The 576,716-nt window shown below is 43.8% G+C and overlaps 1 protein-coding gene across 4 annotated transcripts; it reads right to left on the bottom strand.

Moving 5' to 3' along the window:
• Nucleotides 1-97,644: 97,644 nt before the first annotated feature.
• SORCS1 (sortilin related VPS10 domain containing receptor 1) lies at nucleotides 97,645-531,637 on the bottom strand. 4 transcript variants are annotated; one of them, XM_072130629.1, is made up of 27 exons: nucleotides 530,598-531,637; nucleotides 383,128-383,195; nucleotides 317,718-317,817; nucleotides 250,896-251,054; nucleotides 249,853-249,926; nucleotides 231,833-231,897; nucleotides 224,540-224,658; nucleotides 212,910-212,999; nucleotides 190,440-190,619; nucleotides 189,155-189,301; nucleotides 183,837-183,939; nucleotides 180,405-180,481; nucleotides 178,972-179,063; nucleotides 175,754-175,861; nucleotides 173,885-174,002; nucleotides 163,784-163,914; nucleotides 150,396-150,509; nucleotides 149,758-149,929; nucleotides 144,310-144,496; nucleotides 132,784-132,917; nucleotides 131,032-131,155; nucleotides 122,934-123,046; nucleotides 120,295-120,426; nucleotides 111,874-111,973; nucleotides 105,625-105,730; nucleotides 105,381-105,544; nucleotides 97,645-98,136 (listed from the first exon to the last, which is right to left on the bottom strand). In XM_072130629.1, the coding sequence occupies exons 1-27, from the start codon at nucleotides 531,408-531,410 to the stop codon at nucleotides 98,072-98,074; spliced, it is 3,855 nt and encodes a 1,284-aa protein (XP_071986730.1). In that variant the 5' UTR covers nucleotides 531,411-531,637; the 3' UTR covers nucleotides 97,645-98,071. The 4 variants fall into 4 exon arrangements, with proteins under 4 accessions (XP_071986730.1, XP_071986731.1, XP_071986733.1 ...); XM_072130630.1 differs by having other exon boundaries at nucleotides 97,645-98,132; XM_072130632.1 differs by lacking the exon at nucleotides 105,381-105,544 and having other exon boundaries at nucleotides 530,598-531,636.
• Nucleotides 531,638-576,716: the final 45,079 nt, after the last annotated feature.

The following is a 576,716-nucleotide window of genomic DNA, read 5'->3' as shown; positions in this document are numbered from 1 at the left end:
AGGCAGCAGCAGGAAAACTTCCGCTCCTAAGCAGTAGTCGGGGGGACTGCTTAGGAGCTCAGGTACTCCCAATTGTGTCTAGAATGTATTTACCTTGTACGGTTAAGTTTCAATCGGTTTCCTGTACTGGTCGCGCCTTCTTGGATTCAGGTGCTGCATCTAATTTTATTGATTATAATTTTGTCTCTCAGTTTTGCATGTCATTGATTCCATTGTCCACTCCTATCCAGATGTCGGGTGCGGATTTGACCCCTCTACAGGCAGGGTTGATTAAATTCCGAACCCCGCAGATAAAACTTATGGTAGGAGCTATGGTGTTCTTTCCTAGTTATGGAAAATTTGTCTGAAAAATGTCATTCTTGGTCTACCCTGGCTCCGGATCCATAATCCGGTAATTAATTGGGAAACTCTGGAGCTGGTTCATTGGGGTCCTCACTGTAAGGATCACCTGACCAGAGTTTCATTATGTACAGTAGTGGCGGAAGATCAGAGTCTTCCAGGTTTTCTCTCTGACTACTCAGATGTGTTTTCAAAACCCTTGTCCCAAGTCCTTCCTCCTCACAGGGAGTTTGTTTGTAAAATTGACCTTCTTCCTGATGCTAAATTACCAAAGGGTCGTATATATAACCTGTCAGTACCAGAACGGGAGTCACTGAAGAGTTATATTGATGAGAGTTTGACAATCGGACATATCCGTCCTTCTGAGTCGCCCACTGGGGCCGGGTTCTTTTTTGTTGAGAAAAAAGATGGTGGTTTACGGCCGTGTATTGATTATCGAGAATTAAACAAGATAACGGTAAAAAACTCAGGTCCTCTCCCCTTGATCCCGGATCTCTTAAATCAGGTTTCTGGGGCCCAAGTTTTCTCTAAATTAGATCTCAGAGGGGCTTATAACCTGATTCGGATCCGGGAAGGGGATGAGTGCAAAAACTGCATTTAATACACCTTTGGGACACTTTGAATACCTGGTTATGCCCTTTGGTTTGAGTAATGCCCCAGCGGTTTTTCAAGGGTTTATGAACTCCATCTTTCATGATTACATCGGTGTGTTTATGGTGGTATATCTAGACGATATCTTGATTTTCTCTCCTGATATGGTTTCTCACCAGCAACATTTCCGCCAAGTACTTACCAGGTTGCGCAAAAACCACCTCTTCGCTAAGCTGGAAAAGTGTGTTTTATGCATCCAGAAGGTTTCCTTCTTAGGTTATGTTGTGACTCCCTCTGATGTACAGATGGATCCGAGTAAGGTTCACGGACTGGGTTCGGCCTACCAATCTTAAGGCCCTACAACGTTTTTTAGGTTTTGCTAACTATTATCAGAACTTTATAAAGAACTTTTCCGTGATCGCCAAACCCCTCACGGATCTAACCCGTAAGGGTGCTGATCCAAACAATTGGTCCCCTGCCGCTTGCTCTGCGTTTGAAACTTTTAAAGCGGCATTCTCGTCGGCCCCAGTTTTGGTTCAACCTGACCTCTCTCTACCGTTTGTTGTGGAGGTTGATGCCTCCGAGGTTGGAGTAGGTGCAGTGTTGTCTCAGGGGTCCTCCACTCTCACCATATTTCTCTAGAAAGTTTTCTTCTTGTGAGAGGAATTATGATATTGGTAATCGAGAGCTCCTTGCCTTTAAGTGGGCATTTGAAGTCTGGCGACACTTTTTGGAGGGAGCTCTTCATCCGATAACTGTGCTCACGGATCATAAGAACTTAGTATATTTGGATACTGCTAAGCGCTTGAACTCACGTCAGGCTAGGTGGGCCTTGTTTTTCTCTCGCTTTAATTTTGTGGTCACCTACCGACCTGGGTCAAAAAATGTGAAGGCTGATGCCTTGTCCCTTAGCTTCGGGACTCCTGAGCTTCCAGAGGCTACTGACAGAAATATTTTGTCCCCAGGGGTTGTGTTGGCAGCTGTCTCCTCCCACCTCTCCTCTCAAATTTTAGCAGGACAAAGATCTGCACCTAAAGACCTTCCGAAAGGCAAATCATTTGTTCCTCTTTCTTGTCGTTTGAGAGTGTTGGAGGAGACGCATTGCTCGGTATTGGCAGGTCATCCGGGAATGCGGAGTACCTTGGATCTCTTAAAGAGAAGTTACTGGTGGCCTTACATGACTAATGATGTGCACGCATTTGTCCAAGCCTGTCAGGTCTGTGCACGAGGAAAGACTCCCAGGAGACGTCCTGAGGGGCCTCTTCTTCCACTTCCAGTTCCCACCAGGCCGTGGTCTAAAGTATCTATGGACTTCGTCACTGATCTGCCAGCATCTCAAGGCTGTTCAGTGGTTTGGGTGGTAGTGGACCGTTTCTCTAAAATGGGACATTTTGTTCCATTAAAAAACTTGCCTTCAGCTGAAGAATTGGCTGAATTGTTTATACAGAATATTGTACGCCTCCATGGTATGCCAGATGATATTGTGTCAGATAGGGGCGTACAAATTTTGGCGAGCATTTTGTTCTAGACTGGAAGTTAATTTGTCGTACTCGTCGGCGTTTCACCCTGAGTCTAATGGTCAGTCCGAGAGAATGAATCAGGAGATGATTCAATATCTGCGACCCTTTGTCTCGGACAGTCAGGACCAGTGGGTGAAATTCCGTTGGCAGAATTTGCTATTAATAATCACTGTAATTCTTCCACTCAGGTTTCTCCGTTTTTCTGCAATTATGGTTTTCATCCTCGTTTCTCCTTTTCATCTGTGCCTGTCTCTAATATTCCTCGAGCGGAAGCTATTACATCCAAGTTGCGCTCGCTCTGGTCACAAGTTCGGGAGAATATTCAGAGGGCACAAAATTCTATGGTCCAAAAGACTGAAAGAAGGCGCACTAACTCCTATACGTTTGTGGTGGGGGATAAAGTGTGGTTATCCACGAAAAACCTTAAAATTGAAGGTCCCCTCTTTGAAGTTTGCGCCCAGGTTTGTAGGTCCGTTTGTTGTTACTCAAATTGTTAACCCGGTTTCCTTCAAGATTACACTTCCAGCAGTGTGTCGGGTTCTAACACCTTCCATAAGAGTCTTCTGAAGCGCTATGTTGAGCCTGTTTTGCCTCTTCCTGACCCTCCTTCTCCATCTATTGTGGAGGGGAATCTGGAATTTGAGGTGGAAAAAGTTTTGAATTGCAGATGGGTAGGTAACTCCCTGCAGTACCTGGTCCATTGGAAAGGTTTTGGTCCTGAGGATAGGTCTTGGGTTCTGGCTAGAGATGTTCATGCTCCGCGGTTACTCAGGTTATTCCATCAGGCCTACCCTCAGAAGCCATCTTTAAGATCTAGGGGTCCGAAGGCCCCCCGTCAGGGGGGGTGGGGTTACTGGCAGGTTTGCTAGGGAAAATGCTGGGACTTCTGGTTCTTCTGGTGGTGCCAGCGGCGTTCTCCGAACCCCGGCATGTATCCGCGCAAACTCCACCTCTCGTCCCGGGCAGCGGCTGCTAAGATCTCGCGCTGTCTAGGAGTTGTGTTCGGAACTGCTGGGACTTGTGCTACCTCTGCTTGGTGCCTGGTTGTTCTGCACCATGAGGGGTTAATTCCCAGAAGCTGTCCAGCTCCTATCAGGTTCTGGAGGTGGAGTTCTGGCTGCATAAATTGCAGCTTCACTAGTCACCTGTGCCAGTGTTTGAAATCCCTTCTCCACTCGCTCTCAGCATTAGGTTTGACTTGCTCTGTATCTGTATCGTGGTGACCTCGGCTCGTTTTTTGACATTGACTCTTTGCCTACTGATTTTGCTATTGACGTACCCTCTCGTTGTGACTCCGGCTAGTTTACTATTCTTTTGTGTTTTATGTTTGTCAGTCTGTTTGTGTTTCCATTCCCACACTTATCAGTGTATTTCGAGTCTTCCAGTAGTCGCCCCACGGGTTAGCGTGGGGGGGCTATAGGAAGGGAAAGAGGTTGGGGCAAGCTCAGGGCACACTATCCCCTGTCTTTTGTGTTACCCAATCTTAACAGTAATAATATCACATGTTATGGATGACACATGGTACAGGGTCAGGAGGGGCCGGGATGTCTGCAGTGTAATATTATCACATGTTATGGATGATACATGGTACAGGGTCAGGAGGGCCCGGGATGTCTGCAGTGTAATAATATCACATGTAACGGATGATACATGGTACAGGGTCAGGAGGGGCTGGGATGTCTGCAGTGTAATAATATTACATGTTATGGATGATACATGGTACAGGGTCAGGAGGGACGGGATGTCTGCAGTGTAATAATATCACATGTTATGGATGATACATGGTACAGGGTCAGGAGGGCCCGGAATGTCTGCAGTGTAATAATATCACATGTTATGGATGATACATGGTACAGGGTCAGGAGGGTCCGGGATGTCTGCAGTGTAATAATATCACATGTTATGGATGATACATGGTACAGGGTCAGGAGGGACGGGATGTCTGCAGTGTAATAATATCACATGTTATGGATGATACATGGTACAGGGTCAGGAGGGCCCGGAATGTCTGCAGTGTAATAATATCACATGTTATGGATGATACATGGTACAGGGTCAGGAGGGTCCGGGATGTCTGCAGTGTAATAATATCACATGTTATGGATGGTACATGGTACAGGGTCAGGAGGGACGGGATGTGTGCAGTGTAATAATATCACATGTTATGGATGATACATGGTACAGGGTCAGGAGGGGTTGGGATGTCTGCAGTGTAATTATATTTCATGTTATGGATGATACATGGTATAGGGTCAGGAGGGACGGGATGTCAGCAGTGTAATAATATCACATGTTATGGATGATACATGGTATAGGGTCAGGAGGGACGGGATGTCTGCAGTGTAATAATACACGGTACAGACCAGTAGAGGATTGGATGTCTCTTCCATGGTGATACATCTGTTGAACCTTCTTTCAATATGTATTAGAAATATTTACATTTAAAAAAAACCAAACAAAAGTACAAAGGAAAAAATGGTAATAAACAAAAAAAAACAAACAAAGAAATAATTATGAATGTGACATAAGAAGATTGACCTTCTCTGTTCTGTATTATTGATGGAGGACACACCAGACGCCTGGATCCTCCTGGTTACATCCCTTGGATATCGGAGATTACGTCACCGCGTTGGTCCATTCACCAGAACGTTTCTCAATGAGGTTCCATTGACCGATTTTTAAAGATTTCCACTTATTTCGGCAATTACTTCCTTACTTCATTTTAATCTTCTAAATCCACTTCCAATTAACAGTCCATATAATGAGTTTTCATGGAACATAAACCCGAAATCTATGTCACTCATCCTGAGACTTCACTGATCATGAGGTGAGAATATGGTGGGATTGTGCAAAGCTCAGCACCTACGCTCCCATGTCCTACATAAAATCCTATATGAGGTACTACACCCTGCCCTACATAACATACTACACCCTGCCCTACATGAGATACTACACCCTGCCCTACATGAGATACTACACCCTGCCCTACATGAGATACTACACCCTGCCCTACATGAGATACTACACCCTGCCCTACATAACATACTACACCCTGCCCTACATGAGATACTACACCCTGCCCTACATGAGATACTACACCCTGCCCTACATGAGATACTACACCCTGCCCTACATGAGATACTACACCCTGCCCTACATGAGATACGACACCCTGCCCTACATGAGATACTACACCCTGCCCTACATGAGATACTACACCCTGCCCTACATGAGATACTACATCCTGCCCTACAGGAGATACTACACCCTGCCCTACATGAGATACTACACCCTGCCCTACATGAGATACTACACCCTGCCCTACATGAGATACGACACCCTGCCCTACATGAGGTACTACACCCTGCCCTACATGAGATACTACACCCTGCCCTACATGAGATGCTACATCCTGCCCTACATGAGATACTACATCCTGCCCTACATGTTATACTACACCCTGCCCTACATGAGATACTACACCCTGCCCTACATGAGATGCTACATCCTGCCCTACATGAGATACTACATCCTGCCCTACATGTTATACTACACCCTGCCCTACATGAGATACTACACCCTGCCCTACATGAGATACTACATCCTGCCTACATGAGATACTACACCCTGCCCTACAGGAGATACTACACCCTGCCCTACATGAGATACTACATCCTGCCCTACATGAGATACTACATCCTGCCCTACATGAGATACTACACCCTGCCCTACATGAGATACTACACCCTGCCCTAGATGAGATACTACACCCTGCCCTACATGAGATACTACACCCTGCCCTACATGAGATACTACATCCTGCCTACATGAGATACTACATCCTGCCTACATGAGATACTACACCCTGCCCTACAGGAGATACTACACCCTGCCCTACATGAGATACTACACCCTGCCCTACATGAGATACTACATCCTGCCCTACATGAGATACTACACCCTGCCCTACATGAGATACTACACCCTGCCCTACATGAGATACTACACCCTGCCCTACATGAGATACTACACCCTGCCCTAGATGAGATACTACACCCTGCCCTACATGAGATACTACATCCTGCCCTACATGAGATACCACACCCTGCCCTACATGAGATACTACACCCTGCCCTACATGAGATACTACACCCTGCACTACATGAGATACTACATCCTGCCCTACATGAGATACTACACCCTGCCCTACATGAGATACTACACCCTGCACTACATGAGATACTACATCCTGCCCTACAGGAGATACTACATCCTGCCCTACATGAGATACTACATCCTGCCCTACATGAGATACTACACCCTGCCCTACATGAGATACTACACCCTGCCCTACATGAGATACTACACCCTGCCCTAGATGAGATACTACACCCTGCCCTACATGAGATACTACATCCTGCCCTACATGAGATACCACACCCTGCCCTACATGAGATACTACACCCTGCACTACATGAGATACTACATCCTGCCCTACATGAGATACTACACCCTGCACTACATGAGATACTACATCCTGCCCTACATGAGATACTACACCCTGCCCTACATGTTATACTACACCCTGCCCTACATGAGATACTACACCCTGCCCTACATGAGATACTACACCCTGCCCTACATGAGATACTACACCCTGCCCTACATGACATACTACACCCTGCCCTACATGACATACTACACCCTGCCCTACAGGAGATACTACACCCTGCCCTACAGGAGATACTACACCCTGCCCTACAGGAGATACTACACCCTGCCCTACAGGAGATACTACATCCTGCCCTACATGAGATACTACATCCTGCCCTACATGAGATACTACACCCTGCCCTACATGAGATACTACATCCTGCCCTACATGAGATACTACACCCTGCCCTACATGAGATACTACATCCTGCCCTACATGAGATACCACACCCTGCCCTACATGAGATACTACATCCTGCCCTACATGAGATACTACACCCTGCCCTACAGGAGATACTACACCCTGCCCTACATGAGATACTACACCCTGCCCTACATGTTATACTACACCCTGCCCTACATGAGATACCACACCCTGCCCTACATGAGATACTACACCCTGCACTACATGAGATACTACACCCTGCACTACATGAGATACTACATCCTGCCCTACATGAGATACCACACCCTGCCCTACATGAGATACCACACCCTGCACTACATGAGATACTACATCCTGCCCTACATGAGATACTACACCCTGCACTACATGAGATACTACATCCTGCCCTACATGTTATACTACACCCTGCCCTACATGAGATACTACACCCTGCCCTACATGAGATACTACACCCTGCCCTACATGAGATACTACACCCTGCCCTACATGAGATACTACACCCTGCCCTACATGAGATACTACACCCTGCCCTACATGACATACTACACCCTGCCCTACAGGAGATACTACACCCTGCCCTACAGGAGATACTACACCCTGCCCTACAGGAGATACTACACCCTGCCCTACATGACATACTACACCCTGCCCTACATGACATACTACATCCTGCCCTACATGAGATACTACACCCTGCCCTACATGAGATACTACATCCTGCCCTACATGAGATACTACACCCTGCCCTAGATGAGATACTACACCCTGCCCTACATGAGATACTACATCCTGCCCTACATGAGATACCACACCCTGCCCTACATGAGATACTACACCCTGCACTACATGAGATACTACATCCTGCCCTACATGAGATACTACACCCTGCCCTACAGGAGATACTACACCCTGCACTACATGAGATACTACATCCTGCCCTACATGAGATACTACACCCTGCCCTACATGAGATACTACACCCTGCCCTACATGAGATACTACACCCTGCCCTACATGAGATACTACACCCTGCCCTACATGACATACTACACCCTGCCCTACAGGAGATACTACACCCTGCCCTACATGAGATACTACACCCTGCCCTACATGAGATACTACACCCTGCCCTACATGAGATACTACACCCTGCCCTACATGAGATACTACACCCTGCCCTACATGAGATACTACACCCTGCCCAACATGACATACTACACCCTGCCCTACATGACATACTACACCCTGCCCTACATGACATACTACACCCTGCCCTACATGACATACTACACCCTGCCCTACAGGAGATACTACACCCTGCCCTACATGACATACTACACCCTGCCCTACATGAGATACTACACCCTGCCCTACATGAGATACTACACCCTGCCCTACAGGAGATACTACACCCTGCCCTACATGAGATACTACACCCTGCCCTACATGTTATACTACACCCTGCACTACATGAGATACTACACCCTGCCCTACATGAGATACTACACCCTGCCCTACATGAGATACTACACCCTGTCCTACATGTTATACTACACCCTGCCCTACAGGAGATTCTACACCCTGCACTACATGAGATACTACATCCTGCCCTACATGAGATACTACACCCTGCCCTACAGGAGATACTACACCCTGCCCTACATGAGATACTACACCCTGCCCTACATGTTATACTACACCCTGCCTACATGAGATACTACACCCTGCCCTACAGGAGATACTACACCCTGCCCTACATGAGATACTACATCCTGCCCTACATGAGATACTACACCCTGCCCTACATGACATACTACACCCTGCCCTACATGACATACTACACCCTGCCCTACATGACATACTACACCCTGCCCTACAGGAGATACTACACCCTGCCCTACATGAGATACTACACCCTGCCCTACATGTTATACTACACCCTGCCCTACAGGAGATTCTACACCCTGCACTACATGAGATACTACACCCTGCCCTACATGAGATACTACACCCTGCACTACATGAGATACTACACCCTGCCCTACATGAGATACTACACCCTGCCCTACATGTTATACTACACCCTGCCCTACAGGAGATTCTACACCCTGCACTACATGAGATACTACACCCTGCCCTACATGAGATACTACACCCTGCACTACATGAGATACTACACCCTGCCCTACATGAGATACTACATCCTGCCCTACAGGAGATACTACACCCTGCCCTACATGAGATACTACACCCTGCCCTACATGTTATACTACACCCTGCCCTACATGAGATACTACACCCTGCCCTACATGAGATACTACACCCTGCCCTACATGACATACTACACCCTGCCCTACATGTTATACTACACCCTGCCCTACATGAGATACTACACCCTGCCCTACATGACATACTACACCCTGCCCTACATGTTATACTACACCCTGCCCTACATGAGCTACTACACCCTGCCCTACATGAGATACTACACCCTGTCCTACATGAGATACTACACCCTGCCCTACAGGAGATACTACACCCTGCCTACATGAGATACTACACCCTGCACTACATGAGATACTACATCCTGCCCTACATGAGATACCACACCCTGCACTACATGAGATACTACATCCTGCCCTACATGAGATACTACACCCTGTCCTACATGAGATACTACATCCTGCCCTACATGAGATACTACACCCTGCACTACATGAGATACTACATCCTGCCCTACATGAGATACCACACCCTGCCCTACATGAGATACTACATCCTGCCCTACATGAGATACTACACCCTGCCCTACATGAGATACTACACCCTGTCCTACATGAGATACTACACCCTGTCCTACATGAGATACTACACCCTGTCCTACATGAGATACTACACCCTGCCCTACATGAGATACTACACCCTGCCCTACATGAGATACTACATCCTGCCCTACATGAGATACTACACCCTGCACTACATGAGATACTACATCCTGCCCTACATGAGATACCACACCCTGCCCTACATGAGATACTACACCCTGCCCTACATGAGATACTACACCCTGCCCTACATGAGATACTACACCCTGTCCTACATGAGATACTACACCCTGTCCTACATGAGATACTACACCCTGCCCTACATGAGATACTACACCCTGCCCTACATGAGATACTACATCCTGCCCTACATGAGATACTACACCCTGCCCTACAGGAGATACTACACCCTGCACTACATGAGATACTACACCCTGCCCTACAGGAGATACTACACCCTGCCCTACAGGAGATACTACACCCTGCCCTACATGAGATACTACACCCTGCCCTACATGAGATACTACACCCTGTCCTACATGAGATACTACACCCTGCCCTACATGAGATACTACACCCTGCCCTACATGAGATACTACATCCTGCCCTACATGAGATACTACACCCTGCCCTACAGGAGATACTACACCCTGCACTACATGAGATACTACACCCTGCCCTACAGGTGATACTACACCCTGCCCTACATGAGATACTACACCCTGCCCTACAGGAGATACTACACCCTGCCCTACATGAGATACTACACCCTGCCCTACATGACATACTACACCCTGCCCTACATGAGATACTACACCCTGCCCTACATGAGATACTACACCCTGCCCTACATGAAATACTACAACCTTCACTGCCTGAGATACTAGACTTTGCATATGTGTGGACTACCTATCTTCTGGGGGTATTGTACTGCAACTACCTATCTACTGGGGAGCATTTATGGGGGCTACATTTTACTGGGGGAAATGTGCGTGGGCTAATTATTTATAGGGGGTCATATGCAGGGACTACCTATCTATTGGAAGGATTCTACCTATTTACCAAGGGGGACAGTGATTTTTTTTTTTTCAAAAAGTCCCAAAAAAGTCTCAAAATGCAAAAAAGTCCCAGCATATGGACCATCAGGGACTGGAGTAACTATGAGACTTTTTATGAGACTTTTTGCAAATGTCCCAAGTCATAAATCTGCCTTTAGTAGACCATCAGTAGTTTTATGTTTACTCCATATTAATGAAGAGGTGGAAATAGTCCTGTGAGACTTTTTAGCAGTGAAAAGTCTCAAAAAACCTCAATGCGACTACTTTAAGACTTTTTTTACACCAAAAAAACCCAGGAAAACCAATGATAAATAACCCCCATGGTGCAATTTGCGCTGTTTTTGATGCTGTGTACATAAACTCTGAGCCAATCTCCAGCGTCAGGAGTCACATGACATCTGCGGCCAGTGATTGGCTCCGTGGTTATGTGCACATTTCAGCTTTGCTACATCTGCCTAGATATATTCAGTACTTTGACCCCTCCATAGCTTTAGTGCCTGCTTTCCAGACATCTCACCATCTCAGCTCTGCTACATCTGTGTAGATGTACATGGCGCCATTATCCATCCATAGCTATAGTGATTATGTGCCAGGTCGGCTCTGCTACATCCACATAAATATATTTGTCTCTTCACCGGGGAGCTTATCCGATGTCACATGTGGCTTCACCAGGGGAACAACTTTCTATGAACTATTTTAACTACATTTTGTAAATGAGGAGGAAATAGGTCGTGTGTGTCGTCTCCTGCCTCCTGCAGCGAGGGATCATTTGCCTTGTGAGGATAAACTTCATGTCGGAGATTTAGTGCAATCACCTGGGAGGACATTAAGGCATCACATGTATCTAGATATTACATCTCCTCCTCCGTAGAGATTGTGGCAGGATGAAACCTCCGGCACGTCGGGAGCTTCTGCTTTGCAGGGTAAAAAAAGACATTTACCAGGAACAGCGCAGTGTTTAATGAGGCCGAGGGGAAGACTTGACTATCAGAGGAGAATGAGACGTACAGGCAGAGCGGGTGAGGATGAGACATACAGGCAGAGCGGGTGAGGATGAGACGTACAAGCAGAGCAAGCGAGGATGAGACGTATAGACAGAGCGGGCAAGGATGAGACGTACAGGCAGAGCAAGCGAGGATGAGAGGTACAGGCAGAGCGGGTAAGGATGAGAGGTACAGGCAGAGCGGGCGAGGATGACATGTATAGACAAAGCGGGCAAGGATGAGACGTACGGACAGAGCAGGCGAAGATGAGACGTACAGATGGAGCAGGTGAGGATGAGACGTACAGACAGAGCAGGCGAGGATGAGACTTACAGACAGAACGGGCGAGGATGAGACGCACAGGCAGAGCGATTGAGGATGAGAGGTACAGGCAGAGCGGTTGAGGATGAGAGGTACAGGCAGAGCGGGCGAGGTTGAGACATACAAGCAGAGCATGTGAGGATGACACGTACAGGCAGAGCGGGCGAGGATGAGACGTACAGGCAGAGCGGGCGAGGATGAGACGTACAGGCAGAGCAGGCGAGGATGAGACGTACAGGCAGAGCATGCGAGGATGAGACGTACAAGCAGAGCGGGCGAGGGTGAGAAGTACTGGCAGAGCGGGCGAGGATGAGACGTACAGACAGAGCGGGCGAGGGTGAGACGTACAGACAGAGCAGGTGAGAATGAGACGTACTGGCAGAGCGGGCGAGGATGACACGTACAGGCAGAGCGGGCGAGGATGACACGTACAGGCAGAGCGGGCGAGGATGAGATGTACAGGCAGAGCGGGCGAGGATGAATCGTACAGGCAGAGCGGCAGAGGATGAGACGTACAGCAGAGCAGGTGAGGAGACATACAGGCAGAGCGGGCGAGGATGAATCGTACAGGCAGAGCGGCAGAGGATGAGACGTACAGCAGAGCAGGTGAGGAGACATACAGGCAGAGCGGGCGAGGATGAATCGTTCAGGCAGAGCGGCAGAGGATGAGACGTACAGCAGAGCAGGTGAGGAGACATACAGATGGAGCGGGCGAGTATGAGAAGTACAGGCAGAGCGGGCGAGGATGAGAGCTACAGAAAGAGCAGATGTGAGAAATACAGATGGAGCGGGCGAGGATGAGACATACAGATGGAGCTGGTGTGGGTGAGACCTGCAGGCAGAGCGGGTGAGGGTGAGAGATACAGATGGAGCGGGTGAGGAGGAGACATGCGGATGGAACGGGTGAAGGTGAGACATACAAACGCAGCGGGTGAGGATGAGACATACAGACGGAGTGGAGATTTCCTGGAGATGAGTTTTATCCTTTTAAATATGGATCATTTCTGGAGTCCTGTAATGTGCAGCTTCTGTCTGAATACGACATCAGTCTCCCAGAGCAGAGAGTAGAGACACTATGGAAAATTTCAATGCAGAGAGTTCCGAGCAACCAAACTAAGCTGCAATACTACCGGAAAACAGATGGGGCGCTGTTTTAGGAGTAGAGACTTTTTCTATAGCCTCCACCATTCCTGACCTATCAGAATTGTCATTTTCAGCACCTGATCAGATAATTGGTTTCTGTACTGTCAACTGAGCGGAGCTTATAGTCTAGAACCACCCACCTGACAAAAAATGGTGCCCATTCTTCAGGAGTGGTGGTGGGGGGTAGCCAAAAATTCCCATTGCATTGAAATGAGCAGAGAGGCACTTATAGAGAGAGTTGTGCCGGTGGAGGTCCCTTTAATAGACTTTATACATTGGCCTCCTCTTCTCTTTCGTGCAATGGTGACGGAATCGGCTGAAACTTTTTTTTTTAAATTTCTTTCATTAAAAAAAAAAATCCCCAACATTTAGCAGAAAATGGATCTGATCCAGTGATGAAAGATGGTCTAATTATGTTTGTAAACACCGCGGGATGGAGTTAATTGGTAAAGGGAGGGGAAGGAAGAGCGCGGAAGGCAACGCGGACAATCTGTTCTTCAAGAATTTCCTCTCCACAACACTCGGAGCGAGCGGCTGGGCAAACAGGGGCGAGAGGCATCAAAACACGGGGATTTTTTTTTTCTTTTTGGCTCAGGTCCACTCGGTGTCTCCAGGTGCTATCACTTCATGCCACCCTCTAGTAAATGAGCTCTCGAATCCGGGAAATGAAGAGACGGAATTACACAAATACATAGAGATGGAAAAACTTGTGTAAAAAAAAAGTGCCCCCTCCTGTCCCCCAAGAACCGGAGGGTTTAATTAGATTTCCATTAACCACCTTCATTAAATACCACGAAATGTCAGGATGAGGCTCCTGTTTTGATAAGAGGGAATAGAAGCTCCATTAGTGTTACCGTCATCTGTTCTCATTCCGAGATTAACCCGTTCCCCACTGAGCTTCCAAATGAAAAATAAAAATTGAATATCAGAAATGTTTCTTTTTTTAAGCTATAATTTCCTTAATTTTAGAACATGATTCACCTGCTCTCACGCTCTTTAGACGTGTAAGTGACTCACTTAGTGATGATGTTTTAATTGCCGCTTGTAATTGAGCGCTTTTTTGGCAATTATACTGTCAGATTACCGTCTCTTGAAAAGTGATCAGTAGTGATGTCATGGTGGGTGAGTGGGGGATTCGGGGAGTGTTGGGGGAAAGTTTAGAGAAAGAAAAGTTTGTTCTTGATTTTGGTGAGATTTGGAGGGTTCCATGTGTTGTATATCCTGTACGATGAAGATGTGGCTTTGGGTTTCATTGTAGCGTTTGCAGTTGTAGGGATTGAGTAGCTGACGCAAGTCGATATTCAAAGTGACATATCCACTCATTAAGGTATCGGCCTAGTTGCAGGGAAGGCCATCAATATCTAATTGTTGGCAGGGTGACTTCATCGGCATTGGTGGCCAACATCACTGGTATTAGCAGGCCAGCTTCATTGCCATTGGTTGGCCCTCCAGCATTGGCCTGGGAGGAATAATCGGCAATGGTGGGCCAGAATCATTGGTATTGGTGACCAATATCATTGGTATCAGTAGGCCAACTTCATTGTCGGGCCCTCCAGCATTGGCCTGGGAGGAATCATTGTCATTAGTGTGTCAAAATTATTGCCATTGGTGGCCAACATCATTGGTATCAGTAGGCAAACTTCATTGTCGGGCCCTCCAGCATTGGCCGGAAAGAATCATCGGCAATGGTGGGACAACTTCATTGGCATTGGTGGGTCCTCCAGCATTGGCCAGGAGGAATCATCGGCAATGGTGGGCTAGAATCATTTGCATCGGTGACCGACATCACTGGTATCAGTAGGCCAATTTTATTGACCGGTCCACCAGCATTGGCAGGGAGGGATCATCAGCAATGGTGGGCCAGCATCATTGGCAGTGATGGGTTGCCAGCTTTGGCATTGATGGCTCAACATCACTAGCAGTGGATGGCCAACGTCATTGGCATATGAAGGGTGCATCATTGGCAGGGCGGCATCATTAGCATTGGCGAGCTGATATCAATGGCGGGCCCACAGTATTGAAATTGGCAGCTTAGCGTCATTAGCATTGGTGAACTGTCATCACTTCCCCATTGAAGTCTCTAGGTGATGATGTCATAGCTAACCTCTAACCCCCTTCCTGAAGAATGACCTTGTTACAGGTTAAAGAGCATGTCCACAACTCTCTCCCGTAGAAGTCTATAGGTGATGATGTAATACCTCACATCCTCCTCTTCCGTGTACAGTGATCTCTCAACAGGTCACAGAGCATGCCCACAACACTCTCCCATTAATGCTAGTGGAATACATTTTTAACAAGTTAAAAAAATGAGATGGTGGATTGGGGTGCAGATTGCTTCACTATTGTGCAAGGTGCACCCGATTTGTGAAGAGCAGAGTGCGGTGCACCCAAAGTGCATGAACTCAGTGCACCATTTTTTTCTGGTGCACTCACTTTAACTGGGGTGCGCAATAATAATATCGGTCTTCCAAAAAAAAAATGTGGTGCAAGGTACGAATGTCCACGGGAACGCCCCTTTATGTGCACAGTATTGGGGGACATGTATTATCGTATCTGCGCCTAAAAAATACCGGGATCTTTGGTTTTTTTGGGCGCAGAATTGTTGCAGATCATTTATAATGAGTTTGCACCAGAAAGAACAGATGTTTCCGACTATTCCGACTCCTCCGTCTATTTTTGGCACAAGTGGGCGTGCCCTAACTTTTCCACATTATCCTTCACATTTATGTGTATTTTGTCGGCATTTTTAGGCACAATTTTTGGCGCACAATAAACCAGGAAAAAAATGGTCAGAGAGCAATATTACGGCGCAGTTCATGTAAGATTTTGGCTCACATCTCATTGATGGCGGCATTTTTTGGGCGCACGATTATTACCGTCTACCCATTAATTACTTACAGCCGTGCGCCACTTTAAAACATCGACTGTGCTTTCCGGAGACTGATGTCCGATGCCGACAGTCGTGCTTGCGCCAGAATGAGTAAATCCCCCCCCATTGTGTCATGGATAGTGACGCCGCGACACAACACTTCCGTGGCACGGACCATGTAGTAAATGTGTTTCTTAGACTCTTCATCCTCGGTGCCCTCCTCCTCTCCTCCGATCTGATGCCAGCGCTGGTGGCGAGATGATTTATGTGATATATTCTTGTTCTTTATCAGTTTGCTGAAATGTTTAATAAGGCGGCGACTTTCACGCAGTTACGTAGAAAGTTCCTGCAACATTAACCGTGTTAAATGAAATCGCTACTGACACAAAGTAAACCGCGGCGCGCTCCGTCTGACTCCATCCAATATGTTAAGTTAAAAGGCTGGAAAGAAGGGAAAATCCAAAACATACACAAGCCGATGAGGTACGCAGCTCCGGCGCAGATTTATGTACCAAGGACTGTACTAAGAATCACTCACCAGATGTTAACTACAAATACACAAAATCCTTCAAAAACCAAAGGAAATTTTTTAAAGGGCCAAACATCCAAGGGTAAGCTCAGCCTCTTAAACCAATCCCCTATCATTGTGAGCAAGCCCACATTTCTACTAGACCACACCCATATGACTAAGGTCCAATGTCACAGTCTAATGATTCACAAATAACATTACATGCGATACAATGTAACTAAACTCATTCAGTAGGAAATTGATTTTTTACATTACATCCCCGAAGTTCAGTGGTGTAACTAGGAATGAGTGGGCCACATAGCTAAGTTTTGTCCGGGGCCCCCTCCAACCTCAGTGTTACATAGGGGCTTCCATTATCTTCTTCTATTATGGAGAAGAATAACATAGAGCAGCAGTAGATGAAGCAGAAGGTTTTCTTACCTCCCGTCTCCTGTATTAATATCTGTAATAATAATGCCGGTTGGTGCACAGGTTTCTCTGTTATTAGTAACGGTAGAAGTTCTGGCGCTGGGGGAGGGGCTTCTATTTCCTGCCGCTCTCTGTTATTCTCCATAATGGAAGAAGATAATGGAAACCCTTGATGTTGGTGAGAAACATAGTTATGGCCGCTCCTGCTCAGTACCAGTGTATGGGCCGTGTCTCCTCAACACCGACTAGTCAGGAGGTTTAACCCTTACACTGCTTGTCTGAAGAGACATTAGATGCAAGAAAGCAGGGTAAGGGTTAAATCCCTGGACTTCTTGCTTCAATTTACTAAAGTCACTGATAAGCAGGAACAGGAGCAGCAGAACCTCCCAATACACAAGCCAGCTGTTGCAGAACCCCCTAAAACATGCGCCACCCACAAAACCCCCGAATGCATGCACCAGCTACTGCAGAACCTCCCAATACACGCGCCAGCTGCTGCATAACCTCCCAATACACGCACCAGCTGCTGCAGAATCCCCCCAATACACGCGCCAGCTGCTGCAGAACCTCCCAATACACGTGCCAGCTGCTGGAGAACCCCCCCAATACATGCACCCGCTGATGCAAAACCTCTTTTTAGCTGTTGCAGAACATTATAATTAGAGATGAGCATGCAATAAAATGCTCGGGTGCTCGTTATTCAAGATGAACTTTTCCCGATGCTCGAGTGCTCGTCTCGAATAACGAGCCCCATTGAAGTCAATGGGAGACTCGAGCATTTTTCAAGGTGACCAAGGCTCTGCACAGGGAAGCTTGGCCAAACACCTGGGAACCTCAGAAAAGGATGGAAACACCACGAAAATGGACAGGAAACAGCAGGGGCAGCATGCATGGATGCCTCTGAGGCTGCTTAATCGCACCATTATGCCAAAATTATGGGCAACAGCATGGCCATGACAGAGCGACCGAATGAGGCTAGATAGCATCTAAAACATCCAATAATTGACCCTGACACTATAGGGGACGGCATGCAGAGGCAGCGGCAGCAGCGGCAGGCTAGAGAGTGTCATGGCGACATACCCTAAATGGACTCAGGCTTCACCAAAGGAGGTGAGCAAGAAGCGCTGAAATGATTTCCTATGTGAACAAAAGGTTGACGGTATATTTAGTCGATAACACAGCATGGTGGCGACATAGTGACCAAGTTCCATAACGTATCTGGTGAAACACCCGAAAAATGAGCCTGACACAGCTCTTTTGATAAGGGGACGACATGTGGAGGCAGCCATGGAGATGACTTCCATGATTAAGAGCGACAGTATGGGGCATCCATATTGCGCTGCTATGATTGCAGCTTCAGGTCTCCAGCATGGCGGCGACAGATGGGCCGAGTTCCACTATGTATCTGGTGAAACACCTGAAAATTCTGCCTGACACAGCTCGTTTGATAAGGGGACCATGTATGGAGGCAGTGAACTAGTAGTAGATTAAAGGTGCTGCAGTTAAAACTATGTTAGTTGGATTTTGGGATGGAGCTGGCGCTCCGCTGCCAGGCGAGCTTTCGCCTATCCAAGCCCCTGTCTCTCGGCTACTCCCCAAACAGCACTTCTAAGAACCTTTTGTATAAGATCAAGTGTAGTAGCGTTCTTATAAGTTTGGGTTCTGGCGGGTGAGGGGAATGTAAACAGATGCGCAAGAAGCGCTGAAATAATATCGGTAAATGATAAAAGTTTGCCAGTATATTTTGTGGATTACACAGCAGGGTGGCGACAAAGTTAACAAGTTTGATGTGGAAGCCATGAAAACAACCCAAAATTCTGCCTGACACAGCTCGTTTGATAAGGGGACCATGTATGGAGGCAGCTATATGGGCGACTTTTGGAGGCAGCTATGGCGATGACGTGTGGAGGTAGCAATGGAGACAACGTGTGGAGCCAGCTAAAAAGACGACGTGTGGAGGCTGCTATGGAGACAATTAAATTTGGATAGTGCCTGTATGTGGCAGTCCAAAAAAGTTTTCAAACCAGAGGAGCAGGTAGGTGGTCCTCCAGAAAAATTAAATAGATTGGGTGCCTGTATGTGGCAGTCCAAAAAAGTTTTCAAACCAGAGGAGCAGGTAGGTGGTCCTCCAGAAAAATTAAATAGATTGGGTGCCTGTATGTGGCAGTCCAAAAAAGTTTTCAAACCAGAGGAGCAGGTAGGTGGTCCTCCAGAAAAATTAAATAGATTGGGTGCCTGTATGTTGCACTCCCAAAAATTGTTTAAAACAGAGGACCGGGTAGGTGGCCCTCCAGAAAAATTAAATACATAGAGTACTATAGCTAGAGCCAGTTGGCCATGGCAAAAAATAGCCAGTTTCCTCTGCTTTAGTGTACAAAGAGGAGGAGAAGGAGGAAAATGAGGAGGAGGAGTGCATAAATTATTCAGGTTGATCTTCTTTTACCTGGTGGAGAATGGAAATCCTGAGATAATCCAGGCTTTATTCATCTTGATAAGCGTCAGCCTGTCAGCGCTGTCAGTTGACAGGCGTGTACGCTTTTCGGTGATGATGCCACCAGCTGCACTGAAAACCCGCTCAGACAACACGCTAGCGTCAGGGCAGGCAAGAACCTCCAAGGCATACAGCGCCAGTTCGTGCCACATGTCCAGCTTTGAATCCCAGTAGTTGTAGGGAGCTGTGTGATCATTTAGTACGATGGTATGGTCAGCTACGTACTCCCTCACCATCTTTCTGTAAAGATCAGCCCTACTCTGCCGAGACTGGGGACAGGTGACAGTGTCTTGCTGGGGTGACATAAAATTGGCAAAGGCCTTGTAAAGAGTACCCTTGCCAGTGCTGGACAAGCTGCCTGCTCGCCTACTCTTCCTCGCTACTTGTCCCGCAGAACTACGCACTCTGCCGCTAGCGCTGTCAGAAGGGAAATACTGTTTCAGCTTGAGCACCAGGGCCTGCTGGTATTCATGCATTCTCACACTCCTTTCCTCTCCAGGGATGAGAGTGGAAAGATTTTGCTTGTACCGTGGGTCCAGGAGAGTGAATACCCAGTAATCGGTGCTGTAATAAATTCTTTGAACGCGAGGGTCACGGTATAGGCAGCCTAGCATGAAATCTGCCATATGCGCCAGAGTACCAACGCGCAAGAATTCACTCCCCTCACTGGCCTGACTGCCCATTTCCTCCTCCTCCAACTCCTCTTCTTCTGCCCATACACGCTGAACAGTGAAGGACTGAACAATGCTCCCCTCTTCTGTCTCGCAACATTCTCCTCCTTTTCCTCCTCATCCTCCTCCACCTCCTCCGATATGCGCTGAGAAACAGACCTAAGGGTGCTTTGGCTATCAACTAGGGAATCTTCTTCCCCCGTCTCTTGTGACGAGCGCAAAGCTTCCGACTTCATGCTGACCAGAGAGTTTTTCAACAGGTCAAGCAGCGGGATGGTGAGGCAGATGATGGCGGCATCACCACTGACCATCTGTGTTGACTCCTCAAAGTTACTCAGCACCTGACAGATATCAGACATCCACGTCCACTCCTCATTGTAGACTTGAGGAAGCTGACTGACCTGACTACCAGTTCTGGTGGAAGTTGACATCTGGCAGTCTACAATCGCTCTGCGCTGCTGGTAAACTCTGGATAACATGGTTAATGTTGAATTCCACCTCGTGGGCACGTCGCACAACAGTCGGTGAGCGGGCAGTTGGAGGCGGCGCTACCCTGAGAGTGGCAGCATCTGTGCTGGACTTCCTGAAATGCGCACAGATGCGGCGCACCTTCGTGAGCAAATCAGACAGATTGGGGTATGTCTTGAGGAACCGCTGAACTATGAGATTTAACACATGGGCCAGGCATGGCACATGTGTCAGTCTGCCGAGTTGCAGAGCCACCACCAGGTTACGGTCATTGTCACACACAACCATGCCTGGCTTCAGGCTCAGCGGTGCCAGCCACGGATCAGTCTGCGCCGTGATGCCCTGTAATAGCTCTTGGGCGGTGTGCCTTTTATCACCTAGGCTCAGCAGTCTGCTGTGCCTAGAGCTACCGACTGATGGCGCCATGCCCACGGATGGTAATTCGGAGGAGGAGGTGGAGGAGGGGTGGGAGGAGGAGGAGGCATAGTAGGCCTGAGAGACCTGGACCGAGGTAGGCCCCGCAATCCTCGGCGTCGGCAATATATGACCAGCCCCAGGGTCAGACTCGGTCCCAGCCTCCACCAAGTTAACCCAATGTGCCGTCAGCGATATATAGTGACCCTGCCCGGCAGCACTCGTTCACGTGTCCGTGGTCAGGGGGACCTTGTCAGAAACGGCGTTGGTCAGGGCACGGATGATGTTGTCTGACACGTGCTTGTGCAGGGCTGGGACGGCACATCGGGAAAAGTAGTGGCGGCTGGTGACCGAATACCGAGGGGCGGCTGCCGCCATGAGGTTTCGAAAGGCCTCGGTCTCTACCAGCCTATAGGGCAGGTGTTTGGGCCGGGGTCCTGGGCAGGGGGCTGACTAGCAGATGACACAGGGGAAGGAGCAGTGGTGTGCCCGGCCGGAGGTGAACAGGCTTGGTGCCATTGAGTGGGGTGTTTAGCATTCATATGCCTGCGCATACTGGTGGTAGTTAAGCTAGTAGTGGTGGAACCCCTGCTGATCCTGGTTTGGCACAGGTTGCACACCACAGTCCGTCGGTCATCCGGTGTTTCTTTAAAGAACTTCCAGACTTCTGAAAATCTAGCCCTCGCCACGGGAGCTTGACTACGTGAAACATTTTGCGCTGATGCACCAGCTCTAGCCCTGCCTCTCCGTCTGGCCCCACCACTGCCTCTTCTGGTATAGGACTCACCTCCGTCTCAGAAGCACTGTGTTCAACCAGCCTATCAACCCAGCTTGGGTCTGTCACCTCATCATCCTCCGATCCCTCAGTCTGCTCCCCCCTCGGACTTCCTGCCCTGACAACAACTTCACCACTGTCTGACAACCGTGTCTCCTCATCGTCAGACACCTCTTTACACACTTCTTCCACTACGTCAATAATGTCATCATCACCCACAGACTGCGACTGGTGGAAAACCTGGGCATCGGAAAATTGCTCAGCAGCAACCGGACCAGTGGTTTGTGACTCTGGGAAGGGTCCAGAAAACAGTTCCTCAGAGTATGCCGGTTCAAATGCCAAATTTTCTTGGGAGGGGGCAGACTGGGGGGAAGGAGGCTGAGGTGGAGGAGCTGGAGGAGTGCTGATTTCGGTGACATGGGTGGACTGCGTGGAAGACTGACTGGTGGACAAATGGCTAGAAGCATTGTCGGCAATCCACGATATCACCTCTTCGCACTGTTCTGGCCTCAACAGTGCTCTACCACGAGTCCCAGTAACTTGAGACATGATGAACCTAGGGAGTGTAGCTCTGCGGCGTTCCCCTGCTCCCTCAGCAGCAGGTGGTGTCTCACCCCGCCCAGAACCACGGCCTCTGACCCCTGCAGTAGTTGGACGCCCACGTCCACGCCCTCGTCCTCTACCTCTAGCCCTCGGGTTAAACATTTTCAAAATTAAAGTGTAAACTGTAAATTTTTTTTGTTTTTTGTTTTTTTGTGTTTTTTTTTTGTTTTGTTTTTTTTTTTAAACAAAACGATGCTATCCTATTGCTATGGCTAGTTTCTAACCCACACAAATTCCTCACAATATGGTACTAGCTGCACTACTAGTGGCAGCAAGCCCAGCCACAAGCAAACCAAAAAAAAAAAAAAAACCTTATTATTATAGCCCTAAGAAGGGCTGTTGGGTTCTTGTAGAATCACTCCTGCCTAACACTATTCTAATAGAACACCCTAACGCTTTCCCTGACCAGCAGCAGCTCTCTCCCTAGCGGCATCCAGACACAGAATGATCCGAGCAGCGCGGGCAGCGGCTAGTCTATCCCAGGGTCACCTGATCTGGCCAGCCAACCACTGCTATCGACGTGTAAGGGTACCACGTCATGCTGGGTGGAGTGCAGAGTCTCCTGGCTTGTGATTGGCTCTGTTTCTGGCCGCCAAAAATCACAACGGCGGGAGATGCCATTTTCTCGAGCTGGCGAAATACTCGTCCGAGCAACGAGCAGTTTCGAGTACGCTAATGCTCGAACGAGTGTGTTCGCTCATCTCTAATTATAATACACAACTCAGACACCACATTTATTAAAGTTTCTGCACGGCTGCTCTGTGTCCGACAAGACAGAAAAATCTGCACCAAAAGCGTCTGTAACTGCTTAGTCGGACCGTGCGCCCGATTTATTACTGACTGCTCCCCATTACTTCACCTCCCAGGGCTTCCCCAGACACAAGGCTCTATTTAATTCAATTAAATAAATATTTGCCCAGGTTGGGATCTGAACCTGGAATCTCCACACTTCACCTGCCCAGGGAAACAGACAATCTATTCTCTAGGCCAGTAGTGGCGAACCTATGGCACGGGTGACAGAGGCGGCACTCAGAGCCATTTCTGTGGGCACCCGGGCCATCGCCCCAGCACACCAGACAGGACTCTAAGAATCTTCCTGCAGTTCCAAGCAACTTAAAAGATTCTGCTTTCAGAAAGAAGCTAACATTTTCCACCTTTCTATTGTGTTGCTGTCCTCAGGAGGGCAATATGTTTGAAAGTTGTTGAAGAACAGGGAGCAATAAGTTACTGCTTTAATTTTTGGTTGGTACCTTGCAATAATTAAGGGGGTTTTTGGGTTGCTTTTTGGGCACTCGGCTGCTAAAAGGTTTGCCATCACTGCTCTAGGCTATGGGATTAGAGTTTTTCTATAAGAGGATTTTAATAGTGGTACATAGAGAGGGATCTTCTCAGAGATTATTATTGTAATTATTGAGACAATTATTTTTATTATTATAATGGAGACTATTATTAGTATTATTATTAATAATAATTATCGTCTTAATAATTACAATAACCATCTCTGAGAAGATGTATCTCGATATACCAGTGCATGAAGCCTGTTACTGTGTAACAGTAAAGCTCTTAGGTGCATAAAACCCACTGCAAACAGCTAGTAAGCCTATAGCCTAGTGCAGTGATGGCGAACCTTTTGGAGACAGAGTGCCCAAACTACAACCAATATCCATTTACATATCACAAAGTTCCAGCATGACGATAGAGTAATTTGGATTGTAGCTTCCCTCCAGGGTCCCCTGGAAAAAAAGATTCAGGGGAACCAAAGCAGAAGCTCCAATGATAACCCATATGTATCCACACCTTCTGGCTCCTCCTGTAGTTATGGCAGCCAAGGATATTGTTTTAAAATGCCACTGAGCATGGCACATCCTGGGCTGTCTTGGACTACAGGAGGAAGCTTTGAGTCTTGTCTGGCAAACTCTGTGTTGGCATGAAGGCCTGGGTGCCACCTCTGGCACCCGTGCCATAGGTTCGCCACCACTGGCCTAGTGTATAGAGGCTCTATCTCCAAAGTAGGAGGAGTGTGGACGGTTTTGGTTCAAATCCTGTGATGGGCCAAAAGTTATTTAATATTATTATTATTGAGACAATTACTAATAGTATGATATTATGGTAAAAATGTAAGGCGTGGTTGGGGGTGTGGCTTAGGGGGATCGCCACATTTATTACTGACTCCATCACATTTATTACTGACTCCATCACATTTATTACCGACTGTATCACATTTATTGCGGACTGCTCCACATTTATTACTGACTGTATCACATTTATCACTGACCACATTTATTACTGACTGCACCACATTTATTACTGACTGCGCCACATTTATTACTGACTGCGCCACATTTATTACTGACTGCGCCACATTTATTACTGACTGCACCACATTTATTACTGACTGCATCACATTTATTACTGACTGCATCACATTTATTACTGACTCCATCACATTTATTACTGACTGCATCACATTTATTACTGACTGCTCCACATTTATTACTGACTGCAACACATTTATTACTGACTCCATCACATTTATTACTGACTGCTCCACATTTATTACTGACTCCATCACATTTATTACTGACTGCTCCACATTTATTACTGACTCCATCACATTTATTACTGACTGCTCCACATTTATTACTGACTGCATCACATTTATTACTGACTGCACCACATTTATTACTGACTGCGCCACATTTATTACTGACTGCACCACATTTATTACTGACTGCGCCACATTTATTACTAACTGCATCACATTTATCACTGACTGCTCCACATCTATCATACCTCCCAACTTTTGGGCGAGAGGAAGAGGGACAAAAAGCCCCTCCCCTTTTTCTAAACCATGCCCATTGCCACACCCACACACATGGTATAATATTGACCTTGATGGTCCCCACATAGAACAATGCCCCTTACTTTGCCTCCACCCCCCGTGGACCCGTATAATTACACTTAATGCAACTCTGCAACATATAAAACACCTCTTTAATTTTATCCTCCCTTTATATTTGGTTTTCCACTTTTATTTAATCTCACAAATGTATACAAAATCCTATCTGTACCCCTACCCCCACCCCTCCTCACATGGTGTGGTTCCAGTTCTCTATCCTCCTCATTCTGTGGCCTCCTGTTATCCATCCTCCTCCTGTGGCCTCCTGTCCTCCATCCTTCTCCAGTATCCTCCTCCTGTCCTCCATCCTCCTCCATCCTCCTCCTGTATCCTCCTGTCCTCCATCCTTCTCCAGTATCCTCCATCCTCCTCCTGTATCCTCCTGTCCTCCATCCTTCTCCAGTATCCTCCTCCTGTGGCCTCCTGTCCTCCATCCTTCTCCAGTATCCTCCATCCTCCTCCTGTCCTCCATCCTCCTCCTGTATCCTCCTGTCCTCCATCCTTCTCCAGTATTCTCCATCCTCCTCCTGTCCTCCATCCTCCTCCTGTCCTCCATCCTTCTCCAGTATCCTCCATCCTCCTCCTGTATGCTCCTGTCCTCCATCCTTCTCCAGTATCCTCCATCCTCCTCCTGTCCTCCATCCTTCTCCAGTATCCTCCATCCTCCTCCTGTATCCTCCTGTCCTCCATCCTTCTCCAGTATCCTCCTCCTGTGGCCTCCTGTCCTCCATCCTTCTCCAGTATCCTCCATCCTCCTCCTGTCCTCCATCCTTCTCCAGTATCCTCCATCCTCCTCCTGTCCTCCATCCTTCTCCAGTATCCTCCATCCTCCTCCCGTATCCTCCTGTCCTCCATCCTTCTCCAGTATCCTCCATCCTCCTCCCATATCCTCCTGTCCTCCATCCTTCTCCAGTATCCTCCATCCTCCTCCTGTCCTCCATCCTTCTCCAGTATCCTCCATCCTCCTCCCGTATCCTCCTGTCCTCCATCCTTCTCCAGTATCCTCCATCCTCCTCCTGTATCCTCCTGTCCTCCATCCTTCTCCAGTATCCTCCATCCTCCTCCTGTCCTCCATCCTCCTCTTGTATCCTCCTCCTGTATCCTCCTGTCCTCCATCCTCCTCCTGTCCTCCATCCTCCTCCTGTTCTCCATCCTCCTCCTGTCCTCTATCCTCCTCCTGTCTTCTATCCTCCTCCTGTATCCTCCTGTTCTCTATCCTCCTCCTGTCCTCCATCCTCCTCCTCCTCCTCCTGTAGCCCACTGTTCTTTAGCCTCCTCCCGCCCTCCATCCTCCTCCTGTAGTGTCCTTTCCTCCCTCCTGCTCCTGTAGCCTCCTCCTGTAGCCTACTGTCCTCCATCCTCCTCCTGTGGCCTCTTGTCCTCCAGACTCCTCCTGTCCTCCATCCTCCTTCTGTAGCTCCTGTCCTCCATCCTCCTCCTGTGGCCTCCAGCTTCCTCTTGTAGCTCCTGCACCTCCTGTATCTCCCTGTTCTCCATCCTCCTTCTGTAGCTCATGTCCTCCATCCTCCTTCTGTAGCTCATGTCCACCATCCTCCTTCTGTAGCTCATGTCCACCATCCTCCTCCTGTGACCTCCATCCTCCTCCTGTGACCTCCATCCTCCTCCTGTGACCTCCATCCTCCTCCTGTGGCCTTCATCCTCCTCCTGTGGCCTCCTTCCTCCTCCTGCAGCTCCTGTCCTCCAGCCTCTTCCGGTGTCCTCCAGCAGCCTCCTCCGGTGTCCCCCAGCAGCCTTCACCTGTCCCCCCATTAGCCTCCTCCTGTCCCCCAGTAGCCTCCTCCTGTCCCCCAGCAGCCTCCTCCTGTCCCCAGCAGCCTTCACTGTCCCCCAGTAGCCTCCTCCTGTCCCCCAGCAGCCTTCACTGTCCCCCAGTAGCCTCCTCCTGTCCCCCAGCAGTCTCCTCCTGTCCCCCAGTAGCCTTCACTCTCCCCCAGTAGCCTCCTCCTGTCCCCCAGTAGCCTTCACTGTCCCCCAGTAGCCTCCTCCTGTCCCCCAGTAGCCTCCTCCTGTCCCCCTGTAGCCTCCTCCTGTCCCCCAGCAGCCTTCACTGCCCCCAGTAGCCTCCTCCTGTCCCCCAGCGGCCTTCACTGCCCCCCAGTAGCCTCCTCCTGTCCCCCAGTAGCCTCCTCCTGTCCCCCAGCAGCCTTCACTGCCCCCCAGTAGCCTCCTCCTGTCCCCCAGTAGCCTCCTCCTGTCCCCCAGCAGCCTTCAACAGTGCCCTGCAGCCTTCACCTGTGTCCTCCAGCTCTCCCTGTCCTGTATCCTCCTCCTGGCCCCCTCTTCCTGTGGCTCCCTGTCCCCTCAGGTTCTTACCTCTCCTGGTTCCAGTCATTAAGTCTTCTCCCGGCCTCCGACTTGACTCGCGGAGGGGGCGGGGCCAGCCGGGGGCGAAGCTACCGTCTCACATGACTTCATCATGTGAGGAGGTAGCAGGGGCTGGTCCTGCCTCCTCCTGGCTCCAATGCTTCCGCTGCTCTGCAGCTCTTATCTACGGGGCCAGGAGGAGGCGGGACAAAGCGGGGGAGAGGGGGGGGGGGCGTGACATTCTCCCAACCGCCCGTGACGCGTGCACAGAGCCCAAAAAACGGGACTGTCACGTCAAAAACGGGACGATTGGGAGGTATGCATCTATTACTGACTACTTCACATTTATTACTGACTGCTCCACATTTATCACTGACTGCACCACATTTATTACTGACTGCACCATATTTATTACTGACTGCTCCACATTTATTACTGACTGCGTCACATTTATTACTGACTACATCACATTTATTACTGACTGCTCCACATTTATTACTGACTGCATCACATTTATTACTGACTGCTCCACATTTATTACTGACTGCGTCACATTTATTACTGACTACATCACATTTATTACTGACTGCTCCACATTTATTACTGACTGCATCACATTTATTACTGACTGCTCCACATTTATTACTGACTGTATCACATTTATTACTGACTGCATCACATTTATTACTGACTGCGCCACATTTATTACTGACTGCTCCACATTTATTACTGACTGCTCCACATTTATTACTGACTGCACCACATTTATTACTGACTGCTCCACATTTATTACTGACTGCTCCACATTTATTACTGACTGCATCACATTTATTACTGACTGCTCCACATTTATTACTGACTGCTCCACATTTATTACTGACTACTCCACATTTATTACTGACTGCACCACATTTATTACTGACTGCTCCACATTTATTACTGACTACATCACATTTATTACTGACTGCTCCATATGTATTACTGCCTGCACCACATTTATCACTGACTGCACCACATTTATCACTGACTGCATCACATTTATTACTGACTGCTCCACATTTATTACTGACTGTATCACATTTATTACTGACTGCACCACATTTATTACTGACTGCGCCACATTTATTACTGACTGCTCCACTTTTATTACTGACTGCTCCACATTTACATAGCTCCCAACTGTCCCAGATTTGGCAGGACAGTTCCGGTTTTCCACCTCTGTCATGGGCAGCTGGGAGATTGTCCTGGATATTCCCTCCAGGTCCTGCACTGGCTGGGGTTTCCCCGCTCTGTGCCCCGCCTAGTATATACTTTCAAAGGCAGAACTTGCAGTACTGAATGATTTCTACAGACATTGGGCAGGGAATCCTTTTGAGAGAAGTGTCCGGTTAGCGCAGAGCAAGGACCACGTCATCAGGGTGGCATCACCATTTGTCCATATATGCTTTCTACACCTCCCAGGGCTTCCCCAGACACAAGGCTCTATTTAATTCAGTTAAATAAACATTTGCCCAGGGAGGGATTTGAACCTGGAATCTCCACACTTCACCTGCCCAGAGACACAGAGCCTACATCCTCTAGGACAGTGATGGCTAACCTATGGCACTGGTGCCAGAGGTGGCACTCAGAGCCCTTTCTGTGGGCACTCAGGCCATCACCTGAGATGACTCCAGGTATCTTCCTACAGCCCCAGACAGCCCAGGACTTGCTGTGCACAGAGCTATATTAAAGTGACAGCTCAACCTGGGACTATTTTCTGCCTTATTGGTGTACTCAGGGTGCTGGTATCAATGAAAACTGTGACAGAGAAGGGAGTATAAATCACAAATTAAATTTCTGTGTTGGCACTTTGCGATAAATAAGTGGGTCTTTGTTGTAGTTTGGGCACTCGGCCTCTAAAAGGTTCACCATCACTGCTCTAGGATATATGCTTAGAGCTAGTCTTTAAGGGGATTTTTTGTAACTAAGAACTTTATTGTTACACTGTGACACAGACTTAATGCACTGGTATATAGCGAGGGATCTTCTCAGAGATTATTATTGTACTTATTGAGATAATAATAATTATTATTATTCATGTAGACTATATGGCAGATATATGGGGATGATGCAGATGGGGGTCTGCATGTGTTCCAGCCTTGCATCTCAGCGGTACTGCTGCGCACCCCATTACATAGAGTCGCGTAACTACATCCGGGGAGAAAGAGAGCCCCGGCGAGTACGGGCCCCTGACCCTGGCAAGCCCAATAGCAGTGGCTATGGCTGCTATGGCTGTAGTTACGCCCCTGCTGGAGTTGACAGACAATGACGCAAGGAGGCGAGGGATTCCTTTTATCTAATCCCTTCCTTGGTTGAACTTGATGGACATGCGTCTTTTTTCAACCATTTAAACAATGTAACAATGTAATATCACGTGCAAGGGGCAGCTTCTTGTTATACTGTTCAATTGTTTTTGGAAGGAAGAACTTTTTGTAACATACAGCCCGGCTCCGGACCTGTTGGTTCCGATGACTTCTGCTACTGTTGTGATCATGGATGAGCAGTGTTCAATCTACAATAGTTTTTGCATTTTGTGACCTTCCCCTTAATCTATGAGAAGCAGCGATTGGAAGATTCTCTATTATCCACGGAACCTTCTCCGCTGCTTTTCCGGATAATCCACCTGTCTGTGTCTCGGGATTATTTATGCAGGATTAATTAGCGCGGCTTCCTATAACCGCGGCTCGGTGTTAATGAAGGGGATTAGGACAGAGTTATGATGTCGGATAAGTATGAGCGAATTTCAAGGGATCTATTATCCTCTATAAATTAAAAGTAGCTGCGCTTGTTTGTGCAGCGAACGCAGGGAAGAAGCCACTGTTACTCGGTGACGTTCTGCTCCGGGATTTATCCAAGGACAGAACCCGGAGAGTAGAGGATAATCAATTCTGAGGGATAAAGATATGAGATTAGCTGGAGCGGCGGTGATGTGCCACAGGTAGACTACGTGTCATATTAATGCATTGTACTGATTGGGGTGGGGGCTGCTATACATTGTGATGGTGGGGGCAACAGAGGTAGTCCCAAAATGTAACCATGACAATCTATTAGCTGGAGTGAATCTAAACTCTCTGCTGCATGAGGTCAGCTATAGCATGGCCCCGCCTCTGCCCCATACAGCAGAGACATAGGGAAGCACAGTGGCTCAGTGGTTAGCATTACAGCCTTGCAGCTTGGGGATCTGGATTCAAGTCCCCGGTCAACATCCGCAAAGAGTTTGTATGTTCTCTCTCTGTGTTTGCATGGGTTTGCTCCGGGTCCTCCGGTTTCCTCCTACACTCCAAAACATACTGGTAGGTTGATTAGACTGTGACAGGGGACAGGGACTGATTTGGCAAGTTCTGTGCAGCGCTGCGTAATCTGTGTGCGCTATATAAATAAAGGAATTATTATAGATATATTAGGTAAGTAGGTTCTCCATGCTGACATTGGATGTGAAGAGACGGGTGTAAAATTCTGTTTTGTAGCAGGTGACTGCCTCCCCATCTTGCTGTAGGTGATGCTGCCTGAGGCCAGAGACTCACCTCGCCTCATGCCTGGTGCTCTTCTGACGGGAGATTCTGTAAAGTTATTGTAAGTAAATTCAGTATAATACAAAATAAAATGACTTTAAAGCTGTTCTTTGTTTTCATATAAAATTATCTCAATTGATGTACAGTATATTGACCGGGCTGCAAAGTTCTAATACACAAAAAGGAATCACTTCTGAAATCAGTTCTACAATATCTTAAAGACTTGATCCACAGAGAGGTCTAACAACAACCAGTGATGTCCCCTGTGATGTACAGCTATGTGGTGCAGAACAAAGAAAGCGCTGGATCCAATCATTATGAACCTTCGGAGAATCTCTGGGGGGAATTTATTAACGAACTTGTGCCACAATTCTGGCAGTTCTGCGGCAAAAAAACACTGTGAAAAGCCTTACACCACGTTTATCAAGGCTTTTTAGACCTGTTTTTAGCCATTTTCCGACTTGTCTGGCTGAGGGGGCGTGGCCCGCTGTTCTTAAAGGGGGCGTGGCCTATTTTACTGTTCCGTGCGCCAAAATTTGTGACCACTTTAAAGAAGGTCTAAACTGGAAACCGACAGTCTTATCCTGCACCAGATTCATGAACACAGTGATAAATCTGGCACAGAAAATGTTTTTCCTTCACTAAACTGACGGATCCTGGGACACATTGATAAATCCCCCCCCCCCCTTCATTGTGTTCATAACTTTTGAAGCAGATATTATAGATTTCATATGTGGATGGAAACTAGACTGCAATGTTATGTTTTGTCCCTGGAGAGATGTGTAATAATAGCGTTGGGTATTTTAGTAGCAGCAGGACTGTGGATTTATATTCCAGGATTGTAGTTTTTTCATGTAGGGTGTCACCCCACACTGCTAAGCTCTGTGCAGCCAGTGATTGGTGTTCTCACTGGAGAAATGTGTAATCATACCTTTGTGTTTGTTGTTAGTAGCAGCAGAACTGTAAAAATGAATATGTATTTTAGGATTGTAAATTCTCCAGTGCCATGGGAGTGAGTCCTCACACTGCTATGCTTTGAACTCCCTGCAGTCAATGTGAGGTGATGTCCATGGAGAGATGTGTAATCATACCTTTGTGTATGTTAGTAGCAGCAGGATTGTGCTCACAGTCCCGCTGCTACTAGCAATATTTATTGCATATCTCTCCAGAGACACTACCTAACACAGGCTACAGCGAGTACAGATCACATCTTTGTGAGGACATAACCCAGTGCACAAGAGAATCTACAATCCTACAATGTAAATTGATTTTTCACAGTCCAGCTGCTGCTAACATACACAAAGGCGTGATTACAGATCTCATCAGGGACAATACCTAACGCTAACTGCAGCGAGCACAGAGCTCAGCAGTGTAAGGAAAGTTGTGACCCTTAGATGAAGAGAGCACAGCAGTGTGAGGACACACCCTCAGTGCACTTAGAGAAGCCGCAATCCTGGAATATAAATCCATATATCAGAGTCCTGCTGCTACTAACAACCGATTCATTGGTCTGACTACAAATCTCTCCAGGGACAATACCCAACGCTGACTGCAGAGAGCAGAGAGCACAGCAGTGTGAGGACATACCTCCAATTCACTTGGAGAAGCTGCAATCCTGGAATATAAATCCATGTATCACAGTCCTGCTGCTACTAACAACATACACAAAGGTCTGATTAAACATCTCTCCAGGGCAACACCTAACACTGGCTCCAGTCTGTATAGCCGCACCTGCTGACAGGTTCCCCTTAAAGGGGCACAGTCTCCTGCACTATTACAGCTTATTCATCTTCCTGATGGTGATCCTGATCCACTTAGCCCAGAATTAGGGATAAAACCTATTCCGAATCCTGTGAGTGCCCAGAGGTAAGTTTGTCTCCCATCACATCGGTGCAGTCTGGCTCACTCCTCGGTCTGCAGCGTTCCTGTGGTGATATACGGCGTAGACGCGGGGAGATGGAGCTGCCGGCGGCTGAGTGCAGCATTGTCTAATGATACATTTGTGTGACATTAAAAGCGAGTTGTGTAACCGATGGCGACGGCTAATGAAGTTTACTATGACATTATTAATCCAATATGTTATTAATGGCTTTACTCCGCGTGAGGATTTTAATTGCAGTCGTATTATGATGTGTCCCCGGCGAATGAAATTTAAATTGAGAGTCAAAGAGGCAATGAATTAACCGCTTCATTGTTATTGAGGGAACGGATGAAGGACTGCGAGGAGAACGGCGTCTAGCGCCGACTATATGATAGTTGTATCTAGAAAAGTCTAAACGAGAAAGAGATCCTACCGTGGAGCTAATATTAATGTAAACTGGTGATTATAGCAAATCTTCAAGTCCCAAACACAGATGTATATATATAGTGCATCTACATCTATAGATAAGTGCAGTGTAAATCACAGTCTTTATGTGCATAGGAAAAGTACAGTACTACTACCCCTATCCTGTATATATGGTCACAGCACAGTACTACTACTCCTATCCTGTATATATGGGTACAGCACAGTACTACTACTCCTATCCTGTATATATGGGTACAGCACTGTACTACTACTCCTATCCTGTATATATGGGCACAGCACAGTACTACTACTCCTATCCTGTATATATGTATACAGCACAGTACTACTACTCCTATCCTGTATATATGGGCATAGTGCAGTACTACTACTCCTATCCTGTATATATGGGCATAGTGCAGTACTACTACTCCTATCCTGTATATATGGGCACAGTACAGTACTACTACTCCTATCCTGTATATATGGGTACAGCACTGTACTACTACTCCTATCCTGTATATATGGGCATAGTGCAGTACTACTACTCCTATCCTGTATATATGGGCATAGTGCAGTACTACTACTCCTATCCTGTATATATGGGCACAGTACAGTACTACTACTCCTATCCTGTATATATGAGCACAGCACAGTACTACTACTCCTATCCTGTATATATGGGAATAGTACAGTACTTCTACTCCTATCCTGTATATATGGGCACAGCACAGTACTACTACTCTTATCCTGTATATATGGGCACTGCACAGTACTACTACTCTTATCCTGTATATATGAGCACAGCACAGTACTACTACTCCTATCCTGTATATATGGGAAGAGCACAGTACTTCTACTCCTATCCTGTATATATGGGCACAGCACAGTACTACTACTCCTATCCTGTATATATGGGCACAGTACACTACTACTATTCCTATCCTGTATATATGGGTCCGACACAGTACTACTACTCCTATCCTGTATATATGGGAACAGCACAATACTACTACTACTATTCTGTATATATGGGCACAGTTCAGTACTACTACTCCTATCCTGTATATATGGGCACATCACAGTACTACTACTCCTATAGTGTATATATGGGCACAGCACAGTACTACTACTCCTATCCTGTATATATGAGCACATCACAGTACTTCTACTCCTATCCTGTATATATGGGCACAGCACAGTACTACTACTCCTATCCTGTATATATGGGTACAGCACAGTACTACTACTTCTATCCTGTATATATGGGTACAGCACTGTACTACTACTCCTATCCTGTATATATGGGCATAGTGCAGTACTACTACTCCTATCCTGTATATATGGGCATAGTGCAGTACTACTACTCCTATCCTGTATATATGGGCACAGTACAGTACTACTACTCCTATCCTGTATATATGAGCACAGCACAGTACTACGCCTCCTATCCTGTATATATGGGAATAGTACAGTACTTCTACTCCTATCCTGTATATATGGGCACAGCACAGTACTACTACTCTTATCCTGTATATATGAGCACAGCACAGTACTACTACTCCTATCCTGTATATATGAGCACATCACAGTACTTCTACTCCTATCCTGTATATATGGGCACAGCACAGTACTACTACTCCTATCCTGTATATATGGGCACAGCACAATACTACTACTCCTATTCTGTATATATGGGCACAGTTCAGTACTACTACTCCTATCCTGTATCTATGGGAACAGTACTACTACTCCTATCCTGTATATATGGGCACAGTACTACTACTCCTATCCTGTATAAATGGGCACAGTACTACTACTCCTATCCTGTATATATGGGCACAGTACTACTACTCCTATCCTGTATATATGGGCACAGTACTACTACTCTTATGTATATGTGGGGCAGGAAAACCATGTTCAGTGCACTGGGGGAGTGGTCTCACACTGCTGTGCTCTGAGCTCTCTGCATTGAACTGCCCAACTGTCCCTCTACTTTGCTCTTAGTTACTTCTGTAGCATCCCAGCAAAAGACGACTACAGATTTTACTTACAGCAAAGTAAAGGCACTTTGTATCAATAGAAGGCACGAAGCTAAGAGCACAGCAGTGTGAGGACATGTACACAGTGCTACAATCCATGCAAATAATTCTCTCTTTCAGCGTCCTCCTGCTACTAACAACATAATCAAATGTATGACCAAACAGGAGGACTATGCAACAGTTCAATACACAGAGCACAGCAGTGTAAGGACAGGACTCCAGTGAACTTTGAGAAGCTACAATCTTGGAATATAAATTTGTTTTTCCATTTTGCTGTGAGATAATCTCCCTGGTAGGGGACTTGTTTTCACATTTCTTCAATTACAATATTTAATGTTGGTTGCAGATAGCACAGAGCACAGCAGTGTGAGGGTACACCCCTAGTGCACTCGGAGAAGCTACAATCCTGGAATATACCATAAAACCATATTTTACAGTCCTGCTGCTACTTACATAATACACAAATTTCTGACTACACCTCTCTCCAGGGACAATACCTAACACTGCAGGCTGCAGGCTGCAGGGAGCACAGATCACAGCAGTGTGAGGATAAATCACTGATGCACTTAGAGGCTACAATCTTGGAATATAAATCCATATATCACAGTCCTGCTGCTACTAACAACATACACAGAGGTCTGACTACTCATCTCTCCAGGGACCATACATGACACTGGCTGCAGTCTGTATGGTCACACCTGCTGACGGGTTCCCTCTGCATGGTTTGCGCCTGTTTTATGACTGCATTACTTTTTCAGCAGCAGCTGTGGAGTATTTTGTGCTTCCAGACATGAAGCCACTGTGTCGCCTGCGCTCTGTGATCTCTGTGTAACGCTTATCCCATGCAGGCGGCTGCTCGTCCTTACTATGTTCTTGTCATATGTGTGGGAGTAGTTATTAGAGACACATGAAGTGTAAGCTGTGACCACAGCGGTGACATCCGGTGCTGCTCCAGTCACTGACTGTAAATCCTAGAGATGGAGCCCAAATCACCCACTACCAGCCAAATCTCCTCACTACAGCGACACCTGCTGGGGGTGTATAGGAACTGCATGAACCTTCTTTGCAATTTATAACTTTTTTGTTAAATTGATACAATTTATTTATTTATTTTAAAGTTTTGAATTTCATTTTTTTACTATTTATTTTTTCTTATATTCAGGAAAAAAAATAATGGGGCTCATTTACTTACCCGGTCCAGTCGCAATCCAGTAATGCGCTTTCCGCCGAGGATTCGGGTTCTGCCGGGATTCACTAAGGTCCGTGTGCCCGATGTCCACCAGGTGTCACTGCTGCGCTGAGGTCCGCCGGAGTTCACCTTCTTCTCTTCAGTGCATGTAAGTGCGGATTTTTCGGAATCCGTCCGGTTTTCCGATGGCCACGCACCCCGATTTCCTTCGCATGCAAGTCGCCGCAGATGTGACACAATCAGATCTCGTGTGCCAAAAACCCGGGGCAATTCAGGGAAAAACAACACAAATCGATAATATTCGGGAAACCCGGCGATTCGGCCCCTTAGTAATTGAGCCCCAATGTGTACTTTATTCTATATACACATATGTTTAATCATTTTTTTTACAATTAAGGTAATACTCAACATGGACTGCATAGAATTTTGTGCTGAACAATCATATCCAAGAGTTAAAATACTCAAGGGCGGTACTGCAAATATGCAAATATATTATAGTTTAATATAGTATATTAAAAAAAGAAAATAAATCAACCCCTTTCCCTGAAACTTGTATAAAAATAAAGAAATTAAAACACTTTGGGGGTCATTTACTAAGGGCCCGATTCGCGTTTTCCCGACGTGTTACCCGAATATTTCCGTTTTGCGCCGATTGTACCTGAATTGCCCCGGGTTTTTGGCGCACGCGATCGGAATTTGGCGCATCGGCGCCGGCATGCGCGCGACGGAAATCGGGGGGCGTGGCCGAACGAAAACCCGACGTATTCGGAAAAACCGCCGCATTTAAAAAAAAAATTGTGTCGCGAAAATTTCACTCACCTTCATCCTGGGTAGGCCGGTGTATTTCGAGGCATTCCAGCGGACTTCAGCGCAGCAGCGCCACCTGGTGGACGGCGGAGGAACTGCATTGATGAATCCCGGCCGGACCCGAATCCAGCGCAGAGAACGCGCCGCTGGATCGCGAACGGACCAGGTAAGTAAATGTGCCCCTTTGTGTATTGCCGCTTCTCAAAAGTTCCAATCTATGAGAAAAATAGCCCAACATTCTGAGTGAGACAAAATTATGGAGAACCCAACATCCCATGAGAGTCAAAATGATGGAGAACCCAACATTCTGTGAGAGACAAAATGATGGAGAACCAAACACATCCCATGAGAGTCAAAATGATGGAGAACCCAAAACATCCCATGAGAGTCAAAATCATGGAGAATCCAACACATCCCATGAGAGTCACAATCATGGAGAATCCAACACATCCCATGAGAGTCAAAATCATGGAGAATCCAACACATCCCATGAGAGTCAAAATCATGGAGAACCCAACATTCTGTGAGAGACAAAATGATGGAGAACCAAACACATCCGATGACAGTCAAAATCATGGAGAATCCAACACATCCCATGAGAGTCAAAATCATGGAGAATCCAACACATCCCATGAGAGTCACAATCATGGAGAATCCAACACATCCCATGAGAGTCACAATCATGGAGAATCCAACACATCCCATGAGAGTCAAAATCATGGAGAATCCAACACCTCCCATGAGAGTCAAAATCATGGAGAATCCAACACATCCCATGAGAGTCAAAATCATGGAGAACCCAACACATCCCATGAGAGTCAAAATCATGGAGAACCTAACCCTTCCCGTGAGAGTCAAAATCATGGAGAATCCAACACATCCCATGAGAGTCAAAATCATGGAGAATCCAACACATCTCATGAGAGCCAAAATCATGGAGAACCCAACACATCCCATGAGAGTCAAAATCATGGAGAACCCAACACATCCCGTGAGAGTCAAAATCATGGAGAATCCAACACATCTCATGAGAGTCAAAATCGTGGAGAATCCAAAACATCCCATGAGAGTCAAAATCATGGAGAACCCAACCCATCCCGTGAGAGTCAAAATCATGGAGAACCCAACACATCCCATGAGAGTCAAAATCATGGAGAACCCAACACATCCCATGAGAGTCAAAATCATGGAGAACCCAACACCTCCCATGAGAGTCAAAATCATGGAGAACCTAACCCTTCCCGTGAGAGTCAAAATCATGGAGAACCCAACACATCCCATGAGAGTCAAAATCATGGAGAACCCAACACATCCCATGAGAGTCAAAATCATGGAGAATCCAACACATCTCATGAGAGTCAAAATCATGGAGAATCCAACACATCCCATGAGAGTCAAAATCATGGAGAACCCAACACATCCCATGAGAGTCAAAATCATGGAGAACCTAACCCTTCCCGTGAGAGTCAAAATCATGGAGAATCCAACACATCCCATGAGAGTCAAAATCATGGAGAATCCAACACATCTCATGAGAGCCAAAATCATGGAGAACCCAACACATCCCATGAGAGTCAAAATCATGGAGAACCCAACACATCCCGTGAGAGTCAAAATCATGGAGAATCCAACACATCTCATGAGAGTCAAAATCGTGGAGAATCCAAAACATCCCATGAGAGTCAAAATCATGGAGAACCCAACCCATCCCGTGAGAGTCAAAATCATGGAGAACCCAACACATCCCATGAGAGTCAAAATCATGGAGAACCCAACACATCCCATGAGAGTCAAAATCATGGAGAACCCAACACATCCCGTGAGAGTCAAAATCATGGAGAACCCAACACATTCAATGAGAGTCAAAATCATGGAGAACCCAACACATCCCGTGAGAGTCAAAATCATGGTAAACCCAACACATCCCATGAGGGTCAGCACCTAGACATGCTGAGGTTTTGGCTGCTATGTACACGAGGTGTAGCTTTCCCGAGCAGGTGACGTTTGGTTCGGTGTTGTCCAGGAGCCGTCACTTCTGCTTAAAGTCCTCTTTTATCTGAAAGTCCTTGAAGATTCTACAGAATTGATATGTTTTACAATCAGGAATATAAAAGATTTGGAGGGAGATTAGTTAAGTGGCCATTTGGCTGAAAGGGATTTGACGAATCAAAATCTATTTGTGAGACCGATCTTCATGCGAGGGGAATATTCAGTAAAATTTAATTACTGCCTGTATTCTCTCTGGCCGGGATCCAGCATTAACCTGCAGACGTTTCCAATGTTAATTAAAATACCTGCAGGTTAATAAAGATAAAGGTTGGCGCACACTCAAGTTTGCAGAGAAGGCTTTTTTTCAGTCGTTCGGGAGGTTCAGAAATGCAGAATTTATCACATTTCATATCTTATATTTCAGCTGAACGCTCGGCTTCAGACCCAGATCGAGGAGAACCTACCAGGGTCAGAACCTACCAGGGTCAGTAAATCATTGGCTGAACCTCTGTATATGGGGCTTCCAATCTAATGGTGGGAAAGGGGGAAGCTACACAGTCATACACATGGGGGAACAGAGCTCGAAGGAGTTGGCGGGAGCTGTAAGTACTTCAAGAGTAGCCGTGGCTATAGTTACAGCTTCGAGCCACTAGGAAGCACAAAGCCAAACTGCCCTGTGTTAACACCAGTGTGAACCGCTGCAGGGATCAAGTGTTGGATATAGTAAGTTTCTATCTAACCCCAAGTGCTTTACTCATATCAGTAAAGGTAATTTCTCCTGTAATAATCTCCTATATGAACCTGCTGATGCTCCATATTAATAGAGGAGAAACACGGGCACAGACAGAAGCTGCAGCAGCTTATAATAAGTTTCTATTTCACCCCAACTGCTTTGTTTCCATCAGTGCAGGTAGGTACTTCCCTTTAATGTCCTTTATCATACCGAGAGTGATAGAGGAGAGACACAGACATATACAAATGCAGCTGTAGATAATAGTAACTTTCACTCTCACCCCGAGTACTTTATTCCCATCAGTACAGGTAAGTACTCTATAATATGCTGTATGATCCTGCTGATGCTTCTGACTGATAAACGAAAGACACAGGCACTGACAGTAAGTAAGTAAGTTTCTATTACACCCCAAGTGCTTTATTCACATCAGTATGGTATCTGAATATCATGTCCCATACGATCCTGCTGATGATTCATAGTGATAGAGAGGAGAGACAGAGGCCGCTGGAGATAATATTTAGTTTCTATCTCACCCCAAGTGCTTTATTCCCCTCAGTGTGGGTCAGGAATGCTCGGTTTTGGCCTTGTTGATTCTGTAGAATCTGCTGAGTGACAAAGTTATGGAGCGTATTCCTTTCTGTCTATTCTCCAGCTACCAGGTCTGAGACAATTAAGAGATAGATCCTGAATCAGGGAAAACTGCAGAATACAAAAATGCGGAATATAAGACAAATAATGGCCGGATAAAATGCTACTCCGCATGGATTCGTGACTGACAGTGTCAATATAAGAGTTTGGTATTCTTCCAAAGAGAAGCTACCTTTAATAAAAGACTTAGATATGTTAAGATGTTCTGAGATGGCTGCTACAAGATATTTGAAAAAAAAATTCTCTGGACATCTTCAATTATAAGGAAACATAGTGTGAGTAGAGATAAGCGAGCATACTCGTCCGAGCTTAATGCTCGTTCGAGTATTAGCATACTTGGAACGGCTTGTTGCTTGGACGAGTATTTCGCCTGCACGGGAACGAGCTTTCACTTAAGGATCATTTAAGTGAAGAACACAGTGAAGAACACATTGCAGAAGTTTCCGTACATCTGCTAACTTATCAGAAGACACAAGTGCAGAAAGGTGTTCTTCACAATAGTATGTGAAGAACAATATGTGTGAAGAATAGAGATGAGCGAACATGCTCGTCCGAGCTTGATGCTCGGTCGAGCATTAGGGTACTCGAAACTGCTCGTTACTCGGACGAATACTTCGCCCGCTCGAGAAAATGGCAGCTCCCGCCGTTTTGCTTTTTGGCGGCCAGAAACAGAGCCAATCACAAGCCAGGAGACTCTGCACTCCACCCAGCATGACGTGGTACCCTTACACGTCGATAGCAGTGGTTGGCTGGCCAGATCAGGTGACCCTGGGATAGACTAGCCGCTGGCCGCGCTGCTCGGATCATTCTGTCTCTGGATGCCGCTAGGGAGAGAGCTGCTGCTGGTCAGGGAAAGCGTTAGGGTGTTCTATTAGCTTACTGTTAGGCAGGAGTGATTCTCAAAGAACCCAACAGCCCTTCTTAGGGCTACAATAACGTTCTACTTTTTTTATTTTAATTTGCATCTTTTACCATTTTGTGAGGAATTAGCAGGGGGACTTGCTACCGTTGTGTTTAGCTCTTAGTGGCACACATATCCATAGCAAAGACCGAAGTGGGAAAATTCAGTAGGGGTTGGATTTCTATTAGGCAATAACTCAGTGTCATCTCATCTGGCATAGTAGTGTGCTTCCTTTGATACTTGGCTAGAAAATAGCCATAGGAGAATACAAACAGCTTCTTGAAGCCTACAGTAGCGTTCTATATATTTGATTTCTGGTTGATCTGCTGGTGGCTTTAGTTTCTGCAGTGCATGTACTTGCCAATTCTGAGCAATTTGTAGTGAGACTTGCGACCGCTGTGTTCTGCGCTTAGTGGCGCACATATCCATAGCAAAGGCTGAAGTGGGAAAATTCAGTAGGGGTTGGATTTCTATTAGGCACTAACTCAGTGTCATCTCATCTGGCATAGTAGTGTGCTTCCTTTGATACTTGGCTAGAAAATAGCCATAGGAGAATACAAACAGCTTCTTGAAGCCTACAGTAGCGTTCTATATATTTGATTTCTGGTTGATCTGCTGGTGGCTTTAGTTTCTGCAGTGCATGTACTTGCCAATTCTGAGCAATTTGTAGTGAGACTTGCGACCGCTGTGTTCTGCGCTTAGTGGCGCACATATCCATAGCAAAGGCTGAAGTGGGAAAATTCAGTAGGGGTTGGATTTCTATTAGGCACTAACTCAGTGTCATCTCATCTGGCATAGTAGTGTGCTTCCTTTGATACTTGGCTAGAAAATAGCCATAGGAGAATACAAACAGCTTCTTGAAGCCTACAGTAGCGTTCTATATATTTGATTTCTGGTTGATCTGCTGGTGGCTTTAGTTTCTGCAGTGCATGTACTTGCCAATTCTGAGCAATTTGTAGTGAGACTTGCGACCGCTGTGTTCTGCGCTTAGTGGCGCACATATCCATAGCAAAGGCTGAAGTGGGAAAATTCAGTAGGGGTTGGATTTCTATTAGGCACTAACTCAGTGTCATCTCATCTGGCATAGTAGTGTGCTTCCTTTGATACTTGGCTAGAAAATAGCCATAGGAGAATACAAACAGCTTCTTGAAGCCTACAGTAGCGTTCTATATATTTGATTTCTGGTTGATCTGCTGGTGGCTTTAGTTTCTGCAGTGCATGTACTTGCCAATTCTGAGCAATTTGTAGTGAGACTTGCGACCGCTGTGTTCTGCGCTTAGTGGCGCACATATCCATAGCAAAGGCTGAAGTGGGAAAATTCAGTAGGGGTTGGATTTCTATTAGGCACTAACTCAGTGTCATCTCATCTGGCATAGTAGTGTGCTTCCTTTGATACTTGGCTAGAAAATAGCCATAGGAGAATACAAACAGCTTCTTGAAGCCTACAGTAGCGTTCTATATATTTGATTTCTGGTTGATCTGCTGGTGGCTTTAGTTTCTGCAGTGCATGTACTTGCCAATTCTGAGCAATTTGTAGTGAGACTTGCGACCGCTGTGTTCTGCGCTTAGTGGCGCACATATCCATAGCAAAGGCTGAAGTGGCAAAATTCAGTAGGGGTTGGATTTCTATTAGGCAATAACTCAGTGTCATCTCATCTGGCATAGTAGTGTGCTTCCTTTGATACTTGGCTAGAAAATAGCCATAGCAATAGGATAGGATTGTTTGGTTCTAAAAACTCAAAAAAAAACAAAAAACACAAAAAAAAAAAAAAACACAAAAAAACACAAAAAAAAACAAAAAGAAGTAAAAAAAAAAAAAAAGTTATAACTCTCATTTTAAAAATGTTTAACCCGAGGGCTAGGGGTAGAGGACGAGGGCGGGGACGTGGGCGTCCAACTACTGCAGGGGTCAGAGGCCGTGGTCCTGGGCGGGGTGAGACACCACCTGCTGATGAGGGAGCAGGGGAACGCCGCAGAGCTACACTCCCTAGGTTCATGTCTGAAGTTACTGGGACTCGTGGTAGAGCACTGTTGAGGCCAGAACAGTGCGAACAGGTGATGTCGTGGATTGCTGACAATGCTTCGAGCAATTTGTCCACCACCAGTCAGTCTTCCACGCAGTCCACCCATGTCACCGAAATCCCCACTCCTCCAGCTCCTGCACCTCAGCCTCCTCCCCCCCAGTCTGCCCCCTCCCAGGAAAATTTGCCATTTGAACCGGCATACTCTGAGGAACTGTTTTCTGGACCCTTCCCACAGTCACAAACCACTTGTCCGGTTGCTGCTGAGCAATTTTCCGATGCCCAGGTTTTCCACCAGTCACAGTCTGTGGGTGATGATGACCTTCTTGACGTAGTGGAAGTGTGTAAAGAGGTGTCCGACGATGAGGAGACACGGTTGTCAGACAGTGGGGAAGTTGTTGTCAGGGCAGGAAGTCCGAGGGGGGAGCAGACTGAGGGATCGGAGGATGATGAGGTGACAGACCCAAGCTGGGTTGAGAGGCCGGGTGAACACAGTGCTTCTGAGACGGAGGAGAGTCCTCGACCTGAACAGGTTGGAAGAGGCAGTGGTGGGGCCAGACGGAGAGGCAGGGCCAGAGCTGGTGCATCAGCGCCACTGTCAACTAGTGAAGCTCCCGTGGTGAGGGCTCTTGCGGCGAGGGCTAGATCTTCAGAAGTGTGGAGGTTCTTTAAGGAAACACCGGATGACCGACGGACTGTGGTGTGCAACATTTGCCAAACCAGGCTCAGCAGGGGTTCCACCACTACTAGCTTAACTACCACCAGTATGCGCAGGCATATGAATGCTAAGCACCCCACTCAGTGGCAACAAGCCCGTTCACCTCCGGCCGTGCACACCACTGCTCCTTCCCCTGTGTCAGCTGCTAGTCAGCCCCCTGCCCAGGACCCTGGCCCAAAAACCCCATCGTCGCCTCCACGATCCTCCACAGCATCCACCAGCGTTCAGCTCTCCATACCCCAGACGCTGGAGCGGAAACGCAAATATAGTGCAACCCACCCGCACGCCCAAGCCCTTAATGTGCACATCTCCAGATTGCTTAGCCTGGAGATGCTGCCCTATAGGCTAGTAGAGACCGAGGCCTTTCGCAACCTCATGGCGGCGGCCGCCCCTCGGTATTCGGTCCCCAGCCGCCACTACTTTTCCCGATGTGCCGTCCCAGCCCTGCACCAGCACGTGTCAGACAACATCATCCGTGCCCTGACCAACGCCGTTTCTGACAAGGTCCACCTGACCACGGACACGTGGACGAGTGCTGCCGGGCAGGGCCACTATATATCGCTGACGGCACATTGGGTTAACTTGGTGGAGGCTGGGACCGAGACTGACCCTGGGGCTGCTCATATACTGCCGACGCCGAGGATTGCGGGGCCTACCTCGGTCCAGGTGTTTCAGGCCTACTATGCCTCCTCCTCCTCCCACCCCTCCTCCACCTCCTCCTCCGAACTACCATCCGTGGGCACGGCGCCATCAGTCGGTAGCTCTAGGCACAGCAGCAGTGCCGTCGCTAAGCGACAGCAGGCGGTGCTCAAACTGCTGAGCCTAGGCGACAAAAGGCACACCGCCCAAGAGCTATTACAGGGCATCACGGCGCAGACTGATCTGTGGCTGGCACCGCTGAACCTCAAGCCGGGAATGGTTGTGTGTGACAACGGCCGTAACCTGGTGGCGGCTCTGCAACTCGGCAGACTGACACATGTGCCATGCCTGGCCCATGTGTTAAATCTGATAGTGCAGCGTTTCCTCAAGACATACCCCAATCTGTCTGATTTGCTCACGAAGGTGCGCCGCATCTGTGCGCATTTCAGGAAGTCCAGCCCAGATGCTGCCACTCTCAGGGCAGCGCAGCGCCGCCTCCAACTGCCCGCTCACCGACTGTTGTGCGACGTGCCCACGAGGTGGAATTCAACACTGACCATGTTATCCAGAGTTTACCAGCAGCGCAGAGCGATTGTAGACTGCCAGATGTCAACTTCCACCAGAACTGGTAGTCAGGTCAGTCAGCTTCCTCAAGTCTACAATGAGGAGTGGACGTGGATGTCTGATATCTGTCAGGTGCTGAGTAACTTTGAGGAGTCAACACAGATGGTCAGTGGCGATGCCGCCATCATCAGCCTCACCATCCCGCTGCTTGGCCTGTTGAAAAACTCTCTGGTCAGCATGAAGTCGGAAGCTTTGCGCTCGTCACAAGAGACGGGGGAAGAATATTCCCTTGTTGATAGCCAAAGCACCCTGAGGTCTGTTTCTCAGCGCATATCGGAGGAGGTGGAGGTGGAGGAGGATGAGGAGGAAGAGGAGGAGAATGTTGGCGAGACACAAGAGGGGACCATTGTTGAGTCCTTCACTGTTCAGCGTGTATGGGCAGAAGAAGAGGAGTTGGAGGAGTTGGAGGAGGAGGAAATGGACAGTCAGGCCAGTGAGGGGAGTGAATTCTTACGCGTTGGTACTCTGGCGCATATGGCAGATTTCATGCTAGGCTGCCTATCCCGTGACCCTCGCGTTCAAAGAATTTATTCCAGCACCGATTACTGGGTGTTCACTCTCCTGGACCCACGGTACAAGCAAAATCTTGCCACTCTCATCCCTGCAGAGGAAAGGAGTGTGAGAATGCATGAATACCAGCAGGCCCTGGTGCACAAGCTGAAACAGTATTTCCCTTCTGACAGCGCTAGCGGCAGAGTGCGTAGTTCTGCGGGACAAGTAGCGAGGGAGAGTAGGCGAGCAGGCAGCTTGTCCAGCACTGGCAAGGGTACGCTTTACAAGGCTTTTGCCAGCTTTATGTCACCCCAGCAAGACACTGTCACCTGTCCCCAGTCTCGGCAGAGTAGGGCTGATCTTTACAGAAAGATGGTGAGGGAGTACGTAGCTGACCATACCATCGTCCTAAATGATCACACAGCTCCCTACAACTACTGGGTTTCAAAGCTGGACATGTGGCACGAACTGGCGCTGTACGCCTTGGAGGTTCTTGCCTGCCCTGCCGCTAGCGTCTTGTCCGAGCGGGTTTTCAGTGCAGCTGGTGGCATCATCACCGATAAGCGTACACGCCTGTCGACTGACAGCGCTGACAGGCTGACGCTTATTAAAATGAATAAAGGCTGGATTTCTCAGAATTTCCAATCTCCACCAGGTGAAGGAAGCTCAACCTGAATAATTGATCCACTCCTCCTCCTCCTCCTCATTTTCCTCCTTCTCCTCCTCTTTGTACAGTAAAGCAGAGGAAAATGGCTATTTTTTGACAGGGCCCACTGGCTCTTGCTATACTTCATGCATTTAATTTTTCTGGAGGGCCACCTACCCGGTCCTCTGTTTGAAACAATTTTTGTGAGTGCCACATACAGGCACTCAATCTATTCCATTTTTCTGGAGGGCCACCTACCCGGTCCTCTGGTTTGAACAATTTTTGGGACTGCCACATACAGGCACTCAATCTATTCCATTTTACTGGAGGGCCACCTACCTGCTCCTCTGGTTTGAAGAATTTTTGGGACTGCCACATACAGGCACTCAATCTATTCCATTTTACTGCAGGGCCACCTACCTGCTCCTCTGGTTTGAAACATTTTTGGGACTGCCACATACAGGCACTCAATCTATTCCATTTTACTGGAGGGCCACCTACCTGCTCCTCTGGTTTGAAAAATTTTTGGGACTGCCACATACAGGCACTCAATCTATTCCATTTTACTGGAGGGCCACCTACCTGCTCCTCTGGTTTGAAGAATTTTTGGGACTGCCACATACAGGCACTCAATCTATTCCATTTTACTGGAGGGCCACCTACCTGCTCCTCTGGTTTGAAGAATTTTTGGGACTGCCACATACAGGCACTCAATCTATTCCATTTTACTGGAGGGCCACCTACCTGCTCCTCTGGTTTGAACAATTTTTGGGACTGCCACATACAGGCACTCAATCTATTCCATTTTACTGGAGGGCCACCTACCTGCTCCTCTGGTTTGAAGAATTTTTGGGACTGCCACATACAGGCACTCAATCTATTCCATTTTACTGGAGGGCCACCTACCTGCTCCTCTGGTTTGAAAAATGTTTGGGACTGCCACATACAGGCACTATCCAAATTAAATTGTCTCCATAGCAGCCTCCACACGTTGTCTCCATTGCTACCTCCAAAAGTCGTCCATATAGCTGCCTCCATACATCGTCCCTTTATCAAACGAGGTGTGTCAGGCAGAAATTTGGGTTGTTTTCATGGATTCCACATCAAAGTTGTTAACTTTGTCGCCACCCTGCTGTGTTATCCACAAAATATACTGGCAAACTTTTACCATTTAGGGATATTATTTCAGCGCTTCTTGCGCATCTGTTTACATTCCCCTCACCCGGCATATCCTAAACTTATAAGAACGCTACTACACTTGATCTTATACAAAAGGTTCTTAGAAGTGCTGTTTGGGGAGTAGCCTAGAGACAGGGGCTTGGATTGGCGAAAGCTCGCCTGGCAGCGGAACGCCAGCTCCATGCGCATCATGCGCTTCTTGCGCATCTGTTTACATTCCCCTAACCCGCCATATCCCAAACTTATAAGAACGCTACTACACTTAACTTGGTGCAGGCTGGGACCGAGTCTGACCCTGGGGCTGGTCATATACTGCCGACGCAGAGAATTGCGGGGCCTACCTCGGTCCAGGTCTCAAAGGCCTACTATACCTCCTCCCACCCCTCCTCCACCTCCTCCTCCTCCGAATTACCATCCGTGGGCATGGCGCCATCAGTCGGTAGCTCTAGGCACAGCAGCAGTGCCGTCGCTAAGCGACAGCAGGCGGTGCTGAAACTGCTGAGCCTAGGCGATAAAAGGCACACCGCCCAAGAGCTATTACAGGGCATTCCACATCAAAGTTGTTAACTTTGTCGCCACCCTGCTGTGTAAGCCACAAAATATACTGGAAAACTTTTACCATTTAGGGATATTATTTCAGCGCTTCTTGCGCATCTGTTTACATTCCCCTCACCCGCCATATCCTAAACTTATAAGAACGCTACTACACTTGATCTTATACAAAAGTGCTGTTTGGGGAGTAGCCTAGAGACAGGGGCTTGGATTTGCGAAAGCTCGCCTGGCAGCGGAGCGCCAGCTCCATGCGCATCATGCGCTTCTTGCGCATCTGTTTACATTCCCCTCACCCGGCATATCCTAAACTTATAAGAACGCTACTACACTTGATCTTATACAAAAGTGCTGTTTGGGGAGTAGCCTAGAGACAGGGGCTTGGATTGGCGAAAGCTCGTCTGGCAGCGGAGCGCCAGCTCCATGCCAAGATCCAACTAACATAGTTTTAACTGCAGCACCTTTAATCTACTACTAGTTCACTGCCTCCATACATGGTCCCCTTATCAAACGAGCTGTGTCAGGCAGAATTTTGGGTTGTTTTCATGGCTTCCATGTTAACTTTGTCGCCACCCTGCTGTGTAATCCACAAAATATACTGGCAAACTTTTATCATGTACCGATATTATTTGAGCACTTCTTGCTCACCTCCTTTGGTTCCTCTCTGCCACCCATTGGTTTGAAGCCTGAGTCCATTTAGGGTATGTCGCCATGACACTCTCTAGCCTGCTGCCGCTGCCTCTGCATGCCGTCCCCTATAGTGTCAGGGTCAATTATTGCATGTTTTAGATACTATCTAGCTTCATTCTGTCACTCTGTCATGGCCATGCTGTTGCCCATAATTTTGGCATAATGGTGCGTTTAAGCAGCCTCAGAGGCATCCATGCATGCTGCCCCTGCTGTTTCCTGTCCATTTCCGTGGTGTTTCCATCCTTTTCTGAGGTTCCCAGGTGTTTGGCCAAGCTTCCCTGTGCAGAGCCTTGGTCCCCTTGAAAAATGCTCGAGTCTCCCATTGACTTCAATGGGGTTCGTTATTCGAGACGAGCACTCGAGCATCGGGAAAAGTTCGTCTCGAATAACGAGTACCCGAGCATTTTAGTGTTCGCTCATCTCTAGTGAAGAACACATTGCAGATGTTTAACACGGGTCATTCTCCTTTTTGAAGTTCCACGAATATTCCATTGAATAAAAAAAAAAAACTAAGAAACAGGACTGACTTCCTTATTTCTCAATAAAATAACACATTTTATTGCAGAGCCTTGGTCCCCTTGAAAAATGCTCGAGTCTCCCATTGACTTCAATGGGGTTCGTTAATCGAGACGAGCACTCGAGCATCGAGAAAAGTTCGACTTGAGTAACGAGCACCCGAGCATTTTAGTGCTCACTCATCTCTAGTTGTGAGGATTTAGCAATAAAACATCATAGACAAGACCCACATAGTAGATAGGCTGTATGAATATTATAGTCCGACAAGTCTGGAATCACTTCCTACATCTGGTACTAGAATCAGCTTCTTGGGGAACGGAGGATGTGTCTCTTCTGCTGATTTCAATCTGAGGTTTCAGATCCTTTGGAGGACCTTCAAAGGTCCGGAAATGGCTCTGGTGCACATGTGTATTAAGAGCAGGAACAGGTTTATGAGGATTTCATGGGTAAAGGTCCTTTTCAGTATACAATTTGTTGGGTGGTTTGGGTGGCCATGGGCCCCCTAGAAAGCTTCAGCTATCATAATCCACTACTGTCAGTGGTATAGAGACTATAGGGAACAAGATGGATCTTATAGTTAAAATACATATAAACATAACATTTTTTGTCCAACTTCTTTTCATAACTTTTGGCAGATATAGCTATTTTAAGCTATTTGCTAAAAAATTTATTGCTAAACAATATAAAAGTAAAACCTTCTATTGACCCTTGTTCACTGTTCACTCTAAAAAGGTTTTATATTTTTCCTGTTATCCGTGCATTCACATGACCCATTGAAACGAAAGTGTGACAGTCGGCCGGACAGTCGTGTGACGCGGAGATCAGGATTAAAGATGTCACCTGCAGACTGGCCGTCATGTGAATTATAGACTGGTGACATTGACGGTGACATCTAATAATTATCCCATGGAAGTATCCAGAGGGGTGACCGACTGTGGGACATTTACTCCATTTATCTTTATGTAAGACTCACTTTTAGCGGAGGGCAGTGGATCATGTCCCAAACATCCCAAATTTAAAGGGAACCCGTCATCATTAGCCCTTTTTTGAATTCCCCTTGTCCCCACAGACACTAAAAATCATATCCCCAAACAGTTTAAATAAAATTTATGCCATTTTTTGTTAAAAAGATAAATTAGTTCACCTGGCTCCCTGTCAGTTTGTTGAGTCCCTGGGGTGTCTGCAAGATGTAGAGTTCCCACCCTCCAAGCCAGCCCATCTTCCTGGGTATCTGCACATGGGCTGAATTGCACGCCTGGTTGCTACAGGAACTAAGTACTGCGCATGCGGAGATAGCACTAAAGACGGCCCGGCTGTCTCCATTGTATCTGTGTATGTCCAGAAGAAGGAGCGATTCGCATGTTGTGGTAAGCGAGAACAGGAAGAAGAGGATGGAGGGGGCAAGGAGTGAAAGTTTTGTTTTAAACTGCAGGATGAGGAGCGTTTTCCAGAGGGGGTGGGGACTCCAATTCCTTCTCCACACACCCCAGGGACACATGAAACAAGCTGGCAGGGAGTTAGGTAAATTTCAATTTATTTTTTTAATAAAAAATGGCAGAATTAAAAAAAAAAAAAAACTCTTTGGGGATGTTTAGTTTCTGTGGGGATATGGCTAATACAAAAAAGGGCCTCTAGTGACAGGGGTTGGCCACTTTACACATGTGTGCATAAGTGTGGGGGCTAGGATATTAGGTAATAGTTCTGTCCACTTTATTGATATGTAAAGTGAAAACTCCTGTGTTTTACCTCATCAGCCAAACATTCCTGACCATAAAATGTCCACAGGTGGCGGGTCATGTGATTACTATCTGTCAATGAGCAATCGCCCTGCCAGGACCTTAATCTTATGTTCATGAATACTATCATAAAGTCCTCAAGAAAGCGGATCAGAACTTTTAAAGGGATATTAAACCTAATATCCTATCCTACACACGTTACAAAAATGGTAAAGGTAATGTGTCCAACCCCTTTAATTCTACAAATATTGTGCAATTTTACACCACTTGCTCCATTTTCCAAAAGTGCGTTGAACACCGTGAGATCTGTAGTCTAGGGACCGTACCCCTAAAATGAAGGAAGTTGCCTAAGAATTAAGGACCCTAGATTACCAATGTGTGTTTCTGCTGTAGTTCTGACTTTGGACTCTGTCTGACCATTCCCTGCCTTGACCCTGGACTGCCTTTGAATATTCTTTGCCCATTCTCTTTGACTATCCTCTTATATATTTCTAATGCATTCAGTCAGCTTTAGTTTTATTGGATTCACCTAAACTTTTTATCAATGGCTGAGTATCTTCCAAACATCTTATTCCCTTATGAGTCTTATAGTCCAGAAACTACGACCCTCCTCTTTTTCTCTAACTAATATTCTTTTTTAAATAATTAACCAAAGCCATTAACTTTTAACAGCCCAGAATTTAGTATCCTTGACTTCGGCAGAGGAGCCCCATCTGTCCGCCCATAGAACATTCCGCACATGCAGCCGCTCGCTTCATAGAGATTACACTTTAGGACCTCGTATTTTATGAGAACAACCTACCTTCCTTCCTGTGATAACCCAAGACATGATGAATTAACTTTTACTTCTTGTTTTAATGGCAGAACTTACCATATGGTCACGAAATAGCAGTGATTGTACATGTCACGGCATCAGAAAGAATTGAAATATAAACTCTCCCAAAACAAGAAAAAATTGATAAAACAATATGGAGAGGCAAAAAGTTTTGTATTTTATGTCAACTTTATATAAGATTAATTATTTTTTTTAATTCGGATGGACCTGACTTTGATTTGTAGCTGCCTTTCTCTGACATTGTTTCCTGCCCTGACCTCTGCCTATCCCTTACCACTCCCTGCATGACCCCCCTAGTGCTTCATAACCTCCAAGCTGCATCTATTTTTTATTTTCTGTTTTTAAAGGGAACCTGTCACCAGGGATCTCATTTTCATTAAAGACATGTTACAGAAGCCCATTACACCTGTATTGCAAATATGTCTTTCTGTTTTCTCTAAGCATTTGCATTACAGTATACTTGTGTGTTATAACTTACCTTGCATCCTGACTCATCCTGAATCATCTGTATAGTCCTAGGGGTTGGGTTTTGGATGTGACATGTCTGCGTTGCAGACTCTTCAGCTCCCAGCCCCCACCTTTGTGCTCCTGTACAGCTCCTCCCACTCCCACTGATGTCAGCTCACCAGGCTGTGATCTCTGCGAAGGAGCAGGAGGGAGGAGCTGTACAGGAGCACAAAGGTGGGGGCTGAGAGCTGAGGAGTCAGGCCTTCTTTTTTTTAAATGCATCCAAACCAAAGCCCAACACCTGGGACTAAACAGATGATTCTGTCAGGGTGCAAGGTAAGTTCTAACATATAATTATGCTGTAATACAAATGTTCATAGAAAGCAGAAAGGCAAGATTTGTAAAACGCTAGGGAATTTGAATTAGATTATTATTATTATTATTATTATTATTATTATATATGCAGTGCAGCTGTAATGGGCTTTTGCAACCTGTCTTTGGTGAAAAATGAGGTCCCTGGTGACAGGTTCCCTTTAAGAGTAAGGGAGGAAAAGAGTTATCCAAAAGGTTGACATAAGATTTTCATTTGTTCGCTAATTCAGAGATGCAGTAATAGATTAATTCTTCTTTTAATTCTGTACCTTGGTTTTGATTTTATTTCAAAATCAATTACATCTCCATTCCAGCCGTTTTGGCTGATGCTGATGGATGGAATCGTGTTCTCATTCGTTACAGTCAAGATGAAAAAAAAGAGTACAGAAAACTTTTTCCGGTAAAATAATTGTGACCTCCGAGCGGGGATTTTCATTATAGAAAATATTCTTTCCTTAAAATAAATTCATTATTTGATTTTGATCCAGTCTCCATCTTTTTGATTGGAAGAACATTTGAAATAAAAAAAAATAACATTTTTCTCATAGTTTTAGGGTAAAAACACCATTCAACTCGAAGCTCTGAATTTTCCAGCTATAACAGATATTGAAAAACAGACTTGTATAGCAGACAGCCTGACTATTAGAATGACAGGTCCTGTCTGGAAAATTGTTTACACTTTAGAGCTCTGATGACTCATGTAAGTCTATGGGGAAATGCTTTGTCATTGTGTTTGTGCAAAATGTAACAACTCCTTCCCTGGTAGAAAGTATAGAATGAGAATAGTCCCAGTCATTAGTGTCTTGCAGTTAGGTGACAGAGCTTTAAGGTGAAGACTGCCGGTTCTGAGCAACCAGAAGAAGCTGAGACTGGGATACTCTGCCATAGACCCTGGACTCCTAGTCTGTGACCAGGGTCCCAGCCTTCTGAGAAAGAGAGGAACCGGTAGCCCAGGCCTTTCCTCCGCAAAGAACCCTTCTTCTTCCATGGTGGAGATTGGAGAGGTCAGCCCTTTGATTTGCTTGTATTGTTTCGCACCTGAATTTTGACATTAAAGAAGGAAACTGTTCACTGCAGACCCTGACTCCCCGGAATTATTTCGCATTGGGGTGCACCACACCTTCCCTTCCCTTCCAGTAGAACACCAACACAAGGTGACAACTCAACGGTGCCTGGCAGACCCAGCATAACTTTGGGGCCACTCATAACCCACCACTGTACATGTGCCAGTTGGAGTTCTGCATGTTTAGCATTGTATACATGCAAAACACATTGGGGCTCATTTACTAAGGGCCCCGCGGACCGCACTTTCGTCGGACATCCCGACGATTTCCATTTTGCTCCACTGGGGCAGGGATTTAAAAGGGGTTTTTGGTGCAGACTATCGGATTTTGGCGCAACCGCGTCAACTTTCATGCTACAGAAATCGGGGCGGGCCGTCAGACGATCCGACGGATTCAGACAAACCGCGGAATTTAACTTCAAAATTGTGTCGCAAGCCAAGTACTTACATGTACTGGGAGGAAGATGGTGCACTCTGGCGGACCTGAGCAGGGCAGCGACAGATGCAGGAAATTGGGCACACGATCTAAGTGAATCGCGGCACAGTGCATTACAGTGCATTCCGGACAGACAATGAACTTTAGGGAACTCTGAGGGGCCGGGTAAGTAAATGTGCCCCATTGTGCTTCTTAAGAATAGAAGTTGAAACACTTATACATATGCCATCGGTTTGCGTTTCGGTTGTATTCTGTTTCTAAATGCAATCAAACTGGAACGTGTGATCACAACCTGAATTGCATTGTGTTAACAAATATTTTAGGCCAGCATCCTGCCAGAGGTTCAGGGACATCATGGGTCCTGCTCTGGCAAATAAGTGGCCTCAATGTGCCATGTCGGAACACACTTCCGTTGTGACTTCCCTTTTTGGCCTCTGGTTGAAAGAAGCCATTTACTGGCTGAAGCGGTTCCCCATCCCCAATCCTACAGACCCCTTCAATATTTTTGTACTAGAACCACCACATTGCTGAGGTAATCACCCGCCTGTAGAGATTGATTTTGGGTTGACCATGGACAACATTTTTGGAGGTTGATGGCTTTTTCCTTACCAACTTTTTACCAGGTCAAAGGTTCTAATTTGCAGCTTCTCTTAAAACAATTTTGGTAAATTGTGCTTTCCCAAAGTAATAATGACATAGAGACAATCACAAGATATTGATTACGGTTTCTTTTACCATTGTTGGAGGAGATTCGCTTTGCTCCTGTTTTTGACTGTTCTCCGTTATTTTATCTAAACACTTCACTCCAGGTTGAAGGATCTTCAGTCGGCTGATGAAAAGGATTAAGGCTTCTCCACCCCCGGAGTTTGTAACCAGGTCAGTGGGTATGGTATAGGTTGAGAACATTAAGGTTTACTGTTTATGATCCAATGAAAGACGTCTCCTGCATCCTGATCATTAGCGAGGCTCGCGGTGAACGGGGAATCTGCCATTACTGATAGACTGAGTGGTTCTCCTGGGTACAGTATGAATTGTTTATGGCTGACTTGGCCTCCCTAGGGGAGTGCTCTTCTCAGTTCAGCTTACAAAGTGCCGAGAGGAGGCTCTGTTACATTTTTAATAGAATTCTCAGGAAACGCGACTTTCATTGTTCCACAAGATGCCGCCAATACGATAGTGAGATTCAAATTATACTGTCACAACACGTAGGGAGAATGACAGGTCTCCTTCCAAGTCTTCTGCGGCAGTGCAAACAGCTTGGTGGGTAATGGATTTTCATGATGGAAATAGATCTGTGTATTTCCAAACAGTAAAACAAATTGCTCCATCTTTCTTTTTTACAGATGGGTGTTGAAAGATTGGACAGCGGTGTCAGTCCTCAGCCATATCATTAGAGAGCGCAAGACAACATGGAAAGGCTGTAGGCGAATCTGCTGTGCAGGTGGTTTCTATGCCTGTCACCACAGACACCAAGAATGACTAATATAATATTGCCCCCAATAAGAGAAATATTACATCGGAAACAGTACTTATAATAATATGTGCCAGACTATAACTGCTATAATATTGCAGCGGGTGTACAAGAATATAACTACTATAATACTGCCCCTATGTACAAGAATATAACTACTATAATACTGCCCCCTATGTACAAGAATATAACTACTATAATACTGCCCCCTATGTACAAGAATATAACTACTATAATACTGCCCCCTATGTACAAGAATATAACTACTATAATACTGCCCCCTATGTACAAAAATATAACTACTATAATACTCCCCCCTATGTACAAGAATATAACTACTATAATACTGCCCCTATGTACAAGAATATAACTACTATAATACTGCCCCCAATGTACAGGAATATAACTACTATAATACTGCCCCCTATGTACAAGAATATAACTACTATAATACTGCCCCCAATGTACAGGAATATAACTACTATTATACTGCCCCCTATGTACAGGGAGATAACTACTATAATACTGCCCCCTATGTACAAGAATATAACTACTATAATACTGCCCCCTATGTACAAGAATATAACTACTATAGTACTGCCCCCTATGTACAAGAATATAACTACTATAATACTGCCCCCCGTGTACAGGAATATAACTATGACTATAATACTGCCCCCTATGTACAAGAATATAACTACTATAATACTGCTCCCTATGTACAAGAATATATCTACTATAATACTGCCCCCAATGTACAAGAATATAACTACTATAATACTGCCCCTATGTACAAGAATATAACTACTATAATACTGCCTCCTATGTACAAAAATATAACTACTATATTACTGCCCCCTATGTACAAGAATATAATTACTATAATATTGCTCCCTATGTACAGGAATATAACTATGACTATAATACTGCCCCCTATGTACAAGAATATAACTACTATAATACTGCTCCTTATGTACAAGAATATAACTACTATAATACAGCCCCCTATGTACAAGAATATAACTACTATAATACTGCTCCCTATGTACAAGAATATAACTACTATAATACCGCCCCCTATGTACAAGAATATAACTACTATAATACTGCCCCCTATGTAAAAGAATTTAACTACTATAATACTGCCCCCTATGTACAAGAATATAACTACTATAATACTGCCCCCTATGTACAGGAATATAACTACTATAATACTGCCCCCTATGTACAGGAATATAACTACTATAATACTGCCCCCTATGTACAATAATATAACTACTATAATACTGCCCCCTATGTACAGGAATATAACTACTATAATACTGCCCCCTATGTACAAGACTATAACTACTATAATAATGCCCCCTATGTACAAGAATATAACTACTATAATACTGCCCCCTATGTCCAAGAATATAACTACTATAATACTGCCCCCTATGTACAAGAATATAACTACTATAATACTGCCCCCATGTACAGGAATATAACTACTATAATACTGCCCCCTATGTACAAGAATATAACTACTATAATACTGCCCCCGATGTACAAGAATATAACTACTACAATACTGCCCCCTATGTACAAGAATATAACTACTACAATACTGCCCCCTATGTACAAGAATATAACTACTATAATACTGCCCCCATGTACAGGAATATAACTACCATAATACTGCCCCCTATGTACAAGAATATAACTACTATAATACTGCCCCCTATGTACAAGAATATAACTACTATAATACTGCCCCCTATGTACAAGAATATAACTACTATAATACTGCCCCCGATGTACAAGAATATAACTACTACAATACTGCCCCCTATGTACAAGAATATAACTACTACAATACTGCCCCCTATGTACAAGAATATAACTACTATAATACTGCCCCCATGTACAGGAATATAACTACTACTATACTTCTTCTAAGTAAAAGAGTATAACTACTGTACTGTATCCTACTTTGTGGAATAGTAATGTAGCAAATGACCTATTTGAGCTTCAGTTTGCTGCTTCCATCATCAAATCCTGGCACAGATCTACAGCCGCTCACATCAGGCCTAAGGACAGCCAAATTTTGGAGAGTTATTAATATGCATCTTTTAATAAATTTGACAAAATTTATTCACAGTCATTTTGGTCTAAAAGGCTGGCATCAGGTTATTTGAATTATCATCCTATAATTTGGTATTTTCTTCTACACTCTGCTGGTGATAAGAGGGCAGGGGAGGGAGGTCTGACTACACAGGTCTGACTACACAGGGTCTAACTACTGAATACACAGGGTCTGACTATGCATGGTCTGACTACACAGGGTCTGACTACACAAAGTCTAACTACTGACCACACAGGTCTGACTACACAGGGTCTAACTATTCAGGGTCTAACTACTGACTACACAGGTCTGACTACACAGGGTCTGATTACACAGGGTCTGACTATTCAGGGTCTAACTACTGACTACACAGGGTCTAACTACACAGGGTCTGACTACACAGGGTCTAACTACTGACTACACAGGTCTGACTACACAGGGTCTAACTACTGACTACACTGGGTCTGACTACACAGGGTCTAACTACTGACTACACAGGGTCTGACTACACAGGGTCTAACTACTGACTACACAGGTCTGACTACACAGGGTCTGACTACACAGGATCTGACTACACAGGGACTAAGTACTTACTTCACAGGGTCTGACTACACAGGGTCTGACTACACAGGATCTAACTATTGACTACACAGGGTCTAACTACTGACTACGCAGGGTCTAACTACTGACTACACAGGGTCTGACTACACAGGGTCTAACTACTGACTACACAGGGTCTGACTACACAGGGTCTAACTACACAGGGTCTAACTACACAGGGTCTAACTACTGACTACACAGGTCTGACTACACAGGGTCTGACTACACAGGATTTGACTACACAGGGACTAAGTACTGACTTCACAGGGTCTGACTACACAGGGTCTGACTACACAGGGTCTAACTACTGACTACACAGGGTCTGACTACACAGGGTCTAACTACTGACTACACAGGGTCTGACTATACAGGGACTAACTACTGACTACACAGGGTCTGACTACACAGGGTCTAACTACTGACTACACAGGGTCTGACTACACAGGGTCTGACTACTGACTACACAGGGTCTGACTACACAGGGTCTAACTACTGACTACACAGGGTCTAACTACTGACTACACAGAGTCTAACTACTGACTACACAGGGTCTGACTACACAGGGTCTAACTACTGACTACACAGGGTCTGACTACACAGGGTCTAACTACTGACTACACAGGGTCTGACTACACAGGGACTAACTACTGACTACACAGGGTCTGACTACACAGGGTCTAACTACTGACTACACAGGGTCTGACTACACAGGGTCTAACTACTGACTACACAGGGTCTGACTACACAGGGTCTAACTACTGACTACACAGGGTCTAACTACTGACTACACAGGGTCTAACTACTGACTACACAGGTCTGACTACACAGGGTCTAACTACTGACTACACAGGGTCTAACTACTGACTACACAGGGTCTAACTACTGACTACACAGGTCTGACTACACAGGATCTAACTACTGACTACACAGGGACTTACTACTGACTACACAGGTCTGACTATACAGGGCCTGATTACACAGGTCTGACTACACAGGATCTAACTACTGACTACACTGAGAATCCAGGGGTCACCCCTTTTTGCCTCCAAGCTCTGTGTCCAGAGGATGGATTTATATTGATTCATAATCCTCCACGCAAGATTATGCCTAAATCTGAGCTCAGTGATCATGTGGCCTCTGTAAACTGCAGGTATTTAGGGGATTGGGGATGTCCAAGTAGTGACACCTAGATGTCGTTTGCTAGGGTAAGACCGAAGGAAGGCGCATAAACTGGGTATTGTATTTCATATGTGTATATTATAGTCACCTTGGTGAAGAGCCTATGGATAGATTTTCGGGCCTTGGTGCTAGGAGTGGATTACAGGACAAGAAACCTTACTTAAAAAACAATTAGCTACTAACTGTACTGGTACTATATGTAATGTATTTCAGTCCAACACCAACCCCAGTTCCAGTAAAGAGAGCCGTGGGTGGCTTGTCTCCCACACCAGGTGTGTTAATACTGTCTGCTGCCTTTTCATTTGCTACTAGTGCACTTTATTTTATATGCCTTATTATTTTCCACCTACCAGGTTGGGCAGCATACTCGGACCTCCAGGAGGCTGTGCCAGTCACAGCCTTATCATTCCCTAAAAAGTTCATAGCAGAGCCGTTGGCAGCTCATTTAATTATTAAGTTGATATGTAATGGCCCGCTGGACGGGTCCCTTACTAACATTTCACACTGCTAATGTCCCAAAGATGTAGGGACCTAAGCCTGCATTCTAAGTGAGTACTTGATGAAGTTTATCAACAAACATAATTAAAAAAGAAAAGTAACTTGATGAAGTTGCCTTTAATAACTTATCCATTGCCTTTAAGGATGTGTGTTTAAACCCCTAGTATGTATGCCACCTACTGCCTATAGTGGGTTATGCCTTTGCACATATGTGCCTATGAAGGGAATTTTTTTATTGACCAATGATGTGCCATGTTTGATGATTGTCAATCCAATTTTGTCACAAGGTCTTTGGTTGAATCTCTGGAAGCTCCACCCCCCCAAGTGAAGTTTATATTTAAATCCCTGTGGCTGAAAGAATCAAGATGGGAGATGACGGAGCAGATCATTGTAAGATTGAACAGAGAGAGACTGTCTTTGAATGCGGTCCAGACACATGGCCTGCAGCTGTGCCTAAGATCACTCCTAAAGCTGCCCCTAACGTCTCCAGCCCAAAACTTCTGAAACTGGGCTGTGAGCATTCTTTGCCAAATGTTATCCAACCAGCTACCTTGGACCTGGACAGATTGGACTTCTACCTCCGCCTGTTGCCATTGCTGTGTTCAAGTTCCGTAATAGAAACTGTGAATTGATGTTCTACATCTCTTGTATACATGAAATCCCTGCCTGTCACTAACATCAAGGGCTTCACCTCCAACATTCACCTGGGGATCCCTTCCACAAGCAGTGCCACTAGGGAAACTACTTCCACCTTACTGCGGCTTCCCCCTATTCCTGCAATCCACCTGCCAGAACTGCCCAGCGTGGACGAGCCATATGTCACCTGGACCAAGCGACTGTGACTGAGCACTAGGCCGCGATAAAGCCAGTCACTTAGATACCAGGGTGCCCAAGCTGCCTCCAAGCCATTAGGTCAGGCCCTGGTGGAGGATGTTGCAATTGAAGCCACTTATTGAACCTGACTACAAATATGGCTTGTTTGTTGTCTGTTACCGTGGAGATAAAAAAAAAGTCTGCCTATGAGCTGGAGATACAAAATTGCAGGAAGTTTAAAAGGGTTATTTTCAGGCAATCGAGGGGAATTCTAAAAAATAATATGTAGTGGTCCTGGGCGCTTGGCCGCTTCCATTGGATTGTAAAGGAGCAGAAACATGGAGTCATGTGAAACTAAAGCACTAAAGGGTGCTGGAGGTAGGAGATTAGTCCTCTGATTCTACTATTAACTCCTTTAAGTAAAACACATTAACAATTTAAATAAACAGTTTGACCCAAAGCAGAGCCCCCACCTCCTCAGAATAACCTAAGCAGTTACTTACCTTATACTACCGCTAACCCAGACCACCCCTTTAAGAACAGACCCACATTATAGAAAGCACTAAAACTAAACAAAATCCTAAACTATCTCCATAGAATCAATGTTTGCCAACTTTCTCCAGTTACGGGCCGATCGGCTCCTCAATGTAATTAACTTGAGCGTAATGAAATAATTGATTTCAGAAGAATTTCTAGCATCAATTATGTGATTAAAACCTGGTTAATTCTCTACAATAGTTGGGTGATAAAACACAAAGTCAAATCAATAGCATCTACACAATACAATGAGAAAAGATAGGAGCTGAATTCTTCACAGCATGAGAAAATAATGCAGTGTCAGGGAGGAGGAGCTTCATATGACCATCCACACAATGGTGATATATGAGTCTTAAGGATGGTACATAGGGAGCAGTATTATAGTAGTTATATACCTGTACATAGGGGGCAGTATTATAGTAGTTATATTCTTGTACATAGGGGCAGTATTATAGAAGTTATATTCCTGTACATAGGGGGCAGTATTATAGTAGTTATATTCTTGTACATAGGGGGCAGGATTATAGTAGTTATATTCTTGTACATAGGGGGCAGTATTATAGTAGTTATATTCTTGTACATAGGGGACGGTATTATAGTAGTTATATTCCTGTACATAGGGGGCAGTATTATAGTAGTTATATTCCTGTACATAGGGGGCAGTATTATAGTAGTTATATTCCTGTACATAGGGGGCAGTATTATAGTAGTTATATTCTTGTACATAGGGGGCAGTATTATAGTAGTTATATTCTTGTACATAGGGGGCAGTATTATAGTAGTTATATTCCTCTACATAGGGGGCAGTATTATAGTAGTTATATTCCTGTACATAGGGGGCAGTATTATAGTAGTTATATTCTTGTACATAGGGGCAGTATTATAGTAGTTATATTCCTGTACATAGGGGGCAGTATTATAGTAGTTATATTCTTGTACATAGGGGGCAGTATTATAGTAGTTATATTCTTGTACATAGGGGACGGTATTATAGTAGTTATATTCCTGTACATAGGGGGCAGTATTATAGTAGTTATATTCCTGTACATAGGGGGCAGTATTATAGTAGTTATATTCCTGTACATAGGGGGCAGTATTATAGTAGTTATATTCTTGTACATAGGGGGCAGTATTATAGTAGTTATATTCTTGTACATAGGGGGCAGTATTATAATAGTTATATTCCTGTACATAGGGGGCAGTATTATAGTAGTTATATTCCTGTACATAGGGGGCAGTATTATAGTAGTTATATTCTTGTACATAGGGGGCAGTATTATAGTAGTTATATTCTTGTACATAGGGGGCAGTATTATAGTAGTTATATTCCTGTACATAGGGGGCAGTATTATAGTAGTTATATTCTTGTACATAGGGGGCAGTATTATAGTAGTTATATTCCTGTACATAGGAGGCAGTATTATAGTAGTTATATTCTTGTACATAGGGGGCAGTATTATAGTAGTTATACTCTTGTACATAGGGAGCAGTATTATAGTAGTTATATTCTTGTACATAGGGGACAGTATTATAGTAGTTATATTCTTGTACATAGGGGGCAGTATTATAGTAGTTATATTCCTGCACATAGGGGGCAGTATTATAGTAGTTATATTCTTGTACATAGGGGGCAGTATTATAGTAGTTATATTCCTGTACATAGGGGCAGTATTATAATAGTTATATTCTTGTACATAGGGGGCAGTATTATAATAGTTATATTCTTGTACATAGGGGGCAGTATTATAGTAGTTATATTCCTGTACATAGGGGGCAGTATTAAAGTAGTTATATTCTTGTACATAGGGGGCAGAATTATAGTAGTTATATTCTTGTACATATGGGGCAGTATTAATAGTAGTTATATTCCTGTACATATGGGGCAGTATTATAGTAGTTATATTCCTGTACATAGGGGGCAGTATTAATAGTAGTTATATTCTTGTACATAGGGGGCAGTATTATAGTAGTTATATTCCTGTACATAGGGGGCAGTATTATAGTAGTTATATTCTTGTACATAGGGGGCAGTATTATAGTAGTTATATTCCTGTACATAGGGGGCAGTATTAATAGTAGTTATATTCCTGTACATAGGGGGCAGTATTATAGTAGTTATATTCCTGTACATAGGGGGCAGTATTATAGTAGTTATATTCCTGTACATAGGGGGCAGTATTATAGTAGTTATATTCCTGTACATAGGGGGCAGTATTATAGTAGTTATATTCCTGTACATAGAGGGCAGTATTATAGTAGTTATATTCTTGTACATAGGGGGCAGTATTATAGTAGTTATATTCCTGTACATAGGGGGCAGTATTATAGTAGTTATATTCCTGTACATAGGGGGTAGTATTATAATAGTTATATTCTTGTAAATAGGGGGCAGTATTATGGTAGTTATATTCCTGTACATAGGGGGCAGTATTATAGTAGTTATATTCCTGTACATAGGGGGCAGTATTATAGTAGTTATATTCTTGTACATAGGGGGCAGTATTATAGTAGTTATATTCCTGTACATAGGGCACAGTATTATAGTAGTTATATTCCTGTACATAGGGGGCAGTATTATAGTAGTTATATTCTTATACATAGGGAGCAGTATTATAGTAGTTATATTCTTGTACATAGGAGGCAGTATTATAGTAGTTATATTCTTGTACATAGGGGCAGTATTATAGTAGTTATATTCCTGTACATAGGGGACAGTATTATAGTAGTTATATTCTTGTACATAGGGGGCAGTATTATAGTAGTTATATTCTTGTACATAGGGGGCAGTATTATAGTAGTTCTATTCTTGTACATAGGGGGCAGTATTATAGTAGTTCTATTCTTGTACATAGGGGGCAGTATTATAGTAGTTCTATTCTTGTACATAGGGGGCAGTATTATAGTAGTTCTATTCTTGTACATAGGGGGCAGTTTTATAGTAGTTCTATTCTTGTACATAGGGGGCAGTATTATAGTAGTTCTATTCTTGTACATAGGGGGCAGTATTATAGTAGTTATATTCCTGTACATAGGGGGCAGATTATAGTAGTTATATTCTTGTACATAGGGGGCAGTAATATAGTAGTTATATTCTTGTACATAGGGGGCAGTATTATAGTAGTTATATTCTTGAACATGGGGGCAGTATTATAGTAGTTATATTCTTGTACATAGGGGGCAGTATTAAAGTAGTATTCTTATACACAGGGAGCAGTATTATAGTAGTTATATTCTTGTACATAGAGGGCAGTATTACAGTAGTTATATTCTTGTACATAGGGGGCATTATTACAGTAGTTATATTCTTGTACATAGGGGGGCAGTATTATAGTAGTTATATTCCTGTACATAGGGGGCAGTATTATAGTAGTTATATTCTTGTACATAGAGGGCAGTATTATAGTAGTTATATTCCTGTACATAGGGGGCAGTATTATAGTAGTTATATTCTTGTACATAGGGGGCAGTATTATAGTAGTTATATTCCTGTACATAGGGGGCAGTATTAATAGTAGTTATATTCCTGTACATAGGGGGCAGTATTATAGTAGTTATATTCCTGTACATAGGGGGCAGTATTATAGTAGTTATATTCCTGTACATAGGGGGCAGTATTATAGTAGTTATATTCCTGTACATAGGGGGCAGTATTATAGTAGTTATATTCCTGTACATAGAGGGCAGTATTATAGTAGTTATATTCTTGTACATAGGGGGCAGTATTATAGTAGTTATATTCCTGTACATAGGGGGCAGTATTATAGTAGTTATATTCCTGTACATAGGGGATAGTATTATAATAGTTATATTCTTGTAAATAGGGGGCAGTATTATGGTAGTTATATTCCTGTACATAGGGGGCAGTATTATAGTAGTTATATTCATGTACTTAGGGGACAGTATTATAGTAGTTATATTCTTGTACATAGGGGGCAGTATTATAGTAGTTATATTCTTGTACATAGGGGGCAGTATTTTAGTAGTTATATTCTTGTACATAGGGGGCAGTATTACAGTAGTTATATTCTTGTACATAGGGGGCAGTATTACAGTAGTTATATTCTTGTACATAGGGGGCAGTATTATAGTAGTTATATTCTTGTACATAGAGGGCAGTATTACAGTAGTTATATTCTTGTACATAGGGGGCATTATTACAGTAGTTATATTCTTGTACATAGGGGGGCAGTATTATAGTAGTTATATTCCTGTACATAGGGGGCAGTATTATAGTAGTTATATTCTTGTACATAGAGGGCAGTATTATAGTAGTTATATTCCTGTACATAGGGGGCAGTATTATAGTAGTTATATTCTTGTACATAGGGGGCAGTATTATAGTAGTTATATTCTTGTACATAGGGGGCATTATTATAGTAGTTATATTCTTGTACATAGGGGGCAGTATTATAGTAGTTATATTCTTGTACATAGGGGGCAGTATTACAGTAGTTATAATCTTGTACATAGGGGGCAGTATTACAGTAGTTATTTTCTTGTACATAGGGGGCAGTATTATAGTAGTTATATTTTTGTACATAGGGGGCAGTATTACAGTAGTTATATTCTTGTACATAGGGGGCAGTATTACAGTAGTTATATTCTTGTACATAGGGGGCAGTATTACAGTAGTTATATTCCTGTACATAGGGGGGCAGTATTATAGTAGTTATATTCTTGTACATAGGGGCAGTATTATAATAGTTATATTCTTGTACATAGGGGCAGTATTATAATAGTTATATTCTTGTACATAGGGGGGCAGTATTATAGTAGTTATATTCCTGTACATAGGGGGCAGTATTATAGTAGTTATATTCTTGTACATAGAGGGCAGTATTATAGTAGTTATATTCCTGTACATAGGGGGCAGTATTATAGTAGTTATATTCTTGTACATAGGGGGCAGTATTATAGTAGTTATATTCTTGTACATAGGGGGCAGTATTATAGTAGTTATATTCTTGTACATAGGGGGCAGTATTATAGTAGTTATATTCTTGTACATAGGGGGCAGTATTACAGTAGTTATATTCTTGTACATAGGGGGCAGTATTACAGTAGTTATTTTCTTGTACATAGGGGGCAGTATTATAGTAGTTATATTTTTGTACATAGGGGGCAGTATTACAGTAGTTATATTCTTGTACATAGGGGGCAGTATTACAGTAGTTATATTCTTGTACATAGGGGGCAGTATTACAGTAGTTATATTCCTGTACATAGGGGGGCAGTATTATAGTAGTTATATTCTTGTACATAGGGGCAGTATTATAATAGTTATATTCTTGTACATAGGGGCAGTATTATAATAGTTATATTCTTGTACATAGGAGGCAGTATTATAGTAGTTATATTCCTGTACATAGGGGGCAGTATTATAGTAGTTATATTCTTGTACATAGGGGGCAGTATTATAGTAGTTATATTCTTGTACATAGGGGCAGTATTATAGTAGTTATATTCTTGTACATAGTAGGCAGTATTATAGTAGTTATATTCTTGTACATAGGGGGCAGTATTATAGTAGTTATATTCTTGTATATAGGGGGCAGTATTATAGTAGTTATATTCTTGTACATAGTGGGCAGCATTATAGTAGTTATATTCTTGTACATAGGGGTCAGTATTATAGTAGTTATATTCTTGTATATAGGGGGCAGTATTATAGTAGTTATATTCTTGTACATAGGGGGCAGTATTATAGTAATTATATTCTTGTACATAGGGGGCAGTATTATAGTAGTTATATTCTTGTACATAGGGGGCAGTATTATAGTAGTTATATTCTTGTACATAGGAAGCAGTATTATAGTAGTTATATTCTTGTACATAGGGGGCAGTATAATAGTAAATATATTCTTGTACATAGGAGCAGTAGTATAGTAGTTATATTCTTGTACATAGGGGGCAGTATTATAGTAGTTATATTCTTGTACATAGGGGGCAGTATTATAGTAGTTATATTCCTGTACATAGGGGGCAGTATTATAGTAGTTATATTCTTGTACATAGGGGGCAGTATTATAGTAGTTATATTCTTGTACATAGGGGGCAGTATTATAGTAGTTATATTCTTGTACATAGGGGGCAGTATTATAGTAGTTATATTCTTGTACATAGAGGGCAGTATTATAGTAGCTATATTCTTGTACATAGGGGGCAGTATTATAGTAGTTATGTCCTTGTACATAGGGGGCAGTATTATAGTAGTTATATTCTTGTACATAGGGGCAGTATTATAGTAGTTAGATTCTTGTACATAGGGGGCAGTATTATAGTAGTTAGATTCTTGTACATAGGTGACAGTATTATAATAGTTATATTCTTGTACATAGGGGCAGTAATATAGTAGTTACATTCTTGTACATAGGGGGCAGTATTATAGTAGTTATATTCTTGTACATAGGGGCAGTATTATAGTAGTTATATTCTTGTACATAGGGGGCAGTATTATAGTAGTTATATTCTTGTACATAGGGGGCAGTGTTATAGAAGTTATATTTTTGTACATAGGGGGCAGTATTATAGTAGTTATATTCTTGTACATAGGGGGCAGAATTATAGTAGTTATATTCTTGTACATAGGGGCAGTATTATAGTAGTTAGATTCTTGTACATAGGGGGCAGTATTATAGTAGTTAGATTCTTGTACATAGGTGACAGTATTATAATAGTTATATTCTTGTACATAGGGGCAGTAATATAGTAGTTACATTCTTGTACATAGGGGGCAGTATTATAGTAGTTATATTCTTGTACATAGGGGCAGTATTATAGTAGTTATATTCTTGTACATAAGGGGCAGTATTATAGTAGTTATATTCTTGTACATAGGGGGCAGTGTTATAGAAGTTATATTTTTGTACATAGGGGGCAGTATTATAGTAGTTCTATTCTTGTACATAGAGGGCAGTATTATAGTAGTTATATTCCTGTACATAGGGGGCAGTATTATAGTAGTTATATCCTTGTACATAGGGGGCAGTATTATAGTAGTTATATTCTTGTACATAGAGGGCAGTATTATAGTAGTTATATTCCTGTACATAGGGGGCAGTATTATAGTAGTTATGTCCTTGTACATAGGGGGCAGTATTATAGTAGTTATATTCTTGTACATAGGGGCAGTATTATAGTAGTTAGATTCTTGTACATAGGGGGCAGTATTATAGTAGTTAGATTCTTGTACATAGGTGACAGTATTATAATAGTTATATTCTTGTACATAGGGGCAGTAATATAGTAGTTACATTCTTGTACATAGGGGGCAGTATTATAGTAGTTATATTCTTGTACATAGGGGCAGTATTATAGTAGTTATATTCTTGTACATAAGGGGCAGTATTATAGTAGTTATATTCTTGTACATAGGGGGCAGTGTTATAGAAGTTATATTTTTGTACATAGGGGGCAGTATTATAGTGGTTCTATTCTTGTACATAGAGGGCAGTATTATAGTAGCTATATTCCTGTACATAGGGGGCAGTATTATAGTAGTTATATCCTTGTACATAGGGGGCAGTATTATAGTAGTTATATTCTTGTACATAGAGGGCAGTATTATAGTAGTTATATTCCTGTACATAGGGGGCAGTATTATAGTAGTTATGTCCTTGTACATAGGGGGCAGTATTATAGTAGTTATATTCTTGTACATAGGGGCAGTATTATAGTAGTTAGATTCTTGTACATAGGGGGCAGTATTATAATAGTTATATTCTTGTACATAGGGGCAGTAATATAGTAGTTACATTCTTGTACATAGGGGGCAGTATTATAGTAGTTATATTCTTGTACATAGAGGGCAGTATTATAGTAGTTATATTCCTGTACATAGGGGGCAGTATTATAGTAGTTATGTCCTTGTACATAGGGGGCAGTATTATAGTAGTTATATTCTTGTACATAGAGGGCAGTATTATAGTAGTTATATTCCTGTACATAGGGGGCAGTATTATAGTAGTTATGTCCTTGTACATAGGGGGCAGTATTATAGTAGTTATATTCTTGTACATAGGGGCAGTATTATAGTAGTTAGATTCTTGTACATAGGGGGCAGTATTATAATAGTTATATTCTTGTACATAGGGGCAGTAATATAGTAGTTACATTCTTGTACATAGGGGGCAGTATTATAGTAGTTATATTCTTGTACATAGAGGGCAGTATTATAGTAGTTATATTCCTGTACATAGGGGGCAGTATTATAGTAGTTATGTCCTTGTACATAGGGGGCAGTATTATAGTAGTTATATTCTTGTACATAGGGGCAGTATTATAGTAGTTAGATTCTTGTACATAGGGGGCAGTATTATAATAGTTATATTCTTGTACATAGGGGCAGTAATATAGTAGTTACATTCTTGTACATAGGGGGCAGTATTATAGTAGTTATATTCTTGTACATAGGGGCAGTATTATAGTAGTTATATTCTTGTACATAGGGGGCAGTATTATAGTAGTTATATTCTTGTACATAGGGGGCAGTATTATAGTAGTTATATTCTTGTACATAGGGGCAGTATTATAGTAGTTATATTCTTGTACATAGTAGGCAGTATTATAGTAGTTATATTCTTGTACATAGGGGGCAGTATTATAGTAGTTATATTCTTGTATATAGGGGGCAGTATTATAGTAGTTATATTCTTGTACATAGTGGGCAGCATTATAGTAGTTATATTCTTGTACATAGGGGTCAGTATTATAGTAGTTATATTCTTGTATATAGGGGGCAGTATTATAGTAGTTATATTCTTGTACATAGGGGGCAGTATTATAGTAATTATATTCTTGTACATAGGGGGCAGTATTATAGTAGTTATATTCTTGTACATAGGGGGCAGTATTATAGTAGTTATATTCTTGTACATAGGGGCAGTATTATAGTAGTTATATTCTTGTACATAGGAGGCAGTATTATAGTAGTTATATTCTTGTACATAGGGGGCAGTATTATAGTAGTTATATTCTTGTATATAGGGGGCAGTATTATAGTAGTTATATTCTTGTACATAGTGGGCAGCATTATAGTAGTTATATTCTTGTACATAGGGGTCAGTATTATAGTAGTTATATTCTTGTATATAGGGGGCAGTATTATAGTAGTTATATTCTTGTACATAGGGGGCAGTATTATAGTAATTATATTCTTGTACATAGGGGGCAGTATTATAGTAGTTATATTCTTGTACATAGGGGGCAGTATTATAGTAGTTATATTCTTGTACATAGGAAGCAGTATTATAGTAGTTATATTCTTGTACATAGGGGGCAGTATAATAGTAAATATATTCTTGTACATAGGAGCAGTAGTATAGTAGTTATATTCTTGTACATAGGGGGCAGTATTATAGTAGTTATATTCTTGTACATAGGGGGCAGTATTATAGTAGTTATATTCCTGTACATAGGGGGCAGTATTATAGTAGTTATATTCTTGTACATAGGGGGCAGTATTATAGTAGTTATATTCTTGTACATAGGGGGCAGTATTATAGTAGTTATATTCTTGTACATAGGGGGCAGTATTATAGTAGTTATATTCTTGTACATAGAGGGCAGTATTATAGTAGCTATATTCTTGTACATAGGGGGCAGTATTATAGTAGTTATATTCCTGTACATAGGGGGCAGTATTATGGTAGTTATGTCCTTGTACATAGGGGGCAGTATTATAGTAGTTATATTCTTGTACATAGGGGCAGTATTATAGTAGTTAGATTCTTGTACATAGGGGGCAGTATTATAGTAGTTAGATTCTTGTACATAGGTGACAGTATTATAATAGTTATATTCTTGTACATAGGGGCAGTAATATAGTAGTTACATTCTTGTACATAGGGGGCAGTATTATAGTAGTTATATTCTTGTACATAGGGGCAGTATTATAGTAGTTATATTCTTGTACATAGGGGGCAGTATTATAGTAGTTATATTCTTGTACATAGGGGGCAGTGTTATAGAAGTTATATTTTTGTACATAGGGGGCAGTATTATAGTAGTTATATTCTTGTACATAGGGGGCAGTATTATAGTAGTTATATTCTTGTACATAGGGGCAGTATTATAGTAGTTAGATTCTTGTACATAGGGGGCAGTATTATAGTAGTTAGATTCTTGTACATAGGTGACAGTATTATAATAGTTATATTCTTGTACATAGGGGCAGTAATATAGTAGTTACATTCTTGTACATAGGGGGCAGTATTATAGTAGTTATATTCTTGTACATAGGGGCAGTATTATAGTAGTTATATTCTTGTACATAAGGGGCAGTATTATAGTAGTTATATTCTTGTACATAGGGGGCAGTGTTATAGAAGTTATATTTTTGTACATAGGGGGCAGTATTATAGTAGTTCTATTCTTGTACATAGAGGGCAGTATTATAGTAGTTATATTCCTGTACATAGGGGGCAGTATTATAGTAGTTATATCCTTGTACATAGGGGGCAGTATTATAGTAGTTATATTCTTGTACATAGAGGGCAGTATTATAGTAGTTATATTCCTGTACATAGGGGGCAGTATTATAGTAGTTATGTCCTTGTACATAGGGGGCAGTATTATAGTAGTTATATTCTTGTACATAGGGGCAGTATTATAGTAGTTAGATTCTTGTACATAGGGGGCAGTATTATAGTAGTTAGATTCTTGTACATAGGTGACAGTATTATAATAGTTATATTCTTGTACATAGGGGCAGTAATATAGTAGTTACATTCTTGTACATAGGGGGCAGTATTATAGTAGTTATATTCTTGTACATAGGGGCAGTATTATAGTAGTTATATTCTTGTACATAAGGGGCAGTATTATAGTAGTTATATTCTTGTACATAGGGGGCAGTGTTATAGAAGTTATATTTTTGTACATAGGGGGCAGTATTATAGTAGTTCTATTCTTGTACATAGAGGGCAGTATTATAGTAGCTATATTCCTGTACATAGGGGGCAGTATTATAGTAGTTATATCCTTGTACATAGGGGGCAGTATTATAGTAGTTATATTCTTGTACATAGAGGGCAGTATTATAGTAGTTATATTCCTGTACATAGGGGGCAGTATTATAGTAGTTATGTCCTTGTACATAGGGGGCAGTATTATAGTAGTTATATTCTTGTACATAGGGGCAGTATTATAGTAGTTAGATTCTTGTACATAGGGGGCAGTATTATAATAGTTATATTCTTGTACATAGGGGCAGTAATATAGTAGTTACATTCTTGTACATAGGGGGCAGTATTATAGTAGTTATATTCTTGTACATAGAGGGCAGTATTATAGTAGTTATATTCCTGTACATAGGGGGCAGTATTATAGTAGTTATGTCCTTGTACATAGGGGGCAGTATTATAGTAGTTATATTCTTGTACATAGAGGGCAGTATTATAGTAGTTATATTCCTGTACATAGGGGGCAGTATTATAGTAGTTATGTCCTTGTACATAGGGGGCAGTATTATAGTAGTTATATTCTTGTACATAGGGGCAGTATTATAGTAGTTAGATTCTTGTACATAGGGGGCAGTATTATAATAGTTATATTCTTGTACATAGGGGCAGTAATATAGTAGTTACATTCTTGTACATAGGGGGCAGTATTATAGTAGTTATATTCTTGTACATAGAGGGCAGTATTATAGTAGTTATATTCCTGTACATAGGGGGCAGTATTATAGTAGTTATGTCCTTGTACATAGGGGGCAGTATTATAGTAGTTATATTCTTGTACATAGGGGCAGTATTATAGTAGTTAGATTCTTGTACATAGGGGGCAGTATTATAATAGTTATATTCTTGTACATAGGGGCAGTAATATAGTAGTTACATTCTTGTACATAGGGGGCAGTATTATAGTAGTTATATTCTTGTACATAGGGGCAGTATTATAGTAGTTATATTCTTGTACATAGGGGGCAGTATTATAGTAGTTATATTCTTGTACATAGGGGGCAGTGTTATAGAAGTTATATTTTTGTACATAGGGGGCAGTATTATAGTAGTTCTATTCTTGTACATAGGGGGCAGTATTATAGTAGTTATATTCTTGTACATAGGGGGCAACATTAGAGTATTTATATTGTTGTTCATAGAGGGGGGAGTATTTTTGTAGTAATATTTTCTACCTTAAGGGGAAGACTCATATTAGTTCCTCTGCCACGTATGGAGAGCACTTGCTACATTTATGGGGGAATGAGGATGCTATTAGTAGCATAAGTGAGAAAATAAAGAAGGTTCACTGAAAAGTGACCCAAAATAGCACTTGATCTGCTACATCAGATTATGTGGGTTCAATGTTCAGGTGAGATCCTCTCAATTATAGTCTGTGAAGGTCTTATATTCGGTCACCATCTCATCACAGATGAACCATCCTTGAGGTGGTGATGTTCTTCTCTGACAGATATAACTAGGTTCCTCCACGTAGGCTTCTCCATTTTGGTAATAAGGAGCGAGATGATAGTGCTGGGCTCTGTCATGTATCTGGATGCTAATGAGCCCCTCTACCCGCTCCTGTTCTGTTACTGTGAGATGATTTGCTGCAAATAAAATGGCAGATGTTTGTTTTTTAACGAGGAAATCGCAAAATTTGTGTAAATTGCTTAATCATCCTCTTACTCTGATAGCAGGTTGTATCTGTAGGGTAATAAATAAGAATGTGGCATTTTATGTAAAACTTTACGTCTCATTGATCGCGCTCATAATGAATGTCGCAGACATTTTATCATCTTAAAACTTAAATATAGGGTGGGATGTATCTCACAGTGTGGCTCCTCCTTATGACCAAAACTCATTACATCTATCTATCTATCTATCTCATATCTATCTATCTATCTCATATCTATCTATCTATCTTCTATCATCTATCTCATATCTATCTATCTATCTATCTCCTATCTATCTATCTATCTATCTCATATCTATCTATCTATCTATCTATCTATCTATCTATCTCATATCTATCTATCTTCTATCATCTATCTCATATCTATCTATCTATGTCATATCTATCTATCTTGTATCTATCATGTGTCTATCTCATATCTATCTATCTATCTATCTATCTATCTATCTATCTATCTATCTATCTATCTCATATCTATCTATCTATCTATCTCATATCTATCTATCTATCTCATATCTATCTATCTTGTATCTATCATGTATCTATCCCATATCTATCTATCTATCTCATATCTATCTATCTATCTATCTCATATCTATCTATCTATCTATCTATCTATCACATATCTATCTATCTATCTATCTATCTATCTATCTATCTATCTATCTATCTATCACATATCTATCTATCTATCTATCTATCTCATATCTATCTATCCCATATCTATCTATCTATCTATCCCATATCTATCTATCTATCTATCTATCTATCTATCTCATATCTATCTATCCCATATCTATCTATCTATCTATCCCATATCTATCTATCTATCTATCTATCTATCTATCTATCTATCTATCTCATATCTATCTATCTATCTATCCCATATCTATCTATCTATCTATCTATCTATCCCATATCTATCTATCTATCTATCTATCTATCTATCTATTTATCTATCTATATCATATCTATCTACCGGTATCTATCTTCTATCATATATCTCACTATCTATATATAATCTACTTTATATTTCTGCATCTATAAATCTCTATCATCTTTCCTATGTATCTTCTATCATCCATCTCTCTATCTTCTGTCTCTCCTATATAATTCTCCTACATTCCCATATGACAGATACTTACCTACTACCGTGTGTAACTACAAAGTGTTATTATAGTGCAGGGATAAAGGAGCCTCTTAAAGACTGTGACTGTTCATAAAATAGTTTGCCCTAATTTCGCGCCCCAATTTGTCAAAAACGGCCCTGCCTGTGCCTGATAGGAGTAAAGCTCTGGGGGTGAGATAGGAACTTCCTATTGTCTCCTGAAGCCTCTGTCTCTGCTAGTATCTCTCCTCTTCTACTGAGTGATGCTCTTACCTGTACTGATGGATATAAAGCTCTTGGGGTAAGATAATACCTTTCTCTTTTCCCAAGCATTGTCTGTACCCTCCTGTGCCACACATCTATCACACCAAAACATCGGGATCATAAAAACACTAAAAAATAACTAGTGATCTGCACTGATGGGAATTAAGCATCTGGGGTAATATAGAATCTTCTTTTATCTCCAGCAGCCTATGGCTATATCTCTTCTATCATATAGAAGCATCAGCAGGATCTTATAGGACAGTGGTGGCGAACCTATGGCACTGGCGCCAGAGATGGCACACGAAGGCATCTCTGTGGGCACACGGCTGTCTCCCAGGCATGGAGTTTGCCAGACATGGCATCTTCCTGCAGTCTCAGGCAGTCCAAGTAGTGCCCTGCTATTTTAAAGTGACCCATCTTGTGCTGCTTGGTCCTATCCAAAGAGTGAAAAGGTGTCGGATTGGAGCTCAAAGATTCTGATGGCAATAAGTTTGTTACTGCCTAAATTACCATGTTGGCACTTTGGGAAAAGCTAATGGTTTTTGGGTCTCATTTTGGGCACTCGATCTCTAAAAGGTTTGCCATCACTGTTATAGGACATTATAGTGAAGTATTGACCTGCACTGATTTACTTCAAACACTTGGTGTTAGATAGAAACTTTCTATTATCTCCAGCAGCCTCTGCCATACCGGGCCAACTTCTTTCATGCACTGCAGAACATTGAATTGGTTTCCTCGCCAACCCCATTTTTGCAATAATTTCTTTATAAAATATAGAAAAAATACATCTAGCAGCAGACACTTCATGATTCCTCTGTGCTGTTAGATGCTGTGTGCTGACAATGTGCTTGGATTATGAGGGTCCAGGGTTTATCTATACTTTCATTTAGCTTCTGAACATTCACTAGTATCTGACACATAGAAAAAGAGATGAGACAGATCAGAGATAATGGGGGTCATTTACTAAGGGCCCGATTCGCGTTTTCCCGACGTGTTACCCGAATATTTCCGATTTGCGGCGATTGTACCTGAATTGCCCCGGGATTGTGGCGCACGCGATCGGATTGTGGCGCATCGGCGCCGGCATGCGCGCAACAGAAATCGGGGGCCGTGGCCGAACGAAAACCCGACGGATTCGGAAAAACCGCCGCATTTAAAAACCGAAAAAGTGTCGCTTGGGGAGCGCTTACCTTCACCTGGTCCGAGGTGGTGCATTCCGGCGCGATGAGATGACTTTCAGCGCAGCAGCGCCACCTGGTGGACGGCGGAGGAACTACCTTCTTAAATCCCGGCCGGACCCGAATCCAGAGCAGAGAACGCGCCGCTGGATCGCGAATGGGCCGGGTAAGTAAATTTGCCCCAATGAGATCCATGAGATGCATATAAAACACAATGGGGCAGATTTACTTACCCGGCCCATTCGCGATCCAGCGGCGCGTTCTCTGCGCTGGATTCGTGTCCGGCCGGGATTTATTAAGGTAGTTCCTTCGACGTCCACCAGGTGGTGCTGCTGCGCTGAAGAGCATCGGAACGCACTGGAATACACCGAGCCGGGCTGAGTGAAGGTAAGTGCAAGCTCCGCGACACATTTTTTTTTTTTTAAATGCGGCGGTTTCTCCGAATCCGTCGGGTTTTCGTTCGGCCACGCCCCCCAATTTCCGTCGCATGCATGTCGGTGACGATGCGCCACAATCCGATCGCGTGCGCCAAAATCCCGGGGCAATTCAGGGGAAATCGGCGCATATCGGAAATATTCGGGTAACACGTCGGGAAAACGCAAATCGGGCCCTTAGTAAATGACCTCCAATGACACAGCCTTGCTAACTCACCTAATTAATAAAATACACAGTCAGCTCTGCTTATCTGTCTTCAGCTTTTAGAGTAAGTATCTGCTTGCTGCAGATTGCTGGCAGGAAGTACCTGTGTCTGAGCTGGTCTTGCAATGCAGGGGGGAGGGACAGGAGGCAGAGAGCACTGCAGTGTGCAGACAAGAGAAGCTATTCATGAGAAGAATCCGACCATAGTCGGAAGATTTATGGTTGTATCTAGGGGCAACTAAAATTCTATACACCAGGACTGATAGAGAAAGGTCAGAATTATATCTGTGAAATGCTGTATTTTTTTTAAAATAACAGTGAATTAGAGAATATGTTATTTTGTTACCCTAACTATACTTAAGAATCTTGGGCCACATGTATCACTCGTTTTTTCTGTTGTTTTTGCGATTAAACACCAAACTAGCCGCGCAGCAAAAATAAGCAGCTTTCCCTCATCTATCTTACCAATCCAGATGTTTTGCTGCGCCTAATGATATTCATCACTTGCAACGTTTTCATTTAGGCGCAAAAACGGGCGCAAAAACACTCCAGCCCGAAGGTGGCGTTATCTGAGAAGAAAGCACTGAGCCCCTTTGCAGAAGAGCTCATTTCTAGCAGCAGAGCTCAGCCAGACACTGGAACATATAATAGATACATTAGATACATTGCAGACAGGAGCTGCAGACTCTATTTAAAGTTCATCACCTTCTATCTACAAAACATTCTGCAAAACGCTGAGCTCACAGCAAGAGAGAAGAGAACTTTGCACAAGTTTGCAGAAGCTACATACAAGTGTCCCCCATGTCATTCTGCACAGTATCACCAGTGTGTCTGAGGGGGATATTGTGCAGAATTAAAGGGGTGCAGCAGGAGACCAGCACTGGGGGATCCCCTCCAGGAGAAGCCACTGCTGAGGAGGTCACTGGGTGCAGGGTGTCACACACCTGGGTGCTGCTGTGAGTGTTATCTTCATGCTGGGATGTGGGAGAAGCAGAGAGGAGCTTATAGCAGGATGACATGTAAGTACCTGAATCTAACATTGCGCCTAAACTGTTTTAAAGTAAAGTGATTAATAAGAGGCAGAAAATATACTTATCACAGATGGTTGTAGCTTGTGATAATTCTGGCAAAACAGTGCGCCTGAATTTAGGCGCAACTACTACACTTAGGCGCACAGAAGTGATAAATGTGGCCCCTTGTCTTTGTGGGAGGAATACCCCTTTAATTCTGTAGATTGTTGCCGCTTTCTTACATCATTTATAGCTTCAGAATTACACAAGTCTCCACACATCTCACATCTTGTCTCTACTATTACAATGTGATAATTAACGTCTCATCAAACGGTTTTAATGGATTTCAATGTAATTAATTCAAGGATCTCATCTTCCAAATTCACTAAAAATGAATAAATTATACCACACTGTGAAAAACAACATAGAGGGGAAGCTAAAGAGCCAAGCAATATGTGAGGCTAAATAGCTCCGATATGAGGTTTTTGTAGAATGTCAACATTACATTATATTTTGTAAAAGTAATAAGTAGGAACTAATTATACCAGCAGAATAGTGAGTACAGCTCTGGAGTGTAATTTAGGATGTTACTCAGGGTAAGTACTTACTCAGAATGTTATGTATGTACACAGTGACTGCACCAGCAGCAGAATAGTAAGTGCAATCTCATTCTGCTGTGTGTTACTGAAGGGTGTGGTTGTGTGCTGCTGAGCTCCTGCACCACCTGGTGGAAGATCAATCCACCCAGGCCTGCTCTCTCCTCCCCAGGGAGGGAGTGGGTTTTCTGGGATGAGTGAACCAGGCAAATCCCGGGCTTCTGCCTCTCGGACTAGGCCGGCGGGGGGCAGGAAAAGCCAGATACCGGCCAACATGGAGGGGGTGAGAAGATCTGCCCGAACCCAAGGACGCAGCGATGTGACCTCGGCTGCCACCCCCAAGACCCAGGGAAGCCGCAAGGTCTCCGGTTCACAGAAGATCAAGGCAAGTAACATCAGCCTGAGTGCTCCTCCTGGAAAGCTGAGTGACTGTGCGGGAAAGTTGGGTGGTTCAGCTGGAAAGCTGGGTGCTCACGGAGGTGTGCAAAAAGCATGGGGACATCTAAAGGCCCGGGAGTCTGCTACCATCTATGGCTCCCGGATTGCTGAGCACCTCCGTGAGTACGAGGAAGCTGGCAAGGCGATGAATAGGCTCCAGGAGGAGATACGCGAGACCTTGGCCCTAGCGGGGGTGGCTACACAGAAGAAAAAGTCTGATCTTCTTAACACCATTGACAGACTTAAAGCCGAGGTCACCGCTCTGCAGGAAAAACGACGGTTGATCCGGGAGCACAGCGGTCCTTTCAGGGAAAAGTTGGAGAACGACGCAAGATTTGATGACATGCGCCAGGAGCAGCTGAGAAAGCTGAAGGGGCTTCAGATCCAGGCGGATGAAGGCGATGGCGATGATGAGGAGGATGAGGAAGACCTGCCGTGTCCGTCTGGTGGCCTGCACCAACACCAGCAGGCCTCGCACGACAGGCTGCCTGCGGAGCAAGCGCCATTACCATCAGGCTGCGGCTCTGCCAACCTGGAGGAGGAAAGTGATGACAGCGGCCAGGGAGGGGCGCTAATGGCTCAGATCCGTCAGCTAGAGTCTCCAGTTCACCTCCAGAACTTCTCCTTCGGCGATGATATGCCAGATGACGACCTAAAGAGAAAGAAGAGAGCCAGGAAGACCAAGGCGTCTCAGGAGGTGAATCTGGTGTTTCGTCCCCTCCCTGTTCCCTCCGGGCGGGCAGCAGTGCCAGCCTGTCGTGTAGGCCCCGTTACCCAGCCCAGCACGAATCCTGCAGTGGACTCGGTGCAAGGGTGCGGGGAGATTGCAAAGCCACGTTCCATCATGGCGCAGAGCACCAGCCTTGTTTGTAGTAGCAAGGATGGTGCAGGGAAGGCATCGGCCGAAAGGCCGGACAGTGAGGGCGATCCAGCAGGTCCTGGTACTGTGCGCTGCCCCCCAGTGGGAGGGGGGGGTGGCCCGGTGCCAGGGGCAGTGGCGGTGGCTCCTGTGGCCCCTAGCGCTGTGGCTGCATCTAGCTCCGGTGGGCAGCGGCAGTGTGATGGGGCTGCTGGGGCTTGTGGTGCGGCGCCTCCCAAGCGTCCTGTGCAGCCTGTGGGAAAGGGCGCAGGAAAAGTTTTATTTTGTATCGGTGCATCTGACCCTGGAGATGACCATAAGAGACTGTCCGGAGTCAATAAGGACAAGCGGCCTCTTTCATCCAGCGAGCAGCGATGCTCAAACCTTAGAAAAACTGTGGGACAACAAGGGGTTAATGCCAATGAGGCAGAGGGCACAAGTAAGATCGGGGTTGGAGCTGCCTCTTCTCAGGCTGTATCAGCTATGGAGGTGGCTCTACCCCCAGTGCCCAGTGACGCCGAGGCAACCCCAGGTCCTCCTGGCCCAGCTGGTGTGAGTGATGCAAGGAAGCGAGGCAGTGATGCAAGGAAGCGAGGCAGTAATGTACATAGTGTGGTGAATGTGGGGGTGGTGAATGGTGCTGAGGGGGGTGATCCTGTTGTGCGTGCTGGACCTTCTGCACCCCCAGTGGTGGCCGCTCCTATAAGGAGCTATGCGAGTGTCACCGCTGGGGCAAGTGGGGTTAACTCCTTGTCTCCTGACTCTGGGAATAGCGTTTTGCAAAGGCGTCTTCTGGAGGCTCTCAGGAGAGGGGAAAAGTCAATCACTGTAGAGGGGAGAGAGGTTGATCTGTCCTTCTGGACAGACAGGCATGGCCTGGCATCCTTCCAAGAGCAAAGGGGGGGAGAGACTGTATGGTCTTTACCCACAACCGGGCCCGGAGCTGCCCGTAGGAATGTGGTTCGTCTTCGCTGGAGGGGCAGTGACGCATGCCCACCCAGGTCAAGGGTGGTGGAGCTCCTCCTGAAGATGAACTTCAGGGCTAGTGACATCTTTGCCCTGATACATCCTTATGGCACTCCGGAGTTCGATGTCAGCTTTGTCCGGCCGGAGGGCTTAGAGCTCTTCTGGTCGAATTATGAGCTGGCAAAGAACGAGCCCACATGGCGAGACTTTGCTGTGCAAGCAGTGTCTCGCCAAAACACAGTCAAGAAGGTGACCGTTTTGACCCGTAACGAGTCACTTTCTTGCATGGACATCATGACTTGGCTCAGTCGTTATGGTGAGGTTGTACAGGTACCTCAGAAAAACCGCGATGAATTTGGCATTTGGTCTGGAGCCTGGACCTTCATGATGAAGTTGAAGTGTTCAGGCGGCACAGTCGCCCACATTCCTTCTTCAGCCTTTCTTGGGCGGGACAGAATCCTGATTTTCTACCAGGGGCAGCCGAAGGTCTGTCACAGGTGCGGTGACCCCACACACTTTAGCGCCAGCTGCCAAGTGCAGAAGTGCGCTTTGTGTGGTGGGCTAGGTCATCTCGCTGCATCCTGTAAGGACATTAGGTGTAACCTGTGTGATGAGCTCGGTCACCCTTTCAGCCGTTGTCCTCGCTCCTTTGCCAATGCGGTTGTGACCCCAGTGGAGGAGAGCCATGAGGTTGCTTCTGCTGGGGAAGGTACCAGCAGAGGTGGAGGAGCTGAGGGGCCTGTGAAGAAAAGTAAGAATAAGTCACCTTCTCAGTTGAGGCGGCTTGAAGCCAGACAAAAAGGGAGAGAACTGGGGAAGCCTCAGGTTCCTGGGGTGACCCTTGGTCCTTCCTCAGAGGCTGGTCATGCTACTGAGGCCCTGAGGGATGATGAGTTGGATGAGGAGGTCAGGAGGATGGAGCGCGAGAAAGGTGCCATGTCCTCCACGTCCTCCCATTATGAGAGTATGGATGAGGATAACAGGATTTGGCTAGAAAATAAGCGCAAGCAGAAAAAGAAAAAGCGCGGCGTATCTAAGGTACCTAAGGAAGGGAAAACTTCCTGCCCTCTGGTTGAGCTTTCCAACCAGTTCCTCACCCTCGATGAGATCGCCTCCTCGGAAGGAGAGGCTGAGGGTGGGGTTCTGGAGGTGGCGGCGGAGCAGCCTGCAGGGGGCGCCGAGTCTCTATCCTCTGGGGAAGCCGGGTCCTCAGAGTGGGAGACTCACTCAGAGTCAGGAGACAAGGACGAAGGAGAGGGTGGTCCGGGTGGGTCCTTGGGGGCCAGTAATAACATGGACACCTCGATTTCGTTAAAAAGAAGTTGCCCCAATTCTGAAGGGAAAAGGGAAAAGGGATCATCCTCAGAGGACAGTAGAGGGAAGGGAGGTAGTAAGAAAAAAGCCGTCTAACTCAATCACTCATGATGGCGGCACCCACTCCGTTGACGCTGGCGTCCATTAATGTCGCCAGCATTAAGTCTGATGCGGCTAGATTTGCGGCCTTTGATTTTCTCGGCCGTGTTGAAGCCGACATTTTATTTTTGCAGGAGACCAGGCTGCCAGATTTGGCGGCCGTGTTTAAAGCTAAGAGGGAATGGAGACACGGGCCTTCCTATTGGTCTCTTGCGGCCGAGCCGTATAGCAGAGTGGCGGTCCATTTTACCGCACCGGTAGAATGCCGACGAGTTATTGAGTTAGAAATGGGGAGGTGCCTGATCCTGGATGTCCTCATGAAGGGACAAGAACTTCGTCTTATTAACATCTATGGTCCCCAGTCCAAGTGGGACAGGAAGTGTCTCTTTATGAGGATCAAGCCCTACCTTTTTACAAGTCGGCAGGTGGTCTTTGGAGGGGACTTCAATGCTGTCACGAGGTCCCAAGATAGGGGAGGTTCCAGAGACAAGCTGACTTATGATAGCGTCGCTCTTAATAGCATAGCCAGTGAAGCTCGCCTGGTGGATGTCCACATCCGGCACACCCCAGGCCACGCGGGGTTCACCTATTATAGGGGTAGCTGCAGGTCTAGAATAGACAGGTTTTATTTAAAGGAGGAAGCCATTTCTTCAGCAGTGTCCGTTGTTGAGGTGGAGTTCTCCGACCACTGTCTAATTTTGTTTTCTCTGAATGTTACAGAGACCCCCCGGATGGGAAGAGGCTACTGGAAGCTCAATTCGTCTCTCCTGGAAGAAGCGGAGATCAGACAATCCTTTGAGGACTTTCTTCAGAGCCAGGTACCATTGCTGGGCCTTTGTAGCAGTAAGTCAGAGTGGTGGGAGATGCTCAAGAAAAGGGTGGCGAGATTCTTCCGCCAGCTCTCGAGCCTCAGGAGCCTGGACAGGTACCGCCTGTATCAGGGCCTGAGGAGGAAACTCGAGCATCTCGTCTCGACTGGAGGTAGTCGTGAGGACATCTCCAGAGTGAAATCCTTGCTGAAGAGGTGTCAGTACGATAGACACGCATCTTTGGTTTTTGAGAGAGATTACGGGAAATACCGCTCGCCCGACCCTTACAGAAACTGCAAGATGTCAGTGAATGGTAAAGTTGTCACGGGACTGGTTGACAGTACGGGATCCCTGAAAAGGTCCAGATCAGGGATCCTGGAGGTCGTCAGATCCTTCTACTCGCACCTCTTGGGCAGGAAGGATCTAGATCGGGATGTGATGTCGGCTTTCCTGGCTGAAACTGTCCCTGAGCCAGGAGTAGACCCCTCTCTTGATGTTTTGACAGAGATGATCAGGGAAGAGGAAGTCAGCCGGGCGATTGAAGGGCTCGCCCTCAAGAAATCGCCGGGTCCGGATGGCTTAACATCCGAGTTTTATAAGACCTTTAAGGACGCCTTGGTTCCCCTCTTGACTGAGGTATTCAATGAGTGTCTTTCCTCGGGCGCTCTGCCGAAGTCAATGAGGAGGTCTGCCCTGATCATCCTGTCAAAGGGTAAGGACCGATCTCGTATTGAGAACTGGCGTCCCATAGCGCTTCTCAATACGGACAGAAAGGTTTTGGCAAAGGTGCTGTTTAATCGGCTGGTGCAGTTTGCACCCCGGCTCCTTTCGGGGACCCAGCACTGCTCTGTTCCAGGCCGCAGTACATTTAGTGCTGTGCTTTGTGTCCGGGAGGCAGTGGAACAGGGCAGGGCTGGTAACTGGAAGGGGTACTTGCTGTCCTTGGATCAGGCAAAAGCGTTTGATCGGGTTAACCACGAGTACCTCTGGTCTGTCCTTCTGAGGTATGGCCTGCCGGGTGGGTTTGTCAATTGGCTGAAAGTTTTGTACGCAGGGGCAGAGAGTTTCCCGCTTGTGAACGGTTGGATTGGCCGCTCTTTTGAGGTTGGGTCTGGTGTTCGCCAGGGTTGTCCTCTGAGCCCACTACTGTACGTGTTCGCGATTGACCCATTCCTTAGGAGGGTTGATCGTGGGCCGTTGGTGGGAGTCGGGATGGACCGGGCAGCACCGGAAGCCACTCTAAGGGTGGTAGCGTATGCCGATGACGTCACTGTTTTTGTGTCCTCGAGAGGGGAGGCGCAATGGGTGATGTCAGAAGTTGACCGCTACTCAGAGGCTTCTGGGTCCAAGATTAACCGGGATAAGTGTGAGAGTCTCTGGCTGGGAGAGGGAGGTCCAGGCTTTGATCTCCCGGACACTCTTCCAGGGCCCCAAGACTCTGCCAATGTTCTCGGCATCGAATTTGGCCAGGGGGATTACCCCATGCAAAACTGGGACGGCAGGCTTAAGATCGCCGCTCAGAGGGTGGACCAGTGGAAGGGTTGGTCTTTGACCCTCAGAGAAAGGGTTAATCTGATCAAAACTTACCTGCTCCCATTGCTGATATATCTGGGCAGTGTGTGCATGTTGCCAGAACCCCTCTGGACTCGGGTCTACAGTCTGTTCTTCCAGCTGTTATGGGGGAATAGGCTGAACCTTATCAAGAGGGAGGTTACTTACCGCACGAGGAGACAAGGAGGGTTGTGTATGGTCAACCCTGTGGTGTTCCTAGTGAATACCTTTCTTAAGATCAATGTTGCAAACCTCTGGAAAGAGAGGGCTCCTCCGTGGGTATACTCCTGCAGGGGATGGTTTCGGCCTTTCTTCCAGGAATGGGAGACAGGAGGACAAGTAAAGGATCTCCCTACACCGCATGGGCATCTTCCGGCTTACGCTACCCCGGTTCTGAAGGTGATTCGCCGGTGGGGTCTGGGAATGTGGGAGATCAGGACCATGTCGAGGAAACTCCTTGACAAGAGGGTTCTGTTGACCCATTTCCAGAAGCCTCTGGCCCTCAGGGATTGCCCAAGTCGGGATCTGGGGGTGGGTTTGAGTTTATTGAATTCTATCCGGATCCCCTTGAAGTTTTGGGACTTGACTTGGCTCTGCTTCCATGGAAAGCTGTGTGTGAGGGACAATCTGAAGTGTAGGAGCTCTGAGGAAAGGGGTTGTCCCCGGGAGGAGTGCGGTGGCCTGCTGGAGAGCATGGACCACTTCCTGCTTCAGTGCCCCTTTAACACAGAGGTGTACAACCGGGTGGGCGCTTCCATCCATTGGCCCGGGTTGGCCGGTCTCTCCTATGCGGAGTGGGCCTATGGAGCATTCAGAGGCCTGGGTGGCCGGGACCGCTGCACGTTATTCCTAGTTAGTCTAGTGGTCAGGTACCACACGTGGAACGCACGGTGTTTAGTGTCGACGCAGCGTAAAATCCTCCCGGTGGATGAGGTGGTTAGGAACATTCTGGGTGACCTGGTGAAGGTGCGCTCTCTGGAGTATGAGAGGCTGGGCACGGGGAGGGCCTCTCTCCTTTGGAGGGGGTTCTCCTTTAGTGTCCCTTAGTCTGTCATCTCCGCTCCTGGTGTTGGGCTGAAGCTGACACTGTAGATTTTTGTTTTGTGTTCTGAGGTTATAGTGATGTTGGGCTTGCAGGCGCCGAACCTGGGCTTTATGTGGTTTTGATGTATGTTGGTATGTTTAATGTGTTTGTATCTTGTGTTATATGTAGTTATAGTTCTTGTGTGTATATAGGTTGGTTGGTTTTGGGGTGTTGGTGTTAGGGTGTTAGGTTGGGAGGGGGGTGGACGGGACTTGGACTATACGATCCTGGGCACTGGTCTGGACTATATAGCGTGAACTTTGGACGTTAGACCAGTGTCTGGGGGGGGGGGGGGAGGGTGATGGGCGTGGGATTTAGTTAGTTATATTTATTGTTATTTAATGTTAATGTTATTTCCGTTATATTCATTGTTATTTCTGTGTTTATTTATTGTTTATTTATGTGTATTTTGCTGTGTACTGTATTTCGATATAAAAAAAAAAATAAAAAAAAAAAAAATTAGGTGGTGGGACTGGGTGAAGGTTTTGTTTGTTTTCATGCTGAGTGTGTGGTGTGTGTGTGGCTGGGCCAGGAGGTTTTGTAAGTTTATTTTCGTTTATATTTGTTCTTTTGTAATTCTTTTGCCAGAAGTTATGGCTTTATTTATGTTTATTATTGTTATGTTTTTCACTTTTATATAAAATAAAAGATTTACAGGATGTAACTCAGGATCAGTACAGGATAAGTAATGTCATGTATGTACACAGTGACTGCACCAGCAGCAGAATCGTGAGTGTAGCTCTGGGGTATAATACAGGATGTAACTCAGGATCAATACAGGATAAGTAATGTCATGTATGTACACAGTGACTGCACCAGCAGCAGAATAGTGCGTGCATTCTCATTCTGCTGTGAGCTACTGAAGGGTGTGGTTGTTGCTGCTGAGCTCCTGCACCACCTGGAGCAATCTCTATCCACCCAGGACTGCTCTCTCCTCCCCAGGGAGGGAGTGGGTTGTCTGGGATGAATCAAGCAGGAAAGTCCCAGGCTCCTGTCTCCCGGACCAGGCCGGCGGGGGGCAGGAGAAGCCAGTTACCGGCCAAAACTGATGGCGTGAGAAGATCTGCCCGGAGCCAAGGACGCAGCGATGTGACCTCGGCTGCCACCCCCAAGACCCAGGGAAGCCGCAAGGTCTCCGGAACACAGAAGATCAAGGCAAGTGACATCAGCCTAAGTGCTCCTCCTGGAAAGCTGGGTGTCTGTGCGGGAAAGCTGGGTGGTTCAGCTGAAAAGCTGGGTGCTCACGGGGGTGTGCAAAAAGCATGGGGTGATCTTAAGGCCCGGGAGTCTGCTACCATCTATGGCTCCCGGATTGCTGAGCACCTCCGTGAGTACGAGGAAGCTGGCAAGGCGCTGTGGAGGCTCCAGGAGGAGATAAGGGAGACCTTGGCCCTAGCGGGGGTGGCTACTAAGAAGAAAAAGTCTGATCTTCTTAACACCATAGACAGACTAAAAGCCGAGGTCACCGCTCTGCAGGAGAAGCGACATCTAATCCGCGAGCACAGCGGTCCGTTTCGTGAAAAATTGGAGAATGACGCCCGGTTTGAGGAGATGCGCCTGGAGCAGTTGAGAAAGCTGAAGGGGCTTCAGGTCCAGGCGGATGATGGCGATGATGAGGAGGATGAGGAAGACCTGCCGTGTCCGTCTGGTGGCCTGCACCAACACCAGCAGGCCTCGCACGACAGGCTGCCTGCGGAGCAAGCGCCATTACCATCAGGCTGCGGCTCTGCCAACCTGGAGGAGGAAAGTGATGACAGCGGCCAGGGGGGGGCGCTAATGGCTCAGATCCGTCAGCTTGAGTCCCCAGTTCACCTCCAGAACTTTTCTTTCGGCGATGATATGCCAGATGACGACCTAAAGAGAAAGAAGAGAGCCAAGAAGATCAAGGCGTCTCAGGAGGTGAATCTGGTGTTTCGTCCCCTCCCTGTTCCCTCCGGGCGGGCAGCAGTGCCAGCCTGTCGTGTAGGCCCCGTTGCCCAGCCCAGCACGAATCCTGCAGTGGACTCGGTGCCAGGGTGCGGGGAGAGTGCAAAGCCACGTTCCATCATGGCGCAGAGCACCAGCCTTGTTTGTAGTAGCAAGGATGGTGCAGGGAAGGCATCGGCCGAAAGGCCGGACAGTGAGGGCGATCCAGCAGGTCCTGGTACTGTGCGCTGCCCCCTAGTGGGAGGGGGGGGTGGCCCAGTGCCAGGGGCAGTGGCGGTGGCTCCTGTGGCCCTTAGCGCTGTTGCTTGCTCTGGTGAGCAGCGGCAGCGTGATGGGGCTGCTGGGGCTTGTAGTGCGGCGCCTCCCAAACATCCCGTGCAGCCTGCAGAGAAAAGCGCAGGAAAAGTATTATTCTGTATTGGTGCATCAAACTCTGAAGACATAAAAGGGGCAAAAAAACTGTCTGCAGTCTGTAAGGACAAGAGGCCTCTACCACCAATCGAGCAGCGATGCTCAAACATCATAAAAACTGCTGGACAACAAGGGGTTAATGCCAATGAGGCAGAGGGCACAAATAAGATCGGGGTTGGAGCTGCCTCTTCTCAGGCTGTATCAACTATGGAGGTGGCTCTACCCCCAGTGCCCAGTGACGCCGAGGCAACCCCAGGTCCTCCTGGCCCAGCTGGTGTGAGTGATGCAAGGAAGCGAGGCAGTATTGTACATAGTGTGGTGAATGTTGGGGTGGTGAATGGCGCTGAGGGGGGTGATCCTGTTGTGCGTGCTGGACCTTCTGCACCCCCAGTGGTGGCCGCTCCTATAAGGAGCTATGCGAGTGTCACCGCTGGGGCAAGTGGGGTTAACTCCTTGTCTCCTGGCTCTGGGAACAGCGTTTTGCAAAGGCGTCTTCTGGAGGCTCTCAGGAGAGGGGAAAAGTCAATCGCTGTAGAGGGGAGAGAGGTTGATCTGTCCTTCTGGACAGACAGGCATGGCCTGGCAGCCTTCCAAGAGAAAAGGGGGGGAGAGACTGTATGGTCTTTACCCACAACTGGGCCCGGAGCTGCCCGTAGGAATGTGGTTCGTCTTCGCTGGAGGGGCAGTGACGCATGCCCACCCAGGTCAAGGGTGGTGGAGCTCCTCCTGAAGATGAACTTCAGGGCTAGTGACATCTTTGCCCTGATACATCCTTATGGTACTCCGGAGTTCGATGTCAGCTTTGTTCGGCCGGAGGGCTTAGAGCTCTTCTGGTCGAATTATGAGCTGGCAAAGAACGAGCCCGCATGGCGAGACTTTGCTGTGCAAGCAGTGTCTCGCCAAAACACAGTCAAGAAAGTGACCGTTTTGACCCGTAACGAGTCACTTTCTTGCATGGACATCATGACTTGGCTAAGTCGTTATGGTGAGGTTGTACAGGTACCTCAGAAAAACCGCGATGAATTTGGCATTTGGTCTGGAGCCTGGACCTTCATGATGAAGTTGAAGTGTTCAGGCGGCACAGTCGCCCACATTCCCTCTTCAGCCTTTCTTGGGCGAGACAGAATCCTGATTTTCTACCAGGGGCAGCCGAAGGTCTGTCACAGGTGCGGTGACCCCACACACTTTAGCGCCAGCTGCCAAGTGCAGAAGTGCGCTTTGTGTGGTGGGCTAGGTCATCTCGCTGCATCCTGTAAGGACATTAGGTGTAACCTGTGTGGTGAGCTCGGTCACCCTTTCAGCCGTTGTCCTCGCTCCTTTGCCAATGCGGTTGTGACCCCAGTGGAGGAGAGCCATGAGGTTGCTTCTGCTGGGGAAGGTACCAGCAGAGGTGGAGGAGCTAAGGGGCCTGTGAAGAAAAGCAAGAATAAGTCACCTTCTCAGTTGAGGCGGCTTGAGGCCAGACAAAAAGGGAGAGACCTGGGGAAGCCTCAGGTTGCTGGGGTGACCCTTGGTCCTTCCGCAGAGGCTGGTCATGCTACTGAGGCCCTGAGGGATGATGAGTTGGATGAGGAGGTCAGGAGGATGGAGCGCGAGAAAGGTGCCATGTCCTCCACGTCCTCCCATTATGAGAGTATGGATGAGGATAACAGGATTTGGCTAGAAAATAAGCGCAAGCAGAAAAAGAAAAAACGCGGCCTATCTAAGGTACCTAAGGAAGGGAAAACTTCCTCCCCTCTGATTGAGCTTTCCAACCAGTTCCTCACCCTCGATGAGATCGCCTCCTCGGGAAGAGAGGCTGAGGGTGGGGTTCTGGAGGTGGCGGCGGAGCAGGCGGCGGAGCAGCCTGCAGTCTCTATCCTCTGGGGATGCTGGGTCCTCAGAGTGGGAGACTCACTCAGAGTCAGGAGACAAGGACGAAGGAGAGGGTGGTCCGGGTGGGTCCTTGGGGGCCAATAACAATATGGACACCACAATTTCATTAAAGAGAAGTTGCCCCAATTCTGATGGTAAAAAAGAAAGGGGATCATCTTCAGAGGACAGTAGAGGGAAGGGGAATAGTAAGAAAAAAAGCCATTTAATTCAATCACTCATGATGGCGGCACCCACTCCGTTGACGCTGGCGTCCATTAATGTCGCCAGCATTAAGTCTGATGCGGCCAGATTTGCGGCCTTTGATTTTCTTGGCCGCGTTGAAGCCGACATTTTATTTTTGCAGGAGACCAGGCTGCCAGATTTGGCGGCCGTGTTTAAAGCTAAGAGGGAATGGAGACACGGGCCTTCCTATTGGTCTCTTGCGGCCGAGCCGTATAGCGGAGTGGCGGTCCTTTTTACCGCACCGGTAGAATGCCGACGAGTTATTGAGTTAGAAATGGGGAGGTGCCTGATCCTGGATGTCCTCATGAAGGGACAAGAACTTCGCCTAATTAACATCTATGGTCCCCAGTCCAAGTGGGACAGGAAGTGTCTCTTTATGAGGATCAAGCCCTACCTTTTTACAAGTCGGCAGGTGGTCTTTGGAGGGGACTTCAATGCTGTCACGAGGTCCCAGGATAGGGGAGGTTCCAGAGACAAGCTGACTTATGATAGCGTCGCTCTTAATAGCATAGCCAGTGAGGCTCGCCTGGTGGATGTCCACATCCGGCACACCCCAGGCCACGCAGGGTTCACCTATTATAGGGGTAGCTGCAGGTCTAGAATAGACAGGTTTTATTTAAAGGAGGAAGCCATTTCTTCAGCAGTGTCCGTTGTTGAGGTGGAGTTCTCCGACCACTGTTTAATTTTGTTTTCTCTGAATGTTACAGAGACCCCCCAGATGGGAAGAGGCTACTGGAAGCTCAATTCGTCTCTCCTGGAGGAAGCGGAGCTCAGACAATCCTTTGAGGACTTTCTTCAGAGCCAGGTACCATTGCTGGGCCTTTGTAGCAGTAAGTCAGAGTGGTGGGAGATGCTCAAGAAAAGGGTGGCGAGATTCTTCCGCCAGCTCTCGAGCCTCAGGAGCCTGGACAGGTACCGCCTGTATCAGGGCCTGAGGAGGAAACTCGAGCATCTCGTCTCGACTGGAGGTAGTCGTGAGGACATCTCCAGAGTGAAATCCTTGCTGAAGAGGTGTCAGTACGATAGACACGCATCTTTGGTTTTTGAGAGGGATTACGGGAAATACCGCTCGCCCGACCCTTACAGAAACTGCAAGATGTCAGTGAATGGTAAAGTTGTCACAGGACTGGTTGACAGTACGGGATCCCTGAAAAGGTCCAGATCAGGGATTCTGGAGGTCGTCAGATCCTTCTACTCGCACCTCTTGGGCAGGAAGGATCTAGATCGGGATGTGATGTCGGCTTTCCTGGCTGAAACTGTCCCTGAGCCAGGAGTAGACCCCTTTCTTGATGTTTTGACAGAGATGATCAGGGAAGAGGAAGTCCGCCTGGCGATTGAAGGGCTCGCCCTCAAGAAATCGCCAGGTCCGGATGGCTTAACATCTGAGTTCTATAAGACCTTTAAGGACGCCTTGGTTCCCCTCTTGACTGAGGTATTCAATGAGTGTCTTTCCTCGGGCGCTCTGCCGAAGTCAATGAGGAGGTCTGCCCTGATCATTCTGTCAAAGGGTAAGGACCGATCTCGTATTGAGAACTGGCGTCCCATAGCGCTTCTCAATACGGACAGAAAGGTTTTGGCAAAGGTGCTGTTTAATCGGCTGGTGCAGTTTGCGCCCCGGCTCCTTTCGGGGACCCAGCACTGCACTGTTCCAGGCCGCAGTACATTTAGTGCTGTGCTCTGTGTTCGGGAGGCAGTGGAGCAGGGCAGGGCTGGTAACTGGAAGGGGTACTTGCTTTCCTTGGATCAGGCAAAAGCGTTTGATCGGGTTGACCACGAGTACCTCTGGTCTGTCCTTCTGAGGTATGGCCTGCCGGGGGAGTTTGTCAATTGGCTAAAAGTTTTGTACACAGGGGCAGAGAGTTTCCCGCTTGTGAACGGTTGGATTGGCCGCTCTTTTGAGGTTGGGTCTGGTGTTCGCCAGGGTTGTCCTCTGAGCCCACTTTTATACGTGTTCGCGATTGACCCATTCCTTAGGAGGGTTGATCGTGGGCCGTTGGTGGGAGTCGGGATGGACCAGGCGGCACCAGAAGCCACTCTAAGGGTGGTAGCGTATGCCGATGATGTCACCGTTTTTGTGTCCTCGAGAGGGAAGGCGCAATGGGTGATGTCAGAGGTTGACCGCTACTCAGAGGCTTCTGGGTCCAAGATCAACCGGGAAGTGTGAGAGTCTCTGGCTGGGAGAGGGGGATCCAGGGTTTGATCTCCCGGACACTCTTCCAGGGCCCCAAGGCTCTGCCAAAGTTCTCGGCATCGAATTTGGCCAGGGGGATTACCCCATGCAAAACTGGGATGGCAGGCTTAAGATCGCCGCCCAGAAGGTGGACCAGTGGAAGGGTTGGTCTTTGACCCTCAGGGAAAGGGTGAACTTGATTAAAACTTACCTGCTCCCATTGCTGATATATCTGGGCAGTGTGTGCATGTTGCCAGAACCCCTCTGGACTCGGGTCTACAGTCTGTTCTTCCAGCTGTTATGGGGGAATAGGCTGAACCTTATCAAGAGGGAGGTTACTTACCGCACGAGGAGACAAGGAGGGTTGTGTATGGTCAACCCTGTGGTGTTCCTGGTGAATACCTTTCTTAAGATCAATGTAGCAAACCTCTGGGCTCCTCCGTGGGTATACTCCTGCAGGGGATGGTTTCGGCCTTTCTTCCAGGAATGGGAGACAGGAGGACAAGTGAAGGATCTCCGTACACCGCATGGGCATCTTCCGGCTTACGCTACCCCGGTTCTGAAGGTGATTCGCCGGTGGGGTCTGGGAATGTGGGAGATCAGGACCATGTCGAGGAAACTCCTTGACAAAAGGGTTCTGTTGACCCACTTCCAGAAGCCTCTGGCCCTCAGGGATTGCCCAAGTCGGGATCTGGGGGTGGGTTTAGGTCTTTTGAATTCCATCAGGATCCCCTTGAAGTTTTGCGACGTGACTTGGCGCTGCTTCCATGGAAAGCTGTGTGTGAGGGACAATCTGAAGTGTAGGAGCTCTGAGGAAAGGGGTTGTCCCCGGGAGGAGTGCGGTGGTCTGCTGGAGAGCATGGACCACTTCCTGCTTCAGTGCCCCTTTAACACAGAGGTGTACAACCGGGTGGGCGCTTCCATCCATTGGCCCGGGTTGGCCGGTCTCTCCTATGCGGAGTGGGCCTATGGAGCATTCAGAGGCCTGGGTGCCCGGGACCGCTGCACGTTATTCCTAGTTAGTGTAGTGGTCAGGTACCACACGTGGAACGCACGGTGCGTAAAATCCTCCCGGTGGATGAGGTGGTTAGGAACATTCTGGGTGACCTGGTGAAGGTGCGCTCTCTGGAGTATGAGAGGCGGGGCACGGGGAGGGCCTCTGTCCTTTGGAGGGGGTTCTCCTTTAGTGTCCCTTAGTCTGTCATCTCCGCTCCTGGTGTTGGGCTGAAGCTGACACTGTAGATTTTTGTTTTGTATCTGAGGTTATAGAGATGTAGCGGCTTGCAGGCGCCGAACTTGGGCTTTATGTGGTTGGTTTGTTATATGTTGATATGTTTATGTGTTTGTATTTTGTGTACAGTGTGTATTTATGTAGTTATAGTTAATGTGTATATAGCTTGGTTGGTTTTGGGGTGTTGGTGTTAGGGTGTTAGGTTGGGAGGGGGGTGGACGGGATTTGGACAATATGATCCTGGGCACTGGTCTGGACTATATAGCGCGAACTTTGAACTTTGGTGTCTGGGTGGGAGGGTGATGGGCATGGGATTTAGTTAATTATATTTAATGTTTTTATTTCCTGTTTGTCTTTTTTTTGCTGTGTATTCTTTAGTTATTTATGGGAAAAAAAAAAATTATTATTATTATAAAAAATTATATTAAAAAAAAAAAAAATAAAAATTAGGTGGTGGGATTGGGTGAAGGTTTTGTTTTATAATGCTGATTGTGTGGTGTGTGTGTGGCTGGGCCAGGAGATTTTCGTAAGTCTCTTTTAGTTTGTATTATTGTTTTGTTATTATTATTATTGTTTTGTTTTGCCAGAAGTTATGGCTTGATTTATGTTTATTGTTGTAATGTTTTTCATTTTTTTTATATAAAATAAAAGATTTACAGGATGTACCGTATATACTCGAGTATAAGCCGACCCGAGTATAAGCCGAGGCCCCTAATTTTACCACAAAAAAACGGGGAAAACCTATTGACTCGAGTATAAGCCGAGGGTGGGAAATGCATTGGTCACAATGTATGTATGTAGCCAGCCAGCCAGACCCTGCCCCAGTGTATATAGCCAGCCAGCCCCTGTGTATATAGCTTGCCAGCCCCTGCCCCAGTGTATATAGCTTGCCAGCCCCTGCCCCAGTGTATATAGCCTGCCAGCACCTGCCCCAGTGTATATAGCCTGCCAGCCCCTGCCCTAGTGTATATAGGCCCCCCCTTCCCCGTCGTTCAGCACAACAATACCGGATGGATCGCACAGAAGATCTACGGATGCCGCCAGAAAGGCGAGTTTTGATTTATTTATTTTTCTGACTCGAGTATAAGCCGAGTTTGGGTTTTTTCAGCACATTTTTTGTGCTGAAAAAGTAGGCTTATACTCGAGTATATAAGGTAACTCAGGATCAGTACAGGATAAGTAATGTCATGTATGTACACAGTGACTGCACCAGCAGCAGAATAGTGAGTGCAGCTCTGGAGTATAATACAGGATGTAACTCAGGATCAGTACAGGATAAGTAATGTCATGTATGTACACAGTGACTGCACCAGCAGCAGAATAGTGAGTGCAGCTCTGGAGTATAATACAGGATGTAACTCAGGATCAGTACAGGATAAGTAATGTCATGTATGTACACAGTGACTGCACCAGCAGCAGAATAGTGAGTGCAGCTCTGGAGTATAATACAGGATGTAACTCAGGATCAGTACAGGATAATTAATGTCATGTATGTACACAGTGACTGCACCAGCAGAATAGTGAGTGCAGCTCTGGAGTATAATACTGCATGTTACCCCTCTGACATTATTATATCACAGGAGAGCAATAAATGAATGGAATCTTGTGAAAGATTTATATACTTTATTTATAAAGGATTATATACAAGTTTCATCCGTCCTCTCCCCCAGGTGGTGAGTATAGAAAGATCACCGGATAAATTGGACATTATATATAGCGATTCCTCCCGTTGCCGGGATCAGAGCGCCTCCACAAGTGATGGGTCAAAGGTGAACTATCATTTAATAAAAAAAAGGCCAAGGATCTGGCAATATAATTTATACAGGATACAATGAGGATTAGAATGTCACATGACCTGAGAGGATGGGGGGGTCCGATGTCTTGTTGACATCACAACAGACTCGAGGGCTCCCGCCACCAAAAATAAGAAATGACTGGAGGTTTGTGCATAACTTCTGACTGACACATGGAGTCGGAGCGTCGCCGCCGTCCCGTATTCCGAGACGGAAGTAAAGTACAACACCGGCATAAGAAAAGGATGATAGTTCCCCTTTAAACCCCTTATTTACATAATCGCCTCGTTAGACGACGGCAGAGGGTGTGGTCAATTTAAAAAATATTCAAAAGAGCATTTAACCCAAAAATCAAACAAAAAAAGAAAAGTCATTAACTTCATTGAAATCCTTCACGTCAAGGTTAGGATGTTTCCTTCATGTCTCCTCCTTCAGCTCTTGTTGATGATGTCACTCATCATCATATTTTTAATATAATACGGTTTTACAACAGGGCCATAAAGCGATATGTGCGATATCACTTGTGTTTCTATGTGTGGCCACCCAGTGGTTGTAAGGTGAACTGCAACCAGATTTTTTAATACAATTTTGCAATATTGTTGCACATTTGTAATTGGATAATTACATAATCCAAACTGGATGGGTCACAATAGAACTGGCAGTAGAACAGCTCCAGTCTCAGCCTAGTGGCCAAGCTTGGTAATTGCAGTGAATGGGAATTGAGCTGTAGTAGAGCACAGTTTATCCTCTGCACAGAGAATGGATCTGTGCTTAACTAAGGAGATAACTGTGACTGTAATCAGCTGCTTGATGGGGGTCACAGATGTTAAAACCCATTTGATATGAAAGTGGCAGTAATATAAACATTGCAGAACTCCCCTTTAAGGAAATGAAAAGCGTAATAAAAAAATCCCTGCTAGAGCTGTGAAGGTGGCAACAACCCTCCCCCCAACTTTTCCAGAATTACTTTCAAAATAGGACAACTTAAAGGGATTGTTCTGGATTAAAAAAAACAAAACAGCGCCACTCTTGGTTGTGAATGGTATTGCAACTCATTCCAATTCAAAATTACAGAGAACAGTAACAATACCAACAATCTTGGAAAACCACTTAAAGGACTTAAATTTAAATTTTAGTTATTTTAGGGGAAAAACGCTCTTTTTAACCCATTCCCTGCTAAAAGACAGGTGACATTTTGGCAAGTCCTCTCGATCAGCGAAAGGGTTAAAGCATGCAAATTTCTGGCGTACGTCAATTCATCGATCATGTACAAACACAAGTGAGTTTAAAAGAGGGTCGGAGCGCCCCCACGGAATGATGTCACATCCTCTGCAACGGGTTTAAAGCTAAAAAACCTCAGATTTCTTCAGAATTTTTTTTGGGGGGGGGGGGGAATCAGTCCGCTTCCAGGTGGGCTTCCTCCATCCTCCCTGCCCTCCTCACTTCCTGCCTCTTCACACATTTACGTAGGTCGGGTTTTCGTTTGTGCTTGGATTTTCAGCAACCGTTGAAATACTTCCTGGGAAAAATGGAAAGAAAATGGTTAGAAACGAAAATTATTTTCAAAAAGTTGCAAAAAGTTTCATCGATTTCCATTCAGAACCATCAACAGACAAAAAGGATCACAAGGAGGTGACACCAAAGACCACACAGAGAGAGGAGAGGCGCCGAGGACAGGGGAGGCTTCCACCCAACTCTGCAATACTCAAGTTCCTGCAACTTTTTGGTACAGATAGAAACTTTGTTAGTGATTGGAGAGATCTTCAGGTGGAGGGACGTCCTCATGTTCTGATATTGTCCTACTAGTGGGTGGAGGAGAAGGAGGAACTCCAGCAGAAGACCACAAGTTCCCTCCACCATTAAATTCAGGAACATGAATACTTACCCAAAGCTCCAGCAGATGTCACCCCCAAGTATTTCAATCATAAATATTGATCAAAGATCTAATGGGACCCCAAAATCACTGAAAAATTATGTCAGGTTCTCTGAAGATGTTCTTCACTCCTCACTACACCAATGATTTCAGCTTTTATCAAATAATGGAAAGTCTATTAAGGCTGAGATTGCGTTACTGAGATTATGTTACAATGTTTCAAATCAGACAATACTCAGCAGGTGTGACCATACAGACAGCAGCCAGTGTTATTTACTGTCCCTGGAGACATGGGTAATCAGACCTCACACTGCTGTGCTCTGTGCTCCCTACAGACAATGCTCTGTATTGTCCCTGGAGAGATGGGTAATCAGACCTCACACTGCTGTGCTCTGTGCTCCCTACAGACAGTGTTATGTATTGTCCCAGGAGAGATGGGTAATCAGACCTCACACTGCTGTGCTCTGTGCTCCCTACAGACAGTGTTATGTATTGTCCCTGGAGAGATGTGTAACCAGATCTATGTATGTTCCGTGTAGCAGCAGGACTTTGATACATTGATTTATATTTCAGGATTGTAGCTTCTCCTAGTGCACTGGGGATATCTCCTCACACCGCTGCGCTCTTTGCAGCCAGTGTTATGTATTGCCCCTGGAGCGATGTGTAATCAGACCACTGTGTATGTTGTTAGTAGCAGCAGAACTGTAAAATATGGATTTATATTATAAGCTCGTAGCTTCTCCACGTGCACTGTGAACATGTGCTCACACTGCTGTGCTCTGTACTCTCTGCAGCCAGTGTTATGTATGGTCCCTGGAGAGATGTGTATTGTTAGCTGCAATATAGGATCTACAGGACTGTAGCTTCTCCACTGGGGGTGTGTTCTCACACTGCTGTGCTCTGTGCAATGAACTAAGCCTTATTTTCCAGATTTTCAGATCTGAATAAAAGCTCTAGCAGAGATCAGGTTGAGTAAAACACAGTTGTCAATGTGATCCGTCCAATGATTTGCTCACAAGTGGAAAGAAGTATGCTATAAGACCCAAAATAGAAATGCAAACAAATTTTATTTGTACCATAGTACACCACAACACAGAAAAAATCTAAAAACATTTAAAAGTGTGAACAACACACAAATACAATCCAGCAGGAAGACCTAGCATGTGATAGTGCTGGTCAACCCGACAGCCTGCAGCTCCCCCTACTGGATAACACCTCTCCTAACTGCTCCCCCTACTGGATAACACCTCTCCTAACTGCTCCCCCTACTGGATAACACCTCTCCTAACTGCTCCCCCTACTGGATAACACCTCTCCTAACTGCTCCCCCTACTGGATAACACCTCTCCTAACTGCTCCCCTACTGGATAACACCTCTCCTAACTGCTCCCCCTACTGGATAACACCTCTCCTAACTGCTCCCCCTACTGGATAACACCTCTCCTAACTGCTCCCCCTACTGGATAACACCTCTCCTAACTGCTCCCCCTACTGGATAACACCTCTCCTAACTGCTCCCCCTACTGGATAACACCTCTCCTAACTGCTCCCCCTACTGGATAACACCTCTCCTAACTGCTCCCCCTACTGGATAACACCTCTCCTAACTGCTCCCCCTACTGGATAACACCTCTCCTAACTGCTCCCCCTACTGGATAACACCTCTCCTAACTGCTCCCCCTACTGGATAACACCTCTCCTAACTGCTCCCCCTACTGGATAACACCTCTCCTAACTGCTCCCCCTACTGGATAACACCTCTCCTAACTGCTCCCCCTACTGGATAACACCTCTCCTAACTGCTCCCCCTACTGGATAACACCTCTCCTAACTGCTCCCCCTACTGGATAACACCTCTCCTAACTGCTCCCCCTACTGGATAACACCTCTCCTAACTGCTCCCCCTACTGGATAACACCTCTCCTAACTGCCCATATGTCAAAGACGCAGGAACCCAGACAAAGACCCACGTGAGATCTTCAAGTACGACAACCATGCCACATCGCTGTCTGCAAGCAAATGCAATTGAAAACGTGCTATGAGGTCAATGGGGTATCTACCTGCGGCAGCCAAGATCCAAACGAAGGAGAGGTGAGGGGAGGCTGGGGCACTAATCCCCATGCGTATCGCCACCCAACTGGCTTCCTCAGGGCATATGTGCAGTTAGGAGAGGTGGAGGCTGTCGGGTTGACCAGCACTATCACATGCTAGGTCTTCCTGCTGAATTGTATTTGTGTGTTGTTCACACTTTTCTGTGTTGTGGTGTACTATGGTACAAATAAAATTTGTTTGCATTTCTATTTTGGGTCTTATAGCATACTTCTTTCCTCTTGTGAGCAAATCATTGGTCTTTTTGTATGACCCTTACCTCATTTACTCAAGGAGTGCTAGTCCCGCCCTTTTTGTTTTTGAATGTGATCCGTCCAACTTCCCAGCGTGTGCTCCCTGCGTGTGCTGACTGGAATATCCGGCCCTGACTGTGACAACTGGAACGGAACTGATACACTGGGGGTCATTTACTAAGGGCCCGATTCGCGGTTTCCCGACGTGTTATCCTAATATTTCCGATTTGCGCCAATTTTCCCTGAATTGCCCCAGGTTTTTGGCGCATGCGATCGGATTGTGGCGGAAATCGGGGGCATGGCCGAACAAAAACCCGACGGATTCGGTGAAACCGCCGCATTAAAAAAAAAGTGTCGCTGGATACACGCTTACCTTCACCAAGAATAGGGTCGTGAACTCCAGCGGGCCTCGGCGGACTTCAGTGCAGCAGCAACACCTGGTGGACGTCGGAGGAACTGCCTTAGTGAATCACCGGAAGACCCGAATCCACCGCAGAGAACGCGCCGCTGGATCGCGAATGGACCGGGTAAGTAAATCTGCCCCAATGAGTTCCATTCCAGTTGCTCATTGTTTGGGTCAGACATTTCAGCCAGCACATCGTAGATAGATAGATAGATATGAGATAGATAGATATGAGATTGATAGATATGAGATTGATAGATAGATAGATAGATAGATAGATATGAGATAGATAGATATGAGATAGATATGAGATAGATAGATAGATATGAGATTGATAGATATGAGATAGATAGATAGATAGATAGATAGATATGAGATAGATAGATAGATAGATAGATATGAGATAGATAGATAGATATGAGATTGATAGATAGATAGATATGAGATAGATAGATATGAGATAGATAGATAGATAGATAGATATGGGATAGATATGAGATAGATATGAGATAGAGAGATAGATAGATAGATAGATATGAGATAGATAGATAGATAGATAGATATTAGATAGATAGATAGATATTAGATAGATAGATAGATAGATAGATAGATAGATATGAGATAGAGAGATAGATAGATAGATATGAGATAGATAGATATGAGATAGATAGATAGGTAGATAGATATGAGATATGAAGAAAACGTGCAGCACTCCGTTTGTGGTCAAAAAAGTTTAAAGTGGTCCTTTTATTCCATCACATATAACAATAGCGACGTTTCGGCTCAAGAGAAAGGCTCTCTTGAGCCGAAACGTCGCTATTGTTATATGTGATGGAATAAAAGGACCACTTTAAACTTTTTTGACCACAAACGGAGTGCTGCACGTTTTCTTCATATCTCTATTTGGGGGACTTAAGGCCCAGTCCTGTGTTGCCTGCACCCACCTGCTTAAGACGTGTTGTGTGCTGCTTGTATTTTCCTATCGTAGATATGAGATAGATAGATAGATAGATAGATAGATAGATAGATAGATAGATAGATATGAGATAGATAGATAGATAGATAGATATGAGATAGATAGATATGAGATAGATAGATATGAGATAGATAGATAGATATGAGATAGATAGATAGATAGATATGAGATAGATAGATAGATAGATAGATAGATAGGAGATAGATAGATAGATAGGAGATAGATAGATAGATAGATAGATATGAGATAGATAGATAGATAGATAGATATGAGATAGATAGATATGGGATAGATAGATAGATAGATAGATAGATAGATAGATAGATATGGGATAGATAGATAGATAGATATGGGATAGATGGATAGATAGATATGAGATGAAGAGACATGAAGTTCTCTCCAGGCATCTAATGGTGACAGTCTCTGAATTCCCGCTCCTCCATCACAGTTACCTGGATTCTGGAGATCTCGGGGGTGTAATGAGCGCAGGGCGGCCCCTTTAATTCTCCCTTTTGTAGTCTTTTTTACTTGTCGCCCTGTTGAGACGTCCTTTAATCTCAGCCTCATAAAATGCAGCGGGGATGCGTCTCCCACATTTGCATTTGGCTGCTTCAGCTTCTGTTCTCTGGGCTGATGCTTTAATTTCTTGCTGAAAAGGCTTAAAAGGGTTTAAACGTGCGAGGACACGGGAACTGTGAGCCCCGAATATGGAATATATAATCAATGCTCAGAGTCATCATTGTCACATATGGAGATGTCTTAAAGGGGAACCTCCAGCAGCCCCTCTACATCTAGACTGATATTCAGCAAAACATTATGTAAGGAAGAACCAATCATGGCTTATAGCAAGTGCACAGAACTAAGTGGGTTTAAAGGGAACCTGTCAGCAGGTGTGACCCTACAGACTGCAGCCTGTGCTATGTACTGTCCCCGGAGAGATGTTTCCTCACACTGCTGTAAAATGGATTTATATTCTAGAATTCAAGTTTCTCCAAGTGCAACAAGGGTGTGTCCTCACACTGCTGTGTTCTGTGCTCTCTGCAGCCAATGTTACTGTGCCTGAAGAGAGGTGTAATCAGACCTTTGTGTATGTTGTATGTAGCAGCAGGACTGTGATATATGGATTTATATTTCAGGATCGTGACTTCTTCGAGTGAACTGGAATCATGTCCTTACACTGCTGAGCTCTGTGCTCTCTTCAGAGAAGTGTCACAAATTTTCAAGCCACTACAATTTAACATCTAACTGTTGTTGGAAACCACATTGACTGAAGTATCTTATAGTCGAAACTTTCACTGCAGATTTAACCTCAAGGAGAGACCAAGTGCTGAGAAGCAATTCAATCCAAAGAGCAAAGAGCACAGCAGTGTGAGGACACACACCCCAATACACTCGGGGAAGCTACAAAACTGTGATATAAATCCATATTTCACAGTCCTGCTGTTGCTAACTACATACACAAAGGTCTGATTACACATCACTCTGGGGACAATACATAACACTGGCTGCAGAGAACACAGAGCACAGCAGTGTGAGTACAATACCTAACACTGACTGCAGTGGTCTACATGGTCACACCTTATGACAGGATCCCTGGAAAGATTTTGATGATTTATCTTGAGAATGGTCCAATCCTCCGCTGTTCAAATGTCATTGTCCACAGGATAAGTCATCAATGTCAGATGGGTGTAGGGGGTTCAGCGTTACGACATCTCCTGGAGCCTCCGGACACCAGGATAATAACAGATCATGGCCAGAAGTCCAGCTACATTCCCAGGAGCTTGCTGATATCAACTGATCATGGGGTCTGCAAGTGTTGGACTGTAATGTGACATCTATCCTGTGCAACACTGTAACCAAACCATTGAGAGACTGCAACACACGTCACAACCACCGGGTGGCAGCACTAATAACATAGACAACTTGTGACAATGTATCACAAAATCCTGTTGTTTCGAAAATCTGCTCATCCTAAGGCACATTTATTTGGAGTCCAGCCAAGAGGAAAGCGAAGTGGGAGGAATCTCTGTACTGGAGGGGACACATTCATTATTTTTTTCAGTTCCGAATTCATCTATTCAAGTGATCTGCTCTAACAGAAATGTGATGTCTGGGATCTATGGATGTGGAAGAGAGGCAGGGCATGACACAACCCCAGTACTGACCTCTGTTACTCTCACTCATAATTAATATTATTTTATATATTAATTTATGATATTTACATCTAATTTATTGAATTTAATTCATTTTCTATAAATTCATTAATAGCATTTTCTATATTTATTTACAATATTTAAATCTAATTAATTGAATTTCACTCATTTTATGTGATATGTTTATTTAATTATAATATAAACAATAAACAATCAATATATATAATTGATATCATTTCATTAATAACATTTACAATAATCACATCTAGTTTATATCATTTAGTTACTAACATTTTATTTATCTATTTAGAGTATTTACAGCTAATTTATTGAATTTAATTCATTTTACGCGACATATTTATTTAGAATATTTACAAATAATTGAGATTATTAAATTAATAGCATTTTATTTATCTATTTAGAACATTTACATCTAATTTATTGAATTTAATTAATTTTACGTGATATATTTATTTAGAATATTTACAACTAATTGATATAATTTTATTAATAGAATTTTATATATTTATTTAGAATATTTACATCTAATTCATTTTATATCTATATAAAACGTTATCATTTCTCTTTTGCAGCCGATTGTTGTATTCCTGGAAGATTTCCAGCTCGGAGTCTATTTCTGCAAGTACGACAGGTAGCCCAGACATTAAAGGGAATGTTTCATGAGTCTTTATTAAGCCCCTTTCATGGCTCGGGCAGCGGCGCCTCCTGATTCTGTTTTATGTGATTCCTTCATTAATGCAGGATCAGTTCTGACTGTGTGAGTTATGACAATCAGCCCTGGTTAGGAGTTCATTTCCTTGTTCGGATGCGCCCAGCGGTGGAGGAGTCGGGGAAGATCAATTACCTGACGTTTCGGGGTTAGTTAAGGAAGACAGGGATACGACAGAAGGAATAAGTAATCAAGATGACACAATGTCTAGGGTTATACAGAGTGTTCGCTCATTCAAGACAGGAAAGACTGGTCACTTGGGTTCCCGGACTAGCTACTTATTTACCTATGGGCTGTGTCTCCAACTTGCCCTCTCTGAGCTGCTCAGGGCCCATCGGCTGAGTGTGAGGGACATTGGGTGACAAGCTCTCATTTTGACTGCCTGGACTGACCATCTCTCGCTCTTTCTCATTCTGCATCTGTGCATATACATTAATTCCAGGAATTTTCCTAAAAACATCAACAGAGACGTCATTGCTTCGAGCAGTCATCACTGGAACGCGGCTGACGAGGAACAGGACTTTCATTACCTCTTGAATTTATAGATGACGAAGATGGCCAGTCCTACGAAGACCACCGATAAGAGCATCAGCATGGCGGAGCCGCTGTGACTCGGAGTCAGGTCCACCAAAGGGGCTGGAAAGATCAAAGGTGGGAAAGTTATCATTGCAAAGAGTCAAAGTCATCATCTTCCAGGACCTCAAAGTGACCACACGCTGCTCATCTTCACTTCCCATCTACCATCAAGAGGTCATGATCTAAGGATATCAAATAAATCTTTCTAGACAATCAAAGTCATTATATTTCAGGACCTCAATGTGACAGCAGGATCCTCATATTAGGTTCTTATCTACCTCCAACAGGTCATGAGTCCACAAATCATTCTAGGCAATCAAAGTCATCGTGCTCCAGGATCTAAATGTGAGATTATGATCTAGAACAGTGCTCAATAGCTTTTGTTTTCATCTATCCCCAACAGGTCATGAACAGAAGAGGCCACCAGTCATCATACTCCAGGACCTACATGTCATCTCATGATCTAGAACATTGCAACTGATGATAAATTCTCAAATACCCCTCAAAAATGGTCATCATCTGAGGATAATGCAAAAGTGTCCACAAGTCATTCTAGAAAATCCTCATGCTCTAGGTCCTCTATGTGACACCATGAACTAGAATGTATTACGTTATAATAAGTTCTTATCTCATCACAACAGGTCCTGTTCTGAAGATATCCACAAGTCATCATATTCTGGGACCTCAATGTGAAGTCATGTTCTGTGGATATTGCATAAAATTTCTCAATTCTTATTAGACAATCAAAGTCAGAATATCTAGGACCTAAATGTGACATACTTCTCTAGAGCAAAGTTCCTGTATTTTTTCTGTAGTTTTGGACCCCAAATGTAACTTAGTTATCAGGAACAGAATGTTACACAAGTTCTCATCTACAACTCATCATCTAAGGGTGTCCCATAACACTCTATAATATATTCTTCATAGTCATCATCTTCTAAGACATCTATTTGACACAATGCTCTAGATCAACTGTTAAGAGTCCGCAAGTTATTCTTGACAATCAGACTCATCATTCTTAAAGTGAACCTGTTAGTTCCTGTAACCCACACAAAGTAAACATATATTTGAAAACTGTACAACTATCCCTATATTGTTACTCCCCATACCTGAGAAGTTCCACAGTCCATTTGTAAAGTTTATTCAGCATCTATGCATATTCACATTGTTCTAGCTCATATGCACCTCCAACTTGACAAGGGGCCTGCTTTCTCTTTGGCCAAGTGAACCAGGTAATGCAGGCTATGTTACTGGCTGAAGAGAATTCCTGAGAGAGGTATGAATGAGGGGGTTGAGAGAGATACTAGATTTATGTGACTGGCTGAAAAAAAATAAGCTCACCACCTTCACAAATTCTCTTCAGTGATGGGAACTAGAGGCACGTTTAGGAGGTAGGACATGAATATGCCACACGGTTCAGAGAAAAGATGATGATGGGCTTCACATGGGGTCATTTGCGTAGATTGTGAGTCAACTTTAAAAATAAACAGTGGAACTTTTCAGTCATGAAGAATAACAATATAGGGATAGTTGTACTGCTGTATAATAACAGATTTCAAAGATATGTTTAGTTACTATGGGTAAGTTTAATTGACAGGTTCCCTTTAATTCTCTTAATATTAAATCAGACAGAGTGTCCAAACTACAACCAAAACCCAATTATATGTCGCAAAGTACCAACATGACAATTTAAGCAGTATTTTATACATCCCTGCTGTATCACAGGTTTCAATCGTATTGGCCTCCTGAGTTCTCCAATATAGTACAACAGAAATATGAAGGAGAAATTTGAATTGTAGCTTCCCTCCAGGGTCCCCTGAAGAGGAAGAATAAGGAGACCCAGAGCAGGAGCTCCAACGATAATCCATCTCTATCCACAACTTCTCTATCCTCGGGCCTGGGTGCCCACAGAAAGGGCTCTGAGTGCCACCTCTGGCATCCGTGCCATAGGTTTCCCATTACTGATCTAGAACCTCAATGTGACATCAGTATCTAGGACAATGCTAACTATCTTATTTTCTCATCTAACCCTACCAGGTCATGTTCCGTGGATAATCCATAAGAGTCCAAGTGTCATTAGAGACATCCAAAGTCTTCATGTTCTGGAATCTCTAACTGCCACCATGATCTAGAACGTGTTTTCTCTACATAGGGAATAACATTACCTTATAATACACTTGCTTTAAATAAATTTATTTATAGAGTTTGCTTCCCTTTAACTATTGTTTGAAGTGAACGCGGGGAAGAGATGTTCATTAATCAGACTTGTGAGGCATTAACCTGTGGACTAATAGATCCCGCAGAAGCCGGGGAATAACTTGATTGGAATGTACGGCACATGCACAAACAGGGCGAGCGGAACATCTGCTCCGGAGCTAATGGGATGCAGAAACATGGAGCGATATTCCCCAGGATCTTATTAAGAAGCAGCTACACACTGCGGACCTTCTTATCAGCATCCGTCCTCCTTCAGAGAAGGCGTCCCTGGATAATGGCCTCTTACTCGTCGGCTCGCCCACATGTGTTGTACCACGGGGGGTGCAGGGGCCTCGTCTGATCAGAGACTCCACAATATTAGTAAATAACGTCAAGGATTTGACATGTCTGACAAGTGGATGGATCACATCCTCCTGCTGGAAGATTCTAGCTCACACTGGTGCTGACGGGGCCAATGCTACTTATAGATTTCTTTTCCAAGATCTCCGGCCAAAGCTGCTCACATCAAGAAGGAATTATTGTATTTTTCAATAAAGAACAACCAGTTTCATTAAGCCAAAAAGTTGTCAAAACTTAAAGATAATTCATTCTGGGCTTGAGAGTCTAGTGAGCCATCCTACTATCTGATTGAGAAGATGGCTGCTCAGCTCCTCCTGCTCTATAACCTTCTGGCTGCAGATAGGACACTATTTACTATCTGCTCTACAATATGTTGCCTGCAGATAGGACACTTCACAATCTGCCCCTCCTGCTCTATGACATACTACCTGCAGATAGGACACTATGCACAAACTGGACAGTTCCTCCTGCTCTATAACATACTACCTGCAGATTGGACACTATGTACAATCTGTTCATCTCCTTCTGCTCTGTAACATGCTTCCTGCAGATAGGACATTATGCAGATTTTGCCCAGCTCCTCCTGCTCAATCATATGCTTCCTGCAGATAGGACACCAGTACAATCTGCTCAGCTCCTCCTGCTCTATAACATGCTGCCTGCAGATAGGACCCTATGTACAATCTGTTCTGCTACTCCTGCTCTATAACATGCTGCCTGCAGATAGGACACTATGTACAATCTGCTCAGCTCCTCCTGCTCTATAACCTGCTACCTGCATATAGGACACTATGTACAATCTGCTCAGCTCCTCCTGCTCTATAACATGCTGCCTGCAGATAGGACACTATGTACAATCTGCTCAGCTCCTCCTGCTCTATAACATGCTGCCTGCAGATAGGACACTATGTACAATCTGTTCTGCTACTCCTGCTCTATAACATGCTGCCTGCAGATAGGACACTATGTACAATCTGCTCAGCTCCTCCTGCTCTATAACCTGCTACCTGCATATAGGACACTATGTACAATCTGCTCAGCTCCTCCTGCTCTATAACATGCTGCCTGCAGATAGGACACTATGTACAATCTGCTCAGCTCCTCCTGCTCTATAACATGCTGCCTGCAGATAGGACACTATGTACAATCTGTTCTGCTACTCCTGCTCTATAACATGCTGCCTGCATATAGGACACTATGTACAATCTGCTCAGCTCCTCCTGCTCTATAACATGCTGCCTGCAGATAGGACACTATGTACAATCTGCTCAGCTCCTTCTGCTCCATAACATACTGCCTGCAGATAGGACACTAGCTCAATTAGTTCAATATTACATACTACCTGCATATAGGACAGACGCTATGGGCCCCTACATTCTGACCTATCTCCTTTACACTATAAGTCACGATGCCATCTGCCCTTGGTCATGATGTGTCCTTGTGGACGCGTGATTCTCATATTTCATAAAGCTTCAGATAAAAATGTTTACATCTGGAATCTTAGGAATTCAAAAATGATAATAAATTTTATCAGCAGAGTCTATGAATAGTGAAGTATTGCAGCGGCGCTGGTTGTGGTGGATTGTAGTGTCACATACAATGGCTGCTGCTTCCATTCAGCACATGAAAACACAAGACTAAGCGGCAAGTATTTCCAAGGTGAGGAATGAGAGGCTTCATTGTCAGGGAGCGTTTGTCGTGATCCCGTCTTATCCTCAGCAGAAGGCAGACTTCACTTTGCCTTGGTGAGAGCGGCCATACTGCACATCACCAGTATTCTGTCTGACTTTTCACGCTCCTCGAAGTGCAAACTGCTTGTAAAGGTATTTAAAAAGTGTCTGCGCCACATATGTGTCGCACGTGACCCTTATGTGGCTGCATTATATTTCATGTGACACAAATTTCTGCACTGAAGGGCGGACCGTGCCACACATTTATCATGCAAAGTCCGACAGAATTGTGTTGCACACCCCATTCTAAAGGTGCTCCAAAAAAAACTTGGTGCAGTCTGTCAGTGCATCGCAGGGGGCACCAGATTCATGTGGGGGGGGGACACCACAAATCCTGAATCTGGCGCCCCCTGCACACTACACAGGTAACTGCACATTGTGCAGTGTGTACTATGGGCAGTTACCTGTGTAGTGTGCAGGGTGCGCCAGATTCAGGCACACACTGCACATGGTGCACACTGCACATGGTACACACTGCACATGGTACACACTGCACATGGTACACACTGCACATGGTACACACTGTACTGTTCTTGGTAAATGTGCCCTTTATCTTCCTCTGTATATGATAAAGGGCTGGCTCATTGCCTTTCCCTTTAAAGAACAGCTGTAAAGTTGTTGTTTTTTCCCCAATAGCTCTTGGGATGTAGAACTACTTTGCCTATTATCTTTGTTACCTACATCCAGCAGTTTCTTTGCTATGGCCCTCAGATTATCTCAGTGATGAAGTAGCTCCTTCGCCTTCCTGTGCTGACAAGAAGGGGAGGGTCTTCTGCTCTCTGCTCACAGAGGAGGAGGTCTCTGTGTATGTAGCAGAGCTGGATGTGTTCAGGACTGTGCATACAGATGTCTCCTGCACAGAATACTGAGGTACAAGATCTCCCCTGTTCCCTATCAGTCCATCATCCCAGTCTGTAATTTTACAGTACATTCTAGGTCTCTCTTATCACCTCATGTGGCTCCAACCCCCGCCTTGTTATCAGCATTTTGTGCACAGAGCAGAGAAGCTATTAACCCTTAGTGCTCACACAGCACAGGCATAGACTTCATGTAACTTATGATTTCTTCCACTTACATTACATGTTCCCTGCTCCTCCATGTGATGGAAGCTGCCAGGCTGTCACCGTATACATCCTGTATGTACTGTACATGTTTCCTGCTCCTCCATGTGATGGAAGCTGCCAGGCTGACACCATATACATCCTGCATGTGCACTGTACATGTTCCCTCAATTTACTTGTGGGAAACTAAATGGATTTCATGCTACATTACTTTGAGAGAGAACACAAGCCATCATGGGATCTGTGGACTGGGCGAATTGGACTCTGTTTCAGGACAGGTACAGGAAGATGTTAGTCTCCAGCCACTTCATTTCTGATGATATGGGTACAGATAGTACTGTCTCTTTATAACTCTACGTAAATGACGTTGGCACAGATAGTACCGTATCTTGGTAACTCCATGTTTATGATGTGGGTACATATAGTACTGTGTCATTCCCTCTCCCTGTAAATGTTATACACACAGATATTTCTAGTCTCCATGTCTCTCCCTGCAAGTGAATTGTCCACTGATAGTAATCTTACCCCCCTGTAAATTATATTGCCACTATTTATGTTACAACAGATCTATCTCTCTCCCTCAAATCTATCTATCTATCTATCTATCTATCTATCTATCTCATATCTATCTATCTATCTATCTATTTATGTATACCATATCTATCTCATATCTATCTATCTATTTCATAAGTTTTGCTCATTGGGGGCCATATGTATAGGTCGCCTGAATAATAATAATAATAATATTTAAGTGTGTAACACAAAGATAATTAAAAATGACACTTATAATTATCTTTGTAATAATAATGCTTATTATAATAAAAAGGTGAGAAATTTGTAGAAATATTCCTGTTACCTGCTGTTAGATGGGCGGCATGCACCATAATGCGGACCCCCGGCTTCAGCTCGAAGTGAACCATCTCTTGATTGAGTTTGTTGATGAAAACATCACAGATCTGAGAAAATATCATAATGAGATCCAATGAGACCAGAGAGTAAAATATTGAAATGTATAATTAAAGCAAATGGTAACTACTACAACTTTCTGGGATAAGCTGCCACGTGAGTGTATGAGGAATAACACTATAAGAGACACTTGTATGACTTGTATTCTACTGTTATTCACAGATTTCCTCTGCAGCCTCTGTCTATCATTCGCAACATTAAAGGGAACCTGTCACCAGGAGAGCCATTTTTAGCACTCCCCCAGCCCCACAGAGCAAAGTACATACACTGCCAAAGTGTTTTGTATAAAAAATTGGTTTTACAGAAAAAAAGATATGTTATATTGTACCTTTCATTAGCATCTGCTGTGTGACTAGACAGTTGCCCACTGGAAGGGGCTAGAAAGGAGCAGTCCCCCCCACCCTTGGGAAACAGCTACTCCATGTGACCTTTTCAAATATATGAAAACACCCATCACTGGGCTTAGCGACGCCCCCTGCTCCTCTATAGCTAATCCTGAGTGTGGGGAGTTATTAACTCCTTCATCTCCTTACTATAATGAAATGACCCTGTTCCAATCTACACGATAAAGCTGATAAGTTAATGACAGGTCTGTGTGGAACACAATTAATCGAATTTTACTCCAGGAAAAGAATAAACCCAGTGGAGATGTTGACCTTGATCAAACCCTTCAGTATAAGGAAAACATGAGTACGGATTTCGACCTGTGAGTATGTGCAGGTTGAGAGGGGTTGGAGCACATCTGCTGCCATAAAGCTGAGCTGTTGTTGTATGACATCTGTGGATTATGATGTTCAGCAAATGGCATAAAATGTTAAATGTGATTATGCAAACTCACAGGCATGATTTTATTTGTCTTGTGTGAGACAAATCCATCCATCTGCTGGAACACATCCACAGGGAATAGCAGGAAGAGCGACAGCGGCTGCAGCTTTTTGTTTTGCTTATTAAAGTATTTCTTTCATTTTTATGCAGAATTCAGGCAAATAAATTAGGGAGAAGGGAAAAAAAATCCAAGCAATAAAAAAAAGTAAGAAAAACAAACTTAACTCTTGCATCGTGATCGGAAATGTTCCGGTAGTACAAGGCTCTGTCCCTCCTGTATCATAGTATAGGTTACTCATTGTAGCAACTGACAGAGACTCAAGACGGATCAATAGATCGATGGGTTTAACCCAAAAGCTCTCCTGCCTAAACCCTAAGTGGAAATTAAAATTTTTTAGTACTAGACCGGAAAGTAACAGCCACATAGAAACCAGGAGATGGTGGGGACTAGACAGAAAATTAAATCAGTGGAGTGGCACCTATTAAAGGAAACAAAGAGGTGGAGTTTATATGGACACCAAAATGTCCTCTTAAAGGGATGGTGAGTGGGGGTCCTAATCATCCAGTCAGTCTTGGAGAAATGGTAAGATAATAATTCCTTTATTTATATAGTGCACACAGATTACACAGCGCTGCACAGAGCCTGTCACATCAGTCCCTGTCCCCATGGGGCTCACAATCTAATCAACCTAACATTATGTTTTTGGAGTGTGGGAGGAAATAGGAGGACCCGGAGGAAACCCACGCAAACACGGAGAGAACATACAAACTCTTTGCAGATGCTCATTTAGGGTAAGGACAGCAGATATTCCAAACTTCAACCTAAAGATACAAAATTTTCGGTTTCCAAAAATTCTTAACGACCCGTGATAAAATCTTTTCTCTTAAAAGTCAAACATTTGCAAAGTTTGGGAACAATTAAGCCGAGAGAAGAAAACTAAAACTGAAACGCTCTGCACGCTCGGCGCCTGAACTTTTGATCTCCTCTAACGGTTGAAGTCCGCTGGAAATAATTAGCGCTCGGGACTATTTTTGGTTCCACCGCTGACTCCTCTTCATCTCCAGAATGAAATGTGTTGTCAGGAGAAGGAATAATCCTGTAATAGCGCTCATTTTTCATGAGTCATTTTTCACCAAGGACAAGAAATGAATAGTAACATCTAATTAGCGGGAAAGATTAATATTCCCGTGATTAGTGATAGACACTTAAGTTTGATTTAGGTCAGCGGTTACGGCAGAGTCAACGTTCTCGAGCCAACTCAGCATTTAGAGCTGCGGTGATTTCTGCAGAACGGGCCCGGAGAGACCCTAATCCATGGTCCCGCACCTGATTCACTAGTGCATTTGGATTTTCTTATTAAGCAGGATCTAGGTCGAAGATATTAAAAGCAGCATAACAAATTAGATAATGTTTTATTGCAGACGGGGAACGGCTCCAATTTCAGGAGTAATTATTCCAGAGCTCGGAGAATCATTCCAAGACTTGTCCTTCATCACCAGCACCTATGTAGAGGAGGGGGGGGGGGAGAGATTCTCAAGCTTATTCTTCCGTCTTTCTTTCATGTTGATGTTGCCAGACTGAATTGTGAAGATGTAGCAGGGCTGAGTTGACCATTTCCTTATGGTCAAGAATAATTGTGGTAAGTGTGAGGCAGAAAACTTCAAGAACTTCAAGAGATCCAAGGATTTCTAAGGTCTCTCTGCCACATAGTTGGTGCAGTTAGTGTTCTATTGCTTTAATTTGGGGTTGGGACTATGAATCTTTAGCAATAGCTTCAAAGTATCATATAAGGTCTGCAACCTCTGTGTCCATGAAGCTCCAAAAACAGGACAATCCTGGAAGAGTAGCCTAATTTCCATTGTTTGGAGGAGTGTTCCAGAATACACTAGGCTTTAGGTCATATTGAATGTGGTTTGGGCAATATGGGGCAGATTTACTTACCCGGTCTAGTCACGATCCAGCGGCGCGTTCTCTGACGAGGGTTCGGGTCTGCCGGGATTCACTAAGGTCCGTGAGCCCGCTATCCACCAGGTGTCGCTGCTGCACTGAGGTCCGGCGGAGTTCACCTTCTTCGTCCTGGTGCATGTAAGTGCTGATCTTTTGCGACACAAATTCTTTTTTAAATTCCATGTTTTTTCTGAATCCGTCGGTTGTCAAGACAACAAGAGCAAAAAGGGGATTAGTTTGATAGAGGGGGCAATAACATCCCAAGAATTCTTCAGAGCAACTGATAGGATCCAGGAAGAGAGTTCCTGAAAGTTAGAAGTAATGTCCAGAGCATAGCCACCAGCTGAAATACATGGACCCTGGCTGAAAAATAGTTACAACCCCTTGTTATCTACAACAATCTCCAATCCTTTATCCAGTAACCAAATATGTATATTTAATGGGCAACTGAGGAAAACTTACTATAATGTATTGAGGATTAAGATGTTGAGATCCTGGAAGATAAAACCATGAATGTTTTCGAAATGTGTAGAACCGGCATCCCTTTTGCGGTTTAACTGGAGACTGTGAATTTTATGGGTGAATTGGTCCATATATTTAGTATACTGTATGTGTGTCCTACTGCTTATCTGGAATATAAGGATCTATGGCACAAATCTGAGGCTGACAATGTGTTCTGCTGAAGATGTGCAACCATGCAAGGATAAGCCCCCATCAATGCAGTGGAAGCGGGAAACTGACAAGACACGGACTAGTCCTTGATCTCCTTATACAAAGATAGTTACATTGTCTCCATAACATGAGGGTAACTACATAAGAAGCCGATCGTAATCGGCTCCTCGAATCATCCAAAAAGATGTGGAGACCCTGAGATGGATTTAAGTCATGAAATTGCTGGGGGCTGCAGAAATAAAGGGGGCGCAATCAGTGCCCGGATGTAACCCAGTCTCCAAAACTGGTTATTCAAAACCAGATATTGGTATACAGACCTGCATCCTCCTACTTGTATTGGCATCCACAAGATGCTAATACAGTTTAAAGCTCTTGGTGTAATGTAAGGTGTAATGGACTCCCTCCTCTGCCATTCAGATCAGAGCTGTGCACTAGGGTTTCCCTAGCGAATAATTTTATGCCAAATCTACCCCCGGGCGATATACAGAATTCCTGTTACCGCCATACGGCCTCCATGATGCGGCCACGCGAGAGACATCTGAATGGAGCTGCGGATGGACTGCAGATTTCTCCCACCTCTCGTGAGGGAGCGCTCGCTGTCTGTTCTCTCTTTATGACTGCTGAGACTTTGGGATTATATTAGGAGAAGATTTTTCAGGAATATAATATTCGGCGTGAGCCGGGAGGGATCTGCCTCCTCCTGATTGTCTGCAGCACCTCACCAGACTGATAAGGAAGAGACAGGAGCGGCCGTGGCGGAGTCTGAGACAACCGTCTGGAGGATTCCGCCATTTATCGAGACGGCGCTGATGTACGGATGTAACGTCACCTTATACGATGCCAACACTCAGAGTGCAACAGCCAAAACGATGCCACCTGCTGCATCGCTACTAATTTCTGAATTATACCGAGGCTGCTCTAGTATCCAATCATAAGCCTGTCTGCTACAAAGTTCACTCATATTCAACGGGAGGGGCTGCTGAGCAGCTCAATACACAGAGTTAATAGCAGAGCAGTGTGAGGACACAGCCCCTGGGCACGGGGAGAAGCTACAATTACTACAATATAAATCCATATATCAAGTCCTGCAGCTACTAACAACTTACACATTGGTCTAATTATACATCTCTCCAGGGACAATACATAACACTGGCAGCTGCGAGCACAGAGCACAGCAGTGTGAGTATACACCCCCAGTGCACTTGGAAAGCCACAAACCTGAAATTCATGTGTCACAGTCCTGCTGCTACTAACAACATACACAAAGCTATGATGACACATTTCTCAAGGAAGAATACCTAACACTGGTTGCAGAGACCACAGCAGTGTGAGGACACTTGGAGTAGCTACATATATCACAGTCCTGTTGCAACTAACAACAAACACAAGGGTCTGATTACATATCTCTCCAGGGACATTTCCTACACTGGCTGCAGAGAGCACAGAGCACAGCAGTGTGAATATAACCCCCCCCCCCCAGTCCACTTGGTGAAACTCCAATCCTTTAATATAAATTAGATTTTCACATAAGACGTCCATGATCCCTCAGAAGAGGCCACCAGAGATGTTCGTCTGACTTCCAGGAACCCTCAGCGCTCCCCTCCATTGTGCCCCTCGGGCGGCATTCCCCAGACACATGTATCACAGGACACGTCAACCCAAGCCCCGGCCAACACCAACATCCAAGCCCAGGTTTTGATCATGGCTGCCGTCCCCAGGAAGGTCTTATCAATTATTTCTCAGGACCTCATTTATTATACAGCGGAGGCCAAGACGTCAGGGGGAAGATGACAGCGGAGACTCAGCAACTTCACCATCACAAGGATCAGAGCCACCGGGAAGGGATCTGATCCCAGTCACTACATCTCCATGTAAAACCTGATCCCTCATGAAGATTTAACGGCAAAGCCTTCAGTAATGGAGATATGGCAGAGTAGCAGAGCTGAGATTGTCAAACACCTCAATTTTGTCATGTGTTTCTGTTCACCCTTAAGACTGTATATAAAACTACTATTGAAGGCTGCAACTATTTCACTCCCGATAGTACAACTGCAAGCCGACCCATCTCATGGTCAACCACAGGGGAGACACAGGTGACTGATGACTCTAAGCCTGGGTAGTCCACAAACCCCTGTTCAAAATATTAATTTGATTTGACTACTTGCAAATTTAAGCATCATAAATCCTTTAACCTTGCCCTTTGCACTGAGATTTATGACACACGCTGCCCCCAACCTCCTCCTTAAGGGAATCATTAACCTTTTCATATCAGAAGTAGCAGTAGTTCATTCTAAAGTCAAGTAAGGAATATGCAAATACGTTTATCCAGGGAGGAAAAGGAAAACTATGACTCGGCACTACCTTAGCTCCCAATACATCAATATCTGACTTTCGAGAAGCCAAGACATCAAGGATATGAGGCTAAAGTATAATCACTGTGTACAGCTGGTATACATACAATATTATACAGGCAGGTTCCATTATATAGCCATTATATAGGCATCCACCTTACATAGAGCTGAGCTGCTGTATCTAAGCCTCCATTATATAGATATCCACCTTACATAGAGCTGAGCTGCTGTATCTAAGCTGCCATTATATAGTCATTCATCTTACATAAAGCTGAGCTACTGTATCTAAGCCGCCATTATATAGACATTCACCTTACATAGAGCTGAGCTGCTGTATCTAAGCCGCCATTATATAGACATCCACCTTACATAGAGCTGAGCTACTGTATCTAAGCTGCCATTATATAGACATCCACCTTACATGCAGCTGAGCTGCTGTATCTAAGCTGCCAGTATATAGGCATCCACCTTACATAGAGATGAGCCGCTGTATCTAAGCTGCCATTATATAGTCATCCACCTTACATAGAGCTGAGCTGCTGTATCTAAGCCGCCATTATATAGACATCCACCTTACATGGAGCTGAGCTGCTGTATCTAAGCTGCCATTATATAGACATCCACCTTACATGGAGCTGAGCTGCTGTATCTAAGCTGCCAGTATATAGGCATCCACCTTACATAGAGATGAGCCGCTGTATCTAAGCTGCCAGTATATAGGCATCCACCTTACATAGAGCTGAACTGCTGTATCTAAGCTGCCATTATATAGACACCCACTTTACATAGAGCTGTGCCGCTCTATCTAAGCTGCTACTATACAGGTACAGGCGGTCCCCTACTTAAGAACACTCGACTTACATACGACCCATAGTTACAAACGGACCTCTGAATATTGGTAATTTATTGTACTTTACTCCTAGGCTACATTAAAGAGCTGAAACAGTTATCAAATGTGTCTGTAATGAAGCTTTAGTGTTAATATTGATTCTTATGACAACCCAACATTTTTAAAATCCAATTGTCACAGAGACCAAAAAAGTTCTGGCTGGGATTACAGTGATAAAATATACAGTTCTGACTTACATACAAACTCAATTTAAGAACAAACCTACAGACCCTATCTTGTATGTAACCCGGGGGCTTCCTGTATTTACTTTACACATTAGAGCTGATATAACTGCCCTAGACTGTCAGGAATCCCCACCAAAGTATTGAGGACTGTAACCAAGAAGGGGCCCCAAAAATATGCCAAAAGATCAAACCAAACTAACAGATTGCTGGGGTCTATTTACAAGAAGCTAAAGGAGGATTGGTCAATCACATGGCAATGACAATTGTAATGGCCTGCTGGACGGGGCATTACGGACTAAGCCAACTAGCTTTTGTCAAAGGATCTATTCTTTAGCCAATACCACCATCTAGTTGTTGTTTCTGGTATTTTAGCTGAATTGCCATCTGTCTGTGAAAATAGGGTTAATAAGGTAAATGGGGAACCTGTCACCAGGAGACACATTTTAGCACTCCCCCAGTCTCCACAGAGCAAAGTACATACATTGCCAAACAATTTTATATAAAAAAATAGGTTTTTCAGAAAAAAGATATGTTATGTATTACCTTTCAATGCCATGTGCTCTGTGACTAGGCACTTGTCCTCTGGGAGTGGCTATAGAGGAGCAGGGGGCGTTGCTAAGCCGGGAGATGGGTGTTTTCACATATTTGAAAAGGACACACAGAGGTGCAACAATTCTTTGGCAGTGTATGTACTGTGCTGTGTGGGGACTGGGGAAGTGCTAAATGGGTCTCCTGGTGACAGGTTCCCGTTAACGTTTGCACTGTATCCTTCTCTGCGGTGAGGTGAGCTATTGGTTGAACACCTGGAAGTAGAGGTTTATAAGTTCTGCCTCCGGCTGATTTCCAGAGTCTTGCAGTCTGTTGATGAATCTGCATCTGAAGGACCACAGAGACAATCAGCCTGCAGCCGCTGTCTCCCCGCAGAGCGCTTCCCTCTACCAGACCAGCGGCTCTGTGTGCTCCCCACCAGAGACCCTGCACTAAATTTCTGCCCAAGTAGCCTTAGCTATTCTTCAGCCCATGAAACTAAAGGACCAGGGCTGTGAGCTACACCCACACTGCAAACCAACCATCAGCTGCCTTGTGGACCTGGCAGAAAGGACCTACTGCCTCAGCCTGTTACCCGTTGCTGTGTTGGAATCTGTGGAATAAAGTGACTTATATGTTCATCAACGCTGTTTCCACGTGTGATTCTTTGCTGCCACTAACATCACAGGCCTCCCATTCACCATCGGCCTGGTGCTCCCTTTACCACACATGAAGGCCACGCTCTAAGCAAGTCACCCAGGTCAGGCCCCGGTGGGAGGACGTTGCACAATTACATGATGTGGTCAGTCACACGGTTCGGTCAATCGTGGTGTGATCAGTTACATGGTGAGGTCGATTATATAGTTTGGTTAATCTCATGATGCTGCTTTATCCTATAGAACATGGTAATTACCTGGGAAAGATCCTCAGTTTTCTTCCGATTCTCATCCGGAGCATCCTGATAGGGGAGGATGAAGAGCTCGGCGGATGTGGGGAGACCTGGGAGGACCGCAACTAAAATCTGCTTACTGCTCACACCTGTGGCCTGTGCGAAGACAGAAAAAATGTGTCATAATCCAGCGAAATATCTATATCTGATGGGAAAACTGTAAACAGATATAGGCGGCACAGTGAGATCAATGGGATTGTAATCGAATGTGGGTGCAGGCTCCAGGGGTTCGACTCAAAACCCCAAAGGATATCCAAAAATTGCAGGCAGAAGAGCAGCACTCCGTGGTATTCAGTGTTTATTCACAAGTTGGAAATACAGTCTAACGTTTCACCTAGCTCAATGCAGCCATCTTCAAGCAATGTGAACAGGGTTACATGGCGGGTTTAAATAATGGGGCTATTTAAACCCGCCATGTAACCCTGTTCACATTGCTTGAAGATGGCTGCATTGAGCTAGCCGAAACGTTAGACTGTATTTCCAACTTGTGAATAAACACTGAATACCACGGAGTGCTGCTCTTCTGCCTGCAATTTTTTGATGGGAAAACTGTGATGTAAAACATTAAATTTGCACCAATTTTATGGGAATAACCACCTGCTCATCCTGACAATCTGATTTTTTTTTACTATCTATCTGGTGTATATCTATCTATCTATCTATCTATCTATCTCATATCTATCTATCTATCTCCTATCTATCTATCTATCTATCTATCTCATATCTATCTATCTATCTATCTATCTCATATCTATCTCATATCTATCTATCTATCTCATATCTATCTATCTATCTATCTATCTATCTATCTCATATCTATCTATCTATCTATCTCATATCTATCTCTCTATCTATCTATCTCATATCTATCTATCTATCTCATATCTATCTATTATCTATCTGTCTCTTATTTATCTTTAGTATCACTTATTTCTATCATAATGTCTGGTCTTCCAGAATCAATCTCATTGCTGCCGGACAATAAGGGTATTATTTCCTATGCTATGCCATGACTATAAGGGATGGGGGTGCACTTCTAATGTTTCCGTGCACACGTGTTCCCATGCTGCATGTACAGTGTATTGCTGCATTTCATGGAAATTTACACACGTTACTTTCTTTTCGTGACCAATTTGCTCTTCCAAAGTGAAAACAAATCACTCAGAATCGGGGGATTCTTCCTATTTTCGGAGTCTTGTCCTTCCAGATGAGAGATTAAGGAACATGTTCCGCTAACACCGCTGCGCCCTCTCCTGCCACTGTCCATCTGTCGCCCCCTGATCTGCAGTTTACACTGTTTATCCATTATTGAAGACTTATGGGAATCCATAGCAAAAAGAAATGTCGCTTTTCCTTTTATAAAAGAACTTATTTCAATTACAAAACAGCCAGAGGCATCTATCTATCTCATATCTATCTATCTCATATCTATCTATCTCATATCTAATCTATCTATCTCATATCTATGTATCTATCTATCTCATATCTATCTATCTATCTATCTATCTATCTATCTATCTCATATCTATCTATCTCATATCTATCTATCTATCTATCTATCTATCTCCTATCTATCTATCTCCTATCTATCTATCTCATATCTATCTATCTATATATCTATCTATTTCATATCTATCTCATATCTATCTATCTATCTATCTTCTATCATCTATCTATCTCCTATCTATCTCTCATATCTATCTCATATCTATCTATCTATCTCATATCTATCTATCTATCTATCTTCTATCATCTATCTCATATCTATCTATCTCATATCTATCTCATATCTATCTATCTATCTATCTATCTATCTATCTATCTATCTTCTATCATCTATCTATCTCCTATCTATCTCTCATATCTATCTGTCTATCTGTCTATGTATCTCAGTACAGTATGGTGTAGGGCAATGCGGTGTGGTGCGGTATTATTTGAGGCAATGCAGTATGGTATGTAACGGCACAGGGTAATGAAGTGTCCATAGCGGTATGGTGTGGGGTAATGTAGTGTGGTATGGTAAGGTCTATGTAGTGTGCTGTGGTATGATGAGGGGCATTGCAATGTGGTGTGGTGAAGCATGATGCAGGGCAATGCGGTGTTGTGCAGAACAGCATTAGGCAATGTAGTGCGGTACTGTGCGGTGCTGTACGGTGCGGGACAATGCGGTGTGGTACGGGGTATTTTGGTGTGGTGCAGTACGGTGCAGGACAATGCGCCGTGGTGCGGGGTATTGTGGTGTGGTGCAGTACAGTGCGGGACAATGCGGTGAGGTGTGGGGTATTGTGGTGTGGTGCAGTACGGTGAAGGACAATGCGGTGTGGTGCGGGGTATTATGGTGTGGTGCAGGACAATGTGCTGTGGTGCGGGGTATTGTGGTGTGGTGCAGGACAATGCGGTGTGGTGCGGGGTATTGTGGTGTGGTGCAGTACGGTGCAGGACAATGCGGTGTGGTGCGGGGTATTATGGTGTGGTGCAGTATGGTGCTGGGCAGTGCAGTGTGTGGCCACAGACCCTCAATGCCAGGTATGAGACACTGGGTTTGGGTTCCATCATGTCCGTGTATGAGCCCCATACAAGTAGTAACACGACCCGTCACTTACATACATGAGCGCTCTCTTAATCACTCGGCTAATGTCTCTCCTCCACTCCGGGATGTCTGGGTTATAATCATCCAGGTTCGGCGAAAATGACAAACGCAGAGACTGAAACTGCTCTGTGGACGGTGAATAGAAAGGGTTAACAGCAAAAATAATGAAATGGAATAATCCCAGAATCTCCTCCTCCCTGCAGTCACTTTCTGCCATGTAACAGTTTTACAGCGTTTTAGGTTTCATAATTTATGTAACAATTTCATGGCACTCAACCTCCTTTCTTCTGTCTGCCAACTGAGTGATGCAGAACCCTTCTCCATTGTTCTATAGGTGGCCCCACCCCTGCCAGTCATGTTATAGGCAAGATGCATAGATAAATAATGATAGGTAATAAGAAGATAGAACATATGGAGCCAGATGTATCACTTGATTTTGTTGTTGTTCTAGCAATACCAAATTAAAGTCACATCAAAAATAACCATGTTTTCCATATTTTTCCTATTATTGACATGTTTTGCTGCAACTACTAATGATTCATCATTAGTGACTTTAGATTCAGGCACAATTTGGCAGAGCTCAGCCAGGGTTCACACTTCATAAAGCCACTGTTTACTGTTTATGAACTTCCTTTTACAAATATTCTGCAAAAGCTAAATAAAAAAGCAGGGGAGGGGGAGAGAAAGCACAGAGAAGTGTCCCTATGTTGCAGGATAGAAAAGCAGGAAAAGGGGGAGAGACAGTACAACGAGGTGTCCCCATTTAGCAGAATAGAGAAACAGGGAAAGACAGTACAGAGAAGTGTCCTCAAGTAGCAGGGAAGAAAAGCAGGGAGAGGGGAAGAGACAGTACAGAGAAGTGTCCCCATGTAGCAGGACAGAAAAGCAGGGACAGGGGGAGAGACAGTACCGAGGTGTGACCATGTGTAGAAGAATAGAAAAGCAGAAATAGGGGAGATACAGTACCTAGAAGTGTCCCTTGTAGTAAGATAGAGAAATAGGGACAGGAGGAGAGGCAGTACAGAGAAGTGTCTCAGGATAGAAGGATAGCAGGATAGAAAAGAAGGGAGAGGACAAGAGACAATACAGAGAAGTGTTCCCATATAGCAGGATAGAAAAGAAGGGAGAAGGGGAGGGACAGTACAGAGAAGTCTTCCCATGTTGCAGGATAAAAAACAGGGAGAGGGAAGAAACAGTACTGTCCCCATTTAGAAGGGTAGAGAAATGGGGAGATACAGTACAGAGAAGTGTCCCCATGTAGCAGGATAGAAAAACAAGGGGAGGGAAGAAACAGTAGAGAGAAGTGTTGCCATGTAAGAGGATACAAGAGCAGGGCGGAGGGGATATACAGTACAGAGAAGTTCCACTGTATAGCAAGATAGAAGAGCAGGAAAAGGGGGAGAGACAGTACAGAGAAGTGTCCTCGTTTAAAAAAAAAAAAGAAAGAGGAGGAGAGAAAGTACAGAGAAGTGTCCCATATAGTAGAATATAAAAACTGGGAGAGGAGGAGATACATTACAAAGAAGTGTCCCATGTAGCAGGATAGAAGAGCCCGGAGAGGGGGAGAGAGAGTACAAAGAAGTGTCCCATGTAGCAGGATAGAAGAGCAGGGAGAGGGGGAGAGACATTACAGAAAGGTATCCCCATGTAGCAGGATAGAAGAGCAGGGAGAGGGGGAGAGACAGTACAGAGAGGTGTCCCCATGTAGCAGGATGACCACACTAGTGTGTGAGGAGGAATACTCCAAAGAATTACAGGAGATCATCACCGGAGGATCTCTTCCAGGAGAAGATAGAAGCCACTGCTGAGGAGATCATTGGGTGCAGCTTATCAGACACCAGGGCTCTGCTTTGAGGGTAATTTTCATGTTGTGGTGGGTGATAAACAGCTAGTAGGAGGCTTACATGTAAGTGCAAGAACCAGGAATTGCCTATTTTATGCCTAAAGAGAGCAGAATCATATTTTATGCCTAAATTGCAGACACAATCATGCAGGGGCTTCCAAGTGATTAATAAGACAAATTAACTCAACTTGTGGTAAAACCAAAACTACTGCTCCACAACTGTGATATATCTGGCCCATAAAATAACTAGTTATTAGGATATGTTCAATAATCAATATTAAAATCAACATAGAAATCTAAAAGTCATCAAATTCAATGAAAATAAAAACAAGTAACAACAAAAGCAAAATAAAATTAATTCTTAAAAAAAAATCGACATAAAAATTGAAAACAACAAAAAACGCTGCAACATAATTTAAAATAAAAGCAAATACTTAAAAGTAATGAAATGAATGTAAAATAAATAAATGGATCGAAAAAAAAGAAATAAATTGAGGGTATTAGAATAACGTAACGAGGAGCCATTACTGAATCCGTGATCATTAGATAAATCGCGGCTCTTCACGATAATAAGATAATGAGGCTCATTATTTCTCTGCTTTTTCGTGTTTTATAATTATGTTTCTTTTTTAAGTTAAAAAAAATACACAACTGGCTAATACTGGCTGTGAGTAGCTGCAAGTGGTAGGTCTGCGGGTGTACGGCGCACACGATATCTACTCTAAGTCATGATTAAAAGGGATATTTTGAAGGAGCAAACCTTAAAGGGGAAGAGAGCCTTCATAGAGGCAATACATAGAAAAACAAAGAAAAAAATAGAAGAAAACAATTGCTCTTGGCTCCAGTGTAGACCACCGGTCCCCTGGTGATTCTGCTCTCTTCAGGACATCACCGATGACATCATAGTACAGGAGACATCTGGGCTGATCCCTGTTGGGTCAGGACTTTGCCTATAAAGGCGTCTTGAAGGTGTGTGGAGACTTATAGCCATTGATGCTCCACTAGTGGATTCTGGGGAATATGCAAATAAGTTTTCCAGGATAGGTCAATGAAAAACACATCTCTTGTGCTACTTTTGCTACCTTGGATGATAACCCCCCCCACCCCTTTACTAACAAGCAATATTTGGCTTAAATCGCAATGTTTTGCTTGATGCTAAGGGGCTGCCCTACAAGATAGCAAAAGTGGTTTGCTTTTCCTTATCCCATCTAGGAAAATGTGATTGCATATTTCCCCGAAACATACACATGTCACATACACAATGGGGCTCCTTTACTAAGGGTCCGTCGTTGGGTTCCCCGACGATTTCTGTTTTGCGCCGAATAGCCCACGGGATTTTGGCGCATGCGATCAGATTTTGGTGTATCGGGCCGGCTTGCACGCAACAGAAATCGGGGGGCGTGGCCATCAGAAGACTCGACTGATTCGGACAACGCACAGGATTTAACATTTAGAATTGTGTCACAAGACACGCACTTACAAGAACTGGGAAGAAGAAGGTGAACTCCAGCAGAAATCGGCAGGGAAGCGACGGATGCAGGAACTCAGGCGCACGAGCTTAGTGAATCGCGCCGGACCCGAATCCTCGTCGGACAACGCACCGCAGGATCGCGACAGGACCGGGTAAGTAAATCTGCCCCAATGAATGTAATGTTGAGAACAGAAGTGCTGGGTTTTCTTCCACTTCCCCCAAATTGAACACCCCTTTAAATTGACACTTAAAGTATTTTTGGTTTTATAGAGACCCCATATCTACAAAATCCTGATGGACACATTTAGGAAGGTTTTTTGACAATGGGGCATGGCCATCGGAAAAGGGACATTGCAGCCGGGAAAAGGAGGTGTGGCTGGGCAGAAAATAGTCAGTGCTCCCAAAAATTATGAGGGTGCGCAAAATTGTGTCAAGCAGTTAAGACAAGCTAAACAAGCAGGTCTAAAAGTAGAAAAGTAGAAGTTGACAGTCCTATACTGCGACAGATTCATCATCGCAGTGTCGGAGCCGTACCCCACTCTGTGATAAATCTGCTGCAGTGTTCCCCTTCTAAATTTTTATTGAATTGACTGCATTTTTGTTTCTTTTTTTGTAAAAGAAAAATTTTCCCCAACATAATATTTACCTAAAATGCCAGAAATATTTACTGATAACAAATAAATAAAATACCAACTTCTTTTTAAAGTAGACGTTTGGCACAAAGCAAAATACATCCTCCTCGCCTCTGCGGTTCTGTAATATTATTCACGGCAGGTAGATAATTATCCAATTAGTCTGACAAACAAGCTAAATTGTAGGTGTGGCGGCGTTTTATAGAAAGTTTTATCGTATAAATTAGAGTTTTCGGATAAACACTGATTTGATTATAGTTATTATTGTTATTGTACGGCACAGGCAAAACGGGAACCACCGGGAGCAGTCGAGCTCTGTTGTTGTTATACAGGTAGATGGTGGATATTTTAATGGGTTAATATAAGGTTGTGGTTTTCAAAAATTTACAAAATTTTGTGAATTTTAATATCACTTGAGGAAAAGAGAAAATAAACACATTTAATAAAGAATATACATATTTATATGTAGTAAATTTAGTGGCATCTGATCTAGAGGTCCCAAGGCAGAGAGATAGATAGATAGATAGATAGATAGATAGATAGATAGATAGATAGATAGATAGATAGATAGATAGATAGGAGATAGATAGATAGATATGAGATAGATAGATAGATAGATAGATAGATAGATAGATAGATAGGAGATAGATAGATAGATAGATAGATAGATAGATATGAGATAGATAGATATGAGATAGATAGATATGAGATAGATAGATAGATAGATAGATAGATATGAGATAGATAGATAGATAGATATGAGAGAGATAGATAGATAGATAGATAGATAGATAGATAGATAGATAGATGGATAGATAGATAGATGGATAGATAGATATGAGATAGATAGATAGATAGATAGATATGAGATAGATAGATAGATAGATATGAGATAGATAGATAGATATGAGATAGATAGATAGATAGATAGATAGATAGATAGATAGATAGATATGAGATAGATAGATAGATAGATAGATAGATAGATAGATAGATAGATATGAGATAGATATGAGATAGATAGATAGATAGATAGATAGATAGATAGATAGATGGATAGATAGATATGAGATAGATAGATAGATAGATAGATATGAGATAGATAGATAGATAGATAGATATGAGATAGATATGTGAGAGATAGATAGGAGATAGATAGATAGATAGATAGATATGAGATAGATAGATAGATAGATAGATAATCGATGATAGATGATAGATAGATAGATATGAGATAGATAGACATATAGACATATAGATAGACAGACAGACAGATATATAGATAGGTAGATAGATATGAAATAGATAGATATGAGATCGATAGATAGAAAATCTAATAGAATATCTAATATATTGGGAGGAAAAGAGAAAATAAACACATTTAATAAAGAATATACATATTTATATGTAGTAAATTTAGTGGCATCTGATCTAGAGGTCCCAAGGCAGAGAGATAGATAGATAGATAGATAGATAGATAGATAGATAGATAGATAGGAGATAGATAGATAGATAGATAGATAGATAGATAGATAGATAGGAGATAGATAGATAGATAGATAGATAGATAGATAGATAGATAGGAGATAGATAGATAGATTTGAGATAGATAGATAGATAGATAGGAGATAGATAGATAGATATGAGATAGATAGATAGATATGAGATAGATAGATAGATAGATAGATAGATAGATAGATAGATAGATAGATAGATAGATATGGGATAGATAGATAGATATGAGATAGATAGATAGATAGATAGATAGATAGATAGATAGATATGAGATAGATAGATAGATAGATAGATATGAGATAGATATGAGAGAGATAGATAGATGATAGATAGATAGATGGATAGATAGATATGAGATAGATATGAGAGAGATAGATAGGAGATAGATAGATAGATAGATAGATAGATAGATAGATAGATAGATAGATAGATAGATAGATAGATAGAAGATAGATAGATAGATAGAAGATAGATAGATATGAGATAGATAGATAAATAGATAGATAGATAATCGATGATAGATAGATAGATATGAGATAGATAGACATATAGACATATAGATAGACAGACAGACAGATATATAGATAGGTAGATAGATATGAAATAGATAGATATGAGATCGATAGATAGAAAATCTAATAGAATATCTAATATATTGGGAGGAAAAGAGAAAATAAACACATTTTTGAAAAATAAATGTAAAAAATATTGTGAAGTTAGTGGCAGCTTATCTAGAAGTGCTTTGGCATTGGGATAGTTTAGGTCAGCACAGGCAGAGTTCTTAGAAAGTCTTATTTATTTACAGTGAAAAAGTCCGAATTCCAAAATAGACACGATAAGAAGACGACTAATCTACATCCATACAGGAACTGCAGAGGAGGCTCAATGCTGGGAACCTTTGTGCTCAAGCACCTTCCCATGGGGGATGGTGCCTCAAATAACTCTATGTTCCTTCTGATACATTGCTCCAAATCCCCTGCATAGACAAGGATTTATATAATGAAACATTGTCTGCCTGCAGCAACCACTAGGGAGCTTAGGAGCGTAGTGTGGAATAGGATATGCCAATATGCCAACACAACATGTGCCCCTGCAACGACTTGTCCGATAAGTCGGTGCCAATTTTGCTGACATTTTCATCCCATTGAAAATGGAGGAGGGGCAGCAATCAACGGCTTCACAGCTGATCTCTCAGGCCCTGGGGTCTTAATAAATTTGGCATATTTTAAATTACGTGGCAAAATTTATTGTTTGGTCTGGATTGTTTTACACTATACAGTATAGATATTTCACCTTACATTTCAATGTGTGCGGCCAAAACATTAACTATTAGTTACCTCTGAAGATAATAAGGCTCAAACTACTTTCAAAAACCCCATTTAAGTACAGAAAAAGAACAGAAGGAAAAAAGGAGAAAAATGAGAGAAGAAGTAGAAGAAGAGGAAAGGAGGAAAAGGAAGGAAATGAAATAAGACAGAAGAAGGGTAGAGAGAAAAAGAAGCAGAAGTAGAAGAGGAGAAAAAGGAAGATAATATAAAAGAAGATGAGCAAGAAGAAGAAATGAAGAAGAAATAAGAAAATAAAGAAAGAGATAAACAGGAGAAAAAAGAAGTAGAAGTGCTAGTTGATAAAGAAGTGGAATAATATGTATATTTAAATTTTTTAATATTTAAACTTTCTATTATCAGAGTCCACGGGAAGGCTGGTAAGTGGGCAGGATATAGACAGGCTGGTAGGTGAGCGGGATGATAGATGGAAAGCACGTAGGCAGGCTGGTAGATGGGCAGGACATGGGCAGGCTGGTAGATAGACAGGACATTGACAGCTGGTAGATGTCCAGGACATGGGCACTTGATAGATGGGCAGGATATGGGCAGCTGGTAGATGGACAAGACATGGGCAGTTGGTAGATGGGCAGTACATGGGCAGGCTCGTAGATAGGCAGGACATGGGCAGGCTGGTAGATGTCCAGGACATGGGTAGTTCGTAGATGGGCAGGACATGGGCAGGCTGGAAGATGGGCAGTACATGGGCAGCTGGTAGATGGAAAAGACATGGGAAGCTGCTATATGGGCAGGACATGGGCAGGCTGGCAGATGGGCAGAACATGGGAAGGCTGGTAGATGGGCAGGACATGGGCAGCTGGTAGATAGACAGGACATGGGCAGCTCGTAGGTAGACAGGACATGGGCAGCTGGTAGATGGGCAGGACATGGGCAGCTGGTAGATAGACAGGACATGAGCAGCTAGTTGGTAGACAGGACATGAGCAGCAAGAAGATAGACAGGACATGGGCATCTAGTTGGTAGACAGGACATGAGCAGCTAGTAGATAGACAGGACATGGGCAGCTGGTAGATGGGCAGGACATGGGCAGGCTGGTAGATGGGCAGGAAATGGGCAGGCTGGTTGATGGGCAGGACATGGGCAGGCTGGTAGATGGGCAGGACATGGGCAGGCTGGTAGATGGGCAGGACATGGGCAGGCTGGTAGATGGGCAGGACATAGGCAGGCTGGAAGATAGACAGGACATGGGCAGGCTGGAAGATAGACAGGACATGGGCAGGCTGGAAGAAGGGCAGGAAAAGGTCAGGCTGGTAGATAGACAGGACATTGACAGCTGGTAGATGGGAAGGACGAGGATGTCTTACCATACACTGCAATGGTCTTAGTGTCCTGTAGGATGGAGCTCCCTGCAGACACCTGTACTGTGATGCTGTTCATCCCTTCCACAGCGAAGGTAAATGAGATGCTCCTGTCCAGAGTGATGAGGGGCTGCGGGGGGAGGAGACAGGAATTAGGCTGTTACCTGCTTTTCCCTCATCCAGACATTCACAAGATTAGAGCCGGTCTATTCTATCGGCCTCCCAGTCATCTTCAGGCAGTGGCTCGGAGCCGCGCCCGGGGACTTGTGCTCTTATCTTGTATGAAAACATTGTACTGAGGAAAATAATTGATGTTCCAGACAGAATTTAAAATTTTTTTTTTTTTTTGGCAGCATCCAGCGTGGGCCTGTTTGTTGGAGGGAGAATGTGCCACTCATTATGACATAGAGATAACAAACAGCCGCAGAGAGCTCCAAGCTGCCTCCAGAAAATAAAATACTGCAACTATGGGACCTTCCAAATTGAAATATGTGGAAACATGGGGGTTTTTTATTTCATTTTTTATGAATCTTAATCAATCTTAGTAGAAAGCATCGGCTTCCCCTGGGCTATGGCCGGAGCAACCGGGACAAGCAGAAAAATTAAAAAGTCAAATTTATCCAATAAACGGTGAAAAATTGATTATAAAAGAATTAATTTCACATAATGATTTTTTTTATTTAACCTGTTTAACCCTTTTACCTTGGGAGTTAAGAGAAATATACCCATAAGGAACAAGGGGGGAGAAGCTGCACCAGATACAGCACAGAGGTGCACTGGTAACATGTCCTGACACGGCAGATCCTTACTATGTAGCTGTAAGAGAGGAAGGCAACCAAAACCTTTCCTATTTCTTTCTTAGGGGATTAGCTCCGTCATTGCTCTAGACCACCAGGGAACCTTTAATTAAACCACCAGATATTCTGTCATCACCTCCTTTCTGTTCTAAACCACCAGGTGTACAGTCATGACCAGAAGTTTTGAGAATGATACAAATGTTAATTTTTACAAAGTCTCCTGCATCAGGTTTTATAATGGCAATTTGCATATACTCCAGAATGTTATAAAGAGTCATCAGCTTATCAGCAATTCATTGCAAAGTCAATATTTGCCTAGAAAATGAACTTTTTTCTCCCAAAACACATTTCATCATCATTGCAAGCCTGCCTTAAAAGGAGCAGCTAACATGGTGTCAGTGATGTCTCCAGTAACACAGGTGCGGGCGCTGATGAGGACAGGGCTGGAGATCAATCTGTCAGGATTAAGGAAGAATCACACCACTGGACACTTTACAAGGAGGCTGGTGCTTGGCATCATTGTTTCTCCTCTGTTAACCATGGTTATCTCTAGTCATCATTGCACTGCACAAAACTGGAGGTCTAAGAAGTGAGGAGGTAATTGACCCCTTTACTGCCCTGGACTACTAGAGATTCTAACATTTACCCATCTACTAACCTTTACCCCGAGAATATGTCTATGAACCATTTCCCTGCCCTAGATCCCCTGACACTTACACTTTTCCTGCCATAGAGCATCAATCATAGATATTACGTCCTTTACTACCCAAGATCACCAGGGCTCATTCCTATCCTTTTATGGGGGGTCCTGTCTATTCAGATGAGCTGAACATGTCCTGTATGTGATTGGAGTCTTGGTAGGTTCGTGGTAATATCTGTGTACACCTTTAAGTTGTTGGGTCAGGTAGGTGGGGGGGGGGGGGGCAATGATTTGTTCTTATATGACAAATTCTGCAGGCACCTCACTGTTATTCCCGAGCCACCAGACATAGGTGAGGGTCCCCACGTTACTGGGCCACAGAATCACCGAAGCGTTGACCTCCTTGTTCTTGGTGGTGACAAAAGGCAAAACCAAGTGAATGTGTTCCAGGGGAGCTGTGGATAAAAAAGAGGAGAGCATCCGTCAAACTGATCCGTACATGATTAAACCGACAAAGACATCTGAGATGGGAAGCAGGAAAGCAAAAATGCATCTGCAGAAGTGTGAGCGAAATGTCCAACACCACAAAAACCCAGCAGCCGGGGAGTCGCTAAGGTGAAGCAATGCTGCCCCCTACTGCAGAGCTGAGAGATTGCAGGCCCTCCAAATAACCTCTGTGTAATGACTGCGCTGGGGTGTATACAGATGTAGCAGGGCTGATGTAGTGTCATCCACAATCATGTAGAGGAATGAGTATCATGGTCTCTGCTCCATCCCTTGTGCCACATGAATATTCCCATACAGAGCCCATAAGAACCATGCAGCACAATGGCCATATTACTTGTCACCTAAGTGATGATATGGATTGTACCAAATAGATGTTCCAATACAAGCCCTACACTACCTGCGCTACAGGACTTGGGGGCCGCTCACTAGGAAAGATGTAGTAACATCAACAGCCAAGTTGCACCCCTATATATTTCCAATAGGAACAAAACAAAACTGTGCCCATAAAATGTGTGCTATACAGTGCCCACAGTTACAGCCAATGCACATAGCGCCTCTGTATGTCATGTCCATATGAATAGGACTGTACTGTGCCCAGATAATGTATGCAAGTGAGTGCCCATATGGATGTGGCATAAAGTGCCCATATAAAGAGCACCACATAGTGGCCGGGTACAGGATTGCAAAAGGACACAATATACAATGTCCTCTCCCTCTTCTAGATTCAGAATTGTTATCTGGGCATTGTACTGCACTTATCACCTTGGCAAGGGGCACTGTACTACACTTGTTATCTGGGCATTGTAATGTTTGTTATGTGGCACTGTATTGCACTAGTCATCTGGGCACTGTATTGCACTAGTCATCTGGGCACTGTATTGCACTAGTCATCTGGGCAATGTATTGCACTAGTTATCTGGGCACTGCATTGCATTAGTTATCTGGGCACTGTACTGCACTAGTCATCTGGGCACCACTGTATTGCACTAGTAATCTGGGCACTGTATTGCACTAGTCATCTGGGCACTGTATTGCACTAGTCATCTGGGCACTGTATTGCACTAGTTATCTGGGCACTGTATTGCACTAGTTATCTGGGCACTGTATTGCACTAGTTATCTGGGCACTGTATTGCACTAGTCATCTGGGCACTGTATTGCACTAGTTATCTGGGCACTGTATTGCACTAGTTATCTGTGCACTGTATTGCACTAGTCATCTGGGCACTGTACTGCACTAGTCATCTGGGCACTGTACTGCATTAGTTATCTGGGCACTGTACGGCACTAGTCATCTGGGCACTGTACGGCACTAGTCATCTGGGCACTGTACTGCACTAGTCATCTGGGCACTGTACTGCACTAGTCATTTGGGCACTGTACTGCACTAGTCATCTGGGCACTGTACTGCACTAGTCATCTGGGCACTGTATTGCACTAGTCATCTGGGAACTGTACTGCACTAGTCATCTGGGCACTGTACTGCACTAGTTATCTGGGCACTGTACTGCACTAGTCATCTGGGCACTGTACTGCACTAGTCATCTGGGCACTGTACTGCACTAGTCATCTGGGCACTGTATTGCACTAGTCATCTGGGCACTGTATTGCACTAGTCATCTGGGCACTGTATTGCACTAGTCATCTGGGCACTGTATTGCACTAGTCATCTGGGAACTGTATTGCACTAGTCATCTGGGCACTGTACTGCACTAGTCATCTGGGCACTGTACTGCACTAGTCATCTGGGCACTGTATTGCACTAGTCATCTGTGCACTGTACTGCATTAGTTATCTGGGCACTGTACGGCACTAGTCATCTGGGCACTGTATTGCACTAGTTATCTGGGCACTGTACTGCACTAGTCATCTGGGCACTGTATTGCACTAGTAATCTGGGAACTGTATTGCACTAGTCATCTGGGCACTGTACTGCACTAGTCATCTGGGCACTGTACTGCATTAGTTATCTGGGCACTGTACGGCACTAGTCATCTGGGCACTGTACGGCACTAGTCATCTGGGCACTGTACTGCACTAGTCATCTGGGCACTGTACTGCACTAGTCATTTGGGCACTGTACTGCACTAGTCATCTGGGCACTGTACTGCACTAGTCATCTGGGCACTGTATTGCACTAGTCATCTGGGAACTGTACTGCACTAGTCATCTGGGCACTGTACTGCACTAGTTATCTGGGCACTGTACTGCACTAGTCATCTGGGCACTGTACTGCACTAGTCATCTGGGCACTGTATTGCACTAGTCATCTGGGCACTGTATTGCACTAGTCATCTGGGCACTGTATTGCACTAGTCATCTGGGCACTGTATTGCACTAGTCATCTGGGCACTGTATTGCACTAGTAATCTGGGAACTGTATTGCACTAGTCATCTGGGCACTGTACTGCACTAGTCATCTGGGCACTGTACTGCACTAGTCATCTGGGCACTGTATTGCACTAGTCATCTGTGCACTGTACTGCACTAGTTATCTGGGCACTGTACTGCACTAGTTATCTGTGCACTGTACTGCATTAGTTATCTGGGCACTGTACGGCACTAGTCATCTGGGCACTGTATTGCACTAGTTATCTGGGCACTGTACTGCACTAGTCATCTGGGCACTGTATTGCACTAGTAATCTGGGAACTGTATTGCACTAGTCATCTGGGCACTGTACTGCACTAGTTATCTGGGCACTGTACTGCACTAGTTATCTGTGCACTGTATTGCACTAGTTATCTGGGCACTGTACTGCACTAGTTATCTGGGCACTGTACTGCACTAGTCATCTGGGCACTGTACGGCACTAGTCATCTGGGCACTGTACTGCACTAGTCATCTGGGCACTGTATTGCACTAGTCATCTGGGCACTGTACGGCACTAGTCATCTGGGCACTGTACGGCACTAGTCATCTGGGCACTGTATTGCACTAGTCATCTGGGCACTGTACTGCACTAGTTATCTGGGCACTGTATTAAACTAGTCATCTGGGCACTGTATTGCACTAGTTATCTGGGCACTGTATTAAACTAGTCATCTGGGCACTGTATTAAACTAGTCATCTGGGCACTGTATTGCACTAGTTATCTGGGCACTGTATTGCACTAGTTATCTGGGCACTGTATTGCACTAGTTATCTGGGCACTGTATTAAACTAGTTATCTGGGCACTGTATTAAACTAGATATCTGGGCACTGTATTGCACTAGTCATCTGGGCACTGTATTGCACTAGTTATCTGGGCACTGCATTGCACTAGTTATCTGGGCACTGTATTGCACTAGTTATCTGGGCACTGTATTGCACTAGTTATCTGGGCACTGTATTAAACTAGTTATCTGGGCACTGTATTAAACGAGTCATCTGGGCACTGTATTGCACTAGTTATCTGGGCACTGTATTAAACTAGTTATCTGGGCACTGTATTGCACTAGTCATCTGGGCACTGTATTGCACTAGTCATCTGGGAACTGTACTGCACTAGTCATCTGGGCACTGTACTGCACTAGTTATCTGGGCACTGTACTGCACTAGTCATCTGGGCACTGTACTGCACTAGTCATCTGGGCACTGTACTGCACTAGTCATCTTGGCACTGTATTGCACTAGTCATCTGGGCACTGTATTGCACTAGTCATCTGGGCACTGTATTGCACTAGTCATCTGGGCACTGTATTGCACTAGTCATCTGGGCACTGTATTGCACTAGTCATCTGGGCACTGTATTGCACTAGTAATCTGGGAACTGTATTGCACTAGTCATCTGGGCACTGTACTGCACTAGTCATCTGGGCACTGTACTGCACTAGTCATCTGGGCACTGTACTGCACTAGTCATCTGGGCACTGTATTGCACTAGTCATCTGGGCACTGTACTGCACTAGTCATCTGGGCACTGTACTGCACTAGTCATCTGGGCACTGTACTGCACTAGTCATCTGGGCACTGTATTGCACTAGTCATCTGTGCACTGTACTGCATTAGTTATCTGGGCACTGTACGGCACTAGTCATCTGGGCACTGTATTGCACTAGTTATCTGGGCACTGTACTGCACTAGTCATCTGGGCACTGTATTGCACTAGTAATCTGGGAACTGTATTGCACTAGTCATCTGGGCACTGTACTGCACTAGTTATCTGGGCACTGTACTGCACTAGTTATCTGTGCACTGTATTGCACTAGTTATCTGGGCACTGTACTGCACTAGTTATCTGGGCACTGTACTGCACTAGTCATCTGGGCACTGTACGGCACTAGTCATCTGGGCACTGTACTGCACTAGTCATCTGGGCACTGTATTGCACTAGTCATCTGGGCACTGTACGGCACTAGTCATCTGGGCACTGTATTGCACTAGTCATCTGGGCACTGTACTGCACTAGTTATCTGGGCACTGTATTAAACTAGTCATCTGGGCACTGTATTGCACTAGTTATCTGGGCACTGTATTAAACTAGTTATCTGGGCACTGTATTGCACTAGTTATCTGGGCACTATATTGCACTAGTTATCTGGGCACTGTATTAAACTAGTTATCTGGGCACTGTATTGCACTAGTTATCTGGGCACTGTATTGCACTAGTTATCTGGTCACTGTATTAAACTAGTCATCTGGGCACTGTATTGCACTAGTCATCTGGGCACTGTATTAAACTAGTCATCTGGGCACTGTATTGCACTAGTTATCTGGGCACTGTATTAAACTAGTTATCTGGGCACTGTATTGCACTAGTTATCTGGGCACTGTATTAAACTAGTTATCTGGGCACTGTATTGCACTAGTTATCTGGGCACTGTATTAAACTAGTTATCTGGGCACTGTATTGCACTAGTTGGCTGGGAAATTTGTTGCCCTAGTTATCTTGGCACTGTATTGCACGGTTTATCTGGGAACTTTGTTTTTGGGGGTTTTTGGCGCATGCAATCTGATTGTGCCGCATCAGCGCTGGCATTCATGCGACACAAATCGGGGGGGGCGTGGGCGTCGGACAACTCAACTGATTCGGAATTTTACTTACAAAATTGTGTCACAGGATAAGCACTTACATGCACCAGGAAGAAGAAGGTGAACTCCGGCGGACCTCAGCGGGGGAAGCGACACATGCAGGAAATTGGACGCACAACCTTAGTGAATCGAGGCAGCTCCGAATCCTTGTCGGACATTCCGAATCGGCGGCGTCAACGGGACGGGTAAGTAAATGTGCCCCATTATCTGTGCCCCATTATCTGGGCACGGTAATGCACTTATTATCTGGGCACTGTAATGCACTTATTATCTGGGCACGGTAATGCACTTATTATCTGGGCACTGTAATGCACTTATTATCTGGGCACGGTAATGCACTTATTATCTGGGCACTGTAATGCACTTATTATCTGGGCAATGTAATGCACTTATTATCTGGGCACGGTAATGCACTTATTATCTGGGCACGGTAATGCACTTATTATCTGGGCACTGTAATGCACTTATTATCTGGGCACTGTAATGCACTTATTATCTGGGCACGGTAATGCACTTATTATCTGGGCACTGTAATGCACTTATTATCTGGGCACGGTAATGCACTTATTATCTGGGCACGGTAATGCACTTATTATCTGGGCACTGTAATGCACTTATTATCTGGGCAATGTAATGAACTTATTATCTGGGCACGGTAATGCACTTATTATCTGGGCACGGTAATGCACTTATTATCTGGGCACTGTAATGCACTTATTATCTGGGCACGGTAATGCACTTATTATCTGGGCACTGTAATGCACTTATTATCTGGGCACGGTAATGCACTAGTCATCTGGGCACTGTAATGCACTAGTCATCTGGGCACTGTACGGCACTAGTCATCTGGGCACTGTATTGCACTAGTCATCTGGGCACTGTACTGCACTAGTTATCTGGGCACTGTATTAAACTAGTCATCTGGGCACTGTATTGCACTAGTTATCTGGGCACTGTATTAAACTAGTTATCTGGGCACTGTATTGCACTAGTTATCTGGGCACTGTATTAAACTAGTCATCTGGGCACTGTATTAAACTAGTCATCTGGGCACTGTATTGCACTAGTTATCTGGGCACTGTATTGCACTAGTTATCTGGGCACTGTATTGCACTAGTTATCTGGGCACTGTATTGCACTAGTTATCTGGGCACTGTATTAAACTAGTTATCTGGGCACTGTATTAAACTAGATATCTGGGCACTGTATTGCACTAGTCATCTGGGCACTGTATTGCACTAGTTATCTGGGCACTGCATTGCACTAGTTATCTGGGCACTGTATTGCACTAGTTATCTGGGCACTGTATTGCACTAGTTATCTGGGCACTGTATTAAACTAGTTATCTGGGCACTGTATTAAACGAGTCATCTGGGCACTGTATTGCACTAGTTATCTGGGCACTGTATTAAACTAGTTATCTGGGCACTGTATTGCACTAGTTATCTGGGCACTGTATTAAACTAGTTATCTGGGCACTGTATTGCACTAGTTATCTGGGCACTGTATTGCACTAGTTATCTGGGCACTGTATTGCACTAGTTATCTGGGCACTGTATTAAACTAGTTATCTGGGCACTGTATTGCACTAGTTGGCTGGGAAATTTGTTGCCCTAGTTATCTTGGCACTGTATTGCACGGTTTATCTGGGAACTTTGTTTTTGGGGGTTTTTGGCGCACGCAATCTGATTGTGCCGCATCAGCGCTGGCATTCATGCGACACAAATCGGGGGGGCGTGGGCGTCGGACAACTCAACTGATTCGGAATTTTACTTACAAAATTGTGTCACAGGATCAGCACTTACATGCACCAGGAAGAAGAAGGTGAACTCCGGCGGACCTCAGCGGGGAAGCGACACATGGAGGAAATTGGACGCACAACCTTAGTGAATCGAGGCAGCTCCGAATCCTTGTCGGACATTCCGGATCGGCGGCGTCAACGGGACGGGTAAGTAAATGTGCCCCATTATCTGTGCCCCATTATCTGGGCACGGTAATGCACTTATTATCTGGGCACTGTAATGCACTTATTATCTGGGCACGGTAATGCACTTATTATCTGGGCACTGTAATGCACTTATTATCTGGGCCCGGTAATGCACTTATTATCTGGGCACTGTAATGCACTTATTATCTGGGCACGGTAATGCACTTATTATCTGGGCACTGTAATGCACTTATTATCTGGGCACTGTAATGCACTTATTATCTGGGCATGGTAATGCACTTATTATCTGGGCACTGTAATGCACTTATTATTTGGGCACTGTAATGCACTTATTATCTGGGCACTGTAATGCACTTATTATTTGGGCACTGTAATGCACTTATTATCTGGGCACTGTAATGCACTTATTATCTGGGCACTGTAATGCACTTATTATTTGGGCACTGTAATGCACTTATTATCTGGGCACGGTAATGCACTTATTATCTGGGCACGGTAATGCACTTATTATCTGGGCACGGTAATGCACTTATTATCTGGGCACGGTAATGCACTTATTATCTGGGCACGGTAATGCACTTATTATCTGGGCATTGTGATGCACTTATTATCTGGGCACTATAATGCACTTATCTGGGCACTGTGATGCACTTATTATCTGGGCATGGCAATGCAGTTGCTATCTGGACAGTGAATGGCATTTGTTACATGGACACGGTTTGGCACTATTCATACGGGTACAGCTATGCAAAGACATGCTTTCCACTGAGGCTGCAGGAGATAGGTAGCTCCAGGATCTTGTGTGAAAAGTAAGCGCCACCATCAGTGGGTTAAACTAAGCCACCATGAAAAAGAGTGACACTGCGGCTCCCCGTCCTTATGCCCGAAGGCTTATGTAATTGTACTGGCTGCATTATGGACATTACAAAGAGGGGTCTGCGACTTAAATCTCCCCTTTAAAACCCCAAGTGCTTGTCCTTTGTGTAGGGGAGGATCTTACTATCGTGCAACCAATGCAATCACTTAGGAACTCAGAGATCAAAGAAGACCCCACACAGTGATAAGATGCAGTCAACACACACAGACAATTTATTGAAAGAGAAGGATACTGACCGGGATCCCCCTGCATCCTTCACGGGAACCCTAAAAAGTTCTGCCATTCGGAGCAGAATTATGTGTTGGGCCCCCATCCCCAGATAATGCATGGGGCCCCAGAAATAGCAGATTTACTTCTCTAGCAGATCCTATCCATCTATGAATCATTGGCATCACTAAGGAGTCATGTCATTTCCTAACTCTCCTTCTCAGGTTGTCAGTAAATTTACTTAATGCACCCATCACCCTGCAACTGTAAATCACGACCTGAAGAAGCTAAAAATAATTACTTCACTGAAGTCAACTTTTAGCCGCTCTCAGCATTTATAAAACTCATGAAAGCCGTGTCAGGGTAATCCACGCCGAACCGAGGAGACCCCCGCAGTGCACCGATTAGCGCAGACATGCACACAAAGCAACATGTCACAGGCATGTGATGAATTATTCATACAGAACAGTAGGTGGCACTGCCGCGCTCCACACATCCAAGGCTGAGGGTATACTGTACTACAGTACACTGCGAGGTACAACTATACAGAAATATATACAGGGCATGCCCAGGTTATACCAGCTGTACATATATCACTATATACAGGACATCCCCAGGTTATAGCAGCTGTACATATATCATTATATACAGGAGATCCCCAGGTTATACCGGCTGTACATATATCACTATATACAGGACATCCCCAGGTTATACCAGCTGTACATATATCATTATATACAGGAGATCCCCAGGTTATACCAGCTGTACATGTATCATTATATACAGGAGATCCCCAGGTTATACCAGCTGTACATATATCATTATATATAGGAGATCCCCAGGTTATACCAGCTGTACATATATCATTATATACAGGAGATCCCCGGGTTATACCAGCTGTACATATATCATTATATACAGGAGATCACCAGGTTATACCGGCTGTACATATATCATTATATACAGGAGATCCCCAGGTTATACCGGCTGTACATATATCATTATATACAGGAGATCCCCAGGTTATACCAGCTGTATATATATTATTATATACAGGAGATCCCCAGGTTATACCAGCTGTACATATATCATTATATACAGGAGATCCCCATGTTATACCAGCTGTACATATATCATTATATACAGGAGATCCCCAGGTTATATCAGCTGTACATATATCATTATATACAGGAGATCTCCAGGTTATACCAGCTGTACATATATCATTATATACAGGAGATCCCCCGGTTATACCAGCTGTACATATATCATTATATACAGGAGATCCCCAGGTTATACCAGCTGTACATATATCATTATATACAGGAGATCCCCATGTTATACCAGCTGTACATATATCATTATATACAGGAGATCCCCAGGTTATATCAGCTGTACATATATCATTATATACAGGAGACCCCCAGGTTATACCAGCTGTACATATATCATTATATACAGGAGATCCCCCGGTTATACCAGCTGTACATATATCATTATATACAGGAGATCCCCAGGTTATACCAGCTGTACATATATCATTATATACAGGAGATCCCCAGGTTATACCGGCTGTACATATATCATTATATACAGGAGATCCCCAGGTTATACCGGCTGTATATATATCATTATATACAGGAGATCCCCAGGTTATACCGGCTGTACATATATCATTATATACAGGAGATCCCCAGGTTATACCAGCTGTACATATATCATTATATACAGGAGATCCCCAGGTTATACCAGCTGTACATATATCATTATATACAGGAGACCCCAGGTTATACCAGCTGTACATATATCATTATATACAGGAGATCCCCAGGTTATACCGGCTGTACATATATCATTATATACAGGAGATCCCCAGGTTACACCAGCTGTAAATATATCATTATATACAGGAGATCCCCAGGTTATACCAGCTGTACATATATCATTATATACAGGAGATGCCCAGGTTATACCAGCTGTACATATATCATTATATACAGGAGATCCCCAGGTTATACCAGCTGTACATATATCATTATATACAGGAGATCCCCAGTATATACCGGCTGTACATATATCATTATATACAGGAGATCCCCAGGTTATACCAGCTGTACATATATCATTATATACAGGAGATCCCCAGGTTATACCAGCTGTACACATATTATTATATACAGGAGATCCCCAGGTTATACCAGCTGTACATATATCATTATATACAGGAGATCCCCAGGTTATACCGGCTGTACATATATCATTATATACAGGAGATCTCCAGGTTATACCGGCTGTACATATATCATTATATACAGGAGATCCCCAGGTTATACCAGCTGTACATATATCATTATATACAGGAGATCCCCAGGTTATACCAGCTGTACATATATCATTATATACAGGAGATCCCCAGGTTATACCAGCTGTACATATATCATTATATACAGGAGATCCCCAGGTTATACCAGCTGTACATATATCATTATATACAGGAGATCCCCAGGTTATACCAGCTGTACATATATCATTATATACAGGAGATCCCCAGGTTATACCAGCTGTACATATATCATTATATACAGGAGATCTCCAGGTTATACCAGCTGTACATATATTATTATATACAGGAGACCCCCAGGTTATACCGGCTGTACATATATCATTATATACAGGAGATCCCCAGGTTATACCAGCTGTACATATATCATTATATACAGGAGATCCCCAGGTTATAATGGCTGTACATATATCATTATATACAGGAGATCCCCAGGTTATATCAGCTGTACATATATCATTATATACAGGAGATCCCCAGGTTATACCAGCTGTACATATATCATTATATACAGGAGATCCCCAGGTTATACCGGCTGTACATATATCATTATATACAGGATATCCCCAGGTTATACCAACTGTACATATATCATTATAGACAGGAGATCCCCAGGTTATACCGGCTGTACATATATCATTATATACAGGAGATCCCCAGGTTATACCAGCTGTACATATATCATTATATACAGAAGATCCCCAGGTTATACCAGCTGTACATATATCATTATATACAGGAGATCCCCAGGTTATACCGGCTGTACATATATCATTATATACAGGAGATCCGCAGGTTATACTGGCTGTACATATATCATTATATACAGGAGATCCCCAGGTTATACCAGCTGTACATATATCATTATATACAGGAGATCCCCAGGTTATACCAGCTGTACATATATAATGTATATATCCTGGTATATGAACACATTACATTCTCCACTCCTACCTGTTATATGTAGATACAGCACAGCACTGTCAGAGCCAAGGTTGTTGTCTACTTGCACTAGGACCCGGAAGATGCCCACGTTCTGGTAGACATGCTTGATGCCATCTTCTGTCGCACTGATATTAGCGTAAGAAGCTGCTATTCCGTCACCAAAGTCAACCTGAATGTTCGTTCTCTGAATATCTCCCTGGAAACAGAAGAATAATCGAGCTAAAATAAAAAAAATTGGCAAGAAATAATCACTTAGAAGTCACAATAGACAATGGAGATGACATTTATCATGGAAAGCCGGTACTGGTCAATGTTTGGAGGAGGATAATGGAGGTGGAAAGAAAAGCGTTAGTGAGATATGAGGAATGATATGTAAGAAAAGTGGTCAAGTGGTGAAGAGGAATTGGTGGTGGGTGTTAGGGCTTAATCCCAAGTCCTAGCTATTATCCAGGGTTCCAGCTTTGCATCCAAAAAACATGTGTAACCCATCCTGTGGGATAATGGAAACCATTCGACATGAAGGAACACAAGTGACCGAAGAGGAAGAGAGGAACATGAAAGCACAAGATAGAAGATGAATAATGAATGAGGTGGACGCACGGATGAAGAAGACAGGAAAGATGGACCCAAGTAACGGTGGTGCCCACACATCTATATCTGCCATCTTCATGAACACAGAAGAGATGACAGAAGAGGTTAGCTCCTGGACTACGTGGTGAAGATGACAGGATAGTTATTCTCACTGAGTGGTGGAGATGGAGAGGTGGATTCATTGACTTAGAAGCTGAGAAGAAAGGAGAGGTGACGTCATGGAGGAGGTGGACTCAGGTTCAGTGGTGGAGATGACAGGTGCAGTGGATTTATGGACTTAGAAGTGGAGATGATGGGAGAGATGGCCTCAGGACTCATTGATGGACATGTCCGGAGAGATGGACTCAAATAAAGATGGTGCATGCATAGATTTTTCTGTCTTCATGAACACAGGAGAGATGACAAGAGAGGTAGGTTTATGGACTTATAAATGACAGCAGAAGTGGACTCATGGACTCTCTGATGGAAATGAGAGGAAAGATGGACCCATGGCTTCAGCAATGGAGATGACTGGAGAGGTGGACTCAAGAACCCATTGGAGAAGAAAGGAGACATGGACCTAACTACTGGAAAAGCAACTGATCACGAGACACCTAGGTCATAGCTCCATGTTAGGACTGGAACTTCCCCATCCGCTATAACACCACTGCTGGGTCCATGAGGTCAATGGTTGGAAATACACTGATAAAAGACTTATCCATGGCGGTTAACTTATAATTTTGGGCAAACCCCTTGAAGGCATCCTGGTCTGATCTTGTATTATAACCCATGGGAATTGAGTTGATGAGAGGTGGAAAGAAGAACCTACCGGACAATATACGAAGGAGCGAACAATAATCAGGAGACCGGACAATACAAGATAAAGATGGGAATATGTGATAGAAATGCAAAAATGCTAAAAGTTGGTCTTGTTAGGCAAATTGATTCCCAAAGACCCCTGTAAAATGGGGGTCACCCCTCACCTATTCATTATGGGGGCGTTTTTGAAGTGCCCGGGATATGGTCCCGCCCCGTCCCATTCTCTCTTTAATGCTGCGGCACTGCAGGGAGAGGTTTTATATGTTTGCAGCAGAAATAATAAAGGATTCCTGTGCTTGAATGTCAATATGAAATAATAAGTTCCCGCTTTATTATTGGTTATGCGCATCGGCTGCCAAAAATGAACCTAACAACCCCCCCCCCCCCCTCTGCCGCTCCCCACCCCCCTGCCTATAGTCTCCCTCCCGGAGCGGCAGTTGTTAATTGGAGCGCAGATATGGGAAAAAAGAAATCTTTATTGATCATAAAAGTTATAGATTTCTTCTCCTAGAACATCATTGATTATCGCAGCACCTGAAATATCCCTGAAAAAGGCCAAGTCGTAATTCTGGAACAAAACGTTATGTTTTCTTTAGTCTTAAAAGAGCCGAATCCTTGAAATCTGAGCAGCCAAAAGAGTATGGAAAACTGGAAGGAAAATCATGGAATATTCAGAAAAAAGGGTTAAATACCACAATGGATACCCCAAAATAAGCAATGCCCATATTTGGAAGAAGATATTTGAGTGTCAGTGAGTCCCCCTATTCCCCAAGTGTCAGAGTGTCTTGTTCCCAAGTGTCAGCATGTCCCTGTCCTATCCCCCCCAAGTGTCAGTGTGTACATGTTCTGTCCCCCAAATGTCAGCGTGTCATTGTCCGTCCCCCCCAAGTGTCAGCCTGTCCCCCTATTCCCCAAGTCTCAGCGAGTCCCTGTCCTGTCCTCCCAAGTGTCAGAGTATCCCTGTTCTGACCCCAAATTGTCAGCATGTCACTGTCCTGTCCCACAAGTGTCAGCAAGCCCATTTTCTTGACCCCAAATGTCAGCGTGTCCTCATCCGTTTCCCAAGGTGTCAACATGTCTCTGTTCTGTTCCCTAAGTGTCAGCGTATCCTTGTCCTGTACCCTAGGTGTCAGCGTGTCCCAGTCTTGTACCCCATGTATCAGCGGGTCCCTGCCCAAGTGTCAGTGTGTCCTGTTCCCAAGTGTCAGCGTGTCCCTGTCCCCCCAAGTGTCAGTGAGTCCATGTCCTGCCCCCCCAGTGTCAGTGTGTCACTGTTCTGTCCCCTGAGTGTCAGCATCTCCATATTTTCACCCCCCAAGTGTCAGCGTGTCCCTGTCCTCTCCCTTAGGTGTCACCACGTCCCAGTCTTGTACCCCAAGTGTCAGCGTGTCACTGTCCTGTACCCCAAGTGTCAGCGTGTCACTGTCCTGTACCCCAAGTGTCAGCGTGTCCCCGTCCGGCACCCCAATTGTTAGCGTTTCCCAGTCTTGTACCCCATGTGTCAGCGTGTCCTGGTCCTGTCCCCCAGTGTCAGCGTGTCCCTGTCCTGTCCCCCTCTTGTGTCAGCGTGCCCCTGTCCGGTCCCCCCCCCCCCCCCCCAAGTGTCAGCATGTCCTTGTCCTGTCCACCTCTAGTGTCAGCGTGTCCCTGTCCTGTCCCCTAGGTGTCACCGTGTCCCAGTCTTGTACCCCATGTGTCAGCGGGTCCCCGTCCTGTACCCCCTAGTGTCAGTGTGTCCCTGTCCTGTCCCCCCTAGTGTCAGCGTGTCCCTGTCCTGTCCCCCCTAGTGTCAGTGTGCCCCTGTCCTGTCCCCCCTAGTGTCAGCGTGTCAGGATTAGAAAAACAGGTCTTCCTCTGCAATACCAGTTACAGACAGATGTGGTGCTGTTTTAGAGAATAGTAATCGGACCATTTTTCCTTACATCCCTTTTCCTGCTCCTCCATATTTGCGCCTCCGGTCCCCTGTTCCCCATGATTCCTTGCGTCCTGTCTCCCGTCTCCGGCACCTGTAGACTCAGCTCCTTACACAAACATTAATCTCTTTCTGTATTCACAGTAACTATAATTCCCGGGCTCGGTAATTGTTATCCCAGGCCTCTATTTCTCACTGCAGTAATTGGTCATTGATTAGAGAGTCTGGTTGTATAAATAACAGCTGTGCGGACACTCCTCCCCTCCCCCGCACATCGCGGGCGCCGCTTCTCTCTGCCATATTTCATTTGTCATGTGCAATTCTAGATCCATCCATTCTTATATTCCCCATGACCAGGGTGATGACCTCATGTAAATGAACTACCTGGAGCCCGGCGGTAATGGTTAATAATTGGCGTAACATGTGGATTCGTAATCATAGTGGCGCAATTACAGAGAAATCGGATGGAAAATTAAATCCCCTACAATGACTACAATTTATCAGATCACTGCTTCTTACACCTCGTATTCAGATGAATGCTAATAAGCTGCAATACCAGGACTGGCCACATGGAAAGAGAGGCGCTGCGAATAAGTAGCAAGTGACTATTCTTATCTGAAATTAGTAAATATGGCGAATGTCTTTCATGAAATATTGAAATTCGCCATTGGTGAGTTGCAGTACCAGAGGCTGCCACATAGAGAGGAGGGGGCGCTAATTTGTCTCGTATCAGGCAAAACTTCATATAACTTTACAGGAATACAGTAAAGATGGTTGTTTGGACATAAATTTTTGGACATTTTCCCAAAGTACTCAATAAGCTGTGGCTGGTACACAGAGGAATCCTGGTGACTCACAAGACTGGAGGTCTCCACAGGATGAGGAACGGCAATGCTTTTGCCAAAATTCTTTAAAAAAACAGTTATATGGCAAATTTTAGAATTTGGAAAAGGCCATAAAAACTATTTTTTTAACCACCTTTTACAAAATCTCTGCACTATTCCTAAAAGTTCTATGTATAACATGACCACGGTAGCTATTTTTTAGCAATTCTACTTGTTACAGTGCGGTCTACTACATAATATTACAGTATTCTGGGGTCCCAACCTCTACCAACCCCCAGGAAGTACAGTCATGGCCGTAAGTTTTGAGAATGACACAAATATTATATTGTCACATGATCTGTTGCCCTCTGGTTTGTCAGATGTTTTTATCACATACAGAAATACAAGTGCAATCATATTATGAGTAACAAAAGCTTTTACTGACACTTAGAAGGAGTTACTGCAGCAAGTCAGTATTTGCAGTGTTGTCCCTTCTTCTTCAGGACCTCTGCAATTCTCCCTGGCAGCTCTCAATCACCTTCTGGACCAAATCCTGACTGATAGCCGTCCATTCCTGTACAATCACTGCTTGCATATTGTCACAATTTGTTGGTTTTGTTTGTCCTCCCGTCTCTTGATGATTGACCACAAGTTCTCAATGGGATTAAGATCTGGGGAGTTTCCAGGCCATGGACCCAAAATGGCACTCACACCTGCCTGCTGCCATTCCTAAACAAGCTCTGCACTGCTGGCAGCCCCATCCCCAAGCTGAAACACTTTTAAGAGATGGTCCTGGTGCTTGCTGGTCCTTCTTGGGCGCCCTGGAGCCTTTTTGGCAACATTGGAACCTCTCTCCTTGAATTCCTTGATGATGCGATAGATTGGTGACTGAGGTGCAATCTTGGTAGCTGCAATACTCTTCCCTGTTAGGCCAGTTTTGTGCAGTGCAATGATGACTGCACGAGTTTCTTTAGAGATAACCATGGTAACCAGAAGAGAAACAATGATGCCAAGCACCAGCCTCCTTGTAAAGTGTCCAGTGGTGTGATTCTGATCATGACAGATTGATCTCCAGCCCTGAAAACCTGATGCAGGAGACTTTGTAAAAATTAACATTTTATCATTCTCAAAACTTATGGCCATGACTGTAGATCTAGTAACCTCCATATTGACATGTTTTCTCCTGGAAAAAGGGGGGGTATGGTTAGAGACTGTGCCCACCCCATTGGGACAGTCTAGTGGGGGAGTCCAACAATGACTGGAATGGAAAAGTTGTATGTAATTTGGGGTGTATGTAAGTTAATGTAAGACACCTACTTACAAGATACTTACCTCCTCTAACTGAAGCAGAAATGTCACATTGTGACCTTGTTCTGCAGTCAACTTCCCATCCAACGTCGTGACCCTGAGACCATGCGGAGCCTTCCCCGGGCACTGCTGCGGCTTGGCTGTGTACTGCTCCCGCACACCGTCCGTGCAGTTGTTGGATACAACCTTCCTATAACTGAAACAAAATCAACAACACCTTTAGATGTGGACAACACAAGCCGAGAAGAAGAAGCCCTCAAAACATTATCTCTAGAGAAGAGTTTTCTTTGGGAAACTCGGACTTAATAAAAGGAATTTGACTTTAGAAATCTGACTACAGGGGGTTAGTTTGTAGTCTGTTACCATGGAGACCAACTATTGAAAATTTGATACATTTACTCTATGGGACAATAGATGAATGTAGCATTTAACAAACTGAACGTTAGGATGATACTTTATGCCCCAAATATCTGCATGAAGTGTCAAATAACATTAATTTTAGGTGCAGTGTAGACACCTAGTTTCATATCCTGGGTTTCCAAATAGAAGAAAAAGAAGACCTCCGCCCATATTTCTTATATATAGAGTCAATGAGAGTCAAATATCCCCTTCCCCTTTTCATAGTGGGCAAGTAGTATAGTCCAGTGGTAAGTGGCACCTACCCGGTGCTGTTTAGGTAACTCTGCCCCAGGCTGCAGTCTTTGGAGAGGGATGATGGGTTGTACCAGAAGGCAGGCAGGCACTGACCATTGCTGTGCCGCTCATAGCCGTAGTCACTGGGGGCAGAAGATCGTCATGGTTAGGATTGTTAAATATTCAACAAACTTCATATAAATGAAATGTACAATTAACTATAAGAAACTGTATAATATATCTTATACCCCCTTCCTCTAGCTCTTATTCTCCTTCCTTCCATTCAAATCTGATTTTCATTCTGAAATCTCTGCTGAATCCCATCTTGCTAGCAGCAAGACAGAAGCTCACTGATCAAATTACAGAGGAGTCTATGAAGAGGGAAGGGGGAGCTGTGTGTCACAGCAGCTACATCTCTACCCATCAGTACAGGCTGCAAATTACAGCAGGAGACTGGGCTCCTTCCTAATACACCTCCTTACTGATCAGCTCATTTTAACCCCTGGTGCACCCTGCTTTTAAAGGGCATGTCACCCTAAGGGGAGGTGCCTGACTGTTAAAGGGAACCTGTCACCAGGAGACCCATTTTTAGTATCCCCCCCAGTCCCCCTAGACTAGAGCATAGTTTGTACACTGCCAAAAAGTTTTTGTATAAAAAAAACAGGTTTTGCATGAAAAAAGATATGTCATATAGGACCTCCAATGCCATGTGCTCGGTGACCAGGCCATTCGTCCCCTGGCAATGGCTATAGAGGAGCGGTTCCCCCCCTACCCCCCTCGTAAAACCCCTCCTCCATGTGTCTTTTCAAATATATAAAGTGCCCATCAGCCGGCTAAGTGACACCCCCTGCAGTATCCAAACGGACCGTATCAAGCGATTTCGCCTGCTGTCATCAACAGCTGACAGCGTCAGGCAACTGCAACCGGCGGCTTAGAGTAGCGCATGCGCAGATGAATGTGGAAACCAATGCCTGAGGCATGGAGAAGCACTTTACCCAGACCTTTGGCTTTGTCTTGACTGAAGACAACCCTGTACCTGCCCTGACCTTGGCTCACTCCAGACCCCTCTCTGGAATTTCGCGCTGGTGTCTATCGAACCACCTACTTAAGTCTGCAGCCACCTACACTAGTGCTACACTTTATAACACTGTGGTTATGCGGTTCACTTCCCTGTATACTGAACTCTTAAAAATCTCCAGATTGAGGCTTGGATTGATCCGTTTAGGAGTATTGGAGTCCCTCTTTAAGTCAGGCTCCTACATGGACATATAGGGGGATATTTTTTGGACTAGAAACCCAGAAATAATTGCAATTGCACTTGCGTTTATTTTCCCTTTTCGCCATACTAGGGGTGTGTGGAGGGGAGTGGAGGGGCGTGACCAGCAGGGATGTGGGTGGGACCTTTGGGGGGGAGGGCTGGTGCGAGGCGTTCGTGTACCCCCACCAAAACAGGCGCTGCAGCCAGTGACATCTCAAATGCCAGGTAAGAAAAATACCCCCTATAGTCACTCCTCCGTTATTCTGTTCATAACCTTTAATTGTACGGCCCCTTTAAGGGAAGTAAGAAATTAGAAATTCCAGCAAAACTTGCAGGAAAGTTATACAGTGTGATTCAGAGCGGCGCAGTGCATAATAGCATTTATCGACAAATTACTAAAGCAAAACACTCTCTCCCCGTAACGCGGCGCCCGGGGGACCTAATAATATCATTGTAAGAGCGCGTTTTAGCGTTAAGTGTCTGCAGACGGCTGGAGGGACCAGAACATAATATTTTAGATCTCAAATTACATTCAGCAGCAGAAAACCGAGTGCGGAGGACGCCTTAAATTCACTGCTGATTGGATGGAGCTCATCCGATACGGAGAAACAATGGGATTATCGTAAAACGCTTCTATGTCTCAAACTTCTTCTTCTGCTCCATGTTTAATACTCGATTTTACAGGATTTATCTTTACAGTCCCTATGGGAAGGTTCTCTATAAAGTGATGATAATGGGGATGGGACAGGGGGTGCCAAGAATCCAGGACCCTCTATCCTCTCTAAGCCTTGCTGTACCCTACTGACCCCCCCAGTACAACCAAAATAAGAGGGTCATCTATAGGAAAGGGTTAAGCTTCAGACCACCACATGTCAAGCAGTTTAAAGGATGATAGAAGAGTCAAAGAGTCCTTATATCTGACCCCCCCCAGTACACCCCTTATATCTGACCCCCCCCCAGTACACTCCTTATATGTGACCCCCCCCAGTACACCCCTTATATCTGACCCCCCAGTACACTCCTTATATCTGACCCCCCAGTACACTACTTATATCTGACCCCCCCAGTACACTCCTTATATCTGATCCCCCAGTACACTCCTTATATCTGACCCCCCCAGTACACTCCTTATATCTGACCCCCCCCCAGTACACCCCTTATATCTGACCCCCCCCCCAGTACACCCCTTATATCTGACCCCCCCCCCCAGTACACCCCTTATATCTGACCCTCCAGTACACTCCTTATATCTGACCCCCCCAGTACACCCCTTATATCTGACCCCCCCAGTACACCCCTTATATCTGCCCCCCCCCCCAGTACACTCCTTATATCTGACCCCCCAGTACACCCCTTATATCTGATCCCCCAGTACACTCCTTATATCTGACCCCCAGTACACTCCTTATATCTGACCCCCCAGTACACTCCTTATATCTGACCCCCCTGTACACCACTTATATCTGACCCCCCAGTACACCCCTTATATCTGACCCCCCCAGTACACCCCTTATATCTGACCCCCCAGTACACCCCTTATATCTGACCCCCCCCCAGTACACCCCTTATATCTGACCCCCCAGTACACCCCTTATATCTGCCCCCCCAGTACACCCCTTATATCTGACCCCCCAGTACACCCCTTATATCTGACCCCCCAGTACACTCCTTACATCTGGCCCCCCAGTACACCCCTTATATCTGACCCCCCAGTACACCCCTTATATCTGATCCCCCAGTACACCCCTTATATCTGACCCCCCAGTACACTCCTTATATCTGACCCCCCAGTACACCCCTTATATCTGACCCCCCCCCAGTACACCCCTTATATCTGACCCCCCTGTACACCCCTTATATCTGACCCCCCAGTACACCCCTTATATCTGACCCCCCAGTACACCCCTTATATCTGACCCCCCAGTACACCCCTTATATCTGACCCCCCAGTACACTCCTTACATCTGGCCCCCCAGTACACCCCTTACATCTGACCCCCCAGTACACCCCTTATATCTGATCCCCCAGTACACCCCTTATATCTGACCCCCCAGTACACCCCTTATATCTGACCCCCCAGTACACCCCTTATATCTGACCCCCCAGTACACCCCTTATATCTGACCCCCAGTACACCCCTTATATCTGATCCCCCAGTACACTCCTTATATCTGACCCCCCAGTACACTCCTTATATCTGACCCCCCCAGTACACTCCTTATATCTGACCCCCCAGTACACTCCTTATATCTGACCCCCCAGTACACTCCTTACATCTGGCCCCCCAGTACACCCCTTATATCTGACCCCCCAGTACACCCCTTATATCTGATCCCCCAGTACACCCCTTATATCTGACCCCCCAGTACACTCCTTATATCTGACCCCCCTGTACACCACTTATATCTGACCCCCCAGTACACCCCTTATATCTGACCCCCCAGTACACCCCTTATATCTGACCCCCCAGTACACTCCTTATATCTGACCCCCCAGTACACTCCTTATATCTGGCCCCCCAGTACACTCCTTATATCTGACCCCCCAGTACACTCCTTATATCTGACCCCCCCAGTACACTCCTTATATCTGACCCCCCAGTACACCCCTTATATCTGGCCCCCCAGTACACTCCTTATATCTGACCCCCCAGTACACCCCTTATATCTGACCCCCCAGTACACTCCTTATATCTGACCCCCCAGTACACTCCTTATATCTGACCCCCCCCAGTACACTCCTTATATCTGACCCCCCAGTACACCCCTTATATCTGACCCCCCAGTACACTCCTTATATCTGACCCCCCAGTACACTCCTTATATCTGATCCCCCCAGTACACCCCTTATATCTGACCCCCCAGTACACTCCTTATATCTGACCCCCCAGTACACTCCTTATATCTGACCCCCCAGTACACCCCTTATATCTGACCCCCCAGTACACTCCTTATATCTGGCCCCCCAGTACACTCCTTATATCTGACCCCCCTGTACACTCCTTATATCTGACCCCCCCCCCCAGTACACTCCTTATATCTGACCCCCCAGTACACCCCTTATATCTGACCCCCCAGTACACTCCTTATATCTGACCCCCCAGTACACTCCTTATATCTGACCCCCCAGTACACTCCTTATATCTGACCCCCCCCAGTACACTCCTTATATCTGATCCCCCCCAGTACACCCCTTATATCTGACCCCCCTGTACACTCCTTATATCTGACCCCCCAGTACACCCCTTATATCTGACCCCCCAGTACACTCCTTATATCTGATCCCCCTGTACACTCCTTATATCTGACCCCCCAGTACACCCCTTATATCTGACCCCCCAATACACCCCTTATATCTGACCCCCCCAGTACACCCCTTATATCTGACCCCCCAGTACACCCCTTATATCTGACCCCCCAGTACACTCCTTATATCTGACCACCCCAGTACACCCCTTATATCTGACCCCCCAGTACACTCCTTATATCTGACCCCCCCAGTACACCCCTTATATCTGACCCCCCCAGTACACTCCTTATATCTGATCCCCCAGTACACTCCTTATATCTGACCCCCCCAGTACACCCCTTATATCTGACCCCCCCAGTACACCCCTTATATCTGACCCCCCAGTACACTCCTTATATCTGACCCCCCCAGTACACCCCTTATATCTGACCCCCCAGTACACTCCTTATATCTGACCCCCCAGTACACCCCTTATATCTGACCCCCCAGTACACCCCTTATATCTGACCCCCCCAGTACACCCCTTATATCTGACCCCCCAGTACACCCCTTATATCTGACCCCCCAGTACACTCCTTATATCTGACCACCCCAGTACACTCCTTATATCTGACCCCCCAGTACACCCCTTATATCTGATCCCCCAGTACACTCCTTATATCTGACCCCCCAGTACACCCCTTATATCTGACCCCCCAGTACACTCCTTATATCTGATCCCCCCAGTACACCCCTTATATCTGACCCCCCCCAGTACACTCCTTATATCTGACCCCCCAGTACACTCCTTATATCTGACCCCCCAGTACACCCCTTATATCTGACCCCCCAGTACACCCCTTATATCTGACCCCCCCAGTACACCCCTTATATCTGACCCCCCAGTACACCCCTTATATCTGACCCCCCAGTACACTCCTTATATCTGACCACCCCAGTACACTCCTTATATCTGACCCCCCAGTACACCCCTTATATCTGATCCCCCAGTACACTCCTTATATCTGACCCCCCAGTACACCCCTTATATCTGACCCCCCAGTACACTCCTTATATCTGATCCCCCCAGTACACCCCTTATATCTGACCCCCAGTACACTCCTTATATCTGATCCCCCAGTACACTCCTTATATCTGACCCCCCCAGTACACTCCTTATATCTGATCCCCCAGTACACTCCTTATATCTGACCCCCCAGTACACTCCTTATATCTGACCCCCCAGTACACTCCTTATATCTGACCCCCCAGTACACTCCTTATATCTGACCCCCCAGTACACTCCTTATATCTGACCCCCCAGTACACCCCTTATATCTGATCCCCCCGTTCCTCCCCCCCCCCATTTCTTACTTCTTCCCGGTGCTGAGGATGACGCCTCCTGAGTCTCTGCTCCGAGTCCTTTCCTTACTGTAATTAATGCCAGGGACGTCCGTCACTGTAATGTTACATCTGCTGTTCTGTCGCTCTGTGATCCCTGCGCTATAACGGATTTAAAGGGGATTTATGGGAGCAGATAGGTATCGGATATTAGCAGACATGGCGTCACTGCAGGATTTATTGACACTCCTAGAAGTGATGTTCTTGGTCTTTACTTCCTGCTGAATCTCGTGGAGATTTATACCGCGGCGCAGTGTAGTCAGTGACTTGTCCGGGGACTAAGGATCTGGGACAATTCATCTCCAGAACCTGAAGTCTGCGGCTGGGAGATCCATCATACATAAAGCCCAGGGATACTATAATGCCACTTCTTCAGATATTTGTTACCTCTCCACTTGGCTAATTGCTACTTTGTCATCATTTAGGTTCCATGGTTCTTTAGCGCCCCCAGCGGGTGACTCAATGTAGAGTCGTAAAGTTCACCTTAGGGCTCATCTATATAAGACACATGTGACAGCTTTGAGCTTAGGCCTTTAAGATATAGGACATTGGGGCTCATTTACTAATGGCCCGAATCGCTCATTTTCGTCGGGTTTCCCGAAAATTACCAGTTTGCACCGAATTTCCGAGTTTTTGGCGCACGCAATCGGATTGTGTCACATCGGCGCCAGCATGCATGCGACGGAAATCAGGGGGGGGGGTGGCCTTCGGAAAACCCGACAGTTTCAGAAAAATCGCACTATTTTTTTTAAAAAATGTGTCGCTTGACACGCACTTACATGCACCAGGAATAGGATGGTGAACTCCGGCGAACCTCGACGCAGCAGCGACACCTGGTGGACATCTGGCGCACGACCTTAGTGAATCGCCGGAAGACCCGAATCCTCACCTGAGAACGCGCCACTGGATCACGACAGGACCGGGTAAGTAAATGTGCCCCTGTGTGTGCTGCAAGTGGTTCCAATGGGTAGTTGGGTTTTGGAGCAACTCAGGGGGCAGCTACTAAAGTATCAACAGAAAACCTTCATTTTGCAAAAAATGTGATGATGATAATTAGAGAACAGCAATGACTGGAGCACAGAGAAGGATTATAATGACATTTTCTGCAGGTCCCAGCAGTCACCAGTCAGTAGGGAGCAAAGGACCTCAGCCCCGGCCACAGGACATCACTAGCCCTCACACGGCTCTGCTGGGATCTGCTCCGCTCTTCTTCCAGTCTCTTCCACAGGTCTGTGACTGTTGTGGGTTTTTTGGTCATAACCTTGTCACCAGGAAAAAGTCCAGAGGTTTTCTATTAGGTGTGGCCATTTAATTGTTTTAATGGATTTTGTTTTTTGGAACTGCTTTACCTGTTTAGCTGTGTGATAGGGGGCATTGTCCTGCTTAAAAGTTGCTGCTGAGTGATGAAGGCAAGAAGAGAACCACGTGTTGTTCAAGATTCTGATACTTACATTCACTCTGCCATGTAACTGTATTAGAGGTCCAACTCCTGCCGCAGAAAACATTCCCCAAACCATGGCACTTCCTCCACCACTTTTCACTGACTTCTTTACATACTTTGGGCTCTATATTTGCCCAGTATGTCGACGAACATAATAATAATAAATAGTAATAATAATAATAATAATAATAATTATAGTAATAATAATCTTTACTTATATAGCAACATCATATTCAGTAGCGTTAACAGATCATAGGGGACATATACAAATATAATTCTACATTACAGAGTACAAACAGTGATATGGAACAACAGGAGCAAGGGCCCTACTCACAAGAGCTTACAGTCTATGAGGATGAGGGGGAGACACAAGAGCTTACAGTCTATGAGGATGAGGGGGAGACACAAGAGCTTACAATCTATGAGGATGAGGGGGTGACACAAGAGCTTCCAGTCTATGAGGATGAGGGGGTGACACAAGAGCTTACAGTCTATGAGGATGAGGGGGTGACACAAGAGCTTCCAGTCTATGAGGATGAGGGGGAGACACAAAAGCTTACAATCTATGAGGATGAGGGGGTGACACAAGAGCTTACAGTCTATGAGGATGAGGGGGTGACACAAGAGCTTCCAGTCTATGAGGATGAGGGGGTGACACAAGAGCTTCCAGTCTATGAGGATGAGGGGGTGACACAAGAGCTTCCAGTCTATGAGGATGAGGGGGAGACACAAGAGCTTACAGTCTATGAGGATGAGGGGGTGACACAAGAGCTTACAGTCTATGAGGATGAGAGGGTGACACAAGAGCTTACAGTCTATGAGGATGAGGGAGGGACACAAGAGCTTACAGTCTATGAGGATGAGGGGGTGACACAAGAGCTTCCAGTCTATGAGGATGAGGGGGAGACACAAGAGCTTACAATCTATGAGGATGAGGGGGTGACACAAGAGCTTACAGTCTATGAGGATGAGGGGGTGACACAAGAGCTTCCAGTCTATGAGGATGAGGGGGTGACACAAGAGCTTACAGTCTATGAGGATGAGGGGGTGACACAAGAGCTTACAGTCTATAAGGATGAGGGCCTGACACAAGAGCTTACAGTCTATGAGGATGAGGGGTGACACAAGAGCTTACAGTCTATGAGGATGAGGGGTGACACAAGAGCTTACAGTCTATGAGGAGGAGGGGGTGACACAAGAGCTTACAGTCTATGAGGATGAGGGGTGACACAAGAGCTTACAGTCTATGAGGATGAGGGGGTGACACAAAAGCTTACAGTCTATGAGGATGAGGGGTGATACAAGAGCTTACAGCCTATGAGGATGAGGGGGTGACACAAGAGCTTACAGTCTATAAGGATGAGGGGGTGACACAAGAGCTTACAGTCTATGAGGATGAGGGGGTGACACAAGAGCTTACAGTCTATGAGGATGAGGGGGTGACACAAGAGCTTACAGTCTATGAGGATGAGGGGTGACACAAGAGCTTACAGTCTATGAGAATGAGGAGGGACATAAGAGCTTACAGTCTATGAGGATGAGGGGGTGACGCAAGAGCTTACAGTCTATGAGGATGAGGAGGGACATAAGAGCTTACAGTCTATGAGGATGAGGGGGTGACACAAGAGCTTACAGTCTATGAGAATGAGGGGTGAAACAAGAGCTTACAGTCTATGAGGATGAGGAGGGACATAATAGCTTACAGTCTATAAGGAGGAGGGGGTGAACCAAGAGCTTACAGTCTATAAGGATGAGGGGGTGAACCAAGAGCTTACAGTCTATGAGGATGAGGGGGTGACACAAGAGCTTACAGTCTATGAGGATGAGGGGGTGACACAAGAGCTTACAGTCTATGAGGATGAGGGGGTGACACAAGAGCTTACAGTCTATAAGGATGAGGGGGTGACACAGGAGCTTACAGTCTAAGAGGATGAGGGGGTGACACAAGAGCTTACAGTCTATGAGGATGAGGGGGTGACACAAGAGCTTACAGTCTATGAGGATGAGGGGGTGACACAAGAGCTTACAGTCTATGAGGATGAGGGGGTGACACAAGAGCTTACAGTCTATGAGGATGAGGGGTGACACACGAGCTTACAGCCTATGAGGATGAGGGGGTGACATAAGAGTTTACAGTCTATGAGGATGAGGGCCTGACACAAGAGCTTACAGTCTATGAGGATGAGGGGGTGACACAAGACCTTACAGTCTATGAGGATGAGGGCCTGACACAAGAGCTTACAGTCTATGAGGATGAGGGGGTGACACAAGAGCTTACAGTCTATGAGGATGAGGGGGTGACACAAGAGCTTACAGTCTATAAGGATGAGGGGGTGACACAGGAGCTTACAGTCTAAGAGGATGAGGGGGTGACACAAGAGCTTACAGTCTATGAGGATGAGGGGGTGACACAAGAGCTTACAGTCTATGAGGATGAGGGGGTGACACAAGAGCTTACAGTCTATGAGGATGAGGGGGTGACACAAGAGCTTACAGTCTATGAGGATGAGGGGTGACACACGAGCTTACAGCCTATGAGGATGAGGGGGTGACATAAGAGTTTACAGTCTATGAGGATGAGGGCCTGACACAAGAGCTTACAGTCTATGAGGATGAGGGGGTGACACAAGACCTTACAGTCTATGAGGATGAGGGCCTGACACAAGAGCTTACAGTCTATGAGGATGAGGGGGTGACACAAGAGCTTACAGTCTATGAGGATGAGGGGGTGATACAAGAGCTTACAGCCTATGAGGATGAGGGGGTGACACAAGAGCTTACAGTCTATGAGGATGAGGGCCTGACACAAGAGCTTACAGTATATGAGGATGAGGGGGTGACACAAGAGCTTACAGTCTATGAGGATGAGGGGGTGACACAAGAGCTTACAGTCTATAAGGATGAGGGGGTGACACAGGAGCTTACAGTCTATGAGGATGAGGGGGTGACACAAGAGCTTACAGTCTATGAGGATGAGGGGGTGACACAAGAGCTTACAGTCTATGAGGATGAGGGGGTGACACAAGAGCTTACAGTCTATGAGGATGAGGGGTGAACACGAGCTTACAGCCTATGAGGATGAGGGGTGACACAAGAGCTTACAGTCTATGAGGATGAGGGGGTAACACAAGCTTACAGTCTATGAGGATGAGGGGGTGACACAAGAGCTTACAGTCTATGAGGATGAGGGGGTGACACAAGAGCTTACAGTCTATGAGGATGAGGGGGTGACACAAGAGCTTACAGTCTATGAGGATGAGGGGGTGACACAAGAGCTTACAGTCTATGAGGATGAGGGGGTGACACAAGAGCTTACAGTCTATGAGGATGAGGAGGTGACACAAGAGCTTACAGTCTATGAGGATGAGGGGGTGACACAAGAGCTTACAGTCTATGAGGATGAGGGGTGACACAAGAGCTTACAGTCTATGAGGATGAGGGGGTGACACAAGAGCTTACAGTCTATGAGGATGAGGGGTGACACACGAGCTTACAGTCTATGAGGATGAGGGGGTGACACAAGAGCTTACAGTCTATGAGGATGAGGGGTGACACACGAGCTTACAGTCTATGAGGATGAGGGGGTGACACAAGAGCTTACAGTCTATGAGGATGAGGGGTGACACACGAGCTTACAGTCTATGAGGATGAGGGGGTGACACACGAGCTTACAGTCTATGAGGATTTCCCATCAGATCCAAGTAAATTAAACTTGCTAAAATGAACTAATGCTCCTCAGTAAAGGTGTGTTTAGCCTTTTGATTCTTTCTGCTTATGAGAGGTTTGGTCACTGCAGCGTTGGCTTTCAGTCCAAATGCAAATTTATATGAATTCAATAAAAACTGGAAAGTTTGGTGCCAGTTATATTGGGTATGAAAGAAGCTTAAATCCTGTTCTGTTACTTAGGATATAATTACATGACGCAATGACCTGGACATTTAGGAAATTGTGTGTTGTTCTCTAATTTTCATGTTGAGTGTAAATAAAACTAAAGAGAAAGTTGTGAATTGTTTTAGACTAGTTTTCATAAATGAAATCCTGAAAAGTTATACAAAAAGGATTTGTCTCTATTATTCTTTTTTCACAAATTACGGTTGTTTGATATTTGCAAAATGCTACTGCGGATGTTTCATGATACAGCGCTGGCAGGATCTATATGTTATTATGTGATGACATCACCGGGGGAGGGATTTACAGGAGCGCAAAGGTGGGGGCTGAGAGCTGAGGAGTCTGCAGCACAGACAAGTCACATGTTGTTTTTTTCAAATGAATCCACACCAAAGCCCAACCCCTGGGACTACACAGAGGATTCTGTCAGGGTGCAAGGTAAGTTATGACACACAATTATATTGTAATGTAAATGCTTAGAGAGAGAAAAAAGGCATATCTGCAATGCAGGTGTAATGGGCTTCTGTAACCTGTCGTTGAGGTCCCTGGAGACAGGTTCCCTTTAAGGACAAACCTAAAGAACCAATCCTGTATGTAACCCTGCCTGTACTACATTCTATAGGAAGTGTATGATGGTTCAGAGTAGGCAATAGTTTATAATGTAATGTATGACGGTATTACAAAATACTATCCTATAGGCACATTATGGTGGTACTATGTAGTCGTTATTCTATAGGCACTGTATGGCAGTATTATGATATGTAGGCAATATTCTATAGGCACTGTATGGCAGTATTATGATATGTAGGCACTATTCTATAGGCACTGTATGGCAGTATTATGACATGTAGGCACTATTCTATAGACACTGTATGGCAGTATTATATGTAGGCGCTATTCTATAGGCACTGTATGGCAGTATTATATGTAGGCACTATTCTATAGGCACTGTATGGCAGTATTATGGTATGTAGGCACTATTCTATAGACACTGTATGGCAGTATTATATGTAGGCACTATTCTATAGGCACTGTATGGCAGTATTATATGTAGGCACTATTCTATAGGCACTGTATAGCAGTATTATGATATGTAGGCACTATTCTATAGGCACTGTATGGCAGTATTATGATATGAAGTCACTCGTCTATAGACACTGTATAGCAGTATTGTGATATGTAGGCACTATTCTATAGGCACTGTAAGGCAGTATAATGATATTTAGTCACTATTCTATAGGCACTGTATGGCAGTATTATGGTATGTAGGCACTATTCTATAGGCACTGTATGGCAGTATTATATGTAGGCACTATTCTATAGGCACTGTATGGCAGTATTATATGTAGGCACTATTCTATAGGCACTGTATAGCAGTATTATGATATGTAGGCACTATTCTATAGGCACTGTATGGCAGTATTATGATATGAAGTCACTCGTCTATAGACACTGTATAGCAGTATTGTGATATGTAGGCACTATTCTATAGGCACTGTATAACAGTATTATGATATGTAGGCACTATTCTGTAGGCACTGTAAGGCAGTATAATGATATTTAGTCACTATTCTATAGGGCCTAGGCACTGTGTGGCAGTATTATGATATGTAGGCACTATTCTATAGGCACTGTATGGCAGTATTATGATATGTAGGCACTATTCTATAGGCACTGTAAGGCAGTATTATGATATTTAGTCACTATTCTATAGGCACTTTATGACAGTATTATGGTATGTAGGCACTATTCTATAGTCACGGCTTGGTGGTAATGTGTAGGCACTATTCTATAGGCACTGTATGGCAGTATTATGATATTAGGCACTATTCTATAAGCACTGTATGGCAGTATAATGGTATGCAATATGGCAGATAAGGTATTATCATATAGCCACCATGAAGAATTATTATATATGCACATTATGGTTTTCAGTATCAAGGCAAGTTTCATCATGCGGTAGTATTATTTAGACACAGCATGGCACTAGTCTGTAGGCATTTGCCATAGTGCGGTAGTATTATTTAGACACAGCATGGCACCAGTCTGTAGGCATTCGCCATCGTGCGGTAGTATTATTTAGACACAGCATGGCACTAGTCTGTAGGCATTTGCCATAGTGCGGTAGTATTATTTGGACACTGTATGACACTACTATGTGATATCTGAGCAATTGTTGCTGGTATAATATGACTACTCACCACTCAAAATCTGCCTCGGTGCAGACACAGGGCTCGGATGACATGGCCCCCGCGTATCTCCCCTGCATGCATTTCCTTTCAGATCTTCTCTTCATGTAAGTTCTCTTGGCTCCCATAATACAAGCCTCTCCCTGGAGGAGGAGAAAGAAAGTCACTTATAGGAAAAGCCACGCAATATCATTCACAATATAGCATCATTCTGTAACTAACAGTGCCACACCTGTCTACAGGTTGCATGTGGTATTGCAGTTGAGTCCCATTTACTTCAGTAGAGCCAGGACTGCAGTACCTGACACAACCAGTGGGCAGGCATGGCGCGGTTTCTGTTTTTTGAATTTTTTTATACAAATCCCTGATATTGGTCATAAGAAAACCTTCAGCTCGCAGGTCATGTAAATATCCTGAAAATGCCCAAAAATATCAACATCACATAGCTCTATATATGGAAAAATAAACTTATGGCATTTGGAAGTCTAAGAGTAAAAAGTGGAAACATAAAAATGGAAAGGGAACCTGTCACCAGCCTCCTCAAGCAGGGGATGGAATGTCCTTCCTAGATTCCACTATGTTATGCGGAATCACAACCATTAACCCAAAATCTCCTCCAAAGTCATGTGACAGAGAAGAGTCATGTATACCTGAGATGAGTCAAGTTTAGAGGCTGCAGGGACAATCACTCTGTACTCACCTATCTTCGCTTCTGTAGCACCTAGAAAGATTCCATTTATATCATATGAAAGATAACAATTTCAGTTTTAAGATAATATCAGGTTTGTTGTTCTGTGATTTACAGAATAGGAGATGCAGGCAGTTATAGAAAATCTACCATCAAAATCCATACTGATAAACCAGGGACCCTTGCTCATAGCTCCAGACACAATGGGGGTCATTTACTAAGGGTCCGAACGCCGCAGTTTCGTTGGGTTTCCTGAATATTTCCATTTTGCGCCGAATTGCCCCGGGTTTTTGGCGTTCACGCGACAGAAATCGGGGGGCATGGCCGTCGGACAACCCGATGGATTCGGAAAAACCGTGGAATTTAAAAAACAATTTGTGTTGCAAGATCAAGCACTCACATGCACCAGGAAGAAGAAGGTGAACTCTAGCGGACCTCGGCGCAGCAGCGACACCTGCTGGATATCGGGCGCACGCCCTTAGTGAATCCCAGGAGACCCAAATCCTCGTAGGACCATGCGCCACGGGATCGCGACTGGACCCGGTAAGTAAATGTGCCCCATTGACTGTGGTTACCTTCCTTAATTTGTTATCCATGGCCTCCTTCCTTCTAAAGTCAACTTTTACAATTATGCTAATGAGCCAGAAAGGCTATGGGAGTGTCATCAGAGCCCATGCGGCTGTTAAACTGTGCAGGAGCATTTCCCCCACCCACTGTGTGCTCGCTACTCCTGGGATTATAGAAAGTGTGTGTGTGTGGGGGGGGGGGGGGGGCTGTGATGTGCTGCAGCAGTATAACAACAGCCTCTGAAGCCAGAGCACAGAGGGCTTCTGTAACATGCCCTCAAAGCCCTTCAGGCTCATAAGCAAAATTTTGAAAGTTGATTTTAGTAAGAAGGAGGCTGTGGATAACAAATATAATATAATGGCGTCTGGATCTATGAGTAAATGTCCCTGATTTATCACGCTTGACTTTGATGGATGAAAAAAGGCAGAAATTCCATTATTATCTGTGGCTCGCATTTCCAACTTTGACTTATGCCTGTATCCCTGGTTCTATGAATCATAAAAATCATACAACCTGGTTATGAACATCTGAAAGATGAGATTCTTATCTTGTATATGACACCAGTAGCATGATTCTAGGTGCTTTAGCACAGAAGATAGCAGCGTCTGAAGTGACCTTACCCCTTCAGCCTCTTAATTTGATTCATCTCAAAGAAAAGACTCTATTCTGTTTATTGTCACATTACTTTGGAGGAGATGTTTTATAGGTAAACGGATGAAATTTCACATAGAAGAGAGAACTGTAGAGCGGACATTTCAGTAATGGGGTAAAATCTGGTGACAAGTTCTCTACAAATGGTTACAATAGATGAGGCGAGTTGAGCCTCTTGCCTCAGGCAGCATCACCTGCAGCAAGATGGGGGCGGCAGTTATCTGCTACAATGCAGGACCTGACACTTTTCTTCTCTTCATGTCAGCATTGATGTGAGGCGCTGCATGGAGAACCCACTTAGTAAAATAGTACCCTGATACATTACTACTGGATGGGGCATAGGGGGCGCTATTCTTTAGCTCAGCTCGGGGAGTTTAGGTTCACCCCTGCATGTAATTTCCTCAATTTTAAGCCGGGCCATTCCTTTGACTGGTTAATCAGATGGAAGTTGAGTTATGGCTGCGCTGGAAGCCGCGTTGTGTATATATTTACAGTAAATCACGTGGGGGCGGCCATTGCGCGGGAGGGGGGCTCCATACTTCACCATTTACCAGCCGCGTGATGACGGCCTCCAGTTTGCTGCCATTAGTCTTACAGGATCTAAATTGCCGCCTTGGTCATAATTCTGCACCCCTGTCCTTTTTCCGGCAGGAATTTGTCTTTGGAATCTCCGTGATCTTTGATTTACGCGCCGCGATGTCCTCCGGACTATGTATGGGATATCCGCAGACCCATCTCACTTACATCTGGAAATTACTTTTAAGTTTTTAAAATATATTTTTATTAAATTCTCTCTTCTGAATCGTTGCGGATAACTAGCCAGACGAGGCGAGCGCTGAACCCCCTCTCCCGGGGAGATAGATACAATTTTCCAGGTAAAAGTTCCTATTAAAAAATCTTCAGATTGTGACATGAATCCACTTTGTTATGTATAACTGGCGGCCCGGGATCCATCACTGGCAGCCGCTCCGATATCCGGTCTGACGCCAGCCTCTGGCAGCTGACAACTTGCCATCAAACGCTGACAAGTCCTGCTCCTCTTCAGCATGTTCATGTCAGCCACTGCCAGGGCGAACACAAGGCAAAAATAGGACATGGAAGGGGGGGGGGGGGGCGCGGGGCCTTCCGTGAAGAGATACAAAATATAATAATCAGCCGGAATGTCGGGAACAATGTCAAGATGTTACAATGCAAAGTAGAAAGAACAAGTGCTATCAGGGCCAATAATGGGGGGAGGTGCAAAACTTTTGGGATTTTCAATTTCAGATGAAGCAAAGTTTTTTTTTGTTCGCTTTTTGTTTCGTTAGATGTTAATTTAAGGTTTGCTGCAACAATGGGGGTCATTTACTAAGGGCCCGATTCGCGCTTTCCCGACGTGTTACCCGAATATTTATGCCGATTTCCCCTGAATTGCCCGAGATTTTGGTGCACGCGATCGGATTGTGACGTATCGGCGCTGGCATGCACGCAACGGAAATCGGGGGGCGTGGCCAAACGATAACCCGGTGGATTCGGAAAAACCACCGCATTTAAAAAAAAAAAAAAAAGTGCCGCGGGACTTGCGCTTACCTTCACTCAGTCCGGCTTGGTGAAGATCAGTGCATTTCTGCATTTCGGGGAACTTCAGCGCAGCAGCGCCACCAGGTGGACGTCTGAGGAACTGCCTTAGTGAATCCCGGCCGGACCCGAATCCACCGCAGAGAATGCCCCGCTGGATCGCGAATGGACCGGGTAAGTAAATCTGCCCCAATGTATTTTATCAGTTACGTGTCAAGTTAAACTTTGCTACATTCGTACAAGAAGCTGAAGATATTGCGAAAGCAGCCGGGCAGATCTACATGGACAGGATACGGTATGATTTATTAGAAAATTGTCAGTATGTGTGACCATGCAGACTGCTGGGGGGTACACTGCTGTGCTCTGTTTTCTCTGCATTCAGTGTTAGGTGTTGACCCTGGAGAGATGTAGCAGATTTTAACTGGTTTGGATCAAATAATACACCAAAGGAAGCAAGTTGTAGAAGAGTTCAATAGCTAAAAACACAGTGTGAGGAAGTGCCCCCAGTGCACCTGGAGAAGCTACTTGCCTGGAATATAAATCCATATATCACAGTCCTGCTGCTACTAACAACATACACAAAGGTCTGATGACACATCTCTACAGGGACAATACATAACACTAACTGAGGAGAACACAGAGCACAGCAGTGTGAGGACACACCTCTACTGCACTTGGAGAAGCTACAATCCTGGAAAATAAATCTATACTTCACAATCCTGCTGCTACTAACAAAATACACAATGTATGATTACACATCTCTCCAGGAAAAATACCGAAGACCCAAGCTGCAGAGAGCACAGAGAACAGCAGTTTGAGGATACACCCTTAAGATTCTTGGAGAAGTTACAATCCTGGAATATAAATCCATGTATCACCGTCCTGCTGCTACTACACATACACAAAGGTCTGATTGCACATCTCTACAGGGACAATAACTAACACCAACTAAGGAGAACACAGAGCACAGCAGTGTGAGGATACACTCTTAGGAGTGTTACGATCCTGGAATATAATTCCATATATTACAGTCCTGCTGCTATTACACATACACAAAGGTCTGATTACATATCTCTACAGTGACAATAAGTAACACTAACTGAGGAAAACACAGAGCACAGCAGTGTGAGGACATGCCCCCAGTGCACTTGGAGAAGCTACAATCCAGGAATATAAATCCATATATCACAGTCCTGCTGCTACTAACACCATACACAAAAGTAAAATTCCGGAGGGACAATACCTTACACTGTCTGCTGACACATCCCCTTTAATTATTCATGCAGTAAGGTTGTGTTTGTGTTTTTTACGTGTTCTCGCCTTTTATAGGGTCATATACTGCAGAACGTTGAGTTGGTGCTTACATCTCAGTAACAATTCGGGGACATAAAATGATATGAGATGGAAGGTGCGGAGCCGTGTGCGCTTTATAGTCTGCAGGAAGATGAGCACCACTGCAGGGCAATAATAGTTATGGGCTGTACGTTCCGAAAGATAAAGATACGGAAGATTGTCCCAAGAATGCTGGTCCCTGTGTGGACCCTCTCAGTCCCATAAGATTAATTTGGACTAGCACTAATCCTAAGGGCATTGGGGCTCATTTACTAAGGGCCCGAATTGCTCACTTTGTCGGGTTTCCCGACGATTTCTGATTTGCGCAGAATTGCCCCGGGTTTTTGGCGCACACAATCAAATTGTGTCGCATCGGCGCCGGGTTTCATGCAACAGAAATCGGGGGGCGCGGCCATCGGAAAACCCGACGGATTCGGAAAAACTGCGGTATTTTAAAAAAAAAAGTGTCGCTTGACACGCACTTACATGCACCAGGAAGAAGATGGTGAACTCCGGCGGACCTCGGCGCAGCAGCGACACCTGCTGGATATCGGCCGCATGATCTTCAAGACTTGAGAAATCAATGGGGGTCATTTATCTTATCTCTGTTTTGGGTCATTTTTCCCTCTGCCTCTTTGGTAATTTATCAATCTCACCTTTTCCTTGTGTTAAATGTTTTTTTTTTTTTTTTGCAGATGTCTTTTTGAGACATTTGTTACAAATGCCGCAAAAATGTCGCACAAATGTGGTAAGTCACTTTTTGCCATTTCCTTTAAGTTTTCCTGGTTTTGTCTGGAGTTTTTTGCGCCAAAAAATATCGAAAATATAAGACAATTTGATATGATAAAGGTCATTTGCGACATTTAGCTCATCTAGAATAGAAGATAAATGAGTCTTACTGACGAAAAACACATTTCCAAATGCCCCTAAACAGGTGCAAAAATTGCAATGCGCCAAAACATGTCTCAAAAGAGAAAGAAAAAACAGGAAGAAAAATAATGCTAAATGACCCCTAATTTGTAGCATGAAAGGGACGGGTCAGAACATAATCTAGAGACAAGTCCACTTCAGGGCAGGTGGAGTGCTACCACAAACAGTAGTTTAGGGAACATAGGAACATATTGGGGGTCATTTACTAAGGGCCCGAATCCCTATTTTTTTCGTCGGGTTTCCTGAATATTACCGATTTTTCCCTGAGTTGCCCCAGGTTTTTGGCGCACGCGATCGGATTGTGGAGTATCGGCGCCGGCATGCATGCAACTGAAATTTGGGGGCGTGGCCATCGGAAAACCCAATGGATTCGGGAAAACGCGGTATTTTTAAAAAAACAAGTGTCGCTTACCTGCACCCACGATAGGAAGGTGAACTCCGGCGGACTTCAGCGCAGCAGCGACACCTGGTGGACATCGGGTGCACTACCTTAGTAAATCGCCGGAAGACCCGAATCCTCGACGGAGAACGCACTGCTGGATCGCGTCAGGACCGGGTAAGTAAATGTGCTCCATAGGGTTAAACACACAGATCTGCCCAGAAAAAGGCAGATAATCAGGAGACACCATTGCTGGCGTATGTGTAGAAGGAACCTATTGCTCAGGCAACTTCCCAGATGAAAAGCCACTTAAAATAACTCTGTATTGGATTGTAAGATTGGATTGGTTTGGGTTTCAGTACCAAAAAAAGTGCTAGGATAAGAAATTGCTGTCGGTAATTGCTGTAAGTGTCAGTAGAACCAGCATTGCAACAATAACTCACTTGCTATAGGACCAATGTAAAGAGACTTAGGTATTAGACAGTCCCCCAAAACAATTGACATCAATCTATTGTGCACAGCCTTAGTCATCCTTGGGGTAATCTATGTCATTTAGCCCCATAATTATTTACTTCCTTAGTGGTTTGGTGGCTAAGTTCAGCTAGTGTATTAGGAAACAAGAAACTATTTCTAAAGCACCTACCCCTGTGGAAATATGCTTTAAATTAAAAGGGCCACTCTTGGAATGGATTGCTTGGCATATGTGCCCAATGGAAACTCCACAAGCGGTAGGACAGGAGAGAGCAAAGGAAGCAAGTGCCAGAACAGCACTACAGCATTTTATCTACCATAGGGACAAGAAGGAAAGAGGCTACCGTATTAGACAGTTGGACAAAACCCCTAAAATCAAGAGTATCCGTTGACATCCATCTGTGTAAAGCCTTAGTCAGGCTTTGAGGAATCTATATGGGGTATTTCCAGAATAACATCTTGCATTAGTGGTTTGGTGGCTGAGATCCGTATTAGTGAAACAAGAACCTATTGCTAAGGCATCTCCCTATGTGGAAAGGTGCTTTGAATAACCCAAGACATTGTTGAATTGTAGGGTTGTGCCCCATGAAAACACTACAAGTCCTCAAATATAAGAGAGTCGATGGAAGCAGGTAGCATCATAACAATTTCTTGCAGGATCAAGGTGTGGTCTTCTCCTGGATATTATAGTCCATGGTAATCACACCAGGTGTTTGATAACATATTATTTGAAGACCACCACAGAAACCCTAGGACCCCATCTTGACCTCATTTCATCGCCTCATCTGTCTCCTCTATGGTTGGTTTACGTTCTATAGCAAGAATCCCTCAAGATCCCTATAACCACAGTGGAAGACTCCCGCTAGATGTTCCTCTAATTGTGTGTTACCCCGGAGACTTCTCCTGGGGGCCGTTTTTTTTCCTAATGATACATTTACTATATTCTCTTTATTCCTCCTTCTTCCCGGGAGGATTCCTACAGACTGCGGCACTACTGATGCTTGTGGTTACATGGAAGATAAGCGGGAATAGATGACACTCTGGAAGGTATCGCCACGGGCTCGGGTTCAGCTGATTATTATCTACTAATTCTAGGTCACGAAAATCTGAGTTACACTTTTCTGCAGATGTTAGGCCTGGGGGTATGAGACCCCCAATGAATTCACTATGGGTTATCCTGTTAGTATCTATGGGAACATCGAGAATAGTCAAGTAGAGCCTTCTGCCAGTTCTATAGCTGATAATGAAGTCTATGGGAGTCCTCAAAGGGAACAAGTCTATTACTGTGCAGGGAGTGGGTATACTGGGCAGAGGGTGGGTGTGTATATATGGCATTGGGTGTGTTTATATATATGCATTACTGTGGGGGGAGTGACTGTATAAAGATGAATAACTGGGGGGGGGGTGGCTACTGTATATAGATGTATTACTGGAGGGGTTGGCACCTATATATTGTTGTATTACTGGGGGGTTGGCGGCTGTATATAGATACATCAAATGGAAGGGGAGCCAAGGATGAGGGCACTTTAGTAAAAGTGCAACTGTATAATCCTATGATCCAATAGCATCAAATCCAAAAACTTTGACCATGGTATGGCTACCTTTTTACGAATTTGTAAAAAGCATTCATAACTTCATAACATGCATATAGTTTTTATTTGGGTCAAACTTTTTGGATTTGTGGCTGTATATAGATGTATTACTGGGGGGATTGGCGGCTGTATATAGATTTATTACTGGGAAATTGGCGGCTGTATATTGATGTATTACTGGGGGGGGGGTTGGCGGCTGTTTATAGATCTATTACTGTGGAGGGGGGTCTGTACATAAATGTCTTACTGGGGGTTGGCGGCTGTATAAAGATGTACATCGGGGGGTGGCGGCTGTATATAGATGTATTACTGGAGGAGCTGGCGTCTATATATTCTTATATTACTCGGGGGGTTGGCGGCTGTATATAGATGTATTACTGTGGGGGGGTGACTGTAAACAGATGTATTACTGGGGGGCTATAAAGATGTATTACTGTGGGGGGGGTGACTGTAAACAGATGTATTACTGGGGGGTATAAAGATGTATTACTTGGGGGAGGGGGCTTGGTGGCTGTTTATAGATGTATTATTGTGGAGGGGGGTGTCTGTATATAAATGTCTTACTGTGGGGGTTGATGGCTGTATGTAGATATATTACTGGGGGATTGGCGGCTGTATGTAGATGTATTAGATGTATATAGATGTATAACTGTGGTGGGGTGACTGTAAACAGATGTATTACTCGAGGGTTAGCGGCTGTATATAGATTTATTACTGGGGGGGGTTGCGGCTGTATATAGATGTATTTCTGGGGGGTTTGGCGGCTGTATATAGATGTATTACTGGGGGATTAGCGGCTCTATATAGATGGATTACTGGGGGGGTTTGCGGCTGTATATAGATGGATTACTGGGGGATTGGTGGCTGTATATAGATGTATTACTGGGGGAGTAGCGGCTGTATATAGATGTATTACTTGAGGGGGGGCTTGGTGGCTGTTTATAAATGTATTACTGTGGAGGGTGTGTCTGTATATAAATGTCTCACTGGGGGGGGGGGGGGGGAGTTGGCAGCTATATATAGATGTATTGTTGAGTAGCTGGCGGCTGTATATAGATATATTACTAGGGGCTGGCGGCTGTATATAAATGTATTACTAGGGGCTGGCGGCTGTATATAGATGTATTACTGGGGGGGTTTGCGGCTGTATATAGATGTATTACTGGGGGGGTTTGCGGCTGTATATAGATGTATTACTGTGGGGAAAGGCGGCCGTATATAAATGTATTACTGTGGGGATAGGCGGCTGTATATAAATGTATTACTGTGGGGATAGGCGAGTGTGTATAGATGTATAACTGGGGGGTTGGCGGCTGTATATAAATGTATTACTGGGGGTGAGGCGGCTGTATATAGATGTATTACTGGGGGTGAGGCGGCTGTATATAGATGTATTACTGTGGGGATAGGCGGCCGTATATAAATGTATTACTGTGGGGATAGGCGGCTGTATATAAATGTATTACTGTGGGGATAGGCGAGTGTATATAGATGTATAACTGGGGGGTTGGCGGCTGTATATAGATGTATTACTGGGGGATTGGCAACTGTATATAGATGTATTACTGGGGGATTGGCAGCTGTATACAGATGTATTACTGGGGAAGGTGACTGTATAAAGATGTATTACTGGGGGGGGGGATTAACTCCTTGAAACCACACATATAACCCACCCTCCCCCAAATATATACTAGGTTATATTAGATCACTAATATACCTTATACCCCATGTGTAACCCCTATATGCACTGTGTTACCAGGGAACATATATTCACTTCCCAATATACCATAAACCCCCTAAAATTACTCTCATATTAACAAGACCACCAGGGAGTATAAACCCCTTGAACTTTGGATACAACGTTAACCCTTCTTCCCCCCTGTACCAGTGAAATGCCATCAATAATACTGCCCCCCCCCCCATATGCCATGTCCGTGCACACTTACCTGGCTATGAAGCTGCCATGGCAGATAATCTTCGGGATTGCAGCGTCTGTCAAATATTGACTTGTAGTCGACTTTTACAAGCTGCCACTCAGAGCGGTGGCCAAAATGCCCAAAGACCCTGCATGGGATAAAATGTACAGGAAATATATAAAATACAGTCTAAATATAGAGCAGAAACAGGAACTATATGTTCCCTCAGTATATAACACCTTATGGTTGTATGAAGATAGAGCAGAGGATGATGGGTGATGTGAGCATAGAAACTCTGTATAAAGCTGAAACATTGGCATAAATTTTATCGCACCTTAAAAGGAAAAAATAAACATATTCTTTAGGTCATCAGTTTCAGATTAAGGGGGTCTGAACTCTAGCTCCCTGTGCAGCTCAACACCGTTCAAATCAAAATGATTAAGTTGCAATACCAAACACAACCACTGCACAATGTGTGGCACTGTGCTTGGTAGACAGGTTGTTTTATTCTTATTTCTGAATATTGATATTTACATGAACATTTTTCAAACCATTGTAATATTCACACTGATCAGTGGAGAACATCTAGGAGTTGGACATTTCCTGATTTCTGCAGCTTACTTGTCAGCTTTGCTGTATAGATTGGGATGCAGTGTGTAAAGTCATCTCATTATAATTACAAAACATACAGGGAAGCTGTAACTTCACAATCCTTAATAACACTATACACCAAGGCAGCCCACGCATCCATCCCTGTTCTCCGAGGTAGGGGCTGTATTCCATCTCAGTCGTCAGCTTTACTGTATACATCAGGATGCAATGTGCAGAGTCATATTTTTATTATTTTGAATCGGGTGCGATAATGGCAGGACAGATGTATCATCATAGACCTTTAAAAGGTACAATATCAATCCACACTATACACACGGACAGCTCAGCCATCTCTTCTTGCTATCTGGAGGAGGGGGCTATACTCCATATCACTTTTTGCAGTATAGATCAGGACAGGGTCTGTAGAGTCATCTCATTTTTATTAAGAAGGTCCGAGATAATGGCAGGACTCTTTTGTACCTATACAGACCTTAATAGTGTATCACTCTACACTATACACATATGCAGACCAGCCAGCACTTCCTGCTCCTGTCAGCTGCGCTGTATAGGTCAGGACAGACTTAAAAGAGTCATGTCAATATAATAGAAGTTGGTTGAGATATAGTTACTCCATGCTTTCTGGAGGAAGGGGTTGCTCTTTATCTCACAAGTCGGCTTTGCTTTATAGATTAGGAGAATCTGCAGAGTCATCACATTATTATTAAACAGGGGTGGATGAAGCCTGCCATAATCCTCAGGCTGTATGAATATTAAAACCCCTATTAGTCTGGGACTCACTTCCTACATATGGAACTAGAACCGGCTTCTTTGGAATTGGAGGATGCTTCCCTTCTGCCGGCAAATCAGTGGTTTCAGGACCTTTGGAGAACCTTCAAAGGTCCGGAAATGGCTCTTGTACATGTGTATTGAGAGCAGGAACAGACAAACAAAGATTTCATGGGTGAAGGTCCTTCTGAGTATAAAATTTGGTGGGTGGTTTGTGTGGCCATGGGCTTCGGTCTACTGCCCAAACCACCTATATTATAATCCACTCCTGTTATTAAGAGTAGGCAGATATAATGGCAGGACCCGGCTGTATAGTCACAGACCTTTATAAGGTACAATATATACACATTGGCACTGGGCTCTTATTCATTTCTAAGTGACTTTATTACCCACAAGCCCCTATTTTTCAGTTGCCAAGCACAAATCCTGCTGAACTCCCCATACAATAATACAGGGACAAAAAATTAATAAAAATTTAAAAAAAAACAAATAAACAAAATCACAGAATTTCTCTAAACTTACGTCATGATCAGAGTCTCCTCCCCCGGCTCCCCCAGCACGCCGTCCACAAAGAGAGGGTTGGAGGTGAAGGTGTATTTGCTCCAGGATCTCCCTTCATCAAAACTCAGCCTGAAGAAGAATCCAGAAGTAAAACAATGTATCTGAGCAACATGTGACTTCCAGAAACAATTCCTAAGTATCTGGCCAGAAGATGCAGAGTGTAATGTATGACAGAAGATTATCCTATAAGACTAGGGTAATGCAGGTCCATCCTACAGTGTAGAACACGACTAAGACCAAAAAAAACCCATAGGACTAATGACAACAACCTCCTGACCCTGTACCATGTATCATCTATAACATGTGATATTATTACACTGCAGACATCCCGGCCCCTCCTGACCCTGTACCATGTATCATCTATAACATGTGATATTATTACACTGCAGACATCCCAGCTCCTCCTGACCCTGTACCATGTGTCCTCCATAACATGTGATATTATTACACTGCAGACATCCCGGCCCCTCCTGACCCTGTACCATGTATCATCCATAACATGTGATATTATTACACTGCAGAGATCCCAGCCACTCCTGACCCTGTACTATGTATCATCCATAACATGTGATATTATTACACTGCAGACATCCCAGTCCTCCTCACCCTGTACCATGTATCATCCATAAGATGTGATATTATTACACTGCAGACATCCCGGCCCCTCCTGACCCTCTACCATGTATCATCCATAACATGTGATATTATTACACTGCAGACATCCCGGCCCCTCCTGACCCTGTACCATGTAACATCCATAACATGTGATATTATTACACTGCAGACATCCCTCTCCCTCCTGACCCTGGACCATGTATCATCCATAACATGTAATAATATTACACTGCAGATATCTCAATCCCTCCTGACCCTGTAGCATGTATCATCCATAACATGTGATATTATTACACTGCAGACATCTCGGCCCCTCCTGACCCTGTACCATGTATCATCCATAACATGTGATATTATTACACTGCAGACATCCTGCCCCTCCTGACCCTGTACCATGTATTATCCATAACATGTGATATTATTACACTGCAGACATCCCAGCCCCTCCTGACCCTGTACCATGTATCATCCATAACATGTGATATTATTACACTGCATACATCCTGCTCCTCCTGACCCTGTACCATGTATCATCTATAACATGTGATATTATTACACTGTAGACATCCCGGCCCTCATGACCCTGTACCATGTATCATCCATAACATGTGATATTATTACACTGCAGACATCCCAGCCCCTCCTGACCCTGTACCATGTATCATCCATAACATGTGATATTATTACACTCCTGACATACCAGCCCCTCCTGACCCTGTACCATGTATCATCCATAACATGTGATATTATTACACTGCAGACATCCTGCCCCTCCTGACCCTGTACCATGTATCATCCATAACATGTGATATTATTACACTGCAGACATCCCGGCCGCTTTAGTCCCCCCCCCCCCATATTATTTTACAAAGCCTCCTTTTCCTTTTTTTAAATTACTATACAAAGAGGATTTTTCCATACAAAAACTTGGGAGACTCCGTGTGGCATGATGGATGGAATGTTCCAAAGGTTTTTATTGGAAAAAGTTGACTGTTGACCTATTGCAAAAGTTACACCTTCCTACAGGCCCAGGTGTCGGGTATTAGAAGCTCTGTGTCTTAGTGTCTGGATATAATGGATGGGGGATGCGCTTGGATTATAAACTGCGTACAAGGACCCCGGGGGCTCCACTGCGCTCCCTACAAAATCTCAATTGCTTTTCTTTTATACCAGGAAGAAAAAAAACCTAATACAACGACTTCTTCCTTTCAGGAACTGGAGGAACTCAGCACAAAGCCGAGCATCGCTTCAGCGGTTGACAGCTCCGAACAAAATTCTCTGTGTGGATTGATTGACACCTTTGTGTTGACTACTAAAGGCAGAGAAGGCGGCTGCGAGTTTCCATGTAACTAATTAAAAGTTTAAGTTGCACCCGCAGACAATGGAGGGGGGGGGGGGTGCTGCAGCTCTGCACTTACCTGTTCTTCTAATTATTTCTATACAGAACCTACATTGTTCACATCTAGGATTGTGCCAGAGGGGGGCGCCAGCGAGCTTCATTCAGAATACTGACATACAGTTGTACATTTAATTACCCGGTCCAGTCACGATTCCGCGGCGCGTTGTCCAACGAGGATTCGGGTCTGCCGGGATACACTAAGGTCCCTGCGCCCGATATCCACCAGGTGTCACTGCTGCGCCGATGTCCGGCGGAGTTCACCTTCTTCGTCCAGGTGCATGTAAGTGCTGATCTTGCGACACAAATTCTTTTTCAAATTCCGCCTTTTTTCCGAATATGTCGGGTTGTCCGACGGCCAAGCCCCCCCCCCCCGTTTCCTGTCACGTGAAAGCCGGCGCCAATGCGCCAAAATCCGATCGAGTGCACCCGAATCCCCGGGCAATTCGGCGCAAATCAGAAATCGTCGGGAAACCCGACAAAAGTGCGCGATTCGGACCCTTACTTGATGTGTCAGGGACACTTTACATTATGCTGGTCCCGCTGCCTTCTCCTACAGCTTTCATCTCCTGCTCTAGCAGCAGCGAAGAGGCAAATATCCAGATGTACGGACTAGCATAATGGCCTGGATGGATTCCTTGCCTGCTGACTGACGCTCATATCCAGGCCTGGCTCTTGTTCTTTTTAGTGTTGATCTTGATTCCTGTCACGTGCAGCAGGACTGTGATATATGGATTTATAATCCAGGAGTGTAGCTCTTGCATTAGCACTCTGGGTGTGTCCTCACACTGCTGTTCTCTCTGCTCTCTGCAGGCAGTGTTATGTATTGTGCCTGCAGAGATGTGTATTTAGATTTCGCTGTATAATGTTAGTAGCAGCAGAACTGTGATTTATGGGATTGTAGCTTCTCCCAGTGCACTGGGGGGGGTCTTCACACTGCTATGGTGTCTAAATTGCGCTTCTGGTTAAATACTACAGTACATGCAGTACAAAACACTGAGCAGAGATCAAGACTTCTTAGATCTGAGCTTAAGTCTTTCTCCCTTACGGTTTATATAACATTATGAGAATCAGCAGAATCTTAAGACAGATGCTATGAACAGAAATTTCAGCAGTATTTTGGATGCAGCTTTGGATGTGAATGGAGATATCCTTCTCCTTTCCTTACCACAGGTGACGGATGGGCAGGGAGGTGTGCTTCATGGCCACCAGCACTCCGCCTTGATCCAGGTATAAGACGCTGTGCTCCTCTTCAAAGATCTGAGAGATACAAGTAAAACATTGTAACAGGAGAACTGTATAATACACCTTATATACAAAGTCATGCAGCGGAGGAGTCTGGGAAGAGCTGGAGGCAAAAACTATGGAACAAAAAGAAAAATATTGGAATTTAGAGACCCCCAACCCTGCACATTGATACTCGGGGGAGGAGTATGGCCTAGAACATGAAAAACTCTCTAGTCTTTAGACATGTGAAATATCAATCTTCTCTCTCATGTCTATCTATGTATCAAAAAGGAAAGCCCAGAACTGCTCAGTGAGGCCCAATTAAGTGAGTGCTACTATTTATCTAAATATTTCTTCCACCAGGCGGGGCAGGCGATGACCCCAGGCTCCAACTGGTGGAGGAAATGGGTGGTTTGGGGGTCAGCAGGCGCACACAGCCCCCATAAAAATAAATAAACCCAGTACTCGCCTTCCAGCACTCCCCACAGCTCCTCTTCTCCCCTCTTCTATCTTCAGCAGTAGTGTGGGCAAACCCAGGTCTCAGACTCACTATGACATGATGCTACCTATATACTAGGGGGATAGTGTGCTGGATACCTATATACTGGGGGCAGTGTGCAAGGTACCTATATACTAGGGGTAGTGTGCTGGATACCTATATACTAGGGGAAGTGTGCTGGATACCTATATACTAGGGGCAGTGTGCTGGATACCTATATACTAGGGGAAGTGTGCTGGATACCTATATACTAGGGGCAGTGTGCTGGATACCTATATACTAGGGGCAGTGTGCTGGATACCTATATACTAGGGGCAGTGTGCTGGATACCTATATACTAGGGGCAGCATGCTGGATACCTATATACTAGGGGCAGCATGCTGGATACCTATATACTAGGGGCAGTATTGTGTAGTTACACTGTAGCATCATATTGTGTAATTAAAATGTATTATAGTATTGTGTAGTTATTTTGTTGAATAGTTTTGTGTGGTTACATCATTGTATCTGGATATTTTCTCTCCTTGCTGTTTGTGATCTCGTATTTTGGGCACAGTGAGTAATTACACTGTAGTATAGTATTGTTTGGTTACATTATTTTAGTTATATTATTATATCTGGATATTTTCTCTCCTTCTGTCTGTGATGTTGTATTTTGGGTACAGTGCTGCCCCTGTTCCCCTGCAGCGCCCCCCCTGGTGTCTCCAGACCCCGGCTGCACATCATCTATGTCTTCATTACTAGTAGTTGTGGTGGTGCGCTGCTCCTCTGCAGCTGGTGACAGCCATCCCCTGCCCTGCGGAGTTCCTGTCATTCACAGGGTCAGCACCGCAGAGCGGTTTGTTACAGACAACATATGTCACAATTATATTTACCTGTCGCCACGTATTCCCGGCATCCGAGGAAATAAACATGCTGACATCAGTCTCCATCAGCTCCGAGCCGATGTTACCTGCAGCGACAAGACGTGAAGATTGTAGAGATGGCACACAGCAATATGACAACTGCAACATATGGCGGAACTACACAGAGGAGCAGACAAGTGGTGGCCATAGAACCTGTGTGTAGTGAGCTCCCCCTGTTGGTGGTGTATAATCTGTATGTAGTGAGCTCCCCCTAGTGGTGGCTGTATAATCTGTATATAGTGAGCTCCACCTAGTGGTGTCTGTATAACATGTATGTAGTGAGCTCCCCCTAGTGGTGGCTGTATAATCTGTATGTAGTGAGCTCCTCCTAGTGGTGGTGTATAATCTGTATGTAGTGAGCTCCTCCTAGTGGTGGTGTATAACATGTATGTAGTGAGCTCCCCCTAGTGGTGGTGTATAATCTGTATGCAGTGAGCTCCCCCTAGTGGTGGCTGTATAATCTGTGTGTAGTGAGCTCCCCCTAGTGGTGACTGTAAAATCTGTATATAGTGAGCTCCACCTAGTGGTGTCTGTATAACATGTATGTAGTGAGCTCCCCCTAGTGGTGGCTGTATAATCTGTATGTAGTGAGCTCCTCCTAGTGGTGGTTGCATAATCTGTATGTAGTGAGCTCCTCCAAGTGGTGGTGTATAATCTGTATGTAGTGATCTCCCCCTAGTGGTGGTGTATAATCTGTATGTAGCGAGCTCCCCCTAGTGGTGGTGTATAATCTGTATGTAGTGAGCTCCTCCTAGTGGTGATGTATAATATGTATGTAGTGAGCTCCCCATAGGGGTGGTGTATAATCTGTATGTAGAGAGCTCCCCCTAGTGGTGGTGTATAATCTGTATGTAGTGAGCTCCTCCTAGTGGTGATGTATAATATGTATGTAGTGAGCTCCCCATAGGGGTGGTGTATAATCTGTATGTAGTGAGCTCCTCCTAGTGGTGATGTATAATATGTATGTAGTGAGCTCCCCATAGGGGTGGTGTATAATCTGTATGTAGTGAGCTCCTCCTAGTGGTGTCTGTATAATCTGTATGTAGTTAGCTCCCCATAGGGGTGGTGTATAATCTGTATGTAGAGAGCTCCTCCTAGTGGTGGTGTATAATCTGCATGTAGTGAGCTCCTCCTAGTGGTGGTGTATAATCTGCATGTAGTGAGCTCCCTCTAGTAGTGGCTGTATAATCTGTATGTAGTGATCTCCCCCTAGTGGTGGTGTATAATCTGTATGTAGTGAGCTCCCCATAGGGGTGGTGTATAATCTGTATGCAGAGAGCTCCTCCTAGTGGTGGTGTATAATCTTTATGTAGTGAGCTCCCCATAGGGGTGGTGTATAATCTGTATGTAGAGAGCTCCTCCTAGTGGTGGCTGTATAATCTGTATGTAGTGAGGAGCTCCCCCTAGTGGTGGTGTATAATCTGTATGTAGTGAGGAGCTCCCCCTAGAGGTGGTGTATAATCTGTATGTAGTGAGGAGCTCCCCCTAGTGGTGGTGTATAATCTGTATGTAGTGAGGAGCTCCCCCTAGTGGTGACTGTATAATCTGTATGTAGTTAGCTCCCCCTAGTGGTGACTGTATAATCTGTATGTAGTTAGCTCCCCCTAGTGGTGACTGTATAATCTGTATGTAGTTAGCTCCCCCTAGCGGTGGCTGTATAATCTGTATGTAGAGAGCTCCTCTTAGTGGTGGCTGTATAATCTGTATGTAGTGAGCTGCCCCTAATGGTGGTGTATAATCTGTATGTAGTGAGGAGCTCCCCCTAGTGGTTTTGTATAATCTGTATATAGTGAGCACCCCCTAGTGGTGACTGTATAATCTGTATGTAGTTAGCTCCCCCTAGTGGTGACTGTATAATCTGTATGTAGTGAGCTCCTCCTAGTGGTGGCTGTATAATCTGTATGTAGTGAGCTCCCCCTAGTGGTGGCTGCATAATCTGTATGTATTGAGTTCCCCCTAGTGGTGATGTATAATCTGTATGTGAGGAGCTCCCCCTAGTGATGGCTGTATAATCTGTATGTAGTGCGCCCCCCCCCTAGTGGTGGCTGTATAATCTGTATGTAGTGAGCTCCCCCTAGTGGTGGCTGTATAAACTGTATGTATTGAGCTCCCACTAGTGGTGGTGTATAATCTGTATGTAGTGAGCTCCCCCCCAGTGGTGGTGTATAATCTGTATGTAGTGAGGAGCTCCCCCTAGAGGTGGTGTATAATCTGTATGTAGTGAGGAGCTCCCCCTAGTGGTGGTGTATAATCTGTATGTAGTGAGGAGCTCCCCCTAGTGGTGACTGTATAATCTGTATGTAGTTAGCTCCCCCTAGTGGTGACTGTATAATCTGTATGTAGTTAGCTCCCCCTAGTGGTGACTGTATAATCTGTATGTAGTTAGCTCCCCCTAGGGGTGGCTGTATAATCTGTATGTAGAGAGCTCCTCTTAGTGGTGGCTGTATAATCTGTATGTAGTGAGCTGCCCCTAATGGTGGTGTATAATCTGTATGTAGTGAGGAGCTCCCCCTAGTGGTTTTGTATAATCTGTATATAGTGAGCACCCCCTAGTGGTGACTGTATAATCTGTATGTAGTTAGCTCCCCCTAGTGGTGACTGTATAATCTGTATGTAGTGAGCTCCTCCTAGTGGTGGCTGTATAATCTGTATGTAGTGAGCTCCCCCTAGTGGTGGCTGTATAATCTGTATGTATTGAGTTCCCCCTAGTGGTGATGTATAATCTGTATGTGAGGAGCTCCCCCTAGTGATGGCTGTATAATCTGTATGTAGTGCGCCCCCCCCCCCTAGTGGTGACTGTATAATCTGTATGTAGTGAGCTCCCCCTAGTGGTGGCTGTATAAACTGTATGTATTGAGCTCCCACTAGTGGTGGTGTATAATCTGTATGTAGTGAGCCCCCCCCCAGTGGTGGCTGTATAATCTGTATGTAGTGATCTCCCCCTAGTGGTGGTGTATAATCAGTATGTAGTGAGCTCCTCCTAGTGGTGGCTGTATAATCTGTATGTAGTGAGCTCCTCCTAGTGGTGGCTGTATAATCTGTATGTAGTGAGCTCCCCCTAGTGGTGACTGTATAATCTGTATGTAGTGAGCTCCTTCTAGTGGTGGCTGTATAATCAGTATGTAGTGAGCTCCTCCTAGTGGCGGCTGTATAATCTGTCTGTATTGAGCTCCCCCTAGTGGTGGCTGTATAATCTGTCTGTATTGAGCTCCCCCTAGTGGTGGCTGTATAATCTGTATGTAGTGAGCTCCCCCTAGTGGTGGCTGTATCACACGTAGGTTCCCCTGTTCTTGTGATCAATGGGGGTTGCAGTGATCATGTCATCACCATGAAGTGTGACAGTTTACAACCTCAGCTCTGCTACATTGGTATATACAGAACATGGTGCACAGTGATAAGTACCTGATGCCACGATGATGCCCGGTGCTGTATCCCGGCTGGCGATGTTCCCGGTCGTATACGGATTCTCAGACACCTTTAAATGGAGATGTAAGGAACAGTACGGCTGGAAAGGAAACAATGTACAGGATATTATATAGGGGCGGTTCTGATCCGGGTGCAGCTGCTGGGAGCGGTGACTGGGGATCCAGGGACCCCCAATAGGAGATGATTGTGGGGTCATCATATGAATATAGTTCCATCCTTCTTTTCATATGATTAAAGCAGCCCCCACTATATACATTCTGTACTACATACATCTACTGCATGAGCCACAGCAGTTCTATCTGTTTACCACCAGGTGGCAGTCTAGTGACTTAAAGGGATTGGCTTATGAAATAAAATATTGGCCAATTAGTTTGTCATATCATGTTCTGCTCCGATAGCGCCTATAGGAAATACGGCCCGGGGAGGTTCTGGTAAGACAGCAACTGGAAATGCAAGGAACAGGCAGTAAATTGCCGCAAGCTTTATACAATATGTAATAGGAAAGTTTTCCCAGTGCGAAAAAATGAAAATTCAAAAAAGTTATATTCTTGCATGAAAGTTTTTAAAGTGTACTCGGGCGTGTGTCATCACCCTGACGTGCAGCCACTTAGATCAAGAAAAAAGTTACTGTTCAGCAATTCAATGCAGAAAGCGCAGAGCACAGCAGTGTGAGGACACACCCTCAGTGGACTTGGAGAAGCTACAGTTTTGGAATTTAAAGCCATTTTTCACAGTCCTGCTGCTACTAACAACACACACAGCGGTCTGATTACACATCTCTCCATGGATAATAGATAACACTGTCTGCAGAGAGCTCAGAGCACAGCAGTGTGAGGACACACCCTCAGTGCACTTGGAGAAGCTACAATTATAGAATATAAATCCATATGTCACAGTCCTGCTGCTACTAACAACAGACAAAAAGGTCTGATAATACATCTCTCCATGGACAACACACAACGCTGTCTGCAGAGAGCTCAGAGCACAGCAGTGTGAGGACACACTCCCAGTGGACCTGGAGAAGCTACAATCCTGGAATATAAATCCATATATCACAGTCCTGCTGCTGCTAACAACACACAGAAAGGTCTGATTACACATCTACCCAGGGACAATACATAACACTGGCTGCAGAGAGCACAGAGCACAGCAGTGTGATGTCTTATTACACATCTCTCCAAGGAAGGACAATACATAACACTGGCAGCAGACTGTTTGGTCTCTCCTGCTGATACCTCCCCTTTAATAAAACCACCCATTTGATCATTGTACGTAATAAAAACAGTTTTAAAAACAAAGAAACAACCCCCCCCCCCCCTTTTTCGGCCTCTTTCACTCTCTAAACTTTATAAAGTTCTGCTGTTATAATATAGTCCACTAGGTGGCGCTCTGATTACTCACATTCACCGCCATCTAGTAACACTGATCCAGGGATCTTTAATAAATTAAAACATAATTGTGGGTTATACCAGGGATTAGGGAGAGAAAATATTTTTTTTGAATCCTATAGTGACTCTTCATTTTCACAAGCTGCCCTGCAGAGCACGGTGTTGCGGTATTAACTTTGACATTAAAGGGACAAGATTCAAGACATGGAGACACACAGCATACCGCCATATGGTTCTATCAGATGTCTGCACTGTATTTGGGCAGTAAAATGTAATAACAAAAGAATTATTCTCTAGCTGTGCACTATGTTGCGGTATTATGTTTGCTATGTAGTACTAAGAAAGGAAGACTATGACAGTAAAGGGGGCATGGGTACCGCCATAAGGTGCTTCTATGAGAATTGCTAATGAAAGCACTCAATTCTCTTACAGATTAATTAAAATACTTTACCAGTGCCCTATGTTTCGGTATTATGGTTGCAATCTGATCTTAATGAGGGAAGACTTTGACAGTCAAGGGGCGAGATTCAAGATATCTAGACACACAGCATACCGCCATATGGTTCTATGAGATGTATGTACTGTATATAGGCGGTGAATAGTAATTACAGAAGCAGCTTATGGCGGTATCTCATATATCTATATATAAGATGCCGCCATAAGGTGCTTCCAAGAGAATTGCTCATGAAGGCACTTCATTCTATTACTTAGCTAGACATAAAGCATACCGCCATATGGTTCTATGAGATGTATGTACTGTATGTAGGCAGTGAATAGTAATTACAGAAGAATTGCTGTGCACCATGTTGCAGTATTATGATTGCAATGTAATACTATCAAGAAAAAACTGCAACAATGAAGAGGGTACAATTTCTGACTTATAGATATGGGAAATACCGCCATAAGGTGCTTCTATGAAAATTGCTTTGGAAGGCATTGAATTCTATTACAGATTCATTGCATTCCTTTTGTAGTGCACCATGTTGCGGTGTCATGTTTGCAATGTAATACTATCAAGAAAAGACTGCAACAATAAAGGGGCTTCCATTTCTGATTTATAGACATATGAGATACCGCCACAAGGTGCTTCTATGAGAATTGCTTAGGAAGGCTTTGAATTCCATTACCGATTCATTGCATTCTTTTTGCAGTGCACTATGTGGCGGTATTATGATTGCAATGTGATACTAATGAGAGAGGATTTCATCACCTATACCGTCATATGGTGCATCTTCTATTATAGGATAAGAAGATGAAGGGACTGATAAGAACCTTATCTATGATGTCACGTTTTTTTATTCCGCCCTATAGTACGGTTTTTCTGCGCTCAGAGCTCGGCCGCCGCAGCGAGACGATTTCTGTATAATCTGCGGAGTTCTTTTTCTCCATCTCCTTTGTATATATTTACTATTATGGAGAAGGTTGTTGTGGAGCCGCCGCCGCCGCTTTGCGCTATTACTTTCTCGGCAGGACGTTACCGCCGTGCCCTGGATCTCGTCTTCCGAGGAACGAACCATTAGACTAAAAATAGGATTAAAGATGTGGAGGCTTCTTACATCTGCAGCTCCTGCCCCCCATCTAGTGGTCAGATGTGGAACTACACCGCAATGTAGCAGCTGATCCCCCTCCCTGACACCCGGCTGTGATATATTTTTGGGCAAGATTAAAGTATTTTCCAAAAATGACTCGTACTTGACATGAAGTTGACCCTCACCCACAAAGATTTTTTTTTATCTGCAGCAAATCTCATGGTGATATTTAATTGAATTAAGTTGTTTTCAGTCCAATGCAATAAAATCCGGTCATAAAAGTCATAAAAACACATCAGCGTTTACGGTAAAACCGCCCTGCGGGGCTAATGTGGAGAGTAAGAGAAATGTTACTGAAATTCATCAGAGGCTCTTTACTATATGGCGGTAGTTTTTGCCCCCCAGCATGTGCCGGGCTCCAGCATCTAAACCCCATGTGGAACATCTGATTAACTGGGCCAAACAAGATGGTTCTGTAATGTGGTTGGGTCAGATTAGGCATCTTATGGCACTTTTATTTGGACACTATATGGCGGCATTCTGTAAGGACTGTGTTTTACAATTTGTATGTACCTTATAGCAGATTTATGTAGATGCTGCTGTATGTGGCGGTATTACCTGTGTAATTAGACATATCATGAGGATGCCCCTGTATAGCGGTATTATATGAGCACTGTGTTATTAGACGTATTATGTGGTTGCCCCTGTATAGCGGTATTATATGAGCACGGTGTTATTAGACGTATTATGTGGATGCCCCTGTATAGCGGTATTATATGAGCACTGTGTTATTAGACGTATTATGTGGTTGCCCCCGTATAGCGGTATTATATGAGCACTGTGTTATTAGACGTATTATGTGGTTGCCCCTGTATAGCGGTATTATATGAGCACTGAGTTATTAGAGCACTGTCTTATAGACAAATTATGTGGAGGTGGTAGAAAGGAGAAAATAATCACAAGTTTTAACAATAAGCTGGCATTTGCGATTATTTCAGTGCCTGATAAATACCCACCGTTGATAATATTACGTGGACACTGTATGGTGGTATTATGTGGGCAATATAAGGTGGTAATACATGAGCAATGTATGGTGGGATTATGTGGGCACTGTGTGTTGGTATTACCTGGACACTGTATGGTGGTATTGCATGGAAACTGTAGGGTAATATTATGTGGGTACAGTATGGTGATATTACATGGACACTGTATGCTGGTATTACGTGAGCACTGTATGGTGGTATTATGTATGGTGGTATGTGGGCAAAGTACGGTGATTTTACATGGACAGTGTAAGGTGATATGACGTGGGCACTGTATGGTGGTATTATGTAGCCACTGTATGATGGTATTACGTGGGCACTGTATGGTGGTATTATGTAGGCACTGTATGGTGGTATTATGTAGGCACTGTATGGTGGTATTATGTAGGCACTGTATGGTGGTATTATGTAGGCACTGTATGGGGGTATTATGTAGGCACTGTATGGGGGTATTATGTAGGCACTGTATGGGGGTATTATGTAGGCACTGTATGGTGGTATTATGTAGGCACTGTATGGTGGTATGTGGGCACTGTATGGTGGTATTATGTAGCCACTGTATGATGGTATTACGTGGGCACTGTATGGTGGTATTATGTAGGCACTGTATGGGGGTATTATGTAGGCACTGTATGGTGGTATTATGTAGGCACTGTATGGTGGTATGTGGGCACTGTATGGTGTTATTACATAGGCACTGTATGGTGGTATTATGTAGGCACTGTATGGTGGTATTATGTAGGCACTGTATGGTGGTATTATGTAGGCACTGTATGGTGGTATTATGTGGGCACTGTATGGTGGTATGTGGGCACTGTATGGTGGTATTATGTAGGCACTGTATGGTGGTATCATGTAGGCACTGTATGGTGGTATTATGTAGGCACTGTATGGGGGTATTATGTAGGCACTGTATGGTGGTATTATGTAGGCACTGTATGGGGGTATTATGTAGGCACTGTATGGGGGTATTATGTAGGCACTGTATGGTGGTATTATGTAGGCACTGTATGGGGGTATTATGTAGGCACTGTATGGTGGTATTATGTAGGCACTGTATGGTGGTATGTGGGCACTGTATGGTGGTATTATGTAGGCACTGTATGGTGGTATCATGTAGGCACTGTATGGTGGAATGTTGGAGCTCAGTTAAACAATTGTATGGCAGTTGAATGTGGGCACTATAGGGGGATATTATGTAGATGCCATATTCTATAATAACGCATGCATATTATAGCGGTCATACCTGAGCACTACATGGAAGTATTATTTGTGCACCACTCCCCATTACAATGCCCCGGGTCCCCTCAGGTCAGTGTGTGGGTGACACTTACCAGCAGACAGTGGACGGGGTTTCCTCGGAGGTCGGTGTCCGGTGCCTGCAGCAGGTGCCAGTCTCTTCCCTTATTGTAGGTGATGAAGGTCTTCACCTGGCTGTCAGTCTTTTTGTTTGCCAGGAACATCCCCTTTATCCCTGCTACCTAGGAAAAAGGGATGCAGCTGAAAAACAGATCATGTGCGCCGCAGCGCCCGACATATCAGCTTAAAGGGCCAGCTGAAAGATGAGGCGATGAAAAAAAATGCTCTATGACATCCTGCCAGCACATAGAAAACCATTTACTGTACAATCTGCTCAGCGCCTCCTGCTCTATAACATGCTGCCTGCAGATAGGACATAATGTACAATCTGCTCCTCCAGCTCTATAACATGCTGCCTGCAGATAGGACATAATGTACAATCTGCTCCTCCTGCTCTAAAACATGCTGCCTGCAGATAGGACATAATGTACGACCTGCTCCTCCTGCTCTATAACATGCTGCCTGCAGATAGGACATAATGTACATTCTGCTCAGCTCATTTTTCTCTATAACATGCTGCCTGCAGATAGGACATAATGTACGACCTGCTCCTCCTGCTCTATAACATGCTGCCTGCAGATAGGACATAATGTACATTCTGCTCAGCTCATTTTTCTCTATAACATGCTGCCTGCAGATAGGATATTATGTACAATTTACTCAGCTCCTCCTGCTGTATAACATGCTGCCTGCAGATAGGACACTATGTACAATCTGCTCAGCTCCTCCTGCTGTATAACATGCTGCCTGCAGATAGGACACTATGTACAATCTGTTCAGCTCCTCCTGCTCTATAACATTCTGCCTGCAGATAGGACACTATGTACAATCTGCTCAGCTCCTCCTGCTCTATAACATTCTGGTCGCAGAAAGGACACTATGTACAATCCGCTCAGCTCCTCCTGCTCTATAGCATGCAGCCTGCAGATAGGACACTATGTACAATCTGTTCAGCTACTCCTGCTCTATAGCATGCAGCCTGCAGATAGGACACTATGCACAATCTGTTCAGCTACTCCTGCTCTATAGCATGCAGCCTGCAGATAGGACACTATGTACAATCTGTTCAGCTACTCCTGCTCTATAGCATGCAGCCTGCAGATTGTACATAGTATCCTATCTGTTCCTCCTGCTCTATAACATGCTACCTGCATATAGAATATTATGTACAATCTGCTCAGCTTCCCTTGCTCTACAATATGCTGCCTGCAGATAGGACGCTATATCTCAGCCGGAGATGTATGAGCCCCCGTCACTTACCTCATAGAGGTCAATCATTACGTTCCCCTCTGGACTCTTGATGCTCTTCACGTTCTCCAGAGCCAGTGTAAAGAATATCCCCCGCGTGTCGGAGATGTAAAGGTTGTACGTCTCATTCTGGTTCCACTCTTGAATCGCAACAAATACTTGGTTTTCATCAGTGCTGATGACATGCATGTCCTGCAGGGAAACCATCAGCAGCAACATCACCCCAACTGTGTAACATCACTGCCAACACAAGTGATAGAAGAAACTTTCTGACACATCTCATCATAGCAAATCAAATGCTTCCTTCCCTACATTACCAGCTCCACTGACTCTGGAAACTCTGCTGAATCCATCTTTCTAGAACAAGACAGACTGCAGCTCAAAGCCGTGTCATCTGGGATAGAAGTCTATGGAGGGGGTGGAGTCAGCAGAGTAACACAAGAGAAAGATACTGCTGGAGGTGATGGTGAGTTTTCTATGTCACTTCTGAGTGAGAGAGGAAGAAGACAGACAGAGGCTGCTGGAGATAATAGGAAGTTTCTATCTCACCCCAAGTGCTTTATTGCCATCAGTGCAGGTCAGTATAATGTCCTATATAATCCTGAGTGATAGAGAAGAGAACACAGGCAGAGACGGAGGATGCTGGAGAGAACTGGAAGCTGTTGTCTCACCCCAATTGCTTTATTCCCACCACTACAGGTCATGGGCTTTTCTGTAATGTCCTCTAGGATCCTGAGTGATAGATGAGAGTACAGGCAGAGACAGAGGCTGCTGGAGAAAACTGGAAGCTGTTGTCCCACCCCAAGTGCTTTATTCCTTTATTCTCACCACTACAGGTCATGGGCTTCTCTATAATGTCCTCTAGGATCCTGAGTGATAGAGGAGAATACAGGCAGAGACAGAGGATGCTGGAGAGAATAGGAAGCTGTTGTCAGACCCCAAGTGCTTTATTCCCACCACTACAGGTCATGGGCTTTTCTGTAATGTCCTCTAGGATCCTGAGTGATAGATGAGAGTACAGGCAGAGACAGAGGCTGCTGGAGAAAACTGGAAGCTGTTGTCCCACCCCAAGTGCTTTATTCCTTTATTCTCACCACTACAGGTCATGGGCTTCTCTATAATGTCCTCTAGGATCCTGAGTGATAGAGGAGAATACAGGCAGAGACAGAGGATGCTGGAGAGAATAGGAAGCTGTTGTCAGACCCCAAGTGCTTTATTCCCACCACTACAGGTCATGGGCTTCTCTAAAATGTCCTCTAGGATCCGGAGTGATAGAGGAGAATATAGGCAGAGACATAGGCAGCTGGAGAGAATAGGAAGCTTCTATCTCACCCCAAGTGCTTTATTCCCATCAGTACAGGTCAGTGCTTCTCTATAATGGTCTAAATGATCCCGAGTGAGACAGGAGAGCAAAACCAGAGACAGAGCACCCCAAGTGCTTTATTCCCATCAGTGCAGGTCACTACTTCTCTATAATGTCCTATATGAACCTTCTAATTCTTCTGAGTGATAGAGAAAGACACAGGCACAGACCAAGGCTGCTGGGGATAATAGAAAGTTTCTATCTCACCCCAAGTGCTTTATTCCTCTCAGTACAGGTCAGTACCGCTTTTTAATGTCCTATATGATTCTACCGATGCTGAGTGCGAATGATAATTATAGAACAGCTCCTGTTATTTTTCTGTGTGCAGTGTATGTGAGACATGGTAGTATCTAGTATCCCACCACCAGCTCCTAGAAAACGGAGGATATGTCATAGAGCCTGCACCGGGGAAAACTGCTGCAAACTACAGAATACAGTCATATAATGTTCAGATATTGGGCCATATTTATTACAGCATTTGCACCAGTTTGCGCTGGAAAGAACGTGCGACCTGGTTGTACATGTATTTATAAAGTGTCTGCACCAGTTTTGTGTCGCGGCTGCGCTGTGCCCCGACAAGACAGAACACTGTGCACCTAAAGGGGTAAGTTAGGGATTAGTCGGACCGTGTGCTAAAATCCTGCAGCATGTACAAAGTGCACCAAAAAAATACTGGTACAGACTTCCCGGGCAGTGCAAGAGGTACCAGATTCATGAAGAATATGCAGCAGTTTTGATTAATCAGGCGCCCCCTGCACACTCCAGAGGGAACTGCACATAGTACACACTGCACTAGTTCTGATAAATATGAGTAGTAATGTTACTCATATACTCATATTGGCCTGCTAATCTACAGTCTTTATTAAGGGTAACTACTGTTGTATCAGGCCAGATATCAACTACACATTTTACCAGAGGGAGGGAGCAGAGAACACAGCAGTGTGAGGACACCCCCACCGTGCACTTGGAGAAGTTCCAATCCAGGAATATAAATCCATATATCACAGTCCTGCTGCTACTAACACTAATACATAACACTGGCTGCAGTCTACATGGCCACACCTGCTGACAGGTTCCCTGTAAGTAATATAGACTGGAATAATGTCTGCTGAACTATTAAATATTGTCTGCTAAATATTAAATATTAAACATATCAAAGTTGCAAAATCTCCTACCTCAAAAACACCAGGTTTTAAGGGGGAGGTGCATAGAAAAAAGGTCACATAAGATTTTTCACCAAATTAAAAATTCAAAAAAATTTAGTAAATATTTTTTTCTATAAATATTCTTATTGTTTCTTCCTTTGTTGTAGCGTGGGGGTAACATAAAACTGCATTTTGTGAATTGGAAAAAGGTAAATTCCATCTTAAAAGCAACAAGACAGAGGAAATAACGGGTGGAACCAGAAGAAAAGACGTTGATGAATATACATCTATAGACCTGATACATGATGTCTGATCTGCCGCAGATATTTACACACTGTCACGACTTCTCCAGCTCAATAACTTCTCACTATGTCAATGGTGACAGAACTTATTAGAACATAATTCAACACATCGGACCACAACAATAACAAAGTGCAGATTCGGCAAAATACTAACCTTTACATCAGGAGGCTGATACAGCGCCGCAGATCCATCAATTTCTCCCCCTATGGAGGGTGTTACATCCCCACATCAATAACAGATTGTAGTGATAAGAAGTGAACATTACTATCCGCACTCCTACACACTCTACACACTCCGCACATCATGTGTTCTCCGGCAGAAAATAGAAAATAACTACTATAATACTGACCCCTATGTACAAGAATATAACTACTATAATACTGCCCCCTATGTACAAGAATGTAACTACTATAATACTGCCCCCTATGTACAAGAATGTAACTACTATAATACTGCCCCCTATGTACAGGAATATAACTACTATAATACTGCCCCCTATGTACAAGAATATAACTACTATAATACTGCCCCCTATGTACAAGAATATAACTACTATAATACTGCCCCCTATGTACAAGAATATAACTACTATAATACCATTACCTATGTACAAGAATATAACTACTATAATACTGCCCCCTATGTACAAGAATATAACTACTATAATACTGCCCCCTATGTACAAGAATATAACTACTATAATACTGCCCCCTATGTATAAGAATATAACTACTATAATACTGCCCCTATGTACAAGACTATAACTACTATAATACTGCCCCTATGTACAAGAATATAACTTCTATAATACTGCCCCCTATGTAGAAGAATATAACTACTATAATACTGCCCCCTATGTACAAGAATATAACTACTATAATACTGCCCCCTATGTACAGGAACATAACTATGACTATAATACTGCCCCCATATGTACAGGAATATAACTACTATAATACTGCCCCCTATGTACAAGAATATAACTACTATAATACTGCCCCCTATGTACAAGAATATAACTGCTATAATACTGCCCCCTATGTACAAGACTATAACTACTATAATACTGACCCTATGTACAAGAATATAACTTCTATAATACTGCCCCCTATGTACAATAATATAACTACTATAATACTGCCCCCTATGTACAAGAATATAACTACTATAATACTGCCCTCTATGTACAAGAATATAACTACTATAATACTGCCCCCTATGTACAAGAATATAACTACTATAATACTGCTCCCTATGTACAGGAATATAACTACTATAATACTGCCCCCTATGTACAAGAATATAACTACTATAATACTGCCCCCTATGTACAAGAATATAACTACTATAATACTGCCCCCTATGTACAAGACTATAACTACTATAATACTGTCTCTTATATTTAAGAATCTATCCCCCCTCCCATCAGAATTGAGTGTCTTTTCTCTAATGATCACACTTATTATTAATTCTTTTTCCTCACACCCAGTGATCAGAGCGTATAACGTGGCGGTATTTAATGGGCCGGGGATGTGTGAAGCCTCAGTGAGCTGCCAGTCATTATAATAGGATGGGAAATGTTCTGGTAACGAGCCGGCGGTGATACCTAAACTTCCCCTGTGATGACATGTTTACAATGATGGTGATGCAGTATTAGGATTGCTGCTCTGAGGTCCCCATGATCAGAGATGGGGTCAGAGGACAATGAAGAGAAGCTTTTTATTTCTCTCGTGGAGCAGTAATTTGCACGCTATGTCATGTTCATATAGATCCATGGGATGGGTCTCACATCGATCAAAGACTCAACTTCAAAAACAAAAAAAAACGCTTTGGTCCCCATCTGTGTGATGATGATGACGAGGACTTGAAAGTCAACACAGAAGAGAAGCGACACCCAGGATGCTTTTGGAATTCGTTTTTGCTGTTAAATTATGAAATTACTCATTTATGAAAATAATTGCAGACATTGAATGTTTAGAGGGGACTTGATGAAGTGGAGATGATGGGGAAGGGTCCCATGTTGGTGTTGGTCCATAATCGAAAGTTATCCCCAAGGAGGAGACCATGCTGTAGACTCCACTACATCTTGAGAGTAAAAAGACCAACTTTAAAGGGGACCTACCACCACGAATCTACCTATAAAGGTAGATCGGGTGGTAGGTGGATCAATGGGACATGAGGATAGACCTTTTAAGGGCTAATTCTCATGTCCCCGCACTTTTTTATTAACTTTTATCAAACTTTTATGCTAATTTTATTATGCGGCTACTGGGGCGTGGAGTAGCCGCATCTGAGGATACATGGCGCAGCTACTCCACGCCCCGGTAGCCTCTTTTCTCCTCCTACTCACCATCTTCGGCGCGCAGCTGCTCGTAGCTGCGCGCCCTCGTCCGACGATCCTGCAGTCTGCGCATGTGCAGAACAGCAGGCCCGCGCCTGTTTCCGGCCCGGCTTCGGAGCAGTGACCGCGCAGGTAGATTTGTGGTGGTAGGTTCCCTTTAAATAGAAGATCCCAAAATTTTGGAAGCAGATTGTAAGGTCTATAGATCATTCGCCCCTTAGATTTTTCATAATTGAAAAAAAGGTTAGTTGGGCGGTGGAGACGAATTCCCTCTGACTTTGAAACCATGTTTCAGTTGGCCTGGATGAGGTCAAAGAAGGATGGCAGAGGACTCTGAGGGAGGGCAGATGAGTCTGGAGGAGGGCAGAGGATTCTGGGGGAGGGCAGAGGACTCTGGAGGAGGGCAGATGATTCTGGAGGAGGGCAGAGGATTCTGGGGGAGGGCAGAGGATTCTGGGGGAGGGCAGAGGATTCTGGAGGAGGGCAGATAAGTCTGGAGGAGGGCAGAGGAGTCTGGAGGAGGGCAGCAGAGGATTTAGGAGTCTGGAGGAGGGCAGAGGAGGATTTAGGAGTCTGGAGGAGGACAGCAGAGGATTTAGGAGTCTGGAGGAGGGCAGAGGAGGATTTAGGAGTCTGGAGGAGGACAGAGGAGGATTTTGGAGTCTGGAGGAGGACAGCAGAGGATTTAGGAGTCTGGAGGAGGGCAGAGGAGGATTTAGGAGTCTGGAGGAGGGCAGAGGAGGATTTAGGAGTCTGGAGGAGGACAGCAGAGGATTTAGGAGTTTGGAGGAGGGAAGCTGGAGGTTAGCAGAGGAGAACAGAAGTGTCTAGAGAAGGACAGGGAGTTCTGAAGGAAAACAGAAGTGTCTGGAGGAGGGCAAAGGAGTCTGTAGGAAGACAGAGGAGTCTGGTGTAGTACAAAAGAATATGGAGGAGGACAGTGGGGTCTGGAGGAAAAAACTGAATAGTATAGAGGAAAACAGTGTATGGAGGAGAACAGAATAGTCTGGAGGAGGACAGAGGAGTTTGGAGAAGACAAAGGAGTGAGGAGAGGAAACTGTGTCTGGAGGAGAAATTAGGTATCTTGCGGGGAAAAAGGAGTCTGGAACAGACAAATAGTTCTGAGGGAGGACACAGGAATCTGGAACATTCAAAGTGTTCTAGAGGGAGAGCAATGACCTGGAGGGGACAGAAGAACACGGTGAGGGCAAAGGGGTCTGGAGAGAACGGTATTCTGCAGAAGGAACAAGGTGATGAGAGGTGAAAGAGGGGTCTGGAGGGGGACAGAACAGTCTTGAGAAAGCAGAGAGTCTCTAGAGGACACGAGAGTTTTGAGGTAAAAAGAGGCGTATTGAGTGGATAGAAAAATGTGTCCAGGTGTCTGGAAGGGACATAGAGGAGTTAGAGGAGGAGTCTGAAGAGATAAAATTAGGATGAAATTGGGGTCAGAGGAGGCTGGGGCTGGAGGAGACATTATGGTGTGCCAGAAGTTTATTACCTTCTCCCTATACTTGGCTGAGGGGTGGTATAAAAAGCAACATTGGTTAGAAAAGGCAATAATTCTTCAACAATACAATAACAAGGTGACAATACAATAACATGGAATAAACAACACATTTTTCACAGAAAGGAAAGACAAACTGTACTTGCACAAGGTCATGTAAACCAGTTGTTGATTATGGAAGTTCCATATGGCTGAAGTCTACCTTCTAAAATCTTGCATCATGAAGACCATAATCTCAGACAAAATCAAACCAGAAGAACCATCGCTCCTACTCCATGACTCAAACATGCAAATCAAAAAATTCCCTGGTACTCAATGAGGAGGGTTCAGATCCATCCCTGGAAGGATAAGAACCAATGTGTGTATGGAAGAATACTCTGTATCCATTCCCGTCTCCTGGAGATGAGTGAAATAATACCATCATTACCTTTAATTTTCTCTAATTTCTTGTTCCTTGCTGACTCTTATCTAAGATTGTAACAAAAAAAATCCTTCCCCCTCCCGTAACTAGTTTTTAAATGAAGAGCAGTAAAGGGAAGGAGCCTAATGGGACCATAAGATGGCGCTGAATAATTCATCTCCGCCCCTTCCACATCGGCAGGAATGTTATTAATAGCCTTTAATTAGGGGGTATGAGATAATGAGCAGTTTTAGGGTTCACTCATTGAGCCGGGGAAAACTTTCATTAGGCTCTTAATGAAATATTTGGTCTTAAAGGGAATCGAATACGACAATACGAGCAGGAACCACATTACCTTCCGGGCAAGCTCATGAATTATTCAGAAGTTTTAATGCAAATCTTCCAGCAATTACTATTTTTTGCTATTTGTTCCATTTTTAAGTTGGAATATTAAGTGAAAAATTGTGTTTAATTTCAATTTCCCTTTCTATTTGCATTTCTGCTCCGATGAAAAGTCTTTGAGGCATTTGTCATTGTGTTGTATATTTGGGAGATTGGAGACAGGCACAAAGGGGTCACAGGAGAGACATCATAAACATTTCTACCCAGGGCCAGAACCAGGAGAAGTACAGAGGAGGCAGAGGAAAAACAGAGGAGGAAGTAAGGCGGAGGCAGATAATGTCTAGAGGAAGCACAGTGGAGGCAGAGGAAATGGGGGGGGGGGGGCACAGAGAGGTGTAAAAGGTACAGAGAAGGCAGAGGAAGCACAATGACGGCAGAGTGAGTGAGGGGAGGCGCATAAGAGACAGGTAATATACAAAGGAGGCAGATGGAGCAGAGAGGAGGAAGAGGAAGCACAGAGGAGGCAGATGGAGCAGAGAGGAGGAAGAGGAAGCACAGAGGAGGCAGATGGAGCAGAGAGGAGGAAGAGGAAGCACAGAGGAGGCAGATGGAGCAGAGAGGAGGAAGCGGAAGCACAGAGGAGGAGGAAGCACAGCGAAGACAGTACAGAGTAGGCAGACAAAGCACATAGAAGGTAGAGGAATCACAGAGGAGGAAGACACAGATTAGGTAGAGGAATCACAAGAAAAGAACAGAGGGAGAAAAGCAGAGGACACTGGGGAAGCACAGAGGATGAACGGAAAACACAGAGGATTTCACACAGATCAGATTGGTGGTAGAGAAAGCATAAATGAAGGACAAAGGAGGCTGAGGAAGCACATCGGAGGTAGATATGGTACAGATATGGTACAGAAGAGGCAGAGAAAGCACAGATGAAGCAGAGGAAGCACAGAGCAGGCAAAGGAGACTCAGAAAAAGAAGAGTAAGGAGGCAGAGAAAGTACAAAGGAGGCAAAGGAAGCACAGAGGAGGAAGAGAAAGCACAAAGGAGGTAGATACAGTGGAAGCACAGAGGGAGCACAGGTTAAGCACAGAGGAGTCATAAGATACAGAAATGAGGCAGTAGAAGCACAGAGGAGGAAGATTAGGAAAAGAGGAAGAAAAGCAGCCACAGACGAAGTACATAAGGTATAGAGGAAAAACTAAGGTAGCACAGAGAAAATACAGAGGAGGCAGATGAAGCACAAAAGAAGCACTGAGGAAGCAAAGCAGAGGAGGAGAAAGCATTGAGGAAGGATAATGGAGGCAAGGGAAGCAGAGAGCAGGCAGGGGAAGCACAGAGGGGTCCCAAAAAGCACAGGAGTGGCAGGGAAAGCATAGATACAGCACAGAGGAGGAAAGGGAAGCACAGATGTAGCATACAGAAGGCAGGGGAAGAACACAGGATGCAGAGGAAGCACAGAAGAGGAAGTGGAAGCACAGAGGAAGCAAAGGGAAGGCAAGAGGAGGTGAAGAGGATGCACATAAAGAGCAGAGAGGAAGGAGGGAAAAGTCAAAGGAGACACGTGCATTATAGAGGAGGCAGAGAAAGCACAGAGGCAGCACAAAGGAAACAGAGATGAGGCAATAGAAGGATAAAGGAAGCACAGAGGAAGTATAGGTTAATCAGCAGAAAACAGTGGTAGCAGCAGAAATACAACCAAAGGAAGTACAGTGGTGCAAGTGAAAGCTGAGACGAAGCATGGACAGTTTGTCTATAGATCCTGCTTTGGACCAAAAATTGATATACATTTTTTTGCAAATCTAAAACTTTTTGGATCTGTACCTCTTGAAAAGCCCAAATTTCCATAGACAAGGAAAAGTCGAGGCCCCCAGCAGGATAAGAGGTCCATTATTTTGCAGGTGAACGGAGTGGGGGTTAGGTGAGATATAGCAGAGCTGACAGTGGTTGAAGAGCTCGGGGTAAACAGTCTTCATACACGGATCATCCTGCTGAACCCTCGAGGGACACTGGACCTCAAGGTCTGGGAAAAGCTTCAGGAGCTCAGAATAAGGGCTGATGGAGATGGATGCCACTGGCCAAGGTTGAGGACTATGAAGGGAAAGGCGGACTACTTCCTAGCGCTGTCCCGCCACTGGGAAGGAGACAGCAGCTGAGGGCATCAGATGGATAGTCAGGGTTCACCCTGCTGAATTGTCCAGAGTTGTGGGACCTCAGATAGTGGGGATTAGGTCCTGGCTCCGCTGACTGTGGCTTCTGACAATCGTACTGCAACTTGGGTCTGGGAAGGTCCGATGGGAAGCCGTCCCCATCCCGCCCCCTATAGTCATCTAAAACATTGATCTGATCTACAAGCAAACACCAAGGATTCTCTATATTTAGCTGTAGTTTTTCCTGGTGACCTACTTCTGGTCAGATTATGGATCCCCCCCCCCCCCAACCCCAAGAATCTTCTACAATTAATGTTCCTCTCCGATGTTACTAATATCTGACACACACGAGAGATGAGCGCCGCCACGGCATCAATAGCGGCAGATTAAAGGGATTGGCTGCTGCACACGCGGGCGCCGCTTCTCTCCTCCACTAATGGGATGAAACAGATCGAGACAACTTTCTGCCAAAACCCAAATCTTTTGTCTTATTAAATTCTTTCAAGAAAAATATCAGAAGAGCATCAAAAGATTTATGGAAAAGCGGAAAAAACAAGAATCGTACCAACGGCTTCAGATACACTCAAGATCCCGCAATAACATTGACTTATCCTGCCTTAAAGGAAACACGTCACTATTTTATATCAGGTTCAGGAAAATGTCTCCAAGACCTAAATAGCAACAAGCAGCCGAAAGAATAAAAATACTAATATATTTAATAATAATCTTCACATCAGTTACTGATGGATGGTACCAGTATTATAGTATCTAGACCCTTGTACATAGGGGGCAGTATTATAGTATCTAGACCCTTGTACATAGGGGGCAGTATTATAGTATCTAGACCCTTGTACATAGGGGGCAGTATTTTAGTATCTAGACCCTTGTACATAGGGGGCAGTATTATAGTAGTTATATTCTTGTACATAGGGGGCAGTATTATAGTAGTTATATTCTTGTACATAGGGGGCAGTATTATAATAGTTATATTCTTGTACATAGATGGCAGTATTATAGTAGTTATATCCTTGCACATAGGGGACAGTATTATAATAGTTATATTCTTGTACATAGGGGGCAGTATTATAGTAGTTATATTCCTGTACATAGGGGGCAGTATTATAGTAGTTATATTCTTGTACATAGGGGGCAGTATTATAGTAGTTATATTCTTGTACATAGGGGGTAGTATTATAGTAGTTATATTCTTGTACATAGGGAGCAGTTTTATAGTAGTTATATTCTTGTACATAGGGGGCAATATTATAGTAGTTATATTCTTGTACACAGGGGGCAGTATTATAGTAGTTATATTCTTGTACATAGGGGGCAGTATTATAGTAGTTATATTCTTGTACATAGGGGGCAGTGTTATAGTAGTTATATTCTTGTCCATAGGGGGCAGTATTATAGTAGTTATATTCTTGTCCATAGGGGGCAGTTTTATAGTAGTTATATTCTTGTACATAGGGGGCAGTATTATAGTAGTTATATTCTTGTACATAGGGGGAGTATTATAGTAGTTATATTCCTGTACATAGGGGGCAGTATTATAGTAGTTATATTCTTGTACATAGGGGGCAGTATTATAGTAGTTATATTCTTGTACATAGGGGGAGTATTATAGTAGTTAAAATCCTGTACATAGGGGGCAGTATTATAGTAGTTATATTCTTGTACATAGGGGGCAGTATTATAGTAGTTATATTCTTGTACATAGGGGGCAGTATTATAGTAGTTATATTCTTGTACATAGGGGACAGTATTATAGTAGTTATATTCTTGTACATAGGGGGCAGTATTATAGTAGTTATATTCCTGTACATAGGGGGTGTATTATAGTAGTTATATTCCTGTACATAGGGGGCAGTATTATAGTAGTTATATTCTTGTACATAGGGGGGGGGCAGTATTATAGTAGTTATATTCTTGTACATAGGGGGGGGGGGCTGTATTATAGTAGTTATATTCCTGTACATAGGGGGCAGTATTATAGTAGTTATATTCTTGTACATAGGGAGCAGTATTATAGTAGTTATATTCTTGTACATAGGGGGCAGTATTATAGTAGTTATATTCTTGTACATAGGGGGCAGTATTATAGTAGTTATATTCTTGTACATAGGGGGCAGTATTATAGTAGTTATATTCTTGTACATAGGGGGTAGTATTATAGTAGTTATATTCTTGTACATAGGGAGCAGTATTATAGTAGTTATATTCTTGTACATAGGGGGCAGTATTATAGTAGTTATATTCTTGTACATAGGGGGCAATATTATAGTAGTTATATTCTTGTACATAGGGGGCAGTATTATAGTAGTTATATTCTTGTACATAGGGGGCAGTGTTATAGTAGTTATATTCTTGTCCATAGGGGGCAGTATTATAGTAGTTATATTCTTGTCCATAGGGGGCAGTATTATAGTAGTTATATTCTTGTACATAGGGGGCAGTATTATAGTAGTTATATTCTTGTACATAGGGGGAGTATTATAGTAGTTATATTCCTGTACATAGGGGGCAGTATTATAGTAGTTATATTCTTGTACATAGGGGGCAGTATTATAGTAGTTATATTCTTGTACATAGGGGGAGTATTATAGTAGTTATATTCCTGTACATAGGGGGCAGTATTATAGTAGTTATATTCTTGTACATAGGTGGCAGTATTATAGTAGTTATATTCTTGTACATAGGGGGCAGTATTATAGTAGTTATATTCTTGTACATAGGGGACAGTATTATAGTAGTTATATTCTTGTACATAGGGGGCAGTATTATAGTAGTTATATTCCTGTACATAGGGGGCAGTATTATAGTAGTTATATTCCTGTACATAGGGGGAGTATTATAGTAGTTATATTCCTGTACATAGGGGGCAGTATTATAGTAGTTATATTCTTGTACATAGGGGGGGGGGGGGGGCAGTATTATAGTAGTTATATTCCTGTACATAGGGGGCAGTATTATAGTAGTTATATTCTTGTACATAGGGGGGGGGGAGCAGTATTATAGTAGTTATATTCCTTTACATAGGGGGCAGTATTATAGTAGTTATATTCTTGTACATAGGGAGCAGTATTATAGTAGTTATATTCTTGTACATAGGGGGCAGTATTATAGTATTTATATTCTTGTACATAGGGGGCAGTATTATAGTAATTATATTCTTGTACATAGGGGGCAGTATTATAGTAGTTATATTCTTGTACATAGGGGGTAGTATTATATTAGTTATATTCTTGTACATAGGGAGCAGTATTATAGTAGTTATATTCTTGTACATAGGGGGCAGTATTATAGTAGTTATATTCTTGTACATAGGGAGCAATATTATAGTAGTTATATTCTTGTACATAGGGGGCAGTATTATAGTAGTTATATTCTTGTACATAGGGGGCAGTGTTATAGTAGTTATATTCTTGTCCATAGGGGGCAGTATTATAGTAGTTATATTCTTGTCCATAGGGGGCAGTATTATAGTAGTTATATTCTTGTACATAGGGGGCAGTATTATAGTAGTTATATTCTTGTACATAGGGGGAGTATTATAGTAGTTATATTCCTGTACATAGGGGGCAGTATTATAGTAGTTATATTCTTGTACATAGGGGGCAGTATTATAGTAGTTATATTCTTGTACATAGGGGGGGTATTATAGTAGTTATATTCCTGTACATAGGGGGCAGTATTATAGTAGTTATATTCTTGTACATAGGGGGCAGTATTATAGTAGTTATATTCTTGTACATAGGGGGCAATATTATAGTAGTTATATTCTTGTACATAGGGGGCAGTATTATAGTATTTATATTCCTGTACATAGGGGACAGTATTATAGTAGTTATATTCTTGTACATAGGGGGCAGTATTATAGTAGTTATATTCCTGTACATAGGGGGAGTATTATAGTAGTTATATTCCTGTACATAGGGGGCAGTATTATAGTAGTTATATTCTTGTACATAGGGGGGGGGCAGTATTATAGTAGTTATATTCTTGTACATAGGGGGGGGGGCAGTATTATAGTAGTTATATTCCTGTACATAGGGGGGGGCAGTATTATAGTAGTTATATTCTTGTACATAGGGAGCAGTATTATAGTAGTTATATTCTTGTACATAGGGGGCAGTATTATAGTATTTATATTCTTGTACATAGGGGGCAGTATTATAGTAGTTATATTCTTGTACATAGGGGGCAGTATTATAGTAGTTATATTCTTGTACATAGGGGGCAGTATTATAGTAGTTATATTCCTGTACATAGGGGGCAGTATTATAGTAGTTATATTCTTGTACATAGGGGGCAGTATTATAGTAGTTATATTCTTGTACATAGGGGGCAGTATTATAGTATCTAGACCCTTGTACATAGGGGGCAGTATTATAGTATCTAGACCCTTGTACATAGGGGGCAGTATTATAGTAGATATATTCTTGTACATAGGAGGCAGTATTATAGTAGTTATATTCTTGTACATAGGGGGCAGTATTATAGTAGTTATATTCTTGTACATAGGGGGCAGTATTATAGTAGTTATATTCTTGTACATAGGGGGCAGTATTATAGTAGTTATATTCTTGTACATAGGGGGAAATATTATAGTAGTTACATTCTTGTACATAGGGGGCAGTATTATAGTACTTATATTCTTGTACATAGGGGGCAGTATTATAGTAGTTATATTCTTGTACATAGGGGGCAGTATTATAGTAGTTATATTCTTGTACATAGGGGGCAATATTATAGTAGTTATATTCTTGTACATAGGGGGCAGTATTATAGTAGTTATATTCTTGTACATAGGGGGCAGTATTATAGTAGTTATATTCTTGTACATAGGGGGTAGTATTATAGTAGTTATATTCTTGTACATAGGGAGCAGTATTATAGTAGTTATATTCTTGTACATAGGGGGCAGTATTATAGTAGTTATATTCTTGTACATAGGGGGCAATATTATAGTAGTTATATTCTTGTACATAGGGGGCAGTATTATAGTAGTTATATTTTTGTACATAGGGGGCAGTGTTATAGTAGTTATATTCTTGTCCATAGGGGGCAGTATTATAGTAGTTATATTCTTGTCCATAGGGGGCAGTATTATAGTAGTTATATTCTTGTACATAGGGGGCAGTATTATAGTAGTTATATTCTTGTACATAGGGGGAGTATTATAGTAGTTATATTCCTGTACATAGGGGGCAGTGTTATAGTAGTTATATTCTTGTACATAGGGGGCAGTATTATAGTAGTTATATTCTTGTACATAGGGGGAGTATTATAGTAGTTATATTCCTGTACATAGGGGGCAGTATTATAGTAGTTATATTCTTGTACATAGGGGGCAATATTATAGTAGTTATATTCTTGTAAATAGGGGGCAGTATTATAGTAGTTATATTCTTGTACATAGGGGGCAGTGTTATAGTAGTTATATTCTTTTCCATAGGGGGCAGTATTATAGTAGTTATATTCTTGTCCATAGGGGGCAGTATTATAGTAGTTATATTCTTGTACATAGGGGGCAGTATTATAGTAGTTATATTCTTGTACATAGGGGGAGTATTATAGTAGTTATATTCCTGTACATAGGGGGCAGTGTTATAGTAGTTATATTCTTGTACATAGGGGGCAGTATTATAGTAGTTATATTCTTGTACATAGGGGGAGTATTATAGTAGTTATATTCCTGTACATAGGGGGCAGTATTATAGTAGTTATATTCTTGTACATAGGGGGCAGTATTATAGTAGTTATATTCTTGTACATAGGTGGCAGTATTATAGTAGTTATATTCTTGTACATAGGGGGCAGTATTATAGTATTTATATTCCTGTACATAGGGGACAGTATTATAGTAGTTATATTCTTGTACATAGGGGGCAGTATTATAGTAGTTATATTCCTGTACATAGGGGGAGTATTATAGTAGTTATATTCCTGTACATAGGGGGCAGTATTATAGTAGTTATATTCTTGTACATAGGGGGGGGGGGCAGTATTATAGTAGTTATATTCTTGTACATAGGGGGGGGCAGTATTATAGTAGTTATATTCCTGTACATAGGGGGCAGTATTATAGTAGTTATATTCTTGTACATAGGGAGCAGTATTATAGTAGTTATATTCTTGTACATAGGGGGCAGTATTATAGTATTTATATTCTTGTACATAGGGGGCAGTATTATAGTAGTTATATTCTTTTACATAGGGGGCAGTATTATAGTAGTTATATTCTTGTACATAGGGGGCAGTATTATAGTAGTTATATTCCTGTACATAGGGGGCAGTATTATAGTAGTTATATTCTTGTACATAGGGGGCAGTATTATAGTAGTTATATTCTTGTACACAGGGGGCAGTATTATAGTAGTTATATTCTTGTACATAGGGGGCAGTATTATAGTAGTTATATTCTTGTACATAGGGGGCAGTATTATAGTAGTTATATTCTTGTACATAGGGGGCAGTATTATAGTAGTTATATTCTTGTACATAGGGGGCAGTATTATAGTAGTTATATTCCTGTACATAGGGGGCAGTATTATAGTAGTTATATTCTTGTACATAGGGGGCAGTATTATAGTAGTTATATTCTTGTACACAGGGGGCAGTATTATAGTAGTTATATTCTTGTACACAGGGGGCAGTATTATAGTAGTTATATTCTTGTACATAGGGGGCAGTATTATAGTAGTTATATTCTTGTACATAGGGGGCAGTATTATAGTAGTTATATTCCTGTACATAGGGGACAGTATTATAGTAGTTATATTCCTGTACATAGGGGGCAATATTATAGTAGTTATATTCCTGTACATAGGGGGCAGTATTATAGTAGTTATATTCTTGTACATAGGGGGCAGTATTATAGTAGTTATATTCCTGTACATAGGGGGCAGTGTTATAGTAGTTATATTCTTGTACATAGGGGGAGTATTATAGTAGTTATATTCCTGTACATAGGGGGCAGTATTATAGTAGTTATATTCTTGTACATAGGGGGCAGTATTATAGTAGTTATATTCTTGTACATAGGTGGCAGTATTATAGTAGTTATATTCTTGTACATAGGGGGCAGTATTATAGTATTTATATTCCTGTACATAGGGGACAGTATTATAGTAGTTATATTCTTGTACATAGGGGGCAGTATTATAGTAGTTATATTCCTGTACATAGGGGGAGTATTATAGTAGTTATATTCCTGTACATAGGGGGCAGTATTATAGTAGTTATATTCTTGTACATAGGGGGCAGTATTATAGTAGTTATATTCCTGTACATAGGGGGCAGTATTATAGTAGTTATATTCTTGTACATAGGTGGCAGTATTATAGTAGTTATATTCTTGTACATAGGGGGCAGTATTATAGTATTTATATTCCTGTACATAGGGGACAGTATTATAGTAGTTATATTCTTGTACATAGGGGGCAGTATTATAGTAGTTATATTCCTGTACATAGGGGGAGTATTATAGTAGTTATATTCCTGTACATAGGGGGCAGTATTATAGTAGTTATATTCTTGTACATAGGGGGGGCAGTATTATAGTAGTTATATTCTTGTACATAGGGGGGGGGCAGTATTATAGTAGTTATATTCCTGTACATAGGGGGCAGTATTATAGTAGTTACATTCTTGTACATAGGGAGCAGTATTATAGTAGTTATATTCTTGTACATAGGGGGCAGTATTATAGTATTTATATTCTTGTACATAGGGGGCAGTATTATAGTAGTTATATTCTTGTACATAGGGGGCAGTATTATAGTAGTTATATTCCTGTACATAAGGGGCAGTATTATAGTAGTTATATTCTTGTACATAGGGGGCAGTATTATAGTAGTTATATTCTTGTACACAGGGGGCAGTGTTATAGTAGTTATATTCTTGTACATATGGGTCAGTATTATAGTAGTTATATTCTTGTACATAGGGGGCAGTATTATAGTAGTTATATTCTTGTACACAGGGGGCAGTATTATAGTAGTTATATTCTTGTACATAGGGGTCAGTATTATAGTAGTTATATTCTTGTACATAGGGGGCAGTATTATAGTAGTTATATTCCTGTACATAGGGGACAGTATTATAGTAGTTATATTCCTGTACATAGGGGGCAATATTATAGTAGTTATATTCCTGTACATAGGGGGCAGTATTATAGTAGTTATATTCTTGTACATAGGGGGCAGTATTATAGTAGTTATATTCCTGTACATAGGGGGCAGTATTATAGTAGTTATATTCTTGTACATAGGTGGCAGTATTATAGTAGTTATATTCTTGTACATAGGGGGCAGTATTATAGTAGTTATATTCTTGTACATAGGGGGCAGTATTATAGTAGTTATATTCCTGTATATAGGGGGCAGTGTTATAGCAGTTATATTCTTGTACATAGGGGGCAGTATTATAGTAGTTATATCCTTGTACATAGGGGGCAGTATTATAGTAGTTATATTCTTGTACATAGGGGGCTGTATTATAGTAGTTATATTGTTGTACATAGATGGCAGTATTATAGTAATGTGAATTTGTATGAAAGCTGAGTATATTTTATAACTGTAACTCCAGACAAATTATTTTCGGGACCTGTAACAAGGATTTAAAAATAAAGCTTCATTGCGGAGACCTTCCAGTATATCACTGCATCCTTGGACCAAAGTAAAGTAAATTCCCAACATCCAGAGAGTTTCACCAGAGGTCACAGTGGGCAGAGAGGTGCGTCTGTAAGTTCGGATATATATTCGGGGACCGCCTGTGTATGTAATTACCTGGGACTGATTCCTGGGGGTGGCTATTAATCCGCAGTCACATATCGGTGCTCGGGCCGGGGGATAATAATGTAACCTTATGGTAATCTGTTTATAGATTAACGAGACATCAATCACCCGCCGTTTCCTGTTTGAGCAGAACTCATTTTCTTGACAACGCAGGCAAATGTCAGCAGCGCAATTAAATCTGTTTTTGGCTGCTCTCGCTCACATCTCTTGTGTATCAAAGCTGAAAACAGAGAAGAACTCCGCATCCGGCCTCTTATTAGAAGCCGGGTTTATTTAAAGAGACGGAAGAACCTTAAATGTTGTTTTTTCCCTTCCCGCTGATTATTTGGGGGCTGTGACCGTCTCGTTCTGCTACAGCGCCCCACACTGGATATGGGGAGGATCGTACACGGCCTCCAGGATGCAAAATCCAGGGAATAACCTCAGCAGGGTTATAGAGGTTATGGAATTGTAATACTGTTAGATTAGCACGATCCCCAGCAGCACAGAGTATTTAAGGATGATGTTATGATTTCTTTAGTGGCTTAAAGTTTGTCACATTTTGGGACAAACAAGACTTTGAGCAACAAAGTGTATTACAGGTTAATGCGATGATCCTTTTGAGGTTATAATTTTGTTGTATCTCAGGATGATCAGAGTGTACAGCAGCACAGAGTATTTCAGGGCAATGTGCTTATTATCCCTTTAGAGGTTATAAAAAATGTATCTTGTGGTATGAGAAAGATTCCCAGCAGCACAGAGTGTTTCAGCAAATATAGGCCTCCATGGAATCGGGGTAGTGTCATGATGGGAGAGGAGGGGAGGGAGGTTACAGACTGAAAGTTCCAAATAGGAATCATCGCCAGCAGCACAGAGTATTTCAGGAGATGAGTTTGCTGACCTTATGAGAGGTCCAGGTTCATGGTATTTAAGGAGAATGGATGTGCAAAACTTGTGTTAGATCACAGACCATATTGCAAGGTGCTGCTTCCAAAGTAGCACAGAGTATTTCATAAGTGCAGTGGAGTTTTGTGCCTGCAGGCACCAGTAGAGGGGTTACTGCACCTCAATAATACTGTTTATACACAAAACTCTATACTATGTGCAGACAGCTACTGACTCCTGAGCTCCCCCTAGTGGTGGCTGCAAGTAGAGAGAGCTAGAGTAGGAGCTTTGTATAAAAAAAAAAATGCTCAAACAAGGTTTTTCTAGAGAGCCCCTTTGATTGACAGATTATCTTATCGTAATGTTCTAGATGTTCTTTGTAGTCTTCGGCCCCTCCTCTTGGTAATAATAATTCCCTTATTTATTTTGTGCACACAGATTACTCAGCGCTGCACAGAGTTTGCCAAATCGGTCCCTTTCGCCAATGGGATTCATAATCTAATCAAACTACCAGTATGTTTTGGAGTGTGGGAGGAAACCGGAGGACCTGGAGGAAACCCATGAAAACACGGAGAGAACATACAAACTCTTTGCAGATAGGGAATACCATTTAATATTATGACATAAGTTATGACATAGCCCCGTCTATGTGTGATTTATGGCAGTGCTTCACCCCCCTGACTTTCTATATCCAGCTCTTTGTACTTTCTCTGTTGCAGATGAGATACATTGGTGCAAAACGTATCAATATCTATTGTATCAGTTTCTATGGTGAATGTTGGCTCGGGTCCCAGAACATTAGAGAGATCCCTTGAAGGAGGAAATTATGCAAACACTTGGAGCGAGATGTATTGATATTCAGAAACTTGACTCTACGAGGAGCAGAAATGAGCAAATAATTGTGTCTGCGGCCAGGAATTCTCAGGTATCAAGAGCGAACAAATGGGAGACAAAAACTTCCGCAACTCCTCCTGACAACAGCGCAGAATTGTCACCAGACAAGACTCAAGTATATTCTAAGACCCTCCAAAGATGGTGGAGATCACATGGTCTTCATCGCATCAGTCACATTCGTGTATTGATTGCAATAGAGAATCTTATCCACCAGATCATCTTATGAAAGGAGATCTACAATTGGAAAACTTATTTCTAATTAATAATTAATTATTTATTTAATTAATTCATTAATAATAATAATTCCTTTATTTATATAGCACACAGATTACGCAGCGCTGCACAGAGTTTGCCAAACCCACATAAACACTGTGAGAACATACAAACTCTTTGCAGATGTTGATCCTGGGACTTGAACCCAGTTCCCCAGCACTGCAAGGCTGTAATGCTAACCACTGAGCCGCTGTGCAATCCTGATGGCAGTGTCTGGGAGCTAGAACTATGATCCAGGGCCCAGTGGTTACAGGTTATGCCACAAGGTTCTTGGTTCAGGAATAGAATTCAAGTTCAGTAAAGACTGACACACAGGAGAAGCACTGACAGAGAAGGGGAGGACAGGTGGTGACACCTATGTGTTCTCTATGACTTGTTGGACCAGTACATTGTCTCATACACTGAGGCAGGACCGCCCACATGACAGATGGATGCCCGCAGTGTGTAGGCTATGCTTCCTCTCTTCTAAGGGAGAGATTAATCACAGGTCTCCGTCCCTGGAGGAGGAGGCACCAGTAAAACAGATGAATCTGAACATATTTTCCTGTAATGTTCAGTGATAAATGATGCAGACACAGATGCAGGTTCGGCTCTTGATAAATGACGGATCGAGGGGTCACACTAAGCAGCGACCCAGCAGGTGCGAGGCGGAGGAGATTATTACATGTGACTCGCGCCTCCAGGTGGCCTGGATTATTAGATGATATAACCCACAGGAGAACAGGCTCATTACACACTAAGGCTCATATATGTGGCACACTTCAGGACGTGTTCATACACTGCAGTTTTTTTTTCTTGCTAGAATACACTTTGCAGGGAATGAGGCCCCTCTCATTGCTCTGAAGAACCCCCACTACTTCTAAGGAGGATTATATCACTAGTTGTCTTTGATGTTAAGTTCTGCCTTTAAAAATGATTAATGTTTGGGGGTGGGGTTAGCAGGGGATACGCCCCTGAGGAGCTAAGTACAAGGAAAATAGTCACATTTTTCAAAATTAAAATTGTCATTCTGCATCCACTGAAAGAAAGGAAATTACAGCTGTATTTTTCCACTGGTATTAGTGTATGCCTTCAAACAGACAACAGAACAAAGAGACCACCCCCTGAGGAACAAAGAGACCACCCCTGAGGAGTTGCTTTTATGGAATTTCTTAAAAGAGTTCTTAAAAATAGACAAGTGGTCATTAGCTACCACCTATGCAACCAGAAAGGAAATATAAATTAGTAGACACCTATTAATTTTGATTATTGCTTTTAACAATCACAACTGTTTGGGGGAGGAGTCAGCAACAGGACTACCCCCTAAGAATCGGAAAATAATATCATTAAAACACAAAGAATTTGTAGAAAATGGACAGTTAATTTAAGTGGCTAATGACACACGACCTCCACCTTTTGATACTGGCTGCTGTTAGCAGTGAGTTCACCCCTAAGGAACTAGTTAGTCATAAAAATAAAATATAAAAAAAAAAAGAGTTTGTACTAACTAGACAGTTCCTTTAAGTAACCAATGACACAATTGTGTCCTCTATTATGAGAAAGCAGGATAACATGAATAGATATCAATTGAGTTGTGCTTTCAACCATGACAGCTGGTCATGGGTGGGGTCAGAAGGGAGACCACCCCTGAGGAGTTAGTCAAATGGAAAACTTTAATATAAGGTAGGTTTGTACAAAATGGATTTTTACTGTAAGTGGTCGGTGAGACACTACCTTCACTCCTGGAAAGAAAGGTTACATTAGTGGACGATTAGAATTGAGTAGTGATGACAAATCAGACTGCAGCTTGCGTGTTGAAGCAGCAATAGGATGGCCCCGCAGGAGCTTGTTTTAGGAAAAATGTTCAACACTTTCAAAACAAATGTGTTTTATAGGAAATGCTAAATTTTTTCAGAGGGATAATTCCACCAACAAAAAGGAGGATTATAAGAAGAAACATCCACTAATATGGAGATGCTCCCTCAACAGCTGTTCAGGGGTGGAGCCAACAGCAGAACTTCCCCTGAGGATCTAGTTAAAAGGAATATCTACAAAATTGAAAATGTAAAAGACAATTCCTTCAAGAAGTTAATAGCACTAAGTAGATGAATGTGTCACTTTACCTTGGGAAGAGCGTACTTGGGCAGTTTCATCTGTGCAAATGGCTCCCGCCTGTAGGAAACGTAGTAATGGGGACGTCCTCCGGTGGTGAGCTGCAATATAGAGCAAGACACAATGATTATCATGAGATGATATTTAAATACCCCCCATTACTAAATGACCAGGGACAATAACGCTGAGCTGAGCTCAGTTCAATGACAAACTCAGCTCTGCTACAACTGTATCACATAGAAACTTAATGAAGATCCTGCAGTCTGCTGATCATCTCAGACTTCATATGTCTCTTGCTGGGTGAGAAGTTGTTTCTCCATCAAAGTTCTGTCTCTACTTCATCTGTGGTTTGTGGATTACCCATAACTACCTTATATCGGAGAGGTGACAAACACAGGAGCTGTAGATTTACACAATCCCTTAATTGAGGGATTATGGATTTATCTCAATCCGAAAATTATTTAAAACAGGCTTGAACTCCCTGCGGGTAGAGGTCATCACATCGAGCTGCAAAAAGGGCCATAGATTTTAGGAACTCTTTAGAGCTATGCACAGACATAGCAGTGCTGAATGTGTTTTCCTGGCAATGCATTTCTAACAAAAAACAAATATCCTCAGTGTCCTGACACTGCTGTGTTCTGTGCTCTGTGCATTGAACTGTTCCACAGACAGCCTCCTCTATCTGTTTTGAGTCACTGTTATATTAGTAATCCAGAAGCCTGTAACATTTTATATTTAGAGTAAAGGGCAAAGGCTGTAGAGTAATTTAATGCTGAGAGCTAAGAGCACAGAAGTGTTAGGACACAGCCCCAGTGCACAACCTGGAATATAAATCCATATTTCATAGTCCAAATGCTATTAAGAACGTAGACAAAGGTAGGAGTATACATCTCTCAAAACCTTACACTTGCTGCAAAAATCTAAGAGCACAGCAGTGTGAAGACACGCCGCCAGTGCACTTGGAGAAGCTTCAAACCTCGAATATAATCCACATATCACAGTCCTGCTGCTACTAACAATGTGGTCTGATAACACATTTCTACAGGGACAAAACATAACACTGGCTGCAGAGAGCTCAGAGCACAGCAGTGTGAGGGTACAGAGTCCAACAGTTTGAGGACACATCCACAGCGCATGTGGAGAAACTACATTCCTGGAATATAAGAACATATTTCACAGTCCTGCTGCTACTAACAACATACACATCTCTCCAAACACAATAGATAACATTGACTGCAGAGAACACAGTGCACAGCAATGTGAGGACACACGTCCAGTGCACTAGGTGAAGCTAACAACAATACATAACACTGGCTGCAGTCTGTACGGTCACACCTGCTGATGCCTATAAGACTTGCTCTTGGTTTAATAAGTACAAGACTTCAGATTTCTGATAGAGCTGCATTACCTATTCCCTCCACATGATGGCACCAGACATAGCAGTAGACTTGCGGCTCTATATCACAGCACCCCATGAGGTCAGACCTGGTACTGCAATTAATTTGCACATTGACTTTCAATATTAAATATATTTGTAATATTTTGTAAAGTCACACAGTCCTCAATGAGAGGCACAAAGCAAACTAATCAGAGTGCACGGGGGTGTAGCAGCCGGATCTGTGCCGGGGCCTCTCAGCAGGAGCGGTCACATAGACTAAAAGATTTATGCAATTGGAGGATTCCGACCATTTCTCAGCCAAAACCTCCCTCCGCACCTCTCTCCATCACGCGGCAAACAACGAAGCTCCGGGGAGGCAATTACCGGAGACGAGATAAGCAGATCGCTCATTTACTTCTAGAAAACTTAATTACTTGCTGAAGGAGAAGCTAAGAAACCTCGTCCTGGCACAAGCCGCCTCCAATGAGTGATTACCCCGGACCCCGGGCGCGTGCCGCACCAGGTGCCAAGCATGTGCCCACAGAACCAGCACCACACATGGCAGAGCGCGGCCCAAACTGGCGAGGAAGGAGATACACAGGGAGCACACAAGTCATACACGGGTCATACACGGGTAATACAAGGGTGATACACTGGTGATACACAGGTCACACAATGCTGATACACAGGTCACACAATGCTGATACACAGGTCACACAATGCTGATACACAGGTCATACATTGGTGATACACGGGTCATACATTGGTGATACACGGGTCATACATTGGTGATACACGGGTCAAACAATGCTGATACACAGGTCATACACTGCTGATACACGGGTCATACACTGGTGATACACGGGTCATACACTGGTGATACACGGGTCATACACTGGTGATACACAGGTCACACAATGCTGATACACGGGTCATACATTGGTGATACACGGGTCATACATTGGTGATACACGGGTCATACAATGTTGATACACGGGTCATACACTGCTGATACACGGGTCATACACTGGTGATACACGGGTCATACACTGTTGATACACGGGTCATACACTGGTGATACACAGGTCACACAATGCTGATACACAGGTCACACAATGCTGATAAACAGGTCATACAATGCTGATACACAGGTCACACAATGCTGATACACGGGTCATACACTGGTGATACACGGTTCATACAATGCTGATACACTGGTGATACACAGGTCATACACTGGTGATACATGGGTCATACAATGCTGATACACGGGTGATACACAAGTCATACACTGGTGATACACGGGTCATACAATGCTGATAAACGGGTGATACACGGGTCATACACTGGTGTTACACAAGTCATACACTGGTGATACACGGGTCATACACTGGTGATACACGGGTCATACAATGCTGATACAAGGGTGATACACAAGTCATACACTGGTGATACACGGGTCATACAATGCTGATAAACGGGTGATACACGGGTCATACACTGATGATACACAGGTCACACAATGCTGATACACAGGTCACACAATGCTGATACACAGGTCATACAATGCTGATACACGGGTCATACAATGCTGATACACTGGTGATACAAGGGTGATACACGGGTCATACAATGCTGATACACAGGTCACACAATGCTGATACACAGGTCATACATTGGTGATACACGGGTCATACATTGGTGATACACGGGTCATACATTGGTGATACACGGGTCAAACAATGCTGATACACAGGTCATACACTGCTGATACACGGGTCATACACTGGTGATACACGGGTCATACACTGGTGATACACGGGTCATACACTGGTGATACACAGGTCACACAATGCTGATACACGGGTCATACATTGGTGATACACGGGTCATACATTGGTGATACACGGGTCATACAATGTTGATACACGGGTCATACACTGCTGATACACGGGTCATACACTGGTGATACACGGGTCATACACTGTTGATACACGGGTCATACACTGGTGATACACAGGTCACACAATGCTGATACACAGGTCACACAATGCTGATAAACAGGTCATACAATGCTGATACACAGGTCACACAATGCTGATACACGGGTCATACACTGGTGATACACGGTTCATACAATGCTGATACACTGGTGATACACAGGTCATACACTGGTGATACATGGGTCATACAATGCTGATACACGGGTGATACACAAGTCATACACTGGTGATACACGGGTCATACAATGCTGATAAACGGGTGATACACGGGTCATACACTGGTGTTACACAAGTCATACACTGGTGATACACGGGTCATACACTGGTGATACACGGGTCATACAATGCTGATACAAGGGTGATACACAAGTCATACACTGGTGATACACGGGTCATACAATGCTGATAAACGGGTGATACACGGGTCATACACTGATGATACACAGGTCACACAATGCTGATACACAGGTCACACAATGCTGATACACAGGTCATACAATGCTGATACACGGGTCATACAATGCTGATACACTGGTGATACAAGGGTGATACACGGGTCATACAATGCTGATACACAGGTCACACAATGCTGATACACAGGTCATACAATGCTGATACACAGGTCATACATTGGTGATACACGGGTCATACATTGGTGATACACGGGTCAAACAATGCTGATACACGGGTCATACACTGGTGATACACGGGTCATACACTGGTGATACACGGGTCACACACTGGTGATACACAGGTCACACAATGCTGATACACAGGTCACACAATGCTGATACACAGGTCATACAATGCTGATACACAGGTCATACAATGCTGATACACTGGTGATACAAGGGTGATACACAGGTCATACAATGGTGATACACAGGTCACACAATGCTGATACACGGGTCATACATTGGTGATACACGGGTCATACACTGTTGATACACGGGTCATACACTGGTGATACACAGGTCACACAATGCTGATACACAGGTCATACAATGCTGATACACAGGTCACACAATGCTGATACACGGGTCATACACTGGTGATACACGGGTCATACAATGCTGATACACTGGTGATACACAGGTCATACACTGGTGATACATGGGTCATACAATGCTGATACACGGGTGATACACAAGTCATACACTGGTAATACACGGGTCATACACTGGTGATACACGGGTCATACAATGCTGATACACGGGTGATACACAAGTCATACACTGGTAATACACGGGTCATACACTGGTGATACACAAGTCATACACTGGTGATACACGGGTCATACACTGGTGATACACGGGTCATACAATGCTGATACAAGGGTGATACACAAGTCATACACTGGTGATACACGGGTCATACAATGCTGATAAACGGGTGATACACGGGTCATACACTGATGATACACAGGTCATACAATGTTGATACACAGGTCATACACTGGTGATACACAGGTCATACAATGCTGATACACGGGTCATAAACTGGTGATACATGTAACATGCGAGATATAAGGGTCATACACGGGTGATACGTAGGTCATACATGGGTCAGACACTGATGATACACGGGTCATACACAGGTGATACACGGGGGATACACGGGTCATACACTGGTGATACACGGGCCATACAATGCTGATACACTGGTGATACACAGGTCATACACTGGTGATACACAGGTCATACACTGGTGATACACAGGTCATACAATGCTGATACACGGGTCATACACTGGTGATACACGGGTCATGCACTGCTGATACACTGGTGATACACGGGTCATACAATGCAGATACATGGGTGATACACGGGTCATACACTGGTGATACACGGGTCATACAATGCTGATACACGGGTGATACACAAGTCATACACTGGTGATACACGGGTTATACTATGCTGATACACGGGTGATACACTGGTGATACATGTAACATGCGAGATATAAGGGTCATACACGGGTCATACACTGATGATACACTGATGATAAGCGGGTCATACACGGGTCATACACTGGTGATACACAGATCATACACTGATGATACACGGGTCATACACTTATGATACACAGGTCATACACTGATAATACACGGGTCATACACTGGTGATACATGGGTCATACCCTGATGATAGACGGGTCATACACTGATGATACACGGGTCATACAATGGTGATACACGGGTCATACACTGTTGATACTCGGGTCATACACTGGTGATACACGGGTCATACAATGCTGATACACGGGTCATACACTGATGATACACGGGTCATACACTGGTGATATGCAGGTCATACACTGGTGATACATGGGTCATACACTGATGATACACAGGTCATACACTGATGATACACAGGTCATACACTGGTGATACGCAGGTGATACACTGATGAAACACGGGTCATACACTGGTGATACACGGGTCATACACTGGTGATACATGGGTCATACCCTGTAGATAGACGGGTCATACACTGGTGATACACGGGTCATACATGGGTCATACCCTGATGATAGACGGGTCATACACAGGTCATACACGGATCATAAACTGATAATACACGGGTCATACACTGATAATACACGGGTCATACACTGATAATACAAGGGTCATACACTGGTGATACTCGGGACATACACTGATGATAGATGTGTCATACACTGGTGATACACGGGTCATACACTGGTGATACACGGGTCATACACTGGTGATACACGGGTCATACCCTGATGATAGATGGGTCATACACTGGTGATACACGGGTCATACACTGGTGATACGCAGGTCATACACTGGTGATACGCAGGTCATACACTGATGATACACGGGTGATACACGGGTCATACACTGGTGATACACGGGTCATACAATGCTGATACACAGGTCCAGGGCCGGATCATAGGCGGGGCTCCTGGGGCTCGAGCCCCGGGGCCCCCACCATCTTGCCCCCCCCTAGGGGCCCCCACCAGATGGCACCCCCCGCACCCCCGGCTGAGATGCACGCTGTCCCCAGACATAGGTGACCGCCTCCTCGCCTATCTGTCGGCATGACAGAGACGCCCCCGTCACAGATGACACCGCCTCTACCTCTCGCGCCGCCCCCTCGGCACAGGTGACACTGCCTCTGCCTCCCCGCCCACCCCTCCCCAGCACAGGTTACTGCCATCCCGGCCCGCCCATCCCCAGCCATGCATGGCCGAGCAACCAACCCCCACCGGCCCGCTAGAACAAGAAAACCGATCCACCGCCCGATCCACCGCCCCCCGCTCCCGCTGGAACAAGCATCCGCCGCCCCCCCCCCACCTCCCTGGCCGAACAATCAAGCCAGCCCCCCCGGCACATGTGACCGCCTGTTAGCTCTTTCATCCAGCGCCATGCATGGCCCCCCACGCCCGAACAAGCACCCGCCGCTCCACCCTCCCCGGCCAAACAAGCGACACCCCCCCCCCTCCACCCCCCGCTTGAACAAGCACCGCCGACCCCCTCCCCGGCTGAACAACAACCAAAAGACCCCCCACCGCCCGAACGCCTGTCTGAAGCCACGGCCGTTCACCCTAAAAGGTAAGTATATATGTATGTATGTATGTATATATGTATGTATTTATCTGTGTGTATATATATGTATATACAGTGTATATATGTATATACTGTGTATATACAGGGTCTATGTGTATATATGTATGTAAAGTGTATATATGCATATACTGTGTAATTACTGTTTATTTACTTGTATATACTGTGTATAGGCGTATATATGCATCTACTGTGTATATACTGTGTATATATGCATCTACAGTGTATATGTGTATATACTGTTTATGTGTACATATGCATCTACTGTGTATATGTGTATATACTGTTTATTTATGTGTATATACTGTGTACATTTGTATATACTGTTTATTTATGTGTATATACTGTGTACATATGCATCTACTGTGTATATGTGTATATACTGTTTATTTATGTGTATATACTGTGTACATATGCATCTACTGTGTATATGTGTATATACTGTTTATTTATGTGTATATACTGTTTATTTATGTGTATATACTGTGTATATATGCATCTACTGTGTATATACTGTTTATTTATGTGTATATACTGTGTATATATGCATCTACTGTGTATATACTGTTTATTTATGTGTATATACTGTGTATATATGCATCTACTGTGTATATACTGTTTATTTATGTGTATATACTGTGTATAGGTGCGTATATGCATCTACTGTGCATATATGTATATACTTTGTATGTGTGCATCTACTGTGTATAGATGCATAAGATGCATATACTGTATTTATACATGCATATATTTATATAAGCATATGTGTGTACGTTTAAATATATATAATTATATATTATGCTGGGTATATGGTATGTATGTATGTATATGCTCTATATACTGAATGTGTGTGTATTTCCCGTATCTGTGTGTATATGCGTATATACTGAATGTGTGTGTATTTCCCGTATCTGTGTGTATATGCGTATATACTGAATGTGTGTGTATTTGCTGTATGTGTGTATATACTTTATGAGTTTGTATATACTCTGTGTATTAGTATATAAATGTATATGAGTGCATAAATGTGTGTGTATAGGTGTATACTTGTGTGTGTATATATGGGTGCAAGTATATGTGTGTAGAACTTTATCTGTGTGTATATAAGTATATAGGCGTGTATGTATCAGTGTGTAATTGTATAAACATGTCTATAAAAGGGTACATTCACAAGAATGTATGGGGACGTATATCTGGCCCCAGTATGTAGCTTTGTTACTGGGGGCGAGGCGGCTGTATCTAGCGGTGTTACTGGGGATGAGGCGGCTGTATGTAGATGTGTTACTGGGGGCCAGGCGGCTGTATGTAGCTGTGTTACTGGGGATGAGGCGGCTGTATGTAGCTGTGTTATTGGGGATGAGGCGGCTGTATGTAGATGTGTTACTGGGGATGAGGCGACTGTATGTAGCGGTGTTACTGGGGGCGAGGCGGCTGTATGTAGCGGTGTTACTGGGGGCGAGGCGGCTGTATGTAGCGGTGTTACTGGGGGCGAGGCGGCTGTATGTAGCGGTGTTACTGGGGGCGAGGCGACTGTATGTAGCGGTGTTACTGGGGGCGAGGCGGCTGTATGTACCGGTGTTACTGGGGGCGAGGCGGCTGTATGCAGGTGTGTTACTGGGGGCGAGGCGGCTGTATGCAGGTGTGTTACTGGGGGCGAGGCGGCTGTATGCAGGTGTGTTACTGGGGGCGAGGCGGCTGTATGCAGGTGTGTTACTGGGGGCGAGGCGGCTGTATGCAGCTGTGTTACTGGTGGCGAGGTGGCTGTATGCAGCTGTGTTACTGGTGGCGAGGCGGCTGTATGTAGCTGTGTTACTGGGGATGAGGCGGCTGTATGTAGCTGTGTTACTGGGGATGAGGCGTCTGTATGTAGCTGTGTTACTGGGGATGAGGCGTCTGTATGTAGCTGTGTTACTGGGGATGAGGCGGCTGTGTGTAGCTGTGTTACTGGGGATGAGGCGTCTGTATGTAGCTGTGTTACTGGGGATGAGGCGGCTGTGTGTAGCTGTGTTACTGGGGATGAGGCGGCTGTATGTAGCTGTGTTACTGGGGGCGAGGTGGCTGTATGTAGCTGTGTTACTGGGGATGAGGTGGCTGTATGTAGCTGTGTTACTGGGGATGAGGTAGCTGTATGTAGCTGTGTTACTGGGGGTGAGGTGGCTGTATGTAGCTGTGTTACTGGGGATGAGGTAGCTGTATGTAGCTGTGTTACTGGGGGTGAGGTGGCTGTATGTAGCTGTGTTACTGGGGATGAGGCGGCTGTATTTAGCTGTGTTACTAGGGATGAGGTGGCTGTATGTAGCTGTGTTACTCAGGGCTAGGCGGCTGTATGTAGCGGTGTTACTCAGGGCTAGGCGGCTGTATGTAGCTGTGTTACTGGGGATGAGGCGGCTGTATGTAGCTGTGTTACTGGGGGTGAGGCGGCTGTATGTAGCTGTGTTACTGGGGATGAGGCGGCTGTGTTACCGGGGGTGAGGCGGCTGTATGTAGCTGTGTTACTGGGGGTGAGGCGGCTGTATGTAGCTGTGTTACTGCTGAGATAGTGGAAAGGAAGCAGGAGGACGTGTATGTGCGCTACACTCAGTGGGGGCCTCCACCAGATTTTGCGCCCAAGGGCCCCCACCAACCTTAATCCGGCCCTGCACAGGTCATACACTGATGATACACAGGTCATACATGGGTCATACACTGATGATACACGGGTCATACACTGATGATACACAGGTCATACACTGGTGATACGCGGGTCATACACTGGTGATACACGGGTCATACAATGCTGATACAAGGGTCATACACTGATGATGCACGGGTCATACACTGGTGATACACGAGTCATACACTGATGATACACGGGTCATACACTGATGATACACAGGTCATACACTGATGATACACAGGTCATACACTGATGATACACAGGTCATACATGGGTCATACACTGATACACGGGTCATACACTGATGATACACGGGTCATACACTGCTGATACAAGGGTCATACACTGATGATGCACGGGTCATACACTGGTGATACACGAGTCATACACTGATGATACACGGGTCATACACTGATGATACACAGGTCATACACTGATGATACACAGGTCATACACTGATGATACACAGGTCAAACCGGGGTCATACACTGATGATACACAGGTCATACACTGATGATACACGGGTCATACACTGGTGATACGCGAGTCATACAATGCTGATACACGGGTCATACAATGCTGATACACGGGTCATACAATGCTGATACACGGGTCATACAATGCTGATACACGGGTCATACACTGATGATACACGGGTTATACCCTAGTGATACGCAGGTCATACACTGATGATACACGGGTCATACACTGGTGATACACGGGTCATACAATGCTGATACACAGGTCATACACTGATGATACACAGGTCATACATGGGTCATACACTGATAATACACAGGTCATACATTGATGATACACAGGTTATACATGGGTCATACACTGATGATACACAGATCATACACTGATGATAGACGGGTCATACACTGGTGATACACGGGTCATACAATGGTGATACACGGGTCATACACTGTTGATACACGGGTCATACACTGATGATACACTGGTCATACACTGGTGATACACGGGTCATACACTGTTGATACACGGGTCATACACTGATGATACACTGGTCATACAATGCTGATTCACGGGTCATACACTGATGATACACGGGTCATACACTGATGATACACGGGTCATACACTGGTGATACGCAGGTCATACACTGGTGATACGCAGGTCATACACTGGTGATACGCAGGTCATACACTGGTGATACTCAGGTCATACACTGGTGATACACAGGTCATACACTGGTGATATGCGGGTCATACACTGGTGATATGCGGGTCATACACTGGTGATATGCGGGTCATACACTGGTGATACACGGGTCATACACGGGTCATACACGGGTGATACACGGGTGATACACTGGTGATACACAGGTCACACAATGCTGATACACAGGTCACACAATGCTGATACACAGGTCATACAATGCTGATACACGGGTCATACAATGCTGATACACGGGTCATACAATGCTGATACACTGGTGATACAAGGGTGATACACGGGTCATACACGGGTGATACACGGGTGATACACTGGTCATACACTGGTCATACACGGTGATACACGGGTCATACACTGGTGATATGCGGGTCATACACTGCTTAAACATTGGTGATGTCCTGATGATACATGGGTGATACAAATATGACACTGTTGATGCCCTCTGATACATTGGTGACACATGGGTGATACATATATAACAGCAGTGTGAGCAACATACATAGGTCTGATTACACATCTCTCCAGGAACAATACATGACACTGGCTGCTGGGAGCACAGAGCACAGCAGTGTGAGGACTCACCACCAGTAGGTACAGCCAAGGAATATAAATCCATATGTCCTGCTGCTACTAACAACATACACAGTGGTGTGATTATACATCTCTCCAGGGACACAAGCTGCAGTCTGTATGGTTGGTTACAGCTGATGACAGGTTCCCTTTAATAAGGGGGATCGCAGATCTATTTAAACTCATCACCAAAGGAGCAGAAATACTAAGGACATGTCTTCGGGAGGTCGGTATTAATTTACCTGGACAAAAACATATTCGTCTTGGACGATGAGGGAGTTGGTGTCGATGTATCCAGCGAAGGGTTTGGTCCTCACCGTCTCCGAGCAGTTGTTCATCTTACAGACAATGTACTGAGCGTCTGCAAGGGAAGAGCAAGGGTTAATTACACAGTTACAATTGTAGCATTTTTCAGTAAATACATTAAATTGTTGAATGTGTCCTAAAACAGTGAACAAGTATATTCTGTATCATCCATAACATGTGTTATATGTGTCCTATGCCAGCAACTGTAGACTACTCTATAATGGAAGCTTAGATGCAGCAGCTCAGCTCTATGTACTGTTGATTACTTTATAATAGAAGCTTAGATGCAGCAGCTCAGCTCTATGTACTGTTGATTACTTTATAATAGAAGCTTAGATACAGCAACTCAGCTCTATGTATTGGTAGATTACTCTATAATGGAAGCTTAGATACAGCAGAGCAGCTCTATGTACTGGTAGATTACTCTATAATGGAAGCTTAGATACAGCAGCTCAGCTCTATGTACTGGTAGAATACTCCATAATGTAAGCTTAGATACAGCAGAGCAGCTCTATGTACTGGTAGATTACTCTATAATGGAAGCTTAGATACAGCAGCTCAGCTCTATGTACTGGTAGAATACTCCATAATGTAAGCTTAGATACAGCAGCTCAGCTCTATGTACTGGTAGATTACTCTATAATGGAAGCTTAGATACAGCAGCTCATCTCTATGTACTGGTAGATTACTCTATAATGGAAGCTTAGATACAGCAGCTCAGCTCTATGTACTGGTAGATTACTCTATAATGGAAGCTTAGATACAGCAGCTCATCTCTATGTACTGGTAGATTACTCTATAATGGAAGCTTAGATACAGCAGCTCATCTCTATGTACTGGTAGATTACTCTATAATGGAAGCTTAGATACAGCAGCTCATCTCTATGGAAGGTTTCCCCCTCCCTGGCATGGAGGACTATGTAGGACCATGTCCTGAGACCCCGGGACGGGGCAGATAGTTGTCAGTAGTTCTGCGTCTCAGGTGAAGGAATAAATCTGGGTTCAGCTCGGCAGACAGATGGAGATATCCGAGCGCTGACCTCCCAGCGAGGGACGGAGACAAGATAAATGTTGTAGCAGCTGCTGCGGGCAGAGCGCTCGCACCTCTGCGCCCACACTGCTTTACTCTTCTTCTCTGGCAGAGAACACACATCTCTCATCCTCCACATCCTACAACATGAATCCATTCTGCTGCAGATTGTGGACTTTATATTCAAGGCAGAGGAGAGATTATCGCATGGCGCCCAAGCCAACTGGAAGAGAAGACGCGTCCAACTAATCTGATGAATCAAGTCCAGAAATCCCAAAACTAGAGAAATTACCTGCATTGTGACTGGATTTGGGGAAAAGTTTTTTAAAAAATCCCACACAAAACAAGATGAGTCATCAGGGATCATAAAACTTGTGCAGCCTTCTGGATCAAACCCTTACCCAATGGACTCATCTGGACACCCACATATGAGCACCGTTTTTCTATCAGGAAGGTGCCTGAGCAATGGTTCCTAGGTTGTCGATGTGTGGCTGGTGTCTCCTGCCTGAATTCTTTCACCGCCTGTTGTACTTTGTATCTTTCTAAATAATTTAAGAATCTGAGGACCTTGCAGTCACCTTCTAGCCACTTGTGGTGTATATAAAGCAGGTTCTCCAACAGGAAGGTGCCTGAGCAATGGTTCCTAGCTTGTCGATGTTCCGCTGGTGTCTCCTACCTGCATTCTTGAACTGCTTGCTGTACTTTTCTATCTTTGTATAGAATTTAGGTATCTGAGGACTTTGCAGTCAGCTTCTAGTCACTTGTGGTGTATATAAAGCAGCTTTTCCAACTATAAAGTGCCTGAGCAATGGTTCCTAGATTGTCAATGTGCCGCTGGTGTCTCCTGCCTGCATTCTTGCATTGCCTATTGTACCTTTTCATCTTTGTAGAGAATTTAAGAATCTAAGAACCCTGCAGTTAGCTTCCAGCCACTTGTGGTGTTTATAAAGCAGCTTCTCCAACACGAAGGTGCCTGAGCAATGGTTCCTAGCTTGTCGATGTGCCACTGGTGTCTGCTACTTGCATTCTTGAACTGCTTGCTGTACATTTCTATCTTTGTAAAGAATTTAAGAATCTGAAGACCTTGAAGTCAGCTTCCAGCCACTTGTGGTCTTATATAAAGCAGCTTTTCCAACAGTATGGTGCCTGAGCGATGGTTCTTAGATTGTCAATGTGCCGCTGGTGTCCCCTACCTGCATTCTTGCATTGCCTATTGCAACTTTCTATCTTCATACAGAATTGAAGAATCTGAGAACCCTGCAGTCACCTTCCAGCCACTTGTGGTGTATATAAAGCAGCATCTCGATCAGGAAGGTGCCTGCGCAATGGTGCCTAGATTGTCAATGTGCTGCTGCTGTCTCCTGCCTGAATTCTTGCACTACCTGCCGTACTTTTCTATCTTTGTAGATAATTTAGGAATCTGAGAACCCTGCAGTCAGCTTCCAGTCACTAAAAGCAGCTTCTCCAACAGGAAGGTGCCTGAGCAATGGTTCCAAGCTTGTTACTATGCCACTAAGGTATTGCAGCATTGTAACCTATTAGTTGTAGCTTTGACTGTCTGCCCTGATCAATGCACAGACTCTTATTACTCTGCCCACTGACCAGGCTCTGCAGCCCCTGCCACCAGCACTAGGACCACTCCCAGATATAGAGACCTGGTAGTTTAGATCCTTGTAAGAGGTGAATGGATCACTGGGATAATTGCATTGCATTAGTTATTGGGGAGAGATTGGTGTGATTGCCCATAGAGGTGTGTGCTGTGACAGTTAGAGAACAGACCTAGCCTGCAATACCAGACACGACCTGCAGACAAGTGAGGCACTGTTGTTAAGAAGAATACCGAAAATCCAGCCATGTTTTGTAGGTTCTTTTGATGATACTGTATATGTTCCCCATGGCTTGGGGTTGATCTCTTATCAGATAAGAACGGGCTACGATAGATAAACTTTGGTCTTTCATGACTATATACTGTACATTGTGTGAGCAGGGAAGCGGAGGAGGACAATATACAATATCTACACTTCCTCCATCTATTATTACTTCTCAAAAATGTCATCACCAGGAAAATGTCAAGGTAAATTAAGACCTTTTTATGGCACCAGTCATTTCACCCCCTTCCCCCCGTCACTGCTGGGCTCTTATTAAACATTCAGGAGAACTAAATGATGTGATGAATTATGACTCTCTATACAGAACCACTGCAGTACAGACCATGATGTCTCCTGCCCCCTGTGTAGTGCATAAATGATAGATGCGTCCCTGGTGGTCTGGGGATAATAACTGCTCCCTGGGTGCACTGATGTATCCTTAATATCACTGCTATATTGGAGGGGTATAGAAAGGGTTATGCTCAGATACCCTGGAGGGTAAAAATTTTATAGATTTCCATGTATTTAATCTGTATTCTTCCGCTGATTCGAGCTTCACGCAGCAGAGTCACCATCTCTGCTCCATCTTTTAACGAAAGTTTACACAATGTGAGTCAAAAAAGAAAAAAATCTGACCTACAATGAGAAAAAATATATATAACATAGGTGAGAAAAGCAAAGTTTTCCTTCCTGGGTAACTTTTTCCATCACCTGCAAATTGACATTTCCAAATATGCAAATTCACCCAAGATCTTGAGGCAGGTAATTGGAATAGCGGCAATCATGTACATTTACCCGAATCAGAGCGATTCCAGCGGAGACGCGAGGAGATGACTTGTGTCACGCAGGAACCTGGGAGTGAGGAGGACAGGACACGACAATGCGGGTTGGCAGCGCCGGGCGCCTCTGCGGTGCTGCCCGGGAGCGGTAATTGTCTGGAAGAGGCTGCTGGTGTCTGACTCAGGCCTCCCCTCCATCTTTGCCTCATTTGCAGCCATCGGCAAAGATGAAGCGGTAGACAGCAAAATCATAATCATTTTATGAGATGTCGGGTCGCCTGAGAAACATTCACTTATTCCTTTGCTTCATTTATTAAAATCTGAGCCTCATTAGTGTCAGTTAAGGTGTTCCAGAACTGCAGGCATAACAATGGTTAAATCCAATTAGCTGAGACTCACGTGGACATGAAAGTAGAAGAACTCCCAACCACCCTCAGCTTCATACAAGTTAAGATTTCTATTATCGGTCGAGTTCAAGACTCAAAAGAAGATTAGCTCTTTGGTGGCTCAACATTGAATCCAAGGCTTCTGGATGGTCTAAAAGTGTTAGTATTTTCACTAAGAAAAAATAAAGCTAAAGAGAACCTTCCCAACATTGACACTGATGGTGGAATGTACGTGTTACTAATGGGACGTAGCCATCAGAACAAGAGACCACTTCTAGTAGGAGATTCATGGATCCATCAAAGAACAAAGAAACTTGATTGTGAAGCCACCAAGAAGGAGTCCTCCTGATGGTTACACAACCGGAGGTCATCCATGACATTTAAAGAATCCATGACTTCTCTAGGAAGGCCCCAACCCTATTAAGTATACTCCTGATCTTCATGGTGTTAACTTTATAAACAGACGCCAAGGGTACAGAAGAAGTAGATGAAGCTTTCCTCCTAATGGAAACCCACCATGGATCATCTGGCTTCCTCATGTAAGGGACTACTATGGTCATTGTGACTCTTTGGGGCAGATTTACTTACCCGGTCCTGTTGCAATCCCGGGGTGCGTTGTCCGATGAGGATTCGGATCTGCCACGATTCACTAAGATCGTGCGCCCGAGTTCCTGCATCCGTCGCTTCTACACCAAGGTCCGCCGGAGTTCACCTGCTTCTTCCCGGTGCTTGTAAGTGCGTGTCTTGCGACACAATTCTAAATGTTAAATCCTGCGCGTTGTCCGAATCCATCGGGTTGTCCGACGGCCTGCCCCCCGATTTCTGTCGTGTGCAAGCCGCTACCGATACGCCAAAGTCTGATCGCGTGCTCCAAATTCCCGGGGAAATCCGGCACAAAATGGAAATCGTCGGGAAACCCTACGAAAATGCACTCCGCGGACCCTTAGAAGATGTGCCCCTTTATTTTCAGTTAACACTTTTCCCCTACTAATTGAACCCTGTCCCTTTAATAAGACAAACCCCCAAATGCCTTAACCTTTACTTTTGATTTTACTCAATGACCCTCTAAAGATGTTTTGACTCATCGATGAAGCACAATTTTCTTGGTGTTTTTCCCTCCATGTTCTTCAGATGTTTGGGCTCCTGGGGACCTGGTGTTATCGTTCCTTCTGGATTACGGTATAAGTAACTAGACTATATGGAATATATGCGCATAAATTGAAGAGCGCATATTTCCTCCACACAGGTGGTGAATCTTCTGCACTAAGTTTCTTCTCAACTTTTGCAAGGAACTCTATTTCATAAAGTAGGAAATTTCGGACATTCCTCCTCCCTTGTTCTATCAAGAGAATCTGTTTCTCTTTTCTATTAGTTGATATACAATCCTGATATTGTCCCGACGATTAGAAAACCTTGGAAGACGGTGACCACCACCAACAAGATGGATGAACTTTGAGGAGCGTGAAAAACACAATCTTGGAAGACCAAATTATGGCCAACAGGAATCACTGTCAACAGCAAGACATCAAGGACTCTTTCACAAGAACTTGGTTCCCATAAAGAAGCATCAAGATAGTATCCAAGTGGTGGTAATTCCAGTATGACCTTATGTGGTGGGGTATGGCCTCATGAAGACTAAATATGGTTCAGATGTAACCCAATTGACAAACTGAACCTGAAAACTGAGGTTAACTGCAGTTAACTCCAGAAGGCTTTTGAGAAATTTGAGATATATAGGGCTGTTTGTAGGGTCTTCTTGTCAAGACCTGCTGGAAACATGGGGATGATCCCATCTAAGCATATTAGATATCTACATTTTAGTCCCCATTTTGGAGCTACCTCAGCATTAATTTGCAGGACCGTCCTACATAAACGGGGCAGTTGGACCAATGTGTGAAGGAGTATAATGGACTTATTGCAGTCATGACACAATTACAGGTTTTCATCATCATTTCCCTTTAAATCACCCCCCCCCTCCCAAACCAGAAGATCATTGTAACCACAATGGAGTCAATATGAGATATGACCCGTCATCTCCCGCTCTCCACTCAGATCTAAAGAAAGGATTTGCTTTCCTTTTATTTATTTTTATTGTAATTGAATTCAATATCTTCCGATCCAGGGCTGGAATGACGCGGTATAATGCTGCGCTGAATGAGCCCTAAATCTGCCTCCCAGAAGAAGACGCTTCTGGAAAGGTTCATATAAATGATTTCAAATGCTCGGGATTTGCATAAGAAAGATAAGAATTCATTTGCATTGGAAGTTCTTCCAGCACTCGGGCAGGATGATCATGGAGGGGCTCATTATAATAGTGTCTCAATGTGAAGAATGAGCAGTTGATGGGGGAAGGGGTTGGGTTAGAGGATGGTAGAGGAAGACTGTTGAAGCCACATCTATAGGAAGCCAATGAACTAGTTAATATCAAGCAGACACATAAATTACCATAATTACTCCTGGAAAAAAGTATATATTTTGTCCCAATTATCTTTAGTCTTAACACTGTGTGTCAGCTTTCCCTGGAGTGTCCTTAAAAAAATGAGATTTGTTATGGAAAGATCCCTCAACTCGGGAACCAATTTTAAGGAAGGGCTCCAGTATCGCTAATCCTGAGGGACGACTAAATAGACATATGACCGTGCATGTAAGTGATCGATGGGTGAGACACAAGAGTTGGTAGTGTTAGTCTGTTAGGTCAGTTGGGTTTATGGTTTGAGGTTAGTATCATTATTGGTTTAGGGTTAATGGGTTAGGATTTGTTCCGTTACTAGGTTTAGTCGCAGTTAGTAGGATTATTGAGCTAGTAGGATAAGTGGGTCACGATTAGTAGGATTAGTGTGTTAGCATTACTGGGTTATGCTTAGAAGAGTTAGTGGATTAGGATAAGTAGGGTTAGGATTTCGGTTCAGTGGGGTTAGTAGTTTATAAATCATAGGCTTTAAGATTAGACGGATCAGTAGGCAGGGTTACAGGGTGAGGATTGGAAAGGTTAGTGGTTTAGGGCTAGAAGGGTAGAGACTTAGGACTCGGAGGAGGAAGGATAGTACTGTAATGGATTAGTGCTAGTAGGTTTAGGGTAAGTGGGGTAGTGTGTTAGGGCTACTAGACTTAATAGGTTATGCAAAATAACAAAATCATAAAAATATGGATGACAGATGTCCCTTACGTCCTTCCGGAGTCTTCATCTCTAAGTGGACAAGCTCGGCATCTCTGTTAGATACGGTCACAGTCCTAAAGACACAGAGAAAGAAAAGAACACACAATTTAGCAAGCAGAAGCGAAGAAATGGAGTGGCACTCACCGTTTTTGTGAAAGCACAACTTCTTTATTCTTGGTTCACATAAGTACACAGGGGGGCACACAGAGCCGCAGAGCCGACGGGCCGTTTCGCGCCAGCCGGCGCTTTCTCAAGGCAGAACACACAATTTACATGGTCGTTACACAATACTGTATAAATCCACACATATGTACAGCAATGGAATGTAGTGCATTCTGGGTAACTCTTCCCTTGTAGGTGTATGCTCATGTTATATCCATTATATCTTGGTAATGGTTGTCCCTATATATATGCTATATGGTACAGCCATTGCAGGTGTTGTGTTATGGGTTAATCCACCAAGTACTGTATGTGTATACTCATGTCCTATCCATTAGATCATGGTTGGCTCCATACAAAGACCATATTTTCTATGGGTTATAGAAAGGGGTTGCATTATGGGCGAATCTTCCTCTTTATGTGTATACCCATGTCCTATCCCTTAGCTGATGATCATGGTTGGCCTCATACATTGAGTACATTGATGTAGAGTTGCATTATAGGTGCATCCACCCTGAAGCTGTTGTGCTGTAGATCATGGTTGGCCCGATATGTAGGCTGTATTAGCCATGGGGTACCACATCTTTTCGCTCAGCCCATATCTATTGTTCCCTCAGTCGCAGACTTCTCGCCCACTAATCTTCCGTACCTCCCTATAAACCCTCCAGACTTCTATTACTTTTAATTTAGCGGCAGTAACAATATTTTATTGTCTTATAATTCACAGATATTGCCAGATAATATAATGAGCATTCATCTTCCAGCCTCCCTGGCGCAGTTAAAGCATTTTACGGATTCGGCGATTCTCTCTGCAGCTAATCCCCGGACTTTACCCCCAGAACAGAAGACGCAATTTACATCTGAAGTCTTGTTTCTTACGACCTCATTTCGTCCTCCCCTCCTCCGCTCGACATCTGCACTTAGTCTGTGAGTTGCAAATTCTTTAAAAATGCAGTTATTGCAGTTCTGTCGGGGGCGGCGGGAGGCGCCAGGCTTTGTTCTTGCTAAGACTCGGTCCCCGTAGAGGTTGGAGATACACAATAAATAATAAGGAACCCGTCAGCCGCGCATCGTCCATTGTTGATCACAAAAAACAAGATTACAGATGTATCGCGGCATCCGAACAGAACGACTCGTCTTGGCAGCGGGACGATCCCTCGAGTATCTCACCAGCCAGCGCGCTCATCGCTCGAGCCGAGACCAGAGGAGCCACTTTGATGCCAAGTTTATCTCCGCGTCTTGTATTGTACGCAACATCTCTCTTCATTCATTATACAGACCTCGGCTTGTAAGACTGCGCTAAAAACCTTTAACCCACGCATGGCCGTGATGCATTAAAGGGGTCATCTGATTTTACTGAAAGTAAAATGTGTGTGGTTGTGTGTGGTGCTGCAGCTTTTGATGAAGTTCAGCTTAGTTTGCTGCATCGGTTGAGGTTTCCTTGTAAGATGCCATTGACTTCATTTCATACTACATGTTCCTAATAATAAAAATAATAATAATTCTTTATTTATATAGCGCACACAGATTACACAGCACTGCACAAAGTTGTCAAATTGGTCCCTGTCCCCATGAGGCTCACAATCTAAACAACCTACCAGTATGTTTTTGGAGTGTGGGAGGAAACTGGAGGACTCCCACACAAACACGGAGAAATCATACAAACTCTTTGCAGATGTTGACCTGGGTGGGTTTCGAACCCAGGACCCCAGCGCTGCAAGGCAGAAGTGCTACTCACTCAGCCACCGTGCTGCCCTATGAAGCTATTGCACCATAACTTGCTGCCATCTTCTTGGTTCTTCAGTATTCCCTGCTTTTCTTGCACTGTTTACAGGCTCTTTTTTTTATAAATCCTGAGCCCTGCAGTCTGGTTGTAGACATTGCCCTGTACTCATGTGTTATATTCTCCCCAGGAATCTGTCTGTGCAATGGCTGGATCCTCCAAAGGTCCCTGCTGATCCCTGATTTCTGATTTTCTCCTTTATACATCATACTCAATCTGGTGACCACCCCAGCCGACGATCTGAGCTGCCTGCCCTGACCTATGGCTTGTACCTAGACTCTTCTTGATTTACCCTTGCCCTAACCATGGTTCTAGGTATAAGAACATGATATCACAGTCTTTTTTTACTTTAGTTGAGAAGAACATCCCCACCATATTACATCCATGTACTAGTAAAAACTACAGAAGTATACAGGGACGTAACTACAGGGGCGGCAGCCATAGCAGCCACTATGGGGCCTGCAGTATCAGTGGGCACGGCATTTGGGATATTGGGTCTCAATATTTGCTGTATGTGTGTATATAAGTATATAAATGTGTGTGATGCGAGTATACAAATACGCATATTTTTAAGGGGGAAGCAGCCACCTTGAGAATTCTGCTATAGGGCCCTGCCTCTCCTAGTTACTCCCCTGGAAGCAAATTATACTAAGGAACGTTGTACAAGTTACTCTGTTTGTTTTCCCCTAAAACCCCTGTTTGGGTATCTGGACTTCTGAGACCTGCTACCTCTCAGAATAGTCATTTACTGCTAGAAGGTGCCTGAACGGGTGCAGACCAAAGTCAAGGCAGAGTCCAAGATATCAGAGGTCACGGCAGGCAGCTATGGATCGAGGTCATATCAAGTCAAGGTTGGAACCAGAAGTAGAATCAGAGCTGAGATCATACAGGAATTGGATACCAGCAGGACGTGCACCAAGGATCTAGACATCTCTTAATGGGTAAAGTAACCAGGAAAGTTAACTGGCCCCTTAAATAAGGAGAATTGGACAGGTGAGATGTGGTCAGCAGGGGGTCTCAGAGGGAGCCATGTCTGCCACAAAAGGGAAGACAGCGGGCACGACCCAACAGGGCGACTGCGAATGGGTGCAAATACTTTCACAATATGCACATTATCAGCTCCTCAAAGAAAGTTATTATGACAAGTTTCCTCCAACTTCGCCGTGCTACCATCCCTCACTGTGTGGATACATCTGTCTGGATTAAGTCACAGCGTGATTAATATCACAGCCCGGAGGAAGATGTCGTACAACATCTAGAGGAGAGGAGGCAGAGATCCGTGCTGGGAGCACTCATAATAGCAAGTCTCTATCCGCACCGAGCAACAAACCCATATCCTGGACAGCGAGAAAGTGTGAAGTGCGAGCGGAGTGTGAGGCGATGTGAGCAGCGCACAGAAGGAGCCGCAGATGCTTCCATCCACTGCACCACCATCCAGCTGGCTCAGGAAGCGCACAGCTGCCCGGCGCCAACTCCTATCCCCAGGATATCAGAGCTGGTGCTGAATCATCTGGATACCAAAAGCTGCTCACTTTATCTTATCAAAATGCTAACAGGTCAGATGGAAAATTGGAGAAACCTACAATTTCTCATGGAGATGCTGTTACCTATTACGAGAATCATGGGAGACGAGATCATGACGAGAAGAAGCCGCCATAACTAGTCAGTAAGGGATTGCCAACAGTGGAAAATCAAGGGAGACAATCCCATGGCAAGAAGAAGCCACCATAACAAGTTAGTGTTCGCCAACAGTGGAGAATCAAGGGAAAGGAGATCATGGCGAGAAGAAGCCGCCATAACTAGTCAGTGATCGCTAACAGTAGAGAATCAAGGGAGATGACACCATGGTGTGACAAAGCGACTATAACTAGTCAGTGAAGGATCACCAACAGTGGAAAATCGAGGGAGACAATACCATGGCAAGAAGAATCCACCATAACTAGTTAGTGATCGCTAACAGCAGAGAATCAAGGGAAAGGGGATCATGGTGAGAAGAAGCCGCCATAACTAGTCAGTGATCGCTAACAGTGGAGAATCAAAGGAGATGACACCATGGTGTGACAAAGCGACTATAACTAGTCAGTGAAAGATCACCAATTGAAGAAGAGGAGACCATGGCGAGAAAAAACCACCATAACTACTCAGTGATCACTAACAGTAGAGAATCAAGGGAAAGGAGATCATGGTGAGAAGAGGCTGCTATAATTAGTCAGAGATTGCCAACAGTGGAGAATCAAGGGAAAGAAGATCATGGCGAGAAGAAGCCACCATAACTAGTCAGTGATCGCTAACAGTAGGGAATCAAGGGAAATGAAATCAAGGTGAGAAGAGGCTGCTATAACTAGCCAGGGAAGGACCCCCACAGTGGAGAATCAAAGGAGACAACATCATGGAGAGAAGAAATTACTCAACTATAAAGAGTAGGCAACAGAGGAAATTAGAGAGGAGACCATGGAGAGGAAAATCCACCATAAATACTCAGTGAAGAATAAAGGAAGATGAGATCATGGTGTGACAATGCGACTATAACTAGTTAGTGAAGGATCACCAACAGTGAAGAATCGAGGAAGAGGAGACCATGGCGAGAAGAAGCTGCTAACTAGTCAGTGAAGGATACACACAATGGAGAATCAGGGGAGACAAGACCATGGCGAGGAGAAGCCACCATAACTAGTCATCAAGGAATTGCCAACAGTGGAGAATCAGGGGAGACGAGACCAAGGCAAGAAGAAGCCACCATAACTAGTCAGTGAGGGGTGAGGGATTGCCAATAGTGGAGAATCAGCAGAGACAAGACCAAGGCAAGAAGAAGCCACCATAACTAATCAGTGAGGGATTGCCAATAGTGGAGAATCAGCAGAGACAAGACCAAGGCAAGAAGAAGCCACCATAACTAGTCAGTGAGGGGTGAGGGATTGCCAATAGTGGAGAATCAGCAGAGACAAGACCAAGGCAAGAAGAAGCCACCATAACTAATCAGTGAGGGATTGCCAATAGTGGAGAATCAGCAGAGACAAGACCAAGGCAAGAAGAAGCCACCATAACTAGTCAGTGAGGGGTGAGGGATTGCCAATAGTGGAGAATGAGCAGAGACAAGACCAAGGCAAGAAGAAGCCACCATAAATAGTCATCAAGGAATTGCCAATAGTGGAGAATGGAAAAGGGGAAAGGAGACCACGGCGAGAAGAAGCTGCTATAATGAGCCAGTAAAGGATTCCCAACATTGAAAAATCAGGGGAGACAAGACCATAGAGAGAAGAAATCACTATAACTGTGCAGGGAAGGCAAAAGAGGAAAATAGTGGGAATGGAGACCATGGAGAGGAAAAGCCACCATCATCACTAGTCAGTGTGACATCACATGACCAGGGATATAACAAGCCATTATTTGCTGAAAGTGGACAACCCCTTTAATACTATGGGCAAAGGAAATAACAAAAAACTTCTGCCAATCCCTTAAACATCAATGTTTTAGAAGAGCCATAAGACCCTAAACTAAAATTGGGATGTTTAAGCTGAACCAACTGAGCCAAAACCTCCCAGGAGCTACATAAATCTCTTTTTTGGGGGGGCCACACTTTCCAAGTTGTCATATTATGACTCAGCCTCAGCACTGCTACATCACTGTCTGAAATATAATCTGAAATCCTATGTGGGACATGGATGACAGATACAAGACCCCCCCCCCTCCCCTTCCTCTCCCCAGTTACCAGGAGGTGATCGTTATTACATAATTTCCTCTTATTTCTGCCATCACTTTCCTTGTTTACCAGATCCTCAGATCACGGTGACACTACACCCCCTCACTGGAGCTGCGCAGGTTTATAAGTTGGAACAACAAAAGATATTCAGAGCTGATTATACACGGGGACAGGCTGTGCTGCAAGCGCGACTATTTCAGGGAACTCATCGTCTGGATTTACGTCGACAACAAAATTATTTTCGCTTTATAGATGTGAACCAGAAACTGTAACTCTGGATGAGCTGATGTAGCAGAGCTGAGAGTGTTTCTGGTCTGTTTCATCGTATTATAGTTTGTAGAAATTACAAAATCAGCTCTGCTACATCTGTGTAGGGGGGTATTTATCAGGAAATAGAAGCCCCGAAATAATAGCAAAATGTTGGCTCATTGTTAGCGCTTGTGTGGAGGGGCATAAGGGGGATGCCACATTTTTGCCCCGTTTTAAAGAAGTCCGTCAAAAAAACGCACCAGTTTTTGGCCAGTTTTAATTAATATAATTGGTAAAACCTGTCAAAAACGGATGCGTTTTTTTAACCGACTGCTTAAAAACTGGTTGAAACGCCATGTGTGGCATCACCCTAAAGAGCGGCGCCACTGGCGGGGAGTGGGCATACATCAAGACGCCAGGGTCGGCGTATGATAAATGACCCCCATACTGTACATCACAGTCACAGGTTTGTAAACTTCTACTCCCAACATGCTCCATTTACTAAGGGATTGGGATTGTAGTTTTCCATAAACTGGAATTACTAAGGATGCTGAACCGCAGTCTAAGGTTGCGGTCACACGTACCGCTAATGATACTAGCGTACTGGAGCGGGCCTCGCCGCGATTACATATACGTTTCTATAGAAACGTCTTCGGCTGGTTATATGCCCGATCATGCAATGTCAAACAGGTGCATGGCTCGTTATATTTCCCTGGTTATGTGATGTCACACAGGTGCATGGATCATTACATTCAGGGTCATGTGATGTCACACAGGTGCACGGCTTGTTATATCCCTGGTCATGTGATGTCAGACAGGTGCACGGCTCGTTATACATCCCTGGTTATGTGATGTCACACAGGTGCATGGATCATTACATTCAGGGTCATGTGATGTCACACAGGTGCACGGCTCGTTATATCCCTGGTCATGTGATGTCACACAGGTGCACGGCTCGTTATATCCCTGGTCATGTGATGTCACACAGCTGCACGGCTCATTATATATCCCGGGTCATGTGATGTCACACAGGTGCACGGCTCATTATATCCCTGGTCATGTGATGTCACACAGCTGCACGGCTCGTTATATCCCGGGTCATGTGATGTCACACAGGTGCACGGCTCATTATATCCTTGGTCATGTGATGTCACATAGGTGCACGGCTCGTTATATCCCTGGTCATGTGATGTCACACAGGTGCACGGCTCGTTATATCCCGGGTCATGTGATGTCACACAGGTGCACGGCTTGTTATATCCCTGGTCGTGTGATGTCACACAGGTGCACAGCTCATTATATCCCTGGTCATGTGATGTCACACAGGTGCATGGATCATTACATTCAGGGTCATGTGATGTCACACAGGTGCACGGCTCGTTATATCCCGGGTCATGTGATGTCACACAGGTGCACAGCTCATTATATCCCTGGTCATGTAATGTCAAACAGGTGCACGGCTCGTTATATCCCGGGTCATGTGATGTCACACAGCTGCACGGCTCGTTATATCCCTGGTCATGTGATGTCACACAGCTGCACGGCTCGTTATATACTGGGTCATGTGATGTCACACAGCTGCACGGCTCGTTATATATCCCGGGTCATGTGATGTCACACAGCTGCACGGCTCGTTATATATCCCGGGTCATGTGATGTCACACAGGTGCACGGCTCATTATATCCCTGGTCATGTGATGTCACACAGGTGCACGGCTCATTATATCCTTGGTCATGTGATGTCACAACGGTAAATGGCTTTTTATATATTTTCCTCATACAAAGAATAATATTAAATTGGTGAAATAGGGACATCTCTTTCATTTGTAATAATATGATAAACATTCTAGAAATCAATCTGGTAACATTTAGCTTGGAAATACTGGATAGATACATCTATTATGTCACAAGCCGCAGAATCCCCGTTATACTATGTAACCACACAGCATTCCAGTGTTTAGTACCAGGCAAACAATGGTCTGCTTGAAACCAGGAAGTGTTATCATGGGGACGCCAAAAACGTACAGTGCATTACATGTAACTACAGCAGACTGTGAAGTTATTTTGTAACAACCTAACAACCTGATCAACATTCTAGGAAGTACCGGAGTCTAGAGCAGAGGATAGAGGATTTGGGGATCCTCTGCCTCCTCCTTGCTGATCCTCTCCAGTTCCCTCAGGTTGGATGGTGAATGTTGGTGGAAGCCATTATCAGGTCTCTACAGAGATGCTCCATTGGCTTTAGGTCCGGGCTCTGGCTGGGCCAGTCAGGAATGGTCACAGAGATGTTCTGAAGTCTCTGCTGTGTTATTATAGCTGTGTGCTTAGGGTCATTGTCTTGTTGGAAGGTTTGGCCCAGTCTGAGGTCCAGAGCATCTGGAAGAGGTTCTCATCCAGGATATTTCTGTACTTGGCCGCATTCATGTTTCCTTCCATTACACCCAGTGGTCCTGTCCCTGCCCCCGTAGCATGATGCTGCCACCTAGTGATGGGAATTCCGGCTCTTCTTAGTGAGCTGGCTCATTAGCCTCTGCTCACTAAAAAGAGCCGGCTCTTCTGACTCATGAATGACTCCTTATTACATGTATAATAGGGAGCCACAGGCCAAGCAGTCACCCCACACCACTCCACTTTTATCCCGATTTTATCGGGTTAAAGGGAGGATGTTGAGACGTTTAGAAGCGGGTTTAGTGAGCCATTGGCTCACTTAGGTGAGCCGGCTCACGTCGTTCACGTGAATGAGCCGGCTCTTTGTACCGGCTCGTTCAGGAACGGCCCATCACTACTGCCCCCACCATATGTCACTGCTGGGATTGTATTTGGCAGGTGATGAGTGGCGCCTGTTTTTCTCCACCGCTTAGAATTAACACCAGAAAGTTTAATCTTCGTCTCATCAGAGCAGAGAATCTTATTCCTCATAGTCCAGGATCCTCCATGTGTATTGCACACTGTATGCGGCTTTCATATGTCTTGCACTGAGGAGAGGCTTCAGGACTCTGCCATAAAGCCCTGACCGCCCGAGGCTGCAGTGATAGGTGACTCCCATCTCTCTCCTGCATCTCTGGAGCTCAGTCACAGGGATCTTGGGGCTGTTCTTTAACTCTCTCACCAAGGCTCTTCTCCCAAGATTGTTTAGCTTGACTGGACAGCCAGGTCAAGAAAGAGTTGTAGTCATCCCAAACTGAAGAATTATGGAGGCCATTGTGCTCTTAGGAACCTTGAGTGCTGCATAAATTCTTCTGTAACCTTGGCCAGATCTGTGCCTTGCCACAATTCTGTCTCTGAGCTCCTTGGGCAGTTCCTTAGACCTCATGATTCTCATGCACTGTGAGCTGTGAGGTTTTCTATAGACAGGTCTGTGTCTTTCCTACTCAAGTCCAATTAGTTTAAATAAACACAGCCAGACTCCAACGAAGGAGTAGAACCATCTCAAGGAAGATCAGAAGGAAATAGACAGCATGCAGTTAAATACAAGTGTCAAAGCAAATTGTCTGAATACTTATGACCATGTGATATTTCAGTATTTCCTGTTTAATTAATTAGCATAAATGTCGACATTTCAGTTTTTTTCTGTAAAGATGGGGCAGATGGCTGCAATAAAACAAGGAGTGAAAAATTTAAAGGGGCTGTATACTTTCCGTACCCTCTGTATACAGCTGTCTGCAAGTGCTCAGTGCTGTGTAAGTTCCCAGCCATGATGTCATCCATCCACTTCAGCACCGCGGACAGCTCCGCAGAGCATCTCATCTACTTGGCCAGGTATCTTCTAATTCCTCATTCCTTGGGCATTTTCTCATGAATCCCATTAAGAGGCGCAGGAATCCGCCATGATGGAGGCGCCATATCCCGGTAATTGTAGCCGGCACGCCGCATAACATGTGCCGTTAATAAGACATTGGCGATTATCTCCGCAGCAGAGTGTGCACTTTGCTAAGAACAAGTGTCTCCCGCAGAGAAAATCAGCAGAAGAGCGGCAGATCTGTGTGTGATTGCTGCACTAAGTAGGGGAGTATTCACACAGAACAACAGGTTCTCGCCGAGCGGGGGAGGGGGAAAAATAACAAAAATCCCTTCCAAACACAAAGTTGTTTCCTAGCGGGATAGCGATTTACTGGACTGAAGCGGAAGAATTTGTCGGGTTTCTTTTACAGTTTGTTGAGACAAAAATCCTAAGTGAGTGATTCTGTGCAGATCGGAATCGCAAGAATCTGGAAATGCGACAGTGGGGGTGGGGGATCCACCACTAGGGGCCAGTAATATGCAGCTTATGCTATGGGAACCCCATATACAGTAACAGGAACCCAAGTCTTACTGCGCTCCGGCTGCGTTCACACGTGAAGTTTACATTGCAACAGCTGAGAAAGATTTTCATTATCACATTGTGTTAACGTAAACATTATGTTAACATTACGTTTTATAAACACATTGGGAGGAATTCATTAATGTGACTCACCACTAGTCTTGTGCTGCACTAGATTCATCACTGTGATAATGAATGGGGCATAGTATAAGACCCTCAAGTTCTAACCGTTAGGCTACATTCACACTGCCGTTGCCCGCCGTACCGTAGCACAGCAGGCAACGGCAGTGCACGGGGAGAGGAGGAGGAGGTTAGCGCAGCTCACCCCCGCCCCTCTCCATAGCAACCTATGGCGCACGGCGCCGTACTACAGAGAAAGATAGGCCATGTGCCCATTGCCATCTATGGGGGAAGTATATTGGCTGTATATACGTTCCCCATACGGCAGTGTGAATGTAGCCTTAGACCTGCTTATACCTTTTGGCGCAACCTCCTGAATTTTTTGGTGCTAATTTCCATATGACCACACCTACTTTTTTCGAAACCATGTTGACTTTCACAAGGTCACGTCCCCTTTGACGGACAAGTTGTAAAACGTCCAAAAAACCCTATTTAGATAATTTTTTTGCCGCAAATCTGTTATTTTTGGGCACAGGAGCAATAAACAATTCTTGAATCCCCCCCCCCCCCCATAAAACTCTGTTTTAACCCCTTATCTCCGCACCTATTTTCCACTATTTTCCAAGCTATTTTTCTGGGGGGTTTTACATCAATGGGGCAGATTTACTTTCCCGATCCATTTGCGATCCAGCGGCGGGTTCTCCTACGCTGATTTGTGTCTTCCGGCGATTCACTAAGGTAGTGCGCCCGATGTCCACCAGGTGTCGCTGCTGCGCTGAAGTCCTCCAAGGTCTGCCGGAGTTCACCAACCTAGGCTGGGTGCAGGTAAGTGCGTGTCAAACGACACATTTTTTTTAAAAAAATATGGCGTTTTTTCCGACGGCCACGCCCCCAATTTACGTCGCATGCATGCCTTCGCCGATGCGCCACAATGCGCCAAAAACCCAGGATAATTCAGGGAAAAACGGTAATATTCGGGGAACACGTCGGAAAATCACGATTCGGGCCCTTAGTAAATGACCCCCAATGTCTTCTATAAGCAATAACTTTTTTATTTTACTATCACTATGGCTGCATGGGGTCTTGTTTTTTAGGGGGATGCAATAAATGGTAGTTTTTAATAGCACAATTTTGGGTTTCTTATATCATTTTATTAAGCCTTTCTGTGCAGTGTATTTAAAAAAAGAACATAAATTGGGTTTTTTTTTCTACTAAAAGTTTTCTGCCTTTATTGAGGAACCTAAATAACATAAAACGTTTTTTCTCTGGGACAATACGCACATTTTTTTTTTTTTTTTAATCCCAAATGCGCCAAAACTTTTGACATTTTTTTGTCAAGGTGGTTGTGTGATGGATTATTTTTTTGCCAAAAGACCTGTAGATTTTATTTGTGCGCTCTTGTCCTTCATTTTTTAAAAAAGCTTTTTGTTGTACGGGATAAATACTATTCTAGTTTTTTTTTGTAGCTTGGGTTGGTATGTGTGTGGAGGTACAAAACATGTGATTTTTTTTTTTTTTAAAGGGGTGGGCAATTTGTGTGGGTAATTTTTTGCTAATTTTTTTATACATTTTTTATTTCTTTTTGTCCTGGAAGGAGACATTAACATGAAATTGGTTGATCAACTCCATTGGTTCCCCCGCGATTGCTGATGCTGATGGGTGGCAGGTGGTGCTTGCTCCCACTGCACCCGCTTAGACCCCGGAGCTTAGTGTTAGTTTTATTACAGTCCGGCACCAGCAGGACCCCATATCCTGCAATCTTCTTCTGATACAGATCTATGGATGAGCTAAAACGTTGCACCTTATTTTGCCATGGGTGAATAAAGATCACCTTTATACTTACCGGAGTGCTGCCTCATTGCATTTTTTTGGATATCTGACCTTACAAACTGGTGGATCGGGTTTGTTGGAGGCGTGCACCCACCATTGGACTTGATCCATTATACTCGCTGTGCTGCTCCACAATCGGACTGTTTGCGCCCTTGTTGGTGGTGCAAGGGTCATCTGGTTATTGTCCTTGGGTACAATTGGAGAGATGTCTATTGATAGTGGAATGGGCTCAAAAATTTGGGGCCATTGGTGGCACAATGTAGAAGTTGTAAAAAGTAGATGCCTTCTGGTGGTGATATAAAGGGATAGTAGTCGCAGTTGGCGTCTGGTGGTTTTGGTACAATAGAGGGGTCTCAGTAGGGCAGTAGTAGTGGTCCAGGATTTAGGAAGATACTTTCTTCTCTGTTATCTTTACACTATAGTGAGGTTGTAAGTGATGCAAATGCCCCCTACAAACAGTGCCGCTCCTTTTGATGTGGCTGTGTCTGATATTGCAGCTCAACCTTTTTCAAGTCATCAGCCAATGACTGCGGAGTAAAGGAGTCCGTGTCTCCTGTATCTGAAGTTTAGCCATTATGCAGAACTCGCCCGGCAGCAGGTGTCGAGTGCAGGAGCCGCCATCATTTAGTGAGTCCCTGACACTATCTCGCGAGGTAATATCCCATAAAAATAAGCCGAATGAGAAGATGTTTTGCCAGGTACCTGCAGCGGAATGACTGGATGAGCAGAAATACTTTAGCAAACATTATCTTGTCAGAATGGCGCCATAACGTCTCTCTCCCGCTCACATGATAATGGCTTTGTAATTCAATTATCGCTGCTATTTGTATTGAGGGATTTATCTTCTGCAAATATCTGCATCGGTGCGAATCCGCCGCCATAAATCTCCACCGGCGAACGAGATTATTCCGCCGAACGTTCCGGTTAGGAGCCGTGCTCCTCTGTCATAATGTATACGCAGCCGCTCGGGGTAATCCAACCGTCCCACAAATAAAGGCAACTGACAGGACGACTCGGCGAGAAGCGCGCTCCGGGGAGTTTACAAGTTTTTGGAAGAAAAATCTCCTTCGTTACAGAAGTTTTAGAAGTCCTGTTATGGGTTTCGGAGATGAATGGCTTCACGGTTTTTCCAACATAATATTCTTAGCCATTAGATCAGGGGGCACAAACTTTTTATGGCTGGATGTTGTATTGTTATAGTTTTGAACTTCAAGGGGCCGCACATTACCGCCACCCTAGAAGCACTAAATTACAGAGAGCGCCACAAAATACCACCCCAGCAGCAAGAAACAAATGCTAGAATGGATACATATTACAGACCCCCACACCAGACAATGGCCAATAGTACAGACCCCAGACCTTACAATGACTATTAATACAGACCCCACACCAGACAATGGCTAACAATACAGACACCAGACCAGAAAATGGCTGATAATACAGATACCAGATTAGACAATGCTTGATACTACAGACCCCAGACCAAGCATTGGCTGATTATACAGACTCCTGACAATGGATAGTAATAGAGACCCCAGAACAGAAAATGGCTGATAATACAGACCCCACACCAGACAATGGCCGATAATACAGACCCCAGATCTGACAATGGCCGATAGTACAGACCCCAGACCAGACAATAGTTGGTAATACAGACCCCAGACCAGACAACGGTTTATAAAACAGACCCCAGACCAGACAATCGCTGATAATACAGACCCCAGATCTGACAATGGCTGATAATACAGACCCCCAGACCAGACATCTTTGCAGCTGGGAACAAGGATTGGCACAGCAGTCATATGCACCATCACTATGACATCAGCAGACAGGTCACATCAGAATGAATGCACCATGAAAGCTAAAGGCACAGAGTGGCTCAGTGGTTACATACAAATGAAATGAAACATCATTGGAAATCCAGAGACTGTGAACCCCTGCTGGAGACAATTATTTTTATGGATTCATCCCGGCTCGATAGTCATGTCTGACCGGGGTCAGGTGCACAGTAAATGTATCATCAGAACTACAGTGGCACAGTAATCCCCAAAAATGAAGCCATGGGGCTTGCTTCCAAGTTGACATACATACTTTTTTCAAATTGTTTTAATAAATCCATCCAAAAATTTTGGGTCACTACCTCATTTACCTTCATAACCCATCCTGATAAACCAGGGACATTACTCATAGATCCAGGCACTTCACTGTGGTATCTTCTGATATTTAATAATTCTTTATTTATATAGCACACACAGATTACACAGCGCAAACCCAGAGAGAACATACAAACTATTTGCAGATGGTGACCTTGGTGGGACTAGAACCCAGGACTCCAGCACTGCAAGGCAGAAGTGCTACCCACTCAGCCACTGTGCTGGCCATATTTGTCATCCATGGCCTCCTTCCTTCTAAAATCAACTTTAATATTTATGCTAATGAGCCTGAAGGGTTACCAGGGCCCCTGTATGCTGTAGTGTTACAGGCTGTTACACTGTCTCCCCCTTTCCCTTGCTCCTTCAGCACTTCCTCTCCCTTTGTCTGCTGTAGTCTCACACATTGGGAGGGAGAAGTGCTCCTGCACAGTGTAACAGCCTGTGAAGCTGCAGCGAGGAGGGGTTAAAAGTTGATGTCAGAAAGAGAGAGACCATAGATAACAGGTATAAGAAGATTACCACAGTCACGGTGCCTGGATCTATGAGTAAGTGTCCCTGGTTTATCATGATGGGTTTTGATGGCAGATTCCCTTTAATTGTCCACATGACAGCACAGCTAGGAGCAGTAGCACATTGCCCTTGCTGCTGGCCGAGGTAAGTAAAAGTATTATAAAATGGCGCGTTGGCTATGTTACATGCTCACTATATCGTATGTACGCAAATTACTTCTGCGCTGGGAATCTTCCGCTCTACATGTGGCCTCCATCCGATATCTGTGACCTCCATGTCAGAATCCGATACCATAAGCGCAGATCAATCCCATCACTGGTAGAAACACTGCATGGATTACACAGATCAAATGCTCCCTGACCTCCCAGGATGCCGTGCGCCGCGCTACATTGATATTCTCCAGCCCAATTAAAACAGTACGTGGCGAACTTTATTATTTTTTTTTCTTTTTTTGACAGAAAATTTCCATTTCTTCATAGAGGAAGTTATCCGCCTTACGTTTCTCCCGGAATATTTCCATAATTGCAATCTCAGGCGCGAAACGCGTGGGAGAAACCTTTGTTTTGCTTCTTAAAACTTCTGAATCGATCGCTGGCAACAAAAGTGTTGAGAATGTTACATGTTTGTTCCTGGATACAATGTATATGTAATGTCAATCAATAGGCCGGCGCTAATAAGGAGATTTCCATTGCGAGGCACGGGGAACGTGCTGGCGGCCAGCGTCCAGTGATTACACCGCGCCTCCGCCGGTAAACAATGGATCGGCCGCTTCCGGCTTCTTGATCAAATTAATTATTTAAAAGCTTTAATAATCAGTGAATGGATCCCCTAAAGTCACACAACGAGGCGCAACCTGCAGAGCCAAGGCTGACGCTATTAAACCATAACTTACCCTTTAGGTGTCGGGGGAAATATAGACATAGTTACCCCAAAGTTATTGCTACAGCAGGTTGTAAAATTACATATTTGTATGTGTATGGAACCAATTATGTGATAAAATACAGTATTTGGTTATTAAAGTGAATGTCTGCCTAATATACTGTAGATTTCGGATTGTGATTACGTGGGACCACCAGTCTGGGGGGGCTCAACCTTCATTAACCACCAGGGAAATAGATCCAACTAGCCTCAAAATTAGGTTGTCTTCTGATGTATCTGTGGGCCTCAGTAGTTTGAGTCTATTGGATATCTTCTGGTACTCTGGCGGGTGAGTCCGATAGATGGATTTAGAATTATTGTTGTGGGCACAACTAGGCAGAACTTGCTACTTTCTACTGCATTCTTACGATATCTACATCCACCACTTGGGGGAGCTCAGGAGATTACTACATACAGAATATATATAGCCATTACTAGGGGGAGCTCAGGAGATTACTACACACTGTATATACAGCCACCACTAGGGGAATCTCAGGAGATTACTACACACTGTATATACAGCCACCACTAAGGGGAACTCAGGAGATTACTACATACTTTATATACAGCCACCACTAGGGGAAACTCAGGAGATTACTACACACTGTATATACAGCCACCACTAGGAGAAGCTCAGGAGATTACTACACACTGTATATACAGCCACCACTAGGAGAAGCTCAGGAGATTACTACACACTGTATATACAGCCACCACTAAGGGGAGCTCAGGAGATTACTACACACTTTATATACAGCCACCACTAGGAGAAGCTCAGGAGATTACTACACACTTTATATACAGCCACCACTAAGGGGAGCTCAGGAGATTACTACACACTGTATATACAGCCACCACTAGGAGAAGCTCAGGAGATTACTACACACTTTATATACAGCCACCACTAAGGGGAGCTCAGGAGATTACTACACACTGTATATACAGCCACCACTAAGGGGAGCTCAGGAGATTACTACACACTGTATATACAGCCACCATTAAGGGGAGCTCAGGAGATTACTACATACTGTATATACAGTCACCACAAGGAGGAGATCAGGAAATTAGTATATACTGTATACAAAGACACCACTAGAGGGAGCTCAGGAAATTACTAGATACTGTATATACAACCACCATTAGAGGGAGATAAGGTGATTAATAAATACTGTATATACAGCCACCACTAGAGGGAACTCATGAGATTACTAGATAGTGTATCTACAGCCACCATTAGAGGGTGTGCAGTAGATTAACAAATACTGTATATACATCCATCACAAGCTGGAACCCAGTAGGCTACTATATACTGTATGGGGAGTTCAGTAGATTACTACATACTATATATGCATCCACCAATAGAGGAAGCTCAGGAGATTACTATGTACAGTCTATACAGATATCACTAGGGGGAACTGTGGAGATTACTACATGTACATACACCACCAGTAAGGGGGGGCTTTCTACATACTGTATACACAGCCACCACTAGGGGGGACTATGGAGATGACTACATACTGTATACACTGCCACCATTAGGGGGGGCTATGGAGATGACTACATACTGTATACACTGCCACCATTAGGGGGGGACTATGGAGATGACTACATACTGTATACACTGCCACCACTAGGGGGGGGACTATGGAGATGACTACATACTGTATACACTGCCACCATTAGGGGGGACTATGGAGATGACTACATACTGTATACACTGCCACCATTAGGGGGGACTATGGAGATGACTACATACTGTATACACTGCCACCATTAGGGGGGACTATGGAGATGACTACATACTGTATACACTGCCACCACTAGGGGGGGGACTATGGAGATGACTACATACTGTATACACTGCCACCATTAGGGGGGACTATGGAGATGACTACATACTGTATACACTGCCACCATTAGGGGGGACTATGGAGATGACTACATACTGTATACACTGCCACCACTAGGGGGGGGACTATGGAGATGACTACATACTGTATACACTGCCACCATTAGGGGGGACTATGGAGATGACTACATACTGTATACACTGCCACCATTAGGGGGGACTATGGAGATGACTACATACTGTATACACTGCCACCATTAGGGGGGACTATGGAGATGACTACATACTGTATACAGAGTCACCATTTGGGGGAATTATGAAAATTACTATATACTGAATATACAGCCACCACTAAGGAGCGCTCAGGGGATTACTACACACTGTATATACAGCCACCACTAGGGGAATACTTCATAATGTAGATCATCAATGACAAAAGGTGGGATGTGAAATCTTACCAGTAAAATCGATTGGGAGCCACAGATTCACTGAGAAGCAGCCAACGTCTTCCAAATTCAGATGAACTGTACAACTGGAGGGGTAAAATAGAAGAAACTAGTTATTATAAGCCTTAAAGGAGAAGTATCTCCATACTAGAGGGCATCACCTTTCTGTTTGCTTTTGAGGCCAATAATATATTCAATGGGTGGAATTCATCAGGACAAGGCACATCCTGCTCCAGTCTTAATATACCCCCCCACTGTGGCCTCTTCTTATATCCGATACACAATCGCCTGGATGAATTCAAACCCTGAAAGATCGAGTGGAGAAACCTTACAGAAAGTGTTCAATATAGCGCCACCACTGGAAGAGTTAAGCATTACACCCTGCCCATTCAAGTCAAGGGTGTTGTGTTCCTCCAGATGAAAAGCTATTTGTTATGTAGAGTGGATGGAAATTTTCAACATTGCCCCTGACCCCTCTAGTAACACAGTGGGGCTCATTTACTTACCCGGTCCAGTCGCGATCACGGCACCTTATCTGACATGGATTCGGGATTCACTAAGGTCGTGCGCCCGATATCCAGCAGGTGTCGCTGCTGCGTCGAGGTCCGCCGAGTTCACCTTCTTCTTACTGGTGCATGTAAGTGCTGATCTTGCGACACAATTCGTTTTTTTAATTTGGCGGGTTTTCTGAATCCGTCGAGCTGTCCGGCGGCCAGGCCCCCGGATTTCTGTTGCGTGAAAGCCTCCGCCGATGCGCCATAATCCGATCGCATGCGCAATTCGGCGCAAAACGGAAATATTCGGGAAACCTGACGAAAGTGCGGCGTTCGGACCCTTAGTAAATGAGCCCCAGTATATAAGATCAGCTACTTAAATACTCTGTACTGCCGACTTTTCATTCACTATAGCAGGTTCCCTCCATGTCCCCTTTAGTCCTTCCCAGGAAGACTGAGCCGCAATAACATCATCAAATAACTGCATTGCTGAAATACTCTGTGCTGTTGATGTCAACTATGTTAATCTCTTTGAAGGTTCCAGGTTTCAGACTTCTTTACCTTCTGGTCTTGGCTATAGGCCAGTATCCAGTCCTCTTGCTTGGGGTGAAACAGGAGGCTCTGGATGTAGAAGTTGAGTCTATATTTCTGGTAGGTGGCCCCTTCATCCGAGCTGATCATGAGGCTGCTCTCAATCTCCGGGTCCGTCAGGAGCATAATCTGTGGAAGAGAGAAAAACTAAAAATGATGAGTGAAAAATAAAATACAAATATGTTTCTTAAGCACAATCAAAAAATAGAACATGATATGTAAGTAGAATCGGCCAGAGAAGATGAGTAACAGTACTAGTCCTTTATTTTCCTTCTTCAATCTCTATGATCAGTGTCTCCAGGGACTCCATGGTAGTCTGAGACACACACCCCTGTCTCCCCATTGGTTCAGACAATGAGGAGCTCAGGCATTGGAGAGCTGATCTCTATGACCACGGGGGTCTTAGCGGCTTGGTTCAAAGGGGTCAGCCCAATATAGTTACTTCTACAGAGGATAAAGAGTAACATGGTGCTGGTGGTCCGATCGCTGGGACCCCGGTGAATATCCACCTGTCAATGTAGAACTTGGGGGGCACCGAGGACTGGCTGGTAGATTGTGATATTGTGAAGCCCCATAGAAGTGATCAGACCCACAGCAACCTGGGCATAGGGGATGAGCACTTCCCATGGACAACCCCCAACCCCTTTTGTGTCATTGTGGTCCTTGGTGCTGTTGACAATGGAGCGGTATTATTGACATAAGGAGGTGGTCCTGATAGTTGGGGACAATGCTGATGATGTCAGAGGGGAGCGTATTATTGAGAAAAGAAGATGGTCCTAAGGAAGGTAGGGAGTAGGGCTGGTGACACTGGAATCGATCGGATAACATGTTGATATAGGGATGGCATTATTGACATAAGGGGGTGGTCCTGATGATGGTAGTGGCGATGCTGATGATCTAGGGGGTGGTTTTATTGACAAGCGGCGGTGGTTCCAATGAAAGTAGGGGGCATCAAGGATCGTCCAGTCTGATAATGTGGTGGTCCTGATGACAAATGGATGGTATCATTGATGAAAGTATTTGGTCCTGATGACAGAAGACGGAAATGCCAATTACATCTGGGAAGGACTGGTGATGGGGGGGAGGGTTGTTAAGGAAAAATGGTCCGAATTGTCGGGGGCAGGGCTAGTGACATCGGTTGGTTGACGTCGGTTGGATGATGTGGATGATGTGGTGGTCCTGATGACTTAGGGGTGGAATTATTGACACGAGGAGGTGGTCTTGATGGGACCACCAGAAGGGATGGTCACATTGATTATAGTAGTGACGAATAATGAAACAGGGGGTCGGTCTTATGATGTAGGTAAGTTGGGATGACAGATGAGGTGCATTTATTGATGGTGGTCCCAATGATGGTAGAGGGCAGAGCTGATGACAAAGGGGGATATAATTAACAAATGGGGGTGGTCCTGATGATGGTTGGAGGCAACACTGAGTCAGCTGAAGAAGTATGATAAAGTAGAGGGTGATATTATCGAGAAAATGAGGTCGCCCAGATGACATAGGGGCGGAGCTGATGACATAGGGGGTAGAAGTTGTCCCAATGACATAGGGGAGTGGAAGGGTGGGAGATGAGGAAATAAGGATTCATGTGAAGATTTAGGGGTTGGTCCCAAGGACATATGGAATGTGAGATGATGACATAGGGGTGTCCACTGTCTGGACTGGAGCTGTGTACATAAAACGGAAGGAGATTTCCAATCAAGACTCCATGGACGAGTAAGAGAAAGTTTGTTAGAAAGTTTTATCCCAGTCCACTTATACTCCCCCCAGGACCCCCATATAAGTGTCTCTAATACTCCAGCATGACAATGGCTAATTTATAACAAATGTTCCTTCTATTAATATTCCTATCAGAGGCAGCAAGGAATTATGGGATAATCCGATGCTGCATTATTGATGGCATTGTGCCCCGTGCCGCCGCTCACACTGTGTACAGGAGAGAAGGAGAATCATAATGGAGAATTAGCCTCTAAATCCCATTGAAATTGTGCAGATTAATGAAATATTACAGATTTCTGATTAGTCAGGGCTGCGCCATTGTTACAGACTATAAGGTGCGCTGTCGCTTTAAATAGGATGAAATTGCAGGTATTATCGTGTCTCAAGGTTTATAGCCGGAACATGTAACGCCTGGAGGGGATGCAAGTATTGTGGAGGGGGAGGACATTGGAGTCATTGGAGGACATGTTAACCACTCGATCCATTGATTAATCTCTGGATACAATCAGTGTAACCCTTTACTGCCAGCACTGGGGACAGGTAAGCACCAGCTCTATGACACCACAACATGACAAATAATGACCATATTACATGTCGTCACCCAGCTTTCCTAGACTCCTGAGATGCTATTCGGGAGCTTATGTAATAATCTGTACTGGTTTTTATACTAATTCATAAAGGAGTTTTCATGTAATAGGGCCGGAGGATATCACACAGGGGGCTCAGGAATAGGGAAACGCTAAGTTAGATATTGGATGGAGCATGTCCATGTATGAAGAGGACAACATGTAATACTGGAATTTTCCTGTAGATGTCACTGCAAATGATCTTTTAATGTTAAAAGATGAGCAGCTATGGGATCCCAAGAACCAGACCTGGGACTATCAGCTATAGCGTCTTTCTATTGGTCTGTTAGATGATCCATTTAAAGAAAATATCATTAGCATAATTATAAAAGTTGATATTAGAAGAATGGAGGCCATGGATAATAAATATAAGAAGATTCCCACAGTCACGGAGCCTGGATCTATGAGTGAGTACCCTGGTTTATCATGATGGATTATGATGGTAGATTTCCTTTAAGCTCGATGACTTCTCTTTTCCCATATTTGACATATAATGGGACATTAACCCCAAAGTAGCTTCTACTCAGCCTCCGGGACTTCCTATGTTACCGTACAGGATGACACCGCACATTTCTGTGGAAATTTTAATGCAACTTAACACAAAAAGTGGCAGAAGTATATATACAATTCAGGCAAATTAAAACAATGAAGAATTCAAGAAAGATGGGGGGGGGTGTATCTGAAGGGGAATTTAAAAAATCTGTTTTGCTCTGAATATATTGATTTCAGAGACTATTGTATATGTTTGGAAACACTTTAAAGAGGTTCTCCGGGAACTAGGGCAGGAGTGTACAGTACTTACCCAGCACCAGCTCTCCGTACCTGTGTCGCTCCAGTACTTTGGTACTTGTGTCCGGCCGGGGGATCAGGAGGGTCAAGGAACCTTCTGCAGCCAATCCATAGATAACCCGGACCAGGGATTGTCACAATGAAGAAGAAGTGACATTTCATGATTCCAGGAGCCTTTATTGGCCAAAGCAGAGGTCATAACCCAAACACAGGAAGTGCAGGAAGCTTATAAAGTATTTTGGATACTTCTGATTTTTGGCATTGTGCCCAGCAGAAGGTTTCGGTATGCCAATAAGAAGCCCCCATAGATCTTGGGACATGACTACCATTGACCAAGGAAGGTCACTTTCTTAGTTGTTCCCAGGTTCACTCCTTGGCTGAATCGGGTCCTGTGACCAGGGACGGATTGAGACTGCCTGGGCCCTGGGCTGTATGAATATTATAGCTCCTACAAGTCTGGAATCACTTCCTACATCTGGTACTAGAAACAAACTTCTTGGAGAATGGAGGGTGCGTTCATTCTGCTGCTTTTATAGGTGGGTTTTGGTGGACATGGGCCCCCTTGAAGGCCCCTAGAACCGCCAATATTGTAATCCGCAATTACCTGTGACCCTACCCCCACCTAGAACATCTGGCTGGAAGTAGACAAGGTGTCACTGAAGCCGAAAAACACAGGTTTTTCCATAATTTCTGATTAAGTCTTACATTTCTGTCTTGAGATGAAACTCATTTTCCAAGAAATGCTAAAAATTTTAGCAATTTTTTTAATTTTTTAAAAAAATAACATATTCTGCAATTTTCCATAAACGACATATGAATGGAAAATGTAACATTACAACCCAAAAAGTTGCAACTTTTTGATGTCAGAATTGTGGACTTCTGGGTAAAATACAGTTTATCCCCTTCCCCCTTTACTGCACAAAACCTGCACATTGCACCCAAATTCCCATCCACTCTTAAAATCCCATTCCTTCTGCTTGCAGTTTGCTGTACGGTTTCTGCAGCAGATCCATCCGTGGGCCCCATAACAGCTATCCGGACCCCAATAACAATGAGCATCTCTGATGAGCCTTGTAGTTCAATACCTACCTAGAGGGAACCCTAGGGGAGGACTCCATATAACTTACCCTACATGGACCATAAAGGAGATGTTTAGAGTAGTAGTCCCTCCCAAGCATCAGCAACTATGGCGCTACAATAGTTAACACCATTTCATCTTCAGTTTGAAGGAGAGATCAGACAAGAACCTGCTGGGACCAGTAGTCCCAGGAGCCGCCAGGTCTGTCCTGTTCTGTAGAGATCACTGTTATTTGATCTCCCACATGAAGGAGAGCGAGGACAGGGACAGGAGGACATGCTGTGACTTGTAGTTTCCAGATAACCGCTGCCCCATGAATATTCATGTTATTTATGGCAGGGGGTGAATGCGGGAGGGGGAAGACATTGGGGCATATTTACTTAGAAATTCGGAAAAGGCACTAAAAGTGCTCTGCCTGTGTATAATGCTGCGTGCGGCGTAGATCGTGCGCCGGAAATCATGAATGTGCCGCTTTCCAGCACTGGTCCGACAGAGTTCACCATCTTTTTTGTGGTGCACCTTTACCATAAAGCGTCATAATTTGCAAGTTAAATAAGGCGCTCGGTCCAAGTCAAAACGTCCCCTAATTTATGTCGCATGGAAGCAGCACAGCTGCGCCACAAAAGCGTTGCGTGCGACACAATAGTGGTGCAGACACTTCTTCAATACTTGTGCAAACCATTTTAGCCTAGAAGAACACGCACAGTCCGACAAAAGTGCGGCGCAAAGACCTTAGTAAATGAGCCCCAATATATCTAATGCAGGGATATATGGATCTTATGTCCGTGGTGTGTTTATAGTGTTCAGCTTTGTTACTTGCATAGAACGCCATGGGGAGAGCTGTGTAGGGAGGTTATGGTCGCAGAGAGATGGAACTACCTCTTCAAGACCAGAAATGACTTTTAGTGGCCATTAAGTGATAAATCACAGCTCTTGAGAGCTGTTAGTAGCAGCAGAACTGTATTATTTGGATTCATATACCAGGATTGTAGCTTCTCCAAGTACTTTGTGCTCTATGCTACATGCAGCCAGTGTTATTTATTGTCCCTGGAGAGATGTGTAATCAGACCTCACACTGCTGTGCTCTGTGCTCTCTGCAGCCAGTGTTATGTATTGTCCCTGGAGAGATGTGTAATCAGACCTCACACTGCTGTGCTCTGTGCTACCTGCAGCCAGTGTTAGGTATCGCAGCAGAACTGTGATATATGTATAAGTATATCAGGATTGTATCTTCCCCAAGTTCTTAGGGGACATGTCCTCACACTGCTGTACCATAGCACTTACTTAGTATCTAGACACTCCTCCTCTGCTGTAAGTGATGGCAGCAGAATTCAACCAGAAGCCTGCTACAGCTTTTAATCAATCATAGCGGAGTGGCTGTGGTTCAATACAGAGCTCACAGCAGTGTGAGGACACACCCCAATTGAGAAGAATGGTGGTATATATATAAATTTATATTTCACAGTCCTGCTGCTACTAACAACATACACAAAGGTTTTATTATGCATCTCCCAATGGACCATACATAACACAGGCTAAAGAGAGCACAGCTGTGGACATCCTCCAGTACACTTGGGGAAGCTACAATCCTGGAATATAAATCCATATATCACAGTACTGCTGCTACTAACAACATAACACTGGCTGCAATCTGCATAGATTTAGTTTAACTGATTAAAGGGGTTATCTACTTTGGACACTCCAAGCTACCGAGGGGAATCTATTAAAAATAATCGGATCATGAAGTAGAAATCCAGTGCTAGATTGTCAACATGGTAATAAGTGTGCCGTTACCCTATGCTGCCCCCACAGGGGAAATGAGGAATTACACAATGTATATACATATAAATGGGTTGTCTGTGTAATAAAACATTCAATGTGGATAAGAAGACCCTCTGCGCGTGTGAATAGAGATAAGGATTTTGTAGAGAGGACACCCCCAGAACCCTCTCCCATAGGATGCATGACAATAAGATTTCTGAAAATCGGTATCTTCTTAAAGGGTTAACATTATCCTCCTAAACTAAAGTGCAAACAAGAATAAAATGACAAAAACATCTTCCCAGACCTCATGTCCTGGCCCCCCTTGTGCAGCTTGTGGATGCACCGCCACGCGCCTGAGCCCCGGCTATAAAGCAGAGACTATCTGAGTGCATTAGAAGCTCCATTATCTCCGGGACGACCCACGCGTTCCGGGTTACATTGTCTGTGTACACACCGGGCTTCATTAAAAGTCTCAAGTGCTTTTAGTGGGTGATAAAAAATCCCTTTTAGCTGGAGTAGTGTAGCATGACAAGAGAAGTGCTGCCAATGCTCCGCCGGTGAGCACCACAATAAACATGAGGTTCAGGATGATGTACAGAGCTGGGACCAGCAAGGAACACAGCGCCAAAGCGCCTGATACATTGTAACGCTTGGGTCTAACCCAGGGGTCAGTTGGGAAGAGCAGCGGTCCTATCACTGCATATGAATAGTCACTGCTCCATGACCACCAAATCAGTGCTACAACACATGGTCACCCTCCTGGTCTTAAATTGGTGACCCATCATAACTACTTAGCAGTCAACCATTAGGTGATGCAACAGGTGGATGATCTGGAGAGGACAGAGAAGTCTGGAGGAGGACAGAAGATTCTGGTGGCGGGGGACAGAGGAGTCTAGAGAGGGGCTGAGAAGTCTAAAGGGGGAAAGAGGAGTCTGGAGAGAGACAGAAGATTCTGGTGGCGGGGGGCTGAGACGTCTAAAGGGGGAAAGAGGAGTCTGGAGAGGGACAGAGGGGTCTGTTCTGAAGGAGGACAGAGGACTCTGGAGGGGGGTGGAGGGGGAGAGAGGGGTCTAGAGGGGGGACAGAGGGGTCTGGAGGGGGGCAGAGAAGTCTGGAGGAGGATAGAGGAGTCTGGAAAGGTCAGATGAGTCTGGAGAGGACAGAGGAGTCTGGAGAGATGAGAAGAGTCTGTAGTAGGGTAGAGGAGTCTGGAGAGGACAGAAGAGTCTGGAGAAGCATAAAGGAGTCTGGAGAGGACAGAAGAGTCTGAAGAGGACAAAAGAGTCTGGAGGAGGATAGAGGAGTCAAGAGAGGACAGAGGAGTTTGGACATAGCAGAGGATTCTGGAGGGAACAGGATTCTGGGAGGACAGAAGAGTCTGGAGAGGACAGAAGAGTCTGGAGAGGTACAGAGGAGTCTGGAGAGGACAGAGGAGTCTGGAGAGGACAGAGGAGTCTGGAGAGGTACAGAAGAGTCTGGAGAGGTACAGAAGAGTCTGGAGAGGTACAGAAGAGTCTGGAGAGAACAGAGGAGTCTGGAGAGGAGAGAAGAGTTTGGAGAGGACAGCGGAGAGAGAACGACAGAGGGGTCTGGAGGGGCTGAGGTTAATAGATGAGTTTGGAGGACAGAAGGGCTCATATAGGAGGTGACAGAGCAGTCTAAAGGGACGGAGGAGTCTGGATGGAGGTCGGGGTGGGGGACTGTGTGTTGTCTTGGGAAGGGATCTGGTGTGAGACAGAGGAGTCGGAAAGGGGATAAAAGTCTTGAAGTGGCAGCGGAGTTTGGGGGGGGGGGGGATATTAAGATCTAAAATGGAACAAGGTCACTTATATTGACAGAGGCGTCTGAGGAAATCAGTGGATTATAGAAAAGACTGAGGAGTCTAGAGGGGACTGAACCTGGGTCCAACACAGCCGTAACACACATATGTATAATCTGGTGTTATACCAATTTTATGTACATATACTATGTAAATGAGCCCCTCGCTGTATGAATCCCTGTATGTATGACCCCTATATTTAGGCAGACTGACCTCCAGCCCATCCACTCCTGCCCGCGCCCCTCCCCCACCCCACATTTGATGTCTCTTTCCCCCTATCTCCTAGTGTCTGGCCCGCTCTGCTGTAATATTAATAGCTCCTGACTGTAAATGTTATGCGGGGAGCATTTATATCCTTCCAGGGCCGTCCACGTCGTGTACATGCGCTGCCGCTATCCTGCCATCTACGCTCCGTCCCATTGATTAATCGCTTTTCATAGCAAGTCAATAAATTCGACACAGACCCCTGAAACCCAACTCCAGGCGGCAATTCATCATCCGAGGCGCGAGGAGGAAGAAACTTTATTTGCTTTGCCTTTTTTTTTGATAAACGAGCACAAAACTCAATTTATGGATCCAGTGCGTCCGTCTTACCAGATGGGGACGCCATATTAGAAAATGTGAGATTCTCACATCTTATACCTCCCCATACAGTGTAATCGAGGAGAAATTACTAAAAGATCAGTCATTAAAAGCAAAAGCTTTGGTGTTAAATGTTAAAAAAAAACAATAAAAAAAAACCTCCAAAGTCCTGTGCAGATGAGCAGAGAACAGTCATATTTTGCATGAAATGAGTCACTTTTAGAGGCTGCCGGAGAAGGGTAACTTCAGACACCCTCATCTTTAGTTCTGTAGCACCTATAAACATGTTGAATAATACACAGGACCCTTAATTAGAGAAGAACCCATAACTAGAACCCTAATTTAACGAGATTGAAGATAACATTGTATTCGTATGATCTATAAGGAACAGCTATAAGGCACCATTGTGGTGAGTATGTAACAATATATACAGAATGAGTAGTAGCACTATGCTGTGACCATATATATAGGCAGGCCCAGATTATTATTACGCCCCAGGGCCCCCACCACTTTGCTCTCAAAGGGGACCCCACCAAATGTGGTTGATTGGGGAGGTCGCATGACTTCCCAAATCCCCCACTCTGTATTTGGGTCCGGGCTCCCAGGGCTGTACCCAGTATACATACCCCGACTTCAGCCAATACAGAGCGAGGGAACAATAAGTCACCTGCTCTGCCATAGACGATCCCAGGTATCTGCTGGCAGGGTAGTTCTGATAAGAGTAGTAGTAGAGTAGTAGTACTGTTCGGTGCCTTATAAATACAGGGTAGGAGTAGTAGTAATGTTCTGTGTCTATATATACAGGATAGGAGTAGTAGTACTGTTCTGTGCCTATAAATACAGGGTAGGAGTAGTAGTACTGTGCTGTGTCTATATATACAGGATAGGAGTAGTAGTACTGTACTGTGCTTATATATACAGGATAGGAGTAGCAGTAAACAACAAGTGAAGCAGCACTCCGTATGGATAAAGTGAAGAAGTTTTTTATTCCACCATGGATAAGGATGCAACGTTTCGTCTTGCTCTATGAAGACATTATCAAGCATGCTACGACTAACGGGGTTGTCGGACCCCGACGAAGACCTGCACCCTCCTATTTTCTACACGGTGCCGTTCCACTTTTTGCTTTTTCCAATATACAGGATAGGAGTAGTAGTACTGTGCTGTGCCCATATATACAGGATAGGAGTAGTAGTACTGTGCTGTGCCCATATATACAGGATAGGAGTAGTAGTACTGTGCTGTGCTCATATATACAGGATAGGGGTAGTAGTACTGTGGTGTGCTCATATATACAGGATAGGAGTAGTAGTACTGTTCGGTGCCTTATAAATACAGGGTAGGAGTAGTAGTAATGTTCTGTGCCTATAAATACAGGGTAGGAGTAGTAGTACTGTTCTGTGTCTATATATACAGGATAGGAGTGGTAGTACTGTGCTGTGCTCATATATATAGGATAGGAGTAGTAGTACTGTGCTGTGCCCATATATACAGGATAGGAGTAGTAGTACTGTTCGGTGCCTTATAAATACAGGGTAGGAGTAGTAGTAATGTTCTGTGTCTATATATACAGGATAGGAGTAGTAGTACTGTGCTGTGCCCATATATACAGGATAGGAGTAGTAGTACTGTTCTGTGCCTATAAATACAGGGTAGGAGTAGTAGTACTGTGCTGTGCCATATATACAGGATAGGAGTAGTAGTACGGTGCTGTGCTAATATATACAGGATAGGAGTAGTAGTACTGTGCTGTGCTCATATATATAGGATAGGAGTAGTAGTACTGTGCTGTGCTCATATATACAGGATAGGAGTAGTAGTACTGTGCTGTGCCCATATATACAGGATAGAAGTAGTAGTACTGCACTGTGCCCATATATACAGGATAGGAGTAGTAGTACTGTGCTGTGACCATATATACAGGATAGGAGTAGTAGTACTGTGCTGTGCCCATATATACAGGATAGGGGTAGTAGTACTGTGCTGTATCCATATATACAGGATAGGAGTAGTAGTACTGTGCTGTGCCCATATATACAGGATAGGAGTAGTAGTACTGTACTGTGCCCATATATACAGGATAGTAGTAGTACTGTGCTGTGCCCATATATACAGGATAGGAGTAGTAGTACTGTGCTGTGCCCATATATACAGGATAGGAGTAGTAGTACTGTGCTGTACCCATATATACAGGATAGGAGTAGTAGTACTGTGCTGTGCCCATATATACAGGATAGGAGTAGTAGTACTGTGCTGTGCCCATATATACAGGATAGGAGTAGTAGTACTTAGTTTGGTGTCCGGGTTCCCCAGCAGCCTTAGGCCCTGGGCCGCCACCAAAGCTGCTCCTATTTTTGTTGACTGTTGCAGATGACACAGGACAGGGAGTTGTGCTGCTGATGCATTTCCCTCACAGAGGATTGTCTCTTCTAGATGTACCGTATTTTTCGGCCTATAAGGCGCACCGGACTATAAGGCGCACCTCTAATAAATGCCTGCTAAGACATTTAGGTTCATATATAAGGCGCACTGGAGTATAAGGCGCAGGGTCAAATGCAGTACCTAAAAATGACCAGCAGGTGGCAGACCTGTGCACAGTTCTAGCCAGCTACACTTCCCGGGAAACTTGTCTTCAGCGTGTCAGAGAGCTCCGATCTCAGAGGTATGGGCTGCTGGGGGTTAGTGCAGGGTGATGCAGCAGGGGTTAAGTGGTCTCCCTTCTCCTTCCCTCCTCAGCCAGGGTGTTATTCCTGTGGGGTTCCCTGTGGCTCCTTCTCTTTCTCCTGTTACAGGGCTGGCAGGTATGGGGGATTGTTTACTGATGATGATGATTGCCTCGTGGTCATCACTATGGCAGCTCCGGTCTCGTTGTGGTGCTAGGGCACTTCAGGAGCTAGGGACCCTGTGTACAGTGTGGGAAGGTGTAGGATGGAGCTATTAAACACTGGTAAATGTACAGTACATCTTGTCTGTAGTACATTTCTGTATAAGTTCATATATAAGGCGCACTGGCCTATAAGGCGCACCTATGATTTCTGAGAAAATTAATGGATTTTTGGTGCGCCTTATAGGCCGAAAAATACGGTACTTGAAACAAACCCTCAGCTGTGGAAATGCTAAGCTTCCAACCTCCTCGTCTAGACATCAAGATTTCCTGTGCACAATGATAGCAGCAAGCAGAGATCCTATGAAATAACTATTCATTATGCAACAACCGACAACTGAATAAAAAGCAAGTCACAGCATTTAATTTGCTAATTTGTCAGTAAATTTCCCTAATTGATTTTGGTTTTCTATTAATTCTCCTCGTATCCCCTGTATTCATGTCACGATGGTGGCTGCGTCCCATTGTCAGGGCCCCGGTCACATCGCAGCGAGGGGCTGATTGTGCAGAGCGAGTCATTAGGTCTATTCATTACAGGAAAGGAACAGGAGATTATCTGTAATAGTCCCGTATATTATCAGAACATGCAGGAGACGCTGCAGCCTCCCAGTGTCACATGAATGGAGGTGCCATCAAACCTCGCACCTCGTGCACAGCTCAATTATTCCTCCATTTATCTCTTTTCTTTCATCAATTTTCATATCATTTATATTATATAGGGTTAATGGAGAAAGACAAATTTCTACATTTCCGGGAATATTCTGTCATTCAGAAATATACTGAATTTGTCTGCAATTACCAGTTTATATAAAATCGAAATGCACAAATAATACATTGTACTCCAGAGCTCCACTCACTATTCACCTGAGTGAAGTTGCCCCCCCCCCCATCCTTGTTCAAATCAAACAAAATTGGTGTCAAACGTTTGTGCTACGTTTGTGCAGCAAAAATTTTCGTTTGTGCCGCTATAGTTTTTAAGATTTTAATAAAAGTTTCCAGAGGTCATCAGAGGTCAACCAGCCCCCCCCCCCCCACATTGCCCAAACCAAACAAAGCTGGTGCCAATCCATTCTGCTACATTTGTGCTGGTTTGTGCTGCTCAAATTTTTGTTTGTGCTGCTTTTGTTTTGAATATGTGAACAAAAAATGAAAGGTCAAAAGTTCAAGCAGCCCCCCCACCACATTAACCGAATCGAACAAAACTGGGGTCAAACGTTAGTGCTCCGTTTGTGCTGGTTTGTGCAGCAAAAATTTTCGTTTGTGTCGCTATCATTTTTAATATATTCATACTTTTTTCCAGAGGTCATCAGAGTTCATTTCTTCCAAAGTACAATGTGTTTGCTAGCTCCCCCTGGTGATCAAAGCAGGGAAGTGTCTCTAGGTTTGTTTTTTACCAGTTCAGCCTAAACACCTTTAACCCCTTAACGCTCAGCGTCCGATATATCGGACGCTGAGCTCAATGACTTAGCGCTCAGCGTCCGATATATCGGACGCTGAGCCCATGCCGGTTCAGCTCAAGATCTGAGCCGAACCGGCATCGGGAAACACGGGGTGCCGGCTGTAACTAATAGCCGGCACCCCAGTGTAACACCCGCGATCGGAGTTGACTCCGATCGCGGGTGCTTAACCCGTTAAATGCCGCGGTCAGCGCGACCGCGGCATCTAACATGCCTCTGGGGGGTCTTTCCCCCACGATCGGCCCCCCCGAACCGTTTTCGGGGGGCGCCGATCATTGCTATAGTAACTCTGGGGTCCGATCTGGACCCCAGAGTTACTTGCTAGAATTGCCAGTAAGATGGCGTCTGTGACGTCATCTTACTGGCACAGTGCCAGCCTATGCAAGTGTATAGGCTGACACTGATAATACTCTGCAATACATCAGTATTGCAGAATATTATCATGAACAAGCAATCAGAGGATTGCTTCTTCATGTCCCATGGTATAAAAGTGAAAAAGTAAAAAAAAAAATGTTATTCAATAAAAAAATAAAGTAATAAATCACTAAAAATGCCCCAAACCCCCAAAACATATAAAGAGACATATAACTAAAAAAAAAGTCTAAATCATAACACAAACCCCACATATATAGTATCACCGCGTCCGTAACAACCCGTAGAATAAAAGTAAATCATTATTGAACCCCCACGATAAACGCCGTAAAAAAAAACTGCTATAAACCTTCCAAAAATTATGATTTTTAGCTATTCAATCCCACAAAAAATGCTATAAAATGCGATCAAAAAACCATGTGTACTCAGACATGATACTGGTGCAAAGTACAACATGTCCCGCAAAAAACAAGCCATCAACCAGCTCCGTAGCCAAAAAAGTAACAATGTTATGCCACTTGGAAGACGGCAATACATAAATGATAGATTTTTCCCCACATTAGGGTTTTGTTTGACAAATTTAGTAAAACGTAAGAAAATATATTCATGTGCAACACCCTCGCCGATGCAATGGCGAGGTAGGGTTTGCGAATACGTCCCACCTGCATGTAATCACCTTACACTACATGGTCCTGATAGGACATAGCGGTATTGCAGTGGTGAATCCTTCCTGGCAAGGCAGGAGTTAAGTATTTTGTATAATGCCAGATGCTGTTATCCAATGATATGTGTTACATCCTGTGCTCTGTAAGCTGAGATGTGATTGGAGGAGCAGCCACCACCTGACCAAAGGGAGGTAATAAAACCTCTGGCCAGGAATGTTCTGGAGAACAGTTTAGTCTGAGCTCAGCTCAGATCAGAACATTAGATGATTATTCTAGTGTGGAATCCTAGGAGAATCAGTGAGTGAGTGAGAAATCTCTGTCTAGCCCATACCAGAGCAGGAAGAGCCTAGCCCCTGCCTCTGAAGAGTGGAGTAATAGATTAGAGTTAGTGTAGTGAGGAAAAGGGGTATCATCTTACCTTTGAAGGTGATACCTGAAGCCCTACAGGACAAGCTGAAGCTTCCTACCAGGACACAGCTGCCTCCCAGCCTGCCCTCTACTTCCAGGCTGGTGAACTATCTCCTGAGGCTCCCTCCAACTCACATCTCGGCACCCTACCTACCTGTTAAAGGCACGTTTGCTGCGGTTCCTGCGGTTCAAATAAAGAACTGTAAGTTGTTTTCTTCAACTTCTGTCTCCGTCTGGTCCCTGCTAATACGGCTGCCTTCATCACCGGCACCCTGTCCATCACCCAGAGACTCACACTTGGGACATTAAGGGGTTGCCCCAGGGAGATCCGCTATAGCAGCCTCTCCCTCATCTTTTCTTGCCAACACCACCCTGCTGGAGACCTGCCAGGCTGTAGGACAGCCCTCCGGTTCCCCGTACCAAGCACCGTGACAACAGCGTGCTTAGGCCGCAACTGCCAGCCACTCCGGTACCGCGGGCCCCGGCTGACTCCAGGCCTCCCCTTTAAGGCTAGGCCCCGGTGGGGGATGTTGCAAGTGGCGTCACGAATCACAGGATATTTACTTCTGTGCCTTATCCTGGCACTAAAGACTGTACTTTATTATTAAAAAGACTGTGCTGCCTAACCCTGCTGCCATCCGGGTTTAGGCCCAAGTATTTGTGTGTTTTACATTGAACTTTATACTGCTGCCACGTGCTGTCGAGCGCCGCTCCAGCACTCAAGAGGTTAATTCCTGCAAGAACTGTGTCAGCTCTGCTACATCCGGCGCTGCTGCGCCTGAAGCATTTACCTCAGAGGCGTGTGGCGCAGCAAGTATTTCAAGCCCGCCAAATCTTCACTGGCGGGAACTCCAGAGGCGTCATTAGGCCCCGCCCCCTGCGCGAGTGGCGCGAAGCACCGTGGAGGAGGAGCTGGAGCGTGTGCGGCCGGCAACGAAGAGGGTTAATCGGCCATCTTGGATTTCGGCGCAGGCCGCGCCTGAAGCCTGCCAGCAGTGTGCGCCTCATCCGGAGTTCCGGCGCACGTGTCCTGCGACCGGAGAACACCGCGGAGCATCACTGAACCCTGCTGCCTGCCGGACATCGGGAACGGAGACCTTCGTGTACCGGAGCTGTCCTGTCACCGCGGCTGATCCTGAGTGAGTACCGCTGGGGAAGTTAAAGGGGGGTAGAGATTGTTTCCGATGCTAGGTTATTGGCTCACCTCCCAGGGAATAGTGACTGTGTCTTAAAGTGCCCACGTCCCATTCTAGCCATTGCCCATAGCAACGGACATTGTGTAACCCTACAGGCTTCCCTCAGCTAGGCCAGTCATGTCCAACCAGGACGAAGATACGGGACTGGAACAAGTCCCATCCCCTGGTCCCTCCTCAGGGTACCGGAGCATGTTAAGCCCTCCAGAGAGTCCCTTCAGCCCTGCTACAGCTAGTGCCCCTGGGACTCCCACCATGATGCCTCTGACTATGCCCTACTATCCGGGGGCCCCCTGGTTACCCCACTACGAGGGAGAATCACACATTCTCTCTGAATTCAGAGACAAATTGTTAGCCACCTTCGCCCTGTGTCCGTTTACAGAGGAACAGAAAGTGGGCATCCTCATCGGGCAGTTGAAAGGACCCGCTCTCCGGGAAGTCAAGTCCTGGCCCCGAGAACAGTGTCAGAATGTGGTCCAGATTCTTGATAGGCTGCGCAACACCTTTGACAAGTGTACTGTCTCCGAGTTGAAGCAGAAATTCTTCGGGAAAAGACAGAAGCCCCAAGAGTCCCTCCGAGACTTTGCCCTCTCCCTACAGGAGACATGGAAGGCCATCACCTGCCTTGAGCCCAAAGACGCTGAAACCTCTGATCAAACCTTAAGGGAACAATTTATTAATGGACTTGTTGATAGAAATCAAAGGTGTCAACTAAAGATCATCTCTTCTCAACATGCCCAGGCCTCCTTCCTTGAGTTCAAGGAAATTGCCATTGACATATTAGGGGACCGACCGCCTACTGGACCGCAGAAAGAGCCTGAATCCGTGGAAATGGAGGAAACTGCTCTAGCTTGCTATCCAATGCAGTCGACATCACCTACTCCTGCGGCTACGGAAGTTGCTGACTTAGCAGGACAGGTCTCTAATCTGGCGGATACCCTGAATAAAATCCTCGATCGGTTGACCCAGGTGGAAGTAACTGTCTCCGCTATGAGGAGGAAACCTCCAGAGAACCCGGTACGGTCAGCTACTCCTCGTGAATCTCCGACTAAACAGCGCCCAAAAGAAGCGAAGTCGTTAAGCACCTGGAGTCAGAAGAAACCCCGCCAGCGGTGCAGCTACTGCCATAAATATGGGCATGAAGAGAATGATTGTCGTCAGTTAAACGACAAACCCTTGGAGCTAAGGGACGACCTCCAAGGGAAGAACTTGTAAGTCCCCGAGATGCTAACTGGATGCCCAGGTTCGTGGGGACTCGCCCCATGGTTCATGTAACCATCAATGGAGTTACCCTACCGGCCTTAATTGATACCGGCTCTCAAGTGACCACCCTCCGGAGTGCTGCCTTCGAGAAATGCCGAGGAAAAGCATCCTTAATCCAGCCTCCCAAGGCTTACTTGAACATTATTGCTACGAACGGAAAACCCGTTCCTATCCGCGGCTACTGGGAGCCCACGCTAACCATTGGAGACACTGAGTTAACCAGACAGGGCGTAGTGGTGACACGTGTGCCCGAAAATGGTAACTTCTCCCTGGTACTGGGTACCAATGTCCTCCGCAATTGCTACCCTGAAGTGCTGAAGGCTCTCCACGACTCCCTGCCAACAGTGCCCAACGGTTCCCGGAAGGTAATTCAGGAGACTATGCAGGTTCTCGCGGCGCAATAGAAGTTTGCTGGCCCTACTGGAGAAATCTGCAGAGCCCGGATCAAGGATCCACAACCTGTCCGCCTTCAACCTGGGACTGAGACGTTAGTATGGTGTCGAGCCTGCATGGGCGTCCAAGGTCAAGACTACCAGGCGATAGTAGAACCTCTACCAGCTGATGAAGACCTGCCCATTCTAGCCGCCAGGAGCCTAGTCACTGTATCCCGAGGACAAGTACCCATTCGATTACTAAATGTGGGAGACTCCCCAGTGGATCTGAGAAAGTACCAAGCCGTAGCCACTCTCTTCAGTGTCCATCCTGAAGACTTGGTGGAAACCGCTCTGTCTGCCTCCCAACAGTTGGAAGTGAAGCCAAGTGCTGAAGGTGAGCCTGCCGAGCAATCCTGGTGGCTTGAGCTCAATATTGGAGACGACGATTTTACTCCTGCAGACCAAGTACAAGGTGTCCTGGATGTCGTTATGAAGCACCACCAGGCCTTCAGCAAACACCCACTGGATTTTGGGCAGACTACTCTGATCCAACACACCATCCCTACTGGCTCTCATCCTCCTATCAAGGAACGATACCGGCCCATACCTCCAGCCCGCTACCAAGAGGTGAAAAAGCTGGTACAAGAGATGAAGACAGCCAACGTTATCCGGGAGAGTCACAGCCCATGGGCTGCCCCGCTGGTCCTTGTGAAGAAGAAGGATGGAACCCTTCGATTCTGTGTTGACTATAGGAAGATCAACAATATCACCCACAAGGACGCCTATCCTCTGCCTCGAATCGAGGAATCCCTCGCAGCCCTAGGGTCAGCTGCCTACTTCTCTACCCTGGACCTGACCAGTGGCTACTGGCAAGTGGCCATGGCACCAGAAGACAGAGAGAAGACGGCTTTCACCACCCCAATGGGCTTGTTCGAGTTCAACAACATGCCGTTTGGGCTATGCAACGCCCCAGGCACATTTCAACGGCTGATGGAGAGATGTTTGGGTCATCGCAACTTCGAGACCGTCCTGCTATATTTGGACGACATCATCATCTACTCCAAGACTTATGAAGACCACCTCCACCATCTGGCGGAAGTCTTCCAAATCCTGACCCAACATGGGTTGAAGGTCAAGCCATCCAAGTGCCACCTGCTACAACCTAGCGTCAAGTATCTGGGACATGTGGTGAGCGCTCATGGAATTGAGCCAGATCCAGAGAAGATTGCGGCTGTTCACGACTGGCCTACCCCATCAACCGTACGGGACATCAAAAGCTTCCTGGGATTTGCCAGTTATTACAGGCGTTTCATCCCGAAGTTTGCCCAGCTGGCGGCTCCCCTGCAAGAGCTTCTAAGGGGCCTGCCAAAAGAGAGCCAACGTTCCCGAGTATCCATTGAGTGGACGGCCGAACGAGAAGCTGCCTTCCAGATGCTCAAGCAACGGCTGACTGAACCTCCGGTGTTGGGATATCCAGACTACAGTCTACCTTTCACCCTATACACTGATGCCAGCAAGCAAGGTCTAGGAGCGGTATTATCCCAGCTCCAAAACGGAACTGAAAGGGTCATAGCCTACGCCAGCCGTTCCCTCCGAGAACCGGAGCAAAACGACCAGAACTACAGTTCCTTCAAGTTGGAGTTTCTGGCGTTAGTCTGGGCTGTGACCGAAAAGTTCAAGGACTACCTAGCTGCATCATCTTTCACTGTCTTCACAGACAATAATCCTTTGGCGCATCTGAACACCGCACGTCTTGGAGCACTGGAACAACGGTGGGCCTCCAGACTTGCCAATTTCAGCTTTACCATCAAGTACCGGGCTGGTAAGACCAATGACAACGCCGACGCTCTGTCCCGTCTCCCTGACCAGTGGGAGGGACCCTCCACGGATGCTCAGTGGGAAGATGTGGAGATGCCAGCGTTCTATGCCCGGTTTGTGCGTCAAGATGCCCAGAGAGTTTACTCCCTACCGACAGAGGCAGCGCCAGCTACTCCTCAAGAAGAGTCAGAGCCCCCTGCGGAAAAGGACCTCTGGATGAGTCTTCAGGCTGATAGCCGCGCCATAGGAGAAGTAATGGACTATCTCTCTTTAGGGGGCGAGTGCCTGAAAGAATCCGGCGCAGAAGAGCTGATGGAGAACTGTCTCAATTGTGGCGCCAGAGAAAGACTCTGAGCATGCACCAGGGTCTGCTAAAGAGAAGAACTCTGGACCCTATCACTTATGATCGGATATACCAGATTCTGATTCCCAGGAGGGACGCCAAGATAGTACTGGAAATGTACCATGACCAGTCCGGACACTTTGGCGCTCAGAAGACTGAAGCCACCCTCCGAAGGCGATTCTTCTGGGTCAACATGAAGTCCGACATTGAAGCCTGGTGTCGAGAATGCCCAGCCTGCGCCATCGCTCGAGGAGAGCGACACAATCAAAGGGCCCCTCTACGTCCCATTGTGAGCCAACGGCCTTTGGAGATCCTGGCATTGGACCACGTGAAGTTGGAGCCCAGCAGATCCGGTCACAGTTATGCTCTTACGATCATCGACCACTATACCAAATTTGTGGTTGCAGTACCTGTCAGAGATCTGTCTGCAAGGACTACCGCAGCGGCCCTGTGGAAGAGCTTCATCCTCCCCTATGGCTGTCCGGACCAGATCCTTACAGACCAAGGAACAGCATTTGAGTCCCAAGTCTTCCAGGAGCTGTGCACTCTATATGGCTGCAAGAAGCTGAGGACCACAGCCTATCATCCCCAAGGCAACGGGCTTTGTGAAAAGATGAACCAGACTCTAATCAATATGCTGAGGACTCTGACCCCTGCAAAAAGGGCTGACTGGCCAAAACTGTTGCCCGAATTAGTGTACCTGTACAACAATACCACTCATTGCTCCACAGGATACACCCCGTATTATCTGTTGTTCGGGAGACACGGCCATCTCCCTGCTGATATGACCTGGGACATGGAGTCCCCTGATTCCCAGTCTTTACTCCCCCAGACTGACTGGGTTCACGAACACCAGAGGCGCCTGGCGGATGCCAGAGAAGTTGTGGATCTACGGTTGGAAGAGGCCCGAGAGAAACAAAAAAGGGACTTCGATCGTAATGCCTGTGCTGAGCCTTTTGCCCCAGGAGATCGAGTGTGGCTGCGCAACAACCATCCTACCAGTAAGCTAGATGGGCGTTGGGAGCGTGAGCCATACCTAGTTAGGGACAGTCTCTCCCCTGAAGTCTACGAGATTTCAAGAGGAGACCGTCCACCACTCCGGGTACATAGGAACCGGTTGAAGAGATGTCTTCGTCCTTTTGCCCCTATGTCCACACCTCTCACCTCGACCCCCAACTTACAGACCTCCTTGTGTTCACCTACCCCCAGTTTCTTGGAACTTGTGACTGTGCCTCAATTCTGTTTTGTTTCCACTCCAGTAAGAGGTACCTCGCAGAGACCATCATCCCCACCGCAGTCTCCAATACTGCTGCCTGTGGAGGATGATCCGGCTCCACTGTCTGCAACCCCTGAAACATCAGAGCCAGCTGAGACTCCGACTCCAGCGCCTGAATCAGAGGACGACGATGAGGAGATTGTTATCTTCTCCAGGCCGGAACTTCGAAGGTCTCAAAGGGAGACAAAAGGTAAAGCTCCTGCGTACCTGCAGGAGTACCAGCTGGTGACACGCAGAAGCAGGAGGCAGGTACGTTTTTCTGACACCGAAGTACTTACCACCGAAGAAGATGCAGACTAACCCCTGAAGGGCTGTAGCCCACTTCAGGTACTGCACTGTGTACATATTGTATATTTCTGTCCTTACCCCAAAGAGCCAGAGACTTTCCTGAGACTCTTACCCTTATTTATCTCAGTCAAGAGACATACCTTGAACTGATTATTGTCATGTGCTATGATAGCACCCTTCCTCTGCCACAGCAGAGATTTCTTCAAAGGACTCTGTCCCTCTCCAAAAAAAAGAGGAGACCGTTGCTTCTTCATTGCACTTTTCCCCCACATCAAGGGCTGTACCCAGAAGATGGACTTTGTCAGTAGAGACCTTCTGAGAGACTTTTGCCAGATACTCCAGGGAAAAGTTGCTATTGCTATTGACTATTATTTTGCACTTAATGCCTTCCTTTTTAGGTACGGACATTCTGCATGCACTTTTTATGCCTTTTCTTTCCAGGAAAAGAGACATTTGCTACCGTGCTACCCTGAGTAGCCTATCCACCTCTGTAACGTTTGTAACGTTCAAGATGTGTACCCATTGGGCTCCTAAGCCAATGTGATCTTAACCTGTTTGCACACTGTCATATATGCCAGTAGTCTGCACTAACCCTTTCATAGGCTTTTCAGGTTGTAGTGTGGCTGTGTCGGACCGTCTCTATGTAGTACAATGTTTTATTGTGTCACATATGCCAATGTATGCATATATACACTATATAATTGCCGCCAGGGAAGAAGCGTTGATCAAACAAATATACAGGCCTTGGTGCAAGGAGTGGATTACAGGACATGACACCACACCTTTCCTACTGTACAGTTCGGTTTAATGGCGTCAGCGACCAACTGTCATACAGCTACATGTTTTGTCTTTAGTCCGACACCAACCCAGGTGCCTGTCTCCAGGACCATGGGCGGTTTGTCCCTACACCTCACATAGCCTGCACTTCCTAGAAGTGCCCTTAGCCCCCTCTGTGCCCCAAACCATCTGTAGTCGAGCCGAGGGCGGCTCTTTCAATTGCCCCCGGGGTATGCAACACCCTCGCCGATGCAATGGCGAGGTAGGGTTTGCGAATACGTCCCACCTGCATGTAATCACCTTACACTACATGGTCCTGATAGGACATAGCGGTATTGCAGTGGTGAATCCTGCCTGGCAAGGCAGGAGTTAAGTATTTTGTATAATGCCAGATGCTGTTATCCAATGATATGTGTTACATCCTGTGCTCTGTAAGCTGAGATGTGATTGGAGGAGCAGCCACCACCTGACCAAAGGGAGGTAATAGGACCTCTGGCCAGGAATGTTCTGGAGAACAGTTTAGTCTGAGCTCAGCTCAGATCAGAACATTAGATGATTATTCTAGTGTGGAATCCTAGGAGAATCAGTGAGTGAGTGAGAAATCTCTGTCTAGCCCATACCAGAGCAGGAAGAGCCTAGCTCCTGCCTCTGAAGAGTGGAGCATTAGACTAGAGTTAGTGTAGTGAGGAAAAGGGGTATCATCTTACCTTTGAAGGTGATACCTGAAGCCCTACAGGACAAGCTGAAGCTTCCTACCAGGACACAGCTGCCTCCCAGCCTGCCCTCTACTTCCAGGCTGGTGAACTATCTCCTGAGGCTCCCTCCAACTCACATCTCGGCATCCTACCTACCTGTTAAAGGCACGTTTGCTGCGGTTCCTGCGGTTCAAATAAAGAACTGTAAGTTGTTTTCTTCAACTTCTGTCTCCGTCTGGTCCCTGCTAATACGGCTGCCTTCATCACCGGCACCCTGTCCATCACCCAGAGACTCACACTCGGGACAGTAAGGGGTTGCCCCAGGGAGATCCGCTATAGCAGCCTCTCCCTCATCTTTTCTTGCCAACACCACCCTGCTGGAGACCTGCCAGGCTGTAGGACAGCCCTCCGGTTCCCCCGTACCAAGCACCGTGACAACAGCGTGCTTAGGCCGCAACTGCCAGCCACTCCGGTACCGCGGGCCCCGGCTGACTCCAGGCCTCCCCTTTAAGGCTAGGCCCCGGTGGGGGATGTTGCACATGTCTGGTATCCCCGTAATCGTATCGACCCATAGAATAAAGATAACATGATTATTAGTCTATACGGTGAACACCAAAAAAAAAAGAGTAAAAAATCCAGTACAGAATTGATGCTTTTCTACTCCTGCCCTCAAAAAAAGTTCCTAAATTTTCAACAATAGGTGATACCAACCCCAAAATGGTAACAATGGAAAAAGCATCTCATCGCGCAAAAAAAATGGCATCACATGGCCCCAATAACGCAAAAGCGAAAATTTTATAGCCTTCAAAAGGGGCCAATGAGGAAACTAAAATCCTGGCAGCTGCAGGACGCTCCTTCCCTTCTGCGTCTCGCTGTGCGCCCATAAAACAAGTAACGGCCACATGTGGGGGGTCTTTGTACTCAGGAGAAATTGCAGAACAAATTGTGTGGTGGGTTTTCTCTTTTTATATTTTGGAAATGTGTAAATTTTAGGGCTAAATGAACGTATAAGGGAACAATTTGACCATTCTAAATTTCACCTCCATTTTGATTCAATTACTATGAAGATCTCAAGGGGTTAACAATCTTCGTAAAAGCTGTTTCTGATAGCTTGAGGGGTGCAGATTTGAAAATGGGTTGGTTATATAGGGGGTTTTGATGCTAAATATGTAAAATTTCATTCCAAACTGTATTTATCCCCAAAATAGTCAATTCTGAAAATCCGGAAAAGCGATATTCTATTTGTAAGCCGCGTGACATCAAAATAAATTATCCAGACATTTCAGAAATTATGAAAATGTAAAGTAGACAAATGGGAAATGTTATTCAGCAACTTATTTAGGTGGTAAATCGATCTGTCTGGAAACGCAATGATTTTGAATTTCGAAAATGGCAAATTTTTCAAAAAATTTATCATATTTTCTTTTTTTTTGTAAATAAACGCAAAACTTATCAGCCAAAATTTACCACTAAAATGAAGTACAACATGTGGGGAAAAAACTATCTCAGAATCGTTTTGGTAAGTAACAGTGTTCAAAAGTTATAACCATATAAAGCGACGCAGGTCAGAATCCAAAAAATCGGGCTGAGCCTTAACCTGCAAAATGGCTGCGTCCTTAAGGGGTTAACCTATGTAAACACCTGAACATACCTTAAAAATGATAGCGGCACAAATGAAAATTTTTGCTGCACAAACCAGCACAAACGTAGCACTAACGTTTGACACCAGTTTTGTTTGATTCGGTTAATGTGGGGGGGCTACTTGAACTTTTGACCTTTCATTTTTTGTTCATTTATTCAAAACAAAAGTAGCACAAACAAAAAATTGAGCAGCACAAACCAGCACAAACGTAGCAGAATTGTTCGCCACCAGGTTGGTTTGGTTTGGGCAATGTGGGGGGGCTGGTTGACCTCTGATGAACTCTGGAAACTTTCATGAATATGTTAAAAACGATAGCGGCACAAACGAAAATTTCTGCTGCACAAACGTAGCACAAACGTTTGACACCAATTTTGTTTGATTTGGACAAGGTGGGGGGGCCTACTTCACTCAGGTTCACTATTCTGCTGGCGGTGCAGTCACTGTGTACATACATGACATTACTTATCCTGTACTGATCCTGAGTTACCTCCTGTATTATGCCCCAGAGCTACACTCACTATTCTGCTGCTGATGCAGTCACTGTGTACATACATGAAATTACTTATCCTGTACTGATCCTGAGTTACATCCTGTATTATACTCCAGAGCTGCACTCACTATTCTGCTGGTGCAGTCACTGTGTACATACATGACATTACTTATCCTGTACTGATCCTGAGCTACATGCAGTATTATACCCCAGAGCTGCACTCACTATTCTACAGCTGGTGCAGTCACTGTGTACATACATGACATTACTTATCCTGTACTGATCCTGAGTTACATCCTGTATTATACTCCAGAGCTGCACTCACTATTCTGCTGGTGCAGTCACTGTGTACATACATGACATTACTTATCCTGTACTGATCCTGAGTTACATCCTGTATTATACTCCAGAGCTTCACTCACTATTCTACAGCTGGTGCAGTCACTGTGTACATACATGACATTACTTATCCTGTACTGATCCTGAGTTACATCCTGTATTATACTCCAGAGCTGCACTCACTATTCTGCTGGTGCAGTCTCTGTGTACATACATGACATTACTTATCCTGTACTGATCCTGAGTTACATCCTGTATTATACTCCAGAGCTGCACTCACTATTCTGCTGGTGCAGTCACTGTGTACATACATGACATTACTTATCCTGTACTGATCCTGAGCTACATGCAGTATTATACCCCAGAGCTGCACTCACTATTCTACAGCTGGTGCAGTCACTGTGTACATACATGACATTACTTATCCTGTACTGATCCTGAGTTACATCCTGTATTATACTCCAGAGCTGCACTCACTATTCTGCTGGTGCAGTCACTGTGTACATACATGACATTACTTATCCTGTACTGATCCTGAGCTACATTCAGTATTATACCCCAGAGCTGCACTCACTATTCTGCTGCTGGTGTAGTCACTGTGTACATACATGGCATTACTTATCCTGTACTGATCCTGAGTTACATCCTGTATTATAATCCAGAGCTGCACTCACTATTCTGCTGCTGGTGCAGTCACTGTGTACATACATGACATTACTTATCCTGTACTGATCCTGAGTTACATCCTGTATTATACTCCAGAGCTGCACTCACTATTCTGCTGGTGCAGTCACTGTGTACATACATGACATTACTTATCCTGTACTGATCCTGAGCTACATGCAGTATTATACCCCAGAGCTGCACTCACTATTCTACAGCTGGTGCAGTCACTGTGTACATACATGACATTACTTATCCTGTACTGATCCTGAGTTACATCCTGTATTATACTCCAGAGCTGCACTCACTATTCTGCTGGTGCAGTCACTGTGTACATACATGACATTACTTATCCTGTACTGATCCTGAGTTACCTCCTGTATTATGCCCCAGAGCTACACTCACTATTCTGCTGCTGGTGCAGTCACTGTGTACATACATGACATTACTTATCCTGTACTGATCCTGAGTTACATCCTGTGTTATACTCCAGAGCTGCACTCACTATTCTGCTGGTGCAGTCACTGTGTACATACATGACATTACTTATCCTGTACTGATCCTGAGCTACATGCAGTATTATACCCCAGAGCTGCACTCACTATTCTACAGCTGGTGCAGTCACTGTGTACATACATGACATTACTTATCCTGTACTGATCCTGAGTTACCTCCTGTATTATGCCCCAGAGCTACACTCACTATTCTGCTGCTGGTGCAGTCACTGTGTACATACATGACATTACTTATCCTGTACTGATCCTGAGTTACATCTTGTGTTATACTCCAGAGCTGCACTCACTATTCTGCTGGTGCAGTCACTGTGTACATACATGACATTACTTATCCTGTACTGATCCTGAGCTACATGCAGTATTATACCCCAGAGCTGCACTCACTATTCTACAGCTGGTGCAGTCACTGTGTACATACATGACATTACTTATCCTGTACTGATCCTGAGTTACATTCAGTATTATACCCCAGAGCTGCACTCACTATTCTGCTGCTGGTGCAGTCACTGTGTACATACATGACATTACTTATCCTGTACTGATCCTGAGTTACATCCTGTATTATACCCCAGAGCTGCACTCACTATTCTGCTGGTGCAGTCACTGTGTACATACATGACATTACTTATCCTGTACTGATCCTGAGTTACATCCTGTATTATACTCCAGAGCTGCACTCACTATTCTACAGCTGGTGCAGTCACTGTGTACATACATGACATTACTTATCCTGTACTGATCCTGAGTTACCTCCTGTATTATGCCCCAGAGCTACACTCACTATTCTGCTGCTGGTGCAGTCACTGTGTACATACATGACATTACTTATCCTGTACTGATCCTGAGTTACATCCTGTATTATACTCCACAGCTGCACTCACTATTCTGCTGCTGGTGCAGTCACTGTGTACATACATGACATTACTTATCCTGTACTGATCCTGAGTTACATCCTGTATTATGCCCCAGAGCTACACTCACTATTCTGCTGCTGGTGCAGTCACTGTGTACATACATGACATTACTTATCCTGTACTGATCCTGAGAAGAAGGTGAACTCCGGCGGACCTGAGCGGGGAAGAAACACAAGCAGGATATCGGGCGCAGGATCTTCATTAATCGTGGTAGAGTTCATCTTCTTTGCCGGACATTCCGGATCGAGAATCGCGCAGGGACCGGGTAAGTTAATGTGCCCCACTGTGTACTTGCAGCAGGTTTATTAAGAATTCACCATGAAAATCTACAGCAAATCCTCAGCATTTAACAGTAGAAAACCTTCTCAAACTCACGTGAAGGAAATCTTTACATCCTGAAACCTCTGGAGTCTGACCTGAAATCATTCATCAATCTGACCACAAAGACACTTCATGCTAGAGTTAAACAGTGCAATCTATAAAGTATAAGATATATCCTGAGAATGTTCCGGATCAGCAGCTCTGCGGGCGGTACATAAGCCGATTGACTTAAAGCTCAGTTTTACAAAATAACAACTAAAAGAACAAAGAGGAAACTGAATGTAGACAAAATGATAGGAAATCTGTCAAAAAGTTTTACAATGTCCAACTTCCATCAAGAATATGGCAACATGTCGTTTACGGTATTATCATACGTGGACACAAATTGTACAGGTTTGGAGTTCTGGATGAGGTTAGGATTCAGGGTTCCAGATCAGGCTTAGATTCAGGCTTTGGGATCAGACAGGATACAATGATACAGTGTAACGGATCAGGATGGATACAGGCTCAGGTACAGGTTTTAAGATACAGGTCCAGAAAAACACAGGAAATGGTATTCCAAATCACAGGAGAAAGTATAACCAGCCCAGAGTGAACCGAGGACTAGATATTTAAGACATTCCTGGACACCACCCTTACAGCTTACTGGTGCAATCCACATCGGAAAACCCCAAGCTCAGTAACAGAGAATCAACTCTGCAAGGAAGCTGCAGCAGAGGAACCCTGGTTGTGATTAACCAGCTCAGATCTCTGCAGTCAGAATCCATTCAAAAAGTTCTGGGACCTCTCATAGTTGCCAATGGAGCTTCCGATTCACTGTGTTCCTACCTGCTGTATGTCTGGGGTTTGCAAACTCTTCAACACATGGCTGCTCTCTGCTTTGTTGTACATATTAGACACATGGATAATCTCTGCTTTATATGAAACTTGTATTCAACATCTTTTGTTGACATTTCTTCCTCCTGTTCTGTACATCTAAGATTTCGGTCCAATTAGGTGGTCGTTTTTATATAATACCAGCAGTAGCTCCCAACATTGCCCGGTATACTAAATAACTGCTCTTAGCTATAACAAAATAGAATCGGTCAACAAAAAATATTTTATTTGTATCTATTTCCCTCTCTGACTGTCTCTGAATGTTTCTATCTCTGAGTGGCTCTGTCTATCTGTCTCTGTCTCTGACTGTCTCTGAATGTTTCTATCTCTGAGTGGCTCTGTCTATCTGTCTCTGTCTCTGAATGTTTCTATCTCTGAGTGGCTCTGTCTATCTGTCTCTCACTGTCTCTGAATGTTTCTATCTCTGAGTGGCTCTGTCTATCTGTCTCTGTCTCTGAATGTTTCTATCTCTGAGTGGCTCTGTCTATCTGTCTCTCACTGTCTCTGAATGTTTCTATCTCTGAGTGGCTCTGTCTATCTGTCTCTGTCTCTGAATGTTTCTATCTCTGAGTGGCTCTGTCTATCTGTCTCTCACTGTCTCTGAATGTTTCTATCTCTGAGTGGCTCTGTCTATCTGTCTCTGTCTCTGAATGTTTCTATCTCTGAGTGGCTCTGTCTATCTGTCTCTCACTGTCTCTGAATGTTTCTATCTCTGAGTGGCTCTGTCTATCTGTCTCTGTCTCTGACCATCTTTGTCTCTCACTGTCCGACTGCCGCTGTCTCTGACGGTCTTTTTTATAAAGCTGTTTATAAAATTACAGCTCATCTCTGATTGGTTTCAATGGGCAACTGGAACAGTTTTACCTCCAACATTTCTGATAAATCTCCCCCTATCTGTGGAACTCTATCCATCTTACCTCACACATCTTATATTCCTTGCCTATAGTAACCAATCACAGCTCAGAGCGCATATTAATGACCTATGGCAGAACAGCAACCAATCAGGGCTCAGCTTCCAAATGCCACAGCAGCATCAGACAATGGCTGCTGTATATTGTGGGTAATTGTGGGTATCTTCTGAGCACATGGATCTTCTGTAACATATGATTTGACTTACACAGGAACTAATTTAAATGGCAGTGAATTATAGAACAGAATTTAGCAGATCAGATATTACTGATACTCAGTTACAAATAATGTTGCATAATCGTGCCTAACTATGTGAACCCCCAAGGTCAGAGCGATCGGGTTTGAGATTCCATAAGACTTACAGGCGCCTTCATAATTAATTCCTAATTTTTCCTCATTGATTTTCCTCCTGTAATTACATTTGTGATTGAGGCGAAATCCAATCAGATAAAGATGATTGATTTTTATTTCTGCATTCTGCTCTAGACAAATATTCCCTTTAATCCGGCATTTTTTCATCTGGAAAACCTCTGACTACATAAATATTTCTCACATCCGGAGTCTCCGCTACATGTACATTGTACATTGCAGACAGTGTCAGGTTTTGTCCCTAGAGAGATGTGTAATTAGACCTTTGTGTATGTTGTTGGTAGCAGCAGGACTGTGAAAAAGGATTGATATTCCAGAATTGTAGCTTTGCAAAGTTCACTGCCTGAATGTCCTCACACTGCTGTGCCTGTTACATTGAACTGCAGACAGTGTTAGGTATTGACTCTAGATAGATGTTCAGACATCTCTTCTATACCTATTTATTGACAGGAAGTCTTATATATCATTACTGTAGCTCTGCCAGGTTTACTAAAGATTTATCCTCACACTGCTGTGCTCTTCACTTTCTGCAATGAACTGCTCTGTATGTCCATTCGTTTGCTTGCAATAAAAATTGTTGCAGGTTCCTGTTCACTCAAATCGAAGGGTAGGGGCTGTGAAGCAGCTTAATCACTGAGTTAAGAGCACAGCAGTGTGAGGACAGATGAATAAACACAGCTACAATCCTGGAATATAAATCTTAGGAAACTTATTGCTTAGGCACCTTTCTAGAGAAGGGTTTGTAATGGGAGAGCGGAGCCTGCGCAGCTGGGCGGAGAACGGGCATGACAGGCTTGGCAGGGAGGGACGTATAATACGTGGGTGGATTCCTATTGGGGGAGGAGAATAACAGTGTTAGGGATAGGGGGATTTAAAATGGGGGGAGGAGTTAGAGGTTATTTAGGTACCTGGCGGGAAGAGGTGGCCTCATTCTGGCCAGAAAAAAATTGTCCCCCTCCCACCTTCCCCTTAGTTTGGTTTGTATAGGGAACACACGTGTGTTTTGGGGAGTTTGGATACAAATAGAAAAGATTCTTTGTCAGGTGGTTTAGGTCAGGGAGTGAGGAGGTATCTTTTGTAAGGTGGCGCGTTCTTTGCAACAGCCAGTGGTGCATTTAAAGTGTGGTTATGAAAAAGATAGCCACAAAGTATCAGTAAGGTGAGGTTACTGATGTGAGGTTGGTGTTTTTTTCCCCTTGGATCGGTATCCAGGTGGAATGTTTGTTTTCATTGTCTCCGAGTTGGTTTGGTCTAGGGCAGTGATGGCTAACCTATGACACGCGTGTCACTGCTGACACGCGTAGCCATTTTCACTGACACGCGGCTGCCTGAGAGTTTCATCCTACATGACCAGGTGCAGTAGCCGGGAGGCTGAGAGATTGCACTGAGCTCCCAGCACTCCCCCCTACTCCACCTCCCCCGGGCCGGCCCCTCAACCATGTGTGAGCTGTGCCTAGTGTCTCCAGTCAGCACAGGTATCAGGCACAGCAGGAGAGGTGACCCGGCCGTTAACCAGACTCCTCTGCAGCTCCTGATAGTTGTGGTGGGGGGAGGATGGCAGCACAGTCAGATGGCTGCCCTGTGTGATGTCCCAGCAGCTGCCACCTCTACACTGACCATCTCCACAGCAGGGACCAGGGAGGACAACCACTCTCATCATACAGTAAGTAAGGTCAGTGCACTGTATGATAGAAGACAGAAGAAAGGCTGTGTGTCAGTTTTGTGACATACAAGCCCTGAAATAATCACCTTGCAAATCGCCAGACATAGCGGTTATTTTGCTCCTCACGCCTTCTCCATGCCAAGATGGCATGATGGAGATGTAGACAGCAGTGCCTGCGCCCTCGCTATAACCTGTGAACTTTCATGACTGAAAGTTTGCAGGTTACTAATCTTTTCCACACCTGTCTGATTGTAACCGATCTATTACAATGTGCGAATTGCATATAATAATAGATGTGGAAAATCCCCATATACTGGAATACTGTTGTATGGCAGTACATGGTTGGATCAATCAGACAACCTAGGGTTAAAGTACCCTAGAAGTTAAATAATTATACATATTTGTTATTTAAATTATAAATATCATAAAATTATGTTTTTTTGTCAAGGTGACACACCACCCAAGTTATGCTCGGTTTTTTGGCAAATTTTGACACACCAAGCTCATAAGGTTGCCCATCACTGGTCTAGGGCCACATCTTCGTTCGCAATTTTGCTAGGATGTTGGCGGCAAAGTGGAGCTGGGGGTGTGGCTCTCGTGCGCTGAGCGTGCATTTTATGGTTATGGAGACAATGAGGTAAATGGTGGTTTGGTTGATTTTAATCCCATGCCAATTAGGGTTGTTGCCAAGAACTTTGCCGTCATTATATGTTGATGTATTTTAATATTATGTTAACAAATGTTTCTTGTTTTTCAGATTTACATCCAATTGCAATAAAAGCTGTGACCATTCACCTTTCCAACCAATAAATGTGTCTGTGTTTTATTTGTAGCTAGGTGGTGGTCAGGCTAGGGGGTATTGTGGGTCTTTCCCTGTCTGCCGAACTCGGCCGTGGCCTGGTCATGTATGCTTGTTGCTTTTTAAGAAGAGTCAAGTAGCAGGTTTGATCCTACGTGGAAATAGTTGAGGCTTGATGAGTTTTAAGCAAACTAGTATATAGACAAAATGCCTAAACAGAAACATCGGTGCCCTGTTGCTAAGGTACTTCCCCAAGAGTTAAAGGAAACCTACCACTTGGGTTAGGGCTTATAAGCTGGACATGCCGTGCACCAGCTCAGGGCCGGCGCTTATCTCCATTATGTTTTTAAACAGTTTTAAAGTGTTTTAACAGTTTATTAATGTTTATATCCTTACTGGCTTTCCCACACCGGGGTCCGCGCTCGGCGCACCATGCGCGCTACCACTTCCTATTCAGATGCACGCACAGACCCCGGTGTGGGAAAGCCAGTAAGGATATAAACATTAATAAACTGTTAAAACACTTTAAAACTGTTTAAAAACATAATGGAGATAAGCGCCGGCACCAGCTCACCCTGAGCTGGTGCACGGCATGTCCAGCTTATAAGCCCTATCCCAAGTAGTAGGTTTCCTTTAAGATGCCTTAAATAACCAAAACTCAGTGAGTTGGCTTGGGACAGTAAGGGTCAAAGCAAAGCATTGAGGCTCATTGCAGCGCTGGGGAACTGGGTTCAAGTCCCAGGGTCAACATCTGCAAGGAGTTTGTATGTTCTCTCCATGTTTGCGTGGGCTTCCTCTGGGTCCTCCGGTTTCTTCCCACACTCCAATCATGCTGGTAGGTTGATTAGATTGTGAGCCCCATTGGGGACAGGGGCGGATTTGGTAAGCTCTGTGCAGCGCTCCGTTATTTGTGTGCGCTATATAAATAAAGGAATTGTTATTATTTTATGTGACTTATAGGGAGAGTGAAGAGGTCCAATGGGTTCTAAGAAAACTAACAGGTAGATTCACCTGTTTCAGCTTCCTTGGACTCCTGTAGCTCAGGCACCACACGATAAGGGAAGGTGCTTTAAATAATATAACATTCAGAAGATTATCTGGAGAAAATGGATGAGCACTGGCCTCCTCAGAACAACCAGGGGGCAGGTGCACACCCATAAGAGGGATAAGAGGAAAGGAGTCGTTTACCACCAGTGGGGGAGACTCTGGGGCACATTTACTTACCCGGTCCTGTCGCGATCCCGCGGTGTGCTGTCCGACGTGGATTTGCTTTTTTGCCGGGATACACTAAAGTTGTGTGCCAGTAGGTGTCGCTGCTGCACCGAGGTCCGTCGGAGTTCACCTGCTTCTTCTCGGTGCATGCCAAAATCGTGGCGGAATTCGGCGCAAAACGTAAAAATTCGGGAAACCCGCCGAAAGTGCGGCCACGGAACCCTTAGTAAATGGGGCCCAATGTGGTTGCCACTTGGCAGAGGAATATCAATAGTCAAAGAGCAGTCCAACATCTCATAAATACCCTTCTTAAAGGAAAAGTGTATCAGAAATCAGAGTGAGCTGATGACCACGATCCTTCTCCATTGTGAGGTCTTATCCGGGTCCCTTCTGTGTGTTTTTGCAATGTTATTTGCATCTTATATGACAAAGCGCGTAAAGCCAAGCTCGGAAAATTTGCCTGGGAGTCGGAGAGTCTCCAGAAGCAGCTGTTCCCTCAGACGCGGCCACGCTTCAGTCATTTGTAATTCAGTCCTTGTCATCAGCCATTCCTTCTGCTGCCGTTGGGTCTCGATCATGAGAAGTCTTCTGGGTACTTCCATATTCTATAAGCTTCTGCGGTGGCTCTTATCATTGGCTGCAGGACCGGCAGGGATTTTTTTTTTTTGGACCCCATTGTGTTTACTTCTGAAGTACTTTGGAGAATCCTGTAAATCAAGATGTCTGAAGACAATGGCGGCTGTCAAACTGACACTTAGAGTAGGTGGCACGAAGCGAAACTGTCACACAATGTTTCTTCTGCAAAGATGAGGAGCGAAAACAATGTCTTTCCCCACATGTTATGAGATGGAGGAAATGATAGGTTTTAAATGTTGATCCACAGAAAACTGAACGGAGTCATTTCACTCGGGAAATGCAGCAACAACTTTTTGGAAACTTTTTAGTGTTTGGGTGGAATGTTTTTATATCCATTTTCTTATATTATAATACTAGATGATCCCTATGTTATAGGTTAGAGTTATGACATTTATCTTGATGAATGGCTCCCATTTTTAGAATATCCCATAGTCCAATCCACAGTGAAGACAATTATCATAAATTTGCTTCTTATCCCTACACTGAGATTTATAATTTCCTGGCTCCAGACATTTCCCCCTCCCCTGTCAGGAGACTATGGGGCTTATATACTAAGGGACTGCGGATGCACTTTTGTCAGACTTTCCGACTTTTTCGGGTTTTGTACAGTTGTGACAGGTATTTGTGGCACAGCTGCTCTGGCTTTCATTCGACACAAATCCGACAAATTCGGACTGAGCGCGGGATTTAATATTCAAATCGGGTCGCAAGACAATGCACTTACATGCACCAGGAAGAAGATGGTGAACTCCATCATACCTGAGCGGGGAAGCGACACATGCAGGATATCGGACGCAGGATCTTAGTGAATCCCGGAGTCCATGGGCCCCCTAGAAGGCTTGGGTCCCGGGCTACCGCCCAAACCTCCTATTATATTGTAGTCCACTACTTCTAATTGTAACTGAAGCAGCTTCACTCCGCACTGTGTCCAGCTGTGTACATATAACTACCATCACTAGAGCTGCTGTATCTTAGCTGCCATTATATAAGTATCCATCTTGCATAGACCTGAGCTGCTGTATCTAAGCTGCCATTATATAAGTATCCACCTTGCACAGACCTGAGCATTATACAGGTTTCGACCACACACAGACCTGAGCTGCTGTATCTAAGTTCTCATTATACAGGTATCGACAACACACTGACCAGAGCTGCTGTATCTAAGTTCTCATTATACAGGTATTGACCACACACAGACCTGAGCTGCTGTATCTAAGCTGCCATTATAGTGCAAAGGTCCAGACATACCAAGCAAAAACATGAACTCCATTGTCAAAAACACCAAGGGGTAATGATAGATAGAAGTTACATCCCCCCTGACCCGATATTTTGTATGACCTGAATAACAGGGAACAGTCACAACAAGCTCCCTACACGGCAGGTCTCATTCCAGGAATCGGGCTCCGCTCATGTCCTGATCCGTGTCTACCAGTCCTGGCAGGAGACCCCTGCGCCTACTAAGCTGTCGCCTCTCATTGCTTCCAGTGACTGGCATTAGGGGAAGCCATGCGGAGCAGATCCGCTGCACATCAAGTGCCCGCCGCAGATGGTGCGTGCCACAGGCTGAGCCATGGCGGAAAGCAATTCAGGGAGAGATTGTTTTCTGATCCCTGCAAAAAAAGTAGTCACAAAGTTTCTTTAAAAAATATATATTTAGAAATATTTTTATTTCATGTACATTCTAAACTCACAAATATTGTATATTTATACATAGATCCCTGTATGTAGTTTTATTATCTTTATACTTCCCAGTGCATCGGGACGCATGGACTTTTTCGCTGCCTGTTTCCACTTGTCAATCATCAGCGTCAGGCAGGGAGATGGCAGCAGGGAGCCACCCGCCGGCCACATCTTCCCCTTCTCTAGGATTCTTTCTCTGGCTCTCCGCAGCATTTCATCTGTTTCTAATGAGCGGCTCTGTCTGGATTTCATGTAGCTCCCGGTTCTGGCTGATTAAATCTCCTGACACGTTCTCTCTGAAGGAGAGCAACAACTTTCCCAACAAGTCTCTATAAGGTCATCCATCAGAATATTTCCTGCATGTGAAATGGAAAACAGTGCCACACCTGTCCACAGGATGTGTGTGGGATTGCAGCACAGAGACAATCACAGTAAGGCTGTATTTATATACGTCCCCCATAGATGGCAATGGGCTCACGGCGCCGTACGGGAGCGGTACGATGCAGCACACATGCAGCACCGTACCGTTCAGTAGCCAGGAGAAAGATAGTACTTGTCCTATCTTTCCCAGGAATACGGTGCCGTGCACAATATATCGCTATGGAGAGGGTCGGGGTGAGCAACGCTTCCTCCTCTCCCGGGCGCCAACGTGTGCTACGGTACAGCGGGCACACGTCGTGTGAATTTAGCCTAATAGGGATGGGATGCAATACCAGACACAGATGTGTCTCAAGTCACATGGCCAATCTTACTGATGATTTTTAAATGGGATTTTCCGTGAGGAATTGTGTATGGATAAATCCAGCTAAAAATTAGGAATATTTTTTGTATATACACTTGTTGAATCCGGAGATACTTTAAGAAAAATATCAGAATGGCGCCCCCTGCTGTTTGTTTTGAAGACTTTTTCTCTGTCCACCTCAGTGCTCCATATTCAGGCTTTCTTCTCTCTCTCTCTTGGGGTATGTGGAGGGATCCCTGTATTTTTATGTGACCATCTCTGAAGCTTCGGCGTCTTCTCTGTTTGTCAGAGCAAATCCTGAGGAAGTGCAGCTGCAGTGACATTGTATCACTCACCAATCACAAGCAGAGAAGATGAATCCCTCAACAAGACAATTTTCCTTTTATTACAAATAATGGTCTGGAACCTCTATTCCATCCTAAATCTGATTGTCAATTATAGATTGGGTCATTCATTTTGGTGGGTCCAGGGAAGCAAAGTATCTTCTGCATTGACTTTCTGCATAGGACTTGTATATAATAACAATCTGGAAAAGAAGGGAAGCATCCAGGGTCAATATGACAGGGTGGGGGGGGGATAGTTTAGACTACCTAAGCCTCCCATATGTGATGTACCTAAGCATCCTGCATGTAATGTACCTAAGCCTCCCATATGTAATGTACCTAAGCCTCCCATATGTGATGTACCTAAGCATCCTGCATGTAATGTACCTAAGCCTCCCATATGTAATGTACCTAAGCCTCCCATATGTAATGTACCTAAGCCTCCCATATGTAATGTACCTAAGCCTCCCATATGTAATGTACCTAAGCCTCCAATATGTAATGTACCTAAGCTTCCCATATGTAATGTACCTCAGCCTCCCACATGTAATGTACCTAAGCCTCCCACATGTAATGTACCTAAGCTTCCCATATGTAATGTACCTCAGCCTCCCACATGTAATGTACCTAAGCCTCCCATATGTAATGTATCTAAGCTTCCCATATGTAATGTATCTAAGCCTCCCACATGTAATGTATCTAAGCTTCCCATATGTAATGTATCTAAGCTTCCCATATGTAATGTATCTAAGCCTCCCACATGTAATGTACTGAAATAGGTTGAGTGTTTGCTCATATATAGGGCATAACGAAGAATAGCTGTGGGTTGAGTGTAAGCACGTGTAGTATTAAGAAAGGCGGCTGTGCACATGTATAGGGAGGGATATCATGAAGAGCAGCCGTGGGCTGAGTATTTGCACTTATATGGGGGACTTATGAATAACTGCTGTAAGTTGAGTGTAGGGACACATATATGGGGAGATAAGGACGAGCAGCTGTGGGCTGAGTGGACTGTGTGGCCAATGCTATTGTACGTTTATAGTTGATACACGTCACTCTTTGTTTTGTTGTCTTGTCCGGGTGCTCAAGTAGGTTACAAAACCATCAATAGATATTTAAGAAGACTTGGCACTCCTATTGGTTGCGTTTGAAAATTAGTGAGTTTTATTTCACAAGTGTATAAGCGTGGCATTCGGTCTACATACGGACCTTCGTCAGGCACTATATACAGAAAACAAAGTGAATACAAATCAATAATGGTGAAGTAATAGTATATACATAATATACATGAATGTACACGAAAGTAGAAGACACGTATAGGACGATAATGATGCGTTGTTGCCACCTGGCACGTGGTCGAAGTGGATCTCATCAAAATTGTGGTCTCCTGGAGTTTTTTTTGCCAAGATCAGCGAGCTTGTATCACAGCTCCTGGATATATGAAATAATCCTCATAAGACTACGAGTAAAGACCCAGGGGTATGCGGGCAGTCGTTGTATGTGCATAGGTGGTTAGGGAGGTATGCACATCATGTGATATATACAGAGAACAGTATACTGGAAGATACAGGTTACAACGGGTACAGCGGTATATAATGATATGCAGTGATATATATGCATTTCACTAGAACAATTAGGCTCAGGTACTCTATACTCACTAGGACAATAAGGCTCAGGCTCTCTATACTTACCGGACGCTATTGTACGGACGCCTCAATACCATGACAAGTCAATAGGTCACCATCAATAAACCATCATAACTGCCGATTCCGATCTGTTATCCCTACAAGTTGTTATTTCCCGTTATCTCTTCCTTCATACAACACAATTCCTAAACTTTGTAAATGGAAGGTTATAAAAACCCCATTAAACTCATCTTGTGCTAAGCACTCGGCGTATTTCTGCCAGGGAGACACAAGCTTCATGCTTTCCAGATAACTGTGGACAAATTAGGAGCCATAATTCAGGCTGAATGGGCCGTTTCCTCGGCCTGTCACGCGCGGCGTCCAAGTACATCTCTTCCTGAGCAGATATAAAATTGCAGAATTTAGTGCCGGCATGATTCTCCTTCCAATAACGGAGGAGCCTTGCTCTGCCAGCGAGACCATTACGGCCCCTCTCCTCTATCTGCATTTATTTATATACAAGCTGTGTGACTCCTGAGGATGGGGCCACATGGGCCAATGAGTGTACAAGCTGTGTGACTCCTGAGGATCAGACCACATGGGCCAATGTCTATACAAGCTGTGTGACTCCTGGGGATGGGAGTCACATGGGCCAATGAGTACACAAGTTGTGTGACTCCTGAGGATGGGGCCACATGGGCCATTAAGTATACAAGCTGTGTGACTCCTGAGGATGGGGCCACATGGGCCACTGAGTATACAAGCTGTGTGACTCCTGAGGATAGGGGCCACATGGGCCAATGAGTATACAAGCTGTGTGACTCCTGGGGATAGGGCCACATGGACCAATGTATATACAAGCTTTGTGACTCCTGAGGATGGGGCCACATGGACCAATGAGTATACAAGCTGTGTGACTCCTGGGGATGGAGCGACATTGGCCAATGAGTATACAAGCTGTGTGACTCCTGAGGATGGGGCCACATGGACCAATGAGTATACAAGCTGTGTGACTCCTGGGGATGGAGCGACATGGGCCAATGAGTATACAAGCTGTGTGACTCCTGGGGATGGAGCGACATGGGCCAATGAGTATACAAGCTGTGTGACTCCTGGGGATGGAGCGACATGGGCCAATGAGTATACAAGCTGTGTGACTAATGAGGATAGGGCCACATGGGCCAATGAGTATACAAGCTGTGTGACTCCTGGGGATGGGGGTCACATGGGCCAATAAGTATACAAGCTGTGTGACTCCTGAGGATGGGGCCACATGGGCCACTGAGTATACAAGCTGTGTGACTCCTGAGGATCAGACCACATGGGCCAATGTCTATACAAGCTGTGTGACTCCTGGGGATGGGGGTCACATGGGCCAATGAGTATACAAGTTGTGTGACTCCTGAGGATGGGGCCACATGGGCCATTAAGTATACAAGCTGTGTGACTCCTGAGGATGGGGATAGATGGGCCACTGAGTATACAAGCTGTGTGACTCCTGAGGATAGGGGCCACATGGGCCAATGAGTATACAAGCTGTGTGACTCCTGAGGATGGGGCCACATGGGCCATTAAGTATACAAGCTGTGTGACTCCTGAGGATGGGGCCACATGGGCCACTGAGTATACAAGCTGTGTAACTCTTGGGGATGGGGCCACATGGGCCAATGAGTATACAAGCTGTGTGACTCCTGAGGATGGGGCCACATGGGCCACTAAGTATACAAGCTGTATGACTCCTGGGGATGGGGCCACATGGGCCAATGAGTATACGAGTTGTGTGACTCGTGAGGATGGGGCCACATGGGCGAATGAATATACAAGCTGTGTGACTCCTGAGGATGGGGCCACATGGGCGAATGAATATACAAGCTGTGTGACTCCTGATGATGGGGCCACATGGGCCAATGGGTATACAAGCTGTGTGAATCCTATGGATGGGGCCACATGGGCTAATGAGTATACAAGTTGTGTGACTCCTGAGGATGGGGCCACATTGGCTAATAAATATAAAAGCTGTATGACTCCTGGGGATGGGGCAACATGGGTCAATGAGTATACAAGCTGTGTGACTCCTGAGGATGGGGCCAAATGGATCAATGAGTATACAAGCTGTGTGACTCCCAATAATAGGGCCTCATGGGCCAATGTGTATACAAGATGTGTGACTCCTGAGGACAGGGCCAAATGGACCAGTGAGTATACAAGCTGTGTGACTTCTGGGGATGGGACCACATGATCCAATGAGTATACAAGCTGTGTGACTCCTGAGGATGGGGCCAGATGGGCCAATGAATATACAAGCTGTATGACTCCTGAAGATGGGGCCACATTGGCCAATGAGTATACAAGCTGTGTGACTCCTAAGGATGGGGCCACATTGACCATGAGTGTATAATCTGTGTGACTCCTGAGGACGGGGCCAAATGGACCAGTGAGTACACAAGCTGTGTGACTTCTGGGGATGGGGCCACGTGATCCAATGAGTATACAAGCTGTGTGACTCCTGAGGATGGGACCACATGGGCCAATGAATATACAAGCTGTGTGACTCCTGGGGATGGGGCCACATGGGCCAATGAGTATACAAGCTGTGTGACTCCTGAGGATAGGGCCACATGGGCCACTGAGTATACAAGCTGTGTGACTCCTGAGGATAGGGCCACATGGGCCACTGAGTAAACAAGCTGTGTGACTCCTGAGGATCAGACCACATGGGCGAATGTGTATACAAGCTGTGTGACTCCTGGGGATGGGGGTCACATGGGCCAATGAGTATACAAGCTGTGTGACTCCTGAGGATGGGGCCACATGGGCCATTAAGTATACAAGCTGTGTGACTCCTGAGGATGGGGCCACATGGGCCACTGAGTATACAAGCTGTGTGACTCTTGGGGATGGGGCCACATGGGCCAATGAGTATACAAGCTGTTTGACTCCTGAGGATGGGGCCACATGGGCCACTAAGTATACAGGCTGTATGACTCCTGGGGATGGGGCAACATGGGCCAATGAGTATACGAGTTGTGTGACTCGTGAGGATGGGGCCACATGGGCGAATGAATATACAAGCTGTGTGACTCCTGATGATGGGGCCACATGGGCCAATGGGTATACAAGCTGTGTGAATCCTATGGATGGGGCCACACGGGCTAATGAGTATACAAGTTGTGTGACTCCTGAGGATGGGGCCACATTGGCCAATAAATATAAAAGCTGTATGACTCCTGGGGATGGGGCCAAATGGATCAATGAGTATACAAGCTGTGTGACTCCCAAGAATAGGGCTTCATGGGCCAATGTGTATACAAGATGTGTGACTCCTGAGGATGGGGCCAAATGGACCAGTGAGTATACAAGCTGTGTGACTCCTGAGGATGGGACCACATGATCCAATGAGTATATAAGCTGTGTGACTCCTGAGGATGGGGCCACATGGGCCAATGAATATACAAGCTGTATGACTCCTGAAGATGGGGCCACATGGGCCAATGAGTATACAAGCTGTGTGACTCCTAAGGATGGGTCCACATGGACCATGAGTGTATAATCTGTGTGACTCTTGAGGATGGGGCAACATGGGCCATTGAGTATACAAGCTGTGTGACTCCTGAGGATGGGGCCACATGGATCAATGAGTATGCAAGCTGTGTGACTCCTGAGAATAGGGGCCACATGGGCCAATGAGTATACAAGCTGTGTGACTCCTGGGGATGGGGCCACATGGGCCAATGAGTATACAAGCTGTGTGACTCCTGAGGATGGGGCCACATGGGCCAATGAGTATACAAGCTGTGTGACTCCTGAGGATAGGGCCACATGGGCCACTGAGTAAACAAGCTGTGTGACTCCTGAGGATCAGACCACATGGGCGAATGTGTATACAAGCTGTGTGACTCCTGGGGATGGGGGTCACATGGGCCAATGAGTATACAAGCTGTGTGACTCCTGAGGATGGGGCCACATGGGCCATTAAGTATACAAGCTGTGTGACTCCTGAGGATGGGGCCACATGGGCCACTGAGTATACAAGCTGTGTGACTCTTGGGGATGGGGCCACATGGGCCAATGAGTATACAAGCTGTTTGACTCCTGAGGATGGGGCCACATGGGCCACTAAGTATACAGGCTGTATGACTCCTGGGGATGGGGCAACATGGGCCAATGAGTATACGAGTTGTGTGACTCGTGAGGATGGGGCCACATGGGCGAATGAATATACAAGCTGTGTGACTCCTGATGATGGGGCCACATGGGCCAATGGGTATACAAGCTGTGTGAATCCTATGGATGGGGCCACACGGGCTAATGAGTATACAAGTTGTGTGACTCCTTAGGATGGGGCCACATTGGCCAATAAATATAAAAGCTGTATGACTCCTGGGGATGGGGCCAAATGGATCAATGAGTATACAAGCTGTGTGACTCCCAAGAATAGGGCTTCATGGGCCAATGTGTATACAAGATGTGTGACTCCTGAGGATGGGGCCAAATGGACCAGTGAGTATACAAGCTGTGTGACTCCTGAGGATGGGAACACATGATCCAATGAGTATATAAGCTGTGTGACTCCTGAGGATGGGGCCACATGGGCCAATGAATATACAAGCTGTATGACTCCTGAAGATGGGGCCACATGGGCCAATGAGTATACAAGCTGTGTGACTCCTAAGGATGGGTCCACATGGACCATGAGTGTATAATCTGTGTGACTCTTGAGGATGGGGCAACATGGGCCATTGAGTATACAAGCTGTGTGACTCCTGAGGATGGGGCCACATGGATCAATGAGTATGCAAGCTGTGTGACTCCCGAAAATAGGGCCTCATGGGCCAATGTTTATACAAGATATGTGACTCCTGAGGACGGGGCCAAATGGACCAGTGAGTACACAAGCTGTGTGACTTCTGGGGATGGGACCACATGATCCAATGAGTATACAAGCTGTGTGACTCCTGAGGATGGGGCCACATGGGCCAATGAATATACAAGCTGTATGACTCCTGAAGATGGGGCCACATGGGCCAATGTGTATACAAGCTGTGTGATTCCTGAGGACCATACCACATGGGCCAATGAGTATACAAGCTGTGTGACTCCTAAAGATGGGGCCACATGGACCATGAGTGTATAATCTGTGTGACTCCTGAGGATGGGGCCACATTGGCCAATGAATATATAAGCTGTATGACTCCTGGGGATGGGGCGACATGGGCCAATGAGTATACAAGCTGTGTGACTCCTGAGGATGGGGCCACATGGGCCATTGTATATACAAGCTGTGTGACTCAGGAGGATGGGACCACATGGGCCAACGAGTATACAAGCTGTGTGAATTCTGGGGATGGGGCCACATGGGCCAATGTATATACAAGCTGTGTGACTCCGGAGGATGGGACCACATGGGCCAACGAGTATACAAGCTGTGTGACTTCTGGGGAAGGGGCCACATGGGCCAATGGGTATACAAGCTGTGTGACTCCCGAGGATAGGGTCACATGGGCCAATGTATATACAAGCTTTGTGACTCCTGAGCATGGGGCCACATGGGCCACTGAGTAAACAAGCTGTGTGACTCCTGAGGATCAGACCACATGGGCGAATGTGTATACAAGCTGTGTGACTCCTGGGGATGGGGGTCACATGGGCCAATGAGTATACAAGCTGTGTGACTCCTGAGGATGGGGCCATATGGGCCATTAAGTATACAAGCTGTGTGACTCCTGAGGATGGGGCCACATGGGCCACTGAGTATACAAGCTGTGTGACTCTTGGGGATGGGGCCACATGGGCCAATGAGTATACAAGCTGTTTGACTCCTGAGGATGGGGCCACATGGGCCACTAAGTATACAGGCTGTATGACTCCTGGGGATGGGGCAACATGGGCCAATGAGTATACGAGTTGTGTGACTCGTGAGGATGGGGCCACATGGGCGAATGAATATACAAGCTGTGTGACTCCTGATGATGGGGCCACATGGGCCAATGGGTATACAAGCTGTGTGAATCCTATGGATGGGGCCACACGGGCTAATGAGTATACAAGTTGTGTGACTCCTGAGGATGGGGCCACATTGGCCAATAAATATAAAAGCTGTATGACTCCTGGGGATGGGGCCAAATGGATCAATGAGTATACAAGCTGTGTGACTCCCAAGAATAGGGCTTCATGGGCCAATGTGTATACAAGATGTGTGACTCCTGAGGATGGGGCCAAATGGACCAGTGAGTATACAAGCTGTGTGACTCCTGAGGATGGGACCACATGATCCAATGAGTATATAAGCTGTGTGACTCCTGAGGATGGGGCCACATGGGCCAATGAATATACAAGCTGTATGACTCCTGAAGATGGGGCCACATGGGCCAATGAGTATACAAGCTGTGTGACTCCTAAGGATGGGTCCACATGGACCATGAGTGTATAATCTGTGTGACTCTTGAGGATGGGGCAACATGGGCCATTGAGTATACAAGCTGTGTGACTCCTGAGGATGGGGCCACATGGATCAATGAGTATGCAAGCTGTGTGACTCCCGAAAATAGGGCCTCATGGGCCAATGTTTATACAAGATATGTGACTCCTGAGGACGGGGCCAAATGGACCAGTGAGTACACAAGCTGTGTGACTTCTGGGGATGGGACCACATGATCCAATGAGTATACAAGCTGTGTGACTCCTGAGGATGGGGCCACATGGGCCAATGAATATACAAGCTGTATGACTCCTGAAGATGGGGCCACATGGGCCAATGTGTATACAAGCTGTGTGATTCCTGAGGACCATACCACATGGGCCAATGAGTATACAAGCTGTGTGACTCCTAAAGATGGGGCCACATGGACCATGAGTGTATAATCTGTGTGACTCCTGAGGATGGGGCCACATTGGCCAATGAATATATAAGCTGTATGACTCCTGGGGATGGGGCGACATGGGCCAATGAGTATACAAGCTGTGTGACTCCTGAGGATGGGGCCACATGGGCCAATGTATATACAAGCTGTGTGACTCAGGAGGATGGGACCACATGGGCCAACGAGTATACAAGCTGTGTGAATTCTGGGGATGGGGCCACATGGGCCAATGTATATACAAGCTGTGTGACTCCGGAGGATGGGACCACATGGGCCAACGAGTATACAAGCTGTGTGACTTCTGGGGATGGGGCCACATGGGCCAATGGGTATACAAGCTGTGTGACTCCCGAGGATAGGGTCACATGGGCCAATGTATATACAAGCTTTGTGACTCCTGAGCATGGGGCCACACGGGCCAATGAGTATACAAGATGTGCGACTCCTGAGGATTAGACCACATGGGCCAATGAGTATACAAGATGTGCGACTCTTGAGGATGGGGCCACATGGGCCAACGAGTATACAAGCTGTGTGACTCCTGAGAATGGGGCTATATGGGCCTTGAGAATACAATCTGTGTGACTCTGTCAGGCACCAAGGGTAGTGGACCCACTGGACCACCGCAATTGACAAAGTAAGCCAACACCTGGGAGTGGAGTATAAGTGGCACACGGCTATTACCAGGGTTGGACTTGCTGCGGTGTGGTACCACTAGGTCGCTCCACAGGCATGACTTTGTCCATGGTGGCAGCCAATGCATAGTACAGAGTCGTAAGGCAACATCGTGGTTGGGGACAGGCAGGATATCGAGACAGGCAGCACAGGATCAGAGTCGGGGACGTAACAGTAGGTCAGGACAGGCAGCACGGGATTGGAGTCAATAACCGAATCGAGGTTACAACAGGAAATCGCAGAGTAAACACAGGACATCAGGAACAAGCTTCCTCAATGGCTATAAGGCACAAGGATCCGGCAGGATGAGCAGGGAGAGGCCGTGTTATAAAGTATTATGGGAATGACCAGCACCACCTAACGGTACGCTGGCACTTTAAATCTTCGGGAGCCAGTGCGCGCACACCCTAGGGATGGGGCCATATGGGCCAATGAGTATACAAGCTGTGTGACTCCTGAGGATGGGGGCCACATGGACCAATGAGTATATAATCTGTGTGACTCCTGAGGATGGGGCCACATGGACCAATGAGTATACAAGCTGTGTGACTCCTGAGGATGGGGGCCACATGGGCCAATAAAGTAATACAATGGTCACAGTCAGTTCCCCTGGTGGCCTAGAGTAACAGAATAGTTACAGTAAGTATCCCTGGTGGTCTTTGGTATCAGAGTGCCCATTATGAGAATCCCTGTGGTCCGAAGTCATTGAATGGTTAAGAATATTTCCTTACAACTTCTAAACAGTAAGCAGGAGGGATCTGAAAAAGACTCCTTATTTCCCTAATACATCCCACTGCTGTGGGTCTTTGGCTCCTGGCGTCTGTGTGACCTGAAGATGCCACCTGTCCACTGCACGCAGTCCCTGCAGGAATTGTAATATATATGTGCGGCCAAGAGACTGGAGATCGGAGCGGCCGGATAGGGAAGAGTGTATTTAAGCAACAACATGATGTATAGAGCCTGGATGATCCCTTTAATACGGCTTATATCCATAGACAGGGGGATACACAATATTTCCCCAGCAGTCATTACTCTCCGTACATGGCGCTAATCACTAGAACCAGACGTGTCCGCATCTCGGCCTCAAGCCCCCGCTGCAGCCCAGCAAATTCATCAACCGTTCCATTAGGAGACGTCATTTATGGCTCATTAACTTTTCCGGCAGCCAACAACTTAAACAGATCAACCTGCTCACAAAATGTCACTTCCACTTAAACCCAACAGACCCCGAGACCCCCCACCTGCTTGGGGAGAAGTTAAGTGCTCACCTCCATTAATCCTGCCACTGCACAAGCTACAGACATCATGTATCATCTCCGTCTTATGAAGAATCACAGAAGCTGCAGCTGTGATATATCTCTTAGTGTATATTCATATGAATCAGAGGGCTCTGGATGAATAGAACTAGATACACAGGGCTTAGTTACTTGCCTTGCAGACCAAACCCTACACGGATGCCTCCAGTCTTGCCAATCACTGCACTAGTTGCCCGTATCCTTCTGAATACAGTTTAAAATAATCACCCTCATCCACAAAGCTCTGTACGATGCTGCACCCCCTACCTCTCCTCTCTCATCTCAGTCTATCATTCAACCCGTGTTCTTTGATATCCCACTGATATTAAATTATTCTAATTATCTTAATTCAAACCTCTCACTCATGTCTCCAGGACTTCTCTTGAGCTGAACCATTTCTCTGAAATGCCCTTCCCCAGATTATCACCCTTACACCCAACCAACAAAATTTCAACGTGCTTTGAAACTTCAACTCTCCCTTTACTAACACATCCTGTGCCCCCCTCTTGTCTGTTATCCAGCAAACAGTAAAGAATTATATTCCTTTATATTATGTTCGTTTATAAAGAATGGCTCAACCATTATACAAGCACTTACACCTCTTGTGTCCCTCTCTTATCCTCATAGACTGTAACCTCTTGTGTCACCCCCTCATCCTCATAGACTGTAACCTCTTGTGGCCTCCCTCATCCTCATAGACTGTAAGCTCTTGTGTCACCCCCTCATCCTCATAGACTGTAAGCTCTTGTGTCCCCCCTCATCCTCATAGACTGTAAGCTACTGTGTCACCCCCTCATCCTCATAGACTGTAAGCTCTTGTGTCCCCCTCATCCTCATAGACTGTAAGCTCTTGTGTCACCCCCTCATCCTCATAGACTGTAACCTCTTGTCACCCCCTCATCTTCATAGACTGTAAGCTCTTGTGTCCCCCCTCATCCTCATAGTCTGTAAGCTCTTGTGTCCCTCCCTCATCCTCATAGACTGTAAGCTCTTGTGTCACCCCCTCATCCTCATAGACTGTAAGCTCTTGTGTCCCCCCCTCATCCTCATAGTCTGTAAGCTCTTGTGTCCCTCCCTCATCCTCATAGACTGTAAGCTCTTGTGTCAGCCCCTCATCCTCATAGACAGTAAGCTCTTGTGTCCCCCCCTCATCCTCATAGTCTGTAAGCTCTTGTGTCCCTCCCTCATCTTCATAGACTGTAAACTCTTGTGTCACCCCCTCATCCTCATAGACTGTAAGCTCTTGTGTCACCCCCTCATCCTAATAGACTGTAAGCTCTTGTGTCACCCCCTCATCCTCATAGACTGTGAGCTCTTGTGTCACCCCCTTCATCCTCATAGACTGTAAGCCCTTGTGTCACCCACTCATCCTCATAGACTGTAAGCTCTTGTGTTATCCCTCATCCTCATAGACTGTAAGCTCTTGTGTCACCCCTCATCCTCATAGACTGTAAGCTCTTGTGTCACCCCCTCACCCTCATAGACTGTAAGCTCTTGTATCACCCCCTCATCCTCATAGACTGTAAGCTCTTGTGTCACCCCCTCATCCTAATAGACTGTAAGCTCTTGTGTCACCCCCTCATCCTCATAGACTGTGAGCTCTTGTGTCACCCCCTTCATCCTCATAGACTGTAAGCCCCTGTGTCACCCACTCATCCTCATAGACTGTAAGCTCTTGTGTTATCCCTCATCCTCATAGACTGTAAGCTCTTGTGTCACCCCTCATCCTCATAGACTGTAAGCTCTTGTGTCACCCCCTCACCCTCATAGACTGTAAGCTCTTGTATCACCCCCTCATCCTCATAGACTGTAAGCTCTTATGTCACCCCCTCATCCTCATAGACTGTAAGCTCCTGTGTCACCTCCCCATCCTCATAGACTGTAAGCTCTTGTGTCACCCCCTCATCCTCATAGACTGTAAGCTCTTGTGTCACCCCTTCATCCTCATAGACTGTAAGCTCTTGTGTCACCCCCTCATCTTCATAGACTGTAAGCTCTTGTGTCCCTCCCTCATCCTCATAGACTGTAAGCTCTTGTGTCACCCCCTCATCCTCATAGACTGTAACCTCTTGTGACCCCCTCATCTTCATCGACTGTAAGCTCTTGTGTCCCCCCCATCATACTCATAGATTGTAAGCTCTTGTGTCACCCCTCATCCTCATAGATTGTAAGCTCTTGTGTCACCCTTCATCCTCATAGACTGTAAGCTCTTGTGTCACCCCTCATCCTCATAGACTGTAAGCTCTTGTATCATCCCCTCATCCTCATAGACTGTAAGCTCTTGTATCATCCCCTCATCCTCATAGACTGTAAGCTCTTGTGTCACCCCCTCATCCTCATAGACTGTAAGCTCTTGTGTCACCCCCTCATCCTCATAGACTGTAAGCTCTTGTATCATCCCCTCATCCTCATAGACTGTAAGCTCTTATGTCACCCCCTCATCCTAATAGACTGTAAGCTCTTGTGTCACCCCCTCATCCTCATAGACTGTGAGCTCTTGTGTCACCCCCTTCATCCTCCTAGACTGTAAGCTCTTGTGTCACCCCCTCATCCTCATAGACTGTAAGCTCTTGTGTCACCCCCTCATCCTCATAGACTGTAAGCTCTTGTGTCACCCTCTCATCCTCATAGACTGTGAGCACTTGTGTCACCCCCTTCATCCTCATAGACTGTAAGCCCTTGTGTCACCCACTCATCCTCATAGACTGTAAGCTCTTGTGTCACCCCCTCACCCTCATAAACTGTAAGCTCTTGTATCACCCCCTCATCCTCATAGACTGTAAGCTCCTGTGTCACCCCCTCATCCTCACAGACTGTAAGCTCTTGTGTCACCCCTTCATCCTCATAGACTGTAAGCTCTTGTGTCACCCCCTCATCCTCATAGACTGTAAGCTCTTGTATCACCCCCTCATCCTCATAGACTGTAAGCTCTTGTATCACCCCCTCATTCTTATAGACTGTAAGCTCTTGTGTCACCGCCTCATCCTCATAGACTGTAAGCTCTTGTGTCACCCCCTCATCCTCATAGACTGTAAGCTCTTGTGTCACCCCCTCATCCTCATAGACTGTAAGCTCTTGTGTCACCCACTTCATCCTCATAGACTGTAAGCTCTTGTGTCACCCCCTCATCCTCATAGACTGTAAGCTCTTGTGTCACCCCCTCATCCTCATAGACTGTAAGCTCTTTTGTCACTCCCTCATCCTTATCGACTGTAAGCTCTTGTGTCACCCCCTCATCCTCATAGACTGTAAGCTCTTGTGTCACCCCCTCATCCTCATAGACTGTAAGCTCTTGTGTCACCCCCTCATCCTCATAGACTGTAAGCTCTTGTGTCACCCCCTCATCCTCATAGACTGTAAGCTCTTGTGTCACCCCCTCACCCTCATAGACTGTAAGCTCTTGTATCACCCCCTCATCCTCATAGACTGTAAGCTCCTGTGTCACCCCCTCATCCTCACAGACTGTAAGCTCTTGTGTCACCCCTTCATCCTCATAGACTGTAAGATCTTGTGTCACCGCCTCATCCTCATAGACTGTAAGCTCTTGTGTCACCCCTTCATCCTCATAGACTGTAAGCTCCTGTGTCACCCCCTCATCCTCATAGACTGTAAGCTCTTGTGTCACCCCTTCATCCTCATAGACTCTAAGATCTTGTGTCACCGCCTCATCCTCATAGACTGTGAGCTCTTGTGTCACCCACTTCATCCTAATAGACTGTGAGCTCTTGTGTCACCCACTTCATCCTCATAGACTGTAAGCTCTTGTGTCACCCCCTCATCCTTATAGACTGTAAGCTCTTGTGTCACCCCCTCATCCTCATAGACTGTAAGCTCTTGTGTCACTCCCTCATCCTTATCGACTGTAAGCTCTTGTGTCACCCCCTCATCCTCATAGACCGTAAGCTCTTGTGTCACCCCCTCATCCGCATAGACTGTAAGCTCTTGTGTCACCCCCTCATCCGCATAGACTGTAAGCTCTTGTGTCACCCCCTCATCCTCATAGACTGTAAGCTCTTGTGTCACCCCCTCATCCTCATAGACTGTAAGCTCTTGTGTCACCCCCTCATCCTCATAGACTGTAAGCTCTTGTGTCACCCCCTCATCCTCATAGACTGTAAGCTCTTGTGTCACCCCCTCATCCTCATAGACTGTGAGCTCTTGTGTCATCCCCTCATCCTCATAGACTGTAAGCTCTTGTGTCACCCCCTCATCCTCATAGACTGTAAGCTCTTGTGTCACCCCCTCATCCTCATAGACTGTAAGCTCTTGTGTCACCCCCTCACCCTCATAGACTGTAAGCTCTTGTATCACCTCCTCATCCTCATAGACTGTAAGCTCCTGTGTCACCCCCTCATCCTCACAGACTGTAAGCTCTTGTGTCACCCCTTCATCCTCATAGACTGTAAGATCTTGTGTCACCGCCTCATCCTCATAGACTGTAAGCTCTTGTGTCACCCCTTCATCCTCATAGACTGTAAGCTTCTGTGTCACCCCCTCATCCTCATAGACTGTAAGCTCTTGTGTCACCCCTTCATCCTCATAGACTCTAAGATCTTGTGTCACCGCCTCATCCTCATAGACTGTGAGCTCTTGTGTCACCCACTTCATCCTAATAGACTGTGAGCTCTTGTGTCACCCACTTCATCCTCATAGACTGTAAGCTCTTGTGTCACCCCCTCATCCTCATAGACTGTAAGCTCTTGTGTCACCCCCTCATCCTCATAGACTGTAAGCTCTTGTGTCACTCCCTCATCCTTATCGACTGTAAGCTCTTGTGTCACCCCCTCATCCTCATAGACCGTAAGCTCTTGTGTCACCCCCTCATCCGCATAGGCTGTAAGCTCTTGTGTCACCCCCTCATCCGCATAGACTGTAAGCTCTTGTGTCACCCCCTCATCCTCATAGACTGTAAGCTCTTGTGTCACCCCCTCATCCTCATAGACTGTAAGCTCTTGTGTCACCCCCTCATCCTCATAGACTGTAAGCTCTTGTGTCACCCCCTCATCCTCATAGACTGTAAGCTCTTGTGTCACCTCCTCATCCTCATAGACTGTAAGCTCTTGTGTCATCCCCTCATCCTCATAGACTGTAAGCTCTTGTGTCACCCCCTCATCCTCATAGACTGTAAGCTCTTGTGTCACCCCCTCATCCTCATAGACTGTAAGCTCTTGTATCACCCCCTCATAGACTGTAAGAGATTATCAGCCATTGGGTGATCTTTTGTTTGTTGACAGCAAGCAGAGATCTTGAATATGACAACTGTATCAATAAAGACATTGGTGAAGGTGAGCGCTCCCCAAGCGACACATTTTCGGTTTTTAAATGCGGCGGTTTTTCCGAATACGTCGGGTTCTCGTTCGGCCACGCCCCCCCGATTTCTGTCGCGCGCATGCCGGCCCCGATGCGCCACAATCCGATTGCGTGCGCCAAAAACCCGGGGCAATTCATGTACAAGCGGCGCAAATCGGAAATATTCGGGTAACACGTCGGGAAAACGCGAATCGGGCCCTTAGTAAATGACCCCCATTGTATGTACAAATACATTATTTATGTATAAGAGGACATCCCCTTTAAGGCACCTGCTGCATGTACCTGTACATAATCCCCCCCACTAATCCTAATTGAATTGAGTCTTATTATGATGAGCAGTGGAGCGTTATAAGCAGATTCCTGACATTTATAAACTCCAGGCAGACATTTTAGTCAATTACTTCTAAAGATCTCTCTGCTCCGCCAACGGTGATCTTTGACTTTTGGCTCCAATTATATTTTTAATCTGTGGCGGACACCGCGCTCCCCACTAATTGGAAAGGAAGTTTTACAAGGGGAAGAGAAAGTTTCAGAAGTCAATGACTGACAAGAGAGAAAATATTATGAATATTCAGAGGAGAGAATAGGAAGGAAGGAAAGGGAGGGACGAAAGGAAGGAAAGGGAGGGACGAAAGGAAGGAAAGGGAGGGACGAAAGGAAGGAAAGGGAGGGACGAAAGGAAGGAAAGGGAGGGACGAAAGGAAGGAAGGAAAGGGGGGGAGAAAGGAAGGAAGGAAAGGGGGGGGAGAAAGGAAGGAAGGAAAGGGGGGGGAGAAAGGAAGGAAGGAAAGGGGGGGGAGAAAGGAAGGAAGGAAAGGGGGGGAAGAAAGGAAGGAAGGAAAGGGGGGGAAGAAAGGAAGGAAGGAAAGGGGGGGAAGAAAGGAAGGAAAAAAGGAAGGAAGGAAAGGGAGGGAGGGAAGAAAGGAAGGAAAGGGAGGGAAGGAAAGGGAGGGAAGGAAAGGGAGGGAAGGAAGGAAAGGGAGGGAAGGAAGGAAAGGGAGGGAAGGAAGGAAGGAAAAAAGGAAGGAAGGAAAGGGAGGGAGGGAAGAAAGGAAGGAAAGGGAAGGAAGGAAAGGGAGGGAAGGAAGGAAAGGGAGGGAGGGAAGGAAGGAAGGAATGGGAGGGAAGGAAGGAAGGAATGGGAGGGAAGTAAGGAAAGGGAAGGAAGGAAGGAAGGAAGGAAGGAAAGGGAAGGAAAGGGAAGGAAGGAAGGAAAGGGAGGGAAGAAAGGAAGGAAAGGGAGGGAAGGAAGGAAAGGGAGGGAAGGAAGGAAGGAAGGAAAGGGAGGGAAGGAAGGAAAGAAAGGGAGGGAAGGAAGGAAGGAAAGGGAGGGAAGGAAGGAAAGGGAGGGAAGGAAGGAAGGAAGGAAGGAAGGAAGGAAGGAAGGAAGGAAAGGGAGGGAAGGAAGGAAAGGGAGGGAAGGAAGGAAGGAAAAAAGGAAGGAAGGAAAGGGAGGGAAGAAAGGAAGGAAGGAAAGGGAAGGAAGGAAAGGGAGGGAAGGAAGGAAAGGGAGGGAAGGAAGGAAAGGGAGGGAAGGAAGGAAGGAAAAAAGGAAGGAAGGAAAGGGAGGGAAGAAAGGAAGGAGAGGGAAGGAAGGAAAGGGAGGGAAGGAAGGAAAGGGAGGGAAGGAAGGAAAGGGAGGGAAGGAAGGAAGGAAAGGGAGGGAAGAAAGGAAGGAAGGAATGAAAGGGAGGGAAGAAAGGAAGGAAGGAAAGGGAGGGAAGGAAGGAAGGAAGGAAAGGGAGGGAAGGAAGGAAGGAAGGAAAGGGAGGGAAGGAAGGAAGGAAGGATAGGGAGGGAAGGAAGGAAGGAAAGGGAGGGAAGGAAGGAAGGAAAGGGAGGGAAGGAAGGAAGGAAGGAAAGGGAGGGAAGGAAGGAAAGGGAAGGAAGGAAGGAAGGAAGGAAGGAAGGAAGGAAGGAAAAAAGGAAGGAAGGAAAGGGAGGAAAGGGAGGAAAGGGAGGGAAGGAAGGAAGGAAAGGGAGGGAAGGAAGGAAGGAAGGAAGGAAAGGAGGGAAGGAAAGGGAAGGAAGGAAGGAAGGAAGGAAAGGGAAGGAAGGAGAAAGGAAAGGGAAGGAAGGAAAGGGAAGGAAGGAAAGCGAAGGAAGGAAGGAAAGGGAAGGAAGGAAGGAAAGGGAAGAAAGGAAGGAAGGAAGGAAGGAAAGAGAGGAAGGGAAGGAAGGAAGTATTCTGGTGTGGAAGGAAATAATATAAATATTCAGAGGAGAGAAAAGAAAGGAAGGGAGGGACAAAGGAAGAAAGAAAAATAATTTAAGGAGGGAGAAGAGAAAGAAGAAAGGAATATGTTCTAGCATTTCACATTTGATGAAACAGACAATGTGAAGCTGCATCAAAGAACGTAACATTCACAGATCATTGTCTTGACAACTAGTTGACTGCACGCAGCAGGATGACCGGGATTAAACTCCGGCACCTCTATATCATATCACAGGAGAAATCTACATCATCACATACAATGTAAAATATCAGATACAAAGGGGGGAGATGTACATCTACCACCAGGATGAAGGCTTGTAAACCAAGAACAGTCAATACAAAATACTGATGCTCCATATGTATTACTGTGTCAACAAGGTCCATAATGGAAGACTCTCTTTCTCCCTCCAGTCACAAACACAAAATCACTAAGGTCTTATTAAGCCAAATTTTCTTTCTTTTTATTTAAATACATAACATTTTTCGGTACATCACCAATCTTCACTTCTAATTGTAAGCAATAGTCCATAGTAGCAAGTAGTATCCACACCGGGATGGTGGTTTCACCGAGAGGGACAGAAGAAGGGGAGGGGGGGCATACACCTGTATGTCAGTGTGCTTGGTTTACAATCCTTTATCCTGGTGGTAGATGTCCTTTAAGACAAATTTTCCAGACTTCTGGTGTAATTTGCACCAGAAAATGCTTTCCACCACAGTTATGAAGGCTTCCAACACTTTTCCGACTTGTCCGACTAAGTGGGCGTGATCACTCAAAAAAAGGCCTTTTAGCTTTAACTTTGCGGCGCACAGTCTAGACCAACTCTATAAAGGTGTAAAGTAGAACACAACAGTTTAAAGTAAACCTACCACCACGGATCTACCTATTAAGGTAGAACCGGTGGTAGGTGCATCTAATGTATGTAAGGATAGCTCTTTATAGGGCTAAACCTTTACTCCGCTATATCTTTTATTATCTTTAAAGGGGTTATCTGGGTTTTAAAAATTACTGAGGGCCAGGCTGGGCTAGTTAAACATAATAAACTTGTACTTACCTTCTCCGGCGCCGCCGATGTCCCGCGCCGCGGTCCCTTTGATCCGTGCCCCTGTTTGTTTACAGGGGCCCAGAAGCCACGCACAGGAAGATTCCGGTCCGCGATGTGTCCGGCTCCTCCCATCCGTCCCTATCTCTCAGCGTTGTAAGCGCTGGGAAATGGTGCACATGGGAGCTTCCGGCGCACAGAGGGGATGGACAGCAGCGCGGGACATAGGCAGCACCGGACGAGGTAAGTACATGTCTATTATGTTTAAATAGGCCTCCCCAGCCCGGCCCTTAGTAATTTTTAAAACCCAGATAACCCCTTCAATCGGGGAATATGCAAATTTTCTAAAGAGGCTACTAGGGCGTGGAGTAGGTGGAGCTGAGGCTACACTGCGTGGCTGCTCCACGCCCCGGTTGCCTCTTTGATCCTCCTACAAGACAGCTTCTGCGTGCAGCTACAAGGAGCTGCGCGCACATGTCCGCACAACAGGAGTTTGGCGCATGCGTGGAACACAGGCCGCGGCTGCACAATCTCGGCTCCGAAGCCTGAGCTACTGCGCATGTACAGTACTCCGGTTTCGCGGACGAGTGCTTGTAGCTACTCAGAGCTGCTCGCTGAAGCTATCTAGTAGGAGGATCAAAGAGGCTGCTGGGGTGTGGAGGAACCTATGCTGTGTAGCTTCAACTCCATCTACTCCACGCCCCAGTAGTCTCATTAGAAAATTAGCATATTCCCTGATTAAAAGATAATTAAAGATATAGCAGAGAAAAGGATTAGCCATAAAAAGAGCTATCCTTATATACATTAGATGCACCTACCACCGGATCTACCTTAATAGGTAGATCCGTGGTGGTAGGTTTCCTTTAACACTGCAACAGAATTGAACATCACAGGGATAAATGTGGAGCAGCAAAGAGTATCTGTCTTTGCACTGGCGGAGACTGGCGCCACATTGTTACATCCCCCTCAATGTATATAATGCACAGTGCCATATATAATGTATGCTGGTGGTGCGGGGGTATAGTGCTGCAGAGGAGCACCAGAGAGGGGTAAGTGTAGCTTATGTGGGATTTCTCCAACGCTTGGGGTCCACATGTAGTCAGAAATGAATAGTGGCACAGTTGTAATTTTCCCTGATTCCTCTGAATTTGTTCCTGATCACTTCGAATAAGCAGCAGAACCCGATAATCTGCTTGGCCATTGCTCTAACCGAGTTGACCTTTGCCCCCCGCTCGCAATGACTCTCCATGTTTTTGTAAGATTGGAAGTCACGGTGCAGAGGAATAATTTTCCATCTCTATGGATATGAGCAAAGCACTTGGGGTGGAAGACTAAGTTAAGCCATGGCTGATGGGATGCAGGTAGCGGCGTAATCTCGGCATGAACACAATCTGTCAACATTTGCAGAAACGAAGACGCTCAGGAAATGTGACTTAAACCTCACAAATACAATGTTGCTTTAATTAACCTTCAATGCGTTCGCGTCTCATAGATCTCATTCCTGCGAGATCTAAGCCCGGGCCGGGTAACGAATGCATTACTGCGCGGCTTTTGTTGACTTAATTATCTTCATAGTAAAATTTGTCCAAGGCATTTGAACCAATATATTACATTCAAACACCTGCAGATAAGGAATAAAAATACCACCAACCTCGTTCCATCCACACTGCGCAACAAAGTAACAAGAAAAATCATAAAACATAAAGTAATGAAAAAGTTTCGTGAAAGTGGAGAAAGAAAACAGTATAGAATAAATTTTAAAAATGGTAAAATATATCAAAAATGATAAATCCACATAGGACCAAGTCATTTCCATATTGTAACAACACCCCTAAATTACATGGGGTGTAAGGGACTGTATACCTGATCACTTATTACATCAAAAAACTTAAGGAGGGGCAGAGAAAAACAATTAAAGCAAAAAGGTTATGGGAGAATTAGAGAACAATTGTAATAATATCACATGTTATGGGTGATACATGGTACTGGGTAAGGAGGGGCCGGGATATCTGTAGTGTAATAATATCACATGATATGGATGATACATGGTACAGGGTCAGGAGGGGCCAGGATGTCTGCAGTGTAATAATATTACATGATATGGATGATACATGGTACAGAATCAGGAGGGCCGGGATGTCTGCAGTGTAAAAATATCACACGTTATGGGTGATACATGGTACTGGGTAAGGAGGGGCCTGGGATGTCTGCAGTGTAATAATATCACATGTTATGGATGATACATGGTACAGGGTCAGGAGGGGCCGGGATGTCTGCAGTGTAATAATATCACATGTTATGGATGATACATGGTACAGGGTCAGGAGGGCCGGGATGTCTGCAGTGTAATAATATCACTAGTTATGGGTGATACATGGTACTGGGTAAGGAGGGGCCTGGGATGTCTGCAGTGTAATAATATCACATGTTATGGATGATACATGGTACAGGGTCAGGAGGGGCCGGGATGTTTGCAGTGTAATAATATCACATGTTATGGATGACACATGGTACAGGGTCAGGAGGGGCTGGGTTGTCTGCAGTGTAATAATATCACATGTTATGGATGATACATGGTACAGAGTCAGGAGGGGCCGGGATGTCTGCAGTGTAATAATATCACATGTTATGGATGATACATGGTACAGGATCAGGAGGGGCCGGGATGTCTGCAGTGTAATAATATCACATGTTATGGATGACACATGGTACAGGATCAGGAGGGGCCAGGATGTCTGCAGTGTAATAATATCACATGTTATGGATGATACATGGTACAGGGTCAGGAGGGGTCGGGATGTCTGCAGTGTAATAATATCACATGTTATGGATGATACATGGTAAAGGGTCAGGAGGGGCCGGGATGTCTGCAGTGTAATAATATCACATGTTATGGATGATACATGGTACAGGGTCAGGAGGGGCCAGGATGCCTGCAGTGTAATAATATCACATGTTATGGATGATACATGGTACAGGGTCAGGAGGGATGGGATGTCTGCAGTGTAATAATACCACATGTTATGGATGATACATGGTACAGGGTCAGGAGGGGCCAGGATGTCTGCAGTGTAATAATATCACATGTTATGGATGATACATGGTACAGGGTCAGGAGGGGTCGGGATGTCAGCAGTGTAATAATATCACATGTTATGGATGATAAATGGTACAGGGTCAGGAGGAGCTGGGATGTCTACAGTGTAATAATATCGCATGTTATGGATGATACATGGTATAGGGTCAGGAGGGGCTGGGTTGTCTGCAGTGTAATAATATCACATGTTATGGATGATACATGGTACAGGGTCAGGAGGGGCCAGGATGTCTGCAGTGTGATAATATCACATGTTATGGATGATACATGGTACAGGGTCAGGAGGGGCCGGGATGTCTGCAGTGTAATAATATCACATGTTATGGATGATACATGGTACAGGGTCAGGAGGGGCCGGGATGTCTGCAGTGTAATAATATCACATGTTATGGATGATACATGGTACAGGGTCAGGAGGGGCCGGGATGTCTGCAGTGTAATAATATCACATGTTATGGATGATACATGGTACAGGGTCAGGAGGGGCCGGGATGTCTGCAGTGTAATAATATCACATGTTATGGATGATACATGGTACACGGTCAGGAGGGGCCGGGATGTCTGCAGTGTAATAATATCACATGTTATGGATGATACATGGTACAGGGTCAGGAGGGGCCGGGATGTCTGCAGTGTAATAATATCACATGTTATGGATGATACATGGTACAGGGTCAGGAGGGGCCGGGATGTCTGCAGTGTAATAATATCACATGTTATGGATGATACATGGTACAGGGTCAGGAGGGGCCGGGATGTCTGCAGTGTAATAATATCACATGTTATGGATGATACATGGTACAGGGTCAGGAGGGGTCGGGATGTCTGCAGTGTAATAATATCACATGTTATGGATGATACATGGTACAGGGTCAGGGGGAGCCGGGATGTCTGCTGTGTAATAATATCACATGTTATGGATGATACATGGTACAGGGTCAGGAGGGGCCGGGATGTCTGCAGTGTAATAATATCACATGTTTTGGATGATACATGGTACAGGGTCAGGAGGGGCCGGGATGTCTGCAGTGTAATAATATCACATGTTATGGATGATACATGGTACAGGGTCAGGAGGGGCCGGGATGTCTGCAGTGTAATAATATCACATGTTATGGATGACACATGGTACAGGGTCAGGAGGGGCTGGGTTGTCTGCAGTGTAATAATATCACATGTTATGGATGATACATGGTACAGAGTCAGGAGGGGCCGGGATGTCTGCAGTGTAATAATATCACATGTTATGGATGATACATGGTACAGGATCAGGAGGGGCCGGGATGTCTGCAGTGTAATAATATCACATGTTATGGATGATACATGGTACAGGGTCAGGAGGGGCCGGGATGTCTGCAGTGTAATAATATCACATGTTATGGATGATACATGGTACACGGTCAGGAGGGGATGGGATGTCTGCAGTGTAATAATATCACATGTTATGGATGATACATGGTACAGGGTCAGGAGGGGATGGGATGTCTGCAGTGTAATAATATCACATGTTATGGATGATACATGGTACAGGGTCAGGAGGGGTCGGGATGTCTGCAGTGTAATAATATCACATGTTATGGATGATACATGGTACAGGGTCAGGGGGAGCCGGGATGTCTGCTGTGTAATAATATCACATGTTATGGATGATACATGGTACAGGGTCAGGAGGGGCTGGGTTGTCTGCAGTGTAATAATATCACATGTTATGAATTAGTAAAAGCTGAAACGTTTGCTGCAATCATTACAATGTCCTTCTTTCTTGCGGTCAGTATTGTCACACTGGACAGATGGAGCCATTAGGGGAGAGGCATTATCTGGATCGGAGAACCTTTGATAAAATGTGATTCTCTTTAAGTAAAGTTATGTAAGAGTTTTGTGCGGCCTCATTGAGTCTGTGATGTTGGGGCTATTGATCTGTGTCATTTCATTTAGGAGAAGATCAATCTGTTCCTTTCCATTGTTCTGTCCCATTACCTGCACCAGGATATGGATCATCTTCCTCAGGTCCATGGGTCCATGGTAGAAGCTTCTTACCCCAGTAGCCCAGAGGGGGAATAATTGTGCAAGGAAACTTCAGGGCTCCATTCAGGTTTTGACATTGTGCTGGATACTTGGATATCACAGGTAGATGATAATATATTATTTATAATTATTTGTACAGTGTGATTATGAGCCAAGGGATTATAGTAATAAAAAATTCTGTTCAGTTCATGCCTTCTACCAGCTCAATTGCATCAAATATGGGAATATTCATACTCAGGGACTGTATACAACCAGATAACTTCTTCTATCCTCACTCTGGAGGACCTGTCATTCATTGAGATGAATGGGTTCCTTGTTATACTTCATTTCTCCTCTGGAGGCGCTGTGGGAAAATTGAACACTTGCTTTTGGGTTTCTGGAATGATTATAGATGATCCATCTTGGGTCCCAGAAGGGGTTAACTTATGTACTGCTTATTGTTAAAGTAGTTTCTACCCAAATAAATTTTCGGACGCGTCAATACCTAATGTGTTTATGATTTTTACTGTTTATTTATATTTATATCAGTTCTAGGGAAAGGGGGGGTGATTTAAGTTTTTAGGGGTTTTTTTTATAATTTTTTTTTTTTTTTAACTTTTTCTTATTTTTATTTTTAGTACTTTTCAGACTCCCTAGGGTACTTTAACCCTAGGTTGTTTGTACGATCCTATCATATACTGCCATACTACAGTATGGCAGTATATGTGTATTTTACTACTCATACATTACAATGTGCTGATAGCACATTGTGAAGCATAGGTTAACCCGAAGTAGCCTTGGGTCTTCGTGAGACCCGAGGCTACCATGGCGACGGATCGCCACTCCCCGAGGACGTCACGGGGAGCGGCGATCCTCGAAAAGATGGCGGTGCCCATGCGCCGCCATCCTTATGGAGCCGCCGGCAGCTTTGCCGGCGGCGATCAGTGGGAAAACACCCGCGATCGGTGCTGGCACCGATCGCGGGTGTTACCGGTAAGCCTTTGCTGCAATATGCAGCAAAGACTTACCGGCTATGGAGAGGGCTCAGCGCGTGAGCCCGCTCCATGCACCCGCGGCCGACCCGTGACGTGCTGGTTAATAATAATAATAATAGTGAAACAGAGTACGCAGCGCTGCACAGAGCTTACCAAATCAGTCCTTGTCCCCATGGGGCTCCCAATCTAATCAGCCTACCAGTATGTATTGGAGTGTGGGAGGAAACCGGAGGACCCGGAGGAAACCCACACAAACACGGAGAGAACATACAAACTCTTTGCAGATAGGGAATACCATTTAATATTATGACATAAGTTATGACATCAATGTTATTTTTATTTTGCGCTATTTTAGGCATCTAGATTCTACTTGAAGCGTTCTTCTCTCCCTGCTGTGCTCTCCTCTTTAGCTCTCTCCTCTCCCTGCTGGGCTCTGCTCCTAAACTCTCTTCTCTCCCTGCTGAATTTGATACATGACAAGATCTTTCTGGCTTTAGAGGCTGCTGATTGACATTGTGCTCTTCTTTAACATAAGATCTACTACTCCCCCATCCTCCCTAGACTGTATTACACTACACAGTATGTACTACTCCCATCCTCCATAGACTGTATTACACTACACAGTATGTACTACTCCCATCCTCCATAGACTGTATTACACTACACAGCTTGTACTACTCCCATCCTCCATAGACTTTATTTCACTACACAGCTTGTACTACTCCCATCCTCCATAGACTATGTTACACTACACAGCTTGTACTACTCCCATCATCCATAGACTTTATTTCACTACACAGCTTGTACTACTCCCATCCTCCATAGACTGTATTACACTACACAGTATGTACTACTCCCATCCTCCATAGACTGTATTACATTACACAGCTTGTACTACTCCCATCCTCCATAGACTATGTTACACTACATGGCTTGTACTACTCCCGTCCTCCATAGACTGTATTACACTACACAGCTTGTACTACTCCCATCCTCCATAGACTGTATTACACTACACAGCTTGTACTACTCCCATCCTCCATAGACTATGTTACACTACACAGCTTGTACTACTCCCATCCTCCATAGACTGTATTACACTACACGGCTTGTACTACTCCCATCCTCCATAGACTGTATTACACTACACAGCTTGTACTACTCCCATCCTCCATAGACTGTATTACACTACATAGCTTGTACTACTCCCATCCTCCATAGACTATGTTACACTACACGGCTTGTACTACTCCCATCCTCCATAGACTGTATTACACTACACAGCTTGTACTACTCCCGTCCTCCATAGACTATGTTACACTACACAGCTTGTACTACTCCCATCCTCCATAGACTGTATTACACTACACAGCTTGTACTACTCCCATCCTCCATAGACTGTATTTCACTACACAGCTTGTACTACTCCCATCCTCCATAGACTGTATTACACTACATAGCTTGTACTACTCCCATCCTCCATAGACTATGTTACACTACACAGCTTGTACTACTCCCATCCTCCATAGACTGTATTACACTACACAGCTTGTACTACTCTCATCCTCCATAGACTATGTTACACTACACAGCTTGTACTACTCCCATCCTCCATAGACTGTATTTCACTACAGGTTAATTAACCTGTTATTAATTCTGACTCTGTCCCTCTGTCTTCTGAGGTCACTCCAGAGGAAGAGACCCTAAAATGGCAATGACCCTATAAGATTATGCTGTAGTCCTATGAATAACCATATAAGTGACAAACTAAGCTCTGCTACATCCTCACCTTCCATCTATGTCATTACACGTGTATATTTATCAGATTAGACCTAATATAATAAGATTCTGCCTTAAAATTCACTTTTTGTTAAAAAAGCCCCTCCCCCACTGTTGACCTTTATAGATCCGCCATGCCCAGCACTAATGGGGCGATCGCCCGCTGTGATTGAATTATTGCATAACCTAACATTTGCAGGACGCATGCTCCCGTGTCATCCTGAATTTTGATGTGGAATTTGGAAGTTTCTGAGAAATGACCTTTTAAGATCCATTCATCGAGAAAAGAAGGAAAACAATGGCGCAGCGCGGTCGCCCCCCACCCCACGTGCACCAAACCTAATTGTCCGAGCCGCCTGCAATGAGGCCGAAAATTGTTATGTACTAAACAGAAAGCTCTTCTCCTCGCTTCAATCTTCACTAAATTTCTGGGGTGAAAAAAGCCGGAATCTGACATTTCTACATAAAAGGTTACAAATCTCCAAAGAAACATCGGAATGTCAGCTCCGGAGGACAGCGCACAGGTTAATGCTCTGCAGCGCACAGACACTTCTGGACTTTATTCACATCCAAAGCTGCGATTGGAATTATTTTACTTTAGAATTTTGAGGATTGAGACGTAACTGTAGAAGGAAGTATGAAAAAAATGGAATTTTATAATAAAGGGGATTTTAGGACATAAATCGAAGAGAGGAGAATTCACGATTTTCTTATATTAAATTCCGTGTTCTTAGACGGTAGAAGAAAACGGGATGGTAAGGGCATGGTAAGGGCATGGTAAGGGGGTGGTAATAGGGTGGTAAGGGGATGGTAAGGGCATGGTAAGGGCATGGTAAGGGGGTGGTAATAGGGTGGTAAGGGGATGGTAAGGGCATGGTATGGGGGTGGTAAGGGGATGGTAAGGGGATGGTAAGGGGATGGTAAGGGGGTGGTAAGGGGATGGTAAGGGGATGGTAAGGGGATGGTAAGGGGATGGTAAGGGGATGGTAAGGGGGTGGTAATAGGGTGGTAAGGGGATGGTAAGGGCATGGTAAGGGGGTGGTAATAGGGTGGTAAGGGGATGGTAAGGGGATGGTAAGGGGATGGTAAGGGGGTGGTAAGGGGATGGTAAGGGGATGGTAAGGGGATGGTAAGGGGGTGGTAAGGGGGTGGTAAGGGGATGGTAATAGGGTGGTAAGGGGGTGGTAAGGGGATGGTAAGGGGGTGGTAATAGGGTGGTAAGGGGATGGTAAGGGCATGGTAAGGGGGTGGTAATAGGGTGGTAAGGGGATGGTAAGGGGATGGTAAGGGGGTGGTAAGGGGATGGTAAGGGGATGGTAAGGGCATGGTAAGGGGGTGGTAAGGGGATGGTAAGGGCATGGTAAGGGGGTGGTAATAGGATGGTGATGGGGTGTCCTTCCCATTGTTTAATCCTTTTGAAACTCTAAATGCTAGGTGTCAGAATAACCAGATGGATGGACACTTACCTTACTTCTCCGAATTGTTGAGTCTTTGTAAAACTCTGGATAGTCAGGGGGTGTCACCTACAAAGGTCTACTCTTTAACACTCTGGATGGACAGGGGAGTGTTACCTACATGGATCAGCTCATCAAACCTCTGGATGATAGGGGGTGTCACCTACAAAGGTCTACTCTTTAACACTCTGGATGGACAGGGGAGTGTTACCTACATGGATCAGCTCATCAAACCTCTGGATGATAGGGGGTGTCACATACAAAGGTCTACTCTTTAACACTCTGGATGGTCAGGGGGGTGTTACCTACATGGATCAGCTCTTTATACCTCTGGATGATGGGGGGTCACCTACAAAGGTCTACTCTTTAACACTCTGGATGGACAGGGGAGTGTTACCTACATGGATCAGCTCATCAAACCTCTGGATGATAGGGGGTGTCACCTACAAAGGTCTACTCTTTAACACTCTGGATGGACAGGGGAGTGTTACCTACATGGATCAGCTCATCAAACCTCTGGATGATAGGGGGTGTCACATACAAAGGTCTACTCTTTAACACTCTGGATGGTCAGGGGGTGTCACCTACATGGATCAGATCTTTAAACCTCTGGATGATAAGGGGTGTCACCTACAAAGGTTTACCCTTTAACATTCTTGATAGTCAGGGTGTCAAATAGGTCAACCATTTAACCCTCTGGATAGTAAGGTAGTGTCACCTAAAAGGGTCAGCCCTATAACCCTTTGAATAGTAAGGGGATGTTACCTACAAGGTTCAGCTCATTAACCCTCTCAATGGTAAGGAGAAGTCATCTACAATGGTCAGCCCTTTAACACTCTGGATTGTAAGGAGATGTCACCTACAATGGTCTACCCTTGAATACTCTGGATAGTCAAGGGGTGTCACCTACATGGATCAGCTCTTTAAACCTCTGGATAATAAGGGGCGTCGTCAACAAAGGTCAACCCTTTAACGCTCTTGATCGTCAGGGTGACAATTACAAAGGTAAACCATTTAACCCTCTGGATAGTAAGGTAGTGTCACAAAGAAGGGTCAGCCCTATAACCCTTTGAATAGTGAGGGGATGTTACCTACAAGTGTAGCTCATTAACCCTCTGAATGTTAAGTGGGTGTCACCTACAAGGGTCACCCTTTAACCCTCTAGATTGTAATGGAGTGTTAGCTGCAAGGGTCCGCCCTATAACCCCTCTGAATACTAAGGGGGTGTCACCTAAAAGGGTCAATCCTTTAACCCTCTGGATGGTAAGGAGATATTACCTACAAAGGTCTACTCTTTAACCCTCTGGATGGCAAGGCGTTGTCAGCTACAAAAATCAACCATTTAACCATGTGGGTAGTAAGGTCACCTACAGGGGTCAGGCCTATAACCCTCTGGATGGTAAGGAGATGTCACCTACAAGGATCAGCGCCTTAGCCCCTCTGAATAGTAATGGGGTATCACCCACAAGTGGTCATCCCTTAACCCCATGAATGGTAAGCAGGTGTCACCTGCAAAGCTCTACCCTTTAACCCTCTAGATGGAAGAGGTTGTCATCTACAAGTGTCAACCCTCTGGATGATGAGGGGGTGTTGTTGAAATCTAGATGATAAGGTGGTGTCACCTCTCTTGACAATCCCTTTAACTGGTGAATCCCTATAACACTTAGGATCACAGGCTGTATTTAGTGCTCTTGATGGTCATGGCTGTCACCCCTATGGAAAAGTCCTTTCATTGGATAGAAGGATTCCTGATATGGGGGTATAATCTCTTTTTAACCCTCTGGATAGTATGTTCCTCTAAAAAGGGAGTGTCACTAAACTGGACAACCCCTTTAAAATAATTCCCTTTAAGAATAACCAGTGAAAAATACAAGAGGACAATATAAAGTTTCCATCACGGGAGAAGTCAGCGGCCGTTTCCCCGGTAATGGAGTGTCAGAGGAAATGCCGAAACCTCCAAAAACATCTATTTATTGCTCCGCTTCCAAAATCCTAACGAGCCGCTCCATCAGCGACCGAGTGGGGGAGGGGGAGGCTGCACGTCCATTTGTATTTCGGCAGCCAGAAGGTTTATGTCACTAGTAATAGACTCCGGGAGCAGAGAAGGTTATCCAAGCACAACCACTAAATAAAGGGATATTTAAGGGGGATTCTCACCTTACGCTTGTTTGTAGGGCAGACATAAAGATAACTCAGAATTGTCTTCAATCCAACTTTATCATTCAGCTTCTCGTAAGTCGTCCCGTAATCTGTAGACCTGAAAATAAAAGTAGAGAGGAATTACAACCAGCGATAAGTTACCATATACCGTATTATGTACATGTAGCAGTATTATAGTAGTTATATTCTTGTACCTAGGGGGTGGTATTATAGTAGTTATATTCCTGTACATAGGGGGCAGTATTATAGTAGTTATATTCCTGTACATAGGGGGCAGTATTATAGTAGTTATATTCTTGTACCTAGGGGGTGGTATTATAGTAGTTATATTCTTGTACATAGGGGGCAGTATTATAGTAGTTATATTCTTGTACATAGGGGGCAGTATTATAGTAGTTATATTCTTGTACATAGGGGGCAGTATTATAGTAGTTATATTCTTGTACATAGGGGGCAGTATTATAGTAGTTATATTCTTGTACATAGGGGGCAGTATTATAGTAGTTATATTCTTGTACATAGGGGGCAGTATTATAGTATTATAGTAGTTATATTCTTGTACATAGGGGGCAGTATTATAGTAGTTATATTCTTGTACATGGGGGGCAGTATTATAGTAGTTATATTCTTGTACATAGGGGGCAGTATTAAAGTAGTTATATTCTTGTACATAGGGGGCAGTATTATAGTAGTTATATTCTTGTACATAGGGGGCAGTATTATAGTAGTTATATTCTTGTACATAGGGGGCAGTATTATAGTAGTTATATTCTTGTACATAGAGGCAGTATTATAGTAGTTATATTCTTGTACATAGGGGGCAGTATTATAGTAGTTATATTCTTGTACATAGGGGCAGTATTATAGTAGTTATATTCTTGTACATAGGGGGCAGTATTATAGTAGTTATATTCTTGTACATAGGGGGCAGTATTATAGTAGTTATCTCCTTGTACATAGGGGGCAGTATTATAGTAGTTATATTCTTGTACATAGGGGGCAGTATTATAGTAGTTATCTTCTTGTACATAGGGGGCAGTATTATAGTAGTTATATTCTTGTACATAGGGGGCAGTATTATAGTAGTTATATTCTTGTACATAGGGGGCAGTATTATAGTAGTTATATTCTTGTACATAGGGGGCAGTATTATAGTAGTTATATTCTTGTACATGGGGGGCAGTATTATAGTAGTTATATTCTTGTACATAGGGAGCAGTATTATAGTAGTTATATTCTTGTACATAGGGGGCAGTATTATAGTAGTTATATTCTTGTACATAGGGGGCAGTATTACAGTAGTTATATTCTTGTACATAGGGAGCAGTATTATAGTAGTTATAGTCTTGTACATAGGGGGCAGTATTATAGTAGTTATATTCTTGTACATAGGGGGCAGTATTATAGTAGTTATATTCTTGTACATAGGGGCAGTATTATAGTAGTTATATTCTTGTACATAGGGGGCAGTATTATAGTAGTTATATTCTTGTACATAGAGGCAGTATTATAGTAGTTATATTCTTGTACATAGGAGGCAGTATTATAGTAGTTATATTCCTGTACATAGGGGGCAGTATTATAGTAGTTATATTCTTGTACATAAAGGGCAGTATTATAGTAGTTATATTCTTGTACATAGGGGCAGTATTATAGTAGTTATATTCTTGTACATAGGGGGCAGTATTATAGTAGTTATATTCTTGTACATAGGGGGCAGTATTATAGTAGTTATATTCTTGTACATAGGGGGCAGTATTATAGTAGTTATATTCTTGTACATAGGGAGCAGTATTATAGTAGTTATATTCTTGTACATAGGGGCAGTATTATAGTAGTTATATTCTTGTACATAGGGGGCAGTATTATAGTAGTTATATTCTTGTACATAGGGGGCAGTATTATAGTAGTTATATTCTTGTACATAGGGGCAGTGTTATAGTAGTTATATTCTTGTACATAGGGACAGTATTATAGTAGTTATATTCTTGTACATAGGGGGCAGTATTATAGTAGTTATATTCTTGTACATAGGGAGCAGTATTATAGTAGTTATATTCTTGTACATAGGGGCAGTATTATAGTAGTTATAATCCTGTACATAAGGGCAGTATTATAGTAGTTATATTCCTGTACATAGGAGGCAGTATTATAGTAGTTATATTCCTGTACATAGGGGACAGTATTATAGTAGTTATATTCCTGTACATCGGGGGCAGTATTATAGTAGTTATATTCTTGTACATAGGGGGCAGTATTATAGTAGTTATATTCTTGTACATAGGGGGCAGTATTATAGTAGTTGTATTTTTGTACATAGGGGCAGTATTATAGTAGTTATATTCTTGTACATAGTGGCAGTATTATGGTAGTTATATTCTTGTACATAGGGGGCAGTATTATAGTAGTTGTATTCCTGTACATAGGGGGCAGTATTATAGTAGTTGTATTCCTGTACATAGGGGGCAGTATTATAGTAGTTATATTCTTGTACATAGGGGGCAGTATTATAGTAGATATATTCTTGTACATAGGGGGCAGTATTATAGTAGTTATATTCTTGTACATAGGGGGCAGTATTATAGTAGTTATATTCTTGTACATAGGGGCAGTATTATAGTAGTTATATTCTTGTACATAGGGGCAGTATTATAGTAGTTATATTCTTGTACATAGGGGGCAGTATTATAGTAGTTATATTCTTGTACATAGGGGCAGTATTATAGTAGTTATATTCTTGTACATAGGGGGCAGTATTATAGTAGTTATATTCTTGTACATAGGGGGAAGTATTATAGTAGTTATATTCTTGTACATAGGGAGCAGTATTATAGTAGTTATATTCTTGTACATATGGGGCAGTATTATAGTAGTTATATTCCTGTACATAGGGGGCAGTATTATAGTAGTTATATTCTTGTACATAGGGGGCAGTATTATAGTAGTTATATTCTTGTACATAGGGGGCAGTATTATAGTAGTTATATTCTTGTACATAGGGGTAGTATTATAGTAGTTATATTCTTGTACATAGGAGCAGTATTATAGTAGTTATATTCTTGTACATAGGGGCAGTATTATAGTAGTTATATTCTTGTACATAGGGGGCAGTATTATAGTAGTTATATTCTTGTACATAGTGGGCAGTATTATGGTAGTTATATTCTTGTACATAGGGGCAGTATTATGGTAGTTATATTCTTGTACATAGAGGACAGTATTATAAAAGTTGAGTAGAAGAACCCATATTTCACAGTCCTGCTGCTACTAACAACAGTGGTCTGATAACAGATCTCTGCAGGGACAACACAGGTTATCCTGCCTGATTGTGTTCACAAGGGAAAAAAAAACACACACACACAAAGCGTTTTTGAATTTATGTCTTAACATTTTCAAGATAAAAAAAAAAATTTGAGAAAATCTAAAACCTTCCAACATTAATAGAGTTTTTAGAGACTTTTTGCAAGGTCTCCAGCTTTATTGCCCCATATAAAGCCATTGATTTCCTCCCAACGCCTCAATTTAAATTTCCTCGTAAAGTCAGAGTTCTCGGAGTGAAGCGAATGATTCAGAAGCAGAAGGAATCGGACGCTATTCAGCACGTCAGGTATTAGCGAGCGTCCGAAAAAGCCCACGTTTATTAGAAAATCATTAGCCGCATTTCTTTTGTGAATAAATTCCTGTATTAATGGCAATCGACGGCGGAGCAGAGAGTAACCTTCCGGATAAATCTGGGATATGGAACATTGTGGAATTGTATCCAATGTTTGTAAGAACCGCCGGTATTTAAATGACTTCATTACGAGGCGCCGAGACTCTTTAACTATTCCGCCTGCGATTGACATTCCGTAGACAGAAATCTTACCTGTTCTGCAAAGTCGCCGAATCCTATTAGTTTCCCCTCCCCCACCTGTCGTATACAAAGAAACTCGGAATACAAATCTTTCAATAAAATATTCAATGACGTTCCCCCCCGTGAGAACCTGACAGCGACGATTACACAGCGAGATAGAAGTTGTGTCTCCTCCGGGGAACGTGATATAGTCAAGAGGAAGGGGAGCGGAAGTCAAGAAAAGTTTTTGAAGTTTATTTTAATATTTGAAAGTTCTTACAGGAGATCAAATTTGTTAAACTATTCATCTACGAAAGTTATGGTAATATAATATGATTACAATGTAGCAAATAATATCAATCATATCAATATGCATTTATCATATAATGGATTCATTAGATACAGCCCCCCTCACTCCCTATGGATTCATTAGATACAGCCCCCCTCACTCCCTATGGATTCATTAGATACAGCCCCCCTCACTCCATATGGATTCATTAGATACAGCCCCCCTATGGATTCATTAGATACAGCCCCCCGTAAACCCCTATGGATTCCTTATGTACATCCTTATATGGGCCCCCCCGCAGCCCTGGGCCCCGGCTCTCTCCCCCGTATACCCAGTGCTGGCCAGCCCTGTGGATAGATTAGGATTTTCTCCCTCCTGAGTAATATGATGATTAATCCATGGGGCGGAGGGAAGGGGCAATAATCGGGATGAATTGTATCTATTATCTGGAAGACTTTCCGCTCTCTGGTCACAGAACGTTGTGTTCTTTTATGGTTCGGGGTTTATTAATATTTTATTATGTGAACTATCAGAATGTTTGCAGCTGTCAAAAAAATAGGGCACACAACAACAACAACAACAACAACAAGAGCGCAGAGAGACTTCTACCCAAGGCGTAGTATGAGAGCCCTGCCCTGACTGCTGCCGGAGGATGTTGGGAGTTGTAGTGTCTCAATAGCCATAGGTGGCAGAGCATCGCTTAGCTCCAAATGGGATGATCTGCTACTTGTATGAGGGGGGGGGGGGGGTATGCAGCAACTATTTCTCTATGTACAGATGCAGCAGAGCTGAGCGTCAGATGAAGCAGAGCCGTGCAGGTACATGCAGAAGAGATCCATTTGCACCACTTTACTTAAAGGGGTTGTGTCATTTGCAATATTTAACCTCTACCCATAGTAAAAGGGATGCATGTGTGAATATGGGGAAGGGGGCAATGTATTCCAAGACCCACATGATCCCCATGACAATGGACCAGAAACTCTATAATTGTTGATATGCTGGGGTTTTTTGCCATTTGATGTCCGATAGAGGGCGATAAAGTGCAGGAAGCAGCTCCATCCTGCACCATTGACTTCTATGGGACATCTGAAAGCCAAAACATCCGATATAGCATGAAAGGGTCTCCCAAATTACACATTATTGGTATCATGATCACCCATTTATCCCTTATTCCAAAAGGATGCTTCAATAACAAACACTGCTAAGCCTTACTTGCCACCATAGTACAATATAATTAATTGCTAAAATTCTGGCTCAATAATGCTTCCACCAGGGGGAGCTCAATGCAGACATATTTCTATTTATAGTTGCAAGAAAAAATAAGTGAACCCTTTGGAATGACCTGTATTTCTGCATTGATTTCTTATACAATGGGGCACATTTACTTACCCGGTCCAGTTGCGATCCAGCAGCGCTTTCTCCGACGAGGATTCGGGTCTGCCAAGATTCACTAAGGTCTGTGCACCCAATATCCAGCAGGTGTCGCTGTTGCGCCGAGGTCCGCCGGAGTTCACCTTCTTTGTCCCGGTCTATGTGAGTCCTGATCTTGCGGCACAAATTCTTTTTTAAATTCCGCAGTTTTCCGCGGGTTCTCCAAAGGTCACGCCCCCGATTTCTGTCGCGTGAAAGCCGATGTGCCAAAATCGGATCGCGTGCGCCAAAATCCAGGGGCAATTCGACGCATAACGGAAATCCTCTGGAAACCCGGCGAAAGTGCGCAATTTGGACCCTTAGTAAATGAGCCCCAATGTATCTGATTGGAGCAAGCAATGACATATGAATATAATGAACATATAGTGTAAAATTGGCAACATATAGAAACCAAATAATGGCCAATACCATGCATAGCGGTCCATGTCCACCCTTCTATAGTCCATCCCCCTTCAGCCCTGATGCACACTGTTCAAGGGTTAAGTCAGCTCTGCTATAGATCTAATAGTACAAGATAAGAGGCTGCAACAACGGAGTCAGCTCTGCTGCATCTGTAGCGTATTATGGCAGAATATTATTAGGTGGTAAATATTTTCCATGCACTTGTCATGTTACGGTGGCGTTACAGTGTATCAGGACCCGGGGCCGCTCGCAGTCACCTTCCTCATTGCCGCACTTGCCGGCAGCAGCATTTTTACTACTGGAAACAAATTAGCTGTCAGCGGCTTAAAATGACAGGGATAATCTAGTGTAGCATCTAAACACACCTTGTACCTACGTGATGTGAGGATCCGCAGATGAATTATTCAGCAGAACGCTGTTTCATCGCTTTCTGATATCAACTGAAGCTGCAAATAACAGGAGTGAGCTCAGCCGGGCCGTACATCCGCACAGAGGAGACGTGTTTATCACCCGGCATCTGGGGAGCAGCACTGCCATAAATCCCATGTTTATAGCGCTCTCCCGAATTATCATCAGATGCTTCATTTCTTTACATGACATTCGGGGAGAGGTGAGCTTAACCATGGACTTAATGCAGAGTGGCCACTCCTGGGAGTAAGGCTACTAACACATGAAATACAGGCTTACCGACACCTGGGAGTAAGGCTTACTTACACATAGGACCAGACTAACTTACTCTTAGAGCCAGGCTTACTTACACCTGGGCATAGACTTACTTACACCTAAGGACAGGCTTACTTACACATAAGACCAGACTAACTTACATCAGGAGTAAGGCTTACTTACATCAGGAGCCAGGCTTACTTACATCAGGAGTCAGGCTTACTTACATCAGGAGTCAGGCTTACTTACATCAGGAGCCAGGCTTACTTACATCAGGAGTAAGGCTTACTTACATCAGGAGCCAGGCTTACTTACATCAGGAGTCAGGCTTACTTACATCAGGAGTCAGGCTTACTTACATCAGGAGTCAGGCTTACTTACATCAGGAGTCAGGCTTACTTACATCAGGAGCCAGGCTTACTTACATCAGGAGTCAGGCTTACTTACATCAGGAGTCAGGCTTACTTACATCAGGAGCCAGGCTTACTTACATTAGGAGCCAGGCTTACTTACATCAGGAGTCAGGCTTACTTGCACCTAGAGCCAGGCTTACTTACACATTGGACCAGACTAACTTACATCAGGAGTCAGGCTTACATACATCAGGAGTCAGGCTTACATACACCAGTGTCCAGGCTTACTTACACCTAGGGACAGGCTTACTTACATCAGGAGTCAGGCTTACATACACCAGTGTCCAGGCTTACTTACACCTAGGGACAGGCTTACTTACATCAGGAGTCAGGCTTACTTACATCAGGAGTCAGGCTTACATACACCAGTGTCCAGGCTTACTTACACCTAGGGACAGGCTTACTTACATCAGGAGTCAGGCTTACATACACCTGGAGTCAGGCTTGCTCACACCTAGGGATTGGCTTACTTACACCTAGGGACAGGCTTACTTACACCTAGGGACCGGCTTACTTACACCTGGGCTACTACTGATTACCCAAACTACAATAAAACCCGCTTATTTATAGCAAAGTGCCAACACTGCAATTTAAGCAGTGACTTATTGTTCCCTGCACTGTCACAGCTTTTAACCGTCCTGAGGACATTAATACAGTGGAAAGAAAGAGGGTTAATTCGGATCACCATTGTAGCTTCCCTCCCAGGTCCTCTGAACAGGGCGAATCCAGGAGCAGGAGCTCCAATAATGATCCAACCCCTTGGGGCCACCTTGTATTGTTCTATCCCTGCAGCTGATCTTCTGTGTAATTCTTCCGTTTTGTATGGACCTCAGGAGTCTGGAATATAGGTAAATCCAAGTCTGGCTCAAAAACTTCAAAAAACTGAATGTTTTTGGAAGAGACTGAAGAGACAGAACAGAGGGCAAAGGGTTAAATTCTAGTATAAACTCCGCCGTCTGCTCCCTCTCCCGGGGCTCGTTGGTTGGGTACATACCAGCATAGGGCACCTTATCCTTCTCCCGATTTTTTTTATTCCATTCCTCTTCTCAAATTTATGAGCCCCATTATGTCCAATTTCAATTTTCATTAATACTAACTGCGGCTGATGTGAATTTAAGTGAATTTAATCACATCTCCCCGACAGCGCCGGCTCGAGACGCCGCCTCACTAAGAGTTCTGCAGAAAATGTCAGCTCCTAACATTTCATCCTCGGCCCAATTTACTCCGTCTCATAGAATCCCGTTGTCTTCTTGAGTCTTGGAAGGCAGAGAAGAGGACGGGGATCGCAACGCCCCCCAGTGATTCCTCGTTCAGGCGGATAGGAGATTTTTTTTTACATCCAATTTCACAAGAAAAATGCACCAAATACATTGAGTGCAGAAATAGCGCATATTGGGAGCTGAAAAATTACTAGGAGATTGTTCATCAGTAAGTTGTGGGGTACAGAGAAAGAGGGGTGATGTGTCAATAAGGAGCCCCAATGTCCCCTATACCACCATATACATCTTCTCATATGGAACAGGGGTCCATAAACCTTAATACACCAGACCCTGATGTCTACCTCACCACGGGGCAGTATGCAGCATATGGACTCTGGATTAGATGTTTCTTATAGATGGCCTGTGAGTGTCCTCTACATACGGTAAGGGTGATGGTCCATAGAAGTTCCCTATAGACGGCCCCTAGATGTCCTCTATATACAGTAAGATTGATGGCTCCTATAGACAAGCAGGAGAAGAGCAGAACATTGACCAGAAATCCCCCACTTCTGCAGCCATGGAGCAGCCTGAACATGACCCAGTCCTTGCTTAGTAATGAGAAAGCTAAATTCATTACTATTGGGTAAGGGCTACTGATGGATAACAGTGCAGCCTCCTAGAGCTTCCCTTTAAATACACAGTAGGATATTATGTGACATGGATCCAGTTAGGGAACATCTGCGGCTCTGCGGCTCCAGCAGCACCATGTAAATTTCATTAAATCCCAGCTGTTCTTCAGCCTCGTGTTGCTTTTATATTTCATATCCAGTGAGCACAAGGAAGATCAGGGACATAAAATGTGATTTACAGTCCGCTGTAAATCCCCGCTCGCATCTCTATCCGCTCCAGACTTGTTTCACGATGGGTTAAAAGGTGGCGAAAGAAGCAAAGCTGCATCAAGCATGTGTAATAAACATGCGTTAGATAACTACATGGTCCGGCTCTAGGATGGAGGAGGGTCACGCTACCCTACATGGAGAGAGTCATGGACCTTAACGGAGTGCACTAAATTCTGACATATTTTAATCTCTTTCTACTTCCTCATTTCAAAATTTGCATATAGTGAAAAAGTCATGGAACAGAGGAGTCAGAAATATAAAATTAATATTCAATACAACATATAAAATGCCCAATCACAAACCTCCTCCAATTTTACTAAACTTTTACCTCTACAAAACTTCTCTGTCTTCTCAAGGTGCCCCAGTCCCCCTTCGGACTCCTCTGATAGATTCCTCTTTCACCACCCAAAGTCCTCTGTCATATATAGACACCTACAATATGTCCCATCTGGACTCCTCCGTCACCATCAGACTCCTGTGTCCCTTTTAGACTCCTGGTCACTTCTAGACTTCCATGTTCTCTTCAGATCCTTCCATCCATTGTAGATCACTCGGTCCCCTCCTGGATCCATGTCCGCTCTTGAACCCCTCTTCCCACCATTCCTCCAGATTCCTTTGTTCCTTCCAGACACCTCTTTCCAGTCCAAACTCCTTTATTCTCTAGACTTCTTTGTCCATCCCCAAACTCCTCCAGACCCCTTGGTTCCCTTTTTAGATTTTTTTTTTTCTTTAGACCCCTCTACTTCCCTCTTGGCTTCCCAGGTGTCCTCCATACTGCTCTGCATCCTTCAGACTGTGGCCTCCTTCAAACCACTTTCTCCTTCTTGACTCCACTGTCATCTCCAGACTCCAGAATTAGACTTTGTCCTTCAAAAACGTAGATGAGTCTATTTATGTGCAATCTCCACCAGAATTCTGCTTAGTAAATGTGCCCCAATGTGTATTTGAGAGGTGAAGGCCAAATGGACCACTGTGAGATTATTCACCATCCCCACGATTTCCCAAAGCCAAAAAGTCTTCTTGAACTTATTGCATTGGTAGAACAGGCAAACTGCTACACCCTCCACAAAAAGGATCATGTGCGCCCCAATCGCTGAGCACAATCTTACCTGTGCAAGCCGCTTTAGCCCCAAAAAAGGTGCACAGTCCGACAAAAGTGTGCAGCGCAACCCTTAGTAAATGAGCCCCATTAATTCTCCATGCAGTATATCACACCCATGTTGACATTGGGTGTGAAGAGACGCCATATTTAAGTTTCAGGCCCTGCTTTGTAGCAGGTGATTGCACCCCTGATGCTGCCTCCCATCTCTGCTGCAGGTGGTGCTTCCTGAAGCAACTAACTCAACTCGCCTCACGGTTAGTGCACCGGTGAGTAGAAGAAGACCTTAGAAGATACCATACCAGGCCCATACAAATGTAAGGTGTCATTAGTAGTAGTGGTTTCCATATTGGCGACATATGGCTCCTGGGCCTAGGTGTGACTTCTGCCTCAAGTTACTCCCCTGCTTACAAGTGATTCCTCCAGCATCCCAATTCAGTCCATTCTAACTTTCCGATACTGGAACTTTTTCGCCTGATGGTACAATTGTTAGGAGGCCAATACCCAGTATGTGTCTGTCTGGCTATGGCCAAATTCCACTTATTTTCTGAAATACGACCAACTCCGCAGCTCACAGTAGCGTCCCCGCTGCCCGCAGACTATGAGCCTCCCCATGTTCTCCCCTAATTAGTTTTTTTTCCCGTCAACTCCAAATACTACACAGTAATAATTAAACAACGGGAAAAGGCAGCAAGAACTTGAAATAATTAGCCGCGAGTCTAGTGTTTGCTTCTCTTTGGGGCTGAGTCTCTCAGCAGGACGGCGTGAAATAAAAGGTAGCGCAACGTTGCCGATCGGCGGCTTGACAAATGCATTTATAATCACAATTTAATTACAATGGCGTTCGCCGCACAAACGAGCGCTGATATATTCCCTGTGTTTAATATCAAATAGTTCACTTATAACAAGGAGATCTTCGGAAATGCATAGTACCGCCATACAGTACATCCTGTATAATGCAGGACACAGCCTGTAAAGTGCTAGACCATGCAGCACTGTGGAGCAGAACTTGAGTACATAATATACTCCTACTGCATGTATGGCACCTGTAGGGGTATTCCCATTGCTAGAATATTCAATATATAATATGAACCTCACAGACTCCTCCCCCTTTGCCGTTTTGCGTATACAGCTTCAAAAGAAGACCGATAATACTAACAAACCCTGTGTGAAGCCTAAACCTGAGTCACATCATTCCCATGAATTATGCAAACCCCTACTGAGCTCTGTAGATAGTAGGTAAATATTATTTATCCATATATTATCTGAAAAAAATTTCTTAGCTGGAATTTAACTCAGATCTTACAGCTGTGTGAGGAATAGGAGACAAAAGGTAGGAGGGAATTCAACATAATAGATGATACCTACTAATCTTTGAACCAGCAGATCCACAAACAAGAAAGACCCACTGAGCTCTGAACTAGAAACTTCACAACAATCTAGAAAGACCAAATGAGCTCTGAATTTTCAACTTCACAAGACCCACTGCTCTTTGAACCCAAACTTTACTGGCTGAAAAGACCACTGGACTCTGAACCTGGCATTCAACAGTTAGAAAAACTGCCTCTTGTATCCTTCTGAGCAAAAGTCATGTCTGGATCTTATTCTCCATGTTATAATTGTAGAAGTCTCCTTAGAGCACAAAGAATGGGGATTTACATGGAACGCCCACTGAGCACTGAACCTGCAGGCGCACAAGCAACTATGTCAGAGTCAGAAATAGATAACATACTCTAGTTACAAGTAGACTCTTATTGTGTGTTTAAGCGTTGGGGGAGTTGGAGCAATCCATTGTAGGTGATAAGTCATGATTAACCCCACCTTGTGTCCATTGTAGGTAAGTTATGATCGACCCTCATGTGACCCACCCGCCTCTTGATAACATCCCATGTTTTGTATGACCTATAGTTTGTAATACTTACCCCTAGCCCCTGCGGAGTGCCCGCTCTTGGCATTTAGCACTGGTAGATATTTATGACAGATTTTAAGTTCTGGTTTCTAAAACGGCTTCTTTATAAATCTTTCAGAAGTACAAGAATATTCAGCACAGATCCTGCCGCCCTCCCAGGTCGCGTTACTTGACAGCATTTACTACACACCAGGAGCCCTAATGCCGGGGGAGTCAGTCATGTCCAATGGGCTCCGCTCAAAGCTCAGCTTAAAGGAGAAGTGCACAATTACTTTCTGTATGTCGCCCCCTAGGGGTGATCATCAGCTGCAGCTCATGTAACTTACTGCTACAAAGTTTGTTAAAAGTAGAGAAATTGTGGTGATCTGAAAACCAGGCACCATAAGAAAAGACTTCTGCTCTGTCCCCAAATCTTATACCCCGTCTACACTGGATCAGACTGAATATAGCTGGCCAGCTACTAGAGTCTACAGAGAGACTACAGACTGGCCCCCTACTACCGGACCCCAGGGACCGTCAGATCCTGAGCCGCTACAGATTGAGCGCCCACAACCTGCCATGGAGTCCGGGCAGCACAGACAGACATACGTGCCCAGGGAGAGCAGACTGTGCCAACAGTGCCAGGACCAGGAAACCACCGAGGATGAGGTCCACTTCCTGCTACACTGCTCCAGATACTCAGCAGTGAGGGACACTCACTTCAGGAGATTCTCAAATCTACTCCCGGGCTTCAGCTCCACGGAGGAGGAGGAAAGATCCATCCTGCTGGGGGAGGAGGAGACCACAATGGCCGCACAATAGGCCGAGAGACTTGGGATATACCAAGGACTGAGACATATATGATACCATGGACTACAATGTCCACCATCACCTGCACCTTATCCCCCACAACCCAATATTTTATAAATTCTTTGGCAATGCTAACTTATATTTGGTCCTGCCAATAAAGCTTCTTTGAATTTAATAAATAGATATGAGATGAACGTTAGATAGATAGATAGATAGATAGATAGATATGATATAGATAGATATGAGATAGATAGATAGATAGATAGATAGATAGATAGATAGATAGAGAGATAGATAGATATGATATAGATAGATATGAGAGAGAGAGATAGATAGATATGAGATAGATAGATAGGAGATGGATAGATAGATAGATAGATAGATATGATATAGATAGATATGAGATAGATAGATAGATAGATAGATAGATAGATAGAGAGATAGATAGATAGATATGATATAGATAGATATGATATAGATAGATATGAGATAGATAGATATGAGATAGATAGATAGACAGATATGATATAGATAGATATGAGATATATAGATATGAGATAGATAGATAGATATGAGATAGATAGATAGATATGAGATAGATAGATAGACAGATATGATATAGATAAATATGAGATAGATAGATATGATATAGATAGATATGATATAGATAGATATGATAGATAGATAGATAGATAGATAGATAGATAGATATGATATAGATAGATATGAGATAGATAGATAGATGGATAGATATGATATAGATAGATATGAGATAGATAGATATGAGAAAGATAGATATGAGAAAGATAGATAGATAGATAGATAGATAGATAGATAGATAGATAGATAGATAGATAGATATGATATAGATAGATATGAGATAGATAGATATGAGATGGATAGATATGATAGATGGATAGATAGATAGATATGAGATAGATAGATATGAGATAGATAGATAGATAGATAGATATGATATAGATAGATATGAGATAGATAGATATGAGAAAGATAGATAGATAGATATGATATAGATAGATAGATATGAGATGGATAGATAGATAGATAGATAGATAGATAGATAGATAGATAGATATGATATAGATAGATATGAGATAGATAGATAGATAGATAGATAGATAGATAGATAGAGACATAGATAGATAGATATGAGAGAGAGAGATAGATAGATATGATATAGATAGATATGATATAGATAGATATGAGATAGATAGATATGAGATAGATAGATAGATAGATAGATATGAGACAGATAGATAGACAGATATGATATAGATAGATATGAGATATATAGATATGAGATAGATAGATAGATATGAGATAGATAGATAGATATGAGATAGATAGATAGACAGATATGATATAGATAAATATGAGATAGATAGATATGATATAGATAGATATGATATAGATAGATATGATAGATAGATAGATAGATATGATATAGATAGATATGAGATAGATAGATAGATAGATAGATGGATAGATATGATATAGATAGATATGAGATAGATAGATATGAGAAAGATAGATATGAGAAAGATAGATAGATAGATAGATAGATAGATATGATATAGATAGATATGAGATAGATAGATATGAGATGGATAGATATGATAGATGGATAGATAGATAGATATGAGATAGATAGATATGAGATAGATAGATAGATAGATAGATAGATATGATATAGATAGATATGAGATAGATAGATATGAGAAAGATAGATAGATAGATATGATATAGATAGATATGAGATAGATAGATAGATATGAAAAAACAATAATAATAATTCTTTATTTATATAGCGCACACAGATTACGCAGCACTGCAGAGTTTGCCAGATTGGTCCCTGTCCCCATGGGGCTCACAATCTTAACAACCTTACAGTGTGTTTTGGAGTGTGGGAGGAAACCGGAGGACCGGGAGGAAACCCACGCAAACACAGAGAGAACATACAAACTCTTTGCAGATGTTGACCTGGGTGGGATTTGAACCCAGGACCCCTGCAAGGCAGAAATGCTACCTACTCAGCCACCGTCCCGCCCAATATGAGATAGATATGAGTTAGACTGCTAGATAGATGTGTCCATTGTAGGTAAGTCATTATTGCCCCCCCACCTCCATTGTGTCCAATGGCTTCAGCCTCTTGATGTATCCGGCGGGTGTCTATGAAGCGTTTTATCTCTACGGCAGGTCCTGTGTGTGAAAAGTCGGCTGCAGCAAGTGCATCGGTGCGGTGCCAGAAAAGCCCCAAGCCGGAGCACTTCCCAGGAGCACCTAAAGGGGTGTGTTAGCGAGTTTGCAACACATTTACTACTGCGACTCAACAGAATTGTGACGCACACTGTATGGTAGAGGTGCACGTAAAAATAGATGGTGCCCACTTCCAGAGCAGGGCAGGGGGCGCCAGATAGAAAACCGTCCGCCAGTGCTCAATAACCTGCCGCACCCGGCACAGGAGAGAGGACGCTGCACTTGGCGCTGCACTACTGATACATCTGGGCCAATGAGTGATGAAACGTCTGTGATTCCAGTAATTTATTACCTATATATTACAAGGAATACCCCCCCCCCCTTCCAGAACTTTCCACGGATCAGACTAATCAGCACTTAACACGACAGAACAGCGGAAGGTAAATTCTACTCTGACACAGAGACAATCCTCGTCCCCCCCCCCCCTGATTTATCCGCCTTGCGGATATTTTGTTTTACAACTTTGTTCTTTTTTTTGCTCTAGAAAAGTTTCCGTGTTTTCTCCCTTTCTGCTTACTTGTGAAATGTAAACAGGCGCTGATTAATGGCGCTGTCAGCGGGCGGCTGGCACCCTGTCCTTCCCTCAGTGCCTGACACCCAGGATCCGCCGTATCTGTGCGCCGCAGCGCTTTGCTTATTCAATGCGCATTTGACAGATTTAATTAACTTTAAGAGAGCGAGGATTGTAATCTAATCATTAGTGATACCTCGCGCCTCGCGCCACATCACTCAGCACCACAATGATGGACGCAAACTTCCAGGGGCTCCATATCCCTGGACTCCAGACTGATACATTGTAACAAACCTGCAGAGAGCTCTGGGAATCAGCTACACAAAGCATCGTCTAGACTGGATACAATTCTCAGCTGAGAGCAGGACTCCATTACTCTCTGTTATCAGCCATTACATCCTGCAGAGAGGTGACTGTACAGGGGGGAATACAATCTATTACTCTCTGTTATCAGCCATTTCATCCTGGGGTGAGATGACTGTACAGGGGGATACAATCTATTACTCTCTGTTATCAGCCATTTCATCCCGGGGAGAGGTGACTCTACAGGGGGATGCAATCTATTACTCTCTGTTATCACCCATTTCATCCCAGGGAGAGGAGACTGTACAGGGGGATACAATCTATTACTCTCTGTTATCACCCATTTCATCCCAGGGAGAGGAGACTGTACAGGGAGGATACAATCTATTACTCTCTGTTGTCTACCATTTCATCCCGGGGAGAGGTGACTGTACGGGGGGGATACAATCTATTACTCTCTGTTATCAGCCATTTCATCTTGTGGTAGGTGACTGTACAAGGGGATACAATCTATTACTCTCTGTTATCATCCATTACATCCTGAGGAGAGGTGACTGTACAGGGGGGGATACAATCTATTACTCTCTGTTATCAGCCATTTCATCCCGGGGAGAGGAGACTGTATAGGGGGGATAAAATCTATTACTCTCTGTTGTCAGCCATAAGTTCTGTGGGTTTCTGTCCCCTTAAGGCAGATCCATCACTTTCCACTTGTTTGGTTGAAGCGTTTAGCGGGGAGAGGGATCATCTTGCACACACTGTAAATCGTCTTCTGAAAATGTCCTGTACGTGATAAATTCTCGCCATTTTCTGGCGGTTATTGCTCCATATTTCCACGTGAGGTTCACATTCTTTATGGTGCCGTGAAGTCGCGCTTCGCTAATCGAGCATTAAGCGCTCATTACACAAAGCATCGCATTCTTAATGAGAAGGTAACGATTTTATCTCACAGTTTAATTCATTTATTTACAGCCGTGTCATAAAATTAAAAAAAATATATATTACCGTACAGTAATAGCAAATGCTTAGTGTAGTTATATGGCGGTATACTTTATTATAGTGCTATAATGCAAAATCTAAAACTGAGCCCCCAATTGCCATGTTGATTCATTATACGGGGGTCGCCTTGTGTGGATGGTAGACTTTTGGTCATGTGACTTTATTCCGATCCCTTATACTGTAGTGGCAGATGTCCCTTTGGCAATTCCCTGCCCCCTAGGTTACATTTTTTGATCTGGTGACAATCATATGGGGGGGAAATGATGAACCAATAATAACCAACATGTAAAAATTGCAAATTAATTCATTACAAATCAATTACAAATTGTACCCTTCCCCTATAGAGAACCCCAGTGAGAGCAGTACGATATGACTATAGTATAGTACTAATAACTTCAAGAACTGATGACATCATAGATGATTAATGATCTCACAGGATTTGATGACATCACAGGACCTGGTGTCACCATTTTACTGATTGCAGAACCATTAATTATCAAACTACTGATGAAAAAATGAAAATTAATTGTACTAATTATAACTTAATATGACTTTCAGGAGAGGATTTACCCATAAAGCAACACAAACAATAGTTTGGGGCCCCACAGATCTGCAGGAAAGGTGAAGAGCGTCCGCACTCACGTCACAGTTTAGGCAATGGCAGAGCAGGAAGCTATAGACTCCCTGCTCTACTATTAAGAGTTGAGACATGCATTTGAGGGCCCCCAGATATTACTTTGCATGGGGCCCTTGTGATACTGAATCCACCCCTGAGGATTTTTAGTATGTCTTATGGCCGGGGCTTTACAGGAAGCAGCTGTCCAACCAGTAATTCCTCCACATTCTGAGTCTATGTGACATCAGGTGACTCTCCGGAGGCTCGTATAAATAGAATCTATTAATCACTTCCAGTGTGTAGAAATATATATAAATTTGATAGAAATAGGGTAATAAAACAAATTACATGGACAAACATAACCCTCAAACAACAAGAGCTAATATAGAAAACTGAGCTCCTCTAGGGTGTGGTCTAAAAATATGTGCTCCCCTAGGGTGCATTATAAAAGTACATCTAGGTTATGGTGTGAGAAAAGGTGCTGTGTGGTCTTGATAGAGGAATTTCCCTATAAAAGAAGAGCACATCTAAGGTGTGGTCTGAATGTAGGAGCTCCTCTGGGGTGTGGTCTGAATGTAGGAGCTCATCTGGGGTGTGGTCTGAATGTAGGAGCTCATCTGGGGTAGGGTAATGCATAAAAAACTAGAGTAATTCTATGGTATGTTGTGAATATAGGGCTTCCTTAGGGTGTAGTCTGAATATAGGAGCTCCTCTAGGGTGTGGTCTGAATATAGGAGGCATATTTAGAAAACTAAAACACATCTTAAGTGTGGTCTGAAAATAGGAGAACCTCTGGGTTGTGGTGTATATATAGCCGCTCCTTTAAGGTGTGGTATGAATATAGCCACTCCCTTAAAGGACACCTGTCATCAGGTCTGTGTCACTAGTCCTGTCACTACTACCTGTTGGAGCAGCTCACAAGGATCCCATCCCAGCCTTTATCTAGTCAATTCATACATTAATCATTGTAAAATCATCTATTCTTTATTATGTAAATGAGGCTGATCACATGGTCAGAGGCAGTGATGTCACCCCTGTTACCCCTCCCCCTGCTCATGTGTGTGTGTAATGTATAGTAAAGCATGGCTAGTGTGTGTGCTGCATCTGCTGACATGCTGCATCCTCCTAATATACAGGTGAGAGACACAGACATAAGCTACACATGAATCTGACATGTTCTGCTGTAACATGGCTGCATGGAGCTGCTGTATCTCTCCTATACACACACACACACATGCACACACAGGCTGCAGGGGGCGTGGCCACCAGCACCAGGAAGCACATCATTATACAGCCTCACATCATAATACAGGCTGTCAATCATGCACTGGGGGTGTGGCTGTGCCTCCCACTCATGAATAAGGTGGACAGCTTGAATATGCTAATGCTTCATTGGACATTTCACAGGTCATTTGCATACAGCTTTAGGACCTCATTGCTTAGGTTTACAGGCATGTAGAGGGACAATGAAGGCATAGAGGCAATGCTCTCTAATGACAGTTTATGAAAATATATTTAGTTTAGGGTTATTTTGCCTGACGGGTTCTCTTTAAGGGGGTGTCTGAATTTATGAGCTAATCTAGAGTGTGGTCTAGGGTGTGGTTTAAATATAGGAGCTCCTCTAGGGAGTGGTTCAAAAATCCCTTTAGAGTGAATGACAGCCTAGGGCTCCTCTTGTTTGTGGTGTCAAAATAGAGATAAAAAAGAATGCCAAATGCACAAATTATGCTCCCCTGAAGTGTAACATTAAGTACAGCTTTCTTAGTGTGAAAATGTAGAAGAATGTAGCCTTTAATGTTCCTTTAATGTAAGTTGTAAACAATGCCCCTGTAAGGTGTAGTCTGAAAACATGATTCCTCTAGTTAAAGGGGCTTTCCTATGAAAGAAAGTTCTCAAATTTGAATCCCGTAGTAAAAATTAAGATAATTACTTTACAATATTACTCAGGTTTATTTCTGTTTTATCTCCTATCTCTCAGTGATTGTCGGTGTAAGATTCCAGAGTGTTAGCGAGGAATCTCTAAGCAGACACTTCATGATCTCTCTGTACTATGAGATGCAGTGTGATGACAATGAGCTTAGATCATTAAGGTACAGGGTTTATCTACACGTTCATTTAGCTTCTGAACATTCTACTAGTATATGACAAATGAGATGAGACAGATCAGAGATGATGAAATGGATATAACACACAATGTTACTATATCTCACATTTTGGCATATTTTGACAAGTCTAATTCAGCTGCCACCTACCACGACACTACTTCAAGGCAGTTTCCTCACCCACTACATGTTACGGCCATAATGAATTTGTCTTCTATGTGCCTCCAGATGGCGGCAATAGACCTATAAAGTGGAAATTACTGACCAATTCAGTCATTTCTATCCAAAATGTGTCAAGGTTCTTGTTTTTGTATGAAACAACAAGCGAAACCTAATCGAAAGTCTGAACCCAGCGAATAGAATGACCACAATAGATAATTACATCTAATTACCTGACAAGCCGGTAGCAGAGGGTTAATGAGAGGCTGGGCAGAGGAGGTGACCGCCATATATTACTGATGGCTTAATGACCCGCACCGAGGCTCCGCGGCATAAGCCACAATCATCTATTACACATGGAGGAGTCTGACAATAGTCTATTATGGGTAATGGTTTCACAGAACCCACAGATCTGTGGCTAATGTGTGCGCAGAGCCAAGGGTGCGGGGGGTTCCTAACAATTAGCTGACTTTACGCCTTACTATGATTGTTAATGAATGTGGTGAGATAATCTTAAGCAGTGGAGACCTTCGTACCCAAACAAATATATAATACTCATGCATATACACGTACAAGTCAGCAGATTTGACCCCTGTAAATAGCATTTTTTCTTCTATTTTGCATTTTACAACACAAACACACAAATATAACTCTTTGTCTCCCTCTCGCAGCAGGAAGTCTCAGCACAATGTAAAGCAACAGCCAAGTCCTGAATCAGCTACCAATCCTATCCTGGGCTTGGTGTATCAGAGCATGACCTTGTCTGGTGCTGGTTCTGGTCTTGGAACTTTGCTAGTTTTTGTCAGTACCTCCCCCAATCTCCTACTCACCTGGCTCCCGGACCTTGGCTTGCTACCTGAATTTATCTCTTTTCTGTTGTTCGGCTAAATCTTCTCTCCCTGGATCGTCTTCTGGTTAATCCCGATTGAAGTTTGAGCATCTACCCTGTTGCCTTGGTCCTTTCTAACATATTCTCCTCTCTTTCTAGTCCTGGGTTTATTGTCCTGGCCATTCCCTTAGAGGGGTCTTCCAAGGTGGAAATTAGATTTTAAAAGTTGCCCCATTGCCTTTTGTACCCAACTGGAACCCAGAATCTAGTCCCTGTGTCATCCTCACTACCACATCCCTGGCTTCCAGTCCTGGATATTTCCACTGCTTGAAGCCACTACTAGACCATCATGCACTGGGTCCTTCCCCCCCCTCACTGGGTCCGAGTCCCCCCTCAATTACAGTATCGCCTTTCTCACTCCTTTCAAGGTCCTCTAGCTAATTAAAGTTTATCCCTTCCCACTCTGCCCTAGTGATGGCACCTCCAACATTACAACTCAACCCTAGAAAAGTTTCCCTATCCACCTCCATATCCATGGGCGAGTTCATCCTCCTCTCACATTATCCTCACTTGCTCCCCTTGCCCAGTCCTATTATACACCAGGCTAGTGGTTCAATAATAGTGGAGAGGGGAGTCCTGCTGTCCCTCACAGTGTGCTGCATACATCCTCTTCACCCTCTCTGCCTATGAAAGAAATGGCCAATTTTGGCAAAGGTCATATAATAGAAGACGCCAATTTGGGACTAAATGGGGACTGTTGACCTTGCTGCAGATGTCAGGATCAAAACAAGTTTGTCACTAGGAATTTTGTACAAAATTGTTCATTTTGGCATTATAGACACCATGAATTAGTCAGTATATTCCAGGCCAACCCCTTTAAGAAAGCTCTTACTGTGTAATACTGTGTAAGGTCCAATGGTGAGCACCATAGAGTAGCCTTATGCTATTGGATAAAGTTGGATAAAGTTCACTCAGTCAATCACAAGTTGGGTTTGGGTCTGGGTTCGACTCACCCCCTCCCCCTGCCGGTAATACCCCCAATCATTGCTGTCAGTGATCACAGGAGTTTACTCTTTGCTGGTGCCATTTAACGAATTACACCCATGATCGGTGCCAGCGCCGATAGAAGGCGTTTCCAAGGGGGGTCCACTCATCACTACCGTTGGATTGTAGATGACTTATTTTCCTTACGAGACTCTTCTTGCCCTTTTCCTTCTGATTTTTACAGCCCAGGAATAGTTTCTATAGCAATTCCAATACATACACAAACTTGGTAGCGCTGCCTATGCCACCGACTGTACGGCGAGAAACCCCTGGGAAAAATCTATATTGTATTTGCTGGTCTCCTTTAATTACATGTAGGCGAAGCGAGTTTATTGAAAAATAATCCATTAGTTCCATCACATCTGTAGTCTGGCTCTGTGGATTAGATATCAGGACTGGACCATAATATGGGATAGAATTGAGTTTTACCAAGCGTCCTCCATGACGCGTCCTTCAATATCTGACCATTAGATGGAGGCTCTGCTCCCCCTCCCTATTGGATCACACGATGTAATCTCAGGACTTTACTTTGGTTTTCAGTAAATTACATCACTGCTGAGAGTGTTAAATGTCAATGATATGGCTATCTTCTGCATTAGGCGAGCCGTCCAGCGGCCAGGAGACGTGTGGAGTGGAATACGTTACACTTGTAATTTCTCGTTGCATTTTAAATCTTAAAACAGGAAATCGATGTATTCTGTGGGGAAGCATAATCTGTAAATTAGTGATGGAGACTTTATAGGAGGGCTCCGCAAAGAGGGTTCTTGTAGTTAATATGTGCAAAAAGATTAATTGTTTCAATATCACTTGGCAAGCGCCGAGATGGAGGAGCTGAGAGATGTCTCATATATTCAAGGAGGCGTCAAGTCTCGCCCCTGACACTTTCCGTCTTTGAGCTGTTCGATAGACATTTACTCAGGTAATGAAAATGAATATCATTTGCGGTGAGGATCTGGTGAAGTAGAGACATAATCACATAGATAGAGCTAGGACATAAAGGGGGGCTCTAGTACAATAATTACACTGCCCTGTTATTCAGAGTTCATGTAACGGCACACATATAGACAATACCGCACATACAAGGAGTAGTAATGTACCATACACTTTCATACAGATGCATCCAACTTTACATTAGCCAGAATTTATTTAAAGGAAACCTGTCACCACATTTTTCACAAATACAGCTAGGGACAGGTTTTTGTAGAGCCCTATATGGTAAATGCAACCCTTCTTTTAGCTCAAGATTGTTTCCCTAACATCCCCATTAAAATCAACTTTATTATCTTACCCAGATGGAGCAGCAGTCAGAGGTGGTGTGTACTGTTCAGCGGCCCCACCCATCCTCAATTACTTCTACCCAATGCCTCCATCTTCTACCCCAGTGCCATTCAGCACTTCATGTCATGTGACCAGGGTGATGTCATCTAAAGTCTGTCACTACCTAACAGAATCTACCCCATGTATGTACAGTATCTGGTCACATTAAATCACAGAAGCCTTCATTTACTTCTACTCTCCATCCTCCATGGATGCATGGTTTGATTTCATGTAATCAGATACATACATGGGGCAGATTTAGAAAATGTTAGGGGGTAAAGGACCCTGCTCACATAACATGAAGTGCTAAATGGTGAGAAGGAGTAGAAGTGAGTGAGGATGGGAGGTGCCACTGGAATCCACAGAGAAGGTCACACCCTGTCTAACTTACTTAGGATCTGGCTGTATTCCAGGTAAGATAACAAAGGTGATTTTATGGGGATGTAAGGGAAATCATTTTTAGCTATAAAAGAATGGCATTTATGCTCTATGTGAACCTGCCACTAGCTGTATTTGTGAAAAATGTGGTGACCGGTTCCCTTTAAAGATGTTTGTTTCTGATTCACTAGAAAACCCTGAGGATCTCCACATGGAAGAGCTATAGAAAACCTAATGGATCCAAAATCCCCATTCCCTCTGTGTACATTCCCGGCTGGCCTTGAGGTTTTGGTGCTCATGTGACTGCTGTCACTAATGAGAGGCTTCAGTGGTCACAGGACCAAGAGCGACCAGCAAAGATGTCACTGCTTTGAATCTTGTGACAGCAGTTATGTGACCACCAACACTTCCTGTCCTTCTGACATTTCTGGCACAGCAAGGACAAAGCCCGGTTTAAGGGTGGCCCCAATGTTATGCTTGGTCAACGATGCGCTGTTGTGGTGTTAGAACATGTTTCTGTTCTTTTTATGGGATGGTAAGGAGTGGTGAACCCCAATGGGAAATAAGTCCAAAGAGTCAGCATCAGCTGTGAACAAATACCGAGGAAATTACTGAGGAAATTCAGGTGCAAAACAATACAAACAAATCATAGGGCTGACTTCTCCAATGTACTCCCCGGAAGAAGAGGGGTTAACACTGAAGAATGGCCTGGGATAGCTGTTGCTCTCTTCCATAAAACCCTGGTATCATTGCCTAAGCAGAGCATCCCCGTTTCAGCTTCTTCTGGTCTGGACACTAGGGACTGTGACTATTCTATTTATATACTCTCTATTGGCGGAGGAGTAGAGAAATTTTTAGCAGAAATGATGAAAATATAGACTTACATTGAGTCCCCATCCTATTATATGGTAGTAAGTTTCTAAAGTGGTAAACAACTTTCCAGACAGCACCTATCAGGCTGTCTGCTTTTTGTAGTAAACACATCATTAATTCAGATTTTTTGAACTCTTATCTGTGCCCAGCTAAATCATGTTGTCCAGTCACCAGATATGTCATTCATAAGATGGGAGGACAATAAGCTGATGGCTGGAGGTCTGAACACATATCTCTATATGTCCAGACCTCTGCAGAGATTACTGTAAAGCATAAACTTTGCTTGTTCTGACCTCAGCCTGTCCACTGACCACATTTCAGTTTCTTTATGCTGTCATGTGCCAGTTTCACAATTGCCCTTGGCCAATTGCCAGAGTTTCACAATTGCCCATATTTTCCATATTACCCATGTGTGATCTCTATATGTCCAGACCTCTGCAAGGATTAATGTAAAGCATAAACTCTGCTTGTCCTGACCTCAGCCTGTTCCCTGACCACATCTCAGCTTCTCTGTGCTGTCTTGTGCCAGAGTTTCTCAATCAACCTTGGCCAGTTGTTATATACGTTTTTCATATTACCTATGTTTGATCTCTATATGTCCAGACCTCTGTAGGAGATTACTGTAAAGCACAAACTCTACTTGTCCCGACCTCAGCCTGTCCCCTGACCACATTTCAGCTTCTTTCTGCTTTCACGTGCCAGAGTTTCACAATTTTCCTTGGCCAGTTGTATAAACTTTCCATATTACCCATGTGTGATCTCTATATGTCCGGACCTCTGCAGGGATTAATGTAAAGCATAAACCCAGCCTGTCCTGACCCTGACCTGCCCTGACCACATCTCAGATTGTCTCCATGCTGTCACCTGCTCATGTCTCTCTATCAGCTTTGGCTGATACAAGACTAAGAGGTAGTGACTGTGTGGTTTCCCAGGAGCAAAGTATAGGGGTTAAAGGGTGAATACCAGGGGTTCAATTAGACAATGTCCTTAGGAGTAGCCCCAAGTCAAATCCATGCGTGTTGCCTTATAGAGTACTCACACACTGACTACACTGTATAGTGACTACCAAGCTAACATTTCTGGATTCACAACAGGAAACAATGTATCTTGATAATAGCACATATGTATATTCCTTCTTGAATCCTAGTCATTTATAGAATTCTAATAGGGACGATAGTTGTAGCTTTCTATGAACATAGCAGATTTCCTGACTCCCCTGCGGCTCAGTGGATATCTATGAGACGCCTCTGTACTTGCAGCATAGCCAATGTGCTGCATATCAGGATTAATAAACCAGGTCCATTCATGTGTAATTGCCCGTTCCAATGGCCCATTTTCGGCGCTATGTGCCATTGTGGAAGAAATGAAGCATTAGTAGGGATATATTATTCAGAATAAAACCTCCACTGAGCAGCAGAATTGACTTTAATCTGACACAGATTATCCGGGGGTGAGTAACCGCATCCCGTCCGCTCCAGTACGGAAGATTAACCTGGGCACGGTCAATGGCGACTATTAACGAGGGGCGCTAACTGTTTTGTCAGGACATCACGAGTGACTCTGCAGCTGATATTAGTGGATTTAAGAGTGAACGGCGAGTGGGGGAGGGGCGGGCGCCCTGCGATACTTCATTTTGGGCGTCAGCAACTTTCCTCAATTAGTCAGCAAATAAGAAATGCTTAGCGCAAAGACCCGGAGAGAAAAGGGTGCAAATTGTGACTTCAATAAAACCCATCACCCGAGCACAAATTTCACGGTAGAGGGGCTGTAATGATGAAATTAATATCACGCCTTTGTAGCTCGCAGCGCTAATTAATTACACAGCAAATACGCCGCTATTCCTTACAGAAGAGCAAACACAAGCCCCATACACAGGACAATCACACCAAGAAATTATCAGGGGGGGTCCTCAGCAGTAATAATGGAGGTGGATCCCCCAGAGGCTTAACCCTTCATTGTGCAGATACATGTCCGACGAAAAAACAGCAATTTAATTGTGTAGTCTGCACAGGGGTCCTGCTATGTAGGCTGGAGCGCCTCCTTATAACACCTCTCTGGTAGTTTAGCAGTATAGTCTGGGGCGACCCCTATAGTCTGGCTGTGAAGTCGGAAGATGCCCTAATAAAAGCAACTTCAGAGTGTCCTGTGGAGTTCCCCAAATTATAGCAGTGTACAGCCAACCCCCTCCTATAGCATGTGCCTCCTATAATAGAATTATTACTGTGATATCCGGATCACCCCCTATAACAGCAGTCTGTAATCTGCACCGCCCCCTATATAACAGCAATCTGTAACAGTAGTCTTATTGTGTAGTCTGGACCTTCCTCTTATAGTCTGAATATCTAGTCTGGACCCAGTATAAGAGCAGCTTTAATGTCACAACAGAGGTCAAAAAGTGTCAGTCCTTAGCTACACACAACCTCTGACCTTGCCTACATGCTGGTCCTGCACTAAGTTACAGACAACAAGAGGTGACACTTAATGTGAAGTCTGGACCACCCCCTACGACAGTAGTCTGGCTTTGTAGAAGGGACCACCCACTATAACGGTAGTCTGGCTTTGTTATATGGACCACCCCCTATAACGGTAGTCTGGCTTTGTTATATGGACCACCCCCTATAACGGTAGTCTGGCTTGATAGTCTGGACCACCACCTACAACAGTATTCTGGCTTTGTAGTTTGGACCACCCCCTATAAAATTAGTCTGGCTTTGTCGTCTGGACCACCCGCTATAACAGTAGCCTGGCATTGTAGTTTTGAACATCCCCTATAACAGCAGTCTGGAATTGTAGTAGGGACCACTCCCTTTAACAGTAGTCTAGCTTTTTAGTCTGGACCACCCCCTATAACAGTAGCCTAGCTTTGCAGTCTGTAACAACCCCTACAGCAGTAATGTGGGTTTGTAGCCTGGACCATCCTCTAAAACAGCAGTTTGGCTTTGTAGTTTCGACCACCCCTATCAAAGTAGTCTGGCTTTGTAGTCTGGACCACCCCCAATTACAGCAGTCTGCTCTTAGCTATAACAAAATAGAATGGGTTGACAGAAAAATATTTTATCTATTAATATCTATCTACCAAGCTGTCTATCTATCCTTAATCTAATGATCCAAATTTTGCGCCTGTGCAAAATATGGTGCAGATCCCTTTAGCGGACATACACACACATACACATACATACATTCACACACACATACACATACATACACACATACATACACATACATACACTCACACACACATACGTACACACACACACACACTCACTTTATATATTAGATTTAGCTATAATATTTGTGACAGATATATCATTACTCTCAGCTCTTATCCATGATGAGATTGTCACACACAGACAGGATGATTATGGGACTCACTTCTATAATTTCTGTGACCACCGCATTAGGAAAGCTCAGAAGCGACAACACTCGGCATCAGTGACAAGCTGTCACCTGACTGGATATTATAATTCCATGTTTGGTGACACATTAAAGAAACCTTTCACAATATGCTGATGGTGTCTGAGCAGAGAAAATCTCTATAAAATGCTGCCACTAGGTGGAGCCTCAGTGGTTGATATTACACACATGCTTCTGATTGATTGTGACTCTGAATAGCACACCCAGTGGTCAGGCAGGGTACTACTGGCAAAATCATATGATAATATACCAAATGTTTGTACTTCTAGGGCAGTGATGGCGAACCTTTTAGAGACCGAGTGCCCAAACTGCAACCCAAACCCTAATTACTTATCGCAAAGTGCCAGTACGGCAATTTAACCTGAAAACTGACGGTTTAGTTTAGAATCAATAAAATGATACATTCCCAATCAGAGGTAGCTTTCCTCCCATTGCGTTTTATTTGCATTTCAAAACTCCTTGACTTATTTCATACGTGTGACATTAAGGAAGAGGCAGCAGTCCTATACACACTGAAACGCCACTTTTACACCATTTTACATCACATAAAAAGTTATCAAAAGGTCACGAAGTCCTCAAAATGGTAGCAATGAAAACAACGGCTCATTAAGCAAAAAAACCACACCTCCCCAGCTCTGTGCACTAAAGTTATTAGCGTCACAAGATGGCGAAACTATTTTCTTTTTCGTACACTGTTTTAATTATTGAAAAAGTATTAAAACACAATAAAACCTACAAATCTGGTATCACTGCGATTTTACCAAACCAAAGAATAAAGGAGACAAATGATTTGGAGCGCACAGCGAAATTATTAAAATCTAATTCCACAAGACAGCGATGCAAATGCTTTTTTCCGCCATTTTCACCATTTTTTCACCATCCGGGCGGAGTCCAGGCGGGGGGGGGGCAGTTTGGTGAGGTTTGGGCCGAGGTGGGGTTTGTGGTAGCGGGCAGAATTCCGCCGGGCGGTGGTATTTGCGGTAGTGGGCAGGGTGGTTCACAATAGTGGGTTTGCAATAGCGGGCTGGGGTCCGGGCAGGGGGGGGGCTTTTGGTAGCGGGCGCAATTTGTGCTGGGAGTTTCGGCGGCTTGCGGGCGGAGTTTTAGGGGAGGGGTGGGAGCGAGCAGGAAATCATCCCTCCTGCTGGTATATTATGCCCTGAATAAAAAAAATAAACTTACCTCAGACTCTGCGTTCCTCCGGCTTCTTCTGTTCTGCACACAGAGTAAGGTGCCCAGCGCTGGCAGCGTAATGACATCATTACGCTGCCAGCGCTGGGACGCTTACCGTCCTGTGTGCTGCAGTGATCAGTGTGACAGAGCAGGCAGTGTCAGCTCCCTGCTCTGTCATGGCTTTTTGCAGTATCGGAGCGCGGCTCCGATACTGCTTAAAGCTGAGTTAAATTCAAAGGACCCGCGTGCCAGCAGTGAGGGCTCTGCGTGCCCTCTCTGGCACGCGTGCCATAGGTTCGCCACCGCTGTTCTAGGGGCTTCAGCACTAATGCTTAACTACTTCTGCAATCCGCCAGCCCTCTAAACTGTACACAGCACCTTACAATGCTTTTAGAAACAGTAGGATGTGCTAGGCAGACATGCATCTTCTGGCCACCAATCAGGTCAAGAGTTATTTAGTAGATTTTCCAGGATAATGATATTGATGACTTATCTACGGGATAGGTCATCAATATCAGCTTGTGGGGACGTGGTAAATGGAACTCATCAGCCTCCGGGTGCTAGAATAACAATTCAACTTGCTCATTTGCAGTTCCAGATTCTAACCACTGGACTTCCATTCTCAGGTGATGAGATGATGATGCCTAATTAGTGGCAGAACTTTGAATAAAAGTTTGGTTCAGGTACCTGAACGTGAACACCAACTGCTAACCAATCACATGTGCCAATCGCATGTTTTAACCCTCTAAATACCGGTGGCGTCATTGGGGAACAGGGATCCTAGGGAAAATGTTGGCGCGCATGTGCCACCAGCAGTTCAATAGGTTATAGTGTTACCGGTGGTGTGAGCCCAAATGCTGAACCTGAAATTCTGGCGGAAATCTGAGTTCGGTGACCCAAACCCATAGGGGCAGATTTACTTACCCCTCCCGTCACAATCCCAGCCGTGCATTATCCGACGAGGATTCGGGTCTGCAGCAATTCACTAAGATAAGATTGTGCGTCCAATTTCCTGCATGTGTCGCTTCCCCGTTCAGGTCCGCCGAAGTTCACCTTCTTCTTCCCGGTGCATGTGAGTGCTGATCTTGCGACACAATTTGATTTTAAATTCCGCAGTTTGTCCGAATCAGTCAGGTTGTCCGACGGCCACGCCCCCGATTTGAGTCGCATGCAAGCCGCCGCCGATGCGCCACAATTCGATCGCGGGCAATTCAGGGCAAAAAGGAAAAATTTGCGGTCCGCGGACCCTTAGTAAATGAGCCCCATAATGTTTGGCATGGACACAAACATTGCAGTTTGTGGCCACTCAACCCTTCTGCTGATCCATTATTCTGTGGATAAAATATTGTGGAAAGTCTCACCACATTTTCATGAAATTCCATCTCCTCCCCCTCGTGCAACACATTTATTCTGTTTCGTTGTCGCAGTGACTAATTTCTTGTCTTGAGCCGCCGTTTACCATACAAGGGGTTAATCAGCCTCCATTAATGAGCCTCTATTCTACAGAACGATCCCTGACCTGAGCCCATAGAGATTGTTGTCCCCTCATCCCTCGTCCCACCCATGACCGAGCCCCTGTTCCCTTTCAGTCGCACAATGGGAAGTGCGGGGTGCGAAGCCTCTACACATCCTACTCAGAGATGGTGAGTACTTATTGTCTGCTCGGTAATGGATGTTCATAAAGAGGCTTAAAGAGCTCATCCCTTTATGGAAACTCATTTGCAAAAAAAATTTTTTGTAATAATTGTCCATCAGAGATTTTTCTTTTATCCTAGCCTCGACAAAATTGGGACCACTCCAAGTATCCCATTGACAACCTCGCCTCGATATGACAATGTGCTGCAGCTCATCTACTCAGCTTTTCTCAGTCAACAAGGCAGACATGTCCCTCACCTTCCTTACCCACATGCTGTACATAAAATAATGTGTGTAATGTGCTGTACAAGGATGTGCTCTGTCGTAAGGACTTCGCTAAGAAGAGATGAGATCCTCCCTCTATGTCCTCCGAGCCTGGAGGCATCTCAAGGGTCAGGCTTCCCCTTCCTCCATCTGGATCTTGGCCAACAAACCATCTAGCTTCACCCTCCTCTGAAGATATTTGCTGAGGTTACAGGAAAGAGAACGGTGGCACCTTTAATCCCCCGGCATACAAAGAGCACCTACGACCTACCACAGCGCCACCCCCAAATGACTCCTTTCTGAGGTACAGATAAGAATGTTAGCATGGAGCCATCCGCAGGTAGGCGGAGCGCGGCCATGACGGGGCGGGCTGGGAGGGGGGGGGATGTGAAGGGGGGGAGGTGGGAGTTTTGGGGGTGGAGTATAGGTTTACCTGATAGGTGGGTTTAATTTTGGGGGGTGGAGTTAAGGGGTTTTTAAGGGTCGGCAGGAAGGGCCAGCCATCTTTTGGTGGCCAAGCAAAATTGACCCACCCACCCTCCCCATTATATGTTATGTATCAGGGTCGCATTGTGCGTTATCTGGGGAGGAGGGATACAAGTAGTTTCAGATCCTCTTGTTTAGGGCGGTGCTAGGGAGCTTAGGATGTCTTTTGTAAAGGTGGGCGGGTACTTGGCAACAGTTATCCGGTAAGAAGGTAAATTGGTGGTGATGATTTTGGTCATGTCCGGCTTTACTATTAAAAGTTCTTTATAGACTGCTTGAGGGGGTGTACCTCAGCAGTTGGTTTGGTTATATGTTTGGTTGGTAGCCACATTCTGCTCTCGCCACTCGCCAGGAGGTTAGCGGCTTGTGGATATGGTAGTTGTGGTTTTGCACGCTGAGCGTGATTTGGAGCGGTATTTACAATTATGGTTTGGTTGGTAATGGTGCCGGACTTAGGTGTTAATTATTTAATTTTAAAATGATCCAGATTTGTTGTCAAGTACTCGACCACTTAATTTAATAATACTGATATGTTTGTTGAATAAAATGTCATTTATATTATTATGTTTTAATAAAGTTTATGTTTTACAGATTGTTACAAGATTTGAATAAAGCTGTGACCAGCACTTTTCCAACAGAACATTGTCGGTGTTTTATTTAGCTAGCGTATGATAGGAAGGCATTTTGCTTAATAGCGGTACCCCCTCCCCTCCCCCCCCTGCCCTCAGCTCAGCCCTGCCCCGGTCATGATTTCTACATGTCTTCTCTAAAAAGGGAGAGAACGATTGCAACCAGGATTAATACCACAAAGAATCATACTGGTACTTCCACTTTATTGGCCCTATAGGTAGTACCCCCACATTACAGCCCTACATGTTATATCTCCAAATTAGGACCCTATAGGTGGTATGCCAACATTACAGCCCTATAGGTTGTACCTTCACATTAAGGCACTATAAGTATTACCCCCACTTTAGAGCCCTATAGGTACTACCCACTCATTAGGGCCCTATAGGTAGTATCCCATGTGAAAGCGGTAAAGGTAGTACCCCCACACTAGGGACCTATAGGTGGTACCCCCACATTAAGGCCATATAGGTAGTACTCGCACATTATGACCCTATAGGTACTACCCGCAAATTATGACCCTATTGGTACTACCCCCAGATTACAGTCCTAAAGATAAAATCTCCACCATAGCGCCCTATAGTTAGTACCCCCACACTATGGCCCTATAGATAGTATTCCCTTATTAGGGCCTTATAGGTAATACGCCCACATTAGGGTTCTATAGTTAATACCCTCTTATTAGGGCCCTATTGGTAGTACCCCCACATTAGGGACACTTCCTGCCCTGGTGGAACAACCTTACTGATATGATGCTATAGGAAACACCCATCGGGTGGCACAGGGAGTTCGTATCGCTCCGCATTGTACAATATAAAGCCATTATGGAGCTGTTATGAGCACATGATGGAGTCAATGTACCTCCTTACCCCCTGTAGGCTTAACTAACCATATAACATAAGTTATAATATACAGTGGTTTTATTATAACAGTATTGAGGCAATAACTAGCCAATCATGGGAAGAAGCTCAGCTTGGGGCCTCACACAATGTTCTCCTAATACAAACTCCAGCAGCTCAACCATTAATGCAGAACAGTCAGGATCATTGCTGGGGTCCTGTAGCACCGGCCTGAAGATATGTGCTCCCCCACCCCAAGATACCTAGTGTAATTTAGAAAGATAATATAACATATCTTTTCTGACAGGGGTAGCTTAGATACAGCAGCTCAGCTGTATGTAAGGTGGATGTCTATATAATGGCAGCTTAGATACAGCAGCTCAGCTCTATGTAAGGTGGATGTCTATATACTGAAAGCTTAGATACAGCAGCTCGGCTCTTTGTAAGGTGGATGCCTATATAATGACAGCTTAGATACAGCAGCTCAGCTCTATTTAAGGTGGATGTCTATATACTGAAAGCTTAGATACAGCAGCTCAGCACTATGTAAGGTGGATGCCTATATAATGACAGCTTAGATACAGCAGCTCAGCTCTATGTAAGGTGGATGCATATATAATGGCAGCTTAGATACAGCAGCTCAGCTGTATGTAAGGTGGATGCCTATGCAATGGCAGCTTAGATACAGCAGCTCAGCTCTATGTAAAGTGGATGACTATACATTGGCAGCTTAGATACAGCAGCTCAGCTGTATGTAAGGTGGATGCCTATGCAATGGCAGCTTAGATACAGCAGCTCAGCTCTATGTAAGGTGGATGACTATACATTGGCAGCTTAGATACAGCAGCTCAGCTCTATGTGAGGTGGATGCCTATATACTTGCAGCTTAGATACAGCAGCCCAGCTCTATTTAAGGTGGATGACTATATAATTGCAGCTTAGATACAGAAGCTCAGCTCTATGTAATGTGGATGACTATATAATAGGAGCTTAGATACAGAAGTTCAGCTCTATGTAAGGTGGATGCCTATATACTTGCAGCTTAGATACAGCAGCTCAGCTCTATGTATGTGTATGATACTGTATGTATACAGCTGTGCACAGTGAGAAGTGATTGTGTTCCAGTTATATCCAGTGACGTCTTCTCTGAATGTGGTGAGAATGGAGGAAGAGGAGAAGACTGTAACCCTTGTAGCTGCAGGTTTCTCCATAGCCTCAGTTATTACTTCTGATATTAAAAGGTTACAAATCTCCCAAGGAAGAGGTCTGGGGCTTGTCTGGAATCTTGACTCCTAAATCTCAGCGCACGGAGTAAAGCTGAAGGATTTTCAATGCTGAAATTGCCGGGATTCAATAGAGATAAAATGTTGTGCCCTCCAGGTTTATGGTCCCTGTAGTGACTGTGACCCCTATAGTTTCACCACTGACAGAGGATCTTATACAACATTCCAAAAACTTCCTAATGAAATACCTGTTTTGAAACAAAAGTAACTTTTTAAATCTTTCAGTGAAACTCCCAATCCTCCACTTTATTTGCAATGGGATTTTCATGGCTTCTAAGCCTCCTCCGCCCCCTGTGTATATCAGCTATTCTCTTTCACTCTCGCCCAGAACACGTAAATGCCCTTTGGGATCTAAAAAAAAAGAAAGAGTTCACAGATAAAGCGTCATTATAACTATCTATTTGAAGTGTGACTTGGAACCGAGATCATTCCTCTGATAAAATATGCAGAAATCTCCTGAACCCGGTAAGAAGATACAGATGGAGCGGAGCGTTTGAAATGAAATTCTGCTTATCGTGTTAAAGGAAAAAAAATGAACTTTTTGTTGAAAAAAGTAAAAAATATTCATAGAGAGAGAGAGAAGGATCTGTGAGTGGGTAGGATAGAGCGCCGCAGATGATAACGCTATAGAAAGATTACTCTAATTGGGCGCTGACAGCGAATAAAAGTCACGGCTAAAACATAAACCCCAGGATTAAAAAGCTCACATTTACACTCTCCGCAGGCGGCCGGTGCCATGGAACAGAAACTCGAATATTTGGTAGAAACATCTCTTTACATGAACCACAAGGACTGAGAATTCTCACATTGAAATATAAAAAGCTAAAGAAAAAGTCAAGTCTAAGGCAAATGGCTCAGATTCAGAAGAAATATGGTAATAAATGCCCTAATTAATTAAGAAATGGAAATAATGCATAAAATAGAATAGTGATTGAAGCATAAATATATACTCGAGTATAAGCCTAGTTTTTCAGCACAAAAAAAATGTGCTGAAAACCCAAACTCTGCTTATACTCGAGTAAAAAATATATAGGTTTTAAAAGGTTTTTGTGGTAAAATTAGGGGCCTCGGCTTATACTTGGGCCAGCTTATACTCGAGCTGACCCAAGAAAATAAAATAAATAATTATACTGTAATAGTATAAAGAGTAATAATAATATTAATAATAATAAATGATAATGAATGATAATAAAATGCATAAATAACATAAAGTGCAATTTTTTTAAAAAAATGTATAAATAATAAATTCATAAATAATACATACTTATACTATATATAGTATAAATGATAATAATAATAATAATAATAATAATAGTAATAGTAATAATAATAAATGATAATGAATGATAATAATAATAAAAAAATGAATAAACATAAAGGGCAAAAATAAATTAAAAGTGTATAAATAATAAATACTTATACTTTATAGTATAAAAATACTACCGTACTACTACTAATATATATATAATCCAAAAATAGGCAGCACTCACAGATGAAGTGAAAAAAGTCAAAGGGTGAAACTTTATTCCATTGCAATGTTTCCGTGGTGGCACCCAATTAGTTTTGGACTTAGTTATGGGGATCTGCTGCCATGGATCGTACGGCACTGCGCCAACCTTTTAATCGATTGTGCTGCTCTGTATTTTCCAATATACAGGCAGTCCCCGGGTTACATACAAGATAGGGTCTGTAGGTTTATTCTTAAGTTGAGTTTGTATGTAAGTCGGAACCGTATACTTTATTATTGTAACTCCAGTCAAAATTTTTTTGGTCTCTGTGGCAATTGGATTTTAAAAATGTTGGATTGTCATAAGAACCAGGATTAACTATAAATCATAATTACAGGAACCATTGATAACTGTTATAGCTGATTATTGTAGCCTAGGACTAAAGTATAGTAAATTACCAAAATCCAGAGGTCCGTTTGTAACTAGGGGTCATATGTAAGTCGGGTGTTCTTAAGTAGGGGACCGCCTGTATATATATATTTTTACAGTAAATGCAAAAATATCAAAGTGGAAAAATAAATAATCATAAATCAATACCAATGTTAAATATAGTATAAAATTACTACTACTAATAATGCTAAAAATAAATCATTTTTAAAATAAATGCATAAATAGGAAAATTAAAGAATTAAATAATAAATAACATAAAATAAACAGGGGGAAAAAAATCACAATAGTAAATAAGATAAGTAAACGTTAAACTAAATGCATAAATAATGTAAAGCAGAAAAATAAAATAGATAAATATTATTAGACCAATAATAAAATAAAAGCATAATAATTAATAATAGTAAATACAGTAATAAAATAAATGCATAGATGGAAATACAATTAAAATTAAAATAAATAATAATACCGGTAAATGAATTTATAAAATAAATGCATAAATAACCTAAAGTATAAAATAAAATTATACATGAAATAATGACAAATGCCTATTATTTTAGAAAAAGGACAAAAAAAAATCAAAAATAATAATATAATTAGAAATGAAAATGATATATAAAGAGAAGAATACATAAAATTATAAAATCAGTTAAAACAGGATAAAATAAAATAAAAGAAATGCAACAATTTTTTAAATTAATAGTATGAATATTTTACTAAATATTATATAGACCTGAAACTGTGAAAAGTGTGGTTTACTTCCATGGGTGCGGATTGATTGACAGATGACTAGGGATGAGCGAATACTGGACCTGAAAATTCGGTCCCAAATGCTCACCCCACACGCCATTGTTTTCCCAAGGATCGTTGCTCCCAATCAGGGAGCTATGGTCATAGAGGCCGTGAACACTGGTCGCAGGCATTTAGATGGGGGAAACCAAATGCCAAATCCAAACCTGAACTTCTTACTGAAATCATGGATCAGGACCCCAAATCCACAATGTTCAGCATCGCTCATCTCTATAGTTGACACACTAGGAATCTTTGGACTTGAGGCGTAGGACCCAGACCGGGGGCTGCAGTGTTGGGAGCAGCAGGACAGCGGTGGCTGTTCCCACCCCGAAGACAACATGGCAGTGGCTACAGGCCATGACAATCTGTATTTATGGTGAATGGTCCTTTGTATCCACATAAATATCACTTTTCTCACATTTACAAAGTTTCTCCAGAAATATCTACTTGGCAGTTGTCATGTGTGAGATAATAAAGTGCTGATATCTCAATGATGAAGACAGGGATCACCCATGGAGCGGAATCAGGGAGAGGGATATCAAAGGTTCAGAGACACTGCAGATACTGGAGGGGATGTTATTATCTGGAGGTAAAAATTTCACCTAGTTGCCGCCTGCTGAGTAATGAACTTTACAGCTGAGCAGAGAAACACAAAGTGCAGGAAGTGACCGTAACTAGCAAAAGTTTATTCAGTAGGAAATCTAAGGGGCAAAGATCTGGGGACCCCTAGTGACACGACCAGACATGGAGGAGAAGAGATAAACATAACACATAAATCACAAAATATCCATAACGCAGTGATGTCTCACCCCAGGGGTAAAGTAGAGCAGAGGAAAGGGGCAAAGGGGAAGGAAAGAAATGGAAGGACAAGCAGATGGGAAGGAAGGAAATAAATAGGATGAAGGAGCAGAAAGAATGGGAAGAGGAGTGAGGAAAATGCCGGATAGAGACAGAAGAAAAGTAAGAAACAGAAGAGAATAAGGAAAGAAAAAAAGAGGAGAAGAACAGAAGAAAAGAAAGATGGAGAAAGAAAAGAAAGGGACTGAGAAAAACAAAGAAGAAGAGATGTAAGGAAATAAAGAGGAGGATGACAGAAGGAATAAAGGGGAAAAGGAAGGGAAGAAAGCAACGAAAGAAAGAAGGAAGGGGAAAAAGAAAGGAAGGGAAAAAAGAAAGGAAGGTGTAAGGATTCACCGCGAGCGATGATGTAAGCTGACACCTGGGAGCGGAGTCTGAGTGGCACCCAGTTGGACTAGCTACGGCAGGATATTGAGGGCGGCTCCACAGGCGCAACTTTGTTCACAGAGGGGGCCAAGGTGAGGTGCAGAATCGTAAGACGGAGTTGTGGTCAGGCAGAAGGTCAGGACAGGCAGAACGGGATCAGAGTTGGGGACAGCCGATGGTCAGGGCAGGCAGCAAAGGATCAGAGTCAGGAGGTCACAATCACAAAGGAAAAGAGGCATAGAGCACAAAGATCTGGCAGGAAAAGGCCGGCTATTTATAGAACAAGGGAGGACCAGCCCCTTGTTGGTAAGTAAGGGAAGGAAATGAAGGGGAAGGGAATATACAAAAAGTAAGGAGAAACTAAAGTAAAAGACAGAAGGAAAAGAAAGGAAAGGGGATGATAATGGGAAAGTAGGGATTATAGAATAGACAGTGGAGAGAAGGACAAGAAGAGGGAATGGAGGAGAGAAAAGAAGAGATGAAGACAGGGAAATGGAGCGGGGAAGAAAGGGGAGAAGGGAACAGCGTGAGGAGGAAGAGATCTAGAAAGGGAAGAAAATGAGTACAATAGTGATGGGGAAGCAATGGATGTCAGGAAAGAGTAACATCATGTCATTTCATCCACTGAGTGACTTCTGATCCTTACTGGGGACAAGTAATTATATGAAAATGTGACATGGACTGGCAATATCTACCAGTAACCATCTAACTCCCTCGCTGAGGGGTGAATAGTCAACTTTTTTCTGTCCGTCTGTCTGGTGCTTATACTTTTTCTGCTTTTCTCCTCATGCTGCCAGCAATCCTTTGTCTCTGTTCACTATTATTTCAACAGGCAAACCAGTTCAGCAGTCACCACCCAGCATCACCTGATCTTACCTGTGTGCGCAAAACCTGCGCAGTGGGTGATCTGGTGGTATATAGCCTGCATGTTACCTGGATGTGCTTGGGGTATATAGTCTGCATGTTACCTGGATGTGCTTGGGATATATAGCTGCACCTGATTACTGCCAGTTGGTGCAGAGCTGCAGCCAGGGGCGTAACTACAGTGGTAGCAGCCATAGCAGCCGCTATCGGGCCCACAGTGTTAGGAGGCCCAGTCATCCGACCTGACACAATAAAGAATGGAGGATGTGCACCATTATATCTATATTGTACAGCACATGTCCAGCATGATATGTATATAACATATACTGTGATGTTTATATGGAGTCTGTATACACTGTATGTGAGCATGTTGCATATGGCACTGTATGTATGTGTATATGCACATGAGTGTATTTATATGTGTGAGTATACTAATAAGTATATTTTTTAAGTGGGAAGGGGAGCCCCATGCAGTAGACTGCTAGGGGGCCCTGTCTCTCCTAGTTACGCCACTGGCTGCAGCCATGATAAATGTGTGTGTATTTCTGTCTTTCTTATGGTTTGGTAACTTGTGTATTGTAAGGTCCCCTTTACTTTAAAAAGGGAGACTGTATTGTGAGGTTTTATACATTATTTATGTGTGAATTGTATCTTATTTGTGATGTTTGGTGTTACCCAAAGGTTTATCCCTTTAAAACTCTAGGAGTCAGGGAATAGTTGGGTATTTAATGACCCCTGTTTGTAGATGGGCTCTGGTTGAGGGCGCATTCACATGATGTGTTGCGTTTTTGATGTGTTTTTGACGCATTCCAAAGGCATCAGCCTTGATCACATTTTGAAGTAACATTGCGTTTCCATAGCATTTGCTTAAACGCAATTTAACCTCACCATGTGATTTAGGCTGAAGCCTTTTGAATGCATCAAAAACGCATCAAAAAAACGTGACAAAAACCTGATCCCTGAATTATCATCACGTTTGTTCTTGTTATTTTTGGTTTATTTCTTGCTCAAATAAATACAAAACCTGCTGACCTGAAGTCTGAGTAAAGAACATTTTGAGAAGATTCTACATCTCTATCTGCCTAACCACTTTTTTTTATCTACAAATGTCCAGAATTTTGTCTGCATTACAGTCCTATATTATCCATAGCAGCCAGAGATCTGTTTCCCCAATAGAAAGCTTTAAATCCCCCCTAGATTAGAATATTTTGCTTCCCGGCCACCACTAGAGGGGGCTACCTGCTATTGTTCATGCCCAGTTTTAAAAGAAACCTACCATTTAATTTGCAGCATTATGAAGCAAACATACCATGAGAATGCTGTAGCTACACTGATGCAGGATCATATCTTGGTTATCCCTTTGCTGAGTGGTTTTGCTGATAAAATTAATATAACATTATGATAATTAAGCTCTGTCCCTTCTATGGATACTTCAGCGTTGTTTCTGCGCTTCTCCTAGCAGTGAGTGTTTCTCTGCAGAAGAGGATGACACAATCACTCTTCTCCTTGCCAGACAGAATAATCAATTGCTGCACTATTCCCCAGCTGCTGTGTATGAGTGATCCAGCTCAGGTTGATTAGTCATGCTTGACTAACCTCCATTTGTAGTTACAAGCTCAGTGTCTAATGTGTTGATCTAGGCAGGCAGACTGACCCAGCTTTCTCAAGGTCCTGAATGTTATACCATATATACTCGAGTATAAGCCAAGTTTTCCAGCACAAAAAATGTGCTGAAAACCCAAACTTGGCTTATACTCGAGTAAAAAAATATATCAAAATTCACCTTTCTGGCTTCCCCCGCTGCTGGCTATATACTGGGGCAGGGGGCTGGCTATATACTGGGGGATATGGGCTGGCTATATACTGGGGGATATGGGCTGGCAGGCTATATACTGGGAATATGGGCTGGCTATATACTGGGGGATATGGGCTGGCAGGCTATATACTGGGGGACAGGTACTGGCTATATACTATGGGGCAGGGTCCAGCAGGCTATATACTGGGGGGGTCTGTGACCAATGCATTTCCCACCCTCGGCTTATACTCGAGTCAATAGGTTTTCCCAGGTTTTTGTGGTAAAATTAGGGGCCTCGGCTTATACTTGGGTCGGTTTATACTCAGGTATATTCGGTAATTGTTTTTTCAGCAAAACCACTCAGATCAGGGATTAAACAAGATTTGTTTCTGCATCAGTGTAGCTCCAGTATTCGCAAGGTATGTTTGATTCATAATGCATGAAATCAAATGGTAGGTTTCCTTTAACATCCAGCCAAGGGTTAATCCAGTAAGATTTCCCATTCTGGACTCCGGCTGACAATTCCTATGAGCGGAGTAACGGCAGACACTCCGCTTGTCAAACACTTTTACAGACATTGCTAAGTAATGGCCGAGTGAAACTTTTTACAACCAGATCTATATTTCCTATAAATTTCCAGAGGAACAGATTGAGTATTCAGATTAGTAATGAAGATATTTAGAATAGATTAGAATCATGACTCTAATTAAACCTTTACGTGCATATTAATTCCTGCCATCCATTGTGGTGACCTTGTATGAGCGGAGCCGTCGCTGCGTTTATCATGGCCGCGGCTGTTAAATTACTAACGACATCGTTAAATCACTCGGTTGCTTTTTTTTTTTTTTTTCTTCTTTTACTTTGTACATAATTTACATTTTTTTTTGTAGCTTTTTACTTCTTTTCCGGTAACAGCTCATTTGCAGACGAGCTTTCAAGAGACGCGTTGTCAGGTAGAGCAGCGCTAATCGACCCGACGAGCCTTTCCTGAGCAGGTTGGCTGAAATATCAAAATGAGAAAATGCAAATGCATCTCAAAAATGTTTCAATCAGAAAATGTACAGAGAACAATGTTGTAGTTATTATAATAGGAAAGCGAATTGTGATGAACGAATAGAAATCACGAGATCTGAGCTCCGAGGGGCTGCGGCCTCTGCCAGTGATTGAAATACATCAAATGTCCCCAAAAATTAGTCATAAGATAAACAGCGCCCGCTCTCCCAAATATATTAAACATTGGCTGAGTTATAATACATCTCACCAAAAAATTGAAAAACACAGCATCTAAAGTATATTTCGTATAATACAAAACAATCTTTATTGGGAAAAAATAGTGCATCACAATGCACAAGCAACAGTACAATATAAAAACAACAGAGTGCCACATAATATAAAGTTGATAAAACCAGTAGAACAAGTAGAGACTGGTAAGTGAAGCCTATTAATAGTCACAACCTAAGTAGGAATTGCAAAACAGAGGAAAAACGTCCCTCACATAAGAGCAGTAATGTTACCTATACCAGTAGGAAGGCACACGCTGTACACCCCGACACGTGTTTCGCACTTAGCTTTTTCAAGGGGAGTGGAAAAAGCTAAGTGCGAAACACGTGTATAGGTAACATTACTGCTCTTATGTGAGGGACGTTTTTCCTCTGTTTTGCAATTCCTACTTAGGTTGTGACTATTAATAGGCTTCACTTACCAGTCTCTACTTGTTCTACTGGTTTTATCAACTTTATATTATGTGGCACTCTGTTGTTTTTATATTGTACTGTTGCTTGTGCATTGTGATGCACTATTTTTTCCCAATAAAGATTGTTTTGTATTATACGAAATATACTTTAGATGCTGTGTTTTTCAATTTTTTGGTGAGATAAATTTATACAACGGGGGGAACCTATACAATCTATGCCCATACCACCTGTTTTATTACTTTGGTTTTGAGTTATAATACAGTGGGCCACATTTATCAAAAACAAGGCAAAGTGTATTAGGTGCAGTTACCTGTGTAGTCTGCAGGGGGCGCCAGATTCAGGATTTCTGGTGCCCGTTCTTCATGAATCTGGCACCCCTTTCTCTGCGCCGCCAGAGTGCACCAACTTTTTATGGTGCACCTTTAATATGGGGCGTGCGATCCGAAAGAGCACAGGAACGCCCCTTTCGCGGACACTTCTTAAATAAATGGGCAAGAAGTTTGCACTAAGAAGAACGAGAGTCAGACCGAAAACTGGCACAGGAGCTTTAATAAATCTGGGCCAGTATATGCAGTTATCCCCTTTATGTTAGTATACTTACCAACTAGTCTTGGTAACCCCAAATTAATTTTAGCTTACCTTAAATTATGTGCAGTTCCCCCTAATTATAATATAGTGCCCCCTTCTGAATTAATCATAGTTAGGGATGAGCACAGTTTGGTCCTTAAACCCGGACTTCACCCACAAGTACCGGTTGGTGTTTAGGCTTAATTAGACATATATGCAACCATTTTTCCTAGGATCATTGCTCCCAGGCTTTGACTGCAGCATTTAAAGGGTTAACACCCATGATCGGTGCTAGCCCCTGTGTTACTGGTAGGGTTTTGGGTTTGGCTGATCCGAACCTGAACAGTTGACTCAACACCAACCATAATAACTTGGTACATTCATACAGCACCAGACCCAAGCTTAGTACATTAATAAAGAACCAATTGAGAGCTCTGTAAAGAAATATAGCACCAGAACCTGACTACTTACAGAAGTACAGCATCAGAATTGAGTTCAGAATATAAAAATAAATCATTAAATAATTGGTACATAAATACAACGCTGGAAATAAGATCCGTTTATAAATACAGCACCGGAAATAAGACCAGTGTATAAATACAGTACCAGAATCAAGCTAAATATAGAAAATACAAAACCAGAAAAAATGGTACAGTATATAAATAAAGCATCAGAAACAAGATCAGTATATAACTACAGCACCAAAAACAAGCTCAGTGTATAAATACAGGACCAGAAACAAGCTAAGTATATAAATAATGTACCATACACAAGCTTAGCATATACATACAGCACCAGAAAAAAATGGTCTATAAATACAGCATCAGAACCAAGATCAGTAAATAAATACAGTACCGTACAAAAGCTCAGTATATAAATACAGCACCAGAAAAAAATTGTATATAAATACATCTTCAAAAACAAGATCAGTAAATAAACACAGCACCAGAAACAAGCTCAGTGCATGAATACAGCACCAGAAAAAAATTGTATATAAATACAGCTTCAGAAAAAAGATCAGTAAATAAACACAGCGCCAGAAACCAGCTCAGTGTATGAATACAGCACCGGAAACAAGCTCAGTGTATGAATACAGCACCAGAAACAAGTTCAGTATATAAATACAGTACCAGAAACAAGATCTGTATATAAAAATAGCATAAATAAGCATAAAGAAGCTTATTACCGAAATGTATCAGATCTAAAATGTGTAACAGACTACAAAGAAGTCCTGTGTAGTCTGATCTATAAACCATGTGTTCTGTTTTCCATTATATAACCAAAAATAATCATAGTAGTAATCAGATGGATTAATGACTGAAGGATGGATGGATGACACAAACCTTTTAACTTTGAATACACATAATTCTGCATGGGAGCTTCATACAATAAACGGTAGATATTTAATAAACACAAGTAGCAAAGTTCTGCACTTCTGGATGCATCGGAGTGCGTCCATCCAGACCACGCTAGATCAAGCACAGCCACAAGTCAGAACACTAGACTTATTTTACCGCTAGGCACCTCATCCCTTTAACAGTGATAAGAGAGCCTGGTGCACCCCCGCTCACGCACTTCGCCTCCGATTATAAACTGAGGAAAACAGATACATTTTTAATGGCAAATTATAAAGTCATTTTTTCTCCCCTTTCACGGGCGGAAAGTAGCGACAAAGCTTGCACTTTTGATTTATTGAATAATTACCCTGCTTTCTGAGCAGCCCGTATTATCCAGTAGTTACAGCAGCGAATATTGATAATATTAATCAGCATTAAAATGCGCAGGCCTCATTTACATATTTGCTTTAAGATGTTAAAGGAATGAATGGGTGATTTACATGGCAGGTTCATTAGCTCCAGGAACTGTGAGACTGAGACTGTGTTGTGAAAGCTTAAAAAAAAAAAAAAAATCTGCATCCTCATTAGCAAGAAACCCCCATAAACGAGTGATGAGACGAGACCGCGCCAAACTTATCCCACACTTTGAACATGGGCGACTTTCAGCGAGAAAACAACATTGAAATCTGGACTTGGGTATTAAGTAAATAGTCATTAAAGGATCACTAAACCTTTATTGTAAGTCGGCTCAGACATAAGAGCCGCTAATGATACTGACACAAGGAAAACTTCCAGGCTGGAAAAGTTCTGATTCTCAAGGGGGGAAGATATTTAGTGATACACAGTAGACTTCTAGTCCATTGATCAAGTTAATGAACACATCCGAAAAACTGCTACCTAGGATAAAATGCTTGGCTGGCTTTGATAAAGGGATTGGCCATGATGGCCGCCATTACATCCCCCATGATGGTCATTACCAAGCTTCCCCATACTGCCTAATGGCCAATCTACCTAATTATAACAATGGGTTGGTCTATCATCTAGAATCAGGCACATACCCTGGGGAAATTGAATCAGAACGAGTGTAGACTTGACGACCTCCCGATTGGTTGTCACCTTGTCCCTTCTTCATTGTTATTTGCCGTTTTCCCTGTAGAGTGTGAATTACGGGGAAATAAATGGAAACCCAAAGTGGAGGAGTCTGCATTCCCTATAGGGCTGTTCAGTTTTTGGAAATAAATGGAAAATCTACGAGCAGATCTCATGTAACCCTACCCTACATATTGTACGTGCGATGCTTAACCTCACACAAACCCTTAAAAAGGAGGATTTCTCCGGTCATAGCATATTCAATAAGCCCATGTCAACCAAGGCTGAGATGTCCTCCAAACTGACTGTTGCACCTACAAGGAGAAGCTCCTAGGTTGTGATGTCATGCAAAACCGGACTCTCGAGTCTAATGGACGGAGTCTCCAAGAGTAGAATTGTTGCTTTCTTAGCTTACATGGTGCACGTTTACTGCTATTGTCCAAGGTTATGGCATCCATTAGGGAAATGGAAACTCTGGTGGGGAATTCAATAATTTGCTGCAGGCATCGGACATTGCAGAGCTTGACAACACTAGTCTAGAGCTGCGCTAGATCCACTGTCATGATGAATTCTGGTACAGTTTAGAACTATTGGGCTCTAGTTTAGACCTGCTTGTGGTGCACCCTGCTAATTTTTTTGGCACCCCCATGCCCATTTCTCCAAGTCACATTCCCTTTGTCGTATAAGTGCCAATAAATTGTCTAATATATTTTTTTTGGTGCAATCCACCAGAAATCTGGCGCAGGTGCATGAACCCCTTGCCGCAAACTGAAGTCCGCATGTGGTGAGGGTGTATAGAGAAGGCTCACGGGCTGCACCTTCTCCATATAGACCGGGTGCTTGCTGCATATTGTACTGCCACTGATCACTGGTGTGAACTCTTTACATGACAACTGGTGGTGTGTCGGTGTCACCATCTTGGTTGTGATCATCGCTCCCTGTGGCGTCATCAGGGAACTAAAACCCATTGCCATGATAGCCTGGGGTCTTTATAAGACTGCAGATCTGTTACAATGGGCAAGTGGCACATTGTAACAGATAATGTGCAAAAACACTGGGGCTCATTTACTAAGGGTTGTGCTTCTCACTTTCGACGGACTGTGACTACTTCTGGATTACACAGGTATTTACGAAGTATCTAAGCTGGGATTTTGGTGAACACAGTTGTTTTTTGGCACAGCTGCGCTGGCTTCCATGCACAGGGGGCGTGCTATCGGACGATCCAACTGATTCAGACTGAGCGCGGGATTTAACTTTCAAATTGTGTTGCAAACCCAAGCCCTAAAATGCACCACTAAAAAGATGGTGAACTCTGTCGGACCTGGGCGGGGAAGTGACACATGCAGGATATTGGGTGCACAATCTTAGTGAATCGCGGCACAGGGCATTGGAGTGGGACAATGCACTTTCTGTGAACTCCGGGGAAGGGGTAAGTAAATGTGCCCCTATATACTGCTATACTGTAGTTAGGCAGTATATGGTAGGATCAATCTATGAAGTACAATTTGCTACACAGAAAACAAGCCCTCTTACAGCTCTGTACACGGAAAAATCAAAAAAAGTTATGGATGTTTAAAGAAAGTAAGCACAAAATAGAAATATAAAAAAACTAAAAAGGGCATTGTCCGGAAGGGGTTAATGAATTCCCCCCTCTGAGTTTACATTAGTAGCTCTGACTTTGCATAAAATGCATATGAGCTTCTCTTGTCCTATGCTGTTACTTCCAGTGGAATGACTGAAAAATCTAAAAAGTTTGGTGGAGGGTTGACAGTTCCATTGCAATTCTCTAGTTGACCCAAACTCTTATATTCAACAACAGACCACCAAGGTCAGGTAGAAGACCAACCCATGTGGAGAATTATTGGAGCAATATTATGGATTCTTAGCTTATTAAAGATTTGTCCTTATTGAACTTGCAGCATCTATCGGAGATGGAAGGTCACTCATGGCCCTAGGTTACCCCAGTCTGACGCTGAGTGTGCTGCTCTCCTTCCAGTTGTGATCTGCACTGAAATAAATGGAAGATCTAAGAGAAGACGTAATGGAGAGAAGTTGGGGTAAAGGTGGAGAGCAAAGAAATGTTGTTTGATGGGATGAACAATCCAAGCCTCCATGATTTCCACGATGGTCTATAGCCGCATCTCCTTCTCCTCCTGTGCACCATGAACACAAAAAAAGTTTCATAATTCCAAAAAGTTTTGGAGAGTCTTCGTGAATGCGTTCATGAAAATATCACCCCCATAATCTTAGCCTTATCTCTGCTCTTATATCTCCCCAACCTTTAGCTGACTTTTTAGCGTAATTCATTTCGTCTTTTTAGCTTTACAGTCCCTTTAATGTCTTCCCGACAAATCTATATATTGATTTTAAAGACCGAGCCAGCATGTGGTGAAGATATGAGATTTTTCACTTCCTAAAGTTAACTTTGACTAGATTTCCTCAGCTTAAATAAAATCCTCTGGGCCGTTTCCCAGCTTTACGGGGTCATCCGTTCCCCTTTAACTGTGACCTCTCGGGTTCTACATTTATCCTCCTCCATGTAACCTTTCAGAATTCATCTTTGTAAATCGGCAGTGTCTTTCAACACATTTTCTCCTTTACAAATTGCTATTTAAGATGTCTAAATGTCTCAGCCGGCTGATCTAATTTTCTATCTTCTGCCCATTCAGGCTCGGAAGCTTTAATCCTCTGCAGAGGCAGATTGTGATGTCAAAGAGTACGGTTGCTAAATGCAGAACAGCAGGTAGGAGACGTGCCGTCGTCTCGTCTCCCTTGTGGTGGGGCTCTGGAGTTTAGGCTTAGAATGCTGAGGAAGGAACATTGTACAAAACAAAGGGGCACTACCTTCAGAAATAGACAAGTCGACTTCTCCAGGTGCTTAAAATGTGCAGTGAGAAGATGACACAGAATGGATTACAGATGTTAATGCCTGATTTACTTGTCACAGTGACATCTTAAGTGTAGACTGAATCTTATAACTTTTTAGTAAAGTTTTATACATACGTCTTGATGCCGTAGAGCCTGTACTGTTCCTGTTCATAGTTCGCTAATCGGCTACTTCTGACTTAGATTGAGCAGTTTCTGGCTTAGGTCGAGGATGACATTATCTATCCTTAAACAACCTTCAAATAAAGCCCTCTATTAAAACTTTTCCACCATCTCACATTTTCAGATTGTGGGCACAGTTATTTACCCGGTCCCCGAAGTACATTGTCCAACTATAATGCACTGTGCCGCGATTCACTAAGATCGTGCGCCCGATGCGATCCTGCATGTGTCGCTTCCCCGCTCAAGTCCGATAGAGTTCACCATCTTTTTAGTTGTGTATCTAAGTGCTAGGACTTATGACACAATTTGAAAGTTAAATCCTGAGCTCAGTCCGAATCAGTCGGACTGTCCAATGGTCCGCCCCCCCAAAATTGTGCCGCCTGGAGGCCAGCACAGCTGCGCCACAAAAAGGGTTGTGTGCAAAACAATACCTGTGCAAGCCATTTTAACATTTAACATGAAGAACAGGCACAGTCTGAATAAAGTGTGTCTGTGTGTGTGTGTGTCTTCGCTGCATATCAGCACATTGTAATGAATGGGGAGTAAAATCCCCATATACTGCCATACTGTAGTATGGCAGTATATGGTAGGATCGATCAGACAACCTAAGGTTAAAGTACCCTAGGGAGTCTGAAAAATAGTAAAAGTAAAAATAAAAAAAAGTTAAAAAAAAAAAATGATAATAAAAAAAAACCCTAAAAATTCGTGGCCCTTGGACAACCCGAATGATTCGGAAAAACCTAAAAAAGAATTTGTGTCGCAAGATCAAGCACTCACATGCACCGGGAAGACAGAGGTGAACTCCGGCGGACCTCGGCACAGCAGCGACATCTGCTGGACATCGGGCGCACGAGCGTTAGTGAATCCTGGCAGAACCTGAATCAGCGTCGTACAACGCGCCGCGGGACCGCGACTGGACCGGGTAAGTAAATGTGCCCCACTGTCTCATGACTTTTCTGGGGTGACAAAATTATCTTTTAGCATCTTGCAAAAATCAGTAAAAATGACAAACCATCTTGTTTGCATAGTCTGTACTGCACCTGTGCACAGCTGTCTGCCATGATGCACATGACAAGGGACTGGCTCAGGTCAGGTCAGAGATGACACCGACCTTCCTAAACTAGGAGACTTCTCTTCTTGCTGTAGGTGGGAATGAGAGTTCACTGGCCCATTTATAGGCATCCACGCACTGCGCCATGGGCGAGCCTACTGCCCGTGCCGCAGATTATAGAGCGGGTCCTTTTCTTGTATGTCTTTCCTATTGACATCAGCGGTGAGAGTAACGCTCCCCTCCCAATGTTAAGCAGGCCACAAACAAGTGATCAGTTCCCCAGGTTGTGGCCCATTACATCCCAGCAACCACCGGCATACTCATATCCAGAACTGCTTTTATGTAGCTGCTCCTGTTACAGGGGTCCAAATGGAGGAGCTCCAGTGCCCTAGGAGGGAGCCTGGACTAATAAATGGGTTAATAATTGGGCATCGGAGGTTACAAGGAGTGTGGGCAGAATTACACAAGATTACACCCTAAACAGATTATAAATAGTATAAAGGTTAGAAGATACACGGTGAGTCTGGGGGAGGTCAGTCTGTATCAGGTGTAAAGAGGACACAGAGCAGATAGAAAGCAAACATCACCACAATCCCACATACACATTGCAGAAGAGATCTGCAGCAGGAAAAAGCCGATTTATGATCTGCAGCAATTAAATGCAAAGGTTGAGCTTCACAAAGTGTGGGAGGAAACACAAAACATCCAACATGCAGCCTACACAACACAACACACAGAATAGATAACACAACACACACACAACACAACACACAGAATAGATAACACACACACAACACAACACACAGAATAGATAACACACACACACAACACACAGAATAGATCACACACACACAACACAACACACAGAATAGATAACACACACACACACACAACACAACACACAGAATAGATAACACACACACACAACACACAGCATAGACAGCACAACACACAACATATACAACACAACACACAGAATAGATAACACACACACAACACGCAGCATAGACAGCACAACACACAACATATACAACACAACACACAGAATAGATAACACACACACAACACGCAGCATAGACAGCACAACACACAACATATACAACACAACACACAGAATAGATAACACACACACAACACGCGGCACACAGAATAGATAACACACACACAACACAGAATAGATAACACACACACAACACACAACATATACAACACAACACACAGAATAGATAACACAACACACAGCATAAATAACACAACACACAGCATACACAACACAACATACACAACACACAGTATACACCACACAACACACAGAATAGATAACACAACACACAGCATAAATAACACAACACACACATAACACACAGCATACACAACACAACATACACAACACAACACACTGAATAGATAACACAACACACTGCATAAATAACACAACACACACACACAACACACAGCATACACAACACAACATACACAACACACAGTATACAACACACAACACACAGAATAGATAACACAACACACAGCATAAATAACACAACACACACACAACACACAGTATACACCACACAACACACAGAATAGATAACACACACACAACACACAGAATAGATAACACACACACAACACACAGAATAGATAACACACACACAACACACAGAATAGATAACACAACACAACACGCAGCATAGACAGCACAACACACAACATATACAACACTACACACAGAATAGATAACACAACACACAGCATAAATAACACAACACACGGCATACACAACACAACATACACAACACACAGTATACACCACACAACACACAGTATACACCACACAACACACAGTATACACCACACAACACACAGTATACACCACACAACACACAGAATAGATAACACAACACGCAGCATAAATAACACAACACACACACAACACACAGCATACACAACACAACATACACAACACAACACACAGAATAGATAACACAACACACAGCATAAATAACACAACACACACACACAAAACACAGCATACACAACACAACATACACAACACACAGAATAGATAACACAACACGCTGTATAAATAACACAACACACAGCATACACAACACAACATACACAACACACAGTATACACCACACAACACACAGAATAGATAACACAACACGCTGTATAAATAACACAACACACAGCATACACAACACACAGGATACACAACACAACATACACAACACACAGGATAAATAACACAACACACAGCATAAATAACACAACACACAGCATACACAACCCAACATACACAACACACAGTATACACCACACAACACACAGAATAGATAACACAACACACAGCATAAATAACACAACACATATACAACACACAGCATACACAACACAACATACACAACACACAGTATACAACACACAACACACAGAATAGATAACACAACACGCAGCATAAATAACACAACACACACACAACACACAGGATACACAACACAACATACACAACACACAGGATACAACACACAACACACAGAATAGATAACACAACACGCAGCATAAATAACACAACACAACATACACAACACACAGTATACACCACACAACACACAGAATAGATAACACAACACACAGCATAAATAACACAACACACACACAACACACAGCATACACAACACAACATACACAACACACAGTATACAACACACAACACACAGAATAGATAACACAACACACAGCATAAATAACACAACACACACACAACACACAGCATACACAACACAACATACACAACACACAGTATACACCACACAACACACAGAATAGATAACACAACACACAGCATAAATAACACAACACACAGCATACACAACACAACATACACAACAAACAGTATACACCACACAACACACAGAATTGATAACACAACACACAGCATACACAACACAACATACACAAAACACAGTATACAACACACAGAATAGATAACACAACACGCAGCTCACACAACACAACATACACAACACACAGCACACACAGCATACACAACACAACATACACAACACACACAGCATACACTACACAACACACAGAATAGATAACACAACACACACAACATGCAGCACAGACCACACAAAACACACAACATGCAGCACACACACACAACACACAGTATAGACAGTACAACACACAACATACACAACACACAGCATAGACAGTACAACACACAGCATAGACAACACAACACACACACAACATGCAGCTCACACAACACACAGCACACACAACACAACACACAGCATAGACAACACAACATGCAGCTCACACAACACAACACACAGCACAACACACAGGACACAACACACAGCACACACAACGTATAGACAACACAACACACACACAACATGCAGCTCACACAACACAACACACAGGACACAGCACACAGCACACACAACGTATAGACAACACAACACACACACAACATGCAGCTCACACAACACAACACACAGCATAGACAGCACAACACAAAGCACACAGCACACACAGCATAGAAAACACACACATTACACGCCGCACACATACAATAGGCAGCGCACACAGTATAAAACATACAGCACACATTATCACAGCAAACTATATACACACTTTAAATATATATGTTTCACGAGGACACATACATACATTATCCTGAACTCCAGGCAGCAGAAACATCGCAGGAAAAGCCCCGAGCTCCCCCTCCGGCACATCTCCTCTGCCTCCTCTGTCCCATCCATTAGCCATAACCTCTGGCAGGAATCTCAGGAGGGCGAGATGCTGGATGGTCCAAAGAGAAGTCTTACCCAGTAAGTAGTGGATAATCTGGTAATGAGGAGTTATACATCCGCCCTGCAGCCCGGGCCCCCCTGCACTGCGGGGCCCCATAGTAGCTGCATGGTCTACCACTGCACTAAGTGATGACTTTGTTAGCAGAAAAGAGAGGAAATCACCCATTGAGTAGATAGGGAGAGGTACACACAGCAAAGTCTGTAGGGGAGGAAGGGGGATCCCTGACACTGTACAAGTAACAGATCACTCAGTGCTGGTACGATTGTATTAAAGGAAATCTGTCAGCAAAAACCGACCTAATAAACCACTACCAGTATGTTGCCAAGCAGCTGAACACCTTCCAAATAATGTTCCTTTTATGGCCCAGTGTGATGACATAATCCAGAAAATCTACTTTGAAGTGAGATGTAAATTGGTTGTATAAAGCCACGGAGGTGGAGATTTTAATGCTGAAGTCAAGCTCTCTCTTCCTCAGAAATCCTCTTTCACTGTAATTGATGGTCCTGCATCCAGAGACATCACTAACCAGATCTCCTGCAGTCCGGCGCATGGTGTCAATCACAGAAGAGGAGGCATTTAGAGCCCCCACCTTGACTTCAGTGTTAAAGTCTCCGCCTCCTTGACTTTATATAACCAATTTACAGCTCATTTCAAAGTTGATTTTCTGGATGATGACACCACATTGGGCCATGAAAGAAAGAAAAACTAGAAGGTGTTACGCTGTTTCACAATTAACTAGTAGTGGTTTATTAGACCAATTGCTGATGACAGGTTCCCTTTAAGACCTCGGCTGGACTATGTACAGGCTTTGTATTAACCTGAGTGAAGTTGGCCCCCCCACCTTGTTCAAATCAAACAAAATTGGTGTCAAACGTTTGTGCTACGTTTGTGCTGGTTTGTGCAGCAGAAATTTTTGTTTGTGCCGCTATCGTTTTTGAGATTTTAATGAAAGTTTCCAGAGGTCATCAGAGGTCAACCAGCCCCCCCACATTGCCCAAATCAAACAAAACTGGTGGCGAACAATTCTGCTACGTTTGTGCTGGTTTGTGCTGCGCAAATTTTTGTTTGTGCTGCTTTTGTTTTGAATATATGAACAAAAAATGAAAGTTCAAAAGTTCAAGCAGCCCCCCACATTAACGGAATCAAACAAAACTGGTGTCAAACGTTAGTGCTACGTTTGTGCTAGTGACACTTCACTAGTGACACTTCCCTGATTTGATCACCAGGGGGAGCTAGCAAACACATTGGGGGTCATTTACTAAGGGCCCGATTCGCGTTTTCCCGACGTGTTACCCGAATATTTCCGATTTGCGCCGATTGTACCTGAATTGCCCCGGGATTGTGGCGCACGCGATCGGATTGTGGCGCATCGGCGCCGGCATGCGCGCGACGGAAATCGGGGGGGCGTGGCCGAACGAAAACCCGACGTATTCGGAAAAACCGCCGCATTTAAAAACCGAAAAAGTGTCGCTTGGGGAGCGCTTACCTTCACCTGGTCCGAGGTGGTGCATTCCGGCGCGATGAGATGACTTTCAGGGCAGCAGCGCCACCTGGTGGACGGCGGAAGAACTGCCTTCATAAATCCCGTCCGGACCCGAATCCAGAGCAGAGAACGCGCCGCTGGATCGGGAATGGACCGGGTAAGTAAATCTGCCCCATTGTACTTTGGAAGAAATGAACTCTGATGACCTCTGCAAAAAAGTATGAATATATTAAAAATGATAGCAGCACAAACGAAAATTTTTGCTGCACAAACCAGCACAAACGTAGCACTAACGTTTGACACCAGTTTTGTTTGATTCGGTTAATGTGGGGGGGCTGGCTGAACTTTTGAACTTTCATTTTTTGTTCACATATTCAAAACAAAAGCAGCACAAACAAAAATTTGAGCAGCACAAACCAGCGCAAACGTAGCAGAATTGTTCGGTCCCAGTTTTGTTTCATTTGGGCAACGTGGGGGAGCTGGTTGACCTCTGATGACCTCTGGAAACTTTCATTAAAATCTTAAAAACGATAGCGGCACAAACGAAAATTTCTGCTGCACAAACCAGCACAAACGTAGCACAAACGTTTGACACCAATTTTGTTTGATTTGAACAAGGATGGGGGGGGGGCAACTTCACTCAGGTTTTGTATTCGGTCTAGAAAATGCTCTGTAAGATGAGCTGTCTGGCTTCCAGGATGAAACATTGTAGCAAACTTGAGTTCCATTCAGCTCACAGAGAATTCCCTAGGCTGGATACAATTGTCTCCACTTCTCAGATGAGATCAGGATTAGATCTGTACAGGGTCAACGGAAACTAAACATTCACTGAAATATAAAAATATTATAAATATGGTGAGGAATTGAGGCATAAAGTCTCAAAGAAATTTTAGCCGTCTTTTATATGAAAGTATAAAAAAAATATTTTATCATTCTTCGAAAATGGAATTTACATGTAAGTCGGCGGCTCATTTCATTATTTTATGGATCCGACATTTCATATTTACGTTCATTTTAATATTTAATTGTTTCTCTCCTATAATATAAAGATAGATAGATAGATAGATAGATATGAGATAGATATGAGATAGATAGATAGATAGATAGATAGATAGATAGATAGATAGATAGATATGAGATAGATATGAGATAGATAGATAGATAGATAGATAGATAGATAGATAGATATTAGATAGATAGATATGAGATAGATAGATAGATAGATAGATATGAGATAGATATGAGATAGATAGATAGATAGATATGAGATAGATAGATAGATATGAGATAGATAGATAGATAGATAGATAGATAGATAGATAGATAGATAGATAGATAGATAGATAGATATGAGATAGATATGAGATAGATAGATAGATATGAGATAGATATGAGATAGATAGATATGAGATAGATAGATATGAGATAGATAGATAGATATGAGATAGATATGAGATAGATATGAGATAGATAGATATGAGATAGATATGAGATAGATAGATAGATAGATAGATAGATAGATAGATAGATAGATATGAGATAGATATATTTCTTTGCTCCTCCAGTTATGGCCCTGGCCTTCTGTGTAACCTTCAGATAATCTTCTGTTTGCATTAAAGGTCTCAGTCTCTGCGCTAACAACTCTTTCTTCTCTGTAAAGCTGCTATATAGGAGATATTCCAGAGTAATAACACTGCACCGGATAATCTCAGACTTACAATGAATACTTTTCGTTAAGCTTTCACACACTCAACAGAAGGAATTAGGGGTTGCCAGTGAAAAATTTAATATTATAACTTGCAGGAGATCCCCAGGTTATACCGGCTGTACATATATCATTATATACAGGGGATCCCCAGGTTATACCAGCTGTACATATATCATTATATACAGGAGATCCCCAGGTTATACCAGCTGTACATATATCATTATATACAGGAGATCCCCAGGTTATACCAGCTGTACATATATCATTATATACAGGAGATCCCCAGGTTATACCAGCTGTACATATATCATTATATACAGGAGATCCCCAGGTTATACCAGCTGTACATATATCATTATTAGAGATGAGCGAGCACTAAAATGCTCGAGTGCTCGTTATTCGAGACGAACTTTTCCAGATGCTCGAGTGCTCCTCTCGAATAACGAGCCCCATTGAAGTCAATGGGAGACTCGAGCATTTTTCAAAGGGACCATGGTTCGGGAATAAAATGTGTTAATTAATTGAAAAAGAATGTCTTCTGATAAGTTATCAGATGTATGCAAACATCTGCAATCTATTCTTCACTGTTCCGCGCGTATATTATCTCCCGACAAGTTAGCAGATGTGAAGAACAGTGAAGAATAGAATAAAAACAGTGACCACATGATCATTTAAGTGAAAAACACAGTGAAGAATAGATTACAGATGTTCTGCACATCTGCTTACTTGTCGGGAGATACGCTGTCCCGGGATCCGCTGCTCTTCTTCCACTGAAGTCTCCCCGATGTCTCCGTGCCCCTATGTCTCCGTGCCCATATGTCTCCGTGCCCATATGTCTCCGTGCCCATATGTCTCCGTGCCCATATGTCTCCGTGCCCATATGTCTCCGTGCCCATATGTCTCCGTGCCCATATGTCTCCGTGCCCATATGTCTCCGTGCCCATATGTCTCCGTGCCCATATGTCTCCGTGCCCCGATGTCTCCGTGCCCATATGTCTCCGTGCCCATATGTCTCCGTGCCCATATGTCTCCGTGCCCATATGTCTCCGTGCCCATATGTCTCCGTGCCCATATGTCTCCGTGCCCATATGTCTCCGTGCCCATATGTCTCCGTGCCCATATGTCTCCGTGCCCATATGTCTCCGTGCCCATATGTCTCCGTGCCCATATGTCTCCGTGCCCATATGTCTCCGTGCCCATATGTCTCCGTGCCCCGATGTCTCCGTGCCCATATGTCTCCGTGCCCATATGTCTCCGTGCCCATATGTCTCCGTGCCCATATGTCTCCGTGCCCCGATGTCTCCGTGCCCATATGTCTCCGTGCCCATATGTCTCCGTGCCCATATGTCTCCGTGCCCATATGTCTCCGTGCCCATATGTCTCCGTGCCCATATGTCTCCGTGCCCCGATGTCTCCGTGCCCCGATGTCTCCGTGCCCCGATGTCTCCGTGCCCATATGTCTCCGTGCCCATATGTCTCCGTGCCCATATGTCTCCGTGCCCATATGTCTCCGTGCCCCGATGTCTCCGTGCCCCGATGTCTCCGTGCCCCGATGTCTCCGTGCCCATATGTCTCCGTGCCCCGATGTCTCCGTGCCCCGATGTCTCCGTGCCCCGATGTCTCCGTGCCCCGATGTCTCCGTGCCCCGATGTCTCCGTGCCCCGATGTCTCCGTGCCCCGATGTCTCCGTGCCCATATGTCTCCGTGCCCATATGTCTCCGTGCCCATATGTCTCCGTGCCCATATGTCTCCGTGCCCCGATGTCTCCGTGCCCCGATGTCTCCGTGCCCCGATGTCTCCGTGCCCCGATGTCTCCGTGCCCATATGTCTCCGTGCCCATATGTCTCCGTGCCCATATGTCTCCGTGCCCATATGTCTCCGTGCCCATATGTCTCTGTGCCGCTCCCCGATGTCTCCGTGCCGCTGCCCGATGTCTCTGTGCTGCTCCCCGGTGTCTCTGTGCTGCTCCCCGGTGTCTCTGTGCTGCTCCCGACAAGTAAGCAGATGTGCCGAACATCTGTAATCTATTCTTCACTGTGTTCTTCACTGTGTTTTTCACTTAAATGATCCTGTGTTCACTGTGTTCACTGTTTTTATTCTATTCTTCATTGTTCTTCACTGTGTTTTTTTAATTAAATGCTCGATCTCGAGCAGGGGAAATACTCGTCCGAGCAACGAGCCGTCTCGAGTACCTTAATGCTCGAACGAGCATCAAGCTCGGACGAGCATGTTCGCTCATCTCTAATCATTATATACAGGAGATCCCCAGGTTATACCAGCTGTACATATATCATTATATACAGGAGATCCCCAGGTTATAGCGGCTGTACATATATCATTATATACAGGAGATCCCCAGGTTATACTAGCTGTACATATATCATTATACACAGGAGATCCCCAGGTTATACCGGCTGTACATATATCATTATATACAGGAGATCCCCAGGTTATACCAGCTGTACATATATCATTATATACAGGAGATCCCCCGGTTATACCAGCTGTAAATATATCATTATATACAGGAGATCCCCAGGTTATACCAGCTGTACATATATCATTATATACAGGAGATCCCCAGGTTATACCAGCTGTACATATATCATTATATACAGGAGATCACCAGGTTATACCAGATGTACATATATCATTATATACAGGAGATCCCCAGGTTATACCAGCTGTACATATATCATTATATACAGGAGATCCCCAGGTTACACCAACTGTACTTATATCATTATATACAGGAGATCCCCGGGTTATACCAGCTGTACATATATCATTATATACAGGAGATCCCCAGGTTATACCAGCTGTACATATATCATTATATACAGGAGATCCCCAGGTTATACCAGCTGTACATATATCATTATATACAGGAGATCCCCCGGTTATACCAGCTGTACATATATCATTATATACAGGAGATCCCCAGGTTATACCAGCTGTACATATATCATTATATACAGGAGATCCCCAGGTTATACCAGCTGTACATATATCATTATATACAGGAGATCACCAGGTTATACCAGATGTACATATATCATTATATACAGGAGATCCCCAGGTTATACCAGCTGTACATATATCATTATATACAGGAGATCCCCAGGTTACACCAACTGTACTTATATCATTATATACAGGAGATCCCCGGGTTATACCAGCTGTACTTATATCATTATATACAGGAGATCCCCGGGTTATACCAGCTGTACATATATCACTATATACAGGAGATCCCCAGGTTATACCAGCTGTACATATATCATTATATACAGGAGATCCCCAGGTTATACCAGCTGTACATATATCATTATATACAGGAGATCCCCAGGTTATACCGGCTGTACATATATCATTATATACAGGAGATCCCCAGGTTATACCAGCTGTACATATATCATTATATACAGGAGATCCCCAGGTTATACCAGCTGTACATATATCATTATATACAGGAGATCACCAGGTTATACCAGATGTACATATATCATTATATACAGGAGATCCCCAGGTTATACCAGCTGTACATATATCATTATATACAGGAGATCCCCAGGTTACACCAACTGTACTTATATCATTATATACAGGAGATCCCCGGGTTATACCAGCTGTACTTATATCATTATATACAGGAGATCCCCGGGTTATACCAGCTGTACATATATCACTATATACAGGAGATCCCCAGGTTATACCAGCTGTACATATATCATTATATACAGGAGATCCCCAGGTTATACCAGCTGTACATATATCATTATATACAGGAGATCCCCAGGTTATACCGGCTGTACATATATCATTATATACAGGAGATCTCCAGGTTATACCAGCTGTACATATATCATTATATACAGGAGATCCCCAGGTTACACCAACTGTACTTATATCATTATATACAGGAGATCCCCGGGTTATACCAGCTGTACATATATCATTATATACAGGAGATCCCCAGGTTATACCAGCTGTACATATATCATTATATACAGGAGATCCCCAGGTTATACCAGCTGTACATATATCATTTTATACAGGAGATCCCCAGGTTATACGGGCTGTACATATATCATTATATACAGGAGATCCCCAGGTTATACCAGCTGTACATATATCATTATATATAGGAGATCCCCAGGTTATACCCACTGTACATATATCATTATATACAGGAGATCCCCAGGTTATACCAGCTGTATATATATCATTATATACAGGAGATCCCCAGGTTATACGGGCTGTACATATATCATTATATACAGGAGATCCCCAGGTTATACCAGCTGTACATATATCATTATATATAGGAGATCCCCAGGTTATACCCACTGTACATATATCATTATATACAGGAGATCCCCAGGTTATACCAGCTGTATATATATCATTATATACAGGAGATCCCCAGGTTATACCAGCTGTACATATATCATTATATACAGGAGAACACCAGGTTATACCAGCTGTACATATATCATTATATACAGGAGATACACAGGTTATACCAGCTGTACATATATCATTATATACAGGAGATCCCCGGGTTATACCAGCTGTACATATATCACTATATACAGTAGATCCCCAGGTTATACCAGCTGTACATATATCACAATATACAGGAGATCCCCAGGTTATACCAGCTGTACATATATCATTATATACAGGAGATCCCCAGGTTATACCAGCTGTACATATATCTTTATATACAGGAGATCCCCAGGTTATACCAGCTGTACATATATCATTATATACAGGAGATCCCCAGGTTATACCAGCTGTACCTATATCATTATATACAGGAGATCCCCAGGTTATACCAGCTGTACCTATATCATTATATACAGGAGATCCCCAGGTTATACCAGCTGTACATATATCATTATATACAGGAGATCCCCAGGTTATACCTGCTGTACATATATCATTATACACAGGAGATCCCCAGGTTATACCGGCTGTACATATATCATTATATACAGGAGATCCCCAGGTTATACCAGCTGTACATATATCATTATATACAGGAGATCCCCAGGTTATACCAGCTGTACATATATCATTATATACAGGAGATCCCCAGGTTATACCGGCTGTACATATATCATTATATACAGGAGATCCCCAGTTTATACCGGCTGTACATATATCATTATATACAGGAGATCCCCAGGTTATACCGGCTGTACATATATCATTATATACAGGAGATCCCCAGGTTATACCGGCTGTACATATATCATTATATACAGGAGATCCCCAGGTTATACCAGCTGTACACATATCATTATATACAGGAGATCCCCAGGTTATACCGGCTGTACATATATCATTATATACAGGAGATCCCCAGGTTATACCGGCTGTACATATATCATTATATACAGGAGATCCCCAGGTTATACCAGCTGTACATATATCATTATATACAGGAGATCCCCAGGTTATACCGGCTGTACATATATCATTATATACAGGAGATCCCCAGGTTATACCGGCTGTACATATATCATTATATACAGGAGATCCCCAGGTTATACCAGCTGTACATATATCATTATATACAGGAGATCCCCAGGTTATACCAGCTGTACATATATCATTATATACAGGAGATGCCCAGGTTATACCAGCTGTACATATATCATTATATACAGGAGATCCCCAGGTTATACCGGCTGTACATGTATCTTTATATACAGGAGATCCCCAGGTTACACCAGCTGTACATATATCATTATATACAGGAGATCACCAGGTTATACCAGCTGTACATATATCATTATATACAGGGGATCCCCAGGTTATACCGGCTGTACATATATCATTATATACAGGAGACCCCCAGGTTATACCGGCTGTACATATATCATTATATACAGGAGATCACCAGGTTATACCAGATGTACATATATCATTATACACAGGAGATCCCCAGGTTATACCAGCTGTACATATATCATTATATAGAGGAGATCCCCAGGTTATACCGGCTGTACATATATCATTATATACAGGAGATCCCCAGGTTATACCAGCTGTACATATATCATTATATACAGGAGATCCCCAGGTTATACCGGCTGTACATATATCATTATATACAGGAGATCACCAGGTTATACCAGATGTACATATATCATTATATACAGGAGATCCCCAGGTTATACCAGCTGTACATATATCATTATATACAGGGGATCCCCAGGTTATATTGGCTGTACATATATCATTATATACAGGAGATCCCCAGGTTATACCGCTGTACATATATCATTATATACAGGAGATCCCCAGGTTATACCAGCTGTACATATATCATTATATACAGGAGATCCCCAGGTTATAGCGGCTGTACATATATCATTATATACAGGAGATCCCCAGGTTATACCAGCTGTACATATATCATTATATACAGGAGATCCCCAGGTTATACCGGCTGTACATATATCATTATATACAGGAGATCCCCAGGTTATACCAGCTGTACATATATCATTATATACAGGAGATCCCCAGGTTATACCGGCTGTACATATATCATTATATACAGGAGATCCACAGGTTATACCGGCTGTACATATATCATTATATACAGGAGATCCCCAGGTTATACCAGCTGTACATATATCATTATATACAGGAGATACCCAGGTTATACCGGCTGTACATATATCATTATATACAGGGGATCCCCAGGTTATACCGGCTGTACATATATCATTATATACAGGAGACCCCCAGGTTATACCGGCTGTACATATATCATTATATACAGGAGATCACCAGGTTATACCAGATGTACATATATCATTATACACAGGAGATCCCCAGGTTATACCAGCTGTACATATATCATTATATAGAGGAGATCCCCAGGTTATACCGGCTGTACATATATCATTATATACAGGAGATCCCCAGGTTATACCAGCTGTACATATATCATTATATACAGGAGATCCCCAGGTTATACCGGCTGTACATATATCATTATATACAGGAGATCACCAGGTTATACCAGCTGTACATATATCATTATATACAGGAGATCCCCAGGTTATACCAGCTGTACATATATCATTATATACAGGGGATCCCCAGGTTATACCGGCTGTACATATATCATTATATACAGGAGATCCCCAGGTTATACCGCTGTACATATATCATTATATACAGGAGATCCCCAGGTTATACCAGCTGTACATATATCATTATATACAGGAGATCCCCAGGTTATAGCGGCTGTACATATATCATTATATACAGGAGATCCCCAGGTTATAGCGGCTGTACATATATCATTATATACAGGAGATCCCCAGGTTATACCAGCTGTACATATATCATTATATACAGGAGATCCCCAGGTTATACCGGCTGTACATATATCATTATATACAGGAGATCCCCAGGTTATACCAGCTGTACATATATCATTATATACAGGAGATCCCCAGGTTATACCGGCTGTACATATATCATTATATACAGGAGATGCCCAGGTTATACCAGCTGTACATATACCATTATATACAGGAGATCCCCAGGTTATACCGGCTGTACATATATCATTATATACAGGAGATCCCCAGGTTATACCAGCTGTACATATATCATTATATACAGGAGATCCCCAGGTTATACCGGCTGTACATATATCATTATATACAGGTGATCCCCAGGTTATACCGGCTGTACATATATCATTATATACAGGAGATCCCCAGGTTATATCAGCTGTACATATATCATTATATACAGGAGATCCCCAGGTTATACCAGCTGTACATATATCATTATATACAGGAGATCCCCAGGTTATACCAGCTGTACATATATCATTATATACAGGAGATCCCCAGGTTATACCAGCTGTACATATATCATTATATACAGGAGATCCCCAGGTTATACCGGCTGTACATATATCATTATATACATGAGATCCCCAGGTTATACCGGCTGTACATATATCATTATATACAGGAGATCCCCAGGTTATACCAGCTGTACATATATCATTATATACAGGAGATCCCCAGGTTATACCGGCTGTACATATATCATTATATACAGGAGATCCCCAGGTTATACCAGCTGTACATATGTCATTATATACAGGAGATCCCCAGGTTATACCAGCTGTACATATATCATTATATACAGGAGATCCACAGGTTATAGCAGCTGTACATATATCATTATATACAGGAGATCCCCAGGTTATACCAGCTGTACATATATCATTATATACAGGAGATGTTATATGGATATAAGGGGGCACTGGGGTTTTTTGAAGTTGTAAAATGAACTGTTAAAGTCAAATTCTGGGATTTGTAGTCGAATAAAGAAGAGGGATAATCTATGGATATAGTAAACATGAGCATATCCCTTTATGTGTGGCTACATCTGAACAACGGCTGGCGTCACCCCATGGAGATGGAACGCCCAGGAAATAAAGTTGGGGTGCAATCTTAGGGTGATGCCACACATGGTGTTCTGAACCTGTTTTTGGTCCGTTTTTAAGCAGTCCGTTATTAAACGCATCCGTTTTTGACCAGTTTTAATTAAGATAATTGGTAAAACCTGTCAAAAACGGATGCATTTTTTAACGGACTGCTTAAAAACGGACCAAAAATGGGTTCAAAACGCCTTGTGTGGCATCACCCTTATTGTGTACATTGAGAACTTTAGTATCACTTTCTGTGGCTACAATGTAACCCGGAGATGATACAAGAGCGTTGTCTCCGAGTGCGAAAGATTCCATCTCCGCATAAAACCCATTGAAAATCCGTGACTAAACATGAGGAGAGACAGCGGCTCTCGCCCGGGGACATCTGTCAGCAGCCGCCCCGCATGTCCAATTACTCCTCCTAGAAAGATCCCAGCCAGCGAATTCATGAGCGACTATCTCAGCAATTAGGAGCGGGGGTCTCGGCACGTACCTCCAAAGAGAGCTCTCCGTGATGCTTCCCAGGTTGTAATCGTACAGCTTTGTCAGGATTAGTATCACCTGCGGGCGAGAGGGAGACAGAGAGAGAGACAGTCTCAGATTAGTCGGAAACAATTACTGTCTGGTAACAGCAAAGCGGAGGTGACCCTGGGGGAGCGTTAGCGCGCGTTCTAATGGGCGCGTAATACAATGAACAGGACGTAGAAAGCTAACAGAGAGCGACGGCCGTGTATCCCCAGGAGGGGACACGCCGAGGTGTCACATACCGAGCAGGGGTAACACAAAGCCACCAGGGGCAAGAGGAAGGCACAGGGGCATTGTGGGTAGAGCATTAGGATCATCTGCAAAATGAGAGAATTTCATGAATTACTGAAACGATAAATATAATATCAGGATAAAGAAACTATCGCTAATTATCTGGCATGTCATGGATTGTATGAGGGCGACAGTTGTCTTTGACCAATGCCGGTAGATGTGGTGACATCCACAGGTGGTCTTTGGGGTGGTAAGTGGTGGGGCCGCAGATCTAGGCTGCTCTCCCATTTCATGTCTCCGTGTTCAGCTATCCGATGTTCCACCAAAATCATTCTGCCCTAGCCCAACTTACTGTTCTAGACCACGAAGGATGCATCTGTATACCCCATCAGTTGCCTAGTATAGAAGTGATGTTATAAAGAACCTTTACACTGCTCTAGCCCACCAGGGATGTTATCAACTCACTGTTCTAGACCACCAAGGATGTGTCCGTAGACCCCTTCAGTGCCCTAGTATAGAAGTGATGCTGTAAGGAACTTATGCACTGCTCTAGCCCACCAGGGATGTTATCAACTCACTGTTCTAGACCACCAAGGATGTGTCCGTAGACCCCTTCAGTGCCCTAGTATAGAAGTGATGCTGTAAGGAACTTATGCACTGCTCTAGCTCACCAGGGATGTTATCAACTCCCTGTTCTAGACCAAAAGGGATGTCTTTATAGACCCCTTTAGTGTCCTGGTATACAAGAGATGTTATAATGAACCAACAAACTTCCCTAGATCACCAGGGGTGTTATAATGAATCAAATCACTGCTCTAGACCACCAAGGATGTCTCCATAAACCCCTTCAGTGCCCTAGTATACAAGAGACGCTACGATGAAACAGTATACTGATCTAGCCCACCAGGGTCACAAGCCTAAACCCCTTTAACATCCTGAGCATGGGCATTGTGTAACAGTACCGATGCACGGGGTGGGGCTGGGTCCGATCACATGTGTATTTGTATGGAGACAAAGGAGATGGGTGACCAGCACCCGCTGTCTTGTATTTAGACACTTCTATTTAGACGATACAAGACTCCGGGTGCTGGTTGCATATTGCTTGCTTTTCCATAGAAACTCATACGCGATCGGCCTTAGCCGGACCTGACAGCACCCTTAGGGTCTGACCATGTAGCGGAGGGTCTGCTCCTTGAGGATTTTGTTTTGGAAGAACCTTAAGACAATCACCGTCCCTTTAATTCTGCTTTCTGTTTACGTTTTGAAGAAGAACCAGAGTTGGTGATTTGCTTTCCATTTAAATAGCGTTAAATACTTTACTATAAGAAACTTTCCTACTAAACGCCCGTATTGTCGCCCGCTGAATGCGCCGTGATTAGCGAGGGTGAAGACGATTCTCCTGCATTGAACATTCAGGTGATGGGAATCACAAAAACTTCCCGTTGTGACCCTTTCAGGGGACATTGTTGAAATTTTACACATGAAGAGAATCTAATTCCCTATTGTGTCAGGGAGACATTTTCCGCATTTTCTCCCATTATCCGATACCCAGCGGAATGCAGCAGATACAGGATTTGTCATATAGCGGATCGCTCGGCATTGTACATGATGACCCCCATACTAGGGGGCGCTCCAGGGTCATGCAGGGTCATTGTTACCCAGCAGAACTATAGAGACAATGGGGGGGATTCATCATTGGGTTTAGGTCTACGTTTGACGCTGTTTTGGCGCAGTTGCGGTAGAAAAGCTGTTCTGCAACTTTCCATTGTGCCAAATGAACCTAGGACAGCGCAAAGTCACAATAATATAGACCCTTCTTGCGCCAAATTTATAATTTGCGTAGAATAGTTTTTGCAATACTGAACTAAATTCATTGTTTGCAATTTGGCACAATTTTTCATTTAGGCGCATGTTTTTGCACAAAATGACTCCAATTATCCCCTGGCGTAGAAATAGGACAAAAACCACTACCGAAACCTTGGAGGGACATGTGCGCCAAAATAAGAGAACATTTTGCGACAAACACACACAAAAAAAACTATATTATAACAAAAAAAACAATACAACAACAAACATAGGGGGTCATTTATCTTATCTCGGTTTGTTTTCGCCGTTCTCTTTTACATCTGCTACTTTGGTAGTTAATCGATCTCACTTTTTCCTTGCGTTAAATGTTTTCATGTTTCCAGATCACTTTTTGTTACAAATGTCTCACAAATGTCTCAAGTCACTTCTTTTCCAGTTTTCCTTAAGTATGGTTGCGTCTGGAGTTTTTTGTGCCCAAAAAATGTCACAAATATTAGACAATTTGAAATGTCATTTACAGATTTAGTTCATCTGGGATAGGAGATTAATGTGTCTTACTGATGATAAACAAATGTCCCCAAAAAGGCGCAAAAATTGTACCAAAAAATGGCTCGAAAAAACAGGAAGTAAAATAAAGATAAATAAATATAAAACAAAAATGGGATTGAACATCGACAACCTAAGTCAAAGACAAATTGTAATGATAAATTCCCCCCTTTGTTACCCACTCACAATGCAAGCACCCATATTAGTTACTTGTCCAAGCCTAATATTTTGGGTTAATTTTGGAGTAAACTAGAGCACCCTAAAGAGACCTACAAAGACGGATGTAGACTTAGTGTATGTCCCAGGCTCATTGTTATAAAGTGTGACCCTTCTGGGTACAATCCCCATATAAAAGGACATATTAGTAAATAATCACATCGGTCACTCGCTCCTTACCTCTTCTATGTACAATGTACCCTGTAACATCTGATGGCTACTTTCGGCAGGATAATGCGCCATGCCATAAAGCTGGAATCATCTCAGACTGGTTTCTTGAACATGACAATGAGGTCACTGGACACAAATGGCCTCCACAGTCACCAGATATCAATCCAATAGAGCATCTTTGGGATGTGGTGGAACGGGAGATTCGCATCATGGATGTGCAGCCGACAAATCTGCGGCAACTGTGTGATGCCATCATGTCAATATGGACCAAAATCTCTGAGGAGCTTCCAGCACCTTGTTGTATCTATGCCACGAAGAATTGAGGCAGTTCTGAAGGCAAAAGGGGGTCCAACCCGTTACTAGCATGGTGTACCTAATAAAGTGGCCGGTGAGTGTATATACTTTATTATAAACTTAAAATCATTCACTATTTTATGGCTACAATCTATAGTATTTCATATCTGTCACTTGCTCCTTTCCCGACTATGGGCCAGATGTTGTTTTTGCGCCTTTTTTCATATTGTCGCACCAGTTTTAGCACCAGTTTTTGCGACTAAACACCAAACTAGCTGCTCAGCAAAAATAACCATGTTCTCCTCATTTATCCTACCAATCCAGATATCATTCATCATTAGCAACTTCATTTAGGCACAATTTATGTGCAAAAACACTCCAGCCCGAAGGTGGCGTAAACTGAGAAACAACACTGAGCTCCTGAGCAGAGCAGCTTATCCCCAGCAGCAGAGCTCAGCAGACACTACATGCAGCCTCTGTTTACAGTTCATGACCTTCTATTTACAAACAATCTGCAAAAGCAGCAGCTCAGAGCAGGATAGAAGAGAAGTGAGTAAGTGAGCTGCAGACAGGACAGAGAAGTGTCCCCGTGTAGCAGCATAGAAGAGAAGTGTGTAGGAGCTGCAGATAGGACAGAGAAGTATAGAAGCATAGAAGTGAAGTGAGTGGGAGATGTAGACAGCACAGAGAAGTGTCCCTGTGTAGCAGGATAGAAGTGAAGTGTGTAGGAGCTGCAGACAGGACAGAGAAGTGTCCATGTAGAAGCATAGAAGTGAAGTGAGTGGGAGATGTAGACAGCACAAAGAAGTGTCCCAGTGCAGCAGGATAGAAGTGAAGTGAGTGGGAGCTGCAGACAGGACAGAGAAGCCCCTGCTGAGGAGATCACTGGGTGCAGGGTGTCACACACCTGGGCTCTGCTGTGAGGGTCATTCTCATGCTGGGGTTATAATTCTGGCACAACAAGGTGCCTCATTAATGCACAACAACGATACTTGAGCGCAGAACAGTGATTCATCTGGCCCTATCTTTATTAATAGAATGATACAATAGTAACATATATAACAACATACACATTGTAAGTGCTGTATATTCTGCTATAGTGATAACTATTCTACTGACATCATCAGCTAATTGCAAACCTGTCACTAGCTCATTACCCTTCTTATCTGCATTACATGCAGCTTCAACCTTCATAAGAATTACATATATATTAAAGGGTTTCGCCACTTATCAATAAATCTCTTCCATTAGAAATGTCTCTGCATTTATATGTATCTGTATCTTTACCTCTCTGGGGAGCTTCACCCTTTACCTGTTCTCGCCAAGCACTAAAGTAAGTAGCAGGACTGCTGAATCACTTGATGAATGTTCAGGGATTATTATTAAGGCAGTAAAGGCATGTGGGCAACTTATGTAAAAGAGTGGCCAACCCCTTTAACATACACGTGATTGACAGTTCTTTTAACATGGGGATATTGCGCTCAAAGCAAAAATATTCCATTCCGCATAACACATATGGCGCTTTTGCTTTGGAGAAAACAAAATTGATGTAACTTTTTGCTTTTGCGTTACATTTCGGAATCACACATCAGTCATTTGCTCAATATCTGATGTTATATATAATAATTATCTGCCCTATAATTCTCCGGTACATAAGGAGGCACGATTATTACCATGCAGGTAGGTGGACACCGATACATCTGTCACTTGCTCATTACCTTCATTGATAACAATAAACAGCGAGTATAATAAAACTTCTAAAGCTTAATAAGCTTCATACACGTAAAGTGCCCCCTTTATTATGACGCAGATGGGAGGGGGGCGAAGCTTCTGGCGCTTGCTCCTTGCCTGATGTAATAAGAATACATAGAAATAAAGTGATAACCCCCAACCCCTTAAACCTGACAAGACACACTGCCAATGTGATTTCGGATATTATAGACACATCAGAGCGGCCGGCGGAGGGCGAGCGGCCGTTCTCCTCCGTTTACTTTTGCTCCTCGTAGGTTGATGATATTTATTATCTGTGTGATATTTCAGATGAGCTCTGAATCTCCGCCAGTAAAATCAGACAGCTTGATCTATGTCTTGTGTACTCAGGATCTCCGCAACACGACCGGCCTGCCAGGAATAAGTAATGAATCGGATTTGGCTCCGTTTTTTACTCTTTTTCTCTGATCTCGCTGTATACGGCCAACATGTGGCTGGGGCTTTGAAGAGATAGAGCCCCCTCCTAAGGGACAGATGTCACCCCCACCCCTGTACTCACCAATGGTCACTGCATGCTTGTATATTGTCATGTTCATCCTGAACCACCTAGTTCATGACTAGAATATTGAATGGGTACAAGAAGAGAGAGAGATCTATTTCTTTCTTTCTTTCTTTCTTTCTTTCTTTCTTAAACTATCTATCTATCTATCTATCTCATATCTATCTATCTATCTATCTATCTCATATCTATCTATCTATCTATCTCATATCTATCTATCTATCTATCTATCTATCTATCTCATATCTATCTATCTATCTATCTATCTATCTCATATCTATCTATCTATCTATCTATCTATCTCATATCTATCTATCTATCTATCTATCTATCTATCTATCTATCTATCTCATATCGATCTATCTCATATCTATCTCATATCTATCTATCTATCTATCTATCTATCTATCTATCTATCTATCTATCTATCTCATATCTATCTATCTATCTAAGTATTGGAAAGTCCAGAGCAGCACAGCAACTGGGTCAGGTGCAAAGTCCTTGACACTTTGGCTGAAGCGTCTTAAATATATAGTTCCACAAATAGGCAGCACTCCTGGTTAGTGTGCGATGGGGTATCTTTATTACATGTACAACGTTTCAGCTCACGTAGAGCCTTTATCAAGCATAGTGTGTATGGCGCATGCGCCAAGATCACGCGGAGGACGCCCGCTCACGTGACCACATTGACTTCCAGTGACGCGGCTTGAACACCATTGGATACCGACACTTCCGACGCCCAGATTCAGCTGCTCATCACATTTTATCAATGGAAAGCCGAGACTGTGGGCGGTCCGATCTCAGATGGGAGGGTATTTATTTACTTAACTGCACATACTCTTGCATTGTTCACTGACTTAACGCTATATTTTCACTGTATTAACTATCGACTAGTTTTGATGTATTACCCTTGCACTTGTACTAAGTACTTCATCATGTTTTGTAACTTATAGAATGTAATTGGCACGGTCCGATTGTGGACCAATGAAATGTAATGTTGGCCCTTATATGTTTGTTCACTGGCCATACACACTATGCTTGATAAAGGCTCTGTGTGAGCTGAAACGTTGCACATGGAATAAAGATACCCCATCGCTTTTGGACACTAACCAGGAGTGCTGCCTATTTGTGGAATTATCTATCTATCTATCTCATATCTATCTATCTATCTATCTATCTCATTTCTATCTATCTCATATCTATCTATCCATCTCATATCTATCTATCTATCTCATATCTATCTCATATCTATCTCATATCTATCTCATATCTATCTCATATCTATCTATCTCATATCTATCTCATATCTATCTATCTATCTCATATCTATCTATCTCATATCTATCTATCTCATATCTATCTATCCATCTCATTTCTATAAAGAGAAAAAGTTTATTTAGCGGCACTGCAAAAAAATATACAAAAGTGAAAAATGGGTGCACGCTACCACAGGACAGCCACATCCTTCCACACATAGAAAGACAAAAATAAACGGCACTCCAAAATAGTGGAATCCTTCAAGTGATGTTTATTCCCAAGCTGCTACGTTTCAGCTTCATCCAAAGCCTTTCTCAAGCTTGAGAAAGGCTTAGGATGAAGCTGAAACGTAGCAGATATCTCATATCTATCTCTCATATCTTTGTATCTATATATCTATCTACATACCTACCTATCCAGCTCACATCTACCTGTCAATCGACCTATCTAGTTAATCATATCTATCTATCTACCCTCCCTGAGCAGTGAGTATGTGCAGCCTGGGCATTGTGTGTCAGCTTCATGCCAGGGTATGCAGGTGATTTGGAGTGTGAAATTACGGTCCTGGCACAGCAGTGTGAGGTTACAGTCCTGGCACAGCAGTGTGAGGTTACGGTCCTGGCACAGCAGTGTGAGGTTACGGTCCTGGCACAGCAGTGTGAGGTTACTGTCCTGGCACAGCAGTGTGAGGTTACTGTCCTGGCACAGCAGTGTGAGGTTACGGTCCTGGCACAGCAGTGTGAGGTTACGGTCCTGGCACAGCAGTGTGAGGTTACGGTCCTGGCACAGCAGTGTGAGGTTACTGTCCTGGCACAGCAGTGTGAGGTTATGGTCCTGGCACAGCAGTGTGAGGTTACTGTCCTGGCACAGCAGTGTGAGGTTACTGTCCTGGCACAGCAGTGTGAGGTTACTGTCCTGGCACAGCAGTGTAAGGTTATGGTCCTGGCACAGCAGTGTGAGGTTACCGTCCTGGCACAGCAGTGTGAGGTTACCGTCCTGGCACAGCAGTGTGAGGTTAGGGTCCTGGCACAGCAGTGTGAGGTTACTGTCCTGGCACAGCAGTGTGAGGTTACGGTCCTGGCACAGCACTGTGAGGTTAGGGTCCTGGCACAGCAGTGTGAGGTTATGGTCCTGGCACAGCAGTGTGAGGTTATGGTCCTGGCACAGCAGTGTGAGGTTACTGTCCTGGCACAGCAGTGTGAGGTTACGGTCCTGGCACAGCAGTGTGAGGTTACGGTCCTGGCACAGCAGTGTGAGGTTACGGTCCTGGCACAGCCGTGTGAGGTTACTGTCCTGGCACAGCCGTGTGAGGTCAGGTCTCCGCTGCACAGACTATGGCTATGCTGTATCACACATGATAGACTTAGATACCCTTTCTTGCCATGCTGTATCACACATGATAGACTTAGATACCCTTTCTTGCTATGCTGTATCACACATGATAGCCTTAGATACCCTTTCTTGCTATGCTGTATCACACATGATAGCCTTAGATACCCTTTCTTGCTATGCTGTATCACACATAATAGCCTTAGATACCCTTTCTTGCTGTGCTGTATCACACATGATAGACTTAAAGTCATAAATTAACATGGAAAGAATAATTTATTCTGAGACTTTTGCATGGTTTAAACAAGTGTCTGAAACGGATGCGAGCTGCGCGTCGCCATAAATCACGCCATAGCGCTGTCGCCAGCCACAGATAGCGGGTGACAGGTTTATTGAATCGTGTGCATGACCGCCAAGCCAGTACAACACAGATAAGAGCGCCGGGCCTGAGTTATTGGCTGCGCCTGCGCAGAGACTCGGGATGAACACAAATGATACTGATACTTTGTAGTAAACTAGCAGAGAGATCTAGGCGCTTTGTGATGGTTTTAGCTCACAGAGCATTGTCTAGACTGGAAACAATTATATCCACAGACCCTGTATTTAGCAAGTCCTGATCTTAGCTAATAAGTGGAGTCAATTGTATCCAGTTTAGACAATGCTCTGTGAGTCAAACAAATATGTAACAGCTGCACAAATGTCTCTCCTGTTTACTATAACCTACCAGTCTAAAATCAGGCTGTTTAGCTCACAAAGCATTGTCTAGACTGAATACAATTTTATCCACAAGCTACAAGCCCTGCATCTTATCTCAGCTAATTTGTGGAGACAACTGTATCAATGCTCTGTTAGTCTGGACTCTAACCTAAAAAATAGTAGTAAACTAACAGTGAGATCTGTTGAACTATGATTATGTAAACTCACAGAGCATTGTCTAGGTAGGAAATGCTGGGATCCACAGGGTGCAAAATGGCTATAAGTCTCCACATGCCTGGCAGCCTTGATTGGCAAAGTCTCTGTAAGGAGAGCTCTTTCTTCCCACTCCTGTACATAGCTATCCCTACTATCAGCCAAGAAGTGGAAATAATTGTATCCAGTCTACACAATGCTCTGTGAGCTAAGCAGCCTGGAATCCAATATATCCATAAGGAGAGAAATACATGTTGCTGCTGATGTATTTAGCTCGCAGAGCATTGTTTTGCCTGGACACAATTGACTTCACTGTTCCGCTGCAACCAGGACTATCTATGTACAGGGTTTAAAGCATTTGAACACAGTTGTATGCAGCCTAGACAATGCTCTGTGAGCAAAACATATCAGTTTCTACACAGTTCTTTTAGTGACTACAAGGTATTAGGGAGTCAAGACAGTTTAGCTCACAGAGCACTGTTTAGATCGTATACCATTATATCGATGGGCTGCAAACCCTCATTTTAGTCCTGGTCTCAGCTGTGAAGTGGAGACCATTGTATCCAATCTCAATATATTATTTGTGCTTTTACATAGGACTGCAAGTAACTCTGCAAACTACTAAAAACACGAATTTTAAGACAAATGTAACTAGTTCTCTATTATTACAGTAGCGGAGTAGTAATAATATGGTTGGGGAGTGATAAAGTGACAATGTTGTGGGCGCCGGTGCGCTCTTCTTCTCCGCAGTTTGGGATATATGAAGGCCAGAGGGACCTGTGTATATTGGGGACATTATCATCATTCTTTTACATTATCTGAAGATGGAAGGACAGATCTCCCACACACTCAGCTCCTTAGAGGGCAGCGTGGGCAGCGGGCACCTGGGTGCCTTTAAGAAGTGGATGACTGGGTAAGAATGGGACACAATGAGACTCGCTCTATTTTCCAGTTTCTGGTATCAGCCTCATTGAGGAACTTATGGACCATAGCGATGGTAATCCAATCAGTGGAGATCAATGGAGTCTAACTGATTGTCTATGTCTCCTGTGGCCCCTGTCCGAAAAATGGGGCCATGTTTGCGAGATCTGAAGAGGAAAAACTTGAGTAAACCCATCCCCTTACACACCCTATGGCTCATGAAGATCTGTTCCAAACGAAGAGACAACTCTTGACGCCGTCAAAGAGATTTTGGGTTCTACTTCCCAAAACATTTCTGGGGTCCCTCTAGGGGAGCAGTGAGGTCCAGCATTACATGGTGCTGTTTTTTACTGCTCATAGAATCCGAGGCAAGGAACCTATCAAGGACCCCCCAAAGCTTCTTGTCCAAGAATGAGACAATGTTACAGCAGTTGTAAACATTAATGAATTCCGAGTCCTCCAGCACATCACATGTTAAGATTAGAAGCACGTCCTTAATTCCATCATATTAAAAAAACGATGTACATCTGATAGTAGATGGAATTGGTGGACAAGTAGTACTAAGGCTCGGAACGTGTAGGTCCGCCTACTTGTATCAGATTTACATAGTTTTTTAATATGATGGAATAAAGGATGGGGCACATTTACTAAGGACCTTGCACCCGTTTTCTGTCATACTTTGCACGTCCTTCTATGTGCAATCTGCTTGCAGAGGTATTTAAGAAGGGTCCACACCACATATGTGACCCTTTTGTGTTGCGGCTGCACTATACCCAACGCAAAACAAACTTCTGCACATAAAGGGGCATTCCGGTGCTCAGCCGCACTGTGCCACAGATTTATCACGTAGAGTCCAACAGAATGGTGTTGCACGCCCCATGTTAAAGGTACCAAGGAAATTGGTGCGCTCTATCGGACCAGCACAGAGGACGCCAGATTCATGAAGGATATGCACCAGAAATCCTGAATCTGGCGCCCCCTGCACTATACACAGGACTCTGCACATAGTACACACTGAAGGGGATTTACTAACTTTGGCGTAAGCACGACTGTCGGCATCGGAGATCAATCTCCAGAAAGCACAGCACGATGTTTTAAAGTGGCACACGGCTGTAAGTAAAAAATTGGTAGATGGTAATAATCAGTCATGTACCATAAAATTGGCGAAATCAATGAGATGTGCGCCAAAATCTTACATGGACCGCACCTAAATTTTGCTCTCTGACCATTTTTTCCTTGTTTTTTGTGCGCCAAAAATCGTGCATAAAAATTCCGACAAAATACACATAAATGTGACCGATAAAGTGGGAAAGATAGGCCACGCCCACTTGCGCCAAAAAAATCCAGAGGATTCGAAATAGTTGGAAACATCTGTTCTTTCTGGCGCAAACTCATTATAAATGATCCAACAATTCTGTGCCCAAAAAACGAAAGATACCGACATTTTTTAGGCGCAGATATGACAAAACATGTCCCCCACTTTACTGTTCTTAGTAAATGTCCCCCCGATGTGTTTCTAATCCTCACATTTCAAGTGCTGGAGTACTCCGAATTCATTAATGATCAAGATATAGATGTGACCGGATTATTTAACTGGATTGGTTGAGCTGATGATATAATATTCATCTTTCGTCATTTCGCCGTTTGTATTTGCACAGTATTTGCTCTGACAAGCAGAGAAGACGCCGCAGAGGTAGATGGCTCAACACAGAAGGGAAAGATATGACAGCCCTATAATGGCCAAATGTGTTTATCTTGGTATTCCAGAAGTGATAACTCACTATGAAGAATGATCACTGGTGCCGGAGCTTTGAGCATTGCAGTTGCAGTAAGACTATTTCAATCTTCGTTGCTCAGGATTTGCTCTGAAGTAGAGACGATTCTGCAGCTTGAGAAGCATCAACAGCACCAAGAAATCCTTCCCTAAGTGAAAGCTCAAAGAATGGAAGAACTGAGCATGTGCGTCCACCGCAGCACTTACTGAGGTGGACACAGGCTCATGTATAGGAACAGTAGGGGGCGCTATTCTAACGTTTTTTTAGCATATAAATATGGATAAGCACAAAAATGTTTTTAGTTATAGTCTGGATTGAGTTTTATCCAGAACTAAAAAATCTGAGCCCCAGGATTTGGCACAATAGGGATTCCCTACTGAAATACACAATCGGTCATCCTGTGACATAGTGGGGTATATATGCTCTCTATTGATTTATGGGACCTATGGGATGGCACACATGACAGTGGTTCCTAAAATTTGAGTTTCTATAGGATAAGGCAAGTGGAAACTTTCCTCCTATTCTATGGGGGGGTCCATCAAATGGACCCCATAATCAGACATGTATCCCCTGTCGTGTATACAATGAAGTGGATACCCTGCACTACCCCTTGAGGACAATTCTCTCCTTAGCGCCCTTCTCCAGTCAGGGATAAAGGTTGCACTCAGGTGGTGCTCAGCTGGTCAATAGAATACACCAATAATATCACTATAGTGGAGAAAGCAAGAAGCGGCACTCACCGGACTCGTGCAGAAGATTTATTCAAAACCACAGAGTTCAGACGTTGGACATGGTGCAGACCGCGGCAAGCGACGGGCCGTTTCGCGCCTGTGTGGCGCTTTCTCAAGCCTACAAAGTCGCGTCTCCGGAGCTATCCCTCTTAAAGTCGACTTCCGGTGGCGTGCCTGTCATGTGACGCAGCACTTCCGGGAGTCGGGAGGAGGTGAACGCCCCCGGTGACGCCACGTTGCTCAGCAACACAACAACATAGAAAACATTAAAACAGTATTCATCCCCTGTCGTGTAAATAGAGGTTAGAAGAGGTGAGAAAACATCCATAAAATACTCTTTATGTTACCAGCCATTTAAATAGTTACAATATCAACTATAATTAATATCTCCTATGATTGATGAGCAACAATTCTTATCTTTTATGAAAAATCCCTATTTGGTTTCCCAGGGAGAACACACGGGGTTAAGGAGCCGATGTGTGCGAGCGAGGGCGGGTGTCAGAGCGATGGTTGATTTGGGTTTAAATTTGATGTTTTCAAAACCAGCGGAAAAGAGAAGCAAAGAAGAAGCAAGGAAGAAGCTGATCAGAAACATCCAGCGTACGTGCTCTGAGCGCTCAACCAGCGCACTGCTAAGCCAAGCACGAAGATACACAGCGAACGAGAGATGTCACCGAGACAATAGAGAAAGACGTGTCTACATCTAATTACTGCACAAACTGCAATTACTACATCCTATTACCATGTACTGGCTGACAATATATGTAATTTACAAATCTAATATCAATTATATAAACACAAGGGGGAATATTCAATTATAATTATATTTCCTTTATTTATATAGGGCACACAGATTCCGTAGCGCAGCACAAAGCTTGTCAGATCAGTCCCTGTCCCCAATGGGGCTCACAATCTATGTATCAGGGCTTCTGCCCCACGTCAGAATAATAGCTAGCACCTGCAATTATTTTCATCTATCCACGACCTAACTACTATAATACTGCCCCCTATGTACAGGAATATAACTACTATAATACTGCCCCCTATGTACAAGAATATAACTACTATAATACTGCCCCCTATGTACAAGAATATAACTACTATAATACTGCCCCTATGTACAGGAATATAACTACTATAATACTGCCTCCCTATGTACAAGAATATAACTACTATAATACTGCCCCCTATGTACAAGAATATAACTACTATAATACTGCCCCCTATGTACAGGAATATAACTACTATAATACTGCTCCCCTATGTACAGGAATATAACTACTATAATACTGCCCCCTATGTACATGAATATAACTACTATAATACTGCCCCCTATGTACAAGAATATAACTACTATAATACTGTCCCCTATGTACAAGAATATAACTGCTGTAATACTGCCCCCTATGTACATGAATATAACTACTATAATACTGCCCCCTATGTACAAGAATATAACTACTATAATACTGCCCCCTATGTACAAGAATATAACTACTATAATACTGCCCCCTATGTACATGAATATAACTACTATAATACTGCCCCCTATGTACAAGAATATAACTACTATAATACTGCCCCCTATGTACAAGAATATAACTACTATAATACTGTCCCCTATGTACAAGAATATAACTGCTGTAATACTGCCCCCTATGTACAAGGATATAACTACTATAATACTGCCCCCTATGTACAAGAATATAACTACTATAATACCGCCCCCTATGTACAAGGATATAACTACTATAATACTGCCCCCTATGTACAAGAATATAACTACTATAATACTGCCCCCTGTGTACAAGAATATAACTACTATAATACTGCCCCCTGTGTACAAGAATATAACTACTATAATACTGCCCCCTATGTACAAGAGTATAACTAGTATAATACTGCCCCCTATGTACAGGAATATAACTACTATAATACCGCCCCCTATGTACAAGGATATAACTACTATAATACTGCCCCCTATGTACAAGAATATAACTACTATAACACTGCCCCCTGTGTACAAGAATATAACTACTATAATACTGCCCCCTGTGTACAAGAATATAATTACTATAATACTGCCCCCTGTGTACAGGAATATAACTACTACAACACTGCCCCTGTGTACAAGAATATAACTACTATAATACTGCCCCCTATGTACAAGAATATAACTACTATAATACTGCCCCCTATGTACAAGAATATAACTACTATAATACTGCCCCCTGTGTACAAGAATATAACTACTATAATACTGCCCCCTATGTACAAGAATATAACTACTATAATACTGCCCCCTGTGTACAAGAATATAACTACTATAATACTGCCCCCTGTGTACAAGAATATAACTACTATAATACTGCCCCCTATGTACAAGAATATAACTACTATAATACTGCCCCCTATGTACAAGAATATAACTACTATAATACTGCCCCCTATGTACAAGAATATAACTACTATAATAAGGCCCACTATGTACAAGAATATAACTACTATAATACTGCCCCCTATGTACAAGAATATAACTACTATAATACTGCCTCCCTATGTACAAGAATATAACTACTATAATACTGCTCCCTATGTACAAGAATATAACTACTATAATACTGCCCCCTTTGTACAGGAATATAACTACTATAATACTGCCCCCTATGTACAAGAATATAACTACTATAATACTGCCCCCTATGTACAAGAATATAACTACCATAATACTGCCCCCTATGTACAAGAATATAACTACCATAATACTGTCCCCTATGTACAAGAATATAACTACTATAATAACGACCCCTATGTACAAGAATATAACTACTATAATACTGCCTCCCTATGTACAAGAATATAACTACTATAATACTGCTCCCTATGTACAAGAATATAACTACTATAATACTGCCCCCTATGTACAGGAATATAACTACTATAATACTGCCCCCTATGTACAAGAATATAACTACTATAATACCGCCCCCTATGTACAAGAATATAACTACTATAATACTGCCCCCTATGTACAAAAATATAACTACTATAATACTGCCCCCTATGTACAAGAATATAACTACCATAATACTGCCCCCTATGTACAAGAATATAACTACTATAATACTGCCCCCTATGTACAAGAATATAACTACTATAATACTGCCCCCTATGTACAAGAATATAACTACTATAATACTGCCCCCTATGTACAAGAATATAACTACTATAATACCGACCCCTATGTACAGGAATATAACTACTATAATACTGCCCCCTATGTAGAGAATATAACTACTATAATACTGCCCCCTATGTACAAGAATATAACTACTATAATACTGTCCCCTATGTACAAGAATATAACTACTATAATACTGCCCCCTATGTACAAGAATATAACTACTATAATAACGACCCCTATGTACAAGAATATAACTACTATAATACTGCCTCCCTATGTACAAGAATATAACTACTATAATACTGCTCCCTATGTACAAGAATATAACTACTATAATACTGCCCCCTATGTACAGGAATATAACTACTATAATACTGCCCCCTATGTACAAGAATATAACTACTATAATACCGCCCCCTATGTACAAGAATATAACTACTATAATACTGCCCCCTATGTACAAAAATATAACTACTATAATACTGCCCCCTATGTACAAGAATATAACTACCATAATACTGCCCCCTATGTACAAGAATATAACTACTATAATACTGCCCCCTATGTACAAGAATATAACTACTATAATACTGCCCCCTATGTACAAGAATATAACTACTATAATACTGCCCCCTATGTACAAGAATATAACTACTATAATACCGACCCCTATGTACAGGAATATAACTACTATAATACTGCCCCCTATGTAGAGAATATAACTACTATAATACTGCCCCCTATGTACAAGAATATAACTACTATAATACTGTCCCCTATGTACAAGAATATAACTACTATAATACTGCCCCCTATGTACAAGAATATAACTACTATAATACTGTCCCCTATGTACAGGAATATAACTACTATAATACTGCCCCCTATGTACAAGAATATAACTACTATAATACTGTCCCCTAAGTACAAGAATATAACTACTATAATACTGCCCCCTGTGTACAAGAATATAACTACTATAATACTGCCCCCTATGTACAAGAATATAACTACTATAATACTGCCCCTTATGTACAAGAATATAACTACTATAATCCTGCCCCCTATGTACAAGAATATAACTACTATAATCCTGCCCCTATGTACAAGAATATAACTACTATAATACTGCCCCCTATGTACAAGAATATAACTACTATAATACTGCCCCCTATATACAAGAATATAACTACTATAATACTGACCCCTATGTACAAGAATATAACTACTATAATACTGACCCCTATGTCCAAGAATATAACTACTATAATACTGCCCCCTATGTACAAGAATATAACTACTATAATACTGACCCCTATATACAAGAATATAACTGCTATAATACTGCCCCCTATGTACAAGAATATAACTACTATAATACTGCCCCTATATACAAGAATATAACTACTATAATACTTCCCCCTATGTACAGGAATATAAATACTATAATACTGCCCCCTATATACAAGAATATAAATACTATAATACTGCCCCCTATGTACAAGAATATAACTACTATAATACTGCCCCCTATGTAGAGAATGTAGAAGAATGTATCTACATTAATACTTTATTGTACTGTATATCTATACATCCCAGGTCCCTGTTCCCACTTTCTCCATCATCTCCCGGTTCTGTGCTCAATGGGTCACATTCTTTAAAGCTGGTGCACTCAGTTTAGTCTTGATCGGTGCGTGCAGGATGTGCCAGTATTCAGTTACTGGTGTTTTGTTTTGCAACTTTTTAAAACAAAAGTTTCCAAAAGTCGCCATCCGTTCCAAGCTAATCTCTATGCCGAATTTCTAGATTTGTGCCAAAATTTGCAACTTTTTTCTAAAAATTACACAACTTTCACATCTGGATAACTCAGGAAACACTGCATGACATCTTTCTAGATGACTGGATGTTTCCTGCGCTGTCACCACTCTCCGGGTATAAGATTATTATTGCGGCTCTTGTTCTTTTTATAAATGCAGGAGCAGAGGATTGTGGGTGGTGTGTGACGCACAGCGCTCGTCTCCGGAGACCTCCTCAGATAATTTTGCACTATGTGCGCATTTACCACTTGTGACGGTACAGAACGTTCCGGACTCCTGATGATTCATCTAAAAATAATGTTCTAGAAACAAATCTCATATATATTTATATATACATTGTATCTTATGTGACATGCAGCAGCCAATCAGGAGGGTGAATGTTCTATACCAGGGGCGTAACTTGAGGGGGTGCAGATGGTGCAAGAGGCTTAGGGAGCCCATAAGGTGCCACTTTCCCTTATGAAAGGACTAGTAATATAAACCATACATTATATTCGGGGCCCAGCACAGATTTTGCGCTGGGGCCCATCAGCTTCATGTTACACCACTGTTCTATATATTGGGGCAGATTTACTTACCCGGTCCATTCGCGTTCCAGCGGCGCGTTCTCTGGTCTGGATTCGGGTCCGGCCAGGATTTAATAAGGTAGTTCCTCCGCCGTCCACCAGGTGGCGCTGCTGCGCTGAAAAGCATCTGAACACGCTGGAGTTCACCGGCTCGGCCTGAGTGAAGGTAAGCGCATCCCGAGCGACACATTTTCTGTTCTTAAATGTGGCGATTTTTCCGAATACGTCGGGTTTTCGTTCGGCCACGTCCCCCGATTTCCGTTGCGCGCATGCCGGCGCCGATACGCCACAATCCGATCGCGTGCGCCAAATTCCCGGGGCAATTCAGGTACAATCGGCGCAAATTGGAAATATTTGGGTAACACGTCGGGAAACCGCGAATCGGGCCCTTGGTAAATAACCCCCATTATGTCCCTTTAAGGAGAAACTGCTGGGGCCCCTCTATTTCCACATAGACTGAACATCTAACCTGAAGTAGGCAGCTCCCCTCCTGTCATTAGATCAGGTATGGTACTGCAGAAAGATCCTATAGAGGACTGTGACTTGTACTCACACTGCTGTGCTCTGTGCATTGAACTGACTGCTCTAGTATCTAGCCAGGAAAATGATACATACTTTATAATTTTATTTCATACACAAAGTTATGAAATATCGAGAAAAAATAACTAACACTTTCTGCACAGAGCACAGCAGTGTAAGTACACCTCCGGAGCACTTCAAGAAATTACAATCCTGGAATCTAAATCCATATTTCACAGTTTTGCTGCTACTAATAACATACACAGTAGTCTGATTACATATGTCACCAGGATAATACTCAACACTGGCTGCACAGAGCACAGCAGTGTGAGATCACTACCACAGCGTACTAGAAGAAGCTATAATCCTGGAAAATAACTCCATATTTCCAAGTCCTGCTGCTATAACAACCTATATAAAGGTATGATTACACATTTTACCAGGGCCAATACTTAACATTGTCTAAAGAGAGCACAGAGCACAGCAGTGTGAGGAACCCTCCCCCAGTGCACTTGGATAAGGTACAATACTGGAATATAAATCCATACATCACAGTAATGCTGCTACTAACAGCATACACAGTGGGCTGATTACACGTCTCTCCAGGGACAATACATAACAGAGAGCACAGAGCACAGCAGTGTGAGGAGCCCTCCCCCTCCCCAGTTCACTTGGAGAAGGTACAATCCAGGAATATAAATCCATTTATCACAATCCTGCTGCTACTAACAACATACATACACAGTGGGCTGATTACACGTCTCTCCAGGGACAATACATAACACTGGCGGCAGTCTGTATGGTCACAGCTGCTGACACATAAAAAAGTTAAAATAAACATTAAAAATGTTAAATAATAATCACTAGAATCATTATGTTATGTTATGATGTTATGAAAAACGTCAAATGTATCAATTATTACTAAAATAACGTCTCCTGCACTGCACGGCAGGCGGCAGCAGTGCAGGTCTATAGGGGATGCGCCTGACATCCATCCTCACTCGTTACAGTGTGTCAGCGGCCGGAGACTGGGGACTAATTGGTGAAGGGAAAAGGTCGGGTTCTGTGCCGTGTTGTGTTCCATGTTGTAATTTGTAGGATTGGGATGTAGGAAGTTGTCAATAATTGAAAGCCAGAATCCCATCTGTTAGAAGCCGTCAGATCTCCGCAGCCCTTTGCAGGAATTTCGGGTCCCATGTGGCCGCTGGGGCTTGTACTCCTCACCGACTGGATGAACTTTGAAGGGAAAAGGTTCCATTTGTTTACAGCGCCGGCCTCAGGTGGTCCGATCACGTAATTCCAGAACAAGTGGTCTGGGATTTGTGAGCAGAGTAAAACATGGACAATCAGGTGGTTATTTTATTTTGGTCGTTTTATGTTATTTTATTTAGCCTTGTTTTTGTTTTTATTTAAATTGATTTTGTTTATGTATAATTTTTACAATTTGTGGGTTTTTATATATTTTATTATGGTTTTCTTTGTTTATTATATGATTTTTTATTATGATTTTTGTTGCGTTTTTTTAGTTATTGAGTCCAGTCTAAATATTTTATTTGATTGTTGATCAGATTTCTTTTGTTTTAGATTTTTTTCTTAATTCTAGAGGTTTTTATAGGCCATGTATTTGCTTAAAGCACCTTGTTATGGCATTTTCAGGCAGATTTTGATTAGTGTTTTGATGTTTATTTCAAAAATGTATTTGTTTTATATTTGATTTTTTTCATCTGTTTTTCTTTCTGATTATTTCCATTTAAATTTTTGATTCATGTTTGATTTTCAGAACCATCACCCCATCCTCCGCCCTCATGTCGTGTTGGCTATACTGAGGGGCTCTGTAGTAAACGTGGCACATCACCATGTGGCCATATCAATGCTTTGTCAGCCCTGTGTGGAGCTGTGTTATATCCTGCACCAGGATCTAGGCCAACCCTTGGTAAGCACCCCCTTTGTTTTTTGTGTTACACAGACTCTTCCCCCAGTCCAGACTGCTAGATCTGAACCATATATAACATGGGCGGCCAGTTATGTGCATTGTATAACATAAATCCATATACGATATTCAGGGATGTAGCTCATGTCCTCACACTGCTGTGCTCTGTGCACTGAGCTGATCAAAAGCCTCCCCTATTCTCTGATTACTACAACTTTAACTAAGAGCAGAGAGGAGGATTTATGTATCAGTTCCATAGGGCGCACAGTGCACAACAGTGTGAGGATACACCTCCAGTCCAAGGAGCTACAATCCTGGAATATAAATTCATGACAACATGCAAAAAAGTATGATTACACATCTCTCCAAGGAAAATACATAACACTGGCTGCAGAGAGCACAGAGCACAGCAGTGTGAGAAAACGCCCCCAGTGCACTTGGAGAAGCTACAATACTAGTATATAAATCCTTATCTCACAGTCCTGCTGCTACTAACAACATACATAAAGGTCTGATTACACATCTCTCCAGGGAAAATACATAACACCGGTTGCAGAGAGCACCTCCAGTTCAAGGAGCTACAATCCTGGAATATAAATTCATATATCACAGTCCTGCTGCTACTAACAACATGCATAAAAGTATGATTATACCTCTCTCCAAGAAAAATACATAACAATGTCTGCAGAGAACACAGAGCACAGCAGTGTCAGAACACACCCCTAATGCACTTTGAGAAGCTACAATCCTGGAATATAAATCCATATATCACAGTCCTGCTGTCACTAACAACATAAATAATGGTCTGATTATATATCTCCCCAGGGACAATACCTAATACTGGCTGCAGGGAGCACAGAACACAGCAGTGTGAGTACAGGTCCCCAGTACACTTGGAGAAGTTACCATATATCACAGTCCTGCTTGTACTAGCAACATTCACATTGATGATTGCACATCTCTCCAAGGCCAATACCTAACACAGGCTGCAGAGAGCACAGAGCACAGCAGTGTGAAGATACCCTCCATGTGCACTCGGAGAAGCTTTAGATATGGGGTTAGCAAACATGTCCATATGTGTTCCATATCTATAAAGCAAAAAGAAGCCTTTTTCAGCATCTTAATCTCCATGGTAGGTTCCTTTGTGGATATGGGACCTAATTTGTTGTAATTATTTGAACATTTTATGAAATTCACCAAAAGTGGCCAAATCAGACGTATGTTTGTCTTGCAGATGTGGGCTATAAAGCCGCCCATGTGTGGATGATCCAATGACTACATCTAGTTCTCCTTCCCCAGGGACACATATACTATACATGTACACAGTCTCGCTCCAGCGCGGCCAGGGCTTCTTCTCCGTTCCGCACGGATCCGGCCTCTCAGAGCTGAAGTGTATTGTACTGATATAATAATAGTAATATCTCCCCCGAGACGCTCCGCAATCAATAATACAACATTGCGCTGACAGTCATGAGATTACCGTGATTGACAGCTCGGAACCTGATGCTTCGGTCAGTAGTTTTAGATTTATTTGCCTCCAGCTCTAAGAAAGAGACTCTGAAAATAAGAAAAGGGACGGAATTTATATAGAAAAGATTTATCGAGTGCCCGGACCTCCTGCTCCCGGTGTATTCACCAGCGGTGACACCTTGGTACCTACCTTCAGGCGCTCATGGAATGTCATAATGCTATTCTCGCTGCCTGCAGTCACCCCTAAGGGAAGTTCACTGCATCCACCTGCCATTTCAATGAAAAAGACAGCGAGCGCCCCCTATGGGCCACAGTCTGCAACATTCACTAGAAATTCTTTGACTTGTCAATGTCTATGGATGGGACAAAGCTGCTGCATCTCCTCTTCATCCTAGGTCACACTGCCCTGGGACTGGCCACCCGAGCTTCGTCCTTCCTATCTGAGCCAATAAGTTGTGCAAGTTGGTTCCTACTACATGCACACATTTATGTGTCTCCAGCCAATCCATGGATATTGAAGGCACATTCACCTAAGGAAGGTGCTAGTTCCTGCAGGAGTTTCTGTGCTCCTGCCTGCTGACTGTTTCCAACACATTGGCCCACATTTACAAGAACTAGTGCAGTGTGTACTATGTTGCAGTTGCCTGTGGAGTGTGCAGGGGGCGCCAGATTCACCACAAATGATGCTCCTTCTTCCTTAATTTGGTGCCCTCTGCTGAGGAAGTGTCACTGCACACGCTGCAGATTTGTGGCACACTTCAGTAATACATGTACCAACAAATAGGCAGGCCGTGCAATTACTATGTGACACTTTGGGGAAGGAGGTCCTGCTCTGGTTTATTCTGCTTACTGACATTAATTGCTGCACTTAATATAGCTGCCAGTAGGGGGAGTGTAGTATAGTGTAGTGTAGGCTGTTTTCTTTCACGTATACCCAGTTCCACCTAATGGTGGCTGTATTTACTTCTATACACTGAGCTCCCCCTAGTGGTGGTGGCATTATTACTTTTGCACTGAGCACCCTCTGGTGGTGGCTGTATTCATTCTTATGCACTGAGCTCCCCCTACTGGGGAGTATATTCATTCCTATGCACTGAGCACCCTCTGGGGGTGTCTGTATTCATTCCTATGTTTTGAGCTCCCCCTGGTGGTGACTGTATTAATTCCTATACACTGAGCTCCCCCTAGTGGTGGTTGTATTCATTCCTATGTACTGAGCTCCCCCTAGTGGTGGCTATATTCATTCCTATGCACTAAGCTCCCCCTAGTGGTGTCTGTATTCATTCCTATATACTGAGTTCCCCCTAGTGGTGTCTGTATTCATTCCTATGTACTGAGCTCCCCCTAGTGGTGGCTATATTCATTCCTATGCACTGAGCACCCTCTGGGGGTGTCTGTATTCATTCCTATGTTCTGAGCTCCCCCTAGTGGTGACTGTATTAACTCCTATGCACTGAGTTAGCCCTATTGGTGGCTGTATTATTACCTATATACTGAGCACCCTCTGGTGGTGGCTGTATTCATTCCTATATACTGAGCTCCCCCTAGTGGTGGCTGTATTCATTCCTATGCACTGAGCTCCCCCTGGTGGTGTCTGTATTTATTCCTATGTACTGAGCTCCCCCTGGTGGTGGCTGTATTATTACCTATGCACTGAGCACCCCCTAGTGGTGGCTGTATTCATTCTTATGCACTGAGCACCCCCTAGTGGTGGCTGTATTCATTCCTATGCACTGAGCACCCCCTAGTGGTGGCTGTATTCATTCCTATGCACTGAGCACCCTCTAGTGGTGTCTGTATTCATTCTTATGCACTGAGCTCCCCCTAGTGGTGTCTGTATTCATTCCTATGCACTGAGCTCCCTCTATTGGTGGCTTTAGAGAACCAAGCCTATCGGTCAGTTCTGTTTATGGGAGATTTATCAATCAGTGGCCTGAATAAGGACCATAGTAATAATTAATAATTTATAGTAATAAATCTGAGTAGAGTTTAATGTCTTTATTTATATAAATTACAGGGGTAGGGGTTATGCTGTAATACATTTTTCTATGGGGCCCCACAACATCTGTGTACATCACCAATGGAGACGTCCAATTTGATCTTATATCTTTTATGGTCTGCAGGATCTAGACCTTATGCAATTTCCATTGTGTGTCTGGAATGTAAGAGCCTTGTCTGGATGTGGCTGCAGGGGGATGTTTATGCTCTGGATGTCGAGCAGCAAGGTTGACACTTAGTTGGAGCGATCTTTGCCCGCGACGGGTTGAAGTTCTCCCCTATGTCATGTCGCTTCATGTTCTTGCTGTATAACAAGTCTTCCTTCCCCGATCTCTGGTTCCAGGGTCTGGAGACGTCTTATACTGTATATCTGCCCTGAGAAGTCTGTGCTGAGATCTGCAGCTGAGACACATGGTGACCAGCGGGGATACATGCCGACGGAGTGTGACACGGCCGCAGGGGGAAGCCGAGCAGTCGTGTTATCACATCACAACCCACAGATTCCTTCCACATGGTTAACTAGGACGATTAGTAGAAAACCGTTTCGACATTTAGAGAAAAATCAACCTTACACTCATAAAAATGGATCACGTTATATAACAGTATGACTAAACGGGGATAATAAGCGAAAGTGCGCGCCCCATGCACACCCCCGCCTGCTGAGTGTCATAGCGGAAGATTGTGCTCACACCTAGAAGCTGAAGAATATCAGAGTATCACAATGTGTACAGATTGCTACATTGTATCCAGTCTGAATGATCATCCTGAACATATTTATTATTCATATTATTTATTTATATATAAAGTCGTAACAATGTAACAGTATAATGTATCAGCTCAGCCGCATTGTCTGTCCTGGACACAATTGTTACTAACCCTACATTGTATAAAGAATTAGGAGGTAGAGAGGGATCCAATGCACAAAAAATTCTTGAATCTACTAAGAAAATGAAGCATAAAGTTGAGTAGAAAACTGCAGAACATTTCATTATATATAGAATAGATGTCAGTTATATCGAAAGGAAATCTACCATCAGAATCCATCCTGATAAACCCTGGACACTTAATCATAGATCCAGGTACTGTGACTGTGGTATCTTCTTAAATTTGTCACCCATGGCCTCTTTCCTTCTAAAATTTACTTTTATAATTATGCTTCTTAGGATATGGCTTCTTAGGCTGTTACACTGTCTCCCTCTACCTCTGTACCTTCTCCCTGAGCACTTCCCCCTCCCTCTTCCTTTTCATGGCAGCAGCACATAGTGGGAGGGGTTAAGTGCTGAGGGAGCAGGGGAAGACAGTGTAACAGCCTGTAAAGCTACTGCATGAGGAGGCTAGGTAACACCCCTAAAAGCATTTGAGGCTCATTGCCATCATTTTCTAACTTGATTTTAGAAGAAATGAGGCCACGGATAACAAATATAAGAAGATGACCACAGTCCCGGTGCCTGGATCTATGTGTAATGTCCCTGGTATATCACTGGTATGGATCTCTGGCGGAGGGAAATGTGCCTTCTCTTCCTTGTTCTACACCTGCTCCAGCCTTCAGTGGGTTTTATTGGAGAAATGTCTACCACCAGGATGAAGGATTGTAAACCAAGCACACTAATATAGTGGTGTGTGCCCCCTCTGCCAGGATCTGTTCTTCGCGTAGCTTTTCATGCCCTGGTTTTCACAAAAAAAAGGGCTTTAAAAATTATGCAAATGACTCTTTAGAGCTCAAGCATAAGAAGCTTAAAGAAGAGCAGGTCCTCCCAGAGGATGCACACACCAGTATGTTATTGTGCTTGGTTTACACACCTTCATCCTGGTGGTAGATTTCCTTTAAGATATCAAATAGCTGATGTAGAGAAGTATGTTTCCATTCACTGACAGTAAGAAGAAATCTTTCAAATACTCCCCAAACTAAACTTAAAGTTAATGCACTTGTGTTGCATTAAAAGGCTTATACTTTTAGGGGAAGCACAATAGACGGGTAAATGTGACCTTACTACTAAGGGACAGAGCAGAACGGGCGCTCACTACCTGCCTCCTGTATTATGAAGCTAAATGGTGCCACATCCCATCCGTTGTTATAAATGGGAATACAGATCAACAACTAGTAATTTTCTTCTTTCTTCAGAAAAGGTTAAATCCTTGGCAGCGCGGTTGACAGTAATTGAATCATTTCCCAGGGACACGGCATGGCAGGAACATTTATGCAAGGAATGTGCGGTGACCTCTAAATTGATCATAATACTATTCTCAATTTCAAGAATTCTATTATGTAACTTATAAAATCAGCATAATGGCAGCGGGAATGGATACAGCGCAGGGACAGGAGATGTCCGCATTAGACAAGCACCTGTATAATGGCCTATTACAGCAGATAGTAGGAGGGGGGGATCATCCTCAAGACGCTACTATATTAACTGCAAAAATGGAAGGGACACTCACTCTGGAGTCAATGTCACACTAGGGTCCAGGGGGCCCAAAATACAGGAAAGCCTACTTACTCAGGTCCTGGTGCCCATGATGGTTTATAGCCAAGAAACTGGGAACTTTGGACCCACTTCAGCCAAGGAACAGTCTCCTTGGTCCACAGGACATAACTTCCTCTGAGCAGTGACATCACTTTCTCTTAGTACAAACATTACTTTATCTGAGTAGGGGATATCACTTCCTCTTAGCACAAGACATAACTTCCTCTCAGCGCAGGAAATCACTTCCTCTGAGCATGGGACATAACTTCCTTTTAGCATGGGACATCGCTTCCTCTCAGCATGGGACATCACTTCCTCTCAGGCCGGACATCACTTCCTCTCTGCATGGGACATCAATTTCTTTTAGAAAGGCAAATTACTTGTTCTCAGCTCTGGACATCACTTCCTCTGAGCACGAGATATCACTTCCTCTGAGTATGGGACATCACTTCCTCTCAACCCGGACATCACTTCCTCTCTGCATGGGACATCAATTTCTTTTAGAAAGGCAAATTACTTGTTCTCAGCTCTGGACATCACTTCCTCTGAGCACGAGATATCACTTCCTCTGAGTATGGGACATCACTTCCTCTCAACCCGGACATCACTTCCTCTCTGATGGGACATCAATGTCTTTTAGAAAGGCAAATTACTTGTTCGCAGCTCTGGACATCACTTCCTCTGAGCACGAGATATCACTTCCTCTAAGTATGGGACATTACTTCCTCTCAGCCCGGACATCACTTCCTCTCTGCATGGGACATCACTTTCTTTTAGAAAGGGAAATTACTTGTTCTCAGCACTGGATATCACTTCCTCTGAGCACAAGACATCACTTCCTCTGACTTCATAACTCATAATTTCTTCTGCACAAGGAACATAACTTCCTCTAAGCATCGGACATTACTTCCTCTGTGTAAGGGATATTACTTCCTCTCAGAATGGGGCATTACTTCCTTTCTGCATGGGACATCACTTCCTCTCTACCCGGACATCACTTCCTCTCTGCATGGGACATCACTTTCTTTTAGAAAGGGAAATTACTTTAGAAAGGGAAATCAGCTCTGGACATCACTTCCTCTGAGCACGAGATATCACTTCCTCTGAGCATTGGACATCACTATTTCTGAGCACAAAACAGCACTTCCTCTGAGCAGGGGGCATAACTTCTTCCAATCTTGCAACTGGCACATGGCAAGTGGGTGCTGTTATAGATGCTTCCCAAGAGTTTATACCAAGAAAAGATAGTGTAGTATTGGTTTTGGGTAACTTCCCTGTTGGTTACTTTGGAAAGAATGGAGTTGTCTTATTGGTGGAAAATTTTTCAAAATTGAAAGAGATACATTTTCAAAAAAATATTTTTTTAGAGTTGTGAGAGGAAGTTTTAAAATATTTCGTATGTATCTTTAAAACAAGGGCTTCCCCTGAATGAAACCTAATTCTGCAGTTAACTAAGACAAATAATTAATAAAATTAGAATTTTTTTTTGCTTCTGAGGCTTTTCCTGGCATAAAAGATGAAGACAGAATTTGGGGGAGGGGATTCGTAGACTCCATAGAAAGAGAGACAGAAAGCTTTGTTCATAGGCAGCTAATTACAGAATTACAGTCCATCATTCTGCCGCTGACTGCTGCTGGAGCTCGTGCTGGGATTTCCCGCTGTGAGAGGGGATATTGCAGTGAATATGATTAAACTTTGATCAATGCAGAGAGGAAACATATTAATATTTATAATGAAATGTTATTAAATACTTCTGACGGGGTCATGCGGGCACTCAATCGACTCACCAGCCGTGGAGGAAGGTACTACACAGCTGAATGTACCAGAGCTGAGTTATTTATGGAGATTACACTTTATGTAAAAGCACGTTGGTGGCTTTATGAGGATTTAGTGAGTAGAGATGATATCTGTGAGGTGCTTGACGAATATAAGGTTTCATAATCTGGGTGAAGTACCTCAACCTCTCCAGGCTTGTAGAGATTAATGCATATGGTAATAATTGTATGAATACATTCCAGTATTAAAGGGCGTAGAACAGCTGTTATGTACAAAAGCAGCACAATGGAGATGCAGTCACATGACCACAGAGGCCAACCAGTGACAGAGGGAACAAAATTGTGCCACCCAGACCTGTCAACGTGCTTGAGGTTCTCTCCATGCCATGGACAGTCAATCCACTGAAAATTATACTTTTCTTTTTTTCAAAAAGTGGATTTCTATTTACAGGAAGTGGATTTTTAATTAGAGGAAGTTGATATATAGTTGCAGAAAGTACATTGCAACAGGAAGTAGATTTCAGATTGCAGGAAGTGAAAACTACAAAAAGTAATTTTTAGCAGTCTGAGTCCCTGATGGGACAAACAGTAAATTTCAGGTTACCGGAAGTAGATTTCCGACTACATGAAATCAGTATAAACCTTTTATAAGATAGGAAGAACATTTTTGACTGCAGTATGTGGATTTCTACACCTCTGATGACACAGAAACACAGAAAGTAGATTTCAGACTAAAGGAATAGGATTTTATGTATACAGGAAACTTATTTATACATACAGGAAGTGCATTTCAGACTACAGGAAGTGGATTTATATGAGCAGGAAGTGCATTTTATATCCATGGACTTATATCCATAGGAAGAAATTTTCAGACTACAGGAAGTGGAATTTTAACTATGGAAAGTGGATTCATATCTACAGGAAGTGCGTATCAGCCGTCTGGACGTCAGATAATACAGGATGTGGGTTTGTACAGTTTTGGCATCTAATTACACACAAAGTAGATTTTAGACTACATGAAGAGGATTTCATGTATACAGGATTTTGATTTACATATACAGGAATACAGGAAGTACTACAGGTAACTTTTTTCCAGGAAATTGATTTATAACCATAGTACCGGTAAGTAGATTATATGATTACAGGAAATTGATTTATAACCACAGGAATTCACAGAATTTCAAACTATGAGAAGTGGATTTATAACCACGAGAGGTGGACTTTAAGCTTCCACAATTTTTTTTTCCCCACAGGAAAAGTGGATTTCAGACTACAGAAAGTGGAATTCTACCTACAGGAAGTGCATTTCAGCAATTTGACCCACAGATAAGTCAAGAAATTAATTTCTTCAGGAAGTGAGGATGTGTATCCACAGGAAGTGAATATCAGACTACAGGAAGTTCATTTCAGCAGTTTGAGCCACCCTCAGATGAGAAAATAAATAGTCATCTAGTTTAGATGACTATAAGTGGATTTAATTGACATTGGATCTAAGTGGGTGTCAGTATCTTGCACAGCCTGATACTTCAAGAGGCTCCGGCCTAGAAATAAATGCACCCAGTGAATTTTCACATGCAAAAAGTGTGCGCAGGCGTCGGGACAGTAATGCCCCATTCCGTCCCACTCCCGGCCGGCCGTGCCCTCCCTTCATGACCCTTCACGCCCCACAGGTGATTATTTCAGGGCTTCTATGCCACTGACATGGTGCAGAGTCCCTGTTAAATATCCCCCATAGTCTCTAACTACATCCAGGACTATAACTAGAATGTAGTTGTTACCGCAGACAAGATACAAGATGGCAGTGATCCCGCTCCATGTCACCCATCACCCCACATCATTGGACGCCTTGGATAAAGTGGAACGTTGTGATTGAATTTGCACCTTACACATCGATTTCTCCGTCGTTCCTTTGGCTTTACATTTGGTTTTTCTCACGGAGCAGCTCCCATTAATACACATGAGCGGCTCCGCACAACGCCAGGAATGTAAATGACACCCGGAGAGAGCGTTCATGTCTAAGTGCTGAGCACTGATAGTTCATCTACATATAAAGCTACCTGCCACCCGACACTGGATTTAAAGATCAGGAGTCAAGGATGTATCTCATCCCTGATAATTAGCCGCCGCGCGGAGAGGGGGGGGGGGTCGGGAGATGAAAGGAAGCGATCATAGTCTTTGTTCTATGAGCTCATCGCAACGGACAGAACACAAGGAACAATTACAAACTGGTATTGTACATGGATTAGGAGTGTCAGTGTGAAGCTCAAGAATATTGATGTAGCAGAGCTGAATCTGTCATTATGCTGGGAGTCAAATAGTATTAAAGGAAACCTACAACCACGGATCTACCTATTAATGTAGATATGGTGGAAGGTGCATCTAATCTATAATAGGAAAGCCCTTTTTAGGGATAATCCTTTAGTCCCCCAGCTGGGTTCTGCGCATACACACAGCGCAGGCTGGTGGTTGTGTGGTCATGGCTCCGAAGCTGTAGCTACTGCGCATGCGCAGAACCCAGCTTCACCGACGAGTGTGTGCAGATCCCCGTACCTGCAAGCTGAAGATGGATTGGTAGGCAAATTGCAAGAAGCTACTGGGGCGTGGAGTAGCCGTGCCGTGGAGCCTCAGCATCAGCGACTCCACACCCCAGTATTCTCTTTAGTAAATGAGGGCAATTAAAAATTATAAAAGATACAGTGGATTAAAGGATTAGTCCTAAAAGGGGCTATACTACTATAGATTAGATGCATCTGCCATCTTAATAGGTAGATCTGTGGTGGTAGGTTCCTTTAATATTGTGTACGAGTCTCTGAGTGCAGGGGCCCTGCGCTGTATGGATATTATCACCCCTACAAGTCTGGAATCATTTCCTACATCTGGTTCTAGAAGAATGGAGAATGAGTCCCTTCAGGCTTCAAGCTGTGGTTTTAGGACCCTTAGACCTACAAAGGTCCTGAAACGTCTCTGGTGTACATGTGTATTTAGAACAGGAACAGATGTATAAAGATTTCATGGGTGAAGCTCCTTCTCAGTATAAAGTTTGGTGGCTGGTTTGGAAGGCCATGGGCCCCCTAGAAGGCTTGGGCCCCGGGATACCACCCAAACTGCAAATATTGTAATCCACTACTGGCTGAATGTAACATCATCGGGATCAGTAAACGCCTACACCCCACACACAGCACACTATACAGAATGGAGACAAAGATACACAGCGCCCAGAAAATGCCATTCTGTGCCCCCAAATACTAAGTGCCCATAGGATTAATGTATGCAGGATCCACTTAAACATACACACAATGTAATTTCTAGGATTCTATATAAGGGGGTGTTCACACTGTGCTGGGCTTAGATCTGTGCATTGGGTAGCAGCCCAACTCTTTCCCTTTGCTGTAAGTAAGTTCAGCATTCAATGAAACGCTTGCTGCAGCTTTTACCCAGAGCAGAAAAAATGGGCTGTGGAGCAACTCAAATCAGAGATTACAGAGACAGCGGTGTAAGGGCTGACCTATACAATCATGGAATATGAATCCATTTTTACAGTCCTGCTGCTACTAACAACATACACAGTGGTCTGATTACACATCTTTCCAGGGACAATACATTACACTTGCTGCAAAGAGCACAGAACACAGCAGTGAGGGGACATTCCCCCAGTGCACTTGGAAAAGCTACAATCTTGGAATATAAATCCATATTTCACAGTCCTGCTGCTCCTTACTCATTAAATGGTGGTCTTATTAAACATCTCTGCAGGGACAATACATAACACTGACTGCAGAGAGCACAGAGCACAGCAGTGTGAGGTCCGATTACACATCTTTCCAGGGACAATACATAACACTGGCTGCAGAGAGCACAGAGCACAGCAGTGTGAGGTCCGATTACACATCTTTCCAGGGACAATACATAACACCGGCTGCAGAGAGCACAGAGCACAGCAGTGCTAGGTCTGATAACACATCTCTCCAGGGACCATACATAACACTGACTGCAGTCGGCATGGTCAGACCTGCTGACAGGTTCTCTTCAAGGGTGAATTCCTCCTTAGAATGTGTAGAACATTGTCCAGTTCCTATATAATGGTCTTAGCTACCATATACATATACGGTAGCATAAAGGGAACATAGTGTGACTTTAGGTGCAGCAGAGTGTACCCCTAATTTTGCTTGGGACTCATGTCTATCCTGCGCTGCATTATATGGCGGTATAACAGCAGTTCCTTTTCTCCAATCCTCTAAGCTCCAGGTTGTGTAATAAAGAGAAGAAATGTGGAATAATTGCATAACATACCCCTTTCCCCCTTTTTGGGGATTCTCAGCATGCATAGGGTGTCACCACTAGCAATGGTCATGCATGTAATGCCGCCATATGGTGATGGTGTCAGGAGATCAAGGCGATTGTGAAGTATTTACGGTGTGTAAACTATAAAGCTCAGGGACGGGTGAAATCAATATCTTAATGAAACGTGGGGCAGAATGTGTTATTCCCGGATTCTGGGGGGAGACCCATAAATCAGGGTCCGCCGGTCATTACCGGCCGGTGTCATCTGTAATAACTGCACATTACTCAGGAGCTGCACCGGAGCTGCGGGGGGCATCAGGGTTGGGCTGGGGGGATCTTACAAATGTAGATTATCATGAGGCTGATACTTGTTTTCCTGCCATTGATGGATATGATAATTAACCCCTTGTCACTCAGTGTGGAGAACACAAGGATTTGCTGAGCAGAATTCATTAGACTACAGAACATGCTCATTACTGATATGGATGGCGGCACAGATACAAATCCATGCAAATATTATTTACTGCATGCAAATGAGGAGGCGGAAATCCCATTTACCTGCAGAGAAGCTAGATAGCACATAGTCTGATGCAGGGAACCTGACAGCAGCTGTGACCATACAGACTGCAGCCAGTGTTATGATTTGTCCCTGGAGAGATGTGTAATGATATATTTGTATGTACTGTTAGTAGCAGAAGTACTGCGATATATGGATTTATATTCCAGCATTGCTTCTCCTCCATGTGCACTAGCGGCATCTCCTCACACTGCTGTGCTCTGTGCTCTCTGCAGTGTTATGTATTGTCCTCGGAGAGATGTGTAATGGTATATTTGGTATAATTGTATATTTGGTATATCTGTTCGAGGCTTGTAGTTTCTCAAAGTGCAATGAGGGTGCGTCCTCACACTGCTGTACTCTCATCCCACGGTATTAAGATGCCGCCTAATCCCTCCCCTCTGCTCTGTAGAAATGCTGCTGCTACTAACAACATACATAAACATATGATTATGCATTTCTTCAGGGACAATGACCTAACACTGGCTGCAGAGAACACAGAGCACAGCAGTTTGAGGACATGTCCCCAATTCACTGGAGGTACAATCCTGGAATATAAATCCATATATCACAGTCCTGCTGCTACTAACAACATACACAGAGGTCTGATTACACATATCTGCAGGGACAATGCATAACACTGGCTGTGGAGAACAAAGAGCACAGCAGTGTGAGGACACATTCCCTCACTTGGAGAAGGTACAATTAATGGAATATTAATCCAGATATCACAGCCCTGCTGCTACTAACAACATGCACAAAGGTCTGATTAAATATCTATGCAGTGACAATACATAACACTGGCAGTCACACCTGCTGACAGGTTGCCTTCCAATGTTGCATTGACTTCTGATAGTCCATATGTCATGTAACGCTCAGCACATGGAACGCTAACAATGTGATTCTCCTCTGCTCACCAGGTACTACTGCTCTCATCATGCTCTGACTGACTGGGACATATAGAATGACTGCAGATTCTTTCTATACTTTCAGATTCTTACCTTATTATAAGAGCAAGGATTAAAAGTAAGACCCCATCCAACAAATCTGAGAGGGCAACTCATGACTTATACACCTTATGGTAGGTAAATATAGGAATATTTGCATACATATTAATAGCACATCTTCTACTAAATAAGGATAATTAAATATGGAAATCCATTAAAATACCATGAAATCTGGTAAACAATATGTAACCTGCAATATCATTCCCCGCCACATGGGGAGCTGTGATGTAGAAACCAATCAATTAGCATCAATCAAGCATGAAGTGTCCTAGTATGAGTACAAACCTGTAGTTCTCTATAGCGCCATCCAGTGGTAAAGCAGAATAGTGCAAAAATTAAGAGGTTCATATGTCACTAGTGCAATTTTTCCAAAATGTTAGAAGCTTCTCACCATGTCTGACCTTGGCCTTGTCTCTGAGCAGCCGCTCAGTATAATGCCTCTTGTACCCTCTGCCTGGGAGGTGAATGAGTTAATCTCCGGCCCTATGTTGTCCCCCATAGAGTGGCTCACACCGGCAATAATAGTGGTATAAAGAGATAGACAGCAGGACGCCTCTCCGCTCCTATCACAGTGTCACATCCCTCAGCAGCTTCCCAGGGACAACAAAACTAGGGGTCACACTGATATAGATGGGGTTACCCAGGGGCCCGGAACATCTCATTCATGGAGCTGACGCCGGCAGAATCCCTGTTATTCCTCATAAAACTATGAAAAATATTCAGTCAAATGAAAACGCTCCCCGTGACCGCAGCGAGTCAAGGCCGCCCGCAAATAATACGTCAAAAAGATGGAAATAATGAGATTTCTCCGGCCTGACACATTCAAGGATTCTGAGGGGTTTTTTGGAAGTATGTTCAAGGATTGCATCTGTTTTGTTGTATTGAGATCTGCAAAGAAAGAGAAAGTCTTCAAGGGAAAGTCTCAGGGGGAAGTCACAAATTATGGAGATATCTAGAGACACCACCTGAAAAGACCTACTGTATCCTCTGGGCTTCTCATGCTACTGTGCTTTATACTAATGCATCTTATCCCATGAAGCATTGCCGGGATGAAAATACCTGGAATTACTCATGGACAATCATGGAACAGCTACATCTATAACCCCTGTACTGATACACTGTAACACAGCTACATCTATAACTCCTGTACTGATACATTGTAACACAGCTACATCTATAACTCCTGTCCTGATACACTGTAACACAGCTACATCTATAACTCCTGTACTGATACAATGTAACACAGCTACATCTATAACTCCTGTACTGATACATTGTAACACAGCTACTTCTATAACTCCTGTACTGATACACTGTAACACAGCTACATCTATAACTCCTGCCCTGATACACTGTAACACATCTACATCTATAACTCCTGTACTGATACACTGTAACACAGCTACATCTATAACTCCTGTACTGATACACTGTAACACAGCTACATCTATAACTCCTGTACTGATACACTGTAACACAGCTACATCTATAACTCCTGTACTGATACACTGTAACACAGCTACATCTATAACTCCTGTACTGATACACTGTAACACAGCTACATCTATAACTCCTGTCCTGATACACTGTAACACAGCTACATCTATAACTCCTGTCCTGATACACTGTAACACAGCTACATCTATAACTCCTGTCCTGATACACTGTAACACAGCTACATCTATAACTCCTGTCCTCCTGATACACTGTAACACAGCTACATCTATAACTCCTGTACTGATACACTGTAACACAGCTACATCTATAACTCCTGTACTGATACACTGTAACACAGCTACATCTATAACTCCTGTCCTCCTGATACACTGTAACACAGCTACATCTATAACTCCTGTCCTCCTGATACACTGTAACACAGCTACATCTATAACTCCTGTCCTGATACACTGTAACACAGCTACATCTATAACTCCTGTCCTGATACACTGTAACACAGCTACATCTATAACTCCTGTCCTCCTGATACACTGTAACACAGCTACATCTATAACTCCTGTCCTGATACACTGTAACACAGCTACATGTATAACTCCTGTCCTGATACATTGTAACACAGCTACATCTATAACTCCTGTCCTGATACATTGTAACACAGCTACATCTATAACTCCTGTACTGATACACTGTAACACAGCTACATCTATAACTCCTGTCCTGATACACTGTAACACAGCTACATCTATAACTCCTGTCCTGATACACTGTAACACAGCTACATCTATAACTCCTGTCCTGATACACTGTAACACAGCTACATCTATAACTCCTGTCCTGATACACTGTAACACATCTACATCTATAACTCCTGTACTGATACACTGTAACACAGCTACATCTATAACTCCTGTACTGATACACTGTAACACAGCTACATCTATAACTCCTGTACTGATACACTGTAACACAGCTACATCTATAACTCCTGTCCTGATACACTGTAACACAGCTACATCTATAACTCCTGCCCTGATACACTGTAACACAGCTACATCTATAACTCCTGTACTGATACACTGTAACACAGCTACATCTATAACTCCTGTCCTGATACACTGTAACACATCTACATCTATAACTCCTGTCCTGATACATTGTAACACATCTACATCTATAACTCCTGCCCTGATACATTGTAACAGAGCTACATCTATAACTCCTGTCCTGATACACTGTAACACAGCTACATCTATAACTCCTGTACTGATACATTGTAACACATCTACATCTATAACTCCTGTACTGATACACTGTAACACAGCTACATCTATAACTCCTGTACTGATACACTGTAACACAGCTACATCTATAACTCCTCTACTGATACACTGTAACACAGCTACATCTATAACTCCTGTACTGATACACTGTAACACATCTTGATTTGCCTGACTTGATCGATGGGGGTCTTATCACTAAGACCCCCACTTATCAGCAAGTTAGGACCTATCCTGTGGGTAGGGACTAACTGTTTGTCACTGGACTTTGCCGCCGGTAAAGCCACAATTGTCTTGACCCTTAACCACTTTGCCGGAGGCGCTCAAAGAGTAACACACACGATTGTTACCAGCGCCGATCACAGGAGTTACAGGTGCGGTGAGTGTTGGGGTTCGGTACCTGAACTGAACCTTCAGATTCTCTTATGAACAGGTGCGCCCTTCCCTAATTAGCAGTTATTTTGGGTCCCAAAAACTAAAGGAACCCATTACCTCTCGGAAACACAGAACACAGCACAGAAACCAACAATTATGGAAAGATCTGATCTCCTGTTATACATCACTGTGGGGGTCATTTACTAAGGACCCGAATCGCGTTTCTCCGTCACATTACCCGAATATTTGCGGCGATTTTCCCTGTATTGCCACAGGATTTTGGTGCACACGATCGGCGCCGGCATGCACGCGACGGAAACTGGGAGGGGGGGGGGGTGCTTTGGCAGTAAGAAAACCAGACGGATTCGGAAAAACCGGCGCATTTAAAAAAAAAAGTGTCGCTTGACGCGCTTACCGGCACCCAGGACCGGGTATGTAAATCTGCACCTGTGTGTCTTACAAATCATAGGACAGAGCGGCTCTAAGGTGTAATACCATGCCCAGCCACAACTGCAGGATGGCGCTCTGACTGGAACAAAATGCAGGGGATGCAGCCCCTATAATCACTCATCTGGCTATGCTGAGTATTAGTGTATCGCCCCCCCCCCCCTTTCTGTAACTAAACTTTATCCAAATTTCAACCAAGTTTGCGCAGATTAGAAACCCATCCCCCGATCGCAGCTGATTATCGCAGTAATGACAATTCTCCATTATGGCCGCTTATAATAATCAGAGCCGCAATCTTCTGCCTTGTTCCCGCAGGACGCGGGGGAGGGGGCCGACGTCTCCCGCTAAATAAGACGAATTGTGGGGCTGAGTATTATAAAAGTGTAAGAGCCATTAGTCTCCATCTTGTCCGTGGTGCGGCGGGGCGGAGCGCGCCATTTCTCTTCATTCAACCTTCAAACTCAAATCAATTAGTCATCAGCTCCGAATATTCCAGAAATCCGACTTTATTTCTAATTTCCCTTGTTCTGAGCGCGCTCCGTCAGGTTTTTCCAATCTCCAAAATAAAATTCTTTGCATAAACGTCCGTGTTTACAATCAATCCCCGGCCAAGATAATCAGGTTATTGGCTCCGCCAGAATGTGACCTGCAGAGATAATATTCGGCTAGTCAGCAGAACGTGGCGGCAGGATAATAGCGCTGTGTAAGGCACTTAATGTTCTGCCGCAGAGAGGACGGACAAAGGTCCCTGAACCGCCCGGATCATTGCGAGGGGTCAGGGGTCAAGGGTCGAGGGATGAATGAGAGTAGTGACGGGAAGTGATGTCGGCACAGCGCCGCTACATCACATCACTAGTCTGATCAGTTTCTTAAAGGGATCATAGTGTTTGGATAAATTACAAGATGGGCCACCGCTTTATGATAGAATAAGGGGTCTGACCACGGGGGCCACCACCAAAACCGTCTATAAAGGGACCACAGTGGTCATTTAGGGTCAACATAGCAGTACAGGGGAATTACAGAGCCACATTTAAATGTTTGTGATGAGTGGACCCGAATTTGTAATGTTTGGGTTTGTGCCGAACATTGCAGGTTTGAGTCTTTGGACGTCGACAAAAAGTTTGCGTTCGACTCTTCCCCCCACTGTTAAAACCAACAACTGGTTAACTGGTAACCCTTTAAATGCCACTGATGTCATTGGGGATCAATGGTCCTCAGGAAATTGTAATACCAGTGATTTTTTTACCAGTGGGGGTGAGCATTCGGTATCCAACCCCGAACAAAACTTTCAGGTTTCAATTTGGTCAAACTCGGCCAAATCCGAACCTTAAAGGGTTCACTCATCCCTAGTCTTAAGAATTCTCCGCAGCATTAATCACAAGGTCTAATGACTGGAACCTTCACCAACCACCAAGGAGGGGCTGCATTGTGTAATTGATGGAGCTGTAGGTCCTACATACTGGGGTGTTACCAGAGCCTCACCGTGTTGCAGATTCACATGGTGTTACACTGTGCAAGGAGGACTTCCACCTTCCACTGTGTGATAAAACTGTGAGATTACACCAGGTAGAGGGAGGAAGAGGTGCTGAGGGAGCAGAGGGGAGCAGGATACTGTGTAACAGCCTCTGAAGCTCATTAACATAATTATATTTTACTAAAGTTGACATTAGAAGGATGGAGGACATGGATAACAAATATAAGAAGATATCACAGTCCCGGTGCCTGGATCAATGAGTAATGTTCCTAGTTATCATGATGGATTTGGATGGTAGTTTCCTTTAAGGGTCCGCATGAGAAGACCCCTGTATTAGAAATGATCTTTTTCTCTTTTTGCTCTAAAAGTAAAAAATCTCATTATTTAACGTTCCCGGGACACAAGGAGTTAAATCAGGATCCGCAATGTTTAGGATCTGGATCTATTATAATTCTTATCATAAATTCAGTATGAAGAGAACATTTTATTTGGAATGACTTTGGCGCCGCAGGAATCTCGTGCCCCTCGGGCCTCAGGCGCTGTAATTGACATGTTACCCGTTACTGAGAATCCTGTGTTTGGGATCTCGGATTTCAGGCAATGAAAAGGGCGTTTGTTAAGTGTCGGCTCCCTGTTCCGTATTTCCATACAGTGTAACACATTATCTGGGAGAACATAAGGAGATGTAGGCAGCTCGGCATTCAGGCAAAATGTTATTCAACACCCACGTGGCTCCTGATTACTTCAGCCGTAAGCCGCTTAATTCCGCACAACTGGAAGTCACGCTGGCGCTGGGAACACGAGGCGCTCTGTGATAATGTATTAGAGGCGTAATTAATAGCATCACTTTTAGTGTGAGGACGGGTCTTTGTGTTCCCTCATCTCCATGGTAGCTGCCATTGAACTCCTTTGTCATTGCCGCTTTTCACCCCGTGTGATATCTACAGATATGTGAAATGTCTCAGCGTCGCGTTATGAAGTGGTGAAGTCTAAGTATGTGACCAGCGGCGCAGCCACCGGAGGCGCGGGGTAGACATTATATTCACCGGAATGTATGTGCTCGATATTATGAGCTTGTATATGTAGATCCTACACATCATGGTCTGAATCCACATCAGGGAGGTTAGTTATCCAGACGCATTGATGGCAGGTCTACTATAAGGAGAGCAGATGCACCAGGGCAAGGACCCGGTCCTGACTATTGACCCTCCTCAACTGCAAAACCTGAAAGTGATGGAGGTCTAGGTACCGAAATAACTATGTGGATTGGATCTGTTCTTGGATGTAAGCGGGGGTGTGCTCTAAAAGCATGGGTGTGTCCTCCTACCCGATGAGCAGGGTGTGGTTATTGAACAAGGTATATTTTAGAAGAGTCTTCTGAGCAGGGAAGTGTCTTCTGAGCATGAGTGTTTCTTATCAGCATATCAATGTCCTCTGAACAAGGATGTGTCCTATGAGCAGGGGAGTGTCTTATGTGCAGGGGTGTTTCCTATGTAAAAAGGTGTGTCGTCTTAGCAAGGATTGTATCCTTTGAACAGGAGTCCTCCTCGCAGGGGTGTATCTTAGGGGCTGACATGTATCCTATGAGCAGAGCTTTCTTCTATGAACAGATGTTTACCCTCTTAGCAGGGTGGTATGATTTGAACAGATGTATGTTCTCAGGGCTGTATACTCTGAGCAGAGGTGTACTCTATAAGCAGTGGTGTGCCCTATGAGCATAGCTGTATCCGATGAACAGATATGTGTCCCCAAAGTGTATTCTCTGAGCAGGGGTGTGTCCCATAAACAGGGCTGTATCCCATAAGCAGGGGTGTGCCCACAGAGGTAGCAGCTGTTCCTGGTCAACTTTACTTATAGACCAAAAATTGAGCCCCGGAGGGTGCAAGATGGCATAATAAATGGTGCAGTGAATAATTTAAGAGATCAAATCCAAGTCTATTCAGGGGAAAGGTTGGATGTCTTTAAGATGTCTGGTTATACACTGTATGATGGCACAGTTACCCATTCCTCCTGCAGCTATTGACCCAAACCTTTCCATGTTGGCTTATTACTGTATTGTAACTGTTGATTTATTGTTACTATATAGAAATCAGATTGTAACATTGATACAGGACACTCAAGCCTTCCTTATATGCTGAGAAGAATTCATTCATGTGCTCCTCATGGGAGGGACTTTGTTATTACATGAATTTGCCTCTCCAATGAGCCCAGCATTGTTATTAGAGGTAATTTTTTCATTATGTTATGTGGAAATATGGGCTACAAGGTCCCTAGAAATGCAATGTCAGAGATTATCTTTCTCTCCTTCTATCCGTGCTGTGTAGTAACTATAACACTGGAGACAATAGGAGGGTAATACAGCAGAGATGAGCCTTTAATTCTTACAGATCTAGAAGTTAGTAGCACCAGTTGAAGCATGTGTGATCTGCTGATTATGGGTCCATAGTGTGAGTGGTTACATAAGAAGCTTATACCAGTCCATATGTAAGCTCCGGCAATAATCCTATAGGATTAGTATACAACTCATTAGTGTAACAATACGTTGTTTTACAGAAATATTATTTACATTCATTTTATGGTTTGTGGCATGGAAAACTGACTTGGGAATTTCTTGGATCCGGACTGAGCTTAGGGCTTATGGCCATAGGAGACACTCGTGACCCGGCACCTGAAGCTCATGACCAATGCAATGTATAGCTGTATTACTGAGACCCTAATTGGAGGTAGTTTGAATGATTATAACATTGCTTAGGATTAGATCTTATTACTATGGATTCTTCCTAGGGGGTGCCGAAGGATGGATGGATCAAGTTGGGTAAGGTCCACCACCTGGGACCAGCGCAAGAAGTTGCTCCAAAAAAGCAAAGGGTCAAGTAACTTTCCCCTGTAGATAATATACTGTATCTCCATTCACAAGATCCATTGATCAGTGTTCATGGAGATATATACGGACCCTTCCATCTGTAGGAGCTGGGCAGTGCCATATAGTTGGATGTAAGAACGGTGTACCAGTCCGATCTCCGCTTCATTGTGATTCCATGGTCAAGAGTCTTCTTAGGAGGATTCCTTCAAGGATTCCCATGTAAAAGAAGATGTGAGGACTCGCTACAATCGCTACTGATATCCAAACCCATTGTTCATCCAAAGACTTGTGTGTCCAAGCTGGAATTTCCCTCTAATTGGGATCCTACTTTTTTGGGTTCATCATGTCCTTTGCTCCAATGGATTTCCTATAGAAGACACCGCTTTTCCTTCTAAATAAGTGACAACTGCTTTATACGTCTTTGCATCTGGTGCGGTTGTCACTATTGAATCCCCCTCCCCCCTCCAATTTTCCAGATCATTACAGTATTATCTGCAGGAGCCCATTACTCAACCTGTGCGGCATAAATTAGAAAACTTCACGAAATTTCTCTTTAAATGAGCTGCAATTAGAGTTGATGATGCATTCCAGGTACATTGTGCTCAGCGCGTTACACAGAAACAAAGCTCCGCGTCCCCGCACTTCATGCGATATTAACACACGCCATGCTGAGCTCCAAAAACTGCATGCGCAGTAACAATATGGACTCCCCGGACCTAATTACCAGAACTTTCTACAAGGGATAAGAGATGTGGAGCTGCGGGGGCCGCGGTTACATCTGTGATTCACGTATAACACATAGGATACGATGTAGTTATGTTTCCATTATTCAATTGTTTGCAGAAATTCTAAGAGAAACGTGAGATGTAACAAAGGTTATTATGTATCTCTCACCCTCAGCAAGTGTACAGGGGGGCCATGGCGAGATCTGAAGATGTAAACCCCCAATCAGAAAGTTATAGGCAGAATATAATTTTGGAAGTTTAGACAAGTTCTCATGCTGCACGTCTTAACCTCATACAATGGGAAGTCTCACTTCTGGACGTGCTTCCTACAATGTTAATGATTGGAATGAATAATGAATAGCAGAAAAGAGTCATATTTGGTCTAGGATGAGTAAAGTTTGGAGGCCGCATGGGGAGTGTCACTTCAGATGGTTGTATCTTCTGTTCAATAGCACCTAAAACATACTGCTGGTGTCATATTACAGGTATGAATCTCATCTTTCAGACCAGATCAGGCTTGTGGTTCTGTGATATACAGAACCAGATATACAAGTAGTTTAACACATAGCAAACTGCAGATAAAACCCAACACGTGAATTTTTATCTGCAGTTTGAAATTACGACTATGTGCTTAACTGCGTGAATCTCTGGTTCTATATATTACAGAACTACAAGCTTGATGAGATCTGAAATATGACATTTATATCTTTAATATGAGACAGGTTTCAAGGTGCTATGGGACAAAAGAAAAGAAGTCTAAAGTGGAACTTCTCCTGAAGCCTCTACACTTGACTCGTCTCAGGTAAAATCTGACTCTTCTCAGGTCTTTTGAATATGACTTTGGAAGAGATTTTTTTTTTTATATAGGTAAATGGGTTAGATTTTACATAAAAGAGGGACTACTAGAAAGGACATTTCATCCCCTACCTGAAAGGCTGGTAGTTTAATGAGATATAATCTGGTGGCAGAAGTACTTAAAAATCCTAAAAATCCCAACGCTCTGCTAGTGGCAGCGGTCTCTTAGACTCTGATCATGACATCTAAGACAAGATCTATTTAGTGACATCTCCAAATACCCCTAAGACCACTGACACCACCAAAACAGTCTTGTGAACCCCGGAACTTCCTGATCTGCCAGAGGTTCCATTCCTAGAAGATTTGTCAAATTCATCCCAGAATTTGGTTTGTTAAACTTGTACTTATATATTTTTATGGCAACTTTTGATTACTTATTACCAGCCACCATATACTTCTCATATAGGGGCCAAGAGTATTGGGGATACATTGGGGGGTTCAGGTTTAAAGGTCTTTTTGTGCAACTAATTTAGCTAGAAATCCATAAAAGAACATCTGCAGCCTCTAAAGCGTTTTTTTTTATTCTGCAAATCTGCAAATGGAGTGCAGGTTTATGAACTGTCAGCACTATATATATATAGTGCGGTGAATTATGTAAAGGAGTCTGGGAGACGAGTAAAGTCCTCTCTCCGACGCGCTCACTATTAAATAATGCTCTTTTACTTTACTTTTCAAGGTCTTTAAAAATAAATGTGTGCATTTATCTCAAAGCCTACATTTCACATTCGCCGCTGCTGCACTGAAGCTGGGGAGGAGGAGGCGGCAGATTTAGGGTTCAATTTTGGGAGCAGAATTTGCCTTAAAGAAAATCTACCACCAGGATAAAGAATTGTAAACCAAGCACACTGACATACTGGCGACTGTCCCCTCTAGTAGGTTCTGCTTTTCTTTTAGCTTCTTAGGATCTTGTTTTTACAATAAAAAGGTTTCACAGATTATGCAAATGAGCCTCCAGGGCTGCCGACGCTATATATGTCAATGGAGCTTGGAGTCCCAAAGGCTCATCTGCATAGTTTTTAAAACCTCTTTTTCTTAAAAACAAAGGCATACAAAGCTACAAGAAGAGCAGATCCTGCCAGGGGGGTCGCACACCAGCATGTCAGTGTGCTTGGTTTACAATCCTTCATCCTGGTGGTAGATTTCCTTTAAGCTACAGTTTTACTCTTGTGGATCCTGCACAGTCACAGTCGGTGTGAGGAGAACCAGTTTCCATCTAGATGACCCAATTCCCATGGTTCCAGCTGGCATCCAGAATGTGGCATCAGGGTTGTCAGACCAAACAAGACAGAGCAGCACATGCACCAAACTTTTGTTTTGCTTTTTCCTTCAATTTTTCCAACTTTTGATGGTGCTTGTGCTCATTGGCGACTTTTTTTTTTTTACGCCCAAGACAGTCTCCCTTCAAAGGTCGCCATTGTCTAGTTTTCTTCAGTGTTCCTTGAGTTATCAACTGAAACCTCATGTGAAAGTTGCAATTTTTTTTAACAAAATGTCGGGAAAAAGTCACAAATTTTGGCACAGATCTAAGGTTGCCCTTGACCAGGCACAGAAATTAGCTTAGTAATTATTGTAACTTTTGGAGACTTTTTGCAACTTTTGTTTTAAAAAGTCACAAATTCACTAAAGACCATATGTCATATGTATCAATAAGGAAAATTAGCTTTTGGATGGTCTACGATTAGTTATGTCCCCATAATGGCATCCGATGCAACCCAATTATAAGTCTCTATCGTCTACGAGTGACATAGTTGCACCCACCAGCAGTTCTAGAGATCTCATAGCCTTGAGCGTATTTTATTTTGACCCCTTGAGTCTTCAGGTTTCAGTAATTTTGGGGACACCGTAGGGGTGACCACATTGGTTCAGTGTTGCAGAAGTCTTCCAGTCTTCAATACTGGTGGCTCACTTGGAAGTGTTGAGGGTCAAAAGTCCCGTTTTGGGGAATCAGTGGTCTCAGCAGACCACAAGACATCATAAGTGACATAAGAAGTTACGGCCAATAGTTTCACTGAGGCCAATGATTTGTGTCCAATAAACTCTGGCACGGGTGAGCTGGTCAGTACCCAAGACTAGAAGAGCAACCCAAACTTACCCCGTAAAGGGTAGGTACACTTTCCTTTCTTGGTAACCCTTCATCCGGCCTCCAGTGGGTTTTCCACTCCTGCACAATTTCTCACTGCTATGGGGTTGTATTCCAACCTTTTCTCTTCCCTTGGATGATTTGTCATACGATGAGACCTACTATAATGTAACTATGTCAAGGGGTGCACATTGGCTCCCCAATATTTCACATGAAGAGGCTCCACATGACTTAGGCTCAGTACACATAGTATTACATGTACATCCTGGTCCGGGATATTGGAGAGATAGGGGGGACAGTAACAACCTATGACAAGACAAGCTTGTGATATTGTAGCCTGCAGGACAGAGCCCCAAGAGCTTGCAATTACTGTAGTATAAGGACACGTGCCTATCACAGATGGAGTCCTCCAGTTGTTAAATCCTCCGCTATGACCCCTGGTGTTCTCAGCATACGGCACGATTCCTATTCTGGGACTTTCCATAAATTGCAATGAATCCCAGGCGGCAGTCAATATTCTTGTTAAGGAGTCGATAGTGTTTGTAATTAAAGGGCAAAGGTTTGAGTCGGGGGGGATAAGGGGGGGCCGAGGACGATGGAGGGCAACAGCGTAATATAATAGATGCCCTGCTGTCAGCAAAGCTCACCGTCATTTATATGGATGATCACTCCCAATCTGCTGCGGATTGCTTTATATGGGAAGGGTAACAACCTTTATTATTACTCCCCTTGGACTTTAAGGGGGCGAAGATGCAAATTTCTAGCGGGTCAGATAAATTTCATTTACGACAATGGAGATTGTCAATAATTACGATGCAATCGAAGCTATTATCATTAGATGTGATCGGAAATAATCACATGTAAAATTATAGGATGTGGAGAACACTTAACACACATGGTACAAGGTAATACAAGACATGGGGAATGAGGGGGGGCCAACCAGGGCTGAGACCCCTACAGAATGGCCTCCCCGCATCATCTATAGTGGATTTAGCCTTACTATGGATAAAGATTCATTGGCTAATAGGATAGGGGATGAGGTCAACCAGAGAAGGGGCCTCTATACATTGGCCCCAACCTCCACTATCCGGATCATTAAATTACCTCTTAACTTGGTCACACTGGCCGATAGGATGGGGTTAACCAGAGAGAGACAATATCTTTTACATTGGCCTCAACCTCCTCTCTTATTGTTATAATGGGATAATTCAATGGCCTCTTAAATGGGTCCCATTGGCCAATAAGATGGAGGATAGGGTCATCCAGAGAGGAGACCCCTCTTTATTGGCCCCAAGTTGCCTCTTCCTATCAGAACACATCATTATGATGTAATTATTCAATTGACGCTCTGGTCATCAGGACGGGAAGAACCAATAAGAAAAGAGTCTACACCTTCATAGTTGGATGATTTTGGGGAAATCAATTGTTCTTGTAGATTCATTGAAATCTATAGGATTTTTATACAGTGTATAATTTATTATTAATATTAACCTCAATAAAGTAATTTTTCTTTAGTCTAGAATCTTAAAGGTGACCTTTCATCATCTTCACCAAGGCCAACTTTTGAAAGGCCAACTATTTCTGGCATAGTTGGAATATTGACTCGAGCCCCCAGGTTTCCCAAGCAATCACAGGCTAAATTTTCAGTACCCAATATTCTTATTTGGTTATATTGTCACGTAGGCGGTGCCAAGTGGTCTACTCCATCCTAGGACCACCCACTTGCCAGTAGAGAAAATAATTCTCATATTGGGTGCCAAAAGTAACTTATTGCTTGAGAATGGAGGGTCTAGAGTAAACATTCCAAGTGGCCGGGATTAGTGGTGCGGCAGGATAGAGGGGCCTTCCATATGTGTCCCAAGCAAAGGAAAGCCTAGTCTAATTTTTACTATGAGACTATTTTTAAAACTTTTTGCGGAAATTGCTACATTTTCCAACAAAAAGATTGATGGTAGATTTCAAAGTAATGTCTATGACCCACTATTGTGTTTGGAGACATCCAGGCAGATCCCTGGAAGAGCAGAGGTCGGGGTGGTTGGGATTTTACACTCTCGACTCTTTGTTTTTCTTGAGATTAGCGCTGGTTTTTAGTTCTAGCAGCCACTAATCTCCTTCTATTGAACTAACATGCACCGAGAGGTTACGGATGATGGAAGAGGAGCAACATCTAATCCTGCGCCCTAGAGGTCCCATATCTATGGATGCGGAGATCCGCCTTATCTTAATTGATATCTACAAGGCGTCCGGGGTATTGTTTGCTGATGAATATGTTTTGCATCTTGTGATCTTCTCTCTCATCTTAAATACTCATTTGCATTTGTAATGATGACGTTATCTACAGCAACACAAGTGATTAAGAGGCGCAACGGCGTAACGAGTCTGATAACTAGGAACCAAGATATGATGATTCCCCCCCCCCCCATAATATGTGGCGATAGCAGCTGAACAAATGCCCCATGGGGCTGTGCGCTCACAGTGCCGGCTGTGTATCTGTGATGATGCTGATGCTAGTAGCTTTGGAGCAGATCAACTTCCAAGGACCCAAAAACTTCCCGGTCCCCTAAAGCCTCATCTGTAACCATAGAAATTTCCCTGGACAGCTCTCGGATCAGAAAAAGGACTTCACGGACCAGCAGGAAGGACTCATCTTGTGAGCTGTCTCAGAGGTCCCATAGAAATAGATTGGGTGTAAGACAAGTAAGAGTGTCCTGCAAACATTGACTACTGGAGGGAGTTTTTAGCATCAAGATGAGCTGCTACCTCGATCCATTCTGAGCCCCCAACATTGATGGAATGGACCACCAGAAAATCCTCTAACCATATACTGTCCCTGAAACAGTGGTCGATTGAGGTTGGGCCTCAGGATAATTTATCTGGTGGCCCCAAGGAACTTCATTTAGGCACAGACCCCCTCCTCCCGCTGAGGCACCCTCAGGTCTGGGTTTGCATGAATCCCCTGACCACGGGGTCCCCCTAGCTCTAAATATAGGGGTGACATCGAAGCATGACAGAGGACAGAGGGTTGGGCTGTACATGGTAATCACTGCAGAGCCACATTGATGGACACACCTAAAAAAACAAGGTCGGTATCATTTGGGGTTGGGGTTAGAGATGGAACTAAGATGTTTTATGGAAGGACACAAGCCAGTAGAGCAATCCGGACATGAATAAAAGATCAAGATGATGACTTGGCTCCTAATTCCCAGATCCCAATCTGGTAAAAGTATCTATAGGACGTGCTGGAGAACAAGTCCAATCCATTGGGGCTACAAAGAGCAACTTACAAGACTTACAGGATGGTGCCAGATACCACAAGACTCCTTCATAAGTCTAAGGGCTTATTCACAAGACAGTATTTGGGTTCATGATCTAACCACACATTTTACATACAGATGAAGACCCTCATTGAGGTCTATGGCACCCCACGGTGCCCAAGCAGCCACTCATTTTTCTATGGGAGAGGTGAGGAGCACTCACCTCACCACCCTCTTCCTTCAGGCTATGTGCTACACCTGAGTTCGAACCTAGGAGCACACGACCACCTGAATGTGGCCTAAGGAGCCCATGTCTTGAATGGTTCAAAAGGGAGATCCCTACAATATCAGAACCAAATCTCAATCTAATTAGAAAAAAATAATCCATTCTGATTTGTTATAATAAAGCTTCTTGCTACAAAATTTGAATTAAAAAATAATAATGGACATTTATATGGTTAATGAAAAACACATTTTCCTAGTAGTCTAATGTACACAGCCATCGCAGCTTCCACATCTCAAGACTTAAGGCCATTATCTCTCCGGACCGTTCCTCATAGATGATAACATGCAGGAGCGAGGCACCGCGGTGCGCATGCCGTGTGAAGTTTGCCGTAACATTGGACGGATAATGACTGCTTTCCTCCAGGCAGAATCCGAGGCCCTCGACTACATCCCTGATATTGTTTAATCTCACTTGACACTCAGACAATGGGCGATGTTTAATGGATTGTGATACATAATGGGTGCACAGCTGCGGCGGAGCGCGTGCATGTCTGCCAGACAAAGATTTCTGGAGATGACGGAGCAGAAGAGTCACAATGCTCAGAGATAGAAGGGTGGGGATGAGCGAAATCTGCGAGAATTCATCCTCTTCCCATCACTCTATAATCTAATCACTCGAGTGTCACAGTAATTAAAGAGATCAGGTGCTAATAACTGCACTAGAAAGTGGAGATGTGCAATCTATCACCAAATGCCATATTCAGACATCACACAGCACTCCCCGCTAGTACGGTGTCTGCCAAGAACTGGTTTTCCAAGGCCTTTTATCATCGTACAAATTTCAGATGAAATACTCAAATTACTTATTTATTAATATATCTTTATTACCTTTAGTTTTACAGATGCATTTTTGTGGATCTGGCTTCTTCACATAGATGTAAAGTTATATGATAAATCCCTGGCTTCCTGCAGGCACCACTAGAGGGAGGTCATGAGCCTACTGTAGACTGTTTATCCATTGTACTCTACAGTAACATAGTATACAATAAGCTACTGAGCTCCCTCTAGTGGTGGTTGCTGGCAGAAAGAATGGTAACTTGTAACCGTGTGTCTTTGGAAGGGAATTTGGATCGCAGTATTAGAAAAACTAAGCTCTGAATATATTTACAAAAAGTAATCGGAGCAGATTTTTTAAAAAATTGAAAGAAAAACTAAATTGTGCTCATTTTCCCTGAGCAAAGCACTGTGCCATAAATCTCCTAAAAAGAAATATATCTCATTTTGATTTATTATGACAAATTCTGAGAGAGACTTCAGCAGAGACATGAAATATGCTCCATGATTTTCTATTCTGTCAATGCAAAGAGGATTCCATAGATGAGATATCTACAAGCCTCAAATTGGAGCTTCAGATTGGTAGGACTGGCCAAAATACATCTATTAGAAGCTGTGATTATGATAAGATGCAGACGAGACATCAGTGCCAGTCTAAGCCCAAGAGAGTGAGACTGTGCCCGAACAGCAGCAGGCAGCCGGTCCCATGCAGCGCACAAATGCCCCCTTTCCGTGTGGGGAGCCAAATAATTCTCATCATGACAATGATTTCCTATCCATTGGAAGGAGTTTTCCCAAATTTACATGTAATTCTTTGTCCGTAGGCTAACAGATTACATGGAGACCACTGGGACCCCCACCTATGACAAGAATTGGGGTTCCATGCCTCCAAGTAAAGACAACTAGTGCATGTGAACTGCTACCCAAATATTGTCTATGACTGCTGAACCCTAGACTGGAGTGATAGTGCAGATGCTCAACCTGTAGCTGGATTTATTAGATGGTAAGGTTGAGTGGACCAGAATCACAATGTTCTGGCCCGTGCTGAACATTGCATGTATGGATCCCCGAATCCATACCCAGATTTCTGCCTTTGTACCAGCACCAGCCGCGGTTGTTACCAGTGGCTATTTGCTGCACCCATGGCAGACTAGAATCTGTATGATCTGTAACAGTGTGCTAGTGGCATGCTGTTACAGATCAGCAGGAAGTTTTCCATGGTAGGAGCAGACAAACCCCCAGGTTTAGGTGCCCAAACTGAAGTTTTGCTCAAAATTCAGCTGAACTCGGCAAACTTCAACCCAAACTTGCCTATTATTAGGCAGAAAGGGACTGCAATTTTCCAGATCGGTTGGGGTTCACAGTGTTTGGAAGTCCACCAATAGGCATGCCATCCTGAGGATAGGGGGTTACATGGAAAACTAGGACAGCCCCTGTTTGGTTCACAATGACTGATGCAAAAAAACACTGGTGTGAACAGCCACAAAGCGATGGAAGGAGTAAAATAAACAAGTCAAAATGTTTTTGTTAATATTGTGTCTCCCGGATTTCTACGTTCTTCTCCATTAGTAGCGATGGCTGTTCCCAAACATCTGGGTTTCCTGTTCTCCACATCTGGAGAATAAACCAACAACACAAAGCGTCTGTTCTGACAGTAAAAAAAACCCCAGAGAACAATCAATTGCGCACAACATTATAGGATCTCTTAACGTGTAACGCGGGCTCCTGCTCTTCCCGACTCTTGGTAAATGACGGCGTGACATTCATCTGAGCGGCATCTGTCCGCGCCGTAACTTCCAGATGATTTCCTCCCAGATCTCTGCTACTTTGTTTCCTACTTAAATGGAATTTAAATCGTGCGACTCATTTCATCCCAAACCCTTCATTAAACACGGATCCTGAAATAGACAAAGCGCCGAGGACGATGGCGGATACATGTGAGCGCGTGCGGATGACTGAGCATCGGAAAAGGATCCTCAGTGCGTGAAACCTTATCATTAAAATCAACCAAATGTCAATCTCACCCGTCCAAGAGAGACCCCCCTCCCCCGCTATCCATGGGAAGCCGAAGGAGCGTGTTTCCTCTGCAATTTGATCTATTACCCCTTTAGTTAAATTGTCCGTATCTTCAGCAAACTCTGAATCTTTCTCATCACCCGAAATGTAAAGAATTATTCCCTATGTTTGATAAATTTACTTCGCTGAATAAACTGCGTCAATATATATCCCAGTGATTTCGGAGAGCACCTCGCACTGGATGATTAGTACTTTGGGTCCAGCTTTTGGAATTGAATAAAGCTTAAACCATCTGCAGATGGGTGTCTATGCTGTGGATTGTTACGAGATCAACTGCATACTTCTTCCTGCAGTACCTCAGGATACTTCTTACTGCCATGCAAAGTAAACTTCTTCCTACAATACCTCAGTATACTTCTTTCTACCATTCCTCAGTATACTTCTTTCTGCCATGCCTCAGTATACTTATTCCTGCCATGCCTCAGTATACTTCTTTCTACAATACCTCAATATACTTCTTCCTGCAATGCCTCAGTATACTTCTTCCTGCCATGCCTCAGTATACTTCTTCCTGCAATGCCTCAGTATACTTCTTTCTGCCATTCCTCAGTATACTTCTTTCTGCCATGCTTCAGTATACTTATTCCTGCCATGCCTCAGTATACTTCTTTCTACAATACCTCAATATACTTCTTCCTGCAATGCCTCAGTATACTTCTTCCTGCCATGCCTCAGTATACTTCTTCCTGCAATGCCTCAGTATACTTCTTTCTGCCATTCCTCAGTATACTTCTTTCTGCCATGCCTCAGTATACTTATTCCTGCCATGCCTCAGTATACTTCTTTCTACAATACCTCAATATACTTCTTCCTGCAATGCCTCAGTATACTTCTTCCTGCCATGCCTCAGTATACTTCTTCCTGCAATGCCTCAGTATACTTCTTCCTGCAATGCCTCTGGATACTTCTTCCTGCAATGCCTCTGGATATTTCTTCCTGCAATGCCTCTGGATATTTCTTCCTGCAATGCCTCAAGTTACTTCTTCCTGCAATACCTCAGTATACTTCTTCCTGCAATACCTCAGTATACTTCTTCCTGCAATGCCTCAGTATACTTCTTCCTGCAATGCCTCAGTATACTTCTTCCTGCAATGCCTCAGTATACTTCTTCCTGCAATGCCTCAGTATACTTCTTCCTGCAATGCCTCAGTATACTTCTTCCTGCAATGCCTCAGTATACTTCTTCCTGCAATGCCTCAGTATACTTCTTCCTGCAATGCCTCAGTATACTTCTTGCTGCAATACCTCAGTATACTTCTTCCTGACATGCCTCAGGATACTTCTTCCTGCAATACCTCAGTATACTTCTTCCTGCAATACCTCAGTATACTTCTTCCTGCAATACCTCAGTATACTTCTTCCTGCAATACCTCAGTATACTTCTGTACTCTTTAATGTTGAGTGGAAAGAACCTCAGTCATCCCATACCCCCTACTCCACACTTATGAGCAAAAAGAACCTCAAAACAGCATTGTCTTCCCATTGGTTATTGACAAAACAAAAAAGTTTCCTTTAATGAGGAAATGATGCCAATCTTTTCTGCATTTACTGCATTCAATGTAACATCTCTACCGACGAGGCACAAAAACTTTTAAACAAGGGGGTGATGACTTTGTCTGGTTTAAGATAATGTGCATGCATGTACCCATAAGGCATTGCCTGTAAATACTAAATGTCAATGAGAAATACTATCTCTCCAATTCACACTCTAGCCATTTCATTTAGCAGTTGAGAAAACCTGCTCTGCACTGATGAGGAGGAACAACTTCCAGACAGAAGTGTTTAGCTTTGCTGTTTAGGTGTGCATTATTCTGCATACATTTTTCCCATTTTTGCCTTTTTGCACTAATGAGACGCAATGGGGCACATTTACTTACCCGGTCCAGTCGCGATCCAGCGGCGGGTTCTCTGCACTGGATTCGGGTCCGGCCGGGATTTAATAAGGTAGTTCCTCCGCCGTCCACCAGGTGGCGCTGCTGCGCTGAAAAGCATTTTAACGCGCCGGAATTCACCGAGGCCGTCTGAGTGAAGGTAAGCGGGTCCCGAGCGACACATTTTCGGTTCTTAAATGCGGCGGTTTTTCCGAATACGTCGGGTTTTCGTTCGGCCACGCCCCCCGATTTCCGTCGCGCGCATGCCGGCGCCGATGCGCCACAATCCGATCGCGTGCGCCAAAATCCCGGGGCAATTCAGGTACAATCGGCGCAAATCGGAAATATTCGGGTAACACGTCGGGAAAACGCGAATCGGGCCCTTAGTAAATGACCCCCAATGACTTTGGAACCAGAGTGTGTCTAGTTTGGCACAACCCTGCTCTGCACTGATGAGGGGTAAAAATCTTGATGGTATAATTCCATACTTTTCTTCTATGAGGTAAGGCCTTAGTTATTAGTTTCATCAGTGAGAAAAAGTATCTCCCCACCTTAGTGGCAGCGAAGTCACTCAGCCACCCAATAATCCTGCTCTGCACTGATGAGGGGCAAGAACCCTAAAAACATCTCTATGTTTATTGGTTTGAATTAATTTTTCCTCTTATATTCAACTGGCTCTCTTCAATGAGAAAAAGTATTCCCCATCCTACATTTGGGTTTGGAGTGGATTGTATCAGGACTGGAGGACCAAAGACACTGGATCATAGACCCTTCTTCCTAACCCAGAACCCCAAGATACTCATCCATGTCTGTATAGGTCCCTCTGCACCCCAACTGGTTAGATTGCAGATACTATCAAACTGGGATGATATAGAAAATTCAGTTCTTGCTTTTATGCAGATGAGCTTGTTAGTGCACTGGGGGCGGAGCTATTGGCCTTACTGTTACTATGGACCATTCTTTTAAAGGGGTTGGGAGGTATTACAAAATCATGGCTGTCTTCATCCAAAAATAGCACCAAACATATCTGTGGGCTGGTATATTGAAGTGAATGCAATAGAACTGCAATACCACACATAGCCTGAGGACAGGTGTGGCGCTGTTTTGACAGAACCTAGCCTTGTTTTTCCAATCCTGTACTTGGTTCTCAGTAATGATTCTGTTTTTCTCTGATGTTACAATGCAAGGACTGCGGATATTGCAGAATGTGCCTAAAGTAGAAATAATTATAAGCTTTAGACTCTGCCGCTGCCTCTGCAGGTTCATCATTACACATAAACACATCACACGGCTGATTGTAATGCAATTGTGACAGAAAACGTAATTTCGGAGACATAAACGGTGTCATCTGCGGCAGGGACAGAGGCGCTCTCAGGCGCACAATGCCCCGGCTGTCGGCCTGAATAGAAATGTTATCTTTCCTCCAACAAAATACAATTTCGCGGCTGATATATACAGAGGCCGCTTTGTGCTCGCACACAGATTAATGCAATTTTATACAATTTAACTCCCACCCAATTTATCATCTGTTACCAAGAAGGGCGACCGATCCGAGACTGACGGGAATATTAAGGAGTCGGGCGAGAGACAAGGAATCTCTGATCAATGGACATCACCCACGGAGGATTTCATGAGTCAAGGGGCATCCCAGCGCAATGTGACCATCGTTAAAATGCAAAAAATTTAAATAAAAATAAAATTTAAAAAAATTACCCTCTACACAAGGAAGAGCAAACCAGTTTTTTTTATTGTAGAACATGATTTTTGTTTAAATATTATGTTTTCTTGTTACATTGTTTCAGTGGGTAGAATTTCCGATTTGCGGTGAATTGCCCCGGGATTTCGGTGCACGCAATTAGATTTTGGCGCATCTGCGGCGGCTTTCACGAGGCGGAAAATGGGGGGGGGGGGGGCGTGGCTGTCTGACAACCCGACAAATTTGGAAAAATCACTGAATTTAAAAAAGTGTGTCGCAAGATCAGCACTCACATGCACCGGGACGAAGAAGCTGAACTCCGGCGGACCTCAGCGTATCATCGACACCTGGTGGATATCGGCCGCACGGACCTTAGTGAATCCCGCCAAACCCGAATCCTCATCAGAGAACACGCTGCTGGATCGCAACTGGACCGGGTAAGTAAATGTGCCCCATTGTCTCAAGAGAGATGTGTGATCAGACCTTTGTGTATGTTGTTATTAGCAGCAGGACTGTGAAATATGAATTTATATCCATGAATTGTGGCTTCTCCAAGTGCACTGGGGGTGTGTCCTCACACTTCTGTGCTCTGTGATCTCTGCAGACATTGGGGTTTATTTACTAATGGTCGGGGATCTCACTTTCGTCTGACTGTTCGCTGGTTTTGGGATTTGCGCTGGTTCAACACAGAGCCAAGAGCACAGTTAGAGACCAGGCCTCCTTTGCACTTACTAGAATTTCTGAATTTACTGTAAATTTGGCAGCCATTTCAAGGGATAATTTTAAGGCCCCTGATTTTTTTTGATTTTGCTCTACCTTAGAGGGCGCTGTCTCACTTTGTATTACCTATGCAGTCTTTATGGTCACACCTGATGACAGGTCCTCATAAAAGTTGTGGACCAAACGAATAGGACCAGCAGTCATCACAAGATCTGAGGTCTCTGAGCACCCCAGGTGTTTGCATTTTTTCAAAAGGTTTTTATAATTGACCCCAAGGAAATGAAGATCTCCTCTCTGTATCTAGAGATCTTTATCTTCATATCTGTACAGTATACCCCCCCCCCCCCCCCGATGAGATAGGAGAATCCTGGGGAGTTGTCACTGTGCTGAATTGGTCCATGAACACCAAAAATCTAATCAAAATATTGTATAATTACATGCGGCTATGACCCAGAAAATTCAATTTTTTTTACAAAAATAGAATAAGGGGAAAACTGCATATAATGTGATTTACAAACACTGAGGGAAGGTCGACCTGGAATGACTTCAATGCCAGTTTCGCAATGTCCCCCTTCTGCTCGTATGACCATGGACGCCGTGCGATAACATTTCTCATCCCATTATACAGTCAATAGCGGCTTTTGTTCCTGGATAATATCATGCTGAAGGTGAACTGACTGGCATTGATCGCTCTTTGAGTTTTATCAAGATATTGGCTTTTCGGAGGCCCATCTAAGAACAAGGCACCATGGTTTGACATACAAGGCAGAAGTTAAGCCGCCAGCCAAAGCTACAACCAGAAAGGTCAAGGAGATGCGTTTAACCTTTTCAGCGAGCAATTAAATACTTTTGGGCCTGATTTCGGCGGCTGTGTTTGTTTGCAATCGCACTCTCGAGACTTGTGTTTGCCGTCTTGATGTAGACGTCTTGGTTTGGTCTTCAGTCTGTCAAGCGTTGTCATGCTCGCTTGTGTATGGAATTCATGATGTGACCAATTGACTTTTCAGAGGTCATTGTTACATTTCCAATGAGAGAGATTTACAAACACAGAAGTTCCCAAACTTAGAGTGAGAAATGAGGAGTGAAGGTCCTGTAGCTTCGAAAGAAGACCAAGTCATACCTAATGATCTTGTGTTATAGTAACTCATTGAGAAGGAAGCTGAAGGTTAACTAGTGTTTCACCAATCAAAAGTAGAGAACATGATTATTTTATGGATGTCATGGCTGATAATAGTAACCAAAGGAACAAGTAGACAATCAACAAAAGATAGATATAGACATCATTGTCATGAATGGGACCCAAGCAATAAATAATATGGGTGTCACAGCTAATACTATCTACCACTGAAAAAACTGGACATGAATAGACTGGTTGACACCCAAGTTCCCAAAAACCAAGGGTGTTATAGCTAACACTACAAGCAAAGAAACACATAGGCCTTAGTGCCATGGTTCACACCTAAGTATCAGAAAAAGGGAAACCTAGTTATTAGTCTCATGGTTGGCATAAGAAAAACTGTACATTAGTATCAAGGCTGGTACCCAAGTTCTGAAAACCATCGGAGTCATAGATGACATTACAACCAAAGTAACACGTAGACCTCAGTGCCATAGTGGGCACCCAAGTATCAAAATAAGGGAATCTAAGACATCATTGTCATCATGGACCAAAGAAATGTCATATTTGACACTATCTATCAATGGAAAAACTGGACATCAGCGGCATGGTTGGCACTCAAGTTACCCGAAAACCATGGGTAAAGAAAAGAGGTTTCAGCTATGGAGAATCAGCAGAAGTGATCCACTGACATAACTCCAATATAGTCAAGTTAAAGTAAATAATACATTTATGGGTGTCATAGCTGACATTAGCAACCAAAGGAACACGTAGACCTCAATGGCATTTTAGAAAACCAAGTATCATAAAAAGGGAAACTTAGGCAGTATAGTCATGGTTGGTATCCAACATGGAGTCATGTTTAATAGTATAAACCATAATAAAAACATTGGAATGGTTGGCTACTAGAGATGAGCGAACACTAAAATGCTCGGGTACTCGTTATTCGAGACGAACTTTTCCCGATGCTCGAGTGCTCGTCTCGAATAACGAACCCCATTGAAGTCAATGGGAGACTCGAGCATTTTTCAAGGGGACCAAGGCTCTGCACAGGGAAGCTTGGCCAAACACCTGGGAACCTCAGAAAAGGATGGAAACACCACGGAAATGGACAGGAAACAGCAGGGGCAGCATGCATGGATGCCTCTGAGGCTGCATAATCGCACCATTATGCCAAAATTATGGGCAACAGCATGGCCATGACAGAGTGACAGAATGAAGCTAGATAGCATCTAAAACATCCAATAATTGACCCTGACACTATAGGGGACGGCATGCAGAGGCAGCGGCAGCAGGCTAGAGAGTGTCATGGCGACATACCCTAAATGGACTCAGGCTTCAAACCAATGGGTGGCAGAGAGGAACCAAAGGAGGTGAGCAAGAAGCGCTCAAATAATATCGGTACATGATAAAAGTTTGCCAGTATATTTTGTGGATTACACAGCAGGGTGGCGACAAAGTTAACATGGAAGCCATGAAAACAACCCAAAATTCTGCCTGACACAGCTCGTTTGATAAGGGGACGATGTATGGAGGCAGTGAACTAGTAGTAGATTAAAGGTGCTGCAGTTAAAACTATGTTAGTTGGATCTTGGCATGGAGCTGGCGCTCCGCTGCCAGGCAAGCTTTCGCCAATCCAAGCCCCTGTCTCTAGGCTACTCCCCAAACAGCACTTCTAAGAACCTTTTGTATAAGATCAAGTGTAGTAGCGTTCTTATAAGTTTAGGATATGCCGGGTGAGGGGAATGTAAACAGATGCGCAAGAAGCGCTGAAATAATATCCCTAAATGGTAAAAGTTTGCAAGTATATTTTGGGGATTACACAGCAGGGTGGCGACAAAGTTAACAACTTTGATGTGGAATGCCCTGTAATAGCTCTTGGGCGGTGTGCCTTTTATCGCCTAGGCTCAGCAGTTTCAGCACCGCCTGCTGTCGCTTAGCGACGGCACTGCTGCTGTGCCTAGAGCTACCGACTGATGGCGCCATGCCCACGGATGGTAATTCGGAGGAGGAGGAGGTGGAGGAGGGGTGGGAGGAGGTATAGTAGGCCTTTGAGACCTGGACCGAGGTAGGCCCCGCAATTCTCTGCGTCGGCAGTATATGACCAGCCCCAGGGTCAGACTCGGTCCCAGCCTGCACCAAGTTAAGTGTAGTAGCGTTCTCATAAGTTTGGGATATGGCGGGTGAGGGGAATGTAAACAGATGCGCAAGAAGCGCATGATGCGCATGGAGCTGGCGTTCCGCTGCCAGGCGAGCTTTCGCCAATCCAAGCCCCTGTCTCTAGGCTACTCCCCAAACAGCACTTCTAAGAACCTTTTGTATAAGATCAAGTGTAGTAGCGTTCTTATAAGTTTAGGATATGCCGGGTGAGGGGAATGTAAACAGATGCGCAAGAAGCGCTGAAATAATATCCCTAAATGGTAAAAGTTTGCCAGTATATTTTGTGGATAACACAGCAGGGTGGCGACAAAGTTAACAACTTTGATGTGGAATCCATGAAAACAACCCAAATTTCTGCCTGACACACCTCGTTTGATAAAGGGACGATGTATGGAGGCAGCTATATGGACGACTTTTGGAGGTAGCAATGGAGACAACGTGTGGAGGCTGCTATGGAGACAATTTAATTTGGATAGTGCCTGTATGTGGCAGTCCCAAACATTTTTCAAACCAGAGGAGCAGGTAGGTGGCCCTCCAGTAAAATGGGATAGATTGAGTGCCTGTATGTGGCAGTCCCAAAAATGTTTCAAACCAGAGGAGCAGGTAGGTGGCCCTGCAGTAAAATGGAATAGATTGAGTGCCTGTATGTGGCAGTCCCAAAAATGTTTCAAACCAGAGGAGCAGGTAGGTGGCCCTGCAGTAAAATGGAATAGATTGAGTGCCTGTATGTGGCAGTCCCAAAAATTGTTCAAACCAGAGGAGCAGGTAGGTGGCCCTGCAGTAAAATGGAATAGATTGAGTGCCTGTATGTGGCAGTCCCAAAAATTGTTCAAACCAGAGGAGCAGGTAGGTGGCCCTGCAGTAAAATGGAATAGATTGAGTGCCTGTATGTGGCAGTCCCAAAAATGTTTCAAACCAGAGGAGCAGGTAGGTGGCCCTGCAGTAAAATGGAATAGATTGAGTGCCTGTATGTGGCAGTCCCAAAAATGTTTCAAACCAGAGGAGCAGGTAGGTGGCCCTGCAGTAAAATGGAATAGATTGAGTGCCTGTATGTGGCAGTCCCAAAAATTGTTCAAACCAGAGGAGCAGGTAGGTGGCCCTGCAGTAAAATGGAATAGATTGAGTGCCTGTATGTGGCAGTCCCAAAAATTGTTCAAACCAGAGGAGCAGGTAGGTGGCCCTGCAGTAAAATGGAATAGATTGAGTGCCTGTATGTGGCAGTCCCAAAAATTGTTCAAACCAGAGGAGCAGGTAGGTGGCCCTGCAGTAAAATGGAATAGATTGAGTGCCTGTATGTGGCACTCACAAAAATTGTTTCAAACAGAGGACCGGGTAGGTGGCCCTCCAGAAAAATTAAATGCATGAAGTACTATAGCAAGAGCCAGTGGGCCCTGTCAAAAAATAGCCAGTTTCCTCTGCTTTACTGTACAAAGAGGAGGAGAAGGAGGAAAATGAGGAGGAGGAGGAGGAGTGGATCAATTATTCAGGTTGAGCTTCCTTCACCTGGTGGAGATTGGAAATTCTGAGAAATCCAGCCTTTATTCATTTTAATAAGCGTCAGCCTGTCAGCGCTGTCAGTCGACAGGCGTGTACGCTTATCGGTGATGATGCCACCAGCTGCACTGAAAACCCGCTCGGACAAGACGCTAGCGGCAGGGCAGGCAAGAACCTCCAAGGCGTAGAGCGCCAGTTCGTGCCACATGTCCAGCTTTGAAACCCAGTAGTTGTAGGGAGCTGTGTGATCATTTAGGACGATGGTATGGTCAGCTACGTACTCCCTCACCATCTTTCTGTAAAGATCAGCCCTACTCTGCCGAGACTGGGGACAGGTGACAGTGTCTTGCTGGGGTGACATAAAGCTGGCAAAAGCCTTGTAAAGCGTACCCTTGCCAGTGCTGGACAAGCTGCCTGCTCGCCTACTCTCCCTCGCTACTTGTCCCGCAGAACTACGCACTCTGCCGCTAGCGCTGTCAGAAGGGAAATACTGTTTCAGCTTGTGCACCAGGGCCTGCTGGTATTCATGCATTCTCACACTCCTTTCCTCTCCAGGGATGAGAGTGGGAAGATTTTGCTTGTACCGTGGGTCCAGGAGAGTGAACACCCAGTAATCGGTGCTGGAATAAATTCTTTGAACGCGAGGGTCACGGGATAGGCAGCCTAGCATGAAATCTGCCATATGCGCCAGAGTACCAACGCGTAAGAATTCACTCCCCTCACTGGCCTGACTGTCCATTTCCTCCTCCTCCAACTCCTCCAACTCCTCTTCTTCTGCCCATACACGCTGAACAGTGAAGGACTCAACAATGGTCCCCTCTTGTGTCTCGCCAACATTCTCCTCCTCTTCCTCCTCATCCTCCTCCACCTCCACCTCCTCCGATATGCGCTGAGAAACAGACCTCAGGGTGCTTTGGCTATCAACAAGGGAATATTCTTCCCCCGTCTCTTGTGACGAGCGCAAAGCTTCCGACTTCATGCTGACCAGAGAGTTTTTCAACAGGCCAAGCAGCGGGATGGTGAGGCTGATGATGGCGGCATCGCCACTGACCATCTGTGTTGACTCCTCAAAGTTACTCAGCACCTGACAGATATCAGACATCCACGTCCACTCCTCATTGTAGACTTGAGGAAGCTGACTGACCTGACTACCAGTTCTGGTGGAAGTTGACATCTGGCAGTCTACAATCGCTCTGCGCTGCTGGTAAACTCTGGATAACATGGTCAGTGTTGAATTCCACCTCGTGGGCACGTCGCACAACAGTCGGTGAGCGGGCAGTTGGAGGCGGCGCTGCGCTGCCCTGAGAGTGGCAGCATCTGGGCTGGACTTCCTGAAATGCGCACAGATGCGGCGCACCTTCGTGAGCAAATCAGACAGATTGGGGTATGTCTTGAGGAAACGCTGCACTATCAGATTTAACACATGGGCCAGGCATGGCACATGTGTCAGTCTGCCGAGTTGCAGAGCCGCCACCAGGTTACGGCCGTTGTCACACACAACCATTCCCGGCTTGAGGTTCAGCGGTGCCAGCCACAGATCAGTCTGCGCCGTGATGCCCTGTAATAGCTCTTGGGCGGTGTGCCTTTTGTCGCCTAGGCTCAGCAGTTTGAGCACCGCCTGCTGTCGCTTAGCGACGGCACTGCTGCTGTGCCTAGAGCTACCGACTGATGGCGCCGTGCCCACGGATGGTAGTTCGGAGGAGGAGGTGGAGGAGGGGTGGGAGGAGGAGGAGGCATAGTAGGCCTGAAACACCTGGACCGAGGTAGGCCCCGCAATCCTCGGCGTCGGCAGTATATGAGCAGCCCCAGGGTCAGACTCGGTCCCAGCCTCCACCAAGTTAACCCAATGTGCCGTCAGCGATATATAGTGGCCCTGCCCGGCAGCACTCGTCCACGTGTCCGTGGTCAGGTGGACCTTGTCAGAAACGGCGTTGGTCAGGGCACGGATGATGTTGTCTGACACGTGCTGGTGCAGGGCTGGGACGGCACATCGGGAAAAGTAGTGGCGGCTGGGGACCGAATACCGAGGGGCGGCCGCCGCCATGAGGTTGCGAAAGGCCTCGGTCTCTACTAGCCTATAGGGCAGCATCTCCAGGCTAAGCAATCTGGAGATGTGCACATTAAGGGCTTGGGCGTGCGGGTGGGTTGCACTATATTTGCGTTTCCGCTCCAGCGTCTGGGGTATGGAGAGCTGAACGCTGGTGGATGCTGTGGAGGATCGTGGAGGCGACGATGGGGTTTTTGTGCCAGGGTCCTGGGCAGGGGGCTGACTAGCAGCTGACACAGGGGAAGGAGCAGTGGTGTGCACGGCCGGAGGTGAACGGGCTTGTTGCCACTGAGTGGGGTGCTTAGCATTCATATGCCTGCGCATACTGGTGGTAGTTAAGCTAGTAGTGGTGGAACCCCTGCTGAGCCTGGTTTGGCAAATGTTGCACACCACAGTCCGTCGGTCATCCGGTGTTTCCTTAAAGAACCTCCACACTTCTGAAGATCTAGCCCTCGCCGCAAGAGCCCTCACCACGGGAGCTTCACTAGTTGACAGTGGCGCTGATGCACCAGCTCTGGCCCTGCCTCTCCGTCTGGCCCCACCACTGCCTCTTCCAACCTGTTCAGGTCGAGGACTCTCCTCCGTCTCAGAAGCACTGTGTTCACCCGGCCTCTCAACCCAGCTTGGGTCTGTCACCTCATCATCCTCCGATCCCTCAGTCTGCTCCCCCCTCGGACTTCCTGCCCTGACAACAACTTCCCCACTGTCTGACAACCGTGTCTCCTCATCGTCGGACACCTCTTTACACACTTCCACTACGTCAAGAAGGTCATCATCACCCACAGACTGTGACTGGTGGAAAACCTGGGCATCGGAAAATTGCTCAGCAGCAACCGGACAAGTGGTTTGTGACTGTGGGAAGGGTCCAGAAAACAGTTCCTCAGAGTATGCCGGTTCAAATGCCAAATTTTCCTGGGAGGGGGCAGACTGGGGGGGAGGAGGCTGAGGTGCAGGAGCTGGAGGAGTGGGGATTTCGGTGACATGGGTGGACTGCGTGGAAGACTGACTGGTGGTGGACAAATTGCTCGAAGCATTGTCAGCAATCCACGACATCACCTGTTCGCACTGTTCTGGCCTCAACAGTGCTCTACCACGAGTCCCAGTAACTTCAGACATAAACCTAGGGAGTGTAGCTCTGCGGCGTTCCCCTGCTCCCTCATCAGCAGGTGGTGTCTCACCCCGCCCAGGACCACGGCCTCTGACCCCTGCAGTAGTTGGACGCCCACGTCCCCGCCCTCGTCCTCTACCCCTAGCCCTCGGGTTAAACATTTTTAAAATGAGAGTTATAACTTTTTTTTTTTTTTTACTTCTTTTTGTTTTTTTTGGTGTTTTTTTGTGTTTTTTTTTTTTTTTTGTGTTTTTTTTTTTTTTTGTGTTTTTTTTTTTTTTTTGAGTTTTTAAAACCAAACAATCCTATCCTATTGCTATGGCTATTTTCTAGCCAAGTATCAAAGGAAGCACACTACTATGCCAGATGAGATGACACTGAGTTATTGCCTAATAGAAATCCAACCCCTACTGAATTTTGCCACTTCGGCCTTTGCTATGGATATGTGCGCCACTAAGCGCAGAACACAGCGGTCGCAAGTCTCACTACAAATTGCTCAGAATTGGCAAGTACATGCACTGCAGAAACTACAGCCACCAGCAGATCAACCAGAAATCAAATATATAGAACGCTACTGTAGGCTTCAAGAAGCTGTTTGTATTCTCCTATGGCTATTTTCTAGCCAAGTATCAAAGGAAGCACACTACTATGCCAGATGAGATGACACTGAGTTATTGCCTAATAGAAATCCAACCCCTACTGAATTTTGCCACTTCGGCCTTTGCTATGGATATGTGCGCCACTAAGCGCAGAACACAGCGGTCGCAAGTCTCACTACAAATTGCTCAGAATTGGCAAGTACATGCACTGCAGAAACTACAGCCACCAGCAGATCAACCAGAAATCAAATATATAGAACGCTACTGTAGGCTTCAAGAAGCTGTTTGTATTCTCCTATGGCTATTTTCTAGCCAAGTATCAAAGGAAGCACACTACTATGCCAGATGAGATGACACTGAGTTATTGCCTAATAGAAATCCAACCCCTACTGAATTTTGCCACTTCGGCCTTTGCTATGGATATGTGCGCCACTAAGCGCAGAACACAGCGGTCGCAAGTCTCACTACAAATTGCTCAGAATTGGCAAGTACATGCACTGCAGAAACTACAGCCACCAGCAGATCAACCAGAAATCAAATATATAGAACGCTACTGTAGGCTTCAAGAAGCTGTTTGTATTCTCCTATGGCTATTTTCTAGCCAAGTATCAAAGGAAGCACACTACTATGCCAGATGAGATGACACTGAGTTATTGCCTAATAGAAATCCAACCCCTACTGAATTTTGCCACTTCGGCCTTTGCTATGGATATGTGCGCCACTAAGCGCAGAACACAGCGGTCGCAAGTCTCACTACAAATTGCTCAGAATTGGCAAGTACATGCACTGCAGAAACTACAGCCACCAGCAGATCAACCAGAAATCAAATATATAGAACGCTACTGTAGGCTTCAAGAAGCTGTTTGTATTCTCCTATGGCTATTTTCTAGCCAAGTATCAAAGGAAGCACACTACTATGCCAGATGAGATGACACTGAGTTATTGCCTAATAGAAATCCAACCCCTACTGAATTTTGCCACTTCGGCCTTTGCTATGGATATGTGCGCCACTAAGTGCAGAACACAGCGGTCGCAAGTCTCACTACAAATTGCTCAGAATTGGCAAGTACATGCACTGCAGAAACTACAGCCACCAGCAGATCAACCAGAAATCAAATATATAGAACGCTACTGTAGGCTTCAAGAAGCTGTTTGTATTCTCCTATGGCTATTTTCTAGCCAAGTATCAAAGGAAGCACACTACTATGCCAGATGAGATGACACTGAGTTATTGCCTAATAGAAATCCAACCCCTACTGAATTTTGCCACTTCGGCCTTTGCTATGGATATGTGCGCCACTAAGTGCAGAACACAGCGGTCGCAAGTCCCCCTGCTAATTCCTCACAAAATGGTAAAAGATGCAAATTAAAATAAAAAAAGTAGAACGTTATTGTAGCCCTAAGAAGGGCTGTTGGGTTCTTTGAGAATCACTCCTGCCTAACAGTAAGCTAATAGAACACCCTAACGCTTTCCCTGACCAGCAGCAGCTCTCTCCCTAGCGGCATCCAGAGACAGAATGATCCGAGCAGCGCGGCCAGCGGCTAGTCTATCCCAGGGTCACCTGATCTGGCCAGCCAACCACTGCTATCGACGTGTAAGGGTACCACGTCATGCTGGGTGGAGTGCAGAGTCTCCTGGCTTGTGATTGGCTCTGTTTCTGGCCGCCAAAAAGCAAAACGGCGGGAGCTGCCATTTTCTCGAGCGGGCGAAGTATTCGTCCGAGTAACGAGCAGTTTCGAGTACCCTAATGCTCGACCGAGCATCAAGCTCGGACGAGCATGTTCGCTCATCTCTATTGGCTACCAAATACTATGGGAGTCATGACTGACATTATCAACCAAAAGGAAAAACTAACCCTAAGCACCTTGACTGATGGACATGTACCGAATAAGATGTGAGTCGTGAGTTACACTATCAACCATTGGAAAATCCAGATACCAGCATCATGGTGGGCACCCAAGCACAGAATAACATGGGTGTCATGGCTGATCCTATCAACCATAGAAAGTTCTAGACCTTAGTGCCATGGCATTCAGTTACCAAGTAAGATGGGTTCCATGGATGACTTTATTAACAATAGAACAAAACTAGACATCAGTATCATGATTGGCAGTACAGAATCGTATGCATGCCATGGCCGACACTATCAAGCATAGAAGAACTAGACCTGAGTGCCCCGGTGGGCACCCGAGAGTCACGTAAGATGTGTGTCAATACTGACACTAACCAAAGGAATTAATAGACATGAATAGTTCGGAATAACATGGGTGTCTTGGCTCTTAGGGATGAGACAACACTCCTCCTTTATACATGTACATGTACTCCTATATACATTAGAAATTCGGGTGCCTACAGCCGTAAATCCTAAATCCAATGGCTCATGTAGAAGTGAGTGGCGGCTCAGCTAAGCACGGAGTAAAGGTAAAAGCTGTTATACCCACCAAGCATCCAGACTCCACTGAAGCACAATGTGAACATATATGATATATGAATACATTTCTCTTCTCACACTAATCAATAAAACAGCAGCACTTACAGGACCGCGATGCATCAGAGCATATGGTGACAGTGTGATGCCTTCCACATGCACAGGTACGGATGACATGATGTAGCGATGTCTCTAGCCCAGTCTTTGCCCAGTAACACTAATAACTAGTAAGTGTGATGCCACACATGGCTTTTTGAACCCGTTTTTGGTCCGTTTTTAAGCAGTCCGTTCAAAAACGCATGCGTTATTTTTGAATAAGCAAAAGTTTTTGACAGGTTTTACCAGTTATCTTAATTAAAACTGGTCAAAAACAGATATGTTTTCAAAAAATGCATGCTTTTTTTGACGGACTGCTTAAAAATGAACCAAAACGGGTTCAAAACGCCATGTGTGGCATCACCCTAAGGGCTCATTTACATGACCGTCTGCGGGGACGTACATGCAACAGATGTTTCTGTTGCCCAATAATACTAATATCTGGTAACGCTGAGCACATGAATGCACATGTTTAATAAACAATTGGCTTCTATGTACAAATTATTTAACAGGCACCATTATTATTGAGAATTGATAGGGTACAGAATCAGAGTCAAAAATGGAAAAAGGGAATTTGTCATCAGTTTTTACCCTGAGAAACTGCAGCCAGTGTTAGGTATTGTCCCTGGAGAGATGTGTAATCAGACCTTTGTATGTGTAGTAAATAGCAGCAGGATAATGAATAGTGATTTTTTTTTAAAGGAAATCTATCACCAAAATCCATCATGATAAACCAGGAGCACTTCCTCATAGATCCAGGCACCGCGGCAGTGGTAGTGTTTTTATATTTGTTATTCATGGCCTCGTCCTTCAAAAATTCAGAATGGTTAAAGGGGGGTGTTACCAGAGCTCTTCCGTGCTGTAGATTCACAGGCTCTTAGAGCACTTCTCCCTTGTACTGTGTGCTGAAACTTCCTCTGCTGCAATGAAATTACATCAGGCAGAGGGAAGTTCTTAGGGAGCCAAAAGGGAGACAGTGTAACAGCCAGTGAAGCTACATCAAGAAGGGGCTCTGCTAACACCCCCAAGGAATGCTTCAGGTTCATTTGTAAATTTATAAAAGTTGATTTTAGAAGGAAGGATAACAAATATAAAAAGATACCACAGTCACTGTGTCTGGCTCTACGAGTCCCTGGTTGATCAAGATGGATTTTGGCTGTAGATTTCCGTCAATCCAGGTCTTCAGCTCATGCTCTTGGCAGGTCTTTCAGTCTGAAAAACTTTCTGCTCTGAACTGTCCCACAGCCCTCCCTGATACAGCTGCTAAACTTAGGAGAGGGAAGTGTCTGTGGAGAAGCACAGAGTCCAGGGCTCCCAGAGCCCCTGCAAGAGCTGGATTATAACTTCACGTTTCACAATCCAGATAAGACAGATGGAGCAGTCCTTATATTAGGACACTTAGAACCTCAATGCTCAGGCACATCATGGTTGGGAACATATTTCATAGGGGCGTACGGAGCACCAGCCTCAGCACCAGGCTCAAAACCAGACACAGAACCAGCCTCAGCACTAGGCTCAGAACCAGCTTCAGCGCTAGATGCAGAACCAACCTCAGTGCCAGCCTCAGTCCCAGCCTAAGCACCAGCCTCAACGGCAGACTCAGCACCAGCCTCAGAGGCAGACTTATTGCCACTCTCAGTGCTAGCCTCAGAACCAACCTCAGCACCAGTCTCAGAACCAACTTCAGTGCCAGCCTAACTACCTGCCTCAGTGCCAGCCTAAGCACCAGCCTCAGCACCAGCCTCAGTACCAGACTCAGCACCAGCCTCAGTACCAGACTCAGCACCAGCTTCAGTGCCAGACTCATCGCCAGTCTCAGCGCCAGAGTCATCACCAGCCTCATTTTCAGACTCAGAACCAGCTTCAGTGCCAGACTCAGCAACAGCCTGAGAACCAGCCTCAGCGCCAACCTCAGCCCCAGCCTCAGCGCCAGGCTCTCTGCAGCCCTCAGTGCCATGATGACTTCCTCTCTGCGTAGAGCGGGACACATTGTCACCTTGATTTGATCAGATTGTCTCATCCCAGGAACAGCCCAAGATGATTGCGCGGGACTCATCTCCATATCTCTGTAGGAGACTTTGCAATTCTAATGCGTCCTTTGTTGTGCCATTCACATCCGCTACAAACCTATAGTTTACATGGCAAATATCCTTCTGTATTCAAATTGCTTCAGAGGAAGAGGAATGATGACGATCAGAGATTAGCGCAGGCCGCGGGGATGACTTAAATCTTGCACTAAAGTTGCAATTTGATTTAAAGGGATTTTAAAGGAACTTCAAGTCAAAAACTACAGAAGTCTCCAATGGGGCCCAGGCTCTCCTAGTTATGACCCCGATTAGCCCCCTGGCCAATCATGGCCATTGCTTGTCGCTGATCCCGCAATAAGCCAAACCCGAATTAAAACTATGGCTTTGTTCATGGCTCTATGCAATGTACACCCCTCCTGCTCCCCAGTCATTTCTTATTTTATGGTCTTCTATATCTTCTTGGTGCACTGAAGGCTGGACCATGCCACTGGGTGCACCAACTTTCTTTGGGATCATAGGAACACACCAGCAGCTGTGTCTCCACCTCCAGTGCACCAAGAAGCTCATTTGCAGAAAGTTAAACATTTAACTTTCTGTCAATTCTGAAATTTCTCTGTGGGAATATAAAAATACACCCAAAAAGCTTATAATTTGTTTATCGCAATGCTAATTTTACTGGTGAGGTGATTTGGGAGCTGCTAAGACTCCCTATAGATTGTTATCAGAGAGATCTGGCTCAAAAACTGGGATCCCCAGATTAGAGGAAGAGTAGTCTTTTAGGAACACAGTGGGGCACATTTACTAAGGTTCCGAACGATGCATTTTTGTCGGGTTTCACATTTTTTTTCCATTTTGCCCTGAATCGCCCCAGGATTTTGGTGCATTCGATTGGATTGTGTTGTATCGGCGCCGGCTTGCATGCGACACAAATCGGGGGGGGGGGTCGGGGGGCCTGGATGTCGGACAACCCAACTGATTCGGAAAAACCTCAGAATTTAAAAAGCTAATTATGTTGCAAGATCAGCACTCACATGCACCAGGAAGAAGAAGGTGAACTCCGGCGGACCTCAGCGGGGGAAGCAACACATGGAGGAAATTGGACGCAGACCCGAATCCTCATCGGACAACGCACAGCAGAGATCGCGGCGGGACGGGTAAGTAAATGTGGCTCCAATATTTTGACACCAAGAACTAAAAGGAAACCCCTTTAATCACTGGAACAGTAACTTACAATCAGATTTTATTACCTTTGCTCATCTAGGAGAACGTGGTAGGACCTCAGGGCTCTGTGCCACATGGAGGATGACCCTTTTGGTCCATGAACAAGGCTACATGGAGTGACTGCAAGAAGCCAAGACCTGGTCATAACGCAATTAAACCTCTATGTTGCAAATTGATAGTATTTTGACTCATGGTCCTGTACTATGGGTTGGTGTAGATAAAGTTGGGTCCAACAAACCAACCATATTGGGTTCTATTCCTAAACAAGCCGATACAAGCTGGCTACCGCAATCCCTGGCAGAATGGAGATGACCAATCTTCATACCAATAAAGGCCAATATCAATACATTTTTCCATTACACAAGTTCTTTTCGCATATCCACAAAGCGGCCAAATGTTGTTTTCCTTCCTCCTTTCCCACCTCAGATTTTGTGAGATAACCCCCTCTGAGGCGCGAGAAATCACAAGAAGTAGAGTTCAACACCAGCTGCCAAACAAGCTGTTTACACGGATTCAACCGGATCAAAAAGATCTGCAATTTTCTCATTAACCTTTGAAGATTCTGTCGATAACATTTTTTTCCCCCTTTTTTTCCGGCAGCAAATTGCAAAGTACAACGCGGAGCGTGTGACTGGCAGATACACGACGCGGAGACTGCTCCAATTAATTAGGAATATAGGACACAGGAGAGGATAGAGAAGCTTTGACAAAGCGTACCTCCAGCCAAAAGTGATACTTCCCTGAGCTCCTCAATCCTTCTCTCTAGTCTCTTCCTATCCTAAGCTCAGCAATACAAGCCCTGAACTTTCTGTACCTTCAGTCTTAGTGACAGGAAGTAGATATTAACCAGCCTCGGCGGCCATTTTACTGAAGCCTTCATATGGTCTACTAGTGTAGTCCTCACACTCACAGTTGCCCATCAGCTTCTCTGTCCCTAGCCAATGCTCTTCACCTTGAAGTCATTTACGGTAACTTTCCCTTAGTAGAAGGTGCCTGAACAATCATGTTCTATATCCTCAGTATTAGTAGTTCTTTACCTGTCTAGTTATCCTAACTACAGCTTGTCTACCCATTTCTGAACCTTTTTACCTGCCCTGACCTATGCCTGTTGTAAAATAAAGAAAGAACTCTCTACTTTGACCTCGGCTTGTCTACAGACCATGTCCTTGTAGGTCGCATGGTTGCTACACATCAACATCTCTTAACACATCATTGGGGCAACTCATAAGGTAGTTACTCTGTGGTTCTCAATAGCAAAGTCCAGAATCTGATTAAGGGGTTAAAGTGTAAAACCATGGGATCTCATTGAACATATGACAACTACAGGTCAGTGGGCCTTCTCTTACTGGGTTACACTCTAAAGTAACATCCATGCCTCTTTCATCTCTTCCTGTCTTGGACCTGCTAGTTGCATTGTGTTGATGGTTCATCTTCTAGACCTGCAGGTCACATGCACATGTCCAATGTTAGTTCTAGGAGTTCTAAGAGTTATTTTTAACAGAAGTGTTGGTCCTGATGGATCTCCCAATTGATCTCCCAGTTAATTTTTTTTCCCAGACAGTGCCTCACTTCTACATAGGTTATATGTTAGTGAACCCAATTCATTTTAATAGTGAGAGCTGCAATTCCCAGCATGAGCTATGAACAGGTGCGGTGCTAGCCATATTTCATAGGTTTTACTCTGCAGGGTAGTTTTTTTTTCTACTGAAGGAGAACCCCCCTCCCCTTAAACCTCATGTCCTAGGGTGGACCCTAATTGGGGACTGAACATAACATGCAGTGCACACCTAGACCACTGCTCTTACTAGACACTGTAATGCTTTATTTGCCCTGTGGGGGAGCTGTAGGTAAAATGAGCACTCACCGCCAAGTTCCCCTACAGACTCCAGATGATCACTGGGAGTCTGCAGAGGGTTTTATTTTCTAAAATTGAGTTCCTGTTCTAAAGGGAATGTCCACATTTGCAAACCCCCTGAGATATGGATGATGCTTTTGCTTTAAATCTAAATTTTACAATTTTTTGCTGAATATGGAAAAAGTTATCCTAACAGAATGTACCATAGCTTTAAGTACATGAAAGTAGGTTATAGGTTTTTTTTTCCATTAAGTTTTTTGGCGGTCATCCTATATCAATTATTTAAAGAGAAGCAATGATTAATTAATCTCCTTCTATTGTATATGGAGAAAGGAATCGGGCGCAGAGCCACATCACCAAAAAGCCACCCAGCCAATCAGACTCCCCGAGAACGCTTCATGACGTAGGGTCACACACTCTTTTCTCTGAATATTTTCCCCCATTCCTCCTAGAGGGTGCTGTAATTTTATTGCAATAAGGTTACATTTACCATGAGGAGACCTTTTCACTAGCGAAGCTCCAGATGCTTTTAAGTTTTTAGGCTACTATTATACAATTTGCCTCCATCGATCAGCAAGGACAGGGTTCCCGACACAGCGTTGCCATCATTAATTAGGCAGATCTTCTTCCCTCATTAGGCGGAGATGAGGGGTAGTATACAGATTCTGGGGACGGGTGATGGACGTTGACCAAGGTGCGGATCTAGTGAGCGCTTTCCTTCAGTGGGAAGGAGTGTAACATGTTTATGATAATGAGTGGGTTTTGGGCATTTTAGAGGGGGCTTGTTACCCCCCTGAGATACCCCAGTCACATTGTCTTTGATGCTTCTGGTTCGGGTTATGCCGTGGTGGTACAGTTTTTCAGGAATGTATAGATGACTCCCTAGAGTCAGATCCCCCCTCTGCTCATCCAATGATCACTTATCCCAACCCATGTCCCAACGCAATCCTAACCCTAAAAAAATATCATAATACCGGATGTGATTTTATCCATCATCCGCTACACACTGGGAAAAAACGACCGTAAAAAGAACTGCACAAATCTGCGCATAAATCATCCTACAACTGCTTAGAAGCCATTCACACGAGTCTTGGCGCGATCCACTGATGATACTTTTATGGTCAGCAGCGCCGCGTGTTATGTGCCTTTAATACCGCCGTAAAGGCGACATTAATTTAAACAAGCGCCGACGTAAATAGCAAAAGTTATCCACCGCAACATCATGTCTGGAGCGGCGCAGCTCATTATGTTTTATGGATTAGCGTCCGGTTGTCACTCTTCCACCTCTCAGGCTATAGAGCAGCCGGGATATTGGCGCGGGGAGGGGGTGGGGACAATCTTGGTGGAGTTTTATTGTGCATTTCAACGGATCAATGACATGTAAAGTTATTGATGGAAAATCGTGGCGAGTGCTGAGCTTTGCGGACGCCATAAATGTCACAGCGAACTCGTCCCCTCCACTCCTCACCCTTCCTACAGCTCCTTTACATTAGTCATCAGCGTAGCAATAATTATCTGCCCCCTGCCCCAAAAAGGAGCAATTTATATTGACCTCAGCCCTTTAGTTCACCGAAACTCACCTCCTCGCTACTACATCCCCTTGGGATCTACTTTTAGCTTATCCACACAATATTAAGCGGAAACAATGGCAGAGATCATTAACAAGCACCATAGGTTCTGCAGAAAATATAACAATGCACAGAGGAACCTGATGTAACCCCTAAGACTGAACACTCAAATTTTATGATTCTGTTGCTTTACATACACAGCGAGCTGCCATGTCCTGTGTGTCCTGACACCTTTCTATCATAGCCAGCAGTGGTCAGGGGTCAGCATGGGCGCTCTGACCCCTCTGTGACTACACCCCCCATACACAGCGAGCTCCCATGTCCTGTGTGTCCTGACACCTTTCTATCATAGCCAGCAGTGGTCACGGGTCAGCATGGGTGCTCTGACCCCTCTGTGACTACACCCCCCATACACAGCGAGCTCCCATGTCCTGTGTGTCCTGACACCTCTCTATCATAGCAGTGGTCAGGGGTCAGCATGGGCGCTCTGACCTCCCTGTGACTACACTCCCCATACACAGCGAGCTGCTATGTCCTGTGTGTCCTGACACCTTTCTATCATAGCCAGCAGTGGTCAGGGGTCAGCATGGGCGCTCTGACCCCTCTGTGACTACACCCCCCATACACAGCGAGCTGCCATGTCCTGTGTGTCCTGACATCTTTCTATCATAGCCAGCAGTGGTCAGGGGTCAGCATGGGCGCTCTGACCCCTCTGTGACTACATCCCCCATACACAGCGAGCTGCCATGTCCTGTGTGTCCTGACACCTTTCTATCATAGCCAGCAGCGGTCAGGGGTCACAATAGGCGCTCTGACCCCTCTGTGACTACACCCCCCATACACAGTGAGCTGCCATGTCCTGTGTGTCCTGACACCTTTCTATCATAGCCAGCAGTGGCCAGGGGTCAGCATGGGGGCTCTGACCGCTCTGTGACTACACCCCCCATATACAGCGAGCTGCCATGTCCTGTGTGTCCTGACACCTTTCTATCATAACCAGCAGGGGTCAGGGGTCAGCATGGGTGCTCTGACCCCTCTGTGACTACACCCCTCAAACACAGTGAGCTGCCATGTCCTGTGTGTCCTGACACCTTTCTATCATAGCCAGCAGTGGTCAGGGGTCAGCATGGGTGCTCTGACCCCTCTGTGACTACACCCCCATACACAGCGAGCTGCCCTGTCTTGTGTCCTGACACCTTTCTATCATAGCCAGCAGTGGTCAGGGGTCAGCATGGGCGCTCTGACCGCTCTGTGACTACACCCCCATACACAGCGAGCTGCCATGTCCTGTGTGTCCTGACACCTTTCTATCATAGCCAGCGGTGGTCAGGGGTCAGCATGGGCGCTCTGACCGCTCTGTGACTACACCTCTTCCCCCATACACAGCGAACTGCCATGTCCTGTGTGTCCTGACACCTTTCTATCATAGCCAGCAGTGGTCAGGGGTCAGCATGGGGGCTCTGACCGCTCTGTGACTACACTCCCCATACACAGCGAACTGCCATGTCCTGTGTGTCCTGACACCTTTCTATCATAGCCAGCAGTGGTCAGGGGTCAGCATGGGCGCTCTGACCGCTCTGTGACTACACCCCCCATACACAGCGAGCTGCCATGTCCTGTGTGTCCTGACATCTTTCTATCATAGCCAACAGTGGTCAGGGGTCACAATGGGCACTCTGACCGCTCTGTGACTACACCCCCCCTCCCCATAGTAGGCTATAAAAACAGTAAAAACTGATTGTGGCTTTAGAAGTGACAGGAGAAATAAAAATAATTAGTGTAAATAGTTTTTATAACTTGAGTTTTCCTTAAATTACAGGGATCAGTTCACTAATGGACCTCCATGTCTGTCGGCCACTCATCGTCTCCAGCATAGTATTAGCCGGCGCTCTTCAGGTCGCAGCTCTGCAGGTCTCTATGGTTTTATTATGCAGCAGCGGGGATACGCATGGCAATTATTACTCGCAGAAGACGTTAAACGTCGCACAGACTCATTTTTGAGAACGATAAAACAATTAAATTAGACGTGAATGTAGACGGATGCGGGAGACTTCATGCAATAACGGGACTCGCGCCCCAGTCTAGGTAACAGCAGACGCCCAGAGCCTGAGATATAGAACCAAAGACAAAGTAGTGCTAGAACATAGGGATCAGCTCACAGCAGAGCGATACTACACAACTCCACCGCTCAGAGCAATGAACTCCGCCGCCCTGGGGCAAAATACTCCACAGAGGTCACCCAAGTGTTCTACTGAAATCCCTTCCACTTAAAGATTTGATCAATTGTAATTGCAGAATTCAGCTACATTCTGGAATAACCTGGGAATATACACTCACCGGCCACTTTATTAGGTACACCATGCTAGTAACGGGTTGAACCCCCTTTTGCCTTTAGAACTGCCTCAATTCTTCGTGGCATAGATACAACAAGGTGCTGGAAGCTCCTCAGAGATTTTGGTCCATATTGACATGATGGCATCACACAGTTGCCGCAGATTTGTCGGCTGCACATCCATGATGCGAATCTCCCGTTCCACCACATCCCAAAGATGCTCTATTGGATTGAGATCTGGTGACTGTGGAGGCCATTTGAGTCCAGTGACCTCATTGTCATGTTCAAGAAACCAGTCTGAGATGATTCCAGCTTTATGACATGGCGCATTATCCTGCTGAAAGTAGCCATCAGATGTTACAGGGTACATTGTGCTCATAAAGGGATGGACATGGTCAGCAACAATACTCAGGTAGGCTGTGGCGTTGTACCAAGGGGCCCAAAGAGTGCCAAGAAAATATTCCCCACACCATGACACCACCACCACCAGCCTGAACCGCTGATACAAGGCAGGATGGATCCATGCTTTCATGTTGTTGACGCCAAATTCTGACCCTACCATCTGAATGTCGCAGCAGAAATCGAGACTCATCAGACCAGGCAACGTTTTTCCAATCTTCTACTGTCCAATTTCGATGAGCTTGTGCAAATTGTAGCCTCAGTTTCCTGTTCTTAGCTGAAAGGAGTGGCACCCGGTGTGGTCTTCTGCTGCTGTAGCCCATCTGCCTCAAAGTTCGACGTACTGTGCGTTCAGAGATGCTCTTCTGCCTACCTTGGTTGTAACGGGTGGCAATTTGAGTCACTGTTGCCTTTCTATCAGCTCGAACCAGTCTGCCCATTCTCCTCTGACCTCTGGCATCAACAAGGCATTTCCGCCCACAGAACTGCCGCTCACTGGATGTTTTTTCTTTTTCAGACCATTCTCTGTAAACCCTAGAGATGGTTGTGCGTGAAAATCCCAGTACACCAGCAGTTTCTGAAATACTCAGACGAGCCCTTCTGGCACCAACAACCAACCATGCCACGTTCAAAGGCCTCAAATCACCTTTCTTCCCCATACTGATGCTCGGTTTGAACTGCAGGAGATTGTCTTGACCATGTCTACATGCCTAAATGCACTGAGTTGCCGCCATGTGATTGGCTGATTAGAAATTAAGTGTTAACGAGCAGTTAGACAGGTGTACCTAATAAAGTGGCCGGTGAGTGTATGTACAGCTGGTATAACCTGGGGGTATCCTGCATATAATGATATATGTACAGCTGGTATAACCTGGGGATCTCCTGTATATAATGATATATGTACAGCTGGTATAACCTGGGGACCTCCTGTATATAATGATATATGAACAGCTGGTATAACCTGGGGACCTCCTGTATATAATGATATATGTACAGCTGGTATAACCTGGGGATCTCCTGTATATAATGATATATGTACAGCTGGTATAACCTGGGGATCTCCTGTATATAATGATATATGTACAGCTGGTATAACCTGGACATCTCCTGTATATAATGATATATGTACAGCTGGTATAACCTGGGGATCTCCTGTATATAATGATATATGTACAGCTGGCATAACCTGGGGATCTCCTGTATATAATGATATATGTACAGCCGGTATAACCTAGGGATCTTGTGTATATAATGATATATGTACAGCCGGTATAACCTGGGGATCTCCTGTATATAATGATATATGTACAACCGGTATAACCTGGGGATCTCCTGTATATAATGATATATGTACAGCTGGTATAACCTGGGGATCTCCTATATATAATGATATATGTACAGCTGGTATAACCTGGGGATCTCTTGTATATATTGATATATGTACAGCCGGTATAACCTGGGGATCTCCTGTATATAATGATATATGTACAGCTGGTATAACCTGGGGATCTCCTATTTAATGATATATGTACAGCTGGTATAACCTGGGGAACTCCTGTATATGATGATATATGTACAGCTGGTAAAACCTGGGCATCTCCTGTATATAATGATATCTGTACAGCTGGTATAACCTGGGGATCTCCTGTATATAATGATATGTGTACAGCTGGTATAACCTGGGCATCTTCTGTATATAATGATATGTGTACAGCCGGTATAACCTGGGGATCTCCTATATATAATGATATATGCACAGCTGGTATAACCTGGGGATCTCCTATATATAATGATATATGTACAGCCGGTATAAACTGGGGATCTCCTGTTTATAATGATATATGTACAGCAGGTATAACCTGGGGATCCCCTGTATATAATGATATATGTACAGCCGGTATAAACTGGGGATCTCCTGTATATAATGATATATGTACAGCAGGTATAACCTGGGGATCCCCTGTATATAATGATATATGTACAGCTGGTATAACCTGGGGATCCCCTGTATATAATGATATATGTACAGCTGGTATAACCTGGGGATCTCCTGTATATAATGGTATATGTACAGCCGGTATAACCTGGGCATCTCCTATATATAATGATATATGTACAGCTGGTATAACCTGGGCATCTCCTGTATATAATGATATATGTACAGCCGGTATAACCTGGGCATCTCCTGTATATAATGATATATGTACAGCTGGTATTACCTGGGGATCTCCTGTATATAATGATATATGTACAGCCGGTATAACCTGGGGATCTCCTGTATATAATGATATATGTACAGCCGGTATAACCTGGGCATCTCCTGTATATAATGATATATGTACAGCTGGTATAACCTGGGCATCTCCTGTATATAATGATATATGTACAGCTGGTATAACCTGGGCATCTCCTGTATATAATGATATATGTACAGCCGGTATAACCTGGGCATCTCCTGTATATAATAATATATGTACAGCTGGTATAACCTGGGGATCTCCTGTATTTAAGTATATATATACAGCTGGTATAACCTGGGGATCTCCTGTATATAATGATGTATGTACAGCCGGTATAACCTGGGGATCTCCTGTATATAATGATATATGTACAGCTGGTATAACCTGGGGATCTCCTGTATATAATGATATATGTACAGCTGGTATAATCTGGGGATCTCCTGTATATAATGATATATGTACAACTGGTATAACCTGGGGATCTCCTGTATATAATGATATATGTACAGCTGGTATAACCTGGGGATCTCCTGTATATAATGATATATGTACAACTGGTATAACCTGGAGATCTCCTGTATATAATGATATATGTACAACCGGTATAACCTGGGGATCTCCTGTATATAATGATATATGTACAGCCGGTATAACCTGGGATCTCCTGTATATAATGATATATGTACAGCTGGTATAACTTGGGGATCTCCTGTATATAATGATATATGTACAGCCGGTATAACCTGGGGATCTCCTGTATATAATGATATATGTGCAGTTGGTATAACCTGGGGATCCCCTGTATATAATGATATATGTACAGCTGGTATAACCTGGGGATCTCCTGTATATAATGATATATGTACAGCTGGTATAACCTGGGGATCTCCTGTATATAATGATATATGTACAGCTGGTATAACCTGGGGATCTCCTGTATATAATGATATATGTACAGCTAGTATAACCTGGGGATCTCCTGTATATAATGATATATGTACAGCTGGTATAACCTGGGGATCTCCTGTATATAATGATATATGTACAGCTGGTATAACCTGGGGATCTCCTGTATATAATGATATATGTACAGCTGGTATAACCTGGGGATCTCCTGTATATAATGATATATGTACAGCTGGTATAAACTGGAGATCTCCTGTATATAATGATATATGTACAGCTGGTATAACCTGGAGATCTCCTGTATATAATGATATATGTACAGCTGGTATAACCTGGGGATCTCCAGTATATAATGATATATGTACAGCTGGTATAACCTGGGGATCTCCTGTATATAATGATATATGTACAGCTGGTATAACCTGGGGATCTCCTGTATATAATGGTATATGTACAGCCGGTATAACCTGGGGTTCTCCTGTATATAATGATATATGTACAGCTGGTATAACCTGGGGATCTCCTGTATATAATGATATATGTACAGCTGGTATAACCTGGGGATCTCCAGTATATAATGATATATGTACAGCTGGTATAACCTGGGGATCTCCTGTATATAATGATATATGTACAGCCGGTATAACCTGGGGATCTCCAGTATATAATGATATATGTACAGCCGGTATAACCTGGGGATCTCCTGTATATAATGATATATGTACAGCTGGTATAACTTACAGTAAGTATTTTGGGTTTGAGTTCATTTAAGGATAAATCTCTTATTTTTTATCAAAAAATTTTGGAATTGATATTCTTAACATTTTTCTCTCTTCAATTTTAAGATAATAATGATGTCAGTAATCTTCAGATGAGACATGGGATTCTGTGACAGCTCGGGATGACCACATACATTTTTCATAATCAACTCTTATTTAATGATAAAATTGTGCTCTCCATGTAGCTTGAGTTGTTTCTGAGCGCTGAATTTATGTGAATCGACCCAAAACGTTCCCTCACACTGCATCACTGCACTGCACACATCATGTTACTGATGGACACAGCACAAACTAATCACATCTCCTCTGCCCATAGCTCCAGACTGAAAACAATAGACAGATTGCTATTTTTACATAGGGGGCAGTATTATAGTAGTTATATTATTGTACATAGGGGGCAGTATTATAGTAGTTATATTCTTGTACATAGGGGCAGTATTATAGTAGTTATATTCCTGTACATAGGGGCAGTATTATAGTAGTTATATTCTTGTACATAGGGGGGCAGTATTATAGTAGTTATATTCCTGTACATAGGGGGCAGTATTATAGTAGTTATATTATTGTACATAGGGGGCAGGATTATAGTAGTTATATTCTTGTACATAGGGGGCAGGATTATAATAGTTATATTCTTGTACATAGATGGCAGTATTATAGTAGTTATATTCTTGTACATAGGGGGCAGTATTATAGTAGTTATATTATTGTACATAGGGGGCAGTATTATAGTAGTTATATTCTTGTACATAGGGGCAGTATTATAGTAGTTATATTCCTGTACATAGGGGCAGTATTATAGTAGTTATATTCCTGTACATAGGGGGCAGTATTATAGTAGTTATATTATTGTACATAGGGGGCAGGATTATAGTAGTTATATTCTTGTACATAGGGGGCATGATTATAATAGTTATATTCTTGTACATAGATGGCAGTATTATAGTAGTTATATTCCTGTACATATGGGGCAGCATTATAGTAGTTATATTCTTGTACATATGGGGCAGTATTATAGTAGTTATATTCTTGTACATAGGGGGCAGTATTATAGTAGTTATATTCCTGTACATAGGGGGCAGTATTATAGTAGTTATATTCTTGTACATAGGGGGCAGTATTATAGTAGTTATATTCTTGTACATAGGGGGCAGTATTATAGTAGTTATATTCCTGTACATAGGGGGCAGTATTATAGTAGTTATATTCTTGTACATAGGGGGCAGTATTATGGTAGTTATATTCTTGTACATAGGGGGCAGTGTTATAGTAGTTATATTCTTGTACATAGGGGGCAGTATTATAGTAGTTATATTCTTATAAATAGGGGGCAGTAATATAGTAGTTATATTCCTGTACATATGGGGCAGTATTATAGTAGTTATATTCTTGTACATAGGGGGCAGTATTATAGTAGTTATATTCTTGTACATAGGGGGCAGTATTATAGTAGTTATATTCTTGTACATAGGGGACAGTATTATAGTAGTTATATTCCTGTACATAGGGAGCAGTATTATAGTAGTTATATTCTTGTACATAGAGGCAGTATTATAGTAGTTATATTCTTGTACATAGGGGCAGTATTATAGTAGTTATATTCTTGTACATAGGGGCAGTATTATAGTAGTTATACACTTGTACATAGGGAGCAGTATTATAGTAGTTATAGTACTGTACCTAGGGGACAGTATTATAGTAGTTATATTCTTGTACATAGGGGGCAGTATTATAGTAGTTATATTCTTGTACATAGGGGGCAGTATTATAGTAGTTATATTCTTGTACATAGGGGGCAGTATTATAGCAGTTATATTCTTGTATATAGGGGGCAGCATTATAGTAGTTATATTCTTGTACATAGGGGGAAGTATTATAGTAGTTATGTTCTTGAACATAGGGGGCAGTATTATAGTAGTTATATTCCTGTACATAGGGGGCAGTATTATAGTAGTTATATTCCTGTACATAGGGGGCAGTATTATATTAGTTATATTCCTGTACATAGGGGGCAGTATTATAGTAGTTATATTCTTGTACATAGGGGGCAGTGTCATAGTAGTTATATTCCTGTACATAGGGGGCAGTATTATAGTAGTTATATTCTTGTACATATGGGGCAGTATTATAGTAGTTATATTATTGTACATAGGGGTCAGTATTATAGTAGTTATATTCTTGTACATAGGGGCAGTATTATAGTAGTTATATTATTGTACATAGGGGGCAGGATTATAGTAGTTATATTCTTGTACATAGGGGGCAGGATTATAGTAGTTATATTCTTGTACATAGGGGGCAGTATTATAGTAGTTATATTATTGAACATAGGGGGCAGTATTATAGTAGTTATATTCTTGTACATAGGGGGCAGTATTATAGTAGTTATATTCTTATAAATAGGGGGCAGTATTATAGTAGTTAAATTCCTGTACATAGGGGGCAGTATTATAGTAGTTATATTCTTGTACATAGGGGGCAGTATTATAGTAGTTATATTCTTGTACATATGGGGCAGTATTATAGTAGTTATATTCTTGTACATATTGGGCAGTATTATAGTAGTTATATTCTTGTACATAGGGGGCAGTATTATAGTAGTTATATTCTTGTACATATGGGGCAGTATTATAGTAGTTATATTCTTGTACATAGGGGGCAGTATTATAGAAGTTATATTCTTGTACATAGGGGGCAGTATTATAGTAGTTATATTCTTATAAATAGGGGGCAGTATTATAGTAGTTATATTCCTGTACATAGGGGGCAGTATTATAGTAGTTATATTCTTGTACATAGGGGGCAGTATTATAGTAGTTATATTCTTGTACATATGGGGCAGTATTATAGTAGTTATATTCTTGTACATATGGGGCAGTATTATAGTAGTTATATTCTTGTACATAGGGGGCAGTATTATAGTAGTTATACTCTTGTACATATGGGGCAGTATTATAGTAGTTATATTCTTGTACATAGGGGGCAGTATTATAGTAGTTATATTCTTGTACATAGGGGCAGTATTATAGTAGTTATATTATTGTACATAGGGGGCAGGATTATAGTAGTTATATTCTTGTACATAGGGGGCAGGATTATAGTAGTTATATTCTTGTACATAGGGGGCAGTATTATAGTAGTTATATTCTTGTACATAGGGGGCAGTATTATAGTAGTTATATTCTTATAAATAGGGGGCAGTATTATAGTAGTTATATTCCTGTACATAGGGGGCAGTATTATAGTAGTTTTATTCTTGTACATAGGGGGCAGTATTATAGTAGTTATATTCTTGTACATATGGGGCAGTATTATAGTAGTTATATTCTTGTACATATGGGGCAGTATTATAGTAGTTATATTCTTGTACATAGGGGGCAGTATTATAGTAGTTATATTCTTGTACATATGGGGCAGTATTATAGTAGTTATATTCTTGTACATAGGGGGCAGTATTATAGTAGTTATATTCTTGTACATAGGGGGCAGTATTATAGTAGTTATATTCTTATAAATAGGGGGCAGTATTATAGTAGTTATATTCCTGTACATAGGGGGCAGTATTATAGTAGTTATATTCTTGTACATAGGGGGCAGTATTATAGTAGTTATATTCTTGTACATATGGGGCAGTATTATAGTAGTTATATTCTTGTACATATGGAGCAGTATTATAGTAGTTATATTCTTGTACATAGGGGGCAGTATTATAGTAGTTATATTCTTGTACATATGGGGCAGTATTATAGTAGTTATATTCTTGTACATAGGGGGCAGTATTATAGTAGTTATATTCCTGTACATAGGGGGCAGTATTATAGTAGTTATATTCTTGTACATAGGGGGCAGTATTATAGTAGTTATATTCTTGTACATAGGGGGCAGTATTATAGTATATATATTCTTGTACATAGGGGACAGTATTATAGTAGTTATATTCCTGTACATAGGGAGCAGTATTATAGTAGTTATATTCTTGTACATAGGGACAGTATTATAGTAGTTATATTCTTGTACATAGGGGCAGTATTATAGTAGTTATATTCTTGTACATAGGGGCAGTATTATAGTAGTTATATACTTGTACATAGGGAGCAGTATTATAGTAGTTATAGTCCTGTACCTAGGGGACAGTATTATAGTAGTTATATTCTTGTACATAGGGGGCAGTATTATAGTAGTTATATTCTTGTACATAGGGGGCAGTATTATAGTAGTTATATTCTTGTACATAGGGGGCAGTATTATAGTAGGTATATTCTTGTACATAGGGGGCAGCATTATAGTAGTTATATTCTTGTACATAGGGGGAAGTATTATAGTAGTTATATTCTTGTACATAGGGGGCAGTATTATAGTAGTTATATTCCTGTACATAGGGGGCAGTATTATAGTAGTTATATTCCTGTACATAGGGAGCAGTATTATAGTAGTTATATTCTTGTACATAGGAGGCAGTATTATAGTAGTTATATTCCTGTACATAGGGAGCAGTATTATAGTAGTTATATTCTTGTACATAGGGGGCAGTATTATAGTAGTTATATTCCTGTACATAGGGGGCAGTATTATAGTAGTTATAGTCTTGTACATAGGGGACTGTATTATACTAGTTATATTCTTGTACATAGGAGCAGTATTATAGTAGTTATATTCTTGTACATAGGAGCAGTATTATAGTTGTTATATTCTTGTACATAGGGGGCAGGATTATAGTAGTTATATTCGTGTACATAGGGGGCAGGATTATAGTAGTTATATTCTTATACATAGGGGGCAGGATTATAATAGTTATATTCTTGTACATAGGGGGCAGTATTATAGTAGTTATATTCTTGTACATAGGAGGCAGTATTATAGTAGTTATATTCTTGTACATAGGGGGCAGTATTATACTAGTTATATTCCTGTACATAGGAGTTAGTATTATAGTAGTTATATTCTTGTACATAGGGGGCAGTATTATACTAGTTATATTCCTGTACATAGAGAGCAGTATTATAGTAGTTATATTCTTGTACATAGGGGGCAGTATTATAGCAGTTATATTGTTGTACATAGGGGGCAGTATTATAGTAGTTATATTCTTGTACATAGGGGGCAGTATTATAGTAGTTACATTCTTGTACATAGGGGGCAGTATTATAGTAGTTACATTCTAGTACATAGGGGACAGTATTATAGTAGTTATATTCTTGTACATAGGGGGCAGTATTATAGCAGTTATATTCTTGTACATAGGGGGCAGTATTATAGTAGTTACATTCTTGTACATAGCGGCAGTATTATAGTAGCTATATTCTTGTACATAGAGGGCAGTATTATAGAAGTTATATTCTTGTACATAGGGGGCAGTATTATAGAAGTTATATTCTTGTACATAGGGGCAGTATTATAGTAGTTATATACTTGTACATAGGGGACAGTATTATAGTAGTTATATTCATGTACATAGGGGGCAGTATTATAGTAGTTACATTCTTGTACATAGGGGCAGTATTATAGTAGTTATATTCTTGTACATAGAGGGCAGTATTATAGTAGTTATATTCTTGTACATAGAGGGCAGTATTATAGAAGTTATATTCTTGTACATAGGAGGCAGTATTATAGAAGTTATATTCTTGTACATAGGGGGCAGTATTATAGTAGTTATATTCTTGTACATAGGAGGCAGTATTATAGTAGTTATATTCTTGTACATAGGAGGCAGTATTATAGAAGTTATATTCTTGTACATAGGGGGCAGTATTATAGTAGTTATATTCTTGTACATAGGGGCAGTATTATAGTAGTTATATACTTGTACATAGGGGACAGTATTATAGTAGTTATATTCATGTACATAGGGGGCAGTATTATAGTAGTTACATTCTTGTACATAGGGGCAGTATTATAGTAGTTATATTCTTGTACATAGAGGGCAGTATTATAGTAGTTATATTCTTGTACATAGAGGGCAGTATTATAGAAGTTATATTCTTGTACATAGAGGGCAGTATTATAGAAGTTATATTCTTGTACATAGGGGGCAGTATTATAGTAGTTATATTCTTGTACACAGGAGGCAGTATTATAGTAGTTATATACTTGTACATAGGGGACAGTATTATAGTAGTTACATTCTTGTACATAGGGGGCAGTATTATAGTAGTTACATTCTTGTACATAGGGGCAGTATTATAGTAGTTATATTCTTGTACATAGAGGGCAGTATTATAGAAGTTATATTCTTGTACATAGGGGGCAGTATTATAGTAGTTATATTCTTGTACATAGGGGCAGTATTATAGTAGTTATATTCTTGTACATAGGGGGCAGTATTATAGTAGTTATATTCTTGAACACAGGGTTGGTTTTGTAGCAATTATAATTCTGTACATGTGAGGCAGTATTATGGAAGTTTCATAAAGATGCTTTTGTTTGATATTATCTCCTTTTATTGCCTTGCGACTATTCTCTTGAGTGGGTATTCTCATTTGGGAGTTCACATTTGATTTATTTCATTTGCCATACGTAAATACGTGGTCAGACATGCGCTATTGATCAGTGCCGGACCACCTGGATTCAGCAATCATTACCACAGGACGGCTTTGGGACCTCAGTAACTCCCGGATATTTCATATACAAAATCTTTGTTTCTTTGTGCAATTCCTCCAGCAGCGGTGGTCGTATCCAAGGATACCTTCTTGTTTCTAAGGGACCATATGACTACGTTTATGAGAAATTATCTTCATACAGGTACATTTTTTTAATAACATCTAATTGAAGAAATGTTTATGTATGGCAGATTAATGAAATTGAATGTCAATGCCCAGACGAGAAGACCCCTTTAAGTCTCTCGCAGTCTGAGGTTGTATTGGAAATTTCTGATCTATGTGACCTCTGCTGTCTGAGTGTAATACTCTATGTAAATTAAATAAAAGTTAAATTAAGATTGTAATTTTTTATAATATATTTCTGCTTTCCATCTTCTGCTCAGTATTTCTTATCTGTCAATCAGACGATCTGACCTGCATTAATGAGCAGCCAGACATGAGGGAAAGAAAATGAGATGCGGCTTGTGTTTCTTGTCCAGTCTCCCTGAAGCGATGTACCAGACCTTCTACATGTCTGGACTGCTGGCGGCCTCTTATGCCATTCCTGGAATCGATCATTTCTTATACTTAGTTGTGCAACCAATCTAAACACAAATCATACAGCTCCTGATCTTCCCCTAGTGGTGGTGTTGTGTGTACAGTATGTAGTGATATCCTGAGCTTCCACTAGTGGTGGCTGTATATACTTTATGTAGTAATCTCCTCAAATTCATGAAGTGGTGGCTGTATATACAGTATGAAGAAATATTGTGAGCTCCCCTAGTGGTGGCAGTATACACAGGATGTAGTAATCGCCTGAGCTCCCTCTAGTGGTGGCTGTATATAAAGTATAAATAAATCTTGTGAGCTCAGCTAGTTGTGGCAGTATATACAGTATGTAGTAATCGCCTGAGCTCCCTCTAGTGGTGGCTGTATATACAGTATGTAGTAATCGCCTGAGCTTCTCCTAGTTGTGGCTGTATATACATTATGTAGTAATCGCCTGAGCTCCCTCTTGTGGCGGCTGTATATACATTGGGGGTCATTTACTAAGGGCCCGATTCGCGTTTTCCCGACGTGTTACCCGAATATTTCCGATTTGCGCCGCTTGTACATGAATTGCCCCGGGTTTTTGCCGCACGCGATCGGATTGTGGCGCATCGGGGCCGGCATGCGCGCGACAGAAATCGGGGGGGCGTGGCCGAACGAAAACCCGACGTATTCGGAAAAACCGCCGCATTTAAAAACCGAAACTGTGTCGCTTGGGGAGCGCTCACCTTCACCTTCTATGGGATGGTGCATTCCGGGGCGTTAAGATTATTTTCGGCGCTGCAGCGCCACCTGGTGGACGGCGGAGGAACTACCATCTTAAATCCCAGCCGGACCCGAATCCTGTGCAGAGAACGCGCCGCTGGATCGCGAATGGGCCGGGTAAGTAAATGTGCCCCATTATGTAGTAATCGCCTGAGCTCCCTCTTGTGGTGGCTGTATATACAGTATGAAGAAATCTTGTGAGCTCCCCTAGTGGTGGCTGTATATACAGTATGTAATAATCTCCTGAGCTCCCTCATAGTGGTGGTTGTATATAAGGTATGTAATAATTTCCCAGGTCACCTCTAGTGGTGGCTGTATATACAGTATAAATAAATATAGTGAGCTCCCCTTACTACAGTATGTAGTAATCGCCTGAGCTCCCTTTAGTGGTGGCAGTATATACAGTATGTAGTAATTGCCTGAACTCCCTCATAGAGGTGGCTGTATATAAGGTATGTAATAATCTCCCAGGTCACCTCTAGTGGTGGCTGTATATACAGTATGTAGTAATTTCCTGATTACCCCCTAGTGGTAGCTGCATGTGCAGTATATTGTAATCTCCTCAGCTCCCCCTAGTGGTGGTGTATATATAGTATGTAGTAATCTCCTGAGTTTCCCCTAGTGGTGGCTGCATATACAGTATATAGTAATCTTGTAAGCCCCACATATTAATGACAGTATATACTAATTTCCTATAATTTTCAGTGTGGATCCCATTGATCTTTATAATTTTCAGGCAAGAGCTTTACATATAAAGGAGATTTTTTAAATTTCTTTGCAAAATTTGCATTCTTGAAGTAAGTTCCCCTTGTGCCCCTCTCATTCCTGTTTGATGAAGTTGTCTCCTGGTTGCGCAATTTGCCTCCTCAATGAAGACATCTTTATCTTTGTGTGTTAATTCCACCTGACACTGCGAGCCCCCATATATCTCATTATCAGCCTGCGGGGACCTCATCACAGTGTAATTTAGTCACAGATTCATCGCTCCTGGAGACCTCAATTATTGCACAGGTAAGAACAATCTGAACTCATTGCTACAAACACTTACTGCCTCTTATATAGGTACTGTATAGTGACTCCCTGCCTATAAGGTGACATATATAAATAATACCGTAGATCCCAACCTACCTCTTCTGATAAACAATCAACAAAATGAAAAAAAAATGTAAACAAAATTCCTTGCAATATATTTTGTTTACAGTTGAAAAATTTGTCCAAATAATTCTGCCATATGTTTTATAAATAATTCTGCCATATGTTTTATAAGTAATTCTGCCATATGTTTTATAAATAATTCTGCCAAACTGTTTCCACTGACTATACAATCCCAGATGAAATATCATTGCCATACAGAGTCCACCTAACAAGGCAACGTGTTTCTAGATAACTGTGACATGCAATCCATAATATTCGCTATATACTGTGCATAAATAATAGCGCTATATACTATTCTTGTAACAGTATAATTCTGCTAAGGTCTTTCCAGCGACGGGTGAAATAATAGTGCCATACGCAGCCCATGAACCCTCTCTTCTTGATGTCATGATGAATAGATCCATCATGGAAGAGTAAGAGGTCAATAACATGTTCATAATGGAAGGTAACAGAAACATTAAAGGCAAAGGGGAACAGAAGGTGAACCAATCCCTCACCTCACCTTTACCTCTCTGGCAAAGTTTTGGACCTGTACCCTATGCCACTTCTGGTATCTACTTATGAGGCATCATCTCTCTAGTGCTGGGACTCAGGGCCTACCTCACATCACAAGAACTTGAAGCATGTAGACCTCAATAAAACCCCACCTACAGTGCCATATCATATGCCCTTCCTGTTATCTTCTTACAAAGTAGAGGAACATAGACATCCCTTCTCCAGTTCAGCGAGTCGGCTCTTCCCATCGCCATTCTGTAGCCATGACTTGTCAAGAACTTCTCAAGAGCTTTGAATACTTCAATGTCACTCAAAGATTAGGGATAAATATGAAGAAGGTTCCTTCAGTCAACCTTGAAGCCACCTCCTTGGGGCAGAGGGGAATTAGTATGTATTTTTGGATATTGCAGATTAGGTATTATCCCTACATATTTTGTGGCTTCTCAAGGAATCCCTAGATCCTGGCTTTTCCGGTACAGTGGATCAGGTCACACCCTGAGTCTTCAGAGAAGACTCTGAAGAAGTGAAAGCTTCTGGATCCTAATCAAAATTCTGCAACCAGGAACCCACCTACTGTACCATTGGTCCTTTCTGCTGTCTTCTTAAGAAGTAGAGACAGATAGACTTTACTTCTCCAGTATCACACAAAGACTAGGGATCAGCATGAAGAATGTTCATTCACCCAACCTTGAGACCTTCACCTTGGGGCAGAGGGCAATTATTCTGTGTTTTTGATACACCAGATGAGGTATTATCCCTATACATTTGTGGCTTCTTAAGGACAATCTCAAGAAATTCCTGGATCCTAATAAAACCTCTGTAAAAATGCTTTCTAATCACAAAGTATAGAGGCAATGGCATGGCTTTTCCAGTACAGTGGATCATAGTCTTGCTTCTTCAGAAGACTCTTGAGAACTTTAAGCTTCTGGATACTAATCAGAATATTGCAACCAGGAACCCACCTACTGTACCATTGGGATTTTCTGTTTTCTCCTAACAAAGTAGAGGAACGCTGGAATGCCTTCTCCAGTGCAGTGGATCAGGTCACACCCTTGTTCCTTCTATAGTCCTGCTTCTTCAGAAGACTCTTGAGAACTTTAAGCTTCTGGATCCTAATCAGAATATTGCAACCAGGAACCCACCTACTGTACCATTGGTCCTTTCTGTTTTCTTCTTACAAAGTAGCGGAATGTTGGATTGCCTTCTCCAGTGCAGTGGATCAGGTCACACCCTTGTTCCTTCTATAGTCATGCTTTTTCAGAAGACTCTAGAGAACTTCAAAATTCTGCAACTGAGCCATTGGTCCTTTCTGTTGTCTTCTTGCAAACTTGAGGAGCGATAGCATTCCTTCTCTAGTACGATCTTCCATCACCATTCTGTAGCCATGGCACTTCTGGAACTTCTCAAGACCTTTGAGAACTTCAGTGTCACTCAAAGACATGACATCACCTTGAAAGCTGTGCTTTTTATGAGATTCCTTCTGGCTTAGTATCTGGAGAATGTGACACATTAGTAAGGACAACTTATTCTTTCAAAGAATTTTCCATCCAGTAGCACCTTGCACAATATCTGCAGAATCTTTTCCCTACGAGTTGCTCCTCCTGGTGTTCCCCAAGGTCAGTTTTGATGAAGCAACTATCCGTCTCCCTCCTCTCCGCTTATCTTTGCCAATCGCTCATTGATTTTTTGCTTTAATACACCGAGTTCTCAATTACCTTTAATTACCGGGCCATCCACAGTTTTAATTAAATATAGGTGAACGCTCCCATTAACTGTTATTACCTCCAGAAGCCACTTACCCAGAATGTGGAGCCATAGGAAGTCTACGATAAGCTCATATTTCATCACACTCACTTCCACTTTCCAGAAGATTAATAGCTGAAGAGCTGACAATCTAATTGCCCCGGCTGATAATTCTTTTTCATTGCCTCTTTTGTAAATTGGAAGAGCAGGGAAACCTTTCTTATTCTATAGGTCGACTGCCATTCATCAGTGGGGAAGAACAAGTGAGGTCTATGCTTAATTTAACACCTTCCAGGAATATCAAAAATCTCAAAGGGTTTGGACAAGATCCCAAAAATTTGTCAGATTTTTTTTTTTATAAGAAACAGTGCCACACCTGCCCCAACAGGTTGCTTGTGGTATTGCAACATCTTGATGGATCATTAACAATGTTGCTGCACATAGTTGTAGTTAGACAATGCAAATCATCTTTAAATCGAGGACAAGGACGAAGGGGTGAGACCTAAACTGCAGTACCAGATGCAACCTATGGACAAGGAGGGCGCTGTTTCCAGAATAATGCCACTGTACAACCACTAAATCTATATATGAAAGTGATACCTGCAGAAAGATGGACGTTCCCTTTAAGCAACATAGATGAATATTAGGCGCCTTATGTCTGATGCTGACCTCCCTCACAGAGGTGTCCATTAGGGGGCCGCAGGGCTCATTATCCTCCCTCCCCCCAGACCTATGTCGCACCTTGTTCTACACAATCATGTGTTTTCTGTCACTGGAAAATGCTTAATTGCTACAAAAACACGAATGTGCAAAGACTTAATTGGTAGAAAATAACAATAGAAGCCGATGTCTTCGTGATTCAGAAGACGGCGGTGGCGCTGACAGCTTCCAGCGCTAAACGCTGCCGCTCGCCTTCACTTAACATTTCCACATCGAAAGAGGAACAATCATCTTCTCTATATAATCCGCTAGAAACACAAATAACATTTCCAGTTCATTTCATTCACTTCTGCAGCGGGAAAAGATCAACATCAGACCCTGGATATAAAGGGCGCGCAGGAGTAATGCTGGAAGTGCTGGGCGAATGTCACTCAGAAAACAGCAGCACAGAGGATTTGGAGCATTTGTGTTGAATATTTCATACGGCTAAAGTGCTCAGATTTGTTAATATTCTGCATAGTTTGTCTGATCCCCAGCATGTAGACTGCAGACAAAATTTGACATTAACTTTGTGTGCGTTGTTAGTAGCAGCAGGACTGTGAAATATGGATTTATATTACAGAATTGTAGCTTCTCCAATTGCTGTGGGGGGTTGTCCTCACACTGCAGTGCTCTTTGCAACCAGTATGACGTATTGTCCCTGGAGAGATGTGTGATCAGACCTTTGTCTAAGTTGTTGGTAGCCGCAGGACTGTGGAATATGCATTTATATTCCAGGATTGGAGATTCTCTCAGTGCACACTGGGGGCGGGGGGATGTCCTCACACTGCTGGCCTCTTTGTTCTCTGTATTGTGCTGCTCCACAGCCTATTCCCCATACTCAAAGTACGTGGGTTATAGTTAAAAGAACAAAGCTGTATGAGGACACGTCCCGAGTACATTTGGAGAAGTTACAATCCTGGAATTTAAATCCATATATTACAATCCGACCGCTGCGAACAACAAAGGTCTGATTACACATTGCTAAAGGGACAATACCTAATGCTGGTTGTAGGAGGCACAGAGCACAGCAGTGTGAGGGCACACCCCCAGTGCATTTGGAGAAGCTACAATCCTTGTATATTAATCCATATATCACATTTCTGCTACTTACAACACAAATAAAGGTCTGACTACACATCTCTTCATTGACCGAACACTGGCGTTCAATTCAGAGAGCACAGATGTGTGAGGAGAAGCTACAATCCTGGAATATATATATATGGTTATACTTGGTGATACTTTTACAAATTATCTAACTATTACTAAAATCAATCTTCTGTCCTCCAGAGCCCTCAGCGGAACAGGGGCCCACAAGTTGTTCTGTCGGCCCAAAGGAAATCAATGGTGTGAAGGTTAATAGGATGGAAGCAGCTCATGGGGGCTTCATAAGAGTAATGTGGGAAAGGGATAAACGTCTGGTCCTGAGGGATTCAACCTCTGGGACCCCTCATGAATGTAACAATAGGGGGGTCACAGGTCCAATTGCGCCCTATACTACCTGGGAGGTCCCATGGTGTGTAGGACAAACTCATCCTGGGCTCTACTAGTCCTATGGGTCTTGTGGGTGCCAGGCTATCTAAGGTTGTCCCTTCACACGGTGGGGGTCAAGGAAGGCTATGTGTAATAAGGGATAAACATGGGGAAGAATTATATGTTAGGGGGGAGGTGGGAGACATATACATTGGGTCTTGTCTCCCTAATCCTAGCAGCGCCTCTGCCGATACATGAATCACAAAACTCAATTTCCAGGCTTTGCTCCTGCAGCTTTTCCCCACAATCGCTTTTTAATTATCCGGAAAGTTTGCAGCTATCCGTGCTGCTGCCGAGGAGCCGCCAGTTCCCTCCACCACCCCGAGCTCCGTGCTTCACATTCCGGTCATATCCAAAGTGCAATTACTCCGGCGATCTCAATCTAATCTGGGCAGAACAATATGGCACAGCTGTCAATCTACGGGCGGCTCAGGGGAAGGCGCCAGCTTCATATCTACCTGCAGCATTTTTTGTGCTTTCCTGCTTATTCTTCACCGTTACCTCAGTGTTTCCAAAAATCCAAAAAAATACAATGTCATTGTTATTCCGCCTACACTGCGGGTCATTGATTCACTTCTCAGCTCTTCATCTGGGCAGGTCCTGCTGTATCTTTTCTTATAGGCTTCTTGTATACAGTCTCTACAAAGGTGGGACCTCTTGTAGTGCCCCCTGTCCATACAATAAACCCACCAATGGTAAATATGCAGGAAAAAAACTTCTAGAAACAAGGACTGCAAAGTTACACAGGTAGAAAAGTTTACTTGCTGCTGTCATAGGAGAAGTCAAGGTAAAGTTTGCTGACAATTTATTTAACTCTATTAGAGCCAGGTTAAACTTTGTTTCATTTGTTCAGAAATAGTCGTCTTTAACTTGAATTTGATACACAAAACACTCATTGAAATGGTTTGGAGGTGGAGGGTCTCACAGGATATTAGAAGCTGAAGGTTGTGGAGCCAATGTGTAGCCTGATTTGACATAGTCCACATCTAAGTCCTCTTTGTTTTGGGGAGATCACCTCCTGCAGTTGTCTCGGTATAAGCAATGGTTAGCCCTGAGCCAAAATACAATGGTAAGAAGCAGCAGATATCCACCAGCTGTAGGTCAGTGTGGGCAACACTGATGCAAAGTCAGAGCTATGTAAATGTCTAGGCAATTAGGATCAGGAAACAATCAGTATAAAATAATGTAGATATCCTCTCCGGAACCCCATTGTTCTGCACTAACCTAACAGCCATGACAACATGTCAACCGCAGGCAGCAAAGAGGCTTATATCCATTCCATACAAATAGTAATACCCAAGTGGCCTCCCTAGTTTTGGCTTTGTTATAGGGAGATCACCAGGTATCTACCTCTTGTGTGTTGAGGCGCCAGGTGTGAACCAGCGTCAGGAAGGTGGGGCTCAGAAGAAGGTCAGAAAGGGACAACACTGAGACACGATAAGAGCCAAACCAGGGTCAGTGATGAAGAAACATTTTCACTAGCTTAATCCAGATCATGGGAAAGGGTCGGCATGCAGGAGGGCAGATAACCCTCCCAGGAACTACTGCAGTACTACTGTCATGGACTACCAACATCACACAGGCTCTTTATCCACTATCAGAGCCCCACAATGGAGCCCGTCAGGATGGTGAAGGAGTTGTGCAAAAGATCTGGACACAAACAGTATCACATGCTGTATAGTTCAGCTAAAGAGTCTGTAAAAACTATTTACCACTAGTAAACTTACTGACATTGTGGAAAACCAATATTGTATCGTAATATTGTAAAAGTGACTCCTCTCATGATACATATATTGTACACCTCTCCATGTCCAGCCAAGAGTGAAGGGAGGTCAATAATGAGGAAGATGCTGCTTTTTTGCTTATTTGGAGAATTATGCAGAATAGATGTTGAATACAGAGTAGAAGAGGATGACAAACTGTAACCTTTATATGTGCAGGACATCAATACCGGAAGGAGAATGGTTTGTAGACTAAGAGCTACTACATGTAGGATGGTTTTAGACTAAAGTTTACTACATGTAGACTAAGGGCTACTAAGTGTCGTGTAGGATGGTTTGTGGACTAAGGGCTACTACATGTAGGGTAGTTTTAGATTAAGAGTTACTACATGTAGGCTAAGGGCTACTATGTAAAGTCTAAGGGCTACTACATGTAGTATGGTTTGAGACTAAGGGTTACTAGATGTAGACTAAGGGCTACTATATGCGGGATGGTTTGTAGACTAAAGATTAATACATGTAGACTAAAGACTACTATGTGAAGACTAAGGGCTACTAAATGTAGGATGGTTAGTAGACTAATGGCTACTACATGAAGGGTGACTTATAAACTGAGTTACTTCATGAATACTAACAGCTACTACATTTGTTGACCAAGGGCTATTACATGAACAATGGTTTGTAAACTAAGGGCTACTACAAGAAGACAAAGGATACTACATGAAGATAAGGGATACTACATGAAGATAAGGGATACTACATGAAGATAAGGGATACTACATGAAGATAAGGGATACTACATGAAGACAATGAGGGATGCTTAGTAATCTATGAGTTTTTACATGATGGATGATTCATAGACCTGGGGGTTCTCAGTACAGATGTGTGAGGTCTGAACACTTCTCCTGATTTACCATTGGATTTTATCTTATTTTCTTCCATATTGGTTGAGATAACATTTCTACCTCTACATCATGTATTCATGCACTCAGTATCTGTAAACTTTGAAGAATTCTCTGTATTTCCCTGAAGACTTTCCAAGTATCCGCCGGAGTTCCCCTCCCCCGCCTCGGCACATTAGTATCTTCACCTGTCGGCTGGGTGACTGAGACTCCACTTCAGTCTGTTCTTTCTTATGTGAAGGATAAAAGGGCTGCCCCGCTATTAATAAAGTATTCAGGGAGCGTTGTAAGAATCTGCACTGTATAAGTGGTCCACCTACCCCCGACACCTCCGGAGGGGTCATCCCTCTCAGCACCTGACTGACTCGCAGATGACATTATATTGCTGTCTACCTTCCAAGATGTGACTATATAAATCCTTGGGTTCCTGTCTGGTTCATACCATAAAGCATCTACATCCAGATCTGATTTGCTCGGATGGATTTGCACATCCGTCATATGGTCATGGTGTACGGTGAAGAGTAGGGCCCCCCTTGAAGCCTAATACCCCATGGGAGTAATACCAATTCCTGACAAGGCAGTATTTAAAAAAAAAAACAAAAAAAAAACAAAAGAATCACAGGAAATAGAAATTGTATTTCTCGTAAGCTTATAAAATGGCCTACATAATACTTGGTATATCTGCAAGGTGATTCTGGGGCATGGAGGACCTCTAACTACTACTATAGCCATGGTGCTAAAAATCTCCTGAAGTTCTATCAGATTTAGATGTGTATCATAGACTTGCATTATATTTATGGGACTCATAGGGCAGCAATAACCAATCAAAGAAATCCCAAAGAAGAAAATGGTGCGGCTCTCCTCACCTAGACTATGGATAGAAGCTTCAAGTCAGGAAAACCTTTAGCTTGAATTTTGTGGATTCAAATTTGTTACATTTCTGCAATTCCCATCACATACACTAGGGGCAACACTAAGAAGAATAGATCAAAAATATGTCCAAAGAAGAATGTAGCAGAATCAGGTATTTTTCCAAAACTGATCATCTCCAGATTAGGGAAGACTAAAGGTAAGCGAGGGAAGATCAATAATGATCAATAATTATTAATAATAATAATAAACGGAAGAAGAAGATCTATAATGAGACACCATCATTCTACTCATTCTAACAAAAAAAAGCAGTTTACTACTTTCTTCTCTAGGAATTTGAAGAAGAAGAGAGGACTGTCACAGATCCTATAGTATAATGGGGGTGAATTGGTCCAGTGTTAGACATGGGGACCAGTTCTCCTCCCAGACCGGCAGGAATCCCAATAGTGTCGCCCTTTGGAAGATAAAAAGCCGTTTCAAGTCTGAAAACCCTGATTAAAGGATTCTCAGATGTGTTATGGAGCGAGCAGATGGAAAGTGCATGTCGTGCGGCTCCTGGATGGATCCTCACCTTTCATACGAGATACAGTCAGTCATTCATTTCTATTCTCCGCGGCTTAAAGGATTATTGATCAAACCAATATTAGTCCGACATCTGGTGCAATCATTGAGGAGCCCATGAATAAGTCAAGTGCCCCGCCGGCATCCTGAGTACAACCCGCTACCATCATGCCATGCATCAACATTAAAAGATGTCACTGAGAAGGAACAAGGGACCCGGGTACAGAATAAACCGCTGCAGAGCTGACTGCAATGTAAATTCTGCAAGAAACTTCTTCAGAAAGTTCTTCTTATAGGACCCCTGCAGGGCATCTGCTTAACCCTGTTACTGGATTCCTCACATTATGGTTACCGGTGTCTGATTACCCTGCAGCGCCACCACAGGGTGAAGGAGGAATTGCATAGTGTCCATTGATGTAAATAGACTATCTATGTATTGCATTGCTGTGACTGGATATCTCCAGTGAGAATCTCTTCTATTGGTGCATAGTAGGTACAGATGTTGCAAAGGAGAAATTTGTTAGCTTTGGCCTGAGCTCAAAGAGGAGCCTCAAAGTTTAGTGCTCCTTAAAGGTGGAGTATTCCTGGCCCATCCTCTTCATGGGTGGAGCATTCCTGGCCCATCCTCTTCATGGGTGGAGCATTCCTGGCCCATCCTCTTCATGGGTGGAGCATTTCTGGCCCATGCTCTTCATGGGTGGAGCATTCCTGGCCCATCCTCTTCATGGGTGGAGCATTTCTGGCCCATGCTCTTCATGGGATGACCATTCCTGGCCCATACTTTTCATGGGTGGAACTTTTCTGGCCCATACTTTTCATCAGTGGATCTGATTGTATTTTTCCTTAGGTGGAATCTACCTACCATGTACTCTTCATTGGTGATGCCCCCTAGTGCTATTTTAATGAATTAATGATTCTGCCGTCTTCTCTTTCTGATTGAAGTTTCCCATTCCTGTACTCTTCATGTGTGGATACTCCTTCCCCCGGACTCTTCCTGAGTGAATGTTTGCTTCTTTATACTCTTCATAGTTGGATACTTCCTGTCCTGTACTCTTCATGGGTGGATGCTTCATTCTATATGGATATTTCCTTCCCTGTATATTTCATGGGTGAATACGTCCTGACTTGTATTCTTCCTTAGAGGATACTAACGTACCTCTACTCTACATAAGTGGATAGTACCTTCCTTGTACTCTTCATGGCTTGATATTTCTTGTCCTGTACTTTTCTTGGTTGTTATATCTTGCCCTGAACTCTTCATGGGTGGATGCTTCCTTCCATATACTCTTCATGTGCGGATTATTTCTTCCCTATTCTCTTCATAAGTGAAGCCTCACAGTCCTGTTCTCGTCATAGGAGGGTACTTTAAGCATGTATTTCGATAATCCTACGTGAGGAGGCTCGCTAATTTGACAGGTAATGAGGATGTAATTTAGAGTAAAGAGTACCATAGCCAGTAATATACTGCTTCCCAGCCGTCCCCAAGCTTCACTTACTAGGTTTCATCTGTCACCACAGGAAAGACTTGGGGTCACTGCTTGGCTATTCACTGACTGCAGGCCAACATCTCACCCTCCGATTTGCTGAGTGGCTTCCCATAGCGTCTATATCGGGGGTGGCAGTGCAAAAAGACCTGGAGTGATGCTGCTGGAGCTGTGGGGGAGCAGTAAGTCATCTCTCATTATGTTCTCAGCCCCCAGTAGAGCCCTTTTAGCCATTATTTTACTTTAAGGGATTAGAATGGTAAAGTTCCCCAGTCAATGGCAGCCGAACATAATGAGGTCAATTAGTGAAGGTAAAAGCAAAGGAACAGTATGTTACTGTAACTGCAGAGTAAAGAACAACTAAGATGAAGAAATGACAGATTTTTGCTTATTTCAGTGAGCAAAAAAACTTCAACCTAAATAAATTAATTATATCCCCATCGTCACCGCGAAGAGCCGGAGAGAAAACCATCAGGAGGAATGGTGAAGGACATCATCAACAGTTGTATATTATTAATGTTGTAAATATCAAGAACTAAGATTTGGTAATTTCATGCTTAGGATAAACAAGATCAAAGCCATTGAATATTAATACATTAAGTATTTGTGGTTTTTTTGCTCATTTTAAGAGTCATTCAAGTCATAAATGTGGAACATAAGGAAAAGACCATTTTTGATAACAAGATGGAGTCATAATTTATACTGTTGAAAAAAGACACATGTCCATCAAGTTCAACCAAGGAAGGGAAGGGATTGGATGAGGAAGGGATTTAGGGGAAACTATTCTATATAACATAACCATTAATGTTATTTAGGCGTATAAAGGCTTCTAGACCCTTCTTGGAGAGTGAAGAAGGCAATCTTACTATGAGCATGTCATGAGTAGACCAAGTTATGGATGGTAGAGTTAAAAGGAAGAAGATGGATGGAGACTGTTACAAAGAAGATGAAGAAGACTGAACCTGAGGATCCAAACTGAAGATGAGACATTTAGGATGCAGAATTCTGTCACAGCTTTTAGGGAACTGGGGAAACTGGGTCTAATACCAAATCAGAAAGAGAGCCAAGGAAGAAACACTAAAGCGAAGAACCAATGATGGACCTTCATCTCATGGCCCAAATAAACTTGAAGGCAACTTTATCTTACTGAGGACATATCGTCAGAAGGACAGGAAGTAGAAGAAACTGTTTGGAAACAACAGAAGGAAAACACAGTTGATCTAGGAAACTGGATCTAATTCCAAAGTTTAATATGTTTTAGGAAGAAAAACTTGGGAAACTCAAGTCCAGAGAAACCACCACCAATTCCATGGAGATATATACCAGGCCGGTTTGTAATCACCGAGCTGTAGAAACACCATTACTAATGACAGAACCACCCAAGGATCCAGATTATATGTGTAATTTAATATGTGTGTTTAAGATTCTAGACACATTTATAGATTAGCTACAATGTTACAATTTATCTTTGCCTAAGAGAGACACTTATCTGAGAAGACAAATTAAATATTCGGAATCAGCTCCACTGCTGGAGTATTTCATGTCTGATGTCAAAATGACAAGACTGCAGATCTGTGGCACTGAACATACATCAGGGACATTGGGATCAACCGGAAGAAGAGGGCGACCATCAGCCAACTGTAGACAATCCCACACATAGACCACATAGATGTCATAGAAGAATATGAGGAACTGAAGATGACACATATTAAAGAATGCAGGAGTTAAGGCTGTGGTGCTGTGTCTTTTTTTAGGACAAGCTTTTGCCCAAGTGCATGAGCAGTAACACCATATCTGGCCATTATAGGAGAGATAAATAGGTAGAAGGAGCAGCACTGTGGATGACCGGATTAAATCCAAAGTGGGTGCAGGCTTCAAGGAACTGACTCAGGATCCCATATGCATACAAACTCCAAGGAAGGAAGCAGCACTCCAAGATAAATAGTGAATATTTATTCCACCAGTGGTAAGTGCTACGTTACGGCTGACTCTATGCAGCCATTCTCAAGCATACGCTGCTTCCTTCCTTGGAGTTTGTGACCATTATAGGACATATAGAGGCTCATTTAATAAGGGCCATGTGGACGGCACTTTCGTTAGACATCCCAACCATTTCCATTTTGCGCCGCTGGGACAAGTATTTAAAAGGGGTTTCTGGCGCATGTGATCGGATTTTGGCACAATTGCGCCAGCTTTCATGCAACACAAATCATGGAGTGGGCCGTCGGACGATCTGACAGATTCGGACAAACTGCAGGATTTAACTTCAAAATTGTGTCGCAAGCCAAGCACTTACATGCACCGGGAAGAAGAAGGAGAACTCCAGCGGACCTGATTGGGGAAGCGCCACATGCAGGATATCGGGTGCGCGATCTTCATGAATCACGGCAGAGTTCATCCTCATCAGACAGTCCAGATCGGGGATCGCGCAAGGAGCGGGTAAATAAATGTGCCCCATAATCTGCAGTGTTTAGAAGTTTTCCCCTCTGAAGCCTCTGCTTCTAATTCTTAGTTGTCTCAGAGCCGGAGGCAGGAGACTAGCTTCTATAATACACTGCACACAAAGTATGGACAATGTACTTCATAACCCTCACACTGAGAAGCATCAGCAGGATCATATAAGACAGTGATGGCGAACCTTTTAGAGACCTTGTGCCTGAATTACAAAAAACCTAATTATTTAGCGCAAAGTGCCAACTAGGAAATGTAAGAAGTAACTTATTGTTTCCTGCTTTGTTATACCTTTCACTGTATTCATGCCCTGAGGACCCTAATACAGTGGAAAAAATTAGGAGAAATTCTGAATATTATTGTAGCTTCCCTACAGAGTTTCCTGAACAGGAAGAATTATAAAGTTCAATGATTATCCAGCTTGGTTCAAACCTTCACAATCCTGCGATCCCAGGCAGCCAAGGATGTGTTGCTTTCAAATAGCACAAAGAGCATGAGTGTCTTGAGCTACCACGGACTGCAGAAGGAGGCCATGGGTCCTGTCTGGTAAACTCTGTGCAGGGGTGATGGTCTGGGTGTGAACAGAAAGGGTTCTGAGAGCCACCGCTGGCACCCATGCCATAGGATCGCCACCACTGATATAGAACATTATAGAGAAGTACTGACTTGTACTGAAATAAAGCACTTGGGGTGAGATTGAAACTTACTATTTTATACAACAGCCACTGCCTGTGTCTCTCCTCTATCACTCAGAAGTATAAGCAGGATCATATAGGACAGTGGTGGCGAACCTATGGCACGGGTGCCAGAGGCGGCACTCAGAGCCCTTTCCGTGGGCACCTGGGCCATCGCCCCATCACACCAGAAAGGACTAAAAGAATCTTCCTGCAGTTCCAAGCAACTTAAAAGATGCTGCTTTCAGTGATATTCTGATACTTACTTCTCTAATTAGAACTGTAGGAAGAGTAGACAGGGCCGAAATTATTATTGGAGGACCTCCTGCTGGCCCCACGATTCTCTGTGTACTTAAGGACACTGGAAAGAAGCTAAAATGATGCAAATTTTCCATCTTTATACTGTGTTGGTGTCCTCAGCAGGCCAATATTATTGAAAGTTGTTGAAGAACAGGGAGCAATAAGTTACTGCTTTAATTTTTGGTTGGCACCTCGCGATAAATGAGGGGGGGGGTTGGGTTTCAGTTTGGGCACTCAGTGGCTAAAAGGTTCGCCATCACTGATATAGGACATTAAAGAGAAGTCCTTACTTGTACTTATGAGGATAAAGCACTTGGCGTGATACAGAAACTTACTATTATCTCCAGCAGCCTCTATATGTGTCTGTGTATCGCCTCTCTCTATTACTCAGAAGTATCAGCAGGATCATATAGAACATTAAAGAGAAGTCTTGACATGTACTTAGGATAAAACACTTGGGGTGATAAAGAAACCTACTATTATCTCCAGCAGCATCTGTATGTGTCTGTTTATCTCATCTCTCTGTCAATCAGAAGCATAAGTAGGATCATATAGAACAGTATAGAGAAGTCCTGACCTGTACTTATGAAGATAAAGTACTTGGGGTGATACAAAAACATACTTTTACCTCTAGAAGCCTGTGTCTCTCTGCTATAACTCAGAAGCATCAAGTGGGTCAGATAGGAAAAACAGAAAAGCACTGACCTCTAAGTGAATAAAGCACTTGGGGTGAGATATTAACTTCCTATTATCTCCAGCAGCCTCCCCCTGTGCATGTATCTATCTTACTCAGAAGCATCAGCAGGATCATATGAATCATTATAGAGGAGTCCTGACCTGTAGTTATGGGGATAAAGCACCTGGGGTGATATAGAAGCTTACTTTTACCTCTAGTAGTCTCTGTCTGTGCTTGCATTTGTAAGTTTTGGACAGAAAAATTATCTAAAAATCAAATTTTTAGATATTTCAGAAAAGAGACTGTCAGTATGTCTGTCTTATTCTCATTGTGGCGTGTTATAAAAATGTATCTTTGCCGAGAGAGTAGAAAGCTAGAAAAACAGAAAGTTTGGCAGTGGCTGCTGCGGGGCCTGGAATATTTCACCACTGATGTAAAAAAATAGGAGTTTTACGGTTAAAAGTGACAGACGAGCGAGTAAAAGACTCTAAATACAATGAAAGGCGGCGGCTTGCGGCTGCAAGGCAGAAGAGAACGGCGCAGGGAAGGGTTTGATGTCGGGCGCACGCAGAACAGAACTATTTTACATATCAGCCCTGCGGTGGATACATTGTAGATCTGACGCTGAAGGTTACAATGGAAGTCATACAATCCACTCATTGTATCCTACACGTATCCAATCTACAGTCTGATCCGTAAAAACACTACATGAACCGCTGCAGCCGTCACTAGCCGTCTAATCAATGGTCAAGGGGGAAATCAAGAAACCTGCTATAAGACATCACGTCCCTCCGGAATTCAGAGGAAAACATACGGATAAATATTATTCTGTTTTGTTCAGATTCCGCCTCGTACAGCAATCACAACTACAGAAAAGTTAAAGAAAAGTTACATCCTGAAGGTCGGAGCACACCTCCTTCTCTGGCTGTAAGGCAACTGGGAGCAGCAGGAGCCCTCCCCCGCTGTATTATTTTATATTAAAGACTGTACCGGGTAGGGATTGGAGTGACCATTGAATTAAAAAAACTCTCCACCTTGACTGTTAAATTTCTCTATCTCTGTGCTGTTTGTTATCAATCCCATGATGTCTCTGCGCAACATCATATAGGTTACAAGACCTAAAGGTTGATCAGGAGGGCGAGCTATCAGTCTAGATCCCACATACACACTTGGCTCCATATTTCTGCTCTTATCACGCTCCATCACGCTAAATTTCTCTATCTCTGTCCTGTCTGTTATGAATCCCATGATGCCTCTGCACAATATCATATAAGTTAGGAGGCTGTACTATCTATGCTGATTAGGCTTCTCTCTAGACCCTTCAAGAGACCACAAGTATACAGTCAGGGAGGCTTCACTGTTCTCTTCTACATTATAACTATGTGTCAGGAGCAGTAGCTGTGATAGGAGAATGTGCTCCCCTTGTGGAGAGTCCATGCTATTGCATCATCCATGGAGTCGGTGAGTTTGGTGGGGGGTGAGTAACAGATTTTTTTAGTCCTTTTGTTTTTTTAGTTCTTTCTTGGTCTTGACCCATTATAACAGCAGCTCAAAGACCCTACAAATCTTCCCATAAATATGGTGAGCGGCGCCGCCTGTCCGACCTGCCCAAGGCTGAGCCTTATCCACGTCTCAGTAAATCACATTGTAATGAAGATTTCATAAACACTTGAGAAAACAAGAGGATTCAGATCAACAAGGAAGCTTAGAGCTGCAAACAAGACATGAAATAAATAGGACTACAACTCTCATCAATAATAGTTTTGCTGCAGTAGTATCTAATCTAGGCTCTACAGCTGTTGTGATACTACAACTCCTAGTAGGACTTACAGGGTATAATGGGGCTTGTAAATTGTATATAAAGATATTTATTTATGGATTTGTATAACAGGATTGTAGCTTCTCCAAGGGCACTGCAGGTGTCCTCACACTGCTGTGCTCTGTTCTCTCTGCAGACATTGTTAGGTATTGTCCCAGATATTGCTGTGTATGTTAGTAGCAGCAGGTCTGTGAAATATGGATTTATATTCCAGGATTGCATCTTCTACTAGTACATTGGGAGTGTGTCCTCACACTGCTGTGCTCTGTGTACTCTGCAGCCAATGTTATGTATTGTCCCTGAAGGGATGTGCAATCATACCCCAAACTGCTGTGCTCAGTGCTCTCTGTAGCCACTGTTATGTATTATCCCTGGTGAGATGTGAATTCAGACTTTTGTGTATGGTGTCAGTAGCAGCAGGACTGTGAAATGTGAGCAGTAAGGATGCACCTCCAGTTACTGAACTTTAAATGCATTTTCACAGTCCTGCTACTGATATCACAATACATAAAGGTCTGATTACACATCTCTCCAGGGACAATCCATAACACCGTCTACAGAGAGCACAGAGCACAGCAGTGTGAGGACACGCCCCCAGTCAACTACAATCCTGGAATATGTATCCATTTATCACAGTCCTTCTGCTACTAACAATATACACAAAGGTTTGAGTACACTTCTCTCCAGGGACAATGCCTAAAACTAGTAGAAGAGAGCACAGATCAAAGCAGTGGGAGGGAACACCACTAGAGTACTTAGAGAAGTTACAATCATGGAATTTAAATCCATATAACACAGTCCTGCTGCTACTGACAACAGATAAACATCTCAATAAACATCTCTCTAGGGATAATATATAACAATGTCTATAGGCACAGAGCACAGCAGTGTGAGGACAAACCCCAGTGCACTTGGAGAAGCTACAATCTTTTAATATAGATCCATATTTAACAGCCCTGCTGCTAGTAACAATATACACAAAAGGTTTGATTACATCTCTCTCCAGGGACAATAGATAACACTGACGCACAATAGCACAGAGCGCAGCAGTGTGAGGACAGGCCTCTAGTGCACTTAGTCTATAATCATAGCAATTAGATCTGTATTCCCACACTTCCATGTATGCAGTTACTACTGACAGCCCACAGTATTTGAGAGGAGCATTGATGTAGGGGGCACGGGGCCCCCCATTCTCATGAATAATGTGGGGTTCTGGTATTTGTAATTCTCAGGATTAGTTATAGACTTATTTTAAAAGAAAACATTCAGGTAATTACAAGTTTGGATTTTCAGAACCATGGACAGTGATGTTACAGTCGTAGCTTCTACTGCTAATACAAGAGGTGAGAAGAATCACAGAAGCAGGATTCACCCTATCAGTGGTCAGTGTGCAGCAGCACAGAGGATTTCAGCAGTACATTCATCTTGATGAAAACCCTGTTCATTTCTTCCCCACTTTAAGACATCTTAATATTGTGTTGCAGGACAGGACAGGAGAGGAGATGTATCATACAAGGTTGTCAGTAGTCAGGGTGCAGCAGCACAGAGGATTTCAGCAGCACTTGATGAAAGGCTGTAGCTTGGGGAGATGGTAACCGGTCTTAATATTTTGTGTTCCTATGGAGGATGTCATCCGCAGTCAGGACTTATTTGGGATGTAGTGAGGGGGGGGGGGGGTGAGTTATGGCGCGGCGCCTCTGTAGGGCGGTAAATCTTCCCCCTCAGTTGGAGATATCCAAACCAGAGCACGATTTATAGCCGCCATCCCGACTTTATATGCTCGTCCATCCTCCCACAGATTCATCTCCTCTGGATGTGACTGACTGATGCTACATGGGGGCTCCTGTAAGAAGAGGACCTCCGCAAATATTCTAAGATCCCTAAATAAACTGCCGTATCCGCAGAAGGGTCCAAGGATCTACATGCAGAGGTCCCCTTAATAGATTATATAATGCAATGTGCATCCGCTCAGGCTGCAGGATCTGAAGCTTAAAGGGGGTTTCCAGTAAACAGTTAGCAGCAGGACTGTGAAATATGGATTTATATTCCAGGATTATAGTTTCTCCAAGTACACTAGTCCTCACACTGCTGTGCTCTGTGCTTTCTACAGCCAGTGTTATGTATTGTCCCCGGAGAGAGGTGTGATCACAGCTTTATGTATATTGTTTCTAGCAGCAGGACTGTGAAAATTGATTTATATTCTGGGATTGCAGCTTCTCCAAGTGCACTAGGGATGTGTTCTCACACTGCTGTGTTCTCTGCTCTCTGCAGCTAGTGTTAGGTATTGTCCCTGGACAGATGTGGAATTTGTTTTAGTAAAATCAGGACTGTGATATATGGGTGTATGTTCCAGAATAGTAGTGTGTACAAGTGCATTGGGGGTGTGTCCTCACACTGCTGTGATCTGTGCTCTCTGCAGTCAGTGTTAGCTATTATCTCAGGAGAGTTGTGTTATCAAACCTTTGAGTATGTTTTTAGTAGCAGTAGGACTGTGATATATGGATTTATGTTCCAGGATTGTAGTGTGTACAAGTGCACTGGGGTCGTGTCCTCACACTGCTGTGATCTGTACTCTCTGCAGTCAGTGTTAGGTATTATCTCAGGAGAGCTGTGTAATCAGACCTTTGAGTATGTTTTTAGTAGCAGCAGGACTGTGATATATGGGTTTATATTCCAGTATTGTAGTGTCTACGAGTGTTCTGGGGGTGTGTCCTCACACTGCTGTGCTCTGTGAGGCTCCATAATTATATAGTGGCCAGTTATAGAAATGTAGCTTAGCTCTTTTAAATGAATGGGAAATGAGCTGCAGTTATATGGTCCTGCCACTGCACAGAGAATGGCGCTGTTTTTCTGGCTCCACTCGCTATGATCAATCTCTCCTATGACAAACCTATATTTATCTGATATTGATGAGCTATCCTATGATTAGGTCACCACTATTAATAAGCTGGAAGACCCCTTTAACATGCAGTATCTTCTAAGATTTCCCATCTCTTTCAATGCAGTGACTGACAGTCCGTGACTCTGTTCTAGATTTTACACATAAGTGAATGGACACAGTGTAATACTTCACTCCACCACGGGTGGCACTGCAGGGAAATTAAACACTTTCTTCCTGGATACCCTATAGATCACAACTGATCACTGAAGGAGGTGATCACCAGATTACAAGTAGTGATTGTCCATAGAGGTGAAGTGTGAACACAGGCCAAGCCATAGAACAGCAATGGTTACAACTATCTACAGTCCATTAGATCTTCTCTTGTGATTCATTCATTATCATACATTATCCAGATAATCAGGAAATTATGTAGAATAAATACAACAAGCGAAACGTCGGAATCTCACGGATTTCCATCAATGGAATTTATTAAGGTTATAAAATCTAATTCCCATCAGACTCCTTCGCAGATCGTCCCCTCACAAATCAATACGTCTCCTGTAGCCAAATATTAGCACAGAGAACATTTCCGTCACCGTCTTCTTCTGAGCACAAAAGCCTTAAAGGGATAGACTTAGATCTACATGTCGATATTCTGCTTCTTGCAAACACCACTAGGGGGAGCTCACTGTATCCTGGGTATACATTGCTGTTCAGTGCCCCCCATGCTGTACACTGCAGCTAAGATTCTTCTGCTTGTTTCCTCATTTTGTAGCTTAATTAACTAATATGACAACAAAACTGAGAATTGGTCCCTCCATATCAGTTACAAGTGGAGGGATTGTAGGGCAGTTCAATGCACCTCAGAACTAAGAGCACAGCAGTGTTAGGACAACCCCCATTGCACTTGCAGAAGCTACAATCCTGGAATATGTATCCCAATTTCAGAGTCCTGCTGCTACTAACAACATACACAAAGGTCTAATCACATTTCTCTCCAAGGACCATACATAATACTGGCTGCAGAGGGCACAGAGCACAGCAGTGTGAGGATCTGCCTTATGTGCACTTGGATAAACTACAGTCCTGGAATATAAATCCATATATCACAGCCCTGCTACTACTTATAACATACACAGTGGTCTGTTTACACATCTCTCCAGGAACGACACATAACACTGGTTGCAGAGAGCACAGCAGTGTGAGGACAAAACCCTATTGCAGTTGGAGAAGTTACAATTCTAGAATATAAATCCGTAAATCACAGTTCTGCTGCTACTATTTACAACATACACAGATCTGATTACACATCTCTTCAGGGACAACAAGTAGCACTGGCTGCAGAGAGCACAGCAGTGTGAGGACAAACCCCTAATGCAGTTGGAGAAGCTACAATTCTAGAATATAAATCCGTATATCACAGTTCTGCTGCTACTAACGACATAGGGACAACACATAGCACTGAGGGTTAAGGAACAAAATTGGGAAACACAGAGGGTGGCGCCTCGGGTGATAACGTTTGGTAAGAGTTGGTAGATCGGATGTAGAATAGAGGGTGCTCACCTGGTTATTTCTTGGTTTTTAGGCACATAGAATAAAGTGAGAACCAAAGGTTCCAAGCGATGAGGTATCAGATGGTGATGAGCGATTTATAGAGTTTTTATTATCTATATAGGTTTCTGAATGGTACAGTTCTAGGGTTTGGTATACTAAATATGCAGCTTCCACAACTCTGATGCGCCGGGGTCCCAAGAGGGTCCGGAGGGATTCATTTGTGTCCTGTATTTGAGAAAGGGTCTGAGACCCGAAACGCGTCATTTGGACTTTGTATGTAAGAATTATCTTTTGAATATTTTTTAATGGTTTTTTAAAAACATTAAATTCTTTTCCTTGATAAATTGATTTTGGCGTTAACATTGGTATATTTCATATTTTTGGTAAGATATTACTAATAGCGCTCCATGTCAACTCGTCTTTGCAATATTTTTTCTTTCCAACACATAGCACTGGCTGCAGTCTGTAGGGTCCTTCCCCACATCTAGGAGTAAGGCCAGCGGCACATGTGGAGTTTTGAACCCGTTTTTGGGCTGTTTTTAAACAGTCCGTTTAAAAACACGCATGCGTTTTTTTAAAAAAATGCATGCGTTTTTTGAAAACGCATCAGTTTCTTAACTGGTTTTACAAATTATCTTAATTAAAACGGGTCAAAAACTGATGTTTTTTTTTTTTACGGACTGCTTAAAAAAAGGCGAAAAACGGGTTCAACGCCACGTGTGCCGCCGGCCTAAGGTTTGTAGTGTTGAATCCTGTGTAATCTTACAGCAGACGTGTGATTTCTGCCAAACGATTGAAGCCAAACAAGATGCAAGTGTGCGATGTCATCCATCATTTCTGCATCACATTATCGGCACAGGAGTGCAGAGATCGATCACGCGGCACAGCTGTGTGAGGACTCAGGAAAATGTAGCTGAGATGGTCCCGGGGAGGGGCTGCAAGTGTCTGATCCCCCCCCCCCTAGAATAAGCGGCTGTCATAGAGGGGTCCGAGGCTGATCACTAAAACTTTACCTGACAAAAAGAGGAGAGAAGGCCACAGCATCCAATATGTTGAAAAAAGGTTAAACCTTTATTCACGCAGGCATAGAAGAAGTGCAACGTTTCGATTCACAATGAATCTTTGCTTGACACTCTGCTCTGTCCACTATGTAATTCACATTGGGGCTTATTTACTAAGGGTCGCGGATTGCACTTTCGTCGAACTGTTTGCCATTTTCGTATATTTAACAGGGGTTTGCGCTGGGATTTTGTTGCACGCGATCGGATTGTGGCGCAGCTGTGCTGCTTTTATGCGACAGAAATCGGGGGCCGTGTCTTCGGACTGATTCGGACTGAGCGCAGGATTTAAATTTCAAATTGTGTCGCAAGACAATGCACTTACATACAACAGGAAGAAGAAGGTGAACCCCGGCGGACCTGAGCAGGGAAGCGACACATGCAGGAAATCGGACGCACAATCTTAGTGATATTCTCATTGGACAATGCACTTTTTGTGAACTCCAAGGAACGGTAAGTGAGACCCAAAGTGTCAGCTTCCAAAACATCAGCACACTCTTCTCCTGAAATACTCTGCACCACTGTGGACTCTTGTTCTACCATTATGTACAGTAACTACATCAAAAATCACAATGTTCCTCACCTGACATACTGGGGCACATTTACTAAGGGACCAAACGCCGCACATCAGGTTTCGCGATTGTTTCCCTTTTACGCCGAATTGCCCCAGGTTTTTGGCACACACGATCGGTTTGTGGCGCATCGGCATCGGCTTGCATGCAACAGAAATCGGGGGGCGTGGCCGTCGGATTCGGACAAACCGCAGAATTTTAAAAAAGGAAATGTGTCGCAAGATCAAGCACTTACATGCACCAGGAAGAAGAAGGTGAACTCTGGAGGACCTCGAGCGCACGATCTTAGTGAAGCGCGCCGGACATGAATCCTCATTGGAGATTGCACCACGGAATCGCAGCGGGTAAGTAAATGTGCCCCACTGTGCGCTGCTGTGAACCTTACTCCTTTCACTGTAACTTCCCACCAGAACAACTTCCACTGTAACTTCCCTCCTAAAATACTGGGGCTTATTTACTAAGGGTCGCGGATCACAATTTTGTCGGATTTAGCACCGTTTCGGGATTTGCACGGCTTTGACAGGTATTTAACAGATGCTTGTGCTGGGATTGTTGCACGCAATCGGATTGTGGCGCAATTGTACAGGATTCCATGCGACAGAAATCTGGGGGCAGGCTGTCGGACGATCCAACTGATTCGGACTGAGCACAGGATTTAACTTTCAAATTGTGTCACAAGACAATGCACTCACATTCACCAGGTGAACTCCGGCGGACCTGGGTGGGGAAGCGACACATGCAAGATATCGGATGCATGATCTTAGTGAATCGCGGCACACCCCCGCTGCTCCTTCAACTATCACTTCCCACAAGAATGGGGACCTTTACCTGAAACACTATGTGCTGCTCTATGACAATATGTGACCTCCTACAAGGTATGCAGTGTCCTCTCCTGATATCCTCTGTGCTGCTGGGTCCTGCTATGTGGAGCTGCTCTCAGTCAAGATCATCTTCTTAAATACTCTGTTCTGCTGAAATCGCTTCTATCCCTTCCACTTCGTAGGTTATAGTCTGTGCCCTTTAACCACTTCAAGATATTCACCTCCTTAAATACTCTGCATCCTAATCAGCTCCGTGTCTTTACGTCCCCCCTCTCCCCTGATCTTCCACATTTTTTCGCCAGGAATTATTTTGCTTTTATTTTAAGCTGATCTGTTCCACTTTTTCCATTTGCCAAGGAACAAACATTGAGCATCTGCTCCCACGTTCCAGACTAAACACCCGCTGCCGCACGCTATTATCCGAATTACTGACTGGCTACGATATGCAAATGTAGGCAAATTACAAGCTGAACTGACCGCCTCCCGATCCAGGAAACGAGAACTAGGGGGCGGAACTGAGCAAAGAGCAACAAAAAGATACAAAAACTATCAGGAATAGAAACAAAATAGAAATAGAAACATTTACGTAAATTGTATCAAACTTCGGTTACCAAGCACTAAGGTCGCCATTACAGCCGTCACTCGCAGAGCCCTGATTGGTGAGACTGAATATTACCCAGAATTTTGGATCAGAGTGGGGAAGTCCAAAATTGCCTAAGGTTGTCTGCACTTGTCTAAGTTGTGTCAAAGTGAAAAAATCTGGGTCCGCAATACCGGACACTGCCAGAAGGCAAAGATGGCGCTATTTTATTTCAAATACCATAAGCGCACTAAGACACATATTACTACATAAAAAACTCCATGCACTTTCCCTTTAAGGTTTATTTTAAGTGTCAAGGGGGGTGTAACAGTTTGCACCAAGCAAAATTAAAAGGGCCCAAAGCTATTAATGTTATTTCAAAAGAAATAATGGAAAATCCCTTTAAGACTTACAAGAATTGTTTTACCAGTTAGAATTATAATCCGGGTCCAAAATTAAAGGGGTTTTCCAGCTTCATCCAATTATTGACATATCCAGTAACAGTATAGTGTTGGTCAGCAATAGTGTAGCAATAGGGGAGATGCAAGAGCGCCCCCTGCAGTCAGTCTGGAAGGTCCATCCTATGGCTGCAGAAGAGCTCTGCATGATTGGTCATTAATCAGGGATCGTTGGGGGGGGGGGAGGGGGTATCTCCTATAACTGACCAATCCCATGGAAGTTAAGGGTCAAAAAAACCCTTTAAATTTGAACTGTTGGTTATACAGGTGTAACAAGTCTTAAAGGGGTTTCTGATTCAGAAAATCATGACCACGTCTGCCGCCTGGTCTCGCTCCGCCTGTGGTGAACAGACGCCGGGCTCATCCATTTCTGCACATGCTGCTGAAAACTTCTGTGATATTTTTTTTTCCTGTATTTATTTTTTGATCAGTGGGAATAAAATTGCTGAAATCATCATTTTTCTTCCATTTCCATAATGACTGCAGCGGCGGAGGCCGAGCCTGAAAAATGGAAGTTTGATATGGCGACTGTCAATGTCTGCTAGATTAATCTGGAATCCTGCCTCGGAATAAATGTCTGGGGAAATTAATATATTTTTTGTAATAAATAAGAATTATAGTGAAACCTTGTTATCTCCCCTCCACGAAGTAACAATAAGATGTACATTGTATCAGTATGTGTCATGTGTGGGGTCAGTGACATTGTATCCGTTATAGGGGTTCTCCGAGGCTAGACCATTGTGGGGGAACACATGATTCTAGAGACTGGTGTGAGATCAAGCCCTGATGACCTGCTTCTAGAGACAGGTGTTATACCATGTCCTGACTATCTGATTCTAGAGACTGGTGTGAGACCATGTCCTGACCATGGGATTCTGGAGGCTGGTGTCCTTTTTACCTGATTTTGGAGACTGGTGTGAGATCAAGCCCTGATAACCTGGTTCTGGAGACTGGTGTTAGACCATGTCCTGACCATGTCACTCTAGAGACTGGTGTGAGTCCATGTCCTGACCATGTGATTCTGGAGGCTGGTGTCCTTTTTACCTGATTTTGGAGACTGGTGTGAGATCAAGCCCTGATAACCTGGTTCTGGAGACTGGTGTTAGACCATGTCCTGACCATGTCACTCTAGAGACTGGTGTGAGACCATATCCTGGCAACCCGATTCTAGAGACTGGTGTGAGACCATGTCCTGGCAACCTGATTCTAGAGACTGGTGTGAGACCATGTCCTGGCAACCTGATTCTAGAGACTGGTGTTATAACATGTCCTGGCAACCTGATTCTAGAGACTGGTGTTAAAACATGTCCTGGCAACCTGATTCTAGAGACTGGTGTGAGACCATGTCCTGGCAACCTGATTCTAGAGACAGGTGTTATAACATGTCCTGGCAACCTGATTCTAGAAACTGGTGTGAGACCATGTCCTGACCATGTGATTCTGGAGGCTGGTGTCCTTTTCACCTGATTCTAGAGACTGGTGTGAGACCATTGGGCTTATTTACTAAGGGAGCACAGATCGCATTTCTGTCAGACTTCCCGACGTTTTGGGGATTTGCGCCGCTGGGACAGGTATTTAGAAGGGGATTGTGTTGCACATGGTGAGCTTTCATGCGACAGAAATTGGGGGGGGGGGGCGTTGGACGATACAACTAATTCGGAATACGCGCAGGATTTCACATTCAAATTGTGTTGCATCCAATGCACTTACATGCACCAGGAAGAAGAAGGTGAACTCCGGGGGACCTGAGCGGGGAAGCGACACATGCAGGATATCGGGTGCACGATCTTAGTGAATCGCGGCACAGGGCATTATTGTCGGACAATGCACTTTCCGAGGGAGGGACAGAGTAAGTAAATGTGCCCCCATGTCCTGACGATGTGACTCTGGAGAGTGGTATCTTTTTTACCCGATGCTAAAAACTGGTGTGAAATCAAGCCCTGATAACCTGATTCTGGAGACTAGTGTTAGACCGTGCCCTGACCATGTGATTCTGGAGACTGGTGTGAGATCATGACCATGTTACCTGATTCTAGAGACTGGTGTGAGACCATATCATGACTTCCTGATACTGGTGTGGAGAGTGCCCCAGATTCAGGAATTGTGGAGCTGGTTCTTCATTAATCTGGCGCTCCCTACACTACTCGGGAAGTGTGCACCACTTTTGTTTGGTGCACTTTGTTCATGATGCAGAATTGTGGCACCTGTCGGATAGAATTGCACCGCACGGTGCGACTAAGTACTTATACGCCCCTTTAGGTCTTGGCGGACCCAGTGCAGTCGCAAAACAGGCGCAGACACTTCATAAATACATGTAAAAGCACTTTGTACGTTATTTCTACTGCAAAGTCAGACCAAAAACTGGCAAACATTCTTAGTAAATGTGGCCTGTGTGTTCAGACTGAATGGGGCAGCTCTATCTCCCCCGTCCACAGCGGGAAGTCTCAGCATCATAAACAAAACCCAATTCATTAACCAAATGACATCAATCCAATCAGCTTCGTGTAAACAAATCCTCATCTGTGCGCTGCTGGAGATGAAGTGCCGCTCATCCCTCCCCCGTGAGATAAAAATAGAACATTGTTTGATTGACGGAGCTTTTTGTGTCAGTTTCATATTCATTGTAATAACTCTTGTATTACCAGTTGGGTTTGGAGATTACAAAGACAGAACAACTCAGGTCCATATTATCTGTATGTTATTTGCTTACCTTCTTCATAACTTCAGGGGTCCCAAAAAAAAATATACAAGTATATACTGGGGGTCCAAAGTACAGGATGGTCCGATTACCCCAGTCGGACCCCTTTTTGCTCCCCAAGAGAAGCGGAGCTGTACTCGGCAATCTCCTTCAGCGCCTAACTTGTTTTGTGGGAAAACCCCTTTAAGAGAAGGTGGTCATGTAACAGATAAGACGTGAACAGAATTGTCTAAGATATTGATTGCTGCAATCAGATCTGCAATATCTCATTGGGCTACAAAGTGATCAAGATAGAAATTGTAGCAAAAACTAGTAACTATGAAGCACAGCTATGTGACGTGTTGTACCTGGTGCTGAACACAGAAGGATCCAATCATTACGGACCTGCATGAGAATCTGTGGGGAATCTCTGTGTGTCGATAACCTTCATTTGAAAATGAAATTTGGTTGTGGCCCTTGATTTCTGATCCTCTTTGATATGCAACATGACACGTTCCTAATGGAATAACTTGCCCTTGATCCAATATGGCGGCTTTCAAGATGGCGGCAATGTACCAGACATGGCCTACAAGATATTCCTCTCACCCTATAGTAGGGATTCAGATATGTATCTGAAATATAAGAGGGTCCTAGTAGTTCTAACCCACCCTGTGCTCCTTATATGGCAGAGACACCTTAAAGGACCTCTAAGGCTTCTGGGTCCATGTACAACTTAACCGTTAAAACTGCCATGGGCCCTGAGCTGTATGAATATTATCACTTCGTACATCTGTTACTAGAATCAGCTTCTTCGGGAATGGAGGATGTGTCCCTTCTGCTATTAGGACCTTCAAAGGTCCTGAAATGGCTCTTTTGTACATGTGTATTGAGAGCAGGAACAGATGTATGGGAATATCATGGGTGAAGGTCTTTCTCAGTATAAAATTTAGTGGGTGGTTTGGGTGGCCATGGGCCCCCTAGAAGGCTTGGGCCCTGGACTACTGCCCAAACTGCCCATTTTATAATCCACTACTGCTCTCAGCACACTCTCAAGTTACAGAACTGCTCTTGCTTGTAAACAATGCTCACTATTCCTTCTAGGTGTTGGATTATGGATTTAAAGGGATTCTCCAGCCGTCGCGGCTCCATGCATCACTCAGAATATTCCGGTAATGGACCTTCCATCTTTTTGACAACAAACATTTGCAGGACATGAAAGATTTATCCCAGGGGGTTCTCCCATATGACGGATCAGGTAGAGTGATCCGATATTTTCTCTCTGAGTTCTTGTGTTTATTCCTTTTGTTGCTGCGGGGAGAGGCGCGCCATAAACAACTCCACGGGAGGCGATACGGCGCGGAGGCGATATATCCCCATAAACGCTCAGATATACGAGCGGAAACATTCGCTACTTGAAGAAATGCCTTATAAAGCCCCCGCCTGTACCTATATCACTCGCTAGTTTATCAGACTCCGAATCATTACTCAACGGAGGCGAAGCGGTGAGAGGGGCATGCTGGGAAAAAGATCAAAGAAGCGCTGCGCTGGAAAGGAACGACGAGTGCGATAGCAGATACAAGCGCAGAGTTTTACTCCACTTCTCACTGTACTGACCTTCAGCGGAAATACAAGGCAAATTAGTGTAAAACCAGCAAAAAAATGTATCCAAAACAGGGATTTTTTATTTCATATGATATTTGGGAAACTGAAAAATATTGCGAAAGGAACAAAGATACCGTATATAATCGAGTATAAGCCGACCCAAGTATAAGCCGAAGCCCCTAATTTTACCACAAAAACCTGGTAAAACCTATATTTTTTTACTCGAGTATACGCCGAGTTTGGGTTTTCAACACATTTTTTGTGCTGGAAAACTAGGCTGATACTCGAGTATATATGGTACATTTTTGTAAGGGATACATTTGGGGACTGGGGTTTGGACACAATTGCAATTTTCTGAAATTGTGGCAAAGAATGAAACAGACATGTGGATATTTTTGGATATATTTGCGGCGATGTGTAGAAACAAATGACAATACATCTGTGAGCTGCACCCTAAATATAGTCAAGAACTGTCGGGCTTTGCAGCAATTTTGGAAAAATTGGGTAAAAAAACCCTCAAATGGACCAGAGATATAATAAAACTTACATTTCCAGCCTTTTAACCCAAATGATAGTAAATTGTTAAGCTCCACCCTTAATATTACCAATATGCAACAGTTTTGCAAAAAAATGGCAGAAAAAAAAATGTTGTGATTTTTTTTTTTTGTAGTGGTGCATAATTACCAGCTTCCAACATCAGTATAATGAAGACCAGCTGCATTTGCAGGAATTTGGCAAAAAATTGTCCCAAAAAATTGAAATGATAAAGAAATATTGTATAAATTTGGATATTTTTTTAGCAGTTTCCAACCTTTTCACCGCGATTACAGTATAGGCTCCTTCTCAAGTAATATATGGTTGTACCAACTCCTCTAAAGTCCTCCTGTGTTATCATAACTATTCCATCTATGTTCACGATACTGTCCTTCCAAAGGGACAAAAAAAGAGGTGGAGCTTAAATGAATTTGTATCAAAAGATAATAACGGTGGCTGAGTGGGTAGCACTTCTGCCTTGCAGCGCTGGGGTCCTGGGTTCAAATCCCACCCAGCTCAACATCTGCGAAGAGTTTGTATGTTCTCTTCGTGTTTGCTTGGGTTTCCACCGGTTCCTCTGGTTTCCTCCCACACTCCAAAACATACAGGCAGGTTGTTTAAATTGTGAGCCCCATGGGGACAGGGACTGATGTGACCATCTTTGTGCAGTGCTGCGTAATCTGTGTGCGCTGTATAAATAAAGAATTATTATTATTATATAATAATAATTCCTTTATTTATATATCGCACACAGATTACGCAGAGCTGCACAAAGCTGTCCAAATCGGTCTTTGTCCCCAATGGAGCTCACAATCTAATCATCCTACCTGTAGGTTTTGGAGTGTGGGAGGAAACCGGAGGAACCGGTGGAAACCCACGCAAACATGGGGAGAACATACAAACTCTTCGCAGATGTTGACCTTGGAACTTGTACCCAGGTCCCCAGCGCTGCAAGGCTGTAATGCCAAACACTGAGCCACCATGCTGCACTCCTAAGCCACAATTATTGTGATTTTGACAAAGTTTTTATAGAATACAGTCATCTTTTCCCCCCACAATGCAAGTTTTTAGAAAGTTTTGGGACAACTCTGGGCAGAACAGAGCAGAGCTGCATTCACAATTCTGCATTCACAAAACCCGGCTAAAGGGAATGGAGGAGATATATGGAAGAATTCATATACGGTATCTGCTCCATTCCCTTTTGCTGTGTGTCAGTCTTTACTGTTGCTCTCGAATGAAGTTCATGACCCATGGAGTCAGGACCGGTGGAGCAGTCACATTCTTGTCAGGTAGAAGGAATTAGCGGAGGACATGGATACTAAGAGAATATAAAGCAGGATATAAGCTTTGCTATGTCTCTGGGCTCAGATCATTAGACATTGTCTTCTCACTTTCTTACTATAGTTTCCCTTTGTATGGAGACATCTTGGAGACGCGCAGGTTTGACAAAGCGCAGCAGTGTGACGCCTCTTACCCCGGCACTGCACCGCACAGAGACAAAAGCTCCGTGGACAAACGCGTTTCACTTACAAGATGTCAGTATTAGAGGGAGAGGCTGTCACAGGGCGCAGGCTCAGCAGGGTCGGGGATACATTCAGGGAAGACTCTTTCATTCCCAACATCAGAAGAAGCAGAAAAAAGTCAAATCTGATTGTGTTTCTCTGACAGGTTCTCGTCATACGACTGTAAGGTTTTGTCCTGCTGAGTGTGCAAGACACGGGAAATTATTCATATTTCTTAGAATCTGCTCCGAAAATGTGGATGAAGAAGACGATCAGATGAGTAGAGCCAAAGAATCGGTGACAAAAAGGACTTTGATCAAGTTTCAAAAGGAACCCGTCAGCAAGCAGGTGTGACCATAGAGACTGCAGTAATCAGACTTCTCTATATGTTTTAGTAGCAGACCAGGGGTGTTTCTAGGGTGGTAAAAGATCCGGGGCAGGGGCCCCAATACATATGTAGCGCTCTTACAGTAATGCCCCCTCCTGTACATGACCCCCTCACATGTGGTTGGGCCATTAACAACTTTACTGAGGGTGTATACAGCTACAGAAACACTGGAGGAATCCCTACGTGTTACATCCAGCGTCCTCCATCTTCTCCATTAGGCATCACCACATCTTATGCTCCTCATTGTCCCTACATCTTGGTTCCCTGCAGTGTTATCCTGCTGCCGCCCCTAACAATCTCCCCAAATACTGTAAGGCTGCGCTCACACTTTGTCTTGCATTTAAACTAAACCAGGAGCTTGTTACCCATCACATGTGTATTACTGGAAAATATATGTGATCAAACCGAGGCCTGTCCTAGTGCCAGGTGTGAGTGCGCCCCAAGAAATGTGCTCCACACAGCCCCCCACCCCATAGTAAGTAATGTGCCCACACAGCCCCCCACCCCATAGTAAGTAATGTGCCCACACAGCCCCCCACCCCATAGTAAGTAATGTGCCCACACAGCCCCCCACCCCATAGTAAGTAATGTGCCCACACAGCCCCCCACCCCATAGTAAGTAATGTGCCCACACAGCCCCCCACCCCATAGTAAGTAATGTGCCCACACAGCCCCCCACCCCATAGTAAGTAATGTGCCCACACAGCCCCCCACCCCATAGTAAGTAATGTGCCCACACAGCCCCCCTACACACACACACAGTAAGCTGTCATCCAGATGTTGCTTCATTTCTCACAGCTTATCAATGGGAGTGTCAGGTGTCAGACCTATCCAAAGTTTAATAAATCTTGGAGTTTCCCTTTAAGCTAAAACAGACTGGGTCTGTTGCAGATCCTCAAAACGGGCATGTAGTGTCCCATTAGGGTCACAATGCAACCTCTGTATTTCACCAAAATCCCTCATGATAAACCAGGGACAGATCCCGGCACCGTGACTGTGATATCTTCTCATATTTGTTATTTATGACCTTCTTCTTCCTTCTAAAATCTACTCATTATGCTAATGACCCTGAAGCGATCTGGGAGGGGGGGGGGAGTGTTACCAGAGCCCCTCTAGGCTCCAGATTCACAGGCTGTTAAATTGTCTTACCCTCTATTCCCTGAGCACTTCCCCCTCCCTCTGCCTGATATAATATCACTCAATGCATAGTTTAATAGCCTGTGAAGCTACAGCATGGAGGGGCTCTGGTAACACCCCCCCCCCCTTCTTCTGAGTCATTAACATAATTTTAAAAGTTGATTGTAGAAGGAATGTGGCCATGTGTAAGGAGATAACCACAGTCCCGGTGCCTGGATCTATGAGTATTGTCCCTGGTTTATCATGATCGATGATGATAAATCTCCTAATATTATACCCATGGTGGAGTTATCCATCCAGTTGCTTGGCGTCCCACAAATTATTCTCTGGATGCTTCTTTGTATGAAATTTGAGAGATCCAGAGGCTTGTGGAACAACCATAATACAGTCAGGGTTCAGGCGTGAGAATGTATCCGTCTGATTCGCATTGACGCGCCATATACAATATAATTTCGCCTTTAGTCCGGGGTTTATTGAGCCGAGCGCATAAATAATTCACCATTTATTCCAAAGCTCTAAAAGTCAAAGAAAACACAATGGAATCACGTAATCTGTGATAAACGGAATAATCAGATGCAAATAAAATAATAATCATTCACAGGAGCTAAAGCCGCGATGGAGCCGCGCACAAGTGCAGAATCCCCATTATCCCATATTAATACGGTCGACGGGATGAATATTTTATGCGCCCGGTTTCATTTGGGATGTCTGGTCACCTTATGTTATAATAACGGAGCGCCCGCTACGCGCATCTGCCACGAGAATCGAGAATAACAGTGATAACCGGAGACGGCGCCCTGCGAGGAGCTCGGGCTAGAGGCGTGTTCACACCTTCCTGCAAATATTACTGCGCACATTCACTCATTATGATTCCTGGCAGCCGTCATCACCTCCCGACTCCGGAAAAGGTGAAAAATGGGAAAAAATATAAAAATCCTACAGAACACAAACACAACATAAACTGCGGAGCACAAGGCAGCGGAGCGGTGAGATATGGAGGCGCGTGCCGCGCTGTTCCCGCCGTCAGAATTATGGAAACGTCAATGGAAACCAAAGGGGATCTTATTAGATGTGAGTGGGGGGCGCGGATCACTCATATCTCACCTCCAGGAGACCCCCATAATGAATGGAGTCCAGCCTCACATATAACACAGCAGTGAACCAAGCACAACAGTCATGTCTCCCAACACTTACAGGCACATGCACCCTCGGCTCAACGTCCATGTGTTCTGAGCAGGACGACGGAATCGTTCAGGGGGCTGCGTTATATTATCACTGGGCGGCTGCAGCCCATCTACTCACCAGAAGTAACTATGATAGGAGCCGAGAGGCAACCGGAAAATCTAAATTAGGGAATGGAGAGGTGGACATACACAGACACCTCATAGATCCATATATCACAGCCCGCATCATACACACAGGAATTACTAAACATCACTCCAGGTGCAATACTAAACACTGATTGCAGAGAGTTCAGAGCACAACAGTGTTAGGACACTCCTCCAGTGCACTTGAAATATAAAACCATACCTGAGAGTCCTGCTGCTACTAACAATAAGCACAATGTTATGATTATACATCTCTCCACGGACAATACATAACACTGGCTGCAGGGAGTACAGCAGTGTGAGGACCTGCCTCCAGTGCACTTGGAGAGGCTCAAATCTTGTAATATAAATACAGATTTCACAGTCCTGCTGCTAATAACAACACAGGTATAATTACACATATCTCCAGGGACAGTACATAGCACTGGCTGCAGAGAGCACAGCAGTGTAAGGAAGCACCCCCACTACACTTAGAAAAGCTACGATCCCAGAATATAAATCCATATATCACAGCTCTGCTGCTACTAACAACATAGACAAAGGTATTATTACACATCTCTCCAGGGACAATACATAAAACTGGCTGCAGGGAGTACAGCAGTGTGAGGACCTGCCTCCAGTGCACTTGGAGAGGCTCAAATCTTGTAATATAAATACAAATTTCACAGTCCTGCTGCTAATAACAACACACACAGGTATAATTACACATATCTCCAGGGACAGTACATAACACTGGCTGTAGGGAGCACAGAGCGCAGCAGTGTGAGGACACAACCCCCACTGCACTTAGACAAGCTACGATCCCAGAATATAAATCCATATATCACAGCCCTGCTGCTACTAACAACATAGACAAAGGTCTGATTACACATCTCTCAAGGGACTATTAATGCAGGTAAAAATTAAGTTATGAAAAAAAACTTCTTATATTATAAAATATTAAGAAAATTAGATAGAGTGTAATCATTTTGGTCAAGCTCATGTGAATATGAAGAGGTTAAAGCAGGGGGTGCACAGCAGGGTGAGGATCTCATCTCAGTTTCATAAGTAATAAACACTTGTGATAAACAGCCTTATTATTGTGCCCAGTCCTGTAGGACACAGAGGGAGCGCAGTGTTGTCTGACAAAGGACACAATGTTAAGGGGCTGGGGGGGGGCTACAAAATACTAACCGTGGGCCAAAACTCTTCTCCAGGGGGGAGGGGTGGGGACACTTTATTTTCTGGTTGATTGAATGTTACAATGGGGATGACAAGATGTAAAAGGTCACAGCATCCAACAAGTGGAGCAGAGCCCCCGGGCAGATGAATGCCCTGTACACACTACGGGGTCACAGTTACCAAAGTAAATTTAAAAAAAGTTAAAATTTATAAAAACAAAATTTAAAAAAAACTGTAACCTAAAAGATAACAAAATTCTGGTTTCAAATCCATATTTTATAAATATAGAAAACAACAAGAAGATAAAGAGAAAACACAAAAGTGAAATGAAAGAAAGTTAAAATCCATGGAAGAAAATGAATTAATTATTTACGTAAAGGTAGAAAAAAAATGTAATAAAATCTGCTGTAAAAATAAGTAAAAAAATAAGTAATAAAGATAATGAAATGATGATGAAAACAAAGAGAACGTTTTAATAAAAATATGAAAATAATTATGTAAAGAAAACAAAATAATAGAGTTTAATTACGTTCTAAAATAAATATAAAAATTTTTTTTTTAAGGGATATAAAAAAGTATTTTTGTACTACAGATCTCGGTCATGCGCAGCGGAAAATTAAATGCGCTGCAGATTTTATTATCCACATTATGTCTATTAATACATGAAATACTGTAAGATGATAGACACAGATATACAGGCGGTCCCCTACTTAAGAACACCCGACTTACAGACGACCCCTAGTTACAGACGGACCTCTGGATGTTGGTAATTTACTGTACTTTAGCCTTAGGTTACAATGATCAGCTGTAACAGTTATCACAGGTGTCTGTAATGAAGCTTTATTATTAATCCTGGTTCTTATGACAATACAACATTTTTAAAATCCAATTGTCACAGAGACCAAAAAAATTCTGGATTGGGTTACAATTATAAAATATACAGTTCTGACTTACATACAAATTCGACTTAAGAACAAACCTACAGAACCTATCTTGTAGGCAACCCGGGGATTGCCTGAATAAGTTTAGGTATCAAATTTTTGTTGCAGTTTTTTCTAAAACCTATTTAAAAATTCCCAATTAACAGATGGACGTTGAGGGGGTCGACTATCTAGGGTCGTCATCTCTGAGTCTCCAGAGCAGTAACAAATAGGGGCACATTTACTTACCTGTCCTGCGCGATCCCCAAAAGTGCATTGTCTGACCGCAATGCACATCTGCTGCGATTCTCAATTTTAAATCGTGCGCCCGATTTACTGCATGTGTCGCTTCCCCGCTCAGGTCCACAGGAGTTCACCCTCTTCTTCCTGGTGCATGTAAGTGCTTGATCTTGTGACACAATTTAAATGTTAAATCCTGCGCTCAGTCCGAATCAGTCAGATCAACCGACGGCACCGCCCCCCCATTTCTGTCGCATGAAAGCCGGCACTGCTGCGCCAAAATCCGATTGCGTGCGACACAATCCCCTTCTAAATGCCTGTCCCAGCGGCACAATCCCCGAAAATGTTGGAAAACCCAACGGAAATGCGGCCGCAGGACCCTTGGTAAATAAGCCCCATAGTGTCTCTCCTTCTGGAGGACCGTCCTGCGCTAAATTACCCACAGAGCCTTGTAATTCTCCATTTGTCCTGTGGGAGCACTGCAGGGAAATTCAACTCTTGCTCCTGCAGATTATAGCCGATCGCTGATGATCCTAATGAGATGATACTTTGTAATCACCATAGTATTGGAGATATTCTTCATACAGGGATTGTCTAAAGCAGATATTTATAAAATCTAATTTATTGATTTTTTTATACATATAGATATATTTTTATACTATTCTGGTTTAGGTATCCAATCTTCTCCCCCTGCAGCTGGTGAATGCGGCTCGGAGTAGTCTCCAGGTAATCAGTCTCCATCATCTCAGGTCGGATAATACGGGTAATTTGAAGTTGGATTTAGGACAGTGTGACCATTTTTTCCCGAAAGTTATAAAGTAAAAACTATCAATCAGATCCCTGTAATGGAATTCAGAGATATCTTTCATGCAGAATGCAGCCATTTCATTTCTAGGGTGAAGCAATGAGAAAATTAACTCCTTAGACGCCTGCATCACATGATGAGATGGGACAGAGATGATAGAAAGACAATGTAAACTCTACCTAAAACATGACATCTATTACTATAGGTACAGTATGAGCCATGGATGTAGCAGAGCAGTTCCTACACTCCAAGCAATGGGCAAACCTAAACCATAATATTCTTATGATAGCAAAAAATAGTGCAAACTGCATGTCAAAATAATGAAGATCTCCAAGAATACAGGCTAATGTACTCAATATAAATACTAGATTCATTGTATGTTGTACTGATCCTGAGTTACATCCTGTATTATACCCCAGAGCTGTACTCACTATTCTGCTGGTGGAGTCATTGTTTACATACATGACATTACTTATCCTGTGCTGATCCTGAGTTACATCCTGTATTATACCCCAGAGCTGCACTCACTATTCTGCTGCTGGTGCAGTCACTCTGTACATACATGACATTACTTATCCTGTACTGATCCTGAGTTACATCCTGTATTATACTCCAGAGCTGCACTCACTATTCTGCTGCTGGTGCAGTCACTGTGTACATACATGACATTACTTATCCTGTACTGATCCTGAGTTACATCCTGTATTATACTCCAGAGCTGCACTCACTATTCTGCTGCTGGTGCAGTCACTGTGTACATACATGACATTACTTATCCTGTACTGATCCTGAGTTACACCAGTATTATACTCCAGAGCTGCACTCACTATTCTGCTGCTGGTGCAGTCACTGTGTACATACATGACATTACTTATCCTGTACTGATCCTGAGTTACATCCTGTATTATACACCAGAGCTGCACTCACTATTCTGCTGCTGGTGCAGTCACTGTGTACATACATGACATTACTTATCCTGTACTGATCCTGAGTTACATCCTGTATTATACTCCAGAGCTGCACTCACTATTCTGCTGCTGGTGCAGTCACTGTGTACATACATGACATTACTTATCCTGTACTGATCCTGAGTTACATCCTGTATTATACTCAAGAGCTGCACTCACTATTCTGCTGCTGGTGCAGTCACTGTGTACATACATGACATTACTTATCCTCTACTGATCCTGAGTTACACCAGTATTATACTCCAGAGCTGCACTCACTATTCTGCTGGTGCAGTCACTGTGTACATACATGACATTACTTATCCTGTACTGATCCTGAGTTACATCCTGTATTATACCCCAGAGCTGCACTCACTATTCTGCTGCTGGTGCAGTCACTGTGTACATACATGACATTACTTATCCTGTACTGATCCTGAGTTACATCCTGTATTATACTCCAGAGCTACACTCACTATTCTGCTGGTGCAGTCACTGTGTACATACATGACATTACTTATCCTGTACTGATCCTGAGTTACACCAGTATTATACTCCAGAGCTGCACTCACTATTCTGCTGGTGCAGTCACTGTGTACATACATGACATTACTTATCCTGTACTGATCCTGAGTTACACCAGTATTATACTCCAGAGCTACACTCACTATTCTGCTGCTGGTGCAGTCACTGTGTACATACATGACATTACTTATCCTGTACTGATCCTGAGTTACATCCTGTATTATACTCCAGAGCTGCACTCACTATTCTGCTGCTGGTGCAGTCACTGTGTACATACATGACATTACTTATCCTGTACTGATACTGAGTTACATCCTGTATTATACTCCAGAGCTGCACTCACTATTCTGCTGCTGGTGCAGTCACTGTGTACATACATGACATTACTTATCCTCTACTGATCCTGAGTTACACCAGTATTATACTCCAGAGCTGCACTCACTATTCTGCTGGTGCAGTCACTGTGTACATACATGACATTACTTATCCTGTACTGATCCTGAGTTACATCCTGTATTATACCCCAGAGCTGCACTCACTATTCTGCTGCTGGTGCAGTCACTGTGTACATACATGACATTACTTATCCTGTACTGATCCTGAGTTACATCCTGTATTATACTCCAGAGCTACACTCACTATTCTGCTGGTGCAGTCACTGTGTACATACATGACATTACTTATCCTGTACTGATCCTGAGTTACACCAGTATTATACTCCAGAGCTACACTCACTATTCTGCTGCTGGTGCAGTCACTGTGTACATACATGACATTACTTATCCTGTACTGATCCTGAGTTACATCCTGTATTATACTCCAGAGCTGCACTCACTATTCTGCTGCTGGTGCAGTCACTGTGTACATACATGACATTACTTATCCTGTACTGATACTGAGTTACATCCTGTATTATACTCCAGAGCTGCACTCACTATTCTGCTGCTGGTGCAGTCACTGTGTACATACATGACATTACTTATCCTCTACTGATCCTGAGTTACACCAGTATTATACTCCAGAGCTGCACTCACTAGCTTCCAGTTATTTTCTTCTCAATAAAAATGTCCCTAAACTTGGCGCCTGAGCAGAATCTGTTTATCCAAAAAGTACAGCATTTCTATTTTGTGATAAAACATTCTCCTTGGCAGATACAAAGTAACACAAGCTAATTATCTCCACGCTCTTCTGCCAAATTAAATTTGTCTTATCAAAAATGATTTAATTTGATATGAAAAAATGAGCTAAATATTTAATTTGCTTACTAAACACATGGAAACAACACATTCTCAACAAATAGCCCTCAGTGAGAACACTCACAAAGCAAATTAAGGGGAGGGGGAGGTAAGTATCAGGGGGACTGATGAACGTGTTGTAGAAGGTTGCAGGAAGATGTAGGCGAAGGATTGAACTAAATATTTTTTATGTGTTACAGGAAGGAAAAATGAAATTCTTCAGCTGCCGAGAGAGTGGATGGAGGAGGAAGGAGGCATCTTTCATATGTAGAGAGTATAAGTTGGCCATGATGTAATGATGACATCATGATGACATCACTCAAGTGGCATAAATAGAGTTCTACAATGGTGTTATTATTATAGGCAGACTCCAGCTATATGTAGATCCTTACATTTGGCCTATAGTCATGGTTCTTTTTTGTCTCTACTAGGTTCGTTGACTCTGGTACCTACTTTGAGTTTGCTGACCCTGCCTAAAAACATAAGATTATATTATAGGAGTATCCAAGTCATTATATGTGCTGGGGGACTGGGTTATAAGGAAGCAAAAGTGGGATGAGTCCTATCGATTCCTCTGTTTAGGTGATGTGGGAAGCCAAGATGGGGACAAATGCTCCAAGGGGTCCATCATCTCTCATCCTCTGTGACCCTCTACAAGTCAAGCTGTCTAGGTAGGTTATATAGGGCATAACCTATCTATGGCAAAAAGGTAGAAATGGAAATGACCTATGGTCTCCACAATCTAGAGACCTTCATGACACCCATTAGGATAAAAGGTCTAACCAGGTCATGGGGTAAAAAAGTACCAAGATCTCCACCTTCTTAGGCCCTTCATTTCCCTAATCAGGATTAGAGGTCTATAAGGAGAAGAAAGGGAGGTAATGGAGCAGGGGATCCATCAGCCAGAGTTCTCTACGAGCTTAGGATAAAGTTTAGCTAAGATAAGAATGAAAAATACTGGGACATCCATCATTGAAAGTCCTTCACTGCCAAGAGGTCTAGGTGGTTTATAAGGGGAAAAATGCCTTTATCGTTTAGAGTCATCCACTAACCTTCCCAGGCTGATAGGTCAAGCTATACGATCATGGAGCTTGACTAGAGAACCTGAGACATGTTATGTGTCCTATTGAAATATATGGGGGTATTGGTCATTCACTGAGACCTCCATTTGACTCCTTGAGAACATGAACCCATTTTGGTTTTTTTAGGAGTATCTCGGTTTACAATTATCAGCACCAGTCCAGCAACCGCACAACCACAACCAGGCTTGGCGCTAGCTGTCAGACTAGGTAAGAGGCTGCGAACTCACCCTATGATGTCCCTGTGGTCTAAGGCCCTGCCTGCAGCCGCCCTGACAAGGGCGAACCCACTATCTGGAACCTAAATGACAGTCCTTGAGTGACTCTACAAGATGACAGGGAAGACTTACCTTGTCTGGCAGCTGCTGGATGGTGGAGCGGACAGGTAACCGGAATACGGATATAGGTCAGTGTTCACACTGGTAACAGAAACTGACACAAGACTGAGACAGCAAGGTCACACTAGGAGATAAACGATACTAAGGGACAACAACAGTAACAGACAGACAAGTGGAGTAGGACGGAACCGGGTCAAAACCGGCAAAGGTACAGAATCAATTAGCAAAAGGAATGGTCGGTAGGCAAAGCAGAAGTCATATGCATAGGATAGCAAACAGCAAGCAAACATTAGATACAGAGATCAGACTGAATAACCAGCACCCAATCAAGGGGCTGGGCAGAATATAAGGGAGTAATAGACACTACCTCCAGCACTGACTGGCTCAGCCGTCCATCACTCAAACCGCAGCTGCAGACAAAATGGGGCACATTTACTTACCCGGCCCATTCGCGATCCAGCGGCGCATTCTCTGCACAGGATTCGGGTCCGGCCGGGATTCATTAAGGTAGTTCCTCCGCCGTCCACCAGGTGGCGCTGCTGCGCTGAAAATCATCTCAACGCGCCGGAATGCACCACCTCGGACCAGGTGAAGGTAAGCGCTTCCCGAGCGACACTTTTTCGGTTTTTAAATGCGGCGTTTTTTCCGAATACGTCGGGTTTTCGTTCGGCCACGCCCCCCGATTTCCGTCGCATGCATGCCGGCGCCGATGCGCCACAATCCGATCGTGTGCGCCAAAAACCCGGGGCAATTCAGGTACAATCGGCGCAAATCGGAAATATTCGGGTAACACGTCGGGAAAACGCGAATCAGGCCCTTAGTAAATGACCCCCAATGAGTTCAAAGACACACCCAGCTTTCCCAAGATCAGAAAGGGAGCTGTCAATCACAGGCAACTCTGGGTGTGGTTTTCCAATTTGTGAGTTCTGACAATAATGTTACAATTATCAGGAGACCATCTCCTCTTAGATGACATTGGGTGACTCTTCAGGAGGAACTATGTGGTAGGTTGTTTCTACGTAATTCTCAAACTCAGTAACTAGTTCTCAACCTCAGTAATTAGTAACAGGCGAAAACTCAAGCCAAGAATAGTAGGAGATGGGGCAGAGGATGATTAGCCTACAGTGGGACCATTTGTGAGATGATTGAGTTTGACACTTCTGCATTACTAGAGACAAAGTCAAACATCTGACCCACTGCCAAGAGCAACACCATGGATGTCGTTCCCTGTTGGGTTTCAGAAAGTTCCTTCAATATCTACAAATTTACAGAACAATCGCAGATTGTATCATGGTGGTGCCTATGGCTATAAGGAAAAGTTCACATTGCCAATGGGTTGGGGTTAGGGTCTCAGGTCCTCTATAGACTTTCTGGTCAATGGTCAATTGTCTAATGTGTGTGGCCACCATCTCCACATCTGCACATCTATAGGACATTGCATATAACATTTATCTTGAGGGTTCATGTGTTTGTGTTGATCCTGTGACTAATGATAGTCTTCTGTATGCGGCCACCATAAACATACGTACTTGTAGCGTAATCTCCCATTCGGCTTAGCTACATCCTCGTCAAGGCTTCCAGCCCCCTCCTAAACAAGGCCCAATGACAGTAATGCGCTCGTCTTCTGGCAGTGACATTGAGCTTGTTGTCTGGTGTCCTCGCCATCACTTCTGATTTATCAATGCACTTTTGTGATGTCTGGAGAACACAAAGCCCGGAACGTAGAAAGCAGCTTCATTCCCTGCGTTGTATTAATCTGCGGCTCCCCATAAAACATAAATTATTATTATTTCCAGAAATTCTGCTTCCAGTCCTCTTAAGTGGCTCATTCATATCCTACAGGGAATCATTTACGCAGCGGCGGCCTCCGAGCCAAGTAAAACACTCTCAAAGTTGGGTAGAAAAAAAAAAGGAAAGTTCTAGAAAGGCCGCATTTTACACGGCACATCTTTCATCCCACCATTATGCCATCAGCCCTCATAATATTGAGGTTAAGATATTCTACAAGACCGGCATGTTTGATGGCCGCCAGGCACATTGCTAAGTCAGGAGTGATGGCTTCAATACATTACTTAAAGATGCTGCAAAGTCATCTTCTACTGGCCACATCGCCGCCTGCATCTCAATGACAATTTGTAAATCATCAGATGGCCGGGAAAAAAAGATTTCAAGAAATTACACCCAACATCAGCGACTCGATGCGTCCAGGAATAATCCCCCAATGTTAAAGAAACCTGCATGAGACATCAATTCTGAAACAATCCAAGTGAGTTACATCAGGATACTATCAATGGGGACAATCCTGAGATTATCCTGGTGGCAGGAGGATCTCAATGAGGTTCCAGTACTGTCATCTATGGATAAAACCATAAGGAGGAACCATGTTTTGGAATATATTTAAAATATGGTGTTCATCCACTAGGATAGGGAGATAATTGAGTCAACTCCATCAACTGGTACCATTTCTTCCTGTGAAGGAACAATCGTTTGGACACTAATATGGAATGGAGACCATATCATTCACCCACCTCTTTCCAATTGAGGTTGCCCATTGGAAGCTGCAGTAGCCAGTTATGTCAAATTGCCCAATGAGCTCTTCAACTACCCTCTGGACCTTCCACTTTCAGTTACTTGATGAAATAGGTCTGGTGGACTGTTTAAACTTAGATTTGCCTATTCTAACCCTATGGACTTGCTGACCCTCATGGAAAATAATTTGATCAAGAAGACCGACCACACAATAACTGTTGCTGCAAATGCAACCATCTTTATATCTGCTTGGGGAGATGCTTTCCAAATATACACCATCCTTATGGAAAACCTTCTGGTTGGGTGTTCCTACTAAACCATTACTGCACCTGCAAAGCTAATGGTCTTCAGATGATCTTAGGGTAAGGTTGTCCAAATATTGACCTCACAAGTGTCATGGAAAACCCTTTGATCAGGTGGTCCAAATAAACTATAACTGTACCTGATAATTTACTGAGCTTTAGTTGGAGTTAGATTTCCTATGTAAAAGCCCACAAGGTCTCTTGGAGAACCATCCTTTTGGGTGGACGATTTAACAATAACTATTTATGCAAATCTAGCCGTCTTTAGATCTGCTTGTGGTGATGCTGTCCAAATACAGACCTCACAATCCTCATGGAGAGGTAGTTGAACTAAACAATAGCTGCACCCGCACCTAATCTTCAGATGATCTTTGGGTTTGGTTGTCCAAATACGGACCTCACAAATGTCATGGAGAACCCTTTGATCAGGTGGTCCAACTTAACAATGAGGATATCCCAATATGGATCCAACAAACCTTCTGGTAGGGAGGTCCAACTAAACACTAAATGTGCCTTCACTAATGATCATTAGATGTGCCTGGGCTTTGGGCATCCAAACATGAACCTCACAAACCTCATGGAGAGACCACTAAACAATAACTACATGTAGATCTAAAAAATTTTTTATAAAATTTCAATAAAAACAAAGCCAGCTCATTTATCTTGCTAGACATAACCCAGATTCACACACTTCATGTAGAACACATTCTGAATCTTTCAAAACACCCAAATTAAGAGGATTGATAGGATCGGGCTCCACGCTCAGTCTTCTTTTTCCGCTTCTTCTTAATTTGGGACACTGGGCTCGGCTGCGCTCGTATTTGTCAATCTGTCATCTAAATTCTGGAACATATTCAATGAGATTTTTATAATTAGAGAAATTAAAATCAGCAGAAGATGCAGAGAAGCTATCTAGGAACTCACTGTCCCAAGCAAATCAATTTAATTAAAAAGTCGTCTTCAAACGAGAAAAATATTAACTTCAGGACCTAAATGGATGCATCACACTTTCCCTCTAATTTCTTGGATGTTCTTACTTATTGAAAACGTTTTTTTAGGGGGCGACAAAGACTCCAGGAGGAGGCTCCTCCCTTGTTGTCCAATGCATGAAGTCCATGAGATATGTGTTAATCCATTTTTAGTGAAATCTAATTTATCAAAAACCTTAACATGTAGTTTAGAGAGGTTGACTGCACCTTCTGTGTGAATATCAAGAGTGACTAGAGCAGCTCTTTGATTAAAGGCAACTTCCAATGTGAACAAGATATCGCAGGTTATCGTGAGGACATACGATAAGCAACTGATGAAGTTGAAGGTCTCAATGAGCGCTCCAAACCTAAAAATAACGGGAGTAGAGAACAACCATAGTCCAATCCAACTGAACCTACTGCCTGCATAACTAGTGCCTGAAGGGGTGAAATTGGTCAAAAAAACACTGTGACTCCTTTCATCTAGCGACCAGTCACAGTCCTAGGTGGTCAAACAACTGTACACTATTGTATTTCCATTATAGAGAACTGTATGTTAGATCTTCAGTCTGGCCTTCATGGACCACCCATGATACATAGTTTCTCCTACATCTGGTACTACATGTGCTCCTCAGCTCACATATACCGTAGATACAGTGTAACTTTTGACAACCACTGCCATCTTCACTCGATTTGCCACTGATCTGCTGAGTCGGACTTTGTGATTTGTTCTGTGCTGATTTGAAGTATCCGGACTACTAATTAAACCTTCCCGCTATAATTGGAGCCTGCATTAGTTCTGGATGGCTACAATCTCAATATAAAGTTAACACCGAGCTAAAGATTAGGCAATGGTGCCTGAGAAATAGGCAGCAGCAGTTTTCGTCACCTTGATTGACTTTTATGGGGTGAACATTGCCAAGCAGAGTTTGAGTAGGAAATTCTACTTCACATATACTCAATATAGGACTCCTCACTTGTTCCTCCACCCAACCCTACCACAACTGACCCCTTCTTCTTCCATTCATCATTGAGGAACATTTAAAGGGAACCTGTCACCAGGAGACCCATTTTTAGCACTCCCCCGGTCCCCACAGAGCATAGTACATACACTGCCAAGGTGTTTTTGTATAAAAAATAGGTTTTACAGAAAAAAAGATATGTTATATTGTACCTTTCATTAGCATCTGCTGTGTGACTAGGCAGTTGCCCAATGGGAGGGGCTGGAAAGGAGCAGTCCCCCCCCCACCCTTGGGAAACATGTGACCTTTTCAAATATATGAATAACTCCCCACACTCGGGATTGGCTGTCGCTAAGCCAAGTGATGGGTGTTTTCATATATTTGAAAAGGTCACATGGAGTAGTTGTTTCCCAAAGGTGGGGGGGAAACTGCTCCTTTCCAGCCCCTCCCAATAGGCAACTGCCTAGTCACACAGTGCTAAAAATGGGTCTCCTGGTGACAGGTTCCCTTTAATTGCAAGAAACCACCAGAAAGAGTGGTTCATCATTATTACAAGTTCTCCCTCAAAATGCTCCTTCAACATTCCAACTGCAGATACAAAAGTAGCGCTGATATAAACTGTGGACTCCCAACAGGCCATGATTCCTTAAGATGCCACCAAATGGAGCATAAACGGATCTTCAGCGAGTAAGCTCTCCAATTGCTGTGAAACTACAACCTATCGCATCTCCTAACACCCAAACGGCACATCAACTTGTAGCTATCCAGGTATTGTAAAACTACAACTTCCACCATGTCAAAGATGTCTTCGTCTTGACCACAAATGGGTAACTTTAAGCTGTAGTCCTCAATTGTAGACCAATAAAGCCAAATAGGGCCTCATCCTATATCCAGGTATAGTGATAATATGACTCCTAACATGTCCTGCCAATAAGGGATCTTCATCCTCCATCTCTCTAGATGTTGTGAAGCTTCATATCTCCAGATGTCCAATCAACCCATGACTACATCTCCTGATAAAGGGGTCAATGGGGTCTTCAATCTGTAGACTATCACCATAAGTCCCAGGAATGAACTAGTTGTATCGGTGTCTTGGTCAATACATGGTTAACAGAGATTGTCAATCCCATCCATAAAACCCGGTAATTTACAATTTTAATCACAAGTTCTAACCTTGACCATACCAAGGTGTCTGGAGAAGACCTTCATGGCCCAGGAACTCCTGACCTTCAGAGATTGAGGTGGTGGATCTGTGGTGGAGTGTGACTGCGGTGGCTTTAGTAACTCTACACATCCCTCGCGTCTGTGGACCTTGCTGGATTTGATATGTATGACGCGATTTGTAAACAGGGGGTGACCTTGTACGGCTAATGTGATTATGGTGCCGGCTTTCTAGAGGAACATGAATTAATTGGATCGTGTTCAATGAGCTCAATGTCTGCCAACACCGGGAAACAATCAGTTTACTTCTTCACATAATGATGAATAATGAATAATAAAGCGGAGGATGGGCGAGTCGGAGGGGTCTCCGCTAGAGGAGGGGTGGTCACTGACCTGAAAACACATTCTCCCATCAAGGAGGAGATTTACAGTAATTATAGGAGTGATACATTGTATACAAATCAATACATTGTGGTTAAAGGGGGACTCCATCACAATACATGAACATGAATGTAACAGCATCACAATAAGAACTTTTCCAGCTACTATCTGTCATCTTCAATGTAGAATCTTTATGTCCCATAATACCTTGTCTAAGAATAGGGGAAGAATCACAAATACCCTAATCTAAAGGGAACCTGTCAGCAGGTGTGACCATGAAGACTGCAGCCAGTGTTATGTATTGTCCCTGGAGAGATGTGCAATCAGACCTCACACTGCGGTGCTCTCTGCAGTGAGTGTTAAGTGTTGTCCCTGGAGAGATCCTTGATCAGACCTTTGTGTATCTTGTTAGTAGCAGCAGGACTGTGATATATGAAATTATATTCCAGGATTGTAGCTTCTCTAATGCACTGGGGTGTGTCCTCACACTGCTATACTCTATGCAGCCAGTGTTAGGTATTGTACCTGGAGAGATATGTAATCGTACAAATGTGAATATTAGTAGAAGCAGGACTGTTATATATGGGATTATATTCCAGGAATGTAACTTCTGTATGTGTACTGTGGGCAAGTCTTCACACTGCTGTGCTCTGTGCTCTCTGCTGCCAGTTTTAGGTATTGTACTTGGAGAGATGTGTAATCAGACACTTGTGTATGTTATTGTATGTTATTAGTAGAAGCAGGACTGTGAAATATGTATTTCTAATCCAGGATTGTGGCTTCTACATGTGCACTGGGGGTGTCTCCTCACACTGCTGTGCTCTGGCTTTAGCAGTGTGTGGACATGTCCCCAGTGCACTTGGAGAAGTTACAACCCTTTAATTTAAATCCACATTTTACAGTCCTGCTGCTACTAATACATAACACTTGATGCAGAGAACACAGAGCACAGCAGTGTGAGGCCTTTACCTTCTTTCCAGTGCAGTTTAGGTAGCTACAGTCCTACATAAGGATTCACATGATAAACCTCACTATATATCAGATCAGGTTTCCTTTTAGGAATGACAGGCTGTATCTACAACACCAGTATGTCCAAAATGAAAATGACGGCCTCCGAAAAGCAGTGGTCTTGTATCAATTAAAGGGATCCCTACGTGTAACAATCCCTATTTGCTAGAAGAATCCAGGGCCACAATTATAATCAATCAGAAAATCTATAAGCTCAATCTCCCTGCAGCTCCCCCGCAGGTGGAATGAGTAATTACACTGTTTTGTTTATTTCAATGTGTTACTTTTCCTCCTCGGTGGTGAAGATCAAAATATTGGGGGGTGGTCCCATATAAATTATATGGCCGGAGTCCATGGTACATAGAGATTTACTCTGCTTGCTGACTGCATCCAGCTACAGCACAAATTAAAGGCGCAGTCTACAATCCACCATGTCATTGAGTGTGTATAGAGGGAGCTCCCATCTTGGGGACCTCCAATGTTGCCCCCATGTTCCCCCCTGTCACCCCTCCCCTGAGTTCAGACGCCGCACTGCTCGCCCCAGTGTCCCCGCATCCATCAGCATGTTAATAGTTCATTATATCCCTGTATAATATTCTGTACCCTAAATCACGGTGGCGGCTCGGACCGGCCATCTGCCGCACTTGGCTGACCTTCTCTTCCAGGATTCGCCTGCTCTCGGCGTTCCAGACATTTTAAGCGTCCTGTGATTTCCAGAGCTTCCAATGGAAGACATAAAACCAGATTTACAGACGACACGTACTATACCGTCACATGGTGCACAAAATCATCCCACGATGAGCAAGTGGTGTAACCCGCCAGCGACCTTGATGTAGCCCCATACAATGTTGTAATACATTGTAGTGATAAATACCAGCGCCACGCAGTGCAGTGCCCAGATAATGGCGCCATATGGTGCTCACACAATGTATCTGCATATTATAAATGAATAAAATAATAAATAATACTGCCATTTAGTAACCCAATAACAGCTCCATACATTAATCTACTATCAAGGTATCTGAGCTCACATTTCCCGAGTCTCCTGCTGGTTCAGTGTCTGCACATCCTAGTAATCGCCACTCTGGGCAGCAAAGCTTACACTCTATAATTACACCGCCACCTGCTAAAACAGACTCTCCATGAACATAATACAGAATACATCATCATAGAAGCTTAGCTCAGCAGTAACAAACACGTTTCTGTAGTAACCCGGAGAGATGGGAAAGCAGAAGCACGAGGTCCGGGGAACTTTGTTATGTAGATGATGTGGCGGTAATATGTCCATGGTGACTGATATTTAATGACTGTATTCCAATATTTCCCGGAAGAATAAAAGAAAAATGCACAATGCAAGAAAAACACAATGCAACAAAAACACAATGCAACAAAAACACAATGCAGACTTCCAAGAAGACGAATATGTTCCTAAATTACATTTACATATAAAGGTGCAATAACAAGACTGCTACAAGAAGAAACATTGAAGAATACCAGGGTGCCCTATGGGTGGGTGCCACAGGGGGCAGTTATTATACAGGGGTCACACTTATAATTACAGTTTCATAGGGGGCAGTATTTGTGGTGTCACCGCAGTCAGTATTAGAAGGGTTATAGTTACCTTTGGGGAGTTATAGGAGGTAATATAGGAGAGGGCAGTTATCAGTGCGGTGCCATAGGGTGCAGTGTTAGAGGGGACACAGTTATCCGTGCAGTGCCATAGGGGTCAGTACTGGAGGGGGTCACTCTTACCAGAGGGGTTTCATAAGGTGCAGTGTTAGTGGGGCACAGTTATCAGCGCAGTACAATAGGGAGCAGTATTGGATGAGATCACTGTTAGTTATGGGGTGCCATAGGGAGCAATATTGGAAGGGTGACACTTACCAGTGGGGTGCCATAGTGGGTAATAATAATATCACATTCTGGGATTCTTGATTCTTTGGATGGAGTGTAGAGCCGGTGATTTATTCTAGTGCCCAGATTCAGGGTCAGGAAGGGATTTTTCTCCTACTATGGGGTATTGTCATTATTATTATGTAGGATTATGGGTTGGGTGTGATGGACCTGCATCTTTATTCATCCTTATCTCCTCTGATACACATTTGACTCTGCTACGTCCACACATTGGGCCACATTTACTAAGCTCCGAGCGCCATTTTTCTGTCGTACTTTGCACGTTCTTTCTGGTAAAAACTGCTTGCACGGGTATTTAAGAAGTGTCTGCGCCATAAATGTGTCACGCACAATCGTTTTGTGTCACAGTTGCATTATTCTTCCTGCGGCACAAATTTCTGCACTGAAGGGGACGTTCTGGTGCTCAGTCGGACCGTGCGCCAGATTTATCATGCAAAGTCCAACAGTAATGTGTTGCACGGTGCATGTTAAAAAAAAGTTGGTGCAGTCTGTCGGGGCAGTTGAGGGGGCAGATTCATGAAGAACGGGTGCCACAAATCCTGAATCTGAGCACATCTCACCCCGTGCGGCAGGCATAGCTGGAGGTGCAGGGTCAGGACACCTGCAGCACATCTCGCTCCCATGTAGCAGGCATAGCTGGTGGCACAAGGTCATCTGCAGCATATCGCGCCCCCATGTGGCAGGCATAGCTGGAGTTGCAGGGTCAGGACACCTGCAGCACATCGCACCTCCATGTGGCAGGCATGTGGCAGGCAGACAGGGTCAGGACACCTGCAGCACATCGCGCCCCCATGCGGCTGGCATAGTGGGCGGTGCAGGGTCAGGACACCTGCAGCACATCGCGCCCCCATGCGGCTGGCATAGTGGGCGGTGCAGGGTCAGGACACCTGCAGCACATCGCGCCCCCATGTGGCAGGCAGACAGGGTCAGGACACCTGCAGCACATCGCACCTCCATGTGGCAGGCATAGCTTGCAGTGCAGGGTCAGGACACCTGCAGCACATCGCGCCCCCATGTGGCAGGCATAGCTTGCGGTGCAGGGTCAGGACCCCCATGCAGCTGGCATAGTGGGCGGTGCAGGGTCAGGACACCTGCAGCATTTCACGCCCCCTTGCGGCTGGCATAGCTGGCGGTCCGTCCTGCTGATAACCAGGCAGCGCACACCGCGTCCTCTGAACTCCTGCATAATTGACTGGACGGATCGGCTGCAAAGTTATTAAATGCCCTGGAAAATAATAGTCTTCATTATTTAAAGATGAGCGCGGTCGTGACGTGATCGGCTGCCAAGTGGCCTGCGGGCGCCTGTGGCGGCTGCATTGTGGCGCTCGGAGCCGCAGTCCTCCAGGAACAATATCCCATCATGCCATTAGGCCGCATCTACTTAGTCCATTAAGTCTTTATTTAATGATATGATTTTATTTTATGGAGGAGAATCCTCAGGACATTCCGGGGAATTAACAGAGAATATGCAGAAAAAGTCAAAAGGATTGTTCTGTGGCCAATACATTGAATTCTGAGACTTGTGCGGGGTCATGTGATGAGATCAGGGAAAGCTGTGAATGTCACTGGTGTACGCAAAGGGTGATGAACTACAACTCCCAGCATGCCCTGCAGGACCTGCTCCTGGTGCTGCAGGACCTTGACTCTGTATGGATGCAGAGAGACTCATCCATAGACCTGGCATACCTGGCATATATCCTGAAATACTCTGTGCTGCTGGGACGCCTGGCCTAAGTGTGTGACCTCATCTATCATCAACATCAATGTTAATGATGTTATATCTAAGGACGAGAACGAGTATTCTCAAAACATATACTCAGTTATCCTCAAAAAAGATATCGCCGGATTTCTTAGTTCTTTTTCTCCTCTCTCTGGCTAACAAAGTACAAGACTGCACTACGGAGCACTGCTACATCTGTCACTCTCAGCACTGCTACATCTGACACTCTCAGCACTGCTACATCTGTCACTCTCAGCACTGCTACATCTGTCACTCTCAGCACTGCTACATCTGTCACTCTGAGCACAGCTACATCTGACACTCTCAGCACTGCTACATCTGACACTCTCAGCACTGCTACATCTGGCACTCTCAGCACTGCTACATCTGACACTCTCAGCACTGCTACATCTGGCACTCTCAGCACTGCTATAGGGCCCCTGCTCAGCACTGCTACATCTGACAATCTTTGTGCTGTTCCATTTGATCATCTTCTCTCTGCCCTGCTACATCAGAGACCCCACTATTTGTCGCTCTCATCTTCTGAGGCGCTCAGTTCTGCTACATCTGACAGACTCATTTCCGCCGCACCTGACATACTCAGTTCAGCTGTTACATTTGATAGGCTTTACTCTGCCACATCAGATAATCTCAGCTCTGCTTCATCTCATACTCTGAATTAAGCTTCATGTAACAATCTTTGTTCTTCTACCACTCACAATCTCAGCTCTGCTACATCTAGCACTGTTCTGCTCAGACCCGTCCTCTGAACTGTTACATCTAACACTCTTAACCCTGCTACATCAGAGACTTCTGATAATCAAAGTGCTTCTATGTCAATAATCCTGACATGTTCAGCACAGCACTTTCAGATGCTATCATATATGACAATCTCAGCTCTACTACAACTATAAGTGTTTGATATCATGCACTTTTATATCAGCTACATCTGAACACCTCAGCACAGCTTCATCAGACCCACCTGACCCCTTCAGCTCTGCTTCATCAGACACACATCTAACTCCCTCAGCACTTCTACATCAGACACACATCTGACACTCTCAGCTCTGCTACATCAGACACACCTGACCCCTTCAGCTCTGCTACATCAGAAACACAGCTGCCCTTGTTGGCTTGGTTACACTAGACACTTTTCTAACTCCCTCAGCTCTGCTACATCAGACACACATCCGAAACTCTCAGCCGTGCTACATCTGACACTCTCAGCCCTGCTACATCTGACACACATCTAACTCCCTCAGCCCTGCTACATCAGAAAAATATATGACCCCTTAGCACTGCTACATCAGACACACATCCGACCCTCTCGGCTCTGCTACATCTGACACTCTCAGCCCTGCTACATCTGACACACATCTAACTCCCTCAGCTCTGCTACATCAGAAAAACATATGACCCCGTAGCACTGCTACATCAGACACACACCTGACCCTCTCGGCTCTGCTACATCTGACACTCTCAGCCCTGCTACATCTGACACACATTTAACTCCCTCAGCTCTGCTACATCAGAAAAACATATGACCCCTTAGCACTGCTACATCAGACACACACCTGACCCTCTCGGCTCTGCTACATCTGACACTCTCAGCCCTGCTACATCTGACACACATCTAACTCCCTCAGCTCTGCTACATCAGAAAAGCATATGACCCCTTAGCACTGCTACATCAGACACGCACCTGACCCTCTCGGCTCTGCTACATCTGACACTCTCAGCCCTGCTACATCTGACACACATTTAACTCCCTCAGCTCTGCTACATCAGAAAAACATATGACCCCTTAGCACTGCTACATCAGACACACACCTGACCCTCTCGGCTCTGCTACATCTGACACTCTCAGCCCTGCTACATCTGACACACATCTAACTCCCTCAGCTCTGCTACATCAGAAAAGCATATGACCCCTTAGCACTGCTACATCAGACACGCACCTGACCCTCTCGGCTCTGCTACATCTGACACTCTCAGCCCTGCTACATCTGACACACATTTAACTCCCTCAGCTCTGCTACATCAGAAAAACATATGACCCCTTAGCACTGCTACATCAGACACACACCTGACCCTCTCGGCTCTGCTACATCTGACACTCTCAGCCCTGCTACATCTGACACACATCTAACTCCCTCAGCTCTGCTACATCAGAAAAGCATATGACCCCTTAGCACTGCTACATCAGACACGCACCTGACCCTCTCGGCTCTGCTACATCTGACACTCTCAGCCCTGCTACATCTGACACACATCTAACTCCCTCAGCTCTGCTACATCAGAAAAACATATGACCCCTTAGCACTGCTACATCAGACACACACCTGACCCTCTCGGCTCTGCTACATCTGACACTCTCAGCCCTGCTACATCTGACACACATCTAACTCCCTCAGCTCTGCTACATCAGAAAAACATATGACCCCTTAGCACTGCTACATCAGACACACACCTGACCCTATTGGCTCTGCTACATCTGACACTCTCAGCTCTGCTACATCTGACACACATCTAACTCCCTCAGCCCTGCTACATCAGAAAAACATATGACCCCGTAGCACTGCTACATCAGACACGCACCTGACCCTCTCGGCTCTGCTACATCTTCTTGTCATTCCGCAGCAGAGCACACAGGCGCGGCGCTGTAATAATTGATGATTTCACAGATGTACATGTGAGTGATGAGATGTTTCTCTACATGTGTCCGTGTGTTTCATATGTATGAGTGATCCCGCTGCACATGAATAATTCCCGCTAATCTCATCATGGAGGACGCCGCGCTGCGCCATTTATTATGGTCATGATGGAGAGCGACATTTATATATATATATGTAAAGTTCCAATCTCTGCAACCAGAAGAGACCCAAATAATCATAGACAGATCCTCTGATTTCTTCACAGCGCCCCCTTCTGGCCACAGCTACCTATAGGAAGACTGTCAGGAGCTGTGCCCATAAAGACTGCAGCCAGTGCTATGTATTGTCCCTGGGGAGATGTGTACAGACCTTTAGTGTATGTTGTTAGTAGCAGCAGAACTGTGATATATGGATTTATATTCCAGGATTAAAGCTTCTCCAAGTTCACGGGGGTGTGTCCTCACACTGCTGTGTTCTGTGTTCTCTGCAGCCAGTGTTAGATATTGTCCCAAGAGAGATGTGTAATCAGACCTTTGTTTATGTTGTTAGTAGCAGCAGCACTGTGAGATATACATTTCTCGCAGTGCGATCAAGGCACGTCCTCACACTGCTGTGCTGTGTACTCTCTACAGATAGTGTTGGGTATTGTCCCTCAGGAGATGTGTAATCAGATCTGTGTTTATGTTGTTAGTAGCAGCAGGACTGTGATATATGGATTTATATTCCAGGATTATAGCTTCACAAAGTGCATTAGGGGTGTGTTCTGACACTGCTGTGCTCTGTGTTCTCTGCAGACATTGTTATGTATTTTTCTTGGAGAGAGGTATAATCATACTTTTATGCATGCTTTTAGTAGCAGCAGGACTGTGATATATGAATTTATATTCCAGGATTGTAGCTCCTTGAACTGGAGGTGCTCTCTGCACGGGGTGTCCCCAAGAGAGATGTGTAATCAGACCTTTGTTTATGTTGTTAGTAGCAGCAGGACTGTGATATATGGATTTATATTCCAGGATAGTAGCTTCTATCTGTTCACTGAGGGACATGTCCTCACACTGCTGTGCTCTGTACTCTCTAAGGGTAATATTAGGTAATGGCCCTGAGGAGATATGTAATCATACCTTTGCTTAACTGAATACACTGGAGGAATGTCCTCACACTGCTGTGCTCTGTACTCTCGCAGTGTTAGCTTTTGGGCCTGAGGAGCCCTGTGGACTTGGAGATGCTACAATCCTTGACTATAAATCCATCTATCACAGTCCTGCTGCTACTAACAACATACACAAAGGTCTGATTACACATCTCTCCAGGGGCAATACATAACACTGGCTGCATACAGCACAAAGCACAGCAGTGTGAGGACACTCCCAGTGCACTTGGTGAAGCCTGGAATATAAATCCATATATCACAATCCTGCTGCTACTAACAACATACACAGAGATCCGATTACACATCTCTCCAGGGACAATACTTAACACTGGATGTTGTCTCCATGGTCACATTTGCTGACAGGTTTCCTTAACTCTTATAAATTAGAATTTCTTGAGAACGGTCCCATAATGTGCACTGAAATATCAATAGATATAAAGATAGATAGATATGAGATAGATATGAGATAGATAGATAGATATGAGATAGATAGATAGATATGAGATAGATAGATAGATAGATAGATAGATAGATAGATAGATAGATAGATAGATAGATAGATATGAGATAGATAGATAGGAGATAGATAGATAGATAGATAGATAGATAGGAGATAGATAGATAGATATGAGATAGATAGATAGATATGACATATATATGAGATAGATAGATAGATAGATAGATAGGATAGAGAGATAGATAGATAGATAGATAGATATGAGATAGATAGATAGATACATAGATAGACATGAAATAGATAGATAGATAGATAGATAGATAGATAGATAGATAGATAGATAGATACGAGATGGATAGATAGATAGATACATATGAAATAGATAGATATGAGATAGATAGATAGATATTGGATAGATAGATAGATAGATAGATAGATAGATAGATAGATATGAGATAGATAGATAGGATAGAGAGATATGATGTGTTGGTGGATACGTCATGTGACATCCAGTTGATGCTGATGTAATGTAATTTCCCATATTGATAACTGCAGGTGTGAACAAGGATGAGGAGATTCTACAACTCACATGATTCTTCCCTTCACACAAGAGTCAGAATTCACAAAAACCCCACATTGTGTGGGAGTACTACAAGTAGCAGCATACCCAGGGGTGCTGGCAGGTGCAGCCGCTGTGATGGGTGATTCTCCAACCTCCGGGGGGTTAATTCTGTTTACTTTGTATCGCTGGATATTTACAGTTAACCCTTGCAGCTCCAGCAGATGTGCAGATGCCATGTATGGTGCCCTGTGCCACAGTAACCATGACAGCCGCAGTCCACACACCGGGCAGCGCACAGTCCCCCAGAAAGCATCAGGGAGGTTCACATGGTACACACCATGTATTACATGTCCTACTGTACTTAATAATTATACACACACATTTTACCTATAGATGCAAATATTATACAAAGATCATATATCCACGTATTATACATACACACGCTAGGCATACACAGGGTATATGTATACACATGTTATACACATACACTGCTTATACATTCTATATACACCTTGTACATACATATAATCCTGTATATAGAGAACACATAGATGATTGATTCCCAGTGATTGGTGGGGGGTGCACTGGGGAGGTCTCAGCCCTCTCTCTCTCCCTCTCTCTCTCTCTCTTTATAACTTTTGTAGCATCTGTTAGAATGTATCATAATAATAACGTTATAAAGTACAAGGAAAACTTGATAAAAACAATACAGGCGCCTCCTCTTCTAAGCTGTTATTATACACAGCAGATGATTATTAAAAAAAAACACGCAACATATGGTCACTGGGAGTGAAGGAGAAGAGGAAGGTGAAGGAAAATAGAAGAAGTGGAAGATGAAGAAGGAAAAGAAGAAGAAGAGGAAGGGAAATAGAAGAAGTGGAAGATGAAGAAGAAGAGGAAGGGGAATAGAAGAAGAGGAGAAAATAGAAGAGGAAGTAAAAGAGAAAAAGTGGAAGATGAAGAAGAAGAAAAAGGAGATGAAGGAAAATAGAAAAAGTGGAAGAGGAAGTAGAAGAGAAAAAGTGGAAGAGGAAGAAGAAGGAAAATAGAAGGAGGAAGGTAAAGTAGAAGAAGAAGAGAAAGAAAAAGGAAAGAGTAGAAGATGTTGAGGAACAAGTAGAGTAAAGGAAGAAATATAAAAAGTGGAAAAAGATGAAGAATGAGTAGAAGAAAAGGAAGAAGACGAACAGGCAGAGGCAGAAGAAGAAGAAGAAGAGGTTGTAGAAGAGGGAAAAAAGAGGAAGAAGAAGTAAGGTGATGATGAGCATGTAATAGGAGAAGGTTGTGGCTTACATCTTGGTATTTAGTAATATTTAGCCATAAATAGTGAGGGGACATTTGGTGGTCATAATGTCACCAGAAGCCAAGACAAGCAGAAGAAGAAGGCTGGTGACATCTCTACTGCTTGGCAAGAAGAAGCCATATGGTGGGAACATTGGGAATGTCACAAAGAAACCTGGCGATCTTCTCCCCTAAACAGGACGTAACCAGGAGTAAAGACAAGAAGAAGAGAGCTGGAGGCATCTCCACTGCTTGTCATGATATTAGGTGGTAACATTGGGAACATCACAAAGGCACCAGGGGACCCCAACCCCAAACAGGACATTGTAGAGGAACACTGGGCATATAGTCACCTGATTTATCAACATCATCACCCTCCCCAGAGCCACATATTGAGGGATACCATACAGTTATTGCCAGTATGAGGGGCATGCCCAGTACTCACGCTGCTGTTGTGCCCGGACCAGTGCACCATGGCTTGATTGTGAGCAGAATCCCCGGTCAGTGCAAACGTTGTGCTGCTCAACTTCAGTTCCTCCACACGGAAGCGGCTGACTCTGTCTGGGTCACTGGCTTGTGCTCGGGTCACCCTGTGCCCTTCTGCTTCTCTGACCCTTCTCCCTGCCCGGCTGGGCATCTCTGCTGACTCTCTGGCATGGTGCCCACTTGGCATATGTGTAGGGAGCGCTGCACCTGTGAGGGGCTCAGAAACCATCACCCTACTCATACTGTCACCTTCATCATCCGTAGCCCCCCTCAAGTGTCCTGTCCTTATCTTCTCACTGGTCTGTGTACCCCAGTAGTGCCCATCACCCACAAACTGGACCGTCCTATCACCGGCATCGGTACCCCCAATCTGATCAGCCCTTCCACTCAAGTCACTGTCTGCATCCATAAAGTCACCCCCTTGCCCCCTGCTCTCCCACATATCCGAGGAACTGGCACTGGCATCCTCTAACCTGTCACCAGCTCCTTCATACCCTTCTGCCCAATATCTGCCATTCCCCCCTCTTTCTGCCCTGCTCCAGGCACCAGGGTCCCGCTCGTTGTCCCAGTCATTCTTCATCTGGCCATAAGTCTCTGGCCAGTCCCCCGCTGCACCCCCCTGCACCCTCTTGACAATGTGCCCAGCACCTGTGCCCTGCAGTCGGATGTGATGGTGACAGGATGAGCAGGTCAGGTCTCCTTCGCCCTCTCTTGGCATCCATAAGACAGTGGTGAATAAGAGCAGCAGCCCCCAGTCTGGGAGACCCCCCATGCCAGCAGCTCCTTGAGGTGCCCCCCTCTCACTCCAACTCCATAGAAGTTTCTCCGCTCTCAGTCTGGAAAAAAGGAATCTTCTTGCAGAGCGGATGGTGTCGCTCGGGGTTTTGATGAAGGATCTGGCAGACAGGGGTGGAGCTGGATGGAGGGAGAGGATGGAGCTGAGGATGGAGACACCAGCAATGGATATGGGGAGGCAAAGTTGAAGTGGGAACTGAGGGACTGAGAGACAGCGAGGGAGGAGGAGGGAGAGCAATGAGACTGCAGAGCGCAGAGACTGCTCCCTGCACCAGCAGACACATGGCTTTAACCCAATCTATGCCACAGGGGGGCAGCAATGTCTTCTCCGGCAGCACAGAGGTTAAAGATGTCCTCCCAGGTGGCTATGCCAGGGACTTCTGCAGGTGTAGCAGGGCTGAATTTGTTATTGCACTCAGTACAATAATTTACAATATGAGATTACAATATTACTGTAAATTATACTATATGACAAGCTCAGCTCTGCTGCATCTGACAGGTTGATAAACTCAAGAACGTTAGATATAAGAGTCCTTCACACCGGACACACCTGACACATCTAGCACTGCTACATCTGTATGTCTAGGAACCTGCTTGTTTGTATCTGACAACTGAGCAGCGCTTCACCGGACAACATTTGCAATGTTACATTTGGGATACTCCGCTCTGCTACACTACTGTAGTATCTGCAGGACTTCTGCTCCATTGTGGTAGAACTGACAAACATCTCACTGACTCAGCTAAACATCTGAAAAGTGCTGGACACATGTCAGACCTTTGTATACTTTGCTAGTAGCAGCAGGACTGTGATATATGGATTTAATCCAGGATTGTAGTTTCTCCAAGTGAATTAGAGGTGTGTCCTCACACTGCTGTGCTCAGTGCTCTGTACTCTCTGCAATCAGTGTTGTGTATTGTCCCTGAACAGATGTGTAATCAGACTTTTGTGTACTTTGTTAGTAGCAGCAGGACTGTGATATATGGATTTATATTCCAGGATTGTAGTTTCTCTAAGTGAATTAGAGGGATGTCCTCACACTGCTGTGCTCAGTGCTCTGTACTCTCTGCAATCAGTGTTGTGTATTGTCCCTGAACAGATGTGTAATCAGACTTTTGTAGCAGCAAAACTATGAAATATGGATTAATATTCCAGAATTGTAGCTTCTTCAAATGCATGGGGGAGGGGTGTCCTCACACAGCTGTGCTTTTTGTATTGGCCTGTCCCACATCCCCTTTTCTCTGTGTGACTGTTGTAGTATTCATCCAGAACCCTAAAATGTCTATTTCTCACACTGGAGAAGCAGCCCAATTCAGAGAGCCAGTACACAGCAGTGTGAGGAATAGCCCTTGTACATTTGATCCATTGAGAGAATGAAGGTCTCTATAATCCTCTGAGGACTGGGTGATTCTGTGACTCAATAATTTCAGGGACATGATAAGGTAAAGGTGTCCTGGATCCAAGAACAAGAGAAGGAAGTGATGAGGATCAGAACTGGCTGACACAAGAGGAAAATAGCACACTGTGTGGTGGTAAAAAGAACAAAGAGGGTTTCATCATAACCATCTCATACCTGTGCCTAAAACCAGCTGAAGTTTTTTTAACACATCATAACGAGCCAAGTCCAGGGACTGTTAGGGGACTGTCTAGATAAAACTGTAACAGACCCTCAGCTGTGAGAAGCGCTTTCTGTCCTACTTATTGACAAAATATAGAAAATAATAATAATAAATTCTGTAAATAAATCTATTTCTTGATGAATGTTCTCGCAGTGTCCAAATCCATTTGGGTTCGGGTTTGGACACCGGAACCAAACTTTTGTTCAGGGTTTCGGAAAAACTTGCCTACCCCGACCTTACTGGGTCCGCTCGTCACTGATCTGGACTGTAAAAATATAATATTATTTTTAAAAAGTTATCATTTATTAAAAGTATCTAAATATTCAATAACAAGAAGCCAAAAATACACAGAAATGTAAATATTTACTGATCATAAATTTATTATCGTTATGATGATGATGATGATAATCTTAACCCTTGGTTGCCCTGTGACATGGCAGCATGGGGGCAGCGGAGCAGTGGCGGAGCAGTCACGGAGGGGACAAGCTGTCATTTTACTCGTCTCTGTGATGTTTTCTATATTTTTCTTGGCTGGATGTCAGGCGGGAGGTTGGCAGAGTCTTCCAGTGGCCGTCACGGTGCCCGCAGCACACAGCTGCCCCCCTGTCTATCACCAGCCGCCCCCCCCCTGCTGCTGCATCATCCCCACTACAAGGACAGTGCCACCTATACACTTCCCTATAGAGAGGGGGAGGTCACAGCAACTGACACCCCCAAAGTCATCCATATAAAGGGGAACTCCGGTCACCGTGCAACATCACACCCCGAGAGCCCGGCACATAACGAATAGTGGGGGATGTAGTGTCATAAGATGTCACACGAGGAGCCATGGACACATCTAGTAACTCATGGACCCAGTCCTGCCATGTGCCCTGCATGACACTGCTGCCTTCTTATGTAGCACACAAGGCTTTGGGACCCCTACGGCACCAGGGCAGAGGTGCAGCTGTAACTGGACCTATAGACACCCCATATGATTATAGACACTAAAGGTCAGTCCAGGTCAAGGTTCATGAAAATGAGAATATTAGTGTGTACAATCAAGCTCCAAGGGAAGGTAAGTTCTAATGTATCGGCCATGAGCCAGGTGAGAGAACTGGGCACCGAGGCTTCAGCTCTAGGTAGGACTAGGTAACATTTGAATTTGCAGTTTCAGGTCACATAATGTTGTAGTAACTAAAGTTCATATATTAGTAGTTAATATATTCGGTCTGCACTCTCAAGTATCTTGGTGCGTCTGATCCAGGGATCCAACCCCATGTACAGTAAAGTAAAATTGGGACCACGCACTCCAATGCGCATCCTCCTGTGTGCAGCAAGCACAATACTAAGCGCCAGCACCCAGATACTCTTTGGTAGACAGCTTTTGTGTTTGAGAAAGGCCCTTGTGGCCGAAACATCACACAAGTATTACTGCTGTAATCTATCACTTTGAAGATATTAAACGCATGTTAAAACTCATTGGAGTGTGTGGTCCCAATTTTACTTTAAAGTTCATATATTGTGAATTATGACATTACAAAATAGACACAGCCCTGATGATTATAAACTGCCCCCTCCCAATTTTTACATTTTTATTTTATGATCTTTTTTTAATAATCACCCTAGTGGTGGCTGTATAATCTGTATGTGAGGAGCTCCCCCTAGTGGTGGCTGTATAATCTGTATGTGAGGAGCTCCCCCTAGTGGTGGCTGTATAATCTGTATGTGGGGAGCTCCCCCTAATGCTGGTGTATAATCTGTATGTAGTGAGCTGCCCCTAGTGGTGGCTGTATAATCTGTATTCAGTGAGCTCCACCTAGTGCTGGTTGAATGATCTGTATGTGAAGCGCTCCCCCTAGTGGTGGCTGTATAATCTGTATGTAGTGAGCTCCGCCTAGTGGTGGCTGTATAATCTGTATGTAGTGATCTCCCCCTAGTGGTGGCTGTATAATCTGTATGTAGTGATCTCCCCCTAGTGGTGGCTGTATAATCTGTATGTAGTGATCTCCCCCTAGTGGTGGCTGTATAATCTGTATTCAGTGAGCTCCACCTAGTGCTGGTTGAATGATCTGTATGTGAAGCGCTCCCCCTAGTGGTGGCTGTATAATCTGTATGTAGTGAGCTCCGCCTAGTGGTTTTGTATAATCTGTATGTAGTGAGCTCCCCCTAGTGGTGGCTGTATAATCTGTATGTAGTGAGCTCCGCCTAGTGGTGGCTGTATAATCTGTATGTAGTGATCTCCCCCTAGTGGTGGCTGTATAATCTGTATATAGTGAGCTCCACCTAGTGGTGGCTGTATAATCTGTATATAGTGAGCTCCCCCTAGTGGTGGCTGTATAATCTGTATATAGTGAGCTCCCCCTAGTGGTGACAATCTGTTTATAGGGTGCTTGGCCTCATGGTGTGAGTGTAATCACAGCAGTGAACGCGTGGAGAGCTGTAGATCCATAGGATGCAGACTATTGCTTTGTATTTATATAACTGCGGTATTACATTTTGATAACCTCCATCATGTGCTCCTCACTACCGGTCAGCATATTGCACCTGGTGGCGGTTATATAAGAGGTAGAGTAGGGAATGACATTGTGCAGTGATTTTACCATAAAACTACTAATCCTCTATCTAATCTTCTAATCCTGAAGATATGAGGTGAGGATGTGATTAACGAGGACAAGAGACGTGAAGAATATTCTGATCTCTTCACTTTGGGCGATTGTTAAACCTGCCAGGTCTCCAGTGTGTAATGAAAGTGCAGTGAGGACACAGCGTGCATGATGTATTCTGGAGAAGTCAGTAATAGTCCACGAGTGGAGGGCGGGGGATTATTAGCAACATGTGCCCCTAGTGCTGGGAAGATGGTATTACAGGAGCTGCAGTCCTGAGTTATGACAATCTGACAATGATTCATGACTATGACAATCCTGGTTACCGTTCCCTAGTTGGGACAAAACTTTGAGTTTCTGCAGAGCAGTGATATGGCCAATGGCACAAAGCCTTAAATATTCATGTTAAAAGGAACCTGTCAGCAGGAGTGACCATACAGACTGCAGCCAGTGTTATGTATTCTCCCTGGAGAGATGTGTAATTACACCCGATGTATTGATTTCATTTAATAGAAATTTCTGAAAGTGTAGAAGATGAGCCATATAGAATATCATGCTTGATAAAGATTCATTGTGAATCGAAACGTCGCGCTTTTTCATGTTTGGACGCACATGTAAATAAATCTTCTGGAATTTGATCTTTGGTGCTGTGGCTCCCTCCTTCAAGTATGTTGACTCCTGGTTTCCGGCATCAGAAACTTCGGCCGCGGGCACCACTATAAACTTACTCTCATAAGAGAAGGATTGCTGTCCTACCCTTCCATTCACCATATAGAAATATACTACTATGAGTGCACAGCACAGCAGTGTGAGGATACATCTCCAGGGAACTTGGAGAAGCTACAATCCTGGAATATGAATCCATGTATCACAGTCCTGCTGCTACTAACAACATACACAAAGATATTATGACACATCGCTCGAAGAACAATACCTAACACTGGCAGCAAGGAGCACAGTGCACAGCAGTGTGAGGACAGAGCCCAAGTGCACTTGGAGAAGCTACAATCCTAGAATATAAATCCATGTATCACAGTCCCGCTGCTACAAACAACATACACATCCCTCCAAGGACAATACATAACACTGACTGCAGTCTGTATGGTCAATCTTGATGATAGGTGTCTTCACTATCTCCATCCCCTTCCCTCTATATAGCCCCCATCCTTTTAATACCAGGGGCTCTGCAGCTGCACATGGCGGCTGTGACCCAGAGCTGCAGCTTCTTTCTTGTTTGTCCTTGGAGAAACAATATAAGCTGAAGACCATCAATTACTGTCCCCCCACCAGTACTGACCCCCCACCCACCAGCACACTGACCCCCATCACCCACCCACAAGCACTGACCCCCAGGTCCCACCCACCAGCACTGACCCCCCCACCTCCCACCCACCAGCACTGACCCCCTCCCACCAGCACTGCCCCCCCCCCCCCAGGCTCCTCTGGTGTTGGCTTCATGACCCATTCCTCTAAGTGTTCTGAACATCCAAAGAGCACAGAGAGGGTAATGATTGGGCATGATCCCCCTCTCCCTCCTGCCCTGGAACCACCCGCTCTGCGCAGATCAATCAGAGCTTTACAAATTCTTGTTGGGGAATCCACTGTGAATTGAGATTTTTTTTTCATTGCTTCAGTTGGAAAACAATACACTTGTTTTCAAAATAGCAGGACACAGTATTGATTTTAATGTAAAATATGTAATGCTTATTTGTTCCTGCGGGGGCAGTGTGGTCAATACTTGCTGGTAGGTTTTTCCTATAGCTGATCGTTGGGAGCTCTCGTTCTTGACATTTTTTAACAAGTATCTCCAATGATCATGAGAACAGCGCTCCCTTGTATCCACGAATGAATGAACCCTCTGGCTGCTCTTGCCCTGATGCTCCTTTCTTCTCCTTTATAAAAAGTGGGACATGCAACTGCAACTGGCACATTCCTGGGGAATGAGTAGGAGTGTCCAATAGTTGGAAATCTTGAAACAACCTGGATTAAATAAACAGTTAATTTTTCCAAAGATTTTTTTGTATATATTTTTTATTGTGGGGGGGGGGGATTGTTTAAAGAAAACTGCAAATTAATAATTTTTCATGATTTTCCTGAAATAATGTTCATCTATTTTTCCAAGATACACCATCATTTTACAACAAGATATAAAAAACTTGAAAAAAATAATAAAATGAAAAGCTTAAATAACCCCAAGATGCTGTATTCATAACTTGTTCATCTACTGTCATAGTGATGGTGATAATTTTGTTGTTTAAATTTTAATTTTTGCAGAGTGAGCTTATCCGCTATACATTGTATCTATCAGAACAGAGAAGAAATGCAAGCCCTGCACTTCCCATAACCTCTGTCCCTGCCTACTTACTGGCCCTTTACTAAATTGCAGGCGACAGCTGGGCAACGGACCCTTCTCATCAACATACCAGAAATACAAACAAGAGAGACATACAGGCAAATAGCGAGGTCAGGCACAACTCAATCTGCTAATACCTGTCAGTATCATTCATTTTTAGGTTTACTTCTCCTTTAAAAATCTCTATCTTTGGTTGTTAAAAAATAGATGGTCTCCAGAGACGTTAGTGATGGGGAAACCACTTCTACTGATGAAGTATTCATGCCCCTCAGTGAAGAGGACATGTGACAGGAATATTTGCTATGATACTAGGTATTAGCCACTATGTAGGAAAGTCCTTGCACCATATTTTTTTGCTACAAGCTGCTCAAAATTTTTGGCATTAAACTTTTTATACATTTATAAATAATTTGTAATAAATGTTCTTTTCCGAGTTACTGTCAAGAGTATCATTTTGGAAAAATCCTAAAAGACATCACATTTCTTCCTGATTTGCTCAAGTTTTCTGCCGAAAAAGTAATCAAAGAGTCAAAGAGTTTGGCCAAAAATTTGAGAGGAACTTTTAACCGAAAGCGGAAAATCTATCGTAGATATGGATGAGGGATGAGCGGACCTATTCAGGTTTGCCGAGTTCTGCTGGACCTAGTCCTGAAAGTTTCCTGTGAACACTCACGCCCCGCATGGTGACACCCATGATTGGTGCTGGTGTTACACTTTAAATGCTGCTGCTGGCAATGCATGGGAACCACCATTTTCCCTAGGATCGCCATTCCATGTGACATCATCGGGGAGCGACTGGGAAAATGCACACAAATTCTTGGTTAAAGTTGGGTCCACTAACCATAGAACATGCACCTCCATGAGGAATGTGGAGGATAAGTTTCTTGGTCTCACTCAAAGATCTTAAAGGGGTTTTCCTAAATGGAATTGTTATTCCTTAGGAACAGGCTGAGGTTTACAACCTGATCATTGGGAGTCCATCTACTGGGACATTCACAATCACAAAAACATTATAAAACAATTCCAATTAAAAAATTATAACACTCCAAGGTGCCCGAGCTCAGGAGTCCGATGCTAAAATAGTAGTATGAAATTAAGCAGCAATTAGTAGAGATAAGCCAAACCATAAGAGCTTACAATCTAGGTGACAGGGAGGTAAAAATAGGAAAGGGGGAGAGCCGAGATCAACAATTTGCATCACTGGATAATGGATAACTGGCTTTACAAAGAAAACTGGACCTGACCTAAATTTTGCCTGGGTCAAAAATTTCCTGCCTAAGCCTTGTGTCCAATAAGGACTGCTTCAACATTTGGGACCCCACCCATCACAGGAAAGGGGTTCTTGAATACCACTTTATATATATTGCTTTTATGTGGAAGCTAGAAGGCCATATTTTTGTACTTGTTGGGGATCCTTAAGGTCTTGTATAAGTGATCCATTTTGGTGATAGAAGCCATTTCATATGAGGTTCTGGGGATTCATATGGAGCTGGTCTATAGTCCCAACCACAGGAGCTTACAGTCTAAAGGATAAGGAAGTCAAGTGGGTAGGGGGGAGCGGAGTTTAAAATTTGACATCATGGGTTCACTCTTCTAGTTTAAAGAGAAAACTGGACTTGATCCAAATTTTTGTCATCATTCCTCATATTTTGAGCTAATTTTTGCCCAAAACGTTCCTGAATCTCTCTTTGTTCCCGCGAGGTCTGCTGACTGTGCGATGGATTCATTGAAGATGACAATTCGAGTGTTTTTGGCTGGGGCCGGCCTCTGATCTGCAGATATTCAATCCTATTGTTTGATAACATGAGACAGAGCCGTCTCATGACTCCATAATCCTCCTCCATATGGATGAGGCGTCATCGCTCTAGATATAATCCAACCTGAATGGGACCATTTAAGTATCCGGCGTCTGGAGATCTCAACGGGGCAAAGAAAAAAAAAGTTCTGTGTTCTTAGATTTCTCAAGGAGGAAAATGCCAGAAATTATTATGAGCGTCGACCAAAAGGGCCGGAGGTTGGTATCTAGGATCTCTGTTTGATCCAATGTCTTGGGGGCTATTCTTCATCTGTGTTTAGTAGAGGATGATTGATTTATAGGTGAGGGCTCCAAATGATTTAAATTAGCAAATAATTGATATGGCTTGTGTAATGAAAAGTCATAAGATTTCCCAGTGTACTTTCTGTATCAATTCTTCATGCTTTTTTTAGATCTCTGCTTGCTGTCTTGCTATGGAAAGCTTCTATATTTACTTCCAGAGGATAGAAATCTGTCATTGGTCATGTGATGTCACACAGGTGCACAAGCCGTTATATAAGAGAGTAATCAGAGCTGTGTGATACTAACGCCTGTCCATCACATGACCATGGACAGATTTCTATCCACTGGAAGTAAACATACAAGCTTTTAATGCAACAACAGCAAGCAGAGATATAGAAAATTAGTTAGGAATTGATACAGAAAGCATATTGTAAAATCGTATAACTTTTTCTTAAACAAACAATATCAAGTTTTTGCTGAAAGTGGACAATCCCTTTAAATGTAGTGGTGGCCATCCATGGATGAAACTGTTCTATTCAATTTCATGGGACTTCTAGGGTGCTGAATAACAAGGGGAGATCTGCTGGACTCCCTGAGAAAGTACAGTAGGTAGTTGATGTGTCCTCCTTACACCTCTGGCGTCTTATTTCTTCATCTCCCATCTCCCAGATGATGTTGCTACAGTCCCAATTCCAAGCCTTGGAGGGGAGAAAGACTTCATGAACTCAGAGTGCAGAGTATTTTCATGCATGGTGTGTGTTTCTTACTCCTAGGACCTCTACTGATAATGGGATGGAGGTCTTTCTCATAGGAAAATGGGACTTGGCTGTTTACACTGGTCCAAGAAATGACAATAAAGCGCAAGTATGTGACCATTGTGTTCCTGATGTAGGGTTTGGGGCTCCTGGCTGGTGTTTTGTAGCTGCTGGTGGCTTCTGCCTGGTGGAGGAGGTTTAGGGGTCTGAAGCAGCTGCTGGGGCCTGGGGATTCTCCTCATTATTCTTCTGTTGGTTTTTCTCTGTTTCATGAAGAGGCAATGGCTGCTTTCAGGCTTCCTCCAGAGGTGAGAATCTTCAGATGAGTTGAGATCCATCCAGTACCAGCTATGTTCCACAACTGGATCCATCACCATTCAAGGTTCACACATGTCTCCAATCCAAATAGTAGACGGAACCATCTACCACCAAGACATCCAGCTACCATCTATTTTTTGCTGGATATTAGCAGTGGTGATATGAACGTGTCTCAACCTTGTGTAGACTTGGCCTCTAACATCACACTTAAAGTGGAACTACCCTTCACTTCATGCAGATGTGACTGGGATGAGTAGGGTTAAGCACTGCAGATGAGAAGACGCTCTCCCTTGGATGTAAATGACACGGTTTGTCACACTGCGTCTCGTTGCGGTTCCAAATCCCCAACGGAACCAATTACAACTTCTTTGGCCACCAATCAAGATAATTATGTAGCATCTTCTGCAATGAAGGCAAAAAATTGAAGAAACGTAGAGGCGGAGCGGGAAGAGGAATGTGTCTCGGGCTTACTGTTAATTTTACTTTACAGGCTACAGGGGAACGGATCAGCGTGAGTTTGTGGAGCGCGCTCACTACATCAGATTCCTTTGTAGGACTGTCAGCTCTGATTTATACATATATCCTTAAAGGGACAATTTATTCTGGCTGATATTAGAAAGCAGTGATATACGGCGTGCAGGCTGCTCCATCTATAGAGTCCTCAGCCGCAATGCTCGCAGCACTGTCATAATCACCTTCTGCCGGAGCCTGCGCTTCTTAACATTTCTAAGGCTCCGTGTCATTTATCACTGCAAAACAAGGATCAATAAAGCTGGATACAGTACACACCGCCTGCCTGTCCCAAGCCCCATCTGTCATTGACTATGCAGAACCCCCCACTGGTCCACGTAATAGACCCGGCACTGATGCCATGCTGAAGAATCCAAATAGTCTCATATGTCAATATCTGGGCAGAAGTCAGGCTGCAAGGGGGAATCAAGGGTTAAAAATGTAATAAGGCTCATGGGTCTAAGTACCACAGGGCACCATTATACACTCAAAGTAGTGCAATAATATATTAAGAATTGTGTGTCCGGATCTATCACCAGCAGCTTCTGAGTGACTTCCAGGCCAAAAAGTAACATGTGAATGGCCGCCCATCCCGATCCTGGATGATGAAACTTCGTCCAGTGAGTGGCCTGGTATGTGCACTTGTATCGGAACGCCGGGTTCTCCGTTGCGTAGCACCATAGAGGTGAAAGGAGTGATGTTCCCGGGAGCTTATCGAATATTGTCCTTCTGTGGATAGGGGACAACAGGTGAAGAAGGAGGAGGCAAACGCAAGAGAGAAGGAGGTGGAGGAAGGGGGAGGAGAAGTGGGAAAAAGTGAAAGTGGAGCAGGAGGAAGTCAAAGGAGAAGTTAAAGGTAAGGGTGGTGGTGGGGAAGGAGATGGAGCTGGTGGAGAAAAGATAGCGGAGAAGGTCGAGGAAGAGAAGGAGGAAGTGGAACAGGAGAAGGAGAAGATTAACATAAAGGCAGAGAAGTGGAAATGAGAGGAGATGTACAAGGAAGTGGAAGAGAAGAAGGTGGAGGTGTAGAAGGAGGTGAAAATTACCATGAAGGTGGATGAAGAGGAGGAGTTGTACATGGAAGTGGAGGAGAAGAAGGTGGAGGTGAAGAAGGAGGAGGAGATTAACATGAAGGTGGAGGAAGAGGAGGAGATGTGCATGGAAGTGGAGGAGAATAAGAGGCAGAGGTATAGAGGAGATGAAGGAGGAGGTGGAAAAGGAGTGAAAGATTAAAATAAAGAAGTTGAAAGAGGATAAGAAGGAGGAGGAGATGTACATGGAAGTGGAGGAGAAGGAGGAGGTGCAGGTGTACTGTACATTGTGTTATTGTGACACTATACAGTATGGTTACTTGGAGATTATATAATGTATTATTGGGTCACTATAACTTGTATCACTGTGTCTGTGTCTTGTACTGCCCTTTCACTAGAATCCAGCTAAACATTGGTCTGAATGAAGGGTCATGGTGCCGGGTGCTGAGTGTCCGGTGGCTGCCGGGTTTCCCTGGTCAGGATTTTCTAATGCAGACTTAGGACAGCAATGTGAACCTTTGCCCCAGCACTAGAGAGTCTAAAGGCACTGAAATAGCCCATCATTTGATATTCCCCCCAAAAATGTGTTAAAGCCATTAATAGCATTCAAACAGCGCCACCTGATGGAAGAAATGTTAAGATAAATTCCAATCAGTTACATAAAATGATATTCGCCTTTAATATTCCATTTCTACCACTATGGAGATGGCTTGTCACGTGATGCACTTATGCACATGACCCCTGGCCAGTTTTTTCGCCTCTAAGCCCTGATTTAATAAGATTCGGTGTTTGGGATGTAAATAAGACTGTTGTAATATGTTTCTGCTGCCCGTCCGCCTGTGGGTAATCAGCCTGTTCCATCAGATTTTTCTGCGGCTGAGGGATTATTAAATTTGGTCTGATGAATAGAAATGACATTGTAACCACAGTATCATCTCGCCTCATCATTTTGCGGCGGCGTTTATTGCGTGAGGCGGGGTCTCGCCTTGTCGGCTTGTCTTCCCATTCTGCAGCTAATGTTCCTTAGAATACAATGATTCTAGGAGCGCTGCCATACTGTATCCTTAAGGGAGAAGGGTCGCTATATGGAGATGATCCTGGGGTGATCCAGATCTTCCAGTCCCTCAAGGATTTCAATCAATTTTATGGTTTAATGCAGGGGCGTCACTAGGTCAAAAGATCCGGGGCTCGTGCCGGTGCCCCGGATCTCCCTGGGTAAGCAGGACATCAGGTCCCACTGCCCGGGCATCCTCCTCTCTCTCTTCACGATCCTTGTGTTCACTGCTTTCCCTGCAGGACCTGTGATGATGTCACGATCACAGGACCTGCAGGAGGAAGCAGTGCACGGAGATGCACAGTGAGGTGAGAGGGAAAACATAGGGAGATTTATATGGGCACATGACAGGGGGATCTATATGGGCACATGACAGGGGGATCTGTATGGGGCACATAATGGGGATCTATATGGGCACATAACAAGGGGATCTGTATGGGGCACATAACGGGGATCTATATGGGCACATAACGGGGATCTATATGGGCACATGACAGGGGGATCAGTATGGGCACATGACAGGGGGATAAATATGAGCACATGACAGGGGGATCTATATGGGCACATGACAGGGGGATCAGTATGGGCACATAACAAGGGGATCTGTATGGGGCACATAACAAGGGGATCTATGTGGGCACATAACAAGGGGATCTGTATGGGGAACATAACAGGGGGATCTGTATGGGCACATGACAGGGGGATCTATATGGGCACATGACAGGGGGATCTGTATGGGGCACATAACGGGGATCTGTATGGGGCACATAACAAGGGGATCTGTATGGGGCACATAACGGGGATCTATATGGGCAAATAACGGGGATCTATATGGGCACATGACAGGGGGATCAGTATGGGCACATGACAGGGGGATATATATGAGCATATGACAGGGGGATATATATGAGCACATGACAGGGGGATCTGTGTGGGGCACATAACAATGGGATCTGTAGGAGGCACATAACAGGGGGATCTGTATGGGGCACATTACAGGGGGATCTATATGGGCACATAACAGGGGGATCTATATGGGCACATGACAGGGGGATCTATTTGAACCCGTTTTTAGAAAACACATCCATTTTTGCTAGTATTTAATTAAGATAATTGGGAAAAACTGACAAAAACGGATGCATTTTTTAATGGACTGAAAACGCATGACTAAAAACGGACTAACGGCGGGTTCAAAGCGTCACTTGTGCCACCACCCTAATAGTGAAGTGGACATGTCACCTGCAGTCTCTGCATGTAAGTCAGGATTTCTCTGGTGTTTCTGTAGCTGTATATACCCTCAGCAAAGTTGTTATTGGCTCAGCCACATGTGAGAGGTTATGTACTGGAGGGGGCATTACTGAAAGTCTGATACAAATGCATTGGGGCCCGTGCCCCGGATCTTTTACCACCCTAGCAACGCCCCTGGTTTAATGTATTGTATATGGAAGCCACTTCCAGATCCCTAGTGCTGAGGGGCCAGTGGCCAAGTGTCACATGAGAACCACACAATGACTATCATGGTGGCTTTCTACCTTATGTAATGGGATGGTGGTAGAGATTAAGAGATGATTTTCCATCCTTACTATTCTGCTAATGAGACGAACATATCAGTTGGTGAAGATATAGGAGGTAGAGGTGAAGAAGGAGAAGATAAACAAGTAGGAGGAAGTGAAAAGAGAAGAAGACAGGGAAAAAGAAAGTAAAAGAGGAGGTAGAGGAGGAGGTAAAGGCTACGGAGGAGAAGAAGGTCAAGAAGAAGGAAATGAAGGAGAAGAAGAAGATGGAAGAGGTAAAGGTGAAGGAGGAGATGAGGAAGGACCTGAAGAAGAAGGAGGTTGAAGTGGAGGACATCCAGGGCCTCGATACATATAGATATAGGTGGAAGAGGAAAGATAATGGGAAAAGGTGGAGGAGAAGAAAGAGAAAATGGAGAAAAGGTTGATAAAAGAGGAGGTAAGGGTGAAGTAAAAGATGGAGGTGTAAGTGGCAGAGATGAAGGCGTAGAAGAAGGAAGAGGAGAAGAAGAAGGAGGAAGCGGTGAAGAAGGAGGAGATGAAGAAGGATGATGTGAGGGAGAACGAGCATAAGGCGGAAGAAAAAGGGCAAGAAAGGAGGTGACAAATGGAGAAATAATTTTTTCAATGTTTATATTTTCAGAAAATTTTGAGATAAAGCTGGGATCGGTTCTCCACTACCCAAAAAGAGCCTCAGTGTCCGTTATTCAACACATTTTTTCAAAGCTTAATCTGGTTGATGTAGGTTATTCAAGAAACTGCCTTGTTAAATGGTTCATGGGGTCAAGGCTGGTTAAGTATTTCATCAGTCTACATTGTATCACTAGGACACTACACAGTGTGGTTACTTGTACATTGTATCACTAGGGCACTACACAGTGTGGTTACTAGTACATTGTATCACTAGGACACTACACAGTGTGGTTACTAGTACATTGTATCACTAGGACACTACACAGTGTGGTTACTTGTATATTGTATCACTAGGACACTACACAGTGTGGTTACTTGTACATTGTATCACTAGGGCACTACACAGTGTGGTTACTTGTACATTGTATCACTAGGACACTACACAGTGTGGTTACTTGTACATTGTATCACTAGGACACTACACAGTGTGGTTACTTGTACATTGTATCACTAGGGCACTGCACAGTGTGATTACTTGTACATTGTATCACTAGGGCACTACTCAGTGTGGTTACTTGTACATTGTATCACTAGGACACTACACAGTGTGGTTACTAGTACATTGTATCACTAGGACACTACACAGTGTGGTTACTTGTATATTGTATCACTAGGACACTACACAGTGTGGTTACTAGTACATTGTATCACTAGGACACTACACAGTGTGGTTACTTGTACATTGTATCACTAGGACACTACACAGTGTGGTTACTTGTACATTGTATCACTAGGACACTACACAGTGTGGTTACTTGTACATTGTATCACTAGGGCACTACACAGTGTGGTTACTAGTACATTGTATCACTAGGACACTACACAGTGTGGTTACTAGTACATTGTATCACTAGGACACTACACAGTGTGGTTACTTGTATATTGTATCACTAGGACACTACACAGTGTGGTTACTTGTACATTGTATCACTAGGGCACTACACAGTGTGGTTACTTGTACATTGTATCACTAGGGCACTGCACAGTGTGATTACTTGTACATTGTATCACTAGGGCACTACTCAGTGTGGTTACTTGTACATTGTATCACTAGGGCACTGCACAGTGTGATTACTTGTACATTGTATCACTAGGACACTACACAGTGTGGTTACTTGTACATTGTATCACTAGGGCACTGCACAGTGTGATTACTTGTACATTGTATCACTAGGACACTACACAGTGTTGTTACTTGTACATTGTATCACTAGGGCACTACACAGTGTGGTTACTTGTACATTGTATCACTAGGGCACTACACAGTGTGGTTACTAGTACATTGTATCACTAGGACACTACACAGTGTGGTTACTTGTACATTGTATCACTAGGACACTACACAGTGTGGTTACTAGTACATTGTATCACTAGGGCACTACACAGTGTGGTTACTTGTACATTGTATCACTAGGACACTACACAGTGTGGTTACTTGTACATTGTATCACTAGGACACTACACAGTGTGGTTACTTGTACATTGTATCACTAGGACACCACACAGTGTGGTTACTTGTACATTGTATCACTAGGACACTACACAGTGTGGTTACTTGTACATTGTATCAATAGGACACTACACAGTGTGGTTACTTGTATATTGTATCACTAGGACACTACACAGTGTGGTTACTTGTACATTGTATCACTAGGACACCACACAGTGTGGTTACTTGTACATTGTATCACTAGGGCACTACACAGTGTGGTTACTTGTACATTGTATCACTAGGGCACTACACAGTGTGGTTACTTGTACATTGTATCACTAGGACACCACACAGTGTGGTTACTTGTATTTTGTATCACTAGGACACTACACAGTGTGGTTACCTGTACATTGTATCACTAGGACACTACACAGTGTGGTTACTTGTACATTGTATTACTAGGACACTACACAGTGTGGTTACTAGTACATTGTATCACTAGGACACTACACAGTGTGGTTACCAGTACATTGTATCACTAGGACACTACACAGTGTGGTTACTAGTACATTGTATCTCTAGGGCACTACACAGTGTGGTTACTTGTACATTGTATCACTAGGACACTACACAGTGTGGTTACTTGTACATTGTATCACTAGGACACTACACAGTGTGGTTACTAGTACATTGTATCACTAGGACACTACACACTGTGGTTACTTGTACATTGTATCACTAGGGCACTACACAGTGTGGTTACTAGTACATTGTATCACTAGGACACTACACACTGTGGTTACTTGTACATTGTATCACTAGGGCACTACACAGTGTGGTTACTAGTACATTGTATCACTAGGGCACTACACAGTGTGGTTACTTGTACATTGTATCACTAGGACACTACACAGTGTGGTTACTTGTACATTGTATCACTAGGACACTACACAGTGTGGTTACTACTACATTGTATCACTAGGACACTACACAGTGTGGTTACTTGTACATTGTATCACTAGGACACTACACAGTGTGGTTACTTGTACATTGTATCACTAGGACACTACACACTGTGGTTACTTGTACATTGTATCACTAGGGCACTACACAGTGTGGTTACTAGTATATTGTATCACTAGGACACTACACAGTGTGGTTACTAGTACATTGTATCACTAGGACACTACACAGTGTGGTTACTTGTACATTGTATCACTAGGACACTACACAGTGTGGTTACTTGTATATTGTATCACTAGGACACTACACAGTGTGGTTACTTGTACATTGTATCACTAGGGCACTACACAGTGTGGTTACTTGTACATTGTATCACTAGGACACTACACAGTGTGGTTACTTGTACATTGTATCACTAGGACACTACACAGTGTGGTTACTTGTACATTGTATCACTAGGGCACTGCACAGTGTGATTACTTGTACATTGTATCACTAGGGCACTACTCAGTGTGGTTACTTGTACATTGTATCACTAGGACACTACACAGTGTGGTTACTAGTACATTGTATCACTAGGACACTACACAGTGTGGTTACTTGTATATTGTATCACTAGGACACTACACAGTGTGGTTACTAGTACATTGTATCACTAGGACACTACACAGTGTGGTTACTTGTACATTGTATCACTAGGACACTACACAGTGTGGTTACTTGTACATTGTATCACTAGGACACTACACAGTGTGGTTACTTGTACATTGTATCACTAGGGCACTACACAGTGTGGTTACTAGTACATTGTATCACTAGGACACTACACAGTGTGGTTACTAGTACATTGTATCACTAGGACACTACACAGTGTGGTTACTTGTATATTGTATCACTAGGACACTACACAGTGTGGTTACTTGTACATTGTATCACTAGGGCACTACACAGTGTGGTTACTTGTACATTGTATCACTAGGGCACTGCACAGTGTGATTACTTGTACATTGTATCACTAGGGCACTACTCAGTGTGGTTACTTGTACATTGTATCACTAGGGCACTGCACAGTGTGATTACTTGTACATTGTATCACTAGGACACTACACAGTGTGGTTACTTGTACATTGTATCACTAGGGCACTGCACAGTGTGATTACTTGTACATTGTATCACTAGGACACTACACAGTGTTGTTACTTGTACATTGTATCACTAGGGCACTACACAGTGTGGTTACTTGTACATTGTATCACTAGGGCACTACACAGTGTGGTTACTAGTACATTGTATCACTAGGACACTACACAGTGTGGTTACTTGTACATTGTATCACTAGGACACTACACAGTGTGGTTACTAGTACATTGTATCACTAGGGCACTACACAGTGTGGTTACTTGTACATTGTATCACTAGGACACTACACAGTGTGGTTACTTGTACATTGTATCACTAGGACACTACACAGTGTGGTTACTTGTACATTGTATCACTAGGACACCACACAGTGTGGTTACTTGTACATTGTATCACTAGGACACTACACAGTGTGGTTACTTGTACATTGTATCAATAGGACACTACACAGTGTGGTTACTTGTATATTGTATCACTAGGACACTACACAGTGTGGTTACTTGTACATTGTATCACTAGGACACCACACAGTGTGGTTACTTGTACATTGTATCACTAGGGCACTACACAGTGTGGTTACTTGTACATTGTATCACTAGGGCACTACACAGTGTGGTTACTTGTACATTGTATCACTAGGACACCACACAGTGTGGTTACTTGTATTTTGTATCACTAGGACACTACACAGTGTGGTTACCTGTACATTGTATCACTAGGACACTACACAGTGTGGTTACTTGTACATTGTATTACTAGGACACTACACAGTGTGGTTACTAGTACATTGTATCACTAGGACACTACACAGTGTGGTTACCAGTACATTGTATCACTAGGACACTACACAGTGTGGTTACTAGTACATTGTATCTCTAGGGCACTACACAGTGTGGTTACTTGTACATTGTATCACTAGGACACTACACAGTGTGGTTACTTGTACATTGTATCACTAGGACACTACACAGTGTGGTTACTAGTACATTGTATCACTAGGACACTACACACTGTGGTTACTTGTACATTGTATCACTAGGGCACTACACAGTGTGGTTACTAGTACATTGTATCACTAGGACACTACACACTGTGGTTACTTGTACATTGTATCACTAGGGCACTACACAGTGTGGTTACTAGTACATTGTATCACTAGGGCACTACACAGTGTGGTTACTTGTACATTGTATCACTAGGACACTACACAGTGTGGTTACTTGTACATTGTATCACTAGGACACTACACAGTGTGGTTACTACTACATTGTATCACTAGGACACTACACAGTGTGGTTACTTGTACATTGTATCACTAGGACACTACACAGTGTGGTTACTTGTACATTGTATCACTAGGACACTACACACTGTGGTTACTTGTACATTGTATCACTAGGGCACTACACAGTGTGGTTACTAGTATATTGTATCACTAGGACACTACACAGTGTGGTTACTAGTACATTGTATCACTAGGACACTACACAGTGTGGTTACTTGTACATTGTATCACTAGGACACTACACAGTGTGGTTACTTGTACATTGTATCACTAGGGCACTACACAGTGTGGTTACTAGTACATTGTATCACTAGGGCACTACACAGTGTGGTTACTAGTACATTGTATCACTAGGACACCACACAGTGTGGTTACGTGTACATTGTATCACTAGGACACTACACAGTGTGGTTACTAGTACATTGTATCACTAGGACACTACACAGTGTGGTTACTTGTACATTGTATCACTAGGACACTACACAGTGTGGTTACTTGTACATTGTATCACTAGGACACTACACAGTGTGGTTACTAGTACATTGTATCACTAGGACACTACACAGTGTGGTTACTTGTACATTGTATCACTAGGACACCACACAGTGTGGTTACGTGTACATTGTATCACTAGGACACTACACAGTGTGGTTACTAGTACATTGTATCACTAGGACACTACACAGTGTGGTTACTAGTACATTGTATCACTAGGGCACTACACAGTGTGGTTACGTGTACATTGTATCACTAGGACACTACACAGTGTGGTTACTTGTACATTGTATCACTAGGACACTACACAGTGTGGTTACTTGTACATTGTATCACTAGGGCACTACAAAGTGTGGTTACTTGTACATTGTATCACTAGGACACTACACAGTGTGGTTACTTGTACATTGTATCACTAGGACACTACACAGTGTGGTTACTAGTACATTGTATCACTAGGACACTACACAGTGTGGTTACTTGTACATTGTATCACTAGGACACTACACAGTGTGGTTACTTGTACATTGTATCACTAGGACACTACACAGTGTGGTTACTTGTACATTGTATCACTAGGACACTACACAGTGTGGTTACTTGTACATTGTATCACTAGAACACTACACAGTGTGGTTACTTGTACATTGTATCACTAGGACACTACACAGTGTGGTTACTAGTACATTGTATCACTAGGACACTACACAGTGTGGTTACTTGTACATTGTATCACTAGGACACTACACAGTGTGGTTACTAGTACATTGTATCACTAGGACACTACACAGTGGGGTTACTTGTACATTGTATCACTAGGGCACTACACAGTGTGGTTACTTATACATTGTATCACTAGGACACTACACAGTGTGGTTACTTATACATTGTATCACTAGGACACTACACAGTGTGGTTACTTATACATTGTATCACTAGGACACTACACAGTGTGGTTACTAGTAGATTGTATCACTAGGACACTACACAGTGTGGTTACTAGTACATTGTATCACTAGGACACTACACAGTGTGGTTACTTGTACATTGCATCACTAGGACACTACACAGTGTGGTTACTAGTACATTGTATCACTAGGACACCAAACAGTGTGGTTACTTGTACATTGTATCACTAGGACACTACACAGTGTGGTTACTTGTACATTGTATCACTAGGACACTACACAGTGTGGTTACTAGTACATTGTATCACTAGGACACTACACAGTGTGGTTACTTGTACATTGTATCACTAGGACACTACACAGTGTGGTTACTTGTACATTGTATCACTAGGACACTACACAGTGTGGTTACTTGTATATTGTATCACTAGGACACTACACAGTGTGGTTACTTGTACATTGTATCACTAGGAAACTACACAGTGTGGTTACTTGTACATTGTATCACTAGGGCACTACACAGTGTGGTTACTTGTACATTGTATAACTAGGACACTACACAGTGTGGTTACTAGTACATTGTATCACTAGGACACTACACAGTGTGGTTACTTGTACATTGTATCACTAGGACACTACACAGTGTGGTTACTAGTACATTGTATCACTAGGACACTACACAGTGTGGTTACTTGTACATTGTAACACTAGGACACTACACAGTGTGGTTACTTGTACATTGTATCACTAGGACACTACACAGTGTGGTTACCTGTACATTGTATCACTAGGACACTACTCAGTGTGGTTACTTGTACATTGTATTACTAGGACACTACTCAGTGTGGTTACCTGTACATTGTATAACTAGGGCACTACACAGTGTGGTTACTTGTACATTGTATCACTAGGACACTACTCAGTGTGGTTACTTGTACATTGTATCACTAGGACACTACACAGTGTGGTTACTTGTACATTGTAACACTAGGACACTACACAGTGTGGTTACTTGTACATTGTATCACTAGGGCACTACACAGTGTGGTTACTTATACATTGTATCACTAGGACACTACACAGTGTGGTTACTTATACATTGTATCACTAGGACACTACACAGTGTGGTTACTTGTATATTGTATCACTAGGACACTACACAGTGTGGTTACTTGTACATTGTATCACTAGGACAGTACACAGTGTGGTTACTAGTACATTGTATCACTAGGACACTACACAGTGTGGTTACTTGTACATTGTATCACTAGGGCACTACACAGTGTGGTTACTTGTACATTGTATCACTAGGACACTACACAGTGTGGTTACTAGTACATTGTATCACTAGGACACTACACAGTGTGGTTACTTGTATATTGTATCACTAGGACACTACACAGTGTGGTTACTTGTACATTGTATCACTAGGGCACTACACAGTGTGGTTACTAGTACATTGTATCACTAGGACACTACACAGTGTGGTTACTAGTACATTGTATCACTAGGACACTACACAGTGTGGTTACTTGTACATTGTATCACTAGGGCACTACACAGTGTGGTTACTTGTACATTGTATCACTAGGACACTACACAGTGTGGTTACTTGTACATTGTATCACTAGGGCACTGCACAGTGTGATTACTTGTACATTGTATCACTAGGGCACTACTCAGTGTGGTTACTTGTACATTGTATCACTAGGGCACTGCACAGTGTGATTACTTGTACATTGTATCACTAGGACACTACACAGTGTGGTTACTTGTACATTGTATCACTAGGGCACTGCACAGTGTGATTACTTGTACATTGTATCACTAGGACACTACACAGTGTGGTTACTTGTACATTGTATCACTAGGGCACTGCACAGTGTGATTACTTGTACATTGTATCACTAGGGCACTACACAGTGTGGTTACTAGTACATTGTATCACTAGGACACTACACAGTGTGGTTACTTGTACATTGTATCACTAGGACACTACACAGTGTGGTTACTTGTACATTGTATCACTAGGACACTACACAGTGTGGTTACTTGTATATTGTATCACTAGGACACTACACAGTGTGGTTACTTGTACATTGTATCACTAGGACACCACACAGTGTGGTTACTTGTACATTGTATCACTAGGGCACTACACAGTGTGGTTACTTGTACATTGTATCACTAGGACACCACACAGTGTGGTTACTTGTATATTGTATCACTAGGACACTACACAGTGTGGTTACTTGTATATTGTATCACTAGGACACTACACAGTGTGGTTACTTGTACATTGTATCACTAGGACACCACACAGTGTGGTTACTTGTACATTGTATCACTAGGACACTACACAGTGTGGTTACTTGTACATTGTATCACTAGGACACTACACAGTGTGGTTACTTGTATATTGTATCACTAGGACACTACACAGTGTGGTTACTTGTACATTGTATCACTAGGACACCACACAGTGTGGTTACTTGTACATTGTATCACTAGGGCACTACACAGTGTGGTTACTTGTACATTGTATCACTAGGGCACTACACAGTGTGGTTACTTGTACATTGTATCACTAGGACACCACACAGTGTGGTTACTTGTATTTTGTATCACTAGGACACTACACAGTGTGGTTACCTGTACATTGTATCACTAGGACACTACACAGTGTGGTTACTTGTACATTGTATTACTAGGACACTACACAGTGTGGTTACTAGTACATTGTATCACTAGGACACTACACAGTGTGGTTACTAGTACATTGTATCTCTAGGGCACTACACAGTGTGGTTACTTGTACATTGTATCACTAGGACACTACACAGTGTGGTTACTTGTACATTGTATCACTAGGACACTACACAGTGTGGTTACTAGTACATTGTATCACTAGGACACTACACACTGTGGTTACTTGTACATTGTATCACTAGGGCACTACACAGTGTGGTTACTAGTACATTGTATCACTAGGACACTACACACTGTGGTTACTTGTACATTGTATCACTAGGGCACTACACAGTGTGGTTACTAGTACATTGTATCACTAGGGCACTACACAGTGTGGTTACTTGTACATTGTATCACTAGGACACTACACAGTGTGGTTACTTGTACATTGTATCACTAGGACACTACACAGTGTGGTTACTACTACATTGTATCACTAGGACACTACACAGTGTGGTTACTTGTACATTGTATCACTAGGACACTACACAGTGTGGTTACTTGTACATTGTATCACTAGGGCACTACACAGTGTGGTTACTAGTACATTGTATCACTAGGACACTACACAGTGTGGTTACTAGTACATTGTATCACTAGGACACTACACAGTGTGGTTACTTGTACATTGTATCACTAGGACACTACACAGTGTGGTTACTTGTACATTGTATCACTAGGGCACTACACAGTGTGGTTACTAGTACATTTTATCACTAGGGCACTACACAGTGTGGTTACTAGTACATTGTATCACTAGGACACCACACAGTGTGGTTACGTGTACATTGTATCACTAGGACACTACACAGTGTGGTTACTAGTACATTGTATCACTAGGACACTACACAGTGTGGTTACTAGTACATTGTATCACTAGGACACTACACAGTGTGGTTACTTGTACATTGTATCACTAGGACACCACACAGTGTGGTTACGTGTACATTGTATCACTAGGACACTACACAGTGTGGTTACTAGTACATTGTATCACTAGGACACTACACAGTGTGGTTACTAGTACATTGTATCACTAGGGCACTACACAGTGTGGTTACGTGTACATTGTATCACTAGGACACTACACAGTGTGGTTACTTGTACATTGTATCACTAGGACACTACACAGTGTGGTTACTTGTACATTGTATCACTAGGACACTACACAGTGTGGTTACTTGTACATTGTATCACTAGGACACTACACAGTGTGGTTACTTGTACATTGTATCACTAGGACACTACACAGTGTGGTTACTTATACATTGTATCACTAGGACACTACACAGTGTGGTTACTTATACATTGTATCACTAGGACACTACACAGTGTGGTTACTAGTAGATTGTATCACTAGGACACTACACAGTGTGGTTACTAGTACATTGTATCACTAGGACACTACACAGTGTGGTTACTTGTACATTGTATCACTAGGACACTACACAGTGTGGTTACTAGTACATTGTATCACTAGGACACTACACAGTGTGGTTACTAGTACATTGTATCACTAGGACACCAAACAGTGTGGTTACTTGTACATTGTATCACTAGGACACTACACAGTGTGGTTACTTGTACATTGTATCACTAGGACACTACACAGTGTGGTTACTAGTACATTGTATCACTAGGACACTACACAGTGTGGTTACTTGTACATTGTATCACTAGGACACTACACAGTGTGGTTACTTGTACATTGTATCACTAGGACACTACACAGTGTGGTTACTTGTACATTGTATAACTAGGACACTACACAGTGTGGTTACTTGTACATTGTATAACTAGGACACTACACAGTGTGGTTACTTGTACATTGTAACACTAGGACACTACACAGTGTGGTTACTTGTACATTGTATCACTAGGACACTACACAGTGTGGTTACTTGTACATTGTATCACTAGGACACTACTCAGTGTGGTTACCTGTACATTGTATCACTAGGACACTACTCAGTGTGGTTACTTGTACATTGTATTACTAGGACACTACTCAGTGTGGTTACCTGTACATTGTATAACTAGGGCACTACACAGTGTGGTTACTTGTACATTGTATCACTAGGACACTACACAGTGTGGTTACTTGTACATTGTATCACTAGGACACTACACAGTGTGGTTACTTGTACATTGTATCACTAGGACACTACTCAGTGTGGTTACTTGTACATTGTATCACTAGGACACTACACAGTGTGGTTACTTGTACATTGTAACACTAGGACACTACACAGTGTGGTTACTTGTACATTGTATCACTAGAACACTACACAGTGTGGTTACTTGTACATTGTATCACTAGGGCACTACACAGTGTGGTTTCTTGTACATTGTATCACTAGGACACTACTCACTGTGGTTACCTGTACATTGTATCACTAGGACACTAATCAGTGTGGTTACTTGTACATTGTATCACTAGGACACTACTCAGTGTGGTTACTTGTATATTGTATAACTAGGACACTACACAGTGTGGTTACTTGTACATTGTATCACTAGGACACCACACAGTGTGGTTACTTGTACATTGTATCACTAGGACACTACACAGTGTGGTTACTTATACATTGTATCACTAGGACACTACACAGTGTGGTTACTTGTATATTGTATCACTAGGACACTACACAGTGTGGTTACTTGTACATTGTATCACTAGGACAGTACACAGTGTGGTTACTTGTACATTGTATCACTAGGACACTACACAGTGTGGTTACTTGTACATTGTATCACTAGGACACTACACAGTGTGGTTACTTGTACATTGTATCACTAGGACACTACACAGTGTGGTTACTTGTACATTGTATCACTAGGGCACTACACAGTGTGGTTACTTATACATTGTATCACTAGGACACTACACAGTGTGGTTACTTATACATTGTATCACTAGGACACTACACAGTGTGGTTACTTGTATATTGTATCACTAGGACACTACACAGTGTGGTTACTTGTACATTGTATCACTAGGACAGTACACAGTGTGGTTACTAGTACATTGTATCACTAGGACACTACACAGTGTGGTTACTTGTACATTGTATCACTAGGGCACTACACAGTGTGGTTACTTGTACATTGTATCACTAGGACACTACACAGTGTGGTTACTTGTACATTGTATCACTAGGACACTACACAGTGTGGTTACTTGTACATTGTATCACTAGGACACTACACAGTGTGGTTACTTGTACATTGTATCACTAGGACACTACACAGTGTGGTTACTAGAACATTGTATCACTAGGAAACTACACAGTGTGGTTACTAGTACATTGTATCACTAGGACACTACACAGTGTGGTTACTAGTACATTGTATCACTAGGGCACTACACAGTGTGGTTACTAGTACATTGTATCACTAGGACACTACACAGTGTGGTTACTTGTACATTGTATCACTAGGACACTACACAGTGTGGTTACTAGAACATTGTATCACTAGGAAACTACACAGTGTGGTTACTAGAACATTGTATCACTAGGACACTACACAGTGGGGTTACTTGTACATTGTATCACTAGGACACTACACAGTGTGGTTACTTGTACATTGTATCACTAGGACACTACACAGTGTGGTTACTAGAACATTGTATCACTAGGAAACTACACAGTGTGGTTACTTGTATATTGTATAACTAGGACACTACACAGTGTGGTTACTTGTACATTGTATCACTAGGACACTACACAGTGTGGTTACTAGTACATTGTATCACTAGGACACTACACAGTGTGGTTACTTATACATTGTATCACTAGGACACTACACAGTGTGGTTACTAGTAGATTGTATCACTAGGACACTACACAGTGTGGTTACTTGTACATTGTATCACTAGGACACTACACACTGTGGTTACTTGTACATTGTATCACTAGGACACTACACAGTGTGGTTACTTATACATTGTAACAATAGGACACTACACAGTGTGGTTACTTGTACATTGTATCACTAGGACACTACTCAGTGTGGTTACTTGTATATTGTATCACTAGGACACTACACAGTGTGGTTACTTGTACATTGTATCACTAGGACACTACACAGTGTGGTTACTTGTACATTGTATCACTAGGACACTACACAGTGTGGTTACTTGTACATTGTATCACTAGGGCACTACACAGTGTGGTTACTTGTACATTGTATCACTAGGACACTACACAGTGTGGTTACTTGTACATTGTATCACTAGGACACTACACAGTGTGGTTACTAGTACATTGCATCACTAATGCACTACACAGTGTGGTTACTTGTACATTGTATCACTAGGACACTACACAGTGTGGTTACTTGTATATTGTATCATTAGGACACTACACAGTGTGGTTACTTGTACATTGTATCACTAGGACACTACACAGTGTGGTTACTTGTACATTGTATCACTAGGACACTACACAGTGTGGTTACTTGTACATTGTATCACTAGGACACTACACAGTGTGGTTACTTGTATATTGTATCACTAGGACACTACACAGTGTGGTTACTTGTACATTGTATCACTAGGGCACTACACAGTGTGGTTACTAGTACATTGTATCACTAGGACACTACACAGTGTGGTTACTTGTACATTGTATCACTAGGACACTACACAGTGTGGTTACTTGTATATTGTATCACTAGGACACTACACAGTGTGGTTACTAGAACATTGTATCACTAGGACACTACACAGTGTGGTTACTTGTACATTGTATCACTAGGACACTACACAGTGTGGTTACTTGTACATTGTATCACTAGGACACTACACAGTGTGGTTACTTGTATATTGTATCACTAGGACACTACACAGTGTGGTTACTTGTACATTGTATCACTAGGGCACTACACAGTGTGGTTACTTGTACATTGTATCACTAGGACACTACACAGTGTGGTTACTTGTACATTGTATCACTAGGACACTACACAGTGTGGTTACTAGTACATTGTATCACTAGGACACTACACAGTGTGGTTACTTGTATATTGTATCACAAGGACACTACACAGTGTGGTTACTTGTACATTGTATCACTAGGACACTACACAGTGTGGTTACTAGTACATTGTATCTCTAGGGCACTACACAGTGTGGTTACTTGTACATTGTATCACTAGGACACTACACAGTGTGGTTACTTGTACATTGTATCACTAGGACACTACACAGTGTGGTTACTAGTACATTGTATCACTAGGACACTACACACTGTGGTTACTTGTACATTGTATCACTAGGGCACTACACAGTGTGGTTACTAGTACATTGTATCACTAGGGCACTACACAGTGTGGTTACTTGTACATTGTATCACTAGGACACTACACAGTGTGGTTACTTGTACATTGTATCACTAGGACACTACACAGTGTGGTTACTACTACATTGTATCACTAGGACACTACACAGTGTGGTTACTTGTACATTGTATCACTAGGACACTACACAGTGTGGTTACTTGTACATTGTATCACTAGGACACTACACACTGTGGTTACTTGTACATTGTATCACTAGGGCACTACACAGTGTGGTTACTAGTACATTGTATCACTAGGACACTACACAGTGTGGTTACTAGTACATTGTATCACTAGGACACTACACAGTGTGGTTACTTGTACATTGTATCACTAGGACACTACACAGTGTGGTTACTTGTACATTGTATCACTAGGGCACTACACAGTGTGGTTACTAGTACATTGTATCACTAGGGCACTACACAGTGTGGTTACTAGTACATTGTATCACTAGGACACCACACAGTGTGGTTACGTGTACATTGTATCACTAGGACACTACACAGTGTGGTTACTAGTACATTGTATCACTAGGACACTACACAGTGTGGTTACTAGTACATTGTATCACTAGGACACTACACAGTGTGGTTACTTGTACATTGTATCACTAGGACACCACACAGTGTGGTTACGTGTACATTGTATCACTAGGACACTACACAGTGTGGTTACTAGTACATTGTATCACTAGGACACTACACAGTGTGGTTACTAGTACATTGTATCACTAGGGCACTACACAGTGTGGTTACGTGTACATTGTATCACTAGGACACTACACAGTGTGGTTACTTGTACATTGTATCACTAGGACACTACACAGTGTGGTTACTTGTACATTGTATCACTAGGGCACTACAAGGTGTGGTTACTTGTACATTGTATCACTAGGACACTACACAGTGTGGTTACTTGTACATTGTATCACTAGGACACTACACAGTGTGGTTACTAGTACATTGTATCACTAGGAAACTACACGGTGTGGTTACTTGTACATTGTATCACTAGGACACTACACAGTGTGGTTACTTGTACATTGTATCACTAGGACACTACACAGTGTGGTTACTTGTACATTGTATCACTAGGACACTACACAGTGTGGTTACTTGTACATTGTATCACTAGGACACTACACAGTGTGGTTACTTATACATTGTATCACTAGGACACTACACAGTGTGGTTACTTATACATTGTATCACTAGGACACTACACAGTGTGGTTACTAGTAGATTGTATCACTAGGACACTACACAGTGTGGTTACTAGTACATTGTATCACTAGGACACTACACAGTGTGGTTACTTGTACATTGCATCACTAGGACACTACACAGTGTGGTTACTAGTACATTGTATCACTAGGACACCAAACAGTGTGGTTACTTGTACATTGTATCACTAGGACACTACACAGTGTGGTTACTTGTACATTGTATCACTAGGACACTACACAGTGTGGTTACTAGTACATTGTATCACTAGGACACTACACAGTGTGGTTACTTGTACATTGTATCACTAGGACACTACACAGTGTGGTTACTTGTACATTGTATCACTAGGACACTACACAGTGTGGTTACTTGTATATTGTATCACTAGGACACTACACAGTGTGGTTACTTGTACATTGTATCACTAGGAAACTACACAGTGTGGTTACTTGTACATTGTATCACTAGGGCACTACACAGTGTGGTTACTTGTACATTGTATAACTAGGACACTACACAGTGTGGTTACTAGTACATTGTATCACTAGGACACTACACAGTGTGGTTACTTGTACATTGTAACACTAGGACACTACACAGTGTGGTTACTTGTATATTGTATCACTAGGACACTACACAGTGTGGTTACTTGTACATTGTATCACTAGGACACTACACAGTGTGGTTACTTGTACATTGTATCACTAGGACACTACACAGTGTGGTTACTAGTACATTGTATCACTAGGACACTACACAGTGTGGTTACTTGTACATTGTAACACTAGGACACTACACAGTGTGGTTACTTGTACATTGTATCACTAGGACACTACACAGTGTGGTTACCTGTACATTGTATCACTAGGACACTACTCAGTGTGGTTACTTGTACATTGTATTACTAGGACACTACTCAGTGTGGTTACCTGTACATTGTATAACTAGGGCACTACACAGTGTGGTTACTTGTACATTGTATCACTAGGACACTACTCAGTGTGGTTACTTGTACATTGTATCACTAGGACACTACACAGTGTGGTTACTTGTACATTGTAACACTAGGACACTACACAGTGTGGTTACTTGTACATTGTATCACTAGAACACTACACAGTGTGGTTACTTGTACATTGTATCACTAGGGCACTACACAGTGTGGTTTCTTGTACATTGTATCACTAGGACACTACTCAGTGTGGTTACCTGTACATTGTATCACTAGGACACTACTCAGTGTGGTTACTTGTACATTGTATCACTAGGACACTACTCAGTGTGGTTACTTGTATATTGTATAACTAGGACACTACACAGTGTGGTTACTTGTACATTGTATCACTAGGACACCACACAGTGTGGTTACTTGTACATTGTATCACTAGGACACTACACAGTGTGGTTACTTATACATTGTATCACTAGGACACTACACAGTGTGGTTACTTGTATATTGTATCACTAGGACACTACACAGTGTGGTTACTTGTACATTGTATCACTAGGACAGTACACAGTGTGGTTACTTGTACATTGTATCACTAGGACACCACACAGTGTGGTTACCTGTACATTGTATCACTAGGACACTACACAGTGTGGTTACTTGTACATTGTATCACTAGGACACTACACAGTGTGGTTACTTGTACATTGTATCACTAGGACACTACACAGTGTGGTTACTTGTACATTGTATCACTAGGACACTACACAGTGTGGTTACTTGTGCATTGTATCACTAGGACACTACACAGTGTGGTTACTTGTACATTGTATCACTAGGACACTACACAGTGTGGTTACTTGTACATTGTATCACTAGGGCACTACACAGTGTGGTTACTTATACATTGTATCACTAGGACACTACACAGTGTGGTTACTTATACATTGTATAACTAGGACACTACACAGTGTGGTTACTTGTATATTGTATCACTAGGACACTACACAGTGTGGTTACTTGTATATTGTATCACTAGGACACTACACAGTGTGGTTACTTGTACATTGTATCACTAGGACAGTACACAGTGTGGTTACTAGTACATTGTATCACTAGGACACTACACAGTGTGGTTACTTGTACATTGTATCACTAGGGCACTACACAGTGTGGTTACTTGTACATTGTATCACTAGGACACTACACAGTGTGGTTACTAGTACATTGTATCACTAGGACACTACACAGTGTGGTTACTTGTATATTGTATCACTAGGACACTACACAGTGTGGTTACTTGTACATTGTATCACTAGGGCACTACACAGTGTGGTTACTAGTACATTGTATCACTAGGACACTACACAGTGTGGTTACTTGTACATTGTATCACTAGGGCACTACACAGTGTGGTTACTTGTACATTGTATCACTAGGACACTACACAGTGTGGTTACTTGTACATTGTATCACTAGGGCACTGCACAGTGTGATTACTTGTACATTGTATTACTAGGGCACTACTCAGTGTGGTTACTTGTACATTGTATCACTAGGGCACTGCACAGTGTGATTACTTGTACATTGTATCACTAGGACACTACACAGTGTGGTTACTTGTACATTGTATCACTAGGGCACTGCACAGTGTGATTACTTGTACATTGTATCACTAGGGCACTACACAGTGTGGTTACTAGTACATTGTATCACTAGGACACTACACAGTGTGGTTACTTGTACATTGTATCACTAGGACACTACACAGTGTGGTTACTTGTACATTGTATCACTAGGACACTACACAGTGTGGTTACTTGTACATTGTATCACTAGGACACTACACAGTGTGGTTACTTGTACATTGTATCACTAGGACACCACACAGTGTGGTTACTTGTACATTGTATCACTAGGACACTACACAGTGTGGTTACTTGTACATTGTATCACTAGGACACTACACAGTGTGGTTACTTGTATATTGTATCACTAGGACACTACACAGTGTGGTTACTAGTACATTGTATCACTAGGACACTACACAGTATGGTTACTTGTACATTGTATCACTAGGACACTACACAGTGTGGTTACTAGTACATTGTATCACTAGGACACTACACAGTGTGGTTACTTGTACATTGTATCACTAGGACACCACACAGTGTGGTTACTTGTACATTGTATCACTAGGGCACTACACAGTGTGGTTACTTGTACATTGTATCACTAGGGCACTACACAGTGTGGTTACTTGTACATTGTATCACTAGGACACCACACAGTGTGGTTACTTGTATTTTGTATCACTAGGACACTACACAGTGTGGTTACTTGTACATTGTATCACTAGGACACTACACAGTGTGGTTACTTGTACATTGTATCACTAGGACACTACACAGTGTGGTTACTTGTACATTGTATCACTAGGGCACTACACAGTGTGGTTACTTGTACATTGTATCACTAGGGCACTACACAGTGTGATTACTTGTACATTGTATCAATAGGACACTACACAGTGTGGTTACTTGTACATTGTATCACTAGGACACTACACAGTGTGGTTACTTGTACATTGTATCACTAGGACACTACACAGTGTGGTTACTTGTACATTGTATCACTAGGACACTACACAGTGTGGTTACTTGTACATTGTATCACTAGGACACTACACAGTGTGGTTACTAGTACATTGTATCACTAGGACACTACACAGTGTGGTTACTTGTACATTGTATCACTAGGACACTACACAGTGTGGTTACTTGTATATTGTATCACTAGGACACTACACAGTGTGGTTACTTGTACATTGTATTACTTGGACACTACACAGTGTGGTTACTTGTACATTGTATCACTAGGACACTACACAGTGTGGTTACTTGTACATTGTATTACTAGGACACTACACAGTGTGGTTACTTGTAAATTATATCATTGTGTTACTAGAACATTATATACCGTAGGGTGATTACTTCCACACAGTACATTATTTGTGCATATATCATATAAATAATGCAAATTGTGGCACAGATTGGATTTAGAGCAGAATAATTTCGAACTTTTAAATTCCAAACTTTGGGTCCATGGAACAGATGTGATTCTGAGTCAGTCCCTGGTTGCAGTCACCTCGCAGCTGGCTTGGATCTGGGCTTGGATGAAGCCTTCGTTGGACGGGTGAATTGTCCTGGACACTGAACCAGCAGCCAACTGTGCAGCTTGGACCTAAATCCAGCACCCGCTCACCCGCACGCCCGTCCTTAATTAGGGCTCCGGGGAGGCTGCAGGTGGGACAAAGTGCAGATAAGGCAAGAGAGCAGAACCTGATCCAAGTATCCAGAGAAGAGCAGTGTCAGGAGTAGGAGCCGCTGCCAGGCCATGTTGTTTTAATACATATTTTAACAAGACAGAATTACTGCACAGCCAGCGATTTATAATGCACCGCGAGCAGCCGCATAATACACGCAGGACAGACAAATCCCGAGCCCAGCGGACGCCCGGGCTACGAACCTGGGCTTCTCATTCCACCAGCAAACGCTCAGCTCCGTCAAAGGGGTTTCTGGGTTAAAAGTATTTATAAAATATCCATAGAATGTTAAAACTTGCAACAAAATAACAGAGAAAGCTAAATATTTTCATGTCCTATTTTTATAAATCCCAACATTTTTCCTGCTTTTGCAGCTGTTGCCGGACATTGAGCTTATTGGTAAATGGACACATAACCAGACCAGACACATAACATGAAGCCCAGAGACTTCTGGGAAGGAGCGGCTCAGGTATCAAGGTGTCTCTGCACCGTTTTCCAGAAGACTTATGTCAAGGGAAGCATTTTCAAAATTATAAAACAAACTCTGGTTTTCAATAGAGTTAAAGAGGTGTTCCCTAAAGTATAGTTGTTATCATCTATCCCAGTTTTAGTGATTAAGAGGCATCTGTCAGCATCTATAACCATACAGACTGCGGTCAGAGTAATGTATTGTCCCTGGAGAGATGTGTAATCAGACCGCTGTGTATATTGTTAGTAGCAGCAGGACTGTGATATATGGATTATATTCCAGGATTGCAGTTTATACAAATACATTGAGGGCGTGTACTGTACTCACACTGCTGTGCTCTCTGTAGACAGTGTTAGGTATTGTCCCTGGAGAAGCTACAATCCTGGAATATGAATCTAAATTACACAATCCTGCTGTTACTAACAACATATACAGCAGTATGATTACACATCTCTCCATGGAAAATGCATAACACTGGCTGCAGAGAGCACAGCAGCGTGAGGACACAAACCCCAATGCACTTGGAGAAGCTACAATCCTAGAATATAAATTCATATATCACAGTCCTGCTTCTGATAACAACATACACAATGGGGGTTGTCCCGACGTGTTACCCGAATATTTCCGATTTGCGCCGATTTCCCCTAAGTTGCCCCGGGATTTTGGCGCACGCGATCGGATTTTGGCGCATCGGCATGCACGCAACGGAAATCGGGGGCGTGGCCAAACGAAAACCCGACGGATTCGGAAAAAACGCCGCATTTTAAAAAAAATGTGTTGCGGGACTCGTGCTTACCTTCACCAGGTATAGGCCGGTGAATTTCAGGGCATTCCGGCGGGCCTCGGGAAACTTCAGCGCAGCAGCGAAATCTGGTGGACGGCCGAGGAACTAGCTTAGTGAATCACCGGAAGACCCGAATCCACCGCACAGAACGCGCCGCTGGATCGCAAATGGACCGGGTAAGTAAATCTGCCCCAATGTCTGATTACACATCTCTAAAGTAATAATACCTTATACTGGCTGTAGAGAACACAGAGCACAGCAGTGTGAGGATGCACCCCCTAGTACACTTGGAGAAGTGCAATATAAATCCATATATCACAGCCCTGCTGCTAACAATATACACAAAGGTCTGATTACACATCTCTCCAGGGACAATACCTAATATTGGCTGCAGAGAGCACAGAGCTCAGCAGTGTAAAAACAAGCCCCCAGTGCACTTGGAGAAGTTAAAAATCCTTGAATATAACAGTTGACATGTGACATTCTCCATAGAGTGCTCCATAGTCTAGCAGTGATCTTCTGCCTTTCACAGAGCCTCCACGTGTCTGAGCAATGGCTCTAGATCCCTCCAGAACCCGACCAGGTGGATACATGATGATACATTGTTGTCACGGCCGTTCAGAAAAAAATCTCAACGGGGGAAAAACTTTCCTGTAAAAACTTCTCCTCATCTCCAGGCTGCAGTGATATTTATATCTCTCCACTATGAACCTTTAAGTGAAGAATTACAATAAGCAGACTTCTAAATATTTTATTCCCGGGAAAACGCTCGGCCGCAAAGACGTGGCTTTAATATTCAGCAAAGCAAGACGGGAGGCGAAAGATGTTGACTTTATCTTCAAGCAATTTTACAAATTAGGGCAGGGAAAATAAATCAAATAATGGAGCCACTTACAGAATACAAGAGGATCCGACAGAACAGGCATCCAGCTCTAATTAAAATGCACGCGAGACTCCATTACTCAGAGTATTGTACGTGTGAGAGGACAGTGTCCTCCAAGAGAGACCCCAAGTGTGATGTACCATCTCCTGACTATCCCAGTACAAGAATATAACTACTACAATACTGTCCCCTATGTACAAGAATATAACTGCTATAATACTGCCCCTATGTACAAGAAAATAACTACTATAATACTGTCCCCTATGTACAAGAATATAACTGCTATAATACTGCCCCCTATGTACAAGAATATAACTACTATAATACTGCCCCCCATGTACAAGAATATAACTACTATAATACTGCCCCCTATGTACAAGAATATAACTACTATAATACTGCCCCCTATGTACAAGAATATAACTACTATAATACTGCCCCCTATGTAAAAGAATATAACTACTATAATACTGTCCCCTGTGTACAAGAATATAACTACTATAATACTGTCCCCTGTGTACAAGAATATAACTACTATAATACTGCCCCCTATGTACAAGAATATAGCTACTATAATACTGTCCCCTATGTACAAGAATATAACTACTATAATACTGCCCCCTATGTACAAGAATATAACTACTATAATACTGCCCCCTATGTACAGGAATATAACTACTATAATACTGCCCCCTATGTACAGGAATATAACTACTATAATACTGCCCCCTATGTACAAGAATAGAACTACTATAATGCTGTCCCCTATGTACAAGAATATAACTGCTATAATACTGCCCCTATGTACAAGAAAATAACTACTATAATACTGTCCCCTATGTACAAGAATATAACTGCTATAATACTGCCCCCTATGTACAAGAATATAACTACTATAATACTGCCCCCTATGTACAAGAATATAACTACTATAATACTGCCCCCTATGTACAAGAATATAACTACCATAATACTGCCCCCTATGTACAGGAATATAACTACTATAATACTGCCCCTATATACAAGAATAAAACTACTATAATACTGCTCCCTATGTACAGGAATACAACTACTATAATACTGCCCCCTATGTACAAGAATATAACTACTATAATACTGCCCCCTATGTACAAGAATATAACTACTATAATACTGCCCCCTATGTACAAGAATATAACTACTATAATACTGCCCCCTATGTACAGGAAAATAACTACTATAATACTGCCCCCTATGTACAAGAATATAACTACTATAATACTGTCCCCTATGTACAAGAATATAACTACTATAATACTGCCCCCTGTGTACAAGAATATAACTACTATAATACTGCCCCCTATGTACAAGAATATAACTACTATAATACTGCTCCCTATGTACAGGAATATAACTACTATAATACTGCCCTCTATGTACAGGAATATAACTACTATAATACTGTCCCCTATGTACAAGAATATAACTGCTATAATACTGCCCCTATGTACAAGAAAATAACTACAATAATACTGTCCCCTATGTACAAGAATATAACTGCTATAATACTGCCCCCTATGTACAAGAATATAACTACTATAATACTGCCCCCTATGTACAAGAATATAACTACTATAATACTGCCCCCTATGTACAAGAATATAACTACTATAATACTGTCCCCTGTGTACAAGAATATAACTACTATAATACTGCCCCCTATGTACAAGAATATAGCTACTATAATACTGCCCCTATGTACAAGAAAATAACTACTATAATACTGTCCCCTATGTACAAGAATATAACTGCTATAATACTGCCCCTATGTACAAGAAAATAACTACTATAATACTGTCCCCTATGTACAAGAATATAACTGCTATAATACTGCCCCCTATGTACAAGAATATAACTACTATAATACTGCCCCCTATGTACAAGAATATAACTACTATAATACTGCCCCCTATGTACAAGAATATAACTACCATAATACTGCCCCCTATGTACAGGAATATAACTACTATAATACTGCACCTATATACAAGAATAAAACTACTATAATACTGCTCCCTATGTACAGGAATACAACTACTATAATACTGCCCCCTATGTACAAGAATATAACTACTATAATACTGCTCCCTATGTACAGGAATATAACTACTATAATACTGCCCTCTATGTACAAGAATATAACTACTATAATACTGCCCCCTATGTACAGGAATATAACTACTATAATACTGCCCCCTATGTACAAGAATATAACTACTATAATACTGCCCCCTATGTACAGGAAAATAACTACTATAATACTGCCCCCTATGTACAAGAATATAACTACTATAATACTGTCCCCTATGTACAAGAATATAACTACTATAATACTGCCCCCTGTGTACAAGAATATAACTACTATAATACTGCCCCCTATGTACAAGAATATAACTACTATAGTACTGCTCCCTATGTACAGGAATATAACTACTATAATACTGCCCTCTATGTACAGGAATATAACTACTATAATACTGCCCCCTATGTACAGGAATATAACTACTATAATACTGCCCCCTATGTACAAGAATATAACTACTATAATGCTGCCCCCTATGTACAGGAATATAACTACTATAATACTGCCCCCTATGTACAAGAATATAACTACTATAATACTGTCCCCTATGTACAAGAATATAACTACTATAATACTGCCCCCTGTGTACAAGAATATAACTACTATAATACTGCCCCTATGTACAAGAATATAACTACTATAGTACTGCTCCCTATGTACAGGAATATAACTACTATAATACTGCCCTCTATGTACAGGAATATAACTACTATAATACTGCTCCCTATGTACAGGAATATAACTACTATAATACTGCCCTCTATGTACAGGAATATAACTACTATAATACTGCCCCCTATGTACAGGAATATAACTACTATAATACTGCCCCCTATGTACAAGACTGTAACTACTATAATACTGCTCCTATGTATAAGAATATAACTACTATAATACTGCCTCCTATGTACAGGAATATAACTACTATAATACTTCGCCCTATGTACAGGAATATAACTACTATAATACTGCCCCCTATGTACAAGAATATAACTACTATAATACTGCCCCCTATGTACAAGAATATAACTACTATAATACTGCCCCCTATGTACAGGAATATAACTAGTATAATACTTCCCCCTATGTACAAGAATATATCTACTATAATTCTGCCCCCTGTGTACAGGAATATAACTACTATAATACTGCCCCCTATGTACAAGAATATAACTACTATAATACTGCCCCCTATGTACAAGAATATAACTACTATAATACTGCCCTCTATGTACAGGAGTATAACTGCTATAATACTGCCCCTATGTACAAGAATATAACTACTATAATACTGCCCCCTATGTACAGGAGTATAACTACTATAATACTGCCCCCCTATGTACAAGAATATAACTACAATAATACTGCCTCCTATGCACAGGAATATAACTACTATAATACTGCCCCCCTATGTACAAGAATATAACTACTATAATACTGCCCCCTATGTACAGGAATATAACTACTATAATACTGCCCCCTATGTACAAGAATATATCTACTACAATACTGCCCCCTATGTACAGGAATATAACTACTATAATACTGCCCCCTATGTACAAGAATATAACTACTATAATACTGCCCCCTATGTACAAGAATATAACTACTATAACACTGCCCCCTATGTACAAGAATATAACTACTATAATACTGCCCCCTATGTACAGGAGTATAACTGCTATAATACTGCCCCTATGTACAAGAATATAACTACTATAATACTGCCCCCTATGTACAAGAATAGAACTACTATAACACTGCCTCCTATGTACAAGAATATAACTACTATAATACTGCCCCCTATGTACAGGAATATAACTACTATAATACTGCCCCCTATGTACAAGAATATAACTACTATAATACTGCCCCTATGTACAGGAACATAACTACTATAATACTGCTCCCCCTATGTACAAGAATATAACTACTATAATACTGCCCCCATGTACAAGAATATAACTACTATAATACTGCTCCCCCTATGTACAAGAATATAACTACTATAATACTGTCTCCTATGTACAAGAATATAACTACTATAATACTGCTCCCCCTATGTACAAGAATATAACTACTATAATACTGCCTCCTATGTACAAGAATATAACTACTATAATACTGCCCCATATGTACAAGAATATAACTACTATAATACTGCCCCATATGTACAAGAATATAACTACTATAATACTGCCCCTATGTACAGGAACATAACTACTATAATACTGCCCCCTATGTACAAGAATATAACTACTATAATACTGCCCCATATGTACAAGAATATAACTACTATAATACTGCCCCCTATGTACAAGAATATAACTACTATAATACTGTCCCCTATGTACAAGAATATAACTACTATAATACTGCCCCATATGTACAAGAATATAACTACTATAATACTGCCCCTACGTACAGGAGTATAACTGCTTTAGCATTCTCTCTATTTTGTTTTCCTCCTTTTTTCTCTCCCCTGGTTGTAGCTTTTTATCCTTCTGTGTTGCTGTTCTGCAGCTGCAGGGTTTTGTGAGTGTCTCTGGGTTTGAGGCGGTGGGTGACCAGGGGGCAATATTACCATGGGGGGCGGGATTGATAAATGCTTCTCACCTGCCGCTCATTATCTGTATAATTAAGCAGCGGCAGTCAGTGTGTGGCGGATATTGAGCGGCTAATGGCTGCTCGGATGGGTAGGAGCTCGGATGTGAGTGGTGAAGGGCACAGAAGGGGATTTAGAAGACTAAAATCCCATTACAGCCGCGAGGGACGCCCGCGTTATCAATAACGTCCTCTTTTCCTCATTTTCTGTATAGCCGGAGTCGTGCAGTGGGGATTGCGGTATTATAGTCACTGGCTGCGAGTAAAAGTTGCATCTCTGAAGATGTCCCCAATCCCGATACAATGACCTTCCGACAGTCAGAGAGCGGGATAACAGATCACATCACTAACCCTGACTCTAATCCTTCCATTAACAGGTCGTCTTCTTGTTGTTATTTTCCACATTGTAGTACAAAAAGTTGCACAATTTTTTTAAAAATTCCTAGAATTATTTGGTCATTTATTCTCAGTGATCCATTTATTTAGCATTTCTTGTGTTAGATATTTGTGTTATTTATTTTTAAATGAAAATGTTTGTCAACCCTATTAATAGGAGTAGTAGTACTGTGCCTGTATATACAGGATAGGAGTAGAAGTACTGTGCCTGTATATACAGGATAGGAGTAGTAGTACTGTTCTGTGCCTGTATACACAGGATAGGAGTAGTAGTACTGTGCTGTGCCCATATATACAGGCTAGGAGTAGTAGTACTGTTCTGTGTCTGTATATACAGGATAGGAGTAGTAGTACTGTGCTGTGTCCATATATACAGGATAGGAGTAGTGGTACTGTGCTGTGACCATATATACAGGACAGGAGTAGTAGTACTGTTCTGTGCCTGTATATACAGGATAGGAGTAGTAGTACTGTGCTGTGTCCATATATACAGGATAGGAGTAGTAGTACTGTGCTGTGTCCATATATACGGCATAGGAGTAGTAGTACTGTCATGTGTCCATATATACAGGATAGGAGTAGTTGTACTGTGCCCATATATACAGGATAGGAGTAGTAGTACTGTGCTGTGCCCATATATACAGGATAGGAGTAGTAGTACTGTGCTGTGCCCCTATATACAGGATAGGAGTAGTTGTACTGTGCTCTACCCATATATACAGGATAGGAGTAGTAGTACTGTTCTGTGCCTGTATACACAGGATAGGAGTAGTAGTACTGTGCTGTGCCCATATATACAGGCTAGGAGTAGTAGTACTGTTCTGTGTCTGTATATACAGGATAGGAGTAGTAGTACTGTGCTGTGTCCATATATACAGGATAGGAGTAGTGGTACTGTGCTGTGACCATATATACAGGACAGGAGTAGTAGTATTGTTCTGTGCCTGTATATACAGGATAGGAGTAGTAGTACTGTGCTGTGTCCATATATACAGGATAGGAGTAGTAGTACTGTGCTGTGTCCATATATACGGCATAGGAGTAGTAGTACTGTCATGTGTCCATATATACAGGATAGGAGTAGTTGTACTGTGCCCATATATACAGGATAGGAGTAGTAGTACTGTGCTGTACCCATATATACAGGATAGGAGTAGTAGTACTGTGCTGTGCCCCTATATACAGGATAGGAGTAGTTGTACTGTGCTCTACCCATATATACAGGATAGGAGTAGTAGTACTGTGCTGTGCGCATATATACAGGATAGGAGTAGTAGTACTGTGCTGTGCTCATATATACAGGATAGGAGTAGTAGTACTGTGCTGTACCCATATATACGGGATAGGAGTAGTTGTACTGTTTTCTACCCATATATACAGGATAGGAGGAGTAGTACTGTACTATTCCCATATATACAGTATAGGAGTAGTAGTACTGTTCTGTGCCTGTATATTCAGGATAGGAGTAGTAGTACTGTGCTGTGCCTATATATATACAGGATAGGAATAGTAGTACTGTGGTGTCCCTATATATACAGAATAGGAGTAATACTACTATGCTGTGCCTATATATACAGGATAGGAGAAGTAGTACTCTGCTTTGCCCATATATACAGGATAGTAGTAGTAGTACTGTGCTGTGCCCATATATACAGGATAGGAGCAGTAGTACTGTGCTGTGCCCATATATACAGGATAGGAGTAGTAGTACCGTGCTGTGCCCATATATGCAGGGTAGGAGTAGTAGTACTGTGCTGTGCCCATATATGCAGGGTAGGAGTAGTAGTACTGTGCTGCGCCCATATATACAGGATAGGAGTAGTAGTACTGTGCTGTGCCCATATATACAGGATAGGAGTAGTAGTACCGTGCTGTGCCCATATATGCAGGGTAGGAGTAGTAGTACTGTGGTGTGCACATATATACAGGATAGGAGTAGTAGTACTGTGCTGTACCCATGTATACAGGATAAGAGTAGTAGTACTGTGCTGTGCTCATATATACAGGATAAGAGTAGTAGTACTGTGCTGTGTCCATATATACAGGATAGGAGTAGTAGTACTGTGCTGTGCCTATATATACAGGATAGGAGTAGTAGTACTGTGCTGTGCCCATATATACAGGATAGGAGGAGTAGTACTGTGCTGTACCCATGTATACAGGATAAGAGTAGTAGTACTGTGCTGTGTCCATATATACAGGATAGGAGTAGTAGTACTGTGCTGTGTCCATATATACGGCATAGGAGTAGTAGTACTGTCATGTGTCCATATATACAGGATAGGAGTAGTTGTACTGTGCCCATATATACAGGATAGGAGTAGTAGTACTGTGCTGTACCCATATATACAGGATAGGAGTAGTAGTACTGTGCTGTGCCCCTATATACAGGATAGGAGTAGTTGTACTGTGCTCTACCCATATATACAGGATAGGAGTAGTAGTACTGTGCTGTGCGCATATATACAGGATAGGAGTAGTAGTACTGTGCTGTTTCCATATATACACGATAGGAGTAGTTGTACTGTGCTCTACCCATATATACAGGATAGGAGTAGTAGTACTGTGCTGTGCTCATATATACAGGATAGGAGTAGTAGTACTGTGCTGTACCCATATATACGGGATATGAGTAGTTGTACTGTGTTCTACCCATATATACAGGATAGGAGTAGTAGTACTGTACTATTCCCATATATACAGTATAGGAGTAGTAGTACTGTTCTGTGCCTGTATATTCAGGATAGGAGTAGTAGTACTTTGCTGTGCTCATATTTACACGATAGGAGTATAGGAGTAGTAGTACTGTGCTGTGCCTATATATATACAGGATAGGAATAGTAGTACTGTGCTGTCCCTATATATACAGAATAGGAGTAATAGTACTATGCTGTGCCTATATATACAGGATAGGAGTAGTAGTACTCTGCTTTGCCCATATATACAGGATAGTAGTAGTAGTACTGTGCTGTGCCCATATATACAGGATAGGAGCAGTAGTACTGTGCTGTGCTCATATATACAGGATAGGAGTAGTAGTACTGTGCTGTGCCCATATATACAGGATAGGAGTAGTAGTACCGTGCTGTGCCCATATATGCAGTGTGCGAGTAGTAGTACTGTGCTGTGCCCATATATGCAGGGTAGGAGTAGTAGTACTGTGCTGCGCCCATATATACAGGATAGGAGTAGTAGTACTGTGCTGTGCCCATATATACAGGATAGGAGTAGTAGTACCGTGCTGTGCCCATATATGCAGGGTAGGAGTAGTAGTACTGTGGTGTGCACATATATACAGGATAGGAGTAGTAGTACTGTGCTGTACCCATGTATACAGGATAAGAGTAGTAGTACTGTGCTGTGCTCATATATACAGGATAAGAGTAGTAGTACTGTGCTGTGTACATATATACAGGATAGGAGGAGTAGTACTGTGCTGTGCCTATATATACAGGATAGGAGTAGTAGTACTGTGCTGTGCCCATATATACAGGATAGGAGGAGTAGTACTGTGCTGTACCCATGTATACAGGATAAGAGTAGTAGTACTGTGCTGTGTCCATATATACAGGATAAGAGTAGTAGTACTGTGCTGTGTCCATATATACAGGATGGGGTAGTAGTACTGTGCTGTGCCCATATATATAGGATAGGAATAGTAGTACTGTGCTGTGGCCATATATACAGGATAGGAGTAGTAGTACTGTGCTGTGGCCATATATACAGGATATGAGTAG

The sequence above is a fragment of the Engystomops pustulosus genome, chromosome 11 (assembly GCF_040894005.1).
Source record: "Engystomops pustulosus chromosome 11, aEngPut4.maternal, whole genome shotgun sequence".
Classification (NCBI taxonomy): domain Eukaryota; kingdom Metazoa; phylum Chordata; class Amphibia; order Anura; family Leptodactylidae; genus Engystomops; species Engystomops pustulosus.
The sequence above is the reverse complement of the archived record's forward strand: the minus strand, read 5'-3'. Positions and strand labels throughout refer to the sequence as shown.

Bases quoted from the DNA above. Each gene is read 5' to 3' on its own strand.
- SORCS1 (XM_072130629.1), bottom strand. From the start codon at position 531,410: ATGGGGGGTCTCCCAGACTGGGGGCTGCTGCTCTTATTCACCACTGTC. The intron at 174,003-175,753 runs GTAAGTTTAGAG...TATCCCATGCAG, and splicing joins GAGGAGACTCTGATCATGAC to GGTCTTTGGGCATTTTGGCC. The intron at 98,137-105,380 runs GTAAATAAGTAG...CATTTTTCCCAG, and splicing joins GTTGGAGACACAGCCCATAG to GAAGTATTTCAACGGTTGCT.